The sequence below is a fragment of the Ochotona curzoniae genome, unplaced genomic scaffold, assembly GCF_017591425.1.
Source record: "Ochotona curzoniae isolate NIBS_2020 unplaced genomic scaffold, NIBS_Ocur_1.0 scaffold_2453, whole genome shotgun sequence".
Taxonomy (NCBI): domain Eukaryota; kingdom Metazoa; phylum Chordata; class Mammalia; order Lagomorpha; family Ochotonidae; genus Ochotona; species Ochotona curzoniae.
In genome coordinates, this window is record NW_024467094.1 from 10,898,095 (window position 1) to 11,397,533 (window position 499,439).

The 499,439-nt window shown below is 49.8% G+C and overlaps 10 protein-coding genes, 4 non-coding genes and 1 pseudogene across 20 annotated transcripts; 7 read left to right on the plus strand and 8 right to left on the minus strand.

The window, feature by feature from the left end:
* Positions 1 to 940: 940 nt before the first annotated feature.
* LOC121170544 lies at positions 941 to 1,045 on the minus strand. The gene has a single exon (XR_005885976.1). It is a non-coding gene; the product is annotated as a U6 spliceosomal RNA (small nuclear RNA).
* A 1,666-nt stretch (positions 1,046 to 2,711) lies between these two features.
* On the plus strand, positions 2,712 to 56,423 carry METTL16 (methyltransferase like 16). The gene is made up of 10 exons (XM_041000576.1): positions 2,712 to 2,830; positions 8,778 to 8,905; positions 20,698 to 20,897; positions 26,551 to 26,691; positions 29,629 to 29,744; positions 33,162 to 33,304; positions 43,311 to 43,380; positions 44,584 to 44,673; positions 55,186 to 55,359; positions 55,489 to 56,423. The coding sequence occupies exons 2-10, from the start codon at positions 8,778 to 8,780 to the stop codon at positions 56,056 to 56,058; spliced, it is 1,632 nt and encodes a 543-aa protein (XP_040856510.1). The 5' UTR covers positions 2,712 to 2,830; the 3' UTR covers positions 56,059 to 56,423.
* LOC121170540 lies at positions 24,209 to 24,311 on the minus strand. The gene has a single exon (XR_005885973.1). It is a non-coding gene; the product is annotated as a U6 spliceosomal RNA (small nuclear RNA).
* An 11,125-nt stretch (positions 56,424 to 67,548) lies between the features above and the next one.
* MNT (MAX network transcriptional repressor) lies at positions 67,549 to 81,827 on the plus strand. Its single transcript, XM_041000829.1, has 6 exons — positions 67,549 to 67,846; positions 72,735 to 73,314; positions 73,743 to 73,784; positions 73,982 to 74,093; positions 78,214 to 78,406; positions 78,589 to 81,827. Exons 1-6 carry the CDS (start codon positions 67,774 to 67,776, stop codon positions 79,365 to 79,367), a joined length of 1,779 nt encoding a protein of 592 aa, XP_040856763.1. The 5' UTR covers positions 67,549 to 67,773; the 3' UTR covers positions 79,368 to 81,827.
* Positions 81,828 to 84,672: 2,845 nt separating this feature from the next.
* On the minus strand, positions 84,673 to 116,995 carry SGSM2 (small G protein signaling modulator 2). Of its 2 annotated transcripts, XM_041001282.1 has the most exons (24): positions 116,930 to 116,995; positions 112,041 to 112,116; positions 99,389 to 99,551; positions 98,934 to 99,095; positions 98,580 to 98,647; positions 98,338 to 98,483; positions 97,893 to 98,027; positions 97,200 to 97,324; positions 96,788 to 96,855; positions 96,383 to 96,543; positions 96,087 to 96,213; positions 94,464 to 94,598; positions 90,717 to 90,867; positions 90,030 to 90,094; positions 89,787 to 89,932; positions 89,244 to 89,372; positions 88,791 to 88,973; positions 87,107 to 87,469; positions 86,783 to 86,907; positions 86,313 to 86,395; positions 86,069 to 86,178; positions 85,625 to 85,721; positions 85,042 to 85,209; positions 84,673 to 84,859 (listed from the first exon to the last, which is right to left on the minus strand). In XM_041001282.1, exons 1-24 carry the CDS (start codon positions 116,984 to 116,986, stop codon positions 84,771 to 84,773), a joined length of 3,132 nt encoding a protein of 1,043 aa, XP_040857216.1. In that variant the 5' UTR covers positions 116,987 to 116,995; the 3' UTR covers positions 84,673 to 84,770. The 2 variants fall into 2 exon arrangements, with proteins under 2 accessions (XP_040857216.1, XP_040857217.1); XM_041001283.1 differs by lacking the exon at positions 94,464 to 94,598.
* A 1,341-nt stretch (positions 116,996 to 118,336) lies between these two features.
* On the plus strand, positions 118,337 to 129,445 carry TSR1 (TSR1 ribosome maturation factor). The gene is made up of 14 exons (XM_041000709.1): positions 118,337 to 118,439; positions 118,621 to 118,724; positions 119,233 to 119,452; positions 119,556 to 119,690; positions 120,065 to 120,489; positions 121,192 to 121,351; positions 122,483 to 122,640; positions 123,741 to 123,943; positions 124,531 to 124,693; positions 125,362 to 125,472; positions 126,135 to 126,267; positions 128,278 to 128,394; positions 128,741 to 128,956; positions 129,083 to 129,445. The coding sequence occupies exons 1-14, from the start codon at positions 118,343 to 118,345 to the stop codon at positions 129,259 to 129,261; spliced, it is 2,421 nt and encodes an 806-aa protein (XP_040856643.1). The 5' UTR covers positions 118,337 to 118,342; the 3' UTR covers positions 129,262 to 129,445.
* Positions 125,563 to 125,653, plus strand: LOC121170579. The gene has a single exon (XR_005886005.1). It is a non-coding gene; the product is annotated as a small nucleolar RNA SNORD91 family (small nucleolar RNA).
* LOC121170578 lies at positions 126,390 to 126,482 on the plus strand. Its single transcript, XR_005886004.1, has one exon. It is a non-coding gene; the product is annotated as a small nucleolar RNA SNORD91 family (small nucleolar RNA).
* A 41-nt stretch (positions 129,446 to 129,486) lies between the features above and the next one.
* Positions 129,487 to 140,997, minus strand: SRR (serine racemase). The gene is made up of 8 exons (XM_041000710.1): positions 140,686 to 140,997; positions 135,774 to 135,945; positions 132,151 to 132,277; positions 131,935 to 132,038; positions 130,873 to 130,992; positions 130,691 to 130,765; positions 130,069 to 130,278; positions 129,487 to 129,765 (listed from the first exon to the last, which is right to left on the minus strand). Exons 2-8 carry the CDS (start codon positions 135,939 to 135,941, stop codon positions 129,556 to 129,558), a joined length of 1,014 nt encoding a protein of 337 aa, XP_040856644.1. The 5' UTR covers positions 135,942 to 135,945; positions 140,686 to 140,997; the 3' UTR covers positions 129,487 to 129,555.
* Positions 140,998 to 144,428: 3,431 nt separating this feature from the next.
* Positions 144,429 to 371,534, plus strand: SMG6 (SMG6 nonsense mediated mRNA decay factor). 2 transcript variants are annotated; one of them, XM_041001461.1, is made up of 19 exons: positions 144,429 to 144,531; positions 147,356 to 149,099; positions 149,626 to 149,818; positions 150,898 to 151,008; positions 156,102 to 156,208; positions 156,465 to 156,543; positions 164,424 to 164,534; positions 165,135 to 165,347; positions 195,320 to 195,381; positions 203,994 to 204,139; positions 254,538 to 254,654; positions 256,772 to 256,940; positions 269,168 to 269,369; positions 351,626 to 351,802; positions 355,378 to 355,524; positions 364,794 to 364,947; positions 368,072 to 368,283; positions 368,579 to 368,660; positions 371,359 to 371,534. In XM_041001461.1, the coding sequence occupies exons 1-19, from the start codon at positions 144,444 to 144,446 to the stop codon at positions 371,487 to 371,489; spliced, it is 4,245 nt and encodes a 1,414-aa protein (XP_040857395.1). In that variant the 5' UTR covers positions 144,429 to 144,443; the 3' UTR covers positions 371,490 to 371,534. The 2 variants fall into 2 exon arrangements, with proteins under 2 accessions (XP_040857395.1, XP_040857396.1); XM_041001462.1 differs by lacking the exons at positions 144,429 to 144,531; positions 147,356 to 149,099; positions 149,626 to 149,818; positions 156,465 to 156,543 and having other exon boundaries at positions 150,930 to 151,008.
* Positions 151,014 to 151,123, minus strand: LOC121170622 (annotated as a pseudogene).
* Positions 371,535 to 373,668: 2,134 nt separating the features above from the next.
* Positions 373,669 to 377,548, minus strand: HIC1 (HIC ZBTB transcriptional repressor 1). Of its 2 annotated transcripts, none has more exons than XM_041000949.1 (2): positions 377,405 to 377,548; positions 373,669 to 375,871 (listed from the first exon to the last, which is right to left on the minus strand). In XM_041000949.1, the coding sequence occupies exon 2, from the start codon at positions 375,849 to 375,851 to the stop codon at positions 373,683 to 373,685; it is 2,169 nt and encodes a 722-aa protein (XP_040856883.1). In that variant the 5' UTR covers positions 375,852 to 375,871; positions 377,405 to 377,548; the 3' UTR covers positions 373,669 to 373,682. The 2 variants fall into 2 exon arrangements, with proteins under 2 accessions (XP_040856883.1, XP_040856882.1); XM_041000948.1 differs by lacking the exon at positions 377,405 to 377,548 and adding an exon at positions 376,236 to 376,272.
* Positions 377,549 to 384,304: 6,756 nt separating this feature from the next.
* Positions 384,305 to 386,219, minus strand: OVCA2 (OVCA2 serine hydrolase domain containing). The gene is made up of 2 exons (XM_041001188.1): positions 385,907 to 386,219; positions 384,305 to 385,376 (listed from the first exon to the last, which is right to left on the minus strand). Exons 1-2 carry the CDS (start codon positions 386,073 to 386,075, stop codon positions 384,811 to 384,813), a joined length of 735 nt encoding a protein of 244 aa, XP_040857122.1. The 5' UTR covers positions 386,076 to 386,219; the 3' UTR covers positions 384,305 to 384,810.
* Positions 386,220 to 386,348: 129 nt separating this feature from the next.
* Positions 386,349 to 396,620, minus strand: DPH1 (diphthamide biosynthesis 1). 4 transcript variants are annotated; one of them, XM_041001191.1, is made up of 11 exons: positions 396,545 to 396,620; positions 394,767 to 394,919; positions 394,579 to 394,642; positions 392,848 to 392,969; positions 392,299 to 392,423; positions 392,054 to 392,175; positions 390,486 to 390,554; positions 390,105 to 390,198; positions 389,822 to 389,922; positions 386,636 to 386,714; positions 386,349 to 386,522 (listed from the first exon to the last, which is right to left on the minus strand). In XM_041001191.1, the coding sequence occupies exons 1-11, from the start codon at positions 396,603 to 396,605 to the stop codon at positions 386,349 to 386,351; spliced, it is 1,164 nt and encodes a 387-aa protein (XP_040857125.1). In that variant the 5' UTR covers positions 396,606 to 396,620. The 4 variants fall into 4 exon arrangements, with proteins under 4 accessions (XP_040857125.1, XP_040857124.1, XP_040857123.1 ...); XM_041001190.1 differs by having other exon boundaries at positions 392,266 to 392,423; XM_041001189.1 differs by having other exon boundaries at positions 390,042 to 390,198; positions 392,266 to 392,423.
* Positions 396,621 to 400,799: 4,179 nt separating this feature from the next.
* RTN4RL1 (reticulon 4 receptor like 1) lies at positions 400,800 to 474,959 on the plus strand. The gene is made up of 3 exons (XM_041000861.1): positions 400,800 to 400,845; positions 401,014 to 401,265; positions 473,659 to 474,959. Exons 1-3 carry the CDS (start codon positions 400,800 to 400,802, stop codon positions 474,957 to 474,959), a joined length of 1,599 nt encoding a protein of 532 aa, XP_040856795.1.
* Positions 474,960 to 499,439: the final 24,480 nt, after the last annotated feature.

Sequence of the window (499,439 nt, forward strand, 5' to 3'; positions counted from 1 at the left end):
GGAGCATGGAGGTGAGTCCCTGGAGGCCAGTTCTGCAGAGGGCACCAGAGGGGTAAGCCAATAAGCTGGGTCAGTCAGTCCAGAGTGCTGGTTCCACTGCTGGCTGCAAGATCTCCTGCTGAGCTATGAAATCACCCTTGATCTTAGTCTTCTCTTCATTAGAATGAGTCAACAGCAGTAGCTAAATTCTCCAGAAGTCGTGAAGATTAGAGGAACCAATGCTTGTAAAACCCCAGGCCCACCTGTTAGAGTAAACACTGAGATCAACCATTGAACAGCAGCATTGGCTTACCAGGGCTAACCTTAACCAGCGGATGCCACTCTCTGCCCACAAAGTGAAAAGCATGCTGAGCACACCCAGGAAGAGAGGGTGGGAGGATTTCAGGGGCAGTGGCAGGGACATTGAACATGATTCCAAACGTTCAGGTAGTTTTAGGCCTTGCTGTGTGTTGGCTCCTGGTTCCTGGCCATCCAGCCTGTTCCCCTTGGTCTCCTACCTCAGAAAGCCAGAGACTAGCCAAGTTGCACCTGCCTGTCTTGGAGCAGTGCTGCCCACCTCTAAGGCCAAGGGAAGATGCCAGTTACTGGTACAGGGATGGGGGAGAGGGTGTGGGCAAGCCTGGAGGACACAGGAACTGAATTAAAGGGTCAGGGGACTGAAGCACTTCAGACTTTAGCAGCAGATGGAGGCAGGAAGAACAGAGGTCAGAGGGAGTAGGAACCTGGAGACACATGGTCCAGGAGGCTGTAGTGGAACAGAGTGCCTATAAGCCCTGAAATCCAAGGGGCAGTTTTAAGGGACACAAACCAAATGGGATGCTAGCATTACAGCTGGAGGCTTTTATGGGCTACACCACAATGCTGGCCCTAAGGTTTTTAAATTTTTATTTATTGGAAAGACGGCGAGCCAGCACCACTGACCAACCATGAACTTAGATGCCAGCTGATCATTCACTTCTCAACCCGATCTCATCCTTGCACAGGTGCCATGCTAATCTTCTCTGTATCGTTCCAATTTTAGTATATATGCTGCCAAAGTGAGCACCCCAATCTCAATCTGCAAGAACCTCTACCCCTAACTCCATGTGGATCCTGGGAATGAAACCACAGGTGCCTGATTCCTGCTGTGCTTTGCAATAAATACCTACTTTCTTGCACACTCCACATCTGTAACTGGTTTTCTACATATCAGTTGAATGGACTGGTTTGGGAGGGGTCTACAGCAACAACTCCAACTAGCATGTTGTTTGGTAGCATTTTCAGAAGCAAGCACTAAATTTTTCAAAAATTTTTCAAAAAATAGTACCTATAGCACTACCAACTACAAATAGAAAACCTTTTTCTTTTATCTATTTATTTTTATTGGAAAGTCAGATATACAAAGAGGAGGAGAGAAAAAGAAAACCTTTTATTTTAAATTTTATTTATTTATGTGAAAAGCAGTGATAGAGAAATCTTCCATCTGCTGGTTCATTTTCCCAAAGGCTGTGGTGGCTGAGGCTAGGCCAGGCCCACAGCACAGAGCCAGGAACTCCACCTGGGTCTCTTACATGGGTCAACTTCCTCTGCCTTCTCAGACAGATGAGCAGAAAGCTGGATTGGAAGTGCAGCAGAGAGGATTCAAACCAACAATCACTGTGCCACAATGCCGGCTCCAAGACAGAAGACCTTCTGTGGTGTTACGTTATCTTCCAATATTGCAGGTACCCTGGCATAGTTCCTTGCTCTTAACCCCGGGGCTGGCCCCTAATTCAGAGTGTGGTGACAATGGCAGCTCTACAGCAAAGCAGCAGCCCTAGCAAAGCCCAGCAGCTTTTTCCTTTTCCCTTTGGGGATGGCTGAAGTAACAGGCAGGAACTTGAGTTGCCCTGCTATAGAAATCAAGCAGGGAGGCAGAGACTTCCAAACTGGAGGGAGAGGGGACACAGTCCCTCCTGCATACAAGATGTGCAGGGACAGCAGGACAGCAGGGTCAACCCCCGCCTAGATCTCAGATCTCAGAGCAACTGCTCTGAGATGACTGCTGTTTAATGTCATCCTTTGGGACTGGATATCGTACAATACATATGAAGACTCATATGGGCAACTACTGGTACACTCAATTTCACATAGAATTCATCTCCGTCCCTCACACTAGCTCCCAGAGCTTTTCATATTACTAGCTTACTATTATTTTAATGGAAGGAAGTTCGAGGTATATAGCTTGTGTCACCTCAACGTGAGACCTCGAATCAGCGACCCGGGATTGCCAGTCCTCCGTTCTCCCTCTGGCCGCCCCTTGCGGGTTTGTCATGAATGAAGGTGACTTCCAAGGAGGACAAACCTGTGGCTGAGTCCGCGCCCATCACCTGCCACCAAACCCCAAAGTCTTTTTTCTTCATATATTCCCCGACCAGCTCCGGAGATGATGGTTCAGGACCTCTGGAGTACAGCCCAGAAACCGACCTTCAAACAAAAAGAAAGAAAGAAAGAAAGAAAGAAAGAAAGAAAGAAAGAAAGAAAGAAAGAAAGAAAGAAAGAAAGAAATTTCTCCTCTAGCCTCCCGCGCTGGACCAGTCCTTCCCGCGACCACGCCCCCGCCTGCCTGCCGCCGGGGCCTGGAAACTCCAGGTCTCGCGCGACCGCCTCCTGCTTCTTCAGGCTCGACCGCAGGTGTCGCGAGAGGGGTTTGTCCAATCATAGGCTTTGATTGCCTGACAAGATGGCGGCGCGCTGGGAGCGTTGCCTCTGCGTTTGCGAGCGCTGCTCGCTGCGGGTGGTTTAAGTTCCTGGGAGGTCGTGCAGGCCCAGCTCGGACCCGGAGTGTCTGACGGGAACACCAGCGTCAGAGGTGGGTCACTTAGCACCTCACAGGCATGTTCTTCATTGACGGGTCCGGGGCCGGTGAGGGAAATATGCGGTGGATATTTGCGCGTGGAGTGTGTGTGTATGGGGCGGTAGTGTTCGGAGGGGTTGGCGATTTAAGGGAGACCACGGCTGAAGGAGGAGAGACCCCAGGGACTGCGAGGTGTGCACGCATCCGAAAAAGGCAGGGAGACGAGCGGGGTGGGATATGGGTGAGGAAGGAGTGGGAGAGTGGGACAGCTGGCAGGGGCGGCACCACGGGAAAGTCGGGTTTAGGAGGAGGATAAAAAGTGAAAAGGAGTTGGGGTTGCACTGGGAGAGATCTGTGCATTAGGAAATCGAAGTTCAGAAAGTGAAATTTAGGTTATCTTGCTGACTTCTGTGTTAAGAGGAATGGTGGTGGTTGAAGATGATGGGTCAAGAGTCAGAGTCGAGGAAGTGTAGAGATGAGAAAAATCAAAGAAAATGGAAGCGTGGTTCTAAAGGGTTTGCACTACTTTAGATTTTCGGACTGACTCAGGTAACCCAGGAGGAGTCCCAGCCTGCTTTTCTTCTATTTTCTTTTATTTTCCCTTTCTCTTTCTTTTTCTTGTTGGACAGGAAATACACAAAATATATGCAATGTCTGATGAGTAAGTTGAGTGAAAAGACTTAAGCTGGAAAGATTACTTTTTAAATGGGTCATCATTGAGACATGGGTATTGGACCCAAAGACCTGAACAAGGGGAAGATAAAACTATTGGTGCAGGGAGAGAGGAGACTTTGCATACCGAGCAACAGGTGCAGAACGTAGAATGCCTGAGTGTGCCGGACTTGGAAACAGCAAGGAAGCCACTGTGGTGATGGCAGCATGAAGCAGGACAAGTAGGTGTGGCTGAAGCCAAGTGGGGAGATAGAGCTGAAGAGCTGACACTCTGGAGAACTCAAATATATTGAGCTAAGGACTGATCATATTGGGAAGTTAGTGAGCAAGGCAATGGCTTGATTCATTATTGGTTCTGACCAGAAAGTTAACTAGTGTAGGAAATGAGTTAAATTTGCCTTATCTGCGATTCAGTTTGTTCGTGTATGTTCAGAGTGTCATAGTATATGTAAAATGACACAGCTGTGTAGTCAAAATTTGTTTATTTGTGGGCCTGCCCATTGGTTCACTGATTAATTCCTTCTCCAAGTGCCAACAGCCCATATGAGCACCAGTTTGTGTTCCAGCTGCTTCACTTCCCATCCTGCTCCTTGCCAGGAAAAGCGATAGAGGATGGCCAAGTCCTTGTGACCTTGCACATGGGAGACCCAGAAGAAGCTCCTGGCTCCTAACTTCAGATCAGCTCGGCTCTGGCCATTGTGGCCATGTGGGGAGGGAATCAGTGGATGGAAGATCTTTCTCTCTCCTTCCTGTAAATCTTCCAATAAGGCTTATTTATTTGAGTGGCATAGAGAGAGAATCTTGTATCTGCTGGTTTACTCCACAAATGGGTGCAAAGGCCAGAGCAGGGCCAGACTGAAACCAAGGACCATGATTTTCTTCTGAGTCTGTAGTGTGTTCAGGAGTCCAAGTACCAGCGCCCGTAACAGGGAACTGGATTGGAAGTGCCAGATGGCGTACCTGCGTTGCAGGTGGCAGCTTAACCAGCTTTAGAATCTTTTTTTTTTTAAAGATTTATTTATTTATTGGAAAGTGAGATATACAGATACAGAGAGGAGGAGAGACAAAGAGGAAGATCTTCCATTCGATGATTCACTACCCAAGTGAGCTCAACGGCCGATGCTATGCTGATCCGAAGCCAGGATCCAGGAACTTCTTCCGGGTCTCCCACAGGGGTGCAGGGTCCCAAGGCTTTGGGCTTTGCTCTCTACTGCTTTCCCAGTCCACAAGCAGGGAACTGGGAAGGAGGTGGAGTAGCCGAGACTTGGAGGTGGAATACTTAGCTACTGAGCCATGGTGCTGAGACACCCTCGAAACATTTTAAATGCCTCACTCACATGTTAGCTAATTGTACACATAATAGCCAACAGAACATCTCTGAAGGAAAAGCACACAGCATGGGATTGGATGTGTGGCCACTGAGAAACCAACTCTCAGGGTGCTGTTGAAGGGCTAATGGGCTATCCTGAGTGGAAAGAGCTGCTGGGAGTGTGAGGAGAGTCTTAAAACAGCAGCAGGTGGCAGAGCCGACCACCAAGCAGCAGAGGAAATGAAAAAGGCCAGCATGTCTGGAGCCTGGTGCACATGGGGGAGTAGTGACAAACAAGGTTGGAGGGCTAGGCAAACCTAGAGCATGCATGTTAGTGATCCCAGACTTTATTAGCCTGATAGCTTCAGAATCTCCTGAAGGGATTTCACCAGGGAATGCTCAAATTTGCATTGGGAGGGAGGGAGGGAGGAGGGGGAAAGAGATTGCTGGTTGAAAAATGTATCATGGGGGCAGAGTAGCTACTAAGAATTATTAGAGACTTTCTGAGTAATTTTGAGAAAGTGATCATAATGAGGTAATAATGATCTGAATGGGGAAGGTAAAATGGTAAAGGATGGAAAGTTTAATCTGTTTAAGAGCTAGTGAGAAGATAGAGAATATTCAGGGCACAGTGTTTTTGCAATGGTAGAAACAGGAAATACTGAAGATTTCTGGTTTGTACACTACAGGAGCAACAACGGTGCCATTCGGTGGGATAGGGGCAATTGGGAAAGGAACCATCTGGGGGAGTTGAAACAGTTTAATTTTCGACATGCTGTAAATGAATTACTTTTAAACCATACAAGTGAGAAAAATGGTAGGCGGCTGGGTGTATGATTTGGGGAGGTCTGAAGTGAACACAATTCTTTGTTAAAGCAGGCGTGATTTCCTCTGTAGAAAATTGTCCCAAAAAGCAGGGGTGGGGGGTTCCTGAAATTCAGGCATAATAGATTTTATTACTATGTAAAATCACATTTCGAACAGAGTTTGCAAAGGAGAGGTACTAGGAGACTTTGTAATAGGGCCTAGCACTGACTGTTGTGGCCATTTGGGACTCAGCAGAGGATGGAAGGTCTCTCTCAATTTGCCTTTCAAAAAATTAATACATTAAAAAAAATAAAATGGAAAGAGATTGAATTAGTCCTGAACTTTGTTACTTAACACAATATTGTTTCAATGAATACTTGGCTGTAAAAATGTCAGCACGTATGATAATGTAAAGAAGAAAATAAAAATCACTTACCATCCAGAGGCAGATACTGAGCTTCAAAAAAACTGTTGTGGTTTGTGGCCCTGAGAGTCAAGCCTCCTTCTGTGATGCCAGCATTCCATGTGGAAGCCAGTGCCCTCCCAGTGCCTGCTGAGGCACCTGGGAAAGAGGTGGAGCGTGACCCCCGCCACCCACAAGGGCAGCCTGGATGGAGTTCCAGGTTCCCAGCAGCCCTGGCCATCGTGACCATGTGGGGGAGTCACCAGCAGCTTGTGGATGATTGTGTGTGTGTGTGTGTGTGTGTGTGTATCTCCCAGTCTCTGTGACTCTGCCTTTCAAATAAAAAAAAAAAAATCAAAAAAAAGTTCAGAAGAAAGGTTCAAATGTTTTTACTACAAAGAAATCGTAAATTGTTGAGGAGAGCCTTCCTAACCTGATGTGAACATTATACAGGGGGTACATGAATGAAAACATTGTATTATCCAATGAATATGTACAATTTTTATATGTTGATTTTAAAAATGTTTTTAAAAGAGGGAAAAAATGATCAGCTGCCTAGAAGGTTTACCAAATCACTACAGTGATTTTTCTTCCATTTTTTATTTGTTGATATAAATGTATTAGCATTTTTCTTTTTTGTGTAAAAAAAAAAGTTTGCATTTTGGTTCAGCTACCCAGCTAGGAATGATAAGACTGACATAAAGAAGTTTGAATAGATTTGTTTTCACACTGCAGTGACTGTAGGATACCTGTAAATGTTCAGTCTCTGTGGGGCCACTGTGACAACTGGCAGGGAAGCATGCTGGTCTGGGCTATAGTCTCTGCATCAGTGCTCTGACAGCAAAGTTTCTTTTCTTTCCTTTCCTTTCTTTCTTTTTTTTTTTTTTTCCAATTTTCTTCCATTGATTTAGAAAGCATTCATCCTGTGTTATATACATTTATTATTATAGTAGAATAAAACTTATAAAAGTTGCCATTTCAGACCCACTGCAGTAGCCTAGCAGCTAAAGTCCTTGCCATGCGCACCCGGGATCCCATATGGGTGCTGGATTGTATCCCAGCAGCCCCACTTCCCATCCAGCTCTGCTTGTGGCCTGGGAAAGCAGTTGAGGATGGCCCAAAGCCTTGGGATCCTGCACCCGTGTGGAAGATCCAGAAGAAGCTCCTATCTCTTGGCTTCGGATCAGCTCAAGCTCTGGTCATTACAGCCACTTGAGGAGTGAACCAGTGGATGGAAGATCTTTGTCTCTCCTCTCTGTATATCCGCCTTTCCAATGAAAAAATAATAAAAATAAATCTTTTTTTAAAAAAATAAATCTTAAGAAAAAAAGATTTACCATTTTAACCATTTTAAAATTTATTGTTCAGTGTCACTGTTGGAGAGTTATCAGCTGAACCGCTGTATACGTGACGTGGCACCTTAATTTGCATTCTGCCTTCACCCAGCTCTTGGACACCTCCATTCATTTCCCCATCTACCATCTATATATATATGAACTTGAGTCATACAGCGTTTGCCCTTTTGTGTTTGGTTTATTTCCCTTAGTGTAATGTTTCCAAGGTTCGTCTCGAATAGCATGTGTCAGAGTTTCTTTCTTTCTTTTTTTTTTTTTTAAAGACTTATTTATTCATTGGAAAGTCAGATATACAGAGAGGAGGAGAGACAGGTGAGCGCAACAGCTGATGCTATGCCAATCCAAAGCCAGGAGCCAGGAACTTTCTCCGGGTCTCCCACGCGGGTGCAGGGTCCCAAAGCCTTAGGCCGTCCTGGACTGCTTTCCCAGGCCACAAGCAGGGAGCTGGAAGGGAAGTGGAGCTGCTGGGATTAAAACCGGCGCCCATATGGGATCCCGGGGTGTTCAAGTCGAGAACTTTAGCTGCTAGGCCATGCCGCTGGGCCCCTCTTTTTTTTTTTTTTTAAAGGTTTATTTATTTTTATTGTAAAGTCGGATACACAGAAAGGAGGAGAGACAGAGAGGAAGATCTTCTGTCCGTTGATTCACTCTCTAAGTGACTGGAATGGCCAGAGCTGAGCAGATCTGAAGCCAAGAGTCATGAGCTTCTTGGTCTCCCATGTGGGTGCAGGATCCCAAGGCTTTGGGCTGTCCTCAGCTGCTTTCCCAAACCACAAGCAGGGAGCTGGATGGAATGCTGGACCACTGGGATTAGAACCAGCGCCCATATGGGATCCCAGTGCGCACAGAGCGAGGGCTGTAGCCACTAGGCTACTGCACCTGGCCTAAGTTGTATTGTTTTTAGGGCTATGCTTCATTACATGGGTGGCTGATCCTTCCATTGTTGTTGTGTGAGTATTGCTGTTATGGACATTGGTGTGTAAGTGTGTGTTCCCATCCCGACTTTGGAATGATTCTGAATGTACCTAGGAATGGTATTGCTGGCTCACAGATTTATGTATTTAGGTTGTTAAAGAACTGGCAAATGTGCAGCAGCTACCCCATTCATACCCCACCAGTGTGCGCTTTCTTCATATCGTTCTGAGTACTCATTGTCTTTTTTAAAATCAGTTTTGCTTTTTGTTGGTAATGGCCACTGTAATATAAGTGAGGTGATGTCTTGTGGTTTTGATTGGCATTTTCCTGCTTGCTGACCGTGTACATTTTTTTTATCTGATTTTTACATTCTCACTTGATTGGCAAAGGTGTATTGGCTGTAATTGTTGACTTGGCATCCATAGCTTTTCCCCATTCACTTTTTTTTAAATTAAATATGCTGATTTCTTTTCTTTTCTTTTCTTTCTTTTTTTTTAAAAGATGGCTCTGAGTAAATCAATGCATGCAAGAAATAGATACAAGGACAAACCTCCTGACTTTGCATATCTGGCATCCAAATATCCTGATTTTAAGCAACATGTTCAAATAAATCTGAATGGAAGAGTGAGGTAGGTAACAGATGAAAACTTACTGATGCTGTCTCATTCTATTGCCGTCTTAATGGACACCATTTAGTGGAAAGTACTCTGTGAACTGATAGAATGCTAACAGTAGACATCCCATTACATTTCCCATAGGTTTGAAGACAAATCGCTTAACCTGTCAGGATCTCAACTTTTTCATCTGTCAAATGTGGGGTTGGGGGACTGGCACTGTGGTACAGCAAGTAGGGCTGCCACTTATAACACCGACATCTTATTGGAGACCCAGCTTCCTTTAGATATGCCTGGGAAGACAGCAGGTGGTGGCTCAAGTACTTGGGTCCATGCCACTCACCTGGGAGATCAGGATGGAGCTCCTGTTTTCAGCCTTGGCTTTTGCAGGCGTTAGGGAAGTAACCCAGCTGATGGAAGATCCACGTCTTTGCAGCTGCCTTTCCCTCTTTGTCATTCTGCCTTTCAAATCAATGAATCGTAAAAAGAGAGAGAGGATTTAAGTTTTATTTATTTTTTTTGGAAAGGCAGATTTACAGAGAAAAGGAGAGAGAGAAAGATCTGCCCGCTGGTTCACTCCCCAAGTGGATGCAACAGGTGAAGCTGAGCCAATCTGAAGCCAGGGACCAGAAATTTCCTCCAGGTCTCCCACATGGGCATAGTATTCCAAGGCTTTGGACCATGCTTTGCTGCTTTTCTAGGCCCCAAGCAGGGAGCTGAGTGGGAAGTAGAGCAGCCGGGACAGGAATTGACATCCTTAAGGGATGCCGGCAGCACAACATTAGCGTGCCACGCCATTGTGCTGGCCCTGTTCCACTTGTGATCTAGCTTCTGCTGATGTGTTTGGGAAAGCAGTGGAGGATAACCCAGGTACTTAGGTTATCCTCTGAGCCATGTAGGAGAGCCAGATGAAACTCCAGGCTTCGGATCGGCATAGCATCGACCATTGCGCTCACTTGGGGAGTGAATCATCGGATGGAAGATCTTCCTCTCTGTCTCTCCTCTCTGTATATCCGCCTTTCCAATAAAAAAATAATAAAAATAAATCTTTAAAAAAAAAAGTGGTTGAAAAGTGTAAGACTAAATTTTTCCAGATATTTAAATAATTGAATTAGAGTAGTTCAATACTAGTATGTATAGAGACAGGAATAGGACCCCCCCCGACCCCCCCCCCCCGCCCAGTTGTCTGACCTGGAGTGGTTTTGGACACTTTAGGTACATACTGATCCCTTTCAAATGGGTACCTTCAAGTGTGGGCTGATTCGTATCTGTTACTGTACTCAGCAGTAAAGTTCCTAGAGGGGGGCAAAAAAATTGACAGGTAGATCTTTCTTTAAAAGCTCCAATTCCTTTTGTTTTAGAATGTGAAGATACCACAGTGTTGAGTAACTGGAGGAATTTTTTCGTGTAATTTTGACCATGCTGCATTTTTTCGTTGCAGATACGCTTTGCAGTCTGACTCCCAAGTAAGAATGCCATCTGTTAGGTTTGAGTAATAGTCTGGGATGTCCCCGAAGTATTTTGTGACTGAATTAGAGTAGAGACTTAATCTTATTATTTCTTCTAAGCCACCCAGTGGGAGGTCTTTGGGTCACTGGGGGCTTGCCCCTGCAAAATAATTGCCTGGAGAGAGTTTGTTGTTGAAGCAGAGTTTGGCCTGCCCTCCCTCTCTGCTTGCTGGTTTGTCCTGTGCTCCTGCCTCCCGTGTCCTGCAGCCTTACCACGTCTGTATATCCTGTATCTCTGCTTGTCAAATGCATAACTTTTGTTTTACTTCTTTTTTATTATTATTATTGTTATTATTTTATGATACAGTTCCATAGGCCCTGGGTTTCCCATCCCTATCTCCAAATCCCTGCCAGTGAATTCCCCTATATTATTATAGTATGGTTCTTCATAAACAGTCATATGTCCATCATTGTGGGCCTGGACAATGGCAGAGTCCAGCATCCTATTGTCAACATATAATTAACAGTTTCATTGGGAGTCCATCTGTCTGGAAGTAGAGATGCATATTGCATTGTATCCTCACATCTGGATATGATAGTCTCCATTACACAGTTACTATACATCCCCTTAAATGAAAAGCCACCATACAAAATCAACAACAGGAAGAAAGACAGAAATTTACAATGCCATGAAGTTACAAATATGCAGCATCTTTAAAAAATGTTACTTTGTAGGTAAAAGTAAGGGAGGAATAACTTCCAGTTTGTCTTAGAGATGGGGCAACCTGAGCATTTTGTAGAGGGCTGTGTGGTGTGTCTAAAAGAGGCCTGTAATGAGAAAACAGACACATTCTGTATAGAGTGCATGACCTGGCTTCTCATACACCCTCCTCCTTCCTGTGTGCCTTGTAGAATGTTCTTTGTTTCCATAAATGGCTTTTAATTTAATTCTGCGATTTGTATGAAAGAAGCACCCAAAGAGAAACACTGATGATGGAAAAGGAATATCAGAAGAAACATGAAACTTGAGATGGGGTCGAGTGTCACGTGTTTGCTGAGCAGTTACTGTGCTGTGCCTGACCAGGTCACAGAGGATGTTGTAGAGAGAGGCGGGCTTCCAACTCAGCTACCCTCAGTGCTTGTATGGAGGCTGCCTTTTCCTCACACAGGATTCTAGGGCACTTTCTTAACTTTGCTGAGATTGGGTCTTCCCCCAAGAAAGGTGGCTTGGGGTAGGAGGGCATACTTTGGAGGTTGTGGTGAAGGGTGGCAGGAATGCCTATAAATGGCACATGCTGTGGTGGCAGTATTTGGCCTTGAGCTCAGCCTATGACATCTTAAGTTAATTGGACTAAGAGGATGGAGAGTTAATCACATTATGGTGTTTAAAAGTGAGGCTTTTGGAAAGTAACTAGATTGGAGTAGATGGATGATGTGGCGTCCCCGTGATTTGAAGTTTGACACTTATAGACAAAGAGATACAACACTGGCATGCCTGTCTCTTGCTCCATGAGACCGCCATGTGCCACCTTGGGTCTGCCAGCAAGAATACCACCAGATGAGGCCCCTAGATCTACCTTCAGAACCCTGGGTCCAAACAAACCTCTTTCCTTTATACAGTTAGCTTGCCCCAGATACTTCATTACAGTAATCCAAAGCTGATTAATATAGTGACTAACACATTATAGACACTTGTATTTGTTATGAAGCCTCGTATAAATGACAGGACTCACAGGTTATGACTTCCGTCTCTTACACGCCCTGCTTCCCCCATCCCCTTCTGTTTTTCTTTCCTGCACCTGTCACTGCTGTGTTATAATTGTATCTGACCACTGCAGTTAGATTTCAGTTTGTGCTTTTTCACAGATATCAGCTCCACAGGGACAGCCTGCAATTTACTTGAGCTCTGACAGTTGAACTTGAATAGAGTGTGATACTTAACTGATGTGTTTTTAAGCCCAAGACCCAGCCTTGCAATGCTTCTGTCTATCTGGGTGACTACCATTTTTAGCACCTCAGTGGTGATCTAATGACTGGAAACTAAGGGTGGAGAAAGGCTAGGAAGCATTCATCTTGCTTGTTACATCAGGTTCAATTTCTGCAGTGCCAGGATAATTGTGATTTCAACCATGGATTATGGACATTTATCCTTCCCAAGTCCATGTGCAGTAGTTGTGATACTGCATTCTTCAATAGCAGAAGTCATTCTGAGGAAATCAGACATGAGTCTGTTGACCATACGCTGTTTTGTGAAACTGAATCTGTTAAGCAAGTATTGAAGACTGATAGAATGAATGTTGCAAATTTCCGTGTAAGATCTAATTTTAGTTGCTGGATGTCCCGTGAGCTTGGAAATGAGAAAGAAAAATTTCTTGCCTGTGCTGAGGATCTCTCAATGCCCCAGGGTGCTGAGGTGACCTAGATACTTAGCTAGTGAAGGCGAATGGCTAGACTCTGTCCTACAAAAGGGTTGCTTACTACCCAGATTGCTGTCTGCATTTTCTTAGAAGTGAAAAAGAACATTCAGAATAAAAAAAGTCTAAAAAACCTACAGTTATTTTCAGTTTATTTTCTTTAATTAAACTAGCTTTCTGCTTGGTACCATCTACTTTTTGGTGATTAAGATTCTTAAGCACAATAATACATAAGTATGGGCTGGTGGAGAAAGCACCAGGGGCTTTGTCTGCCCCTGAAGTATTCCTGAAATTTTTGTTTTCCAGCTAGCTTGTGAAACACACATTGGGAAGGGACTAGCTCTCTTGTTCTCCTGCCATGTGCTCCATGACTCGGGCGCTTGGCCTCTCGTACCCACTTGCGTTCTTGCTCCCCACGGGCTGATGGAGGACAGACGTGGCGCTCTATCTCTTACCCTTTTGTTACCTGGCTTAGAAGAGAGAGAGCCTGACAGTATAGATGGTGTTTTAGGTCCTTTAGAAAGATGATGGGTTTTGGTTTTGGTTCTATTGGAAAGTAATACTAATTATCGTTCAGTTAAAGACTCCAGCTAACCTTTGGGCCTCCTGCCTTTCTCTCTGGAGTTAAGCACATTGTAGTGATCTTTGTCTTAAATGTATAATTGACTACCTTTTCTTCCCAGTTAATTTTTTTAAAAATTTATATAGAATTCACATACCACAAAATTTGCCATTTTCGGTGTACCATCAGTTGGATTGTGCAAGCCTCACCAGTGTTTAATTCATTCATGTCTTTATCACCTCAAGAAGTCTGTATCCTAGCAGTCATGACATACCCCTCCGCCCCAGCCTCTGGTGGGCATTCATTATTTTCAGCTGTATGGATTTTCTTATTCTGGACATGGTATTATTTTATGATCTTTTGTGATTTTCTGTTGACTTTTCTTTTTAAAGATTTATTTTTATTGCAAAGTCAGAGATATACAGAGAGGAGAGAGAGAGAAAGAGAGAGGGAGGGAGGAAGATCCTCTGTCCGATGATTCACTCCCCAAGTGACCACAGTGGCCAATGCTGTGCCGTTCCGAAGCCAGGAACCAGGAACTTCTTCCAGTTCTCCCACGTGGGTGCAGGAACCCAAGGTTTTGGGCTGTCCTCGACTGCTTTCCCAGGCCATAAACAGGGAGCTGGCTGGGAAGCGGGGCTGCCCAGACTAGAACTGGCACCCATACGGGATCCTGGCGCGTTCAAGGCGAGGACTTTAGCTTCTATGCCATGGTCCCAGGTGCTCTGTTGACTTTTTAAATAAATGACTTATCCAGCTTTTTTTTTTTTAATTTATTTTTATTAGAAAGGTGAATTACATAGAGAGAAGGGTAGGCAGAGTGAGATATTGTCCATCTGCTGATTCACTCCCCAAATGGCTATGACCTCTAGAACTGGGCTGCTTTGAAGTTAAGAACCAAAAGTTTATTCTGTGTTTTTTATGTCAGTGCAGGGACCCAAGCACTTGGGCTATCCTCCACTGCCTTACACTGCAGGGAACGGGATTGGAAGTGTAGTAGCTGGCACTCAAAACGGTGCCCATATAGGGTGCCTGCACTACAGGTGGGGGATTAACTCTTTATGCCACCACATTATCCCCTTTTGTGACTTTCAGTTGACTTTAAACCTGTTCAGTTTTCGATGTAAAGATTAGTAAAATTTCTCTTTCAGTTCTACTGCCCTGTCTCTCTTTTCACCTCTTTAGCAACCCACTTTAAGGTCACCATAATTAATGATCTTAGGATGGTTTATTCTTTAAAAATTTTATTTACTTATATAAATTTTTAAAACTCAAGGGGACAGGAGAGACAGAGATTTTTCATCTGCTGGTACACACACACACACACACACACACACACACACACACACACACCCCAACACCTGTAACAGCTAGAGGTGAACCAGGCCAAAACTAGGAGCTGAGAACCCAATCTGCATTTCCCAGGGATCCAAGGACTTGAGCCAGGCACCTGCTACCTTCCAGGGTGCACAGTAACAGGAAGCTGAAACTGGAAGCAGAGCCAGGATTCGAACTCGGGCACGCCCTCACAAAATGTGGCTGTCCTGCCCCTCAGTGGACCTTGGTTGATGCCTCATGCACCCCTCTTGCCTGCTTCCATCTGCACCGTAGGTTTCTACTTTTCCTTGTTACTCTATCTGAGCTTCCCTGTGATGATTGTGTATGCGACTTCCACAGGATTCTTGAGGGCTGAGTCCTCTAAGTTCTCTTTGTTTTTCCTCTTTAACCACTCTTATCTGTGCCAGTCTGTCACTTGTTTGTAAATCACTCACACATTGATGTAAGCCTTTATCTTGGATACCATACCTAGAGGTCACTGCACTCCAAGTTTCCATTTGGATGTGTCAAATGCAGCCCAGCTTTCCGTTTCTCCTGAAAACAGCTTCTCTGCAAGAGTTGCCAGCTTCAGGTGACATTGTCTATCCTGTTGGACCTTAGGAGACAAGTATGTGACACATCTTCCCTTGTCTCCATATTGGTCCATCAGCAAACCCCACAATAATTCCCTCCAAATTAGCTTTTAGTTCTTTTCATTTTCCCCCATCTTTACCATCAAACCAGCATTATCTATCCTTTTAATGTAGCAACAATGTGATTGCTTTTGAGATTTGTTTGTTTGTTTGTTTGAAAGTTACAGAAAAAGCAAGCATTCTTCCACCTGCTGGTTCAGTCCCTAAATGACCTGAACGCCAGGACTGGGTCAGGGCCCAGGAGTTCTATCCAGGTCTGCCACACGGTGGCAAGGACCCAAGTCTTTGGGCCATCTTTCACTGCTCTCCCAGGCACATGAGCAAGAGAGCTGGATTGGAAATGGAACAGGCTTGACTTGCCCAGTGCTCACATGGGGTGCTTGTGTACCACACACAGGCCCCAGCAGTAACTCCTTAATTGACACTTAATTCTGCTTTGATCCATTTTTTATTCCATGCCAGATGTAAGTCCTTAACATGGATTATAATTATGGCATGATTGATTATTAAGAGCTTTTACTTTCAGAAAAGACCCAGATTGAATGACAGAATTCTAATGAGCCCCCTAATTGTGAGACTCTGCAGAATCGGTGCTCTGTGTGCTCTCCACGCTCTGCGTGAGCCGTGCTCTCTTCCCTTGCCCTGTGCCTTGGTCACCCAGCAGCCATCTCTCAGCGCCCTGGATGTCCTAGGAGTTCTGCTGCCTGTAAGTCTGCTGTTGTCATTCTGTAGGACTGTTTCCTGCCCCAGTCCTGTCCTGGCTAATTTTTTCTTTTTCTCAATTCTTTGCTCAGTTATCTCTGCACAGATGTTTTTCCAGGCTACATAGGTTTTGTAGCACTTTGAAACCATGTTATCACAGTTTGCGGTTTTATATGTATTCAAGTGGTTCTTGGCTCAGTTGTTATCCTCTGCGAGACTAGTAGGTACATGAAGGGAAGCTTCAGGTTTATTTTAGCTTACTACAGTGTTTCTAGCATTTTACACAATGCCTGGCACTTAGATTGCAATAAATATTCCCTGCATGAGTATATACATACCAGTACTGCAATTTCTTGTAAGTTTCGAATGTAATGCAGTTAAACAAAATAAGACGCAAACTAAAGCACTTTTTGTATTTCACCTTTTGTAAGTGTGGAATAGTGAGTGTGCCACCTTGTAATTCTATTAGTTACAGTAGTGGGTCAGCCCCGCGTTACTGTTTAATGCCAGCGTAAAACTTAAGAGTTGAGATGTTTCTTAAGAAAATACAGATTGCAAATTTTGTTTGAGAGACCTGAAGAAAGTGTGCTAACAAACTTTCTCCCCATTATTTGCCTAGAACTTGAGCGATGGTCATGAGTCACTGGCATCATTCTCTTAAAGGTGTGCTCATCGAACTGGCTGCTCAGCCACAAGCTGGTGCTGCTGTGACATAAGGCCTTCGTGCCGCGCGTCTGGCTCTGCTGACATTGCTTTGGTGACAGGCCTTTCGTGAATGTGCTGATTTATAGTCGGGTGTGGGCGTCTTGTTGAGAATTGCCATTTTGAGAAATGCCCTGTTCTACTATAAATAACTATTCCCTGTAAATATATGAGTTTTTAACCTCTGATTTTCACATTTCTTTTTTAAGTTTATTTCTTTATCTTTTCATTTTTCTATTTTATAAATTTTATTTTTTTTAATAATGATTACATGGTAGATCAGGATGGGAAGGGTCGAGGTTTAGGGAAAATTGGGTGTACTCATTGCTTCCAAATTTACAATTTCTTCTTGTTGCTCCTGGAGGAAGGGGAGAGACAAAGGGGGAAACCACTCAAGACTTTCCACACATCCCAGTACCCAGGAATGAGGAACCGCTAACTCATATCAACCCAGAGTCTTAATGTGTACATATTCCAAGGGTTCTGTCCAAGTGGTTTGGATAGTTCTGGAATGCTGCCAATTTCACTGATCCAGGGATGATGTCACCCTCCCAATGTCTGTTGGCTCCATTCACCAAGAATTTTTGCTGTCATCGTTTGGGGTGTTTGTTCTCTTCTCCTTCTTCTGCTACAGCACCAAATGTGCTGCCATATTATGCTTTTACAACAGGGCCTACCTAGTAGATGGGCCCCAGGACTGGGCCCCGCTGAATCCTCCACCCCTGGGGCTCATAAACCCCAAGGTGAGGACTTGAGCCACTAGGATACCAACCTGGGCCCTTTTCACATTTCTTCACATTCAGGGCTCAGCACAGTAACCTGGTGGCTAAATCCTTGGCTTGAATCCACCGGGATCCCATATGGGGGCCCAGGTTCGTGTTCTGACTTTGCCACTTCTGTCCAGTTCCCTGCTTATAGCCTGGGAAAGTAGTAGAGGATGGACCAAGACCTTGTGAGACCTGGAAGAAGCTCTGATTCCTGGCTCCTGGCTTTGGATCAGCTCAGCTCTGGCTGTGGCTGTTACATGGGAAGTAAATCAGCAGACAGAAGATCTCTGTCTCTCCTCCACTCTGTATATCTGCCTTTCCAATTGAAAACAAGAAATAAATGAAATAACATTCAAAAAGTGTAAGGCAATGATTATGCTGATATGTCCTTCTGTTAGATATACTGTTTCTCAAAATTATAAGTTACACAAGTTATTACATCTCTTTAGTAGGCCTTTTCTGAAATTTTACATTTGAGATTTTTACGGCTTTGAACATAAGCAGGATCCTGGGATATTTTCCTTTTGTGTATTTAGTAATGAAACCCAGCAGCGGATTAGGTCGCTGTAGGAGAGTGCATGTGAATGCATTTGAATGCTTGTTGTGTGTGGGTGTGAGCTTTCCATGTGTGAAAATTGATTCTCATTCCTGCATCATCGTGGGAGATAGAATTGGCCCATCTTCATGCACTTGACTCATTCCACTTGAATAAAATACAATACTTTTGTAAGATTGAAAAGCTGTAGGTTTTCACAGCTTTCATACCTTTTCATTGAGTTTGTACTGCTTTTAATTGAGAAAGTAACACAAAGGAAGTGTGAGCTTTTTACCTTTTTTTAAAAAGTGAGAATTGATTGAGGCAGTTGCTGTGCAGTTGAGTGAAGCAGAAACGTGTTCGTGGTTGCGTGCCCATGGGTTAACTCGCTTTCATCTGCCCCCACTAGTGACAAATTAATATCTGTCTACTTCTGTGTCTAAGAATAGACTTAATATTCCTTTAAATGGGTTAACTATATCTTAATGAGACTTTTTATCGCTATCATATATTTAATACAGTTACCTTCCACTGTTCTGTGAAAGCTATTCTTTAAAAGATCACCAATCTCTAGCTAAGTGTAAAGTCAATTACTTTTAAAAGTTATTCTTCTTTCTTGTGGGTGATGGAAGGAGCTTGGATCAGTGGTCCCAACCTGAGTGTTCACGGTAGCTGGAGGGATACATCACTCTTCTGTCTGGCACGCAAGCATAGATGGTTATTGAAGCTTTCAAATGTTTGGGCTTTTGATAACCAGGAAAGGAACAGACATGATGAAATAGGTTAGGAGTGATTTGAAAATGACCAGCTGTCAGACCATACGATGTAAGATCAGAATCCTAAGCAGAGGTTTCAAAGCCCTTGCTGTCTTTCATAGTGCCATCTATTGACTTTCCATTCTTTCTTCTCATCTGTTTATGAATGAAGTGTGTTGGCTCTCTCTTTATATATATATGTCATGTTTACACACACATATGTTTATATGTAAGTTCTCTGTCTCTGTATATTTGAAAGACTTAGGCTAAGAGACACAGAACTTCTAGTCACTGGTTGGTTCACCAAGTGTCTATGATAGCTGGGGTGGGGGCAGAACAAAGTCAGAAGGCTTGAAGTCAATCCTGGTCTCCCACATGGGTGACAGGAACCCAGCCATCTAAAGCTGTCATCCATTGCTTCTCAGGATGTGCGTTAACAAACTGGGAATGGAGGCACAGCTTCACCCCAAGCACTGTGATGTGGTATATGAGCAGCCCGAGTGACGTCTTAACTACTGGGTCAGATACCTGCCTCAGTTTTCTTTTCTAAGATTTTCAGCTTAGCAGAATTTTGCTTTTAAAGATTTTATTTTTATTTTTATTGGAAAGTTAGATAGACAGAAAGGAAGAGACAGAGAGGAAGATCTTCCATCCTCTGTTTTGCTTCCCAGGTGGCCACGATGGCTGGAGCTGAGCCAATCCAAAGCCAGAAGCCAGGAGCTTTCTCCAGGTCTCCCACACAGGTGCAGGATCCCAAGGCTTTGGGCCATCCTTGACTGCTTTCTCAGGCCACAAGCAGGGAGCTGGATGGGAAGTGGGGCCAATGGGACATGAACCAGAACCCACATGGGATCTTGGCACATGCAAGGTGAAGACTTTAACCACTAGGCTGCCACTCCAGGCCTAGCTTACCAGAATTTTAACATCGAAGTAGTAAAACCTGAGCATTTCCATGATCAATTCCTCAGTGAGTTTCTAAAGAGATGAAAACGTGTCCATAGAAAGGCTTGTGTATTAGTGTTCATAACGGCCTTATACATAGTAGCCAAAAGTGCGAGCAGTCCAAGTATGTATGAGCTGGTGAATGAATAAACAAGCCTGGGGTCATCCACGCTTGGACTAGTTGCTTAGATATAAAAAGGAATGAAGCACTGATACATGCTGCAACATAGACGAACCTCAAAAACATTGTACTAAGTTTCAGAGAATCCAAACTGCAGAGACCACATGTCATGTGATTAGTGATATGAAATGTCCTGAAAAGGCTCATCTACAGTGTTAGTACACACAGTGGTTACTGAAGCTTGGGAATGGAAGGGAATGGGAGTGATCTCAAACTGGGTTGTGATGGTGATGTACCAGGACGTGTTCACGTACATCCCTGCAGGTGAATTGTATAGTTTGTAAGTTCATACATTTTAAATTTGATCTCTAAGAAGGTTTTTTTTTTTTCAAGTTCTGATTCTGTTCTTATTATTGAATATTTTTATACTTCTTTTTAGGTATGATCTTTGAAGAATTCTAGTGTCAATTGTTGTTAATGGTAACATTAACAAAAACAAAAATAAACCAGCATTTGGGAAATAATTACTATATACCAGACACTGTGCTTTGTGATTAACTGGCACCAGCACTGTGACATAAGCTCAGTTCACTTGTCCACAGTCACCTAGCTAGCTAAGCGAGAGGATAATCCGATGGGAATTTGAATGGAATCATTCAGTCTCTGCTCGGTATGTGGGTAATGCAGTGCTGTAGGTGGAAGATTGTGTTGCCTTCCGTATGCTGTGACTGTGCCACTGCTGTGTTTGTGCCACTGTGCCAAGTGCTCCGTGTGATGCTGGGTGATCACTCCAGAAAATTCAAACATGCATTGGGTATCGCGTGACCGCCCTCGGGCTCATGCAGCCTAGTGACTCTCACTAATCCATGTTTCTTCTTCTACCTTTCAGTCTTAATTTTAAAGACCCTGAAGCAGTGCGAGCACTGACCTGTACTCTCCTAAGGGAAGATTTTGGACTTTCTATTGATATTCCAGTGGAGAGACTCATTCCCACAGTTCCCTTGCGGCTCAACTACATTCACTGGGTAGAAGATCTGATTGGTCACCAGGACTCTGACAGAAGCACTCTGCGCAGAGGGATTGACATCGGTATAGAATTTAAGATTTTTTTTTTTTAGTTGGACATGTGTACAGCTTCTGTGTAAGCTCCTTGGTCTTCTGCTGGGTATTTGTTGTGAGGAATGCCTCCAGCGGTTGTTAAGTCTAGTTGGCAGCACCTGCGCCCTCTGCCATTTGTTTCTCTCCTGGGGCTAGGGGGTGTCCACTCCAAACAGAGCAAGGGCATCATTACAGTGCCACCTCAAGTGAGGCTCTTGTTGACGTAGCTTTCTGGATGGCCACAGTGATGTCTTGGTCTCCGGGGCATTGTCTTTGCTCCGGGTTATTTGATCATAGTACACTACTTCAGTTGTTTTATTTTTGATGTGATGGCCATGTAATAAAAGATTATGTGAGCTTGAATGTTTTCAGGAATCTCTTATGATTTTTCTGTAGAGAATACTTAATATGAATTTAAAAGGAGAAAAAGGGGCCTGGTGTGGTAGCATGGTGACTAAAGTCCTTGCCTTGCATGTGGCAGGATCCCATATGGGCAATGGTTCATATCCTGGCTGTTCCACTTCCCATCAGCTCCCTGCCTGTGGCCTGGAAAGCAGTAGAGGATGGCTCAAAGCCTTGGGACCCTGCACCCAGGTGGGAGACCCAGACAAAACTCCTGGTTCAGATTGACTCAGCTCTGGCCATTGTGGCCACTTGAGGAGTGAACAAGCATATAGAGCATCTTTCTGGCTCTCGTTCTGTGTAACTGGCTTTCCAATAAAAAATAAAAACACAGCATTAAAAAAGATGGAGAAAAAGATGAAGAAGAATATGGAGAAAAAGGCAGGAAGGTAAAGTAATAAGTAGAGAAGATAGTCTGTTTGATTCATTTAGGAGAGTAAGTGGAGATACAGAGGAGATGAGGCCAGGGTCTGCTTTGTGATTATGGATACGTGTTTGTTATGGCCAATGTTTTCATTTGAGTTTTGCATTTGCTCTTTTAGTTTTTTGTCCTTTATTTTTCTTTTAGGATGAACTGAATTAGCAGCTGTCTATGTAAATATAACTTTAGTATAGTTAATAGCCTTCACAATTTCTGGTTAGTAATTGTGTTTATTTTTGACATTTATGTACATTTTTACTGTTCTTTCACAACCTTTTCTGCAGTTTTAATTACCTGTTTGTTTGTGTTCTATTTATCTGTTTTTGATAGAGTTACAGAGAGGGAGAGGCAGAAAGAGGGATTTTTTTATACATTGCCTTATATCGCAGATAGCCGCAACAGGTAGCACTGGACCAGGCCAAAGGCAGGAGGCAAGACCTTCACCCAGGCCTTCCACAGGGGTGCGGGGACACAAGTACCTGGGCTCATCTTCTGCTGCTTTCCCAGGCACATTAGCAGGGAGCTGGATCAGAAGTGGAACAGCTGGGACTCGAAATGGTGCCCGTATGGGATCACAGGCCCCTCAGCATCATTTATTGAACCCACCTGTCTCTTTCATGCCCTTGCCTCCATTTTCTCCCATGACCCCAGACTTTCTGTTTTTCCTTTTTATTGCTGCTCTTTCTCCACTTTTCAGGCATATTTTCCTGTATCTGACCATCTCCTATTGATAATGCTTACTTAGTCTCTGTCTGTAGCCTCTGCCTCTTTTAGCACCGTACTCTGGCAGCTTCATTCACATTGATGACATTATTTCCCATTTCTGGGCAAATAAGTCATGTATTTATAGATTCTCTTAACCAGATGACTTTTGTTGTTACTCATTTATGCGAGAAACCCGAATATCTCTAAAACATGTCAAACTTGCCATGTCCAAAACCAACGCCATAGCTCTTACTGATTGCTGTTGGCTTCCTTTATTCCTTCTTTCAGTGACCCCTTCACAGTCCATCTGGTCATCTGGACATTCCCTCCCCCACTTCTCACGGAGAAGGGCTGTCACTAGCTCTGCTGATTATTCTCTCTAAGGTGATGTTGGAGTTGATTTCTTTGTTTCGTTTGTTTTGGCATTATTTATTTGAAAGACAAAGTGACAGAGAGAGAATCTTCCATCCATTGGTTTATTCCTCAAATTGCTGCAATAACTGGGGTAGGCCAGGCCCAAACCAGGAGGCTAACTCTAACTGGGTCTCCCACCTATGTCAGGGACCTAAGCACCTGTATCATCCTTTGCTGCTGAATCATCGGACAGAAGATCTTCCTCTGTTTCTCCTCTCTGTATACCTGACTTTCCAATAAAATGAATAAATCTTAAAAAAAAAAAAAAAAAGATTTAAATATCTTTATTGGAAAGTCAGGTATACAGAGAGGAGGAGATACAGAGGAAACTCTCCTCAAGTGGCTGCAACGGCCAGAGCTGAGCCAATCCGAATCCAGGAGCCAGGAACCTCTTTACAGTTCTCCTGTGCGGGTGCAGTATCCCAGGCCACAAACAGGGTGCTAGATGGGAAGCAGAGCAAAGAGGATTTTAACTGGCGCTGAAATGGGATCCTTGTTCGTGCAAGGCCAGGACTCTAGTCGCTAGGCTACTGTGCCAGGCCCCCGATCTGTTTCTTGAATTATCTGCTCTCTGTCTGCCACCAACTCAGTCTGAATCACCATTGTCTCCCATCTTGTCTTCATAGTAGCTTCTCAACTAGTCTGTTTTCATCAACCATGTTGTTGCTCCATTTCATTCTCTGCATTCCATCTAGGAAAGATACCTACATCTGTGTTTGATCACATCTTTTCCTACTTTGATGGCATCCTGCAGCTTTTATGATGAACCTCTGAAAGTTGGACAGGGCGTTGTTACGATTCTGGTGTCTGATCCTGTTCGCATCTCCAATCTTCCGGTAGCCTCATCTTTTGAGATTCTTACCCTTGTTTGCTATAGTGTGTTTTAAAAGTTCTATTAAAGCTGTCTTGATCCCAAGCCTTTGTTTATGTTGTTTCCTGAGCCTGGGACTTTCCCACTTCACTGTGTTCATTCTCATGGTATGCTGTACCTTAATTCTTGTCTGAAGCTTTGCCTTTTCAAAAAAGCCTTTTCTTCTTGACAGTACAGCCCAAGATGAGTTCTTGAGTTAACAAGATTTCAGAAAGCTGTTTTTTTTTCCTTCCTTCATTTTTTTTTAAATTATTATTATTTTATTTTGTGACACAGTTTCATAGGCTCTGGGATTCCCCCAACCCCTCCCCATGCTCTCCCCCCATGGTGGATTCCTCCACCTTGTTACAGTATTACAGATCAAAACCAGTCTTGATTCTTTCATTGCAAACATGTATCTTGCGTAGAGTCCAGCATCTTATTGTCCAGATAAATTCAACAGTTTCTTGGGAAGACTATCTCTTGGTTTGAAAGCTGAGCTGGCAAAGTAAAAATATGAAACACTTCACGAATTTGCGTGTCATCCTTGCATAGGGCCACGCTAATCTCTGTATTGTTCCAATTTTAGTATATGTGCTGCCGAAGCGAGCACCTTCATTCATTTTCAGCTGTGTTTTCATTTGTCTGATTATATGATTAGTGCCATTCTCTGCCACTGGGTTGCAAAGCACAGAGCCTTTTATTTTGTTTCCTTGCTGTGTATGCTAATCCAAGGCCTAGCAAGATTTCAGGCACAAAGCAAGTATCTAGGAAACAATTTGTTGAGTGTTGCTGAATAAATATGTCATTCTTTTAACATTGAGAATTCTGGGGCCTGGCCTGATGGTTCAGTGAATGAATCCTTACCTTGCAAGTGCCAGGATCCCATATGGTTGACAGTTCGTGTCCTGGCTGCTCCACTTCCCATCCAGCTTGTGGCCTGGGAAAGCAGTCAAAGATGGCCCAAAGCCGTGGGACCCTACACCCATGTGGGAGACCCAGAAAAACTTCTTGCTCCTGGCTTTGGATTGGCTCAGTTCTGCCATGGCAGCCATTTGGGGAGTGAACCAGTGGAAGGAAAATCTTTTTGTCTCTCCTTCTCTATGTACACCTACCTTTCCAAAATCTGAAAAACAAAGAAATTACGAGCATTTCCTCTGAACTCAGTACTTTGTAAACATCACCGTGGGCTTTAACCCTTTTACAATCATGACAGAAGACTAGAGGATGAGTTCTAAAAAGCTTAAAAAGCTTGACAACCTGTTTGGTATTAATTTGATTTTAATTGTGCCCCAGACCCTCAAAAAAAAAAAAAAAAAACACTTGGGGACATGGAAGGTTAATGGATTCCAGCTCTTCACAAGGGGCATTACTTGCTGAAATCACATTCATTCTAATTAGGGTTTTATATAAAATCTTCCCCCAGACTCCATCAGTTTGCTCTAATTCTATGATTAGCTAGTTTCCATTTTTATTTATCACTACAAAATTATTACCCAATTTTAAAATGTCATTTGACTTTCTAAGGGCATTGGAATATTAGCCTACAAGTCTTTTGGTCTTCAGAATTCAGAAGCTCTGAGGATGCGGGGCAGACAAACTTTTACCAGCATTTGTTTCCCTGGAGATACTATATGTATTTTTTTTTTCTTTGAAATGCAATTGAAGTATGAAGAGAGAGTTGGCTGTGTGAGGGGTCAAGGCCCTGGGATATGGCCTGGGTTTTCCTCCTACTCTGGATGACAGTGGCTCAGCAGAAAGGCCAGCTGGAGCAAAAAAAAAAAAAAAAAAAAAAAAAACACTATGGCTTTTGAGAAGTGCTTGAGTAGCTGTTACCCTCTCTGCATGTCACAAGTCCCCATGTGAGGCAGCAGGCCAGGAGAACTAGGCTCTCGTGGCAGCTGTGCAGGAGTCAGTGTAACTCGGGGAGCTGTGTCATCTTCCCTAGCCTGCCTGTTCAGGACAGCTCCTAAGGAAACCGAGGGGAGCCTGGGTTTCCGTGTCTGAGGAGCATCTCTATGTTCTACTTCAGCCTGTCAGAGCCTTAGACGGCTAGGCCAGGTGTGGCTGGGGGGAAACTGGCCTTCTGCTGGCACACTCTGCTCTGTAGGCTCTAACTGTCCCACGTTAGCCAATGGTCATCAAAGCAGTGTTTGTGGTTAATGTGTAGTCAAATCCAGAACCAGCGAATCTACCCACAAGTTCAGGACCAATCGTTGGTTGTCAGAAAGTGATTTTCTGGTTTGCCTGTGAGTAGCTCACTTGGAGCTGTCCTGGGAGCCAGCCAATGCCTGGTGTTTCTGTCACATTTAAGAAGTAAGTTCTTTCTTTTTTCTTTTTTACTTCAGACTTCTTTCATGGGACAAGAGAACTTTGGGGACTAGGTCAGTTAATATGATCATTTTGGATTATGTATGATTTTCCCTCGTTTGGAGAATGAGACATATGTTGATCTGTTCTAACAAAGAGCTTTGATTTTCTTTTAAGAAAAGTTGAGTTCTGTGTGAATTTAAAATGAAGACTTTTTATCAAGTAACTTGAATTTTCACTATTTTTGATTAGCCATATATTTCTCAACCTTCAGCTCTATGTAGTTCCTTTAACATACAACATAGTAAAAAAAAAAAAAATGAAGGCAGCAGACTTTCTATCCTCTAGGAAATTTGAATCTCATTCCAAGGGAAGACAAATATACAGGAAACAGCTGAAGAACCTGACCCATAAGCCACAAGGTTGGTTGTGATTTCAGCTGCGCAAACTGTACTAATTCTGAGAGGAAGAACAGTGTTTCCACTGTCTTTCTTGCCTTTTCCTCCGCTACATGAATATATCCTGAGTTTTCGTTTTACTAGGAACTGGAGCATCCTGCATCTATCCCTTACTTGGAGCAACCTTAAATGGCTGGTATTTCCTTGCAACAGAAGTGGATGATATGTGTTTCAACTATGCAAAGAAAAACGTGGAACAGAATAACTTATCTGATCTCATAAAAGGTGAGCTCCACAGAGTAACAGTCTCCTTCAACACTGATTTATTAACCTTTCTAATTGCACACATTTCATCTCTTGCTTTAATTAGACATTGGTCATTTTTAAAAATCTGGCACAAGCCCAGTGCGGTAGTTTAGCTGCTAAAGTCCTCACCTTGCATGTGCCAGGATCCCATATGGGTGCTGGTTCTAATTCCAGCAACCTCACTTCCCACCCAGCTCCCTGCTTGTGGCCTGGGAAAGCAGTCGAGGACGGCCCAAACCATTGGGCCCCTGCACCTGCATGGGAGACCCAAAGGAAGCTCCTGGCTCCTGGCTTCAGATCAGCTCAGCACTGGCTATAACGGCCACTTGGGGAGTGATTCAGTGGATGGAAGATCTTGCTCTCCTCCTCTCTGTATATCTGACTATGCAATTAAAAAACAATAAATAGGGCCCGGTGCGGTGGCGCAGGTGGTTAAAGGTCCTCGCCTTGCACGCCCGGGTTCCCATATGGGCGCTGGTTCTAATCCCGGCAGCCCTGCTTCCCTTCCAGCTCCCTGCCTGTGGCCTGGGAAAGCAGTCGAGGACGGCCCGAAGCTTTGGGAACCTGCACCCGCGTGGGAGACCCTGAAGAGGCTCCTGGGTTCAGATCGGCATAGTATCGGCCCGTTGTGCTCACTTGGGGAGTGAATCATTGGACGGAAGATCTTCCTCTCTGTCTCTCCTCTCTGTATATCCGCCCTTCCAATGAAAAAATAATAAAAATAAATCTTAAAAAAAAAAAAACAATAAATAAATCTTTTGGTAAAACCTGGCATGTTATAATGAGTTATTTTAATACTAGAATTAGAAAGAAAAAGAAAATCCACCCAAAAAATTCTCAAAAATTCTTTTTGAGAAAAACAAATTCAAAATTCCATGATTTGTGGATTCTGTATTTGTGAATTTGCCTGCTTGCTGAGGTGAACTTATTTATTTACACATTTTAGTAAATTCTCAGGAACGAATGCTTTTTTTGCTATATACCCTTAGGACCAGTCCGAAGTGTTTTATTTTTGTTTATTTGTGTATTGCAACAGATACCTTTTTTAGGTTGGTTTTTGTTCACAGCAAAATGGAGCAGATTCCCACATTTCTTCAGCTGCCCTCCCTGTCAGCGTCCCTCACCCGAGGGGCCCATCCCCATGGAGCACCTTGTCAGTGCTCACTGGGTGTTGGGGCGTCCCTGGTCTGGACTGCTGCTGTCTGCAACCATTCATCTTTTTTTTTTTTTTTAAGTAATGATTACATGTTTGATCAGGGTGGGAAGGATAGAAAGCATTGATCTTTTTGTTGTCTGCATAGTTTTTCCTTTTCTAGAATGTCATGCAGATGAAATCAGAGTATGTAGCCTTCTCAAGTTGACTTTTCAGTTAATATTCATTTATATTTCTTCCACATCTTTTTAACACATTTAAAGATACATGGTTTATTTATTTGAGAGGTAGAGAGGGCAGGAGAATCCTTTTGTATCCATTGGTTCGTTGCCCACATCCCTGAAAGCTGGGTTGTCCTGGGCTCATGCTGCCAGCTGGGTCCTCAGCACGTGGCTCCAACATGGAGTGGAGGACGCTGAACTGTCCCCCAAGCCTCCCTCCAGAGTGAGGGTTAGAAGGGAGCAGAGTCAGGAGCACTGATTTGGGATGCAGGCTTCTTAACTGCCTGGGTAATTGCCTGCCCCACTTTTTTTTTTTTTTTTAACACATTCCTTTTAAATATTTCATTGTCTGAGCATGCCATTGGTTGCTTCCAAGTGTGGGGAGTTATGAATAGGGCTGCTATAGATATCTGTGTGCAGTTTCTAAATTTTCAACTTCTTCAGGTAAATACCAGGGAACATACTTACTGGATTTGGTGAAAGAATTTGTTTTGAAGGAAACCATCCAATGGTCTCCCAAAGTGACTGAACCTGTTGAGGCCTGCGCAGGCCCCAGCCTATCTGTGGCTATGGCTGCTATCTGCCTCATAAAGTGAGTTGGAGGGCTATCTTCTGGGAAGACAAAGTCGTGTTCTCCTCTGAAAAAGCCTCCTACATGCTTGACCTGGGCCAGGAATAGGAAGGCAGGGATTGGAACCTTGTCAGTCTGGGGTTTTGGGTGAGGTTAAGAAGGAAGACCAGTTACAATCAGAGAGTTCGGAATAGAGTGACATTACATCCTTTTAAAACCCATGTCAATGTTAACACCTTGAGCTTCATGACAGTCATAAAAATGGATTCCTTGATAATATGTAGTCATTGCACCCCCACATCCCCTAGAACCCTGCAAAGTGACTGAACCATTTTGCGTTACTACCAGCAGTCAATGAAAATTCCTGTTGCTTGTGTCCTTGCAAGAATTGTAACTTGTTAGCATTGAGGAATTTGACCATTTTAGTAGGTATATATAGTGGTATCCCCTTGTTTTATTTTATTATTTATTTTTGAAGATTTAATTTTATTTTTACTTGTAAGGCAGAGTTGCAGAGAGAAGGAGGAAGGGAGAGAGAGAGAAAGATCTTCCATTCACTGGTTCACTCCCCAAATGGCTGCAGTGGCTGGAGCTTGGTCAATCCAAAGCCAGGAATCTGGAGTTTCTTCTGGGTTTTCAGTGTGGGTACAGGAGCCCTAGGACTTGGGCCGTCTCTGCTAATTTCCCAAGCTATAAGCAAGGAGCTGGATCTGATTTGGAGCAATCAGGCATGAACCAATGTCTGTATCAGACACTGACGCCACAGACAGAGGCCGAGGCTTAGTGCACTATGCCACTGCACAGGTCCTCCCTCCTTGCTCTCCATCTCTTTGCTTTATTCTGCATTGCCATGAAAATATGCGATACAGAGCCTCTCTTCATGAGGACAGTGTGTCAGAGATTTTGTGGCCATGTTTCAGAGCCCCTACAGCACGTCAGTGGTGGTTAATAATTCCAGTGTTTTCTCCTAGTGGTGAAAGTGCCACAGAAGACCCTCCTGATGGACGCTCTGAAGGAAGAGTCTGAGATCATCTATGACTTTTGCATGTGCAACCCTCCTTTTTTTGCCAATCAATTGGAAGCCAAGGTAAAATATCTTAAAGTAAAAGCTAATTCCAGTAAAAATTTACCCTTTTTTACAGATATAGTATCAGAATGATTTAGTTTGAAGTAGCTGAAAACCGAGCTTAAATTGGTTTGCACATCTGAGAATTCCAATAGTAATTTGGTCTTTGGGAGTCATTTGCTATGTCATAAAGAGTGGGGCTGTTGTTTTTTTTTGTTTGTTTTTTGTTTTTTCTCACTTTTCTCCCACCTGTAGCCAGCACTTTGCTTCTTGTGTTTTCCATCTGGTTTGTTTGTTGTAAAGTGGTAGTCAGCAGGTGGCAGAGTGAGGAGAGAGCGTTTTCTTACCCAAATCACTGGACTTTAGATTTTCGTCTAATCAGACTAATTTAGATGATAGTCCGTTCCTGGACTAGATTCACTGGTTTAGGGAGGAAATGGCTGGTTTTATTTTTTGCTGTCAACTTGAGATAAACAAGTGTCTGATTTCCTTTCTCTACCTTCAAGAGAAAAAAAAAAAAATGTATTTGCTCATGAACATGAAAAGAGATGCACTAGCTAAAAGGAGCAAACCTGTTTTGAAATGTCAGTGCTGTTTAAAAAAAAATTAACTTTTTCTGCATCTAGCAAACCTAATGATAATAAAAAGTGAGTAGGGCCTGGCGCAATAGCCAGTGTGGCTAAATTCTTGCCTTGCATGTATCAGGATCCAATGTGGGTGCCAGTTCATATCCAGTTTTTCCACTCCCCATCCAGCTCCCTGCTTGTGGCCTGGGAAAGCAGTCAAGGACGGCCCAAAGCGTTGGGACCCTGCACTTATGTGGAAGACCCGGAAGAGGTTCCGGGCTCCTGGCTTTGGATTGGCTCAGCTCCGGCTGTTGCAGCCACTTGTAGAGTGAAGCAGCAGACAGAGGATCTTCCTTTCTGTCTCTCCTTCTTTCTGTGTATCTGACTTTCCAATAAAAATAAATAAATCTTTTTTTTAAAAAGATGTATTAAAAATATGCATATATATTGCAATGTAAGGTATTTACATTTTTTAATGTGTACATATGTTGGGGGGAGGTTTGGCCTGGTGTTTAATACACCGGTGAATATGCTCACATCTCTCATCAGAAAACCTGGGTTTAATTCCTTGCTCTCAGCTCTGCTTCCTAGCACCAGAGGTGTTAGAAAACAGTGGAAATGGGTTAAGCAACTAAGTCCTTTCACTTATGTGGGAAACCTGGATTAAATTCTTAGCTCCTGATTCTGGCCCTAGCCTAGTCCTTACTGTTGGGAAGACATTAAGAACTTTACTGAGAAATAATTTATATGCCATAAAATTCACCTATCTAATGTGTAGAATTGGATGTTTTTTAATATGTTCTCAAAGATGTGCAGCAATTTTCACAATTTTTAGAACATTTCATTGCCCTGGATAGAAATCCATCACCCAGTATTAGTTAGTATTAGTTGTAGTATTTCTTTTAGAGAGAGAACCCTTCCATCCATTAGTTCATTCCTCATCTGTCTGCAATAGCAGCCAGGGCTGAAATCAGGAGTCTGCAACTCATTGTCTCTCCCAGGTACCCAACTGTGAGATTTACCACCTGTTCCTTCCCAGGGAGTATGTCCACAGGAAGCTGAGATTGGGAGCCAGGTTGGAACTTGAACCCTAGAACTGGGATGTGGGATGAAGTGTCCTAACCATTGGAACAAGTGCCCACTCCTCTTTGGGTTGCTTGGTTTGTACTTTCTGAGTCGTGTAAATTTGCTACCGTGAACATCAATGATCAGATATTCCTGTGGGTGTAGCTTTTTATGTCTTGTAGGTGTACACTCCCAAGTGGAACTGATAGATCACACGATAACCTGTGTTTACTTAATTGAGGAACTGGGGCCATTTTCCCAGGTGCCTATACAATTTTACATTCCATAGCAGTAACATTTGAGAATTCCTATTTTCCACATGCTCAACACTGTTTGCCTTTTGGATAGTAGTGTTGGTGAGTGTGAAGTGGTGGACATCTCGTCTGGGTTAGCATTTCCCCGATGATTGATGTTGCACTCCCTGTCATGTGTTTATTGGCTAATTTTTTTCTGTTCAGAGTCTTTGCCCACTTTTTTAATTGGATTATTATTTTTATAACTGATTTGTAAATATCCTTTGTCCTAGATCAAAACCCTTGATTAGATGATGATTTGCAGACGTTTTCTACCATTCTGTGCATTGTATTTTGGCATTTGTTGTTGTTGTTAAATATGTATCTTATTTATGTATTAGCATCACCATCTGCTCTCTCTCCAGATGGCGGTAATCGCCATGGCTGAGCCAAGTTCAAGTCAGGAGTGGGGGCCTCTTCCAGCTCTCCACAGGGATGGCAGGGGCCCAAACACCGACCCTCCTCCACTGCTTTTCCCAGGGACCCAGATTTGAAGTGGAGCAGCAACTCAAACCGGTGCCCATGTGGAGTGTTACTGCAGACAGCCTCACCCACCTTGCCACAATGTTCCTCTCTCTTTCTACACTTCTCTGTCTTTGTGGCTCAAAAGGTTTTTAATTTTTAGGAAATGCAATTCATCTGTCCTTTTTTTTTTTTTAATGTTTTTGATGTCATATCTGAGAACCCTTGCTTAATTCAAGGCCATAAAAGATTTATTTGTATGGTTCGTTTCCTTAAGTTCTATAGTTTTTGCTTTTGTATTTATATTTTCATGCATTTTGTACTAGAAGAAAAATATAAGTCAACATTTGTTTAATCTTTGTGTAAATTTTCTGTGCATGATAACAAGATAGAAAGCTTAAGCAAGCGGTAGCAGGGCTGGGTACCGTGACATAACGAGTAAAGCTTTTCCTGTGCTGCTGGCAACCCACGTCAGTGTGAGTTAAATTCTGGCCACACAGTAAAAGCTGATCAAGATTTGCTACAGTTTGCAGTTGAAAAAAAAATGTAAAATTAAAATAATAATAATAAAGTCCTGGATGCTCCACTTCTGATCCAGCTCCCTGCAAATGCCCTGGGAGAGTAGCAGATGGTGGCCCAAGTGCTTGAGTCCCTGCCATCCATGTGGGAAATTAGAAGAAGCCAGTGCTCCTGGTTTTGGCATGGCCCAGCTCTGGGACATTAAAGCTGCCTGGGGAGTAAACCGTGAATGAAATATACTTTTGTCTCTGTCTTTAACAACAAAAGGAAAATGTATTAGACTGGACTGTACAAAAAGGTTTTAAAAAGTTGTATTTATTGACACAAATTAAAAGACCAATGTGGGTGTATTGGCAAGTTGCTTAAAACCTAATATTGACATGGCTCTGTGGAATTTAGGTCTTTGATCTAGCATGATACTCAGAAAACAAAATGACATCTAATCATTCTTATGTGAACTTAGATGGCATTCAGAGTCTTGGTTCTTGTAAGTGTAAAAATGTTTCACCTGAGCATTTTGTCATTGTCTTCAGGGAGTGAACTCTCGGAATCCTCGAAGACCACCCCCCAGCTCTGTGAATACAGGGGGCGTCACAGAGATCATGGCAGAAGGAGGCGAGTTAGAGTTTGTTAAAAGGATCATCCATGACAGTTTACAACTGAAAAAAAGATTGAGGTAAGTTGGTTATTACAGATAGACACACACACACACACACACACACGCACACACACAATCTCTATGTAATTCCTAAAGAAGCCATGTCACTCAGGGGAAAGTAATCCGTGGTGTGAAAAATAAACCCATAAAGATTGAAGAGGTAGAGATGCTGAGGGCTGCAGAGATCTCGTTTCTGAGGGTACTCTGGAGCCGTGAATTGGTTTTGGTTTCTTGTAATCATCTGTGCTACATAGCAAGGGGGAAGGAAAACAACATCTGACTGTATTGCTCCCACTAGTATGGGCCTGTGATGGAACAAAACTGATTCAAATATGGCTTTTGATTAAAAAACAGATGGGTTCAGATCTGTCCCATGAACCAGAATAATGTGTTGCCTGGTCCTTGAAGCCGTTTATGTTCTTGGAATCAGTCTCTCAAACAGTGACAGATGTGAGGACATTGAGCTGTCAAGTGCTTAATGAAGGAAAACCACGATTACTGCCCAGCTCCGTGGTAAGGTTAAGGTTGTTCCTTTCTAAAAGCTAATTATTTTGGGCAACACACCTGTCATTAAGCAGCATAAGGTACTCCAAAAGAGCTATTTGTCTTGCTTGACTTGTCTCACCCTGCCACGTGTTGTTGAAGTGATGGATAAGGTGGTAGTTCAAAGCTGAAAGAGTTTTCGACCTAGGATTTTGTATTGGAATAGAAGGAAGTTCTATTTTTTAATGTGACAAATATAATAACATAAGATTTGCCATATTAATAATGTTTTAAATGTGTAGTTCGGTAGCAGTAAGGACATTTGTATTGTTGTGCAACCAGCCTTCATTTCCAAAGCGATAACTCCATACCCATTACATTAAAGGGCTTGCCGTCCCAGCCCTCCCTGGCAGCCACTCTTCTTTCTGTCTAAGAAAGGGTCTCGTTTCCTGCTTTACATGAATCATAAAATCTGTTCTCCTGTGATTGGGTCATTTTCAGTTAGTATCGTGTTTTCAAGAATCATCAGTGTAGCATATATCAGAATTTCTTTCCTTTTCTAATGCTGAATAATAATGATTTTCCATTTTACATATGACACCACATTTTGTTTATCCATTCCTCTGTTGATGGGCACTAGGGTTGCTTCTCTCCTTGGTAAATAGTGTTGTATGTACATAGGTGTATAAATACCTCTTCAAAACCTTTCTTTCATTTATTTTTAATATAAAACCCAAAAATAGAAGACTTTGCTAAATGGAAGACTTTTTTTTTCTTTTCTTTTGAACTTACAAATATTTAGTCTATGGCCATACCACCCTGAACGCACCCGGTCTCGTCTGAATTTGCGAATATTTAAAGGTGCATATTTTAGCAAAAGGCCTGAAATTGACGAGTATCCTGATCTGTTAGTATAAATTTATTCCGGAATTTATAGAAAGCAGCTTGATTCATGGATGTCTATTTCTTTATAAAAAAAAAAAAAAAGTGTGCATTGCTGAAGCTAAAGGTTAAAACAGGTTCCCCCCCCCCCATTGATTCAATCAGATCTATTGATCTATTAGAATATTTTGAAAAGGAAAACAGGTTGGGTGTTTAGCCTCGTAGGAGTGTCTGGGGAGTGTCAGCAAGTGTCTGACACCACCTTGCTGCTGCTGCGCACCCCGGGCAGCAGCGGGTGATGGCTCAAGTGGTTGGGTCTTTGCCACCCAAGCGCAGGTACAGGGTAATTCCCTGGTTCCTTGCTTCACCTTGGTCTAGTCCAGGGCCATCGTGGGCATTTGGGGAATGGACAAGTAGATACGATCAGTATCTCTCTTTCTCTTCATCTCAAATAAGTGAAAACAAACACAGGACTCAGCTGTCTGCCGTGTTGGAATTCAAGTAAGATCGATTGAGGGGGAAGATGAAGGATGATGGGAAGAAATGATTTTAGTGAAAAGCAAATAGAACAGTGTTCTGTGAGAGGGTGTTGCTCATAACCACTGTTGTTTTCACATCCTGCTAACCCTGCTTTCCTTTGTACATGCTCCAGTTCATGTCCTCACACACATTTTTAGAGTCAACATCATAATGTTTATACTCCAGTGCATAACTGCAATTTTACAATACCGTGAAAATTGCCTGTTTTAAACCTCTAAAAAAAGAGATTAAAAACAAGTTTCTTAACCTTACCGTCTGTTTTTATTTGTTTTGTTTGTTTGTTTAGATTTATTTATTTTGTTGTTTGAAAAGTAGAGTGGCCAAGCATGCCCCATATCAGGGAGCTGGGATGGGTGGGAGACTGGGTGAGGATTCTCCCTTTATCTCCCCGTTTACCCCAGATACAGGGGAAAAAAACAAGGTGGAAATGATAGTCTTACCCACTTTCCTGTAGCCCTTGAATGTTTGTGTCATAATTAACTATGTAAAGATTGTCAAAAATTTAAAAAATGGGGGAAAAAAAGAAGAAAGAAAAGTAGAGTGGCCACAGAAAGAGGGAGAGACAGCTCCTCCGTCTGCTGGTTCACTCCCCAGTGGCTGCAACAGCTGGAGCTGGCTGTGCTGAGGCTCAGGTTTCCCACACGGTTAGCCAGGGGCCTACATAGTTGTTCCACAGTCACATTAGCAGGGAGCTGGACAGGAAGAGGAGACTGGAACCAGTGCCAGTGTAGGATGCCAGTATCACAAGCGGTATAACACTGTCCCCACCACCTGGTGGTTTTTGTTATTGTTTTTTCATCCTTCTGGGATTTTTTTTTTCTTTGTTCCTGAAAATTGCAGAGTAAGCAGACTTTACAACCTTATGGTGTAAAATCAGTGATGGATTCATCTTTTTTTTTTTTAAGATTTTTTAATATTGGAAAGTCAGATTTACAGAATGAAGGAGAGACAGGGAAACATCTCCCATCAGCTGGTTCACTCTCCAAGAGCCACAATAGCTGGAGCTGAGCCAATCTGAAGCCAGGAGCCAGGAACCTCCTCTAGGTCTCCCACGTAGGTCCAGGGTCCCAAAGCTTTGGGCCGTCCTCGACTAATTTCCAGGCTACAAGCAAGGAGCTGGATGGGAAGTGAAGCTGCCAGGACACGAGCCAGCATTCATGTGGGATCCCAAGCATGCAAGGTGGGGACTTTAGCCCCTAGGATATCACGCCGGGCCCAATGGAACCAGCTTAGGATGACACTGAAGGTGTTCTGCCTCAGTAAGATTCAGGGCTTATCTGGGTCACGCTCAGCCACCACTTCAGTTAAGTTTTGTATTATAGAGTTTTCTGGCTGAGAGACAGTTGGGAGGTAAGGTTATCCAAACTTTTGGTTCTAAAAATTAGCAGCCTGAAACCCAGCTCTCCTGACTGTAGCCCAGTGAACAGCCCTGCCTCGTAAGCAGGCAGCCTTTCTGGCAGCGGACAAGGTTTACAAGTGCTTATCGCCTCACTTTGTGCCTATGACTTTGCGGTTATTTAATAATTTAATAAGATTTTCTTTTGTAAGGACTCTCCTATCCATCCTTTGGGATATACTACCCGACTTCCTTTGTCAAACTCCTCATGGCCTGAATGCCATGCTTGTCGTTGATGATTAAATCTGTAACTGACCTCCTTTATGGCAATGCCCCTACAATTTCTTCAGAAATCAAACATTTGTGCTTCACAGGGCTCCAGCTTGATTCTGGTTTCACCCATTCTCTCTGCCTTTCCCTTTCTGTTCCTTATCCTCTTCCACTTGATAGCTTTGGGGATGGGCAACAGATTTCAGAGTCTGAGCCCTTTGGATCTGACCCTTTGACTTATGTTTATTGTTTCCTCATTGGTACAGATGAGCTGATGGTGACCACCTGGTAGGGTGGTGGTAGAATTAAATGGATACTATTTCATATGGTTAATAATCAGATCCTTTTATTTTCTTTTTAATATTGTTTAGAGGATTGCACACCCTCATGGGCCTCTGATAAGTGTAGGAAAGGTCAGGTTTGGAGAACATGGGATTGGACAAATGTTGCAGTTTTTTTCCTCCCGTGTCCGTAGGGCGGGAAGGGGAGGAAGCTGCTCTTTGCTGTCGTACTACATCAGCTCCCAGGGGTGGGAGATAGTCATTTGATGACACCCTTAGAGACCCCGTTTTGGGGAAGAGTGTTCCGAGACTGCTATTTCGGTGGTTTTGATGGTTCTGAGAAGTTGTTGGTTTCATTGCTCCAGGCCCAAGAAAATATTTCCAAGGTCTTAATTGACAAAGTCCACCTCAGGAGCCTGGCACGATAGCCTACTGACTTAAGTCCGTGCATTGCATATTCTGGGATCCCATTTGAGCACCGGCTCCTGTCCCGGCTGCTCTGCTTGCCATCCAACTCCTTGCTTGTGGCCTGGGACAGCCCAAAGCCTTGGGACCCTGTACCTGTGTGGGAGACCTGGAAGAATCCCCTGGCTTCTGGTTCCTGACTCCTGGCTCCTGGGTTTGGATCAGCTCAGCTCCAGCCTTATGGCTACTTGAGGAGTGAACCAGCAGACAGAAGGTCTTTATCTGTGTATCTCCTTCTCTCTGTAGATCTGCATTTCCACTGATAAGAAACAAATCTTAAAGAGAGAGAGAGAAAGAAAGTCAGAAAGTTTACTTCAGTACATCCACAGACCCAGGAACATGCCACAAAGCTTTGCCAGGAGAACTGTCCAGTATGGTCTGCTTTTCATCCTCTGATGAGGAAGTCATGTCCTCCTGTGTGTCTGGGCGTGCTGTCTATTGCACAGGCATCAGCAACTAAGACACATGCACTCCAAAGTTGGACCCCACATCCTATGAGCTCAGACTCTTGTGTGTGCCAGCCAATGCAGGGTCATGTTCAATCCATCACGTGTACCAGCCAGCTCACATACTGGTGGGTGTAGCTGTCTGGTGAGTTCTATCCCCAGCTTCATCTCTCCTGTGAACTAATGGGTAAGTGTGGCTTTGCCCAGCCCATCCTGCCATAGGCTTGGTCTTCAGGAACACCAGTAGGTGCCTCAGCCCTATAGGGGTGACTCTCAGTAACCCCTAGAACACCTGCTCACAGCCCTAGCCCTTGTAATTTTCACTATGCTGGCAGTCACAGTCCAGCAGTTAATTGGAGTGTTCCCAAGAATCCTATCCTGGGGTGGTCTCAACTTGACTTCTGCATTACTTCTTCTTGTTAACTGAATTGTTGTCTGTGAATACTATTAGGGGGCCAAGCACAGTGGCTCTGGCTAATGTCCTCGCCTTGAATGCATGCCAGGATCCCATATTGATGCTGGTTCTAGTCCCGGCAGTCTCACTTCCCATCCAGCTCCCTGCTTGTGGCCTGGGAAAGCAGTCGAGGACAGCCCAAAGCCTTGGGACCCTGCACTGCGTGTGGGAGACCTGGAGGAAGTTCCTGGCTCCTGGCTTTGGATCAGCACAGCACTGGCTATTGTGGTCACTTGGGGAGTGAATCATCAGATGGAAGATCTTCCTCTCTCTCTCTCTCTCCTCCTCTCTGTATATCTGACTTTGTGATAAAAATTTTTAAAAAAAAAATCTTTAATTAAAAAATGCTATTAGGAACAGCTATCTATTTATTTATTTATGTTCTTAAAGATTTGTTTATTTGAAAGTGTTTCTGAGATAGAGAGCTTTTCCACCCACTCCTTAACTCCAGGTGGCTGCAGTGCCCAGGGCTGAGCCCAGCTGAAGCCAGGAGCATGGTGTAATCAGGTCTCCCGTACTGGTAGCAAGGACCCAAACTTTGATTGGGACTCAGGGTAGAGTTACAAATCAATTAAGTGCTGTTTTGTTTTTGTTTGTTTGTTTGTTTGAAGTATTGTTAACAGAATTGCTCCTCAACTCCCCCACACAGATATGAAAGGTAGAGAATTATTGAGGGACAGATGGCATACCAGCTTGTTCTCCAGGTCGTACAACATGTTTGCCATTAAAACGCGGGAGCGTTTCCTACTTGTGAGCTCTGAATGGGGCAGATGCTGCTATGTTGATTTTTACTTCATGCTAAGATAGAAAGAACAAAGATAAATGGCCTGAAAGAAGTATGGTCAGTTTATATTTTTAAAGATGAGTTAGTTTCTCTTTTTGTATCCCTTAACTTGTGTCTCCTGCTGAGTTTGATTCCTCTGGAAGTGTGGTACACCAAAGCCTCCCTGAGGTCCCAGGTCCGGTGGCTCCTGATTCACCGTGTTGGTTTTTGTGGCATTTCTGTCACAGTTGGCTCTGCTTTAGATGGTCGCTGAAGAGTAAAATCAACAGACTTGTACTTTGAGTACATCAAGCAGTTTAGACAGGAAGAAATTAAAAGCCTGGCTTCCGTCGTCTTAGCAAAGCTTGTAACTTGTAGCATTTTTTTTAAAACCTGTGTAAAAAAGAAGAGAAAACAAACCTATGCAAATATGCATTTGAATATTTATTAAAACATAGGTTAGGAAGAGTGAAAGCAGAAAGACAGAGAAAGGAACAGAGGGAGGGAAGGATCTTCTGTCAGATGGATCACTCCCCAAGTGAGCGTAATGGCCGGTGCTGTGCCGATCCGGAGCCAGGAGCTCCTCCAGGTCTCCCACAGGGGTGCAGGATCCCAAAGCATTGGGCCATCCTCGACTGCTTTCCCAGGCCACAAGCTGGATGGGAAGTGGAGCTTCCGGGATTAGAACCGACGCCGATATGGGTTCCTGGCGTATTCAAGGCAAGAACTTTAGCCGCCGTGCCCATGCTGGGCCCATGGCCAGGTATCTCCTGAGGCACCTGGGCTCAGTGTCCTCTCTGTTGGTGCCAAAAGGTATAATCCAAATCCTAACAGCATGGGAACCTCAGGAAATGAAATGTAGGGGATCATGAAGGTACTAAACCAGTGAATAAAAGATATCTCGCTCTCTTGCACTCTCTCTCTCTCTCTCTTTTCCTCTCTGTAGCTCTGCCTTTCTAGTAAGTAAAGTAAATCTTGGGAAAACAAATAAAAAGAAACACATACACACAGGTCAAGTAAATGGTTAAAAAAAAAAGTTTGTTGATTGGTGAATCTGGGTGAAGCGCCTGCCAGTTTGTACTAGTATACTAATCTTGTAGTTTTCTTGAAAGCAGTCATCTCACAGGAATTCCTAAGTCCTATATTAAGTAGAGAGCTACTTTCATCGTTAAAATAGTATAATGGGTTCAAACTCTCTGGGGTGACTAGGTCTTCCTTTTGCTCTTTTTTTTTTTCTTCCGCATGCATTTTAATTAGTTGCCATGCTGTGCCTGTGAGAGTAGGTAAGATAGAGTGGGTAAGCGCTCTGAAAATGGAAGCTAACACAGGATTTTTGACAAATACAGTTACTTTTTACTTCTGCTTTTTCTATATAAAATATAGCTGTCAATATATTGCTAAGAGCAAATCTTAAAAGCTTTGTCATTCACTATTCAGCTTAGAGTTCATCTACAATATAAAATTCCAAGTTTATATTGAATACCAATGACATGTTTGTGAATAGTCTAGCTTTTCTAAATACTTGCGTTTCTAAATCTGAGAACCTATAGTATTTTTTTTTCCTCTATTTTGATCATTTCTGGGCTTCTGATGGTTTTGATCTAAGTGATTCAAGAATGTTGCTTATAGGCCCCAACGGGGAAGCTTAGTGAGTAAAGTCCTTGCCTTGCTTGTGCCAGGATCCCATAGGGGCACCATTCATGTCCCAGTTGCCCCACTTTCCCTCACGCTCTCTGCCTGTGGCTTGGGAAAGCCATCGAGGACAGCCCAGAGCCTTGGGTCCCTGCACCCACGTGGGGGACCTGGAAGAAGTTTCTGGCTCCTACTGCTCAGCTATGGACATTGTGCCCATTGTGGCTATTTGGGGATTGAACCAGTGGATGGTGGATCTTTCTCTCTGTTTCTCCTTTTTTGTAACTGCCTTTCCAAAAAAAATAAGTAAATCTTTAAAAAAAGAAAAAAAGGGAGGGCCTGGCACAATAACCTATTGGCTAAATCCTCATATTGCATCTGCCAGGATCACATGTGGTGCTGGTTCTTGTCCTAGCTGTTCCACTTCCCTTACAGCTTCCTGCTTGTGCCCTGGGAAGTAGTTGAGGATTACCCAAAGCCTTGTATCCACAGGAGAGACCTGGAAGAAGCTCCTGGCTCTTGGCATCCAGTCAGCTCAGCTCAGACCGTTGCAGGCCACTTGGGGAATGAATCAGTGGACAAAACATCTTCCTCTCTGTCTGTCCTTCTCTCTATATATCTGACTTTCAAAATAATAATAATAATAATTTTTTTTAAAAAGAACAAAACCAAATATGTTTTATGTATTTGAAGGAATAAAATAGTCACATCTATAAGTTAGTGTTACAGAGGTAAAGTTGCATAACATTAAATTCTCCAATTTTCAAGTGGGTAATTTGAGGAACTTTGACAAATATGTATGTTACAGAAAGAAAAAAATGTGTATGCTACTACCACCACAGCAAAGATATAGAACATTTTTAAAATATATATGCAAAGAGATAGAGGAAGTTAGAGCTTCCATATACTGGTTCACTGCCCAAATAACCACAACAGCTTGGTCTGGGCGAGGCCAAAGCAGAAGGCAGGAATTCCTGTCATCTTCAAAATGGATGGCTGGGACTGAAGGCATCATCTAATGCTTCACTGGCAAGTTATCAGGTCATCCTCAGTAGCCAGGACATGAACCCATGTTCCCAAATCAGATGCTGGTGTTGTATGGAGTGACCACAGTACTGGCCCCATTCTAGAACATTTTTATCGCTCTAATAAGTTCCCCAGCGCCCTTCTGCGACCTCTTCCTATCTTCCAGCCTCCATCAAAAGATCTTTGGATACAAGATATTTTTTATCTTTGTTTATAAAGATTTAAGCATTTATTTGAAATAGGTACCAAGAGATGGGGAGAGATGGGCCTTCCATCCGCTGGTTCACTCCCTAGATGGCTGCAACAGCCGGGACTGCTCCAGCCCGAAACAGGAGCCAGGAACTTCATCTGCTTCTCCCATATGGGTGGCAGGATTCCCTAACGCTTGGGACATCTCCTGCTGCTTTTCCCAGGCCATGAGCGGGGAACTGGATCCCAAGTGGACCAGGCAGGATGTGAACTGGTACCCATGGGGTACCACTGTCTCAGAGGCAGCAGCTTTACTTGCTATACAACAGTACCAGCCAGTGCCAGCCACTATTGGTATATTTTCTGTAACTTCTCATTGAAATAGAAGCATACAGAATGTTTTTTTTCCGTTTGGCTCCTTTTGTGTAGTGCATCCATGTTGTGTTTGCATCAGTTGTTGTGTCTTTATTGCTAAGCAGTATGCCATTTTAAGCATGTACCAAAATGTGTTCATCTGTTCATCCTATGATGGACATTTGGTCCATTTCTAGGTTTGCCTTGAATGAATTAAACTGCTGTGAATATTTGCATACAAGTCTTTGTATGAACTTAAGTTTTCTGGTTTCAATTATTTCTTTACCATTCATTTATTTGAAAGCAGAATCAGAGAGAGCTTTTGTCCACTGGGTTACTCCTCAGATCCCCTTAACAGCTTCTGTTTGCAAATCTGACTTTCCAGTCAAAACAAATTTTAAAAAAAAATTGTAGCAAAAAAGTATATTCTGTTTGCTTTTTAACCACTTCATCTTCTCCATGTTTCCCTCTTCGGAGTCTGTGTTGAAATGCAAATACATCATCAGTTTTTGAGTTATTTGCAGCTAACGCCATCTCACAATACAGGCTCATGCAGGATTTACTAGCTTCTCTCAGTGTAGAACAGGGAGTGTTTATGTATGTATTTTTATTATTTGTTGGACTAATTTTCCCCTCAGAGTTAAGAGCCTGACACACAAGACCTGTTTCCTTTTCTCTTTGTGAATACATTCAACTACAAAGCACTGGAAAAACTAAGTGTATTTTTGTTTGAGTTGCTTCGGGCTTTTTCCATCCCTAGATTGAGTCTTTGTCTAAATGTATTACATCCAGGTCCTTGTTCTTGTCACTCGTAACCTAACTCAGTGCTTGTTTGCCGCTGTCGTCATCTTGTTTGCTTGAGCAATGCTGACTTGGAAAGTGTGTCTGGTTGGTTTTCCCCAGGTGGTACAGCTGCATGCTGGGGAAGAAGTGCAGCCTGGCTCCCCTGAAGGAAGAGCTCCGCATCCAGGGGGTAAGGCTTCAGCGGCAGCATGGCAGGGCCGCACAGGCAGTCAGCCAATAAAGATTTCCTTTACACTTAGCACTCGGGCTATGGCTTCATGTTTTGCTTTCTAAAAATCCCATGGTTTATTTATTGTTTTTAGGAAATGTTTTTATTTTTATTGGCAAGGCAGTTCGGATTTATGGAGAGAAGGAGACTGAGAGAGGTTTTCCACCCACTGGTTCACTCCCCAAGTGGCTGCAATGGCCAGGGTGAGCCAATCCAAAGCCAGGAGCCAGGAGCTTCCTCCAGGTCTCCCACACGGGTGCAGGATCCTAAGACTTTGGGCCATCCTCTACTGCTTTCCCAGGCCACAAGCAGGGAGCTGGATGGGAAGCAGAGCAGCCAGGACACAAACTAGCACTCATATGGGATCCCAGCACTTCATGATGAAGATTTAGCTATTGAGCCATCATGCCCAACCCCAATTTATATATTATTAAGTTTTTATTTGTTTAAATGAAAGGGAGGAAGAGAGAGCTTATGTGCCCTGGCCCTACTAAATGCCTCCAAATGCTGGGGCTAGATGGCAGCCCCAGCTGGAAGCCAAGAACAGTCCAGCTTTCCAGTGTGGTTTGAGTCTCAAGCACTTGTTTCTGACTTCGGCTTCCTACTGATGTGCACCCTCCCAGGATGCTCAAGTGCTTCAGTCCTCGCCATCACGTGGAGGAGCCTGGAATTCCATGTGGGAGTTCTACATAGGTGTCAAGAGCCCTTTGACCTGGCCCAGCCTTAGCTGTTGTGAACACTGGGGGACTGAACTAGTGCATAGAAGACGTTTTTGGGCTATCTGCCTTTCAAGTAAATGAAAATGAATCAATGAACAGTTTTTTTGAACATTGTAAAAGCTATATAAAGTAGTTCATTTCATTTCCTAAAAGCAGATTCATATTATAAATGATTCCCTGAAGAACTCTGTTTTAGTTGTCTTACATACTTAAATCTTTTTTGTCAAATCTGTAAAATTTTCCCTAACAATTTGTGTGAGGGAAAAAAAAAACTATGTATACATAATTCTGTTGAGATAATGTGTTCATTGGCTATTAGGCAGCTATGGATGATTGCTTTTGAACCAATTAGAAGGACTAGTAGTTAATTTAACATGAGACAGCAGCCAGAAGCATATTGTGGAATGACTTCTATTTGATGGGATGCTGTGTTTGTCAATTTTAGGTTCCTAAAGTCACCTACACAGAATTCTGTCAAGGCCGGACGATGCGATGGGCTTTAGCTTGGAGTTTTTATGATGATGTAACAGTACCAGTAAGTAGAGACCGTGCATGGGAGTCACCAGGTGCTACCTGGCAGTTGGTTTCAGTAGGTCATGAATGAACTAAATCGACAATGTCCTGTTTCCCTGAAATCTGTCCCCAAACAACAGGATGTGGTCCTGAAAAGGAGACTACTGACTGCTGACTGGGAGCCTCTCTCCATGAACGGGTGCAGTGGGTTTTGCTCCACATATGCAAATGCATCCCAAGTGCATCTTTCAGGAGTTGGAAATCCAGATCCCATAAGCTAGTGGCCACGCCTCAGGACTGCAGTCGCGGTCGGCTGCCTTTCCCTTCTGTCTGAAGGCAGACACTGCTGCCTGGGTTTGTGCCCTTCTCCTGTGCAACAAAGGCTGTGTCTCAGTCCTTAGTTTAGCTCTCAAATATCAACTGTTTCTAAAGCTGAGTGATAAGCCATTATCTTATTGCATTTTGTTTGTTTATTTTTAAGGTTTATTTATTTATTTGAGAGGCTAAGTTACAGAGGGAAAAAGAGAGAAGCAGATCTTTCATTCAGTGGTTCACCCTCCAAATGGCCAAAAGCATCAGGGCTGGGCCAGGCCAGAGCCAGAAGCTTCTTCAGGGTCTCCTACACGGGTGCACAGGACCAAGTGCTTGGGCCATCCTCTGCTGGCTTACCAGGCACATTGGCAGTGAGCTGTATTAGAACCAGAGCAGTCAGCTCTCAAACCAGCGATCTTATGGGGTGCTGTCATTGCAGTAGCTAGTTTAATCCCCATGCCACAGTTCCAGCCTCTGTTTTGGTGTTGTTTTAATATTTATTTATTTTAAAGGTAAAACATCAGAGAGAGAAAGAGAATGGGAAATGCAGAGGGAGGTATCTTTCATCTTCTGGATGATTCTCCAAATACTTATTACAGCCAGGTCTGAGCGGAGCCAAGTATTTCATCCAGTTCTTCCACATGGGTGTCAGGAACCCAAGCATTTGGACCATCTTTCACATCATTCTAGACACATTAATGGGAAGCCAAATCAGAGATGGAGCACCCAGGAATAGATCACTTGCTGGCATATGGGATAATAGCGTTACAAGCAGCTGCTTAACCCTTTGTGCCACAATGCTAGCTCCACAAATTTATCTTTTAATTTTTTCTGTGGCTTTTTTGACATGTTCTTGTGCATAAATAAAGCTTGCTGCAAAGCTGGCCAACCTAATAACTTTTGGGGGCATCCTGAGAGGTGGGATGGAGTGATGTGTCTGTCCTCACACTTCCCTGACAGTGCCTTACAGCTTGTCACCCTGAATTGGACACAGCATGTCACACATGGTGTATACAGAAGCCTGCAAACCTACTGCTGCTGGCCTTTCTGCATCCCACATAGCAGGCTTGCACCTGGGGCTCTGCTCCCAAGACCCTGGCTGCCCTTGGTCATCCAAGTTGTAGTAAATGATGCATAAGCAGTGTCTCTCCACATCCCTTCCCTGATCCTGTAGACTGTGACACACATAGAAGAAGCACAGGGGACAGTTTGGAGGTGCAGCCTCATTTCTGAGAACGTGAGCTCGTTTTAGGCAGAGCCTGCCCTCCCTCGGCTCTCAGGTGTGTGCCCCAGGCCCATAGAATGGCCAGACTGAGGGCTGTCCAGAGGCCCAGGCCTGCAGCAATCACCAGTCACACAGATGCTCTTTTGATTTACACATACCCGGCAGGGTTATCCTCTCTGTTGTCTAGAATCCTGCAGCCTTCCCCACTGAAAGGTTAACACTGGTTAGTCATGCCCCCAGGTGTCCCTGTGCAGGTGGCAGGAGCCACCAGCAAGTGGGGCAATACCTGTTCCAGATGCTCACTGCGAGGGGGCCGACAGGGAGTTCTGGCACTGGGCACAGCAGCTCAGAGACCAGAGTTACCCTGGCTCTGGAGTATTAGGAGCCATTTCAGATCCAAGCATCAAAGGATGTTGGGTTTGTGTGTTAGCAGAGTCTGCTTGTTTTGAAAAGAAGTCCCCTCAACCTGCCCCCTCTCTCTCAGGGCATCCGTTAGCTGTGTTCTAGTTCCCAGCCATCAAAGAATGCCGCTTGCTGGGAGCTTCAGATCTCTCCCTCCCCACCTCTACTCCTACTTCAAGCTGTTAATGCATTCCCCAGTGTTCCATTAGATACACTTAAATTGCCACGGGGAAAGTGACAATTTCTGGTTTGTAGTAACCCAGCAACAGTTTCCTAGCACTGGTGCCCTGAATCAGCAGCTGCCTTCCCTGAGGGTAGTCCTGGGGGACCCATGGGAGCCTCACTTGGCTGTTTTCCCCTGCACCTGACTGCTCCCTATTCTACCTGCCTTTTTGCATGTTGGGCCTGTTGGTGAGGTAGGAAGAAGAGGAGGACGCTCTTCAGACAGGAATAGAGCTGGTTAAGCAGAAATATTGACCTACTTCCCCACCCCCATCCCTGCCATTTTAGGGTAAATGTACCAGTTACTATGGCAACTTGTGTTTGCGCTCATCTCAGGCCTACTGACTCGTTTCTGTTGGTGCTGAATGCTGGAAAATTCTGATGCACCAGTAGATCAAGTGCCTACATGAATCCCATTACGGTTGTTTGAATTTGCTGTAGCAAAAAAGCAAGGAGCCCCAGCACTGAGGGTGTGTGTGCCATCACTGCTCACTGATGGTGAACGGGAGGAGGCACATGTGAGAACTGCTCATTCCAGAGTTCTAACGAGCCACTTAGAAAGCCTCCTTGGCTGCTCAAGGCATTGTCTTAGCTCTGCTTTGATTTATTTTTTTATTTTCTCTCTCTTTTTAAATATTTATTTATTTTTATTGGAAAGTCAGATTTACAGAGAGAAGGAAAAACAGACAGAAAGATCTTCCATCTGTTGGTTCACCCCCCAAGCAGCCCCTAGCAACAGCTGGAGCTGAGCCAATCAGGAGCCAGGAGCTTCCTCTAGGTCTCCCATGTGGATGACCCCAAGGCTTTGGGAACTGGAGCAGCTGGGACACAAACTGGTTCCCATATGGGATCCTAGCACATGCAAGGCCAACATTTAGACACTTGCCTATGGCACTGAGCTCTTTTTTTTTTTTTTTTCCTTAAGGAAGCTTGACATTGATTGAAAGAAAGGGGGGAGGAGGCAGGAAATATAGCTCTAGTAAGTAGTGCGCTGTCGGTGTGAACATTTCCCAAAAACTTGTGTTTTAAAAAGTATCCCCATGGTGAGGGGTGAGGAGGCAGTTTCCTGAGCAATGCTCAATTGGCAAATCCATTTGAGTAATTGGATTAAGTGTATATGTCCCTATTTGTGAGACATTTCCAGAACTTTCTTGTCCTGGGAGTTATATCTAGAGGGCTTTAGGAGAGCAGTTGGAGGAAGGGTCAGATGCTGGAGTTACCTTTGTGGATGTGGTTCCTGTGATCTGACCATGCTGCACTTCAGCCACAGAAGTTTCTGTAGTCCCTGGAAACTGAGAGATTCCAAGAAGGTGCTCCCTGGAGCTGCCAGTTGGAGGCAGACAGACATCAGCCGACTGTGTTAGGCCTCCCCGCCATCTTGACAAGAGCTGGTGTGGCTGCATGAGCATGTATGTGTTGCTTTAGGTCTGCTGCCTGGCAGCACCCTGTCCTGTGCCCCAGGTACCATCCTTGGGTCTCCCGGAGCATCACCCAACATCAGGTCAGGCGCACAGGCCCTCAGATGGCCACTGTTCACTGCTGAATGAATGACTGCCGTGCAATGATCCCAAACTTATTTCTTAGACCAGCTGCAGCAGCCAACAATGGGGAACGAAGCCCTAGCATGCAAGTGGCAAAAGGTACCATGGAGTCTCCTCTGTTCTTCAAAACCCACTTCCATCTGTCTATTATTCCATAATAGAAGTTTCTTTTCATTTTTTTAAAGTGTTAAAATAAATTTTAAAGTTATATTTTTAGGGCCTGGCACAGTAGCCTAGTGGCTAAAGTACTCGCCTTATATGCACTGGGATCCCATATGGGCGCCGGTTCGAATCCCGGCAGCCCCGCTTCCCATGCAGCTCCCTGCTTGTGGCCTGAGAAAACAATCAAGGATGGCCCAAAGCCTTGGGACCCTGCACCCGTGTGAAAAACCCAGAAGAAGCTCCTGGCTCCTTGCTTTGGATCAGCTCAGGTCCAGCCATTGCGACCACTTGGGGAGTGAATTAGCAAATGGTAGATCTGTCTCTCTTTCTCTCTATAAATCTGACTGTCCAATAAAAATAAATAAATCTCTAAATATATATATATAATAGTAGGGAAAACTGTTTATGTCATGTTAGACCCTGCAGCAGTTCTGCAGACATTAAAGGGTTTTTTGTTTGTTTTTTAAGATTCTATTATTTGAAAGACAGTTAGAAGGAAAGCTAGAAAGAGGAATGTTGCATCTGCTGGCTCACTCCCCCGATGGCTGCAGCGGCCAGAGCTGGGCCAGTCCCGAGTCAGGAGTTTCTCTTGTTCTCTCGCATGAGTGCAGGACCCCAAGCACATGAGCCGGCCTCTGCTTGCCGGGACACTGTGGCTGGCAGCGACACAGAAATGGAGTAGCCGGGACTCAAACCAGCACCCATGCGGGTGCTGGTTCCTTCCCACAAACATCTCTAGCAGCCAAGAAGCCTGGGTCTTTCGGGTCTTCCGGGTCTTCCGGGTCTTCCGGGTCTCCTGTGGTGCAGCTGCCTGAGCACCAGGGCCATCCTCTGCCGCATTTGCAGGGAGCTGGATTGGAAGAGAGGTGCTAACCACACCACAACATCAGTCCCTCTTCTTGCTTTATCTGTCATCTTTCCTTCATCAAAGAAAAAGTTCAAACTCCCCCCACCACCCTTTTTTTTAAGAATTTTTTATTTGTGGGGCCCAGCACAGTAGCCTAGTGGCTAACGTCTTTGTCTTACATGCGCCAGGATCCCATATGGGTGCCGGTGCCTGTTCTAATCCCGGCAGCCCCATTTTCCATCCAGCTCCCTCCTTTTGGTCTGGGAACACAGTCGAGGACAGCCCAAAGTCTTGGGACCCTTCATTCGTGCAGGAGACCCAGAGAGAAGCTCCTGGCTCCTGGCTTCAAATCGGCTTAGCTCAGGCTGTTGTGATCACTTGGGGAATTAATCAGCAGATGGAAAAGCTTGCTCCCTGTCTCTCCTCTCTGTCTGTTTATCTGACTTTCAAATTAAAAAAAAAAAAATGTTTATTTGAAAGGCAAAGTTAGAGAGATATCCTCCATGTGCTAGTTCATTCCACTCCTCAAATGGCCATATAGTCCTAGGTTCAGCTAGGCAGAAGCCAGGAGCTTCATCTGGGTCTTCCCCATGGGTGAGGGGCCCCGGGACTGGGGTCATCTCACACTGCTTTCCCAGGCACATAGGCAGGGAGCTGGACCACAAGTGAGAGATCTGGGACTCTGTGGGATGCTAGTGTTACAGGTGGAGGCTTACCCTGTTACACCAGGTCTGTCATTCTAAAACGTTTGTCTAAAACAGTGTTATCAAACACCGATTCGGAAGCACTTCCAACATTTACCTACCAGTCTGCAGACTGCGAACTTGGCAATGCCTCAGCCACATCATCACCCTGGTGGGCCTAGCTCAAGCACTTAAAAAAAATATTTTTTATGTAATTAAATTTTTTATTTGAAAGAAAAATAAGGGAGAGAAGAACAGCAGAGAAATCTTCCATCTGCTGGGTTCACTCCCCAAATGGCTGCAGTGGCCGGAGCTGAGCTGATCTGAAGGAGGAGCCAGGAGCTTCTTCTCGGTCTCCCACGAGTGCAGGGGCTCAAAGGTTTGGGCCATGCTGTGTTGCCTTTCCAGGCCACAAGCAGGGAGCTGGATGGGAAGTGGAGGCAGCCATGACCAAATCAGTCACCCATATGGGATGTCAGTGCTGGGGGGCGAGGGATTATCCTGTTGAGCCACCATGATGGCCTTTCCATAGAAAGATTTACTTGTTTACTCAAAAGGCAGTTTATAGAGAGAGTGGACCACAAGTAGAGCAGTGAGGACTCAAACCGAGAGTCTTGTGGCATACTGGTATCTCTGTGCCATAATGCCAGTTCCCAAGCACTTTTTAAAGCTTTTACTTTCTTATTTCTTCTTTAAAAAAAAAAAAAAGTTAATCTGACAGATGGGTGAAAGAGAGAGGGAAAGACAGAGAAGAGGCATTGCATCCACTGGTTCACCCCAGAGCCTGCTGCATGCAGGTGAGAACAGGCCAGACTCAGGTCAGGAAGGCAGGAAGGCAGGAAGGCAGGCTGGCAACGCTACCATCCCAGTGAAATGCTACAACTTAGCCATTCTGCTGAGGGATATTGGATCTGTATCTGTTAGAAATTATGTCACTATGAACATTTTTGTGCAGTTTTTTTTTGGTAAGCCTGGCTACACATTTACTTCAGATATAAACATACGAGTGGATTTGCAGGTCATGGCAGACAAGAAGCTCAGTATCGGTAAAGTGCTGCAAACATTTCTCTTCTGGTGTGGTAGAATCAATCCAGCAGTGTTGGATAGTGTCAGCCATTGCCTTCACAACAACACTTTTATGACCTTTTAAAAAAGCATTCATTTATTTGTTTGTTTGTTTATTGGGATAGTAGGGTGACAGAGGGACAGACAAAGAAACAAAGATATCTTTCCCCCAGTAGTTTACTCCCTAAGAGGGCACAACAGCCAGGACTGGGCCAGACCAGACAGCAGTCAGAAGCTTCCTCTTGGTTCCCATGTGGCTGCAGAAGCCCGAGCACTTAGACCATCTGCTAGGAGGAGAGACAAAGAGAAAGATCTTTGATCTGATGGTTTGTTCACTCGCCAAATGACAACATTGTCCAGAGCTGAGCCGATCTGAAGCCAAGAGCCAGGAGCTTCTTCTGGGTTTCCCATGTGGGCACAGGGTCCCAAGGCTTTAGGCCACAAGCAGGGAACTGGCTCACAAGTGGAGCAGACAGGACATGAACTGGTGCCCATTGGGATCCTGGCGCATGCAAGATGAGGCTTTAGTCATTGAGCCATTGTGCCAAGCGCGGTCTTTCCTTCTAATTGGTAGGCAGATCTAGAAGCTTGTCCAGACAAGGCTTGCTTTCAGTTTGTTTCCCTAAATGGGGGCAGTGGGTCAGGACTGCCATCCATGGGAAATGTTTGATTGACAAGCTCATGGTGCGGCCAATTAGTGATTTAGAGCTGCAGAACGATGCTGTTGTAACCCTGCTGTTCTTGCTTTGCTTATTGGCTGATATGCTTCTATGACTAGAGATTTTTTTTTTAATTTATCATACAATTCTCTAAGGTCTGGGATTCCCCTCCCCCCATTTTCCGCCCCCCGATTGATTTTTCCCATAATGTCACACTCTTCATAACAAGTTACAGTTCCATCAGCGTGTATTTCAAGTGTGCCCGACGGTGCTGGTACAGGCCATGTCAGGCAGCCCAGCGTCCCATTGTCTGGGGATGTCCAGCACTTTGTTGGGAGTCCATCTTTTGTTTGGAAGCAGAGATGCATGTTGTATTGTGCCTTCACTCCTGCATATGCTTCTATGACTAGAGATTTCTCCTTAACAGTTATTTGACTGGTTGCAGGATAAATGCTTGAGTCTTTTATTTATTTACTGTAAGATTTGTTTTTTATTTATTTGAAAGGCAGAGTTGCAGAGAGAGGGAGAAAGAAAATGAGGAAGAATTTCCATCCACTGGTTCAGTCTCCAAATGGCCACAGTGTCCAGAGCTGAGCCGTTCCAAAGCTGGGAGCCTTCCTCCAGGTCTCCCGTGCAGGTGCAGGGTCTCAAGGCTTTGGGCCGTCCTCGACTGCATCCCCACACCACAAGCAGGGAGCTAGACAGGAAGCGGTGCTCATATGGGATCCTGGCGTGTTCAAGGCGAGGGGACTTTAGCTGCTAGGCCACCATATTGAGCCCCATTTTTACACTTTAACCTGGCAAATTAACATAATAAAAGAGAAATGTTCACTGAACTTTCCATAAGGAAACAACACTTCTAGGCAACAAAATGTTCAGCTGTGTCCTGGCAGCAGAGGGGCTGTTTTGTGCTACACAACAGCCAGGGCTGGGCCAGGTCTAAACCAGGAGCTTAAGCCTCATCTCTCTCGTGGGTCACAGGGGCCCAAGTTCTTCAGCTGCCTCCCCAAGTAAAGGAAGCAGGGAGCAGTTAGGACAGGAACCGGCATCTGGTGCATGGGTACCAGCATACAGGTGGTGGCTTAACTTGCTGTAACAGCGCTGCCCCAGTCCTTAATTTCTGAAAACTTGATCTTGTATTTTACCATGGCCCTGCCTATAAGGAATGTTTTAAACAAACAAGAGGAAGCTCAAATGATTGTCGTAAGAAATGCTGAACTAATCTATAATCATTTTTAAATCTTGGTTGCAAAGACCTAGCGTATCTGCTTCTGAGTTTTTGTTTATTTTTTACTTGAAAAAGTTGCAGAAAGAAGGAAGAGAGATCTTGCATCTGCTGGTTCACTCCCAGGATGGCCATAATGGCCAAAGCTGAGCCGATCAGAAACGAGGAACCAGGAGATTCTTCTATGTCTCCCATGCAGGTGCCAGATCCAAAGGCTTTGGGCCATCCTCCACTGCTTTGCCAGGCAATAAGCAGAGAGCTAGATTAAAAATGAGTGGACAGGGGCCCAGCACGGTAGTCTAGTGGTTAAAGTCCTTGCCTTGCATGCACCATGATTCCATATGGGTTTTGGTTCTAATCCTGGTAGCCCCGCTTCCCCATCCAGCTCACTGCCTGTGGCCTGGGAAAGCAGTCGAGGACGGCCCAAAGCCTTGGGACACTGCACCTGCGTGGGAGACCCACAAGAAGCTCCTGGCTCCTGGCTTTGGATCGGCTCGGCTCCAGCCATCGTGGCCACTTAGGGAGTGAACAAACACATGGGAGGTCTTTCTCTCTGTTTCTCCTTCTCTATATGTATCTGCCTTTTCAATAAAAAATAAATATTAAAAAAATAATAATCAAAAGAACCCTTCAGGAATGCCGTATTTGTTACTTGCCATCTGTCGCTAAAAAGCTGGGCCAGGTTGTGAGGGGAAGGCGCAGGAGTCCAGCCGGGACGCTCCCCCTGCAGCTGGGCTCTGTCTCGCCTATCTTGCGCTTTGATACTCCCTTGGGAGGCTGCAGAAGGCTCTTGCTGGAGCTCTTGTCGGCTCTAGTGAGCATGCATTTGCGCCTCTTTAGTGTCTGGAAGCAAAGAAAGGTCCGTTGTGACTAGAGACAGCCAGCTCCGGCCTGCTGTAGTGTGTCAAAACAAGCAGCTCCAGGACCTTCACTGACTCACGCAGTGCGTGACCCTGTGATCACCCCCTCTGCCAGCAAACACAGGAGCGGGCTGCCACGTGCTGCCCGTGGCCACGCTTGCCAGCCAGTGTGGGGGTGCGCACAGGGCTGCTGGGGTCATGTCCCAGGGAGCTCTTGGGGAGCGCAGCCTTGGATACAGAATGTGCAGTGGGGAATCATGCTTCCCACCCCTCGCCCTCCTCCCCCACACACACCATCTTTCTTCCTCTTCAGCTTGATTACCCTATTTTAAGCTCCTTCATGCAAAGTGGTGGGTTCTGGGAAGACTACAGAAATTATCTCTCTTATGCTGGGAGGTTGAGTAATAACAGTTGTACTGTCGTGATGTGTGACTTCATTTAATCTTGTCTGGACAGAATGGAGTGAGTGCAGGCCCGGGCAGGCCTCGAGCCCGTTGGTAATATCCCAGGAGCAGGCTGGCTCACACACAGCCGCCAGGCTTGGTCCTTCTCTCTCTTCTAAGTGTGTTTGTCTAAGATTCTTTTTCAGCTTCTTATTTCCAGTGTAAAGAGAAAATGTAGAGATAGTGAGGGTTTTTTTGGCACTATTTTAAGCACTTGAAGTAATCTGGTTAACTTGGGGTGTGTGTGTGTGTGTGTGCACATAGACATAGGAGTGTAGTGTGCTCTGTTGGTTTGTATTCCGGGGGTCTCTCCCAGTCATCTCAGCTTGTTAACCTCGCCTGCTTGTTTTGCCCCTAATCTCTAGTCCCAGCCCTGGCTGTGTGGCCACTTAGGGAATGATTCTGTCTTTCTGTTACTCTGCCTTTCAGATAGGTAAGTAAATAAATATTTTTTAAAAGTCAGCAAGTAAAAACCTGCCTTGACACAGTGTCCGTAATATATATGGTCTTAGCAAAGAGCTTTTGGAAAAAAAAAAAAAATTACCATTTAGGAACTTTTGCTGAAATTGTAAACATGGTGGAGTTGTTCAGTTTCCAACATGGAGTGTGAGTCCCTCTAGTGGGTGCCGTTCAGCTCCCGGGCGCTGTCAGTCTCTCACGGCCTCTCGGGTGGGATCCAGATCCAGCCTTCTTCCAGGCTGCTCTTCCCTCCGCCATGCCCCCCGCGGCCCTGTGGGCAGCCCCCTGCCAGGCCTCATCCCGACACGGGAGGTCTGCGCGGACCCGGCCCCCCAGCTGCTCCAGGCCTGGGGGAGTGCATTGTCCCAGTCAGGATTGAGTTCTTTGGGTTTCTTTCTCGTCTTCTCCACACCTGCGTTTTTCTTTCAGTCACCACCCAGTAAGCGGAGGAAGCTGGAGAAGCCGCGGAAGCCCATCACCTTCGTGGTGCTGGGGTCTGTGATGAAGGAGCTCTCCCTGAAGGCCGAGGCGCTAGGGGCTGAGGCTCTGGAGGGCATCGTCGTGGTCACCACCTGGATTGAGAAGATCCTCACCGACCTCAAGGTGCCTGGCCAGGCTGGGGGCTCACACTAGTCTTATTACTATTTTTTTTTCCCCTGTCTTCTTTTTTTGAAAAGGATTTGAGGGAGAAAAGCAAAGCAAATTCCTATAAAATGTTTTTCCTCCAAATAGGTGCAGCATAAGCGAGTTCCCTGTGGGAAAGAGGAAGTTAGCCTTTTCCTAACAGCTATAGAAAACTCGTGGATCCACCTGAGGAGGAAGAAGAGAGAGCGTGTGAGACAGCTGAGAGAGGTGCCCCGCGCCCCCGAGGACGTCATCCAGGCCTTGGAGGAGAAGAAGCCCACCCCTGCGGACAGGGCCCCCGAAGGTCAGCCCACCACGGCCGGGGACCGCTGCCCGAGCTGGGAGTCGCCCTCCCTGAATGCAGAGGAGAACACAGACCCCACAGAGGGACAGAGCGAGGAGAAGGCAGGGCCGGAGCCTGCCGAGAGCGGCCAAGGTGCCAGCCACGGGGCCCATGACGCGGAAGTTCCTGAGTGCCTGGGCAGCCCCGTGGCTGAGAAGGGCAGGCCTCCGCCAGGAGTGGCGGGACACTATCTGTTCAAGTGTCTGATCAACGTGAAGAAGGAAGTGGGCGACGCCCTGGTTGAAATGCACTGGGTTGAGGGCCAGAACCGGGATTTGATGAACCAGTTGTGCACCTACCTGCGGAACCAGATCCTCAGGCTGGTGGCCAGCTAACGCCCCGGCCTGCCTGGAGAGGCCGCGGGCCGGCAGGGTGACCCACCAGCGGGATCACTGCAGGAGAAACCAATGAAACCATGTACAACCACCCCCTCCCCGCCTCCAGAGCCCCCATTCCCACCTTTTTTTTTAACTTCCAGGGAGCTGCAGTGTGGGCACTCAGGAGCCATCAATAAAGCAGGAGGGACTTCAGGGCGTCTCCGCTGTGGACTGTTATGGCGTCTGATCTGCGTCTGCAGGCCCTCTCCCCACACTCCCTCCAATGGACCCTGGGCTCTGCCCCAAGGCTGCACCTGCTCCAAGCTGAGACGGGAGCTGACCATGTGAAAGGCAAGGGGGTCCCTAGAGCAGCCTCAGTAGCACCAGGAAGAAGGACCAGGCTGGGCAGCTGCCATTCCCGGCCTCGCTTTGTCAGTGAGCCCTGCGCTTAGATGGGCTGCCAGCAGCCACTCCAAGTGCCATTTTGTGGCAGGACATTGAAGTGGCGCTTGTTTCATTCTTAGCATTCTTAGCTCAGAATCAGAACCATTCCGCGGTCTCTAAGTCGGGCTCAGTGTGGCGTTTCCTTGGCTTTCAGGGCAGCATGGGGCAGGGGAAATGGGAACGCAGAGGGCAGCCAATCCATGGGGCCACTGGGCAAGTCCTGGGGCTGCCTACTGTGAGGTTGATTTCAGGGTGACCCCCTGCTGTGGCGCCCTCAGCCCTGCCCTCAGGCACACCTGTCAGTCACAGCACCGACAGTGACCAGAAACCTCTGGAAAGGGAGTCCCCTGTTTGGTCTGGCAAGTCAGTAATCTGCCATGCTTGACTAAAACCTTCAAATCCAACCCCACGCTCTGCTGGCTGTGGAGGAGGCCACCCGCTACAGAGCAGCACAGCCAGCCCTTGGCGAGATGGCTGGGGCAAGGGCAGACCACGGCTGGCCTGGGGGGTTGTCTTGGGACAGGTAAATGGGGTCCTCTCCAAAGCTGGAGGAAAGGGAAACGGCTGCCTCCCCAGCCCGTGGACTGGCTGTGTTCTTACTGGCTCTAGCATTCCTGTGTCTCGCAGGATTCATTCGGAGGGCTCTGACCATTGTGGGAGTGGCACCATAGCATGGACGGGGGTCAGGAAGCTGAGGAGGAGGCAGAGCCACTGAGCTGTGCTCGTGTGTCAGGGCCAGAGGCCCATAGCCAGCGTGGGCTCCCCACCAGAGCAGCCTGTGCCGGCAGGACGTCCAACCAGCATCGCACAGATGCTGACCCAACACTTAGATGTCTTTGATAAGATTGCACATAGTTGCTTTGAGTGGCCCCTGCTCATCTGGGAAAATGGAACCCACAACAAGACCGCCCATGGCCTTGGCATTCCTACTGGCCCCCTGGTGTCTCGGTGTGCGTCCTTCCCAGCCTGTTGCGTGTCGCCTGGCCATGTGAGTCCACGCAGCTCGGGCTGTGCTCCTGTGCCTTCGGCTCCCCGTTTAGCATCTTCTGCCTGTGTGTCTGCCGTCAGGCCTGGCGTGTTTATTCACACTCCTCGCCTGTGGAGAATGTTTCCTGCACTGAGCTGATCTTTGAGGCTGGTCTTCGAGCTTCCCGGAGAATGTGTGACTGCAAGCGCAAAGGTGTGCGTGTGCGTGCGTGCGTGGCGGCCCCCAGGTGACGGCCTGGCAGAGGCTTCACAGCATGAGACTTCACAAAACCACCCGGGGCCAAGAGGCCTTTGCTTTTCCTCCCAAGGAGACAGCCAGATTATCCAGTGAGAGAACGTCGAAAACGTTGTAGTTGAGGGATCTGCAAGTTGGGTCTGCACTTGCCATCTGAGGAGGTGACGCTCCGCAGAAAGAGGTCACTGGTGCACGTGTCACAGCGTGGAGTAGCACTCTGCTTAGGTATGGGGGTCAAGTTCCTATTGGCAGATTGGTTTGAAATTAAATCTTTGTGGTATTATCTTGAATTCTATTCTGGTCTCCGGACTTGCCTTCTGATCTCTTGATAGCTAAAACGGGAGCAGAGGCCGAGCTTGTTTGCGCAGGTCAACTAAGGCTGCTTTTGTTCTCCGGAGGCCGCTAGGTTCCCATCGTTTTGGTTCCGTCACCCCACATTGCCTGCACGCTGTGTGGCCCCTCCCGACAGGGCTGCGGGCTCTGTGCTGCCACCGCAGCCCATCTTCAGGGTTCCTGTTGATCTGTGAGCATTTTAGAAAACAAAACCTTTTTCTTGGTCGAAATCAAGGCTAAGTTTGTGAACTCATCAGTTAGTAAGGTCTAACAGGAATGATAGAAGCTGAAAGATGTGGGGGAGATAAAAATCCTGAGCCGTTTTTTTATTTTTTAGGGACTTACTGGGCTTTTGACCAGCCCTGGGAGGCACCCACCTCCCTGGCCCAAAGTCACAGCATTTCCCTCGATGGCCACACGGGGGCAGCTGTGGCCCTCTTATCATGCACCTTAACTTCCCGTGAGAATGGGTAAATTTGTGTCCCTGTTATGTTCTTGAAATCCGCAGTCACTATCCAGATAAGTATTTTATGTAAGCACGCGCATTTTTTACATAAGTATAATTTGAAAAATAAAAGCATAAAGAGAAAACATGATCCTTTTATCCACAGTTAACCTGTATCAACCTCTTCACTGTTTTAAAAATATGATCCCAGTTGATTTTTTTTCTTTTCTTTTCTGTCCTTGAACTAACCCTTTGACGAGCTCTTTGTTGGTTGGAGGTGATGGGGATCCAGCTGCGGGATGTTCGGTGATTTTCAGACAATAACTTCTCGTAAGCTTCTGTCGCAGGAGGAGTACCCGCAGAGAGGCCCCAGGCGGGAGCTGTCTCCACGTCCCGTGGTCACTGGGTGGGTAAGGGCGCTGCACCGTGTGCATCCACTGGCCAACAGCCTCTGTGTGCGCGCAGGAGGCTCTGTCCACCCTTGTTTTCAAGGCGCGGGGTCAGGGGCTGTCTATCTGTCCAGCACAAGAGAGAAGGCCCAGGTGGGCGCACCTAAGTCAGGAGCCCTCCAGGGAAACGTGTGGCAGCCTCCATCCACAGGCTGCTGCTGCGGGCAGGATGGGGGAGTGGGGTGTGCGAGGAAAGCAAGCGCGGCCACACGCTTCTTAGGGAAGCTGTGCTCAGCGAGCGGGTTTGTCCAGTGCTCCGGGCCCCTTCTCAGGATGGCTTCGGTCTCCTGGAGCCAGGCCCATCCCCCTTGGGATGCGTGTGCACGCAGGGCTCACCCCTCACCCCAGCCTAGGCCTCACGCGCGCACCACTGTTCCAGCTCAGCTCTGTGGAGACACCCGCAAGCCTCTGCTGTGACTCAGCCAAATGACTAAAACAGCGGTTTATTGTTTTAATTGCTGGTTGGAACAGCTAACGCTGCCGCTCAGCGCCTGTGCTTTTACTGCTGGGAGCGTTGTGGTGACTGCGCGGGCCTCGCACCTTCAAGTGCACACCCAGGCGGGGGACGTCGGGCCTCCAGGCACCATGCTGGGTGCTTGGTGCTCTGCCAGGGAGCTGAGGAAAGACGCAGAGCAGGAAACAGCACAGGGCAGAAGTCACAGTGAAGAGGGCAGGGGCCATGGACACGCTGACCACCTTGCCAGCTGCCCCGGGGGTGCAGAACCCAGATGCGTGATTCCCAGACCTGCGAACAGCTGTGGGCCTTTCCTTTTTTTTTTTTTTTTAAGATAGATTTTTTTTATTTTTATTGGAAAGTCAGATATACAGAGAAGAGAGACAGAAAGAAAGATGTTCCATCTGCTGATTCACTCCCCAAGTGGCAGCAACTGCCAGAGTTGCACAGATCCAAAGCCAGGAGCTTCTTCCGGGTCTCCCACATGTGTGCAGGGTCCCAAGGCTTTGGGCTGTCCTCTACTGCTGTCCCAGGCCACAAGCAGGGAGCTGTGTGGAAAGTGGGGCCTCCAGGATACAAACCTGTGCCCATATGGGGTCCTTGCACATGCAAAGTGAGGACTTTAACTGCTCCGTGGCACCAGGTCCAGCAGCCCTCCTCCTTACGGAAGGGACCGGTAAGTGGCTTGCTTCTGGACCCGCTGGCTTCTGCTTCTCCCTGCTGCAGTGCCAGTGACGGCAGGAACCCCCTAGGATGCTGCTTTGAGGTTCCAGTTTCTGGTCAGGAAATCTTTACCAGTGGACTTGTGTAAAGGCTGGTACTTCAAGGATGCGACTCTAGGTGCAGAATACAACCCCCATTTTTAGTTTTTTGAAAAAGAGTTCTCCATTTGAAAGGCGGAGCAACAGAGAGGGGAGAGAGAGCTTCCCTTCGTGTCTGCTGATTGACTCCTCAGTGCTGGCCAGCAGCCAGGCTGAAGCCAGGAGCCAGGAGCTTCATCCAGGTCTCTCATGTGGGTGGGCAGAAACCCAGGGAATTGGACCACCCTCTGCTGCCTTCCCAGGCACATAAGCAGGGAGCTGCATTGAAGAGAAGCAGTCTGGAGGATTTGAACCAGCACCAATATGGGGTGCCAGTATCTCTGCTGACAACCCATCGCACCACCATGCCAGAACAAAACTCCAGTTTCCACATTTCAGAGGGAGGAGCTGGAAACCAACAATGCTTGTCCATCTTCGACACAGAGGTGACAGTGTCCCTGTGGTCACTGAAGTGCAAGGAAGCTCAGAGCACGTCACTGACTGACAGCGGGGCTGTGCACACAGATGGTCACAAGGAAGGGATTTCACCTGGCATCCAAGGAGCTGAGACTGGAGTCTTAGGTATCAGCAGTCAGTCCCTGGGTGCACCTGCACCGGAAGTGCACTGCCAGGTGCCCGGGAGCCAGCAATGGGGAAGGCAGCCCCCGTGCACCTGCGCAACGGAGCACACATTCCTTATGCTTTAACCCATGATCAATGAGCAGGAGTTAGGAAGTGAAATTGCTGATAATTGCTTCTTAATTTATGCTACCAGATCTTTCCAGAATCTTGTGTTTGGCAGTCGCACAGATAATTAAGCTGTTAAGGAAACCACAACATAAAATGTCTAGTGAGAGCTCACTTTGGATCAGAAACAGTGTGAAATAGCTGATAATTAGGTAATGACTCTTTGACAATACATAATCGTCTAATAATGAAAGAGAAGTCAATAACTCTTTTCTTTGTTGACTCTGTGAACCCCGTGCCCATCCCAGTGTGTCTCCAGGCTTGCTGGAGAAGGTAGCAGTCATGACTGAGGACCTGTCCCCTTCCCCAGGTTGGATGTGTAAGCGTGGGAACAGCAGCGGCTGCCTGCCATCTGGTGGCCCCATTCACAGAAGTGTGGCCTGGGAATCCAGAAAGGCACAAGGAAATTCCCAGCTGGGCGCCTTGGCTGGCTCCTGCAGCCGGCGGCCCCCAGGGAGGTGGCAGCTTGTGCTGCTGCGCAAGACAGGAGGGCAGCTTGGGGCCGTTGCTGAGCGGGTGCCCTGCAGGGTGGTATGGGAGGCAAGGACCTGTTCCCACCAGCCTGCCTGGGGGAGGGAAAGCCCTACCTGGTCGTCTCGGGATTCCTGCCTTCGGGGCCAAGGCCAGCTGAGCTTGGATATCCCCGGCTTCTAGTTTGTGTCCTCCATGTTGGGGACCTCACAGTGCTGCACACCAGAGCCCAGGCCTCTCCTTGGCCTCCATCCACCTGCTGGCCGTCTCTAGACCCTGACTCTGTCAGACTGGGTGCCTTCAGCAGTGACTTGTGCACCCTGCATTGCCCCCCAGGCAGCTGTGCCAGGGGACAGAGTCTGCCCTTCTCTGCTTTTTACCACGCAGGCTCAGAGTCATCACTGAATCCTGCCCGCTCCATAGTGTCCTCTCCGTGGTAGGGCGGGGGTGCACTCTTTCCTGTGGCTCTCATGGCTCACCTGGACTGCAGGGAGAGACTCTTGACTTTGGGGAGCTTCCGCTTCTTTTGTGGGGGCGCAGGGAGGAGATGATAAGCCTACTTTGGAGCTACTTGCACACAGGCCAGGTCAGTTGAGTTTGGGCCCTGCGTGACCCCAGTGGGGTGAGGTCCTTGATCAGGCCCAGGCTGGCCTCTTGCCCCTGGAATTTCACTTTGTAACAGTGTTACATTTCATTATGAACTATTTAGAAAATGTTGTATTGAAAAAAAATTACAATGCCAGGACTCAAGTGAGGTGATTTGTGATCTAAGTATTTTTATATGCATATTTTTTTTCTTAACAGTAAACATGGGATCATGTTATGCACTGCTGTTTGATCATCGCCTTCCTTTGGCAGCATTTGCGATAACTTTGGGTGACTGTGAGCTAACAGTGTGATCTTGGAAGCTTAGGAGCACATGAACGCGCAGCTGGCCCGCTGCCCCGGGCTGCTGCCTGAGCCACTTCCCCGCTGTCCTCAGGAAGGGACGCTTAGGCGCCTGTTCCTAGAGGCCGTGGCTCATCCAGGCTGCCCATGGGTCCGTGGTAAGTTTCCCTTGTGTTAGGGTGGGTGTCCAGAAGCAGCCCCAAGGCACAGGATCTAACTCCCTGCAGGCCAGGCGTTAGGTGCCCAAGTACCTGGTGTTAGGGTCCCGTCCCCTGGGCACCTGGGTTCACCCTCACTAGCCCTGCGAGGCCACTTCTCCAGCAATTCTCTGCCACTTGGTAGGTAAGGGAATATGTCATGGTGTAATCGGTTATGCCAGCAGCGAGGTCAGACATCTTGTATGATGCTTGCCTTTGTCGTATTTAGTATTTTACGTGCTCTGTGCTCAGTGGATGGAAAACTCATGCCCCCTGTGTCTCCGAGGCAGCTGGCAGCATCTTGCAAGGCACAGTGTGCCAGGACTGCCTTTTTCCTTCGTGTCTTGTGATGCTGTTGCTTGGTCTGTGCATCCGCTCTGCCCGCCCCACTGTTCCTTCAGGTGTTGCTTGTTTGCCTCTGAATAGCAAACACTTCAGCACCCAGATAGGAGAGTGGGTGCCCATGTGCTGGCGCTCTTGGCGAGCTGTAGCTGGCCTACAAGAGTTTTACAATCAGCGCTTAATCAGCATAGGTGTGTGGGGCAAGCGCTGGGTTGAGATGACCACAGGGCTGCTCTCTAGAGAGGTGGCCGGAAGCTGTAGCAGTCCCAGCTATGGTCTCTTCCTGAAGGGACAGGGACCAGAGCAGGTCTGGGTGGGCGGCCAAGGGGATCCCCTGCCTGGAAGTGGACAAGGAGCACAGGCCTACTGCGGTGTGGCTGAGGCTCAGACACCTGTCCAAGCACCGACCAGCATTGGCAGCCCAGCTCTCCAAATTTGGAGACTTAATCCTGCACCCTTGAATCCAGTATGAACTCGAGGGATGGGATGGACGACCTGAGTCCTGGCCACTGGGCGCTGGTCACACTGCCGCCGGGCTGCCCTGGGAGGGGCCTTCCCTGTCTCTGACAGTCCACAGCCACGTGGGAGCCAGCTGGCTCCTGACTCACTCAGGGAAGCTCCGCCCTCTCCCGACTCACTCCTGCACGTCCCTACAGCCTTGACCCTGCTCACTCAACTCCCCAGAAGTCGCAGCCTCCCTTCTTCCCAACCCTTCCTCCCAACTCCTCCCCCTGTGCTCCCCTCCACCCCGCGCTGCTTCCACCCACCTGTGCGGCCCGCTGGCAGCCTAGCCCCTACCCCTCTGGCTGCCGGGTTTGACTTCCCAGCAAAGCTCAGTGTGCACGGCTCCTCCCTTCTTCCTTGTGATCTGCGTTTCTCCCCTGGTTACTCAGCATCCACACCCATGGCCACCGGATAAAATCTGTCGCCTTGCCCCAGTCACTTTTCGAGGTCAGCACCGGCTGCAGTGAGGGGCAGCTCCCACCAGGCCCAGCTACAGTGCTCTGCTCCAGGGCTGCCTGCAGCACAGTGGGTTCCCCCTCATCCCCTGGCTCCCTACTGTGCACCTAAGTGGGGTTCATTCCTGTTCTTCACCCATTTCCAGGGGCTTTCAAGCACTCTGGACCCCAGGCCAGATGACCCAGAAGGTCTTGCGGACAGTGGCAAGGAGGTCACTTAGCCCAGCCAGCTAACCTGAGATAAGACCAGGTGACGTCAATTCCATGACATCATGTGAGACGATGAAGAGGGAACGGGCATGACTGGGAGTGGAACTGGATTGTACCTGTTCTGGGTGTCCCAGCAGGTCCTCCGAGGACTGACTCACCTGGGGAAAGGGGAAAGGCTTCGGGCAGCCTGGAGCTGCAGGGAGCGGCTGCAATGTACCCTCCCAGTGATGCTTCAAAGCCCTGCGCCTCATCCACACCGGGCTTATCAGGGGAATCAGGTTCATCGGCCTGTCAGCCTTACATCCACTCAACTTCTTTTTATTATTCTTACAGAAGTTTACTTGCCTGATGTTCTGAAGTAGAGGAGCATGCAGGATCCCCAGGACTTCCTATGTAGTCACCCCAGCCTAGCGAGAAGGAGCCAAACTCACCACTTCCAGGTGTTGCTGTGGGGCTGATTCCTGCTCTGTGACCTGCCACAGAGGCCTCTTGGCTGTGGCTGGAGTGGGCGCACATAAAATATTTATCAGCTAAATGCCTGGCGCGTCCCTGTATGGGTACCTTCTGCCGCTGTGGCTGACTTACTTGGACCTGTTGCTCTTGCTTTACTAGGGCTCCCCTGCGGTCACTTTCAGGGTCTGTGAAGTTGGGTCTAGAGTCTGGCACGGCTCCTGGACCTCACAGGAGTGTCTGCATTTTGGGCTTCCCATCTCTCCCCAGCTCATGTTTGGATGGGCAGCTGGGAAACTGTTTCCTTATAGCCCTTGGAATTGCAGATCTGATGCTGTGTTGGGGCGAGGGTGGAGGCCAGGAAGCCAGTCTGTCTAAGGCAGTGTCTCTGACTCGGCCTATTAAACACTAAAGGGACAGAGAAGGGTTTGAACGCAGTGTTGGCATGCTCAGGACTTGGGAACGACAAAGTGCAAGTGCTGGGAGGAAGTGTCCTGTGGTGGGGGACCCCACGTGTCTTCTGTCCCACAAGTCCTGCGCGCCGAGAAGCCACGAGAGGATTCGGGAAGCATTTCCCGCAGACGCCTGGCCTTTGGGGAGACTCTCCAAAGCAGCCGAGCTTTCTGCCAAAGCATCCAAAGCAACTTTGCCCTCTCCCTCAAGTGACTGCAGTGGCCAGCTTCTTCCCTGAAACAGGAAGCTGGAGCTCCAGTGATAAGCTTAGCCCTCCTAGTCACCCCACCCAGGGAACCCCAGCTCTTGCTTGCACACCTCAGTGGCTGAGTGTGTGTGGCCTCTTTCAGGCTCCCGCAGGCGGTGACAGCCCCGAGACGCCTCCTCTCTCAGCCTTAGCTTCTGCCTAGCATCCCCTGGCTGCTGTCCCCATGTGACCCAAATAAACATGATCATGTGAAGCCAGTAAGGCTGTTTGTTTTAAATAGCAAGCATCTCCTCTAAGCTCTGGAGCAGATGGGGTACTGGGGGCCCTGGGGAGGCTGCCAGCAGCCAAACCTGTGCTTGCCCCACTTTGATCTCCTGCTCCCACCCCCCAGGAAAAGCTGTCTTCAAGAAGAGGCGTCTGCTTAGTGTGGGTCCCAACAAGGAGAGTTAGAAGCCTCCATCCCCAGAGCCGCACGAGGGCATGACCACCTCAGGAGGGTGTTTGTGTCCGCTCAGTGCCCCCCCCAGTGCTGACCCCAGGCTGGCCGGCACAGGGGTCACCTAAGCTCCCTAGCCCCCACACCTCAGGACTTCTTGTTGTCTGTGATCATCCAGGGTGGCCCAGGCCCTAGAGCACCTGGCAGCAGGTGGCAGAGCCCTAACAGGCCAACACAGGTGTCACTCTCTCAGGACCGGCGTGCTCATCCCACAGCAAACACTGCCCCACTCTGCTTCTGCCTCATCTGAAGCCCAGGCCACAGCACTGGGGCATTGAGGCTGCCAGGATCACACTCACCTTCACCACATCCCTGATTTCCAGGGTTTCACCCCGGGATGTGCTGTGGAACCCTCCAAGGAGCAGAGCCTGGACCAGCCACCCTTGGCCTGGGCAAACCTATGGCAGTTCTCTCCTCCAGGAAGTCGGCCAGACTGGGATGGGCTGGGGTGTACCCCTAGGGGTGATCTCCCCGCTGTGCTCAGTAGGCTTTGCTTTTTCATTGTGCACTGGTGAGGCGGAGCCTTGGGGTCACGCACTGCTGTACTTGGAGGGGCCCTGGCCCCGACCCCTGCACCACAGATACCCGCCAGGGCGTGCCACGGTGCCTCTGACTGGCCAGGTGTGTCCTTCCTAAGTGCGCCCCAGCGCTCAGTGTGGCCCCCGCCAGACAAGCACAGGGCAATGACCTTAGGCAAGTCCTCTTCACGGCTCTGAGCCCCAGGATCCTGGTCTCTGAGAGGAGCTGGGCGAACTTCCCCGCTGCGCTAGGGACCCCGGGAGGCGGCGGGCGAGCGCTCCAGCCCGGGTCCCAGTCCCGGTGGGCAGCGCGCCGCCAGCCCGGCTCCCGCGCCCCGCCCGCGGCCTCGGTGGCCCTGGAGGGGCCGGGTTTCCGCCCTCCACGTTGTTGTTCCCGATCTGAGCCACGCCCCCCTCGGCCCCAGCTGCGGACGCTTGGCCGTGCCCGCCCTCGCCCCCGGAACGCAGGGTGGCCCCTGGGGTGGCCCTGCTCCAGTTTCCGTCCCTGTCAGGCGCGCATGGACAAAGACACGCGGGGGCAAGAAAGGGAAACAGAAAGATTTGACTTTTCCTGGAAGGGTGGCGAGAAGTAAAAGGGCAGGCCAGGGCAGGACGGCGGGGATCCCGATCGGCGTGCTACCCAAACGTTCCCCCGGTGGCCCCGTCTGCACCCGCGGCTGCGCCCCTGCAGACACTGGCCCTTTAAACGGGAGGCTGGCGGCGCGGGGTGTCCATGTGGAGCTGCTCCATGCCGTGTTGTTCTGCCCGCCCATTGGCCTGCGGCCCGATGACGTCTCCTAATAGGATGCGAACGCACTGCGGGGGGAGGAACGGAGGGAAAACGCGGAGCTGGACGGCGGCTCCGCTCCGTCCGCCGGCGCTCGGGCGGGTTCCCGGCGCAGCTCCGCCCCGGGGCGGGGAGGCCGCGCGGGTCGGGGAGCCGGGCCTCGCGCCAGGCCCTGCCAGCCCCGGGCTTCCCTTCCCCGAGCTGCGCTGGGCTTCCCTGGCAGCCGCGCGGGTCCCGCGGCCCCTGCCGCCCCGCTCCCACCCGGGGCGGAGCCGAGCGGGAAGGCGGAAAGGCGGCGCGCACGGCCGCCCGGCCCCCGCCCGCCCGCGCCCGGGCCACGTGTGCGCGCGCCGGCCCCGCGGGCGGGGGCTCCGGTCCGGGCTTTGGCGGCGGCCCCGGTGTAGTAGCGGGGGCGGCGGCCGGGGGCAGCGCGGCTCCTTCCCTTGTTGTGTGTGTTGGTGCCTCCTCGCCATCTTGTTGCAAAGCCCTTTCTTGTCGGCGGGACTCCCGGGGGCTGCGGGGCGGGAGGCACTGGAAGGGAAAGAGGAAAGGGGAGGGAGAGAGAGCGGGAGGCCGTGGTGCCGCCCTTTTAAATTTTTTTTTTTTTGCATCCATTTTTTTTAATTTGCAAATTTATATTTTGCAAATTTGGGGGAGAGAGACATTGATTTTTTTTTTTTCTTTCCGCCTGTGCTTTTCTCCACCCCCAGCCCCCTGTTGCGGCTCGTGCGGAGCGCGCCGCCCAGCCCTGTCGCCCCCCGGAGGGGATCGCGCCCTCCCGCCGGCCCGCCAGCCTGACCCGTGCCTGGCTCGCGGGCCGCAGCCTCGGCCCCGGCGCGCCCCCGGCAGCTCGCGGCGCGATGAGCATAGAGACGCTCCTGGAGGCGGCCCGCTTCCTGGAATGGCAAGCACAGCAACAACAGAGAGCACGTGGTGAGCGGCCGGGCTGGGTCCCCGGGGCGGCGGGGCAGGGGAGGCGGGTGACCCCGGCCCGCCATGGACACCCCCAACCACCTCCTCCTGCCCGGGCGGCCTGCGGAGCCGGACGTCGCGCGGTTGCCCGCGAGAGGCGCCGCCCGAGGAGGAGCGGTGTGGGCAGTGAGATTAACTAATGAATTAATTAACATGCAGCGAGGGACCCCGCTCCTGCGGGCACCCCCCCAAACCCGGGGCAGCTTCCACGGGGAACTCCTGGGTTGGCAGCAGCGGCCGGGGCGTGGGGGAGGTAGGGTTTGGGGTGAGGCTGGTGCTGCGTAGGGGGGTGGCAGACCCGCGGTGTGTGCGTGCGAGTGTGCATCGGGATGTGCGACGGGGGGCCTCGGGACGAGCGAATGAACGGCGGTGTACACGGGCGTGTGAGTAGCACACGAGTGGGCGTGTGTGTAACGAGCGGGGGGTGGGGATTACTCTACGCCGAGCAGCCAGCTCTCCGTCTCCCTGGCCCCGCGCGCCAGGAGGGTGCGGGGTGGTGGTGGCGGCGGTGCGCTCCCGGCTCATCTACGCGCCGCTCGGGGCGGAGGCGGCCCTTGCAGAATGAAATGACAACGCGTGTCTTATGATCCGGGCCAGCCCCGCCTGACCCCGCCTCCCGGGGCTGGGCTGGGGCTGAGAGCCGGGGTGACCGCGGTGCCAGCGGAAGGGCGCACGGAGCGCTGGGGGGAGCAGCCCCGACCCCCCTGGCTGCGCCCCGCTGTAGCCGGTGTGGAATGTGGCGTGTCTGCGCGTTCCAAACCCGCTCTCGGCTGGAATGTTGCGTGTGCCTGCGTTCCAAGCCCGTTGGTTACACCGGGCGGTGACGTGGGCCGGCCCCGCCCCCGACCACGTGCACGGGGGACACTCCCGCTGGGCACGGCGCTGCCCGGCCCCTCCTCGCCGCCTCGCTCTCGCCGGGGGCGGGGCCTGGGCGGGGCCGGCGAGCGGCCTCGCGCCGGGTTGGGCCCCTGCCCGGGCCGCTGGGCACCCGCCGGGGAGGGCCTTTGCCCTGTGGAGGCGGAGCTGAGCCCACCTGTCGGCCGTCGCCCCGAAATCTCCTGGGTTTTGATCCAGGTTGTTTGATGTGGGGAACCCTCAGAACCGCAGGGACACCAGACATTTGGAGCTCTTTTCCCTGACCCCCAAAACGTCCTCGGCAGGCCTGTCGGCAGGACTCCCGACTGCCCGCCATGTGTTAAGGGGCTAGAGCCTGGCTGGGAAGGAACGCACCCTGGCGCGCCCTCCCCAGGAAGAAGGGATCGAGCTGCCTACTCTCCTTGCGCGCCCTTGTCCGCCAGTGGCCCCAGAAAGAGGCTGAGGAGGGGGACCTCCAGCGCCACAGCCCTGGGGTGCTCTGGAGATCCAGGGACTCCTACCCCCCACCCTAACCCCGTCCCCCAGAATCTCTTTGCCGGGCTGTGGGCGGCGGAGAGTGCTTCGCCCGCCTTCCCTTTCTGTCTGTCTATTGTTGCTTCAGTGATGAGTCATGCAGGAGGTAGTATGGGGGGGTGTGTCTGTGCGCGCGCGCGCCCGCACCCTTGCGCGCTTGTGCGCCCCTGCAGCTGGTGCGGCTGCACGGCAGGAGGGGAGGGGAGCAGCGGTCAGGAGGCGGGGGAGCTGTGGACCTGTAGGGCCTCTCAAGGTCAAGAGTCACTAGAGCTGTGTGAAACCCAGATGCTTGGGTTTTGTGGAGCTGATGAGCTCCCAGGTTCCTGCTTGCCTTTGGGGTCAGGGGCAGGGCCAGGCAGTAGTCAGCGCTGGAGGTGGGCATAGTACCTGTGGCCCAGTGCTGGAAGATAAGTCTGCATGCTGCAGCCGGGCAATGCCTTTGGGTTCCCACTGTGCACCAGGTGCTGTGCCAGGGGCCTGCAGGGTTGAACCTGCCATGGCCTACCCTCCCCTTTTCCTCCTCCTCTGGTTTGCCCCAGGAGGAAGGGAAGACACACACACACACACACACACCGACTCCTCCTACCTTTCCCAAAGTGAGTCAGGCCCAGAAGCTGGAAGGTGATGCTCTGGGTGGTGCTGCCAAGGAACCCAGGAAAGCCTTTCTCTAGGAGGGTGCAAAGGCCTACCCAGTCATATAGCCTCTTGGACCCAGAGGTCTCGGGATGGGTGGGCACTACAGAGCTGAATCTCCTAGCTTTGGCATAGTGGGTCAGGCCCTCTTCCAACAGTTGAATGTCCAGAATTAATTTTCCTTTTCCTCCTGAAGTTCTGGTCCTCTGACCTGGGACAGGAAGAGTGGAGGACAGGGGGTGGCACATGAACCTGTTGACCAGAACTGCCTTGCTGTAGTATCGGCCTGACCACCCTGTCTGAATAGGCATCCTCTTGTGTGTTTCCCTTCTAGCCTCGAGGCTGGGTGTCCTGGCCTAGATCAGACAGTTTGTGCACTTGATGCACCTGACTGACGATGAGTGTGTGTGAGTATGACAGAGAGCAAGAGACAGAAGCACAAACCATTCCGTCGCTCAGCAGGAAGACTTGGCCTGGCCATTCTTAGCCCCTGGGGAACTGACCTGAGCTGGACTCTGCTCTACCTTGGTTGGAGAGGTCTGCTTGGAGTGTCCAAAGCCTCTTGACACAGACTGCAGCCAGGGCCAGTCCTTTGCCTGCCAAGACCCTTGGGAAGATTCCAGGGGGCACAGTGTTCATCCTCTTGGCAGTGGACTGCAGCCTTGGTCCCTGGACCACCCAAAGGTTCACACTAAAGTCCCTGGGGACAGGGCAGCCTCTGGCCCACAGGTGCAGCTGGGTGTTGCTCTGGAGAGAGGCCATAGCTGCTGTTGGCTTGCTTCCCCTCTCCAGGGCACTGGGAGGGGAATGATGGTGAAGGGGCAGGAAGGGTCAGATGCACTGCCCCTTGACTGAGTTGCCCTGTCCTCACCAGCAGGCAAGTTTTCTTGTGCTGGTCCACGACAGAGCTCAGCCACTCCCCCCCCCCCCCTTGAGGCCTCCCAGCATCTGGGAGGCACACCTGCCTGGCTCTGAGGAGAAGGTTGCCATCTCCCAGATGAGCTTAGGAGTTGAGCCTGTGGCTCAGTGCTTAAAGCACTGCTTGGAACACCTGCTTCCCACAGTGGAGTGTTTGGCTGAGTCCTGGCTCCCCTTCCATTCCAGCTTCCTGCCAATGGACTCCCTGAGGCAGCAGCAGATGATGGCTTGGATGCTTGGGTTCCCTGCCACCCATGTAGGAAACCCAGACTGAGTTCCTGGCTCGCGGCTTCTGGTTCCTCTGGCTGTTGTGGGCATCTGAGAAGTGAACCAGTGGTTGGGAGAGCTCTGTCTTTCAAGTAAAGCAGAAATAAATGCTTAAATAAAATAGGAGAATATGGGGTTTGACTTCATTCTGGGTTCCCAGGGCACCTGTCCATGGGACCTGGGACCCGATCTGACCCCGTGGCTGTGGAATGCAGAGCAGTGGCCCCATGGACGATTGGGAATCAGGCCCCCGAGTTTGGAGTCTTTGCCTTAGGGGTAGGTGGGAGCAGTGGGTGGGAGAACAGATAGGGTGCCTGGGTTAGGCCTGAGAAGGGTTCTGTAACTGGTACTTGACTGGCTGTGCCATTGTGGTCTGTAGGGAGTTGGCATGCAGAAAGCTGGCTTTCTCTGTGGCTGTCAGGGCTGGGAGCCGGCATCACTCCTTCCTGAGGTCTGGCTGGCGGGAGACGGAAGAGGCCTCCTGCCCGGCCACCGCTGAACTCTGACCGCTGGGAAGGCAGAAAGCTTCCCCCGGACACTTCCCCCTCCACTTCCTCCTGCAGCTCTCTGTGGGAGGGCGGGCTTGGCGCACTCCTACTTGGTCCTTGGCCAGAGGGCCTCTGGGCTAGTCAGCCTCGTTGGCAGTGTTGCCCCGCACCTGTTAGGAGTGCTTCCCGCCTGTGCCTCTGCTGGGGCACCTCCTGCCAGACGACAGGACTTGCCTGGGGACTACAGCGCTGGGAACCCTCAGGGGTCACACCCCTTCCCTGCTGCCAGCCAGTGCCTGCACACTGAAGGGGTGAATACAGCGTGTGTCTTGTTGCCTTGCTGCACCTCCACTAAGGAGCCCTACTTCTGCCTGCCTCTCTCATTTGTGCTGGTGGTGGTGGGCACTGGGGGGCAGGAGTTATGGATAAATGAGTTCCAGCACCAGAAAGGGTGGAGTGGAATCAAGTGTTTTACTGAGTGGTCCCTAAGGAAAATGGGCCTGGGAGTGGTCAGTGCCTGCCGGTAAAGTGGGGCCCTGGTGAGGCTCCAGGAGGAGTGTGAATGGAGGCAGAATGACTCTTGGGGAGCCTGAGTGGACAGCATCAGCTGCCATACCAGGAGGCTTTGCTCTGTGGCCTCCGAGAGGTCACTGTGGCTCTCTGGGCTTCATTGCCTTCGTGTGTAAAATGAAGGCCCCACCAGCTCCAGCAAGCTCTTGCGGAACCCTGTAGAGGTTCTCCAAGAGAAGCCTCTGCATTTTGTGCATGGGTCCCTGCCCTGCTTTGCCACCCGCTCAGCTGTCGCCTCTGGGCTCTGCAGCCCAGGTGCTTCCAGCTCTCCCTCTCACAGCTTGCTCCACCACCTGCTGCTTCCCCCACACCCCTACCTGGGCAGGCCCATCATTCTGGGTCCTCCTGTGCCCTGCTCCCCAGGGGCAGGCCCAGGTCTGCCTGATCTGTTGTTACGTCCCATGCTCAGGAGCCCACTGTCTGATGGATGGGGTAGGTGTCCGTGACATCTCAGGGCAGCCCCAGGAGTTACCGAGAACTGTCTGGGCTAGGGTCAGAGGACAGGTGATGCTGGGGCCCAGGGCCACTGGCCGGCCCTGCTGACACCCACCCCCCTCTCCCCACCCCACTTTCTCTCTGCGTAGAGGAGCAGGAGCGGCTTCGCTTGGAGCGGGAGCGAGAGCAGGAGCAGAAGAAAGCCAGTAGCCTGGCCAGGCTGGCCCATGCCCTCCCCCTGGAGGAGCCCCGCGTGGAGGCACCGCCCCTGCCCCTGTCTCCGCCAGCACCCCCGCCAGCACCGCCTCCACCACTTGCCACTCCAACCCCACTCACCGTCATTCCTATTCCCGTGGTGACCAACTCCCCTCAGGCACTGCCCCCACCCCCGCCGCTGCCGCCCCCAGCCCAGCCTCTGCCCCTGGCCCCGCGCCAGGCAGCCTTGGTCAGCACCCCTGGAGTCAGTATCAAGGAGCCCACCCCCCTGCCTGCCAGGCCCCAGGTGCCTGCTCCTGTGCCCCTCCTGCCCGACTCCAAGACCACCGTTCCTTCGACCAGTAGTCCCAAGCCTCTGCAGCCACTCCCCACACCCATCCTGACCATAGCACCACACCCTGGGGTCCAGCCTCAGCTGGGCCCCCAGCAGCCACCTGCAGCGACACTTGGGACCCTGAAATTGGCACCAGCTGAAGAAGTGAAATCCAGCGAACAGAAGAAGAGGCCAGGGGGGTGAGTGCGGTGTGGCAGTCGGGGCTGGTGGGATGGAGAGGAGAGCCGGCCACGCTGAGCTGTGTGTCAACGGAAGGGGCTTTGCTGAGCTGGCCCTCCGGAGGTGGACCTTCTTCCTGTGCCTACCTCCTGCCTGGCAGTGAGCTGCCCTGGTCATCTTGGTCTCTGGGGTTTCTGTGTCCTCTGACCCTCTGTGTCACTGGGATTTCCGGCATTTCCATGCCTTTAAACAAAAGCATTGGATTGTGGGCCTCCTGGAAGAGGGCCGGCTGGGGTGGCAGCTTCTGCGAGTGTGGTCGACCCAGTGTGGTCGGTTGGGTGCGATGAAGCAGCCCTCTCACTGCACGGGGAGATTGGCCCTGTGGAGAGGGTGGGTGGGGTGGCGCCTAAGCCGGGCCTGCTTTCTGAGCCCCCCGTCTGGATTTCAGGATCGGAACCAGAGAAGTCCACAACAAATTGGAGAAGAACAGGTGTGTAGGGGTTTGTGTGTGTGTGTGACAGAGACTTTGGGTCAGCCCCGCCCGCTCTCGGGACCCACCCCACCCTTGATCTCCCCCCCAAGCCACCCTCGGGTCCTCCTGCTGCACACTCCACCCCCTCCCCGGCTCCCCTCCTCCCTTCCCTTGGGCGCTGGCTGACCCCCCACTCGCTGCACCCTCTCCCCCAGGAGGGCCCATCTGAAGGAATGCTTTGAGACCCTGAAGCGCAACATCCCCAATGTGGACGACAAGAAAACGTCGAATCTGAGCGTGCTCCGCACGGCGCTGCGGTACATCCAGGTACGGGGGAGGGGAGCGGCCGGCCGCGGCTTCCTCCCCGCTCCGCAGCCCTCCTCCCCGCGCGCCGTCTGCGGCCCCGCCCGCCTCCACGCGGGCGCTGAGCACATGGCCTGGCTGACGTCAGCGGGGCTCCCTGCCCGGGAGGGGCGGCGGCAGGGCGCGTGCGCCCGGGAGGCGGCGCGGCGCTCCCCTCCCCTCCCCCGCCCGGCGCGCCTTGGCCGCCTCGGCGTCCCCGGGGCCTGGGCGCGCGCTCGGGGTACGAACCCGGGGCCTGGGGCGCGCGCTTGGGGTACGAACCCAGGGCCTGGGGCGCGCGCTCGGGGTACGAACCCAGGGCCTGGGGCGCGCGCTCGGGGTACGAACCCGGGGCCTGGGGCGCGCGCTTGGGGTACGAACCCGGGGCCTGGGGCGCGCGCTCGGGGTCCCGTTAGGGGTACGACCCGGGGCCTGGGGCACGATCTGCGTAGGACTCGGGGCTGGTCCCCCGCTCTGTGCGTGTTTGTCGCCAGCGTGGGGAGGGGAGGAGCGCGCGTGGAGAGCGGGCCGGCGCCTCCCCACCCACAGTACCCGGGCGGGAACCGGGTTCAGTGTGGATGTGTGTCGCTCATTGGGGTGGAAAGGATCCTCAGCGTGGTCTCTGTTCTCCCAACCCCTTTGACTCCTGAACGGTTAACACCCTTCGGGGTGCGCGCGTTAGACCTGCGGTTGGAATGCGGCCGTCTGAGGGGGTGACAAATAGCTCGCGGCGAGGGAGGGGGTCCCCGAGGCTTTCAAAATGACGCCTGCCTCTCTCCTGGCCTCGGAAAACGGTCCCTTTTTGTTTTTTTTCCAAGGGGCCCTGCTATGCTTGTGTCCCCTCCCTTTGTGCTATGGCTCCTTCTGCAGTATTGGGGCGGGGTGGGGGGGTTTCTGCCAGATAAGGCAGTTGCCATGGCGGCCGGAGTTTCGGTTTCCCTGGAAACCAGCTGAGGGTTCCGCGAGCCGGGCAGTGGGGGATGGGGCGGGCGGCAGCCGTTAGGGGAATGGGAGGGATTTGGGGCTCCCTGCCGTGTGGGGCGCGGGCGGGAGGAGCCTCGGGGTCTCCCTGCCGGGGCGCTGCGGGGCGTCACAGCCCCTCGCGGGAGGAGCGGCGACGAGCATCACCCCTCGCCCCCCACCCCTCCTCCGCCGCCCGGCGGGGTCACGGCCCTGAGGTAACCGGAGCCGCCCCGGCGCCCTCCCTGCGCCCGCGGACGCGCGCCCTTCCGCCCGCCTCCAGGCCGGCTTCCCGGCGGGGCGGCAGGGGCGGGGCCGAGGCCGCGGATTGGCTAGGCCGGGCTGTGGGGGCGGGGCCCCGGCGCGCGCGGCGGGCGGGCAGTGACGCAGCAAAGCCGGTCCGCGTGGGTGCGCGCGTGCTCCGTGAGGGGCGGGGCCTGGCCTCGGCGCAGGGGGCGGGGCTCCGGGCTGCGCAGACCCTGCTGCGCGGAGAGGCTGCACGGCTTGTTTCTGCTTTTTTTTTTTGTTTTCCCAGAACTTGGGCTTGGGTGTTTACTGATGCTTTTGCAATACCGCCTCTTAGTAAATCTCTGCCCAAGTGCTGTGCTAGTGTTTATGCATCTATAGCTTGCTGTAGGATGATGCATCTTCAAGAAGGGGGTATTAGGGCGCATTGAGATCGCCTGTGCAAATAACTCTCCACACTCCAGACATTAATAGGAATTACTGAGACAAAAGGCAGCTCCGTGGGAACTGGGCTGGGCAGAGAAGTGAGGTGGTTTTCTGTAGGAAGGCAGGCCCTGGTGCTGGTGTTGCAGTCAGAGGCAGAGGAGACCCACAAGAGTTCAGCTTCTCTCTAGCTAGGTCCTGCATCTGCCAAGGAATTGGCGGGGAGCAAAGAAAATGTGGGTCTCCACCCCTGGTGGGTTTGGTTTTGTAGCCAGTTGTAGACCTGAAGGGTTCTGTGCCATGGCAACAGAATTGGGGTAAGGATGGCAAGGCCTGGCCTGGGGAGTTGGGGTAGCAGCTGCTGAAGCTGGCAGAGCTGAGGAGGGTAGGGGGCCCAGCACAGGGCCAAGGCCTGCAGCTGGAGGGGGCAGGACTGTGCCATGTGGACCCAGGGCTCCCATTTTCTGTCCGAAAAGCTGTGGGAGGCAGTAGCTCCCAGCCAGACTTCAGAATGCTTTGGACAGAGTAGAGTGTTCAAAGCTAGCTATGGGGAAAGCTTACAAAGACAGCCAGGAAAGGGAGAAGGCAGGAGGCAAATGGTGCATGCAGGTGGTTGGAAAAGTGGAAATGGGTTTAAAAGTGAAGTCAAGTGAAGTAACGGAGGGGCTTCTAAAAGTGCACGACAAGGATTTGGTCTGTGGCGCACACACTGTCAGCCACAAGGTTTACCTGCTGGCTAGTGGATAACATCAGATGGCGCTTTCAGGGGGAGTGTGTGTGAGAGAAGGGGAGAAACTGGGTGACCCAGGGTGCCTGTGTGATGCCTAGCCTGTGCCAGCAAGGCTATGCAGGCCAGTGAGTGGGGGTTCTGGGGTTCAGAGACAGCAGAACTGCCCCTAGGGAGTAGTCAGGGCAGGGGATCCGGTACCATTTACTCCCTGCGAGGCAGAGGAGCTGTGGCACAGGCCAGAAGGAACTTGCTCTGCTCCCTGCCCTGGGCGGGGCCAGGGGTGAGGGCCAGAACCTTCTGGACTGCGGTCCTCGGTCCCACTTGCAGATCAGATGGGACATGTTGCTGCGATGCGTTGAGGGAGGAAGTCTGAATACCCCAGAGCCAGCGCAGCAGTCCTGTGGTCAGTACCAGACAGAGTATCACTGTGTGGCCTGGTGGTGGGAAAACGGGGTGGGGGGGGGGATGGGGAGTATGTGACACAACAGTCAAAGTGTCCCCTGAACTCCTGGCTTCCCACCCAGCTCCCTCACGCAGCCGGGGCCAGATCTAGCACTGTGGGATTGGGGGGAGTGAATCAACACAAGCTACTTTTCAAATAAATACAAAAGCATAAATTTTTAACAAAACGTGAGGGCAAAGGTGGTACTGGTAAGGCCTTAACTGGGGGACAGGAAGGAGGTTGGACTCAGACAGGGGGCACTGGGAGGGCAGCTGGGGGGCTCTGCTCCTGGCTATGCCTGTTGCGGACTGGGCAGGCAGCAAGGGCAGGAGCCTCTGCCCCAGGTGGTGCAGTCGCTGGCCAGCCTGCCCCAGGAGCGGCTGCCTGCAGGAGCCGAGTGCAGAGTCCAGAGAGCCTGAAGACCAGAAGACTGTGTGGGAGGAACCTGAAGGAGGGGTATGGGCTGGTCCTTGGGTACTGCTGCTGATCCTCATGACGAGGGCAGTTGGGGACCAGCTCACAGGGGAGCAGTGCCCGCAGCTGGGGCCAGGGCCTGGAGGCAGCATGGGTAAGGGAGTTCTCAGCCACCTGATGGCATCAGTGCCGCAGAACAGGGCCCTCCTGGAAGGCCTGGAGGAAGGACAGTGGTCTCATGAGGGCACAAAGCTGTTGGCATGCCAGGAGCCATTTCTTGATGTCCTTACAGCCTAGGAACAGGTATAGCAGTGCGGCACAGCCTGGGGGACTCCCGGGGGGCAGCAGGCAGGGCCAGGAAGAGAGATGGGAGTAGTGTGTGGACAGACTGGTGTAAGGAGGCCAGGTTGGCACTCCTGGCAGTAACTAGGAGGCTGGAGGACAAGCGCACCTGCTCTGCTGGTCAGGGATAGAGGCAGTGTGTGGGGATGGCACCCAGAGGGGCTCACAAAGCAAGAGGGGGAGAGAAGGAAGGGAGTGTGTTCTAAGGAGGGTGGCTTGTGGCCTGGTGAGTGCCAGAACAGTGTGAATGGTGGTGGACGCCTCGCACATGACCATGACCCAGGACCTGGAGGAGCTGGAAGGAAGGACATGGGGCGCGAGGACCTTGGCAGTGAGGTGGGGGGAGCAGGGAGGGGACCTCCTCTTGTCCTCCTGGGGTTGAGGCTGACCTGGCTCTGCACTTTGAATCTGCTGTCCCCGGTGCTGGTGGCCAGCATGGTCCCCGTGGGCCAGCTGAGGTGGTGTGGAGAGAGGGGTTCAGTGGCACCCTGGGCCACGTGGCTGCTGCTGCACTCAGGGTGTGCCATTGTGCCCCGCCCGCCCCACAGTCCCTGAAGCGGAAGGAGAAGGAATATGAACATGAGATGGAGCGGCTGGCCCGGGAGAAGATCGCCACACAGCAGCGGCTGGCGGAGCTCAAGCACGAGCTGAGCCAGTGGATGGACGTGCTGGAGATCGACCGCGTGCTCCGGCAGACGGGCCAGCCCGAGGACGACCAGGCCTCCACTTCCACGGCCTCCGGTGAGCCGGTGTCCCTTGCACCCCACAGTCCAGCCACCAGGTTCTCACCTGACAGCTAGGACACCCCCACGCCCCAGCTCCAAACCGGACCCAGACCACCACCACCCTCCCACCCCACCCTGGCCTTCAGAGCCTGCAGCCACCGGCCCCTGACCTGCTCTCTGTCCTGTGTTCCCCTGCAGAGGGTGAGGACAACATAGACGAGGACATGGAGGAGGACCGGGCAGGCCTGGGCCAACCTAAGCTGAGCCATCGTCCTCAGCCAGAGCTGCTGAAGTCTACCCTGCCACCCCCCAGCACTGCCCCTGCGCCTCTGCCGCCGCACCCCCACCCCGTGGCCCTGTCTCCTGCCCACCTCCCTGTGCAGCCGCCGCAGCAGCAACCGCCACCCCCAGCACAGCAGAAGACCCCTCTCCCTGCGCCTCCCCCTCCGCCAGCCGCCCCTGCCCCGGCCCAGACGCTGGTGCCAGCTCCAGCCCACCTCGTGGCCACAGCCGGGGGTGGCTCCACAGTCATCGCCCACACGGCCACCACTCATGCCTCAGTCATCCAGACTGTGAACCACGTGCTACAGGGGCCAGGCGGCAAGCACATCGCCCACATCGCACCCTCGGCCCCCAGCCCTGCTGTGCAGCTGGCTCCTGCCACGCCCCCCATCGGCCACATCACCGTGCACCCTGCCACCCTCAACCATGTGGCTCACCTCGGCTCCCAGCTGCCCTTGTACCCACAGCCCGTGGCCGTGAGCCAGCCCGTGGCCGTGAGCCACATCGCCCACACCCTCTCGCACCAGCAAGTGAATGGCACAGCTGGGCTAGGGCCCCCGGCCACCGTCATGGCAAAGCCAGCCGTGGGGGCCCAGGTGGTGCATCACCCCCAGCTGGTGGGCCAGACAGTGCTGAACCCAGTGACCATGGTCACCATGCCCTCCTTCCCGGTCAGCACGCTCAAGCTGGCTTGAGAGTGAGGCTGCTCAGAGGCCCCCAGTCGGGGCAGGGAACTGACCTGTTCTCTACTCTCCCACCCACCAGCTCCATACATTCCAGCCAGGCCCAGGCCCTCCCCATCCATGCCCACCCCCAGGCCTCCCAGGGGTAGGGGGTGCAGAGACTCTGAGCCAGGGGAAGAGAGGGGCCAGCCGGGCAGCTGGACACAGGGCAGAGGGTGACCCTGCTGCACTAGCACCTGATGGAGTGGCAGGATGCTGCGGGGAGCTGCCGCCTGTGTAGCTTAGTCTCAGCTCCCCTCCCTGCCACACACCTGGTGCAAGCAGACATGGACATGAACGGAGTGACCTGACGTCTCCCTGCCCCGCCTGCCTTCCCATACTGTTGCTGCTGCTGCTGTCGCTATATGCCTGAGCCTCGGGGATTTGCGCCCAGGCCTGCACGAGGGGAACAGGAGAAGCAGGGCCAAAGCTACCTGCTCCAGGAGTGGGGGGAGGCCTGCCTTTGGCAGGTGGCAGATCCCAGGCAATGTCTGAGCTGGAGTCCCACCCCCGCGGGTGGGTACGCAGAGTCCTTCCTGTAGGAGGTACTGAAAGCGGTTCTCTCCAGTCCCAGCAGTAAAGGAAGCCCAAGCTGAGAGACTTCTGACCTCAGGAGGGCGGGGTGGGGGTGGGCAGGAAGAGCTTGGCTGGTCTGCCCCGCCTCCACCCTCTCCCTGCTGCTCTGGCTCTGGCTCAGGCCCTGGGATAGGGAAAGCGGCAGGGTGCCCTGCCCTGTGGGCACCTGCTACAGCTGAGGAGACCTGGACTGGCACCTGGTCTTGGTTTCAGCAGCCATCTTGTACAGGCATCAGGAAGTTAGATCCTGGAGCTTGGCCAAAATGTGGCACGTGTACCCTGCCCCCACCCGTCAGGCTCTGGGGCCCCATGGAGCAGGCCCCAACCTTGGGGGTGTTGGGAGCGGCTGCTTCCACTCAGCCTCTGCCTCTGTCATTTCTTCCCCTGAGAGTGTTCCCCTTCTCCCATGGGCAGTTTTGAGGGTGCCCCCTCGGGTGGGGGCTGCAGAGTCCCACCCTTCCCTCTGAAAGTGGGTCCTTAGTTGGCCGAGGACATGGCTGAGTGAGGGGTCCTGACTCGAGGATGCTGCTTTCCCAGCCCCGGCCTAGGCAAACGTGGGTATTTATTACAAGTGGCCTTGTGTCAGACACACACTCAATACACACACCTGCACACACTCAGCACCCCACTGGACACACACTCACCAGTGGCCTTTCAGGGTGGGGGAGGAAGCGAGTGACCCCAGGTGTGAAGTTAGTTCACAGGCTGGGCTGGATTGGGTGGTGGTGCAGAGGGGAGCGGTAAGGACCCCGGGGGTCCTTGAGTCGATTCTCCCTGCTGTCAGGAATGCTTTTTGATCCCCCACCTGGTCCTTGAGCCCAGCCAAGGGATTCCTTTCCTCACCCCTCTCTCCTGGGAGTCGGGTCAGGAGCTGTACCCCAACTCCTGTGGGATTCCCCTCCACCACCTCCAGTAATATCCCAGCTCTAGGACGGCTGTTCCCCTGTGACAATGGCAAGGACAGAAGCCTGACAGCACAGTCAGGGACAGTCCAAGCAGCCTTGTCCGGGTGTCCCCCTACGTCCCTTTCCTCATTGACCCTGAGGCCAGTTTCAGAGTTGAAGCTGTCGTGGTAGCCGGGCGCCCCTCGGGCCAGCAGATACCTCATCAACTCCCCACATCCCCACCCCTTCTCCCCGCCCCCCGGTAGTGGGGGCTTCCAGATTAGTGCCGAATGACTATGTCCAGATTGGTGGTGATGATGGGTGTTGTTGCTGTTGTGTTGTCGTTGTTGGTGAATGCTGTGCCGCTGTGTGCCCGAGTGGGCGGCCACCACCCAGCAGGACTGCCTGCACCTTCCCCCCTTGTCCTTCCAGCCTGGGACACACAACACACACACACACATCTTACCTCTCATGCGTGTTTTACCTGTTGATGTTCAGAGTGGCTCACTGCTGGGAGTCTTTACCTTGGGGGAGGGGGAGGTTGGTTCCTTGTGGGGGCCAGAGAAGGGCAGGGAATGCCTGGGGAGAGACGGGGGTTGCCACAGCCCCCGCTTCTCTCCAGGAACAGCTTCTTCCCCCCACCGTCCCAGGGTCCCAACCCCCCCAAAGAGGTGGCCCTTGTTTACAGTGAGGACTCGGTCACTGTGTCTCCGTTTCCTGAAATATAAACGTAGTGGCCCCAGACTGTAGATTTTTATGTGTTTGGATACATCTGCTGTGTGGGAAAAAACAAAAAAGACTAAAAAAAAAAAAAAACCCTAATTTTGTACATATTGTATTTTTACTATTGAACTGTATTCTAGTGGCTGTTCATGCTCCAAGACTTTAGGTATTGAGACATGAATACTACCCATGTTATAAGCACTTGCCTGGAATAAAATATAAAACTGAAATAAACCTGCACTGAAACCGAGACTGAGCCGCGAGCCTGCAGCCTCTAGGTCCTTCTGTTGCCAGGGTGCCCTGGGGGGAAGCGCAGCTGCGGGGACCTGGGTCTCTAGCCGCCTCCCTGCTGGAGGATTCTAGAGAAAGCCAGGGTCTCCCAGGTCTGATACCAAAGCCTCAACAAGTTCTCCAAAGTGCACTTGGGCTCTTGTGCCTTTGTCACAATGGCTTATACTTCCTCAAACCATCTTCACACATATTATCTTGTTTCATCTTTAACAACAGCCCAGTGAAGTAAACAGAGCCAAGAACCAGCCTTATTCTGGCAGATAAGGAATCGGGCGTGAGGTGGCCCAGTGACTCGCGAAGGTCACACGGCTGGCTAGCCCAGGACCTGATTGATGCTGTGGTCACATCACTTCTTCCCCTAGCATTCGTCATTCCTGGCCACAGGCCTGTGTACATGGCTGAAGGGAGTGGCCCCGGACCTGGGCCCGAGGCTTGGAGTCAGGACCACACAGGCATCTGGGCCAGAAGTTGGAGGGCAGCCAGCCATGTTCCCAACATGTCCCTTCAGAGGCATCTGGCCTGAGAGCAGTTGGAAGTGGCAGGAGGGTGGGGGCTGGAGGCTGCCACCTCTTGTCACTGTTACTTCCCCCATTATACCGTTCCTCCTCGCAGTCCCAGCAGAGGAAACCGACTCAGCTGCTGTGGGGATGGGTGTGGGGTGTGGCGCCCACCCATGTCTCAGGCTCCTTTGCTGAGGAAGGGTGGGGAGTGTTGCCCCTCGGTACTGGTGAGACAAGGGCTCTCTCTACTGGTAACGCTAGAAAGAGGTTGGGGAAGTCCCCTGCAGCGGCCCACTGGCGCCACCTGGGGGAAGTGCCAGGTGGTGCTGGCTGTCATCTGAAAGTTGGCACCATCTTATGTGTAGGTGGATGTTCCCTCACACACAGGCTGCTCCTGGAAGGGTCCTGAGGCTACTGGGGAACAGCAACACGCAGGATAAGCCCCGTTACAGCCATTTCCCAGCTCCTACCTGTGGACATAGAAGGTAATTTTCCAGGGTGCAAGTCTGCTGAGATGGAAAGTTCTGGAGTGGACAGGAAGCCCCAATCCCTAGCAAGCCAGTGTCCTCTGGGACCTGAAAACAGGTAAAGTCCTCCACCGGAGCCACAGGTGATGTGATGATGATACCAGGGTGGGGACAGGCTCCTGGAGATGAGGGGGTCTCCTACCTCCCTTTTCTGAGGCTCCCCCTATCCCCAGCCCAACTGACTTGGCATCTCAGAGACTTGCCAAGCTGGGAGTCACGTCAGCAGGGCAGGGTCTTGGCTCACTAGCTGGAGGACCCAGGAGACCCGTGAACTCCAAGTTCCTGTTCCTCAGGAGGATGGGGGCGGGCTGGGGGCAAGGGCCGGAGTGTCAGGAGTGCTGAGTTCTGGCCAGCCTTCCTGAGCAGCCCCTTGTTCTCATTTTGCCACCCTTCCCCAGGGGGCTGGCCCTCTTGACTGACTGTAGAGCTTATCAATTCCCCACACGCTCACTCGGTGTCCTGTGCCTGTCCCACAAGCAGCTCCCAGAGCCTCAAGTGTTGCCAAATACTGTTTTTATTGGTTGCTTACATGGAAGAGTATAATTTGAGCCAAAAAACAAAAAAACAAAAAACAGACACTCTGCTCTTCACAAGACCACTGAGTCACTAAGGCAGGCACACGAAGGCCACCCGTGCTTGGTGGAGGCCAAGGACTCAGGAATGATGGGGATAAGCAGGGGGTGGGCTTGCCCCCAAACAGGCCGTGCAGCACCCAGGGGCAGGACCAGGCTGGGCAGGCTGTGTCTGCTGGATGCACAAGAGCTGGGCCTGTTCAAGTCTGCCAGATCTTGGTGACTGCTGGGCAGATGTGCTGGCTGTGGTGGGGCAGTGCAGGGCATGAGGATGGCAGAGCAAGCGACATGCCTGGGCCCTGGGTCAGGAGCTGTACTCTTGCTGGCAGTGGGTGCGGTTCCTCCAGGGGAGGGGCCAGGCCCTAAGGCCTGTCTACCTGCTGAGAAGCAGAGCTGGCCTTGCTCCAAGGACAGAAGGCAAGAGGCAGGCACCCCCAGCTCCCTTGGCCCCAGGGTCTCAGAAGGTGCCTGGGAGAGGCCAGGTGCTATCCTGGAGATGCCGGTCCCATCCCCGAGAAGAACCCGATGCCTCTGCCCCCCTCCAGAATCACCCCGGGGTCCCTCAGGGGCACATGCTGCTGCGGCACGGCACATCATCTGGCTGGCAACAGTTACTGACATGGTCATCAGAGATGTATCTAATGCATAAAGCGGGGAGGGAGGGGAGAGGGACAGTGAGGCTGTACAGATGCCCGTGGGTGCATTGCACAGTGTGTAGGAGGTGCGGAGAGTCACCTCAGGTGGCCAAAGGCAGTGGCATTGCTGCTGAGGTGGGCTGCTCACACCCTGGCCCAGATCTCCTGAAAGGCAGCCCCGGTCTGCGGTCCCAGTTGGGATCTGATCTAGCTGCACCAGCAGGGGCCTTGAAAGCCGCTTAGAGCAGCCGCATCTCGGAATCTCTGGACCCATGCAGCTCCTGCTAGGAGCAGCCATAGTCGCTGACAGCTCCAACCCACCCTTGCAGAGACAGTGGGGGAACAGTGCAGACTGAGGCTGTGGGTGGCAGTGGGGCTGTTCCCAGCTGTCTGAGACAGGGACAGAGTGGTTGATCCCCAAGGTGACAGACAGGGACCCCGAGGCTGACCCCTCCTGCCACAACCTGAGGGCTCCTTGGACCCTGACATGTCCTGCAAGGCCAGCACTACCTGGAGTCCGATCCCAGGCTCATAATAACTTTGTTTGCAACAGAGTGGGACATGCCGGCAGGCGGGGGCGGCCGGGGGCCAGGGCAGTCTGGGTTGTGTGGCCCCACCCCTACCCAGCTGGAACCCGGTCGTTGCGAAGCTGCCTCCTGGCACAGCCCTCACTTGTTCTCAATGAGCATCTGCACCTTGTGCACGAGGTCTCGGGCGATACGCAGAATCTCCTGGGCGTCGTGACGCTCAGCCCATTCTGGGGAAACACGGATGACTGAGGGATGGCCCGGGGAGAGGGTGGTGGGCTGAGAGGAGCAGTGCACTGAATACTCTGCTGGTCCCAACCAAGGGAAGGGACCCCTCCGACTCCACCAGGGTCAGGAGCCGAGACCCCCGCAGCCTTGCTGGACACAGCCAGGTGGCCGGGCCTGCACGTACCGTTGAAGAACTTGATGATGTCAGTGAAGTCCATGTTGTTGTCGCGGATGATCTCTCGGTAGGCCTCCACCAGGGCCAGGGCGATGAACAGGACAAAGTGCTCCGAAGAGATATGCCTGGCTGCCCAGATCACCTCCCACACAGCAAACACGTCCTCGTACAGCAGCTCTGGGGACAGTAAAGGGCTGTGCTCCGTCCCCAGTCCCAGCCACACGCTACCTGTAGGCACCAGGCTGAACCAGGCGGTGAGGCTGAGCGCCAAGGGCCCTGCCCTGGATCAGCCTGGTGACATGCGGCCTCAGGCCTCTGTGGCCAGAGACTCCAGCTGTCCCTTGGCCACAGCCCTAGCTGGGATCCTGCAGACCCCACACCTGCTCTTGATTTGGCAGCTCCACCTCCCCGGCCTTACCTTCCTCACACTGCTGTTCAAAGACCTGGTTTGAAAAAGTTCTGAAAACAATTATCTGTCAGCTTTCCCTCCCCCGTTCCTTGGGCGGCACCTGGGGTGGTTTCCCAAAGCCCCTGGGGGGCCTCCATGTACAGTTAGGGCTCCCCTCAGCCTTACTGTCTAAGCACTTCTTACCTCGCTTAAAATCCAGCAGAAACCAGCGGTAACAGAAGTAGAAGTGGGTGTAGTCCCCATTTTGATGCATCAGTTCAAACAGCTCTGAGTCCAGGATCTGAGTGGAGGAAGAGGGAGGGCCTGGCCAGAAGCCGCCTCTGCGCCTCCCACCCTCTAGGCCAGGAACCCAAGGTGGGTACTGGGTGGTTGTCTTGTTTCCAGAGCTGTACTCTCCACTCCTGGGTGGCCAGAGGCTGGGCTCAGGGCCCTGCTCCACAATACCCATCCCATCCTGGCTTTAATCCTTGTGGAGTTCAAGGCTGTCAGGCATCTACACAGCCATACCCCTCGATTTGTAATAATGAAAACAGCAGCCTTGGGAACAGCCCCTGGCCCCCCTGTGCTGATGGAGTGAGCAGCTCTGGGCTGCCTGCCCTCATGCCCAGGACCACCTGTATAGCTCACCTGGATGAGGGAGCGCATGTTGGCAAAGTGGGTGTCCATGGCGCCCCCGTTGGGGAAGTTCTGGCTCATCCTCTTCATGAGGTGGCTGAAGCAGCTGTAGGTCAGCTGATCTGAGGAGGACCTGAGTGAGGCCGGCAGGGCAGTGGCCCCCGGAGTCCACCTTCCAGACTCGGCTGGCTCCTTTCCCTTGCTCCAGCTCCAGTCTGCCCAATCCCAGCATGACATGGGAATTCCCATCCCTCACCATTGTCCAAGACGACCAGGAGAGGCGCCAGCAGGTCACACATGCCTTGCACATAGCCCACATCCAGGTGTTCCCACACATAGCTGCAAGGTCAGGGACAAAGTTACTACGGCCTCTGGGCCCCTAAGGAGAAAGCGCATGCCCTGAAGTCAGCCTTCCCACCCCCCTAAAGCATTCATTGGGAGGGGACAAGCCCATGCCCTGCCTCCAGCACACTCAAGGAAAGACACCCAAGGCCATCGTGGCTTGGAATTTGGGCAGAGGAAGGAAAGCAGGTAATGCTTCCTTGAAAGTGTGGTCGAAGCTGCGATCCAGGGGACATCTCAGGATGTAGGCAGGGGTAGAGGCCGTTACAGAAGAGAAGCTTCCCAGAGAGAGGGGGCCCAGTGTGACAGGATCCCCGAGAGAGGTGGCCTCCTCAGACTGAACGTCTCCTCCCGCAGCCCTGTAGCCCCGCCCCACAGAGGCACCTGCACATGATGTCTCGAAGCCTCTCGAGGTTTGGGGGTGTGAAGTACCAGTAGTTGCGGTCACATCTCTGCACATCTTTGTCTATGCGGTGCAGATTTAAGGCCACGGTGTCCAGTAATTCTATCTGGAAGTGCGGAAGGCCCTTGGGTGAGACTGGCCAGTTCTTCCCAGATGCCTAAAGACATGCAGCGGGACAGGAAAGGCAGGGACCCAGAGAGCAGGGCCCAGGCTCTTCTATGCTAGAATGGTCACCCACCAGCCCAGCCTGAGCCTCGGGATGTCAGGGGGCTAGCTAGGAGCAGTGCCCAAGAATGTCCACCTACAGTGTAGGCAGCAGCACACACAGCCTCTAGCTCACTGGCCTGTGGCGCCTCCTCCTGGCTGGGATCCTGGGGCCTGGAGAAAGTGTGGACTGCAGGGATAGGGTCGTTGGTGGAGCCTTCCTCTCCAGCACCGTCCTCTTCAAAGCCCACATTCGGCCCCTCATCCAGGCTCGACTGGATGCCGGAGGCCACGGAGTAGTTGCGAGAGGATGGCAGACCCGAGTCTGGAGAGTCGAACTCTACTGACTGCTGCTCCCCGGCGGGGCCAGGGCTCCCCGCTCCTGCTCCCGGTTCCAGCTTGACTCTGGGATCATCGGGGCCCTGTGCCCCTGGGGGCTCCAGATCGTCCACAGAGATGAACACCTGGGAGGGGGGAAAAGGAAGGAGGGAAGGAACGTGGACACACGGTGGCTCCTACCTGCACACCAGGACTTTGCGGCAGCCCTCGCCTCCGCCCCGGGTCAGAATGGAGCCAGGAAGGAGAGTTTTCACACCCCATCCACCTACTCATGGCCTCTAGCTTGGCCACCCTGAGCACTAGGCTGGCTTCTGACCCAGCTGACTGGTAGAGAAATAAGGGTCTGGGCAAATGTGAGGAGCCCAGGCTCAGCCCTGTCCTGTCCCTGCTATGGTCTGGTCGCTGGATGCCGGTTCCAGCTAAGTCTCATCCCAAACTTGAAGCCGGCAGAGCTTCCTTGGTGTGGTGGCTTGGTATGTCTGCTGGGCCAGAGGTCTTAGGAAAAACGGGATTCTCTTTGTTTTCTGTATTTAGTTTTCTGTATTGTGTCAGCAAGACACAAACTTCTGAAGCACATACCTACTTGGTCACATTGGCCTTCAGACATACAGACAGGGTAGGAAGTGAAGGGAAACCTACTTCACTTGTCCCTGGAAGGTAACTAGCAAGGATAGTCCAGGGAGATTAACACAGGCTTCTCCTGTCTGGAACACAAAGGGAAAGAGGGGTGCTGAAAGTGGTTTTCACCTTGGGAAAGGAGCAAGACATGATGGGCAGGGCCCGTTAAGAGCCTTGGAATGGTGAGCTGGGTCTACCTGGGTCATCACAGGACTCAAACCCAGGCAGAACAAGAGGGTACGTATCAACAAGAGATCAAGAACGTAGAACATGTAAAGGGAGGGTTGCCTTGCTGGCTATGATACTGCGTTTCTTCCAGTCTTGCTCCAGCTGGGATGCTTTCTGTTCCTAGTAAAAATACGGTGAAGTGACAAGAACATGCATGACCCAAAGAAGGAATTTCAAAGAAGAAAACACATAAATTAATACACAGAATGCCCTTAAAAATGGAACTTGTCCATGCTAGAGCTCTAAGCTGGCGTCTCTAGAAGTAGGGGTGGTGCTGGGAGGAACGACACACTCGCACTGTGATCCAGCACTGATCAGGGAGACAGACACCCTGAGGGGACCACCCCAGGTGCCCCTTGGTTTCTGACAAAAGTCCCAGCAAGCCCACCTTTCCCTACTTGTAAAAGGAAGTATCATGCACTAAGACATCTTATTCCTACAACACCCAGGGAATTCTCAACTTTTCAGGCCAAGAAATTAACACACAGGCCCTAAGCTTTTCTCCCAGGGCTCCGCTGCCAGTCTGTTAAAAGCCAGGCTAGTGTGCAAAACGCTGGTGGTCCCTACAGGTGCCCCGCCCCCAGACCCCGTCTGGCTCACGTCGTTGCTGATGGTGGAGTCACGGTGGAGGAGGCGCTGCACATGGCTGTCAATGCTGCTGCCCGAGGAGAACTTGGTGAGCGTGGTGGGGTGAGCCTCCCGCTCCCGTTGCCTCACCACTGCCTCACAGGCCTTCCACTCCGCCAACACCTGCTGGTACCTTGCTGCCACCACTGCGTCCACCTATACTCAGACCACGGTGTGACCATGAGGGATGCATGAGCCAGGCCCTCCTCTCCAGAGGCTGGGCAGGCACTGGACCTGTGGCTCCCAGCCAGTTGCAAGGGCCGAGGTGGCTACAGGTCGAGTAGGGCTGGGGAGAGGCCCTGGGGGCTGCTTGGCTAACACCCTCCTCCTGCCAGGTGCCTGTTCCAGATGAGAAGGGCTAAGGCTTCCCTGGGGCCCTTGGCCCAGCTGCCCAGCTCCCGAGCCCATGGGCACAGGGTTGCCTACCTGCTCCATCTCCTTCTTGCTCATGCCAAACTTGTAGTGACCCAGCAGGAAGGGCCAGACGTCCTTGCGGATCTCATGCTCCACGCCTCCATAGTAAACTTGCCGCAGCAGCTCCAGCTCCTTGTAGTTCTGAGGACCCGGGGGGGAAGGGTGAAGACTGTGTGGCTCCTGTGGTCTCTTTAGCCCAGGTGGGCGCTTCTGTCACTCTGCTGAAGCCCATGCAAGTCCTGCTTGGGACAGCTATATCCTTCCGAGGTTATAATGTGATGGCATCCAGTGCCCCTCCCCTCCCATCTAGAGCAGGAGAAGGAGCCCAGATACATGGAAAGACAAGTTCAAGGTAACAGCTCAGATCTTTCGTGTAGACCCATCAGCTCAGCTATAGGATGATGAGTCAAGTCACCTCCAGTCACCCATTTTGGCCTGCAACCCCATCTCTGAATGCCCACTCGGCCTATGAAAGCTGCTCCCACAGCTCTCCTTGCTGCCAGCTCCAGCTCCACGACTGGCTTCTGAGCACAGAACTCGTTCTAGAATGCACACCTTTTTGTCCTTCTGATACTTGCTCCACACGTCCTTGGTGAGACCCCCTGAGGCCCCAGGGGGCCGGTCAGGTGGGATGATGTTGTGATGCACCAGTGCCGACAGGTGAGTCCGGACCGTGGACAGGTGGCGGCAGTAGGCCAGCCCTGCAAGGAAGGGGCATGCGGTGGGTGTGGGAGGCTATGACTGAGGTGCCTCCCTTGGCGGTCAGCCCCGCACAGCCCCACCCCACCGCACACTCACAGCCATAGAAAGCCCGGGACACGATCTGTCTCTTCATGCTCTCACACAGCAGCCGGAGGGGTAACCTGTGGGGACAACCTGGCTCAGAGGGAGGGGAATGTGGCCCCTCTGGTGGGAGGAGGACAAGAAGGAAGGACATTCTTGTGGGGGTTAGGAAAGCAAGTGGGGTAGCAGAACCCTCAGCATGGAAGCCACCAGTGGGTACCCCATCATCCTGCCAGGCACTCTGGACAGAGCTGGCCCCCAACCACCCAATGGTCTTGGGCAACTAACTTTACATTAGTGAACCTTGGTTTCCTCATGTGAAAATGGAGACTGCCCTTTGCCCAGACAGACAGCCTGCCAGCAACATCCATGTCCACACTGTACCTACTGCGTGCTGGGCATAGCCCTGAGCATTCACTTGGGTTATATTTCATTTAGTGCCAATGAGTCCCTTAAGAAACAGGCAATAATATCCTCATTTTATAGACGAGGAAACAGGTTCTGAAATGGAATAGAGAGGCTCCTAGACACTCAGCTACTAGACAAACTGGTGGCAGAAGTGAAATGTGAAATGTGAACTCAAGCATGTACAAGTCCAGCGGCCACCCTGTGTCATGCAAGTGATGCAGTCCCTAAGAACAGACAGACACACGTGATTGGACACGGCAGGGGAAGGCTGGTGTCCCGGCACTGCTCACTCACCGGTCGGGGACACAGCGGCAGTGGCAGGGGGCTGTGCATGGGCAGCTGCTGCAGGAACAGGAGAGGCACGAGCCCTGGCTGCACAGGGGCTCCAGGCGCCAGGCTGGCAGGCTGGGCCCAAAGCCTTGCATCTCGATCATGTCGCCAGCATCTGAAGGCAGGAAGGGGGCTGAGGTCAGCCCAACAGGTCAACTCCCCCAGGTACCCTGCAGCATGCCCACCTCTGTGCTCAGAGCTGCAGCATGAGGCCACCTGTTGGAAAATTACAAGGATGGTGCCTGCCAGATGCGGAGCCCAGAGATGGACAAGGGGGTTGGGAGGGGATCTTGGAGAGGGTTGGCAAGGTCAAGGTGTCTCTGCATGTGGCAAAGTACTTAGACCAAATCGTGGACCAATGTGTGTGTCTGTCTCCATCTTGCTACCAGCAAACACTTGCTTTTCTAGAGGGAAGGGAAAGAAAGCAATGGCAGAGCAAGAGCCACCTCGCTTGCCTTTTCAGCCTGGGTCTCTTGGGAGAGCACTGAGATGCTGGACAGCTGCTCAGGGTGCTTCCAGCCCCGAACCCTCCCTTCCAGGGCACTCTCCAGCAAAGTCCCTGAAGGATCTCACAGGCCTTGCTTTTCTGAGGGATTCTGGAACTGACCAGTGGCTAAGTAGGAACTGTGCTCCCTGCCCAGGCCACGTGCCCCTGTTGCCAGTTTGCCTGGACCCTGTCTGATTCCCCATTCTCGCCTTGTCTAACTGAACTCAGCATGGTGATCTCCTGGAAACAGGGAAGTGAAAGGAAGAGCAGAATTTTCAGGGTTTTCAGGCTGCTCTAGGCACACAGGCACACCCTCCAACCGCCAGTCACAGAAGAACATGCCCAGGTGCGGGTTCTGGAGGTGGGCTCCTGGGGGCCTACACCGACTGCAGACACACAGCCTTCACCACCAGCTCCGCTGGCTGAACCAGAGCTCAAGACCCTGGGGGGAGCTTCCAGAGTGTGAGGGGGACGCTGGCATGGCCAGAGAGCCATGGTGATGAAGCAAAGGGAGAGCAGGAAGTGAGAGGGGCTGGGGCTGAGACCGGAAAGGAGAGCGAGCAGAGTAAAGAGCAAGGAAAGGGAGAGCTGTGTGCTGAGGCCTCCCTCTCAAGGGCCTTGTCTCAGCCAGATTGGTGTGGCCCTGCCTCAGCTTGGGCCCTTGCCGGCTTTTGGTAGAAGACAAGCTCTAGGCTGAGCTGGGCACCCTAGGATCTCGTTAGGGATTGCCGCTGCCTTGGCCCCGGGGCTTTCTCGTCCAGACCCAGGGCTAGGGTTTTGATCCATGTCTGGCCCTTCAGCTCCACCAGGAGGCAAATTAAGGGAATGTGTTTTGTGAGGAGGGGGCTGAGGCTCTGAGAGCGAGGGAATTGAAGCCATGCTCGAGACTCAGGGGATCAGAGAGGGAGGGGATGGGTGCAGGTGGGGGAGGTGGGGCAGGACCCAGTTCCTGCCCCTGCAGCAGGCAGGAGAGGCCAGTCTTGGGGGGAGCTGGGGGTGGGGATAGGCCCAGCTGGGCAGGCAGCAGGCAACAGGCGGGAAGGCAAGAAGGGCAAGGGGTGCAGAGGGTGGGCACCAAGGAAAAGCAGCTCATGCCTGAAAGCAGGGCCCAACCAAGGCTGATCTCCTGGGTCAATGCTCTTCACCTTAATTCTCCAGGAGCTGAACCTGCCAGCTCTGAACACTCTGTCTCTCTGAGTGTGCCCCGTGTGACAGCGGGAGCTCTGCAGTGCCTGGCTGAGGGGCAGCAGCTGGACGGGATCTGCCGGGTCAGTTTGGACTCTGACTCTCCCCTCTGAGCATGAGGACAAACAGCCAGTGTGGGTGAACCCCACAGCCCCTAAGACTCCGAGTGAAAGGTACCTGGCCTGGAGCAGAATTAGAGTGAACAGCATCTCTGCTCTGGGGGTGGGATGGGGGAGGGGAAGGAGGGGAAGGAGGCAGCAGGAACAGAAGGGGAAGGGGGAGGAGGGAGAGGAGATCTGGACACCCGCCACTTGATTTACATGCACAAGTCAAGCATGTTGCAGGCCTGAAAAGCAACGGCTAGCAGAACGGCCTCCACAGTGTTGTCATTATGGACTGGAGCGGAGCTGGTGGCCCCCACCACCACACGGACCCCCAGCACCTATGGACTTGCCTCTCTTGCCCACCTGCTTTCCCAAGGGCTGGGGACTGAGCGGTTGTTCACTTAGTTTAGCCCCTGAGTTCCCTGAGAGGATACCCAGACAAGCCTTGAGGCTTCTAAGCCCCATGGAGCTGGAACATTCTCCGATTCCACAGGCTTTAGTCCTGTGACTAGCTGGGGATGGCCTCTCTATTGCCAAGTGTGCCAAGATCCTCCGGCCTGACTATTGGCTCAGGATGTAAGCAGGCACTCTGTGTGCAGGGCTCAACTTTCCCATTCTGCTCCAAGGCAGTTAGCCGGTAAATAAGCATCAGCCCCAGGTCCAGGTTTGGAAGGAACCAGATGGCAGGCATGTGTGCAGCAACAAAGATGAAAATTAGGATGCTCTCCTCTGGGCCTGGCTCACAGACTTGTATTGGAAGGGCTGAGAGGGAGGGCGAGCCTGGAGGTGGGCCAGGTGGCAGAAGAAAGGTTGGCTAATGGTGTGCTAAGCATGTGCTAGGCCACGGGTCTGGCTGCTCAGGGGTGCAGAGATGAATTACCGGCTTCACATCTGAGTTAAGGAATGGTAGAAGAAAGGGGGGGATGTGATATATTCTGTGGTCTCTCCAACAGGGGCAAGGAAGGAGTAGGAGCTATTGATTCTATGGGATAGGATTGGGTGGGAAGGGCCAGATCTTCAGGAGGGCTGGCCTCAGCCTCTTCCCATCCAACCTTTCCTTGTACATTCTGTCTGAGCCTCACAGACCCCTTGGCTTCACTGAGCTCCAAGTGAGTGGGTGCCCTCCTCGCCAACCCAAGAAAGATGGGTAGTGACAGAGGACTACTGAGGGACTGCGGGCATGGGGCTGTGTCATTTCTAAAAAGAGGACCTCTGCAAATCACACTTTGCAGTCCACAAGAGCGGAGACATTCTTGTCTTCCATCCCCAGGCACACATGAGGAGTCAGAACTGTGGGATGGCAAGATGCTTGCTCAAAGCCCCCATCAGCGCACTGGGGATACACCTGAGCCCGTGCGCCAGTATTTCCATGTTTCATGCCAAGCTACCAAGCCATGCCTGCAGGGAAGACTGAACCCTGAGAAGTCTTCCTTGGTGCTTCCAATTCCTCACCTGACCACAGGACTCAGTGTTGCCTGTCCAGTCTCTATTCCTGTCCCAGGAAGGACCCAGCACCTCTGTCCTGTTTCTAAGTCAGGCATCAGAGATACAGGGCTTTTGGCCCAATCAGCACAAAGAAACGGGCCTCCATCTGGCAATGGCCAGCGTGACTCCCAGGAAGAGGAATGGGCTCGGACAGCCATGGAAGGTGCCTGCACAGGAGGCAATGCATACCAGACCTTCCCATCAGCAGCTTCTCTTCCCCTCAGGCATGAGGACCCCCCTCCCTGAGTCCAGAGCTACTCTCTCCTCTTGCTGGCACTGTTTGCCCTCCCTCCGCCTTTCCTGACCTGCCTGCTGATGGAAGGGCACTGCTCTGGGTGCAAGTCCCCTAATGCCAACACTGCCGTTCGAGCCCGTGCGGTGGGTGGCAGGTGGGCCCAGGAGGGTGGGGTGGGGGACAAGGTGGGTCAGGGAGAGGGGAAGGATAAAAACCTTTCATCGGATTGGGAGCTGTGAGGTTCCGCGAGCAGATCATTGAGAGCATCGCGTGGAGTTTATCCTCCTCTTCCTCATCATCGTCCACCGAGGCCGCGCGGCTGGCCGCTAGGTGGTGGTAGTTAATAGTGACTGCTCAAAGAGAAGAGCGAGAGAGGCGGAAGCATGAGGACTCTAGTCCCTGGGCAGGAGGGACCTGACTCCCTCTGGAGCTGAGTGGAATGAAGATGGGATCACCTGGAACCTGGAGGGAATACAAGGACCTCAGAGCTCTTTCACTGGCTTATTTGGGAGAGTGTGGAAGCAGGCAAGGGGGCCGGAAGCAGTTCCCCAGCTTCATTCTTCAGAGACCCATACCAGGAGGAACAGAAGAGACCGAGGAGGGGACGCACAAGGCGGGCCTGGCACTCGGGAGCTCCCAGCCCTGGCAGAGGCTGGGCTGGCTGGCTGTCGGCTGACAGTTCCCACTCATGCTCCAGTCATGGGCAGGCTGGACCGAATCTGATGATTACCCCTAAATTCTTCTTCTCCCCAAGGGTTTTCCAGTGCTGCCCTCTAGGAACACAAGTTATGGCTCTATAGTGAGGCTGGCCGGCTCCCTGGGGCGGTGGTCCTTGTCGTGACCAGATTTGGAGAATGCCAAGGATTGAAGGAACACAGGGATTGAATAATCAAAACCAAGCAACATCCAGTGATAAAACACTAGGTTTGCAAACACATTCCGGCAAAAGCTGTGTCTCTGCCAGTCACGTGTGAGAGGGAAGTGAGAACCCCCATATCTCGTGCCCTCTGAACCTGTGAGGATGATTTTTGCTGTGGCTGTCTTTGTGCCATCCAGGGCATCTGCCCACTGATGCAGAGACAACTTGTTGACAACTCTTTGGCACCAGTTAGAAAATGTGGAAGCAGGAGGAGGTGTGGCTGGCATTTGTTGCTCTGGGTTGGTAAGTTCTCTGAACTCAGCCACAAATAAAGCACGTCTGGCCTGGAGCATCTCTGGGGTAGCAGCAGCACCCTGACTACGGAGGGGACTTTGATGTTGGCAGACACAGATGGACAGGCTCCTGGGGCCTGGGGCTACGTGTCCAGGGTAGGGGTTGGTCCATAAGGGCTGAGGCACTTCAGGCTGCCCAGCGTCCAAAGTCCCCTGTGCGGTTTCAAGTCTCTGCCCTCTTCAGACGCAAGACACTAATTCAGCTCCAGCTCCTTTCATGGGCAGTCAGTTAGAGGAGGGCTGGGGCTGTGGAGGGGTCAGTGCATATGTGTGCCATGCAAAAAGGAGTGCTGGGCCCATATTCAGGCCACCTGGTAGGGGTCAGGTGGCAGGCTGAGAAGAATAGATCCCCCTCCACTTTCTATTTCTAGTCTTTCCACATTTCTCTTCTGGGACAGGACATGAGAGGATGACTAAGAGAATCTTAGATGTGATTCCTGGGTCTGCTGAGGCAAGAGTATGCGGATAAGGAGTGAGGCCAGCTGTGCAGAAGTGGGGTGACTCTGCGTGGGGGTGATCAAAGGAAGGTGAGCCCCTTGTCTGGACCAGCCCTGCCTGCTGCCCCATGGGGTGATGCTGTGCTCCCCACCTCCCTGTCCTGCCCGGAAGAAGCCTGGGAAACTCACTGTGCTCGTGCCTGTGCCCGGGGTAGATGATCCGGAACACGTAGTCTGTGGCCCGCCCCATGCCCAGCTCCTCCGCCTCTATGGACCGCATGCTGCTGCGTTTCCGTAGCTTGGGGAACACCTTCCCCTGTGGAAGGTGGAAGGTGATCAGCCTGGTTAGGGCACAGTCCCATCCATAGTCCCCTAAGAAGTCCTCGTGGGGAAAGAGTGGGAGGTGGGAAGAAGACCCATCCCACTCATCCTGGCACCTGCCTCCCCTTCTGCCCCAGCTCCCAGTCCCCCATGCCCTGAGGTACCTTCCCCTGTTGGGTCCAGAGTGGGGGCTCCAGCTGTCCTCGAGGGAGCAGCCCATTCTCCAGGCAGGACAGAAAGGACAGCAGGTGTCCTCCCGGTGGGAAGTGCAGTGGGGGCCTCTGGATGCCATCCTGGCTCACTAGCACAAGAGTGCCACCACTCTCTGGTGGGAGATGGGCAGCAAGCATAGGTCAATCAGGCAGGGTCCTCCTGGAGTAAGCGCCCCAGCCATCACCAAGGTCCCGACAGTCAGGCTGTGCAGCAGTGCACGCTGGACTGGAGCAGGATCCAGGGCCCTCATTGATAGGGACAGTGGCAGGACAAGAAGTACAGGTGCACAGCAGGGAGGAGGTCATCTCTGCCTGCCTCATCCCTACCCTGCAACGCCCAGGAGAATACAGGCTTACTTTGCTGGTGACAGTGGATGCAGACGATCTGACTGAAGGGTACCACCAGGGCATAGTCCCAGTAAACACTGGAAAGGAACGCCGTGATGTCATGAGACCTACCATCTTACCATCCTTAGCCCCTGCCCTCCTAGCCTTTGGAACCACCCTGAAGATACGATGATCATAGCCAAGCAGTGGCCTCAGCCAGCCTCGTCCTTCTGAGCCCCAGGCTGCCTCACAGCATTAAGTCTCAACCACCTACAGCTTGGCCCAGGCAAACTTCTCTGTGTCCAGGCTTGGCTCCATCTCAGAGAACTTGGGCTCTCTTGTGCTATAGCCCTGTAAGGAGGGAGGCCTGCTCCCTGGACCTGGCTGGATCTCCCCAGCCTCCCTTTCCCTGGCTCCTGGAAGCAAGTCCCAAAGCCCTCACCTCTTTTCCAGCTCGGAGTCTCCCAGAGTCCCGTTCATGAGCTGGTTGGGGGTCCACTTCAGAGTTAGACTCTCTGCAGACTGGTGCAGGGAGAGGTAGCCAGGCACAGCTTCCATGTCCTCCTTCTACAAGGAGAGACAAACCAGAAGATAGAGACAAGGAGAGGTGAACCCAGGGACCACTATGGGAATGGCTCTCAGTGGTTACAAGGGGAAGTCCTGATGGGCCTGTCACAAAGGCAGGGCACAAGGAAAGGAAAATAGGGCAGCATGGCAGCTCTGGGCATCTCTGCTTCTGCCTGGCCTTGTGCCACTGGCTCTATACCATCCGCCTCCTGTATGCCAGATATATCCTGGGCCAGCCATACCCAAGCTGTGCATCTACCCAGTCTACTGGCTGCCATTCCTACCCTTGGATGGCCTAGGTATCAGCCAGAGCAGATGCCATTCCTAGCTCCTGCCAAGTGAGGCTGGGCATGAATTGAATGAAACAGAGGTGGTGGTCAGAAGGGATCTTCCCCGAACACCTCCCACCCCCAGAGTTCTTTGGCAAAGCTCTTAGAAGAGGAACGACTGTGTCTAGAGGTTTCCAGTTCTGGGACCTGCAGAAGTGGGAGGCTCTGTGTGTGGGAGGCTCTGTGTGTGTGTGTGTGTGTGTGTGTGTGTGTGTGTGTGTGTGACTGAGCCTTCCTACCGGTTGCACCAGCACGTTGTTCTTGCCGTAGAGCAGCCGCGTCCTCGAATTCTGGTGCAGTGATTCCACGTACTCACGGGCGCAGGCAGCCAGCCTGTCCTCTGATGCACTGCCACTTGAGTGGCGCTTCCGGATCTGCACAAGAGCCACGGTTTAGCCCCTGACCTGGGGAAAACCCACTGAGGGCTGGAGAGCCCTCAGGTTTCTGTGCTAATCCGACCCTAGGGTCTGCCCTGATCTGTGTGTCCTCAGTCACTGTGAGTTCCAGCCATGAAGCAGCAGGGGTGTACCTGGCATTTCTGTAAGTCCTAGTGTGAGCAGAAGGCTCTCACGGGATATCCAGCAGGTCAGAGTAAGTCTAAGGCCAGTTTACCCACCCCACCCCACCCCCATAGACACACAGGCACAGACTGAATGATCACAGTCATGGAGAGGGGACACCTACCCCCAAAGCTGGGCGTTTGGCAGGAGAGTCCTGGCGATTGGGCGGACCGCGGATGCGGTGCCTCTGGACCAGCTCATCGGCAGAAGGGTCGGTCCAGTAGTGATCAGCTGTCTTGAGCTTTGTGTATTCCAAGGCACAGGGCCCCACTGTGAAGACAGGGTTGGTCAACTTAGATGGGGGCTCTGCTGGCACCTGCATCCTTGGCCCAGTGGCCATGCATGGACCTCTGTTCTCAGGCTCACCTAGAAGAGAGGCCAGGATCGGGCCAAACACAGGATCTGCTAGTAATGCCTCCTTCTCGTAGTACTTGCTGCCAAGAGAGACACAGAGGGTGACCATCAGGGTTTCTGTACTCATGCCAGGTTGGTCAAGCTCACCAAGTAGGGATAGCTGCTTGCAAAGACCAGATTTCTCCCAGTCACAAAGAAGAAATGAGTCTACAAGGGTGCCTAGTACAGTCTGGGCTTCAGAGGCTAAAAGGGGAGGTGGAGGCAGGCCTACAGGGTGTCATAAACAGGCATCCCAAGGGGGTGGGGCTGGAGGGCTGTTCAGGAGGGAGGCTGAGGAAGAGGTTGTTTGTGGGATGGGGCAGTCACCTGTAATTTTCCGCCAGGTACTGTACAACCCTGTCCAGAACTTTCTCGATGAGCGCTGTGCGTACCCATATGTGTTTCAAGGCTTGTGGGCTGAGGGCTGGGGCCTTCCCGCTGGCCGAGCCCTGTCTCCGCAGGGCCTCTTGGTTGCTTCCTGAGGGCTTCCTACAAACAGCAGAGGACTTCAGGAGAGAAAGGCCCAGAGGTCAACCCTAGGTCAGAGACATTGGGTTTGAACCTTGGTGCCACTAGACAGGAGCCCCCAAAGACTGACAAAGGCAGGGAGGTAAAGGTAGGGTACAGACAGCACCTGGCAGAGGCCAAGGCCCACCCTCAGGCTAACCCTTACCCAGAGATCAACATTCAAGGAACAGGCACTGGAAGCCAACCTTTGTGGGTCATCCTGGGGAGCAGTAAATACCAAACCGAAACAGCAGAAGGGAGGGCCCAGGGCTTACCTGCCGTCTACTTGCTGTTGCAGCTCCTGGACCTTTTGGCAAATCTCCCCAACCACTGGGCACGTCTTCCCCACCTTAGTGAACAGGGCTGCCATCTTGTCACTGCGCAGGAACCCAGCGGCACGGCGCCTCAGCTGATGCAGAAGGCAAGCCTCCACTGCCCCTGGGCCACAGAGAACAGCACCTGAGCCTGGGCCAGAGCAGGCATGCGGGGGAAACACTCCACTTTCCCACACCTGTGAACAGGCAGGCGCAGGCCAAGGACATGGACCCCATCTTCCTAACATGTCCTCCTGCTCCCCTTTCCTCCACGCCTGTCCAGTGTGGGCCTGAGAGCTCCAAGGTACATGTCTACATGGAGAGTACAGAGCGAGGCCCCAGGGAATGTGAGGATTGCGGCCCTTCCAGCTTGGCCTGGGTGGCTCCACTCCTGACCACAAGGGCAAGTAGGGACAGCACCTATGAGATAAGGAGACACAGCGTACACTTGCCCAGCAGCTGCCCTTGTAGACAGCGTGATGATATGGTTGCTAAGGAATGAGGTTCTGGAGATGAAATATTAATGAAGCCTTTGCAGAGATCAGAACCGACAGTGACCCCTGGATTACTGATGAGCCCAGGAGTTGAGAGGGATTTTTTTTTCCTTGCTGGAAGGATGTCCCTTTATTCATTCAAGCTTTTAGGGGCTAGACTTAATCCATCTGGAATCCTGCTCACCATGGAAAGATTCCTCAAAACGAAAGGGCTTGGTGAAGCAGGGCAGAGAGCTCTACTGGACTCACACAGGTTAGTAGGTGTGTCGGGGAAAGGTGGGACTTGGCACTGTTGAGGCCAAGCTGACTGCTTTTCAGATGTGAAGGGGAAGGTCAGAAAAGGGGAAGGGTTTTGATCACAGCCACACAGTGGCAGAGCCAGAACCAGGAGCCAGGGCCCCCATCCCTGGCCTAAGTCCCCTTCACTACCTCTAGGTGGATTTGGGGGGCACAAGGGCTGGGTGAGTTAGGAGAAGGTGCTTCCCTGTTGCAGATACTCTTTTTCATGAACTGGGAAGACAGAGCTGTGCTGGAGAGAGGGACTCAGGCACAACAGGGTCTGACCTTGCATTGGCTGTGTATTGCCTCCGAGGAATCTGGATCAGGGACTTAAAACTCTGAGCCTCAGCTCTGCCATCGGGGATGGGGGAAGCCCTACTAGGACTGGCATGAGGCAGGGCGCAAGGGTATGACATGAGGGGAGGCCTCATGTGGAACCCTTGGACAGGTGCACTCCAGGGAGGCACTCGCATCCATACCAGGCCCTCAATGCTCAACCTTCATGGTCACAGCCTGCTCCACAGTGAATGTCTAAGGGCAGGGTTTTCTGTAGAACCTCTCCTTGGTGGGAAGCAAGGGAGAGAGAAGGAAGAAGAAGAAGAAGAAGAAGAAGAAGAAGAAGAAGAAGAAAGAAGAAAGAAGAAGGAGGAGAGAGGAAGAGAGAGAGAGAGGGAGAGAGAGAGAAGCAGGTTACCTTGAAGGTGTGGAGAAGCTACTCTCTTCAGAACAGGTCAATTCAAGTTTATTTTGACCAGTACTGTTAGAATATGTGATGTGACTTAGGGAATAATTACTGAAAAGCAGAGGTACCTTGACTTCATTTTCAGGAATTGACAGAGTCACTACTGTTCTACCCTGGAGTTGTGTGTGGCACTCTCTCCTGGATTGAAACCAAAAGGCCCTGGGACCCCCCAGGACAGCCAGTGCAGAGCACCCTGGGAGGGGAAGCAGGCTGGAGCCCCTTGCGACTTGAGCCTTCCCCTCACAGCGTTTACACATCTGTGCACACATGTGCATGCGGACAGATGGACACCCACATACCAGGCACACGACAGGCACATGGGGAAGTCTTTGTGACTTGTGCCCACACATTCCTCTCCATGCCAATCTCCCTACCCCCATCCTCGTGTCCTGCAGGTCTTATGTGGTCCTGGGAAGAACTGCAAAGTGACTCTTTTGTCTCAGTTTCCTGGGGCTGGGGCTGCTGCAGTGACAAGCTTACACCTGTGGGGAGGCAGTCGCCATTTCCTGGAGTTGTATCCACCAGGCTGACTGGGGAGAGAAGCAGCACTGAAGAGAGCCAGCGTGGCAGCAGGTGGCAGCAGTCCTGCAGGGAATCATGTGCCTCTGTGTGATGTGACTAATTGCTGGGATAATGAGTCATTAGCCTTCCCACTTTCCCTAGGCGACTGCCAATGCGGTGAGGCCTGGGAGCTGGGGTGGCTAGCCCTGGCACTCTCATCCCACCTGGCCTTAGCCACCTTCCGGCAGTGTCAGCATGGGGTTATTTCGGGTGAATGGAGGAGTCCTCAGCAATGACTGCAATTGGGAATACTGAGAGAAGTGCAAACATCACACCCAGGGCCCCAGCTTCCCTCACGCCCTGTGTTGTTTCCCCAAGTAAGATGCCAGGCAATGTCTGGAGAAGGAAGGAATCCCTACACCCCTTGAGACCACTGCTCCTGGTATTCCTGAGCCAGTGTCAGCGGCCTCCATAGCTAGCGACTGTTTAAACCACACGTGTCCTGCTGCATTTCCACACCGCTATCCCCTCTGAAAATCGGCATATGGGATGAAAAGTGCTACTGTGTGTAGCATGGAGGCAAATAATAACAATAGTTACAATTGAGAACTATTATCCTGAGGGGGGTGGTTCTAGAAGGGCTTCTAGGGTTCAAAAGATGCTCTAAATTGTGTGCACTCCACATGCAAATTATTGATGCACTCCAGAAAGCACAGGTGACTGGGTGGGTTTGTTCCCCCCCATTTAGGATCCATGGCTTTCCGCTTCTACAAGAGGGTCTCTGAGCCTAGAAGCTTAAGAACCTCTGCAGTGATTGACGTACCCTCTCAAACACATAGAGGACATCACACTGAGAGCAGCCTGCAGAGCTACTGGCAATAGGGTCCCTGACCCCCTGCTGCTCTGAACCTGCTCCCTGGGAAGGCCTTCCAGTCTGATGAAGTAGGACCCCAGGGAGAAGTGCTCAGAGAGGCCCAACCTCTCGACTAACAGCCTAGCACAACTCTAGGGCCTTACCCACCTTTGTGTTAAGGTCTGTTCATGACTCTATACCCAAGGGAGAGGGCCATGGCAGAAGATTCACACCCACAGGCTAATGCCCAAGTAAGCTGACCCCACTTGCCTGTTAACTGAGCTATGTGGGCCCTGGGTCCCCAGCCAGGAGGGCTTTGGGGGTCCCCTGTCCCAGTAGGTCTGGGCATGACCTATAGTCATCTGGGTGTACCACAAGGTGACAGCCCTGACATCATCTAGTTCATTTCATATGGTAAAGATATATGCTAATTAGTAAAGAGCAACATGGTCTAAGGTAGAACTATGCAGGCAAATGCAGTAACACTGAGGAACTTAACAAACAAGATCTGCTCACTGCCCTCCCTGATCCTCTGATGAGCCCAGGGGACTGCTCCACATCAGGGCGCCTGGGTTTGGTTCCTAGTTCCAGCTCCTCACTCCAGCTTCCTGCTAGCACAGACCTGCAGAGGCAGCAGTGACAACTCAGGCAGCTGAGTCCTACCACCCAGGCAGAAGACCTGCACTGAACTCCCGGCTCCTGATGTGGGGCCAATCCCAGCCATTGTGGGCATCTGTGGAGTGAACCAGCAGATGGGAGCTTTCTCTCTCAATGAGTAATAAGAACTAAAAACAAAACAACAACAGCAACAAAAAAAAAAAAACCCAAGGATACAAAACACACACACACACACACAAACACAAAAAGGAAAGAAGGAAGATGGGACCAGGAGAGGAAACTAAAGCTATAGTTGCCAGGAAATGCAGCGGAGGTTGGGCAGAGGTTCTCAGAAACATGGCTGGATGGAAGGGTCCTCTTGTCCCTGCTTTGCTTTCACAGAGGACTGCTGTGCTCAGCAGCTAATGGGCCTGAGTAAGGTCAGCCCCATTCCAGCCTAGTAACAGTGGGACCCACAGGCAGAACCTTAGAAGACCAGCCTTACGTGGCTGAGGCTCATAAGCACGGCACCCATCATCAGTGAAGCCTGACACAGTGCTTGGCCAGGGTGTTTGGCAAGGAGGGGAGTGCACAGCAGGAGAATGGCTGAGGCCAACAGAGCTGCAGCTTGCCCACCTCTGACTGCATTCCATCCTTTCTTGCCAGCTGCCATTTGTGTGTGTGGTGGGGGGAGGAGTTCAATAGAACAGTAAGCCTGTGGTGGTCCACGTGGGTTCTGAGGCTTTACAGCACAACTCAGAACAGAATTTTCCAAAGCTGAATGCCCCCGGATAGAGGTATCAAGCTTTCTAAGTAAAGGAGGAACAGCCTCCCCAAAGCTTAAGAGCTGAGCAGCCTCTCCACAAGCAGGTGCTCAGGAGAGACGCCCCTGGAGCAGCCCGGGTTTCATCTGCACCAGACAAGGTGGGAGGAGAAACGGGCGCTGCCAGGCGCCATCTGCCCCTCTCTTCGCTACTTCTCTGACTGGCTATTTCCACCCAGGGACCTGGAAGAGTTGCCTTCACACAGAATGAGCATTTCTATGGTAACCAGGGTTACAATTTCTCTCCTTCTGCAATGGAGATACTGGCTGTTTGTTTCAACTTTGGGGGAACACCTGGACTTGTATAACTCCCTGAGTAAGACAGGAACACTCAATACCAGGCTTGGAGTAGGATAAAGACCTGCCCTGATTTTCTGGAACCAAGGTGAGAAAAATGAGATTCAAGGCTCACATTCTCCTTGTGCCTTGTGGGGCAGAATCTGCAAGCCCAATGCTCACAGAGGTTTCCCAGGGAACCAGGCATGGCCAGCCTTCTGTGTGGTGGGCAGAAGTGTGAGTGCATCACCCACCCGTTTCGGCAAGGGACCCGCTGTCTCCCACCAGCACGTCTCTGGACACTGAAGGTCCACTGTGGGATCTCCAGAGCAGGTTCTCCTTGACAGCCAGCAGGGCAGTCCCTTGGTCTGTACTTATGGGCCTCATGGCATGGCAAGCCCTAGGCAGCACAGAGTTGGTAGCCAGACAGATGTGGGCTCCACAGTGGCTCTCCTCCTTGGGAGCTGTTGGACTTTGGGAAAATCACTAAACCTCTCTGTGCTTCAGCTGCAGTTATGGAGAGCAGGTCCTAGGGCTTTCAGTGGATGTGGGGTGACTCTTGGTTCCTGGCTTTGGCCTGGGCCACCCTGGCTGTTGACTCCATTTAGGAATTAAACCAGTGGATGAAAGGTCTCTCTTTGTTTCTATTTCTCTCTGTAACTCTGCCTTCCAAGTGAATCTTTTTTTTTTGAAAGCTTTATTTATTTTTTATTGCAAAGTCAGATATACAGAGAGGAGGAGAGACAGAGAGGAAGATCTTCCGTCCAATGATTTACTCCCCAAGTGACCACAATGGCCAGTGCTGCGCCAATCCGAAGCCAGTATCCAGGAACTTCCTCAAGGTCTCCCATGCGGGTGCAGGATCCCAAGGCTCTGGGTCGTCCTCCACTGCATTCCCAGGCCACAAGCAGGGAGCTGGATGGGAAGTGGGGCTGCCGGGATTAGAACCAGTGCCCTATGGGATCCCAGCGCTTCCAAGGCGAGGACTTTAGCTGCTAGGCGCTGTGTCCTCAGTGAATCTTGACAAAACAAAAACAAAAAAGAAGCAATCAAGTTGTCCAGTTATTCAGTCTGGAACCAGTTTTCTTCTTATCCCTGGGTTATTCTGGAACATATTCTAGATATTACAGATTAACTGAAGATACTTCATATACTATGTCTTAAAGGAGCTTTAAGTCGTTATTGATTTTCTATTTGTTTGAGATAGAGTTTACTTCCCAAATTCCCACAACAGCTGGTTAGGAACCAGGATCTCAATTCAGGTCTCCCTCCTGGGTGTCAGAAACTGAACTAGTTAAGCCATTGCCGCTGCCTCCCAGAGTCTGTATTAGTGGGAAGCTGGAGTTCACAGCCAGAGTCCAGGGTCAAAATCAGGTGCGTGCACTTTTCTGGCTAGGCTAAACACCCTCCCGAAGAGAACAAGCCTTCACATAGACAAGTATCTTTATTGCACCTACAAAATAGTAACTCCTTAATACCATGGAGTTTTCTGATTGAGGTCCTTCCCACAGTTCTCATTTCCCTATTTGTCTAGATATTTGCAACTTGCAATGAGATCCCAGAGGTTTGAGGAGACTTTATGGCGGACAAAAGGTAACTTTAAAGGAAAAGAAAAACAACAGGGGATTGACATGACGACACAGGAGGTAAGCTGCTGTTTGGAATCCCTGTATTCAATAGCAATGTTTGGGGTACTTACAACTCATATCAGAGTTCCTGTCTGGGTCCTGTCCCTGCTTCTAGTCCAGCTTCCTATCTCTGCATGCCCTTGCAGACAGCAGTATTCAAGTACTGGAGTAGTTGCCATCCATATAGGAGACTTTGAGAGTCTGGCTTCTAGCTTGGGCCTGGTTTAGTCCCAGTTATTGTGCCAATTTGGGTAGCAAACAAGTGGATAAAAAGTCTGTGTCATTTGCCTTCCAAATAAATAAAAACAATCTTTTAAAGACCGTTTCTTATTTGAAAGGCAGTTACAAAGAAAGGGGAAGGAACAGAGATGTCTGTCCCTGATTTACTCCCCAGCTGGCTGCAACAGGGGCCCAGAGCTTCATCCAGATCTCCCATATGAATGACAGGAGCCCAAGCACTTGGGTCATTTTAGCTGCTTTTGCCAGGCCATTAGCAAGGAGCTGGATCAGAAATGGAGCAGCTGGGGCTCAACCCAGTACCCATATGGGATGCCAGCATCACAGGTGGCAGCTTTATCTGCTATGCCACAATACCAGCCCCAAAAATAGATTTGAAAAAAATGAGCAAAATAGGGGTCAGTGCCATGGCATTGTAGGTTAAGCTTCTCCCTGATGTGCCAGCATCCTATATGGGTACTAGTGCCTAGGAAGGCAGCAATATGGCCCAAGTCCTTGGGCACCTTGCACCAACATGGAAGACCCGGAAAAAGCTCCAGGCCCCTGGCTTTAGACTGGCCCAGCTCCAGCCACTGCAATCGTTTTGGTGGGTGAGCTAGAGGATGCAGAAATTCTCTCTCTCTCCTGCTCTTCTTGGTAATTCTGCCTTTCTAATAAATAATAAATGAATATATATATATATACATACATATATATATATTAAATGAATACAATTGAACCTGGATAAACACCTATTGCACACTGTGCATCATGCTGTGCGCTTATCTGCATTGCTCTTCTAGTCTTTATGTTGATTTCTGGGAGCAAAATCAGTGACAAGTAACATGCCTAATGGGATCCAAGGTCTGACTCCTGAGTCCCAGCTGTGGACGGCCACCGTGTGCCCACGGTCACACCCCAGGGGAGAGTAAAGGAAATCCGTTCTAAAGGTTCTTCCTATTCAATCGTTTCTGAATGGAAGGCAGAAGTCAGGTAGCCTGCGAATGAGCTGTTCACTCTGTGTAGGTGGGCAGAAGGAATCCCTTTTTTTTTTTTTTCTGAAAAGAGATGGGCTGAAAAGCGCCTGGAGCCTGAATCACAGAAGGTGCTGAAATAGCTCTGGCTGTGAAATCCCAGGTGGGACCCAAGCCTTCCTAGCACCTGCTTTGCTCCCTGTTCCCAGCTCATTAGCATCCCCTTGCCATTCCCCGAAGGAGCTCACTGCAGGGCAGACCTTCCCAGCTAATGAAAGCTGCTTAGCAACAGGGAGCTTGTTAATAAAGCCCAATGTTATTCCCAGCTCCACAGACTCATCTCCTGCCTCCCATTACAGCTCATCCTCAGCCTGAAGCAACCCACAGGTTGATCCACCTGCACACAGCATGCAGAGAGCCTGGTGACCCAGTCAGGAGGGCTGGCCCATCCCGGCCTGGGCCCTGCCCCCAGGCTTCTGTTAGAAAGAGGGGAAGGTCACTGAGGCAGCAGTGGCATGACTGAGTCTGAGAACCTGCTCTGCCAGGCCACAAGTCTCTCTACGGGCCCGAGGAAACCTGTTCTAGCCACCGAAGACTAAAATCCTACACCTCAGTGTCCAATCAGAAAAGAGTAAATAGAAATACTGTGCCAGAATGGCGTCAGAGGGGAGGGCAGGCCCAGAGAAATGACGGCTTTTCCAAGGCCCATGGGTTGGTACTAAATGATCTCAGATCCCTTGATGGCAAGGGAACAACTGTGCCCTCTTTCAGCAAAGGAATAACTTTCAGATACAAAGTCCAAAGGCAAAACATGGGACAACTTACTGTTTAACTGTCATCTAGGGTAGAGGATGATGGCAGTGTACCAGTGGTGGCACAGGGAAGGCAGGGGCATTAATGAGACTCAATAGCAGGCACTCACATGAAAATGAGATTTAAAGATTATATTATGGAGCAGAATGCAAACTTAACACATTTTAAGGAAAAAAAAAAAAAAAACCAACCAACCAAACAAAAAAACAGTGGCAGTTTTGAGCCCATCTTGTAAGTGACACACTTCACTAGCAGGTGCCCCGGGGGTGGGGGCGCAGCAGCCACCCAGGAGCTGACCTGGCCTCAGGTTTAGGGGCAGCTGCTGCACTGCAGCTGCGCTCTATGGCAGCACTCCTGCCAGTCAGGTTTGCCAGCTCAGCTTCCTCACAGGAAAGTTTCTGGACAGACGGGTTTCAGCAAACACTCCACATATGTACCTTTTTCAGCATTGTGGCGAGCCCCATTCCTACCCCAGTTACTAAGAGGGGGGTAACTGTCCCCATCGTCTGTGAGTCTGCCTCACTCCTGGTCAGGGAGTCTTGGGTTCCATCTTGAGGCTTCTCCATGAAGCTTGGGCTCCTGGGTCCCACGTCTGTATTCTGAAGAAGCTACAGAAGCCCATCTTACCTAGGCCTGTCTCTCTCCTCTGTCATCCCAAGTGCTTTCCTGTCAACAACAAGGGAACAGCGTGGAGCCCAGCCTCCCCTGAAGCTCCAGGCCCTCCATGGTTCATCCACCTGCTCCTGAGCTTCAGTATTTTCTCTGCATTCCCACTTTCTCCAGAACAAAGCTGAAATTCAGACGCGGCTAGGGCGACAGCAAGACCTAACACAAATCTGGATCAACTTCAGACTAAAAAGGCATTTCTGAGTATTTTTCCAGGGAATGAGGGAGACTCCCACATCTGAATCTCCACAAAGCCAGTGGGATAATATTCTAATCAATATCTATTTAGTCTTGGGACTGCCATCCCATGTAGACACTGGTTTGAGACCTGGCTGTTCTGTTTCCAATCCACCTTCCTGCTAATGTGCCTGGGCAAGCAGCAGCAGAAGCCCAGTTGCTTCAGTTCCTACACCCACATGTAATATCTATAAGACGCTCCAGAGTCCTGACTTTGGCCTGGCCCCAGCCCCAGCTGTTGTGGCCATTTGGGCAGTAGTAAATCAGCAAGTGGACAATTTCTCTCTCCCCATTTACCTTTATAACTGCCTTTCGCATGTATATGAATAAGTAAATCTTTTTTTTTTTTTTAATCTATCTAATCTTCTTCCCCTTTCTATGTAAAAATCCCTGACTATGATTCTACTGTGTAATGCATGGACATGGCTTCCAGGCAGGACAAAAGGAGCTAGGATTTGTCTGTCAGTTTGGATGTTGAATGTCCCTCAAGAGCCCATGTGTTAAGCTTTTGGTCCTTAAAGTCCAAAGTCCTATGCTAATGACACTAAGAGGATGAGAACTTAATCCAGTGATGGTGTGTGAAAGTGGGGTTTTAGGAGGTGATTGGATTGGACTGGATCATTGGAGTGGAGCCCCATGATTAAATCCTGGTGGCTTTGTAAGCACACGTTCTCCCTCTTGCCATATAATGTTCTGCATTGCCTTGAAACCTTGTCAAAAAGAACATCCCCAGTAGGGACCAAACACTGGGGCCTGCCTCATCTGGGACAATGAGCTCCCAAAACTGAACCCAGGTAAAACTTGTCCTTTTACCAGTTAGGATGTCTGGATATTTTGTTATAGTGACATAAATCTAACACAAGTGGCTGATAATCACTACTTTAAACCAACATTATCTTGAGCTCTAGCCACTAAACACCCATTTCTAGAAAACACAGACCTCCCTTTTGCATAGGTCTTAGATTTCCCACCTAACTCTGCCAGGTGGACACTGCTGGCAACTCTTTTTTTTTTTTTTTAAGATTTATTTTTATTTTTTATTGGAAAGGCGGATATACAGAGAGGAGAGACAGAGAGGAAGATCTTCCATCCGATGATTCACTCCCCAGGTGGCCGCAACGGCTGGAGCTGAGCCAATCTGATGCCAGGAGCCTCTTTCAGGTCTCCCACGCGGGTGCAGGGTCCCAAAGCTTTGGGCCGTCCTCGACTGCTTTCCCCTGAGCCACAGGCAGGGAGCTAGATGGGAAGCAGGGCTGCCGGGATTTGAACCAGCACCCATATGGGATCCCGGGCGTGCAAGGTGAGGACCTTAACCACTGCGCCATCGCGCCAGGCCCGGCAACTCTTTTTCAACCACATTTCCTTCAGCAACTGTGCCCTGCAGCGTGTGTGCTTTGACAAAGCCTAGCACTATGCCATGCACAACGGGCCATCATAGAAGGTGCCAACAGCCACTGGCTGACCTTAAAGAAACACAGTACCAGTAGAAAAAAAAGTCATACTATTAATCAGATTAGTATACTTGGTGTGTTTGTGATAAATATTTACTTATTTATATGCAAAGCAGAGCAACAGAGAGAGGGAGAGCTAAAGAAAGGTTCTCCATCTACTGGTTCACTTCTCAAATGGCCACAAAAACAGCCAGCGCTGGGCCAGGCTGAAACCAGGAGCCAAGAACTCCATCTTGGTCTCCCACATGGGTGGCAGGGGCCCAAGCATATGGGCGATCATTCGCCATCCTCTCATGTGTATTAGCGGGAGGTTGGATCAGAAGCAGAGTACCTGGGTGTTAGAAGGGCAGACTGATACGGGATGATGGCATCATTAGTGGTGGCTTAAAAGACCGTCCTGGAGTGCTGCAGCACCAATGCTGGCATGCTTTTTTTCCCCCTGCCATGAAAGGCTGATTGGGTTGTTCCTTGTAAACTTGGGAAACCTTACATCATCTCAAAGAACTGGGAAGACTTACTCAGAAGAGAAAGGGTGAGAACTTTGCTTATAAACCTGGCTTCTGCTTCAACATACAAAGGAGAGGGAAACAAAGTCATTTTCTGAGCTCTTACTATGCGTTTATCACCTTCATCCTCACAAACACTCCTTAGACGGGAATCCCTGAAGGTAAAATAATTTAAAAACTTATCCCTGGGCCAGGCATTTGGCATAACTGCACTGCCTGGGCCTGCTCCTGCTTCCAGCTTCCTGCTACTGGTCACCCTGACAGGAAGCAGGTGATGGCTCAAGGACTCCGATCCCTGCCAGCTCCTGGCTTTAGCCTGGTCCAGCTCCAGCTGCGGCAGGCATTTTGAGGGTGAATGAGCAAATGGGAGAGATCTGTGCTTCAAGCAACAATAACCACCGGAACTTGCTGTCCACGAGGCCTTGAGAAGCAAGCAGCGCTCGGAAATGCAAAGGCCACAGCCCAATCTCAGGCCGCTCCACTTGCAGCATCCCCCCATTCACTCTTCCACATCTCTCTGCTTTATTACTACCTGTTATTACACGCGTATTTGTCTGTTTACTTTGTCCACCCTCCAAGAGAAAGTAACTTCCTGGGCAGGAACTCTGTCCTTGTCCTCACTGCCATTTCTCTATAAGGAACACAGTGCCTGGCACCCAGGGAACGCTCTGGGAGAGTCTGTGGTCAGACGGACTGGAAGAGTGGCTATCTCCCCACTCTGCAATCAAGTATCCACTCCCTTCAGAGATCAAAGAAAAGCAGCACAGCGATGACATAACACTTCAGAGGACTCGGAGGAAGGTCAAATTCCAGAATGTTGAGGAAGAAGTAATGGTTTACTACAAACTTCCTCCTTGGAAGGCTGGGTTCCCTTCTAGACCGAGTCCATATTCTTTTATACCTGGCCCAAGTGCTTAGAGTTAGCATGCTGACGGAAACACAGGTGGGATTTCCCAAAAAAGGAAGAGACCCAAGCATCCCCAAAGAACCAACCTCTCCCCAGAGTTAAAAGAAGATAAATCAGACAGTGACTCCTGAACCCACATCACCCGGCCTTTTTGTTCTCTCTGAGTGTGATTCCCACATTAGTAGCACCAGTCTCGTTTGTGAATTTGGTAGAAATCCAGATTCTCAGACCCATCCCTGATCTACTGGAATCAGAAATTCCAGGGCTGAAACCCAGAAACCAGCTTTCTTTTCTTTTCTCTTCTCTTTTCTTTTTTCTTTCTTCCTTTCTTTCTTTTCTTTTCTTTTCTTTCTTTTTTTTTTTTTTAAACAAGCATTTAAACAAGCCCTTTAGATGACTTTGGTGCATATTGGAGAGACAGAGAGAGAGATATATTATTTCCCTAGGGAAATTAACAGGTATAGATTCTTAGACTCTAAAGGTCCTTATTCGGTACATCAGGGTAGGAAACCCAAGATTCCAAAAACCGCTAATTCATTCAGACTTGCAGTCAGATCTGAGAACTCCTAATCCTGACAATAAGTCCTTTTTTTCTGGGTTCACGGTAGTGTTTCCAGTTCTAGGCCTACTTCCTGTCACCCCTTACTCACCACACAGGGCAATGATGTGGCTGCTGTCTTCATGCACGAACTTCCTGGTGACGGCTTCCTCCATGATCTGCTTCACCTGCGGACAGACAGACAGCACCGGTATGGTACAGGATCTGCCAGCCTCATCCGGGCGGGAGAGCTACAGAAGTGAAATTTCTCCAGTATGGCTTATTCTGAGCTTTTTGGGGAGGAAACCAGGAAAAAAAAGATGCCAATACTCCACTAAAACAAACCAGGGCAGAGGCTGTAGTGCAAGTGGAAGTGCCATGCCTAGATGGTCAGGAAGAGGATGCTGGCTGCTCCTCTTATGGGAGGGACAGGATCCTTCAGCACACACTGTTTCAGTACTGGTCGTGGCTAAAAAGCCTTGTCACCCCTTTCTTCTCCCTTTCCTGGGGTTTTGTTTGCGTTTCTTCTTTTTAGACAATTATATTTATTGGAAAGGTAGATCTATAGAGAGGAGAGACAGAAAGATCTTCCATCTACTGGCTTACTACCCAAATGGCCACAACAGCCAGAGCTGAGCTGATCCTAAGCCAGGAGCCAGGAATCTCTTCTGGGTCTCCCACGTGGGTACAGGGTACCAAGGCTTTGGGCCATCCTCTGCTGTTGTTCCAGGCCACAAGCAGGGAGGTGGATGGGAAGTGTGGTGGCCAGAACATGAGTCAGAGCTCATATGGGATGCTGATGCCTGGAGGTGGGGGATTAGCCAGTTGAGCTAGCACGCTGGCCCCGTTTGATTTTCTATTAGGACATAATGACTTCCCAATACTACGTCAGGTGGATAGTCATGTTTTTCTCTTAGAAAGCACCTGTGCATTTTTACTTTTTCAAAAGATTATTTTATTCACTTGGAAGGCAGAATTAAAGAGAGGAAGAGACAGACAGAGAGAGACAGAATCTTCCACCTATTGGTTAATGGCCACGTCTGTGCCTGACTGAAGCTATGTGCCAGGGGCTTCTTCTGGGTCTCCAATGTGTGTTCAAGGGCATTTGGAGCATTTTCTGCTGCTTTCCTGGGCATTTTATCAGGGAGTTGGATTGGAAGTGGAGCAGCCGGGACTACAACCAGCAATGTTGCAGGCAACAGCTTTACTCCCTCTGCCACAATGTAGGCCCCAAAAAGCACTTTTAGGGTCCAGCATGGTAGCCTAGCAGCTAAAGTCCTCCCTTTGCATGCGCCAGGATCCCATATGGATACTGGTTTATATCCCGGAGGCCCCGCTTCCCATCCAGCTCCCTGCTTGTGGCCTGGGAAAGCAGTCAAGAACAGCCCAAAGCCTTGGGACCCTGCATCCATGTGGGAGATCTGGAAGAGGCTCCTGGCTCCTAGCTTTGGACCAGCTCAGTTCCGGCTGTTGCAGCCACTTGGAGAGTAAAGCAGCAGATAGAAGATCTTCCTCTCTGTCTCTCCTCCTCTTTGTACATCTGACTTTCCGATAAAAAAGTGAATAAATAAATAAAAATTAATAAATCTTTTTAAAAAGCACTTTTTAAAACGTATTTTTTAAAGTGTTTACTGCTACTGTACCGTGGACATACAGAAGAGTGCTTATAAATACTCAAGATTGGAGTTTTTCACAAATAGAACACTCCTAGGAAATCTGCATCTAGAGTGGAAACAGAACACATGGCCAGCAACCCAAAGCATGGCATCAAATTCCCTTCCAGCCACTAACCCCACCTCAGGCATACATTACCCTAACTTGCCACACCAGAGATTCGCTTCCCGGGGTTTTATGTTTTTTTCTAGGTGGACTTCCTCAGTAGGCTATGTTTGCTGCCTGGTTTCTTGCGCTCACCAGTGTAACTGTAGGATGTGTTCAGGTTGTGCACAGTTATCAAATGCCCACTCTTCACACAGCTTGTCTAACTGCCATTTGGGTAGTTTCTAGTTTGGGGCTGTTAGTTTGCGGCTCTGAATTTTGGAACATGTCTTTGAGTGATCATATTGCTATATATATATATTATTTTTTTTTTAATTCTAGGCAGGAAATTTTTGATGCATATGGTTTGCTTGGCTGGATATTGCCAAACTGCTCTCCAAAGTGATTATACCAATTTGCACTTTCCACAGCACTGTAGGAGGTTTCAGTTGTTCTCAATACTGCGGTCAAACCCAGCTGATGTCCTGGGGGAACACTTCCTGGACACCAGCACTACTACTGAAGATGAGAACGTTGCATGAATTTCAACTCCAAGGTGAAACTTTACAGAGAAAGACAGCCCTAGGCAGAGCAGGCAGGCACGCAGAATCCTGAGGCTGTCCCCACTCGGATACCCTCACCCAGGATGACAGTCAGGAGGACATACAGCTAGAAGCCTGAGAAGTCTTCCTCCCTGCTGGAAAATGCTCACGGATAGAAGTCAGTGCAAGGGGGGTCAAGCCAGACCAGTTCACGTAATCCAGGCTAGTCAGTGCTTCCCAGCTCCCTTTCCCAGTGGGAGTCTGCACTCAACCGATCATAGTGTCCCAAGAAAACACCTGCAGGCATCTGCAGGCGGCTGCAAGGACAGTGGGGCCAGGAGAACTACTGTGCACCTAGAATTCAACCAGAGGCCCATTGAAAGGCCCATTGTCTTTTCTGTGGGGCAGGAAAGGATATGTTTCTTTGGCAATCATGCACTGACGGGGAGGGTTAGGCGGGGGAGGTGAGGAATATGCCGAGTTCAGAGCAGGACAACCCTGTCAGGTAAGGTGCCCACTTGTGGTACTTCCGTCTCCATTCTCCCTCAGGAATCATTCTCGGAGTGGTTCATATAGCCTTCTCAGTACTGGAGGAAAAGCAGCGGTTTCTTAAAAATCCGCCTCCTGGGGCCGGGTGGCGTGGCATGGCCTAGCAGCTAAAATCCTCGCCTTGAATGCACCGGGATCCCATATGGGCACCAGTTCTAATCCTGGCAGCTCCACTTCCCATCCAACTCCCTGCTTGTGGCCTGGGAAAGCAGCTGAGGATGGCTCAAAGCTTTGGGACCCTGCACCCACGTAAGAGACCTGGTGGATCAGCACAGCACCAGCCATTGTGGTCACTTAGGGAGTGAATCATTAGATGGAAGATCTTCCTCTCTGTCTTTCCTCCTCTCTGTATATCTGACTTTGTAATAAAAATAAATAAATCTTTAAAAAAAAATCCACCTCCTGGCCTGGCAGTAGCCTAGTAGCTAAAGTCCTCGCCTTGCATGCGCCAGGACCCCATATGGGTGCTGGTTCTTGTTCCGGCTGCCATGCTTCCTTCCAGTTCCCTGCTTGTGACCTGGGAAAGCAACTGTGGCTCCTAGCTTTGGATCTGGTCAATCGGCCATTGTGGCCACTTGAGGAGTGAACCAGCAGACAGATCTTTCTCCTTATCTTTGTAAATCCGACTTTCGAATAAAAATAAATAAATCTTTTAAAAAATCCATCTCCCCATCCCCGACGGACCCCCAGCTGTGGAGCTCCCTGGAAACCGCAGCATATCTGCCCAGAGTCTGGGCATTGCTCCTTCTCTGCTCGTCTCCTCCCTCCCTCTCGGGTCTCCATCAGTACACCGCGTTCTTCCTGAGGACAATCACTGAGATTTTCTTTTTCCTTGGGGAGCCCAGAGTTGCAACTGAAACACTGACTTGATGGATCCCTGGCTATTTCACAAAGAAGGCAGAATGATGCTTCTTACACAGGCTGGAGAGGGCACAGTTCTAATGGCATATGCATGTTTGGCCAATGAGAGGAAAGACAACAAACGTTAGCGCATGGCAGCTGGGTCTTGGTTTACCAAAGGGAATCATCTCAAGCTTTCCAGGAATAATAATAATTATTATTATGATTATCAGAATCCAATGTCTTTCCCAACTGTGAAATTCTAAGAGTAGGTAAAATGGACCCACCCAACAGCATTACCTCTTACATATGAGGTAGACAGTCCTATAGCCATTGTAGAAATGCAGGAATGGAGACTCAGAGAAATAAAGCAACTTACTAGGTTCACTCGATGCCAACATTTATGCTTTCCCACCAGGACTGGCAGTCCCCAGATCATAAGATTTATTTAGTGGCCACTACAGGCCTGCAGGGACACTGTGGACGAAACAGGTTTCCTGCCTCATGGACTTGACACATCTGGCAGATGACAGTCCCAGAGGCACGTGTGGGGAAGGCGTTCCATTCATTCCACTCTATTCTTCAGCAAAGCTCTCAAACCCTGGTGAGTCATTCAGATGGGCAGCCTGCACCCCCACCCCAATGAAACCCAAAAGGGCATCTGGGCAGAGTCAACACAAAGGGGTTAGTGGAAAGCAGCAGCTTTCTTTCTGATGTTGGGGTTTACCTCAGAAAGACAATAAATAAATAGAGTGTAAAAAAAAAATCCTCAAGAAAAAATACACCCTGGTCCCTGGATAAGGAGGTGGGCGTGGAGGGAAAAATGGAGAGGTGTGTGGGACCCTTTGGCAGCCACGACTCAGTTGCCAGAGTGATGCGGGAAAGGGGGCGTCGGACCGGGGGAGCTGAGAACCCCCGCAAACGCCGCGCGGGGCCCCGCCCCCTCCCCGGAGGCGCGGGCAATGAATGGGCAGCTAGGGTTCTCCAGAAATCGCCACCATCCCTCCTTCAGCCTCGGTCTCCGAGCCCTGCTGCCGTCACAGGGCGGAGACCCGCGGGACCACGAAGCAAACATGCCTCGGAGCGTGGGCTCGGCCCCTCCAGGCGAGGGGCGCTAGCCCCCAGATGTGCCAGAGGGGCTGAAGCCCCCAGGGGCCCCAGAACCCCACCTTTGCGGGGGTCCAGGCCCTGCTCGCAGGCACCTGCGCCGGAGGTTGCGTTCGGATGTGTTAAACCCCAGGGACCGGGGCGCGAGACCACCCCCCCCCCGCGAAGTCCCTGCGCCCTCCGCGATCCTCTCCCCCCACTTTACCTCCTTTTTCACGTTCCACAGCAGTTTCTCTTTGACTGCATCCTCCGCGCTGCCCATGGTGCGGTGGCTGGCGGGGAGGCGCCGCCGAGCGGCCCCTCAAGCCCCCCGCGCGTGCCCTCGCCGCCTCCGCGCCTCGCGGCTCAGCGCCCCACACGGAAGGCGGAGTCCCTGCCCGGCGCGCTCCCCGCCCGCCGCCGCCGCCGCCACTGCCCGGTGCCAGGCTCCGCAGCCATCTTCCGAGCCCCGCACAGACGTCAGGCGGCAGGCCCGCCCCTTCCCACAGCCCCGGCGGCGGTGTGGGGCGGGCGCAGCCGTTTGCTCACAGCCACGGGAGCGGGGCGGGTGTGTGTGTGCGTGTGTGGGGGGCGGGTGGGGAGGGTCGGGACCGGAGGAGGCTGCGTGTCTGGGGGCGGCGGGCCCGGGAGCTTGCCACGGGGGCTGCTGCCATGGTAACGCGCCTGCTCCCGCCCCGAGGGCGCGAACCCGCATTGTGAGCGTCCTCAGTCAGTCCCGCACTGCGCCGCCGCCGGCCGTGGGGACCGAGAGTGGACAGTGGCTTGCACTATTGATGGCCTCTCTCCTCCTCCTGCGGGCCCCGGGCTTCCGATGTGAGGGAAAGAACCGGGAGCTGGTAGGGTCGGGTGGGAGGGCGTTTGGCCCCAGTACCCACAGTTGCAAAGCTTGCGACGAGCCACGGCCCCACACCTCCTCTGAGCCTCAGGGTGTGCCAGGGTCATGTCCAGCTTGCAGTGTCCCCTTCGGGGTCACCATGGCTGCCTGGGATGGCCCCACTCGGCATTGTATGGGGGGGGCGTGGGCTGAAACACAGGGACCGTGGGAGGCTTGCTCGCAGCAAGTGAGGGCGAGAGCAGCGCCGCAACTTGAAGGGACGTGAGGGAGAGGAGGATGGCTCAAAGTGGTGAACAGCTGTTGTAGCAAACTGAGGAGCGGCGCGCCTTGGAAATTCGCGAAGGGAGGGGCTTCGGCCTTCCCTTGCGCCATGGACTCTTCATTCATTTTCCTACGTGATGGCGCAAAAACTGAAAATAAGGGGGAGCAGAACAGCCCCTCCTCGCCCGAACCGAGAGCACTCGCCGTGACCGGTTACGGGCTCCGATTTGCAGTCGGCGCAGACTGCGGCGCCGGGAAGGTGTCCGCATCCGCCTTGGTGGAGCGCGGCTTCAGCCCCGGGTGGCTGAAGAACATGCTGAGGGAAGGCCGCGGGAGGCCTGGCCCATCCCCGGTCCGCCCTCCGGCCCGCCCCTGGCCCGCCCCTGGTCCGTTTCCCGGTCCGCCCCCCGGCCCATCCCCGGCCAGCCTCCCGGTCCGCCCCCCGGCCCATCCCCTCGGAGCAGCCGGAAACGCTGCGCCGGGCCCGGAAGCAGTGCGGCCAGGGCCCACGTGAACGGCGGCATGGCGGCTCACCGCGCCGGGCCTCTCAAGCAGCAGAATAAAGCTCATAAAGGCGGGCGGCATCGGGGCCGCGGGTCCGCACAGCGGGACAACAAGGGTGAGGAGACGTGATTAGGAGGAGGAAGTTTTTAACCGGTGTTCGCTACTTTCCCCTCGGCCCTGCCGGAGCCGGTCCCGGGTGCGGGAGGCCTCTGTCTGAGAGGGGGCGCCGAGCGGGATTCTTGGTTGCCTTTTTTCGGGCGCTGAGCTCGCCAGCCCCTTCTGATCTGCCCCGCTAGGCCGTCTGGGAGTGAAAACCGTGTGCAAGAAGGTGAGGAAAGAGCTCAGCCGAGTGGATCAAAGGCATCGCGCCAGCCAGCTCCGAAAGCAGAAGAAGGAGGCGGTGAGAAGGCGGGCTGGGAAATGATGCTCATTTACAAAAGAAAAAAAAAAATATTTGAAAGGCAGAGTTACAGAGGAAGGGAATGACAGAGATCTTCCATCTGCTGGTTTCCTCCTCAAATTGTGGGGGGCGGGGGGAGTGCAACAGCCAGGGTTGGGCGAGCCAGAAGCCCCATCCAGGTCTCCCGCTTGGGTGGTAGAGATCCAAGCAGGTGGGCCATTTTTCACTGTTTTCCCATGACTTGCTTTATCACAAGGCTGGGCTTAAAACAATGTCCTTCTAGGCCTTGAACTGGAACCTGTGATCCAGGGAAGTGAGGAAGGACCCAGAAGGCCCTTAGAGGACGGGTTGGGTGCGCAGGCCTGGACTGGCGCTGCAGTGTGTTTTGGTTGAGACTTCTGTCTTTTCCTGGGATCTACCTATGGGTTTAGGGTGGAATGCTGGTGGGGGTGTGATAACTGGCGCAAAGTGCTGGGGTGAAACTAGTCCCTGACGGTTGTATTACCAGGTTCTTGCAGAGAAGAGGCACCTGGGCAGCAGAGATGGTCCCCCTCACCAAGTCCTGGTGGTTCCCTTGCACAGCAGGGTCTCCTTGTCGGTGGCCTTTCAGCTGCTCCAGGACAGGGAGGCTGGGACTGTGCACTTGAAAGGGTGCGACAACACCCAGAGCTTTGTGCTGCTCTGCCCCCAGCTGAGACACCGATGGTTTTTCACATCTGCAAGGCCAGGTAGGGTACCAGATTTTTTTTTAATCTAATGTTTGAGTAATGGCACTATTTTTTGAACATTACATGCCAGTGCCAATCACCTCTTACTGTTTTCTCTCTCCAGGGGATCTGCATACTGTGTTAGATTTAGCTAAAGTAGCTGACACCATCCTCTTCCTCCTTGATCCTCTAGAAGGCTGGGACAGCACTGGGGATTACTGTCTTTCTTGCCTCTTTGCTCAGGGCCTCCCCACGTATGGTGAGTTGGATTAATGGATGCTAGGGAAGGAAGGGGATGAATTGACATTTATTGTGTACCTATAATAGATTATGCACTATTTCTGGCATGGGGATATGGATAGGTTTTATTTAGCTGGTGGTAGAATGTACAGATGTGGTTTAAACTTGTCCATTTTCTAAAAATTATCAAAGTTCAAGAAAAAAGATCCCTGGGTGTCTGTTGACCAGAAGAATAAAGGATTTGATTCCAGTGTGATATTTCTGTAGGGTAGCTGAGTATGGGTTTTCCCAGTAGTCTCTGAACTCACAGTTGCACTATTAGGTTGTTTGCATTACAGGGCCTTTTCTGTAGGGAATCAGTAGGTCATAAATCCCTTTCTCTTTGGCTGGCAGCCTTAGCTATCCAGGGAGTATCTGGCCTCCCACCGAAGAGACAAACAGATGCCAGAAAGAAGCTAAGTAAAGTGGTGGAGAAGCGCTTTCCGGATGACAGACTCCTCCTGTTGGACACTCAGCAGGAGGCTGGAATGCTGCTGAGGCAGCTGGCTAACCAAAAGCAACGGCACCTCGCTTTTCGAGATCGGCGGGCCTACCTGTTGGCTCACACTGCTGATTTTGTGGCTAATGAAGAGAATAGCACTGTGGGCACCTTGAAGCTCTCGGGCTATGTTCGTGGGCAGGCTCTGAATGTGAATAGCTTGCTGCACATTGTTGGACATGGTGATTTTCAGATGAAGCAGATAGATGCCCCCATGGACCCTTATCCTTTGAATACTAGAGTGGTTAAATCCCAGAAGCATACAGGCATGGCAATGGAGGTAAGATGACGTTCTTAAAAACTATGGGCTGTAGATTTGTATGGTTGTAGATTTTTGGCATGGAATGGAAATACATTCAGAGATGGTGGCCTACACTCTTAAGCCAGTGGGCGGTTTACTAGTTTGGAGTGTGGCAATAGTCTGGATACTATCTACTTATCTACACTAAAAAGTCATGTGTTTATTCTGCACTGCAACTGAGTATGAACTTATAAGACACAAGGTGTGGTTACTTTCCTCAGAGAATTTAACCGAGTCAGGAAAGCACCTGTGAACTATGGAGTGTGAGAGCATCCGAGTTACACATATGCCATGGAAACCAAGAACACACATTGCCAAGCCTCAGACTTGAGCCAGGTGCTGAGAAAGATTTATGAGTTGAAGGGATGAAAGACTATATTAGAAGTAGAAATGGTGTGAAAGCGAGGCACAGAAAGCAGTCAGAGGGTTTCTATTGGAACTCTAAAGACATGAACTTCATGGGAGTGAGGTACGTAATCAATGAGTAGGAGTGGAACCAGATTAAGCAGGGCCTCAGGAGCCAGGCAGAGGCACAGACTTAAAGTGCCGGCAAACAGCCATTGGGAAAAGGGTGGCAAACTACGGCTTTCTGTTTCCATCCATCCATCTTCGTGAAGACTGATGTTTCTGGTTATTGTGTGAGTTTTGGGGTTCCTGTGTGACCATCAGATCGGTTTTCAGATCTGTGCTGGGAATGCTGTGACCAATATGGAAGAAGACATTAAGGTCCTGATGAAGGCTGACCCTGAGAAACAGGAATCTTTGCAAACAGAGGTTATCCCAGATCCAATGGAGGGAGAGCAAACCTGGCCTACTGAGGAGGAGCTAAGGGAAGCAGATGGTGAGTATTGGCAGGGTTGTTGTTGCCTGTCTGATGTAGAATCATGGGTTTTGTGTAACCGCTCATGTGAAGATCACCGAGGACAGAGTGGAGTATGGATGGATGTGTGTACTTGAAAGCATGTTCCCTCATCCATGAAGGCTGCATGTTTGCTCATTTTTAATGTTAATTTATTTATTTATTATGTAGTTGAAAGGCAAAATGACAGATCAATCTCCCAACTGCTGGTTCACTCCTTAGGACTCAAGCCAGCATTCCCGGTATGCCACATAGATATACCAAGCAGCATCCTTTTTTCTTTTTAAATTTATTTATTTAGTTTGGGCCCGGTACAGTGACCTAGCGGCTAAAGTCCTCACCTTGAACATGCCAGGATCCCATATGGGTGCTGATTCTAATCCTGGCATCCCTGCTTCCCATCTAGCTCCCTGCTTATAGCCTGGGAATTGTGGCTTCGGATTGGCGCAGCACTGGCCATTGTGATCATTTGGAGAGTGAATCATCGGATGGATTATCTTCCCCTCTGTCTCTCCTCTGGTTTTGCAATTAAAAAGAAAAGATTTATTTATTTTATTGGAAAGGCAGATTTACAAAAGATGGGAAGGAGAGAGAGAGAAAGATCTTCCATCTGCTGTTTCACTCCCAAAGTGACCGCAATGGTCGGAACCAAGCTGAACCAAAGCTAGGAGCCAGGAGCTTCCTCTGGGTCTCCCTCGTGGGTGCAGGGTCCCAAAGCTTTGGGCCGTCCTCGACTGCTTTCATAGGCCACAGCAGTGAGCTGGATGGGAAGTGGAGAATCTGGGACACGAACCAGCATCCATATGGGACTCTAGAGTGAGCAAGGAGAGGACTTAACCACTAGGCCTGACCACCATTCTGGGCCCCAGATTGCATCTCAACCCAGTGCGCAGTGCCTACCCCGTCATGTTTTATAATAAACTGTATAACAAGGTATGTATCTAACTGTGTAAAGTATTGGCAGCCAGATTAAATTGGGAAGTAGTGTTTTCTAATCATGTCTGTTAGGGATTCTTAGCAGGGCTAGCAAGCATCTTAGCCAGGTGAAAATACCTAAAGTAATGGGAAAAAGGAGGTGCGCATAGTTTTCTTGATTGTTTTGGACTTTTACAGACTTTTTGAAGGAAAGTTCCAAAGTGGTAAAGAAAGTCCCCAAAGGAACATCTAGTTACCAAGCTGAATGGATTTTGGATGAAGACGGTGGCAGTGGTGGTGAGGGAGATGAATATGATGATATAGAACATGAGGATTTTATGGAAGAGGAATCTCAAGTAAGCAAATGCGCCCTGGAGCCAGCATTGTGGGCACCGTGAGTTAGGCCACCACAGGAGGCACCCATAGCGGAGTGTGGGTTCAAGTCCTGACTACTCCAATTCTGATGTAGCTCCCTCCTAATGCAGCTGGAAAGTAGCAGTACTTGAGTTCTTGTGACTCATCTGGCAAGTGAATCAATAACTGGAGGATCTCTGACTCTGTCTTTGCTTTTCCAATAAATAGATAAACCTAAAAAAAAAAAAAGAGAGAAAAGAATGTGGGTCCTTCAACTACTTCTATATATAACTCCAAGGCAAATGGCAGTCCTGACTTAGGGATTATAGGTTCAATCTCTTGCCTCTTGGAGCTGGCATTGAGGCACAGTGGATTAAATTACCACCTATAACATCAACATCCCTTGTGGGTGCCAGTCTCATCTGTGCTATTGCCAGTGCAGCTCCCTGTGGATATGCTTAGGAAAGCAGTGAAGATGGCTCAGGTTCTTGGGCTCTTGCAGTGCCTGTGGGGATTTGGATAGAGTTCCATTCTCCTGATTTGGCCTGGCCCCGGTGGAAGCATCCGGTGGAAGGTCTTGGTATCGTTTCTGTTCTCCCTGTACTTCTGTCTTTCAAATAAAATCTTTGAAAAACAAACCAAAAAAATGGCCTCTCTGGGTACTAAGAATGAGACTTTTGTTTTATAATTTAGGTTCCATTAGATGTACATATATATGTATATGTATTTAAAAGATTTGTTTTTATTGAGAGGCAGAGTTGTAGGGAAATGAGAGAGTTCTGGCGTCCTGTGGTTCACTCCCCAAATGGGCTCAATGGCTGGGGCTAGGCTAGTCTGAAGCCAGGAGCTTCTTCTGGGTATCCCATGTGAGTGCATGGGCCCAAGAACTCGCTGCTTTCCCAGGCGTATTAGCAGGGAGCTGGATTAGAAGGCAAACAGCTGGGACTCCAACCAGTGCTCATGGGATAACATAGTCGGCTCCCATTGATTGGGACCAAGTACCTGTTAAATTATTCCTAGCTTAGTGGACTTTGAGGTAGAGACAGATGCAGGTTTTGGAATTTTTTTCCCCTCCTGAAATAACTACCTCTTTATTCTATAGGGTGAAGGTAGTGAAGTGGAAGATGAACAAGAAGAAGAATGTGAAACTATGACTATAGGGGACTCTGTGCGTGATGATCTGTATGATGAGAAAGTGGATGAAGAGGCTGAGGAGAAAATGCTGGAGAAATACAAACAAGAACGAATGGAAGAGATGTTTCCAGATGAAGTGGACACCCCCCGTGATGTGGCTGCCAGAATACGGTTTGTTCACAAGCCTAAATTCAGTCAAGCGGTTTTATTTTAAAATTTACATGGCTCAGAATAAAAAAACAAAAGCAAAAAAACAAGTAAAAACAAAAAATTAATATGGTTCCAAATGTCAGTGTGATCCAGAAGAAAACATTTTGTTCCTCTTGTTGATGCATATGTAACATTTGGAGGTTTCTGGGTTGCTTGGAACAGTAACAAGGGACGTGTGAAGAAGGTATCTATGATCCAGTTTCCTCCGGGGCCAAATCTCATTAAAGCCAGAAAGTCTTCATTGGAAATTAGAATAGAATAGAAAGGCTGTTTTCATCCTTGTCAGGTTAAAGAGTCTGTTCCTTGACAGGCAAGTCAGAGAAGCAAATGGGGTGTCCATGTACAGAGAGACTCCCCAAATGTCTGTAACAGCTAGGTTTGGCAGGAAATGCCAGGATCCCGAAAGTCAACCTGGGTGTCCTGTGTAGGCGGCAGGGACCTAGCTGGAGCCATCGCCTGCTGACTCGGCCCCAGGCACTCCAGTATGCAGATGCAGCCATCTGCAGTGCCAGTTAGCTTCTGATTTCTTTAATTCTTCTGTATTCTAGATTTCAAAAATACAGAGGCCTTAAGAGCTTCCGGACATCTCCTTGGGATCCTAAGGAAAACCTTCCTCACGATTATGCTCGGATCTTTCAGTTTCAGAACTTTACTAATACTAGGAAACGCATTTTTAAAGAGATTGATGAAAAGGAGCTTGACGGAGCTGAGGTATCTACTTTGCATGTCTGTCCTGAAAGTTGCTTCCATTTGCTTTAGTGCTCCCTACTTTACTCCTCCTCTTGGCCCCAGAATGAAGATCCAATTGTTGCCCAGGCTGAAGTAAGGGTGTACTGAGTACTCCGCAAGAGCGATACAGGGAACAAAGTATCAGATGACACCTGCTGAGTTCATCTGGATAACTTTATTATATATTATATTTTTTAAAGATTTATTTTTATTGGAAAGGCAGATATACAGAGAGAAAGAGATAAAGATCTTCAGTCCGCTGTTTCCCTCTCCAAGTGGCTGCAATGGCTGGAGTTGTACTGATCCAAAGCTAGGAGCCAGGAGCTGCTTCTGGGTCTCCCACGCACGGGTGCAAGGACTCAAGGCTTTGTGCCGTCCTTGATGGCTTTCCCAGGCCACAAGCAGGGAGCTGGATGGGAAGGGGAGCAGGTACGATATGAACTGGCACCCACATGGGATCCTGGCGCATGCAAGGTGATGATTTAGCCACCAGGCTATCATGCCAGGCGCTCATCTGGGTAATGGAAAGACAATCTTAAAGGGTGAGAGTTGGGTTTTGAGGAAGTCTTGAGAGTTATATTTGGGAAGTTGATTGTCATTGTTGTGACTTGACAGGTAACTCACTAGTGTCTATTGCCTTTGTCTTATAGGTTGGTTGGTACGTCACAGTCCACGTTGCAGACGTCCCTGCCTCTGTGGTAGAGTCTTTCCGGCAAGGAACACCCATGGTTGCCTTTTCTTTGCTCCCTCATGAGCAGAAGGTAAGTCAGCCTGTTCTGAAAAGTCTAAAATTCTAGTTTTGTTTGCTCATGTCGCTGGAAACATTGTATTCTTTATGAAGAGGCATTGAAGAGAGAAGTCAATGATGGTTTTACCCTACATGTCTGAACCTGTCTGAAGCATCTCAGTGATGCCCTCTGTGGTTCTGAGACTTCTCTGGGATAGTTTTTTAGGTTAGATGTTGTACAGGGCTGGCAGCCGAAAAACTAAAGGTATTGCCGATGTACAGAGCTCTTGGCCAGTGGTGGTGTGTGTTGGGGTTCTGTGCCTTTGGTCAGTGTGGATAAGGGTGAAAGTGGAGGAAGAACAGGCTTGTGAATGCTTGTGACGGTAAGGTGAGTGGGTCAGTGATTAACTTGAAGGCCACTAGTTTTGCGGCAGATGTCCAGCTCTCTTCTGTTGGATGCAGAAGGTTAAGTGAGCCTAGAGGAGTGCGTGCAAGCTGTAGCCAGCTGGAGCTTGGCTGGAGTACCTGTTCGAGGAGGTAAAGGGAGACTGTGCCGTTACCTGTACTCCACCTGAATTTGTACTAACATTCCCAAGAGTGAATCGAGCTGTCTGCTGGTCCGCTTTGCCTTTTTGCAGGCCAGGCTGTTGTATTTGCAGACTGTGAAATGCTGTGTTTTCCTTACCTGGTCCTCAGATGTCAGTGTTGAACATGGTGGTGAGGCGGACCTCTGGTGACACCGAGCCTGTGAAAGCCAAGGAGGAGCTCATCTTCCACTGTGGGTTCAGGCGCTTCCGTGCGTCGCCTTTAATCTCTCAGCACACTGCAGGTCAGCAGTTGGGAAGCTCCTGGGTTCTTGTCCATCTTACGCTAGGGGATATTGACTTGGGGTGGGGACATTATGATAATAATAATTAGGTCTCTGGGTTTGAGATATTTTCAGTACTCTGGCTTAGGAGCCAATGATGTTTTTATTCAAAATGTCTGAACCTGTCTGATGCATCTCAGTGATGCAATCTTTGTATTGCTGAGGCTTCTCTGCCATGAGTATACATTCCAGGTTTTTTTTTGTTTGTTTGTTTTTGCTTAAAGGCAGCATGGAAAAGAGAAAAGAGACAGGAAGATCTTCTGTCCACTGAATCCTCAAATGGCCACAATGGCGAGAGCTGGGATTGTTTGAAGCCAGGAGCTAGGAGCTTTCCCAGGCCATTAGTAGGGAGATCAAAGGGGATGCCAGTGTTGTAGGTGAAGGCTTAACATGCTGGCCCACAACATTGGCCTCATCCAGTATAGGTTTGGAATCACAGCTGGCAGCTTTATAAAAAGGGTGTGTCAAGTTGTTGGGTGCCCTTGTGTGCGATGTGTTAGTAGGAGTGTGGGTGAAAGAATGGAGCTGGGTGTGGACACAGTTGGGCAAAGCCAGGGAGCTGTGTGATTTGAGATACTGCGCCTGGATGAGTTTGAAGAGCAGTGACATGGGACCCTGGCCTTCTGAATATTACCTTAGCACATTAGTGACTTACTTGGCCCTCAGTAATGGTGGAAGTACTGATTTTTTTTTTCCTTGCCAACTATGCTCTTTTTTTTTTTAAGATTTTTTTTTTTTTTATTGGAAAGGTGGATATAGAGAGAGGAAAGAGGAAAATCTTCCATCCGATGATTCACTCCCCAGGCGGCCGCAACAGCTGGAGCTGAGCAAATCCAAAGCCAGGAGCCTCTTCCGGGTCTCCCACGTGGGTGCAGGGTCCCAAAGCTTTGGGCCGTCCTCAACTGCCTTCCCGGGCCACAGGCAGGGAGCTGGAAGGGAAGCGGGGCTGCCGGGATAGAACCAGCGCCCATATGGGATCCCGGGCGTGCAAGGCGAGGACCTTAACCACTGCGCCAGGCCCCCAACTATGCTCTTTTAAAAGATCCTGTATTCCTATAATTTGGCAGGAATGGTGGAAGGTTATGTTGGAGGTAAAATTGAAGCTCCAGATAATGTCAAGATTAGGGATGAACAAACTGTGACCTTGGGCCAATATGATCATTGCTTGTTTTTGTCAACAAAGGTTTATTTGAACACACAACTTTTTATTTTTAAAATTAATTTATTTGACTATGAGACAAGACAGAAAACTCCCATTTGCTGAATCAGTTCCCAAAGTGCCTGCAATGGCAGGGGGCCAAAAGCAGGAATCCTGTCCAGGTGTGCCCAGGTGGGTAGCAAGATCCCTGTTATTTGAGCCATCACCACTGCATGCAAAGGGCCATGTTAGTAGGATACTGGAGTAGGAACCCAAGCTGGAGATTGCACACCAGTACCCTGGTGTGGGACATGGCATCTTCCCTGCTGGGTCAGGGGCTTCCTGTTTACTGTCTGGCTGCTTTTGTGCTACAATGGCGAGAGTTGACCAGCCTGACAGGAACTATATGGCCACAAAGCCTAATGTGTTTACTCTCTGCCCTTTATAGGAATTGGTGTCATTCCCCATTAGGGACTAAGAATTGTTGATTTGGCAGAGATCCTTTTCATAGATCCCATATATAGATTTATATAATTTCTCCAATAGGGTACGGGTGGGTGATAGGCATCTGAATCGCCAGAACTTTTCAAATCCCAAAGAGGAGTCCAGTCTCTTTAAGATTCTGTCTCCATTTGAAAAACTCACTGGATTGTATTTTATTTTTATTGGTGCAAGACAGATTTTTTTAGATCTAGTAGGGCAGAGACACAACCTGCCTTAGGCTTAAGAGTTGCAGTAATCCGGGTTTTTCATAGCTATCTGGATTGATTACCTATGGCTTTTCTCAAAATGTCTTTGTTATTTTCTAACCCAAAAGTTCTGTTTTGTGGCAGCGGATAAGCATAAATTTCAGAGATTCCTGACTGCTGATGTGGCCCTCGTGGTAACTGTGTACGCGCCAATCACTTTTCCTCCTGCATCTGTGCTGCTCTTCAAACAGAAAAGTAACGGTAAGTTCACAGAAGTAAGGTCCTTAATAGGATTTAATTTGCCTCTTATGTTTAAGTTGAGAAGCAAATAATGTTAAGAAAGTGTAATGATAATTTTCAACGTACACTACTTCCTGCCTCACAGTGGGTCTAATGTAGGGAATGACAAGCTGGGTTTTCATCCTGGCTGAAAACGTTAACTCGTAACAGGAGGCTTCTCAGAGTGCTACCTGTACACTTAGCCCACACTTTTTAATGTTGGCCAGCCTAGTACGTTGTTACCAAGATTCCTTCAAGGCCATTTTGCATAGATGTGTAAAAGAATTGGAAGCATAACCTCAACAGCTGCTTTGCTTTCGCCTCTTAGGAATGCACAACCTCATTGCCACAGGCCATCTGATGTCAGTGGATCCAGACAGAATGGTCATCAAGAGAGTTGTTCTGAGTGGCCATCCTTTTAAAATCTTCACTAAGTCGGCAGTAGTGCGTTACATGTTCTTCAACAGAGAGGATGTGCTCTGGTTTAAACCAGTGGAACTGAGAACAAAGTGGGGCCGAAGGGGACACATCAAGGAACCTTTAGGTATGAGAATGTGGGATTTGGGACTTTGTCTAAATTTCCCATGTTAATGAATGGCTTGGATTGGGAGTTCATTGCTTTATAATTTCCCATGTTTAATTTTACTAACTTGCTCTGTTTTCTTCCTAGGTACTCATGGCCACATGAAGTGTAGTTTTGATGGGAAACTAAAATCCCAAGATACAGTATTGATGAATCTGTATAAACGAGTTTTCCCCAAGTGGACTTACGATCCATATGTACCAGAACCAGTGCCTTGGGTAAAAAGTGAGATTTTGTCACCAGAACTTGAAATGGATGCTGAATAATGGACTCCCTGGGCTTCTGGCACCTTAGACGCAGGACCCTCTGCTGTGCCTGGGCATTTTATTGTTTCTAATTTAACTGGATGGTTTACAAAGGATTGTTTTGGCTTTCGCAGGGGTTTCAGTTAAGTACAAAATTTTTCTCCTACTACTTAAACAATTAAATCTTACTGACGTGTCTACTTTTCATTAGAATTTTGAAATCTATTTTAAGAGAGAGGAAATGTTGACAATAACCAGAAAACAAAGTCCCACATGTTTAGAGACATTGTATCCCATCTCTTCCTTTTGGGTAACTTAAACACAGACAGACTGAGCTGGCCTTTCAGCCTGTTTCATCCAAGTTACAGAGGTTAAGTCTACATTTCCACCACTGAGCACAACACAGATATTCTTCACTTCTGGGGAAACAGTTTGGAAATGCTGAGAAAGTACAGCAGCCACTCCAACAGCAGCTGTCGGTTCAATCAGTAGCTTCATCCTTTCCCACACCAGCTTGGTCGCATACTGTTGGTATAGAAGGAAGTGAGAATGAGTGAATTGGAAGTCTAAGGGGTTTAATCACATAAAGATCAGAAGAGGATCTGTGCTCTGTCTGGGTTTCCTTATTGTCAGGTATGTGTGTTTGCCAGTAAAGAGCAGACTTTTTCCTGACACTGCTCCGCCATCAACATGGTCACAATTAGGGTGCCTTCTCCAACATGTAATGGAGTCACCAGGTTAAAAGTCCCTGTGGGTCTCTTGCTACTTCTAGGAGGATGAAGTGCTTTTGCCCAGGTTCCTTTGTTCCTTTTCCCCTTGGGGTCTTACCTTAATCTCATCCTCTGTGACAAGGAATATGTCATCCACAAGGTCCCTGATAATAGGCCAGGTGTTTAAGCCAATACTGGACTTGACGCCGTCTGCTATGGTTTCTGGAGGGCCAGGATTGGGTGTGAGTTCCCCTTTCAGTTTGGACTGGTAGCAGTCATCTGCGTTCAAGGGTTCAGCAGCATAAACCTTCACGTCAGGTCTCAGAGCCTAGGCAAAGGAGCCTCACATTAAACAGGCCCAGTAAATGACATTCCTTCCAAAATTTACCCCTGTGATAAATGTCATGAAAATATGACTATGAAGCACTTTATAAATAGTTTACTGATGGCCCTCAGATGTCTGGGTCACATCTGGCTCCACAGTTATTCTGGGGAAAGGGAGTGCTTGGTGTGGGGGAAACGGGATTCAGGGACGAGATGTGGGAGTGCCACTCATTGTAACTGCTCAGTGAAGAGGGTGGTGAGGCAAAGAAGGCCTTCCATTCAAGTACCAAGGGATTCTAGCAGTGGATGGCAAACTGGGGGAGACGACTGAGCAAATCACTCGTATTCTCACTGTATTATGGCACAAAATAAGCTCTTGATGTTGGAGGCAGGAGGCTCTCCAGAAGTGTTCTCACCTTAACCGTAACTGCTATTCCAGCAACCATTCCTCCTCCTCCTACCGGAACCACAAGTGCATCCACCAAGGGAACCTTTAGTAAGAATGGAAAATATGAATGAGACCACTAATAGGCAGTTTTTGTGTACATACTAAGTAATTGAGTCTGCAGCAAAATGGCTTTACCAGGAGCTGTAGTACCTGGTTCAGCACTTCCAGGGCAATTGTGCCTTGCCCAGCTATCACTGCAGGTTCCTGGTTGGGATGTATCATGATGCCTTCTGTTTCTTCCACAATTCTCTTTGTAACATTTTCTCTAGACTGAAACACGTTGGATTAGTTTACTTGATTTGACTTAACAGACCTTCCAACAAGTTCAATTCAGTCACGACACACTGTTGGCCATATATTTTTCAAATGGATCCTGCCCACAAGAGGAGGGTATATTCTTAGGTTATGGAGAGAGGTTGGGAAGTAACTGATACACTTAAAGGCTATGGAGAAAAATGAAGGAATTTGTTTTATATGAGTTGGTCAGAAAGGGCCTCTAGTAATTAAGTGACAACAGATTTGAGCAAATGAGTCTTTCCACATGAACATTCCACATGAGTAGCAAGTGCAGACTCTAGAGTAAGAGTGTTTGGCCTTTCTGAGGAACTGCTAAGAAGCCAATGTGACTGGCATGGAGTATTTTAAGGGAAAATTGCAGATGAGCTGAAGGTACAAAGGAACTGGACAGTTCAGTTCAGGCCCAGATGATGCAGCACTACGCATGAAATGGGAAACAGTGTTTTGAGTGGACAAGAAACATGTTTGGACTTACTAAATGCATGGCTTTGGTTGCTCTTGAAAACAAGGGACAAGGGTGGAAGAGGCTAGCTAGGTTACTGAATCAACGAGAATTGACGTTGGAATCAGGGTAGCAGTGGGCTGCTGGGCTAGCCTGGAAATAATTTTGAAAGATCTGTGATTTGCATGTGGGGTTTGAGACAGTTATAAAAGGTAATACCATTTTTTTCCAGTTTACTGGAGGTAAGGATTGGAATGGGAATAACTGGGAAGTTTGAAATGCCTTCGAGATATCCAAGTGGGAAAAGGGTGTCCAGGTGTGTAGAGTGGTTAGAATAGAGGTAGTATTTTTTAAGCTGACACTAATAACACCTGAGTGAGTATAGGTAAGAAGTTGGAGCAGACCAACACAGATGAGGAAGTGATGAAGGGGACTGAAGAGCGGCAGCTAGTCCGATGAGACTGCTTTCTTACCTCATCACTCGGCTCGCTGTACACAATAGAGGCGCCATAGGCTTGTATGGCCAGTTTCTTACAGTTGGGAGCTGTTTGGGGTACAACAACATGAACAGGGATTCCTGGGTGGGGAGAACAGAGTTTAGGATAGAAACTCCTTGCAAGATTCAATGCCCACAGCTATCGGCTCTCACTGATGATCCTACCCAGGGGCCTGACAGATGAGTCGGATACCTTCCAGTTTGGCAGCATAGGTGAGAGCCTGGCCATGGTTCCCACTGCTGTGAGTCACGACTGCTTTAGGCTTTCCTTCCGAGGTGGCAGCAATCAAGCCTCGGACAGCGTTCAGAGCACCACGAATCTGCAAGAGGAGACGCGGTAAGCCCCTGATGTCACGCATTTCGTCACAGCAGTGACATGTTCTGAAAAATGCAATTGTTGGACACTTGGCAAATATCAGATACAGCATACTTACAGATGGTATGGTTTATGGCTCCTAGGCTACAAATCCACCCAGCATGCTTCTGTGCTTAATATTGTAGCTCCAACCCAAGGGGAAGTACTTGTGTATCTCCACATGGAAAACGTACAGCGTAAATGCAGTAGAAAGAAAAGAACCGGTAGACGTGGCTAGGGCACTTGCCTCAAATGAATGTTTACAGGACTATGGGTTGTTCCAGGCAAGTCAGTGAGTGCTCATGAAGGCCTCACACATTACCGTGCACTACTGGAGACTTCATAAACACTACTCTTACTCTACACAGAATTTATAAAATTTTCCTTCAAAAAATTAACCTTGCTCAACTGTAACATACTAGTTTAGTAACTGTTTTTAATTTAATTTTTATTAGTCAGATATAGAGGAGGAGAAGAGATAGAAGAGCTTCTGTCTACTGAATGACTCCCCAAGTAGCCGCAATGGCCAGAGCTGCACCAATCTGAAGCCTGGAGTCTTTTTTTGGGTCTCCCATGTGGGTGCAGGGTCTCAAGGCTTTGGGCCCATCTTTGAGTGCCTTCCCAGGCCACAAGCATAGAGCTGGATGGAAAGCGGGACTACCAGGATTAGAACTGGTGCCCATATGGGATCTCTGTGCATTCGAGGCAAGGACTTTTAGCCACTAGGCTACCGTGCCAGACCTAACACTTCTTTTTTTTAAAGGGTATATTTGAAAGACTTCATGCCACTCTAAAACTAATGGTCAATCAATACTCAGAAGATTCATAACAAGTTAACAAGAGAAGACAAATCTTTTTCACTTAAAATTTTCTTAAGGTTTGAGAAACCCACATTGTAGTGTAGTGGGCAAAGCAGTCTCCTGAGGTGCTGGTTCATGTTTCAGCTGCTGCATTTCTGCTGCACTAGCTCCTTGATAATGGCTTTGGCAAAACAACAGAAGATGGCTCAAGTGCTGGGGTATCTGCCACTGCACTGTGATAGAGTTCTTGGCTTTGGTTTGGTCTTCAGCCCTGGCTGTTGTGGCCACCTGATAAGTGGGCCAAAGGATGGAAGATCTGTCTTTCCTGTCATTCTTTCAAGATAAGTAAATACATTAGAATAATAATAAGAAAGCAGAGGTGGGCACAGAGATCTTCCATCTATGTTGATTCACTTCCCAGATGGTTCAAGAGTCAGGAATTCCATCCTGCTCTTTCCACATAGGTAGCAGAGGCTCAAATCCTTGGGCTACCTTTCAATGCCTTCCCAGTGTGTTAGCTCAAAGCTCAATTGGAAGTGAAATAGCTGGGACTACAACTAGGTTTGCATTGCAGTGGTCGCTTAATCCATTGTGCTACAATGTTGACCCCTTAACGTATAACTTCTTAAAACATTTACTTATTTTCACTTTATTTGAAAAGCAAGGAAACAGGTGGTAATCTTTCTATCTGCTGGTCTATTCCCCAAATGCTTACAACAGCCAGGGCCACACTTAAGCCAGGAGCCCAAACCCATTCTGGGTCTTCATGCAGGTGACAGTGACAAATACCTGAGTATCACAGCTGCCTCTCTCATAATAGGGAGTTGGAAACAGGGCTCCAACTTGAATCCCAGCATTGTGATACAGGATATGGGCGTCCCAAGTGGGGACCTAGTCACTATCATGCCTGTCCCTTAAATTTTTATTTGAAAAGCAGAGACAGGCAAATTTCCTGTTCTGTGTCCTGGAGTTCAGGCATCCCAAGCAGTGACTTAACTACTGCACCAAGTGCTTTCCCTTAATTTACCATCTTAACTACTTTTGAAAAGCAGTACGTATTTTTTTTAAAGATTTATTTGTATTTTATTTGAAACACAGGTTTGGGCCCACTGCAGTAGGCTTGTGGCTAAAGTCCTTGCCTTGCATGTTCTGGGATCCATTTGGGATCTGGTTCTAATTGCGGCTGCTCCACTTCCCATCCAGCTCCCTGCTTGGGGCTTGGGAAAGCAGTTGAGGACAGCCCAAAGCCTTGAGACCCAGAAGAAGCTCCTGGCTCTTGGCTTCAGATCAGCTCAGGTCCAGCCATTGTGGCCACCTGAGGAGTGAACCAGCAGATGAAGATCTTTCTTTACTTCTCTGTAAATCTGACTTTCCAATAAAACTAAATCTTAACAAAAACAACAAACAAACAAAACAAGATTTATTTCCTGTTTCACTTCCCAAATGCCCATAATAGTTGGAGCTGGTCCATGCCAATGACAGGAACTCATTCTGGGCATCCCATGCAGTTGGTGGCGACTCCAATATTTGAGCTGTCATTTGCTGTGCGTTAGCAGGAAGCTAGAATCAGAACTTGCATCAGGACTTGAACCCAGCTGCAGTACTGGGATGTGGGCATCTCAAATGAGGTGTCCGCGTACTGTGTCAAATACCCAGCCTGTCTTAACCATTCAAAAGAGGCAGGTAAGCGTAGAGACCCATGTGCTGGTTCATTCTCCATAAGCCTGCAGTTCCCGGGCTAGGGCAGGCTAAGTCAGGAGCTCAGAGTTCAATCCAGGCCTCCCACAGAGAGCCTGTAGGGTACACCTTAACAGGAAGCTAGAGTCCGGCAGAGCCAGGGCTGGAACTCAGGTACTCTGGTAGGAGATGTGGGTCTCCCAAGGGGTACTTTCACCACCTACTAGTTAGCAGTGACATATTTTGTAGAAAAGGGTCTTAACTATTATCAGACCTTTCATATTCAGAAGATATCAGGGTATGGGAAGGTGAAAGAAAACCAGTGCTTCAGACATCTAATCACACTTCCCATGTTACTCGCAACAGTCTGGGTTGATGTTTCTTGTCTCAATTGTCAGACATTTCCCCTTGGAATCTCAAACATGTTTGAACAAGAGTTTGGGTGATAGATACATATACTTATGTAAATTACCTGGACAATAAATTATATGACTTGTTAATAAGGTATTTTCAGGTTATCGAACAGTGGCTTATCAACACTATGATGCTAGGTAACCAGAACTCAAAAAGGAAAATTTCTGCAGCTGTTTTTGAAAACATACATGGGGGCAAGGAGACCAGCTCAATGGCTCAACTGGCTAATCTTCCACCTCCAAATGCTGACATCCTATTTGGGCACCAGTTTGTGCCCTGGTGGCTCTACTGCCCATCCACTCCCTGCTTGTGGCCTGGGAAACCAGCTGGTAGGTTGGCCTAAGGCCTTGGGACCCTACACGCGCATGGGAGATTGGGAGATCAGGAAGAAGCTGCTGGCTGCTGCTGGCTTTAGACAGGTTCAGTTGTGGCCATCTGGCACATGAACCAGCAGATGGAACATATCTTTCTGCCTCTTTGTAAATCTGCCCATCTAATGAAAATAAAAAAATTTTTTAAAGTAAGAAAAAATAAAACGTACATGATATACTAGCAGAAAAAAATTGTTACCTTAAAAGATCCAGTTTTCTGAAAGAGTTCACATTTGAAGAAAAGATTTCGCCCCGTTGCTTGATTGAAAATGGAGCTTGTCAGCACCGGTGTGAGGTGGATAACATCTTGGATGTTGGTATGGGCTTGTTCAACATCAGCAAAGGAGATGCAGTACTGAGCACACATAGTTCTGAAACCCAGGAAGAAGAAAAGGGCCAGAGCAAACTCTGAGACGGTGTGTTTATGGATAATTTTTGAAAATGTGTAACACAAAGAGACGAGGTTGGAGCATTGTACCTAATTGTCTCCATTACTAGCAAGCCAGAATTTCAATGGAGAAGGGGACTTCAAGTGGAACTAAATTTTCCTGGTGAAGCTTTATAGGAACTGAAGGTACTAATAGAAAGCTAAGCCCTCTCCTTTCCCTAATAGCATCCATTGCGAGCACTCTACCTTGCTTTTCATCATTGTCGTGAAGGTACTTGAATATACTCAGTTCAAAATATGATTTAAATTTTAATTTAAAAAGCAATATAAAAAATAAAGTTAATAAATGCCTATAACCCATTTTAATAAATGATGTAAATTTTGTTTCCTTCCAGGTTTTTAATATACATATATTAAAAAGCAAAAACTAAGAAATGTATAATTACAAGATGATTGAGGTGAAACGATTTTTTTGTTACTGCTCCATTTAGTTGCCATGTTTACTGTAGCCTTTAAACATTGTTTCTCTTTTTCTTTATTAGTAAAAGTTATCCATGTTCACTAGAGACAATTTAATCTAAAAATAGACATGTGAAAACCACTAAACTTTGCTTCATAAATACAGTTGCTTTATAACCTCTGGTAGTTTTTCTTGTCCTGGTAATATCTATATATAGTCCTGGTAAGAAATTTTTATACGTATGCAGAAAAATTTTTTGACAAATTTTATTTATTCAAACAATGTTATTTGCATATCACTAGATAAGAATATATTGATTATATCACATATATTTATGCAATTCTTAAAATGGCTTAATGCCATGACTTTAATTTTACACAACTCCACTGAATATTTACTTATTTTTTTGCTATAATACTAATGTAATGAACATCATTGTGGGAAGACTTTTGTGCATCTCTACACATCAGTGGCAAGCATGCATGCTTCTAAGAGAGTTAACACCCACTGCTGAACTGACTTCCAAAGGCTGTAGATTGCATCATACTTCAACAGCAGTTCCTAAGGAATGTCCGTTTCACCCTTAACCTTACTTTAATGTCAACTTAACTAAATGTCCAGACATTTTAATTAACAGGAATAAAACATTTTTCCTGTATATTCTTTGGTCTCTTATTCTTTTGTGATTCTTTAATGTGCCATTATTGACTGAATCATCTTTTGCCTCTGAAATGCCATGTTTATCAAAAAAATTAAGTCCCTATTAATGTTTACGGTTTTGTATTCTGTTGTACTGATTGGACTTACCAATTCATTTTCTAGTTGGCCATTATATTAGAAAATTTCTCTTTGACTTTTTCTAAAAGTTGTTGGCTTTGAGCAAACCTTATAATTTCTTGCAAGGGCTCCAGAAAATGCACTTTAAAATACATAAATTAATTGGGACATAATTGACGTTTAAAACTTTAGTTTTTCCATGAAAGGTGACATTTTTCGAATTTAGAATCCTGTTATTGTGATTTGTATTTTGTATATATTTGATTAAATTTAGCCCTAAACATAGTTTGTTTTTGTTGCATCTGGAAAAAGGCATTTTTCCCATTAGATTCTAAAATAACTGATAACCTAAATGAAAGCTATTGATTTTGTAGGCTTATCACATGACATTTTTTTAGATTATCTTATTATCTTTTTAGGTCTCATATCTATAGTTGATCCTGTGTACCCCTTTAGAAAAAAATTCTATGTGCAAATACAGAAAATTTGTGGTTACCTTACATAAACACCTCTGATAAGTTTTTCATTGACTTCACAGTTACTAGTTTATTTAGATTTATCACCTTTTCTTAATTTCAATAATTTCTACTTTTTGGCAAAGAAAGCTTAAATATTGTATTTGTTAGTTCAAAGTTGGATATGTTAGCAGTAATCTAAAATCACCTGCATATATGATCTAGTTATTGTTTTATTCATTCAGTCAATAAGTATTGAGCACTTTTATGTGTCAGATATTATGGGGTCTAGAGAGGATGTTAGAAGGACCAATTTGTCCTACCCCAACTTATGATCATTGTCATGAATCTCTCATTTTGTGATATTAATATCCCTATTTTCAAGAAAAATTAGTATATGTGTGCATGTGTATAATATCTACATGTGAAGTGAATATGGTAAAATATTACATTTTTTAAATCATAAAACTAAATTTATTTGGTCCCAGCATGGTAGCCTATGGCTGAAGTCCTCGCCTGGCATATGGCAGGATCCCATATGGCTGCCAGTTCTAATCCTGGGGGCCCTGCTTCCCATCCAGCTCCCTGCTTGTGGCCTGGGAAAGCAGTTGAAGCCTTCCAAGGCCTTGGGACCCTGCACCCATGTGGGAGTCCCAGAAGAGACTCCTGGCTCTGGATAGGTTCAGTTCTGGCCGTTGTTGTCACTTTGGGAGTGCACCAGTAGATGGAAGACCTTCTTCTCTGTCTTTCCTCCTCTCTGTATATATGACTTTGCAATAAAAAAATAAATAAGAAAATTAGATTAATTTAAAAATGAAAATAGACATGTTCTTGCCCTCATACACCTTACAATCCAGTGGAGATGTGTAATAAGTAGTGCAAAAATAAGCACATGCTTGCAAAGTTTGATGGTTGCTTTGCTATGACAGCTGCTCAAGGGGCAGGGACAGTTTAGATCAGGGACAAAGGTTGATGAAAGGCCTCCAGTGAGAAATAAAATGTAAGTAATGACTCAGAGAATGAATGGCTTTTATTCAGGTAGAGAGAAAAGTATTTCAGGCAGTTGGAAACACATGTAAGCCTTTAAGAAAGGACAAGATGCCCAATGTTTCTGAGAATAATGATCAAAGGAGAGTGTGAGATGAGTGCATGGTGAGAAAAGTGATGATAGCAAGGTCCTGACAGTTTAGGACTTTAACTCATGGATGTATTTTTTCCTTATGAGTAATAGAATGTCACGTAAAAAAATTCCCATTTTTAGAAAATCATTCTGGCTACGTGGTGCTGAATGCAAAGGGGACCAGGGTAGAATTGGGGGGTACAACTAAGAAGCTTCAGTCATCCCCTTAAAAGCAAAGGAAGGAATGGAAGAAAAAGTGGAGACTAGGAAAAAAAAATAGTGCAGGATACATTTTAGAAACAGAAATAGTTTAAAAATGGACAAAAGACTGGATAAAATTTTCTCCAAAGATACACATGCCCAACAACCACATAAAAAATATTCAATATCACTGATCATTGGCATACTATTTCAAGGGGCTGACATCATGTGTAATACGTTAAGCTTCTGCCAGTGGTGCCAGTGCCCATGCTGGTTTGAGACATGGTTGCTCCACTTCTGATCTAGTGCCCTGCTAGTGTGCCTGGCGAAGCTGCAGATGATGGCCCAGCTGTTTGGATCCCTGCACCCACTTGGGAGACCCAGAAGAAGCTCTAGGCTTCTGGCTTTGTACCAGCTCAGCTCTGGCCATTGTGCTCATTGCCAACAGTGAGTCAGCAGATGGAGGATTTCTAACTCTATATCTATGTAAAATTTGACTTTCAAATAAAGTAAATAAAGCTTAAAAAATATATCAACTATTTTTTTAAAAGAAATACTAATTCACAGTAATGAATATACCTACAGTAGAAAACCCAATAGACCAGTGTGTGCCATAGCTGGTGAAACCTCCACCTGCAATGCCAGCATCCCATATGGACATCAGTTCCAGTCCCAGGTGCTCCACTTCTGATCTAGCTCCCTGTTAATTGGCATTGGAAAGCAGTAGAAGCTGGCCCAAGTGCTTGGGACCCTGTACCCATGTTGGAAGCTGGGAAGAAGCTCCAGGTTCCCGGCTTTGGCCTGGCCCAGCTCTGACGATTGTAATATGGGGAGTGAACCACAAAGATCTCTCTTTCTTCCTCTCTCTGCAACTCTGTCAAATAAAATAAAAATAAAATAAAATAAAACTATTGACCTTTCAGGATGTGCAGAAACTGGAATCCCCATGCACTGCTGGTACAAATGCAAAATGGTACAGCTGCTCTAGTAAATAGTACGGTGATTCTCCATAATGGTCAATATAACATTACTGTTCAATCCAGAAATTTCACTCCTGAATATAGACTTAAAAGAACGGAGGGCAGAGCCTCAAAGACTGGTTTTACAACTGCATTCTTGGCTAAATAATTCACAGCCAAAGGTGGAAGTGTCCATTGACAGATGACCAGACATCATGTCATGTACCCATCAAGGAATATTATTCAGCTCTACAAAGGAGGAGATTTTGACACGTGCTGTATTTTCACGAATGAACAGTGAGGACATCATGCCAACTGAAATAAGCCAGTAACAAAAGACAAATGTTGTGTGATTCTAGTTATTTAAGTAATCACATTCATAGACAGAAGTGTAAGTGCCAGGGACTGGCGAACTGTTGTTTAACTGGTAGAGCATTCTGCAGATTGCCTGCACATTCATGTCACTGTATTTAACATTTATAGTTATAGTCATAGTAGTCATAGAAGCGATTACATGGGAAACTATGTATTTTACCAATTATTTTTAAACTCACTACCATCAAAAAGAGAGATTATAATAGGCCTCTTGGTTGCCAACTCCCATCATTTGAACTAGTTTATGAGGCTGACAGGATTTACTCGCTCTAGGTATTCAAGGAAGGGCTGAACAAAACCACAGGAAGGGTACGAGTATGGAGCTTCAGGAACAGTGGGGACCAGGGGCTTGGGGGTGTTCAGGGCTGTTTCTCACCTCGGCTGCCTTCTGCATGTCGGCTTCTTTTCCACTGCATATCAGCTGGCTCCATAGGGCAGGACCCGTGACTGCGGACAGCTCCTGTGCTTTAGGCTCTATGCGCTTCCACACTGCAGAGCAACTTTCTTTCTCTTAGTTTGAATTTAAAAAAAAATTCTGAGTAAGGGCTCTGACTGCTCCATCTTAGCCTAGAATCACTGGCCAAAGGGATGAAGTCACGGAAGACAATATGCAAAGGTCAGAAGTATTGACAGTAACATGAAGTGTGTGGTTAGCTTGGGTTAGAAGCTGGTTTCCAAGTCCCATATTGAGGTGTCTGGGTATAATATAATCTGGCTCTGTCTTCTGGCTTCAAAGTCCTGCTAATGGAGACCCTGGCCAGCAACAGTGATGGCTCAAATAATGGAATCCCTGCTGTCCAAGTGGGAGACATGGATTGCCTTCAGGCCCAGGTCAGTCCTGGACATTTGGGAAGTGAACCAGTAGATTGGCAGGTGCTGTGTCTTTCCCCCACCACCTGGCCCAAAAGAAACAGAATGAGATCTACACCACTATAAGAGTTATTTACATTTAAAATACATACATGAAACATTAAACAGTAGTACACCAAAAGGTTTGTGGAAAATAGAATTAAAAGACAAAGGTCTTTTAGGAAAAATTTAAATCTATGGACACAAGGACTCTTATAAAACTTTAGCAACAAACTGTACTGTGAGAAAACTATACATGAACTTCTAAATATTTCATACTATCTTGTAATTCTATTTTCCAGGAATACTGTGAAGTAATCTCCTATTATTCACTGATACACAAATACATTCAAGGACACATATCAAACAGACCAGAGTCACTAAGGGCACAGGGATGGAATGTGAGTGGGAATTGGAACAAAGAACAGAAAGATAAAATGGGGCACTGGGAAAGCAGCTGATGGCTTAAGTTGCTGCCTGGAATGCTAGCATTCCTTATAGGCAGCAGTTAGAGTCTTGGTTAATCCACTTTCGATCCAGCTCCCTGCAAATGTGCCTGGGAAAGCAGCTGATGGCCAAAGTGCTTGGCAACACCACCGTCACCCACACGTAGGAGGCCGAGATGGAGATCTGAGCTCCTGGCTTCATTGTGACCCAACCTCGGCTATTGAACCAGTTTGTGGAGTAAAGCAGTAGATGGCGGAACTCTCTATCTCTCCTTCTCTCTGCAGTTGTGCCTTTCACACAAATAAATGAAATGAAAGGTCCTGCTACGAACAAAATAATGTGACTAGCTCAATTGTCTGCATCTGAGCAAAAAATGGCAACAAAAGAAGGGAATGATGGAGGAAAAAAAATGAAAGAAAAGGGAAAAAATATACTCCTGAATAGGAGTGAACGTTTTTAACAGAAAAGGGGGGAAATGTTGGGGAGAAGATTCGATATATCCTCATTGCAGATTTAGAAGAGACATACACTGTCAGTGGACTAACAGGGACATGGAGGTGTCAAGAATATTGCCAGTATTTTTACCTAGATTCAATAAATCAAGTTTGAATTGCTTAGGAGACATTCAAGAGAATACGTAATTTCCTTTTTTTTTTTTTTTGCCAAAAACATCTTATTTCTGCACAATAAACTTCTCCTTTTATTTATCAAGTACTATTTATTTTTTAAGGTAATTAATTTTTCTTTTACATAAACATACCTAAAGTTAGACTGTCCTATAATTTGTGTTTGAAAGACATTGTGTGGATTTTGTTATGAATATTTTCATTATCTTAATTTCTAAAATAATCCATGATCTTAGCCTAATCTTGTTTTTGCTTTACAAGTGGTTTAAAATTGGCATTAAAAATGTGATTATAAGAATTTTTTTTGCTTAATTTGTAGTTATTCATTTCTATTTATTGTGTCTCAGTGACTGTGACCTATGCAATTTTTAGTTTCAGAACTTGAATTCCTCCATCCCCTCTACCCAAATCTGCTTTAGTATTATTGATTTCCTCATATAATGTGACCAATCCCTAGTTTAAGAATTTAAAACATGACAGAACTTTCAGTCTCTACTACCAAATCCTTTCTTTTCTACACAGGCAGCCACTTTCCAAAATTTTGAATGTATATTCTGCATCTTTTTTTAGATGCATTTATACAGAATTCACATAGACCATAACTGGTTTTGCTACACATAGAATCATATTATATATATTGTTCCACAGGTGGCTTTTTAAGGAAAAAGCGTTAAATGGATCTTGAAGACTGTTCCATTTCAATACCTAAACACATTTTGTTTTTAAACTCATAAGCTTTCATTGTGGTGCATTTCCTTATCTGGTATTTTATGAGCTGCCTCATGAAATCTGAGAATTCTGACTCTTCCATCCACTTAGTAAAAATTCCTCAATTTGACTATTACCAGTTTCTGCACCTGTTCTCCATGTCTCCCATTGTTTCTCTGTTTTTATGTATTAATTTCTCCCCGAGTTCTGTAAATATTCTTGAACTGGTTTAAACTGTTAGCATATCTAATCTGCAGGTCCCGAACAATGTTGCACTAAATCCACAATCCCATTTGTTCTAATTTATCTGTTTTTCCATTGTTCTTCCATCATTTTTTTCTTAAAACGATGCAATATTCTCCCAAATTTCCATGTCAACAAGAATTAATGTTTAGCACTTCTGGCTCTAGCTACCCCAGTCCCTTCCCCCTTCCTTTGCAACTGCCGAATCCCTTATTTAACCTGTTGGTGGCTAAGCGTCACCTCACTCGAGTACAAAGCGTTCAGGTTCCTCAAATCTTGCAGGCTCCAGCTTAAGCACAATTAGTAACTGTTCTCCGATAGTTTCCAGTCCCTGAAGATTGGGTGGAGCAGTGCCGGAGTAACAGCGAGACATTGTAACAATTCAGGGACTAAAAGGGTTACAGTATCGCCAGTTCCAGTCTGGTTAAAGACGCGGGGGTAAAAAAAAAAGTATCCACTGGAACCCGGGGAGCGGCGGGAGACAAGGGGACAGTTTTTTTCCCAAGAATTCACACGGATACAGAAATTCCCAAGGTGCCTTCACTGTACTTTCTCCTCCTCCTCCACATAATCCCTTCCCCCAGCCGAGCCCACGATGTATTCTGTCTATTTTAAAAATCAGGAGATGTGGAATGAGTGTGGTTTGCCATAAAGAAAATAGCTTTGGCTACCCCGGGACCATCAGCTGTGCCACAATGGGGCAACTGCTTTCACTCAGTTCTCGGGGAATCCGTTCTTTAATTTTACAAATGAGAATAAATACTGGATTTTTAAGCTTCACCCTCCGCCCCGAAAGCTTGCACCTGTCCCGGCCTGTGTGCGGCGCGAGATCGTGGCCTAGGATGGCTACAGGAGGCCAGATTGTGGGTGTCTGCGTTTACCTCAGCCCAGATCATCACCCGTGTCCTCGGGAGCGGGCGTGACCACCTCAGCCTCCCTGCACGCCCGGCCTCCGCTCACCTCACCGGCGCCGCACCTCCACCTCCGGCTGCAGCACACCTGCCCCGGCCAGCACACCTCTGCGCACGCGCAGCGCCCGCCCCCGGCCGCCCCGCTCGCGCTCGGGCGAGGCTCCTACCGGAACGTGCACTCGGTGCTTTTCTCCCAGCGCGGCCACCGTCGTTCGGGGAGGGCAGGGAAGGCCGCGAGGGGGCGGGGACAGGGGTGGGAGTGGGAGAGCGCGCGCGCCCGCCCGTCGTGGTTTCCTGGCTGCGCGCGCGGCGCTGGCGGAGGAGCTGCAGCTGGAGCCGCAGCCGCGAAGATGGCGGAGGGCTTGGAGCGTGTGAGGATCTCGGCGTCCGAGCTCAGGGGCATCCTGGCCACTCTGGCTCCGCAGGCCGGGAGCAGAGGTGAGTCGCGCCGCCCAGCTCCTGGGCCGGGCCTGCCCGCCCCGCCTCCCTCTCCTCCTCCCTGCTCCATGTCCGCCGCGCCCGGGAGCCCCCGCCCCTTCCCCCAACCGCGGGGGCGGGGGCCGCCGGACCAGCTCCGGGGCGCCCGGCGGGCCAGGGGCGCCCCCCGCCTGCTGGGAGAGCCGAGTGCCCGAGTGGTCCCTCCACACGCCCCCCCCGTCCCCTACCCCCTGACCCTCCCAGTGGTCAGGAGACGCGGAAAGGATGCCTGGTGGGGTACGGCAGGCCCCCCTCACTGGTGTTTCCTTCCCTAAGGGATCGCCCGCTGGCCGTTGTGAAGGGACTGGGGGGCACTGATTGAAGAGAAAAGGTCTTCCAGCCCGGGACTTCCTCGCTGAACTTTTCCCCTCTTCCACGGCCGGCTCCTGAAAGCTGCGCCACTGGAGGGGTGACGCTACGTTGCTTTGGCCTTGGCATGTGTGGGAGCAGTTTTTAATCCGAGGGGAATGCTCCTTTTGCAAGTTTAGAAGTCTCCAGACACATCAGGGAAACGTCAAGAAAGATTACAGTGTCTCATGTCTCCTTTGTTCCGTGTGGAGTTGGGTAGTGGCTGCAGTCTGGGAAGTTGTTAGTGCACTGACTTAGGTCACTCAGGCTGGGTGACTGCTCTACTGGGAAAGAAGTAGTAGCTCTACTCGCAGCTCCTCCCTCCCCGACTTAGGAAAATACCAGAGTGAGCTCTTCCAGGCTTAAATTGCTAGATTTGTGTTCATACTTAATGAACACACATTTAAACTGAGAATTTCCCTGCCGTTTCTTAAGCTTAAACCCGTTGATTTTTTTTCCTAGCTTTTTTCCCCAAGATTTATTTATTTTTATTGGAAAGGCAGATCAAATTTATTGAGAGAAGGAGAAACAGAAAAATCGTCCCAGCACGATGGCCTAGTGGCTAAAGTCTTCACCGTGCATCCACCTGGATCCCATATGGATGCCGGTTTGTGTCCCAGATGCTGCACTTCCACTCCAGCTCCCTGCTCATGGCATGGGAAAGCAGTTGGATGGGCCAAGGCCTTGGGACCCTGCACCCACATGGGGAAGAAGCTCCTGGCTTTGGGATAGGCTCAACTCTGGCTATTGCAGCCACTTGAGTGAACCAGCGGACAGAAGATCTTTCTGTGTCTTCTCTCTGTAAATCTGACTTTACAACAGCAACAAAACCCTTAAAAAAAAATAAAAGACATCTTCCATCCGCTGGTTCACTCTCCAGATGGCCACAATGGCCAGAGCTGAGCCAATCTCAAGCCAGGAACCTCTTCCAATCTCCCACGTGGGTGCAGGGTCCCAACACTTTGGCCTATCCTCGACTGCTTTCCCAGGCCACAAGCAGGGAGCTGGATGGGAAGTGGAGAATCTGGGACACGAACCAACATCTCTGGCGCAAGGTGAGGATTTAGCCATTGAGCTATTGCACAAGGCCCTTTTTTTTAGCTTTTTAACTTTTTTCTATTTTGTTACACCCATTTGTAGGTATAAATGCAGTAGCGGGTCATCCTTTTCTAGACTTGTTTGCCATTGTATTTGTAAAACAGTGCAGTTCTGAGATTTCATGTAACGTTACATATTGAGTTCTTAGTGATGCCTGTCACTTTGTCCCTGAAGTATTTGGAGGCACACGTATAGTCTTCTTCTCGGAAGATAAACAGGTGCTCAGAAGAGATGGAGTCCTGCCTGGGGTTCTCCATGGTTTCTGAATTATTTTTCTTGAACAGGCTTTTTTTCTGGAACTTTTTCTTCCTCATAGGTTATCATCGCGTTAGCAGGTAAACCTGGTGTTCTGGAGTGACAGTCTGAGCTGTATTTCCTTGAAGTGGCTCGGCTGGTTACCATGAGAGATTTGGGGAGATGAGTGGGAAGGAGCTACTTCCTGTCTGCTTCCATAGGGGCTCTGGTGTCCTAGAGAAGACAATTATCATGGTCAGGTTCAGAGTTTGGAATTGCCTTCCTATCACCCCATCAGGGATGTTCAGGACTGTGGACTGTTCATATATTCTTTTTCTTCTACCCTCCTCACTGGTAGGTTAAAAGGACTGAGCCACCCAAGAAAAATGTTCAAGGTGAAAGACTAACATGTCTGTAGTGAGAAAATTGTCTAATGCTGGGTATCTTAGACTGTTTGTTTGTTGTTTAGGATTTATTTATTTTCATTTGAAAGACAAACTTCAGAGGGAAGGAGAGATAGAGAAGGGCTTCCATCCGCTTGTTTTCTCCCCACAGTTGAGCTGATCTGAAGCTGGGAGCCAGGAGCTTCTTCTGGGTTTCCCATGTGGGTACAGGGTCCCCAAGATTTAAGCCATCTTCTGCTGCTTTTCCAGGCCATAAACAGGTGGATGGGAAGTGGAGCAGCTGGGACATCAATAGTACCTCTATGGGATGCTGGCGCTTGCAGGTGGAGCTGTAGCACTGTGCCAGCCCCTCCCTACCCTTAATCCTGCCCCATTAGAGATTTTTATTCTGATAATAATGAAGTAACTTGGAGTTTTAGGAATCAGAAGGTGACTTGAGTAACCCAAGAGTATATGGGCTTTTTCCCCTGTTTTGCTCATCCATATATATTTAGCTATAACCCAGTTAAATTCTTAGTCTTGTCAGGTCCTAAAGAAATGTTACAAACCCAGAATTTTGGTATCTGAAGAAACGTCCTTATCTGCTATAGTGTTAGGATTTTGGATTTGTAGTACTTGCTTGCCTTTGTGTTTTTTATTCAGAATGACAATATTTTCCCTTCCCTCCTTTATTTCTCCTCAACCTTCTCGCCAACTAACAGAAAACATAAAGGAGTTAAAGGAGCCCAGGCCACGCAAAGATAACAGGCGCCCGGATCTGGAAATCTATAAGCCTGGTCTTTCTCGACTCAGAAACAGACCTAAAATCAAGGAACCCTCTGGGAGTGAGGAACTCAAGGATGAAACTGTGAACGACCGAATTTCTTCTGCTGTTGGGAGTGGCACACAGATCGTGAAAGATATCAGCAAAGAACCGGACAGCCAGCAGCAAAATGGCCCGACAGACCCAGAAAACCACCGGGCACAGCAGTCCTCCCCTCGGACTGTTGGACAAGAGGATCGAAGTGTAAAGATTATCAAGAGAACGAAGAAACCGGACCTGCAGATCTATCAGCCTGGGCGGCGTTTGCAAATGATTTCCAAAGAATCGGCCAGCCGGGCGGATGAAGAAGAGATGCTCAGCCAGGTCGAACAGCTGAGAGTGGAGGAAGACGACGGTCGGGGCAAGCTCGCGAAAGAGGAAACCGTAAATAAGTCAGAGAAAACGGAGACAGAGAAAAGCCTGAGTAGTGACAGAGTGAGGACTGCGAAGGGAGAAAAAGTCAAGAGGGTTGACAAAGGGGAGGGCATGAAGAAAGTGACGGACGATGGGGTCCTGGGGAAGCCCGGCTCTGCGAAGCGCTACTCGCGCTCGGACAAGCGGAGGAACCGTTACCGCACCTGCAGTACCAGCTCTGCGGGCAGCAACAACAGCGCCGAGGGAGCGGGTCTGACCGAAGGCAATGGCTGCCGTCGGCGCCGGCAGGATAGGACCAAGGAGAGGCCTCGACTGAAGAAGCAGGTGTCTATGTCCTCCACGGACTCCTTAGACGAGGACAAACTTGACGAGCCTGATGGGTTAGGGTCCAGGAAGAGTTCCGAAAGGAAGAAACATTTTGAAAGAGATTGGTCTGGCCCTGGGGAGGGCGAACAGAAAAGCAATGGTAAAGAAAATCGGGGCACTCTTCATGTCACTTTTGATGCAGAAATCATGAACAAAGACTCCCTGCCGGATGTGGATAGGGTGAAGCCCGACAGAGGCTCGAACCCTGGGAGCAAAGGCTCTGAGAAGCAGGAGTCCAAAAACCTGAAGCAAGAGCTCCGGGGCCGGGGGCGCGGCATTTTGATTCTGCCGGCTCACACCACCCTTTCTGTCAGTTCGACGGGCTCTCCGGAGTCCACGCCTCTGGGACCTCGGCTTTTGTTTGGATCCGGTAGTAAGGGGTCTCGAAGTTGGGGCCGCGGAGGGACGACCCGTCGACTGTGGGACCCAAATAACCCCGATCAGAAACCAGCTCTAAAGAGCCAGACGGCACAGCTACACTTCTTGGACACTGATGATGAAATCAGCCCCACGTCCTGGACTGACTCCCGCCAGGCCCAAGCCTCTTACTATAAGTTTCAAAATTCTGACAACCCTTACTATTACCCCCGGACACCAGGCCCTGCCTCCCAGTATCCGTACACAGGCTACAGCCCCTTGCAGTACCCAATGGGCCCTGCCAATGGTGTGTACCCAGGGCCTTACTACCCGGGCTACCCAACTCCGTCGGGGCAGTATGTCTGTAGCCCGGTCCCTGCCAGCACACTGAGCCCCGAGGAGCTAGAGCAGCACATGAGGAACATTCAGCAGCAGGAGCTGCACAGGCTTCTCCGGGTGGCTGATAACCAGGAGCTGCAGCTCAGCAACCTGCTCTCCAGGGACCGGATCAGTCCCGAGGGTCTGGACAAGATGGCTCAGCTCAGGTATGGCCGGAAGGGGGTGGGTGTGGGCTAGGGTGTACAGACTGCTGGGACCGTTGATGGTCCGAACTTACGGGGTACGCCCTTGAGTGTTATTGCCCTTTCATGTTATTGTTGCTTTTTTAAGGGAAGAACAGTTAGAAAATTAATGTTTATAGTCTTAGAAATGATTATGCTTCCTACTACTACTTTAAGAAAAGAAAAAAGTCTTTGAGGGAATATGGAATCTTGAAATAGAAAAGGGAAGACTTTCCAGAAATGAATAGCATTTAGCTTGCAGTGCAGATCTTTTTTCAATCTGTTAAATTTAGGTGGAGGCATATGGGGAAAACCTATTTTTCTCAACATAAACTATCTTTAAAAATCACATTTTGCTGTGCAGAATGAATACTGGTATGAGTAGTATACCTGGTCACATTTTGAACGTCTTGCCAGAGGAGGTGGTTAATTTAGAGGAAACTCAGATTCTGGGTCTAGCTTCTCCCTGCGGATGTGTCTGGGACTAGAAGTTGTGTATATTTTATTTCAGAGCTGAACTCCTGCAGCTGTATGAACGCTGTCTTCTGTTAGATATCGAATTCTCTGATAATCAGAATGTGGATCAAATCCTGTGGAAGAATGCTTTTTACCAGGTGATTGAGAAGTTCAGGCAACTTCTCAAGGATCCAAATGTTGAGAATCCAGAACAGATTCGGAACAGACTTTTGGAGCTCTTAGATGAGGTAAATTATCATGTTTTTGTTTCCAGGATATTGGTTTTAGCATCACTTAGTAATTGTAATGGGCTTTTACCATCTGAAGTACTATGTTTCAGAACGTAACACTGACAAAAACTTCATAATCTTTTCCTTGGGTTTCCTTGGGTAGGCATTCTCCTACCACTGTTGCTGCCTTGGGGCTGTAAAGCTTTTGCACGTTTTACTTTTATTTTTTTGAAGGGCAGAATTATGGTGAGAATGAGCAGAGGAGAGCGAGCGAGCGAGCAGTATTTTCCATTCCCTGGTTCATTCCCCAAATGGCCACAACAGTTAGGGCTGGGTCAGGCTGAAGCCAGGAGCCGGGGGCGTCTTCTGAATCTGTCATGTGGGTGCAGGGGCCCAAACACTTGAGCCATTCTCCATAGCTTTCTTAGGTGTATTAACAGGGAGCTGGATTGGAAGGGGGGCGGGGCAAATTGGAACCGACTGACACCCATATGGGATGCTGGTGCTACAAACAACGGCTTAATATGCTGTGCTGCAATACAGTCCTGGGAAGTCTTTGAAAGCAGGGAAAAGGGCCCAGTGCAATGTCTCAATTGGCTGATTCTCCCCTAGGATTCCACGTGGGTGCCAGTTCGTCAGTTCGTGTCCCGGCTGCTCTACTTCCCATCCAGCTCCCTGCCTGTGGCCTGGGAAAGCAGTCGAGGACGGCCCAAAGCTTTGGGACCCTGTACCTGCATGGGAGACCTGAAAGAGTTCCTGGCTCCTGGCTTCAGATTGGTTTAGTTCTGGCCTTTGGGGAGTGAAGCATTGGATGGAAGATCTTTTTCTCTGTCTCTCCTCTGTCAAATCTCTTTTCCAGTGAAAATAAATAAATCTTTAAAAAAAGAAGGAAAGAGAAGAAAAGAAAGAAGGGAGAAGCTGCTGTTGTTAATTTGTCTTGTTTCATTTGGTCACTAGTAAATAGCTTTGTTCCTCCTGTCTTTACGTATATGATACCTGAACATGAGCAGAATTGTCAAGGGGCTATTTGTCTCAGTTTCTGTTGTGTAGATTAAATGAGGACAGACTAATTTACCTCTTATTTTTTCTTTTTGTAGGGTAGTGACTTTTTTGAAAGTTTGCTTCAGAAGCTGCAGGTTACTTACAAGTTCAAACTGGAGGATTACATGGACGGCCTTGCCATTCGCAGCAAGCCATTACGCAAGACCGTAAGTCAGCTTCTTGAGCTTAAAATTACTCATTTTTTAGTAAGCGTGTTGTTTTTAGCAATAATCGCGCCTCCGGTAAACCTCATTGGCTACGATACAGCCACTGCGAGAAGCTAGTAAGCGTGATGTTATGTGTTAGTTATGTGTTAGACATTGTGCTGGATGTTGAAGATAATAAAATTCAGTAAGGAAATGGACAGACTAAATCATCCATTACCACACTGTAAGTACCACAGTAGTATATAGAGAGTATACAGGTATCTAGAGTGTTGAAGAGACATCCAGTGAAATGGATCTGACTTAGTCTGATTTGGGTCAAGGAAGACTCCTTAAAGACTGTCAGGCTGACTCTTGAAACACGACTATGAAGGGCGGCTGAGATAGAGGGCACAGCCAGTCTGCTGCCCTTTGTGAAGTGGTATGAGGTTATTATTGTGAGTAAAGCTAAAGAAGTAGGAAGTGACTAGATAGTAAACTTGTTGTATACTGTCCTGAAGAGTTTAGACTTCCTTCAAAAGCGTTGGAGAATCTTGACTTGACTTTTCAGCTAATGGATGACATAGTTTTCCTGCTAGAAACACTCTGGCACATTGACGAGTTTTACTTGGGAGGTGGACAAAAGTGAAGTTATGGGAGTCAGGTTGTAGGAGGTGATAGAGGTGAAAAAGAGGAGAGAGACCAGGAAGACGTAGCTGAAGTAGAATTGAATTGTTGGCTGATTTGGCGTGAGGGAGGAGATGGGAGGTATTAGGTAGGAATTGGTGTCATCTCCTGGTTTGTGGCCTAGGGCAGTGGCTGCAAAGAGGAGGATCGTTCAGATCTGAACAGTGGAGGTGCATATCTGGAATTTGAAAAGGAGCAAATGATATTTTGGTCTGTCTGAAAGAACTGGGCCAGTAAAACACAAGTTGCTAGTGGGTGGGTGTTAAGACATAAGTTGGGATACGGAGAAGGCTGGCCAGAATGGGAAACATTGGTAAGTAGTACAGCATTTTCACATGCCAAGGTTACAAAAACTAATTACTGCAAGTTGGATTGCAACCTCATCAAGAATTTGTTTCAGTTTGAGAAATTTGAAAGCATATAGTGAGAGGGGAGAATTAGTAGAGATAATGGGAGAATAACATAGACCATTCTTTTTTTTTTTTTAAGATTTATTTATTTATTGGAAAGTCAGATATACAGAGAGGAGGAGAGAGAGAGAGGAAGATCTTCCGTCCGATGATTCACTCCCCAAGTGAGCGCAACGGCCGGTGCTGTGCTAATCCAAAGCCAGGATCCAGGAACTTCTTCCGGGTATCCCACATGGGTGCAGGGTCCCAAGGCCTAGGGCCGTCCTTGACTACTTTCCCAGGCCACAAGCAGGGAGCTGGATGGGAAGTGGAGCTGCCAGGATTAAAACTGGCGTCCATATGGGATCCCAGCATGTTCAAGGCGAGGACTTCAGCCACTAGGCCATGCTGCCGGGCCCAAACATAAAGCATTCTTTTAAAAATCTTGGCTGTGAAGGTAAGGAGGAAAAATAACTAGAAGAGAATATAAAGTTGAAAAGTTTTTTTTTTTTTTTTAAGATTTATTTATTATTACTTGAACGGGAGATTTAGAGAGAGAAAGAGAGACAGAAGGAAAGATTTTCCATTTGCTAGTCACACCCCAAATGGCTATATTGGCTGGAGCTGAGCTTATCTGAAGCTGGGAGCAAGGAACTTCTTCCAGGTGTCCCAAATGGATGCAGAGGCCCTAGAACCTTTGCTATTCTCTGCTACTCTCGCAGACCACAAGCAGAGTTGGATGGGAAATGAAGCAGCCAGGACATGAACTGGAACCCATAGGATCTGGCACTTGCAGGTGGAGGATTAACTTGTAGAGCCACCACACTGGCCCAAAGTTTTTGTTTTCTAAAGTGAGAGAGACATGGGGTATATTTAGGGAGAGGTTAGAGTTTTGTTAGAGGGAAATACAGTGTGAAGTAAAGGCTTTTTCTCGTTTTTCTGTTTCTTCTGATTAATTGCGTTGTACCAGCTGTCTTACAAATCAAGGTATATTTATCGATCCTTGTAAATGTGGCCAGTGCTGTTCTAGGCAGAGGCAATCCAGCGCTAACCAAGAAAGCTGTAATCTCGGTTCTTGAAGTCTAGAATTTGTGTGAATACAGCTATTAGATGAGTAAATGAATATGCAGTGAATTTTATAGAGGGGATTGTGGGCGTATGCTGTAATGGGGCACACCTGGTTCCTCAGGGAAACTTGAGGGCAATTGGAGTTAAGCTGGGACGTCAGGCAGGAGCAGGTGTGTGTAGAGACTCAAGAAGAGCAGCACCCTTGAGGGGAGAGGTTGGGAAGGAAGCCTTTTCTGAGCATGAGAGTGAGTGGGAAAGTGCTGCTACCTAGGTGAGCTGGGCTGTGTCCCCCTGGACCTCAGGCTGAGGAGTCGCGGGGACAGAGTTTGAGGTGGTAGAGTCACTGCATGTGGAGGTGTAACTGGTGTCTGTTGCTCTATCAGCTAAGTCTACAGAGTTTCTTGGTGTTCTTGTGGAGAAAGGAGGATGTGTGGGGTAGTCAGGCCCCAGTGGCATCCAGTGAGACGGAACTCTGCTGGGTCATGAGTTGGAGTTATCTGCTAGAAACTCATGTGCAGGTGCTGTTTAGTTGGCTGGTGAGTAAACCTTCCCAGAGGGTCAGTTTCTACTTTCTCTCTCTCAGATGAGCTTTGTGCCTTGGTCGGTGACTTGTTTAATCTCTTTCTGTATTGAGTGCAGTTGAATTGTTGAGCTGTATGTTGTGGAATGGTATATTCCTTAGGGAGATTTTAAAGCATTTATTTATTTATTTATTTTACTTATTTTGGGGAGATCCATCTTCCATCTGCTGGCTCACTCTTTCACACCGACCAGGGCTGGGCCAGGCAGAAGACCCACCTTGTGGGTGGGTGGCAGGGATGCAAGCACAGGAGCCCTCTGAAGTACTGTCTGCAGTGGAGGATTGGAGCTGAGAGTGCAGGTGGAGGGTCAGACCCAGGCAGTTCCAGAGCGGGCTGTAGATGTTGTCGTCGGCACCTTGACTGCTGTGCCAAATGTGTGTCCCTGGGAAATCTTTCTGAATGATTTGTGAATTTGTTTTTCTTGGGGTAAGGACACGGGTTGGGAAAGTTTGCCTCTGGGTGTGTGCCTCCAGGCAGCATCCATTCTGAGAAAATATTTTGGTAGTACTACACAGTCCCTGGACGAGGTGGTGTTCAGTAAAGGATGAAACATGCAGGACTTTCAAAGGTTTACAGAAATGTGTATTACAAAGAAACTCTGCATGGGTTCTTTTTTAAAGTTCATTTTCCTTTTAGTTTTTGAAGTGCACTCTTAATGTTTTCTGCAATGGGAGCATAATTTAGTAATATAATTCAGTGATAGTAACCGAGAAAAGACTAAAATGGTAGCAGGGAAAGAACAGTAAGCAATTTTTATTTATTTGTTAAGATTTATTTTATTTATTTGAGAGGCAGTTATAGAGAGGAAGAGAGGTCTTCTATCCACTGGTTCTTTTTTTAAGATTTATTTATTTTTATTGCAAAGTCAGAGATATAGAGAGGAGGAGAGAGAGGGGAAGATCTTCCGTCCTATGATTCACTCCCCAAGTGAGCGCAACGGCCGGTGCTGTGCCAATCCGAAGCCGGGAACCAGGAACTTCTTCCAGGTCTCCCACATGGGTGCAGGGTCCCAAGGCTTTGGGCCGTCCTCGACTGCTTTCCCAGGCCACAAGCAGGGAGCTGGATGGGAAATGGAGCTGCCAGGATTAGAACCAGTGCCCATATGGGATCCCGGTGCGTTCAAGGCGAGGACTTTAGCTGCTAGGCGCCGCCAGGCCCTTGGTTCATTTTCTAAATGACCACACCAGCTGGAGCTGTGCCAAGCCACATCCACAACTCCAAGGATTCTTCTAGGTCTCTCATGTGGGTGCAGGGACTCAAGAACTTGGGCCATCCTCCACTGCTTTCCCAGGCACAGTAACAGGGAACTGGATCAGAAGTGAACCAGCTGGGTCTTGAAGTAGTGGAAATGTAGAATGCCAATGTCATGAGCAGTAGTTTAACCCACTATGTCTCAATGCCAACCACAAAAATTTTCTAAATATTGCTTATTTGTTTATAAAATGTTTTTACATTTGTTCCATTCAGTGGAATAAAAATGACAGACACCTGTATAAGTGCTGGCATCACAGGTGGTGGCTTTACCTGCTACACTCCAATGGCTCCCCCCTCAGTAAATTTTTGTATCACACTGTTAGCAGATTTTTTGATAGTAACAGTTAAGCTAAACTACATGCTTTTTTTCAAGATTCACTAATTGGGCCTGGTGTGGTAGCCTAGTGACTAAAGTCCTTGCCTTACATGTGCTGGAGTCCCATCTGGGCACTGATTCCAATCCCGGCTGCTCCACTTCCCATCCAGCTCCCAGCCTGTGGCCTGGGAAAGCAGTCGAGGACGGCCCAAAGCTTTGGAACCCTGCACCCATGTGGGAGACCTGGAAGAAGTTCCTGGCTCCTGGCTTCAGATCGGCTCAGCTGTGGCTGTGTGGCTGTTGCAGCTGCTTAGGGAATGAAGCATTGGATGGAAGATCATCATCTCTGTCTCTTCCTTCTCTCAGTAAATCTGCTTTTCCAATAAAAATAATTATTTTTTTTTTTAAAAGAAGACTCATTTATTTAAAAGGCCAAGTGACAGAACAGGAGAGACAGCTCTACCTGTGCTGGTTCACTCCCTGGATCACTGTAGCAGCGGGTCTAGGCCCAGGGATCGCCAGAAGCCCCTAAAACTCCATGCATTTATTCCATGTACTTGGGCCATTTTTATTCACCTACAAGAGTATGCACCTGCAGGGAGTTGGATTGGAACAGAGCAGCTGGTGCTCAGCTGGCCTGCTGATTTGGGATGCTTGTGCTAAGCAGCTGCGGCATCGCAAGGCGCTCCCTGAAACTTGACGCTCTGTTGAAGACCTGAAAACAACTAGTGCTGCTTTGTCATTTTGATTCCATCTTGTCTTTTGGCGTTGAAGCCAGTGTTTCTGTATATTCTCTGATTGTTTGTTTGTTTTTTCCTGAAGGTAAAATATGCCCTGATCAGTGCCCAGCGATGTATGATTTGCCAAGGCGATATCTCCAGGTATCGGGAACAAGCCAACGATACAGCCAACTACGGGAAAGCACGCAGGTACTGTGTCTCCGGCTCCTTGTTTCGCTCTCCTGTGTGACTTGACGCTAGTCTCTTAAGAGCAATGAGCACTTGAGCTGCTTCACGTGTGGCTGTCTTACAGGTGTCCCTGTTGGTCCCCATAGTCATGCCTTACTGCCGTAGGGGTACATCTCACTAACACTCCGGTGTGTGTCTTAAGTGGTAGGGCTTATCAGGATGAATTGGGAAGGAGTTGATATGGAGCTAGCATTTTCTTACTGTTTTTCTATTCTAGTTGGTACCTGAAGGCCCAGCACATTGCTCCCAAGAATGGGCGCCCCTATAACCAGTTGGCTTTGCTGGCAGTGTATACGGTAAGAAATCCTGTGGCTAGAGGAAGTGTTTTGCAGGCAGTGTCTTAACATATGTATGTTGGTAGCATCAGCTCCTAGAGCTCAAGCCCACCTAGTTACAGTTGTCCGAAGAATATGCCCTTCTGCCCAACATTCTCAAACTCCTTTTGTGGCCGTCCTTCTGCAGGTAAGTTGTCAGGGATGCTCGCTGCATCCACCCAACACTCGCGCACACTCGCGCTCCGGTTCCTGAGGGAGTGAGTGCTGTGCTCCGTCCAGGCCCACATCACTTCCTGTTTTTGACCAGAGCTTCTGCTCTGAATCTCATCTTGCTCTCCTTCCCTTCCCTCTCCTGTTGACAAAGGCTCCTCGTGGTGGAAAACAAGGCTCCTTTCCCCTCACTCTCTTGAAGTCCTTGCCAAGCCGTGAGCTGGCAGCTCCTTGCTTTCTTCCACCTCAGACCTTCTTGTTCGTCTTAACTTTCTAAGATATCTCCTTAGCAGGAGCAGAGTAAATGCCAGATTTTTACCTCTTGAGAGCTTATCAGCCTCCTCCACATGTGTCTCTGCCAGGAGAGGTGGGCCTTAGGAGCCGAGGGGGCTCTGTGGGGCAAGGAAGCTGAGTGGAAAAGGAAGAGGTGGAGTCAGAGTTAGTTGAGTATAAGAAGCAGTTAACATGTTCATTAGCATGCAGAAGGTTTTATTTTTTTTTTAAAAAAAGATTTATTTATTTTTATTACAAAGTCAGATGTACAGAGAGGAGAGACCGAGAGGAAGATCTTCCATCCGATGATTCACTCCCCAAGTGACTGCAACAGCTGGAGCTGAGCCAATCTGAAGCCAGGAGCCTCTTCCTGGTCTCCCACTTGGGTTCAGGGTCCCAAGGCTTTGGGCTGTCCTTGACTGTTTTTCTAGGCTACAAGCAGGGAGCTGGATGGGAAGTGGAGCTGCCGGGATTTGAACCGATACCTATATCGGATCCTGGCACTTTCAGGGCGAGGACTTTAGCCACTACGCTGTTGCGCCAGGCCTGAGAAGGTTTTCTTAATACTGTAAAATTCATTGTCCAAATTAATAGTGCCTTAGTTTATATTCTCATCTATTGCACAATACATTCAAAAAAATTTCTAAAAATTATGGACTGAAATGATTGAATAATGTGTTTCTGAAGAAATACTATAAAATACTGCACTTTTAAAAAAATTTATTTTATTTTTGTTGGAAAGGCAGATATACAGAGAACGAGATACAGAGGGAAAGATCTTCCAACCACAAGTGGCTGCAATGGCCAGAGCTGATCCAAAACCAGGAGCCAGGAGCTTCTTCCGTGTTTCCCACATGGGTGCAGTGTCACCAGGCCTTGGGCCATCCTCGAATGCTTTCCCAGGCGACAAGCAGGGAGCTGGATGGGAAGTGGAGCAGCTGGGACACAAATTGGTACCAATATGGCATCCTGGTGCGTGCAAAGCGAGGACTTTAGCCACTAGGCTACTGCACTGGGCCCTGGATTTTCTTTTGTTTTTTTGAAATTTCTGTCTTATTCTTTTTGTGATAGGTACTTGCAATCTTTTTAAAAAGATTTATTTATCTTTATTGGAAAGTCACATTTACAAAGTGAAGAAGAAACAGAGAGAAAGAGCTTCCATCTTCTAGTTTATTCCCCAAGAGCCACAATGGCTGGAACTGAGCTGATCTCCAGCTAGGAGCCAGAAGCTTCTTCCAGGTCTCCCAAGCAGGTGCCGGTCCCAAAGCTTTGGGCTGTCCTCCACTGCTTTCCCAGGCCACAAGCAGGGAGCTGGATGGGAAGTTGAGCTGCCGGGATTAGAACTGGTGCCCACATGGGATCCTGGCAGGTACAGCATGAGTACTTTGGCCACTAGGCTACTGCACCAGGCACAGTATCTGACCACTGCACTTTGCATTTTGTTTCCTCTCCCTTTTTCCGTAACTTTTTCTTTAGCTACTTTTTCCTTTTTTTTTTCCCCCCCTGGTCTCCTTCCTAGCTTCTCCTTGTAATTACTGAACGAAATGTTAGGTCCTTGTTGTCAGAAAGTGTAATTAACCATCACTTCTGTTTAGTTCCAAGACATTTCGGAACTCTGAAAGAAAATGTTGTAGTTAGTACCTGCTTTCTTCCTCCGCCGCCTTAGCAGCCGCTAGTTTGGTTTCTGTCTCTGCTGTTACCAATTCTGGATGTTTAAATACAATCACAAGATATGTGATCCTTTTTGCGTGACCTCTTGCTATTTTGGTAAAGTGTTTGTACTTCTTCCTGCAGTGGCATGTGTCTGTATCAGTGGCTGAAGACACTCCGTTATGTGGGCACACCGCCTATGTTTTGTTAGTGGGCAGTTTAATTGTTTCCCTCTTTTAGCCATTTTGTGAATAGTGCTACTGTGAAATACTAGTATTTTAGTACCATTTTCAGTTCTTTTTAAGCCTTTGTTTAGGAGTGAAACTGCTGGGTTTGACTGAGTAACTGCCAAAGTCTTTCCTGTAGTGGCTGTGCCGTTTTCTGCCTCACTGGCAGTGTACAGGAGTCCTGATTTCTCAACATTCTTGCTAAAATTTGTTCCCTTTCTCCCTCTGCCCACCCTTTCTTTCCATCTTTTTGTCATGTGGTTGGTACCAACCTAGTGGTTGTTAAGTCATATCTCATTGGAAGAGTTTTGATTTTTTTTCCCAGTTGAGATTTTGTTTCCCCTTAATACACTTGATTTTGGGGCTTTGGAGCAACAGTTTGGGCTTATAGAATGATTGAGAATACAGTACGGCTTCCTTTCAGCTGCTACCCTTTTAATAGTAACTGCTTGTTAATAATAATAGTTTTCCTTATTAGTAACATAGTTCGTGGGGGTGCATCCGGTACCCTTGGTGAGCTAGTGTTGATGCAGTGTTCTTAGTGGAAATCCACCTTTTGTGCCTCCTAAAGGTTGGGACGATAACTGTTACAGTGTCAGAGAATACAGAGTAGCTCCTGTTCCACCTCACTTAACTTCCTGGCAACTACTGATCTTTTTATTATCTCCATAGTTGTGCCTTTTCCAGAATGTCACGTAGTTGAAATCATGCGCTGTGTAGCCCTTTCAGACTGACGTCTTCATTTGGAAATAGGCGTGTGAGGGTTTTGTCTGTGTGTGTGTTTATTTTTGTTGCTGAATGATGTTCCATCTAAGGGATGAGCCACAGTCCCTTCACTCACGTATTGAAGGATATCCTGGTTGCTTTAAGTGCTGGTGATGATGAATAAAGCTACTGTAAGTATTGATGTGCAGATTTTTTTTTTTTTTAAAGATTTATTTTTATTATTTTTTCATTGGAAAGGCGGATATACAGAGAGGAGAGACAGAGAGGAAGATCTTCCGTCCGATGATTCACTCCCCAAGTGAGCACAACGGGCCGATACTATGCCGATCCGAAGCCAGGAGCCTCTTCCAGGTCTCCCAAGCGGGTGCAGGGTCCCAAAGCTTTGGGCCGTCCTCGACTGCTTTCCCAGGCCACAGGCAGGGAGCTGGAAGGGAAGCGGGGCTGCCGGGATTAGAACCGGCGCCCATATGGGATCCCGGGCGTGCAAGGCGAGGACCTTTAACCACTTGCGCCACCGCGCCGGGCCCCAATGTGCAGATTTTTATGTAGAAATGTTTTCAACTTGTTGAGGTAAATCCTTCGGAATGAAATTTCTAGCTCAAGTGATGAGAATGGGTCGAAGCGCTCTGAGAGACTGCAGAGCTGTTTCCTCGGTGCCCGTGCCGTGTGCATTCCTGCCAGCGAAGGACAAGAATTCCTGTTTACCCTCGGCTCTGCCAGCACTGGGGGTAGCCAGTGATGTCTTGTCAACACTTGTGATTCTCCTTTGCCGATTTTAAATTTGGTGTTCTTTTCTCATCTTTGCATTTCAGGAGTTCTTTGTATATTTTGGATACAAGTTCAGATATACGAAAAACATGTATCACATGCATGTCTTGCAACCTGTAGTTTATTTTCTCATTAACTAGGATTGTCTTCATAGAGCAGAAGTTTTAATTTTTTCTTGAAGATTTATTCATTTTTATTGGAAAGGAGGATTTACAGAGAGAAGGAGAGACAAAGAGCCTCCATCTGCTGTTTCATTCTCCTGCTGGCTGCAGTGGCCAGGGCTGAACTGATCTGAGGCCAGGAGCCAGGAACTTCTTCCAGGTCTCCCACACGGATACAGGGTCTCATCCTTTCTCCCCTGAATTGCCTTTGCATCTTTGTCCAAGATCAGCTCAGGATGTACGTGTGGATTTATGTCTGGGCTCTCTGTTCTGTTTGATTCATTGTGTTTTTGAGCTCAGCCACACTGTCTTCTTGATTATTGTAGGTGCATAGTGTGTTTTTCACTTGAGTAGTGTCAGTCTTCCAATGTTGGAATACTGTGTTAGCTATTCTGAATCTTTTGCTTTTGCATGTAAACTTAGATACTCTTTGTTGATATGTACAAACTTAATGCAAAGTGGTGACTCACTGTGATTTTGACTTGCATTTCCATAGCAACTAATGGTGTTGGACATCTTTCATGTGCTTCATTGACCATCTGGAGCAGCAGCTTTTCAGGTCCATTGCCCATTGGGAAATAATTTTTTAATTTGAAACCTTTTAATGTTAAACATTTTGGTGACAGTCTTCTGTGTCCATTTATTTTATTTAAAAGACAAATGGAGGGAGTCAGGGACAGCTAGACCTCCTACCCACGGGCTTACTTTCCAAATGCCCTCAGGAGCAAGGCCGAGGCCAGGGGTGTGGGAAGTCAGTCCGGCTCGCCCGTGAGGGGCTCAAGTGCTAATGGGGTCTTCTGCCTTCTTGGGTGATTTACAGGGATCTGAATCAGAGTTAAAGTCGCTGGGACTTGAACTGGCACTCCATTACAAGTGACAGCTCAGCCTGCCCTGTCACAACACTGTCATCTATTTCACAGTGTTTATTGACAGGACTGGGGAGTGGCACCATGGTTCAGGAGGTTGAGCTTCCACTTGCAGTGCCAGCATCCTGTATGGTTTCCTGTTCGAGTCCCGGCTGCTCTACTTCCAATCCAGCTCCCTGCTAATGCACCTGGGAAAGCAACAGAGGATGTTCCAAGGTCTTGAGCTCTTACACCCATCTTGGAGACTTGTAATAAGCTCCTGGCTTCAGAACCAGTCCAGCTCTGGCCATTTCTGCCGCTGGGGAGTGAACCAGCAAATCCAAGATCTCTTTTTCTCTCTCTGTAAATCTGCATTTCCAATAAAAATAAATCTTTAGGACAAGTCTTATAGTTTTAGTTCTTATCTTTTTGGATCCATTTTTGGATGAATTTTATGTATTGTAATTTGAGCTGGGAGATAGAAAGTAAGAGTTCCCCTTCCATGGTTCCCTTTCAACTTGCTCTCGACAGAGCTGAACTGGGCCAAACTCAGAGTCAGGGACTTATCCAGGTGTTTCTTCTGCTTTTGCAGTGGGATCAGTCTCTTTGCTGCTGCCTCCCAGTATGTGCAGGAGCAGGCAGCTGGTGTCAGGAGCCAGGGGCTGGGCACTTTAATATGAAATGCAGCTGTCTTACCTGCTAGGCCAACAGCTGGCCCCTCCTCGCTTTAAAGATTTATTTGAGAGACAGAGTGGAGAACATCTTAGATTAATTTTGTATGTAATGGGAGGTAAGTATTAGGCTCGAATTTTTTTTTAACTTGTGGATGTTTACCTCTTTAAGCACTATTTGTTGAAGAGTCTGTCTAATGATCTGGGCATTTTTCTTGAAATCGATATATAGGGTTACTTCTGAACTCTCAGTTCTTTCTTGTTGATTCAGGTATTTGTCCTTATACTAATCTCAACTTCTAATCTTTGCAAATTTGTAATACAAAAAAATTGGGAAATAGGATTTCATTAGTTTTTTTGTTTTTTCCTTCCAGTGCTGTTTAGGCTATTTGGAGTTCTTTGTTATTTTTGTGTGTATTTTAGTATTGTCTTTTTCATTCTAAAAAAGCAATTATTAGGATTTTGATAAATACTGCATTGAATCTGTGTATCACTTTGCGAAGTGTTGCTGTCTTGTTCTGTGTCCTTTCACCTTGGTTGTCAGGTAACATCGTTTCGTCAGCTTCCCCCTCTCCCTCGGTCATTTACTGGAACTAGGATGCTTATTGAGAACATGCTTATGTGCAGTGTGCTTTTGCTCAGTGGTGTGAATAATAAAGTATGTGGTAGGGTTTCTGTCCTAGAAAAAAGAAAAAAAAAAACTTTGAGAAGACAACAGAGGTGTGTAGCTAATACAGATTAATAACATATAGCTGAATGTTAGATACGCTGTTATTTGTTGAACTTCTAAAAAAATGCTGTGAATGAAATAATAGGTAAAGATAGAAGTTACATCTCAATTTCACAAGCTTAAAAATTGAAAAAATACAGAATCCATAGAATACAGTCTTGAGTGGTATAGGAAGAGTTAATATAATTGAGATAAGATTGAAAGTAGGAGCTACGTAAGTAACTGTAATGGTATACTACATAGTCTGTTAAACTATGTGTGTTATGTAAATTTACTGTTTCCAGGATCTGTGTGTGTATATATATCTGAATTTCACAATTAAGGAAACTGTTTCTAAGCTAACTTGCTTTGTTTTGATGCTTGAGGGAGAGAGAACCCGGTACTGAAGGTGCATTTTGAGACAGAGAAAATAGAATATGAAGAATATGAGGTAGGAGAGACAGAAAAGCTTTTGTGTATCCTTTCCCTCTTGGTTTCAGTATTTTTTTTTTAATTTATTTATTTTAATTGAAAAGTTAGATTTACTGAGAGAAAGAGACAGAAAGATCTTCCATCTGCTTATTCACTCCCCAAGTGGCCGCAAAGTCTGGAGCTGAGCCGATCCAAAGCCAGGAGCCAGGAGTTTCCTCTGGGTCTCCCACAGGGATGCAGGGTCCCTAGGCCTTGGGCCTCCTCCACAGCCCTCCCAGTCCACAAGCAGGGAGCTGGGAAGGAAGTGTAGCAGTGGGACACAAACTGGTGCCCATATGGGATCACGGCATGTGCAAGGTGAGGACTAGAGCCACTAGGCTGTTGCACAGGGCCAAGTTTCAGTATTTTTGCTTACTTTCTGATCTTTTATTTTTTCTTCCCTTAATTATTTGTAAAATGAATTGGAAAGGCTTGTTTTATTGAATTCACTGAATAATTTCCAAATTCAACTCAGATATTAATAAAAATTATAACAGCAACAGAATACAACTTATTGTGAAGCAGCTGATGAGAATCCAGCAGAGATAAGCCTGAGGACACTGCTGCTTGGGTATTATTATTCTCGTTGTCAAAGTGAAGATGATTACCTAACTTGTCCAAAGTCACACTCAGATCCTGAGTCAGCCAGTGCTTGGACAGGTTCATTTGATCCCAATTTCATATTTAAACTGTAGCATACCAATTCTCTTGGAAAGACAGGCAATATAAGGGGAATTGAATGTTTTTTTCTCTCCCTAGTGAGTACTCTCACCTTTGCCTAATGACAACCGTGTTCTGAGAAATGCATCATTAGGCAGTTTCACGGTTACACAGATGCAGTAGTGTATCCCTGTGTAAACTGAAATGGCTAGGGCTTCTCTAGGGGGTATAATCTCACAGGATAGCCATTCTAGATGCATTCTGTTGTTGATCAGCTTGTCATGTGGCCTATAGCTGTGCCTGGTTCTTGGAGCCTCTCTGCAGTAAGGTAAAGTGTGGTGCAAGGAGAGACCCCCTGATCAAATTCCCATAGGTTCTCCCGTGCACAGCATTCTGATGTTCTTCCTGGAATTGCTCACAGCTCAGGGGCACAGGCTGGGAGAGGTGATTAGGGTTTCCTAGATCCGCAGGCCCCTGCAGGAGTGCGAAGGTGTGCTGGGTGACTGAATGTCTCTGGTTTCTTTCCACAGAGGAGGAAGCTTGATGCCGTTTATTACTATATGCGCAGCTTAGCTGCCAGCAACCCTATCCTGACTGCCAAGGAGAGTCTCATGAGCTTGTTTGAAGAGACCAAGCGGAAGGTGAGTTGAGGGGCACTGACTGCCGCTGTCCGCTGTGGTCCCATTGGGCTGGGCTGCTGCATAGGCGGTCAGGCCGATCTTAGAGCTTGCAGGGGCTGCCAGTGAAAGGATAAGTAACTTTGAAACAAAGCAGATGTCACTCTGCTACTTTGGAACCAAGATGGAATTGTTACTTTTTTTTTAAGATTTATTTATTTTTTTATTACCAAGTCAGATATACAGAGAGGAGGAGAGAGAGAGAGGAAGATCTTCCGTCCATTGATTCACTCCCCAAGTGAGTGCAACGCCGATGCTATGCTGATCTGAAGCCAGGATCCAGGAACTTCTTCCGGGTATCCCACACAGGTGCAGGGTCCCAAAGCTTTGGGCCATCCTCCACTGCTTTCCCAGGCCTCAAGCCTGGAGCTAGATGGGAAGTGGAGCTGCCGGGATTAGAACCGGCGCCCATATGGGATCCTGGCGCTTTCAAGGCGAGGACTTTAGCTGCTAGGCCATGCCACTGGGCCCTGGAATTGTTACTTTTTATAGACCTTAGGTTGCAACCATAGGAGATGGTTAGCTGAATTCTAAGGGAGGCTGTTTGTGCATGTGTGCGTACAGGCAGAGCAGACGGAAAAGAAGCAGCATGAGGAACTTGAGCTGAGCTCTGAGCAGTGGCGGAAAGGAAAGAAGTCCACCTTCCGACACATTGGAGATGACACTACGCGCTTGGAGATCTGGATCCATCCATCTCATTCCCGGCCCTCCCAGGGCACGGAGTCTGGAAAAGAGTCGGAGCAGGAGAACGGCCTTGGCAACCTGAGCCCCAGTGAGGTAAGTTCCTGAGATTTGGCTGTGGGTAAGCCTGGGTGCCCCAGTCGTGCACTGAGTGGCTCTGGGTGTGCCCTCCCCACTCTGGGCAGGGAAGACCATTGGGGCATCCCTGACACCTGCTGCTGTGTTACCCATACCAGCCATATCCTTACTGTGCACTTCCCTATCTCACCACTGTGTGGCACTATAGAATTTTGTAAAAGTAGGGATCAGATTTTTTTTTTTTCTCTGTTGGTTGTCTCCGGTATGACACCTTAGTATATTCTCTCTAGGATTTTATGTATTTTTTTCCTCTTGGTGGAAACATGCTGGGGTGGTTAGTCTGGTTTGTGATAGCCTTTTATGCAATATCCTTTATGATTCTTGGACTGGGACTGTTTCCTTGAAGCCAGGAAAGATGACAGTGATAGGCTTACCTAGAAAGTTTCCTCTTGATTCACTTAAATAGTTCTTTAGTTACGTTGTGCCAGGCACGAAAGATACCAGAGAAGATCTGACCTTGTTCTCAAGGAGAACATTCTAGTAGCAGATGTAAGAATGAATGAGTTGTTAGAATGCAGTAGAATGAATTTTGTTTGAGGTTCACATCCAGTATTGTAGCTGTGAGACCAAAGCACTGTTGATCATAAGCTTTTGAAATGTTAAAAAAAAAAATGAGTTGGGGTTGACTAGAGGAGAAGGGGAGGGAGACGGGAAAGCATATCCCGGGCAAAAGGAATGGCAGGTGCAGAAGCCCGGGCCGGGGAGGGAGCCTCGTCCTTAGGCAAGTGCAGAAGCTCGTACTTGATGGCTTGAAAGTAAAATTCTTAGTGAAGTGGGTGATAGGGTAAGCTGGGGCCGGATGTTGAGGAATCAGCCGATGAATAATCTTACCTTTATCCTGAAGATAGTCGGATGCCATGGAATAATTAGGGCAAGAACATAGCTGATCTTCGTCTTAGAGAAATACTGACGTGGCTGCTTTGTGGAAAGTGTAGAGAAGATTGAGATTAGAACAGCCGAGATCAGTGCCGTTGTTACACAGGGGAGTTGTGTAAAGGATTTGGGCTGAAGGTGGAGGGTGAGAACCGGCCCAAGGTGTACTGTTAGTCCAGCTCGCCATGGGGCGGAGGACGTGAGAGCTCGGGGAGAAGCAGGGTCAGCAGTGTCAGCTGGGTTCCTCGTTTGGAAACTGGGAAGGTAATGTTGTATTCTTTCAGGTAGGGAATAAAAGCACAGACGGTCTTTGGAGAAAGGTGACCAGTTTGTATTTGTACATGCTGAATTTGTTACTTCGGTAGGAGACTGAAGTGGGAGTGTTCAGAAACTGAGGAAAGTGGTCTAGGCCAGAGAGAATATTTTTTTTTTTTAAAGATTTGTTTATTTTATTTGAAAGGTAGAGCTAGAGACAGAGATGGAGAGAGACAGAGAGAAATTGATCTTCTATCTACTGGTCCACTCCCCAAATGTCCGCAAAGGCCAAAGGGGTGGTCAGGCTGAAGCCAGGATGAAGGAGCTTCTTCCCGGTGTCCCATGTGAGTGTCCAGGACCCAGGTGTTTGAGTCATCTCCTGCTGCTTTCCCAGGTACATTAGCACGGAGCTGGGCCAGAAACGGAGCAGCTGGGCCTCCGGTCAATGCCCATAGGGAGTGCTGGCAGTGTAGGCAGCCACTTAACCTATCAGTGCTGCCACACTGGCCCTGAGATGAAGTTTTTTTTCCCCCTTTAAAATTCTTTGTTTTCCATGGTGCAGTTCCTTAGACTTAGAGATTTCCCTCTCCCAGAGATGAAGATTTTTTAAAAGATTTATTTATTTTTATTGAAAAGTCAGATATACAGAGAGGAGGAGAGACAGAGAGGAAGATCTTCCATCTGTTTATTCACTCTCCAAGCAGCTGCATCAGCCATTGCTGAGCCAATCTGAAGCCATGAGTTTGGAGCCTCTTCCCGGTCTCCCACATGGGTGCAGGGTCCCAAGGTTTTAGGCCGTCCTCCACTGCTTTCCCAGGCCACAAGCAGGGAGCTGAATGGGACATGGCACTGCTGGGATTAGAATCTGTACCCATATGGGATCCTGGCATGTGTTGAAGGCGAGAACTTTAACTTCTAGGCTACTGTGGCGGACCCCCAGATTTTCAAAATTAGCATTACAGCAGAATTTCTGCGTGAATATCCTTTTCTAGTATGTTTCTGTTATGGCTGTATGATATTCCTATGAAGGTATGTATCATTTATTTAACTTACGTAATTTAAATAGTTTTGTGTATTGCTTATTTATTGTAGTTGTCCTTTTTGGGTGATTAGCGTAAGTATGAATTGCTCCTTTGACAACTAGGGAATTTCTAACACAAAGTAACAAAATTCAGATTCATAAACAAATAGTTCTGCTCTGGGTGGTTGTTAGTAATGGTAGTAACCGCTGGTGTGCTGTTTGGTGTGGGCTCTGGCCCGCTCCCCGTCTCTGTGAATGGCTGCAGGAGGTTAGCTTGTGGCTTGCTGGTTTGCAGCCTTGCGATGTGGTTTAGGTTGAACATCCAGCCTGAGGAGGGACTGCCAACCTCAACTGCAAGTGGTGTCCTATTGAGAGCCACAGTTGAACTCTTCTGCAGGCAGGCCGCTCAGCCAGTGCTGCTGGGGCTCCAGGCCTTCTTTATGAAGTCCACGTGCTTTCTGCCATACTGTTTTCCCTTTGGAAATCAGAGCAGAGGAGTCCTGCTTGGCCAGTGAGTTATTTTTGGTGATCAGTGAATTTATTAAGGACATTAGGTAGTAACATCAGGAATCATTTTCACAGTGAAAGGCCAGGCGTCTGCGATGGAGATAGTGAGTTTTGTTTGGTTTTATTTGATCTGGCAGGGCCCCAAAATTGGGCCACCTTCTGCTGCCCCTCAGGTACATTAGAAAGCTGTATTGGCAGTGGAGCAGTGGGACTTGAACCAACACTTTAATGTACACTGCACTACTGTGTCACAACGCTGGCCTCACCAGTGAACCTCTAGAAAGATGGGTGATAGGATGGGTTTCCTGTTAGCCTGGTTTTCCAGTGCTTAGTCTAGTGGGAGAAACAGCTGTACCTACAGCATGTTCAGTAGACAGTTGATTCTTATTATTTGTGGTGTTAATGTTCTATAAAGTTGCCACAAACACTGGATATCGGACATTGCTCCTAAGAGACCCACAGTTCCTTCAACCTCTAGTCCTATTTTTAGTCACTTGATCTGTATATGACCTTAATTTGTATGTTTTTCTGTTTCAGCAGAAGCCACATGTTAAATCACTATATTTAACATGCATTGTTGATGAGCTCCTAGCCTACAGGCTCAGACCTGAAAGAACTTATCTAATGTATGTATTTTCTCTGAAAGGCATAGCAAAGATCGCTTGGACTTAGGAACACTGGACAGCATCTGAACCCTGAGCTTGGAGGCTGTTAGTGTGCAGTGAAGTCCCCGATCACTAATAACAGAAATGTGGGGATAGATAGACCATGAAAGGACATTCATTCAACAAGGCAAACTTGCTGTATTAGACTGCAGTTAGGAAAATGCACATTAAATGACCAAGTTTTTTTTTGCTGCTTTCCGTGTCTCAGAGTGACTGGCAAAGCACCATGATGATTGACTCAGGGGTTACATGTATTTTTTTTTTTTTTTTTAAATTGGAAAGACAGATATACGAGGAGAGAAGGAGAGGCAGAGAGGAAGATCATCTGTCCAGTGGTTCACTCCCCAAATGGTCGCAACAGCTGGAGCTGAGCCGATCTGAAGCCTGGAGCCAGGAGCTTCTTCCAGGTCTCCCATGCGGGTGCAGGGTCCCAAAGCTTTGGGCCATCCTTGACTGCTTTCCCAGGCCACAGGCAGGGAGCTGGATGGAAAACAGGGCTGCCAGGATTAGAACTGGCGCCCATATGGGATCCTGGTACGTTCAAGGCGAGGACTTTAACTGCTACGCTAATGTGCTGAGCCCACATGTAGGTTTTAAAGAGTAAGAGAATTCATTTATAATAACTGTGGTGAGGTCTGTGAGGGAGGAGGTAAGTACCGGGTACTGTGCAGGCACCAGGAAGAAGCGATGGGCCAGGCCTGGCTGAGGTGTGAGGAAGGCCTGGACAGAGTGCAGTGTTGCAAGTGAAAGGAGCAGCATGAGAGAAATTGTGAAACAGCAGAGGTTTGCAAGAATCTAACTTTGTAGTAATATGGGGGATAAAGTGAGAAAGTTGGGTGGTGGAGTGAACGCTGAACCTCTCACTGGAGTCGCATTCTCAATTGGTGTGTGATGTGTGTGGAAGGTAGTCAGTGGGCTAGTCTCCTATAATGTCTTTTTCCTGTATTACAGGAATACCTGTGTTTCTGAAATTTCTTAGTTTTCTTGTGTGTGTATGATTAACTTGATAGGAAATGGGCTAGTAATATGGCACTGCAGGTTAATCTGCAACCTTCAGTGCTAGCATCCCACATAGGCACTAGTTTGAGTCCTGACTTGTGCATGTACTCCGATTTTCTGCTAATGCACCTGGGAAAGTGGCAGAAGACGGTATAAGTCCTTGGGTCCCTGCCACCCATGTGGAAGACCCAGAAGAAGCACCTGGCTCCTGGCTTTGGATTGGCTCAGCTCTAGCCATTGTGACCATTTGGAGGGAGAATCAGCAAATGAAAGATATTTCTGTGTGTCTCTCTTTCTCTGTAAATCTACATTTTCAATAAAAATACATTTATTTTTTAAAGAAATACTCTGATTTTAAGATTAATAGTTACCTGTATATTTTAAAATTTTTATTTATTTTTATTGCAAAGTCAGACAGAAAGGAAGATCTTCCGTCCAGTGATTCACTCCTCAAGTGCCCTCAATGGCCAGTGCTGTGCCAATCCAAAGCCAGGAGCCAGGAACTTCCTCCAGGTCTCCCACACGTGGGCGCTGGGCCCCAAGGCTTTAGGCTGTCCTCAACTGCTTTCCCAGGCCTCAAGCCAGGAGCTGGATGGGAAGTGGAGCTGCCGGGATTAGAACTGGTGCCCAGATGGGATCCTGGTGTGTACAAGGCGAAGACTTTAGCCGCTAGGCCATGCCGCCGGGCCCAGTTACCTGTATTTTTGTTTGAATGATAGTTACAAAGGAAGGGACAGACAGGCAGACAGATCTTCTGTCTGTTGGTTCACTGACCAAATTACTGTAATGGCTGTGCGTGGCCCAGGTGGAGGCCGGGAGCCTCATCTGGGTTTCTCATGTGAGTGCAGAGATTTAAGAGCTTGGGTCATTATCTGCTGTTTTTTCCTGTTCATTTTCAGAGAATTGGATTGGAAATGGAGCACCTAGGCTTAAGCTGTGGCCCAAATGGGATGCCAGCATTGTAGGCAGTGACTTAACCCTTCTGCCATAATGCTGGCCCCCTACTTTTTATTATTATTTTCATTAGAATAGCACAATTTAGGGCCGGTGCTGTGATGTAACAGGTTAAGCCGCTGCTTGCAGCATGAACATCCCATACTGCTGCATCCTTTGGCTTCATGTCCAGCTCCCTGCTTGTGGCCTGCAAAGCAGCGAAGGATGGTCCAGATCCTTGGAACCTGCACTCATGTTGAAGACCCGAAAATAACTTCTAGCTTTGGATCAGCTCAGTTCTTCCTCTTGAAGCCATCTTGGGAGTGTACTAGCTGGTGGAAGATCTATGTCTCTCTAGCTCGGCCTTTAAAATAAATAATATATATATATATTTTTAAAGAAAAGCAAATGGGAATGATTTCTGAAGACCCTCTTCTATATGTAAAGAGAGACTTCTTAAAACACATGAGTAAGGAGCAAGTGCAAGAATGTTTCCTTGTCTGGGGTATCTGTTATAGCTTTGAAAGCCCGAGTATGAAGTTGGGTCCATATCACAGGGAAGTGTCTCACACTATTGAAAAATTGGGGCCAGTGGTGTTAATTTGAGGCCACCCGGGCAAAGAAAATTGGTGACCTTTTTAAAAAACTGTATTGTGGTTGGAGAAATCTTAGGCTATAATTCTATGTTTTGTTGCTGGGAGTAGAGATTAAAAGAGGCCTCATGGGGCCTGGCGCAGCAGCCTAGTGGCTAAAGTCCTCGCCTTGCAGTGGGATCCCATATGGTCACTGGCTTATATCCTTATATCTTTCCCTTCCAGCTCCCTGGCTGTGGCCTAGCAAAGCAGTAGAGGAAATCCAAAAACCTTAGGACTCTGTACCCATGTGGGAGACCCGGAAGAGGCTCTTGGCTAACGGCTTCAGGCTTCAGACCAGCCTAGTTCCAGCTGTTGTGGCTACTTGTGAAGTGAACCAGAGGATGGAAGATTTTTCTCGTCTTCTCTATAGATCTGCCTTTGCAATATAAATGAATGAATGAATGAGTATATAAATATGTATTTTTCTTGAAAAGGCAGATTAAAAGGGGAAAGGAGAGCTAGGGAAAGATCCTCCATCCCGATTCACTGCCCAAATGGCCGCAACAGCCAGAGCTGAGCCGGTCCGAGCTTCTTCCAGATCTCCCATGTGGATGCAGGGTTCCAAGGCTTTGAGTCATCCTGTACTGCTTTGACAGGCAAAAGGCAGGAAGCTGGATGGGAAGTGGAGCAATGGGATATGAACCAGTTTCCACATAGGATCCTGGTGCATGCAGGGCAAGGAGTTAGCAGTTGCCATTATGCCAGGCCCTGATTCAAGGTCTTTTCAAATAAGTCATGGTTTTGGTTTTTCAGTTAGGAGTAGCATATTATACACTGTTTGCCTCATTTCCCTCTTATTGCCATTGGACTTGGGATGTCCCTTTATGAGTGGTTGCTTTCCATGGCCTGCTAGAGGCTGGCAGTTTGAAATCTCATTACTTTTGTCTGAGGTAGGATAGTACAGAGAGCAGCGGCTGGGATGTTCGTATGTCCTGAGTTCAGGTGCTCATTTTATGAAATATCTGTGTGTTCCTTAACCTGACTGAACCTCAGTTGCTTTGTCTGTAAAATGGTGATGATAAGAACTTTGTGTCCCTCGACTTGGGAGTCATCGTTTCTGCCTGAGATTTTCTGTGCTGCCCCTGTCTGAATCTCTTGTGTATTACTTTACGGCTGTGTTGTAAGTTAAGAGCAGTAACCTTTTCTTCTTTTCTTTCTAAGTTTTATTTATTTTTATTGGAACAAAAAATTTACAGAGAAGCAGAGATAGAATGAAATATCTTCTGTCTGCTGGTTCACTCCCCAAGTGACCGCAGCAACTGAAGCTGAGCTGATCCAGAGTCAGGAGCCAGGAGCTTCTTCCGGGTCTCCCACATGGGTGCAGGGTCCCAAAGACTTGGCCGTCCTCTACTGCTTTCCCAGGCCACAGGCAGGGCGGTGGATGGGAAGTGGAGCAGCTGCGACACAAACCAGTACCCATATGGAATCCTGGCACATGCAAGGCAAGGACCTTAGCTGCTGCTTCTCTACCGCACCAGACCCTCTTCCTTCTGTTGTAGCTCTACAGGTTGGATAGCCTCTGAGCATGTGTAACTCCCCCCGCCCCCTCCCGCATGTAGCAGTAGTACAGGAAACAGATTGGCCAGTGAAAGAGCATAGCTTCGCTGTGGACAGTTCAGGCTGGCTGGCCTGTGGGAAAGACCTTCCACTTGTTCAGCTTGGTGTGGAGTGTTTAATGAAGAATGTTAAAAAAAAATGCATTATGCAGGTGGCATTTTTTTCTGACCCATCACTTGTCTAGCTTTTCAGTGCCCCTCGCATCGCATGAAAGGTGAGCTGCGGCTGCTGCCACCACGGGCCTGAAGAAGGCTGCTGTGTGTGAGTGGCGCACATGTTAGGCCCCCAGACTCCCCCAGCACAGCCATAGACTAACAAAGACATTTAGAAGATCCACTTCTTTAGGCAAAATCACTCCTCTTGTACTGGAGTGAGTTTCAGTTGCTGGAGTTGTATTGGGAACCATTAGGCTTACCAGTGTCAGAGCTGGTACCGGTGGAAAGATTAGGGAAAACTTGTGGTGACTTTGTCTCAGTAGCATAAGCACTGGAGTCATCTACATGTCAGAAAACAGTTAAGGCTGTGCCATGTTTTCTCTGTGATAACCCAATTGTCTCATATCTTCATAATCATATAATCATGACAGGTAGAGCTTATTTTTTTTTGATCTCCAGGATCTAAAGATTTCATACTTGTAAGGTAGGCACCTCATAGTTTTCTTGTTTTGAGTTGACCTCATGTCACCTCTTACTTCTTCACTCTTGTAGTTTGTAGTGTGAATTTCCCGTTTTACTCCATTTTACTCTAGATGAGAACTTGAACATGTCCTGTGGACTGAGGTTTGTGATCATGTGATAATAGGAATCCGTAAAAGCCTGCTCCTATGGCAGGAATGTCCAAACCGGTCCTCTTTTGCTTAGGCCAAGAAACCCAGGTTAGTGAGATTACTCTCAAAGAAGGTCACAGCCAGAACTGGGTTTTCCAGACAGTAGTAATAGGAAGTGTGCTGAGGGGAGCAGTCCCTAAAAGCCAAGGGGCCGCTGAGGCCATAGAGGTGCTTGCTTGACTCACTGCTGGACCTTAGAGCTGCCGTCTTTGTGTCTTTGTGGTTGGCAATAAGTAGAAGTTTCTCAAAGTACATTGGCCCTACCTACAAACCCTTAGCGCCCCATATGACCTCGGTCACAAAACCACTTCGGGGCTTTATTTTTATCCTGGCCGTTCAATTCAAGATATGAGGTTGGTTTCTTTGCTCTTAACAGGCAAAGTTCTCTGTGGGGAGAAACAAGAGTGCCAGGGTGCAGCTGAGGCTGGTTAAACACCAAAACCACACTTTTTGTCTTTTTGGGTTTGCGACGTGACCTGGGCCATGCTGCAAGCACCAGCTTTCACGCCATGGGGACGTCTCGACAGATTCTCACTCCATCTATTTCTTGTGTTTGTATTTTTAGGCAAGTAAAATGTGGAGGAAGGAAAGGTATATCTTCCCATTCTGAGTTAGCCAGGAATCCAGGCCTGAACCCTTGGTTGCAGTCCAGCGTTTTCCAGCTGCAGAGTTTGCTCTTCCCCAGGGGTGTTGATGAGAACTCTCACAGCTCCCCAGGTCTCAGGAAGCCGGATTACCAGCATATCCTGTTCGCGTGCATGTGTGTATTCTGTGTTACCCACAGGCCACTTTCCACCCCACGTGACCTTTGGTTACCATCCGGAAAGTCAGGACCCAGATACCAGTCAGAATTTCCAGACTTTGGTTTGGCTTAGACATTTTAGAAAACGTTGACAGTAATAATAGTCAAGAGACTCTGAGTGGCACACATGGCGAATAGGAAGTAATGCATCCTGAGCCAAGGGGGATGGGCAGGGTCTGTGCTGTTTGCAGTCAGATGTTTGAATGTGAACATCGACAACAGAACTTGAAGCAGCTGCAATATACAGGAGAAGAAAAGGAGAGAATATCAGAATTAATTAATCACATATCCTGTTTTTTTAGGTTTTAAGGCTGATTGTCAAATTCTCATTTGTTTTTTCTTATAATATACATTATTGGAGTTACAGCTAAAACATTGTATCCCATGTTGTTGACTTAATTTTCCAAAAATTTGCTCATTTTTACTTGCTTGAAAGGCAGGGAGGTTGGGACATGTCTTTGGTCTACTGGTTCACTCCCCAAATGCCTGCAGCAGTCGGTGGCGGAGCCGACTGGAGTCGGAAGCCTGAAACAGTCTAGATCTGTTGCACAGGTGGCAGGGACCGAAGTCCTTGAGCCATCACTGCCACTGCCTTCTTTCTTCCAGTAGGAAGCTGGAATTAGGAGCAGAACTGGGGCTCCAATCCAGGCATTTCACTGTGGGATGCGTGTGTCCCAAGTGGAGCTTATAACTTCGGTCCTAAGTATCTAGATTTATGTAAATGCACTATGAAGAGTTAAGTAATGCTCTAGAATAAGAATAGGCAAAGTGCTGCCCCTGATGTGTGAGTGAAGAATGGTTTCTATGTTCTTACATAGAATTGCTTTAAAGGAACAACTTGTAACAGTAGTGAGTGTGGCCCACGAAACCTAAACTGTCTAACTCTACAGAACCAGTTTGTCTCTCGCTGCTCTGGGGGCTGGAGTGAACAGGTGAGGCTGTTAATGCTGACGTGCTTCCTGTAGGGTACCGATTGTTAATGAGGATATTATCTCCTTTTCCACCAGACAGCTCTTTGTCATCCAGGCCTGTCTTTGCAGTGTGGTTAGCACTCCTGACCCTGCTCATTAGATGCTGGTAGTGGCTCACACACTTTTCTAAACATTCTGGATCAGAATTCTAGTTTAGGAACTTGGTGAGGTAGAAAGCACAATTTTAAAACACACATACACACATAATATTAAGTTTTCCTACTTTGTTTCTTGTCAGAGAAAGCAGTTTGGATTTTTATGGCATAGGGATCAACAACAGTGTGAGAGAATTCGAGTAGATAGTCATATAGGGAGTTTTGAGGATGGCAAAATGAAAGAATGTAAGTAAGCTGGGTATTGAATAGTTTTCTTGTAGTTCTTGTTTTTATTTTAAGATTTTTTTGAGAATGATTTTTGAAAGGTTTGATTGGATGTTACTTATACTTTGAGCGCACACCCCTGTTAAAATCTTTCATTTATTTTTATGTTTTTTAAAAGGCACAAAGATAACACAAGAGATCTTCCATCTGCTGGTCTGCTCCCCAAATGCCCACAAAGCCATGCCTAGGCCAGGGTGAAGCTGGGAGCTGGGAATTCCATCCGGGTATTTTACATGGGTGGCAGGAACCCAAGAATTTGACTTTGAAAAGCATATTCCTCTCTATGTGAGAGGAAGAATAACCACCCTTGGCCCCAGTGTCCAGATGATTGTGAGGTCTGTGGGAATCTGCATGGTGTACTTGGGAGACTTGTTCAAAGCCAATGTAAAGATGTAGTTTTGGCATCTCATGAATAACCTGATATCCAGACTTAAGCCAGAACTCTGGCATTAGAGAATTTTCCGGCCTGGGAGAGTTGACTGAGAAAAGTCCTCCTTTGGCTCCTGACCAGCTCAGACAAGGGAGCAATCAGCTGCTGAGTTTCAGCCAACTGGAATGTATGTAGGATGTACTATAAATTGTCCCTTAGGATCCAGCTCCTAGTCTGTGAAGAGCCTTCCAAATAAGAATGAAACCCATACATTGGATCCAAACTGAAATGTGCAGCTGCTCCAAAGGAGTAGGGTAGTGAGGTGATGTTCCTGTGGGAGCAGCTCATTTTGTGTAGTAACACATTGCCTATCATATGGGGTAGGAAACTACACCGGTCTGTTTTGTTTTTCCCATGTTGCCTTTCTCACCAGTTTTTGTTTCCGTCTGGATTCTTGGCGAGGTACTACCTGCAGTTGTGTCGTTTGGTAATCCCTTTCTGCACTGTCCTGAACATAATGGGTTTGGGCTGAGATGGAGAATACAAAATAGATGTTTTCTTGGCTCATGATCTTCCCCGAGTCTGTAGACCGTTTGTTTAGCTCCAGGGGAAAACTTTGGGTTTTTCCCCTCTTGGAAACCTTTCATTTTACTCATAAATATTTAGTGTTAAAGTTACTGGCTGGGGGTGGTGAAGAGGAAGGTAAAGCATTGTGGTGTGATGGGTTAAGCTGCCACCTGCAGCATTCACACGCATATGGGCATTGGAGTACCAGCTGCTCCACTTCTGATTCATCTTCCTGCTAGTGTAGCTGGGAAAGCAGCAGAGGAACGTGCTAATGCTTGGGCACCTGCATCCATGTGGGAGACGTGGAAGAAGCTCCTAGCTTTGGTCTGGTCCAACCTTGGCTATTGTAGCCATTTCAGGAGTGTACCATCAGGTGAAAAATCTCTGTGTGTCTCTGTAACTCTGCCTTTAATTTTTTTTTAAAGATTTTTATTTGGAATGTCAATTTACAGAAAGAGGACAGGCAGAGATCATCTATATGTTGTTTTACTCCCCAGATGGCTACAACTGCTGCAGCTGCTTCAAATTCAAAGCCAGGAGCTGCTTCTGGGTCTCCATGTGGGTGCAAGGACCCAAGAAGTTGAACCACCCTATGTCATCTGCTCAGGCCATAAAAAAGGAAGTGGCTGTTCCACTTCTGATGTAGCTCCCTGCTAATGTGTCTCAGAAGGGGGCGGAAGCTGGACTGACCTGAATTCAGGAACTTCCCCTGGGTCCCACATGGGTGCAGTAGCCCAAGGACTTGGATCATTTTCTGCTGCTTTCCCAGGCGCATTAGCAGGGAAGCAGAACAACCGAGTCTTGAACCAGCGCCCTATTGGATGCCAGTGCTAAAGGCGGAAGATTATCATGCTATGCTACTGCACTGGCCCTTGATGAACTTTCTGAAGCACTCTTGCATTAACTATATATTTATTTTTAATAGCTTTAGTGGGTGGTTTTTCTTTGTTTTTAGCCGTCTTCTATCTCCTTATTTAAAATTTGTGGAGTATCACGATTTGAGAGCTATGTAGTTAGGTAACAGGTTAATTACCAGGAGGATTGCTTTCACTGGTTTGTGCTTGATGTATAGTCAGCCTATATTAAGACAAGTGATCATAGACCGGAGGAATCCTTGTGATTTATATTCCTTGGCAATGCATTTGTAGAAACCCATGAGTTTAAATTTGGCTTTCAGTAACAGAGTTGTACTCTATGTGTGTGTAACTTTAAACATATTTAAAAATTTGTGATTCAGAACAATTTGCTTTTTGTTTCAAAAATTGAGGCTAAACATATCTTCCTTTAATAAGTCAGCAGGATTTACTGGCATATACTTGAAGTTGTAACTTTATTACTGATGGCCTCTTATCATTTTCCCTGTAGCTTCTCTTTCTTGTTGTCAGTCTGCTGTGTTTTGCAGTACATACAGGCACACACATGCACTATGTATGTGTGTGTATCTATCTTGCCACACATCCCTATGTGTCACCTTAAATAACTGTCCTTAGTTGTGCATGTTTTCTGTGGACATTTTGCTCTTCAGTTGCTTTCTCAGTTGTAAAACCTCTTCTATTAACCCAGTAGTCTCTGAGGGATCACGTTTTTCCCTTCTTTCAGGTCATTTCCATAAATACTTAAGTGAGTACCCTTAATGCTGTTGTCCTAGGCACTGAACGTAGGAAGGTGTTGTTTCTCCCCTCAGAGATGCAGTCAAGTAAGAAAAATGAACATATAAATAGGTAGTTGCAATGCGCTGTGCAGAGATCATACAGAGGGCAAAGATAGCAACTCTGGGAGAACAGAAAACACTACCTAGAAAGGCTACCTGTGTTCTCAATTTTGAAGGCTGAAAAAAAGTTCTTTTGGTAGATGAGGACAACAAGGAACTACGTGAGTATCAGCGTGGATTGCTTCAGAACGACAAGGGTAATTGCTTCTGAGATTCCTAGCCAAGAGTCTATCATTAGACTGCCTTGGACCATGGTACAGATGTCCACGTTGATGTTGTCTAATCAGTCAGTTGGAACTGGAGATTCATCACAGAGTAGATTGACTTGGCCCACGCTGAGAAGTGAATCCTTCAGATAGTTCTTCTCTGCTTTATTTTATGCATTAGCAAAGGTTGACTCACCCTGAAGTCATGCCTTCCATCATTCTGGGAAGCTGTCGGAGCCAAACCCAGCTTGGCTTAGGAATAAGTTATGCTTTGTGTTGTAACCATTGGCAATAAGTCTTATCCTTGGCCTTTTTGTGCACAGTAGGACTACAGCTACTGAAACAAAGGAGAAATAGGAGTTGGACTAATACCCTTGGTGAATTTGCGTTTTTCTGGGGATGTTTCTTTTTCTTTCTTTTTTTTTTTTTTTTTGATAAACATACTAAAACTTTATTCTAATGACATTTTTTAAAGCTGATTTGTGCCACAAATCTCTGAGATGGAAGTCCTAATTTGTAAAGCAAACTATGTTAAGGCAGTTGACATTCTCTCTGAGGAATTTCTTTGGCAGATTTTCCTTTAGGCTTCTGGACTGATCTGTAAATCAGTGTGGCTTTTGAAACACTTACAAGTGACATGTGGCAGAGGTTGAATCAGGCATTAAGAAGATGCTCGTGGTGCCCCTGAAAAGCTGTTCCCTGTGGGCAGTGCAGACTCGGGGTCAGAGCTGCTGGGCTGCATTCCCAAATTTCTTTTTATTTCTGAAACCATTTTTTAGTCTTTTTGTTTCTGCATCTGTAAAATATAGTCAACATCATTTCAAATTCTGCTATTATCACCAATGCAGCTTGCTTTCTCTCTTTTTTTCCTTTTCTCTCTCTCTCTTTTTAATTTTTTTTTAAAGATTTATTTTTATTATTTTTTTTATTGGAAAGGCGGATATACAGAGAGGAGAGACAGGAAAATCTTCCGTCCGATGATGCACTCCCCAAGTGAGCGCAACGGGCCGATACTATGCCGATCCGAAGCCAGGAGCCTCTTCCGGGTCTCCCACGCGGGTGCAGGGTCCCAAAGCTTTGGGCCGTCCTCGACTGCTTTCCCGGGCCACAGGCAGGGAGCTGAAAGGGAAGCGGGGCTGCCGGGATTAGAACCGGCGCCCATATGGGATCCCGGGCGTGCAAGGCGAGGACCTTAACCACTGCGCCACCGCGCCGGGCCCTCTCTCTCTTTTTTTAAAAGATATACTTATAGGTGACAGGTGTTAGGGAGACAGAGAGAGATGTATCATCCATTTGCTAGTTCACTTCTCACATGGCTGGAACTGGGTGGACCAGGCTGGTCAAATCCTGGCATGCCATTTAGGTGTTTCAGGTGGGTCTGGGGTCCAGGCACTTAGGTCAGCATCTTCTGCTGCTTTCCCATGCGTGTTAGCAGGGAGATAGGCTGGAAATGGAGCAGTGCTCATGGGGGATGCTGTGTTGCAGGTGCCAGCTTCCCCTGCTGCCACTGCAGTTTTCTGCATCTAGCTGGAGCCTCAAACTTTTAGCACAGTTACCTTCATTTTTGTCACCCCAGAGTTAGAGTCTTGGTGGAAGTTAGCACATATGGGCCAAGCAGGGAGCTTGATCAGAAGTGAAGCAGCTGGGACTCAAAGCTGATGCCCATATGAAGTGTCACTTATGCAGGCAGAGGCTCAGCCTACCACACCACAGTGCTGCTCCCAAAATGGCCTTTTTTTTTTTTTTGTGGAATAATAGAAAAGGTATGGTAATTTAAAAAATTATTATGGCATGGTATGGTAAAGTGCACATATTAGAGCCATATTGGTGGGTGAATTGTGACAAATTGAGGATACTTTTTTTTGCTTATTTTTAAAAAAATATTTATTTTTATCTGAAAGACAGTTTTTACAGGAAGGAGAATGGAGAGGGAGATCTGTCTGCTGGTTCACTTTCTCAATAACTGCAGCGTCTGTAGCTGATCTGCTCTGAAGCTGGGAGCCAGGAGCTTCTCAATGGGACGTGAGCTTTCCTCCACTGCCTTCCCAGGCCAGAAGCAGGGAGTGGGATGACAGTGGAGCAGCTTGGCCCTGAACTGGTGCTCATACGGAAGCGGGTGATGCAGGTGGAGGATTAGTGTCCTACACCACCGGACTGGCCCCGTGTTTCCATTTATGTTACTTTCATTTTTTTCTTCGCTTTTAAGTTTGACCTCGGAGATTTTCCCTGTAGATTTGAGGGTAGCAGAGACAGGGAGAGCATATTCTGAGTTAGGAAGAATGATATGCCTGTTAAGATTAATTTTCATCGTTGATAGAGGATCAGGAGAATGGAGATCTTGGAAGATAAAGATGTAAAGGTTTGTTTTTTTTAAGATTAATTTTTTTTTTTGTAAGTCAGATTCACAGAGAAGAGGAGAGATAAAGATCTTCCTTCTGCTGTTTCACTCCCTAAGTAGCCACAGTGGCCAGAGCTTCAGCCAGGAGCCAGGAGCTTCTTGCGGGTCTTCCACAAGGATGTGGGGTCCCAAAGTTTTGGGCTATCCTCTACTGTTTTCCCAGGCCACATGCAGGGAGCTAGAAGGGAAGTAGACTAGCTGGGATTAGAACCGGCACCCATATGGGATCCTGGCGCATACAGTGTGAGGACTTTAGTCACTAGGCTATGGCACTGGGCCCTTGCTTTGTTTTCTTAAAGATTTTTTATGGGCCCAGTGTGGTAGCCTAGCAGCTAAAGTCCTCTCTTTGCAAGCGCCAGGATCGCATATGGGTGCCAGTTTGTATCCCAGCAGCCCTGATTCCCATCCAGCTCCTTGCTTATGGCTGAGAAAGCCCAAAGCCTTAGGACCCTGAACCCATGTGGGAGACTCAAAAGAAGCTCCTGGCTCCTGGCTTCAGATCAGCTCAGCTTTGGCCGATGTGGCTGCTTGGAGAGTGAATCATTGGATGGAAGATCTTTCTGTCTCTCCTCTCTGTATATCTGATTTCTCAATAAAAATAAGTATGATTTTTAAAATGTATTTAAGTGAAAGGTAGAGTCACAGAGAGTTCTTCTACCTGCTGCTTACTCCCTGCTTAATGTCCGATCCTGTGTCAGGTCCAAGCCAGGATCTGGGAACTTCTTCCTGGTTTCCCACATGGGCTTAGGGATCCCAGACACTTGGGCTGTCTTTTCTGCTTTCCTTGGTGAATCAGCAAGGAGATGGATCAGAAGTGGAGCAGCTGAAACCGTCACCGTTATGGGAGGCTGATGCCACAGGTGGCGACTTTATGCCGCAGCGCTGATCTGTGCTGTGTTTTTTTGTTTTGTTTTGTTTCTTTCTTTTTTTGAATTAGATGGTTTGGGTCTGGAAAGTAGAGCAGAAAAGATGTAACTGACCCCCCCCCCCACCCCCACAAAAAAAAACCAGTCAACTGGAAGTGGGCTTTGCCTCCAGCCCGGATGAAACAGTCTCTCACCAACAGTGCTATTGTTTTCAGTCTGAAACTCCAGTGATTTGACTGTTAGTGGGAGAGGTGACATCACGGCCTGCCTATCCCTGGACATGCTTCGTTCCTTTCAGAGGTGGAATCTTGGGACTTGTGCGTTGCCATGCCTGCAGCGAGGTAAATGCTCGGCTGTACCAGGCCTTGTTGTTGTCTCTGTGTAATCCATTTTTGTTCTAACAGTTGTTTTTTTTTTTTTTCTTTTTCTTTTGCCAGCTGCCAGTGAGGTAGAGTTGCCTCTGTTGATAAAGAGCAGATACAGACGTTCACATCCAAGCCTGAATAACCATTTTTAACTTGAAACACTTTTCTTAGGAGTTGATGCGCCAAAATCCTTCCCTTATTTGGTGCCTTGCTAAAATCTGGATCCCGCGCAAGGTTGCCCGGGCTCCCTGCGTGCCGATTGTTTGCCTTTTGGTACCCACAGGAGAGCAGTGGGTGAAGTGTCTGTGACCACGTCTGCCTTCCACTGACACTTGGTTCTCCTTTGGGTTCTTAGATGAGTTCTTGCTCCTCCCTTCACTGAGCAGGTCAGAGGTTTTCCTGCACTCTCTGAGGTGGGTAGGCAGAGGTTGTTTTCAGATACTTTCCTGGACTGTGCACAATCCCTGATGTTAGTATGTGGAGGTCACATGTGTGCCCTGCCACTTGAAGAGCCCTTCGCTCATTGATCAGGAAAATTGTGGGTTTATCTAGAAAAATGTTAGGATTTTTAAATTATTTTATTGCAGTGGTTTTATTGCCATGGAAAATAAGCTTTTACTGACTGTATCTTTAACTCCTCTGGCATTGTCCTCCTGCACAGTTGCTAAGTGCTTCCACTGACTAGTATGGTGTTATCTGGACGAAGTGTGAACCTCCTGAACCTGCCAAGACTCCTCAGCCTGTTTGGCCTGGTGGTCTCCTGGTGAATGAAAGCTGGAAGCATCATTGGGTTTTTATTTGGGTGTGCTTTAGTTTTTGTTCTTCATGTAAACACTCCCTTCTTTCTCTCTCTTTTTCTTTTTTCTGGAAAGGTTGCCTTTTTTTAAAAAGATGAAAACCTAAGGGTTGCATCTCAGCAATCCAGACTGCCTGATGACTTTGGGCAAGTCAGTTAACTTCTCAGTTGCTTGATTTCCTGATCTGTGCTTAATTTATAAGATTGTTGCAAGGTTCATTGAGTTGATGTTAAGTGGTTAGAATATGTCCAAAACATTTTTTTTTTAAAGGCAGAGTTGGAGGGAAAAGCTAGAAAGATCTTCCATTTCTCAATAGCCTCAATGGCTGGGGCTGGACTGAGCCAAAGCCAAGAGCTAGGTACTTCTGGATTTCCCATGTGAATGGCAGAGGCCCAAAGATTTGAGACCTTTTCTGCTGCCTTCCCAGGTGTATTAACAGCAAGCCAGCTTGGAACTGGGTCAGTGAGGACTTGACCAGGTACACTGGCATTGCAGTTGGGGGCCTTACGCCATTATGCCAAAGGCTTGCTCCCTGTGATGGCCTGTAAGTGTAGAAGGTTTGTCCGTCTGTCCTGCCTTTGTCTCCATTTGCCTTGGCAGCAAGAATCTCTTACCTGATTTCTTGTCTTCTGTACATGTGTCCCAACTCAGCTCCACTACCAACCCAAACGGATGGGATGATTTGAAAGGCATAGATGCAGAGAGAGCAAGAGATTTTTCCATCTTCTGGTTCACTCCTTAAATGGCCATGATGGTTGGGGCAGACCCGAGCCGAGCTGCAAGTCAGGAACTTCATCTGGTTTCCTACTTGGGTGATGGGGAGCTCACGCACTTGAGCCATCTTCTGCTGCCTTCCCAGGCACTTTACAGGGTGCTGGATCAGAAGTAGAGCAGCTGGAATGTGAACTGCCTCTCAAATGAAATGCTGGTTATAGGCAGTGGCTTAACTTGCAGTGTCACAATAACCTCTTCGAGAAGGACCTTTAAAAATGCTGGATTGCTCTTAGCATCCCAATGGTTTTAAATGATATACAACTCTTTTTTATATATATATATTTTAAAAAAGATTTATTTGTTTTTATTGGAAGGTGGATAAGATTTCGAGAGAGAAAGACAGAGAGAAAGATCTTCCATCTGCTGGTTCACTCCCCAAATGACCACAACGGCAAGAGCTGAGCTAATCTGAAGCCAGGAGCCAGGGGATTCCTCTGGGTCTCCCTCATGGTTGCAGTGTCTCAAGGCATCAGGTCGCCCTCTGCAGCTTTCCCAGGCCACAAGCAGGGAGCTGGATGGGAAGTGGGGCTGCTGGGACATGAACCAACCCCCATATAGCATCCTGGTGCTTGCAAGGTGAGGATTTAGCCATTATGCCAGGCCTGATATCCAACTCTTTTTTTTTTTTTTTAATTGGAAAGTTAGATATACAGAGAGGAAGATCTTCCATCCGCTGAGTCACTCCCCAAGGGTCTGCTGGAGCTGAGCTGATCCAAAGCCAGGAACCAGGAGCTCCCCCGGTCTCCCATGTAGGTGCAGGGTCCCAAAGCTTTGGGCCGTCCTCCACTGCTTTCCCAGACCACAAGCAGGGAGATGGAAGGGAAGCGGGGCCGCTGGGATTAGAACTGCTGTCCATGTGGGAACCTGGCACATGCAAGGTGAGGACTTTAACTGCTAGGGTAATGTGTCGGTCCCATTTTTTAAGTTAGACAGTGAGATATAGAGAGAGGAGGAGACGGAGGGGAAGATGAAATCTCTTTTATCTACGATTTATTGAAAAGTCAGATATACAGAGAGGAGGAGAGGAGGAGTGAATCTTCGTCTGATGATTCACTCCGTCCGATGATTCACTCCATAAGTGACTTCAAAGGCCAGAGTTGTGCCAATCTGAAGCCAGTAGCCAGGAACTTCCTCCAGGTCTCCCACTTGGGTGCAGGGTCCCAAGGCTTTGGGCCGTCCTTGACTGCGTTCCCAGGCCACAAGCAGAGAGCAGGATGGGAAGTGAAGCTGCTGGGATTAGAACTGGTGCCCATATGGGATCCTAGCACGTTCAAGGCAAAGACTTTAGCCGTTAGGCCACTGTACCAGGCCCAACGTCCAACTCTGTAACTAAAGAATTTCTGCGATTTGATTCTGCCTGCTGCTTCAGCCTGTCTCCCGCAGACAAAGTAAATCATCTAGCCATGCCAGTATACCGTGTTGTACTTGGGACTGCCCCACATTCTGTTCCTTTTGCTGTGGCACATCAAGACAAGACTCTTTACCCTCTCCCAAACCAACAGATTGATTTCCTCAGCTGTCAGATTTCAAGTCCTGTTCTCTGAGAGGATTTCCTTCTCTGATGTACCTGCGAGGCCTTCCCATTGCATCTTGTTCTTTTCCCATCATGGCACTCTTTGTTTTACCTAAAACAACAAGTATTATTTCCACCTTATTAACAGTTTGTACAATGTTCTGTAAGTGTAAGGTACTTAATATGCTGTAATTGAGGGAGTAACTGGCTGGGCCAATAATATGAAAAGGACCCTGTGTATCTATATACGTACATATACACACATACATATATACACATACATATACTGTGTATCTTTATATGTATGCATATATATTTGTATTATCTATATATATATGTAAGGCAGAGGGACAGTTGAGCCCCTCATTGATACACTGTGTTGACCCTTTCATTTGTAAGATGGACATGCCCTTGGAGAACTGGTTTCTGGTTGCCCACCTGCTCATGAAAAAGGGGCTTCAACCATTTCCTCTTTTCTTTGTGTGGCATACACGCAGGGTGTCCCAGCTCCCCTATTTTTGGGGATCGATAGGTATGAGGGTTCCCAGGCACTGAGAGAGATGAGTCACAGGGGAGAGTCATTCAGAAAGTAACCCAGTCAGAGCAACAGTGTTGCCCTTTGGCTGAACTTTCTCTCTTTTTTTGTATACCTTGAGATGTTAAGCTGGTGGCACTTTGTGAGTTAGTTACCACAGATTGTCAGCTCCCAGCACAAGGGATTCATAAATCTTAATATGGCACTTTCCTTTGATTTCAGCCTGCTTTGGGAAATGTCTAGGAGCCCTCTGGCTCAAGTGAAATCTTTGCCGGCATGGGTGTGTTTGCTTTCCACCCTGTCACTCAGCCCCATAGTGGTGTCTATGGCGGAAACGTGGAGAGCCCCATTGCTGTTTCTCTGACGCCTTTGGAGTGTTTGAGTTCAAAAGCTTTGAAGCAGCAATCTGTTATTTGGTATCATTTGTGCTGTCGTAGAATAGGATGATGTTTGCACAAAAGCTGGAGAGAAAGGTTCTATTCCGTTAGAATCATGTGCCTGTGGGCTGTTTGCCCTGGGAGGGACGCTGTTGGTGATTCTCCTGGTGAGAGGGGGGAGGGGATCAGGATATTTTAGGACCAGGGGTTCTTTCATTCTTTAATTAATTAAAATTATATGTGTTATTTTTAATGATTTATTATTGTTATTATTATTATTTTGAAAAAGAAATGCAGAGAGAAGGAGATACAGAGAGAACTTTCATCTGCTGGTTCACTCTCTGAGTGGCTAAAATGGCCGGAGCTGTACCAATCTGGAGCCAGGAGCCAAAAGCCTCTTCTGGGTCTCCCACGCGGGTGTAGGGTCCCAAGGCTTTGGACCGTTCTCAACTGCTTTCCCAGGCCACAGGCAGGGAGCTGGATGGGAATTGGAGCTGCCGGGATTAGAATTGGTGTCCATATGGGATCCTGGCGCACGCAAGGTGAGGACTTTAGCCACCAGGCTACCGCACTGGGCTCCAGGGTTCTTTTAAAGCCAGCTCTTCATTGCCTCACCTGTCTTAGTCCATGGAGAACCCTTGCTGCTTGTAGTGCTTGTGTGTGGTCGCCCTCAGGAGCTGAGCAGGACACTCCCTGGTACGGCAGTGCTGTAAGCAGTCAGCCCGGGTATCAGCGGCCTTTTCTGCTGGCTAGGGCCAGTCAGGAAGCATTTCAGGCTGTCTGCTGGGAGGCTCAGTCTTGCCTTTACAGGAGCAGAGCATCCGCAGATAACATGCGGTGAATGTGGCTGTGTTTTCAAAGTTTTTTCATGGACACTGAATTCAAATTTCCATTGTTTTCATGTCATGAAATAATCATCTTTTGATTTTTTTTCAACCTTTAAAAAAAATGTGAAATCTTTTTTTAACTCATGGGCCACGCAAAAACAGGTGGCAAGCTAGAGTTTGTGTGCGGGCTGTGTTTTGCCAACCATTGATCCAGCTCAGTGCTTCCCAGATCTGGCTGACTTGCAGAATCACCTGGGGGCTTTGAAGGGCTGATCAGAAGAATTCTGATTCTGTAGGACTGGGGAATCCATACATTAAAATTTATGTTTTTAAGGTTTGGTTTTGTTTTTGTTCTCTTCTGCTGAGTCACTCCCCAAATGCTCCTGATGGCCAGAGCTGAGCCCAGTTTGGAGCCAGGAACTTAAGCCACATTTCTCATGTGGGTGGCAAGAATCCAGTTGCTATCTCTGCTGCCTCCCAGGGTTTGCATTAGCAGGAGGTAGGAGTAGAACCCAAGCACGCCAGTATAGACTGTGGCTTAACCACTAAGGATAATTGCGTGTGCCAGGCATTTCTTTCCATTTTTATACAAGCTGTTCAGATGCACATATACTCAAGTCGCTCAGCCTTCTCATTTTGTAATTACAGCTGTGAGGAGTTGATATGACTTCTCAGTACTTACATAGCAAATAAATCTCAGTAAAAATTTGAGTCCAGGGCCCATTGCGGTGGCCTAGTGGCTAAAGTCCTCACCTTGCATGCACCGGTATCCCATATGGACACCAATTCTAATCCTGGCAGCTCCACTTCCCATCCAGCTCCCTGCCTGTGGCCTGGAAAAGCAGTCAAGGACGGCCCAATGCACCCATGTGGGAGACCCAGAAGAAGCTCCTGGCTTTGGTTCTGCACAGCACCGGCTGTTGCAGCCACTTGGGGAGTGAATCATTGGATGAAAGATCTTCCTCTCTGTCTCTCCCCCTCTCTGTATATCTGATTTTCCAAAAAAAAATATATCTTAAAAAATTTTTTTTGCGTCCAGGTCTTCTGCATGGGGGTCAGTGGCCTTCATCCCAGTCTGTGCTATTCCTCCTCCGAGGAACACACAAACAGTCAATACATACGTGTGACTGCTTGTCTTCGTGCCTGGTGCTGCTTTTCCTCCTGACAGACAGCCAGGAACTCTGGAGTTCGGCTGTCCCTGTGCTTGCCGACTACGTTTTCGGTAGCTGATTGTTGATTTGACATTAAACCTAGTTTCCCTTCAAGCATTTATGCTTTCACTGGGAGAGACAGTAAAACAATAGCAGGTGAGTTGCCTTAATAATGTGTAAGACTTGTTGAGGCAGCACAAGCTTGTATTGCGAGGCTGAGCAGCACTGTTGGGAGGAGTGCGTTGCTTCCACCTGGCAGTTTTAGATGGCACGTGTTACACGTAAGTTCACCTGGCTCCGATCCAGCCGTCTGAGCGGAGCATCATTGCCTGGAGCGTGTGCGTAACCACAGCTGACTGAGCTGTGGTTCAGGGTAAAGGTGAGGAGAAGTCACCATCCTTGCTCTGTGGCAGCTCTGGTGCGGCTCACCGCTCCGAGCACGAGATTCGAGGATTGGTTTTGATAGGCGCTGTCTTCCCGCGAGACGTTTTGCGTCCTGTTAGTTGGCCTAACTACCACTTCTTTATGTCCTGGAAGGAGGAATGCTGAAACTACTCATGAGTATTTATAGGCTCTGTTAGATAATTATTGCATCACTGCTTGGTCTCCACCTTGTAAGTTCCTCACTTTCCTTACCATCCTTTAAACGAATATATATTTTTAAATTTTTTTAATTGGAAAGGCAGATATACAGAGAGAAAGAGATACAGAGAGGAGGATCTTCCATCCGTTGGTTCATTCCCCAGGTGACCACAACGGCTGAAGCTGAGCTGATCCAGAGCCAGGAGCCAGGAACTTCCTCCAGGTCTCCCACGTGGGTGCAGGGTCCCAAGGCTTTGGGCTGTCGTTCACTGCTTTCCCAGGCGACAAGCAGGGAGCTGGATGGGAAGTGGAACAGCCGGGATATGAACTGGCACCCATAATGGATCCAGGTGGGATTCTAGCCACTAGGCTATGGGACAGGACCCTCCTTACCATTTTACATCTCACCTCTCCCAGAGACGTTCCTTTTCTGGATGTATCGACACTGCATGGCGCCTCCTGGCACAGTTTGAGGTTGACGGACCTTGGCTTAAGTTTTGGAGTATAAATAAAGTTGGCAGTTTGAGGATGAAATGTTTATCTTTGTTCTTACACTGTAAACCCTGGGGTCAGTCTTACTGGTTGTTCTTTTTTTTTCTGTGCCTGGCATAGGACCGCCAGGGTGAGGGTGTCACGCGGGCGGCTTGACCAGCACACCTGCATCCTCTACCCTGTGGTCTTGCTGTTTTACAGAGACTGATAGATGGTACTGGTCACGTGTTCTGGGAGTCCTGGACATTTTCCTAAAAAGCTAAATTTCCTACAAGTTGAAATTAAGTTTCCACCTGTGTTGTCTCATGTCTAAGAGAAAAGAACCCCTTTTTAAAATGCAATCAAGTTTTAAAAAATACTTGCATCTGTAAAAACCCCAGATAGATAAAACAATGTTATACTTCCCCAAAACGCTTTTAAATTGTCTTGGAATTCCTATTAATGCTAAGTAAAATCTTACTATCCTTGAAATGATGCACTTTTCAGAAATTAAGTCTTCCACACAGCTATTCAGAAGCAGGACCAGTTACTAAAAACTGAAATTGGTTCTCCATCTTTACCTTGAGGTTCATGTACCTAGGACTAATTCTGAGTTCTGATTGCCAGGGCTTCTGTAAAAACATGCTCTCCTTGAAATGCTTTAAATTTGTGTTATTTCTTTTTTTTTTTTTTTTTAAATTATTTTTTCATTGGAAAGGCGGATATACAGAGAGGAGAGACAGAGAGGAAGATCTTCCGTCCTATGATTCACTCCCCAAGTGAGCGCAACGGCCGATGCTATGCCGATCCGAAGCCAGGAGCCTCTTCCGGGTCTCCCACGCGGGTGCAGGTTCCCAAAGCTTTGGGCCGTCCTTGACTGCTTTCCCGGGCCACAGGCAGGGAGCTGGATGGGAAGCGGGGCCGCCGGGATAAGAACTGGCGCCCATATGGGATCCCGGGCGTGCAAGGCGAGGACCTTTAACCAGTTGCGCCACTGCGCCGGGCCCCATAAATTTGTGTTATTTCTTATGAAGCTTCTAGCTGGGATTAGGTAATGTTTGTTAGAAGCTCTTTTTTTTTTTTCATTTTTAAAGTTATTATCATTTTATGATTCAGTTCCATAGGCCCTGGTATTTCCCCTTCCCCACACACTCTGGGTTCTCTTATATCAGTTCAACAGCGCGGTTCTCGTCAGCAGTCGTAGTTAATGCCAGGGCAGCCCTTTGTGGGCGTGACCAGAGGCCTCCTATCCCGCCACTGCCATCTGTGTCTCTTTGGCTTAAGCTCAGGAATCCATAGTGAATTAATTGGTTTTGGTTTTAAGCCAGGAGGCCTTTAATGATTGTAATGCTGTCCCTGGGGCCTATACCCAGGAAGCACTTTTAGCTTCTGTTGAACCCTGAGTATAAATGTGCAGGGGAGACCTGGAAGCAGATAGTGTCTCAGTCTGAGGAGTTGCATTTCTTTCTCCACCTGAGCGAAACTGTCAGTATTGTGTAATGCAACAGTGTCAGCAACGGAAGCTGCTTCCTGGAGATGTGTGTCGGAGGCTGGAAGCTGAGCTTGACTTCCCTGACTCTCTGGGCTTGGTGGCAGGGGTTCTGCAGGTGGTGTCTCAGTGCTTACTGACTTGAGGTTGTCATTTGCGAATGTTTTTAGGCTGGTTTTGCTCAGGGTGTAACAAATGTGTTCCCTGCATGTATTGTACCTTACCTTCTGGATTCATCTATATTTTAAACTCCATTTTCTATTGAAGTAGTATCGGTGTGATTTAGAGAAGGTATGATAGGGTGTTAGACACTTTCAGGCTAAAAATGAAGCTGTGGTTCTCATTAACCAAGATCAAGAAGAGTATGTAGTTGGTAAAGTTCCTAAGGCTCCTGTCACTCCCAGTTAGTTGAAAAGCAATGTGTTGAAATCTACTTTTCAGTTCATTGAGTTTTATATGCTGCCCTTTAGGAAATGTAAATAGAACCGTAATGTTCCCAAGCCTGTTTGGGCTCTCGTTTTATCCCACAGGGCGTGTGTGCACACAGTACAAGTTTCCCACTCAGTCATTAAGAAGAGCTGCTGTTTAGATGCTCTTACTTCCTCACACAGCTCTTCCTTGAATGAACTGGCTACTCCCTTCTCTTTCTATGGTAGATACAAACGAAGGGAAGGAAATCAGAAGTAGATTCAAGTTTCTCTCTTTTTTTAAATTTAATTTTGTTTTTTTGCTTTGCATTGTTTTTATTTTTTAACTGAAAGAGACAGAACTCCCATCAACTGGTTCACTCCCTAAATGCAGTGACTGCACTGGTTGGGACTTGGCCAGCCCACAACCAGGATCTGTGAGCTCAGTCCAAGGTCTCTCATCAATGGCTGGGATCCAGATGCTTGAGTCATCGCTTTCTCCTCCCAGGAATGAGCGTTTGCAGGAGCTGGTGTGAGAACCGAGGCTGTCCAGTTTGCAATGCAGACATCCTACCTGCTAAGTCAAGCCCTTGCTCCTAGGTTCAGGCTTTAACTGTGCAATATACTGGTTTAAAATTAGTTACAATTCTGACTTGCCTTGGATCTTAGGGGTGGTATTGAGCTTGAATTAATGAGGTGGTTATTATCATTTTATTCTATACCTTTAAGATTTAAATAGGAATAATGTAACCAACTCAAAGAAGATTTCCTGTGCTTGTAAATATGTTAACTACCTTATTACCAATAGCTATGAGAAGAGATAAGTGAGATAAAACGGGAAGAAGAGTAGGTATTTAGCCTAACAGTTAGGATGCCCTTATCCCGTATGAGAAGACCTGGTTGGCTCTGGCTCCTGACCACAGCATCCTGTGAATGCAGGCCTGGGAGACAGCAATTCTAACTCGACTAACAGGGTTAATGCCAAACGTGGGAGACCAAGACTGAGTTCTGGGCCCTTGCTTTTGGCCTGTTGGTTGTGGGCTTTGGGTGATGAGCCAGCAGTTGGGAGCTCACTTGTCTCTTCTCAAATAACAACAACAACAAAAAAGCAAAAACAAAAAGGATAGAGAAACAGAGGGTGTATATTTGTATATTTTTACCTTTATTTGGGATAATTTCATATCTGTAGCAAAGTAGTAACAATAGTACAGAGAACTGAATATCCTTGAAAATTCTCCAATTAGCATATGATCTGTTGCTTTATTGTTTGAGAATGTCAGGCTAACAATTGTTTTACAATAGGACAGACACTTAACAGGCCTTATTTAATCTTTTGAATAGTCTAATAGCATATTTCCATAGCGTAGAAAGCAGCAGTGGAGTTTTGGGAGGTTCCACCACCTGCCTGAGATCTCACAGCAGCCGAGTGGCAGACTCCAGTACGTTTGGTAGGAAGGCCCTTGCTTCTCACCTCTTCCTTTACTTGAAGCTCTGGAGATTGCATTCTATCTGCTGTGTAGCTACTAGCGATGTGTCTGGCAACTCTTCCTCATCTTTGCTATTGTTTATAGGAACCAAGCAGACCTGACCCTTAAAGACAAATTATTTTTAACAAAATATCCTCACTCTGTGTTTGAGCTTGAGTTTCTGAGAAAGTCCTGCTAGTCAAAGACCGAATTCCATGTGCAGTTTGATGGTGAGGTCACTGGTGAGGTAGGGATGTGTACCCCTTTTTTCACACTTCTTTTCTTTTTGAAGATTTATCCATTTTTATTGGAAAAACAGATTAGATTTAGAGAGTAAAGGAGAGACAGAAAATTCTTCTGTCCATTGGTTTACTGCCCGAGTGGCTACAACTGCTGGAGCTGAGCTGATCAGAAGCCACGAGCCAAGATCATCTTCTGGGTCTCCCATGTGGGTACAGGCTCCCAAGGCTTTGGGCTGTCCTGTACTGCTTTCCCAGGCCACAGGCAGGGAGCTGGATGGGAAGTGGAGCAGGCAGGACATGAACTAGCACCTATATGGGACCTTGGTGAATGCAAGGCGAGGGCTTAGCCACTGAGCCAATATGCTGGGCCCCATACTTCTCTATTTCTTATATAGATGGAACCACCATAGTTTTGCCATAGGGTGAACTAGAGATATTTTGTCTCCAGCAAAGTGTCCTAGGTGACAGACTGTCTTTTGACACAACCATCCTTATGAGATTGACTTGAAAATTTTTTAAAAGATTTATTTATTTTTATTGGAAAGTCAGATATACAGAGATGAGGAGAGACAAAGAGGAAGATCTTCCATCCATTGATTCACTCCCTAAGTGGCTACAATGCTGGAGTTGAGCCAGTCAGGAGCCAGGAGCTTCATCTGGGTCTCCCACACCAGTGCAGGATCCCAAAGCTTTGGGCCGTCCTTGACTGCTTTCCCAGGCCACAGGCAGGGAGCTAGATGGGAATTGGAGCAGCCAGGATTAGAACCAGTGCCCATATAGATTCCGGGTATGCAAGGCGAGGACTTTAACCACTATGCTATCATGCCGGGCCCAAGACTTTTTTTTTGAAAGGCAAGTGAGAGAGACAGCAAGATCTTTCATCTGCTTATCACTATCCAAATGATCACAGTGGATGGGACTGAGACAAGGCCAGGCGCTTCCTTGGGGTCTCGCTGGTGGGTGCAGGGACCCAGGAACTTAGACCTGCATCCCATGTGGGCACTGGCTTATATTCTCACTGCTCCACATCTATCCAGCTCCCTGTTCATGGTCAGGGAAAAGCTGGTGGTTGAAGTATTTGAGCTCCTATCACCCACATGGCAGACCTGGATGAAGCCTTGCTCAGTCCTGGCTGTTGCAGCCATCTTGGGTCTCTGTCATACATGTGGGAGACCTGGATTGAGGTTCCAGCTCAGCAGCCCCAACCGTCACAGGCTTTTGAGGAATGTGCTCACTGAGCTCCATCTGTGTGCCTTTCAGATTTAAAAAATGGTACTCTTTACTCTTCCTCACTGACCACAGGGTCCTGCATGTGTTGTTTCTAGGTGACAAAGAGGTTTCATCTTTAGGATCTGCACTTAAGATTGTAGGTTGGTGGCTCATGGGCCAGATCGAATGGCAAGTGTATCTTTGGAATAAGCTTAATATCTAGGCTTTTTTTCGTTAGTAGTCAGAATTTTAAAGCCAGAGGATTTTACATATATATCCAGATTCCCGTTTCCAGTTCGGGCCCGTCTGGAGTGTTTGGCTAGCACCAGTGTGCTACTTCCCCTCTGTGCCTGTTTCATGTCTGATCTCTTGTAGATGGGAATTTTCAGCTCTACATCTGGAGCTTGAATGAGGCTTTTATTTTATATCTGGGTTGGTTTATTTAAATAAATTTGAGGGGAAAGTGGAGACACATAGAGGGAGTGTGCCCTCATTTGCTTCTTTATCCCCCTAATGGCCGCAGTTATGTAGGCACTGGTGGACTTGTGCTGGGAGCCAGGAATTCATCCAGGTCTCCCTTGTGGATTATTGGATCCCATCTGCTTGAGCCATCACTGCTGCCTCTTAGGGTCTGTCTGTGTGGTAAGGAGCTACAGCACTGAAACTAGATACTCTGATGCAGGACATGGTCATGGTAACTGGTGCCCAAACGCCTGCCCTGGAACTCCAGCTTTAAAAGCTGGTTAGTGGAGTCACCTTACATTACCCTTTGTTATCAAAGAAGAACACTGCTTTCCTGGGCAGGTCGGAAAAGAGCTCACGAATAAGATTAGGGACTTCTCTGAAGTCACTGTTATCCTTGTCCTGTCTGAGTTCCTTTCCATCATTACAGAGCCAGAGTGACTCCCAGAGCCACAGTCATCTTGATGTCCGGCTCAGCCATGCTGCCAGCAGAGGGTGCTGTTTGCTCACCGAGCCTGCTGTGGTCTTGGCTGAGCTGAGCAGCAGCTGTTGGGCATGTGCCCTGGGTCTCTGTGAGCATTTGGGCATGTCCATTTGGTTCCCATCCCTAGTGCCCACCCCTTAGACCCTGGCCAGGTTATTGTGTCACTGGGGACTCTGTTCAGTAACAGGAAACTGGGGAAAGTTTAATTGTTTTCTCCTCTCCCTTTTTCCCATGCAGCTGAACAAAAGGTTCATCCTCAGTTTTCTCCATGCCCATGGGAAGCTGTTTACCCGGATTGGGTAAGTGTGCAGGATGTTTATTTTATTTTCCTACATTACAAGTCATTTTGGAATTTAATATTGTTAGCAACTAGACTGTGTTTGTAACTGAGGGCACAGGGTGTGAATTCTTAGAGGCCTCCACCTTCCCTCTCTCGCCTCCTGGGTTCATGAATTTTGGGCAGGATTGCCTGCCACCTCCCTGCCTCTTCTTTCTCCGCCTCTTACTAAAACCCCCCTTATATCCAGTCTTTTCCCAGTCCCCACCCCCAGTCTCTCTGTTTCCCTTGCCTTCCAGCTCAGTCCCAGTGAGCTCCTCCAGGCAGTCCTGTGAAATCCCTGGGTGCACTGCAGGGGTCCTCCTTGGGGAGAACGCTGTCCACTCATGTCACCTCATCTTTTTTGCTCCATTTCCTTCTGACCCAGACCCCTTCCTCCGAGCTCAGTTTCCTGTACCACATCGCTGATCTCAGAAAATAGCAAGACTGTTGTGTAGTTTCATCATGTAACATGAAATCACACATAAACCTCAGGGAAGGTAGTGTGGGCAAAGCCCTGTTTCTTTATCCCTTAAATCTCTGGGAAGAGATGAAGTCTTGAGAATTTGTCGTGCACCAGTTTTGACTCACTGCGTAGAATTAGTGCTGCTAGCTCCTGACCTACTGCTTGCACAGTACGGTAAATGTGCACTGGATGCCTGCCTGGGTACAGGAGGGTTGGCAGTGGTGCCCCACACAGGTCCCCCTGAAGATCATTATTGCTTCCGGGCGAGTGGTTTGTTGTGAGCCACCTTATGGAGTAGTTGGTTTTCTCCCTGACTCACCCTGCTTGTTGTCACCGCTTCCCTTCCTGGCCTTTCCTAACTGAAACCTTGTCCATTAATGCTCTGGGAGGCTTCTTCGGTGCTAACAGGAGCTGTGTCATTTTCCACTTGACTTGTATACTTTGCTGAGAAACTGAAAGGCCTTGGCCTGCTTGAAGAAACACTGTTCCATGGGTGATGAACTAGAAAGTATTTTTTATTTCATTTCATTTGTTTCCTGAGCAAGAGTGATGGTGATGGCCATTGTGGGGGCAGGGTTTTTTTTTTTTTTTTTTTTTTTCCTTTTCCTTATTTATTTGAGAGACAGATCGAAAGTGCCCACATCAGCCACATGAGGTTCATGCTAAAGCTAGGAGCCAGGAACCTGATCCAGGTTTCCCATGTGGGTGGTGGATCTGCAGCTGCTTGAGCCATAGCTGCTGCCTTCAGGCTGTGCATGTTAACAGGAAGCTGGAGTCAGGAGTGGAACTAGGGCTGAAACGTAGGTGTTCTGCAGGATGGGGTATCTTAACTGCTCCGCCAAATGCTTTTCCCTGAGGACTTTTGCTGCTTTCGTTTGTTTAAAAATACAGAGTGACAGAGAGATGGGGACAGGTAGAGAGAGCTCTCTTTGGCTGGTTAACTCACCCAGTGGCTGTAACAAGCTAATGCCAAAAACTCCATCCAGAGCTCCCATGTGGTACAGAGGTCGAGACATTTGGATCATCGGCTGCTGCCTTCCCAGGCGCCATTAGCAAGGAGCTGGAGAAGAAGTGGGGGCAAGACTCAACGTCAGGCATTCCATTATGGGATGCTGACCTCCCAAGCTGGTTAATCTGTGTCACAGTGCTGTGGAGTGGGGGGTGGGGTTATTTGAATTGAGCTGGAAAAATTGGAGATACGCCACCAGATGAATGTGTGTAGGAAGAATAAATTAGATGTGTCTGTGCTTCCATTTCATGTGCTGCGCTTCCCCCTACCCATTGGTGTAAAACTCCAGTCCTGCCAGTGAAATCAGTTAATGTTTCAGGTGTCAATGAACAAATCTTAAGATGTGGAGAGGACTGAGTGGGCTACAGTAGACCCAAGCCAGACACTGTGGATGATGTAAATATGCACCGAGGAGTGAGTCAGGTGGGGCCAGCACCTTGGCATGGCTGGTAAAGCTGCCACCTGATGCACCTGTGTCCTGTGTGGGTACTGGTTTACGTCCCTGCTGCTGCACTTCTGGTGTGTCTCTCTGCTGTGTCCCTGGGAAAGCAGTGAAGGATGGCCTAAGTCCTTGGACTCCTACACCTACGCCAGAAACCCAGAATAAGTTCCTCGCTTCTGGCTTCAGATTGGCTCAGCTCTGGCTGTCATGGCCATTTTGAGAGTAAGGCAGCATATGAAAGATTGCTTTCTGTCTCTTTCTCTCTGTGACTCTGCCTTTCAAATAAATAAATATTAGGATAAAAAGAGTGACTCAAGTTGGGAGGCCAGTTTTGTGGATTAAGTTGGTCACCTGTAGTGCTGGCATCCCATATGGGTGCTATTTTGAGTCTCAGCAGCTCCACATTACATACAGCTCCCTGCAGATAAATCTGGGGAGGCAAGGGAAGATGACCTAAGTGCTTGGGCCCCTGCTCCCCACATCAAAGACTTGAAAGAAGTTCCTGGTTCCTTGCTTTGGCCTTGGACAGCCCTGACCTTTGCAGACTTCTGGGGAGTGAACCAGCAGTGGAAGAACTCTCTGTCTTCCTCTCCTCACAACTCTGACTTTCAAAATAAATACTCTCTCTTTCTTTCTTTCTTTCTTTCTTTCTTTCTTTCTTTCTTTCTTTCTTTCTTTCTTTCTTTCTTTCTCTCTCTCTCTCTCTCTCTCTCTCTCTCCCTCCCTCCCTCCCTCCCTCCCTCCCTCCCTCCCTCTCTTTCTCTTTCTCTCTTTCTCTTTCTCTCTCTCTTTCTTTCTTTCTTTCTCTCTTTCTCTCTTTCTTTCTTTTTTAAAGATTATTTTTTACTTGGAAGGTAAAGTTACAGAGAGGAGAAGAGAGAAATTTTCCGTCTGCTGCTTCATTCTGCAAGTGGCCACAACTGCTGGAGTTGAGCCAATCTGAAGCAAGAAGCCAGGGGCTTCTTCTGGGTCTCCCACACAGGTGCAGGGTCCCAAGGCCTTGGGCCATCCTTGACTGCTTCCCCAGGCCACAAGCAGGGAGCGGGATGGGAAGTGGAGCTGCTGGTACATGAACCGACGCCTGTTATGAGATGCTGTGCCACAGGCAGAATCTGTGCAGGCAGAGTACTATGCCATGGTCCCGGATTCGGTCTTCTCTTAAAAAAATAACTGGATCAAGTGACTTTAGTCTCATCTCGCAACACAATTCACAGAGCAGGAAATATTCTTGTGCTGTATTCCAAATAAAAAGCTGATGGTACTCTCCTTATGACTGTATCTCTTTTAGTTTTCATTTTTTCATCATCCTCTCCCTCACTGGCTTTATGAGCACTCCATATTTCTTCTGTGTTCCTTTTCCTGTGTTTGTGCATTGAGTTTTTCTGAGACAGGAGTTACTTCCCACACTGAGGACTGACGACCTTCGGAGATGGATCGTTTGTTGCTGGGCTGTCCTTTGAATGAAGTGTGTCCCCCAGCCTCCCGGTGGCCACTATCTGCCAGGGTCACACCTCACCTATCAGACTGTGATTGAAAATATCCTCTGATTTTGCCAGATGTTCTCCGGTGTGGGCGAAATTACCCCTTTGTGAGAACCATTGTTCTAGGTGTTTACTCCCCGGCCAAAGACCTTTGGGGCTTAAAATTTGTAAATCTTGATCCTCAGTGTAGGAATGCTTATCATATATTATGTTATGCATTAATTACCCACCACTTGTTCAATTCTCATAAACACAGGTATTTTAAGGAAAGTTTAAAAAACAATCAATGGCTGAAAAGGCTGGAGAAACATGTAGAGGCCCAAATTAATCTTAATAAAATTAAGGTAAACATACTTATTTGGAGATAGCTGTAGGATGCCCTGTTTTTAAACAAAGAAACCACAACCAGATTTTTATAGGGTGATAGTAAAATAGGCTGTGTTGTAGCTGGAGCACTTTGTGTTAGGTGTAAGACAAGTTCACAGAGGGACTGAAGGAGTTTTCCTCTCTGGAGGGTTGCAAAGGAACCTGTGATTTCGTTTGTCTGACTTGGTTTGCCGTGGTTCAGATTATTTGTCAGGATCTCTTCATTCCTGGGTACAGCAGATTCTGTCTTCAAAGCCACTTTCACCTTTACAAAAATCAGTGAGTAGCTGTCAGTAAGGAAAAATATGTGTTAATTTTTGGGCACCCCCTTGTTGAGTGTTCCTCTTAATACTGTCCTGGAGGGGAAAGGGAAGTGTGAACCCAAGATTTACTCAGTAAGGCCCAAACAGCATTAGCATGTCTACTGGGGGGAGGGGGCAGTGTCTAAAACGAGGAGAGCGAGGAGCCCAAGCCACACACGACATCGTGGACTGTTGCCTAATTACTAAGAAGATGTGAAATGTGGGAGGCGTTGAAAACGAATTAAGACTGAGGAGATTGTAATGGGGAGCAGCTGAAGGCACATCCCGGCCCCGCCCGCCGGCCTGCCTTCCGCCCTGCGGCTGCTCAGTGCCTCCTGTACACAGTTGCATCGGTAAATGCTTGAGCGCCTACTGTGTGTCAGACACGGCCAGAGGGTCAGCGCTTGAGACAGGCCCAGGTGCCAGGAAGAGTTTGTTAGTCACCGCTTACTAGTTGCAGGACCGAGGGAGTCAACAAGTCAGACAGAGCTTCTGTGGGCAGCAGTTTCCTTATCAGTCGAAAGTGAGATCTCATTCCAGTCCTCAGGTTGTGTAGCCCCATGCCCTTGTGCTCTCATATCCATCGCGTTGTCTAGTTCACACTGTTTGGTTTTGGTTTTGTGTCCCTGGATTGTTCCTATCTTGCTCAGGTTTTAAGGGTTAAGAAGTTGAGCAATGCAGGGAAGCCTGGTTCTTGTCCATAGAGAGTGTTGTCTAGTTCGGCTGTGTTCCTCGGCCTGAGGAGCGGGTGCTGCCCCGTTAGTCACCCTCTGAGTCACTTTCGGGTCTGAGAGACGGTTCTCGAAACTGCTCTTCAGACAATCCAAGGTGTCTGTAGAGACCCCTTCGTAAGGCAGCTACATCCTGAAAATGAGGATCTCTCCTTGAGGTCGTATGGACAGGGCCAGAGGGCTTAGTCAGCCTGCACTGTGGCTCCTGACAGATGGACGCTTCGGGCGCTTTCGGGGGGAGGTAGATCCGACCGCATCTGGGTTCCACTCAGAGGGGATGGGAAGGAGGCAGTCTGCTGACTCTTGACTTGCAGCACATAGAGTCATTTTGCTGTAAAAGTTAACACTTTGATCTTGCTCGCTTGCCTTGTCCTGCTATTTGCTTGAAGCAGATTGATGTATTTATTTTGGACTTTTGACTTTTTAAAAAATGTAATGATTGTTGTCTTGATTTATTTTTGAAATTAACAAATGTTTCAAAACACTCGTTGTGCGAAGATCTTTTTTCTTTCCATACATACAGCGCTCATTGTAAAATATTTTTAAAATGCAACAAAAACAGGAAAAAAATGAAAGGACTTGTCCTCTTACTGCTCAGAGGTGACTATCTGCCGTTACCATTCGGTGTGTATTTTTTCAGTCTTTTTCTCTGCGCACCAAACACACACACACACACACACACACACACACACACTTTCTATAAATATGTTTAGAAAGGGATCCTATTAAATTGCTTCAAAATTGTTTCGTGTAACATATGTTGAACTTTGCCATACATGATTAGAAAGTGACATGGCTGCACAGCGGCAGTGCTCGGAGTGTGCGTGAGCCCAGCCTGTCCCGTGCCGGGCCTTCCAGGACGCTCCCGAGCTGGTGGTGGGACAGATGAGTGGCCTCTGCTTTCTGGGTTTTTTTTCCCTTTTCTTTCTCTACTACTGCTGGCTACTGTGCTTTCTTCCTGGCTAAATTTTTCTGATTGTTACTTCAGTAATGCCCCCAAATCCTTATGAAAACAAAACATTCCAGTGAAGGCTAAGATCTCTTTCGGCCGTTCTCCCAACCCCTGTGCCTTGGACTAGACTTGGGGTTATGTGTTTCTTCAGACGTGTTTGCTGCACTTGCATCCTGAGGTACGAACACGTGCCTATAAAAACACAGGGTTTTGTTCTAAGCACAAATAATGTGCTATCACGGTCTCGCTCTCTCTTTTTTTCCCCTTCTGTAAAATGGGGCTGAACAAAGATGATTTCCTCAAGGAGAAAAACATAAATCACTAACAGGTATTATGAGGTCAAAATCAAGATAGCGTTTTGGTCACAAATTGGCCCCAGCGACTTTTAGTCCACAGCAGGAGTTTTTAAATTTGTGCCTCCCTCCCTGTCGCCTAATGATGCTGATTGTCTGGGTAGATCCTTCTTTCTTTCTTTTTTTTTTTTTTAAGATTTATTATATTTTCATTACAAAGTCAGATATACAGAGAGGAGGAGAGAGAGACAGAAAGATCTTCTGTCCAATGATTCACTCTCCAAGTGAGTGCAATGGCCAGTGCTGTGCTAATCTGAAGCCAGGATCCTGGAGCTCTTCCAGGTCTCCAATGCAGGTGCAGGGTCCCAAGGCTTTGGGCCGTCCTCAAATGCTTTCCCAGGCCACAAGCAGGGAGCTGGAAGGGAAGTGGAGCTGCTGGGATTAGAACCGGGATTAGAACATGGGATCCTGGCCCGTTCACAGCGAAGACTTTAGCTGCTAGGCCGGGCCCTAGATCCTTCTTTCATATCTCAACATTTGAAGCTACTAGTAACTTACATCCTTACGTATTGCCCCCACCTTTTTTTTTTTTTTATCATGTTGAATTAGTTGCAAGGTGAAACAGTAAGTTTTTTTTTTTTTAAAAACAAAGGGAATGTGGACATCTGACCTGGTACTGGCTTGAGATTTCCTTCTGACCCAGGCAGTGTTAATGGGTCTGTTTGAATTCCCACCCGGGGGAAGAGCTTCCTCAGACCGTCTGGCCCACATGACACTCTACCCTGTCGTTCTGGGCTGGCGCTCTCCTGCCTTTCAACACGGAGACACATGGCTCTGAGACTTGCCCAGTGTGGCTGCTTTTCCAGCAGCGTGAACTCCGCTGTTCTCGTAATGGGAAGTGCTGGCCCCCCTCCCCATCTCCGACCAGAGCGAGGGCTGCACAGTGTCAGGATTTAAAATGAAACCTTTGTTACAGCCCATGGGGAAAAGTAGATCCAATCCAGCCCCAAACATATCACTCTCTGCCATTCCAAATCTACCAGGAGTTTTAACGGCTCTGAAACTTTTTAGAGGATGAAAAGAAAAAGTTTTGCTTTTTTGGGGGCAGGGGTGTGGAGAGGCACCTCAGATGGCACAGGACGGGGGTAGCCAACGCACAGCATGTTTTGTACCAATGAAAATGAGGACAGCTCAGCAGAGAGGGGATTTGGAATGTAAACTGTGATTGACCCATAGCTGTGGCATGACTTCTGGGCATTAGAGGGTCAGACATAGGAGCTGCCATCCAAGGGTGAGGCATGAAGATTGCCAAGATTCCAGAAAGCTCTGGAGTTTTCTAATCTGGGGAGGGTATAATTCAGCAGGGAAAAGGGCCAATGTGCTGGTCAAGCCAGAAACACCTTTCTCTAGGACTTGCAGGTCTTGCATTTTTTTTTTTTTTTGAGGATTCCCTTCTGAGCAGCTTTCCAGAAACCATTTACTACTCCAGCCTAGAGCCATCCCCCACTCCTTTCTGTGTACCTTGAGCAGTTTGTTTTGGGAGGGGGGTAAGAGTGGATGAAAGATACTTTGTTGACCACGAATTGTTCATTCGGCATGGCCCTAAGGCCGGTGTGCCTGGTTTCTCTCTCTAGCACCAAGTTTGAATTTGCTTTTTTTATTTCTGAGGACTTCAGCTGTGGTTTGTTCTAGTTGCCAAAGGAGCTCCAGGCATGCACCACTGTTTGGGATCCAGTGGCCACATTTGGCAGGCGGTGGTTTGAATGACCTCTCCTTCGGAGCCCTAGGTCACTGGCTGGATTTCTGCCTCCCCATGTTACAGGCTCTTCCTGTATTGGGAGTGGCAGTTGGCCAGGGCGTTACATTTCCACTAGATTGAAAACGTACAGACCCTGATGAACAGAAAGGCTTGTGAGAAGGAGGGGAGGACAGCCACGCAGGAGAAATGGAAGCAGACACTGGGGGCCTGGGTCCAGGGCTCTTCAAGGGGTAATATGGGATCCTTGTGGATCAGGTAGTGTGATCACGCCTGAGACCAGCAGCACTGTGTCTGGTTCTCAATAAATCCCAAGAAAAGACTCTCTAGCTTCATGTAACTCTTTTATAGAATACAGTTTTCATACCAGACAGTTTGGGGACTGTGAGGAAATTTGTTCACAATTTAGAAGAGCTGCTCGTTTTCAGAGAGAGGATCTTTAATATCAGCTTGCGTCCAGTGATTGCCAGGGGTTAGGAAATAGCATACCAAAGCATAATAACTCACAGTGATTGATCCAAGAATTGCGTTGTTTCCATCGCTCAGTCCTGAGCAGTTTATTCTTCTTTTTCAAATTTGTTCAAAAATCACAAGATACCAGGGAAGTTTGTAAAAATTGCAAATTAATATCCTAGCCATTGGTTGCCTGTTTTTAAAAAGAGAGGGAGGGAGATAGAGGAAAAACAGAGTGAGTGAGTGTGTGTGTGTGTGTGTATATGCGTGCGCACACATGTGGGTGCGTGTACACCAAGTGCTCTCAGGAATGTTCCTCACTGTTGGGCTTGCTGTGTCTGCAGAATGGAGACATTCCCTGCAGTGGCTCAGAAGGTCCTTCAGGAGTTCCAGGTGTTACTGCAGCACAGCCCCTCTCCTATTGGAAGTGTCCGCATGCTGCAGCTGATGACCATCAACATGTTTGCTGTACACAACTCCCAGTTGAAAGGTAAGGACCGTCCAATTTCTTTGTACAGATAGAGATTCATCAGCCTCCTTCCTCTGCTGCGTCTGCCTACACACACACACACACACACACACACACACACACACACACACCCCCCTTTCTTTCATGGTCTGTCAGATCTTTAGTTTCTTCTCTGCAATCTCTGATGGTAATGTTTGAGTGGGATGGGAGGAGGGAATCATGGGTATAAAGCTTAATTTGCAAGCTCAGAGATGCTGTTGCACATCTGGCCATGCTAAAGGCAGCAGCAAGGCCTCTTGGAGGCAGCAGATCCAGAGCCTGTCCCGAGGGAGAGGCATTGCTGAAATGTTTCATTGCAGAGACCATACGCTTGGCAGGGATTGGGAATAGCTGTTTCTGGACTCATGTACCCTGTTTGTTCAATATGGAAAAGTCTAGTTCCCTATGGGATATCCCTTGTGGGAGCCTGCCAGGGAGTAAGAACATAGAATTGATGAGCTTTGGAGACTCAAATCTGGAAGCACAAAAACCACCCAGGCCAGCATTTGGCTGGTGTACTAGTGAGCGTTCTGAAACACTCCTTGGAGTTGTTTGGAGGGTCGGGGTGGGGAGGGGATGTTCTCATGACCAGGTCTGAGTCAAAGGATGTTACCAGGGTTTGTTCTCTTCTCTTCACCCTCCCACCCCCACCCTTCCCTCTCCTGGCCCTGCCAACTTAGGTAATGTCAGTGGTTTGCCGTGGTGGAAATGTGTATTATGGGAATGGCATTGTTTTTTGTGCTTGCTTGCATGGAGAATTTAGTTCATGCTGCCAAGAAATAGTTTCAGAGCATCGACAGTGTCTGGTTCCAGGGCTAGAAGGTTATCATCTGAAATGCCAGGCAGTGGGAATTCCTCCACGGAGTCTCTTGTAAACCAGATCTGGTGTTTCTGGACAAGTTTGGTAGGTTCTCTTGTCGTACCTTCTCTCTCTCTCTCTCTCTCTCCCCCCCCCGCCACCCCCACCCCCCTCTCTGATGTATTTCCCTTGTCATTTGTTTGAGGGCTCTGCCCAGCTGATTGGCAGGGAGCCTTCTTCCCTGATTAGTGAGTATACCACAGCTTCCCTTGAGTCGGGGCTGTTTCTGGGATTCAGCAGGGTCCTTTGCTAGTCTTCCTGGATCTGCAGTGCCTTCTAAATCTGAGAGGAAATCCTCCTCTTGTGCTGCTTGCTTCAACATTTAGAGTTGCCCGCAGAAAGTGTGACGCAGAGGCTTAGGTGCTTTTTAGAACTTGGCTAATTATTCCTGAGATGGCTATTTGTTTAAATGGCCTCGGGCAACGTGGCATCATGGGGTGGGGGGTGGGGTGTACAGCATTGGTTTCCAAGAAGGAGAAAATAATAGTTGTAAAATGCCGTTCCTGGGGAGGCTGTGCAGTCCAAAGGGGAGGGAGTTCCCACTCCCTAGCCAGTCGGAAGCTCCCTGGACTCTGAAGGCAGGGGCCTCTTGAGATGCCCCCTTCTTTGATTTGCTACCTCCCGGGAAAGGCAGGCCTTAGGAGTCAGGCGCCTGCACAGAGCTGCAGCCTCTGCCAGGGTGTTGTTCCAGCAGTGACTGACCTTTGGGGGCCTCTACAGGTGTGAGTGTAAAGGACCTGCAGCTCCTGCCTGCAACACGTCTGCTTTTAGCAGCTTTTGCTCCATGAAAAGGAATACCTTGGCATTTTCATAAGCCACCAGTGAGCCCTTTTCTTGTGGCTGTTGTTAAGTAAAGGGTAAGAAAATGTGGGTGAAAGGAAGGTGAGACGGAAAGAAGGAAATGGTGGTTCCCCCATTTGGACCAAGGTACTTTTTCTAGGACTCTGGTTCACTGGTTGACCGTAAAGAGGACCCTCTAGCCAGAAAGGACATGTAGAAGCCTACATTGTTTGACCCTGTTCCTCCTTCCTAACCTTGTCCTGACTCTCACCTCCGTGAACCAGCTGGGGCCAGGAGGAGTAGGAACTGAGGTGGTCAGAGGCTCCAAGGGTGTTTCAGGGAAAAACAGGCCAGGCCACAGGATATAACACTCAGTTAGGACAGAGAGCACTGCGGACGTGCTGCCAAGGACCCGGTGTGCAGCTGAGGCAGCCGTCCAGACCCCACTGTGTGGGCTGCCATCGGGAGAGGGGTGAGCGGAGCGCTCAGCAGGGCTGGTTGGTGGGAAGATGCACTTTTCCATTTCCCAGCACATGAGTCATCCTCTCTGGGCCCCTGTGCTGTGCTTGCACGGACAGTGGCAAGAAGGGGGTGTTGTGGCTGAGCAGCAGCATCTGTGCCGGGGGTGGAGCGGCAAGGGGGTTGGGGAGAGGGTAAAGATTTAAATCCTTCACTAATCAGCAGCCGTTTGAATCACATTTTTATGAGTAAGGAAGTGATAAATCAGCCCTGCATGTTCAGGCCCCTTGTCCCGTCAGCCGGTGCCCTTCCAAAGGTTTTTCTCCAGGCCGGTCTGCATGCCGTCAGAGTCACCACCCAGCCATGGTCCCTGTCTGAGACCAGGAAGTCAGGGCGCTGCCTGGCCCTCCCAGGTGCTTAGGTTCGTGGTGATTTGGCAGTCACTGTATGTTACAGAACATCTGGGCCATCATTTTTCTTTCCATTCCTTTTTGGACATGTCCTTCTGGGTGGGTGTTTATGTATGTCAGTTCCTGGACTCTGGAGAAAGAACATTCCAGCCTGAAGCAGAGATGATCTTGTAGCCCACAAGGCAGTCCAGATCCTCTCCGGCTGTGCTTGAGCCCTTGCTGTGGTGCGGTGCCCAGCATGCGTGATTTGGAGAGCAGCAGGGAAGCGTTCGCTTAAACGGTGTGTGCTATACTGAGGCCCCAGCGCTGTGATGAACCAGTCATGTTTTGTGTTATTGCTGTCCTTGAGTTACTGTCTTTCTTTCATGGTACCTATAGTTCAGGGATAGAAATCATATTGCTCCCAACACTTTACATGTCTGCTTTTCCTTTGGATACAGAGCTGTTTGAAAGCCTCAGACACTATAGAAAGCAAAATGGAGGAAAAGGCTTAGCTGGTGGTAAGAGAGTGGCAACTTTCCTGGTTTGAGGTTTTCTCAGAGTCAGATCTGCTTATGGAGGCAGAGGTGGTAAGATTAGATTTGCCCCTGTGCCATAGGGGAAAATAAGTTTGTCATATCATTTAGCCAACTAAACTTTTTTTTTCCTTACAACTTATTTTTATTTTAAAGCAGAGTTACAGAGAGAAAAGGAGGGACAGAGAGATCTTGCATTTGCTTATCCACTACCCAAATTACTGCAACAGCCAGAGCCTGGCCAATATGAAGTCAAGAGCTTCCTCGCAACCTCCCATGTGGGTGCAGGGGCTCAAGGATTTGGTTCACCCTCCACTGCTTTCCCAGGCACATTAGCAGGGTGCTGGATGGAAGTGGAGTAGTCATAACTTGGACTAGCAGCCCATATGAGCTGCTGGCAGTGCAGGTGGTAGCTTAACGTGGCGTAGCGCACAGTTCTGGCCCCTTTAACAATCTTAACGTTTATAGGTTAAGGACTGTTGGTGGGAAGACCTTTTTTTTTTTTTTTATCCTTGGAATGAAAGCTATGACAAAATCCTACTTTAGTGGGATTAGGAATTAATCCTCATGGTTGACAACAGATAGATTTGAAATGGGAAAGGGATGTTTGGGGACCCTGGCATAGTGCTTGCATTGATTAGTGTTGAATGCATGGCTGGGAGAAACCATAGTCCTGCAATTTCACCAACTCTGACTGAGCAGAGTGTTCCTTACCTGCCTGGGTCCCAGGCTTGTCCTAAGATAGGTGCTTCCCAGTGACATCACAGCTGCTAATCCCTGTGACATTCTGGGCTGAGAGGAGAGAGGGCCGCCTTTGCATGCCCTGACGTTGAATACTTCAGTGGCCATCTGATTGGCTGCTGTGTTGCTGGAGTTATTCTAAACCACAACCACTCCAAGAATTTTTTTTTTTTCTTAATTCTGTAATTTAAGGAAATAAAATTCTAGCTTCTTGAAGAGGAATAATTGAAACAGAATTTGTGGCAGGGCATCACTGAAGTCACATTGCATCCCCCATCTGTGCCCAATTTGCTCCAATGTGGCCTCTCCTTCCCCCCTTCCTCTTTCTTCCTCCCCCCTCTTGCTCTCTCTCTTTTTAAAAAATATGTTTTATAATTTTTGGAATCAAAACCATCTCAGGCAACACACTGTTTTATTTTATTATATTATTGGATTATACTTCCTATAAATCATTGGATTTTCCTCATTGGCTGCCACTGGAATAACTTCCTTCTCTGTGCCCTGGTCTGCTTTTTCCTCTACCAGTTCATAGAATCTTCTACCTTGCAGAAAAACCACGATGGCAGCAAGAGGGCACCCAAGAGACACTTGTTGTATACGCTGATGAGTGGCCTGCTCTTGGGGGAATACTTGGAGGTTAGGTAGGACTGAGGTAGACCAAGACTGACCTTCCTTTATTATCATTTATGCTTACTTTTATGATGTGAGTTTTTCTGAATCATAGCAGGTGCAGGGAGTGCCACCTGGGTAGTGGCCAGAGGGGTGGACAGCTGCGGCAGTCTACAGGGAATGGATAGAGCTTTATCCTGTGGGTCTGGGATACTTGTCCCATTGCTGTGTATTGGGGATAGGTAATGGTTGAGAATTTTGGTTCTTGGAACATTGAGCAGCCTTAGAGACCTCCAGAAAAGCAGTTTGCTCCCCTGTGGCGTTTCACTTCTGTCTGAATCTCTTACCCAAGCAGAATGTATGAAGTGCCTAATCCACCACTTGTCAGAACTGTTGTACAGGAAATCCACCTTTCATGAGGGGTTAGGCTTGAGTTTAGCTGTGTAAACTGTCCTCCTTGTTCCCCCTTCTATGTGTGGTGGTAAAGGCTTTTTTTCTACAAGGTTCATGGGTGGATTTTGACAGGTAAAAGCGCTACCAAACCTTGATTTTTCATGATTTCTCAGGTTAGAACAAAGAAACAAAGAGCGAACCAGCCTGGCTAGTGAGTTTTTTGTTTAATAGATTCTGAGATCAGAACAAGTCAAGCTCTGGAAGGCAGGCCAGAGGAGGCTGTCCCCTCAAACTTTGTCCCGTGTCAGTGGGGTGGGGTGACTGTCAGGCGGCAGGCTTCTTCCTTCATGCACAGTCTCTGCTGGTGATGCAGCCCTGGTTTCCTGCAAAACAAATGAGTGTGTCAGAGGGTCTGCCTAGGTTCTGGGATCCTCGTTTCAAGGAGAAGCTGCTATGAGAAGCTAAAGATGTGACAAAATTTGGGTCTATCAATGCAATTATGCCTCTTATCATGCCAGCTGAAAAAATGATTGTTTTGTCTGAAATAGCAGTGTGGTTTGGTGTTTGTGGCAGCTTGGGCGTGGGGTGCCCCAGTGTGACTGCCCAGGGAATGATGGGGGCTACAGACTTGTATTGCATTTCTATTGCTGTCTCATAGCTTCTCAGTTTGATTTTTTTTCTACTTACTCCAGGATAGACTTACTCTTTTTTTTTTCTCTATAAGATTTATTTTTATTGGAAAGGTAGATCAGATTTACAGAGAAGGAGAGACAGAGAAAAAGTTCTTCCATCCATTGGTTCACTCTGCCAAATGGCCACAATAACCAGAGCTGAGCTAATCCAAAGTCAGGAGCCAGGAGCTTCTTCTGGATCTCCTGTGTGGGTACTGGGTCACAAGGCTTTGGGCTGTCCTTGACTGCTTTCCCAGCCCACAAGAAGAGAGCTGGATGGAAAGTGGAACAGCTGCAACATGAACCAGTGCCTGTGTAAGATCCCTGTGCTTGTAAGAGAAGGATTTAGCTATTTGGCCATCGTGCTCGGTACTGGGATAGATTAATTCTAAAAGAAAGTCATTGGTTGGGAGTATTTTCAGGTACCTTTTCTTTTTTCTTCTTTTTTTTTTTAACTTTAAGATTTGTTTTAGTTTCGTTTTAAAGTCATTTATACAGAGAGGAGGAAAGACAGAAAGATCTTCTGTCTGCTGATTCACTCCCTAAGTGGCTGGAGCTGAGCCGATTCAAAGACAGGAGCCTGAAGCCTCTTCTGGGTCTCCCTTGTGGATGCAGAATCCTAAGGCTTTGGGCTGTTCTTGACTGCTTTCCCAGGCCACAAACAGGGAGCTGGATGGAAAACGGGACTGCTAGGATACTAACTGTGGCTCATATGGGATCTTGGTGTGTGCAAGGTGAGGACTTTAACACTGGTCCCTCAGCTACCTTTTCTAAATGCTTGCAGGCTGGCTGGCTTTCTGAATTCTTTTTTCTTCCTTTAATTGATTAATTAAAATTAATTGATCATGCTTATTTCAAAAGCCGAGAGGAGAAAGAGTACCAAAATATTTCGTATCTACTGTTTTACAACACGTGCTCACAAATGCCAGGGTGAAACTGGAAACTAATATTGGATTTCCCACATCGTGTCTAAGTACTTGATCCCTCATCTGCTACTTCTCAGGGTACACATTAGCAGGAAGCTCAAACAGATCCAGGACTCAAGCCCAGAGGTTCTCATATGGGATCTAGGTACCCCCAAAAGCATATTAACCATTGCATCAAACTCCCTTTCATTTTTCTTTCTTTTAAAAAATATTTTATTTATTATATTTGAAAGGCAGAGTCACAGAGACAGTCATTCCATCTCTAGTTCAGTCCCCAGATTGCCGTAATGACTGGACCTGGGCCAGTCCTGAACCAGGAGCCAGGAACTTTGTTAGGGTGTCTCACGTGGATGCGGAAGTCCAGCCACCGGTCAGTTTTCCACTGCTTTCCCAGGCCATTAGCAGGGAGCTGGATCAGAGGTGGAGCAGCCAGAACATGAACCAGTGCCCACATGGAATGCTGGTTCTGAAGATGAAGGCCTAGGCCCCTCACCAAGTTGTTGGTTCCACCAAACTGCCTTTCTAGCTTCTTTTTAAAATACTCTTCTGGGGGTCTAATGCAATAACCTAGTAGCTAAAGTCCTCGCCTTGCATGCGTCAGGATCCCGTATGGGCGCCAGTTCTAATCCCAGTAGCCCCACTTCCCATCCAGCTCCCTGTCTGTGGCCTGGGAAAGCAGTCGAGGATGGCCCAAAGCCTTGGGACCCTGCACCTGTGTGGGGGACCCAGATGAAGCTGTAGGTCCCTCGCTTGGGATTGGTGCAGCTCTGGCAGTTGTGGCCACTTGGGGAGTGAGCAATCAGAAGATCTTCCTCTCTGTCTCTCCTCCTCTCTGTATACCTGACTTTCCAATAACAATAAATAAATCTTAAAAAAAAAAATTCTTCTGGAACCCGTGTTGTGGTAAAACTGTCACCTGTGACACCAGCATCGCTTTTGGGTTCCAGTTTTTATCCTGGCTACTCCGCTTGCAGTCCAGCTCCCTTCTAATGGGATAGCCTGAGAAAAGCAGCTGAAGATGGCCCATGTGTTTGGGCTCCTGCCACCCATGTAGGAGACCCAGATGAAGTGCCTAGTTCCTGGCTTTGGCCTGGCTCAGCCCTGTGTATTGTGGCCATCTGGGGGAAGTGAATCAGCAGATGGAAGAGATCTCTTTCCCTGGAACTCTGACTTTAAATAAATCTTTTAGAAAGCAACAGACAGGACATGGCGCAGTATAGCCTAGTGGCCAAAGTCATTGCCTTTGATGTGCTGGGGTCCCACCTGGGCACCAGTTCTTGTCCTGGCTGCTCCACTTCCCATCTAGCTCCCTGCTTGTATGGACTGAGAAGGCAGCAGAGGACAGCCCAAAGCCTTGTGACCCTGCACCTACGTGGGAGACCCAGAAGAAGCTCCTGTCTCCTGTCTTTGGATTGGCTTAGCTCTGGCCATTGCGGCCACTAGGGCAGTTGATCAGCAGACAAAAGATCTTTCTGTCTCTTCTCTGTAATTCTGACTCCCCCACATCCGCCCCTCCCCCTGCAATAAAATCTTTAAACAGTTTTTCTAAGAGATATAATTCTGAATGTGTAATCAGCAAGAGGAGGAGAGTCAGATAGGTGTTATATATTGATTACTGGCACATAGGTAGAAAGAATTGTAGTTTAGAGGGGAGGAATAAAATAATAGCAACAACTCTGTACTAATCAGGGATGGCACTTTATAGTTGTTACTTGGGTGGTTTTGCTTCTTCTGTCAGCCCTCTAAGATAGGCTGGATAGATATTTTATATCCTTTTTTATAGAAACAAAATCACAAACTCTAAATAATGTAAATGGGGCTGCCCAGGTAGTAAATTCCCCCTGGGGCTCCTGTGCAGCCCTCTTTAGCAGAACACCTAAAAGCTTCTCTGAGGGTGGACCGTGCAGGGACTGTGAGAGTATGAAGCACTTGGAGGACAGGCAGCCTCCACCCAGGGAAGAGGGCAGTGCGTTGTTTGTGTCCGACGTTGCTCTGTGTCCCGTCCCCAGCACTTGGACTTGGAGTTGATACCCAGGCTTTTCCTAATAGTGTTATCATCTGATTATATGTCTCTACACCAAGTACAGGTTTCCTTTGCTTGCATATAAATGGACTCATGCTAACTATTTATATTCCTTTCTTTCTGACTTTATTCCTTGTGATATTTGTGCGTTCTGTCCATGTTGGTGTGTAGTTGTAGTTCATTTGTCTTCGTTGTTGTAACAGTGCATTTATTCATTTATGAATTTATCCAGGCATCTCTTGATGGAATTTGTGGGTTTTTTGTTTTTTTACTTTGAGATTATTATGAGCCTTTACATGAACAGTTATTGTAATTAATGTGTTTGGATATATAGATTTTCCAGTTTTATTTATTTTAATCAATTTTGTTCAGGTTAAGTTTATATACAATAAAATGTACTCATTTTAAGCATTTCTGTGGGTTTGATCCATCTATTTGCCTAAGCAGTTAATCATTATGGTCCATCCCAGGTGGTCTTGTCACCAACTCCTGTCCCCAGCCAACCACTGAGCCGATTTTTTCTTTTTCCACTATTCATTTTTTCCAGAGATTCATATAAATGAGATAATATAATCTGTACTCATGTCTGGCTCTTTTGTTCATTATTGTGCTTTCTGGGGTTTACTCATGTCATCACAATTTTCTGTATTTCATTCCTGTGTATTACTGAGTCATATTTTGTTGTAAGGTTATATACTGTATTTTTGGTTATCTAGTTACCTGTTGCATATTTGAGTTGTTTCTAGTATTTTATTACTATGAATACCGCTGCTGCAGACATTTATATACAATATACATATTGATATTTCTCTTTGAAAACATCCAGGAGTAAATTCACTGAGTCCTATGGAAAGTGTATGTTTATAAGAAACTGTTGGACCACCTGAATTCACAGAGCAGTGTTAAGAGTATTGCACTTCTTTACATCCTTGCCGACACTTGGTGTTGTCGGGCTTTCTTTGTTTTAGCTGTCCTAGGGGATGTGCAGTGCTGTTTCACTTTGATTTTAATCTGTTCCTTTGATGACTTGGCATGATGAGTAGTGACTTTACATCACATGTTTGCTGTGTGTGTATCTTCTTGGTAAATATCTGTTCAAATCTCAATTGAATTGCCTATCTTTATGATTAAGCATTAAGAGTTTTTAAATATAATCTGGGTATAAGTTTCGGATTTGATACATATTTTGCGAAATGGTCTCCCAGTGCTTTCCATTCTCTGGCCTCTGCCATTCCTCCTCCTTTCTCTTTCCTGCTTTCCTTTGGATGGATGATTTTTTCCACTCCATTTCTTCCTCCCCACTGATTTCTTTTAGTAATTACCCTAGAGTTACAGCATACATCCTTACCTTGCCAGAAGTCAAAAGTTAATCAGCATGTTCATTCTGCTCAACCAAGAAAACAGTGCCATAGAACACTGAAATCCTATTCCTTCTCTTCCCAGCTTCTAGCTCATACTTTTGTAGTCATATGTATTAATTCTTTTTTTTTTAAAACTCTGCAAGACAGATTATTCTTTTGATTATTTTGGCAGTAGATCTTTGTTTAGACTCACTAGTATATTTACTAACTCTTGCTTTCATTTTTGCATTTCAGACCCTTTTCTTGGGATCATTTTCTCTTGGCATGAAGTATATTCTCTATAGCTTGTTTAGTTTTGCTACCAAGTTCTCTTGGTGGCATCCTTTCTTGTTTTTTTTATTTAAATGACTAAATTATTCTTTTACCCTTATTTGTATAAGATCTTTAATCATTGATAGTAGAATTCTAGGTTAACTTTTTTCCTCAGCCCTTCAAGAACAGTTTGCTGTCCTTGGGCTTCTACTCTTGGTGATGTAAATCAGTGTAATTGTTTCTCTTCTAAAATCTTTTTCTGAGTGATTAAAAATCTTTGATGTTCTGCCATTTTAACAATTTGGCTGAGTTTACATTTAGTTTTTTTTTTTTTTTTGCTAGAAATTTGTTGTACTTCGTGTATCTGTGAGTTGATTTTTTTTTTAAGTTGGTTTTGGAAATTTCTGATTTTTTAAATGCTGTGACGTCCAGTTTTTCTGTTCTTCTATGGCTCTGATGAGGCATATATTAGACCTACTTTGTCTTTCATGTGAGTTAAACATCTTTCATTTTTCCAGCTGTCTTTATGCTGCATTCCTGAGAACTTTTTTACTCTGTTTGTCATAGCTCATTGATTCTCTCTGTGGTTAGATCTAATCTGGTGTTAAATATGCCCCATTGAGTTTTCAGTTTTAATTGTTATGTATTTTTATCTTTAGGTATTTTGGATTTTTATTAAATCTGCTTCAAGTTTGTTTTCTTCTCCCTTGACAATATTTATGAACTTGTCTTTTATTTCGCTAGATATATAAAGCGTGTTTGTTTTAGGGACTGTGTGACCTGAACCATGATGGACTCTGGAGGTAGTCCTGAGGAGCGTCCACTTTCTGGCAGAAATCTTGGACTTCCTCTAAAGGCCTATCTCCGTGAGGCTTTGGCAACCGCTGCGCAAGTGGAGCAGCAGCAAGTGTCCTGCGAGCAAAGCCTGGCCGTGTTGCCGCATTTGTATCTCCAGTTTCCTTGTGTCATTCAAACCCCAGCCATAGAATTCCTTTTTATGTTACCACCTCATTGGTGCTTTCTAGAAAGATTTAAAAAATATTTTTCCAGGACAATTGTTTGTTCAAGGAAGAGTGGATCTAGTTTTTCTTCCTCACTACTGGTGGAAATGCTGATTCCTGTGTTCTTCTTATAGCTGAGTCAAGCTGATTTTTTTTTCTTCTCTTCTCTTCTCTTCTCTTCTCTTCTCTTCTCTTCTTTGATCCTTTTCTTTTTTCTTTTCTTTTTTTTCTTTTCAAGCTCTGCCTATGAGCACTGTGATGGGCACCCTTGTCTGGGATGCCAAGGGGTGTGAGTCACACTCCACAGAGCAGCTCCTGGTCCAGCTGCTGCCCACTTGCAGACTAGGCTTATGGTGGATAGTGTCACCACTGACAGTTTTTGATCTAAGAGGTATTCCGTATACAGAATACTTACTCAGAAGGTTACGTAGGTGGAGAAGAAAGGTAAAAGAAGATTAAATAGGAAACCACGCAGTCCACGTGATAGAAGCCATTTACAGCCCAAGCAGTGTGAGCTGGAGATCTGGAAAAAAGTGCTCTCTTGTTTCGGCGTATTGTGTTGCGTATCTGGTGAATGCTGTTGGCCCATAAAATCCTTCCCATTAGTCAGGGTGCTCTAAGCTTTTGTTCCCGACTGCTCCTGTTCCCAGAGCTGCTTGGTGTTCTTGCATGTCTTCGTTTCCTTTTCAGCAGGCCGACTGTCTTGTATTTAGGGATGTGTTTACAGTAATTGGAGCTTTCTAGCTGGTTCAGTCCTCTCTTCAGATCCACGACTCCCATCTTGAAGCTTCATGCTCAGACAGTGCCCGTGTGATCCCTTGCCCCAAGTGCCAACAGCAGATGCAGCAATTGACACGCTGCAGGGGATTTCCAACTGCTGGGCAGGTTTTTGAAATCCGGACACGTGCTGTTCACACTTTGGCATCTGAGGCAAGGATCAGCAGTTGAAAGAGGGGAGGAACTGGCAGGGGACGGGAGGGAGACAGATCTTATAATGCCTGCCCAGGGCTTAAGACTGTGTCAGCTTTCTTCATCTCTTCTCCAGCTGGCGTTGGCAGGATAGAGTAAATCACTGTAGAGTGGTTATGAGCTGCATTCACTGGGGACTTCTGTGAGGCACATATGTGACGTCACCCTGTTATCACTGTCTGTTCTGCATAACCTCTTTTCACCTCTCCCCTGAGAAAGGGTGATGCCCAGAACTCATGTCAGGGCAATGAGCAGAGGAAAGTGTTTGGTAATCAGTATTTTTGAGATGCCTGCTAAGGACGTTGACAGGTTCTTCAAGGCTCCTCGTTGTAAGCAGAAACCCTTTACAAACATGACTTGAATGCCCCTTGAGGATAAAACTTGCTTTTAAACGTGGAAAGACAATTCAGAAGGTCTAGAAACTCCTGAGGGATCTCTCTTGTTCCTCTTGCCTTTCTCTTCCTTGAATACATATGTGTGTGCACACACACCCCTCACTGAATCTGTACCCTTTATAGCAGTGTTTTAAAACGTGAGATCTTGTACTGGTCTTTTAGGTCCTGTCATTGGCTCCTGTTTCATTCAGGGTAAAAGCCACACTGTTTGTGGGTCTCCCCTCTGGTTCCCCATGGCTCCTCACTGACCTCATCCACCATCTTCTCTCCCTGGCTTACTTACTATGTGTCATCCACCTTGGCTTTCTTGCAGGTCTCTGATCAGCTGGGGATTCTCCCACCTTTAGACTTTGACATAAGCTGTTTTCCTGGACTTGGGGCGTTCTGTGCCCAGCTATCCACATGATGCACACTTCCGCTCCAAGTCTGCTTAGTGTTCCTTCCATGAGATCTTCCTCACAACCCTGCTTTGCACTGCTGTCCTTTGCTCCCATCCTGGACTCCTGATTCCCGTCCTGCTGACTTATTTTCTAAATATAGATGATTTAATTGTTCTCTCTACATCTATGACTGATTGCCCTCTACTACTCTGCTGCACGAGTCTAAGTTCCCTAAAAACGGGGATCTCTGATTATTTTATTCATTGGAGCATTGTGAGCATTTCTACCAAGGCTAGTTCTTTGTAAGTTCTCATTAGACACATTTGGGCTTGAGTTCCAAAGAATAATTTGTACCAAGTCAGTCTGGCCATGAAAGTTGAATGGGAAGGCCAGGGGCATCTGTTAACCAGATTAATGCTCATAGTCTTAAGATTTTAACATTTTGGGCTCTGCTGAAAATGCTGAAAAAGATACGGAAGAAAGTGGAAACTGCCTATAAACCAACTTCCTGGCAGTGGTACTCCTTTCTGTATTATGTGTGAATGTTCAAGAGCTTTTTCATAGTGGAAAAGATACTAAAAATGTTTGATTCTACTTTTTTCACTTGAGAGTATTCAGTACTGTAAAATTCTTTGTAAACATTTTTAATGGCTGAATAATGTTCTCATGTGATCATATTAACATTTGTTTGATCACCCTGATTTTGAACATTTTCCTTACAGGTTTCTAGTATTATAAACAATACTATAATTAGCATCTTTGCACATACAACTTTTGTCGATATTTAATACTAATATTACTTATTAGAATGTATTTATAGAAGCTTAGTTGTTGAGTTAAAGGGTTTGAAGTCTTTTAATACATTTTATATATGATGTTAGGTTCGTAAGAAGTTGTGCCAGCATATACTTTTTAAAAAATTTTATTTATCTTACTTACTTGAAAGGCAGAGATAGAGAGATGGACAGAAAGCCAGGCAGATGAGATCTTTCATCCCTGATTCATTCCCCAAGTGGCTGCAGTGGCCATGTTTGGGCTAGACTGAAGCCAGGACCCAACAGCTTCAGGTGGCTCTCCCACATAGATGCAGGGGCCCAAGGACTTGGACCATTTTCTGCTGCTTTCTCAGGCACATTGACAGGGAGCTGAATCAGGAGTGGAGCAGCCGCCAGCTCTGAAAGGCAATGCTGGTATTGTAGATGGCAGCTTAACTTGCTGTACCACAATGCTTGCCTGACAAGTATACATTAAAGAAAAAAATTTTTTAGGTTTATTTTTACTTGAAAGAGTTACAGAGAGAGCTCTTCCATGTACTGGTTCTCCCCCAAGTGCCTACAGCAGCCAGAGCTGAGACAAACCAAAGCCAGGAGCTTATTCCATGTCTCCCAGCCACGGGGTCCCAAGAAGTTAAACCATCCTCTGTTGCTGTCCCAGACCACAAACAGGGAGCTAAATCAGAAGTGGAGAAGTCGGGGCATGAACTGATGCCCATTTGGAATGCAGGTGACACATGCTGAAACTTAGTCTATTATGCCACAGTGCCACCCCCACAAGAATAGTTTTTTTTTGAAAGGTTTATTTTATTCACTTGAAAGGCAATTATAACAAGAAGGAGAGACAGAGAAAAAACTTCCTTCTGCTGATTCATTTACTAAATGGTCACAATGGATATGGCTGGGTCAGGCTGAAGCTAGGAGTTTCCTCTAGGTCTCACATGTGGGAGTGCAGGGGCCTCAAACATGGACCATCCTTCATTGCTTCCCCAGGTGCATTAGCAGGGAGTTGAATGGGAAGTGGAGCTGGCATCCCAGCGCCCAGATGGCAGCAACTTTATCTGCTATGCCACAAAACTGGCTTTAAGAACACATATTTATCAGCAGTGTTTGAGAAGGCCCAGCAATCATTTTCCTGTAAGCATTGAGCATTTCTAATTTGCTGTAGTCCTTGGACCAGTGAAGATCTTCCTATAGTTATTGAACAAACGATAAAGGTGGTGGGGGGAACCAGACTTGTTCTTTAAAGGAAAAACAAAAACAACAACAAAAAACAAAAACACAACTTACGTTTGAAAGCAGTTTTAGGTTCATAGCAAGTGTCTCCATGTAAAAACAGCCTGCATTACCATCAGCAACCCAGCAATTGTGTAGTGCTGACACACCATCACCCAGAGTCCATCATTTATATAAGGGTTTGCACCATGGTGTGCATCTGTGAGGTTTGGCAACCTTGTAATGGCCTGTTTCCACCACCGTGGTGTCACACAGAGCAGCTGCACTGCCCTGAAAATCCCATGTGTTCTGCCTCTTCTCCTCCTCCTCCCCTTTAACCTCTGAAAACCCCTGATTGTTTTGTTGTCTCCATAGTGTGACCTTTTTTCAAATGTCACCTGGTTGAAATCCTGTAGCATTTGTCCTCTTTAAGTTGACTTCTGGCATCTGAGGTCCCTCTGTGTCTGTTCAGGACTTGATGGCTCATTTCTTTTTAGCGCTAGGGTGATATTCCGTTGTTTGGATATTCTAGCTTCTGTATCTACTCACCTGCTGAGTGTTTCTTGTTTGCTTCCAAGTATTAGCAATCATAGATATAGTTACCACCAGTATCTATATGTGAAGACATAAGTTTTTCAACTCCTTTGGGCAACACCAGGGAGCATGATTGCTGGACTGTATAATAAAACTTTGTTTTAAAATTACATTTCTTTGATTGTTATTAAGAATTGACACTTCCTTACATTTTATTCACAATTTATATTTCTGTATAGTCTTTCTTCTTGCTCATTTTTCTCTTCTAGCTTAGTATCTTATCAGTTTGAACTTTTTAAGTAATGAATATAATTTCCACTTTTTAAAAAGATTTATTTTATTTATTTGAAAGAGTTACAGAGAAAGAGGGAGAGAGATCTCCCACTTGCTGGTTCACTCCCCAAATAGCTACAGCAGCCAGGCTGAAACCAGGAACCAGAAGGTTCATCCAGGTCTGCATATAGATGCAAAGGCTCAGGGACTGACCGTCCTTTGTTGCTTTCCCAGGCACGTTAGCAGGGAGTTGATTGGAAGTGGAGCACCTGGAACTTGAGCAGACACCCGTGTGGCCTGCTGGCTGGCAATGTAGCATCTTAATCTGTTACGCCAGAATGAATGCTCTTGTGCTTGGCTTTTATTGTGGTTATTTCTTTAATGTACAAAATTTTAAAAAATATTATGTAGCTAACTATACTTTTTAAAAAAATTTTTTCTGTTGATTTTATGTTCACAGCAAGATATTTCTTAAAGTTCTTTTTGGATTTGAAAGGCAGAGTTACACACACATACACACAAAGAGACGGAGAGCAATCTTTCATTTTCTGTTTTACTTTCTAAATGGCCACAACTGCCAAGACTGGGGCTGGCCAAAGCTAGGAGCTTGGAGTTTCCTCTAGGTCTCCTGGATCTGGCAGGGATCCAAGTATTTGTGCCATCTCCTGCTGCTTTCCCAGGCACATTGACAAGTATATATATATACACACACACATATATGTGTGTGTTTCTTTATTTTTGACAATCTTTGCATGATTAATTAGAGCACAAAGGTTCAAGAGATACAGGAAAGTGGGTAAGATTATTATTTCCACATTCTCTCTCTCTCTCTCTCTCTCTTTTTTTTTTCTGTATCTTGGGTAAATGGGGAGATAAAGGGAGAAGCTCTACCCGGCCTTCTACCCATCCCAGGTCTCCGATGTGGGGCATGTTTTGAGCGTCTTGCTCAAATGGTTTTGATAGTTCAACAGTTATGAATTGCTGCCAATCTCAATATTCCAAGCATGATGAAGTTGCTGCAGAATCCACTGATTGACATAGTTCATCTTAGAGTCTCCATTTATCCAGTTTTTCACTGCCAACATATGGCTGGGGTAGTTGATTGATTTGTTCTGTCCTCTGCTGTGGTGCCAGGTGTCCTCTGCAGGTTCTGATAGACTGCCATATCCTCCATGTGCAGCTGGTTATGCTCTCCACTGCTCTGTCTGAGCCTCTGAGGAGGCTCGGCTCTGGCATTTGCACTCCACGGCAGACCATGGAACCTGCACTTCTCTTCATGGTTGGGGTTCTGAGTCCGGCAGTTTAATTGGGGAGATCCCCAAATAAACTTTGTCTGAGGTGATCCCAGACCAGATTCTTGTGTGTACTTGCATGTATAGGGCCTGGCATGGTTCATCACCCCAATCAGCTGGTGGTTGCAATTGCTGGATTGGTTCTGTTTCCAGCCCTGTCTTCCACTAGAACCAATGGGTGTTGCAGTCTGGCCTGGTTCTGCCCAGCACACACTCAGCCCTCACATAAACCACTGGGAGCTGCAGTCCAGTTGGAGCGACCCACAATAACCCCCCATCAGGCCTGCCCCCTGCCCTGGTTCCCGTGTCTGGCTGTGTGTACCATAGACTAGTCCAGTCTGTCCAACATTCCCTTCAGCTTTCATATATGTCAATAGGCATTGAAACCTAGTTCAACCCAACCAGTTCCGCTATCCAGCCCACACACCTGCTGGTGGGTGCCATTTTATCCAGCCAACAGGGAGTTACATTAACTGGAGCAGCCAGGATTTGAACTGGTGTCCATATTGAATGCCAGCATCTCAGGCAGAAACCAATCTTGCTACTCTATAATACCAACCCCACACAAAGGTATTTTTTAAAAAAAGATTTATTTATTTATTTATTTTAAGATTTATTTCCTTTTATTGGAAAGCCAGATATACAGAGAGGAGGAGGAGAGAGAGACAGGAAGATCTTCTGTCCCATAATTCACTCCCCAAGTGAGCGCAACGGCCGGTCTGAAGCCAGGAGCCAGGAACCTCCTCCAGGTCTCCCATGTGGTTGCAGGGTCCCAAGGCTTTGGGCCATCCTCAACTGCTTTCCCAGGCCACAAACAGGGAGCTGGATAGGTAGTGGAGCCACAGGAACCAGAACCGGCGTGCATGTGGGATCCCGGCTTGTTCAAGACAAGGACTTTAGCTGTTAGGCCACCATGCTGGGCTCACAAAGGTATTTCTTTTTCTTTCTTTTTTTTTGCTAAGGATTTGTTTATTTTTATTGGATGGTTAAATTTTTACAGAGAGAAGGGGAGGCAAAGACCTTCCATCCACTGGTTTACTCCCCAAGTGACCGCAAAGGCTGGTGCTGAGCTTGATCGAAAGCCAGGAGCCAGGTTCCTCTTTTGGGTCTCCCACGTGGGTTCAGGGTCCCAAGGCTTTGGGCCATCCTTGACTGCCTTCCTAGGCCACAAGCAGTGAGCTGGATGGGAAGCGGAGCAGCTGGGACATGAACTAGTGCCCATATGGGATCTCAGCGTGTATTTGCAAGGTGAGGATTTAACCACTAGGCTACTGTGCCAGGCCAACACAAAGGTATTTCTATGGGAGATATTTGTGTTAGACCCTGTGGATGTCATTTCTTTCAGCTGGAGAGAATTGTGGCACATTTGTTGGGTAATTTTATCCAGTGAGTTAGAGATGTGAGGAGCTCTACATGGTTGCTTAAATGTGTCATAAGGATAGATCTTTTGCATCAGATATAAAAGTTCTGAACCAACATATCAGCCCATATTTTATACATTGCTTTGGCTGAGATTGGAGTTGTGATGGACTACACTATCAGAGTGCTGCAACCTTAAACTGCACCTTAAATTGAGAACTTGCCAACTGGTAAATAGCTCAGGCTCAGAAGGTTGGCATGAGTATGTAGTGTAACTGAATAGTTTGGTGGCATGCCATTTCAGAAAGGAAAGAATATAGGGTGTGTGTGTGTGTGTGTGTGTGTGTGTGTGTGTGTGTGTGTGTGTGTGTGTGTGGTTATCCTATTTTTCACTAATAGAGGAATAGTGTCTGCTGTAATAGAGCATTATAGAAAAATTGTAATTTTTTCCCCTGATTTAAAACTATTGGGATTAAGTCATCTTTTGAGCTGACCACTCATGTGGCTCTACCTCATGGGACCATATTCACCTGGATAGTTGGATATGGGTATTTTCCATAATCTCTAATGACTACATTGGTTAAATTCTTTGGCTTTACTAACATTGTGCAAGGTATACTAAGGGTAACTTTTCTGCTGTGAAATTGCCTTACATGCAGTAATGTGCAGGAGGTGGGTATATGATAATTAGATGTTCTGAGACTATGCCTTACCCAGTGTGGAGAGTCAGGCAGGCATTTTCCGTTGGATCCACTGCCAGAAACATGATCTCTCATGCTTCTAAAGGTCATGTGGCATCATGATTATGGACTTTGTGATTGATCACATTTTTATAAAATAATACACACACATGTGTATGTGAAATAAAACCTAATGTGGGGGCTGGTACAGTTGTTGCAGACTAATTCTCCACCTGCTAGCACTGGTATCCCATTATAGGTGCTGATTTGTGTTCTGTCTGCTCCACTTCTAATCAAAGTCTCTGCTTGTAGTCTGAGAAGGCAGCGGAGCCTGGCCCAAGTCTTGGAACCCTGCACCTGTGTGGGAAATTCAGAAGAAACTCCTAGTTTTAAATTGGCTCAGCTCTGGCCATTGATGGGCATTTGGGGAGTGAATCGTGCATGAAAAATCTCTCTGTGTTTCTCCTTGCACTGTAAAATTTACCTTTCCAATAAAAAGAAATAAATCTTGAAAAAAAAATGACTAATGTGAATGTATCAAAACCAGAGTTGCCTAGAATGTTAGAATTTTGGGTTTCCTTACATTTTCTTGTTTTCTGTATGTTTATGTAGTTTATTGTAATCACAGTACTTTAGTAATAAGGAATGTTTTTAAGAGTAACGAGATCACTCTTGGCCTTTTGGCTAAGAAACAATCAAATGTTCACATTAGATAAAACTGAATTCTAATTCTGATTCGGTTATTTATTAGCTGTATCATGAAGATTACTGTGTGAGATCAGTCTGATTCTAAATGTGTCTAGAAAGCTCCCTGGATTCAGTGTTTCTTGAATAAACCTTCCACCATAGTACATTTGCCAATGATTGCCAATATTGTTCTTCCCTTAAGGGAAGGTTGCTTCTTCTCTTGAACTTGAATTTCAAAAGAAGCTTTTGCAGGTTTATCAGCTGGCTATGTTTCTTTTGATATCCTAATTCTTCCAGCACTCATTTGTGAAGCTCCAGGACCTGATATGACCAGCTAAGAGAATATTCATCTGTTCTTGAAAGTGAAATTATTTTAGCTTCATAAAATGCGTACATCCCTCAATTAGCATATTTCTTATAGCTGAATAATTTTGCCCTACAATATGTTGATGTGTTGGAATCATTTTAACAAATTTTGGCACCCAGCATGATAGGCTAGTGGCTGAATCCTCTCCTTGCACGTGCCAAGATCCAATATAGGCACCAGTTCATATTCCCATTGCTCCACTACCCATCCAGTTCCCTGCTTGTGGCCTGGGAAAGCAACCAAGGATGACCCAAAGCCTTGGGATCCTGCAACTGCATGGGAGACCTGGAGGAGGCTCCTGGCTCCTGGCTTTGGATTGGCTCACCTCTGTTCATTGTGACCACTTGAGGAGTGAGCCAGCAGGTGGAAAAATCTTTCTGTCTCCCTCTCTCTCTGTATATCTGCCTTTCCAATGAAAATAAAATAAATCTTAAAAAAAAAAAATTCTTAGGGCCCAGCACTATGGCCTAGTACAGGCCCAGATCCCATATGGGTGCTGGTTTGTGTCTTGACTGCCCCACTTGCCATCCAGCTCCCTGCTTGTGGCCTGGGGAATCAATGAAGGACGACCAAAAGCCTTGGGACCTTGTACCCGCATGGGAGACCCGGAAGAGGCCCCTGGCTCCTGGCTTCAGATTGGCTCACCTCTGTTCGTTACGGCCACTTGGGGAGTGAAGCAGTGGACAGTCAGTAGACTCTTTTCTCTCTGTATCTCCTTCTCTGTGTGTATCTGCCTTTCCAATTTAGAAAAATCTTAAAAAAAATTGTTAATGATGAGAACCCGTTGTAGATGGTAGTGCTGTGGCACATTGGAGAAACCTGGAGTAAAATCCTCAGCATACCCTTTTTATTCCTCTGCCCAAAGCCTCCCTCCTCTGTCTCCTGAAAACAATAGAAAGCCAACTTTACAAAGTAATTGCTGTTACTTAAAGAATTCTCTCTAGCCTGGGATAAATTCTCTTTAGCCAGCTGATCTTGTGTTTGTGATACCAACCATCAAGAGTTTGACCTTGCTCAAGGCCTCTAAAGGCAAGAGGAAGAAGTGGCAATGCTTCCACATATGTGTGCTATTTCTTTAAAAGAAAGTCTAACGGAAGTGATGCTGCAGGGAACATCTGCACTTGGGGCCGAGTGGAGAAAGCGAGATGCGCTGCAGCTGGTGTAAGGCCCTGGCAGGCTGAGGCGCTGCTGTCCATTGGGGTTTACTTCTGTCTGCGTTGAAACATGGCTTGGGAGGGGGTTGGTGGCCTGCTGCCAGCCTCAGTTAGCCTGCCCTTCTCTTTCCTCTTTCCTCCTCGCTGCACACCCCGCCCTCCCCTCCACCCCCACCGCCCAACTCCCCTCTCTCATGCTTTAAAGTCACATTTCCAGGCCAGACGTAGAATTAATCTCTGGGCACTTCACATTGCTGGCAGCTGAAAGCAGGATGTGGGATCTTTTTTTTTTCTCTTTCTCTCTCTCTGCGTCTTGGCTGACTTTTTTACCTCTCGAAGAATTTGGAAGGCCGTGAGATCCCCCCCCTCCCGAGTACTGTGGAGTTTTTCAGCACGCTGATCACCCTGCTGTGGCTTCACCCTAATAGACTTCATATGTTGATGCAGTTGACATCAGTATCAAACTATTTTACATGTGATCTGGTGTATTTCCTGAGGAAATCTGCAAGATATTTATTAAGAACTAATAAAATAAACCTCTCCATGAGTTTTTAGGTAGTTTTCAATTTTTCATGTCTCTCTCGTTTCCTCTTATCAATGAGTTGCTATTTTCTCTCTCTGCTCTGACCATCACAAAAGGAAACAAAAATAAATGTTTTAAACTGTTCCTGAAGGGACAGAAAGAGAATAGTTCTGCTATGATGTATCAGCCGGGGCTGTATTTTTAGTGCAGCATTGTAGAAACTAAAAATATCCTGTTATAGTGGATCCTTTTTATAGGTCTGTATGTGTGTGTGTGTGCGTGTGTGTGTGTGTGTTTATAATGTTGTACGCACAAGTGCCTTTGTACATCGGCAGCCGCTCTTCCCATTACAGCTGGACTCCATTAGTCCTTGAAAATTAATGTAATCCTAGTTAAGAAAAAAATTAATTACTCTACCAGAGCTGCATTTTATCCAAGCTAGTGTTAGCTCCCTAGCTGGCAGCTGAGCTCGAAAAGCTCCAGGGGCCCGTGGCGTTGCGGCTTTTGGTGTTGCAGCAGTTGCTGCCATGTCTCTCCCACTGCGAGCATTCCTCAGGTCCTCAGGGCTAGCCATGTGGCTTGCAGAGAGTCAGTGCAGACCCCGCCACCCCCAGGAAGGTTTCACTCACCTGCCATGGAGTTTTGTTCATCAGGTTTCTTTCCGAAAGAGATGCTTGGTCAATGTTCTGGAGGAGAAATAGTGTTTATCAAGAATCCAAGGGATACATAGCATTTTTTCTAATAAGGTTCTGTGGAAACTGTTCAGAATGACTACCACGTTTTGCCTTTCCTTTTGCTGAAGGTTTAAACTGCTCTGTGTAACACGTACCTTGTGTTATAAAAGTGCTGGCTGACTTGACTGCCCCTTTCTTCATCAGACTTCTTGAGCATGTGAGCAACATTTTCAGCCTCATAATCCATGTTCTGGGGTGAAGTTCCAGGGCACAGCCCAGACACTGTTGCAGTCCACCCTGCCTTCATGATACAGCTCTTGTGCAATTGATTTTGTTCTTTGTTTTGCCTCTGGATTGGGTTGGGAAGGTAGAGTGGGATAGGTGGGAAGGTTAATTATTTCTTTTCCTGCTAGTCACACTCTCCAGGCCCTCTGCTGGGAGTCCAGGCAGGATTCATCTGCTTGGCCTGCAGTTGTGTGTTTCTGCTGAGCTGGGGTGTGGGCAGCATGGGCCTGTGTAACTCGTGACAGCCTCCCAAAGTGCCATGATGGCGTGGATGCGCATGGAGCTGTTCACAACACACGCAGGGTTAGTGCCCGTTTTATTCTTTCTTTTGGGCGTGGGCTCTGAGACTTGTTCCTGGATCTTACATTCTCTCTTCTGGTGGCTCTTGGTCCTCCCCCCACCCCTCCCCATCGTCCCCTAGCTGACAACTGCTTGAGCCTTCAGCTTCCTGTACTTGATCCCCAAGCAGTGTAGTTCTGTAAAAGTAGTAATTAGGCCTTTTATAAATCTGTTTTATTAGAGACGAGAGTTGGTAGGTAATGAGCTATAATTCTAACGCAGCCAGTTTGGAGATTAATAAAAGTTTTTAAAAAGAGCAGTTTTTACCAGAGGCAACGGGCCTGTTATTTTTGAGTTCTCGGCTGAGTCGCAATCAGAGCAGCGTGGGACCCGTGGTGGACTGGTGCTGCTGGGAGGACGCAGAGCCGCGTTCCTTGTTGTTACAGCCTGTGCAGTGCCCGTCCTTGAGGGTGTTTGACGCTGGCATTAGAAAAAAGAAAACCTTGTTTTCCAAGAACTCTGCTCTCTCTCAGCTTGATAAGCATTTAAAAATAAAAGCTGCACAATTGAAATTGGCAGTGCATCCTCATTCTTTTGTCTCTCTGTTTATTTTTTTCCCTCATCCCTCAACATGTGTGCTACAGCCCATGGTTATTACACCCTCAAGAATGATGTCCTGGAACTCGGCAGGCTTGCACCAAGGTCTGCCCGCCCTGTGCTCGGCCGTTTGAAGCTGGCGGAGGCATCGGGGCCTCGCACCGTGAGGCCTGCTGGAGCAGCCTGTGCAGCTCCAGCTGTGGCACATTTCCCTTTTCCCCTGAAGCTGCTGCCTGGAATTTTGAGCTGCTCCAGAATCCTGATTGTCAGCTCAATCTTTCTTGTTAGTTTTTGCAGTTAACTTAATTGATTTGTTTACCTCTCCAATGGAGGAGCTGAAAAAGAAAGTGCTTTGGTACTAATCAGGAGCAGTTCTGCCTTTTGAGAAAGCTTGTCCTGAGCTAAAATTTTGTAATATTGACCCGGAGAAGAGAAAAACTGCTATAGTTTAGGCTAGGGTGACTCTGAGTGCTGGTGTGCCCAGGGACAGACAAATGAATTTATAGCACAGCCTCTTACTCCCAGAAGGATCACAGTTAAGGCTGAGATGAAGTCAGCAGAAAACAAGTGAAAAACAAACAAAAAACCCCACCCTATAAACTTAATTCTTTGTCTAGAAATAGGATGGCCATTTGAAGCAACACCAAACCCAGCCCGAGCGATGCCTGCAGCTTCCACTGGAGTCATGCACATGTGACGCAGGAAGCATTGCTGTGTCTCCGGCAGTGGGAGCAAGGACTGGGCTCTGCTAGAGGAGGTTCTGATTAAGCCAGCTTTGAAGCAGCATGTCACATGTTCAGGCATTTCTGATTATTATTGCCTGCTTGGTTGAGTCAGAACCTGGAGTTAGTATGCCTAGGGTGTGGCTTCAGGTTTGCAGTCTTCCCCCTGGGTTGATGTCTGTGAAGGGCTGAGGCCTGATGTAACTGAAGAGGGTGTTACTTCAGGTTAGTAGTCCTTGTTTTTGCTTGGCTGGGGTTGGACTGAACCTGGTATTACTGTTTCCCAAAGAATATTTTTGGTTTGAAAACCGAAGGTCAGCAGTTCGCAAAGCGCCTCACTTGAAGCCAACTCTGTGGTTTGTCTTGTGCCACTGGGCCAGCAGCGCTGCCATCCCAATCGATTGATCTGCAACAATATGAAACCACGAACAGCGACTGCCAGACAAAACTCCCATCTCACCCCATTTCCCTGTCCAACCTGTCTCTCTGCCCAGATCCCCCTTCCTTTTCCTTGTATGTCTGTCTCACTTTAGGTTGTGTGTTTCACTTTTTTGGGTCTATCTTTTTCCATCTCCCTGTCTCTTTCCATAACAGTTTTTTAATAATGTTTTAGTTAGTTCCAGCCTTTTCCCTGAGTGGATCCCATTGGAAAATGCATTTGAAAGGAAACAGTTATACACTTCCCTTCCTTTGAAAGTCTGTTGGCACCTTTTCCAATGCAGTAAACCATACAACATGTATTTTCAAAGTTTCCAAACACAGACACACTGGCGTTAAATTTATGAAAAAATATTTTACTCAGCTGTATGGTAACTGTGACTTTCAGAAATGCTGATCAGATTTGAAATTGATGCTGACTGTTGGAACTCCCCGACAGGTTTTCAGATTTCTACAGAAAATAAAGTCTCAGTGACTCTCGGAGTCTGTGTGACACTTTGAGCCTTGGGCTGCAGTTTAGGCGGGAGGACTCAGGGCAGATGTTGATGTGGGGATCCCCAGCCACACCCAGAGGAAATCAGAAAAAGACAGTGAGTCTCTGAATACTGCATAGCCGTGCTGGGCACAGGAACAAAAGGTAAATTCCTTATTTTCTGTTTACTATCCCAGCCAAGCCTGGAGGTCACATAACACCTGTTGCAGTGGGGTGTGATTTTATCTGCATTCAAAGCAGTGATGATGTTGCTAGTATGTGTAATTGAGGAACTGGGTTGGTGAAGGTCATGATCTTTCTTGAGGATCCCAGCTATTTGTACAAGAGATTCCTGGGAATGATTTTGAAAAGCAGCCTTTCAGAAGGGGGGTTTTCTCCAAATTACTCAAGCAGCTTGGGTTGTTCCTTGGCATTGGAACTTGTTGTGTGGGTGAGTTTTTGCTCCATGGCATTGAAGTCAATTCTGTGCCTACCTACCTGCTGTAGGACAGAAGCTGCTGAAGACTAAGCGTCCAAAGCAATGTGTCATGCTGTTCATCCTTTTCGTTTTGCATCTTGTGACATCTTTTGTTCCCATGTATCCTCTCTCTGCAGATCATCCCGAGTTCTCTTTACTACCTTGTTTCTTGTTTTTGGAGAGTTATTCATTTGATCATCAGAGTTGTAGAGAGGAAGAGATCTGCCATCTGCTGGGTCGCTCCCCATATGGCCACAACATCTGGCTTGGACCAGCTGAAGCCAGGAGCTTCATCTGGGTCTCCCACATCGGTGTAGGTGCCCAAGGGACACCAGTGTCAGCTTAACTCACAGCTTTACACCACAACTGCTGCCTACCCCACGTAACAACCTGATTTTTTTCTTGATCTTCAGCCTATATTTTTGATTTCTTGTTAGACATTGTTACCTTCAGTCTCATGCTTATTCAGTCTTGTCCTGTTTCTCACTTTTGTGCCTCAGTTTCCTTGGGGAGGAAACTTTTTTTTTTTTTTAAGATTTATTTATTTTTATTGGAAAGACAGATTTACAGAGAGAAGGTGAGGGAGAGACAGGAAGATCTGTCTGTTGGTTCACTCCCTAAATTACCACAGCGGGCAGAGCTGAGCCAGTTTGAAGCCAGGAGACAGAAACTTCTTCCAGATCTCCAATGCAGGTGCAGGAGCCAAAGGCTTTAGGCCATCCTTCGTGGCTTTCCCAGGCCACAAGCGAGGGGCTGGATGGGAAGTGGAGCAGCTGGGACACAAACCGCCATCCCTGTAGGGGTGCTGGCACCTGTAGATGGAGGATTAACCACTTGTGCTGTGGCACCAGCCCCAGGGAGGAAACTCTTGTGGATGCAGAAAGTTGGTTGGAGAATGAATGCTCTCAGGGTCAAGTTGTGAAGGAAGCAGGTTTGGGGCAGGTGCAGAAATTGAACTGCACTGCAGCTGCCAGGCCTACAAGGAGCTCTGGAGCTGAGCTAACCCTTCACAGCAGGGTTATGAAGTGACATCCAAGGATGTAAAGCCCTTTTCCAGTCCTCACCAACAAAGTCATTGTGGGTTAACTGGGAAGACAGAGTGACATTGAGGGGGTACCTTCCTTTTAGCTGAGAGCAAGTTTTGAGTTATGGACTCAGCTGAGACCTGCTTCCACAGATGCTGCTGCCAGCAGCTGAGGGAATGAATGCTTCAGTCCTGGGAGGGTCCTGGATCCTGCAACAGATCCACTCCTGTGCCACTAAAATAGTTCTTTCTATTGCAGGACCTTCCATAACTCACTGCTAGCTCTAAGCAGAGATATGGTTTACATAAACACTAATGCATACATGAAGTATCCAGGTTGAGAAGTCTTGGCAAATGCCAACTCCATTTTTATTTCTTTTTCTCTTCATTACCCTGTATGATAAGATATGTGAAAATAATCAGAACCACCTTTAACTTCAGCAAGAAAAAAAAAAAAGTACTCTGAGGAGCTGAAGGGCAAGATTGTAGGCAGGCTGCGGAGGGGACTGGAACCAGGAGGGTCCTGTTCTGCCCCTCTGCTTCCTTCAGCCCCTACTCCCTCCACTGCTCCCTCTGCGTCCCTGCGTACAGGAAGGACTCCACAGATCTGTCCTGTTGTGACTTGAATTAGTGTGGTGGGATTTTTATATATGTGTTTTTGTAAATAGAGCTATCTTTTTTTTTTTTAAATTGGCACTTAGTTCCACTGTGTTTATGTTCTATAATTTAAGTAATTCTCTGTGGACATTTAGGTTTTTTGCCATCTTTTTCTGTCCAAGCTATACTTGTTTAAGCCAATTTTGTCATTCATATCATTTCTCATAATATCTCTATCTATAAGACATTTCTTTCTTTGATTTGTAATTAACCATGTGCAGATATCCTGTTGAATCTCATCTCCATAAAGGTCAATGTCATGTCTGATTCATCTTTAAAAACTGCCTCTTCTAGAAACTTGCATGTAGTAGCTGCTCAGTAAATGCTCATGTGACTGAAGAAATTATTAGTTCAGACCCTGCGCGGTAGCCTAGCAGCTAAAGATTTGCCTTGCATGTGCCCGGATTCCATCTGGGCACCAGTTCTAATCCCAGCAGCCCTGCTTGCCATCCAGCTCCCTGCTTTTTGCCTGGGAAAGCAGTTGAGGACAACCCAACGCCTTGGGACCATGCATCCACAAGGGAGACCCAGAAGAGGCTCCAGGCTCCTGGCTGCTGGCTTCGGATTGGCTCAGCTCCGGCCATTATGGCCTCTTGGGGAGTGAATCATCGGACGGAAGATCTTCCTCTCTGTCTCTCCTCCTCTCTGTATATCTGACATTCCAATAAGAATAAAATAAATCTTAAAAAAATTGCTTGGTCTAGTTTTGTGTCAAGTACCACTTGAAACAGATCAACTCTGATGGCTAGCCACTGCAGTGGCTGCTGGAGTCTGTTGTAGCCCCTGTGCTGTTGGGACGTCTAGTTTGGCAGGGAAGTCCTGTACTAGGTCAGCTTTGAGCCACATGCCTAGCCAGTGTTATGGCTAAAGAAGTTTCTGGAATCCAGAGGAAGGAGACCTATCACATATAATACATCTGAAACTGGAAGGAAGGATTTGGGTAAGGAGGAGGAAAGAGACATGGGCATGGGTGCAGGGCTGCTATTTTGTTACTTTTTGGCTGTAGCCATTCACCATTTTCACACCATTTTGGTGTGAAATTTTTTTTTTTAAGAAAAGGCAGTACTCTATAAATAAACCTTTTAGGTCTTTTGAACCAGACAGAAGCAGGTCAGCTTTTTATCCTCCAGTGGAGGAAATATCACCAAGAAAATGAAACTGAACTGGTGCTTTAAAAACTGGTTGGTGGGGATGCTAATCCCAGAATTAGAGCTTTGTTCTCTATATCACTGTTCAAATATAAATTTGACTATATTTGTATCTTCATGCTTTATGGTTATTATTTTTTGTTCTGGAAATACTAAAAAAAAATGTGTATAAATTGAATTTTACAGTCTAGACAACCCCTCTTTAATATCCATTCAACTGCTTACACATTTATGTGTTTAATTGCATACATGTTTTAGTCTATCATTTGGTCTTTTTAAAACAGCAAATCTTCTCCAACATTATGTCATTTTCTCATTTGTCTTAGTTATTCTTTATCTATTAAGAGTTTAGAATTCTGGGCCCAGTGCAGTGACCTAGTGACTAAGGTTCTCGCCTTGCATGTACCAGGATCCCGTATGGACACCAGTTCATATCCTGACCACTCCCCTTCCCATCCAGCTCCCTGCTTGTGGCCTGGTAAGGCAGTTGAGGATGGCCCAAATCTTTGTGACCCTGGACTTGCACAAGAGACCCAGGGGAGGCTCCTGGCTTCATATCATCTCAGCTCTGGCCATTGTGGCCACCTGGGGAGTGAACCAGCAAATGGAAGACCTCCCTCTCTGTCTTTCCTTCTCTCTATAAATCTGACTTTCCAATAAAATTAAATAAATCTTAAACAAAAAAAAAATTTGGAATTCTTCAGTCTCATTCTTGACTGATCTTTAGTCACTAACTTCATGTAACTTGGAGTTGGGTTTCTCCAACCCTTAGTCTATGTCATATATTGAATGTTGGTTAAGCAAATATATCAGAGATCCCTATGTAAAGAAATCATTGGTGTGTGTGTGTGTGTGTGTGTGTGTGTGTGCAAGAAATATTTATTTGAAAGAATCACAGAGACAGAAATCTTATCTGCTGGCTCATTCCCCAAATGACTATAGTGTCCGGAGGTGGGCCAGGCCAAAACCAAGAGCCCAGAGTTTCATCCAGGGTCCCACACGGGTGCAAGGGCCATCTTCTGCTGATTTTCCAAACTATTAGCTAGGAGCTGGATTGGAAATTTAATGGCCAAAAAAGAAACTGGTCAACAAATGTGAGTTTTTTAAAAAGAGGTTTATTTGGGGCTCGGCGCAGTAGCCTAGTGGCTAAAGTACTCACCTTACGCGTGCCAGGATCCCATTTGGGCACTGGTTCTAATCCTGACAGCCCCATTTCCCATCCAGCTCCCTGCTTGTGGCCTGGTAAAGCAGTTGAGGACGGCCCAAAGCCTTGGGACCCTGCACCTGCATGGGAGACCCAGAAGAAGCTCCTGGCTCCTGGCTTTGGATCGGCTCAGCTCTGGCTGTTGCAGTAGCTTGGAGTGTGAACCTGGGAATGGAGAATCTTCCTGTCTATGTCTCCTCTCTATATATCTGAATTTGCACTAAAAATAAATAAATCTTTAAAGAAAGAGAGGTTTATATGTTTACTTATTGAAAAGCAGAATGATAAGGAGAGAAATCTTCCATTGCTAGTCCACTCTCCTAAGTGGCTACCAACCATTCAGTTTGGCCATTTGAGCCAGGCTGAAGTCAGAAGCAGGGAAACTCATCTAGGTCTTCCACATGGTTGGGTCCCTTGTACTTGGGTCTTCCCAGGCCCATTAGCACGAGCCTGAATTGGAAGTAGAACAAGTGGAATTGAAACTGGTGCTCTGATATGGAGTTGCAAGTGGTCGCGTAACCTGCTGCTCCACAGCACTGGTGTCTCATGGATCTCTTTGAAATAAGTCTGTTAGTGCTATTTTAACTGTTTTATCGATTTTTAGAAAAAATTTGTATCTCAAAATCTTATATATTTGAGAAGCAGTGAGACAGAACTACCGTCTGCTGGTTCACTCTCTGAATTCCTATAGTTGCTAAGGGGGCCTGCACTGGGCTGGACTGAAACTGGGAGCCAGCAACTCAGACCAGGACTTCCATGGTCTTCCGTATAGGTGACAACGACCCAAGTCATTGAGCCATCACTGCTGAGTTAGCACTTTCATACAGGATGTGGGCTTCCTAACCAGTGTGTTAACCACTAAGCTGAACACTCTCATACTAGAGTGTATTTATTGATAATATAGCATATTTCTATATTAGTGTGTGTAAAAACTTGTAAAATCATTTTTTTGTCCTACCACATAGATAATGTTGAAATGATAGTTTGTGGACATATTTTAACAATATGTAATATAGAGGCTAGTGTGGTATTGTGGCAGGCTAATCCTTTCACACTGACATGCCTTGTGGGCACCAGTTCTAGAATTGGCTGCTCCACTTGCTATCCAGCTTCCTATCCAACTTCCTGCTTATGGCGTAGGAATGCAGTAGAGTCTGGCTCAAGCCCTTGAGACCCTGCACCCACTTGGGAGACCCCAGAGGAGGCTTCTTGCTCCTGGCTTTGGTTTGGTTCAGCTCTGGCCAGTGCAGCCTCTTGGGGAGTAAATCAATGGATAAAATAAACATCCTTCTCTTTGTCTCTCCCTCTCTGTAAATCTGCCTTTCCAATAAAAATAAATAAATTAAAAATAAACAGTATGAAAGCCATGGGATATAAAGCTTTTTCAGAATTATTCAGTTTTTTTTTCATACAGTATCCTTTGCGTTGAATCCATATTTTTAAAAAATTTGAAGAGCTCACTGCTTAGAATGGCTTTTCCTAAGGAAGTGATACACGGATTCCTCTCCAGTAAGGACAAGGTTACAGGTGTTTCCACTTCAAACTTGAAGGCCATTCACAGTAACCATTATCCCATGTGAATGGTATATTTTTCTTAGTTCTGAGTTTTTAATCCATCCTATTTTTTTTTCATTGTACAAGGGTAATTTAAAAAAAAAAAAAAGCTCTGAGACTTACCCTGCTCCAACTGTTGCTTTCCTCAGAGTTGTTATTCAGCTTAGTAGGTCTCTTTCCAACATTTCTCCCTGATTTACATTCAGACATGTAGTGTAGAAAATGTGTATATTTTATATGATAAAATCTTTACAATTTTCATAGAAAATGTATATTATGAAATCTGTGTGCTTAGATCGCATTTTTTATACCTCAATAAAGTTACCTTCTACTTTGAAAAAATAAAAGTCCATGCAAAATTTAAATTAAAAAATAAGTTTACTTTTGTGCAGAAAACCCCTTGGGAATGCATGCAATGTCATAATACATTGTGTAGTTTTTGCTTTTAATTTATCATAGAAGGATGTATAAAATATGTTTTAAGACTTATTTATATTTTTATTTATAAGGCAGAGTCACAGAGACAAAAAGAAAGGTAGAGACATCGTAAATCCACTAGTTTTCTTTCCAAATGGCCACAGTGACTACAACTGGGCTGGCTGGGTGCAAGGGCTCAGCATTTGGGCTATGCGCCTCTGCTTTCCCAGCCATTAGCAGAGAGCTGGATAGGAAGTAGAATGGCCAGGACTTGAATTGGTGCCTCTATGGGGCGCTGATGCTGCAGGAAGAGGTTTAGCTTGCTATACCACGTTGTGTGTCCCTAAAAGAAAATATTTTAAAATATTTACTTATTTTTAGTTGAAAGGCAGATTTGTAGAGAAGCGAGTGGTAGATAAAGGTCCTCCATCAGCTGGTAAAGTCACCCAGATGGCTGCCTGAGCTGATCCAGAGCAGGAGACAAGAGCTTCTTCTTGGTCTCCCACTTGGGTACAGGATCTTTTAAGATTTATTTATTTTTGTTGGAAAGGCAGATTTATAGAGAGAAGAGACAGAAAAGAATCTTCCATCACTCTCCAAATGGCTGTGACGGCTGAAGCTAAGCTGACACAAAGCCAGAATCCAGGAACTTCTTCCAGGTCCCCCACACAAGTGCAGGGTCCCAAGGCTTTGGGCCATCCTCTACTGCTTTCCCAGGCCACAGGCAGGGAGCTGGATGGAAAGTGGAGCAGTTGGATGTGAACCAGCACCCATATGGGATGTTGGCACTTAGAATTGAACGATTAGCTGATTGAGCTCTCGTGCCATGTCCCCAGTTTTTTTTTTTAAACAAGAGAACAAATTCATTGTTATTTATTTTGCAGTAGTTTAAATCCTTGAGGGGTACAGCATCACATGATTTGGTGTCCAATGACCTTTTAGTAAGGTTGCTTTGGAATTTGGCAGGAGCTTTGGCACTGTTTCTGAGAGCACAAGAAACCTTTCCCCAGGTTGCCCTGGTTAGGTTTGCCTCCAACAATCACTGTGAGTTGCTCTTTGCTTTGTACACCGAAGCAGTCTCTGGCTCAAGTAGGATCAGTTTCATCTCGAGAATAAACAGCTTCAATATGAAGAAGTGCCGTGTGCTCCCTTTGCCTACAGAGACCTTGCTGTAGCCAGCCAAAATGGCCTTGCACCACAGTCTTCCAAACATATTTGCCTTCTAGAAATCCTCTTCCCCAAAAAACTCCACAGGCTCCAGGATGACATAAAGAGGAATAAAACTAATATACATGCATATCAGAATGTTTTGCATAAAACAATAATGTTTAATTCCATTTCCACTACTTTTTTTTAAATTTTATTTTTATTTTGACAATCTTTACATAGTTAATTAGGGTAAGAAGGTTCAAGGGCTACAGGAAAGTGGATAATACTAGTATGTTTTCCATATTGTTACCTTCATGTTTAAAGGGGGGTATTAAGGGAGAAGGCCCACCCAATTTCCCACCCTCCCCAGTCCCGGATGTAGGGTATGCTCCGAGGTTCTTGCTCAAGTGGTTTTGATATTTCAACAGTTACGAATCGCTGCCAACGTTGCTGCTCCAAGCACTATGAGGTCCTTGAGGATTCCACTGACTGACATAGTCCATCATAGCTCAGATGGTTGGTTGACCTGTTCTGTCTTCTCTCTTCTTCGTTAGGGTTCTGAGTCCAAAGAAACTTTTTGTATGTGTTAACAAGTACAGGTCCTGGCACCATCCATCACCCCAATCAGCTGGTGGTTGCAATTGCTGGGTTGGTTCTGTTTTCACTCCCGACTTCCACTGGAACCAATGGGTGTTGCAGTCCAGCCTGGTTCTGCCCAGCACATACTTGGCCCTCACATAAGCCAGTGGGAGCTGCAGTCCAGTTGGAGCGACCCACAATAACCCCCCACCAGGCCCATCCCCTACCCTGGTTTGCCAGTACGTGTAGCAGTAATCCAGTCTGTCCCACACCTCATTCTACCCCAGCCGCTATCTTAGTTTTATGTCCTCCCGTTCCACTACTTTTTAAAAGAATTCTCAAGTAGAGGGTTCTTTTTTTTTCTTTTGTAAGATTTATTTATTTTTTTATTGGAAAGTCAGATACACAGAGAGGAGAGACAGAAATGAAGATCTTCCATCTGTTAATTCATGCTCCCCAAGTGGCCAAAACAGCCGATCTGGGCCAATCCGAAACCAAGAGCAGGAGCATTTTCCGGGTGTCCCACATGGGTACAGGATTCCAAGGTTTTGGGCCGTCCTCAAGTGCTTTTTTTTTTTTTTTAAATTGATTACAGTGCGTTATGTGACACAGTTTTATAGACATTGGGATTCCCCCTACCCCTCCCCAACCCCCCTCCCCCATGGTGGATTCCTCCACCTTGTTGCATTACCACAGTTCAAATTCAGTTGAGATTCTTTCATTGGAAGTATTTACCAAGCATAAAGTCCAGCGTCTTATTGTCCAGATAAGTTCAACGGTTTCTTGGGGAGACCATCTTTGGTCAGAAGGTAAAGCTGGCAGAGTATCATCCCAATTAATGAAAAGCCCCGACCTTACATCAGTAACAATTTATAACGTTGTGAAATTAGTTGACATGGTATTGAATAACCAATGTGTTAAAAGAGGAAAAAATTGAGGAATTCTATAAAGGGTGGAATGGGTCGAGACTGAATGCAGTCTGATGTCCTCAACTGGGTTCTTACCAAAATGCCAGGTCCCAACTTCTGGGGGGATTTCCAGAATGGTCCAGACAGTGAGAACCCTTGCTGGTGTTCACTCTCCAACTCTCAAATAAATGAAATTAAAAATAATTATCTACATTTTAATTAGCCTTGTTGAGAAATTGACCCATCTGGGGCTGGCATGATGGCTCAACTTGCCAATCTACTTACAAGTGCTGTAAGTGCCAGTCCAATTACAAGTACCCCATGTGGGTACCAGTTTGTGTCCCAGCTGTTCCACTTTTTATCCAGCTGCCTGCTGATGGCCTGATAAAGCCATGGAGAATGGCCCAAAGCTTTGGGGACCATGCATCTGTGTGGAGATCTGGAAGAAGCTCTGGCTCCTGGCTTCAGATCAGTTCAGTTCCAGCTGTTGCAGCTGTTTGGAGAGTGAAACAGTGGATGGAAGATTTTTGTCTCTCTTTCTGTAAATCTACATTTTCAATAAACAATGCAAGAATCTTAAAAAAAAAAAGAAAGAAAGAAAAACCAACCCAATGACTACAGGTTTGTGATGACAGTTATGAAACGTGGTGTCCATCCTAGAGCTTCTAAGTTGGGGCCGAGCTGCATGCCTGGGTTTCTGTCACCTCCCTGGAGTGCTGTCTCACTTTCTGCTTGCTTATGATAGCTTTGTTGAATTATTATTCCTCTGACATCTTTTCTATAACTAGGTGTGCCACAGTAGGTGGGGTTGGATGAAGTCATTATTTACTGGATCTAGTTTGATCTTGGATATTAAGCTTTGAAGGAACCCTTTTAGACATTCACAAAAATTCCATCAAAGAATAATGCCTTCTCCCTGGTCTCCTTGTTCAGTACTGACCCTCAATCTTTGATAGCTCTAATCTTTGCATTCTGGAAGCTTCCTGAAAGCTAACTTTTTAGAAGGTCTCCAGATCTTTTCTATACTGGATACATCTCTGCCCCCACCTGTCTCAGAACTGTTTTATTTTTTGGCAATGCTCTTGAACTCTTGTCAGACTCCTGTTAAGACCATTTTAGGAAGCCATAAACAAGAAATAAAATAAGTTGGTCTGTTACAATGGCTGCTGGACACTTCTGTGTCCCTCTGCTTGTCCTAGCAGAGGAACTTTGAATAGAGATGTCTTCAGGCATTTTCTGTCATTAGCTCCTTAAAAAAAGATGTGTTTATTTGAAAGGCAGTTACAGACAGTAGGGGAGAGACAGATCTCCCATCCGCCAGGTTACCCTGCAGATAGTTATGGGAGCTGCTCTTATGAGCTGCTGGTGGATTAGTGTACTGTGTCCTGACTCTGTCTCTCAGTCACTACCTGTTAAGGTAGGCTCAAAGCACTCCTGAATCTTTGTATAGCAGAGGTGAGTTTCAGGCTGCCGTCTTAATCTGCTGCCAAATCTCTCAGTGGCCATCACAAGGGGTGGTAGTTTGCATTCTTTGTCACTGTTGCAGCAAAATTCTGGATCAAGGTTGACTAATGCTGGTGCTTCTTGGGAAGTCTCCTCACCTCTCTGTTCCTCCCGCCCCCCAGCCTTAAATAACTTTGGACAGACATCCAGATCTCTGTGGCATTCCAGATGGCTTCACCTAGCTGATGTAATCATTGTTGGCATTCTGTTCTGCTTCTCCTAATACTGGGAGAGAGGCAAGCTTCCCAAAACTTTCATCAAGTAGTGCAGAGTTAGAAACTGCCCTGAAAGATCTACAGTCCTGTAACGTCTCCAGGCGAGCTGCTGGAACGGCCTGCCCTCTTCTCCTGGGGCTTATTCTTCAGCAACGTCTCCAGTGGCAGCACTTATACTTCCCCAAGGAGCCAGGGAAATGTTATGTATTTCAGTTACCCTGGAATTCAGCAGGAACTTCTGAGAAACTAAAGTATCAATGCAGCTGAAGTGAAATTGCCACTGTGAATTCTGACTGATATTTAATTTATTAATTTCCCATTCTCCTGGATGGGTATTTCCAGGAGACAGTTAAACAGTCAGAAGGGTTTTCGTTTTCCTTATAGAGAGGAGGTAGCTTGTGCTTCTGGCCAAGAGGTACTGATCAAGGCCCCAGGATGTCATCTCTCTCTTTCCTCTGGAGATGGCTTAGCACTGCCCGGTGACTTTTTCTCAACTCTAAAAGGCAGTGGTTGTGTTGTAAAGCTGTAATGGGCTTTGGAAGCAACATGACTGAGGAGTTAAATTCCTGTCGGTCACTCACCACCTGTGCGATCTTAATGAAGAAAATTTATGTAACCCTCTCTGAGATTTCATTTCCATATTTTAATGTAGGACTACCAATGGCAGTTTACAGAGTTTTCCTGAATATTAGATGATATGTGCAAAACATCTTTCCCAAGCGCTTGATACATACTAAGCACTCAGAAGGTACTAGTTTTTCAAAAAAAATTTTAAATCTATTTACAAGGCAAAGAGACAGAAAAAGAATCAAAGCTCTCCCATCAGCTATTTCACTGCCCTGAAAACCCACAACAGTGACAGCTAAACCTGCCTGAAATTTAATCTTACTCTGCTGCATGGTTGTCAGGGAGCAAATACTCAAGCTGTTCACCCGCCGCCTCATAGGGTTTCCTTTAGTTAGTAGGCAGCTAGGAATGGGGCTGGTGCTGGGACTCACACCCAGGCAAGCTGATGTTGGATGTGGGTGTCTCAGGCAGTGTCTTTTTTTTTTTTTTTTAATTGATTTTGTTTGTTTGAAACTTGGAGATGCGAAGAGAATAGTCTTTCATCTACCAATTCACCTCCCAAGTAGCCTGAGTGGTGGTGAGTCTGGCCAAAGCCAAGCGTCACGAGCTTCATCCCGATCTCCTGTGCAGCTGATGGGAACCCAGATGCTTGGTCCATGTCCTGCTGCTTTTCCCAGGCCGTTATCAGGGAGCTGGATCACAATGGAGCAGTCTGGACTCACACCAGCCCTCATGGGAGATGTCGCTGCCTTAGGCTTTATCTGCTGATGGTACAGTGTTAGCCCTCATTGCTTTATTTTTTTAGAAAAAATATTTTTCTAAAAAATATTTTTAGTGATTTTATTACATTGTAGAAGAGGCATTTTTAGACTGCATGTATGTACATTGCAGGGTTTTTTGAATTGTGATATATATATCTGAAGTTGTCACCACAATCCAGGTAGTGAGTGTACTTTGTACAACCAAGTTCCTCTATGTTCTCTGTAATTCACTCCTCCCTAACTCTCCCCTCCCAGGCCTCAAGCAACCTTGATTTGCTTTCTGTCACTGCAGATGAGTTTGCATTTTCTGCACTATTACCTAAATGGAACTTGACAGTATGTTCTTTTTACTTCACGTAATGATTTGACATTCGTCTATGCTGTTGAATGATTGATTCATTTGTTCTTTTTATTGTTGAGTAATAATTATGTGGATATACCACAATTCGTTTATCCATTCACTTGTTGATGGACATTTGATTTTTCCAGTTTTTGACTGAATATGATTAAGCTGCTATAAACTTGCAGGTGAAAGTCTTTGTGTGGATATATACTTTCATTTCTCTTGATAGATACCTGTGAGTGATATAGCTGGGTCATTTGGCAAGTGTGCATTCTAACACTTTTAAAAACTGCCCAACTGTTCTCCCAAAGAGTTGTAAAATTTCACATCGCCAAAGTTGTGTTATATTTTCAGTCACTCTACATCCTAATCATTATTTATTGTTGTCTGTCCATCTTTTTTAATGCAACCATTCTGTTGGATATACAGTTGCATTTGTGGTTTTGAATCATATTTCCCTGATGATTAATTATTTGGGCATTTTTCATGTACTTATTTGTAAATCCATGTATCTTCTTTGTCTAATTTTTAAATTTTCTTTTTAAGCAGAAGGAGATCTTTATACACTGTAGATGTGAGTCTGAGTCCCTCGTCACGTTTTGCAAATGTTTTCACCCATTAAGAAAAAAAAATTTTAAGATTTATTTTTATTGGAAAGTCAGATATACAGAAAGGAGGAGAGACAGAGAGGAAGATTTTTCATCAACTGATTCATTCCCCAAGTGACTGCAACGGCCGGTGCTGCACCAATCTGAAACCAGGAGCCAGGAGCCTGTTCTGGGTGCAGGGTCCCAAGGCTTTGGGCCATCCTTGACTGCTTTCCCAGACCACAAGCAGGGATCTGGATGGGAAGTGAAGCAGGGTTGCCGGGGTTAGAACTGGCATCCATAGGGACTTCTGGTGCGTGAAACACAAGGATTTTAGCTGCTAGGCTAACATGTTGGGCCCCAGTAAGAAAATTTTGAAGTTTCTCTCTCTTTAAATAATTTTTTTTTTTTTACTTTGAAGAAGTTTTATATGTATTTTTGAAAACTTTGAGCTTTACAGAGTGGCCCAAGGGTTGTTTAACAGAATATTGTAGCTGATGCTGCCAGTTAAAAAAGTACATCTTCATATTTATTTGATGAGTGGTGCACAGTAGCCCTGAAAATGCAGTTGGATTTGTGATGGAAACAGTGCTCTTCTTTTAGGGAAAAAAAATTTTTTGGCCTGACAGCCTCACTTGAAAAACGCACATACCGTTGGTTTGAGATTTGTACCTTCACTTATTTTCTGAGATGCAAGAACATGTTGAAGCAGCCTTGTCAGCTTCTGTAATTTGTCCATCTTGTCATCTTTCTCCACTTGCCTGTCACCTTCACTTTGTGCTGTCTGACGTGGCTCTCACTGATCCGATGACTCAGCCTTGATGAAGCTCTCCTGCTTTATCCCTTCACTGCAGACAGGAGTTCTGTCTTCAAGGAACTTTCCCTTTTTCAATTTTTTTTCAGTTGTCCCTGAAGGTTTCTTGCTCAGGCCAGATAAGGACTCAGCACGAGATGAGAGCAAGAGGTAGTATCTGCACTGAGTGATTGGCAAGTTAGTTCAGAAAATGTCCCCAAAGAACCTAAGTAGAGGGCAGCGCAGTAGCCTAGTGGCTGAAGTCTTTGCCTTGCACACACCAGGATTCCATATGGGTGCTGGTTTGTATCCCGGTGGCCCCACTTCTCATTGCTTGTGGCCTAGAAAAGAATCGGACGGCACAAAGCTTTGGGACCCCGAACCCACATGGGAGACCCGGAAGAGGCTCCTGGCTCTTGGCTTCGGATTGGCTCAGTTCCAGCTGTTCCAGTAGCATGGGGAATGGGTCAGCAGATGGAAGGTATTGCTCTCTGAGTCTCCTCCTCTATATATATCTGACTTTCCAATAAAAATAAATAAATCTAAAAAAAAAAAAGCAAGCCAAACAAAAAAACCTTCATGACAGCTGGTACACAAAGGCCAAAGAAAAATTATTGAAGCCTGAATAAAGAAACATTAAAAAAAAAAAAAGAGTCTAAGTCACCAGTGTGAAAAAAAATTTGAGAATCATATGCTAAATAGCTCTGGAGTTTTATTTACTTTTAAAAATCTGTTTTAAATTTTTTATTTTGAAATACTGGTAGATTTGTAACAAGTTATTTTCAAAACGCACAGGAGATCCTGTGTCCGCTTTACCTCTCCTTCCACAATGCTGCTGTCTTCCATCACCGGAGCACCTGCCAACGTCCTCGACCTGCTATTCATATTCCAGTTTTACCTGTCATACTTAGTCATGTGTGTAGTTCATGCATAACCTCCTGTAACTGCTGCCACAATCCAGATGCAAAATGGTTCCATCACTACAAAGCTCCCTCATGTTAACCCTTTGAGAATGACCCTTACCCCCTTCCTCTACCAGAATCCTTCTTCCTGACAACTGCTAATCCCGTATTCTGCCTCTGTAATCGCTTATTTCATGAATATTATATAAATGAGATCATACAGTTCATAGCCTTTCAAATTGGCTTTCTCGCTAGGACTTCTCCGGAGGCCTAGCTGTCCTACCGCATGTGTGTTTGTTCTTTTTATTGCCGAGTAGTGTTCAGTGTATGAGTATTCCACAGTTTCTGTGGCTGTTCACCTGTAGAAAGATGTTTGAGTTGTTTCTGATTTTGGGTTGTTATTCAAATAAAGGTACCTGAGAACATTTATGTGCAAGTTTTTATGTAAATTTAGGTTTTCATTTCTTGGGGATAGGGCCTGAGGGGTTGGCTTCTGGGTTGTATTGTAAGTAGTTTTTTAGTTTTAGAAGAAACTACCAAACTGTTTCCCAGAATGACTGTGTGTGGTTTTACATTCCCATTATCAATGTATAAGCAGTACCACTTCTGTGCATCTTTACCAACATTTAGTGGTGTCTGTTTTTTATTTTAGTGATTCTGATGTATGGTGATACCTGTTGTTATATTTCCCTTATGCTAATGCTAATGAACACCACTTTATGGGCTCGTTTTCCTTTTATATATCCTCTTTGGTGAAATACTGGTTTTGTCTTTCACCTGTTTTATAAATGTGTTGTCTGTTTTCTTCCCATTAAAGTTCTTTAAAATAGTTTATATACTAGGCCTTTGGTAGATACATAGTCTGCAAATGTATTTTCTTTAATTTATAGCCTGCAGTTTTCCTTTTCATCCTCTTAAAAGGGTCTGTTTCAGAACAAAAACTTCTATTTTCATGAGATGCAATATTAGTCTTTCATTTTATGGACTGTTCTTTTGCCACCAAGTCAGATTTCTTCACATAGTCCTGAGCCTTGAAAATTTCCTTATAGTCTTAGGTTTTACATCTAAGTCATTGATCTAATACAAGGTGATGTTTTTTTTGTATATGGTTATTAATTGACCTAGCATCATTTGCTAAAAAGCCTATCTTTCCTTCTTTACTTAACAGAAATATGATTCTTCTCACTTCATTATTCTTTTTCAGAATTATTTGAGCTGTTCTAGATCTTCAGCCTTTCTATATAAACTTCAGAATAAGCTTTTCTTATTTTGTCTACAAAAATCCTTCCTGTGATTTGACTAGTAACCCCATAAACCTGTTGGTTCAGTTGACATCTGTATAGTGTAGAATGTCTCAATATATGAAAATGATAAATCTCATTATCTGTATCATCAGAAATTTTAGCTTAAAATCGTTGAGAAGATGTATTTATTTTGGGGGAAGAAGGGAGAGATAGATGTTCCATCCACTGGTTCACTCACCAAACGTCCTTGGCTGGGCCAGGCTGCAGCCAGAGGCCAGGGAATTCATCCTGATCTCCTGCACAGGAAACATGGACTCAAGCACCTGAGCTGTTCCCTGCTGCCTTCCCAGATGTGAAGCACTGGGACTCTAGTTGGCACCCTAATATGGGACGCCGGTGTCACAAGTGGCAGTGGGAAACCATTGCACTACAGTTCTGACCCTTCATTTTTTAAATTTATTTGAAGCACAAAGAGAAGAATCTGCTGGCCTACTCCCAGAATGTCCAAAATGGGCCAAGAAGTCCCTAAACTGGGAGACTGAAACAGACCAAATGTCCCAGTGAGGGGGAGGGGCTAGCTAAGTGAGCCATCTATTACTGCCTCCCACAGTACACATTGGCAAGAGGGTGGAGTCAGGAGCCAGAGTAGGAACTGAACTTGATGTTCTGATCCTACCCAGCACCTTAACCACTAGGTCCATCTCCTGTGCCATATCAGCTCTTTATAATTCTCTTAGCTCTGGGTTTTCTGTATGTTTGGCTAGATCTGTACCTAAATATTTAATTTTCTTTGGCCCTATGATAAATGACATTGTGTCATTATAGCAAAGCTTTTTGTGAAAAATTGTGGTTGGAATGGTTTGAGTTCTATGTGCTCTCAGTAGGGGAGAGAGGAATTGTTGGAATATGAAATTTGAATATCAAGCCTTTGCAAACCAGCCAGGGAAGCAGTGCAGGCATGAGAACAGACAGACCTGGACTCAAATCCCAGCTCTGGCAAGCAGTCGCTTTGTGTGCACAGGCAAATCGCTTAACCTTTTAAGCTTGTTTCTTCAAATGCTATCAAGGGAGCATAAGGGACAATGATGTGACATAATAGGTTAAGCTGTCATCTGAATCACCCTCTGCACCCCTACTTCCGTATGAGCTCCAGTTCAAGTCCCATCTGCTCCATTTCCCATCCAGCTTCCTGCTAATGCACAGAGGATGTCCCAAGTACTGTGGGCCCTGCCACTCACATAGGAGCCCCAGATGGAGTTCCAGGCTTTGGCCTAGCTTAACTCTGAACATTGCAACCAATGGGGAATGAACCAGTAAATAAAAGATATTTTATGCCCCCCCCATCCTCCTGTCTTCCTTAAGAAAGGGAGAATAATAGCTCCTGTGCAAGCTTTGTGATAATACATGGAAATCTCTGTGCCTATCATAGTTTTCAGTGTATTTTTGTATTACTTAGGTTACAGTGGAATCATGTTTAGGTTTAGAATCCACAAGTGAGAGAGACAAGTGTCTGCTATCAGGAACAGCAACTGTTTATTTCTTTGAAAGGCACAGCAGTAGCTCCCATCTACCAGTTCACTCTCCAAAGGCTGGCCAAGTCAGGCTTGGGGCAGGCTTCTGCCAAGAGCCTGGAATTCAGTCCCAGTCTCTCACATGGGTGGCAGTGCCCAAGTACTTGAACCATCACCTGTTGTCTCCCAGGTGGCAGATTAACAGTAAGCTGATTTGGAAGTGGAGCCAGGACTTGAAACTAGGCACTGTTATGGAGTGCAGGTGTCTCAAGCCAGTATCTTAAACACTGATCCAAACACCAGTCCAGCAAATATTTCTTAATCCTTCTCATCATGGTGATTACCAAGGAAGTGAAGTCTTGACATAGTTCTTGCCCTCAAGGGGCTTATAGTTTTTGTTGGGAAAAAATTATATGTATGACTGACTATGCCAGTACAAGCTGTTATTACTTACTGAAATCCGAATACATAGGTCGGTAGTGAATGCACCAGAGGTCTTTCTCTTCCTGGGTTTTGTTTGTCCTTTTGTGCCCTGTTCATCAAAGTAGCTTCTGGGTGTTGGGCAAATGTATAGGGGTGGAAAGAGGTATCATGTTGGGGGTAGGAATCATGTGGGAATATATAATTTTTATACTTTCCTCAGTAAACCATTGATGCTTTTTATGATGTCATGAGGGATTCCTTAATTTTGCAGCTGCTTCCTGGTTACGTCAGAGAGGAGCCTCTCACCCCACAGCCTGGAGCTGCACTCCTACAAGAATTGGAAACAAATGAAGTGCTGAATATCTAATGGCTTCCACAGGGAGAGCCAGTTCAGGCTTCCCAGGCCTCCTCTTGCAAGGTCTTCCTCAGCGATTTCTGACCCCCTGAAGTGTCTTTGTTCTGGAATGACAGGCCTGGGCCTGGAGCCAAGTGGGTGGGAGCCTGGGGATCCTCCCTTCCCCGTGAAGCTCCCCCTTCCAGGTGTTCTCAGGTCCCAAGCTTCTGCTCCTTCTTCAGATCTTTTTGGTGGGCTTTTACCACTTTTTACCCCAGGATTTGGAACCCGCTGAGGATATTTGTGTTCTTGATCTGTTCTGGTAATCTCTGTCTTCCCCTTCCTTCTCTACCAGCATTACCAACCAGCTCTTGATCTTTTTTCCACAGTATTATTCACACCTTTCTCCCTCCCTCCTGTGTAAGGAAGAAGTTACATTTATTTGGCATTGTAAAGTTTTCTGCATAATTTCTGTTCATGAAAACAAGCTGTCTTAGCTTTCTAACTCATTTCCCTTCCTGTTTAACTCATTCCCGTTACAAACTTTGATCAGGTTTATCATCATAAGCTAATTACTATAGCTTCATGTAGAAACTTAGTGCATGTCCTTTTGCTAGCTGTTGTTCCCTGTTCTAGCAGCACAGACTAGTCCAGCCACATACAGAGTGTAGAGCCCTGTGCTGTTCCTGTGTGCTTTGTGTAGCACATACAGTCAGTTCCTCCTAGACCCACCAATCCCATCTTGGTTTACATCTTGCAACTAAGCTTAGAAATGGTCTTTTCCGTGAAATCTTTTCTAACATACACTGACTGAAGTGATTTCCTTTCTCCCAGTGACAGAAAGTATCTTCCTTCTTTTTTATTTTTTTTTCAATATTTATTTATTTTACTTGAGATGTGCAGAGGAGAGAAAGAGAGAGAGAGAGAGCTCATCCCTGGTTCGCTGCTCCAGTGGTTGTGATGGCCAGAGTGAGCTGACCTGAAATCGGGATCCAAGAGCTTGTTCTGGGTCTCACATGTTGGTATAGGGACCCAAGGCTTTGAGCCACACTCCACTGCTTTCCAGGCCATGAATAGGAAGCTGGATGGCAAGTGGTATAGCCAGGGCACAAGGCAGTGCCCATATAGAATGGGCATAGGATTAACCTGCTTTACCACCTCACTGGTCCCTCTTTCTTCCATTGTGTTTATAGCATTTGCTGTATTATGTTGAATTAGTTTCTTAGGTACATGCAATCTACTCATTTTCCTTTATTGGATTGTCATCAGGCACAGAATCACATTTGTATTTTTTTGTTTGCTTGTTAAAGATTTTAGTTTTTTTATTGGAAAGGCAAATTTACAAAAGAGAAACAGAAGATGATCTTCTGTCTGTTGGTTCATTTCCCAGGTGGTGGAAACAGCTGTAGCTTAGCTGATCCAAAACCAGGAGCCAGGAGCCTTTTCTGGGTCTCCCATGTGGGTGCAGGATACCAAGGCCTTGGGCCATCACCTCTGCTTTCCCAGGCCACAAGCAGGGAGCTGAATGGAAGTGAAGCAGGGAGCTGAATGGAAGTGGAGCAGCCAGGACATGAACCAGCACCCAGATGGGATCCCGGCACATGCATGGCAAGGATTCAGCTACTGAGCCATTGTGCCAGGTCCAGTCCTGTTTGCCTTTACATTCGCCACAGTTGGGCACCCAAATGAATGTTTCTGGAATTAATGAGAGTTCTCACTTTCTTAAGAGATTGGGATTTTTTCCCCCCACATTTCACTTTCAGAAGACTTCTAGAAGAGCAGTAGAATCCTGGAAAATCCAAACAAAGCAGTAGGTACAACAGTGAGGGCCAATAGGGGGAAAGAACTTTCTGTGTTCCTCTGTCATCCCTTGACTGTCCCCTGTTCAGGCATGTGTCATGGCTTGCCTCGTGCCTCATCAGTATCACTCTGTTCTGCCATTGAACATGAGTAATTTGCTTGAGTATATCGGTGCCTGATTTTTCTGAGTCACTCCTTCTACTCTCCAGGAAATAAAACCATGCCCTAGGGGGCATGGGCATCTCTGCTTTTGCTCAGAGATCTATCTGGTTCCTATGTAGTGCCTCCCCCTCCTGTTCTGCAGCCAGGAGCTGCCACAGGCAACTTTGCTTCATGTAGCAGCGGTTGAAAGATGCTCTCACTGCCCACTTCCCGTAGACAAGGAGGTTTTGGTGGGCTGCTCAGGAACGGTGCCAACCCTGTGTCTGACTGGTGACTGACTCATGAGAAAAGCAGCCTTATGTCTGAAAGATAAGAGCCAACAAATCGCCTCCAGGTGGTGTTAGTTTAGAGGTGACTGACCGTTCATTTCCTCTCTAGGGGAGAGCCTGTGGAGAGGAAATGGGCAAATGGATGGTCTTGCCTACATTTTTCTCCACTTGTTGGTGAAGCAGTCAGTAGAGAGGTGGTTTGCTCTGCCAGAATGGCTTGTGGGTCCCAGAGCCATCCACATCCCTTCTGCTGTTGCCAGGGTATCAGACTCTATGTGCTGCCTGTCCCATGTCTTTCCGTTGCTACTCCCCTCATCCTCTTGCCAGTGCACAGCTGGCTGTGTGTGCCAAGGGAACTCTGCTACTTCCAGCACAGCCAGATTTTGTTGTGATCAACCAAACACCACTTCACTAATAGTGTTTCTCCCCAAACATCTCTGTGATAAACACTCGCTACCCTGTTTCAGGAGTGGAACAGAAGCACAGGGTCTTGAACCATTGCTTCTTGGCTAGGCTTAGAGGTCCATGCAGGTGGGCCTGCCTCCCCTCCCCACCCTTCCCTGCTCTTCCCTCTCTTTCTCTCAGCAGCCCTGCTGCCTCACTCCCATTTCCTGCTGGAGCATGCTTTGCCATCCTGGAGCCGTCAGGCACAGCTTTGCTTTGGCAGCACCATCGCACACACACTGGTGGGAGAGGGGACGTGTTTATCACTTTTCCTGGAGATTATCTGTTTAAGCACTTCTCTGACAGTTACAATAACAAGGGCAGTGTGTTGTGTTTCCCAGCAGAAGGACACTTGCTGTTGAAAGATGTATAGCACTAATTAGAAATACATAACATCCGGCCACATGGCAGCCTTCTCCCGGCCGCTCCATTTCCTGATTTCATACAACTTTGACGACAGTTGGTTTATGTTTTCCATGAATATGCTCTCAGAAAGATGAAAAAGTATCCCTGTTACATGGGAGTTAAAAGAATATTGGACTTTGCAGGTATTTGGCCACAAGAATATTGAGATCTACAGTCACCTGCCCACATGTGGGGAGGGACAGATCCAAGTTCAGGCCTCAGGTGACTTTCTTGGTAAGAAATATTTCCGTCTGACTTCCTTAGTCAAAACCATCCCCCTAAACTTTGAGCAAGCCTGCTTTTGGAAAGAAGGGGAAAGGCCATTTCACAGTGTTAATGAGTTCCTCAGCTCAGTCATGCTCCTGCTACCTGACACAAAGCCAGAGGAACCCAGGCAAATACCAAGGCAAACAATGCCTTTTCCTCTGCAACCCCATGTGGTTTGTTGGCCTGACCCAGCCCGACTTTAGGGAAGTATATGGGCATGCGTCAGACTGGGGCTGGTATCCTAGGTCTCGCCTTGAAGTGGGTGGAGCCCAGGAAAGCAGATGCTGTTTTTCCACCCACATGTGCAGCAGTGAAGACTCTGAAGGGAGGAGTGGGGCATTATAGCTTCTAGGCGGTGGAAGCCAGTGGGAGGCCAGGAGCATCCCTTGAAGATACCTACACCAAGCACATTTTTTTCTGGAGGCCCTGGATCCAAGTTGCTGTTGTTGCTTGGGAACATGATGATTTTCCTTTACCCTGTGGAGAGGTGCTGTGGTTGCAGAGATCATGTTTTATGTGCAGTGGGTTCTTCACAATACACAGTACGGGGTCTTAACACGTGACAATGCTCATAACTGAGGCATGGAGAAAGGCAGGCCTTCCAGTTAACACAGCCAGTCTGACCCTTAGACAGATTGTGATACCTCTACCTGCTTCATCAGGGCAGAACAGCCAACTGGTTTGTACCTTACCATCAGTCTGACTCTACCTTACGCCAGACCTTTCTGCAGGAAGCTTGAGGGAAGATGCCAGAGGTGAGCAGGTGTCATTGCTCTTAAGCAGCTCTTTCTCACCGTTGAGTCTGTGTATCCCATCTGGAACTCTGAGAGGCACTCTATCCTTAGATTGTTATTTGTCCTGAAAGTAGAAAAGGGCTTCGTAGGAATCATCTCCTACCCTTCTCATGGCTACTGAGAGTGTCTTACTGTAGCCTTATGCTTTTCAAAATGCCATACTTTTGGAACTGGGACACACCCTCCCTCCAACTCCATTCCGTCTCGCCTTGGGCATGTGAATAACTTCTGCCAAGATGCCCACTTGACAAAAGTACAAAAATGTTGACTCTGTGTCAACTTCCAGGATGTGGCCTCCACTTATTCTATCCCAGCTTCCTCTGTTCTGGATTTATTCCCTCATTCCAGGCTTTGTGGCTAATTAGAGACAGGCTGCTGGCAGTGCCTGACTGGGGTGGAACTGACAGTACTGTTGCTCCACGGGTGGAGTGATGAGGTTGGCAACTTGCTTTGGGATGGCTTGCACATCTTTTCCTGCATTTCTTTCTATCCTTCCTTCTCTTGGTTGTTGGATGCTTCTTTTCTATTGAATAGAGTTAGTGTCTTACCAGAAGAGAATTAAAACTAGTGAGCAATTCTAGTCACATGGATTGTTACTACATTCTTGCTGCCAACCACTGTTGCAATATTAGAGGTAACATTTGGGACCAATGTGCATCTGGAAGGACAGTGGAAAAGGCACAAAAGAATTGCTGCACTGATGCTGTTTGCTTGTTGGAACCTTCAGAGCAGCAGTTGGCTCCTTCTTAGGCTTTTCGAAGTGCTTTGGGGGTCTGGCTTTGTATACTGCAGTCACACTTGCTCCTATATTGAAGACTGCTAGGAATAGCTGTGGTTGTGTAACATCTCCTGGAATAACAGCTTCAATTAGGTTGTAATGACAAGACCAGTGAGCTAGCAGAGGTCTCCCTCTTGGCTACTGAGGCTAAAACACAAGCAGGGACAGAGATCAAACATGTGACTAATTATCCTTTTAACACTAAGAGAGGCTGAGAGTTCTGTGTTAAAGAGAGAATTCACAGATCAGTTGCTGCTGAGATGGTGAGCCTGGCCCTTGCCCCGTCTCCTGCGGTGTTGGCTTGGCTCCTCCTCTCAGGCTGCAGACTAGGCTGCTTTCTTCTGGTTGCACTGACTCTTCAGTTCAGATGCACTGGGCAAGGGTTTGAGAGTGTAAGTAGCTCCCACCAAAGGCTGTCTGTCAAGAGACAGTTCCTGTCAGTGACCTGTGAAGAAACAAGCATGCTGATATGTGGAGCCCAATTTATTTTTTAGCTGTGGGAATAAGAATTTATACATACAAAGAAAATCAAACTAACATTGACTAATTACCGACTACTGTTACATAAAATTTAATTCTTTCTGGAGGCCGGCATTGGATGCCACAGTTAATATACCATTTTGGGGGGCCCAGCATGGTGATGCAACTGGCTAATCCTTCACTCTGTGTTGCTAGCATCCCATTTGGGTGCCCCTTCACGTCCTGATTGCACTTCTGATCCAGCTTTCCTGCTTACGGCCTGGGAAATTAGTGGAGGGTGGCCCCAGTACCTTGGGACCCTGCACCCATGTGGGACACCCAGAAGCAGCTCCTAGCTGCCAGCTTCAGATCAACTGAGCTTTGACCATTGTAGCCATTTGGGAGGTGAATCAGTGGATGGGAAATCTTTTTGTGTCTCCTGTCTCTGTAAATCTGCCTTTCTAATAGAAAAAAAAAAAAAGATGCCACTTGGGATGGCCATGCCTCATATCCACAGTGTCTGTGTTCCAGTCTCAGCTACATTCCTTGTTTTCACCTTCCTGCTAATGTGCATCCTGGAGGCAGCAAGGGATGGCTTCAGTACTCAGGTCCTTGTTACCCACATGGGAAACCTGGGTGGAAACCCAAGCTCCTGGCTTTATCCAGCCTGGTCCTGGATGTTGCAGGCATTTGGAAAATGAGCCAATGGATGGGGAATCTCTTCTCTCTGCCTTTGAAGTAAATACACTTTTTTAAAAAATGAGTCTGCAGGGGGCAGGCATTTGGTACAGCAGTTGGGCTGCCATTTAGTATGCCTGTGTCCCATATTGGCATCCCTAGGTTCTAGTCATGGCTGCACCATTGATCCAGTTTCCTACTGTTATGCATCCTGAGTGACATCAGGTAATAGCTCAAATATTTGGATCCCTAAATTCATACTGGCTTAACCCTAGTTGGTGTGGCATCTGGGGAGGGAACCAGCAGATGGAAGATACCTGTCTCTCACTCTCCTCTCCCTGCCTTTCAAATGCATGCACAAATATTTTGCAGGCCCCTTAGTCCACAGGGACACAAATCTGTGGTATCTGTTCTTAAAAAGAAATGAACTGTTTCTGTGAAAATAGGTTGTTTGTGCTATCTGTGTTCAATTAGGCGGAAGTGAGGGTGAAATCAAAGATAAGTGATGTAAGAAGATAAGTTTTAAATCTGTATTTTTCTGATCTTAATTAATGTGTTGCTCCTGCGAACTGTACATTACATAGACTGAATAAGTGGAGTTTGGGTTTTTGTTGCCATAGCTTTCCATTTGCAGTAGTCAGTTAAAGGCAAAGTCCCTGCAGCTCCAATCCCAGTGCCCACCTCAAGATGACTGGGCTTCAGGAAGTGCTGAGTTGCAGAGTATACAGTGATGATCCTGATACAATATTAGCAGTTACCTATCTGCCAGTCATCTTGGTGAGCATTTGTCGTGCATTGTCATCTTTTACTGTACAGTCTGCCTTGGCAAGAGGGAATGTTACCACCCCATCCTAGATGAGGACGGAGAAGCAAGGTTTAGGATGTGCAGCTCGTACAGCAGGGGAGAATTGCTGCTGGCTGCGGAGACCTGACCTAGTTTCCTTTCCCTCCCCAGACTGCTTCCCGGAGGAGTGCCGCTCTGTGATCCAGGAGCAGGCTGCTGCCCTGGGCCTGGCCATGTTTTCTCTGCTGGTTAGGCGCTGTACCTGCTTACTTCAGGAGTCTGCCAAAGGTAAGCAGGAGGGTCCCCTGGCCAAGTCCAGGAGGCCTGACATTGCCAAGTCACTTTCCAGCATCTTCTCTCTACTGTTCATTCCTTTTCTTCCCTGTGTCTATTTCCCTGGTCCCCCTCCTCTTGCAGCCCGGTTACATTTGAGGCTGTCATCCCTCATCCCTCTCAGTAGAGCTGTTCTCTCCTGCTTTGCTCCTTGGACACTTAAAATTTTCCTGTGCTTATGGGATGCCATGTGTTTCTGCATTTTTTTTTTGAAGATTTTTATTTACTTTTATTGCAAAGTCAGATATACATAGAGGAGGAGAGACAGAGAGGAAGGTCTGCTATCCGATGATTCACTCCCCAAGTGACCGCAACTGCTGGTGCTGTGCTGATCCGAAGCTGATCAGGAGCCAGGAACCTCCTCTAGGTCTCCCACTTGGGTGCAGGGTCCCAAGGCTTAGGGCTGTCCTCAGCTGCTTTCCCAGGCCCTGGATGGGAAGTGGGACTGCCGGGATTAGAATTGGCACCCATATGGGATCCTGGAGCATTCAAGTTGAGGACTTCAGCAGCTAGGTTACTGTGCTGGGCCCTGTTCCTACATCTTTAGAAAAACTCAAAAACATAGTTTTCCACTTTAATTCATAATTGATGTTTTGGTTTTCCTCCTGTCTCTGTGCTCCTCTTTGGCTGGTACCTGCTGAGCACAGAAGCATCTTTTTTTAAAGATTTATTTTTATTATTTTTTCATTGGAAAGGCGGATATACAGAGAGGAGAGACAGAGAGGAAGATCTTCTGTCCGATGATTCACTCCCCAAGTGAGCGCAACGGTCGAGATCCGAAGCCAGGAGCCCCTTCCGGGTCTCCCACGCGGGTGCAGGGTCCCAAAGCCTTGGGCCGTCCTCGACTGCTTTCCCGGGTCACAGGCAGGGAGCTGGAAAGGAAGCGGGGCTGCCGGGATTAGAACCGGCGCCCATATGGGATCCCGGGCGTGCTAGGCGAGGACTTAACCACTTGCGCCACCGCGCCGGGCCCACACAGAAGCATCTTTAGGAGACTCACTGGACTTTTAGTGCTTGGGTTGAGGCAGTATTCGATCTCTCGAATGACTGCCTTTGGAATTCCAAGTCTAGTTGTAGTGGTCATCATTGTTAGGTAGAACAGAAGACCTCATTCCAGATCAAGTGAGTTAATGAGACCCCATCATCTCTCTCTCTCTCTGTCACACACACACACACCCCAACCCCGCGAATGCCTCCAGTGTTGGGTTGCCCTTTTCTCCTTTTTATTTGGAAACAATTTCAAATTTATAAGACAGTTGCAAAAAAAAGTGTGAAGAATTCGTATGTACTGTTCCCCCAGAGCCCCCTCACTGCTAACATTTTATTATATTGCTTTAATCTATGTACATAACACACACATTTGTTAAATCTTATCATTTCTTCTGAACCATTTGATTTGAATTTGTAGATATAGCAGTGCTTACTCACAGATATTTAAAAGAGACATTTTAAAATCTCTGATGGAAATCAGGATGTTGATAGAATATTACAGGTGTTACTCAGTTTTTACCAGCCATCCTAGTAACATTCTTATTGCCTCAAACAACACTCTGCTGTTTCAGAATAAAACGAGATCGTGCACTGCACGTAGATGCCCTATCCTTTTAGTACCTCCAAAGCAGAATGGTTTCTCAACCTTTCTTTGTCTTTCATGACCTTGACATTTTTGAAGCATATGAGCCATTTATTTTGTAGAATGACACACAGTTTGGGTTTCTGTGCTGTCTCTTCATGATTTTTTAGCTCAGGTATGCAGTCTTGGCAGGGACTCTGGTGCCATCTTGGCACTGGACTGAAGGAAAGCTTGAACATGACCTAGAGTCCAGACCAGTGACTTCAACAGGCCCAGGTGAGGTGGATACAGTCTTTTCAAGGAGCAAACTTGGTGCACTGGTTCTTTGTTCTAATTTTCAGAATCCTCTTGTCCTTACTTATCCTACTTCTAGGCCCAGACTCAGCTTTCCTATGGACCTGGTGTCTTTCCCTCAGAGTGTGCTAGCATCCTAGCCCCTCAGACCTCACTCAGGGCTCACAGCAAACACAGGCCCAGTTGTTGCCCTCTGTCTCCACAGCTCAGCCATCTTCTCCAGAGGATCAGGACGACCAGGATGACATCAAGGTGTCTTCCTTCGTACCAGACCTGAAGGAACTGCTTCCCAGTGTCAAAGTCTGGTCAGACTGGATGCTTGGGCATCCGGACACCTGGAATCCCCCGCCCACGTCCCTGGATCTTCCCTCACGGTGAGTCAGCCTGTCCGCTCCTTCAGTGTTGTTGGCTCCGGCCTCTCCTCTTCGTTTCCTCCTACCTACACCCCACCATTTCTCTGTTCCTTCTTGATGTGCATTTCGGTTTTTCCCTTGCATGTATGCCTTCCTTGTCCTTTGATGCTTTGGGTTATGTCTGTCCCCCAGTTCTGTTCCTCGTCCTCTTGCACATACACTTGCAGTAACCCCCAGCTGCCCCTAAAGTCCAGATGTGTCTGGACGAGTGTATGAGAGACATAACCTCCGGCCTGCTCTCCCTTTAGTTTTTCTTTGTGCATCTTTCGTGTGATCTTAGCATGTGAGAAGGGTGAGTGCCTGCCTCTCTTCATTCACTCATTCCTTCTCACCATTTTTGCTTCTGTCTCTTATTTCAACATAGTTCCTCAAAGCATTTGTCAGCCAGGGTATGCGAGTCTTGAAGTATGTGTGGCTGCCTGGGTGTGTCTGTGTGTACATGTTTATGTATCTTTTATGGGCCTTTTCTCCTTTTTAAAAAGTCATGGTAGGGACTGGTGCAATGGCCCAACTGATTAATCCTCCCCTTGCAAGTGCTGCGATACCATATGGCACTGGTTCGTGTCTCAGCTACTTCACTTCCCATTCAGCTCTCTGCTTGTGACCTGGGAACGCAGTCAAGGACGGCCCAAAACCTCAGGACCTTGCTCCCACTGGGAAACCCAAAAGAACTTCCTGGCCTTAGATCAGCTCAGCTCCGGCTGTTACAGCCACTTGAGGAGTGAATCAGTGGACGGAAGATCTTCCTCTCTGTCTCTCCTCGTCTCTGTATATCTGGCTTTCCAATCACAATAAGATAAATCTTTAAAAAAGAAACCAATGGTAGAGTTGCAGAGAGTGAGAGACACCACCACAACCAGGACTGTGCCAGGCCAGGCCAAAAGCAGGAACTCCATCCTGGACTCCCATGTGAGCGGCAGGGGCTTCAGGCTACGTGGAGCATCATCTTTTGCCTTCCCACTCTTATTAACAGGGAGCTCTATCACAAGTGGACCAGCCAGAACTTGAACTGGCACTCCAGTATGAGACCCAGTGTCATTGGTGGTAGCTTAACCTGCAGTGCCCACCTCTTAATTTTTTTTTTTTGAAGATAAACTTATTTGTTTGAAAGGCAGAATGAGAGAGAAGAGACCTGTGTTCCATGTACTAGTTCACTGTCTAAATGGCTACAATAGTGGAGGATGGTCTAAATTGAAGCCAGTAGCCTAGAACTCCTGGCCACATGGATAATAGATTCCCTAACACTTGGGCCTTCCCAGACACATTAGCAAGGGGCTGAGTCAGAAGTGGAATATCCAAGAATCTAACCAGCACTTCGACATGGGACACTGGCATTGAAGGCAACAGCTTAGCTCACTGCTCCACAGTGCCAGCTCCCCCTTAATCGTTTTTAAGTTTACAATTCTGTTATATAAATTACATCTACAATATTGTGCAACCATGTGTAGCTGTTCCTTTTGCCTGTGTCTTTGTCTCTATCTGTGCCTGGGTTGTCTGCCTCCAGGCTTGTCTGGGTCCATTTACCTGTGTGTGCCTGTGAGTCTGTGTGTCTCAGTGTCTGACTTTGAAAGTTTTGTGTGTCAGCTTCTGGGGGGAGTTGTATAGCTGGGGGTTCTTGCTGTGTCTGTATGCATCCATCTGTGGTCATATGTGCTCATGTCTGTGTCTGTGCCTATCAGTGTCACTTTATGAGGCTCATGTATCACAGCTGGTCATGTCTGTGTCTGATTGTGGGTCCATGCCAGTCTGTTTTCATTCATCCCCTTGGAACTGCTGTGTGCAACTGTGTCCTGTGAGAGCGTGCATTTCGATGTCTGCCTGCTTGGCTTGGCTGGCCTTGGCCTCCCGGACTCTGTGCCTTGCCTGCTTCTTTTGTACCGTCTGTTATGTGTGTCTATCTATATCAAGGGTCAGCAAACAATGACCTACAATCTTAAGAATGGTTTACATTTTTAAATGATTGAAAAAAATTCATAAGAACACCGTTTAATGAGTTGTAACAGTGATGCAAAAGTCAGATTTCCGTGTCCATTAGGGTGGTGTTGGATCACATCCTTGTGTATTTGTCTCTGCTCTGTTGGTGCCTGCTTTCACACTACAGCACCAGAGCTGGGGGTTGCCACGAGACTGAATGGCTCACAGAGCCTCACATATTTACCTCTAGTCCATCACAGAAAAGGCTTACTGACTTGGTGCCTGTTTCCGTGTGCTGCTTTCTCTGTACTGGGGTCACTGGGTGCTCACATGCACGGTGGGGTCTTCATGTGTGTGCATACAGACTACTTCTCTCATTGACTTTGTTCACTGTCCATCCCTTTCTCATTTTCTTCTTATCTCCACCTCTCTGGGTGTATTTGCCTTGCTTTGCTTTCTCCTTTTATGTTTCTTTTCTCCTTCTCTGCCTTTACTCCGTGCCCCTCACCCCGATTCTGCATTGTGGGCTCTCACTGGTCTCTGGGTTGAAAGTAAGTGTATATTTCAGGTCATTCAGCATCCTCTTCTGTGCTCTTGGGAGGGCCTGGAGGAGGGGTGCATATAGGAGGATAAGAGGAGGGATGGTGGCTATACCCGTGACACCTCTGTGGAGTGGATTGGGGAACAGCTGTGTGACTGAATCCATAGGTAAACCACAGAGGGGAGGCAGCAGCAGTTGATTTTTCTATGTGGATGTGTGTGGGCTAACCCACCCCAACCCTCCAATTAGATTTTTTTCCCCCTTGTTTCTCACCCTGACAGTCACCTTTGAAGTGTTAATTCTGCTGTCCCTGTCTCCTCCACCCCCAGCTCTGGTTCTATAACTGAATAGATAATGTTCATGGCATGGTATAGTTCTCTGCATCCTTCCTATGTGTTCTCCTAGATTTCCAAAATACACCCCACGTGAATCTGGGTTGAGCTCTGAGCTGGGCAGCTAGGGGCCACCAAAAGAAAGTGATAGAGATGCTGGGAGGGGCCATGTTTCCCAGCAGTGGAAACAGTCTGGACTTGAAAGAAAATGCCAAGAAAGGACTCAGCTCTCCCAAGTGTCCAAGCCACGGTCTCTGAGCCTGAGCAGGGCTCGTTAATCCTTCCTCTCTTCGCCTAAGGGATGAGGCAGCAGACCTCTGTCCCTGGGCCTTCTCTGGGTCACCTCACCTCACAACCACAGGTCCCTTAGATACAGTCCACTCAGTCTCCATTCACCCACAGCCTGATCTGTCAGGTCTGTTAACTCTCTGCTGCCACATGTCTCCCTTCATCCCTCCTCCCTCCCATTCCCTTGGCTTTTATTTGGCTGAGGAAATGGAAAGCTCACACAGGAAGTACTGGGCTTCATATGCTTGAGGTGCTGAGTCTGTTTTCCCTTTGGATGCTGCAGCAAATGGCCCGTTGCCGGCTCTGCGAGCCGCTGCCCATCTTTGGGCAAGGACTCAATCTGCAGCTGGGCACGTGGTCTAAGCTACGGCCATCCCCAGCTGGATTTCACATCCTGGGCTACAGAGAGGTTGCAGGGTGGAAGGGGGATGCTGGATAAGGGAAGAGGGAGGGGTTTGGGGTTGGGAAACGTGAATCATATTTGCTTAGTCTTTTCAGACTTTTCTTCACAGGGAGAGCAAAATGTATTGAATCTAATTGCCCAGTAAAGAAGTTCCTGTAGCTGTGAGCACCACTTTGTGTGTTCTGACTCCAGTCTGGGCTCCGGATGTCAGCATAATCAAGGATAAAATACCTCTGTGCTCTTTCTGTCATCTTATCAGCAACTGGTCTTGTTTAGAGTGCACACTTAAGCATAAAGGAAGGCTTGCTGTCTTGGAGCCCAACTCGATGATATAGTTAAGGAATGATGTCAAAGTTCAACAGAGCAAACCTGTCCTGACTGCCACTTAGCACCTCTCTGTTGCGTGCTTTCCATGGTTTTTGCCTGCATTTGTCCTCCTTCATCCCTGAGATAAGGTGGCCAGGTTTGCTTCTCCTCCAGAAAGCCCACTCCCAGATGGTCACTCTGACATGTTGGACCTTTATTTCCTCCTGCTCCCTATTTCCCCTCCCTGTCTTTCTTTGGTACGCTTTCCTTATGCAGCATCCTCCACTGACCTAAGGATTTCAAAAGTTGTAATTAGTGACCTTTATTTTCTCCTCTTTGCCCACATGACTCTGCTTCCTGTTCATGTGGAACACCTAGGATGATGGTGGATGAGCAGCACTGTGAGAATGCTTCAGGCAGCTACAGGACTCTTTGTGCCTTCCCTCAAAATGGCACTTAGTAGGCCTGTGAGTCAGACCCAGCGTGTCACCTGTTAGAGGTTGTAATAGGGAGGCTTCTATCTCAGGAGATTTTTGGTGTAGAGGATTATAGATTGGTGTAAAAAGTGGCCTTTCCCACCGTAAAACAGTACAAAGTTCTTTGGTCTGTTTAGAAGAGACCACCAACTTCAGAGGACCATTTACCTACCCCATGTGTTAGCGTGGCTTCAGCACACTTTCATAACTTCTGTACTAGGCCTGTTGTGAGTGTGAGGAAAGGTGTGTATGTCAGCTGATGGAGAGGAGCAGAGCAGCAAACTTCCAGGAGCATAAGCACAGAGGGCCCTGGCATCCCAGGACCTGTGGCAAGGCCAGGGCAGTGGTACGACTCACCTTACTTCACAGTCTCTGCTGAGGCCAAATCTTCCCTCATCTTGATCTCTAGTTCTCAGTAAGTGAAAGAGTCAGGGGACTTTGAGAACATCCAAACCTAGCCCAGCTGTGGCAGTTGGTTTATTGCTTTCAGCTGGTACTTGAACCCAGGTCCTGGTCTTGGAGGCTTTCCCAGCTTTAATCCCCAGAGCTTTCTCTGCAGCTGTATGACACTGCGCTGACCCCGAATGAGGATAGGAAAATAGAATCAGTGCCAAGCCAGAGTCTCTTTTTCATTTGGAGTCTGGCTGTCTGCCCATGACCAGGGTTACATAATGGGAAACATAGCTGGGGCCCTGGAGAGCCCGCGTTTCACCAGGCTGCCCAGACCTTCGCATTCTGATGCTATATATCTTCCTAATTGTAGCTCGGATGCATTTATCACACTGTTGGATTGGAGTACTGTTAAAAAAAAAACCTCTCAGAATTTCTGGACTTGCTGTTTTTTCATGGTTTGTCTTATGTAGTCTGCAGAGCACACTGGAAAAGACTTGTAGGGAGCCCTCTGAAGTACTGTCGTATGGGGGACTAGGGATACAAGGGAGTGTGTAGTTGGCCAGTTTCCTCAGGGAGTCTACAAGTGCTGAACCTACAGTTGGTTAAGAAATTTTAAGTTAAAAAAAAATTAGCTAGTTCACTCAGTCTCATAGGGCAGTTCTGAAATAAGAACTAATCCCAAGTCTAATCGGCACCCCTTCAAGGACACTTAATACGTCTTCCCAAAAGGGCATTTTAGGAGGTCACTAAGTAATAGTCCATCAGCACTTCCCTGAAGGAAGTGGTAGTGATTGTGGGAAGCCCCTTTGCTACCCTGGCTCCCCACCCAGTCTCCCTGGCTCCTGGTTGGGGCGTCAGCACTACAGCCTGGCACCAAGGGGTTCCTCTTCCTCCAAGTGCTGAGTGTGGGGCACACGTGATCTCTCCCACGGCAGAAACTTCCATCCCCTCCCCACACCTCCCATAGGGTTCCCTGTGAGAGGAAGGGGTGTTGGCCTAAGGCTCTGGTCTGACCCCGGCAGGGTACAGCAGCTGACCCCAGGGAGAGTAATTTCCAGCTCTGGGCTGAGGTTATTTGGGTCCAGTATGTGCTAAACTAAGAAGACGTGTTGGAGTGGTTACAGCTAAAAGTTTGGAGAGGCAGGAACCGTGAGAATCAGCACCAGGGAGGCCGCCGAGGGCTCCACTCTTGCCATGGCGATGTCGAGATCCCCTAGGGGCTGCTCATTCCCAAACACAGAGTGCTGATGGGTTTAACACACCATGATGATGTGACAGAGGCTGTGCACAAGCGTGTGGCTTGGAAGAACTGCAATCAAATAAAGCTCTGACCTAGATAGAGATTGAGGGCTGAGAGGGTACTGTAGAGGTGGTCTGGTACTTAAGAAATCCTGGTAGGAGGTTACCATGACCTGCTGTGGGCCATAAGGTCCCAGCTACACAGTTTAGAATGTGAAGTCCATGTTCTTGGAGTAATACAGGATGACCAAGCTTCAGAATGTGATTATTGGACAAAACTGATTTAGAGCTGGGGACTCTCCAAAGACCAGATCTGATTTGTTTGTATAAACTGGAAAGGTAGAAGGGCTCATCTTCAACGATGTCCTAACATTTCTAGGGTCACCCAATAAACATCTCTTGTTCTTGGAGAACAGTCTCTTGCTGCCCTTGTCTTCTAGAAAAGAGAGACCTGATACTTTTGTGTCTTTCTTGTATCGTGATGGCATCTGAAAGACAATGTTTCTATTTCCTAAATCTCACTACCTCATCCCAGGACATGTTAAACTATCTGCCACTTTGGTACCAGAACCAGATCCTCACCCCGTGGTAAGCAGTAGCATGACATTGTGGCTTTCCAGGGGGCCTGCTAAGCCATTTTTAAAGCTCAGGTATTTTGGATTCAGTTCCCTTTGTGCTGTGATCGGCCCACCTCCTGCAGTTTTCTCCAGTTGCCTGAGAAAGCCATCAGGGCAATGATGATCTTACTTGACCCTTTTAAAAACCAGATTTAGTGTGTCCAGAAGACTTTCCTTTGTCTTTTTCTTGAGGCCGTTTGTCTTTCACCTTTGTGGCTGTGTTCCATGAACCTTTCTCTTTTTCAGCTTCCTTGTGCCCAGAATCTGTGCCATCTTGGCTGTATTTCCACATCTCTTCACCCCAGGAGCCAGAAGACTCCAAGTCCTTTCCCATCTGTACTACCTCTCTGATCATCTATAGCTCTGAAACACAATGCAGGGCTTCTTCTCACTCAACTCTTTCCGGGTTTGTTCTGCAGCTGTGGAGTTTGAATGTTAGTGTTTAAACAAGCTGGTATTACACAGGAAATGGCCACCTCCACAGGCCCCTGCAGGCTTGTAACATGGGGTCATTGTACTTGATATTAATCACCAGTCAGGCTGTTCCTCCAGTGAAAATATGAAGGAGTGAGCCCTCGGTCCTCCTTATATTTCCCAGAAAGATGGACTGAGTCCTGATCAAGCCTTAGCACTTATCTCCTTCCAGACTCTATCCTTTTCTCAGTCCTACGCCATTTGGGGTTTTTAGGAAAGTCCCACCTGACCTGTTCCCTGTAGAGCTGGCAGATCTGCCTTTCTTTCTGCGTTCCAGGCGAGGAATTAGATTGGTGGGATATAATAGCCTCACATACCTCACACCTTAATCTTTGGAGCATGGAGCATGCTGTAGTTGGGTAACATCTCCTATGAGAAAGCTCAAACTCAGAAACACAGAAACCCACTGGCCCTCCTGGGAGTATGGCTTCGCAGTTCTCTGGATTGAAGCTGCTTTTCTAATGCTGTTTGCAGAACTAACCCCAGCCTGAAGGGTTAATCTGATTCCCCAAGTCAATATCCCCCAAACAACCAGGCAAGAGTGTGTGTTGGTTCATTTCTGTGAAATGTGTTTCCCCAGTCACCTGGGCTGGCCTGGGCTGCATTGTATCGGCCAGCAGCTGCACTGCACTCAAACTGACAGCTACATTAAACCTTGGAATTCTGAGGCAATAAAAAGTAAATTAACTCTTATTTTTTTCCTTTCCTGGTGGAGTCAGTGAATGCATGTCTGTAGGGAAGGGAGAGAGCCTGGGTTCTGAGTGCATACCTCTCACTCCTCACTGCCGGTCTGTCCTGAGCTAGGATCTGGTGTTGAGACTCCAGCCAGGGGTCTGCTCTCCTGGTGTGTGGTGTGTTCTATGGAGTTGGGCCAGTGGGTCGCCCTGCAACTGCTGATCCCTACTCACTAATCACATCACAGCTGTTGAGAGACTCCCTTGCCACCTTTCTGGGAGCCATAAACGGGCTCATTGGACAGTTTCATATTCTCTGGCTGCTTTGTGTCCGCTTGGTGAAGGCTTCACCCTAACTTTAATGGGATTTCTTGGGCTGTAGGAGTTTCCTCCAAGTACAAGTTGAACTGGAACAAGCTGGAGGACTTGCATGAGCCCACAGCACTCTGGAGGATCCATTTAGAATCAGAGCTTTTTGAGGTCAGAAAATCCTTTTAGGAAGTCCTGTCCAAAGCTCATCCACAAGACTGGGAGTTGTTTAAAGCTCCTTGTAGCCATCCATGTTTGACTTTGGACTCTGGCCCAAGCCAATCTTGAGTCCTTCAGGGTCCAAGGGCTGCTAAGAGGTGAAGGTTAGGGGGTGTTCCTCATTGGGATAAGGAACTAAAGCAGGAAAAAGCTAAGCTTTTCTCCTTCCACTCAGACAGGAAAGACTGTATTCACCCATGGGACCAACCTCCCAGCCGGGGCCTGATGAGAGTGAGCTACAGTGCTGATGCCTGGTCCAGGAATCTACTACCCCTTCCTTCTTCATCATCGTTTTTGTCTTTTTCTTTTTTTTCTTAAGGTTTATTTTATATTTATTTTAAAGGCAGAGTTATAGAAAGAGAAGAAACAGACAGAGTGGTCTTCCACTCTCTGCTGGTTCACTCCCCAGATGGCCTCAGTGGCTGGAACTGGGCCTTTCCAAAGTTGGGAGCTTCTTCCAAGTTTCCCATGTACGTGCAAGGGCACAATGACTTCGACCCTCCTCCTCTGCCTTCCCAGAGCATTAGAATAGAGCTGAATCAGAAATGAAGCCACTGGGACTTAAACTGGCACCCATATGGGATGCTGGTGCCACAGGCAGAGGCTCAGCCTGCTACAGTGCTGGCCTGTCACCTCTCAGAAATATTTTGACTTTTCGGTTCAAAAGCATCACCTAATTTTTGCAAAGCACTTCTTTCTTTTAGTGTTAGTTTCTCGACACGCCCCACTGCCCTGTAGGGCTGTGCGTGTTCTGTGGATATTCACATAGTCGTATTCTTGTCTGTGGTATTCAGTGAGAGGAGATAATGGTGATGGGAAATATGAACAAGCTTGGGTGATCCCTCTGGGACCCAAGAAGAAAACACCTGCTCAGAATCAAGAGTTCAAATATGTGATCACTTTGAACTGACCGGGGCAGAAATGGTCTTTCATCAAAGCATTTTGTGTATTCCCTTCATTCTGCTGTCTAGCTTGGCCCTTGGACCACTTTTATTTATATTTCTGAATTAGGGACTCAGGGCACTTCCTATGTCTTTTGGCATCAGCTCCTGGCTTACAAATCAGTTTTGAAGTAGGAACTCTGATCCACCTTATTTTTGCAGTGAGTCTTAAGGTTTTGGTACAAGGTGGGTGGCAATGGGCAATAGGCAGATGTGGGCAGGGGTCCCTAGTGGTGGCCAGCAATTTCTGGGAGGAGTCAGTTTTGGTTTATCTGAGCCCTAGGGGACAGGAGAGCTTGGTAATGAGAACCACATGGTACCACATATTTCTTCTTCTTGGATCCAAAATGGTAGGGGTGGGAGGATGAGAGAGAGATGTGGGGCCTCCCACTGTGCCAGCCATGGGTAATTTTCTGCTGCTTCTCTGACCAGGGATGCTGCTATCTCACCCCACCCAGACACTGTACCCTTCCATCCTCCTCCCCCCAGCACCCTCCCACCAGTCTATGTCCTCTAGCAGCCTTGACCTGCGCTGCACCAACCAGGGCCCTCAAGCCAAGAATTCAGCTGGGAGACTTTTCACCTTCTTCCTTCTCACTGTCGTCTTTCCTGTTTATTTTCCAAATTGCTGCTCTGCAACCGAGCAATGCCTGTTGGCCAGAGCTCACCAGCGCTGTGGGATCAGACTCAGGCAATGGGCTCAAGTGGCCAGCAGGGCACTGGGGGAGGAAGTGGAGAACTGGAAGAGCCTCCCTGTGCGTCTCCCATGGGCAGCGCTAACCTCGGAGGCGGCCCTGAGCAGCCCTATCACATCCGGTGCTTGTCTCTGCAGCCGGGACCGGAGGATAAACTATCAGAGCTGTGGGGCAGTGCATCATTCCTCTTATTATTTTCTTCTCTACAGATGGGGTCGTGGAAAGTTCAGTTCCTTTTAACCCTCGAAGTTCTGTTTATTCTACAGCTGGTAGCCTGAATGCCGTGTTTCCCATTACATCACAAAGGGGCTCAGGCAAATCTCTGCACAGAAACGTGTTGCAACTGTTTATTTTTTTCCATATTTAAACATTTCTGACAGCCAAACTTGGCTGAGCCAAAAGATGGAGCTTTGTGAATGGGTCTGGTTGTCGGTGTCTGTGCAGAGAGCAGCTTTGGAAAACTCGTGTCCCCCCACTGTGATCCTTCCCAAACGTGTTCTTTCTCCCGGGCGAATCCTGGGAAGCAGGTTCCTCCTGCGGTACACGTGTGTTGATTATGTGCTGCTGTGTGATTAATGGAGCTGTGTTCCGCCTGGTTCCCAGGACGCTCTTGAAATCAAGATGTTTCATTTCATTGCCTTTTCTTAGTGCAGTGATTACAGTAAATAAACCAGGGCAGCCTCTTTCCACCTGGAACCAGTCAGAGTTCCCATACCTCTAGCTCACTTTCTCCAGTGGCTTGTCCCTGGAATGCCACCTTTTGCCAGTCATTAGGAGAAGCTGGTTGGTTAGATCTGAGGTCCCTTCCTATCAGGTGGGACTCCTGTGCAAGAATCTCCCCTGTGGGGCGTTCTAGAATGACTCTTAAGGTTCTCTTTGCTCACTGCCTCTTGCCATACTACCTCTAGAACCTAATTGTGAAGCTTTGTAATTCTCCTATACCTCTCATTCCTTTAGGACTGATAAAACAAGTACTACCTATTTGAAAGTCCTAGGTTAGGTGTTTCTCTCAATAAGAAGAGCCAAATGTGTAATCTCATCACCCCCGTATCTGACCGCGATTGGAGAGGTACCTGGGGCAAGCAAAGCAGCAACAGCAAAAATAAATAAAATGCCTGATGAATTTATAGCATCTAGCAACACAGGAATCTCAGCCACAGCAAATGATGACCTCTACTGACAAGTGACGGTGACAGAGAAATGAACCCTCTTTTTATAATGGAATTTCACCTAGGGAGAGCCAAATTTTGTGGGTTCTCAGGTTTAGCCTGAACCTGTGATACACAGTTAGAATGACCAACTAGCCTGATTTTCCCAGAGCTGAGAGGTTTCTGGGGAAATGGGACTTTCAGCTCAACTGGGCCAATGTGGGTGACCAGACACTTGGCCACCCAGTGTCCTTCCAAATGAGAGAAGACAGAGAGCCCGGGAGGACTGAGACAGCACTGCCGGTGCCGCCTTTGCCGGAGCGCAGGGGAGACTTCACCTTCTGGGAGGATCTTGGCAGGCAGGAAGGAGGTTTTTGTTGGATCAGTGTTTGACAGTTTGTTTGTTTTCCTGCTTACACATACGTAGTTCTGAAGCATGGTAGGGGAAAGCCCCACATGACTCTGCACAGTGAGCTAGACTGTCCGTGACTGGCTGGAGGAGAGCAGCTGATGCCCCGCTGCTGTCTGTGTGGCATATCCTTGGCAGTTCTGAGAGCTGCCGCCGGGCACTGGGTGTCTAGAGTGTTTCAGTAAGTATCTCAGGCACACTGTCTGGAAAAATGACAGGACCCGCATTAGGCAACTGGTTCTCTAAATTCCTTCTCCTCTGGTTAGGATTAAAAATTCCCCCTTCTCAGCCAGTGTTGTGGTGTAGCAGGTAAAGACCTGCTACAATGCCAGCAGACCATCTAAGCACCAGTTCAAGTCCTGAATGTTCCACTTCTGATCCAGCCTTCTTCTAACGCACCTGGGAAAGCAGCTGAAGATGGCACAGAGTCTTGGGTCCCTGTACCCACATCTTAGAGCTGAAAGAAATCCCTGGCTTCAGTCTGGCACAACCCTGGCAGACTGAGGTCTCTTGTGGAGGGAGCCGGTGGATGGACTCTGTCTGTATGTCTGTCTCTGTCTCTATCTCTCTCTCTCTTTAACTCTGCTTTTTCAATAAAATAAGTTTAAACTTTGCATGGATGAACACAAACTGCCCCAGATGACTGCCCTGGGTGCAGTTTAGCATCTTGGCATTTTGGTCCAATTTCCTGGCAGTTGCCAGCCTAGAGCAGCCTTTGCTGCCAGAACCTTCATGCTCATAAGGGCTGGGAACACTTACTGGTCCCACTTGCAAGACGCACTTCTTGTCTTACCTTATTCCTCCTCGTAGGCTTGCTGTGGATGTGTGGTCGACGCTGGCTGATTTCTGTAACATACTGACCGCGGTGAACCAGTCCGAGGTGCCCCTGTACAAGGACCCGGACGATGACCTCAGCCTGCTCATCCTGGAAGAGGATCGGCTCCTCTCGGGCTTTGTCCCCCTGCTGGCTGCCCCACAGGACCCCTGCTATGTGGAGCAAACCTCGGATAAGGTCAGTCCCAGGCCAAACATCCCTCTCCATTCACCCCTCCTCTTAATTCTCTAGACTTTTTTTTATTCTTGGGAAGTTTTCTGTGCAAACGGAACATGATTAAGTCATTGAGAAGGGTGTTAAGGGAAAATATCGACCTTTTAGCCGCTGACATCCAGCTCTGTGTCCTGAAAAAAAAAAAAAGCCCTCTCGACTTCCTTTGGTGTGTGTGTGTACTCGCTGGCATGTTGTATATACGATCATTTCCTCACTTGTTTAAATAGTGCAGCTTGTGTTGGCAGGGCTCTCACTTAGCTCCAAATGGTTTGCATCATGCTTAAAGCACCCTTCTTCCTCCCCCCTTCCTCCTTCCCCCCAGCCACAAAACTCTGCACTAGGAAAACAGCCAGGGCTTTTTCCCTTCTCTAAGGAGGAGAGTGATAAATAGGTGACTAGAGAGAAGCAGACACCATGTGTTAACTTACAAAAAAAGCTTTTAGGAATATGAAGCATTCCCCGCTGCCTGGTTTCTATTTTCTTTCCTCTAAGGATTGTGTTTTAAACTTTTTTTTTTCTTTCTTGTCTGTCTGTTTATAGAAAACAAAGTATTGCACTGGTGGGGACCATGGAACTCCTAGTCTCTGCCTAACAATTGAGTCTATAGCCAGGTGGAGGGCAGGGATGTCCCGCAGCTGCTCTGGGCAGGGGCGGCAGGTTTCTGTGCCCAGGCAGGGGTGCCCTGAAGGCTTGTGTGCAGAATTCTTATCATTGCACATCCTGGGGAGGGAGGCCTTTGGTGAGGAGCATACAAATGGCTGTTCGGGGGAAGCCTTTTCACCTAGTGACATTGATGGCTGCTAGAAGAAGAAAAAGATGAAAACTAATTCTTAGCATGAATTGCAAATAATGCAAATATGAGTCATGTTATATTTAATATAAAAGTTTTAAAAACTTATTTAAAATCCAAAAGACCATTTGTTCATTATAGAAAATTTGGAGATCATATGCAAGTCAAAGAAATACTTTGTCCTTAGTCCCTCACCTACAGGTAAGATCACTGGTATTTTGTTAATGTTTAAGTTCTTCTGCTACACACACACACACACACACACACGTATTCTCTTCAAAAACAAAATGAAGGCCACATTATACATAGTTTTTTGTTGCTTAATATTTTTAATGCATTTTTTTTAAGATTTATTTATTTTTATTGGAAAGCCAGATACACAAAGAAGAAGAAAGACAGAGAGGAAGATCTTGCACCTGATGATTCACTCCCCAAGGGGCCACAACGGCTGGAGTTGTGCCCATCCGAAGCCAGGATCCAGGAGCTTCTTCTGGGTCTCCCATGTGGGTTCAGGGTCCAAAGACTTTGGGCCGTCCTCGACTGCTTTTCCAGGACACAAGCAGGGAGCTGGATGGGAAGGGGGCCTCTGGGATTAGAACTGATGCTCATATGGGATCCCGGTGTATTCAAGATGAGGTCTTTAACCACTTTGGCTACTGCACTGGACTCCTATGCATTCTTATATGTAACCTTTATTATTACTGTTTGAGAGACAGAGAAACTTGACTAAGAGCTTTCATCTGCTGGTTCATTCCCCAAACACCTGCAATGGCATGGGCCAATGCCAGAAGCTGGGAACTCAGTCCAGGCCTCCCAGGGACCCAAGGGTGTGAGCCATCTCCTTCAGCCTCCCAGGAAGCTGCAACCTGGAATGGTTGTCCCACCGAGCATCTTAACTGCTAGGCCATATGCCTGCCTTGGGATTATTTTACATGATTGTATAGTCCTTTTATCAGTCTTTATTTTATTTATTTTTTATCATGTATTCTATTTGTTTATGTTTTGAAGATTTATTTTTATTGGAAGGTGTAATTACAAAGAGAGGAGAGACAGAGAGCATCTATTAGTTCACTCCCCAATGGCCAGAGTTGGCAGTCTGAAGCCAGGAGCTTCTTGGTCTCCCACGTGGGTGCAGGGGTCCAGGGACTCAGGCCAGCTCTGCTGCTTTCCCAGGCCATAAACTGGGAGCTAGATCGGAAGTGGAACAACCAGGACTTAAACTGGAGCCCATGTGGCATGCTGGTGTTGCAGGTGGAGGCTTAGCTTACCATTTGACAGCCCCTATTTGTCTTATTTTAAAGGCGAAGTTAGAGAAAGAGAGAGACAGTGAGAGCTCTCCCATCTGCAGGTTTACTTCTTTTTTTTTTTTTTTAATTAATAACATTGTATTATGTGACACAGTTTTATAGGTACTGGGATTCCCCCTACCCCTCCCAAAACCCTCCACGCATGGTGGATTCCTCCACTTTGTTGCGTAACCACAGTTCAAGTTCAGTTGAGATTCCTTCATTGCAAGTATATACCAAGCATGGAGTCCAGCATCTTATTGTCCAGACAAATTCAACGGCTTCTTGGGGAGACCTTCTCTGGTCTGAAGGTAGAGCCAACAGAGTAAAATCCCGATCAATTAAAAGCCCCAACATAACCTCAGCAACAATATACAATGTTATGAAATTAATTGACATAGTATTGAGTAAACAATATGTTAAAAATAATGCAAGTTCTTAACCACACCGTTTGACTACTCCATTGACATTTCAACAGTTTAGGTGCAAAACAGTTATAGGAGGGGTGTGCAGAGAAATCTTCAATATCTTGGTGAGGAGTACTTACTCTTTGTGTACTACCTAGTAAGGTATGTGTGAGTCCATGCTGACCAAGCTCTCCTTGTTCTTTGCCTATCTATTCTAATTTGTGTCTGTGTGTTTGGGAGTGCAGGGGAGACTCTGGAGCGACCCCGACGGTCATTGCAGAGAGGGTGGAGATCCAAAGTTGGAACTAAGTAAGGACCAGAGAAAGCTCCTCTCCCTAGTCCCGAAGGAAGTTTATTGTTCTTCTGATTCCGAGGACTGCTGTGGGTTCCTGGCTGTTGTTCTGACGACCTTGGATCCTACGAGGAAGAATTCGGGCTTCTTTCATCCCATGTGGTAGATTCAAAGGGGGCGGATGCACTCTGAGTTCTCGGGCTCCGAAGGCATTCTAGTTCCCCATGGTCTCTTTGGTAGTTGGGATGTAGTCCTTGGTGCCCATACTGATAGTCCTTGGTGAGGATCCAGGGTTGGGATACAAGCCTCCTCCTGTCCCCCTGATCCACTCTGGGGTCTCGCCCTGCTCTGTGCATATGACCTCCTGTTAGTAGGTTGTTAGGATCGCTCTTGGTTCCCCCTGTATGTCTTTGTAGTTTAACTATTGTCTAATGATGTTTTGAATCTATTGTCAATAAGTTACCTGTTGTTTTCCTGATAGGTTACACTACACGTCTTCTTCACACATTTTAAGGAGATGGAAGATTTCTCTGCTCTCCCGCCCCGTTTCTGATTAGCACAGGGTTTTGAAAATATAGTAGGTTTTACTTGTTAAATGGTCACAATGGCCAAGACTAAGCCAGGAGCTTCATCCACATCTCCCACATACGTGCAGGGCCTGGGCCCTCAGGTCATCATCTGCTACTTTCCCAGATGCATTAGCAGGGAGCTGAGTCAGAAGTAGAGCTGCTGGGATTCAAACCAGCACCCATGTGGGATGCTGGTATTGTAGGCAACAGCTTAACTTGCTACGTCACAGTCTTGGGTCCCAATTTTGCTATATTGAACCAAGAGAGTGTTCTCATTTTTTCAGTGCCATGAATAACACACTGATGCCCTATATCTGAATTAGAGCATATATTTCCTTTGATTAAATGTCTTTTAGTATATAAAAGTTCTAAGCATGGGTGTATGAAAAATCCATACTTTTGGATCCTTTTAATGACTAATAGATCTTAGGAGTGAGAGATCCTCTCTTTCCGAAGTGAATAACTCATTTTATATCTTTCCAACAAAAACTTGGAGAGAAATTCTACACTCTGGTCCCAGAAAGGGACGATAATGAGCACTTGTAGCATGCAAAGCTGAGGACAGTTAGCAAGTTGTTTACATTTTGGAAAGGTGTTCGGTTAGAGGAGGAAACTGGACATTCTTGGCTAAGAGCAGAGCATTCCAGTACTCTTGGTTCCGTGACCACCAGGTAACTGTTTTCAGAGAGTGCTTTGATGAATGGTCTGTAGAGTTAGTGGTCTTTCCAGTACAGAGTAAGAGAATAGTCCTGTCCAGCCCCATCTTCATTAGCTCATGGGCACTCCCAGCTTGAGTGTCAGATACCAGATGTATGATCTGGCTGGAGAACTGCACAGAGCCAGCAGTCCAGCCTGCGGCCTGTCGTGGTGACTCATGGGCTGCAGGAATCCTCCTCATTCACAGCAAGGTAGGCCTGCACACAAGGGCTGTGAGGCAGGTGTGTTGAATCCAGCATCTCCAAGTCCAGACTCCTAAGACCAGCAACCCTTTCTGATCCCTCAAGTCTGCTCTTCCTTCGTTCTTCCCCATCTTGCTGACTGACATCTTTAATTTGACATCACATTTCTTTTTTTTTTTTAAGATTTATTTATTTTTTATTACAAAGTCAGATATACAGAGGAGGAAAGACAGAGAAGATCTTCCATCTGATGATTCATTCCCCAAGTGACTACAACGACCAGTGCTGTGCCAGTCCGGAGCCAGGAGCTTTGTTCGGGTCTCCCACACGGGTGCAAGGTCCCAAAGCATTGGGCCATCCTGGACTACTTTCCCAGGCCACAAGCAGGGAGCTGGATGGAAAGTGGAGCAGCTGGGATTAGAACCTGCACCCATATGGGATCCCGGTTCATTCAAGGCGAGGACTTTAGCCACTAGGCCACTATACCGGGCCTTTGACATCACATTTCTTCATGTCAAAATTGTCAGGGTTTTTTTTTTTTTTTTAAGGACTTATTCATTTGAAAGAGCTGGAGAGGAAGAGAGATCTTCCATCCTTCAGTTCTCTCCCCACATTGCTGCAACAACCAAGGCTTAGTCAGGTTCAAGCCAGGTGGTTCCTCCGGGTCTCTCATGTGAATGGCCAGAGCCCAAATACTTAAGCATCTTTGCTGCTTTCCCATGCCTTTAGTAGGGAGCTACGTTGGAAGTGGAGCAGCCAGGACACACATCGGCACCCATAAGGGATGCCCGTGTCAAAGATTGCAGCTTCCCCAACACTGACCACTCAGAGTTATTCTTGGCTCTTGTGTTTTCTCATGAAGCCATGTCTATCCTGCAACTAGTGTCTTACTTACCTTCAGCATACAAGCAGATACAATTCTTCCCTACCACTGTACCCTGAAATCATTAACTGAAATCCCTTCTAACTGGCTTCTCTTTCTTCCCGCTCCCCTAACAGTTAGAAAGGCAAATACACAGAGAGAAGGAGAGACACAAAGAACCCCTGTCTGCTGATTCATTTCCCAAGTGGCTACAGCAGCTAGAGCTGAGTCGATCTGAAGCCAGAGACACAAACTGGAACCCACAGTGCGTGCAAGGCACGTGCAAGCTGAGGACTCCAGCCACCAGAGAGTCGCAGTGGGCTACAGAATAATCTTTTTAAAATATCAGAAAATGGGGCCCAGCGCAGTAGCCTAGTGGCTAAAATCCTTGCCTTGCACATGCCGGGATCCCATATGGTCACCAGTTCTAGTCCCAGCAACTCTGCTTCCCATTCAGCTCCCTGCTTGTGGCCTGGGAAAGCAGTTGAGGACAGGCCCCAACGCCTTGGAATTCTGCACCTGCTTGGGAGACCCAGAATAAGGTCCTGGCTCCTGGCTTCGCATCAGCACAGTACTGGCTGTTGCAGTCACTCTGGGAGTGAATCATTGAATGGAAGATATTCTTCTCTGTCTCTTCTCCTCTCTGTATATCTGACTTTCCAGTAAAAATAAATCTTAAAAAAAAAAAAGACATCAGGAAATTATGTCAATTCTTCCCTAAAACCTTCCTTTGCCTTTTCTTATTTTGAGTAAAAGCTGAAGTTTTAATACTGGTCTGATGCCTCTCTCCCCCGTCAGCACAGCACTGAGCGGAGCTGCTGTTCTGTTCTGTTCATACCCACTAAGTTCTGGTCCCTCTGCCGTCCTTGCTGTTCCTCGGACAAGACATGCACTCATGCCCAAGGGTTTTTGTGACTGGTTTTCTCTTCATCTGGAATATGCCATGAATTGGCCAGACTGAAACTGGGAGTCTGGAACTCCGTCCAGGTCTCACACATGGAGGGCAGAGGCTCTCATACTTGGGCCATCTTCTGCTGCCTTCCCAGGTATGTTAGCAAGGAGCTGGATTGGAAGTGATGCGTATATGGGATGCAGGCATCACATGTGGTAGCAGCTTAACCCACTACACCTCAATGCTGGCTCACCTCATTTGTCCTTTAAGGTATTTCACAGAGCCCATGGCTTTATTTTATCTGTATTTTTTTTCCCCCAAAAAACTAAGATCTACTTGTCTTTTTCTGTATTCTCTTCTTTTTTAGGCCCCAACTTTGGTTTCAGTGACCTCATTCTGGTCATTAACATTTATTTGAGCAAAGCAAAATAATTTGTTCCAAATCCATTAGATTGTCACTGGATACCTTCTGTATCTATAGACAAAATAATACAAGTTTGACCTACAAAGTCAACAGCTTGCGTGAACTGAGAAGGGACTACGAGGTGTACAGTGTCAGTAAATGCATTTATATCCTGCATTTCCTGTTATGTACATAGGGAAATCCCTGCAGCAGAGCTTGTTTCTCATGTCAGATTTCTTAATTTTGCCCATTCTGTTTCACATAAAGAATATGGTGATGTCAGACCTTTTTGCAACTGGGACCTATCATGTGCTGCTTTCCATTGGTGAGACAGTATACACCTCAGGTCTTACAAATGCTCAGTCATTTTGAATGGCACTGATTTGTAGTAGTAGAAATCAGTGCTTTTGTAGAAAAGCTTCCAAACAGTGCTCTGATTCTGCCCTATGATCTGTCTTTTCTGTTTATGTTCATCAGCCTGATGGTCTCCCAAAGATGTGTATATCTTAATCTCTAACCCTGGTAAGTGTGTTTCCTGATATGGCAAATATCCCACTGCAGATGTCATTAAATCAAGACCCGAGATGGGGAGTTTCTATGGGAGTATCTATAGATTGTCACCACAAGACCTCCTTGCATAAGGAGATGGGAATGTCAGAAAAAGGAGATGTGATAGTAGAACCAGCGGTTGCAGGGAGTGGAGTTGTAGGGGGAAGAGAAATGTGGAAATGCTGCTATACTGACCTTAATGATGGAGGAAGTTGGCCATGAATCGAGGAACTCAGGTAGGCTCCAAGCAGTGGAAAAGGCAAAGTAAAAAGTATTCCCACAGACCCTCTGAACAACATCAGCAGTGCCAGCACCTGGGGTGTAGGATTTGTGACCTTGACAATTGTAGGTAGTTGTTTGGATAGTTTTAAGCCGTGGAATATGTGGTGCTTTGTCAGCAGCAGCTGTAGGAAGCTAGCACTCTATTCCAACTTGAAGCATTTTGTCATGCTTTTCCTTTTTGTTGTTTACATTTCCTGCAGCATTCTTTTTCTTTCTCTCTCTCTTTAAAGGTATTTTCTTATGAAACATATATTGGATGATTATGAAATGTACAAAACAACTTGCCACAAAGTAAACAAGTATGTATCTAACCATCATGCAGATCAACAAATAGGACAAAACAGTAATAGTCAGTTAGCAGTTCCATTCAGCTTGCATTAAAGGTCCGAACCAGTGTAAGAAGATATAAGAAAAATGCTGATTAAAAGAATGAGGAGGAGTAAATGAAGCTATCTGTATTTGTAAATAACACAATACTTGGAAAATGCAAAAGGATATAAGGTTAAATTATTACCGTTATTAAGTGAATTTAGTACAGTTGCTGGGTATAAGGTTGGCACGATCATCTATTCTATATCTGCATTAGACCAGGATGAAGCTCTTTTAGGAAGGAAAGCTGTGAACTTGTGTGTGTATGTGTGTGTAATTACAAGCAAGCAATCATCTCTTATGGATGAATGATTAATAGGTTACATTACAGGCCCGCACGATGGCCTAGAGGCTAAAGTCCTTGCCTTGAACGCGCCAGAATCCCATATGGGCGCCAGTTCTAATCCTGGTAGCTCTGCTTCCCATCCACCTCCCTGCTTGTGGCCTGGGAAAGCAGTTGAGGACGGCCCGAAGCCTTGGAACTCTGCACCCACGTGGGAGACCTGGAGGAAGTTCCTGGCTCCTGGTTCCTGGCTCCAGATGAGTGCAGCACCAGACGTTGCAGTCACTTGGGGAGTGAATCATCAGATGGAAGATCTTCCTTTCTCCTTCTCTCTTTATATCTGACTGCAATAAGGAATAAATAAATAAATCTTTAAAAAAATAGGTTACATCACAAGGTCTTATTACAAAAGGTACAAATAACTAGGAAGTGCAATAATGTAAAAATCACAGATAAAATTCTTAGATTTGACATCCTATTATATTAAAGCAACCATATGACACCTGTCCTTTTGTATTTGGGTCATTTCCTTTAGCATAATGATCTCCAGTTCAGCCCATTTGGCCACAAACAATTGTATTTCTTCTTTTTTTTTTCTTTAATAGTATTCCATAGAGTAGATGAACCAGTTAATTTATCCAGTCCTCTGTTGATGGACATTTCGGTTGCTTCCTTATTTTTGGGTTTATTGATTGTGCTGCCATGAACTTAGGGGAGCACATTGCTTTTCCTGTCTATAGCTACATTCTTTGTGATGTTGTTACATATCCCCATGCAGCAGCTATTGACTATTCTGCAGACTTTGGCCAGAGCAGTGAGAATAGACAAGGAAGGCATCATGGGACTTGAAGCGTATACCTAGTGTAATCTGACTACTTTAGTTGGAGCATTGGTTGTGGGTATATGCTCTTCAGAAGTCTGTCTTTTAAAGGTGGTGAGCTGCCAGTTCAGACACCCGTACCGCACATGAAATTACTAGGATTTGATTCTTGGCTGCAGCTCTCTGGCAGTGCAGAACCTGGGAGGAAGGAGCGCATGGATGGTCAAGTCGTTGCATCCCTACTGCCTGTGTTGCAGACCTGAATTGAGTTCAGCTCCAAGCACTGTGAACATTTCAGGAATGAATAGTTGATGGGACCTCCCTCTCCATTTGTGTCTCCTCTCAAATTTTTTTACAATGTTAAAACATTGTTTACAGATTATAAAATAGATGTTCACTTAAAAATATTTTAACGGGCCCGGCACAGTGGCGCAGTGGTTAAAGGTCCTCGCCTTGCACGCCCGGGATCCCATATGGGCGCCGGTTCTAATCCCGGCAGCCCCGCTTCCCTTCCAGCTCCCTGCCTGTGGCCTGGGAAAGCAGTCGAGGACGGCCCAAAGCTTTGGGACCCTGCACCCGTGTGGGAGACCCGGAAGAGGCTTCTGGCTTCGGATCGGCATAGTATCGGCCATTGTGCTCACTTGGGGAGTGAATCATCGGACGGAAGATCTTCCTCTCTGTCTCTCCTCTCTGTATGTCCGCCTTTCCAATAAAAAAAATTATAAAAAAAAGAAATATTTTAACAAAGATTGACAATTAGAAACAAGATTTCTTTGATCTACACCCAAACATAGCGATGTTAAACACTTTGTTCCTTATCCTTTCAACCTGGCTGGGTGGATAGCTGATGAGTAGCTGAAAATATGTGACTTTTTTGCTTTTTAAGAGAAATAGAATTGTGTCTTGACGGTTTTTCACAGATAAGATTAAACTACTTCGCAAAAAGAGCTCTAGGAGTTAAAATGTACAATATGAAGGTGTGTGTTTTTTATTGTTCTTACTAATTTTTTTTACTTTTTTGTTAACTTTCCCACAGACAAGAAATATCCATCTAACTTTGATTTTCATTCAGTAATTACTGATTCAGTAATTTTCCTAAGTATTGGCTTGTTGATTACATGTATTCATATTGTATTTGTTTATTTATTAATTTTTACTTCAAAGGATTACAGAGAGGGAGTGACAGAGACATCTTCCATCTACTGGTTCACTGCCCAAGTGGCTGCAACAGCCAGAGCTGAGTTAATCTGAAGCCAGGAGCCAGGAGCTTCTTCTGAGTCTCCCACATGGGTGCAGAGTCCCAAGGTTGTGGCTCATCTGCTACTGCTTTCCCACGCCACAAGCAGGGAGCTGCTTGGGAAGTGGAGCAGTGTGAGTTAGAACCAGCAGTCTTAGGTGATGTCAGTGCTCTAGACAAAGGATTTGCCTGCTAGCATTGTATTTATTATAAATGCAACATGTCTTTTGCTTCTTTTAGCATTGAAGTGCTAATCATCTTTTTTTTTTCTTAATGATATGAGAACTTTAGAAACTAAAAGCATATAACACTATTATATAGGCAATAAGAAATGTTGCTTTGCCATTTCGTGGTAGATAGGATCTTTGTTTTCATCCTTTGAGAGTTTCTCCTTTTAACTCCCTATCAATTTACAGCTACAAAGTCATATCCAGCCAGGTATTTAGAAATGAACCATGTGAACTGGATCATTTCCTCCTCTCTTTTGCCTATTGAGTCCAAGGAGCCCCTTGCGTAGTTAATCTTAGTAAAAATTATATGATGTTTTGAAAAGTTCTCAGATTTATATCTAGAAAATCCTACAAATTCACGTGTCTTTTTTAAGCCTTGACTTGTTCTGGGTGCAATAAAAAAACTTTGTTTAATTCATTATTTTACTAGTGGTCCTTTGGCACTGAGCATTTGTGTTATATGTTTCTCTTTACTTCATTATTGAGCTCAACTGTTCTTTTTTTTAATGATTTCTCCTCTTTTTGAGTTATAAGTTTATCAAAATGTTAATTACCACTTCCTTATGCTCCAATGCAGATTTTTTTTTTTTATCAGTTCTCCTAATTTTTAAGTCTAACTCCTCAAATAGGTCCTGTTGAACGTAAATTTTCTTATTCTTAGGCAGACTTATTGTGTTATTTACAAATCTTGGGCAGGTGTGTTTTTCGTTTCTGTTTTTTCCCCTGGGATAGCACTCTCCACATTTCAGCGTTCACCAGAATAGTGTTTGAGGGTTTATTGTGCAGCGGTGGCCGGGCCCATGCTGAAAGTTGCTTATTAGTGAGGAGGAGGAGGGACTGGAAATGAGAGTTCTAGCACATTCCCAGGTGCTGCTGATGACAATTCGGGTTCCACACACTGAAAACGGTTGCTTTTTTTAGGAGCTTTATGGCTGCTAAAGTTGCAACCATTAGGCAAAGATCGTGGTCCAGGTTGTAGTAAAGATTCCAGGTGCAAGCAGTCTTCCTGCTTCAGCCTTTGACTGCAGAATGTAGAGCATATGACCTGAGAGTTCATAAAAGTTTGCCTTCAACTTGCTGTACAGTTTTCTGAACCCTTCAGGAAGAAGTTGTATTGAAAATACTGTGAATTTATATGAAGAGTCACAAACTTGAATACCCTTTCGCAGGAGGACCCTGAACCAGACAGAACCAGACAGCTGACGTTCAGTGAGCGCTTACCATACTCTCATCACTGTTTTAATGCTTTACATTATTTCAGTTTCTCAGAAACGTTATAAGAATGTGAACTATAGGGAAGCACTTATCCAAGATAATACAGCTAAAAATAACAGAACCAAATCCAAGCAATTCAAATTTAGAGGCACACTCTTAATTACATAAAAATACAGTAGTAGAGTACTTGAGCAAACATATTAACTCAGTACTTCTAGTTCTCTTTTTGGCTTTGACAGTTTTATTTTCACTGGAAGCTTGATTTCTCACCAGGAGCTTGGGAACTGCTGACCTGGTTTTAGGGAGATTATCTGATCTCCCAGAATAGTTTTAAGGATGAACAAAGGAGTAAAAGTCTGTGAGTTGAATAGGATGCTCAGATGTTTTTAAAATCCTGTCGCGTCCTGCATTCAGACAGTAGGGTCTCTCTAGCAAGGGAACTTGGTGTTTTGTTGTTGTTATTGTTCATTTGTTTTATGGCACATCCTTTAAAAATACTCTACAAAGTGCCAAATACAGTCCCAGGAGGATCTCCATCATTTTGAAAGTGTCCACGGACAAAAAATCTGAGTAGTGGTGGTCGTGAAGCTTCCAGGAACCAAAAAGTTAGGACAGTGTGCAGACAGGGTTGCTTGTAAGTGAATGGTGACTCTTGGAGTTGACTGATAGGAACGACTGGTGCATAAAAACATGATGATCAGCTGTGTTGGACAGCCCTGCTTTCCTACCTAGGGATCTACATGCAGGCATTCTTTTGTTCCAGACTTAATAATTATGGGCCACAACTAACAGTTGAAATTGGTAAGAGAAAGATATACTACAATTAGAGAAAGAACTATTGACATCAACCTCTGCTTCAATATTCCTGTCCCATTTTCTTTACTAATACAATTTCTTGTACATAAGAAATTGCATCATAATTCTGAATAATTCATAATTAATACCTTTGCTTTTATTTATCACCTTACTAGTGTATCCTTTTCAACTAGTTTATTAAAAAATTTTTATTTATTTGAAAGACAAAGAGACAGAGATAGGTGGGCAGTGATCCGCTGGTTCACTCCCCAAATGCCTGCAACAACCAGGGTTGAGCCAAATCAGAGCAGAGCCCTGGGTTTCAGTCTAGGTTTCCTCTTCTAAGTGGGATGGACTCAACCACTTGAGCCGTTGCCTGATGCCTCCCAGGGTATGATAGTGGGAACGTGGGTCAGAAACAGAGCAAGGACTCAAAGCTAGCAATCTCATACAGGATGTGGGCATCTTGGTGGCAGCGTACCTGCTTTCCCAAATGCCTGCCTCTGCATTGTATTTTGCATGTAGTTCATTCTCTTTTATCAATGAGTAATGTTCCATTTATGAATATATCAGTTTATTCACTCAATTTTGGATATTTGTGCTGTTTTAATCTTTTGGTTGGTGAGGAATAAAGATGCCATAAACATTACCATGCAAGTCTTTAATGATTTTTTTTTTTTTACTATTGGAAAGGCAGATTTACTGAGAGAAGGAGAGACACAAAGAAAGATATTCCATCTGCTGGTTCTCTCCCCAAATGGCTGCAACAGCTGGAGCTGAGCTGATCCAAAGCCAGAAGCCAGAAGCTTCTGGGTCTGCCATGTGCCCAGGTACTCGGGCCATCCTCTGCTGCTTTCCCAGGCCGTAAGCAGGGAGCTGGGTCAGAAGCAGAGCATCTGGGGCATCAGCGAGCACTCATGTGCAGTGATGGTGCTTGCAAGTAGAGAATTAGCTTGTGATAACCCCTTTTTTCGTCTGTCTGTCTGTGTCTTTCTTTCTTCACTTCTGTTTTAAATGTTTATTTGCTTGCTTGAAATGCCTGTAAAGTTATTGACTGAAGTGTTTTCTATTCTTATAGTGATTTTCTTATCATGTGACTTCCATTCTTTTCTCATTAAAAAACAGGCCTCATTCTTATGTCCCACTCTGTAACCTCTCTTTTGGAGGGAGCTGTTGCTTTGAAGGGTTTCTTTATCTTTAATTCTCAGAAGTGTCATTTTGAGGTATGTATTGAGCATAATTCTTTTTATATTTGCCTTGCCTGATGTTCCCGTAGCTTTTTGGTATTTTTCACCAAATCTGAGGTGTATTTTAGACAATATTCTTTTTTCTATCTTAATTACCCTCTTGTCGTCTTTTTAGAATTTTGTGTATTTTATTTTTAAAGATTTATTTTTTTATTGGAAAAGTGGATATACAGAGAGGAGGAGAGACAGAGAGGAAGATCTTCCGTCCAATGATTCACTCCCCAAGTGACCGCAGTGGCTGGAGCTGAGCCAATCCAAAGCCAGCAGCCAGGAGCCTGGAGCCTCTTCTGGGTCTGCCATGTGGCTGCAGGGTCCCAAGGCTTTGGGCTGTCCTGGAGTGCTTTCCCAGGCCAAAAGCATGGAGCTGGATGGGAAGCAGGGTCACTGGGATTGGAACCGGCGCCCATATGGGATCCCAGTATACGAAAGGCAAGGACTTCTTTTTATTTTATTTTATTTTTTTAAATTTATTTTATTTTTATTGGAAAGGCGGATATACAGAGAGGAGAGACAGAGAGGAAGATCTTCTGTCTGATGATTCACTCCCCAAGTGAGCGCAACGGCCGATGCTATGCCAATCCGAAGCCAGGAGCCTCTTCCGGGTCTCCCACACGGGTGCAGAGTCCCAAAGCTTTGGGCTGTCCTCGACTGCTTTCCCAGCCCACAGGCAGGGAGCTGGATGGGAAGTGGAGCAGCCGGGTTTAGAACTGGCGCCCATATGGGATCCCGGGATTAGAACCGGCGCCCATATGGGATCCCGGGATTAGAACCGGCGCCCATATGGGATCCTGGCGCGTTCAAGGCAAGGACTTTAGCCACTAGGCCATGCCGCCGAGCCCAACCTGGGCTTTCTGTAGGAATATTTTTTAGATGTAGAAAAGCACAGGTCCGTTCTTTCTATATAGATGCTATGTATAATTTGGTAAGCATCCTTTCAGACATGTGTATTAATAACTTTTTGAATAAAACTACAGTCTTTATAGATGCTACTTTTTTTCTTAATGTGCCTTAGAATTTTTTCTAAATCAACACATATATATTTTTTTGAAGTTGCATCATATTCTGACACAGTTTGTTTATCCATTCTTCTGTTAATGGTATTTCGTACTTTAAAGGCAGAGTTACAGATAGCGAGGAGGAGGAGATAGAGATTGTCGTTTTACTGATCCACTGTCAGAATGAGTGCAATGACCAAGACTATGCTAGGTGAAATCCAGGAGCCAGGAGCCTCATCCAGGTCTACCAAGGGTTTGGGCCCTCCTCCTTTGCTTTCCCAGGTGCACTGGCAGGGGGCTGGATTGGATGTGGAGCAGCCAGGACTCACACACACACACACACACCCCATATGGGATGCCAGTGTTGTCGTCAACAGCGTAATCCACTACATCACAGTAAGAGTGGCGACTATCCACTTTTGTTCTTATAAGCAGTGCTGAAGTGAATTTCCTTATGCTTGGATCTTTGTGCATGTTTCTGTAGAATAGAATCCTGCAAGTCAAACTGCTGTTTTGATAGCTGCTCCAAAATTATCCTCCAAAAAGATACCAATTTACATTCCTAATAAGAGTGTATAAATGTCTTATTTCCTCGTTCTCTAATGAATGCTGGTGTTAATTGTAAATGTTTTAATATTTCTGCTACTCTGCATGGAAAAAAAACCTCTAGCTTTGTCATTGTTTGCTAGTAGAATAAATTTTTCTATATACGTAATTACTGTCTGCTTATAAACCTTCCACTCTTGATTTGTATATTTATGGCCTACCCATTTTTATATGTTACTTACTATTATTCCTGATAATGTAGGAGTTCATTTTTTTTATCTTAGTTAGCTGGTGCCATGCTTCTGCCTGCAGTCTAGCACATCCCATGCAGGTGCCCCTTTGTGTCCTGGCTGCTCCACTTTTAATCCAGCTCCCTCCTTATGGCTTGGGAAAGCAGCAGAGGATGTTTCAAATCTGTGGGAAACCCAGAAGTTGTTCCAGGCTCCTGGCTTCAAATCAGGTCAGCTATGGCCACTGCAACCATCTGGGGAGTGAACTAGCAGATAGAAGAGCTCTGCCTCTCCTTCTGTCTGACTCAATCTTTCAAATAAAAATAAAATAATCATATTTTTAAGATCTTATTAAAAGGAAGATTTACTTTATTTATTTGAAAGGCAGAGTTAGAGAGAGAGGGAGACAGAAATATTCCCTGTTACTTCCCCCAAAATGACCTCAACAACCGGAGTTGAGCCAGAAGGAAGCCTGGAACCAGGAGCCAGGAACTTCATCCAGGTCTCCTGGCTACGGCAGGGGCCCAAGAACTTGGGCAGTCTTCTGCTGCTTTCCCAGGCACATTACCTGGATTAGAACTGGATTAGAAATGGAGCATTTGGGATTGGGAATGGAACTGACTCCCATATGGGTGTTGGCATTGCTAATCTGTTACACTAGAATGTTGGCCCCAGGAGTTGTTTTGTTTGTTTGTTTTACTGGAAAGTCAGATATACAGAAAGGAGGAGGGACAGAGAGGAAGATCTTCCATCCGCTGATTGCTCCCCAAGCAGCTGCAACAGCTGAAGCTGCGTCGATCTAAAGCCAAGAGCCATGAGCCTCTTCTGGGTCTCACACGCGGGTGCTGGGTCCAAAGGCCGTGGGCCATCCTCAGATGCTTTCCCAGGCCACAACCAGGGGCTAGATGGGAAGTGGGGCAACTGGGATTAAAACTGGCAGCCATATGGGTCCCAGCAATCAAGGCAAGAACTAGCCATGAGGCTACTGCACCGGGCCCCCAGGAGTTCTTTATATATTTCATGTGGTTATACTTTGTTTTATATGCTGCTCATGTTTTCCTCCTGGTTTTAGCTTTTTCCTTTTTATGCTCTTGTTTGTATTTTTTACATTTTACAACTTTTTTTAAAGTTGACAGTCATTTCATATATTTATGAAGTAAAATGTCAAAATTTTTGTAGTCCACTGTGTCTGTTTTTTGTGACCTTTGATTTTTTATGATTCCTTCATCTTTGCATGTGCCTTTATTGTTCTTGCTGATCATTTAATTTGATTTCTCTAAAAAGAAGTTTCTAATTAAAAGGTACAATGATTTATCCACCTTCCATTGGAATTATGACTGTAAAGTAGGTGCTTTTCTTTTCTAATTATTCCAAATATTTCAGAGTTACCATAATTTTGAACAACAATTTTTTGAAGGTTTAATGTTTTTGTAGACAATATTTTTGTGATATTATTATTGGTGACTGGGAAAAAAAAAGATACTTTCCTGCCTAAAAGTAAATTCAGATGTTTCTTAACTACCAGTAAACTCAGAAATAACCAGATGAAATCATGTAGAATCTCATTTGTTATGAATGCTTATCTAGCAATACTTTTTTTATTTTTTTGGCTCATACACACAGGCCTCTCTAAAGTGAAGAAGAGAAGAATGAGAAACTGTTCTTAATTCTAGAGCGCAGAGGAAAACATGGTTTGCATATGTGCAGCACAAAGCCTTGGAAGGATGGAATTGCACAATGCGTGTAGGTTGAGCAATTGCTTTACAAGGCATACACACTGGGGGCGTCCTTTGCTCTTGTGCAATTAGGGAACTCCAGAGCTGCCTGAATGGGGGATTTCCTTTGTATTCCTTACATGCCATCCTAAAAATTCACTTTTGCTCTTCTGTTCGATTCTTTTTGTTAGTCCTTAAATTTCTGCTTCTCTGTGGTTTCTGTTTCTCTTTTGTGAAAGGTGTTAAGGAATCATCCCCATTTCATCTTTTTTTTTTTTCAAGATATTTATTTTATTTTTTATTGGAAAGTCAGATATACAGAAAGGAGGAGAGACAGAGAGGAAGATCTTCCGTCCGTTGATTCACTCCCCAAGCGGCCGCATCAGCTGGAGGTGTGCCAGCCAAAACCTAGAGCCTATATCTTCTAGGTCTCCCACGTGGGTGCAGGGTCCCAAGGCTTTGGGCCGTCCTCAACTGCTTTCCTTGGCCACAGGCAGGGAGCTGGGTGGGAAGCAGTGCTGCTGGGATTAGAACCAGCGCCCATATGGGATTCTGACACGTGCAAGGCGAGGACTTTATCCACTAGACTACTGTACTGGACCCAAGAAACATCCCATTTCTTCACCTCTGTGCCTTTTGTTGGAAATGACCAGGGCAGGCATCTACTGAAGGTTGGGGCAGAGGTGATTTAGGAGCTATGTGTTTCATTCAGCTGATCCTGGATGTTTGAGATGTACGCCGGCATCCTCTAATTTCTTAGTAGTAGAATTTTGCAAATGTTGTAATGAGTGTCCTCCTGAGATTTTTGCTTATTTTGCTTTCAGTGATGACCAGCACCTCCTGATGAAGATCAGCTGCAGACTTTACTAGAAAGTAAATCTAAACTTTATGCTGAAAGCATGGGAGCCAACCAGTAAGATCTAGTGCTAGATATGGCTTATTTTGGCAAAATGAAAGTCCTTCTTTTCTTCCTTCTTCATTTAGCCCTCTCAGTCACACCCATGTGGGACAATACTTAGCATGCGGCTAATTCTGGTTCTCTTTCACCTAACTTTGGAGGTACTGGCATCTGTCCTCCATCATCTTTGCTCTGTTCTAAAGGAATAGGAGAGGTAGTTGGGTCAGAGTGCCAGAAAAGCAGAAGTTAAGTATGTGGATTTCATAGCTGCATGTATGAGTGTTTGTTGGGCAGGGAACTTTTAATGGGAAACATTTGTGTTGCATCAAAAACAGTGAGGCCTGGTTAGAGTCTGTCTGCTCCGTCTGTCAGTCTGTTCCCTACCAGGGCTAGTCATTGTTCTCCTGGGAGCCTCAGGCGTATTGTGGTTTCTTCTGCTCTTGCTATCCCCCTAACCTTGCCAGGGCTTTTGTGTCCTGGGTGGCCCCAGGCACAGTTTGAGAGTGGTGACTGGTGGCTTTGAAGGTGCTGAAGTCCACATGTGGGCATTGGGACCCTTTTGAGGACGAGCTTGAGGCAGGGGCGGTCTCCAGCACAGTCAGTGGGAGCAGCATTCTTCCAACTGAAGCAGATGTTTTCTCGGTCCCTGCTTCCGGCTGCTAGCAAAGCATGAACCAGAGGAATGGAGACAGGAGGGAAAGCGTGCTGTTGAGGCTTGCCATTTCACTTGTAAATAAAAGCTCATAAGGGGTGCACCTGGGTGCCCAAGCTTGCATCTGACAGGCTGATGTCAGTCAGGTTGCATGGCTGGCTGCCCTTTGGGAAACGCAGAAGAGAAAGTGCTAATTTCCCTGAGGATAGTGTCACTCCAAGATATGTGGGGGCCGTGTAATGTGAGCCCATTCTTTCTCTTTCCAGCTCCCCCTCCTTCCTTGAAACTCACATTTGTTCATCATTTCAAAAAAGAAAAAAAAAGCAATTAAAAAAAAAAAAGCTCAGCTCCGAGTTTTCTGGGTCCCCAAGAAGGTACTTCTCCAATGTGGTTTTCACATTTTCAGGTTTTTGGCTGGTGAGTAAGATTGAGCAGAAACGCTCCTTCCCCTGATAACAATACATTCAGATGCAGGATCAGGAGCGTGTGGATTAAAACCAGACGGCGGATGATTAATACTTGGGGTTATGGAGGTAGACACGACAGCTTCCTCCATTTAAAGGAAAATTCCCTCTCTGTACATTTGTGTGTGTGCATATGCTTATGTGCTTGTGCCTTTCAAAGGTGAGAGCTGAGCTTTTCTACCTTAGCTGAAGTTTCCAACATTTCCTTCCCCTCCCTCCGAGCACCCAAGAAGCACTAGAAGGACTGTGCTGGGAAGTTGAGGTGTGAAAACCAGCCACTACCATGCGATTGGGAATACATTCCCGTTTCCAGGCTAACTGCTTTCACAGCCCCTCCAGGTACTGCTACAAAGCACGTGTTCATCCATGAAACCTCTTTGCTTGCTATGGTCATGTGTCCTCATAAGAAGTACGTATCGCCTTTCAAACTACTGCACCTTGGGAAGAGCCTCATAATTTCATTATTAGATAATACTGATACTAAAAGAAGCTATATTATTTCTGCAGTATTTTATGTTTCAACCTCACTGAAAACGTGATCAAAATTCCTTGGAGCACTTTTAATTAGAAGTTGGCAGGTGTGTGTGTGCGTGTTTATTAAAAATGTGTGTTTCGGGATGTGTGTTTTTATTAGATTCTGTGCACATTAACCCATTCGGGCCAAGAGGCCTCCATTTGTCCAAGGCCTCTCATTTCCCCTGGGATTTCAGCTTACATGCACTTTGCTCTTTGCAGAAACAATGACCTCTACCCAAATGAAAGGGGAGGAGGAAAACCAGGCTGTGACTTGGTATCTTTTTATCTACATGAAGAAGGTCATATTGACCCCCAACAATAGAAAGTTTGGAGGACAAAGGGCATAAAGTTCCTTTTGTTCCAACAGAAATCTGGATCTATTTTAGTGTTGCCTCTGCTTTCAGGATGTGCCCTGTCACATTCGGCCTGTATAAGCCCCTGGGTATTACCAGTCACAGAGATGGAGATGTTCTTCCTGGTTACCCCCTTCTCAAGGGACTCATGAAACCCAGACTGATTGGTTTATATATGGTAAAATCCAATTTTTAAAAAAATGTATTTATTTTTTATTGGAAAGTCAGATTTTCAGAAAGGAGATACAGAAAGATCTTCCATCCACTGGTTCACACCTCAAGTGGCTACAGATCTGAGCTGGATTTGGGCTGATTCGAAGCCAGGAGCTTCTTCTGGGTCTCCCACGTGGGTGCAGAGTCCCAAGGCTTTGGGCCGTCCTCACCAGCTTCCAGGCCACAAGCAGGGAGCTGGATACAGGTGGAACAGCCAGGATACAAACTGATGCCCATATGGGATCCCGGCACATGCTAGGTGAGGACTTGGGCTCTAGGCTATTGTGCTGGGTCCGGTAAAATCTATTGTTTGTTATGCATTTAGCAAACACATACACTCATGTAAGCTATCGTTACAGTTAAGAGAATATTTCCATCACCCCAAAAATCTACTCTTGGCAACTAACTACTCTCTCACCCACAGTCCCTAGTCATGATTTATATGTGTTCTCTCTGTATAAACCTGTGTCTCTTTCTCACATAGCATAATGTGTTTGAAATTGATCCATGTTGTCACCTGAATCAGTAACTTGTCTTTTTATTTTCATTTTATTGGAAAACTAGATTTATAGAAAGGAGAGAGAGAAAGAGAAAAATCTTCCATCTACTTGCTTATTCCCCATTGAGTGCAGTAGCCATAGCTGAGCTGGGTTTAGGAGCTTCTAGTTTTCCCACACAAGCACAGGGTCCCAAGACTTTGGGCCCATCCTCTGCTGCTTTCCCAGGCCACAAGCAGGGAGCTGGATAGGAAGTGGAGCATACAAACCAACACTTATATAGATTGCTGGCACTTACAGGTGGAGGATTAGCCAACTGAGCCATCACATCAGCCCCAATTTGTTCTTTCCTGTTAAGAGAGTAGTATGCCATCCAAAAGTTTATAGAAAGTCACATGTTTGGTGAAGTGATTAAGTCACCATTTGGGAGGCCACATTCCATCTCAGAATTTCTGGGTTCTAATCCTGACTCCACTTCCCATCCACCTTCTGCTGATGTGTATCCTGGGAGGCAGCTGGGGATGGGGTGTCTAGATTGAGTTATGGGCTCCTGAGTTTGGCCTAAACTACCTCAGCTTTATGCGTGTTTAGAGAGACAGCCAGCAGATGGAAAAACCTCTGTCTCTGTCTTTCAATAAATAAATAAAAAATTTTAAACCGAAAAGTTTATGTGAAGTACATATTACTAAAAAATCTACTGTATGAGTTTTAAAATTCCTTCACACATCAATAACTTATCTTTTATGTCTTTTTATGGGCCTGGCGCAGTAGCCTAGTGGCTAAAGTCCTTTCCTTGCACTCACTGGGATCCCATATGGGCGCCAGTTTTATTCCCAACAGGCCCACTTCCCATCCAGCTCCCTGCCTGTGGCCTGGGAAAGCAGTCGAGGATGGCCCAACCTTGGGACCCTGCACCTGCATGGATGCAGGAAAAGGGACACGGAAGAGGCTCCTGGATTCTAGCTGTGGATTGGCTCAGCTCCTTCCATTGCAGCCACTTGGGGAGTGAGTCAGCGGATGGAAGATCTTCCTCTCTGCCTCTCCTCCTCTCTGTATATCTGACTTTCCAATAAAAATAAATCTTTAAAAAAAGGAAAAGAATGTCTTTTTACCTATTGGAATTTATCTCATATAGCTGGCAGGGATTCAGTTACTTGAACCATCACCCCTGCTTCATAAAATCTACATTAGCAGGTGGCTGGAATTGGGAACTAGAGCCAAGATTCAAACTTGGAACTCTGATGTTGGTTGCAGGAGTTTTAACCATGAGGCTAAATGCCCACTACCATATTTTTTATATTTGTTTTTCTGGAATAAATACTGTTTTGTATTCCCATGTCAGTGTGTGAGAGTTCCCGTTGCTTTGCATCCTTGTCAGCACTTGATATTTTCTGTCTGCTTTTTAATTCATTCTATTTAAGATGCTCATTGTGGTTTTAATTTGCATTTCTCCAATGTCTATTGCTGGTTGAGCATCTTTTCATGTGTTTTTGCCCTTTGCATGTCTTCTGTGGTCTGTTTTTCAATTGCATTGTGTTTTTGTTTGTTTTACTGAGAAGTCATTATATATATATATTCTAGATGCAAGTCCTTTGTCAGATGTAATGGGCACTGTAGGTACTTCCTCTCAGAGTGCAGCCTGCCTTTTTACTTCAGAGAGCAAGTTTGGGCTGATTAAATCCTGAGGACTCTCTTGGTAGAGGAAAGTAAGGAAATTGAGACCTGAGTCAGCAGAAAGATGTGGGGAACCACTGTTTCTGAAGGTGTTTATTTTAAATTATAGAGGGAGGAAAAAGGGTGGGCCAAGTTTGAGTTGTGTAGAGAGGAGGTTCTGGAGCTTTGTTTCAGCTGCTTCCCTCTCTGCTGTACTTTAGATCCTGAGCTCTTACCTTCAGCTGGGTGCCTTGCTTCCTGCCATCCCTGCAGGCCCACTGAGACCAGCCGAGTACCTGAGAGGGCAGCCAGGCTTCTTGCCTGGAGCCCATCCCAGGCTGAAGCCGTTTTTAGTAAGTAATCATTCACAAGCCCTAAAGTGATAGCCTCGGAGGAGTCTCAGGCTTTGAAGAGCTGCTTTCATCTTCAGCTGGACTCCTTTCCAAACAAGCATCGGCAGGGCCTAGTCAGGGCTCTGCCATACGGGGTTCAGCCATGAGAAGCAAATTGGCAGCCACAGACAGCCCCCTGAGGCACTGGAATTCACTTTCTCAGAATACATATTAAATGTAGATGAAGCATTTATTTATCATAGGCCTCTTTCATGTTGCACAGAATTCTTTCCACAGAGCAGCCCGCTTAGGTGCATGGCAGAAATCATGCCCTGGCCCATTAGGCAGAAGCTGTGTGGGATCTTGTCACCTTTTGCTTGCAGGTCTCTGTAGAGACGTCTTTGTGAGACAGCGTTTGCTACTAACTGGACACTAGGAGAGTGTTGTGCCCTGGATCGTTGGCGCTGCACGTGGTGGTCAGAGGAGCCCTGCATCTGTGCTTCAGTCGGTTTCTCTGGGACCAGTCTGCTCAAGCATCTCTGGCTGCTGACCCCAGCAGACGTGACACGTACAGAGACTTGCTGCCCCTTCATGAGTCTGAGTTATCTGAATGTCCTTTTTGTAATCAAAGCAGCAGTTTGTAGGCAAACATACACCTTTTCTGCTCATGGAGGTACCCATTTCTCTATTAAGGACAGTAGAAGATAGGAACGCAATATTGCCTTAACAAGTAGTTCAGGCTTTTAAAACAGACAGCGGTTAAAAACAGGTTCTTCCATAAATCTGCAATGTGGGATCTAAGAAATGGTCCCATCTGGAAGATCCTGCCGGTGTTGCTGTCGCTGGTTTGTAGAGCAACGCAGATTGTGGAGTGAAAAAAAGACCCTGTGGTCCTGAAAGATGACAGGCTCCTTAATTGATGTCCATTTCAGCTGGTGGTGTGCCAGCTTATGTTGGCCCTAGTCCAGCGTTCCTGTAATTTGGGAGCCAGGTGTGAAGCATTTTTGTTCCGTCTTGTTCCCTAGCATGTCCAGAAGCCTCACGCATCTCACTTGAGGCAGCAGTACTCTGTAGGAAACAGATGTACAGGTAGAGATGGAAGGAAGTGTCACAGCTGGGCTATGGATATATCTTAAAAAATCCTCCTTCACATTCAGATGAAGGGCTTGCAAATGGGGGGAAAGGGTATTCACAGCCTCTGTGTATGGTGTAACTGCGTAAACAGCATGGATACTCTTTTGTGATTTTAAAATCACATGTCTTACTGCCATAAATGTACACTTCATGTAAGCAGAAATATTTGGTCGCTTGCCTCTCTCTGACTCTGGGAATAACAATATAAAGTGCTATATAGAAAACAAGCCTTTAAGCTTGAATTTGATCATTTTCTTAAACATCTACAGGCTGAAGGAGCCACTGACCCCTTGACTGGCCGAGTTCATAACTGGGCTAAGGGAGCGGAATATTAACAAACAATAGAAAACACTACCATCATCTGCACAGTGCATTGTTATTTTCCCCTTGTAACCCTGGGATGAGGAATGTCCGCTCTGCAGGCCGTATAGCCCCACGAAGTCACTTAGTCTCACCCTGCCAAGGCAACCGCAGGCAGGTGTTGAAACTCAGTAAGTCGATAGTGGCTGACTTTTAGGTTGATAATTTTGTATGGCCCACAAATTGTTATTCATATCCAAGTGACCTTTAGCAGCAAAAAAGACTTTCCACTCCTGCTGGAACCTGTACATGCGTTCGGCTGAGGAGGCCTTGTTCCCAGAACCTAACCTGTATTCTTTCTAGCGCTCAACCTAAGCTCCAACTTTGAAAACAGGCAGCTTACCTTTCAGGATTACAAAACCTCAGCAGGATCATCCCTGTGGGAGCAGGGAGCATTAAGGTCCTGTGGATGTAGAACTTAGATATTGGAATTGGTGTTTTGCCATGAACTTAGGTTTTGATACAAGGCAAGCCTTCTAGGACTAAGAGTCAGCTCTGTTTCCTGGAGTGCCCAGCCCACAGACTGATGGCTGGAGCAGTTCTGCGGTGTTCCTTCCTTTAATTCTGTCTCAGAGCTGAGAATAGCCTTTGGCCTTGACACACTGCAACATCTGGGCGTGCCTGCAGACTTACCTCAGTTGCTTACAGGGCACACTTGGTTCACTGTTAATTTGATTCTCTTCCTCTTTGTGTTGTCAACAGAAAAAATGCAAAATCTATTAGATAACTCTTAAAGATGAGGAGCCAGTTACTGGAGGTTTTCCTCTAATCTTACTGAATGAAATATACTTCATGCATGTGGCCAGGCACAGCATTAAGATGCTGCTGAAGAGAGCCAACACTGTGGCATAGAGCGTCAAGCTGCCTCCTGCAATACTGGCACCCCAAGTGGGCAAGTTTGTGCCCTAGCTGTTCTGCTACCAATCTAGCTTCGTGTTAATGTGCCTAGGAAAGCAGTGGAAGAAGACCCAAATGCTTGGGCCCCTGTACCCACGTGGAAGATCAGGAAGAAGCTCCTAGTTCCTGGGTTCAGTCTCAGAAGCACCATACATTGTGATGTGAAGCACTGGATAAAAAACCTCTCTTTCTCTTTCTCTTTCCTTATCTGTTTCTCCTTCCTTCCCGCCCTCCTACTCTCATTCCCTCTAACTGTGCCTTTCAAATAAATAAATCTTTAAAGAAAAATTTAAAAAGGTGCTGCTGGAGAAACCCACATGTCCAACTGCCAGGGTTTGGGTCCAATTCTGTCTTCAGCTAAAGTAGGGAAGAAACACTGTGAGCTCAAGTGTTTAGATCCCTTCCCGCCACATGGGAAGTCCAGATTGAGTCCCAGGTGCTCAGCCCTTGCCACTGGGGGCATTTGGGAATGAATCAGCTGATGTTACATGCGTATTTACTTCTCCCTCTCCACTTTCTCTCTGCTTTTTAAACAGTGTAAAAAAATTAAGATTTATCTACTTGAAGAGCAGATTTATAAAGAGCTGGAGAGACAGAGGAAGATCTTCCATCCACTGGTTCACTCCCCAAGTGGCTGTAGACAGCTGGAGTTGAGCTTATCCAATGCCAAGAGCCAGGAGCTTCTGGGTCTCCCACACAGGTGCAGGGTCCTAAAGCTTTAGGCCATCCTCGACTGCTTTCCCAGGCCACAAGCAGGGAGCTGGATAGGAAGTGGGGCAGCCGGGACATGAACCGGCACCCATATGGGATCTCAGCACTGCAGTGGGAGGATTAGCCAATTGAGCTGTTGTGCCACTCCCAATATAATAAATAAATGTATTCATTCTGATTTTATTATGGTAAACTATACATAGCAGGTATTAAGTACACTCATGTTGTGTAGCTTATCACCCCCAACCATCTCCAGAACTTTTTCATCTTCCCCAACTGAAACTTTATACACATTAAATCATAGCTCCTGGCAGCCACTATTCTGTTTTCTGTCTCTGAATTTGACTATTCTGTAAATCTCATATAAGTAGAATCATTTATTTGTTCTTTAGTGGCTGGCGTATTTCACTTAGCATAATGTCTTCAAGATTTATCCATGTTGTAGCACATATTAAAATATCCTTCCTTTGTAAGGTTTAATAATATTCCATTTACTATAGTTTGGCTATTGACTGTCCTCGAAACAACCTATGTTAAAGGCTTGGTCCTAGGCTGGCGCTGTTGGGAAGTGGCGAAATTAGAGGTCCTCAGGTCGTTAGAAAGGGCTGTCTAAAAAGGTTGTTAGAAAAGCCCGAGTTTGGACTCATCGCTTCTCTCTGCTTCCTGGTCTACCAAGTGATCCTTCCTGCCTGTGTACTTTGCCATCACCAAGGGTCCCTTTCCAGGGCCTGTGTCCTATTCTTGGACTTTCTGCTTCTGAAGTATAAGCTAGGGCCTGGTGCAGCCTGACGGCTAAAGTCCTCACTTTGCGGGGATCCCGTATGGGTGTAGGTTCTAATCCCAGCAGCCCTGCTTCCCATCCAGCTCCCTGCCTGTGGCTTGGAAAAGCAGTAAATACTGCCCAAAGCCTTGGGACCCTTGGGACCCTGCACCTGTCTGGGAGACCCAGAAGAAGCTCCTAGCTTTGGATTGAGCTCAGCTCCAGTCGTTGTGGCCACTTGGGGAATGAATCAATGGATGAATGATCTTCGTCTCTGTCTCTTCTTCTCTTTGTATATCTGACTTTGCAATAAAAATTTAAAATACAATGCAAGCTATATAAACCTCTCCTTCATCAGTAGCTTGTGTTAGGTATTGCTTTGTACTAGCAAAAGGCTCATTTGCCACTGCAGATGCATATGGTGCTGCACTTTGTCCATTCACCTGCTGGAGAATACGTGGGTTACTTTCACCTGTGGCTGCTTGAGGCCGTCTCTTCGAGACCTTGCTTCGGGTTCTTTTAGGTGCATACTCAGAATTGAATACAGTGGTCTGATTTTGGAAATCATACTGTTTCCCACAGCAGCTATACATTAATAGTATATAGGGATTCCAGTTTTTGCACATTATTCCCAAACTTGTTCTTTTCTGATTTTTTTAATAATAACCTTTCTTTTTAAAAAAAAAAAAAAGAATTTTTTTTGGAAAGGGAGATTTATAGAGAAAATGAGATACAGAGAAAAAGGTCTTCCATCCAGGGATTCACCTGTGTGTGTTTCTGCAATGTCTGAAACTGAGCTGATCCAAAGCCAGGAGCCAGGAGCCAGGAGCTTTATTGGGCTCTCCCATGCAGGCGCACTGTCCCAGGACTTTGAGCCATCCTCCACTGCTTTCCCACCTCAGAAGCAGGAAGCTGGCGGCATTACGGGGATCCTGGCACTTGAAAGGTTAAGATTTTGCCATTGAGCCGCCACACTGATAATCACCTTTCTAATGAGTGGGGAGTGGTTTTCATCTTCTCGTGTGATTTTGATTTTCCATTTTCCTAATTAGTGATGTTGAGCATCTTTTCATGTACTTGTTCCTTATGTACAGGTGAAAAGTCGCATTTCTACCTTTTCAGTTGATCAGCGTTGAAATGCCTGAGAGTAAACTTTTCTCCCTTTGAGGAAGAGGGGGGCAGGGATGGAATTAAAAAGTATGTCAGACAGGGTTCTGTTCTTGTGGCTATTTCTGTGGCCTTAAAAAACAATTCATACAACCTCTCAAGGCTTCTCCGATTGTTTATTTGTTTGTTACAGCTGTAAAATGGAACCTATAACCATCTTCAACTCAGAATGGTGTTTTTAACTATAGAGGACTCAGATCTGTGAAAATGTCTTACAAATATTTTATGAAAATATAGCATCTTGGGCCATTTAGGTCCATAGTTGCTGAAATTCTTATCAAACCAAAAAGAAAACTTACCTTTTAAGTATTTATTTATTTATTTGTTTGATCTGAGACCTGAAGTTGTAGGTTCTTGGGGAGGTGGAGGTAAAGTTCACGTGCCCTGCTCTTTCCTGTCTCTTCATTTCCTGTGACTTTAGGTCATAATTAAGGGCTTGACTTGGTTTTCTCCCATCGTGACTGCACAGTCTGAGCAGCCTTGCTTAGGGATGTGGAGGCACTGGCCTGTCACTCACATGTATCATGTAATCTAACAGATACTCCCCCTTGTGTGCTCCAGCACTGATGCCCATGATTTCTGCACAACTTCATCCTGTTTCTCTAGGTCGGTCGTCCATGGGGAATTGCGAGCTTCCACATACATTCACTTAATTTTATAGACTGCTTTGCTCCTGTTGTTTCTTTGCTTCACAAAAGAGAAAAATTTAGGTAAGAAAGTAGCATTTCAGTAACTAGGGATGTGAAATACACATTGAGATTTAGATTGCAGCATGATTTCCCCCTTAGGAGTACTCACAGAAAGTTAGGCTCTACATTGTTCTAGACTTCAAGATGAATTGTGGCCTCCAGAACTCTTCCAGGTACCAAGCAGTACCTGATTGAGTTTAGACCAGGAAGTGGGAATGTGCTTTCTTCTCTAAGGCAGTTGATTCAACGGTGTGCTATGTGCATTTTCCTTTGGAAAAACTGGGAGGGATAAGGAGCATTCCACAACACTCCATCTCTAAAAGGCGTAGAGATTTATATTGTCTTTATAGCAACTCTGATTTTTTTTTCTAATTCTTTTTTAATAGAAAGATTTACATAGAAGAGGAGAGACAGAAAGATCTTCCATCTGCTGGTTCACTCCCCAAGTGGAGCTGAGCTGATCCAGAGCCAGGAGCCAGAAACCAGGAGCTTCTTCCAGGTCTCTCACACAGGTGCAGAGTCCTGAGGCTTTAGGCCGTCCTCAACTGCTTTCCCAGGCCACAAGCAGAGGGCTGCATGGAAAGTGGAGTAGCTGGGACACGAACTGGCGCCTTTATGGGAGTACGGCACATGTCAGGTGATTACACTAGGCTACTGAAGCAGGCCCAATCATGATTTCTTGATGCATTGCCACCCAAGTTAACTCAATGTATGAGGTCCGTTTTTGTTTAGAGGATCAAGACAATATTCTCAAGTTATCTCAGAGCTGCTAGCAATGGAAGAGATCGTTATTGCCTTTGCTTTTTAGTTCTGAGTCTTTCATGCCTTTTGGTTCAAAGGAGATGCTGATTTTTAGTGCCCTCTGAAGATCTTTTCATTAAGTCCATTAGTAGGGAAGCTTTTTTGTTTCAGGAGTTATTTAGGTATTTATAGCACCATTCCTGGGCCATGCACAACTGACTTCCTGCCATCCCACCTGCACTTGCCCTGAAAGTACCAGATCACATCATTTTACAGGCTTTTCCCTGGCCCACTGGCCAGAGGTTCACATTCCCTTACTTCCTACTTTTCTTTCCTGTATTCTGTCTTCATTTTCCTGAAGGCCTGTTTCTGGTACGACAGAATGGGAAGCTTCCAGTTTTATGAGCCCATCAACATGTTTGGTGATGATGATGACTGTAATAGAAATTGCATCTGTGAAATTATGTACCCAATCATAGTAAACACTTCGCATGAATTAGTGTGAAGATGCAGCATTGCTGTCCCTGCTGGTACAAAGAGGAAACACTTAAAAGGTGACTTGCACAGATCCTGTTTTTACTACTGAAGAGCAGGATTGGAATTTGAATTCAGGTCTTTCTAACTCCAAAATCTGTGATACAAACCACTATACGCATGTTTCCACATCTCAAGAAAAATCAATAGGTATTGAGGTCTAAGATAACTTGCTGAGTTTCTTTGAAAAGTTACAGGGAAAAAAATATAGCTTAATTACATTTGTTTCAAAACAGAAGAATGTCTACAAGCCAACATACATAGGATAATCATGTTTTTGCTGGTTGGTTTTGGAAAGCTACAAGTGAAATCATCAGCAGTGGTTACTCTACAAAAAAAAATGGGCTTTGAGAAGAATGTTTTATTCATCTACACTGTTAAGCTTTGTTACTCTAAATATGTGTTGCATTTACAGCGCATCAGTTTTCAAAGAAAAAGAACCCACTCCAGTTGCACCAAGTTTACATAAGTTTTTTTCCTAAAGATTTATTTATTTATTTTTATTGGAAAGTCAGATATACAGAGAAGTGTAGAGATAGAAAGATCCTCCATCCGCTGATTCACTCCCTAAGTGGCCACAACGGTCAGGGCTGAGCTGATCTGAGGCCAGGAGCCAGGCGCCAGGAGCTTCTTCCAGGTCTCCCATGCGGGTGCTGGGTCCCAAGGCTTTGGGCAGTCCTTTACTGCTGTACTGCGGGAAGCTGGATGGGAAGTGATTCTGCCAAGATTAGAACCAGCGCCCATATGGGATCCCAGTCATGCAAAGTGAAGATTTTAGCCACTACGCTAACCTGCCAGCGCCCAGTTTACATGAGGTTAAGATGCAGTTTAATAGAGTCTTATATTTTTAATGGCATAGGATTTGATACACTGAACAACTCTCTTGATTGCTACAACTAAAATGCTAACTGTGATGTGATGCATCCAGAGCTGGCATGAAATCTGCAGATCTTAGAAATTAAAACCAACATTACTTTAAAAGAAAAAGATTTATTTTTTATTTGAGAGACCAAGTGAGAGCGAGACATCTTTTTCTCTGTACTGGTTCATTGCACAGATGACCTTGATGACTGGCATTTGGCCGCAGTGAAGCCCGGAGGCTAAAGCTTCTTCGGGTTGTCACGTGGGTACAGGAATCCACACAGTTGGGCCATGTTTTACTGATTTCCCAGGCATATTGGCAAGGAGCTGGATTGGAAGTGGAGTAGCCAAGACTCATATTGGCACTTCTATGGGATGTCAGCACTTCAGGCAGAGGCTTAGCTTACTGTACAATGGTGCTAGCTCCCCATAACAGCCTGATTCTTTTTTTTTTTAAGTGTATATATATGTATATTTGACAATCTTTACATAGTTAATTAGGGTAAAAAGGTTCAAGAGCTATAGGAAAGTGGGTAAGACTATTATTTCCATATAGTTTCCTTCATGTATCTTAGGTAAAGAGGGATGTTAAGGGAGAAGCCCACCCAGTCTCCCACCCATCCCAGGTCCTGGATGTGGGGCATACACCGAGGGTCTTGCTCAAGTGGTTTTGATAGTTCACCAGTTATGAATTGCTGCCAGTCTCGCCACTCCAAGCACGATGAGATCGTTGAAGAATCTACTGATTGACATAGTCCATCTTAGAGTCTCCGTTTGCCCAGCACTTTGCTGCCAACCTATAGCTGAGGTGGTTGATTGATTGGGCCATCCTCAACTGCTTTCCCAGACCACAAGCAGGGAGCTGGATGGGAAGTGGAGCCACCGGGATTAGAACCGGTGCCTATATGGGATCCTGGCGCGTTCAAGGCGAGGACTTTAGCCACTAGGCCACGTCCCCAGGTCCCCTTAAATGTTTCTTTAAAAGGTTCCTTTGTAAAGATTTATTTGTTTATTTATTTATTTATTTATATAAAATGCAGATACACAGAGAGGAGGAGGAATATCTTCCATCTGCTGGCTTACTCCCCAAATGGCTACAATGGCCGGAGCTGAGCTAATCCAAAGCCAGGAACCTCTTCCAGGTCTCCCACATGGGTGCAGGCTCCCAATGCTTTGGGCTGTCTTCAACTGCTTTCGCAGGTCACATGCAGGGAGCTGGATGGGAAGTGGAGCAGCTAGGATTTGAATCAGCGCTCATATGGGATCCCAGAGTGTGCAAGGCAGGGACTTTAACCACTACTCTACTATGCAGGGCCCTGAAGTATATACCTTCTAAACAATCCCAGATACAGGTTTTTTTTTTTTTTTTAAGATTTGTTTATTTTTTATTTGAAAGATTTCTAGAGAGAGGAGAGAGATGTATATCAAGAGAAATCTTATAATCCTCTGATTTACTGTTCAAATGGCCACAGCAACTAGAACTGAGCTGATCCAAAGCAAGGATCCCAGAGCTGCTTCCAGGTCTCCTGCATAGGTCCAGGGTCCCAAGACTTGGGCCATCCTCCATCATTTTCCCAGACCACAAGCAGGGAATTGGATTGGGAATAGAGCACCTGGAGTACAACACCCATTTGGGATGCTGACACAACAGGCCAGCCTGCCACCCTGTGATACACCACCTTACCAGTCCCACAGTTTTTAGTTTTTTGGTTTTTGTTTGTTTTTTTTTTTGTTTGTTTGTTTGTTTTGTTTTGTTTTTGTGAGCAATAGTAGTGATCAATTACAAAAGAAAAAGAGGTGAGAGGCCTTTTGGAAGACACGAGGGTCCTAAGGAAGAAATACTGCAATGGTTTCAATAGCCTTTCCTTCAGAATCTTCACTTTGTTTAAGATGAGGATGATTAAAAATTCCTACCTCTAAGACCCAGCACAATAGTCAAGTAGCTAAATCTTTACCTTGCATGCGCCAGGATTCCATATGGGTGCTGGTTCATTTCCCAGCTGCTCTACTTCCCATCCAGCTCCCTGCTTGTGGCCTGGGAAAGCAATCGAGGACGGCCCAAAACCTTGGGACCCTGCACCCATGTGGGGTTTTCTCAGAATCATAGTCAATTTTTTATATACTGACACACTTTTAATATTCTTGAAAGTCTGTTTCTTTTTTCTAAGCTACACAAACAGTAACCAGCGCAGCCAAATACAAGTATAATATAAAATAGTTTTTTGTGATGATGGAAACGTTCTGTTTTTGCAGTGGTCTCTAGCCATATGTGACTGTGAAATAGTTCTTTTTGGGGCAACTAAGAAAATAATTTACATGTCTTTGTGGGACTATGGAGCATTTGCAGCATGGTCAGTACAACCAAGAAACAAACAAACAAAAAAATTGAATTTTAATTAAATCGAAGTGGCCTCCTGTGAGTTGTGGCTGCTATGTTGGACACTACAATTTTCAGATCATTCTCCCGGCCATATTCTCGTCTACCCCTCTTCCTCATGATGTGGTGTAGGACCAGCAACATCAGAGTAGTCACCTGGAAACGTGTGCTGTGTTAGGCCTTCCCCAAGACCCATGAACCAGAACATCTTGAGGGCATAGCCCAGCCAACTAACGCTTAAAAGCCAGTTCTCTTTCTGTTGAAAGCAATACTCAGACATGGTCTGACATGCATGGATTTCACGTGAAGACAATTTCAGTGGTTTAAAAAAAAAAATGCCTGAATATTCTCCTGTTGGTAACATCACATATTATGAAATAAAATGTGATCATGGGGAATTTTAAAAGATAAATCTGTTTTATTTTTATTTGAAAGGCAGAGGAAAAACAGATCTTTCACCCACTGGCTCACTCTGTAAATGGGCACAACAGCCAGAGCTGAACCAGTCTGGAGTTAGTAGCCAGGAGCCTCCTCTGGGTCTCCCTTGTGGGTGTAGGATCCCAAGAATCTAAGCCCTCTTGCACTGCTCTCTCCTAGGCTGCCAGAAGGGAGCTGAATGGGAAGTGGAGCAGCTGACACTACAGCTGGTGTCCATATGGGTGCCAACGCCAAGTGCAGAAGCTTAGCTTATTACACCACGGTGCCAACCCACAGGGAATTTTATTTTTAAAACCAAATTGATAGGCACAGAATCAACCAATGTGCCCATCATCAGATGAATGGATTGAAAAAAATAAATTGGTAGGTGCTGTTCAAAAAAGAAACAATTAACAGTAACATCATCTAACTGCAGCACACCGTCTTACTGGCCTGGAATCATCACTCTGGGCTCTTCATTTTCTGCCTAGTATGCGTTCCGTCTGTCAGGCTGTTTCATACAGGAGACCCCACTGTTTGCTTTGGTGTCTCCTGGAAGAGAAGAATCTGGCTCCCTGGTGTGTATTTCACTCTGTTCCCTTTGGGGGGCGTTTCTGCCTCTTCCCATAGTCACACCACATTCCCTGGGAATATCTCCCTGTTTTAGACAATAACACACTTCGTCTATACAGTTATCTTCTTTTAGTATAGTTTTTATCCTCTTCAGCTTGAAACTTATAAGAGGTGCCGGGCTTGTTCTCTGGCCTTGAGCCAGATGTCATAACTCCAGGCAGTGCCACGCTACATATCTCCAGCAGTTTGAAATGGAGAGCGGGGTTTTGAGATAAGATCAGCAGCTTTAGGTGATGGCATTGTTTCAAATAAGCCAAGCATGACCCAAAGCTTCCACTTCAAATGGGGAATGAAATTGCTTCATCCTTTGACAGCTTGCTCCATGAAAGAAATTTATCTTTACTTAATTGCTTTAGCTCTCAAGAGGCTACGCATAATAATTTCTCAGAGATAATTATATTGAATTTTGAAGATATGTGACTGCGGACGTGAATATGCAACTGCAGCGGACAGGAAGAGAGAGAGGTCTGGGGCTGAAGGGGCACTGGGGAGGTGGCCAGAGGGTCCGCTGAACTTGCTCATAGGTCTCTCTTCTCATTCTTGGGCTCCTTCCGGCCCTGAATTTGCTGCTTGAGATGTAAAATCCTTGGACTAGCAGCTGGGGGTTAAAGTATCTTGTCTACTATTTGTGTGGTTGTGAAGCAGTTCACTCAGACTCCCCAAGCTGGGAGGGGTCTGGCCGGCTGGTTAACTTCCGGCCTCATGTCTTCATCTCATCTGGCTGGGCACAGTCTGTCTGCACTGTGCCAGAGTCACTGGGGGTTCCGGTCAGTGGCAGCTGAAAACCAGCAAAGTTGTTGATTTTAAAACATGACTATTTAGATGTTAGGGATAAACTTCCTGTAGATGGGGACAGGCTCCTTAATCTAGGCATGTTTGAATTTCCAATTCTCGTTTCCTTAGTCTTTATATTTGAGAATCTGAAGCTTCCAGTCTGTCGTTTTCACTAATTCCAGATACTACCTTCCTTTAGCTCAGTTTTTTTCCCCCCGTATTTCTGAAATTCCAGGGTTTCCCCCAACCTCCTATTAAATAACTGTGTTTCCATGTTTTGGTATAATAACCCCTCGAAAGACCACGGGGGTTTTCCAAGTTGTGGGCACAGTTCTCCTGTGTCATCTTTCTCCCGCCATGTTTGCAGCTCCTTTAAAGACTGCACACTCTCAACATGAGATTGCGAGCTCTGTGGGACTGCTCCGTGACCGACGCCCTGAGTGACCGTTGTGGTGCTGCATATCTTGGTGAGGGGTGGATGAGTAAGAGCCAGTGAGGCAGGGCTGAGTGACATCATTACGGGCACTCCTGCCCTCAAGTCAAGGGAGATCTGACTTGGAGGTCCAAGGGACTTTTGGGTTCTAAGATGAATAAAGGCCTAAGCCAAACTGGGGGGCTGTGTGCTAGAATCAGTCCTGCTGGTCTGACTCAAAAGAGAATCTGCAGAGTCACAAACTTTCTTTACCCACCCATTTCTAACCTGGCCGAGCCGTATAGGTCCTTCTGCTCACCGGAATTTCTGTCCCAAACCCTGCATTCCCAATTAAACTGGGCCAGCTACACTCTTCAGCCAGTTAGAAGGGAGCATTGCCTTTTATTATTATTATTTCTTATTTTTTGATGATGATCACATAGTTGATCAGTGTGGGAAGGATTGAGGATTAGGGAAAAGTGGGTAAAATCATTGTTTCCAAATTTGCTGTTTCTTCTTGTTTCTGGGAGGAGCCTTACCTTTTAAACCTTTCCTGCAAGAAAGCTGACAGCTATAATGAGGAAAAAATAGCGTTTGAAGGGGGTCATACTGGTATGCCTCTAAGGGAAATCTGTATCAAACACTGTCACATCATTTCTTGGAGTCAAATCAAGGGACTTTTGAAGGACTTAACTCTTTGCTCATGTCAAAAACATGAACACCTGAGTAGCAGCCTGGAGGGGTCAGCAGGGTTCAGGTGTTTATCCTAGTGGGAGTCTGTCTTTCCAGTTAGGAAAACACTGCTCTGTTTTATCACCACCTCTGGTAGCCTCTCCTGGCATTTCTTCTCTTCTGTTTTCCTGTCAGCCTAACAGTAGAAGCCTCAGGAAGCATCCCAATGCTGAGTTGGAGTACGTAGCGATGAATTGGAACTGTCTAGGGCATCTGGGCAGATTTGGAAGAAGCCAGTCAAGTTGCAGGGGTCTGGCTAGTATGGGTGAGAGGCATCAGCCCTTCCTTAGACGGTACATCACCTGCAGTATTATTTTGACCAACCTTCCATCCATGATTATGAAGATACTAGTTACTCAAGTTCACAACTTACTTATTTTGACAGCTTTATTTACTGCCCTTAAAAAAAAAAAAAAAGAAAAAGCTTTCTGTAGTTAGGGACTGTAATTTGTGCTGTTAGTTTGATCTCCCAGGAGCAAGATATACCCATTTCCCTTCTTGTTTTAATTAAGTTTATATTCGGTACATAGAATTTTGACTAAGAAGAGTAAGTAACTTATGGTGTCTTTTAGTCCAAAAGCGGGAGCAGGGGAGAGGGGAATAACCCTGAAGTTTTGGCTTTTTCAGGGATTAAATCATCTTTGGAGCAATTTTTTTTAATGTTCTATGAATCTAGTTAATCTGGTGCATTCAGTAAGATTTGCCCTGAGGATGTCTGACTCAGAATTCTCCTTCTCTCTCACCCCCGTGTGTGTGTGTGTGTGTGTGTGTGTGTGTGTGTGTGTGTGTGTGTGCTGAACATCTCTGTTCCTCTGGGAAAATCTTCAAACCCAGATTCCAAATAGGGAAATAGACTTTCCAAGGATTTAGAGTCACATCAGAATTAAGCTAGAAGAAAGTGTTTTGGCGTAGACATTGGGGAAAAAAATAGATCAGATGGAAATGAAGAAATGATACACAGCTTGCTTCTGTTTCTCTGAGCACACTCTGTGGCTGGCTGTAAATATAAATAACTGCTGGCGGTTACTAGTCACACTTACAAACGGTTAACCAGTTGATATACCTGCAACCCTGGTATAGTGCCTGGTTAGGTCCCAGCTATTCCACTTCCCGTCCAGCTTCCTGCCAGTGTGCAACCTGGTAGGCAGGAGGTTGCAGCTCAAGTACTTGAGTCCCTGGCACACAAGTAGGAGACCCACACTGAGTTCCAGGGAATGGAAAAAGCTTTCTCTCTCTCTCCTCTCACTCACTTTCTCTTACCTGTACATAGAAATGATTACATTTTTCCCAAATAAAAGCTTTCTTGGGGTGGGTGTTTGGCACCTTGGTTACATTTCCACTTGCGATATGCCCAACGTGTATCAGTGCCCAACTCAAGTCCCAGCTCCCTTGCTCCCAGTGCAGCTTCCTGCTGTTGTGCATTCTGAGAGATGGTAGGGGACGGCTCAAGTACTTGGGTCCCTGCCGCTCAGGAGGGACCAAGATGGAATTCTGAGCTCTTGATTTCAACCAGCCCATCCAGCAGATGGAGCACCCCATCTGTGTCTTTGTCTCTCCTCTTTGCAGCTGAAATGAAAATATGTAAGAAATCTTAATTTAAACATTTAGTTATAAAATTTAAAATTTAGTTCTTCAGTCATAGTAACTACATATCAGGTGGTCAATTTCCACATGAGACTAATGCCTACTATGTTGTCAAGAATATATATAGACCATTTCCACCACTACCAGAACTTCTTTTGGACAGGTCTGATTGTTGGTCAAGTGAAGGAGTATGACTAGGACAGCTTTATGGTGCAGTGGATTAAGTAAGCCGCCTGTTGGGGCACCTGCATATCATATCAGAGAGTATTATTTGATGCAGCATCCTTCTCATGCCTATAGGAAGGCAGCAGACAGTCACTCAAGTACTTGGGTTCCTGCTTTCCACATGGAAGCTGGGATGGAGTTCATGATTCCTATCTGCTGATTGGATTAATTGGCCTGATTTGACCACTTCACAATGTCTGTATTTATCAAACAAAGCGCCACATGTGCTTTATAAATATAAAGTGTATTTGGCAATTAAAGTGTTTTTTAAAATCTTAGATGACATGACAGGGAGAATATGGAAAGGAAGGTATTGGGATTTGATTGGCTAAAGTTATCTGATTAGAAAGAAGTCAGCATTAGAAGTGGTGGACTTCAGTGAATACAAAATTACAAGGTTCCTGTTGAGGTGATTCAGTTGTGTTATCAAGCACATACAGGATATTCTCTCTCTAAAGTGATCAGTTTTCATGATCTTCCACAGAAATTTTTGTACTCTTATAAGAACAACTTCTTCTTTATCCCTGTGTGCCCCATCATCAATGCCTGATTTTCTCCTCTTTCATTTTCATTGATATTATTTACATCATCATCTTACATAGTGCTGTCATGATGTATTATTTTATTTAATTCCCACTGTTGCTGTATGGGATATTATTTTACAGGTGAGAATAGTAAGTTTTAGAATAATTAACTTTTGGGCCCGGCGCGGTGGCGCAAGTGGTTAAGTCCTCGCCTTGCACGCCCGGGATCCCATATGGGCGCCGGTTCTAATCCTGGCAGCCCCGCTTCCCTTCCAGCTCCCTGCCTGTGGCCTGGGAAAGCAGCAGAGGACGGCCCAAAGCTTTGGGAACCTGCACCCGCGTGGGAGACCTGGAAGAGGCTCCTGGCTTCGGATCGGCATAGTATCGACCCGTTGCGGCTCACTTGGGGAGTGAATCATCGGATGGAAGATCTTCCTCTCTGTATCTCCTCTCTGTATATCCACCTTTCCAATAAAAAATAATAAAAATAAATCTTTAAAAAAAAAAGAATAATTAACTTTTTAATGCTCATTTCATTTTTGAAAGGGAGAGAAACAGAGAGGTCTTCTGTCCGCTGTTTCATCCCCCAGATGCTCACAGCATCCATGGCAGTGAGTTAAAGCCAGCAGCCCAGACCTAACGTGAGTTCCCGCGTGAGTGGTGGGCACTCTGCCTCCTCATGTCCACATTGGTGGGAAGCTGAATCAGAAACAGGGCTGAGACCCAGATGGAGCACTCTTGATAAGTGGATGTGGATGTCCCAAGGAGCGTCTCAAATCCCTGCTCCTGAGACTAATTTATTTACAATCCTGTACCAATGCTAGGTCAGAACTCAGATATATCATTTAGTATTATGTTCACATGATAAAAACCTGAGCTATAGAGATTGTATTCGCTTACATCAAGAGACTCTACACTTGACTCCTCCATTTTGGTAGATGCTCAGCCTTGTCCAGTTTTCTGTTTGAAATCCTAGGATTCCTGTATTGTTTTCAGACCGTGGTTGACGGCTGAGAAGGAAGGAGGACTGCAGAGTGCTGTGACTGTCTAGCAGTTAGTGGTGGCCTTCACCCCAGCCCAGGGCGGAGCTTTTCAAGCTGCTTCCTGGTAGCATGCCCTCCTCCTCCTCAGAATCACTGGAAAGGTGAATTAAAAGCAATATATATTATGTGTCGTTGTCTTTTTACATTTTCTGTCCCATTTTTTTTCTTCATCCCTCCCCTCACCTGAGGCTGAGAAAAGAGATTGAGTGATATGTTTAGGCTTTAAGGGAGTTCATATCCTGGCACTCATGTTGGAACTTGCTTGTGAAAATTGTACTGGGTAATTAATTAGATGTCTGTAGAGAATCCAGAAGTTCAAAGTTTCTATATCTTGTTAGTAGAAATTTGGTTTCCAGAAACAGAGTTTGGTTTTGTTTTTTGCTTTTTGGGGGGTAGGGGCAGAAGGGAGGGTTGTTTTTATTTTTTTAAGTTTTCTCTTCCCACCCACTCCCCTGCTCCCATCTTTATTTCCAGCTATGGTTGGTAAGCTCACCACCCAATTGTCATTGCATGCTTTTCATAGACACTGATGCTTGAACTTAAGTCTGTGTGTAGCCTGGGCTCCTCTGCAGGTTAACTCTGACAGGCTGGACTTCTGCATTACTTTAACATTGGATGTTTCTTGAGAACTTGGGATGTGCCATGCATTATTCACAGAACTAGAGATTCTGCAGTGAGTGGTCAGACACCACTTCCAAATCCTGGACGTTACAATGTAAGGAAAGGGAGACAGGGAGCAAGCCAAGAAAGGAGATAAGCAAAATAAAGTCAGTGTGTACTAAATACCATGGAACAAATAAAATGGCAATTTGAAGAGACAGATGGTGAGCTGATTTAATCACTCATGTAGCCTTGTCTTCACACCTACTTTGGGCTCCTGTTTTGTCACACTGACTATAGAAGGATTTATAGTCAGTAGTAGTCATAAATCAGGCTTTACTTTGTCCTTGTGCAAATTAGAACGGTCTTGGTGATTGATCCTGGTCTCTACCCAATTGTTTGGAGTTTTAAAAAATAAATAAGTCTTGGGCCCGGTGCGGTGGCGCAAGTGGTTAAGGTCCTTGCCTTGCACACCCGGGATCCCATATGGGCGCCGGTTCTATCCTGGCAGCCCCGCTTTCCTTCCAGCTCCCTGCCTGTGGCCTGGGAAAGCAGTCGAGGACGGCCCAAAGCTTTGGGACCCTGCACCCCCGTGGGAGACCTGGAAGAGGCTCCTGGCTTTGGATCGGCATAGCATCGGCTGTTGCGCTCACTTGGGGAGTGAATCATCAGACAGAAGATCTTCCTCTCTGTCTCTCCTCTCTGTATATCCACCTTTCCAATAAAAAAATAATAAGAAATAAATCTTTAAAACATAAATAAATATATAAATAAGTCTAATGTTAAAAAATACAGATAAGAATTGTGGGCCTGGCGCAGTAGCCTAATGGCTAAATCCTTGCCTTGCATGCACCAGGATCCCAGATGGGCACCAGTTCTTGTTCCAGTGGCCCTGCTTCCCGCCCAACTCTCTGCTTTTGGCCTGGGAAAGTAGTCGAGGACAGCCCAAAGCCTTGGGAGCCTAAACCTGTGTGGGAGACCTGGTAGAGGCCCTGGACTCCTGGCTTGGGATTGGCTCTACTCTGGCTATTGCAGCCATTTGGGGAGCAAACCAGCAGATGAAAGAATTTCTCTGTCTGTCCTCTTTTCTGTGAAACCTGACTTTCCAATAAAAATAAATAAATCTTTTTTTTTTTTTAAAGGAAATAGTTAAAAATCACTTGGGTTCATCATGCTTGGCTTTCAAGGGGTGAACATTTGGCCTAACAATTAAGACACCCCCTGGGACATCCACATGTGTGTATCTCTCGATGATACAATATTATATGACACATTTAGGCATTTATGCCTATGGCAAACTCTGTGTATCTGCTTTGCTTGTTTGTCACCGCACTCAACATTGATTTTTAGATTTATCCATGTTGATGCGCAGCAATTCTATTTAAATTTTGTTATATAATAATCCACTGAATGTATCACAGTTTATCTATTTTCTTATAGATACATCATATTCTGCCAAGACCAATAAGCCCACATTCTCTTTGCACTGATATATGAGTTTCTCTAAAGAAATTTATCCAGGCCCAGCGCAGTGGCTGAAGTCCTAGCCTGGAACGCTCCAGGATGCCACATGGTCGTCAGTTTGTGTCCTGGGCACTCCACTCCCCATCCAGTGTCCTGCTTGTGGCCTGGGAAAGCAGTAAGCAGTACCAGCTGGCCCAAAGCTTTGGGACCCTGCACCCGAATAGGAAGCCAGGAAGTGATTCCTGACTTGAGATTCACTCAGCTCCAGCCATTGTGGCGATTTGGGAAGTGAACCAGTGGGTGCAAGATCTTTCTTTCTGTCTCCTCTTTCTGACTTTCCAATAACTATAAATAAATCTTGGGGCCCAGCGCAATAGTGTAGTGGTTAAAGTCCTCACCTTGCACATGCTGGAATCCCATATGGGCGCCAGTTCTAATCCCAGTGGCCCTGCTTCCCATTCAGCTCCCTGCTTGTGGCCTGGGAAAGCAGTCAAGGACGGCCCAAGGCCTTGGGACCCTGCACCCGTGCGGGAGACCCTGAGGAGCTCCTGGCTCTAGGTTTTGGATTGGTTCAGCTCAAGCCATTGCGGCCGCTTGGGGAGTGAATCATTGGATGAAAGATCTTCCTATCTGTCTCTCCTTTCTGTATATCTGCCTTTCCAATAAAAATAAATATATCTTTAAAAAATAAATAAATAAATCTTTTTTTTTAAAAAAAAAAGGGGGAAAAAAAGAAAAATAGAAATTGATCTAAAACAGAACCTGCTGCATGCCATCAGCTTTGCTACCTGGTACCAGGTTACTTTCCAGAATAATCATACCTGTTCATGTTACAATATGTGATGGTATGGAAGTTCCATCTTTCCATGTTCTTGCGGAGAAGGCATTTCCAAATATTTTATTTTTACCACAGCAAAGAATTTAAAAGCTTCTTATTTTGTGTTTTCCTTATTATGAGAGATAGTAAGCATTTTTACATATGTCTATTAACCATATGAATTTTCTCTTAATTCCATATTCATCATTTCTGCACGTTTTCTGTGCTTTTCTTCTGTTTGGTTCTTTTCTTTAATTTGTAAGTCTGGGTGTGAATTCTTTGTTAGCTATGTACTGCGCAGATTTTCCAATCTGTAGTTTATTTTTTTATTTACTCATAATGTTTTCATATGTGCACAAATTTTTTTATGACAAGTTTGTCAAATATTTCCTCTATGGCTCATGTTAAGAAATCTATCCTGGCCAGCATGATAGCTTAGAAGACAAGTCATCCACTGTGATGCCAGGATCCCATATGAACGCTGGTTTATGTCCTGCTGCTCCACTGCTGATCCAGCTTTTTGATAATCTGGGAAAACAGTGGTGGAAGCCCCAAGTCCTTGGGCCTTGCACCCACATGGGAGACCAGGAAAAAGATCCTGGCTCCCAGCTTTTAACAGGCAGAGCTCTGACCATGGGAGCTACCTGGGCAGTAAACCAGAAAATGCAAGATTTCTCTATCTCTCCTTCTCTCTCTCTTTTTTCTTTTCTTTTCTTTTTTTTTTTTTACGTTTATTTTATTTTGATTGGAAAGTCAGATATACAGAGAGGAGGAGAAACAGAAAGGAAGATCTTCCATCCGATGAATCACTCCCAAAGTGAGTGCAACGACCAGTGCTGTGCCCATCCGAAGCCAGGAGCCAGGAGCTCCTCTGGGTCTCCTACATGGGTGCAGGGTCCCAAGGCTTTGCGCCATCCTCGACTACCTACCCAGGCCACAAGCAGGGAGCTGGATGGGAAGTGGAGCTGCCAGGATTAGAACCGGTGCCTATATGGGATCCCGGCTCGTTCAAGGTGAAGACTTTAGCCGCTAGGCCATCATGCCGGGCCCTTCCTCTCTTATCTCTCTGTAATTCTTTCAGGTAAAAATAAGTGAATCTTTTTTAAAAATCTTAATATTGACCATTATTGCTAATTGTTGAAACTGGATGATATCATATTTGTTTTTATGCTAGTCTTTAATAATGCAAATGCTTGGAACATTCCATAGGTAAAAAAAAAAAAAAGTTAGTTAGAAGAAAACCACTAGAATGCATTTAATTATAATATGCTTAAACTTCTATTGAGTAGAAAAATAATTTCTCAATGATAAACCAAAGCAATTTGGTGGGCTTAAAGGTTATTTTTTAAATATTTATTTACTTACTTACTTGAAAGGCAGAAAGTTACAGAGAGGGAGAGGCAAAGAGAGAGAGAGCTCTTCCATCGACTGATTCATTCCCTAAATAGCTCCCAGTGCCTGGGACTGCTTGTAGAGACCAGGAGCCAGGAGCTTCATCCATGTCTTCCACATGGGTGCAGGTGCCCAAACACGTGGATTTCCTTCCACTGTTTTCCCAAGCTCATTTATCTAGGCCTGGCTCAGTAGCTGGGTGGCTAAAGTCCTTGCCTGACATGCTCCAGAATCCCACCTGAGCGTCAGTTCATGTTCTAGCCGCTTTAAGCTCCATCCAGCTTCCTGGAACTAGATCAGAATTGGAGAAGCCAGGACTCAAAGCAGCACTGGTGCTCCTGTAGGATGCTGGCACTGCCAGGCAGTAGCTTTACCTGCTCTACCACAGTGCTAGTCCAAAAAGATTACTTTTATCTCTGTACAAGACCTTGATCATTTTCTTTAAAAAGAAAAAAATCTTATCTATATTTTCATTTGAAAAGCAGAGTTAGAGAGAGATACAGAGAGAAAATTCTTCCATCCACTGGTTCACTCCCCAAATATGACCGTAGCTGAGCCAATCCAAAGTTGGGAGCCAGGAGCTTCTTCCAGGTCTCCCCTGTGGGTGCAGGGACCCAAGAACCTGAGCCGTCCTCTGCTGCTTTCTCAGGACACAAACAGGGAACTGGATTGGAAGTAGTACAGCTGGGACACCAGCTGGCACCCATACGGGACACTGTCACCACAATCATAAGCTTAGCTCGCTACAACCTGGCCATGGCCCATAGTTTGTTTTTCTTTTTAAGTACTTTGTTGTTAGGTTCAAATATTACCAAAAACAATCCCAATTTTATTACAGGAGGAAAAAAGGGAAGCTTTACCTATCCTTGAACTCACAAAAAATGTACACCTACATTTTTCCCTTCTAAAATTTTTACTTTATCTTTTTTATCTTTTTTTTAACTTTTACCATTTTTATTATATTTTTGACAATCTTTATGTAGTTACTTTATTTTTAAAAAAAGATCTATTTTTATTGCAAAGTCAGATATACAGAGAGGAGGAGAGACAGATAGGAAGATCTTCCATCCAATGATTCGCTCCCCAAGTGGCCACAACAGCTGGAGCTGAGCCAATCCAAAGCCCAGAGCCAGGAGCTCTTCCAGGTCTCCCACATGGATGCAGGGTCCCAAGGCTTTGGACCGTCCTTGACTGCTTTCCCAGGCCACAAGCAGGGAGCTGGATGGGAAGTAGGGCCACTGGGATTAGAACTGGAGCCCAAATGGGATCCTGGCATGCAAGGCGAGGACTTTAACCAGTACACTGTTGCACCTGGCCCCTACTTTATTTTTTTTTTTAAGAGTTTTATTTGTTTTTTGTTTTTTTACAAAAGTATTGATTCTTCCTAGATCACCTTTCAAACGAGTTTCAACTTTCCCAATTACACCAAAAACTGTAGGGATTTTGAATTGTATTAAATGTAAATATTTATTTTTGGCAGAATTGCCGTTATGTTCAGTTTTGAATTTTCCCGACCACGAAGATGCTGTCCTGTTAGCTTACTCAGGTTTTCTTTCAGATCCTTCAAACATATTGTGTAAACTCTCTATAAAGCCCTTACCTTGTTTTTATTACTTGTTTGAATAGCACATCTTCTAGTTAGCTATTAATGATATCATTATGAATGCTTTTCTTTCTCCTGACCTTATATCTAAGTACTGAGCTGTTGTATTAGTTGTATAATAATAGCCGTTGCAACAAGAATTCTTATTTTATTTATGTCTTTGATAGCAGAGCTTCTAAAGTGTCATGGTTGAATCTTACACTTCCTTTTTCTGAGAAATAACTTTTAGCAGGTTAAAGGCATTCCCTATTGCTCATGGTTTATGTAATTATAAATAAGTAGTTGAACTGTTTTAAATACTTTTCATTTGATGATTGATTTCTATTTTTGTCTTAACATATGATAAAATTTCCATCAACACTTTAATATTCTTCCTAAATTATCTGTATACATATGTGTATTTAATTTTAGATGCATGTATTTACTTAAAAGGCAGAGTTACAGGAAGGAAAGGAGAAATAGGGAGAGAGATCTTCCATCCACTGGTTTACTCCTCAGATGACCCAAAGCTGGGCCTGAGTAAAGCATCATCTGTGTCTCTCATGTGGGTGCAAGGGCCCGAGTGTTTGGGCCGTCTTCACTGCTTTGCCAGGCACGTTAGCAGGGAGCGGGAGCCCTGAGACTAAAGCTTGTGCTGCCGTTGCAGGGAGTAACTCACTACAGCACACCGGCCCCTGCCAGCGTGTTCTGTTACTCTTGCAACCCTCCAAATAAGCACATTTCTGGCTCACAGTTATTCTGTGAGATGTAACATCTTACTTTTGATTTTCTGCTGTTTTTGTTCTACTGCCTGTGTGCCATTTATTCTTATCACTTAAGCCTGTTAAACTGTTCATTGTATTTGGAATACAAAGAAGAAACTTAAAATCAGATCTGAGTGAGTGTGCTTCACCTTGACTGGTGGAGAATTGTGAAAGTATGATGGAGTTACATTGTGATAATAACAGTCTCATTGAATATTTTCTTATTATATGAAGCAACACAAGGATTTAAGGAATGAAATGGCAAAATTGGGGTTATAGAGGACTAATCATACCACTGTGACGCAGAAAAGAAACAGTAAAGAAGACTGATCAGCTGTAACATCTTCCTCTTGACAATGACGACAGTCCAGCTGAGACTAACAGGAACAGTGTCGAAGGAAAGGAAGTGTGTGACAGTGAATTCAAGTATGACTACTGTTTCTTTCAGTATAAAGAGGACAAAGGAGGAAGGAGTTGAATATTTTTTACAGAATAAAATAATTGGAACATTAAGCTTCTGTTAATTAGAATGAGAAAGATGATAAAACCATCTTGGGACTGCTGTTCTGGGATAGTGGGTAAAATTGACACCTGCGGTGCTGGCGTCCCATAAGGACACCAATTCCAGTCCCGCTGCCCCACGTCCAGTCTACCTCCCTGCTAATGTGCTGGCAAAGCAGTGAGTGATGACCCAAGTACATGGGCATCTCTGCCACTCAGGTGGAAGACCTAGGTGGAGTTGCAAGTTCCTGGCTTCAGCCTGGCCCAGCCTTGGCTGCTGCAGGCGTTAGAAAAGAGAACCAATAGATGGTAGATCCCTGTTTGTCTCTCTGTCTGTCCCTCCCCACCCTCCATAATGCTGCCTTTCAAATAATTTAATGCATCTTTTTAAAAATTACAGAATACAGCAAAAGCAATACAAGAAGAAAGTTTATTGCAATAAAGATGTATATTTTAAAATTAAAAAAAAAAAATACAGAGGGGACCAGCATTGTGATACATCAGGTAAAATTCTTGCCTGCAGTACCAGCATCCTGTGTGGTCGCTGGTTTGAGTACTGGCTGTTCCACTGTTCTGCTAGTGTGCCTGGGAAAGCAGCAGAAGATGGCCCAAATGGTTGGACCACTGCAACCCATAAGGGAGACCTGAAAGAAGCTCTTGATTCCTGGCTTCAGCCTGGCCCAGCCCTGGCTCTTGCAGCTGTTTGTGGAGTAAACCAGCAGGTAGAAGAACTTTGTGTAGGTCTCCCTTTCAAATAAAAGAAAGAAAAGAAAAGAAAGATAGGCTGGTATTGACTGTGTGGCACAGCAACTTAAGATGCAACTTAGAGTAGCTGCATCACATGTCAGACTTGGGACTCGAGGTCTTTAGCTACTGTGCCAAGTGTTGTGGCTCTCCACACGGGAGACCCAAATACAGTTCTGGGAAGTGAACCTGCAAATGAAAATTCTCCTTCTCCCTCTCTCTATCCATACCTTTTATATAAAAACAGAAAGAAGAGAGAGAGAAGAAAAGAGTCAAATCACTAAACTTAGACAGGGGATAAAATCAAAATCAGAAAAGGTGATATTACAGCTCATATCACAAAAATACAAGAAGTCAGTACAGTTGAACGATCATGTGCCAACAAATTAGAAAACTTTTAAAAAGTAAAATTCTGGAAACATAAGACACTAAAACTGAATCATTAAGTTCTAAAAACCTGAGCAGAAAAGTAATCTATGACGAGACTGAATCAATAAAGAGTTCCTTTCTTAAACTGTTCTATTCAGTAGAAAGGGAGTGGGGCTGCTAAGTAAGTTAAACTGGCACCTATGATGCCGGCATTCATATCAGAGTGCTGATTTGAGATCCAGCTCATCTGCTCTGATCCAGCTTCCTGCTAACGTACCTGGGAAAGCAGCAGAAAATGGCCCAAGTGCTTGGGCTTCTGCTCCTCAGCTGGGAGACACAGGTGGAATTTCTGGCCCGCCTTGAGCCTGGCCTACCTTAGGCTTTTGCAACCATTTAGGCAGGAACCAATAGATAAAAGATGTCTCTTTGTCTCTCTCTGACGATTTCTGTTACTCTTTCAAATAAAACAAAGAAAAATGAGAGATGACTACTGTAAGGCTTGCCACTTCAGACCCTGGCTTCCTTTTTGTCATTTGGGCAATAACTGATTTTCTCTAGAACCAGATAACCTATTACTTTCCCCCTAAATTAGCTGAAAGCTTTTTCTGCCTGTGGTAAAAATGAAACCCCTTCTACTCCTTCCTATTTCTGTAGAAGCAGAGACTAGTTTGCCTAATATAGGGTTTTTTACAAAATTCCCTGTCCAAATGAAGGTGATGATTAAAAAAAAAAAGATTGATTGTTGGAAAGGCCGGTTTGCACAGAGGAGAGACAGAAAGATCTTCCATCCACTGGTTCACTCCCCAAGTAGCCAAAATGGCTGGAGCTAAGTTGATCCAAACCCAGGAGCCAGGAGCTTCCTTTGGTTCTCCCACATGGGTGCAGATTCCAAGGCTTTGGGCCATCCTTTACTGCTTCCCAGGCCACAAGCAGGGAGCTGGAAGGGAAGTGGAGCAGCCAGAACACAAACCAACACCCAAGTGGGATCCCGCGGATGCAAGGAGAGGATTTAGCCACTAGACAGTCATGGCAGGCCTGAAGATGATGATGATTTTAAAAACACTTGTACTTTGTTCAACATGCTGATGCTATCCGATAGGAAGGAACACCACATAAAGAAAATCGGCTTGAGAGGCCAGCCTGTGAGGTACAGCAGGTTAAGTCTGCTTCTTCAAGCCTGGCGTCCCATATGGATGCTGCTTTGAGTACTGGCTGCTGCACTTCAGACCCAGCTCCCTTCTAATGCACCTGGAAAAGCAACGGGTAATGGTTCAAGTACCTGGATCCCTGCACACAGGGAGACATGTAAGAAGCTCCCGACTTCAGCATGCCACACCCCTGATCTTTGTAGCCGTTTTCTCTCTCTGTCCCTCCTCCTTCCCTTTCTTTCCCTCCCTCGCATGTACAACTCCACATTTCAAATTAAACAACAAAAAAATGTTTGGGTGGTGATTTTCATTGATGTCAAGAGCCTAAGATATACCTGCAGATCACAAAATTGTAGAAATCATTAATTAATGAAACTGAGAAAGTCATTATCAGGATTCATACTCCTCCCTACCAAGTAAGATGCTGACCTGCAGAAAAACTGTGTCCTTGGAACTGTTCCCCAGCGTCTCTGTGCTGTCTCACCCCAGTCCACCTCTCACCCTACCCCTCACCCTGCAATCATCACACTAAGGACTCCCTAGGGAGATCTACAGAGCCCAGAATAAGAAAATTTTTTGAGTAAAATAGGGAGTCTGAGTCTAGAGGCTGTGAAACCCAGTTCTCCGGGAAGAACATAACTTTGGCCCTGGACCACCAGGAACACAATGGTGTTTTTAAAAAAGAAAGTTTGATTTATTTGAAACAGTGACAGAGATCTTATATCCACCGGTTCACGCCCCAGATGGTTGCAGTGGTCAGGGCTGGTCCAGGCTAAAGCTAGGAGCCAGAAAGTGGTGGATACTGAAACTGACTAACCCAGCAGGTAGCTGGTTCCGTAAAAATGACCTCTGTGCCTTACTGACCCATGGCTGTACCCACCCTGTTCTCACCCTTCTCCATGTACAGATTGCTTCTTTATTTACAGCTTTTAGGTTTTCCCACACTGTAGCTGATCTGCCATCCTGCTGCCACGATCCCTTTGCTCACCACTTGGGTGTTCTGTTGTCAGAACTTAGCAGTGTCCCAGCAGCCCCACCCAGCCGCCTCAGCTCTCCTCGGTCTCTCCTGGGTTGTTGTGCTGGAATGATACAGCTCTTGGGTTTCAGCATCTGCAGTCTGATTTGGGTGGAGCCTTGAGCCAGTCACAGGAGCGCTGGTAATGTCTGGCCTTCAGTGCTGCCAAAGACAAAAAGCTGGCTTCTTTTCAATGTAGAGTTCATAGCTGGATAGCTGGGCAGTGTTAGATGGAGGGTGGGGTAAGCACATACCACTCTCTTCCTACTGTGTTTTCAGGAAATAATTATAAAGCAGCCATAAGTGCAAATGAAGTCAAGAAAATGGATTGGCATCTTCTCATCCCCTCACCTTAAAGAGGGACAGGGGAACAGAGAAACACACACTCATTCTCTCTCTCTCTCTCTCTCTCTCTCTCTCTCTCTCTCTCTCTCTCTCTCTCTCTCTCTCTGTTCCTCTGGACTCCATCTGAGATCCACACCCTTATTGTTCTTCCGGGCCTAACTTGGTACCGTTTCAGAGCAACAAACCTTTCTGAAACTATGCATCCTCTTCCTGGAGTGAGCTCGTCCCAAGTTTGCTGAACTTTCCCTCAAGCTGCATGCTCCTCTTCCTATCCTTGTCCCCTCCAGGAAGAGTGTAGGCAGAAGAGGGGAGCAAGGGGTGGCCAGTGCCCAGGTTTCATCCCTCATGTAGGGATTGGGCTTTAGAACTGGTGCCAAAGTTGTTTGCAGACATGTCAGTGAAAGGTTCCTCTGTGCCATCAACACACCATCATTCCTTCCTGCTGCGTTTTTCCACCCTTCAGCCTGGCACTTCTGTACAATTTAAGCCATATGGCTCTTAGCGTTGTTGTCCTGAGTCTCCTAAAGTGGAAGTTTTTCCTGTGTGGTGTACAGCACCCCTGGATCCACTCCTTCCCCTCTCAGCAGCTGTTTGCCTGACCGAGGTGGCGACTGAGCCTGTGTGTGTGGCCAGGGTCCATGACAAGCCTCCCACCCAGGCCTGGGGAAGCCCTCAGCCAATGTGGTTCCTGTGGCAGCAGCCAGACATGCCAGAGCTCCTCATACCTTCAGGGCTGTGGTGTAACAGCCAGCTTTACTCGATGGCATTGTTTAGCGTTGGTTGACTTGACTTCTGTGTCCCCACCCTGCATGTTTAAAGGGAATCTGGCCCTCACCCAGCAGGGAAGAAGCAAAGCAGGCTGGCATTTGCAGCAAGTCACTTTCTGAGGCCTCTCCCATGGCAGGAGCCAGGACCACCTTCCATCTCTGCTTCCTACCCATGTGGCAAAAATGAAGGACCTCTCTATCCTCAGTCTTGTGCTGTGGGGTTTCAAGTTGCCTGTGATCAGAACAAGGCTCTGTGCCAGGTTATCTGCCCAGATAAACATTTACTGTTTACAAGGATGTGTTTCAGCTGCTCTGGCTGGTCCCACTGGCAAGCTCTTCTCCTTTCTCAAGGTTTTAAGTCAGTGTGTGTGGCTGACATCCAAACACAGAACTACTGGAGCTTGGGAGACACAGTGACTGGCTGCTTCTAGCTTAGCCTAGTGGCCTAGTGGCCACCTCCCATACCCTCCCCCTGCCAGAGCCAAGTGTATACGTGTCTCTTGTCCCCAGTCTTCACTCCTGCAAATGAAAACTGCCTCGCCGTCATCGACACATAGGCCATTAGAATTTGGGGATTTGAGGGAGAGTGATTATCATTTATGACATGAGCAGCTTAAGACTTCTTTTAGGTGATAAAACCACCGTTCTGACACCACTTTCATGAACTAGTTTTCCGTAATAGCTAATGAAATAGTTGTTTAGTTGTGATGACGGGGTAAGGGCAGATTTTCTTTTTCTTTTTTCTTGTTTTTTTTAATATGTCCAGTGCCTACAGAAGTTGTCCTTTTGTTTTTAGTGATGTTGACTGGTCCTCCTATTTTTATTTTTAACTGACACACAAAAATTGTACATATTTAGGGGGTACCACATAATGTTTCAGTATATGTATATATGTCCAATTGGAGTAAACATACCTATTTCTTCAGATATTTCACGTCGGAATTCCTTCTGGTTTTTCCTTTTTGAAAGAGAGATGAGAGCTTTCATCTGCTAATTAGCTCCCCGAATGCCCACAGCAACACAGTGGAGTTGGATCCAGAAACCAGGAAGCCAGTGAGTTGAGACTTCACGGCTGCCACCCAGGTTGTTCATCTTCATGATGCTGGAGTCAGGAGCCGGAGCTGGAACAGACACAGGCAGCGCAGCGTGGGGCGAGGGTCTCACCTGCTCAGCTGAACACCCGCTCCTGAGTGTTGGCCGGTGTGCAGTGAAACTCTGCAACTTGTTACTCCCTGTAACACCTCTCATTTTATACCCACCCTCCCCCATACCGGATTGTACAATAAAATGGAAAGAATTTAGTGGGTTCACTTTACCAGCGCCTAGACTGTCATTCTTACTTTGCCGTAATTGCCTTATCATGTTATCTGTCCTTCAGTCTCTCCATTTAGCCATTCTTCTGGTTGCTTTTTTGGTTGTTTTGGGTTTGTTTGCTTTTTTGTTTGTTTTTTGTTTTGCTTAAGGTTATTAATACATGTGTCTTTTAATACTTCAGTTATATCATTAGCCAGAGTTTAATACTTAGAGATTTTTTTTTTCTTTTAAGATTAAAATTTACATCCAGTGAAATACACAAATACCAAGTGTACTTTGCTGGGTTCTGACACACGCAAATGCCTGTGTGACCTGAAACCTATCCGGATCCAGCATTCTAACCTGCCACCTCGTCACCACTTTGCCTCTAGAAGCCACCTCTTTTTTTTTTTTTTCCACAGTCATTTAAAAATTTTGTATATGTGTATAATATATACATATGAAGTAGGTCTTTTATTTAACATAATCTTTTGAGATTCCTTCCAATTGCTAGATGTTCAAGTAATTCATGCCTTTGTATTGCTGAATAGTGTTCCACTCTATGAACGTGTCAGTTTTTCCTTGAATTCATGAGCATCCAGTTTGTAGCTGTTATGAGTCGTCTCTATGAATAGTTCACACAAACCTTTTTGCAGACTGACAATTTCTTGGGTTAAATTTTATTTTGTTTTATTGATAAGGCAGATTTGCAGAGAAAAGAGGTAGAGAGATCTCCCATCTTCTGGTTCACTTCCTAAGTGCTGCAATGGCCAGAGCTGAGCCAATCCAGAGCCAGGAGCTTCTTCCAGGTCTCCCACACGGGTGCAGGGTCCCAAGGCTTTCGGCCGTCCTCGACTGAAATATGAATCAGTGCCTGTATGGGATCCCAGTGCATGCAAGACAAGGACTTTTGCCACTAGGCTACTGTACCAGGTGCAAAGTTAGAATTATTGAATCATGGTCCCGGCACAATAGCCTAGCGGCTAAAGTCTTCACTTTGAACGCGCCGGGATCCTGTATGAGCACCGGTTCTAATCCCGGCAGCTCCACTTCCCATCCAGCTCCCTCCTTGAGGCCTGGGAAAGTAGTTGAGGACTCCTCTCTGTATATCTGACTTTCCAATAAAAATAAAGTAAATGTTAAAAAAAAAAAAGAATTATTGAATCATAGGAAAGATACACACTTTTTATTAGAGACTGCCATACGTTTTTTCAAAGGTCATTGTATCACGTGAACTCCAGCAATGGGGGAGAGTTCCAGAGCACTACATCCTCATTCTGGTGGATTTGTGGTGATGTGTCTTTTTGGTTTTAATTTCATTTCCCTGGTAACTGATGAAATTATTTACTTCTATTTGTGCTCGATGATCGCTGTGTATATCTACATTCTGAAGAGTCTGTTCACATCTTTTGCATATTTTCTTTAATTGAGCTGTTTGGTTTCCTCTTGGTTTCTTTATGAATTCTTGACACAAGTGTGTTGTCAGATATATGATTAGTGAGTGTTTTCATTCAATCTGTTTATTTTATACTCATTTTTATAACTGTCTTTTACTGAGTAAAAGTTTTAAATTTTATGAAATTAATTTTGCATGGTTTTCTTTTTGGATGTTAATTTTATGAGAGCTAAAAAGTGTGAGTTCAAGGGTGGTGCAGCAGCGTGAGCTGCTACTTGCAGCATGAGCATCCCACATGGACACAGGTTCAAGTCCTGGCTGCTCCGCTTCCAGTACAGCTTCCTATGCAGCAGACACTGGCCTTACTGCTAGGGTTCCTCATGCCCGCATGGGAGACCTGAATGCAGCCCCTGGTCCCGCGCTTCCTCCTGGCCCAGCCCTTGCCATTGCAGCCAGTTGTGGAGTAAACCAGAAGGTGGAACGTAGCTCACTCACTCTCTGCCTCTCCGTCTCTCTGTAACTGTGTCTTTCAAATATAGAAATATGTCTGAGAAGGAATTTAAAAAAAAAAAGCTTAAGTCAATCATGCCGAGCCCAGGATTTGTTTTAATACCTAGTTTTCATCTACTTGAAAGAAAAACAGAGCAGGGCCTGGTGCGATAGCCTAGCGGCTAGGGTCCTAGCTTGCATGCGCCGGGATCCCGTATGGGCACCAGTTCGTATCCCAGAGGCCTTGGGACCCTGCACCTGCTTGGGAGACCTTAAAAGAGGCTCTGGGCTCCTGGCTCTGGATTAGCTCAGTTGCAGCCATTGCAGGCACTTGGGGACATAAGATCTTTCTGTCTCTCCTCCTCTATGTAAATTTGACTTTCCAATAATAATAATTACTTTTAAAAAATCATTAGTGTTCATTCCATTCTATCACCATTTTTACTTCCTTGATAAATAAAAGTAGTATTAATCTACCGCTACAATTGTGTTTTTGTTAATCTCTTCTTTTGTTTCTAAAAATCTTGCTTACTTGCAATCTCATCCTTTTATATGTATATTTTTTTATTTTGAATTTTGAATTATTGTAGTACAATTTTGTGTAAACTGGGATTCCCCCGCAAACTCCCACGGGCTGACAGATTTTCCCCATTTTACAGCAGTGGTGTAGTCCTTCATGAGGAGTCATAATTCCGTCAGTCTGTTATTTAAGTGTGCTCCAGCATGGTTGGTACAGACAGTGTTAGACGGTCCAGCATCCCATTGAATACACATGTCCAACATTGTCACTGGGAACCCATTTTTTGTCTAGAAGCAGGGATGCATGTTCCATTATTCCCCCACATCTGTATGTGATAGACCAAAGTACTCCATCACTATACGTTTACATATTTGAGAAGCCATGAAAGAAGGTCAACAACTGGTATGGATTAGAACAACACAACAACAACAACATCAACAACAAATTACAGCACCATGAAAAAACACACCACTGAGTAACCAACACATGAGTGACAAAAAGGAAACACAAAAGTCTCTTGGGAAAAATGATGCCACCGTGTAATCCAAGAGCCAGTGATGAATTCAACAAGAGAAAAGAAATGATTTGGAATAAACAAAACTGAAAAAACATCAAAACATGTGGAATATAGCCAAAAAGACAAACACAATGTTATTCTTGTCTTGACTCCTATTTAGGTTTTTTGATTCTGTATTTTTAGTGTTTGCCAAACAGATACTGGTATATACATTTCTTTTATTTAAAAGATATATATATATATATTAGGGCCTGGCTATTTAGGGCCCGGCGGCATGGCCTAGCAGCTAAAGTGCTGGCCTTGAACTCCCTGGGATCCCATATGGGTGCCGGTTCTAATCCTGGCAGCTCCACTTCCCATCCAACTCCCTGCTTGTGGCCTGTGAAAGCAGTTGAGGACAGCCCAAAGCCTTGGGACCCTGCACCCGCATGGGAGACCCAGAAGAGGTTCCTGGTTCCCGGCTTTGGATTGGCACAGTACTGGCCATTGTGGTACTTGGGGAGTGAATCATCAGACAGAAGATCTTCCTCTCTGTCTCTCCTCCTCTCTGTATATCAGACTTTGTAATAAAAATAAATAAATCTTTAAATAAATATATATATATATAATGTTTTTTTTTATTGGAAAGGTAGATCTACAGAGAGAGATACAGAAAGAGAAACAGCAAGATCTTCTGTCTGCTGGTTCACTCCACGGCCGCAATGACTGGAGCTGAGCCAATCTGAAGTCAGGAACTTCTTCCTAGTTTCCCACATGGGTGCAGGATCCCAAGGCTTTGGGCCAGACTCCACTGTTTTCCCAAGCCACAAGCAGGGAACTGGATGGGAAGTAGGGCAGCCAGAACAGGAACTGGTGCCCGTATGGAATCCCAGTGCATGCAAGGGGAGTACCTAGCCACTAGGCTATCATGCTGGGCACAATGTATCTTTGCTAAATAGTATTTGTATGATATATCTTTAAATGTATTATTTGAAATGTAGTTCATATAACTTAGTATTATCCATTTAAACAATGTAGTAACATTTAGAACATTCACAGTTTTACACAGCTGCCACTGCTGTATACTTTGCGTTTTATTTCCAGTCGTCTTTAAGTTGTAAAATGAAATACTTTCAATTCTTTTCTTGTACTTATCAACTGAAGAGTTAAACAGAATGTAACAGTCTCTCACTTTAGCTAAGATTATGTTTAGCTACAAGAAACAAAATCCCAAGATAAGCGTAACTCAAGATGAAAATAGAGTTCCTTCTCAAGAGGAACCAGTGCAGAAGTTTTCTCAGATTGGACTTAGTGGGTCCAGAATCCAGGCTCTTCCTGTTTTGTTGGTTTACAATAGGCGGTTTTTATTTTCAGGGATGGCTCAGGAGCTGAGATAGCCAGGATATGAGTAGACTCCTGCATGTGAGGAGTGAAAAAAGCTGATCGAATGTATGGTGGGCATTCGGTACAACAGCTGAAACACTCGGACTGCTTGCACGTTGCGTCAGTGTGCCTGGGTCTGAGTGTCAGGTTCCTTTTGCGTTCTTGCTAAGCCATACGATTGGAGGCACAGGTCTCTCACATGGGTGCAGAATCCCAAGGCTTCGTGCTGTCCTCAACGGTTTTCCCAGACCACAGGCAGGGAGCTGGATGGGAATGAAGACGTCAGGACACGAGCAAGCACCCTAATAGGATATTGGTGCTTGAAGGGGGGTGATTAGCCAATTGAACCATCACACTAAGTCCCCTCTCTGGCTTTTAAATAAATGAAAACACATTTTTTTTTTACTTTTTTGTTTGAATTTTATTTTTTATGATTTTTACATATTTGATTAGGATGAAGAGGGTCAAGGGCTAGAGGAAAGTGGGCGAGACTATTGTTTTCACATTTTCTTCTTTCTTTCTTGTATTTGGGGGAAGGGGAGAAATAAGGAGAGAAGCCACACCCAGCCTCCCAAGCATCCCAGCGTCCCCAGTGTGGGGCATGATTCAAGGGTCCAGCTCAATTTTTTTTTTTTTTTAAAGATTTATTTTTATTATTTTTTTTTATTGGAAAGGCGGATATACAGAGAGGAGAGACAGAGAGGAAGATCTTCCGTCCGATGATTCACTCCCCAAGTGAGCGCAACGGGCCGATACTATGCCGATCCGAAGCCAGGAGCCTCTTCTGGGTCTCCCACGCGGGTGCAGGTTCCCAAAGCCTTGGGCCGTCCTCGACTGCCTTCCCGGGCCACAGGCAGGGAGCTGGAAGGGAAGCGGGGCTGCCGGGATTAGAACCGGCGCCCATATGGGATCCCGGGCGTGCTAGGCGAGGACTTAACCACTTGCGCCACCGCGCCGGGCCCAATTTTTTTTTTTTAAAGATTTATTTATTTATATTGGAAAGGAAGATAGATATACAGAGAGGAAGAGAGACAGAAAGATCTTTCATCCAATGATTCACTCCCCAAGCAGTTGCAACAGCTGGAGTAACCAGGAGCCTCTTCCGGGTCTCCCACACGGGTGCTGGGCCCCAACGCTTTGAGCCATCCTCAACTGCTTTCCTAGGCCACAGGCAGGGAGCTGGATGGCAAGTGGGGTCACTGGGATTAGAACCTGTGCCCAAATGGGAACCCAATGCATCAAGGCGTGGACTTTAGCCACTAGGCTACCATGCTGGGCCTTCAATTGGCTTTGATAGTTCAACAGTTCTGTATTATTGCCAATCTTGCCACTCCAAGAAAATAAATTAATTTTTAAAAGGGAAAAAAATACAGCTGTATAAAGAGAAAAATAGAAAAAGAGATTGTTCTTGCATCCCATGACTCCCCCTGGAGTTTATGCACTCCCCTGTATCTTGGCAATCACTGAGGAACATGACCAGGTCTAGCTGCCGTAGACACCCGGAAGTATATTTATTCTAGGAAACTGCCTGCATAGCCGAAAAGCCGAGGCCGGTCGCGTAGGAAGAGGAGAACAGATCCTGAGGAACACCCAGCAGTTTCTGCCAGTGTCCCCCCATGCAAATGTAGCACTTCTTACTGAATTCTCGTACTGCCCCTCTATTTTCCTAATTGTTGTTACTAGTGAATATTTTGATAATAATTGCTATTATTAAAGGTTTATAATGCGCCTGTTTGGAGTAAATAATCTTGTTACTCCATTTCTGCAGCTGGAGAAACCAAGACCTGCTATCATCTGACTTTAGTTATTAACCATCTTAACTATTTCAGAATCCTAATAATATAACTTACATGCAGTTAAATGTCTTTCATTATTTTTGCCTCATCTTTTAAAATTCAGCATATCTACGTTTGTCCCTGGGAGTTTTGTTTCATTTTTTTTATTTTTCTCTATGAAAAATATAAAGCCTCGTAAAAGAGTAAAGAATAGTATAACGAATCACCACATAATTTGAGCAGTTATCAACCCTTCCCAATACTTCCAAATCAAGTCCCATTCATCATGCTGGAAATACATCAATAGTTAGCTCTAACTTGTTAGGTCTTTTCACTAGCATACTGTATCCTTCTAATTTACATATCAAAATTAATAATCTATTGATATGATATCCATTTTTAGAATCTCCAGATTATCTCAGAACTTGAACTGAACAGTAGGTCTGTCAGAATTTAGATCTAAGCACTTGAATTTGATGAATAGATTTTTTTTTTTTTTAAGAAATTCATTTATTTGAAAGGCAGAGTTAGAGAGATTTTTTTTAAAAAGATCTCTTTATTTTGATTGGAAAGTCAGATTTACAGAGAGAAGGAATGACAGAAATAGCCTCCATCAGCTGGTTCATTCCCAAAGTGGCCGAAACAGCCAGAGCTGAGCTGAACCAGAACCAAGAGCCGGGAACTTTCACTGGGTTTCCCTTGCGGGTGCTGCTTCCCAACCATCTAAACAGGAATCTGGATAAAACAGAGCAGCTCCCTCCAGATGTGGAGGTGGTACTCCAGTATGGGATTTCAGTTTTGTTTGTTTTTCAGGTGGCAGCTTAACCCATGACACAGCACTGGGCCCTGTTAAGTTTCTTATCAGAAAATCTGTGTGCTTTTTGATTATGCAGGTTGTATGGGGTCAGCTTAATGGACTAGGTGCCACCTGCAACATCCTTATCCCATATGGGCACTCATTCAAGTGCCCCTGCTTTGGTTCTAACCAGCTTCATGCTGATGGCTCAAGAGAAGCTGCAGAAAATGGCCTGGGTGCTTAGGACCCTGCATCTATCTGGAAAACCTGGAGGAAGCTCCTGGCTCTTGTCTGCCTAGCCCCAGGCTTCTTGGCCGCTACTGGGTCTTGAGCCAGCAAATGGAGTATCTGTCCCTGTCTCTTTATTTCTGCCTCTCCACCTCTGCCTTTAAAATAACAAAATGTCTGGGGGGCAGGGGGAATCAGGCTCTTGGGCTTGGCACAGTAGCCTAGTGGCTTGAGTCCTCACCTTGAACCCGCCAGGATCCCATATGGGCAGTGGTTCTAATCCTGGCAGTCCCGCTTCCCATCCAGCTCCCTGCCTGTGGCCTGGGAAAGCAGTCAAGGACGGCCCAAAGCCTTGGGACCCTGCACCCATGTGGGAGACCCAGAAGAGGATCCTGCCTCCTGGCTTCAGATCGGCACAGCACCGGCCATAGTGCTCTCCTGGGGAGTGTATCATTGGACGAAAGATCTTCTCTATCCCTCCTCCTCTCTGTATATCTGACTTAGTAATAAAAATAAAATAAAAAATCTAAAAAAATAACAAATTAAGATGTTGGAAGCTTATCATTTTTTTTTAAGATGTGTTTCTTTGAAAAGCAGAGTGGTAGTGTGAGGGAGAGAAATCAGAGTGGCCAGGACTAGATCAGGCTGAAGTCAGGACACTGGAGTCCACATATGTGGCCCCAACACTTGGGTTATTCTCTGCTGCCTTCCAGGCATGTTAGCAAGCAGCTGGTGGGGAAGCAGAGCAACTAGGACTCAAACCACTACTCCAGTACAGGACACCAACGTAGGCAGCAGCTTGGCTCACTACACCACACACTGGCCAAGTTGAAGATTTCCTATGGAAAATATCCCAGACATTTTTAAATTTATATATTGTAACTTTTAAAAATGTTTATTTTTATTAGAAAGACAGATATACAGAGAGCAGGAAAGACAGAGAGGAAGATCTTCTGTCCCATAATTCACTCCCAAAGTGACTGCAATGGCCTGTACTGCGCCGATCAGGAGCCAGGAACTTCCTCCAGGTCTCTCTCCCATGTGGGTACAGGGTCCCGAGGCTTTGGGCTGTCCTTGACTGCTTTACCAGGCCACAAGTAGGGAGCTGGATGGGAAGCAGGGCTGTCAGGATTAGATACAGCGCCCATATGGGATCCTGGCGGGTTCAAGGCAAGGACTTTAGCCACTAGACCACTGCGCCAGGCCCTTGTTTTGTTTTTCTAAGAGGAAAAAAGCAATAGGAAATTTAACTAGTAAAGTCCTGAGCTCCAGTTGTGAAGGTATTTCTTTTTTCTAATCAACATTCACACACCAAAATGGAGGGTGGGGATAAATCGTAACTAAAGGTCTTGGCACTTGTGTAAGAAATTTAAATAACAGGCAGACATATAGAGATTTGTAAATATGTACTCGGTGCCAGCGCAACCACAGAGAAGATACTGTATTAGTGGTACGGAGAAGTTTAAATATTTGTGGTCAAACTTAAAATTCAACATAAAACTCTCATCTGGGATGGAAACTTTCCAGAAACTGCATGGAGGGCATTCAAACTTCATAGACTCTGAAAGACCACTCCTCTCATCAGGCTGGGCTAGAGAAGCTACTCTGCTTCCTTGGTGCCCTTGTTCTATGTGGCTGATGGGCCCTTGGAGGAGAAAAGGGACATGCTGGCATTCTAGATACCAGCAAGCCTACACCAAGGACCTTGCTGCGTAGCAGCTTGCTCTCTCAGCTCTTGCCAGATGTCACCTTGACTTGGAGCTTTTATCTATCTGCTTTATGTAAAATAACAGCAAGCTTTCCCACCTTGCTTCCCTCTACCCCCTCCCCACTTTATTTTTCTCACAATGTTTTTGTAAAAGGTTTTTTTGTTTGTTGGAAAAGCAACAATAGTGAAGGGAAAACAGAGTAGGAATGTGTACACGGGGAAGGGAGAAAGCTCTCCCAGCCAATTCACTCTCCACTCTCAGAAGCCACAACAGCCAATACTGGACCAGGCCAGAGCAAGGAATTCCATCCTGGTCTCCCGTGTTGATGGCAGGGACCCAAACTCTTGGGCGATTATCTGCTGCTTTCCCAAGTATGTCAGTAGGAAGCTGGATCAGAAACAGAACAGATGGAAGGGACCCATGCCAAGGGGTAGAATGGGCACAGCCACCTGAGGGAAGGGAGGCCAACAGGTGGGACAAAAAAAAAAAAGCAGCCAGGACTTGAACCAGTACTCAGATACGGAATACCATCATATGTAATTGCATCCTTGGTGCCAGCTATGAGAAGAGACAGTGCTGTAGCACCTCCCACTCATCATATTGCCGCCACTGTGCTTATTTGACTCACTGTCCCATAGAATGTTAAGTCCCATGCAAGCAGGAATCTTGGCTTTAATCAGTGCTGATTGCTATACTCCTAGCACCTTGAGTATGGTCCTGCTAAGATGTAATAGGTGCCTAATAAATATTTATTGGGTGGATTTAGTAGAATATGTTAAAATGTCTTAGAAAATACAGTCCAGAGGAGTAATGAGTTAGACAATGTGCAGTGGTTTCACAGTAGAACCACAATCTGAACTCAGCCTGAAATCCTTCAGCTCGGTTACTCTGTTCTGTGGTAGCTGTCAGCTCCAGTGGCTCCTGGTGCAAATGGCGCTTCAGGCGGTGCATCAGCCTTCAGATGTACAAGAGACCCCTGCTAGAATGCCTAGCTCACTCGAACACGTAGAATAATGATAGAACAGTTTAATATTTTTAAAAGTTGCACTCCCGTTTCTGTCCTTGAATTTGTTGAAGACCTCTCTGATGTCGGTGCTGTGCTGTGGGAGCTCCTTCTAGACAGCATAGGGACTAGAACCTGTACACATACTTTGTACCTTTTCTCTTCCCTTCTCACCTTCTCTTCCAGGTAGATGCACTGTGTCTCATCCAACCTTTTGTCATTTGAGACCCTGCCTATCTGAAGAGCCTAATGTAGCTGGCCTCCCCCAGGCCTTTAGAACTTGACAATGACTGGTGAACTTGAATCTGTCTGTCCTTCCAACCCAGAAAAACTGCTGGAATAATACATTAGGTTTTCTGAATCTAGTTCATAACCTTACTGTTGATGATGCTGAGTATTTGATATGAGATGTGTTTCACAAATCATGTTGAGGACTAGCATACCATGTTAAACTGCTACCTGTGATGCCAGCATTCCATATAGAGGTCCAGTTCAAGACCCAGCAGCTCTACTTCTGATCTTGCTCCCTACTAACGCACCTGGAAAAGCAGAAAGTGAAGGCCCATGTACTTCGGCTGCTGCATCTCTGGGTGGGACCTGGATGGAGTTCCTAGCTTCTGGTTTCCATTTGACCCATCCCTGGCCATTGTAGCCATTTGGGGAATGAATTAATGGATGAAGGATCTCTGTCATCTCTCCCTCTCTTTCTCCCTCCCCTCCTCCTCTACCTCTCAAATAAATAAATACATCTGTTTCTAAAAGGAGATGACAAATGGCAGAATATGCCTGTCTCTGAAAGACTTGCCAGAAACTGCCAACAAGGACTACAGATCAAAGGATCCAGAAGTGGGAAACAGGAAGATTTTGCTTTAAAATTCAGTCTTCTGTTGTTTTTGTTTTTAACCTGTGCCCAACCCCTCCTTTTTAAGACAGAGGAGGGAGGGAGAGTGGAAGGGGAGGAGAAAAAGAGAAAGTCAATCATTCACTGATTCACTGCCCAAACAGAGCTGAGCCAGGCCAGAGTGGGAGCCAGGCGCAGGGACTCACACATGGGCTGTCTTCTACTGCTCTTATAAGTGTATTGGCAGGAAGATAGACCAGAAGTAGAGGAGCTGGGTCTTAATATGGAATGCAGCCATAAGAAGTGGTGACTTAACCTGCTGCACCATAACAGTGGTCCCTTCACTATATATATACATATATTTTAAAAAAAAGATTTGTTTATGTTGTTATTGGAAAATCAAATTTACAGAAAGAAGGAGAGATAGAGGGAGAGATCTTCTGTCCATTGGCTCACTGCCCAAGTGGCTGCAACAGCCAGAGCTGAGCCAATTTGAAGCCAGGAGTAGAAGAGCTTCCTCTGGGTCTCCCATATGGGTGCAGGGTCCCAAGCTTTTGGGCTAGCTTCTACTACCCTCCCAGGCCACAAGCAGGGAGCTAGATGGGAAATGGAGCAGCTGGGACATGAACTGACACCCACATGGAATCCCAGTACATGCAAGGCAAGCACCTTAGCTACCACGCCAGGCCCTTTACCATATTTTTTTTATTATTATTTTATTTTCCTTTACCATATTTTAAAAGTACACATTTGTAAGCAGCTTAGTTTGGCCTGTTAGGTCTTTGTTGTTGTTTGTTTAATGTGAGGGAAACAGAAAGAGATCTTCCCTTCTGCTGGTTCACTCTCCAAATGTCTACATTCAGGACTGAACCAACTCAAAGCCAGAAGCAAGGAGCTTCCAGTCTCCCATGTGGGGTGCTAGGGCACAAGGTCTTGGACTGTCTCCTGCTGCTTTCTCAGACACATTAGCAGGGAGCTACATTGGAAGTGAAACAACTAGGATTAGAACTGGCACCCCTTTGCAACGCTGGCATTGCAAGCAATGGCCTAACCCCCATCCCTGATTCTTAAGGGTGAGGTGCCACCTAGAACAGAGGCCCTCGTTAGACTTTTTCCACTTTGTCAGAAGCAAGAATAGCATTAACCATCTCTGATAGCTTTCAGTTCTGTATTGTCGGTTGTGTACAGGTTTCCCAAGCTAATTCAAAAATTTTGTCTCTTTCTATCTTATGAGTGCTAAGCATTGAAACTAATACTTCAAATTCATCTAAACTTATTTTCATATCTTGTTAGGTGTGGGCTTCAAAAATAGGAAAAGCTGCATTCATAATTATTGGGTTGTTGCCTGTTAGCCTGTGCTTAATGTACTGACTTGGAAAATTTTAATAAATCAGAAATATATTGTAACAGTAGGCTCTTGGTCTCTTTCAAATCCTGTAAGGATTTGCTACACAGGCTTAATGATCAAAAATGGAGCAAATGAGACACTCTCCACCCAAACTGTAAATCATGTTAGAATGATTTACAGGAACAACCACCCATCTCTCAGTTCTAAATGGAAATCTTCATTATGGGCAGTGCCAGGCACAAGAGAAGCCCAGGTCATTCATTTGTTCTGTCTAGACTTGAGTTTACTCTCTATAAGATGGAGATGCCAGAGGTCACTTCATAAGATTTTTTTTTTAAGATTTATTTATTTTTATTGGAAAGGCGGATATACAGAGAGGAGGAGAGACAGAGAGGAAGATCTTCCATCCAATGATCACTCCCCAAGTGAGTGCAACGACCAATGCTATGCCGATCCAAAGCCAGGAGCCTCTTCTGGGTCTCCCACGCGGGTGCAGAGTCCCAAAGCTTTGGGCTGTCCTCAACTGCTTTCCCGGGCCACAGGCAGGGAGCTGGATGGGAAGCGGGGCTGCCGGGATTAGAACAGGCAGCCATATGGGATCCTGGGCGTGCAATGCGAGGACCTTAACCATTGCGCCACCGCGCCGGGCCCCACTTCATAAGATTTTAATAAGAATCGAATGACACACCAGCGTTGGAGCTCAGGAGTTAAACTGCCACCTACAGAACAGGATGCCCCAAATAAGAGTACTGGTTTGAGTTCCAGTTACCCTGCATCCAATCCAGTTCCCTGACAATGTGCCTAGGAAAGTATTGGAAGAGAGTTCAAGTAATTGGGCCCCTGCTACTCACGTTGGAGACCAGATGGAGTTACTGGCTCCTGTCTTCAGCCTGGCTCAGCCGTGGCCATGGCTGTCATTTTGGGAGTGAACCAGCAGATGGAAGATCTCATTCTCTCTTTGACTGCTTCCCAATTTCTGTCACCCTGCTTCTGAAATAAATAAAATTTTAAGCATTTATTTATTTTTATTAGAAAGACAGATATACAGAGAGAAGGATCTTCCATCTGCTGGTGCACTCTGCAAGTGGCCGCAGTGGCTGAAGCTAAGCTGATCCAAAGCCAGGAGGTAGGAGCAGGGTTCCAAGGCTTTGCGCTGTCCTCAACTGCTTTCCCCGGCCACAAGCAGGAAGCTGGATGGAAAGTGGAGCAGTTAGGATACAACCTGGTGCTATATGGAATGTCGGCACGCATCAGGCAAGGATTTAGCCACTAGGCTGTCATGCCAAGCCCTGAAATAAATAAAACTTTGAAAAAGAAACAAGATTTTTAAAAAGTATAGCAACGTACTTTGTAAAATAAAATTGTTTTTGGTAGGTTAAGGGAGAAGGGTAACCAGGGATACTCCAAAGAGATAAGCAATTTCAGTCCAGTCATTAAATTTCCATATCATCCTGTAGTTTCTGTTAGTATTTCCATACTTCATATGGATTCCTTTAGATCCTCTACCAGTTCTTCCCTCCCCTCTCAGCTGTTGTCATTGTCTTGTGAATGTGGGAATAGAAAACCTGTTAGATTTTACTCAGAAGCTAGAAACCCCGGAGACAGGACTCAGGTAGCCCCTAGGTGGGAACGGGGGATTGGGAGGTGGATGTACAGAGGAGATTGCAGTCACACCATCCCAGGATTTCCCTGTCAGTAGAAACCCTAGAGTAAGGATTTCTGAGCCCTTAAGAAGATCAGCAAAATGCCACTTTGGAAATAAAATCAGGATGTCCTGGGCGTTTCAGCTTTGCCCATGCTGGCATCGCTTTCTGCACTCCCTTCCCACTCTTGGCCCTGGCACTTCACCCCAGGAACATGCCACCTGCCTTCTCTTTCTGGCTCCATCCTTTGGCTGCTCACTTTATTTTTTTCCACATCCTCATCCTCTTCCAGCTCCAAGTTAAATAACCCTCACAGCTAGCTTGCCATCAGAGCTAGGTCCGGGAGGAGCTGCCAGAACCTGACACTGCCCTCTCTCTGGTGATTCAAGGCAGCGTTTTCGTCTGCTCCCTAGAAGTCCATGGACCACAAGTGAAAGGCCAGCAGGTTGGGTGGTGCAGTGTCTCTTTATCACCATGTGCCTCCAGCAGCACACAGCAAGTTCTCACTTAGATTTACAAGTCAGAGCCTGGAGCGGGATCTGTTGTCGTGCACTCGGGTTTCCACAGCCGAGGCGAGAGCATTTTGTGGCTGGCATTTTTCCTCCGCCTTTACAGCATGGAAGCCCAACAGGAAATGGAAGTCCCATTTATGTTTGGGCTGGTGGCTTGAATCCTCACTGAACCTCTTCTTGAACTCCTCCGAGGTCTAGACCCCTGCCCTGCGTGACCTGAAGGGCAGTCTTCCCAGCTGTCAGCACGCCCTTGGGAAGAGGGAAGCTTCAGAAGCCCAGCAGAAAGCCTCCAGAGAAGGATGCCCTGACTGTCCCCCTTTCTTTCCTGTCAGTAGGGACATGGAGGTTTCCTGTCTGCCTTGTCATCGGCTTTGGAGCACTTTCCTGCGACAGCCCTCCTCCCCGCTGCCCCAGGGGTATGCAGTGGTCTGTGTGCTTTGTGCCAGTCACTTTCCCAGCACCCTCCTTCCTTCAGGCACGATCAGATGGTCTGACTAACTTTGCCCTTGTGACAGGGTTGTGTTCTTGTCCTCACAGTTATTCCTATGGGACTGGAGACTTCTCGGATCCTGTCCCCTTTTTCTTCCATGTTCTCTCTTCCCTCTCTAGCTGGATCCTTTGTAGGTCGGTTCCTCTGAGGTCACCGAGGAAGGGCAGTGTGTGCTGTGTGCTGCCACAGGAGCCCCTTCCTCAGTAAGCAGAGTTCCTTGGGGAGACTCCCTCCCTTCCTCCAGCAAAAGCATGTTGGCAGCATAGCTGCTTGAACTCCGGAGTAACAGAGCAGGGAACAATGGCATATGCAGAGTGGCCTGACCAGGCCAAGGGAAGTTAACTCTCAGCCTGGAAGAGGAGACAGTTTGAAGAAGCTTCCTCTGGAAAGGAGAGGGGATGCGTTGGAAAGGGAAAATTCTGTGGCAGTGACGCGTTCTCTGAGAATTCCAATCAGAAGCCAGCCTTTCCTTCCTGAATGTGATTCTTCTCCTGAAAAGTAAACTGTTGCACTCTCTCCTCCCCACTATACCTTACTCCAAGATCAAGGATTCACAGAGGAACAACGCAGCCTCTTGGGTTGACAGATTTGGGGGCCAGATGGAAGGAGGAAGCAGGCTTCCATCTCCCTGTCCCCATACTGTCCGTTGAAGTTCTCTAAACAGCGCATCAGTGTATGGGGTCTAGAGTGGTGCTGAGTGCTTTCAGGAGACCCTTGTGCACAGGTCTTCATTTGGCATCCAGCAGAGACTGGCTCCCTGAGAACTGTTACTTCATCAGCTAATGAGTGGAGAACCTGTCTGTTATACCCAGGAAAGTGAAATGAATTCAAATGATAGATCTACTTTCAGCACAGGGACCCTGAGGAATGCCTAACTTCAGAATTTCTTAACCTATAGTTTTGCTAAGCTTCCATTCAGTTTATGCTCATCTAGAGGCAAATGTGTCACAACTGCTTCTTTCGCCCTGACTTGGGGCTGCTGGGAGGCCTGGGTGGGTGTGGCACCCTTTAGGTGAGTGTCTGCGTGGCAGTTCTGCTGAGCCCGTTGCCGTGTGCGGGCAGGGTGTGCTGCGGGCAGGCTCATCTCTAGAGACCACTTGCAGCACGTTGACTCTCCTTAGGGGTTTTTACCGACTTTGATGAGAGGTGAGCCAGAGGGGTGTTCTCAGCTGCCCGAGATCTCCTGGCTTTGGGCTCCACCTGCCAGGAAGCCCAGGGAGCTAGAGCCGTGGGAAAGCAAGAACTCACAAAAAGCAGCGTGTAGGAGCCAGCCGCTCCCTGCTGCCTGCTGGAGTGAGCTCCGTGAGGCTGCTGACAAGAGTCTTCAGAACACTAAAACAGGTGATTAAAACATCAGTGTAAGTCTTTCCAAACTCTGCAGAAAGCCAAAACCTTCGTTTGGACACCAACAGAAACTTTCCGCTCTGAAGCTTTACAAGCCGATCTGCCTTTTCTTCCTCTGCTCCAGGGCCAGGGGAAGCTCTGTGCTAACGATTCCATAAAATCCTCCAAGTCTCTGTGAGCGCCTTATGATGTGAGGAAGGCCGGTACCGCCCTTGTTCCATCAGACCCATGTTCAGATTCTGACTTGTCAACCCCTCCGTAAAGGTGAAGCCTAGTTTCTTGGCACCGACCTCGGTGGTGAAGCTGAACTCTAGCTCTGAGCTCGGCGGCAGGACTGTCTCTCCTTTCCTGCTGTCCAACATGACTGCTCACAGACATAGAAAACTGTAAGAACGGAAAGTGCTGCAGCCACCCCACTTCTGGGAGTCCACCCAGAAGATGGGAAATCTGCACTGCCATGTTCATGGCAGCATGTTCACAGTGACTGAGATACAGAGCCAACCTAAGTGTCCATCAGTAGAGGAATAGATAAAGAGAATGTAGTTTATATGTGTGGTGAAGTATTATCCAGCCTTTAAAAAAGAAAGAATACAACATAGATGGAATTAAAAAAGAAATTTAAAAAGAAAACAGAATACAACATGGATGGAATTAGAGAAGATTGTAAATGAAATAAACCAGAAAGAAAAAGACAAATATCTGTGTTCCCACTTACATGTGGACTCTAAACAGAGTAGCAGCAGGCGTTGTAGTATTGTAGTGCAGGAGAGACTTAAAACTCCCACAGCATCCCATATCAGAGGGCCAGATCCAGGCCTAGCTACTCCGTTTTCTATCCAGATTCCTGCTCACAGGCCTGGAAAGCAAACAACATGTGATGGCCTAAGAACTTGGGTCCTCCCCACACATGTGTAAGACCCAGATGGAATTCCAGGCTTATAGATCAGCCTATCCCAGCTCTCTCCTTCCTGTCTCCAACAAATAAAAATGAAGAAGCATGAAAAGTAGAGTAGTGGTTACACCAAGTTGGTGATAAAAGGAGTGGGGAGGATAATGATCAAATAATGGTATAAAGTCCCCAGAAGGAAGATTAGGGTTTTATATTTTTGTTTCCTAGTTTATTTCTCTTTATGAGATCTATTGCATAAAGGGATGAATATAATTAAATAGTATATGCTGGGTCTGACTTTGTAGCACATCTGGTTAAGCTGCTACTTGCCATGCCAATACCAACATCCCATATTGGAATGCCAGTTTGAGTTCTGACTGCTCCACTCCCAGTCCTGCTGCCTGCTCCTGTACTTGGTAGAGCAGCAGAACATGGCCCAGGTGCTTGGAGTACTCAAACCTCTGCCATCCGTGTGGGGAATCAGTCTCAGGTTCCTAGTCCAAACCTGGCTGTTACGTCTGTCTGGGAAGTGAACTATTTGCTCATCTGTTTTTCTTCCTTTCAAATTAATAAATAATTTTTAAAAGATAATAAGCACAATAAATTAATTAAAATAATAAATGAAATACTTTTTTAAAAACTGAATTGTACATTTCAAAATTAGCAGGAAATTAAATTTCAAATGTTCTTACCATAAAAAGTAAGCATCTGTTATGATGGAAGTTAGATTTACTCACTCCACATTATATCCTTTAATTATAACATCACTTTTAAAAATATTTTTTATTTATTTGAAAAAGTTACAGAGAGGGAGAGAGACACAAAAAAAATCTACTATCTGCTAGTTCACTCCTCCTCCAATGGCTGCAGCTCACACAAGTTAAAAGGAGGAGCCAAGAATTTCTTCCAGGTCTTCCATGTACATAGCAAGGGCCCAAGCACTTAGGCCATCCTCCACTGCTCTTCCTGGGCCATCAGCAAGGAGCTGCATTCCAAGTGGAACAGCCAGGAGAGGAACAGGGTGACTGTGTGGGATGCCAGTATTGCAGGCAGTGACTTTACTCATTATGCCACAATGCTGGCCCCCATACATCGCTTTGTAGCTCTAAATATATAACAATTATAGATGGTCAGTTTAAAATACAAACTTTGGGCACAGCGCAGTGGTGTAGCAGCTAAAGTGCTCACCTTGAACGCACCGGGATCCCATATGCGCGCCGGTTCTAATCCCGGCAGCCCCCCTTCCCATCCAGCTCCCTGCTTGTGGCCTGGGAAAGCAGTTGAGGACGGCCCAAATCCTTGAGACCCTGCACCCGCGTGGGAGACCTGGAGGAAGTTCCTGGATCCTGGCTTTGGATCGGCGTAGCATCGGCCGTTGCACTCACTTGTGGAGTGAATCATCGGACGAAAGATCTTCCTATGTCTCGCCTCCTCTCTGTATATCCGACTTTCCAATAAATAAATAAATAAATCTTTAAAAAAAAATAGGAAAGAAGCCATCAGCATTTTATAGGCAAAATTCAGTCATTTATCCAAGATCCCACAAGGAAGATGACTGCCTGCCGCTTGCACTAAACCTATGCCGGGTTTACTTTGTCTTCTGTGGCCACTGCCCTTGTGGAGATGAGGAGGGTCTCTACCTGAAGCACCTGCTGTTGCTCTCATCCCTGCAGTCCTGGGACAGTTGGAACAACGCCTCAGGGCACTGCGCAGCTCCTCCTCTTGCAGGTTACTTGGCCTCTGTGCCTTGGTCTCCTCACCCACCTAGTGGAGTTCCTCAAACAGTGCCTGCTTCGTGAGGTGGTGAGAATTACAGGAGTTGGTTTCTGTAAAGCATTTGGCACGTGCCTGGTGTGTAGTAACCACTCCATTCCTTGTACTGTTCAGGGTGACTGGAGTTTTGCAGCGGTTTTTTGTTTTAAGTTTTTTTTTCTTTTAATTGGAAAGGCAGATCTACAGAGAAGGAGGGACAGAGACAAAGATAAGTTTAATAGGAAGACCCAGTGTGATGAAAAAAATAAATAAATAAAGTAAATCTTTTTAAAATGAAGTGAAACAGCTAGGGTATGAACTGCCACCCATATGGGATGCTGACGTCACAGATAATAACTTTCCCTCCGCACCAAAAACTGTCCCCTTATTTTTTTAATTTTGATTGACACGTAAGTGTATCTACTACAGGATGCAGTGTACCCATTTCATACATGTATAATGTGTAACCAGTGTGCCTAGCTCCCTAAACATTTCTCCTTCTTTTGTGTTTGGACCTTGGAGATGTCTTTCCTCTAATTCTTCATCAGATATAAAATAAATTGCTGTAGGCTCTCGTGACCCTACTGTGCTATGCTGTGTAGGACACCTGAACCTACTCGTGTCTGGCTTTTGGTACTCCTCCCTCCCCCTGCCACCTTTTCCCCTGTAATGACCACTACTCCTCTCTACTGCCAAGAGAATGCTTCTCAGCTTGCCCACGTGCGTGAGGGCGTGCGGTGCTTGCCTTTCTGTGCCTGGCTTATTTCAGTCAGTATGAATTCCTCCAGTTCCAAATGCATGTGGTGTCACAAAGGACAGAATCTCTGTGTGTGTGTGTGTGAGAGAGAGAGAGAGAGAGAGAGTGAGAGGCGGGGGGAGGAAGGAGGGAGGGAGGGAGAGACTGAGACTGGTCTGTTGTGTTTATGCTCCACATTCTCTTCATCCTCTCATTGACAGATACATTGATTACATGACTTCACTATTGTCGGTGATGCCGCAGTAAGCATGACAGTGCAGGTATCTCTTTGGTAATGCTCTTTTCTCCTGAATATGTGCCCAGTCACAGGATGTGGAAGCTGTTTCAGCTGAGGCATGTGACAGTTTTATGTATCTTTTCTGAAGGAACCTCCATAATAGCCTTGTTTTCCATCATGACTGTGCTAATTTACTCCCCACCAACAGCGGAGGCACCTTAGCCAGGGAAACCATCAGTGAAAAAACAAACAGGGTGTTGAGAAGATGCTGACACGAAGAACAGTGGAGGAAGTGGAACTGTCTTCCGTTCAAAGGTATAACACCAGACTTCAGCTGATGTGAGGCCAGTTAACTAGAAGCAGTTTCATGTGGCTCCAGAGAACAAAATCTAGTGCGTGACTAGACACCTGCCTGTGACACTGCATTCTCTTGCATGGGCAAGAGTTTGTGTCCCAGATTCTCTGCTTCCAATCCAGCTCTGCTTTGGGCCTGGGGAAAGTAGCAGAGGATGGTCCAAGTGCTCAGGCCCCTGCCACCAACATTAGAGACACGCACAAAGGTCCTGGTTCTTGGCCTCTGCGTGGCTCAGTGCTGGCTCTTACAGCCAACTGGGGAGTGGACTAATAGATGGAAGAGCTCTCTGTACTTCCCCTCTCACTGCCTCTCTGCAACTCCTTCAGATAAATCCTAGGGACTAGCACCATGGCATAATAGTTCAAGCCTCTGCCTGCAGTTCCAGCATCCCATATGGGTGCCGGTTTGACTCTTGACTGCTCCACGTCTGATCCAGCTCCCTGGAAAGCAGTGGAGGATGGCCTGAGTCCCACATGGAAGCTCAGAAGAATCCCCAGGCTCCTTCTCCTGACTTCTGACTAGTCCAGCTCTAGTTGTGGTGGACATTTGGGGAGTGAACCAGTGGGTGAAAGGTCTCTCTCTGCCTTTCTTTCTTTTTTTTTTTTTTTTTATTAATTACATTGCATTATGTGACACTGTTTCATAAACTCTGAGATTCTCCAGCCCCTCCCCATACCCTCCTCCCATGGTGGATTCCTCCACTTGGTGCAGTATTACAGTTCAAATTCAGTCAAGATTCTTTCATTGCAAACATAGAGTCCAGCATCTTGTTGTCCAGATAAATTCAACAGTTTCTTGGGGGAGACCATCTCTGGTCTGAAGGCAGCTCTCTCTGCCTTTCCTTCTCTCTCTGTAAATCTGCCTTTCAGATAAGAAACAGACTAAAATAAATAGGTAAATCTTGAAGGAAAAAAAAAAAAAAAAGGCTGAGGGGCAGGTTTGGGCTTTAAAAAGGCTAGATGTTTCCGAAACACCAGATCAGTGAAAATAAAACAGGTGCCTGGTAGATGATTTTTGTACAGTGATTAGGACTGAAAATTAACAGAGAAAAACTGTTAATGCAGATAATGGTAAAAAAAAAAAATCAGTTCTGTGTTTCTTGAATATAAAGTAGTGATTATGTTAAAACTTTCTCCAGGGTCTTGAATTGTTTTCTTGAAAACTTTCTCCAGGGTCTTGAATTGTTTTCACCTGAAGTATTCAAGAAAGGGTTGGATTTCTGGAGGATGTTGCCCTGTGGCTGTAAGTAGTTATGAAGGTCTCTTCCTAACACAAGCCAAGGTCCTGGGTATGTAAATGGTGTCGACACTGAGGGCTCCAGGGAGTCAGGGAAGGTGATTGAAGTGCCGAGGGACCAGCCGCAGCAGTCAGCTCACGGTGGGGTCCTTAGCCAGATGAAAGTGCTGTGCAGTCTGGGATTAATCTGCTCTCTTCTCTTGTATAACTAGGAGAGAGCTAGAAGAGTTCCTGTCCCACGGTAGGACCTTGATAAAGATTTGTGAATTATTGGCTGGTACCTGGACAGTAGCTGATCATCTTGAAAGACAGACTTTCTGTCACACAAAAAGACAGAGAAATGAATTGATTGCATGCAGAAATGTAAAGTCGCTGTAAGGTATGGGGAGCCTCCAAATTTTACTGAGGTGTCTAACAAGAGGAGGCCCCCCAGGGCTTCCTGAAGCCAGAGTCCAGATGAGGGAGCTGACAGGCAGAACTGCAGTGGTGATGGGGTGGCAGAGGCAGGGAGGAGTGGAGCACAGCGGGAGGGTGGGTAGCAAAGCCAAGCCCAAGGGAGGTCTTCCTGTAGGCCTTCCCAGGAGCTTCACCTTGGAAGGAATGAAAGAGTGGTGTGCCAGGTCTCTGCAGGGGCCCCCCTTCTCCCACAACTTGTTCTCCTGATTCCTTATGAGAAGGGGTGCAGATTCTGCCTTCCTGAGTGCTGTGCGTAGCAGGGAAGGGGTATATCTTTCTGTCTTAATCAGAGAAGCCTTTTTTAGGAATTCTTACTGGGATTGGTACCATGCTTTAGTTAGCTAAGCCTCATGTGGCACTGGTATCCATATGGGCACTGGTTTGTGCCTCACTTCCAATCCAGCTACCTGCTAATGCACCTGGAGAAACAGCAGAGAATGGCCCAAACCCTTGCACCTATTTGGGAAATCCAGAAGGACCCAAAAGTGTACCAGCAATGGAAGATCTTTGTGTCTCCTCTTTCTGTAAATCTGCTTTTCAAATAAAAATAAATAAATCTTGAATATATATGTATGTATTTTGCAAGGCAGAGAGACAGAACGTTCCCATCTGCCACTTCCCTCCCCCTAAATGCCTGTAACAGCAACGCTGAGCCAGGTCAAAGCTTGGTCTTCCATGTAGGTGGCAAGGATCCAACTGCTCAAACTTCTACCTGCTGCCTCCTGGAGTTTGCTTTATCATAAAGCTGGGATTCAGAACTAGGCTGGAACTTGAACCAGGCAGGAGGGAGGCAAGAATGCCTAAGAGTGTCTTAACCACCAAGCCAGAAGCCTGCCCAGGGGTCTAAATGCACCTAGTGTGAATGTGTGTTTCTCTCTCTCTCACTCTCTCTCTCTCTCTCTCTCTCATACACACACACACAGGATGTTTGCTTTGTTCCTCTCCTAATCACCAGGAGCAGAGCAGAACAGCATCTCACACATAGTAGGCACTTAGTAAATATTTGCTCACTGGAATGTTGGCGAAGTCTGTTGCATGCTGTACTCAGAAAAGGCACTCTCAACATACACATAAAAATAAATAAATCTGGGGAAGGAGTGGCTGTCTTGGCAGCAAACGAGGTGGCTCAGGGTGCATGAGTGAGGCCTGAGGTTGAGTGCTCCCAGCCCAGAAATAGCTGGCAGTGTGGAACAGAACACACAAGGCCCTCACAGGCTGAGACAGCCTGGAGCACTTTCATCCCCCAGGGGCTGAGCTTGGAGCCTCCCCTGCTGGTTCAGTAAGTGAGAGCCTTGCTGCCTGTGTTCAGGTTTCAGACTTGTTGAAGCCAGCCAGACCTGAAAGGCTTATGTTGGCAGTACCAATATCTACCCCAGCCCTGCCATTGTGGGTGGTTGTTCTCAGGGCAGAGTGCAGGCAAAGCAGGCCTGGACTGCAGCCCAAGCTACTGCTGCCTATGGCTGGCTCCCTGAGATGCCTTAACTGCTGAGAACGCACCCTGCTGGTACAGCCACAGCCCGGAGCCGAGAATAGAGAACCACCTCTTCCCAGGCGGGGAGCAGTTCTGGTCTGCCTGGGGAAGAGCTGACTCCTGACAGTGTGTTCAGGATGTCCATCTGAGTTCAGGAAGTCCAGGTAGGTAGAAAATTTCCATATTGGGATTTTCTCATACTCTTGTATTGGAAAACTTAAAGCAGGAATTGCGCTCCCTGCTAATATGCCTGAGAAAGCAGCAGAGGATAGCCCAACTGCTTGGGACCCTACATTCCACATGGGAGACCTGGAAGAAGCTCCTGGCTCCTGGCTTCAAATCAACTGAGCTCCAGTTGTTGTGGCCATTTGAGGAATGAACCAGCAGATGAAAGATCTCTCTCTCTTATCACTCTACCTTTCAAATAAAATAAATCTCTATATAAATAAGGAAATGTTTTGAAAATTTTTTGTATTTACAATTTTTTAAATATTTGTTTATTTATTTCAATAGCAGAATGAGAGAGAAGGGAGACAAAAATCTGCTGGTTTGTTCCCCCAAAAGCTATAACATTAAAGGGCTGGGCCAGACCAAAACCAAGAGACAGGAGCTTCTTCTGAGTCTTCCACATGAATGCAGGGACCCAGGCACTTGGCCTGTCCTTTGCTGCTTTCCTAGCCGTGTTAGCAAGAGCTGGATGAGAAGTGGAGTAGTTAGAGAGCCTAGTGTAATGTATGAATTGGCCAATCTTCCACCAACAAGTGCCATAATCCTGTATGGACACCAGTTCATGTCCTGGCTGATTCACTTCCCATCTTAGTTCCTTGCTTGTCACCTGGGAAAGCAGTAGAGGATGGCCCAAAGCCTTGGGACCCTGCACTGGCATAGAAGCCCCAGAAGAAACTCCTGGTATCAGATTGGCTCAGTTCCAACCACTGTGGCTATTTGAGAAGTGACCCAGTAAATGCAAGATCTTTCTTTCTGTGTCTCCTTCTCTCTGTAAATCTGCCTTTCCAAAAAAAAAAACCCTAAATAAATAGATAAATAAATCTTACTTTTAAAAAAGGAAAGAAAAAGAAAGGAGTAGAGCAGTTAAAAATCAAACTGGCACCTGATATGGGATGCTGGGGTCATTAATGGCAGCTTAACCCATTATACCACTGTGGCAGCCCCCAGAAATCTTTTTTAAAAAATAGGAAGAGGGCCTGCTAGAGAGAAGCTAGGCCTTCCCTTTAACAAGTGGCCTGCAAGGTAACCTCAGTCTAGCACCTGAGCTCTGAATAAAGCATCCCAGCAGCCTTGGCAGCTGGTGAGCATTCCAGGCCTTTGCCCCAGCCCGGACTGGGTGCTCGCACTGTGCTTCCCACTGCCCTCTGACTCGGCTTACAGACATCTGAGTGCCCATGCCCCCTCCAAGCAGACGGGGACAGAAATGGGGAGCATCTGCGGGACGCTGGTTTCTTGCTCAATATTCAGTGTGCATCATTTCTTTTTCTTTCTTTTAAGATGTTTTTGTTTGAAAGAGCTGCAGAGAGAGAGAGAGAGATCTTCCGTTTGCTGATCTGCTCTGCAAATGGCCACTACTGTTGAGACTGGGCCAGGCCAAAGCCAGGTGTCAGGACCTGGTCTCTGTCATGGGTGGCAGGGACCCAGGGACTTGGGCCAAGTTCCAGTGCTTTTCTCGGCACATCAGCAGGGAGCTGAATGAGAAGCAGAGCTGCTGGGACTCAAACTGGTGTTCCTATAGCATGCCAGCATAGCAGGCAGTGGTCTAACCTGCCGTGCTGGAACACTAGCTCCTGCATCTTTTTTCTTTTTTTTTTTTAGTTTAAGAGAACTGGAGCTAGCACAAGTCTAAGGAGAGGTTTAACACAAGTATGCAGAGTTGGGAGATGGCCTTTTAGACCTGAGCTCAGGTCTAAGACGATGGAACATGGGCTCTTGCCCAAGCCTTAGTGCTCATCTTGTTTCTTCCCAGAATGGACCCATTTCTCCTCCTGGATCCATCTCTTTCTCACTGTGTATCCCACAGTTGCTCTATTCATCCCAGCACTCTGGTATGAACATAATCTTTTTGTCTGATAGTCAAGTACCTGTGCAGAAATCCCTGTGACCAGTACAAGTCTTGCCCGCTAGCCTTTTGTCAGCAATCACCTTCCCCTCTTGGGAAGACACACTGCCAGTGTGTGTGTGCAGGGCCAGCTATTGGCAACCACCCACGTTGTTTCCATTTGGAGGAACACAGCTGGTAGAACCCAACACACTTAATGGTGTAGCTACTGTGGGTTGATTGATGACATTAGCATGTTGTCTCATAACCCATGGACCCCCTCCGCGGGCACAGAAGACCGGCCGTCAGACAGGGCAGGGCTAACACTCAGGCCTGGAGCATTGGTGACTGCCGCTTCAGAAATGGGTGGGAGACATGGACCACCATGTGAGTTGGTCCCTTGGACACCTGCCTCACCGGGTTTGAGGCCTGCATGTTTCTCTCCATGTCATGCCTGCCTGATTGCCCCTGCACAGGCTCCTCTTTCCTCTTCCTTTGGCATCACAGCGCATCTGTTCCAGGTCAGCCATGAACGTCCGTCTTGCTTCCCTGAACCAGTGCCCATCTGCAAAGTGACTGCGTGCTTGTGGCCCGTTTCTCTCCTGTCTGTGGAGTCCACTCCCTGCCAGGAAGCCCCTGCCCTAGGAATGTGGACAAACCATTTCCTCTGTCCTCCCAGCTCCAGAGGATTCCCTGTGTGGTATTTTTTAATGTCTTGTGTCTGAACTTTTCCTTGGCAGACCCCTTCTCAGGCCGACCCACCCTTGGCCACTACAGAATTGTGCTTCCCACCCTTCAGTCTCCAGTAAGGGGGAGCTGTGCGTAACTAGAGGTTCCCAGTTTGTTGGAAACCCGTTAGCCTGAGTTAAATGTCTTGTAGCCAGTCCTTGAGGCTTAGTTAATTAAAGACGATAATTAACCCATTGCTAATTGACCTCAGAAGCCAGCCAAGCAGCCTGTGTTTTACCAGCGTTGGTGGTGGATTTGGAAGCTATTTTAGGGTTTCTTAATAATCTCAGCAAGACTTCACTTTCCTGTCTGCATCTTATTTGCTCTAAGGACATTCTGTAAAATTAACAAGCTATAAAGTTTGATTGAAGGTTTCAACAAATGTGACAATAATTGGCTCCGTTTAGAGAAACAAGAAAAAACAACCTGTAAACTTGAGTTTGTGGGGGAAACCCGTGTGATTTTTCTCTTTAACCAAAGGAGCAGTAGCAAAGCTGGACTTTTTAGGACCAGAAAAAAAGAACTGGCTGATGTGTGACTTTAATTTGAGTCCCCAAACCAAAAGTTGGGGGTTAAAAAAGAGATGTTGCAGAGTAGCCACTGTGGTGCTTATGCCTTCCAAAAACTGTCTTTGGAGAAAACAGGGACCCAGTTAAGAGTGGAGCAAGTCCCACCTTCCCTAAAGGTTGTTTCCAAGAGGCCTGCTTCAGCTTTCCAGGCAGTCCCAGCCCCATCAGGGGTTACCCCTTCGCCACGGCTGTGTTCAGCGAGGCATGATGTCTCGCAGCCCAGATCACACCACATCGCTATGGGGCCCAGTATACAGCTCCTTTTCTCTCCCGTCCTCACCCACCTCCCATAAGGCAGCGTAGATCTCCTGGGCACAAGCCCTGGCCGAGTGGTTGTGTGTGAGGAGTCATGAGATTTCAGAACACATCATTCTCCTTACCCACCCTTCCCCTCAGACACCCCAGTCCTCGCTCCCATCTTGACCTAGAGGTCTCTTCCTGCCGTCCTCTGGACCTCAGCTCTCCTCCTCACCTGCGGTCCCCACTCACCTGGAGCTGGCTCACAGGCGCCCTGGGGACCTGAGCCTGCCGTGCCAGGCTCCTGACTGCCTCTCCAGGTGTGCTTTCAGTTTTCCTTTCTGCCTGGCTCTTTGCGTGTGTGGACCGATCCGGGTGATAGCTGGAGCCCTGAAGCTCAAGGTTTCAGTTCCCGCTGGTGAGGCAAGTTGCCTCCAGTTGGCTCGAGGGGAAAGGGATGGGGCTTTCTCTGGGTGCCTTTCTTTCCCCTCTTCCCTGACCTAAAGCCCCAGTATCCTTTTCAAGGTTGAATGAGACAATTCATGTGAGACATTGTGCCCATGAACTGAATAATCTATGCTGTGAGTCTCCCTCCAGAAGGGGGCCTGCCACTGAGAAAGTTCCCGGCTCCCTGGCCAGCGACACCCTGGCCCCACCTGCTCCTGCCTGGCGAGGAGACCTCTGCTGCCTGACTCTTCCACTGGGGAATACAGTTTACCCAGAGTGGCCGTGTACATGCTACTTACATTCTCAGCTTCTCATTGATACGGAATGGAAAAATGTGCTCACAAACAGTTACTGTGGGGATTATGTCACAGACTCCATCTGGACTCCTTCCCTTGCAACAGGGAGCCCAGCTTTAACCCTTCTCCTGCCACGGAGTCTTCCTTGGCCAAGCAGAAATAATCTTGCAGTTGGCTTTTCATAGAAACTTAGAAGGCTTTTTCCATCACGATAGCACTTATTAACCATGTGTAAACTGCTTGCGTTATTTGTTTGCTTGCTTTCTTTTTCTTTTCTAATTCAAATGCTGGCAGCTTTGTGAAGGAGACTCTTCCCATCAGCCCCCCAAGTACAGGGGCAGGAGAGATTGGGGATCTTCTCACTGGGCTTTCTCCTGCCACCTTAAGACAGAATGCTGTCACAGACAGTTCAGCAGGCTGGAGTCAGAGGAACCTCTGGGCCCCTGGTACTCCACATTTCTGCCTCCCATGATGTCCTTTAGAAACCTAGGACACTGTATTTAGCCTTGGCTGCTCTCCTTGCTGGTTGGGTTGAAAGGACAGACGGCACCTCCCAAAGACTGAGTGGCTTTGCTTTCTCCAGGCAGGTAGAGTCCTTCTCAGGCTGCTTAGCAACAGCTCCAAGACCTAAGTGGAGCACTGCACTTTCTCGGACCAGTCAGGGCTGTCTTTGCCAAGTCCCCTCATCAAGCAAGCCAGGTTCCTTCTAAATGGCATGAAATGAAAACCAGGGAGGAAAAGCCCCTTCTTGTTTGTGTGTCTCTGTGGTGGACAGTCCCCACTGATCTCTAAGGATGTGCCACTGGCAGACTCAGGATGTACACATCCCTGGGTCCCGCTGTGCCCTGGAAATCCCCACCTCCAGGAGCACCACGTCCACATGCACGGCCTTTCACCTTCTTAGCTGGGCGTCACGCTCTTCCCGAACTGGTCCGTGCCCTATCCATGCACCCCTGAGCCACCCCCTTCTCTCCATGGCAAATTCCTGTGGCACACTGAACGGGATTGCCAGTGCTCACCAGCCAGATGAGGCCAGGGCCCGTTGCAAGCTTTTCCTCAGTCCTCTTCACACTCCTCTCCCCCACCTACTCTCCCTTCAGTGGCAGCAGCCTCACACCAGAAAGGAAAGTCCTGGACCCATTACATAATTCTCCATAGTGCAAGCAGTAGCTGGGGCATAAGGTCAGAGGTCAGAGTGGGGTCAGGTGGCTGACACACACTGTAACGACAAGGTGGTTAAAATTAGACCACAGAGAGGAAACTGGCAGTCTTGTGGAAATGCAGAAGTTTCCTCTGCAAGTGAGAGGCTGGGGATGCAGGGAGGCCACTGTGCGTGCTGGCTGCCAGGCCATTACTCATTTCAGCTCTGTTCTTTAATGCCTTGTAGCCCCTGCTTCTGTATTTCTAGCCTTCCTCATCACATGTTTGAACACACGCGATAGAACCATGGTTACCTACTCTGGGCCAAATGAGCTTCCTTCCTCCTCCAAGAAGGTGAGCCCAGGGCCAGGTGCCCTCAGCCCTAGAGGCTTGCTCTTTCCTGGCCTCTTCTGTATAGCCCCAAGCTTTGCAGGTGCTGTCCCTCAGAGCACAGCCTAGAGTGGTAACAAGACCTTTGATGAGGGCGAGTACGGACCATCCTTGGGCAGAGGGAAGACAAGCTTGGTGAGGGTGGCAGAGGACATGGGTTACGCCTGCCGCATCCACTCCCTATGCTGCCCCACCACACTTCCCTGTACTTCCCAGTCTCACTGCTGGTCCAGTTGGTTCTCACAGCCCAGAGAAATATGAGAGTGATTGGTGTGGTTGCTGTCCAGACAAAGGAGCTGGCCCACACACCTGTAAGACTGAGCAGAAAATGTTTCCCCATGAGTCCTTCACTGTGGATGCAAAAAGAACAGCAGGGGCACCAGTGTGGTTTGGAATCAGAGTGAAGGGGCTGCCCACCGCGGGCACATGTGACCACTACTGTGAGTTGCCCTTGGGGCAATGGCCTTGAACTGCCCGGCTGCAGGTCAGCCAGATTCCATCTGTTGGTGAGCACCCTGCCACAGGGAGGAACAGATCATAAGAGTGAGAGAAGGGCACAAACGGGCAAGGATGGCACTGGGTGGTGTTAAGCAGAAAAGGTGGGTTTGGAGGTCAGTGGGTATGTGTTGCCTTCCAGGAAGATCCAGGACTAGATGACTGTGCGCTTCATCTCAGACAGTTGCAAGTTTGACGCTTGCTCAAGATGCTGAATCAGTGCCTCTGTCTGTGACAACACTGGTGTTGTGTGCCAGCGTAGTCACACCAGAGCAGTACACATGGACCCCAAAGAAGCGGAGCTCAGCCAGACGGCCCCCACCTGCTTGGCCTGCCTCCCTGCCCCAGCAGCTTCCTGCCTGGCCCCGGTCTCTTGAGCATGAGACGCTCTCAGGTGGGGCAGGAACCTGGCAGGGGAAGCCCAGCGTACTCTGGCTGAGATGGAACAGCCTAGAAAGCCTTCCTCATTCATTCTGCACTGGGCAGAAAGTTCTCCTTTTTGGCATCTGGGGAGAAGCTTGGGCAAGAGGCACCCAAAGGCCATGTTCTATGGGAGCCAGCGTTTCACACCCTACTCCTCTTACTGATGACAGACCAAACTCAGAAGAATTTCATTTATTTTTTCTTTGTATCAGGGCTATGATAAAAGAAAGGCGCAGTCCCCAAGGGCACCTGGCGTTGGTCCCAGGGACGGCCTGAGGGGAGACTGTGTGGACCTGTCTGACTGAGCCACCTTGGCCCTCGCTGCAGCACGCAGTGCACACCTGTGCTCCTCCGCCTCCCTGGCACTGCAACTTTGACACACTTCTGTAGACCCCTCAGCCAACAGGCTCTCTCCTCTCCATCTTCCCTTTCAAAAAATGCTGTTTTTCTTCTTTCCCTCTCGCCCTGTAGGTTATTGCAGCCGACTGCAAAAGGGTCACAGTGCTGAAGTATTTTCTGGAAGCCCTTTGTGGACAAGAAGAGCCTCTGCTGGCATTCAAGGGTGGAAAATATGTGTCAGTGGCACCCGTCCCAGACACCATGGGAAAGGAAATGGGAAGCCAAGAGGGAAAACAACTGGAAGATGAGGTACTATGCGGGAAGAGCCCGCTGTGGCAGAGGGAAGGCTCCCCTCCCCCGCCCATGGTTTCAGCTTCTACCCCGGGTTATTTATAACCACGCCGAGCAGTGTCTGTGTTAACGTGACCAGTCAGTCTCTCGAGAGTGCGCTGTGCTGGTGCCCCTTCCTGCCAGTCCACCCCAGTGCCTTCATCTCACTCTGCTACGAGTTCCAGATGCTTCTTTTTAATGTTGCATTGGAGGAGAAGGGAGGGAAGGAAAGAAAGAGTTTAATAATGTGCAGCTCTGGAGGCTTAGGAAAGGGAGTGCAGAGAGGGGGGGTGTTGGGGTTCAGGCTGAGGATCAAGTTTATAGATGTGTGGGGCTCAGGGCAGCACAGGCCTGAACTCCAGCCTCCAACACACGTACAGGAAGAGCTGACATTGCTGGTACCGCGTGGAAAATCACCCCTTCCCCCGGCCTGCCTTCCCTCCCTCGGTTCCTCCCTCCCTCCTGCACATCCTGATGTGATTAAGGAATTCTCCTCTTGTTTGTTTGCCCTTGGTTGTTCCTGTAGCCCTTGTTTCACTCCACAGTGTGTTCACGCACATGCACGCATGCGCCTGTGTACTCACCCCCGCAAAGTCCCACGGGCAGTTGCCATCTGCATATCTTTCTGAAGGTGACTGTTGATGTGGGTGTGGGTGTGCACGGGCTAGGTTAATGTGGCAGTCTAAGTGAACATTGCCACCACTGACCTGTCGTGTGTGGTTCTGAGCAGGTGTGAATGTGATGGTGTGAGAGTGGGTGTGCATTTAGCATTGCTGCCAGCTGCCCTGCTGTGAGTATGGGTGTGGGCATGCACACACCTCACTTCTGCCAGAAAGCTCACTCTCCACCCCACAGTGTTCAAGACAGAGGGGCCTTAGGTGGGAAGGAACATAGGACTGAGGGAAGGGACGGAAGCAGTTCTAGCCAGAGGCCAGGTCACCCATAGGCCAACCCAGTCATTTGGCCCACAGCAGTGTCAAGCGCCCGGTGGAGCAGGGCGGGGTGCAGGGATGAAATCAGCAGCAGGCCAGGGAAACCAGATGTCAGCTGGAAGCTGTCGTGTGGGATCTGAAAGCAGTGATAGAGTGGCCACCTTCAGAACAGTCTTCAGAGCGGCCGGGCTTGGACTGGCTTCATTAGAATAGCTGAAGGACCCACCCCACCCTGATGACACAGGGCTCGGCTTCCAGGACAGAGGTGGTTCCAGGGATAGAGCTGAGCCCATGATTCCAGACTCTCCCCATGAAACCTGGACAGGGAACAACGGGAAAGAATGAGCTGTCTGTGTGGGAGGAGATGGCGGGGTTGCCAAAGCCCTCCTGGTGTGCAGACCTCGGGCACACAGCAGTTCTACTGAGTCCCGGGCACGGTGCGGGAGGCCCAGGTGGGGCCGCTCTCAGCCCTGTTATCTCACCCACGCTGCAGGGCCGAGGCAGACCATGGAGAATAGGAAGGCCAGCTTGCCAGGCCTGCTGTCATAAGAAATGTGTTCTGGCCAGTGGAGCCGGCCGCACAAAACTCAGGCAAATGAGGCCCAGAGAGAAGGCAGCAGCATCCGAGCCAAGAAGGCCCCTCCACTCACAAGAACATGCTAGCTCTCTGGTCCCGGGTCCTGGCTATGCCACACACTCTTTTCTTCTGAGGCATTTTGACCAGACAAAGGTTGTGACCCACACCAGGCTGCCCACTTCTTCCTTTTCCCACGAGCCTCTTGTGTTCCTGTAGGTTAGTGGCCCCTGGGAAACCCTACTTACCCTGGTCTGTGTAATTTCATAACCCAGCACTTCCTCGTTTACTGTGAGAGCTGAGCCAACCTCAGACAAGCTTCTCTGACCCTCCTTTGACCTCAGTCAAGCCCCGTGATAACCCTGTGTACCCCTGTTCAGAGCAGACATAGGCAGTGTTCCCTCAGGAGCAAGCAAGCATCCCCTGCTACTCACTGCCATCCAGCTTAACCCTGCAGACAGGAAAACGAATACGCAGAAAGCCTCGGGCCTCCCCACAGGCAGGCCTCCATGCAAGGGAGTGCTGAGTTATCTTGCCAAGTGGCTTGACCAGGACCCCTGGCCCCCTGGGCCTGTCAGGACAGCAGCAGTTCTGGCCCCATCCTTAGATGTCCTTCCTCCCCAGGCTGCAGGACCAAGTCAGTTAAGCTACCTGATGTAAGTCAAGGGAGCTGTCTCTTCCAAAAATCATTGTTATAAACAGGAGTCCAGTTCCTTAGACATACCACTGAATTCCCATCTTTCCATTCCTATATTCTACTCCCGAGGCCAAACACCCCATCACCTCCTTACCACCCACACACTTTCCTATCACCTTCAGCCCAAGAGCATCTGTCCCAGTGTCATCTTGAGATGGACAGTTAGGAAGAGAGTGGGCAGGTCTGTCCACGCTCAACCACGGAGGCCAGAGCTGGCTTCTTTCCCATTTGGCTTCAGGGCCTGAGCTCTGTGGGTTTTCCCTGCATGCTTGGTCAGAACAGACTGTGGAGTCAGACTCCCCTGGATTTGAATCCCTGCTATGTGACCTTCAGCAGCTTGTTTACTCTAAACAGTTTGCTATTGATAAAATAGGTATGGTAACAGCACCTGTTTCATAGACCTTGTGAGAATAAGATGAGTCAGTAATGAGAAAATGCTTCGCTTAGTACCTGGCTGGTGGTAGACACTCAGTAAGTGGTAGCTGTTGTCGTCCCCATCATCATTATCATCCAGTTAAAAACACAAGGATCTTCTGCTAATTCACTCCCTGTGTACCCATGCTAGCTAGCCCTGTCCCTCACGGGACCCTCTCTGGCTGGGCAGCTGCATGTTGTCTACTGACCAAGGCCAAAAGTGAGAGAGTGAGGCATGGAGCCTGGGACCACCCGGGGAGTGCGGGCTGCCGACAGCCAAGGCTGCAGGCAGGGCGGTGCCAGCCCTGGGGACTGCTCCACCAGCCTGGCAGGGAGGCTCCCTACACTTGCCAGCCACCCACTACCCTGCCCAGGCCCCAGGAGGGCGGCTGAGCAAGGTTAGAATGTGCAAATTCCTGCAGGAGGACCCAGCAGCCCCCACCCCAGCAGGCTGTAGTCTCAGGAAGAACGCAGGGCAAGAGCTGCTGAGCTACAGCATCTGCTGCTGCCTGACGCTGTCTGGGGCAAGGACTCTTCCACGCCCAGCTCCCAGCTGGTGGCCAGAGTTGATCCCTATCAGGTCATTAGTGTGAATTAGATTTAAATTGAATGGTTTCACTGTGTCTGCTGTTTCCCTCTTGAATCATTTGTGATTTCATTTTGAAAACAGGCCCAGTATGTGGCTTTGTGAGTGTGCGCAAGGGTGAACCTAGAAAATGAGCACAGGCAGGCAAGTGTGTGTGTGGTGGTGAGTGGCACACCTTAAGGCTCTAGAGCAGCAGCCTGGGATGTGAAGGGGAACTGGGGGGCGTGTCTTCTCCACTCTCAGCCGCTCCGGGACAGGTAGACGCTTTGCAATGGATGAGGGCTCGGTGGGTGCGCTGGGGTGCGCTGGGGGCTCATTGTCTCCCCTTTTGCCTGTCTTCACTACCCAAAGGAGGAGGACGTGGTGATTGAAGACTTTGAGGAAGAGTCAGAGGCTGAAGGCAGCGGAGGCGAAGATGACATCAGAGAACTTCGTGCCAAGAAGCTGGCCCTGGCCAGGAAGATCGCTGAGCAGCAGCGTCGCGAAGAGAAGATTCAGGTGGGGCCAGCTGTGAGGCTGGATTCTGTCGGGGTGGCGCAGAGGACACACTCAGACAGGCTGTCACCGTGTGCCGGCTGGCACTACCTGACTGTTTGCTTATTTTCAACTCATTGCATGTCTGATGACTGCAGTCGCCATCCCGCTGAGCCTTGGAGACGGGCAGGGTCTGCTCAGACCTTCCGCTGATAGCTGTTCTCCGTGAGCATCTGAATGCATATCACACTACACGTCATTCATGGCGTTTCCGGGGATGCAGAGGTCCTCTGGGCTGCTCTGGAGAGGCCGTGAGTTCTCGGGGGATGAGGAGCCTCCAGCCACTGCCTGCTCTACTGGATTCCCAGTGTGATGGCAGAACCCTCTCCAGGCAGGGCCCTTCCTCCACCCTCTGCAGGTTCTTCAGCCCTCTTGTGAACTCTCAGCTTCCCCTCCAGCACGTTTTTCTTTAGAACCTGTCTGTCTCCTTGCTCAGTAAGCCAGTCATGCTGGCTTAAACACCAGTGCACAAGAAAGCAGTAAGCTACTCTGCTCAGCCACTTGAGAACATCTGTCTGCAGTCCCCTCCTTTGGAGTAAGGCTTCTGTGTGAGGTCAGGCAGACGTCTTACAATCCAGGTTCTACCATTTACTTTGTGCCCAGTGCTCAGCTTGGTGAGTGGCATGTTGTATGTGTTCCACACATAGACATGCCTGGTGCTAGCCTAAGCACCCCTGCCAGGGAGGGGAACCAAGCACAGTTGGGATGTGCCATTCTTTAGTTGTCATTCTTTAACCTTCACATCCATTCTGCATGCATATAGTGAGTGACACCTCAGCCTTCCACCCAACTCCTCCCCCTACCCTGTGGCTCTTTCCTTTCTTACCATCAGTCTTCTGTCTCTTTGCGCCCCCTCCATTTCTTGACTTGCAACCCAGCATTTGCAGAGTGCTATCAGATCACCAGGGGGCCTGGGATGTCCACATTCCATATTGAAAAACCAGTTCAAGTCCCAGCTTCTCCACTTCCAGTCTAGCTTCCTGCAACTACATCCTGTTAAGGCTGCAGGTGATGGTGCAAATGGTTGGGCCCCTGCCACCCACGTAAGAGACAAACAAAATAGACTTTCGGCCACTTGGAGAGTGAGCTAGGAGATAGATCTTTCTCTCTTTAAAGCAGGTGAAAATAAGTATTTACAAATAAAAAAGAAATCACCGAGGACCTCTGCTTATCAAATCTCAGTCCCTGTCACACTTGGATTTCTGTGTGGCGCCCAATCCTGAAGCCCCCTTCCTCTGCCTCCCTGTCGACACGAACTAACAGACCTTGTCTTCTCCCTGCTGACTGCAGCACCCTCCTAGGCTTCCTCACCACCATTTGTCTTCTCTTTTCTGATCTGCTTCCTTTCTGTTACTTAGGCTTAGCAAGCTGAGTTGGTGCCCAGCAAATATTTGTTCAGTGATTTGGTAGATGGTACCAGCTAGCACATCATACTGAATTCCGTACTGGCTTTTAACCTTGCATCTGATTGCCAAAGCACTGTCTGCTCTGCTTCCCCCCTCTCCTGTGGTCCCATTGCCACCCCTGCAGCTTTGGCTTGGGTATATGCTTAGGTTGAACAGCAAGGCCGAGTGTTGCACAGCCTCAGAGCTGTGCTTGTCAAGCAGTCTATGAATGCCCCCCTCGATGTGTGGAGTCCATAGCTTTCCCAGCAGGCTCTGATTTCACCATCGTACCTGCAGTGCATCATTTTCTTCCCAAAAGAGCCACTCCCCTGCCCAGCCATCATCAGTGCCTTTGCTTGGCTGGTAGGATAAAGTCTAAATCCTTATTATGGCGTTTAAAGCTTCCCAGTGTGTTCTCAGGCTGTTTTTCCAATTTCTGCCACTACCCCACCCACCAGGAGCCTTCACTAGCTTAGGTGACATCAGGCAAATGGTTTCACTTCTCTGTGCCAGATTCCTCACCTGTGCAGTGGAAGCAGTCACAGCATCTGCCCCTTAGGCCATGCCAAGGCCTCAGGGTGAGTGACAGCGCCTGGGCAGCACACCCGACTCTGACTCTGACTCCTCCCTCACTGACCCTGCATACCCTCTGTCCTTTCCCACCCGCGGGTCTTCAGCAGTGCTATCTCTCAAACCAGAGGACCGCTTTTCTGCTTCACATTTCCTGTTACCTGTTGAAATTCTATTCCTCCTTCCATCCCCAGATGAAACTCCATCTCCCCAGTGAAGCCTTCCCTGCTTCCCCCCTGGAAGAATCCATTGCTGCTGAGCGTTCCTGTAGCGTTGATGGATACCTCATGGGGGGAACTGCTATCTTGTCTCATATTACAGTTGTTTCTGGACTTGTTTCGCCCGCTGGACTGTGAACTCTCTTGGAATCAGGAACCAGGTCTTCAGTTTAGTTTAGCGAATGACATTGAGCCGGTCTTTTTTTTTTTTTTTTTAATTCTTTTTTGAGGCAATTACAGAGAGAAGGAGAGACAGAGACAGAAAGAGAGGTCTTCCATGTGCTGGTTCACACCTCAAGTGGCCGCAACGGCCAAGGCTGGGCCACGCTGAAGCCAGGAGCTTCATCCAGTCCCCTACATAGGTGGTAAGGACAAACACTTGGGCTGTCTTCCACTGCTTTCCCAGGCACATTAGCAGGGAGCCAGGTCAGAAGTGGAGCTGCCAGGGCTTGAAACACTGCCCTTTTGGAAGCTGCTCTTGCAGGTGGCAGCTTCACTGGCTGTGGCACAGGGCTGGCCCCGAAGCCATGCCTTTAAAACCAGTGGTTAGAGCTGTGAAGATGTGTTGTGCAAAAGGGAAGTGCGGGATGCTGTCGGGACACATGGTGCAGGGATCAGCCCCTGTCTGGCGTGCTGCGTTCAACTTTGCCCCTGTGGCAGCTGCAGTGCTTGAAAACTAGAGGTCATCCATAAGGCCTGACCTCCAGTGCCACGGCCCAGTCCCCTTCTTCCCGTCAGCCCCTTTGGAGAGAGCTCGAGGGCCGGCTGTTGGTGCGTCGAGCATGGCTTGCAGTGGCCCCTTTAAGAACAGGCCCCACATGCACCACTGCTGGCGGCCCTGCCTCCTGTCAGCCTCCTTCCTCCAGCCTTGCAGCCACAGGAGGATTTCTCAGCAGAGGAAAAATTCCCCCCTTCCCTTCCCCCCTCTTTAATGCCCGGGGCCCTTCACTTCCATAATTCTTCATTTTCCAGCCTTGAACGTAAGCCAGACACATCTGTCTGGCCATATGCGTGAACCCTGGAGTCTGTGCCGAGGTGGCTGTAAAACAGGGCCGGTGAAGGCCCTTCTGGGAGAGCACACACATGTGTGTGCCCTCGGGCCATTGGCTCCCTGCCCAGAACCACGGGGGCTTCAGTGTTCCAAACCCATGTTAACCTTTCCTTATTTTTCCTCTTTTTGTTTAATTTAAGGGGGGGAAATCCCAAGGAAAAGGTATAAATTGTCCTGGGAGTGGGGGAGAGGCTCCTAACTAGAGAGGCCATTATTGTTGGCAGGTACCTAGGTCACACTAATACAATGAGGAAGAAAGGAGCATCGAGTGAATTAAGATCGGAGAGATGGGCTGTAAATTACACTGCTCCCAACTCCCCCAGTCTCCGGGGTGTTAACCGAGAGGTGTAAGGCCGGTCCCCAGCTCCCAGCGCCTTTTACAGATGCAGCAAAACAGGAACTGCACATGTTTTGGGAAGGGGATATGAAGATAGGGCTGAAAAAAAATCTTCCTGGCCCCCATGTTGGCCATAAAGTCCAAGTGAGCTCTGGAGTTGTAGCCACACCCCCATTTCACTGCTCCCACCTAGACCCCTGGGCCCAGGCGCATCTGTGGAGCCAGGGGGAGGTGAAGCCTGGCCTCCCTCCACAGCCTGTCCCTCCCTGCTTCCGGCGTTGCACAGAGGCTGGTGAGTGGGGCCGCCTGGAGGTCAGAAAAGGGGTGTGGGGCACCCTCGGGGCCTGTGCAGCTGGAGCTGCGGCACCCAGGCAGGCCCGGGTGCTGGGGCGCCAAGTCCGCCCAGCCAGGGGCCCTGCAGCCTCACGCTCCAGCTCAGCCTGGGCTTTGCCTGGTTCCCCGAGACAGCTCCTCCTGCTGGGCGGCTTCTACCCACCTTGCTCTCCACCTGAGTCCCCTTCACTCCATCGCCCTTTTTGGGAGAAGTCCAGTGACCAGCATGGGGTACATGATTTGCCTGGGAACCAGTCAAAAGTGTTTCATTCCTTGCTAGGCCTCCCAGGTGGAGCAGTCCCTGAAAATCCTCCTCCAGGTCGAGGCGTGGCCTCTTTGCACCTCTGCTGCCCAGGCCCTGTGACTTCTCCACCTCCTCCCTGCCTGCAGGGGGCTTTGCTGTGATTTGTGCTGCTGTCGGGCGGGGTCAGGTTTCCTGAGCAGTTGCAAACATCCCACCTGAAACATAACAGGCTCTTCCTCTGGCCACAGCTATTGTTTCCTTCGGCATTATGGCCACAGTCTTGCCCTGTAGCCAGCAATGACATGTGTTCTGAAAATAGCTTTACTCCCCTGCCCCCTTCCCGCCCACCCACCCTCCTGAAGATGCAGTCACTCCTTTGTGGTGGCCCCAGGAGTTGCACTCTAAAAATAGCTGCAGTCCATTCACACTGCCACCCAGCTGTGGGGGAAGGCATTGTGGAACAATGGGGTGTGCACAGAGCCCTCCACACCTGTATGGAAGCTAGCGGAAGGCAGACACTCAGCCCTGGCTCCTAGCTGTCGGAGGCAGGGTGGGAGCCAGCACACTACCAGGCCGGGGGCACGTCCACGCTGGGGCAGGAAAGCACGGCCTGCAGAGCTGGGCAGCCACCTGCCCCACCCAGGCCCACTCGAGCCACTCTGCACATCCCGTTCCAAGTGCTTCAGCTGCTGCCACCCTGACTCCAGCAGCATTCACAGGGTCTCCTGTCCTCCAGTGAGTAGCCTTTGCCTGACGCTGAGAGCTAGCATGGAGGGATCATGCCTAACCTGCCACTCCCCTCCTTGGCTTCTTCAGGACAGGAGTTGTTTAAAATCCAATCACATCATATTTCCAGTGCCCTTCTCCTCTGAGCCTGTGTAGCACATTGAGCTCTGTGCGAGAATTACCAGAGACACTATGGAAAAGCAGACAGGGCTTCCATTTCTGAGCACCTTGCAGTATGATTGGAAAGCAGTCCTCACAAAGCAAAAATAGCACACAAGTGGTCATGATTTTAAGAAAGCAAGCAACTGTATACTAAACTCTGGGGTACTTTAGACATCTGGAAGGGGCCCCTAAGCAGCAGTGCTCCCCTCAGCCGTGCACCCCAGATAAAGATGCCGACCCTGCTGCTCTCCGGGGAGGCTGGTGTGGCTGTACCTGCCTCAGCACACTTGGCCTCTGCTGCCATTGGGTTCTGCTGGCGCAAGAAGTTGCTGCCTGCCAGCAGTTACGCTCACCAGCTAGTCCTGGGTTTTGTTTTTGTTTTTGTTTTTCATTTTTCATTTATATCCACACTCAGAATGAAATAAGAGCAGTAACGTGAATTTTGTAGTAGCAGATCAGTAGTCCTCTGCCTCACGCCTCCTGTTCCTGGTTCTTTGTGGTGGTTCCCCCCAGACACTTTCCCTCCTGGATACAGAGAAACTCAACAGTGCAGTTGAACAAGATGAAAAGCAGCAGATGGGTGTCAGGGCTCTGAACTGCAGGTGAGCAGGGAAATGCGCCATCACCAGACTCGCCATTTCTGGTGTAGACATTGCCGTGGCCAGTGGGGTCAAGGGGTGAGTAGAAGGTGAGAGGAAGGAAGCTGCCGAGTCCACACGAAGGCCCTAAGCAGATGGAAGGCCCACCGAGCCTTCTTTCCTAGTGTGGCTGGGCCTCACAATGTGGGGTCTGCACGTTCTACACCCTGCGTATCGGCCAGCACAGCTGCTTGTTGGTCATTCTTGGTGGCCCTGCACTGTGAGATCATCCCGCTGTGCAGCAGGAGCCCCCCCTGGGTTCGCAAGCTGGTGGTGTGTGCTCTCTCTCTCTGCCTCAGCCCACCAGCTTGCTCACATAGCACCTTCCAGAAGCATGGTGAAGTCGTTTTTCTTTAGCGTGTTTACACCACCTCAGTCCTTCCTGCCAGCAGTTTGACTCAGTGCACCCCTGTACCCTGTCCCAGGCCCGCTGGGGTTCAGCCTCAGCTACAGCTAGCAGGGATCCTATGGAACGCTCCTTTCCGGGTCAGCTCACTGGACTCCAGGCCAGGGCCAGCCCGTCCGCATCACAGCAGGCCAGCTGCACCCCCCTCACCCCCCCAAGAGGCTTCTGCAGCTTTTTACTCATACAAACAAAAATAAATCTCACTACCGGCCTCTGAACTCCACAGCAGCATGCTTCCCCTCTCCCCGAGTGTCCCATGGCTGCAAGCGGGGACTTGGCACTCTCCCCACCGACATCACTTTTTCACTCCCTGCGCATCCTGTGTCCTTCTCTCACCGTGCGACCCAGGGATCGGAATGGGACGTGACGGCCGGCACAGGCGCCGTGCACAGCTGCCAGGAATCTGACGGGTAAAATCTGGAAAAGTTGGGAGGGCAAATGCTAAACACACACACACACACACACACACACACACACACACAGCACCACTCAGAAAGGGCCGGAAATACAGACACCCATCACAGGACCTCCCCCACCCTGCGTCTGCCCTTCTTTCTAGGGGCTTAGACAGTCTCGCGACCCAGGTATAACCCCCCTCCAGGCCCACTGGCACCCCTGGAGAAGATAGAACAGCCTCTCCTGGGACTCCTGGGGTATGTGGGGAACAGGAAGCAGTTGGGTGGTGACTCACTGGGCAGAGCCAGGTTAAGGGAAGTTGTCTGCGGGCGTCCCTGGGACCGGATGGTGGCAGCACAGCCCTGACCACCCGCACGCAGCCTGACCCCACCCCGCCCCCAGGGAACCAGCCCTCCCCGGAGGGCTGCGGCCTGTTCACCTTTCTGGCCAAGGGCCAGAGCTTCGAGAACTCAGGAAAGCCAGAACTTCCCTGAAGCTGCCGCCACCTAGATGTTCCTGGCCTACGGGCAGAGCACGCGGTGAGCTCAGTTTACCCCTGTTCCCCACCCCCTGCCACCCACCGTGAAGGTCAGACAGCACAAGGCCGGAAGAGGCAACAATTCACGCAAGGCAGAAAGCAGCTGCCAGTTCCACTTCTATGATCGCTTCAGGCCAAGGGTAGGGTCACTTCTGTGGGCAGGACAGCACCTGCGGGCAGAGTCTTGGTGGTTCAGGGGCAGAGGTCATGGTGTTAGGGCCCTGTCCCTGTTGTGCACCAGCCCCCAGTCTGCGTCAGAGTGGGTGCATGTTCTTTTTTCTGTTAAAAAATATTATTTGTTTGAGAAACAAAGTAAGGGGGAAAGAGAAGAGAGAAATCTTCTGTCTGCTAGTTCATTTCCCAAAGAGCCGCAACAGCCAGAGGTGACCCAGGCTTGAAGTCTATAACTGTCCAGGACTCCCACGTGGGCTGCAGTGTCCAAGCTCTTGGGCGCTCTTCTGCTGCTTTCCCAGACACATTAGCAGGACGTCTGGTCCTGAGCAGAGCAGCCGAGACTCAAGCCAGAGCTCCCATGGGACGCTGGTGTCGCAGACAGTGGCTCAGCTTACTGTGCCACAGTGCCAGCTGCTCAGTACATGTTGTATCTCCTCTCAGAAAGACAGGGGTTGGGGGTTCCGGCCAGCAGGACGAGTGGGAAGCCTGAAGCTGGGAAGATGAGGCCCAGAAGCACTCCCTGAACCTGAGTAGGACCTGTTCCCACCCTTTCCTACACAGCCCCCGCCACATGCACTCATGTGTGTGTCACCCTCTAGCTGGCAGCCCTGTGGGGAGGGGCGGGGACCCAGGTCCCGGGCAGGTGGCCAGCAGCCATGGTGCTTCCCCCTCAAAAGGTGGGGTCAGTGGGAAGGCTGCAACAGCCAGAGCCTCCCAGCCGCATTTCTCATGCCTGCCAGCGCCCTGTGGCGTGTGCCTTCCACCAGCTGTGGTGGCAGTGGCAGCAACGACTTACTCATAGGGAGAGGTCCCTGGTAGGTCACAGAGACGCCACCCCCATCATTTGAAGGCATGCCCTTTCAGTTTTACTGTCACTGTCAGTGAAACCCGAGCATCCTCCTCACCGACTGTTGGTGGCTAGGCCCGGCGGCAGGGGCCCCATCTCAGTTGGCACGCACATGCACTGCCCCTGCCCTGAACCTGCAGCTGGGTCCCTGCAAGCTGCGGTGTGGCAGGTGGCCATGAGAGGGCGTAGGAAGCTGCAACCTGCCGGCCTGGCCCCTATCATGCTGGTGGTGCTGCCCTCGGCTGCCTACCCAGAGAGCGCACAGGCTGGGCAGATGGCAGCAGATCAGCTCGCTTCTTGGCTGTGGTCCCCAAAAGAGGAAGTAGCACAGAAGTGACCACGTTCTGTAGTCACGGACATGCCCAGAGCCCATCTGCCGCTGCTGCACGTGTGAGGCCGTCAGCCCTGAGAAAATTGGGCTTGCCCACATGCATGCAGAGCCTCCCTGAAAGATAGGGGCGGGAGTCCTGAGGGAGGGCACATGGGCAGGGATGGGGCACACAGGCCATTGGTGCCCTGTGAGGAGACCGTTTGTCCTCTAGGAGTTGAGCTTGCACTGGCAGCCCCTCGACAGAGTATTGCTGAGGAAGACTGAGTGAAGGAAGTGATGAGACAAATGCTCGTTCAGAGAAAATGTCAAGTGAAGAGGACTATGGTGTGTCTAGGGCCGTGACAGACAAGGGGAGACAGCAGAAAAGGGCCCACATTCAGGGTGCACTGTGCTGGCTGGGGAGAGGGCGATAGCTGGCATTAGGCTGGACAGTGCTGTGGTCCTGGGTGCCAGGTGAGACTGAGTTGGTGTTGAAAGTAGCATCATCTTGTGCACATCCCTTACGTTTAACTTTGTTGATGGCTGCAGCAAGGCACGTTGAAGTGCTGAATTGTGTTCAGGTGTCTGGACTGAGAAGTACTCATCTGTTGTCTCCTGTAAGATCACTCTTCTTGTTGACTTTTAGCCCAGGGTCCTATTTTCAGGGACCTGTTATTTTTCATACAAACCAGTCTTCAGCCCGGTTTTAACCAGGCCCTGTGCGCGGGCCCCTGGGTCTGTATTGATTTTGAGGCAGTGTTTTGCTCAGCCGTTGGTTCCTCTGGAAGGGAAGGGCTGGTTGGGGGGGGCAGGAAGCTGACATGCGGTCGAGTCAGGGCCCTGGCTCCCCCACCTGTGTGCGTGCTCACTGTCTGGTTCACTCACTGTGTCCCTGTAGGCTGTCCTGGAAGACCATAGTCAGATGAGGCAGATGGAACTGGAGATCAGACCCCTGTTCCTTGTCCCGGACACCAATGGCTTCATCGACCACCTGGCCAGTCTGGCCCGGCTGCTGGAGAGCAGGAAGTACATCCTGGTGGTGCCCCTCATCGGTGAGTGAGTGAGTGAGGCGGGGAGGGCAGTGCAGCCTGCACGTGCACGGCAGCCCATGCCCCACAGCCGGGGCCAGGCCGGCAGGGCCCGCTGTGCGTGTGTACGACAGGATTTGCAGGGAAGTAGGGAATGCGTGGGCAAGGAAAATTGTTTAATAATCAAAGCAGTTCAAATTATTATGGCTGATCCATGGCTTAAACTGCCTGAGCAAATGGACTCCTGTGTCCCAGCAACCAGCGGCTGCCCGAGCCCAGCCCTTGTTTTTATCCTTATAAAGCTTGCAGTAAAACAGCAAAGCTGGTTCCCGTTATTGGTAAACACTCGGCCCTGGCAGATAACGGCGGTGCTGCTGGGTGGTCTGGCAGGGAGGCTGGGAGGATTGTGAAGTGGTTAGATGCCTTTGGTCTGATCGTCTTGTAGCTTTTCATGATCATTCTGTTGGTTCGAGGTAACATTCTTCTGACCAGTGTCACCCTAGGGCCAGGCCAACAGGAACCCTCTAGAGCAAGCTCCTAGTTCCCGCCTGTGGGTTCCTACTATCTGGGCCCTTCTCACCCTTGGTCATTGGTGCTGGTGCAAAGTCAGTCTCTTGGAGCCCAGCTAGCTTGCTTGTCCACCCTCCAGCCAGAAGACCCCAGCTGGGGGCTATCTCCAGGGCCCTCACTGGGGACTCAGTTCTTGGGGCTCTGTGCTAGGTCGCCTCAGGGTGGGCGTTGGTCTCTGGGCTCCTGGGAAATAAGGTTGATAACTGTACTGTGAAAAGGGAGAGCTTGGGGTTTTGTTTGGGTTTGTTCTTATGTGTTTTTTATTGGGTTGATTGGTTGGTTGGGTTTTGTTTTTTGTTTGTTTGTTTTGAGAAACAGTGAGCTCCTCTCTGCTGGTTCTCTCTCCAGTGCCTGCGCCAGCCAGGACTAGGTCAGGCTCAAGATGGGAGCCAGGATCACAATCCAGTCTCCTATATCGATGGCCACAACCCGGTTCCTGGAGCCAACACCACTGCCTCCCAGCATGTGCATTAGTGGGAACGGGGACGTGAGCCCTGGCATTGCAATATGGTACATGGCCATCACAACCAGCAGCTTAACTGCTCACCCAGGCTTTTTAATGTCCCCTTCTCGGCAGCCACTTCGAGCACGTATGTTGTCTGAAAAAGCCACCAGACTGGCAGTCGGCCTGCCAAGCCACCTCTGACATCCATGCCAAGGTGTTGCACTGGGCCTTCCCTCTCAGTCCCAAGTGTCTCCGTGCCAGATGGGGGTGGAAACAAAGGGCAGGAAGCATCCACCCTGCAGAGGCTCGAGAGCCCTGGGGGGCTGTGGGAAACACGCTAGCACCACCTGAGAATGTTGGCACCAAAGCAGCCCTCCTCCTCGCCTCCACCCTCCCCGTCTTCCTTCCCCTCCCCATGTGGCCTGGCCAGAGCCTCTTAAAGCCAGGCCCTTAGACTGATGGGAAGGTTTTCTGGACTTCAAAAGGAGAGTAGCTCCTATCAACACAGCAGAGCTGCAGGACCCCCGTGTCCCAAGCTGCCCAGCTCCCCTGCCTGGGCCGGGGGCACGCTGCCTTTCAGGACACAGTCTCCATGCTGTCTCACCCAGGAGGTTTTCAGAGGGGAGGGAAGGGGACTGGTCACCTTTGTGCTGGGTGGTCAGGAAGTGGTGTAACCTATAGAGTTGACTGACATCTCAGGAGCCTGCTAAGCGCGGCCAGCCCAGACACCGTCCCAGGGAGGGGAGCAGAGCTCCTGCTGGGGCCAAGTCTCCCCCTTGTTTCCGAGGCCTGGTGAAAGGCAGAGCTCTGCCCTCGTTCCTGAGGGGTTCATGGTTTAGCCTGCCAGTGCAGAGGTGGTACAGGGAGAGAAGGCACACAAGGAATCCCAGAGCCAAAGCCCCACGTGAAGGCTCAGGGCTCACTGGGATCAGAGGTCCGAGCATCTGGCACTAGTTGAGGCCAGCCTCTTGAACCTGCCTCAGCTGGGCGGGCCCCTGGACTCTCCGTGGCCATAAGAGGGGCTCTGGCTCTGCGAGGCTCTCCACGGTGGGCTCCTGCGCTCCTCCTGGGGCTGCAGAAGGTTCCGCGGAGAGCTCGCCCTGCTTGTCTCTTGTACTCTTGGACCTGTTCAGCGTGCCTGACCCCGGCATTGAGAAGCCCCGCCTGGTGCAGAAGCACAAACAAGCTCCCCTTTGAAGCATGTTTAGTTTGGAAGCATGAAAGCAGATTTTGGGATAGAATACCAGTTTTTCCTGTTTGATCTTCTGTTTGCTGTACCATATACCTATCCACCAGCACTGCTCCCCAGACCCCGCCATCTTTTGGAACATACTACCACCACAGGTTGCTGGAAGCGTGTGTGTGTATGCCCACATAAGCCCCTTCCAGAAAGTGTCTCGGAATACCCAGACAATGAGTGCCAGGCTCACCATGGAACAGCATGCTCAGCCGTCTCCCCGAGCCATGAATCACTGCACCGAGGAGAGGCCTCAGACCCCAAGCTCGCCCGGAGCCCCCAAGGCGTGCATATTTCCCACTTGACCTCAGGCTTTTGGCTGGAATTTTGGAAAGAATCTTCACCAGAAAATGAAGCCGTGTCCCAGACACATAGGCAGGCAGGCTGACACACACACACATGCACAGCATCAGAGGAGGTAGATGTGCCAGGGGTATGGTTTTGAGGTATGCCAGAGCCCTTGCAAGTGCGACAACTGCCCCATCCTCTGTGGTGATCTGCCCACACCCACCCTGTCCAGAGGTCATAGGACTTGACCTTGCTCTGGCTGCTGTGGTGGGGGGGCACACCATGAGAGAGAGTGCCTCACTTTCCCTTTTGCTGCTGCATTCCCTGCCTCCCCCAAGAGGTCCTTTCAGTTGGATCCTGTAACTGAAAAATGCAACAGTGGGAGCTGGGGTTGTTCCCCTCAGTCAGACCCTGTAATTGCCTCCCAGGAGCCGGGTAGGACTACGGGGCAGAGGCAGAGAGGGGACACAGCACTGCGCTCCCCAGCTGCCCTCCTACCCTCACATCCCTTGGAGACCCCCTGTGGTCTGCAATGGGGTCACCTGAGAAAGCGAGTGGACACAGGTCTGCAGTGAAGGCTGACACCCCATGGGGTCCTGTCTTCCCAGTGATCAACGAGCTGGACGGCCTGGCCAAAGGGCAGGAGACAGACCACCGGGCTGGGGGCTATGCCCGTGTGGTTCAAGAAAAGGCCCGCAAGTCCATCGAGTTCCTCGAGCGGCGATTCGAGAGTCGGGACTCCTGTCTGAGGGCCCTGACCAGCCGTGGCAATGAACTTGAATCCATTGCCTTCCGCAGTGAAGACATCACTGGCCAACTGGTAAGCCCCCACTGACAGGAAGAGAGAGCCCACAGCCAGCCCTCAGCCAGGGACTCCCATCAGCCCTGGCAGCTGAGGGAGCAGCCCCCATGGAGGCCCAGGACAGGGAGTTTGTGGAACTCCTTGTCCCCCAGATCACGGTTAGCACAGCTGGCCACAACCCAGCAGGGCCAGAGCATGCCTGGGAGGGCTGGGGGACATGGCCCTTCAAGGCCTCGAGGGTTCCCAGGGCTCTGCTGCCTCCACACAGCGCCCCCTCCTGCCCAGTGGCGCCTCTCACACTGCCTTCCTCCAGGGTAACAACGACGACCTGATCCTCTCCTGCTGCCTCCACTACTGCAAAGACAAGGCCAAGGACTTCATGCCCACCAGCAAAGGTACGGCTCACCCTCGGCCCCACTGGTGCCCCCACCCCCAGGCCTGAGATGTCCTGGGACATCTCGGGAATGCTGAGGCTCTCGCAGACCTGTGGCCAGCCCAGGCTCCTGCACTCCGGTAGGACAGGCCTCCCTGGCATAGTTCCTGCAGGCAACACATGTTGGATCAGCCCAGGGCCCATTCAGCATGAGACCAGACACAGGTGGCCCAGCTGCAGGCATGAGATCTGCCCCTCAGGGTGCACCCATCTCCTTTCTTGGGTCCTCAGTGACTTCCCTTGGACGGTAAGAATGTCTTTGGCTCAGTGTAGCTTGGTCTCCCGAGACCAGGCTTCTGTAGCTCTGAAGACAGCCCTGGTGGTCCCTGGGTATGCCCCCTGCCCTGGCCATGCTCAGCTCATCACTGCATGCCTATCTGACGTCAGGCCTGGGCACAGCCCTCCATGGGCTGGCTGGAGTTGGAGACAGGCAAGTGCCTGCGCCCTCAGCCCAAGGTGCAGGCCTTTTTTGATGAGTAAAATCCCATCTTTGGGCCAAGGGCTCCTCCCAAGACTCCGTCCTAGGCACCTGACAGCTTCGCCTACGTCCCGGGCTTCTGTCCTGCACGGCCTCTGGGTTCAAGCTGTTTCTGTTCCTGATTTTCCAGGTTCCAGCTTCTCTTCTTTAGTAAAGAATCCCTAGGACCTCCCGGTGCAGCGTCGCCTGCAGAGCTAGTCCTTGTCCCCGTTTGGTTTGTGTCTCCATATATGTAGTGTCTTCTGTCTTTTCTGTCCTCTCTGGCCTCTTCAAGTCCTTAGCAGTGGCCTGCCCTCGCCTCTGCTCTGAGCCCAGCCTGTACTCCTGCCCCCGAGTCTCTACCAGGGGCCAGTAACAAGCACACAGCTGCTGCTCCTCAGCAGGGCCCTGCCACATGGGATGCTGGCCTGTCCCTGGGGGCCACATCTGAAGGCACCCTGGTCCAGCCTCACAGGGGCTGAGGGGCTGTTAACAGCCTGGCAGGGCCCTTGTTGGAGAGCACGGGTGCTCAGTGCCCAGCCTCAGAAAACTCTCTGCAGACATATTTTAGTTTTGGCCTTGTTAACACCCCAACCCCCACTTCACTCCACACGGCCTACAGGAACCCACTGCCATCCTGGGGACCGCCCCTATCAGAATTACATCAGCAACGGCTGGTGCAATCAAACCCCATTTGTCAGTGTGAATTCTTAGCAGATTAACTTGTCAGATTCACAGAGAAACCGTCACCAAATGTTTATGTGTAAACGATGTTGAATTTTAAAATCATGTGGATTATGGCGGATGGGGCCTGACAAGATGACAGTCTCTGGTTTCTAACAAAGTGAAGTTACCAGTGTCAAAACAGAGGATGTTTATTGTTAAAAATGTCTCAAAGTATCCACAGAAACCCCTGCAGACCCCTGCCAGCAACGCCAGGCCTTGGCGGGCTGACCTAAGGCCTGGGACTCTTGTGGTCTGAGGCCCAGAGCAGGAGCGCTGGGGCTGCGCACAGCAGGCCGGCCGGGAGCCACGCCGAGGCCCCGCTCCCACCCACGCCCCGACGGCTGCGTGCTGGCTGCACGTCTCCCACCCAAGACTGCCTTCTGTCTTCTGCCCACCCCAGCCCCTTGCTCCATCACACCCTCCTTCCTCCTCTCCCCACTGTCACCCCCACAAACCCCTCTCTTCCTCGTCCCCCATAATCTTTCTGAAGCTGAAAGCCGGTTCTCAGCCTGCCTGTCCGCCCAGGGCTGGGGAGCCCGAGGCTCAGGCCAGACCCAGATGTTGGCAGTCCCTGTCCCCACCAGCCCACACTGTCTGCCAGGCCTCCGCCAGGAAATGCCCAGCCTGCCACTCCAGCATGCATGCCAGGACTGGGGTGTCACCCGTGTGAGTGTGTGGTCCTGCTTTAAATTCCAGTACGTTAAAGGTTAGGGAATTGGGGGTGAGGGGGGAAGTTGGTAGAGATTGTGCTAAACAGTCATCTAAAGAGAATGAAGGGTTCTCTCTGCTAATAGAGAAGTCTTCGACGTGTGTAAGACTTGAATTGAGTATGGCTGGCTTGAGTGCATGCTGCGGGAGTCAAAGCTTGTATACCCAGGTATAGGTGCATGTGTGTAGGTTAGCCCTGGCACCCGCCCGAGGGAGAGCTGGGGGCAGTCCGGGCTGTTTGCCCTCCTCTCTGTTCTCTTGAGAGATTACTTTTACCTGATGGAGGAAATCAGCCGGCCGTGGCCTCTGGACGCCCCCAGGCCCTGTGCCGCCAGGACCTCCTGCCCGCCTGTCCTTCCACCCCCTCTGCCCGCACCTGGGAGATCTGCATGCACTTCCTTTCTCATCTTCAGTGCTCTGCGTGCGAATGCCCGCAGCGTCGCCCTGCTGGCTCTGCAGGGAGAGGATGTGGGCAAGGAGAGGCTTACAGCGAGCACAGGCCTGGCCAGTCAGGAGCGAGCAGGGGTCTCCACTGCCTCGGCTCAGGGGCAGGAAGGGATGCCTGGAGAGCCCCAAGGGCCTAAGACAGAACCACGGCTGGACAGGAAGGTGGGCCCAGCCAGCTCGGAAACAGAGTGGGAGAGCAGGAAGGGCCTCAGCTGAGAGTCAGGGTGAAGGAAAGGGTCCCACAGGCTCGCCACTCCTCTCCCCTACCACAGCCCCCTCATCCCCGCCCTCACTGACGTCCCTCGCTCTCTTGTGCCAACAGAAGAGCCCATCCGGCTCCTGCGGGAGGTGGTGCTGCTGACGGACGACCGGAACCTGCGTGTGAAGGCGCTGACCAGGAACGTGCCAGTGAGGGACATCCCCGCCTTCCTTGCGTGGGCCCAGGTGGGCTGAGGGGGCCACGCTGGGGCCCGCCCCCTGTGGAACGTTCCTAAGAGTCCAGCAAGTGCCCAGTGTAGCACGCAAGACGCCCACGTGCCTGCGCCATCAGTCCACCCAGACAATAAACCATCCTCTTCAACCCGCGCGCCATGGCGTGCTGGGGGGAGCTGCTCCTCACAGAGCCCCTCCAAGGGCTGGGCGGACGCCGCTGGGACCCTCCTGGGCTGCCCAGACTGAGCAGGGAGGCGGCTGGCTACAGCAGCAGCAGCAGCAGGTGGGCCAGCTGGCGGGGCCGCCCGCGCCCTCAGCCCGTCCCTCCCCTGTGGCACTCCAGGGCTGGGCCTGCTCACCCCAGGGACTCGGGCCCCTTCCCCACTGCAGACGGGGTAGAGGTGTCAGCTGCCATCAGATGGAGGTCAAGTCACACGTCCTGAGCATGGCACCCAGGGCCTGTCCCCACCTCCCTGAGGCCTGGGTTCCCCAACGAACCCAGCTTTGCTTCTGGCCATTTCACAGCCCCAGCCCCCATCTCCTCCCGTCCTTGCCAGCCTGGTCCCTTTGCACAGGCTGGGACACAGGCCGAGCTTCCCGGGGCCCCTCACCTGCTCCCCTTCCCTCGCTGGCCTGCCTTCCCCGCTAGCTGCTTCTTTGGGAAATGTCCTTGTTCTCTGTGACACCATCTCTGCACACCCCCACACCCCCACATCCTCTGGCCCACTCACCTCTCTGATCCCTCGCTTCTTTATGCAGGGGCTTCACACTTCCTCTTTGTTACCTGTGGCAGGAGCCCAACCTGCCCATCCTTGCCAGGCCTCAGCCCAAGGGGGAGCATTGCCTAGCCCGGCGTTGGCACCTTGTGCCTGGCTTGGCTCTGGCCTTGCCGCGGGACCCTTTTAAGGCTGTGCCAGGAGCCTGTATCCACAGGCCTCCCCTTGAAGGGGAGTTCCTGCAGCCCAGGAGCAAGGGTGAGGAGGAGCCAGAGAACGCCTTGGGTGGAGCTGAAGGGACCAGAGGGAAAGTGGCGCCCCCCCCCACCAACTGCCCAGGGGTGGGAGACCCATTCTATCAGGAGGAGGGGGCTCCTGCCAGCTGGAGGGTCCCAAGCCCTCGCCAGGCTCAAGGCCGTGACTGGGCGGCCGAGGGACCCATTGCTCCTTTTCTGTCCCCAGTTTGCAGCACTGGTTTTGTTTCCTTAATAAATTTTTAGTTATGAAACATACCTGACCTCCTGCTGATCTATTTCTGGGCTGGGGAGGGGAAGCAGATCCAGGCCTCTGCACCTGCGCCAGGGCGGCCCTCTCTGGCCCCTGCGTGTCCCCGGGGTGGCCCACCCAGGTCTTCCTGCGAGGAGGGGAAGACAGCAGCTCGGTCTGGGTCCTTGGTTATTGCTTTATTGCTGTTTGGTTCGAGTATAGAAAATGGAAGCGGCTCTGAAAGAGCCTGTGTACAAGGTAGGAAATATACAAACAGGAGGGAGCTAAAGAGACCGCGTTCCAGCCCAGCCCAGCCCGGGCTCGGGATGGGGGGCCACCGGGGCGCATGCAATAAATATGGTCCGGGACCCCAGGGAAGGGACGGGATCGACCCCACGGGACTGGGAGGCCCGGTGGACCTGGGCTGGCCAACAGCCCAGACTCCAGAGCGCCCGGCCCCTGGTGGTCCTGCAGGGTTTAAAGGTTGGCCCTGGAGCTAGTGCCACTTGTGCAAAATGAGGAACTTCACATTATCAGTCCCGGGGCGGGCGGGAGTGGGGGGCGGGGGGCCCTCCGGCCGGCTCAGTCCCCTCCCCCACTCCCCACTCCGCCGGACGCTCCGACCCCAGCGGGGAGATTCACAGTGAGAATGGGTGTGGTCGCAAGGGCCGGAGGTAGGGCTAGGAGCGCCCCACAGTGACACCCCTCCCCCGACAGCAGCACGGAGCCGGGGGTCGGGGGACCAGGGGGCCAACGAACCACAGGAAGAGGCGGGGAGAGGCCGGGGGGGGGGGTCTCCTTTGGTCAAAGCTGATATCAAAAATATAAATCTCCCCTTCCCCATCCCCCCCAGCCCCCGTCCCGGGGGCTTCTCCCCCACGCCCACCCCGGGGCTAAGGCACGAAGCAGTGAGGCCGGGTGGGGCCGCAGCGAGGTGGGGCCGCCCCCGCCGTGTCCCGGGCGCGGGGTGCCCGCCGCAGCCGCCGCCCCCGGGGGTCCGAGCTGGGGCGCTCTAGGTCGGGGAGAAGCGGTCGATGGTGCGACCGTCGGGCCCCGCGGCCAGGTGCGCGCCCTGGCTCAGCACCTCCGCCGCCTTGTCCGGGCTGAGGCCCAGCTCGGCCGTGAACTTGGCCAGCGGGTAGAGGCTCTCGAGCGCCACCTTGGGGTCGTGCAGGAAGTGCGTGGTCTGCGCCAGCAGCTCGGCCGCCGCCGCCTTGTCCTGCTGCTTGAGGCTCAGCTGCTCGGCCGTGAGGCGGGCCACGGCGAAGACGCCCTCGGGGAAGTCGAGCTTGCCCTTGCCGTCGGGGCCGGGCACGCCGGGCAGCGCGCCCAGGCCGGCCAGGGCGCCCGCCGCGCCCGCCGCGCCGCCCACGGCGTGCATCTTCATGTGGCTGATGAGGTTGCGCTGCTGTGCGAACTTGCCGCCGCACACCTGGCACTCGTAGGGCTTCTCGCCCGAGTGGATGCGCATGTGCTCGGTGAGGCGGTACTGGCGCGTGAAGCGCATGCCGCACGCGTCGCACGCGAAGGGCTTGAGGCCCAGGTGGCTGCGCATGTGGCGCGTCATGGTCCCACGCTGCGTGAACTTCTTCCCGCAGATGGTGCAGGGGTAGGGCCGGGTCAGCCAGTGCGTCTTCTCGTGCTGCCGCAGCGTGGCCGGGTCCTTGTAGCTCTTGTCGCACGAGGCGCAGCGGTAGGGCCGCAGCAGCTCGCCCAGGCCGCCCGGAGCCCCGGGGACCTTGTCCCCGCCGCCGCCGTAGGGGGGCCCGAGGCCCGCCGCCCCCGCCGCCACCTCGGCCGCCTCGGCCCTGCCGTACAGCGCCTCCTCTTCCTCCACGTGCGCCTCCACGTGCGCGTTCAGCTGCTCCGAGCTGGGGAAGCCCTTGCCGCAAGGGATGCACACGTACAGGTTGTCCCCGAAGCTCTCGGGCTCGCCGTAGGCCAGGTGCGGGCACGGGTAGCCCTCGAGGTGGCCGCCGGGCGGGCTGGGGTCCTCGCCGCTGCTGCCCGTCTCCTCGCTGCTGCTCTTGTAGTCGTCGCCGTCGCCGCCGGGGCCCGGCCCGTCCAGGCTGCCCGGGTAGCGCGGCGGCGGCACCAGGCCGAGCGGGGGCCCGGCGGGCGAGGCGGCCCCGTCGCGCTCCTCGCAGCGCTCGCCCGGAGAGCCGCCGCGCTCCCGCACCAGGTCGTCGCCGTAGCTGCCCAGGCCCGGCTCGTGCTTCATCCAGCGGTAGAGGAGGCTGGAGCCGTCGGGGCGGCCGGGGGGCTCGGGTCCCGGGCTGGCGCCGCCGCGGAACGGGTCGGGGGGCGCCGCGGCCTCCTCCAGCTTCTGGAAGGCCAGCGGCGGCAGCGGCGGCAGGCCGAGCGGCGGCTCCTTGTAGGCGGCGGGCCCGGCGCCGGGCGGGCTGTCGGGGCGCGGGGGCAGCTCGCGCTCGCCCAGCGGCCGCTCGGGAACCGCGGAGCCCGGCGGGCTCTTCTTGGACAGGTCCAGGCCGCAGAGCGGGGAGCAGCGGCGCTCCGGGGCGCAGAGGGCGGCGGCGGCGGGGCCGGGCCCCGAGGCGTACAGCTCGGCGCAGTGCGTGTTGACCCCGGCCTCGGGGCCCGGCGACGGCTCGGAGGCGGCGGCGGCGGCGGAGGGCGGCGGCGGCGGCGGCGGAGGCCCGACCGGGGACGAGTAGCAGGCCTGGATGACGGGCGTGGCGGCCCTGAGGCCCCGGCCCGGCCGGCCGTAGGGCGCGTAGCCGCCGCCGCCGCTGCCGCCGCCCCGCAGGTGGCAATACTTGCCGTGGCGCTTGAGGCGCTTCTTGCACAGCGCCACGAGGTCGGGGATCTGCAGGTAGCTGGCGGCGGCCAGCACGGCGCCCAGGCTCGGCTCTGCCCCGGGGGCCACGGCGGCCGCCGCTGCCGCCTCGGCGCCGTCGGCCAGGCGGCCGGTGTAGATGAAGTCCAGCACCAGGCGGAACACGGCCGGGCTCACCATGTCATGGTCCAGGTTGAGCAGGTTGTCGTGCACCACCAGGGACTTGAGGTAGGCGCTGCTGGCCGCCAGCACGTTCTTGTGCGCGCGGAAGAGGGCGTTCTGCACCACGATGATCACGTCGCACAAGAAGCCCTTGGTGCGCTGGCTGTTGAGCTGCAGCAGCAGCTGCCTCGAGTGGCCGGGCGCCTCCATCGTGTCCAGCATCGTCTGCCCAGCACACTCTCCTGCGGGGGGGGACACACACCGGCCGAGTAAGAGCCACGCAGAGGCCGCGACGCTCTCGCCGCCCGTGCCCGGCCCAGCCCGGCTTCCCCTCCACTTCCCCTTCCCCTCAGCCGAGCAAGGGGTACGGGGGTCAGCGGTGGCGGCGGCGGGTCAGCGGCCTCGGGCAGCCCGAGCCTTAGGCCGCCCGGCCCCGGGCAGCAGCAGGAGCGCGAGCCCCGGGCCGGAGAGGCGCCGCAGCGGCGGGCCTGGCTGCACCGGGCTGAGCTGTGCGCGCCTCGGGGGACCGGCCCGCCGCTGGGCACATGCACTGGGGGGGTGCTTCCAAGGAGCCCGGGCTAGGTGACCCTCTGCGGAGACAGTTACCCGATTTAAGTAAAATGTCCGCTTCAGGAAAAGTCATTCAGGGCCGAGAAGTTTGCTTAAGTGGGGAGAAGGGGAGCTGCGGGGAGAAGCGCCTCCCCGCCTCGGGAGAAGTGGGCCCAGCTGGGGGAAGTGACACGGAGCACGGGAGCGCAGGGGCCCGCCGCGGCGCCGCCCCGGCCGGGGGGCTGGCAGGACCCTGGCCGGGAGCCCCCACCCCGGGCAGTGGCCGCGGGGCGGGGAGAGGAGGCAGCGGCCGCCGAGGCGGGCAGAGCGCGAAGGCCCGGCCGCGGCGTGGGGAGGGCGTTATATCGGGGCAGGAGGCTGAGGCAGGAAGCAGGTGGGGGGGAGGGGGGAGCCACGCAGCTCCCAGGGGAGGGAGGGGGCAGCGCCCCGGGCGGGCACGGCGGCGCGCAGCCGGCTGTGGCCCTGACCCTGGCCTGCGCCCCACCCCGCGTTCCGGCCCCGGCCCGGGCCCTGGTCCGACATTCGCGCACCCGGCGCCTCCTTCCGCAGCCTCCCCGGGTCCCTTCTCCCCCCCGGAACTCCGCCACCCCAAACTTGGGGGAGAAAAAAAAAAGTTTCCTAACTTCAGACAGGGCGGGACGAACGCGCCGGCCCCAGCCCCATCCACTCCCAGCTAGTGCTCTCTCGGGCCCCCACGCTTCAGAGGCGGCCAAGCGGCCCTGGGGCCCCCCGAGCCCGGAGTTCCCTCGCCCGCCTGCTCGGCCGCCCGACCCACCCCGCTCCTCTGCCTGGCCCGCAGCACTTCGAAGCCGGTTACCTGCGGCCCGAGCCCGCCGGGCTCCCCTCCCCGCAGCGGTGGCGGCTTCCAGCCCCGCGCGCCCCACCAGCCCCGCTGCCAGGCGCCGAGCTGTGCCAGGGCAGCGCCCCTGCAGCCCCGCCCGCCGGCTCCCCTTCCCTTCCCCTCGCCTTTCCAGCCCATGTGCGGGCAGAGCCGGCCCGGGCCGCTGACCCCGCCGTGAACCCGGCGCGGAGCGAGCGGCCCGGCGGTCCCGTCTTCCAGGGACGACACCCCGAGCCCCAGAGCACCGGCCGCCAGCGCGATGAGGCGCCTGTGCCAGAGGATGCGCCCAAGGCGACCAGCGCGCGAGGACCGGGCTGTCCCGGGTCCCCTGTCCCCTTCCCGGTCCCCAGCGCCAAGGACCCACCTGGGGGGCATGTCGGAAGCCCCGGGCCCGGCTGTCGGCGGATCCAGGGGGGGACGTGGCTGCGCTGCGCTGCCCTCCGCCCGCCGGGCCCCCGGTCGGTGTGTCCTGCCGCTCCGTCCTCCCCGCGTCCTGGTCGCGTCTCAGGCGCGCCGCGCTTTTCCGCACACTCTTATCTGGAGCGGCCCGGGCCGGCGGGCGGCGCTGCGCCCCTGGCGCCACCTCGCGGCCACGCGGGGCTCTGCGCCCCCGCTCGCCGCGCCCCTTCCGCACACCTGGGCGGCCAGCGGGGCGCGCGTGCCTGCGTGGGACTGCCCTCGCCAGGGGTGCCCGCCCGGGGCCCCCACGCCCCCGACGCGTTCGCGTCCCTGCCTGCAGCCGCGGGCGCGCGTGGTGGCACGGGGCAGCCGGTGGGGAGGTGGGCAAGCCCCCTTGGCGGCATCTCTGGGAACGCGTGCCCACCGGCTGCCCACGCGGGCACCTGGCTCAGGTGCGCGCGTCACACGCCCCACGCTGTGGCACACGCGGGCGCCGGTCGCTCCCGGAACCCCAGCACCCTGGGGCGCTCCGGGGGGCTCTTCGGTGAACCCGGGGCGAGGGGCGTGCCCGCCCTCACCGCGCGGGGCTCCGGTGCGGATGGTGACAGTGAGATATCAGAACACCTGACTGGAAATGATGCGACAGAGTCTCTTGGGGGACCCCAGTCTCCCACGCCCCCATCCCCAACGTGAGTCGTTTTGAGGGACCTCTCATGTTTTGTTTTTACAACCCACCGACCCGAGAGGAACGGGACGGAGGGGCCCCGGTTCGGGCACAGCTCCCGCCCCTCCGGCGAGGCCGTGCAGCCCACGGACAGGGCCGCTCCGCGCGGGGGTCCCCTCTGCGCGCACGGAGAGGACCGGCCACGGGCGCGCGGGGGCTGCAGGGGCCACTCCGGAAGTGTCCCCACGCGTCCCCCGGCCCACGCTGCGTCCGCTCCACGCACCTCCTGACCCCCGCCCACGCGCGGGGCGGCCCCCAGGACGCCCGCCCCTCCGGATTGGCTGCGCCGTCCTCCACGGGCGCGCGCCGGAGGCTGGGGCGCCGCGTTTCCACGGCAACCGGAGGTTCGCGCCGATGGCGTCTCCCCCCGCGAGGCCTTGGAGAGCTTAGCAACGGCGCGCGGGGCCGCAGGCCGGTGGGGGGCCGCGCTCGCCGCCCCGCACGCCCACGCCGCCGCCAGCGGCAGCGCGTGAATCATCCGCCCGGGTCCCTGACACGCCCGGGGCTCGGGCGCCCCCCAGAGGCGCCCTGCCCTGCGCAGAGGCCGCCTCCAGGCCCGGGCGCTCGGGTTAGAACCCAGCAGGTGCACCGAGCACCGCACCCCGCCGCACCCCGCAGCCGGCTTCCTCCGGGGTCGTGCGCTGTCTCCCCACCGAGGTGGAGGCGGCCGGCTTCGGGATCCGGGGAGGAGTGATGGAGACGGCGACCACCGCCGGTGTAGCGGGTCAGGGGCCTGCTGCGCTGGGGGACCGAGGGGGCAACAGCAGGTGCAGCTGTTGGAGGAGGGATGAGCAGGCTTTTCGGAAGAAGTGCTTTAATCGTCGGGCTTTGACGGGTGAATAAGAGTTGTCCCGCTCACCAAGAAACCATTCCTGGAGAAGACACTTCTGGAGCTAAAGCCGGTGGCTTGGAAAAGGAAGTCCCCAGGAAGCCAAACCGTATGGAGCAGGCATGGGGGCTCCTCTGCCCACCCCTCTCTGCTTTGCACCGCTTCTTTGGCGGGGGCGCACAGAGCCGACCCATCCCCCCCCAGAACCCACAGACTTTTTCTTCTTCAGCTGGGGGCAGGATCGCTCCGCTAGTTCACCCAGAGCCCTGGCTGCCGCCCCCAGGTGTCCTCGCCTGCGTGTTGGAGGGGTACGCAGCCCTGGCAGCCCTGCCGCGGGGCCGGCTGCCACAGCGCTGCCCTGCCCTCCCCAGGACCCTCTGCGGGACCCGCGCCTCCCGCCCCTTCCCCCGCCAGCTCTTCCCACTCCCCCACCGCCCCGTTCCTCCTTGGCAACCGAGCTGGGACCCCCACACACCCGCCGCTCTCTGCAGAGCTGCGCAGCCCTCCGTCTCCTGCGCTCATCACCCTCACCTGACGGCTCAGGACCCCCATCACACCGACGGCCCCAGGCGGGCCCCCGTGCCAGCTTCCCTCCCTCGGCCTGTCCGCTCAGCGCCCCCAGCCCCTCGGCCTGACGCCCTTAGCCCCTCGGCCTGACGCCCCCAGCCCCTCGGCCTGTCCGCTCAGCGCCCCCAGCCCCTCGGCCTGACCCCTTTGCTCATCTCTGGACAGGAGCCCAGGCCAGCCCCCCGTCCCGCCCCGCGCCCCTCCAGGGGTCCGGCTTCCTCTCCTACCCTCCACCCCACTCCCTCCAGAAGGTGACGACACCGCAGGGGCCTTGCGGGATGTGACGGAGCTGAGGCGTGGGGGGCTCAGGTAAGGACGCCCTCCCCGGAAGAGCAGGAGTCCGGGGCCGGCGCCGAGCCCCCCAGCCCGCAGTTCCGGAAAGTTAACCCTTGCGGGCCTGGCCGGGGGGCGCGGGCTCCCCCAACCCGCTCCTGCGTCCGCGCACCGCCTGCCCCTCCCGGCGCCTCGGCCTCCACCGCACCCCCCGCCGCGCCACTATAAATAGCCCCTTTTCCCGTTTCCTAAATTCCCCGCTGACGTCGGCAGCGCGTCAGTGTGTAGGAGCCGCGGCCGCATGAATGAGCCGCCGCACGAGTACTACGCGCGCCTATAAAAGCGGCCGCGCCGGCCGGGCTGCGGGGAGCGAGCGGGCGCCGGGCGACGCGCCCGCCAGGTAAGCGACTCCGCGGGCCCCGCAGCCCGGCCGGCGGACCCGGACGGGAGGGCGCCGAGCAGCCCCGCACGCTGAGGCCCCCGGGGTGAGCGTGGGAGCCCCGCGCGCTGCGGCCCCCGGGGTGAGCGTGGGGGCGCCGGGGCGCGAGGCCGGGCTGGGGGGCGGCACCTGCCTGCGCCCTGAGGGACCCCGGAGCCCCCCGGAGCCCCCCGGGGCGCGCTGCCTGCTCTGGTGGGTGGGGGGCTCCTGCGACGTCCTCCCAGCCGGGTGGGGAGCAGGGCCCGGCGCCCCCCCATTCCCCTCTCCGCAGCGCGGTGACTCAGCCGCGCGGCCACCAGCCGGCCGAGCGGCGACGCCGGCAGGACACGGACGCCCACCGGCCCGGCGACCACGCAGCGGCTCTCCCGGGAGCGCCGCCCCACCCCGCGCTCCGGCCGGGCCGCCCCCCTCCCCGGGCCGCCCCGTCGGGCCCGGCCACCCGCGCCCACGGCTTCCCGCCTCTGCGTGCGGAGCTGTCCTCTCAGGACCAGGCGGGGGCGGGACCGGAAGCGCCCCCCGCGAGGACGGCCTTGACGTCACGGGGCTCTGACGTCAGCGGTCGCGTGCCCGTCCGGGGAGCCGTGGGGGGTGGGGGAGGAGCGGCTGCGCCCCCGGCTCGTCTCTGGAGCCCAGGCCGGCGCCGAGGGGGCACCCCCGCCCGGGCAGCGCGCCGGCACCTTGGCTCTAGACTGCTTACTGCCCGGGCCGCCCTCAGTAACAGTCTCCAGTCACGGCCACCGACGCCTGGCCCTGCCGCTCGGGGGCCCCTGCCGCTCGGGGGCCGCAGCCCGTCCTGCCCGCCGCCCCTGCCCGCCGCCCCTGCCCGCCGCCCCTGCCCGCCGCCCCTGCCCGCCGCCCCTGCCCGCCGCTGTCCGCGGTGCTGATCCCGGCCGCTCCCCCGGGGCCGCGCGCACCCCCGGACGGGCCTCGCTGGCCGCGCGCACGGCCTCCCGCCCCCGGGCCTGACGTCAGCCTGCCCGGGTCGCTGCGTCACCGCGCGCCCCGCCCCCGCGTCTCCAGGGCAACCGTGGCTTTCGATTGTTACTGTGGGAACCGGAGGTAACAGTCTACAGCCATGGTCGCCCCGCAGCACGCCCACGCGCCACGCCACGCCACGCCACGCCAGCCCGGGGCGCGCGGCCGGCCGGTCAGGACGCGCCCGGAGAAGGGGAGGCCGGAGGCGGCCGCGAGGCTGCGGGGCGGCCCACAGGGTCGGGGCGCCGGGCCCCCCAGCCGCGCCGGCCCGACCGCAGGGCGAAGGGGCAGTCCGGGGATTTGGGTTCGGGTTCCTGGGCGCGAGGGGTGGGGGCGCCTGGAACCGGAGGCGAAGGACCCTGCCTCCCCCGGGGCCGGAGGGAAGCTTTCCTATTCGCGCCACGAGCCCACTCCTCCAGCCGCGCACGCCCACCCGATGCTGGGGGCTCCGAGCCCCGCACCCCGCCGGGCCAGGGAAGTTAACCTGTTCTAGGCGCAGTCCAGGAGCCGCATTCTCACTTCAGCCTGTCTCCAGGTCTCGGGGTCCAACCTGAGGGAGGAGACGTGTGTGCCACAGCAGCCCAAGTCCTGCCATGCCGGAGGAGCACGAGGACTCATCTCCTTAAAAACACACACGTGTGCGTCTCCCACTCCCCGCTGCGCATCAGCTGTGCGAGTTCTCCAGGGGGCAGCGCTGGGGAAACCGGCCCACCCCACCCTCCTTTCCGAAGACCTGCCGAGGCAGCTGGTGCCGAGTCACTGGCTAACTACCACCACGTGCTGCCCCTGAGGTCGCACACCGACCCCCAACGCGTGACTCTGGACCCCAGCGGACACTGTTCTAGCTGGTAAAGGGGCCAGGTTCTGTGTGACCCTCCCATAAAAGCGGTAACACTCTCCCTTTGGCCAATGCGTCGTGAGCATCAGATTCCTGTAAGTTAAAAAGACCCTTTGTGCACAGCCGAATGCCATTAAGCTCTTTATTGGGCTACCAGGGGAGCCACTAGAGCAGGGAAAGGCGCAGGTGCCCCAGGACGGGGGGCTGTGGGGTGCTGTGCTAAGGGACTCTGTCCTCCCCAAAGCGTCAGGACCCCAAGGCGGGAGTGTGAAGGCTGGGACACACAGCCCGACAACCAGCAGCAGAGAAGTGGCACTGACGGTCAGGACCGCATTCTCACGCCTCACTCCAGCTCTGTCTGGCTGAAACACCTCGCTCTGCGCCTGCCTGCTTCTTAGTTGTAAAGCAGGGCTAACAATAGTCCTGAGCGCCTGCAGTTGTGAGATCCAATTAGGCAACATTACAGCTTCTCTTATCACCATGTCTGGCGTACGGGTAGGAACCTATAATAAACGTTCCTCCTATTTCTAGCCCATGGGCCTCGTCTTCCTTAGCCACACATTGCCACTGTTGGATCAGCGACCCTCCCTCTCCTGGTGAGACGCATCACAGCTACCAGACTTTCATTCCATCCCCATGGCAGCTTTTTTAATTGAAAACAGATTTACAAAGAGGAGAAAGATTCTCGGTCTGCTGGTTTACTGCTCAAGTGGCAGTTATGGCGGGAGCTGAACCGGTCAGGAGTTTCTTCCAGGTCTCCTATATGGGTGCAGGGTCCCAAGGCTTTGGGCCATCCTCGACTGCTTTCCCAGGCCACAGGAAGAGGTGGAAGAGAAGCGGAGCCGCTGGGACATGACCTGGGGCTCTCAAGGGATGCCAGCACATATAGGGTAGAGGATTGGCCTGTTGAGCCGCTGCCTGGCACCACAGCAGTGGTTTCCACTGTTGTTGCACAGTCACACCCCAGGATGACTGGGGCCCCGGAGGTTCTGACCCAGCTGGTCCGAGCTGCCCCCGGGATCCCAAGTTTGAACAGAGAACCCTGGGAGGAGTGGCTCTGTACAGGGAGCCCTTGGCCTGCAGGGCAGGGCATGCTGGGGAGCGGGCAGGGCGAACCACCTGTGCCCTTTGCACCTCGCTGGCACATCCTACCTCTGAGAAGTCCTTGTGCCTGAGGTGCAAGCACGCTGACCTACCTGTCTCCCCCACACTCCTGTAACCGTAAGCCTTGGAATTGCTTCCCCGCAGTCCTCTATAACGGGATGTGCTGCAGCAGCTGGGGTGTGTGCCACTTCTTCCTGGTCTCCGGATCCTGTTCAGGGTCAAGGCATGTGGATCCCCAGCAGCAGCATTTCCCAAGAAAGGACAGACCTGAATTTCTGTGTGAAACACCTGAAACTTACAACTCCATGAGTCAAATTCAGCAGGTCTGGGATCAGTCACAGTACAGTGAGTTAATCCTCTACTATGGCTGGCATCCCATGTGGGTGCCAGTTCATGTTCCAGCTGTTTCTATCCCAATCCAGTTTCCTGCTAAAGACCTGGGAGGGCAGCTGAAGATGCCCCAAGTCCTTGGGACCCTGCAGCTGCATCGAAGACTCAAAAGAAGCTCCTGGAAAAGCAGTGGAGCACGGCCCCAAACCCTTGGGGTCCTGTGCCCACCTGGAACATCCACATCAGATCAGCTCTGACTTTGCTGCCATTTGGGAACTTAACCAGTGCATGCAAGATCAACGCCTTTCCTTCCTTCCCTGTGTAAATCTAACAAATCTTAAAAAAAGAAAGGGGGTGTGGCGGGGGGTGTGGAAGTTAACACCAAGTGCAAGGCAGAGGCAGCCTGCAGTGAAGGGATCCCCACAGCCCTCCCAGAACTTTCTATAAGGTCTCCAGGCACTCCACATGCAGCACCCCGCTGCCTCCCCACCTTTTGGACTCTCAGGCAGCTTTCCATGGGGTAGGAGGAGGGAACCGAAGCAGTTCCAGTAGATCCTCTATGTTGCACCCCGACCCCTAACAGGCTCAGTAAAGGAGATTCTGGGGTGCCCCTGGCTAAAGGCCATGCCAACTGCAGCAAGTTTGCCTGGCAGAGGCAGGAAGCAGTCCCGAAGACGGGAGGGGGCCTGTGGGGACAGCAGTGGACGCAGCTCAGGCTGACAAGCACCCCAGCTTGGGGCTGGGCCGTGATAGTGACAGCTGTGATGACCAGCACCAATGCCAAGGTAAGGAAGAGGCTGTTTATTCGGGGTCATCTTTGGCCAGGGTCCAGCACCAGCCCGGCATCAGGAGAAAGCAGAGCCCAGGGCTTGAAGAGAGGCGCGCACACACGTCAGGGACCATGGCAGGGCAAGCCAGGGTCAGCCCAGGCTGTTCAGGTCTCCTCCTTGCACCCCTCACCCACAGCTTTCCCGGACTCGGCCACCGCAGCCTCTTTTCCCTCCTGTTGGAACTTCAACATCTGAACTGTGGGAGCACACCTGGATGAGGCCGCGTGGACCTTCTGAACAGACTGGGGCAGTCACGCTGGCGATTCGGGTCACCACCTCCCTGCGTGGCAGCCCCGCGTCTCCCCCGTCACCCTCCTCCTCTCCTCCGGGGTCCTCTGCTTTTTCCATATGTGAATAGCGGGAAGTTGGAGATTCCGGGGTCCTCCTCCCCTTTCCTCCAGGGACTGCCAGGTCCAAGGCTTGAATCCTCAGAATGGACTGCCGTCCTCCAACCGCTCCCGGTCACAGCGAGGTCCCAAGGTGAGGGGCAGGAGGGGGCAGCGACTGCCCCGGCGGGGGCGGGCCAGAGGCAGAGAGAAACTGGTCCAAGAATTTGAGGTAGGCCTGGCGCTGGGCGGCGGCAGCCGGGATGAAGTGGCCCCCGCCATGGGTGAGGGTGACGGCTCCGGGGAACCGGCTGGCCAGCCGCACACTCTCCTCGGCGGGAATGACGCGGTCGGTGTCCCCGAAAACATGCAGGGAAGGCAGCGACAAGGGGCTCCTGCAGATGGGCTCCTGCAGGGCCGGGCCGCGGGGGCAGAAGCCGGACACCAGGATGACGAAGCGCGGCAACGCGAAGCGGGGGTCCCCGGCCTGGGCCAGCGCGCACACGAGCGCGGCCAGCGCGGCGCCCTGGCTGAAGCCCAGGAGGCCGTCGAAGGGCCCCTGGCTGCTCAGCGCCGCGGCCACTGCGCCCAGGGCCTCGGGCACCCCCCGGCACGCCGCGGGCTCCTCCAGCGCCGAGAAGACGTCGGCGGCCGCGTCGGAGAACCACCAGCCGCGGGGCTGCTCCTCCGGGGCGCAGGCACCTGCGGGCGGGACAGAGGGGCTCAGGGGAACCCGGAGCCAATGGAGGGACAGAGGGGCGCAGGGGGACCCGGGGTGGATGGGGCCAAGGGCGGGACAGAGGGGCTCAGGAGAACCCGGGGCCAATGGAGGGACAGAGGGGCGCAGGGGGACCCGGAGCCAATGGAGGGACAGAGGGGCGCAGGGGGTCCCGGGGCCAATGGAGGGACAGAGGGGCGCAGGGGGCCCCGGGGTCAGTGGAGGGACAGAGGGGCTTAGGGGGCTCGGGGTGCACGGGGCCAATGGAGGGACAGAGGGGCGCAGGGGGACCCGGGGCCAATGGAGGGACAGAGGGGCGCAGGGGGACCCGGGGCCAATGGAGGGACAGAGGGGCGCAGGGGGCTCGGGGTGCACGGGGCCAATAGAGGGACAGAGGGGTGCAGGGGGCCCCGGGGTCAGTGGAGGGACAGAGGGGCGCAGGGGGCCCGGGGTGCACGGGGCCAAGGGAGGGACCCTCGGGTGCACTTCGGGCGGGACGCGGGGTGCGGCTCACCGGAGTCCGGCCCCGCGCCCTCACAGACCGGGTGCGGGCCGCTGAGGCACACGAGCTCGGCGCGGCCCCGCAGCGCCTTCCTCAGAGCTCCAGTCTTCTCTCGGAAGCCGCGCTCGCTCTGCCGGAAGCCCGCCAGGCACAGCACGCGCAACGGCCGCGGGGTTGCCATGGTCCGCCGCCGCGTGCGGGAGGCACCGGAAGCGGCCCGGCCCCGAGCGGAAGTGGACGCGAGAGGGCGGGGCTCGGGCGCGACGGGGCGTGGCCATGACAGCAGGGCGGGGCGCGCGCAGGCGCAGCGGGGCGCATACCTGAGACCCCGGCGCGCTCAAGGGGCCGGCGGCGCCTCCTCCGCGTCCCGGGCGTCCCGGCAGCTGCAGGCCCCGCACGCCGGCGCCGCGCCCGGGCGCCCGCACCCCTCCTGCACGGGGGTCGCAGACCCGGGTCAGGCCTCGGCCCGTGCGGCCGGCCCCGCCCGCTGCGCTCCCCGGCCGCGTCCCCCTACCTTGGCCGGGGCGGCGCGGCCGTGGTTGGGGGTCCAGGGCCCCGCGGAGCTGCTGGCGTAGAAGTCCATGGGGTAGGGCTGCTGCCAGGGCACGTCCGCCAGGGCCACGGCCGCCTGGGCACCGAGGGCGGCACGGCTGTTAGGGGACCCCACCCGGAGGACCCCAGGAAGCTGTGCTGCCCACCCCCCAGTCCCGGAGCGCCCAGAGAAGCGGGCATCGGCGTTACCTCATAGGGCGTCAGCAGGGGCTTGGCGAAGGCTGTGCCCCAGTCGATGGAGAGGCGTGGGCAGGCCACCTGCACCCACCTGCGACGGGAAGTCAGTGTCCCCGACATGCCCGGGAGTCAGCAGGATCTTTATCGCTATTATTATTACGGCAGAGACAAAGAGAAGCTCTCCCAGCCCCTGGTTCACCCCCCGATGGCCGCAACGGCCCGAGCTGAGCCGATCCAAGCCAGGAGCCAGGAGCTTCCTCTGGGTCTCCCACGTGGGTGCAGGATCCCAAGGATCTGGGCCATCCTTGACTGCTTTCCTGGCTACAAGCAGGGAGCTGGCTGGAAAGTGGAGCAGCTGGGACATGAACTGGAGCCCATGTGGGATCCCGGCACAGCAAGGCAAGGACTAGCCACTAGGCTATCGTGCCGGACACAATCAGCAGGAGTTTTAAAGGCAGAGCTGGCTGGCTAACTCCCTGAATGCTTGCAATGATCACTGCTGGGCAGAGCCGAAGCCAGGAGCCAGAAGCTCAGTTCAAGTCTCCCCCGTCCCGGGCAGTGGGGAACTGGCCACTTGAGCCTCCATCACCTGCTGCCCTGGGTGTTCCAGGAAGCACAGCATTCCTGCAGGGGCCGCAGGCACCCCAAGCGGCATTTCAACCACCACCCCAAGGCGGGCCCCATGGCCCACTGACCCTGAAGCAAAGCCTGTGGCCGTGTTCAGCGTGCTGCACTGCTGCTCCCTGCCCTGTGACTTTCCAAGGGCAGCGGTTGTGGTACCCCAGAACCAAAATTCAGTGCGGGCTCCAATCCAAGTGCAGACCACCGCGCCGCTGCTGTCGCCTCTGAGCCACAAAGTAGGAAGGACAGCCGTGACTCCCGGCTACGGTCCTACCCCCGCTGGGGAAATGCTCCCTCAACAGGAACACTCCGTGGCGTGGCGTGCGGTAGGCCTTGGCCTCGCAGGTAACACGCCTCCCACGGCAGGACGCAGGCGGGACAGCTGGTTCCGGCTCCGGCACTGGAGTCCAGCTTCTGGCTAACACAAACCCTCCTGGCAGGTGGCAAGGCTCGCAGGGGTGGCTGGGCTCCTGCCACCAACCTAGGAGATGGGGCCCGCACCCCCAGCTGCCAGTCTCAGCTGAGTCCACCCTTGGCTGTGGTATTTCGGCAGTAAACCAGTTAATGACGACTGACTCTCCAAGTTTTTCTTTTCTATTTTTCAACTGCTAGTTCACTCACCCAAGTGGATACAATGACTAGAGTTGAGTCAGTCTGAAACCAGGTGCCTCTCTTGGGTCTCCAGCATAGGTGCAGGGCCCCGAGGCTTTGGGCCGTCCGCTATTGCTTTCCCAGGCCACAAGCAGGGAGCTGGATGGGAAGCAGGGCTGCCGGGATTAGAACCGGCGCCCATATGGGATCCCCGCGCATTCAAGGCGAGAATTTTAGCCACTGGGCCACGGTGCCGCGCCTTTTTTTTTTTTTTTTAAGATTATTTATTGCTTTCCCAGGCCATGAGCAGGGAGCTGGATGGGAAGCCAGGCTGCCGGGACTAGAACCAGCACCCATATGGGATCCCGGCACATGCAAGGCGAGACTTTAGCCACTAGGCTATCACACTGGGCTCCTGACTCTAGCTTCCTGCTGATGTGGCCCTAGGAGGCAGTGGGAACATCTCAGGGGATTCAGTTCCTGCCACTTACGTGGGAGATCTGTTGTTGGCTCCTTACCTCAGCCCACTGGGGTCACTGCAGGCATCTGAGGAGTGAGCAAGAGATGGCATCTCCTTTGTATGTCTGACTCTCAGTATAACTTAAAACTTTCTTATGGGCTATTATTGTTTAGTTTATTCACAGTGCCGGTCCCTGCGGGCCTCCATTGTGATGCAACAGGTGAAGTCACTGCTCGGGACAGCCCATCCCGTATCAGAGTGCTGGTTCCTATCCCTGCTTCCTGTTAGTGCACCTGGAAAGCAGTGGATGACGGCACTCGTACACCTGCCACCATGTAGTACACCTGGATGGAGTTCCAGGCTCCTGCCCTGCCACGGCAGTTCAGTCAATAAATGGAACAGCTCTGGGCCTGGCACGATGGCTCAGTGGCTAAATCCTCACCTTGCACGTGCCAGGATCCCATAAGGGGACAGGTTCATGTCGTAGCTACTCCACTTTCCATCCAGCTCCCTGCTTGTGGCCTGGGAAAGCAGTCGAGGACGGCCCAAAGCCTTGGGACTCAGCACCTGCTTGGGAGCCCTGGAAGGAGCTCCTGGATCCTGGCTTCGGTTCAGCTCAGTTCCAGCTATTGCAGCCACTTGAAGAGTGAACCAGTGGATGGAAGATCTTTCTCTTCGTATCTCCTTCTCTTTGTAAATCGGCCTTTCCAATAAAAATAAATAAATCTTAAAAAACTCTCAGACTGTTTTCCTTTCAAAATATTAATTTCATTTGTTGATTTTTTAAAATGTCTTCATTTGAAAGGCAGAGTTACAGTGAGAAGGGGAGAAACAGAGAATTTTCTATCCAGTCTTGGCCAGAACCGGAATCAGGAGCTTCGTCCAGGTCTCCGACATGAATGCAGGGTCCCAAGATCTTGGCTTTCCTCCGCTGCTTCTCCCAAGCCACCAAATGGGAGCTGGATTGGAAATGCAGCAGCCAGAACATGAACTGGTGCTCATACGGGATGTTGGCGCCACAGGTGGATGCATTAGCTGCCATGCCACATTGCCAGTCCCTCAAAATAGTAACTTTTCTAACTTTCAAATAAAAATAAATAAATCTTTAAAGAACAGTTTGCATTTGGCAGGGTGGTTAATATGCCACTGGGAATGCTCACACCTCATATCCAAATGCCTACGCTCCTGTCCCAGCTCTGCTTCCTGCTGACAGGCACCCTGGGAAGCAGCAGGTGATGCTTCAACTGCGTCCTTGCTGCACATGCAGGGGACTCCAGTTGAGGTCCCGGCTCCTGGCGTTGGCCCGGCCCAATCTTGGCTATTGCAGACAGGTGGGGAGTGAACCAGCAGACGGGAGATCTCTCTTTCTCTCCCTCTCTTTGCCTTTCAAATTAATAAAATAAGTCATTTTCTTTGTCATAGTCATGAACACAGTTCTCACTGCCTCTAGCCTTGAGAGTGTGTGTGGGGCCAATAGGGGAACCTGCTCTGGGCCTCCTTAGCTGGAGTGCAGTGAGGAAACTTACACGTCCACCTCCGGGAGAAGGCGGAGCTTGCTGGGGAAGACCTCCGAGAGCAGCAGCCGCACGAAGCTGAGTCCCAAGGCTCGGAGCCGATGCTCCAGGTGCTGTTGGGAGAGGGAGAGCTGGGCTCAGCAGGAACAAGTGGCCAGAACTCCATGCCTCGGGCCCCTGGCACTTCCAGCCTGTGCTCCCATTCGTCCACCCCTCCACAGGTCACACTGACCTCCAGTATCTTGGGACTGCCTTGGCGGCCCAAAGTGCCCAGGATGAGGCCCCAGGATTTGGCTGTGCGGGCAGCGGCTATGGCGTCCTGGCGGGCGGTCTGCATGCGCTGGTGGTCATAGTGCTCCCTGGACAGGACTTTGCTGTACGGATCGTACCTGCAAGGGAATAAACCAAGGTCACCAGAACAGCCACTCCTGGAACTCCCGTGGTTCACACATCTCCCTGACAAGGCCCCTTGGCTTCTCGAGTTTTCTGGCCCCATGTGGGTCATTGGGAACAGAGGCATAGGCAGGGATTACCACTGTGCGACTAGGGAGGGGTGTAAGATCTCAGTCAGAATCCCTGGGAACCCATGGCCTGATGCCCACATAAGGATCCACATGCCTCAGAGCCTAGGGACGGGGGAAAGGACACCCCAGCCCTCCCCTCAGCCCAGCCCTACCGGTAAGCAGGGACCTCGGGGTTGGCAATCATGACAGACTCCAGATGGAAGCGGCCATCTCCAAGATACCTGCGGGGGTGGGAAGGAGACCATCAGAGGGGCAGGGTGAGGACCAAGAGACACTCACTGGCTCAGACGGGCAAGTTCTCAGCTGGCTGGGCTGCCCACTCTTGGTGTAACCTGGGACGAGTCATCACCTCGCCTCTTGGGGGGCCCTGGTTTTCCCACGTGTAAAAGAAGGAGCTTGAATGAAACACCCGCGAGATCCTTCCGGTTACGTAAGGCAGAATACAAAAACCATCCCGCCCCAGCCTTCCGGGGGAAGGGTAGAGGCAAGCCAAGGAAAATCCGGATGTCCCGGGAAAGCCGCCAAGGGCTCCAGAGATCCAAATTTGGAAGTTGGGGGACACAGTCTCCCTTACCAAACCCAAGACAGATGTGAGAAGTAGCATCCGGGGGGCCATCGCAGCCGCGCGGGATGTTTTAGGGCATGCTCTAGCTATTCTCTGCCCGGAGTAGCTCTTGGGCCCAGTTACTAGGTGAGCAGAACTGCTGGAGCTTATTGGACTTGGGCCTTCTGTGCACCAGGCCTGCTCTAAGCACCTGACGGGTATGAGTTTACATAGACCCCAACAAATGATCCTCTAAGACACCTATAGAATTCCCTTTCCGCAAAAGACACAACAGGGGTTTGGAGATGTGAAGAAATTTGTCCAGGCATACGGTCATTAAGTCACGTGTCAGAGGTCTGACTGCCGGCTTCCCAGGCTGGACAGAGCCCCGATACGAGTCCCTCCCGAGGCCGTAGAAGACCATCGGTCCCTGAAGGCTCCTCGGGACAATCAGCTGAGATGACCCCTCATTTAGACGAATGGCCAACCCCCAGGAGTCCCTCCAGTATTGTCTTGATGCCACCAAAGGCAGGTCTCCATTAGCTCAATCACATAGGCACAGGTGCAAAGGGGTACACTAGGAGGGGAATGCCCATGGTGGGCAGGACTGCCAGGGCCAAAGGGCAGGGGATGGTCCTGTGTGGCTGCAGTAAGATCTGTGGGATCAGTACCCAAAGTCCTGGAGGGAGGGCTGAGGCGGGGAGGGCACCTCTCTCTCTCTCTCTCTTCCTGCCATTAGCTGGGAATGGGGCCGCCCTCTGCAGTCCTAGCCGGGGGAGCTGCTGGCTCCGAGGCTGGCTGCATTCACACAACATTAAGCATTTCCATTACCTAAAATAATTAGGCGGCAGGAGACACACGGCTCCTGCTTGTTAGCTGTCCGGATGCTAAATTAATGGGGCTGCAGTCTGGGCGTGCCCATCCATCTTCCCCAATTATGTTCCCCTCCCTCTTTCGTCCCCCCTCATCTCCCGACCAGGCCCTGCCACCTGTCCCCAGCCCAGTCCCAGAGGAGTGGAGGGACGGTGGACAGGGCTTGGGGGAGACAGTGCACCTCAGATACTGCTTCCCTTTGGCCCCTGCCTTGCAGTGTGACCTTGGGCAAGATGGGCAGGGACTGGAGCTCCAGGCACCTCTCTTTCATGTCTCCAGGACTTGACCCCTGTGTTCACTTACACGACAGCCTCCACTTCTTTGGGCAGTCGGGGGGCCGTGCAGCCCAGGATCTCCCCAGGGGACAGGGGCTTGCACTGTGGGACAGTTACACGGTACTCCGCTTTCAACTCCTGGGCAGCTGCCTGCAGAGACAATGGGCAGCAAGGGACTGGGGATGGAGAGCCATGGCCAGAGGGTCAACCTGGGCACACTGGCATCCTCCTTTCCCTTACCTGTAAGGTTGACACAAACTGAATGGTGCTGACCAGGGCCAGCGCACTGGCAGGGGGGAAGGTGAGGCGGATGGAGTTCAGGAGGTGGGTGGTGTCTACCCGGATGTCCACAAAGACGTACAGTATCCGCAAGTCTTGGGCTGAGGTGTCCATAGGGACTAGAAGGAGACAGTTGAGGACACTTTGAGAGGTAGGAGGGGCACAGGGCCTGGCTGGATGTGTAGTCTCTGAGCAGCTGGTGGTCTTGGGAGGACAGAGGGCAATGGGGAGCTGGGAAGAGAGTCGCAGGTATCCTAGAAGCTCCTTCTCGGCCAGGCTCCTGTGTCCCCCAGCTGGGGCCTGGCCGGCTGTACCACCAACAGCCTTTCAAGTACCTGCATCTGGGACAGCAGGATTGTTTCCAAGGCAACAAATCTGAAAGAAAGATCCACCTACAGAGCAGGAAGACCAAGGCCATCCCAGAAGCCAGGAGGAACCAAGTGTCTGCAAATTGGGATGGGGCTAGGGGGCAAAGGCATGCCTCCCTGCAGGCTGGCCAGGATGTGGAGTTAGGGGTCAGGGGGTGGGCCGGGGTTGCCATACCTAGGCAGCTGTGGCCATAGTGCACCAAGAAGTCAGCTCCCAGGGCCCTTGCAGTGAAGTCGTCCACACAACAGGCCCCATAGGTCACGTCCCCCATCACCATGACCTCAGCCTCTGTGAACCTGTGCCAGGGCGGGCAGAGGGAGGACACTAAGACACAGTGTCTCAAGGAGCAGAAAAAAGCCCTAACTCTGTGAGGTGTCTGGGGCCCAGCGCCTCTCTCCCTACCTCTCCCGACTGCCTGAGTTGGCAGCTGCCACTTCTGCCAACAGAGTAGGAGGCGCCCAGCTGTGCCTCCCCCGGCCCTGGCAGCAGCTCCTGGAACTTGAGCTGCAGGAGGGGTTCTGGGCTGCACCCTGACTCTTCTGCTTGTAGCCCGGACCCGGCCTGCAGCAGGGACCCCAGCCCTCAGCCCTGCAGATCTGGAGCCAAATGTAGAGCTGCAGGGTCCCGGCTCAGCCCATGCGGGGCAGCAAGCGTATACACGCTTGCAGGGACCCACTCCCACGGGTTGCTGCTGCTGCTGTGTGTGTGGGCACCGATGTATGGCTACGCACCACCTCCCTCTTGCCCGGACCCCCCACTCCTCCCCTCCCGTCGGCAGGGCCCTCGGTGCCCAAGATGGGGGGACCCATGCACAGCTCCCCCACAGCACATGGCACCACCCACGCACCTCATGCGTCAAGGATCGGCTGCCAGGCCTGAATCACCAGGGGGCGGGGGAGGGTGGCCAAGACCCTGCACCCCCCTGGACTTGACAGAGAGCAGCAATCCCAGTTTTCCCCTCAGACAGAAGCCCCCCGATGCTTGGGACAGGGCCTCAGAGGTTGGCCAGGGACTGAGACCCACACCCTCAACTGCCCTCCTGACCAGTTCTTCCCCCTAAGGGTGCAGTCTGGAGAGCTAAGCCTCTGTCAGCTACTCCCCTCCTCCACCCCTTCCCCAAATCAGGCTGTGCACAGAAGCAGATTATTCAGCTCCTTAGGATGCAGCCCAGGCTCTGAGTCAGCCAGAGCACTTAATTTTTTATAGATTAAAATGTATGCAAATTGGCCTGAGCCCCAGAGAGCATCCCCAAGGGGCAAGAGGGTGGGAGCAGGGAAGTGAGTCTGTGGCAGAGGAGGGGGAGAGCAAGGAGGAGGGGGGCAGCAGCAGGGAAGTGGGAGGCTCCCAGCACGAGATGACCTCCCCTCTCTTCGTTCCCCCTCCCTCTGCCTTTGCCTGTTCCAGATGGCTGAGCACGCACCCCCTCCCAAGGATGGCTCATTGCACTGAAGAAACTTAGAACAAGGGCGGTGGGAGGGAAGACTTGCTCCACAAGGAGAAGTGAATGCCTTTTTCCGGGCCCCTCCTTCCTCCGGTCATCTCTGCCCTCCTCCCCTAAGGGTGCCCTACAGACCCATCACCCCCACCCTGATCCCTCAGCCTATTTCAGGGTGTGCTCTGAAGAGCAGGGTTCCTCCCTAGGTTCCAGTGCCCACTCCCGGCCTGATGTTGAGGGGACTGCAAAGGAACACCTTCCACTCTCCCAAACTTGGGAGAGATTTTCAGGGATAAGCAGGGCTCTCAGCCATCCGGGGGCTTGGTCTCCCTTGGGTAGACAGATGGTTAACGGAGAGAAAGGGGCAGAGAGCGCGACAGGGGCAGGCGGGGCTGTCATACACAGGGCATGTGGAAGGGCAGAGGAGTGTGTCCTGGCTCAGCTGACCTGTCCAGTGCTCCAACCCTCACCTTTCCAAGATATCCACGATGGTGCAGGCAAAGAGGAGCAGCCCCTCAGGCATTTGCAAGGCCACTGAAAGACACAGCAGGGACATGAGGGTCAGAGCAACAGCGGGCCTGCGAGGGCACCACCACCTCCCTGGGCCCCAGCAAGCTCCCCCACCCTTCTACCCAGCTCAGAGCCTGGTGGGCCTCACCCTTCTTGGCTTGGGCTTGTCGGATCCTCCAGATGGTCTTGGGGATCTCAAAGTTGTAATTGGAAGGCAGGACCTGGATGGCCGCCTGCAGCTGGGGGTCACTCAGGATGTCGGGGGGGATCTGATTGGCCAGACGGCCCCGAGGGCCCCGACCTAGAAAAAATGGAAGGCTTGGGTCAATGTCTGACCTGGACCACAGCCCCGACTCCACCAAGTTTCAGGCCCAGATGCCAGCAGGCGCTAAAGAGGCTGGCCCACTTCTCCCCTGCAGCTTCATTCTGGAGGTGGGTCAGGAGGGAATGGAGATTGGGAATCAGATGGGAGCTCAGAAATGGGGGAATGGCTCACCCCTGTTGCAGAACAGGGGTCACACCAGGAGGCTGAGAAACAATGAGTGAGTCTGAGTCCACCACAGCTCCGTGAAGGATAACAACCTTGGAAAAAGCCCAGGACACTGGCCAGCCCTGTCCCCACTCCCACCCAAGTCTGGAAAGAAGGCCTGCTCCCCCAGCCTCCTGCCCCCTTAGAACATCTGCAAGCTCTGAGACCCCCAGATTGTAGCTCTGTACGCAAACTGTTCTAAGTATGAGCCCAGGAGGCTGCCCTCTTCCTCGTCCCACAGACCTGCCTGAGCTGGTGAGCTCCTGTCCTCCTCTTCCTACTCACTTCAAAAGGAAAGCGGCATCACACTTTCCTTTAATCCACTTGATGGGTTTCTCAAAGGACAGAAGGACTGTGGGCATCCAGGGAAGGACAGGGAATTGGCTTCGCCCTAACGTCACAGCTCCTCTCTTTAGGGAGTGTTAAGTGGTGTCTTGGCCCCGTCAGCCAGCCCACATAGCCCTCAATCCAGATTCATCTTCACCTGGCAATCCAGTTGAGCTCAATCTCCCCTCTTCTCTCTTTAAGGAACGAGTCAGGGAACAGGAAAAGCCAAGTGGTGAACTCATCCCCAGAACACACACTGTGAACCTGTGCTATATACCAGACCTTCTGCCATGGCCTCTGTGTGGGTTGCTGCAATATCTACCCCCAAATGGAGCTACCATCATTCCATTTTCCCACAGGTTGTTTCAAGTGGCCTTGCAGGGGTTGCATTTCAGGGGGGCACCCTCATCTGTGGTGAGGTGGGTGAGGCAGGTGGTGTGGCCCAGTGGGTCCTGAGAGCCAACTTGACCGGCACCACTGTTAGGGCCTCCACCGAGCAGCTCAGCTCCACTGGGTCCACCCAGAACCTTCTCTAGGGGGCCGTGGTTGGCGGGTCCTGGGCCAGTGGTCCACCTAGCACCTCCTCAGGGGGGCCGTGGTTGGCGGGTCCTGGGCCAGTGGGCACCCCCTCTTAGCTATATCACGGGAAGCAGACCGAGACCCCCGAGGGCAAGGGCTGCACCGTAGTTCAGTCGCAGGCCTGAGGTTCGGTGGCAGGTATGAGCACGGCCTCTTTCCCCGAGGCCCCACTGCAATAGGGCCTCTTGTGGGGCCATTTCTGGGCCGTCCACCTCCAGCCAAGGCGGGGTGTATCTGTGTGTGTGGCAGGGGTTCCCACTAGGACCCCCCACCCCCAGCTCCCGGGTCTCCTGAGCACCTCACAGGTAAAAAAACAAAACCAAAATGACCCCGCTTTCCCAAAACCCAGGCGACTTCCCCTAGCGTAGCCAGCAACAGCAGGACTTTGGGCGCCGCCATTCAGGGGAGTGGGGGCGGGTGCCGTTCCCGACTTGGGGTCCCCTCACGCCGCGAGAGGCGAGGTCTGCAGGCCGCAGCGTGGCTGCACCCACCTCTGCCAGGGCCGGGGCGGCCGCCCGGCTCCGCCGCCTCAGACACCACCAGCGCCGCCATCGCCAGCCTGCTCACGCCGGGAACCCAAAAGGCAGCGCTAGGAGAGCGCCGAGAGCGCAGACCTGGCGATCGATCGCCGCTTGGTCGGCGAGGGGCGGGGATTCTCACGGGGCGGGACCTGGGCTGTCCCCATGGTCAGCGCCCTGCAAGGTCCCGGGTCTCCTAGTGGAGGAGCACACGCGGCTTCCTGGGCCTGCCAGGTGGACCTGTAGGTATCTCCAGCCTCGGGGGACTCTTCCGTTCTGGCAGGTGGAACTTAGTGCCCCACGGGGCAACCTCGGCCTTGATGTATCTGGATTCTGGGGTGCCTGTGTGGTCCTTGACTCCTCCACCACCCACCTTGTAAGAGAAAGATCCGGGAGAGAGAGAGAGAGAGAGAGAGAGAGAGAGAGAGAGAGAGAGAGAGTGTGTGTGTGTGTGTGTGGTGTGGCGGGGGTGGGTGGGGTGGAGAAGTGGGGAAAGTTCCTGACTGGGCCAGTGAGGCAGCCTGAGCCCAAATCTTCTGGGTTCTGGCAAACTTTAGTCCTGTGTATGCTGCCTTTGGGCCCTGGGGCCAAAGAGAAAGCAGACTCCCAGAGAGAGAGAGAGAGAAAGAGAGAGAGAAAACCATGACCTTCGCAACTGCAAAGTGCCTCCGTGGGCCTGGCCTCCAGCTATGTCTGTCTGCCCAAGGAAAGGGCAGCTCCTGCTACCGCCACCCCAGGGCTGACAGTCCACACTGCCCCCGCTTCCCTTGGGCTTCCTGGGCTGGCACTGTGAGCACCACTGGCTCTTTAAGGCAGCTCTGTGGCCTCTGGCTCCCCGAGAGGCCCTCCCTGCTTGGAAACCCCTAATTAAGGTGAAGGAAGAAGGGAAAATAAGCAGCGTTGGGACAGGCCCTGGTGGGGAGGTTGCCTGGAGGAAGGGAAGGTTAGGCAGCCCAGGAGCCAGCAGCTGAGCAGCTGAGAGCCAGCGGTGGCCAGGTGGTAGTGGGAGGGGGGATTAGAGGGGCCAGCACGCAGCTCCTGCAAAGACACTGACATTTATAGAACCCTGGCAGGCAGGGCTGGGCAGGAGTTGTCACCCAGCCCCTGCCCTTGTAGGGTGGCAAGCCCAGGGCAAGGGCACCTTCCCACTGCAGAGGGGGCACCGAGGGGGCAAAGATGAGCTGCAGCTCAGCAGTGGCTCCTGCCCAGCAAGTGCTTCACACCTCAGGCCCCTGCTCTCCTGGGGCTAAGGGTTGGCTGATGATGAAGGCCCCATAGCCCACCTGCCAGAGGAGCAACCCCACAGCAAGGGCAGGTGATGCTCTGGGTAGCTGGACATCAACACCCAAGTGAGGATACTCCCCAAACTCCTATGGTGGGGAGGACGCTGGGGGCTTAGCTTGGGTGCAGCACGCCTCCAGCCGGCTGTGGGGGTCTCCCAGCCGGAGTTACTCAGCAGGCTGAGTAATGACTGCCTGACAAGAAGGCGGGCACGGTGCACCCCCACATTATACCACAACACCCGCCTGCAAGCGCCCCCACCCCCTGGCTGGACTCCAAGGCAGCACCGGCCTTGTTCAAGCCTGAAATAATTCTGCTTCTCACACTCACGCCCAGTCCCAGCCAACGTCGCCCGAAGATTCCAGAGTCTGGGGGGCGGGGGGTCACGAGGTGGGTAGGCTTGAGGGGGTGGGAGGAGAATTAGCACGACCTGTTTCAGCCTCATGCTCTATGGCCCATGTGCTGTGTGACACTGGGCAATCTAATCAATGCCCCTGGTCCTCAGTTGACACGGAGGTGCTCTGCTACTCCCTGTGGCATGGGGATTGGCTCTGGCATCTGCCTGGTAGGGCTTTAGGCAGGACATCAGGTCAGTGTAGACAAGCAGCTGGTGGAAGCCAAGAGATGGCAGGCCACCCCTGCAGGAGAGGCCTTCTCTATTCTTGGACCAGGGGTACCCCTCCTCTGTGGGTGTTTGTATCCCATCTTCTTCCTGAAAGGCACTTTCCCTTTTGTCCCAGGAGCTTGGCCCCCAGGGACACCTCTTCTGTCTCACAGCTGTCCTCAGTCCCCTGACTGAGGCACCACATGCTAACTTCCATCACATTCTAGGACAGTTTAAAAAATGCCTATTTCTTGAGAGGCGGAGCCAGAGAAGAGAGCTCCAAGGTACTGGTTCACTCCCCAGGTGCCTTACTAACAGCCAGGACTGGGCTGGGCAGAACCCAGGAGAAGGGAACTCATTGTTAACTTCCTCTTGGTTGGGTGGCAGAGACCCACACCCTTGAGCCTAGGATGTGCGGTAGAAGGAAGCTGGAGGTGCTCCAAAAGCAGCTGAGAGCAGCACACACACCCCTCCCCTGGGTACCGTCTACACCAAACACCACACCAAACACCTGCTACCTGCGATGTCATTGGGTCTCTCTTCACCCACCACGCCACAGGCTTCTGGCAGCTCAGTATGAGCTTCACTATGCTGGTCTCCAATTGGGAATGGTCCCTCTGCCCTGACCTTGCTGTCATGACAAGTTTCCCTTCAAGGAGAAGACAATGGGGTCTCAGCTTCAGATCACCTGCTCAGAGCATCCTCATTCGAGCCCTGTCTAAGTGTAAACTCCGTGAGGACAAGGACCTCTTGGGCTGAACTTCCAGGAACAGCTGTGCACCACACCTGACAAAACTCTTTCCATAAATCCATAAACCCATTCCATTTTCTTCCTTCAGAATCCTTCTTATCCCAGGCCAGTAGGGGGTGCCTCCACTCAGGATCTTGCCAGGCCTGAACCTTCCCCTGCGCTCAGCCCCACAGCCCCCCTGCGGGACCCGCGTTCTAAGGGATGCCTCCTCCATTTTTTCCAGTCGGTGGGGTGGGGTCTAGGTGCACAGAGGGCGATCAGAAACCGCCCCACCTCCCGGCGGAGGTGGCCGACTAGAATCCCGCTCTGATCCTCCCCTCTTTCTGGAATTTGCAAATGGGCCTCCTGGAGTGCTGGCTGTCCCCTTATCCTTCCCCCGCCCCCGAAAAAGAACAGTGTTCTGGGGCGCGGGATGCAGGGCGGCTGGGTGCACCAGAGCTGTTTCGGGCGGGCAAGAACCGTCGAGCCTGGGAGGAGGAAGGGGCGCTGGTCAGGCAGGAGATGGGGCCAGAACACACTCTTGGGACCCAGACTCGGGGCAGTTGTCCTCCCGTCCCCGCCGGTCGGCAGGACGCACGCAGCCAGCTGCCTCTCCCGGTGACCTCCAGCCGCAAAGGGCGAGCTGGCGGGGGCTGGGCTGCGGGTGAGGGCTTCGGGAAGCCCGCGGGGCCAGGGAGGGGGGCGTTCCAGCTGCCCGACGACCCGCCGGTGGCGCTGGGGCAGGTAGCCGGACGCACGCTGGCACAAGGATCGTCCCCGGGGGCGGGCGCAGCGAAAACACCTTGGGAGGCGGCGCCGCGCGGCTGAGCGCCGCTGCCCTGGGAATAGGACGGCACTCGGCACCGCGAGCTGAGAGCACTTTCATAAATTTTGTATGGGAGGCGCTCCGTGAGCGGGGGCGGGGAGCGGAGAGGGAGGGAGGGAGCTAGCGAGCGAGGGAGGGAAGGAGGAGGAGAGGTGGGGGAAGCCGGGGGGAGGAAGGGAGGCGCCCCGCTCCGCCGTTCGCTAGGTCCTGCAAACGCGCGCTGGGCGCTTTCCTCGGAGCTCGGCGGTGCGCGCGAGCGCCCTTTTGCAGCAACCGCGGCGGCTGCTGCCCGAGGGGGCGAAGAAGAGGGGGCTGTGGCCGGCGGTCCAGGGGGCGGCGTCCCCCCCCCCTCAAAACCGCCTGCAAAGTGCTCGGGGTGGCAGAAGCAGGCCTCCGGCTGCGCGAAACGAACCGCTCGCCCCGGGGCTGCCGGGCAGCGCCGCGGCTGCAGGCGGGCGCCGGTGTCCTCGGCGCGGGGCTTGGGCTCACCATGCCCCTGCGGGGCCGGGCCGCCGGGCACAAGCGGATCCCGGGTTTGCCCCCGCCTCGACGCGCTCGGATTAACTGCAACTGGCGCCTAGGGATTTGAATCTGGACCTCGGAAGGGAAGCGCACCTAGGCCGACCTCGGAACGGCGGCCCCACGGCCAACATGCTTCGCAAAGGTGAGTTGGAGCCGCAGGGGCAAGTTGGAGTTGGATGCGCACGGGACAGAGCCACGAGCCCGGGAGCCGTGTGGCTCCGGAGCTCTGGCTCCGGGAAGCAGCCTCTTGGTGGACTGGCGGGCAATGCCGGACGCACCCACCGAGAGGCTGCCGCCGGGGCTCGGCTCCTGTTGGTAGCCGGTTACGAAATCCCGGGTCCGCTGCATGATGAAGAGGCCATACCAGAGAATCTGGCGTGGCGGGGGTTAGCCTGAAACTGCGGTGGGTGGCGGGAGGTGGAAGGGGAGCCTGCCTCCTGGGACCTTCGCTTTAGCGTTATAAAGTTTTGCACTTGCAGGCTGCGTTCCCTGTGCCGGCACCTGCCCCTACTTCGGCCGCTTCGGCGGGGCCGGGACCAACCCGAGTAGCCGGCTGCAAGTCACCAACCTGTGCCAGAGCTCTCGGCGTGCGCCCTGGCTCCCCACGCGCAGCACGGACGCCTTATCCCCAGCGGCGGAGGGTGGGGAGCGGCAAGCGCCTGAGGGATGGCTGCCCAAACTTTCCTTCTGCCTGAAGCGGAGGGACGCGAATGCTGAGACAGCGCAGACAAGTGTGTGAAGCCGGTACCAGGCTCAACTTGTGGAGAACCGGCTATGCGCTCGCCTCACCCGCGTCCCCCGCGGCTAGCGACCCCCGGTACCAAGCGCGGCAAAGTTGGCGCGGTGCTCCGGGAAAAGCCCGCCGCGCCCCCACGTGGTTGCCGCTCAGGGCGCTGTCCCTGGGGGCCCAGGAAGGGCAGGTGACCACCCGGGAGCCCGAGCGCGCACTGGCCAGCCACCCGCTGCTTGGGTCTCTGTGTCGGCTCTGTCCCCGTCCCGAGTCCTACGGGCTGTGACTCCCCGCAGGGACCACTCCACCCCACTCGTCCCTGGCCCCGGTCGGGCGTCGGACGAGCCGCGCGGCTCCTGTGGCTGGCGGTCCGGGCTCTGCGGGAGCGGGCTGAGGCGGGAGCTCAGGTAGCGGAGGGGCCTGATCCCTGCGCTCCACGCTCCAGCCTTAATCCGCCCCTGTTTCCATGGCAACAGACCGAGGTGTCGTAAGCACAGCATTCTGACCTCACAGCGGGCTGGGGAAGGAGAAAACGGGCAGGGGGAGGTGGCTGACATGCAGGGATGGGGGGAACAGGAGAGGGAAGCGAAGCCCCAAGGTGGATGGGGAGAAGCAAGTGCAGGGGTGAAGGGAGAAGCCGAGAGAAGTGGGTCGGGCAGGTGGGTGGGAAAAGCAAGCCTTTGGTGGGGGGATGTGGACAGAAAGGGCTGGGTAAGGGTCTTGGTAGCCCACCATGTGGGAGTAGTCACAAACTTGTGTGTGACTTATGGTCTGCGTCCACGTGGCTGGGTGCAGCAGTGCTGTTTGCCATGGTGTGGGAAAGCACAGCGGGTTATGGACGCTGCTCCTTGGCTGCACCCTGCTGAAAGGGGCCAGTAGTAGGCGCGAGTCTGGGCAGCTTGGGGCTGGCGTGCAAGCTTCCCCCATGGGCAAAAGGCTTCCCAGACAGTTTTAAAAGGCTGCAGGTCTGTGATGAAGGTGATGGATCAGAGCTGACATGGTTATTTCCCTGTTGATCTTTTGTCTTTGGGCAGTTAAAAAGGAGCCCAGAAGCGGCCCACACGGGGTGGGGGTTCCTTCAGGTGCCCCAGGAGTCTCTCCCACCCCTACAGCCCAGAGGCTCCAATCTGGATGAGGCCCTGGGTGTATTCTGGGCCCTGCTCCCTGGGGAGGGAGTGGGGGAGGCTCCTTAGCCTGCTCCAGAAGCGGCCACTGGAGGTTTGGCAGTCACATGAGTGTGTGTGCCACACAGGCTGTTTTTCCTTCCCTGCTCTGCCTGGCTGGCAAGAGAGATGCCACCCACAAGAAGGTTTGTGCCTGCCTTGGCCTGAGGGGAGTGGAGAAGCCCTCTGCTGGCCCGGAGCGAGCTGCTGAGATTTTGTAAGGACAAATGAGTTCTTTTTGGTCCCCTACTGGGCTTTTTTTGGCGTTGGCCGGTAGGATTCTGGTGCCTGGGAGTGGTCTCTTCCACAAGCATGTACAGGATTACAGATGTTCTGGGTGGGTGCGAGGTGTGTGCCCAAAGCCAACCAAGACTGTGCCTGCAGCTGGTGCCAACGGAGGCGCCCTTGAGGCCTGTGCTGCTAAGCCTGTTCCTGAGGACACCTAGCGGGAATGCTGCAGGTGGAGACCTGGTGCTGTTTTCCTCCCTCCTGTCCTGTGGCTGCTGTGCCCTTCTAAAACCCTGAGGCAGCTAGGTGGTCTGCTTCTGATCTGGAAAGCGATTGGAAGGATGAGGAAAGGGCAACAATCCAATGCCTCAGGAAAGAGGGGTAGAGAGAAATACCCTGGCCTTTCTGCACAGGGAAGAGCTCATGGGCCTGATGCTGGAATTAAGAAGCCTCCATGCTTAGGAAACCTAAGAAGAAGGCAAAAGGAGGCTTGGAACCATGAGGGGTATCACTCTGCTTTCATATATATATATATATATATTTTAAGATTTTATTTATTTGCAAGACACAGTTACAGAGAATCATTTGCTGGTTCACTCTCCAAATGACAATAATGGCTGGAGCCTGTTTGGGGGCAGGGAGCCAAGCATGTGGTCCATCTTCTGTGCTCCCAGGTGCACTAGCAGGGAGCTGCATCAGAAGTGGAGCAGCTGCTACTGGAGCCTTCACCTGACTTTGAAAGCGGCGACTTCAGCCGGCTTTCCTCTGCTTTCCTCTGAAAACTCAACCCTGGCAGGACATTGTTAGGGAGTGGAGGAACCTTGAGCCTCTGGATGGACAGATTCTACTGGCCACAGCCAGAACAGTCCCAGAGGGATGTATGCCCTTTCTGCTCTCCCATCTCCTCACCTACCCTGGCAGAAGTTGGCATACAGAAGGCACACTCCTGGTTAACAGACGCCAGGCAGGCAGCAGGCGAGGCAAGGATGGTCCCAGCTGGCCCGCAGCCGTGGGTGGAAGGGCAGCCTGCTGGGGCCTGGGGGTCGCCAGAAGCAGCCTGCTGAAGTTGGAAATCTATGATTTTCATTTTTAGAGTTACAAAAACAGAATGCAAATTAAGAGCCTCTGGGTTAATACAGAGCTTTCCCTTAAACTTTGTCTTGTTAAGCAAGGAGAGAGAGTGCCAAATAGGCTTTGTTAAGTGGCAGTCTAATTAATAATTTAAAATCTTGTAGCTGTCTTTCATTAGAATTTATCTATACATCAACCACAAAATCAGTCAAACACACTCATTTATAAGTTAATGCCCTGCCTGAATAATTCACAACCAGCTAGGTTAAGTCCTGCAACCCAGAAAAATACATTTTGTCTTCTTGGTTGGCAGATCAACATGGCTTGACTTGGTGGCTGAGTTAGGCTTCTCTTTTGTGGAACGAAGGGTGACAGGGGCCTTGGTGTCATCAGGTGACTGATGGGTTTGAATCCAGGGTGTCCCCAGCTGAACAGAGGGTCTCAATGTGGCCACATGTGAGCAGACTCCCTCTCTGCGCCTCCTCAGAGGAACAGGATCTGAGGCTGTTGGTCATAGGCCCCATTACAGAGGGAGAGGGGCGAATGGTCCAGGGATGACCCCGGTACTTCTTGCTGCTGGAGAGGGAGTGTGGCTTCTTAGCTCCAGTTCAAGGGCAGATGTGGGCTTTCAACCTTCCCAACCCACTCTGTCCAGATCCCGCAGTCAAGTCTAGTGGAACCAATCTGGCCCTCAAGAGCTTCTTTTCGTTAGGAGCTTCAGGGCAGCTTCTCTCCTCGAAGCTATTGGTCCTATGCCAGGAAAGAGAAGCCAAGAGGGGGAATTTTAGGAGGCATCATGCTACCTTGGCAGAGAGAGAGTCAGGGAGTTGCTAAGTCAAGCCTTTGCATGTGTTTGTTCACCAGTGGCTAGAATAAAAGCAAGGACAGCAGTGCAGTGTCGTCCCCCGCCCCCTTCCCGCTGTGAAGACAGACAACATGGAAAATATGCTTCAGTTCCGTTCCTGTCCTGCACACGGACAAATCCTTATCATGGAGTCCTCAGATTTGTTTTTCCAGAGGAAACTGTCCCAGCATGGACACAAGTCCCCCCATTGCAGGAATGACCCCTGGAACTTCGGGCCCTTGCTTCTGGGGGTTCAACGGCACTGCTGATAAAGACCAGCTAGGGATACAGAGCAGACGTGTGCTGGACACAGGTGAGGTTCGTGGCCATGTTTGGAAGGACAAAGTCTCATTAGGAAAAGGGACCAGAAGAGGCCTCCTGACCCATGGCAGATGGGGCCGAGGGGCAACCGTGTGGAGTGAATCCAGCTCCTGTGACTTCAGGATCAGAGCCTGGAGAAGGACAAGAGCTGTCCACCTGCTGGAGAAGAAAAGGAGGGGGCAGGTATTGTGAAGGGTGTCAGGAACGGATCTGTTTGGTGCCATCTGCAGTGAAGTAGCGGTTAAGGTTAAAGCAGAGAGAAGATGACAGGGAGGGAACAGATGGCCGAGGAAGCAAAATAGCTGGCGAAACAGGAACAGAGCCTCCAGGGAGAGTAGAAGGCAGGACCTCTGCACGCAATACCGGAAGAGGCACTGGCCTGGGGCTTCGGTGGCCAGACCACCCCCTGGAGTTGGAAGTAAGAGAGGGTGAGGCAGTGGCCCCAGCATGAGGCTCCCCCAAGGCCAAGAAGAGGACTCTGGAAGCTGCCAGTCTCAAGTCTAGGAGCCCAGGAGCAGAGATCACCTAGGATAGCTGTGGACTTGGTGGGAGAGGTCTAGCTGATTTGTTGTCCATCACAAGAATGAGGTAAAGCCACCTGGAGTCTCACAGAGCACTCCTGGTTGGTCTGCCGGGAGAAGGTGCCATGCTAAGTGGAAGCAGACTAGAAGGAACACATCATTGTTTCCAGCCTGCCCTTGGTCCGCATAAACCAGTGACTGGCGACATGCTGGTCAGAGCTGCTCATACTTACTGTCTGCCATGGGTCAGCAGGTCTCTCATTTTCCTAACAAGACTTGGTCCTTCCAGTACACGTCTGTTCCGCGTCCCTACCTGGTCTCCGTCAGCAGTGTTGTTGAACGACCCTCCCCTTCCCCAAAAGCTAGTGAGCCAAAGCAGGGGCCAGAAGCTCCAGAGATCATTCCTGCAATGGGAGAGCTTGTGTCTGTGCTGGGAGTTTGAGCTCCTGGACAGCTTAGTATAGTCCAGATTTTTTTTTTTAAGATTTATTTATTTTTTATTGGAAAAGCATACAGAGAGAAGGAGATACAGAGAGAAAACTCTTCCATTTGCTAGTTCACTCCCTAAGTGGCTGCAATGGCCAGAGCTGAGCTGATTCGAAGTCAGGAACTGGGAGCTTCTGCCAGGTCTCCCACGCAGGCACAGGGTCCCAAGGCTTTGGGCCGTCCTCTACAGTCTTTCCAGGCCACAAGCAGGGAGCCGGATGGGAAGTACAGCAACTGGGATGCAAACTGGCACCCATATTGGATCCCAGCAGAATCAAAGTGAGGATTTAGCCACTAGGCTACTGTGCCAGGCCCAGCTCAGCGTATTTCATGCCTCCTTCCTATCTGTCCACAAGCGCCCTGCCAGTTCTGTCCATGCTTATTCTTGCTTACATTTTTATGGATGTGAACAAGACAAGAAATCTTTTAGCTGCTGCTGGTTCACTCCCCACTGTCCAGAAGAAACAGGGCTGGGCCAGGATGAAGCCATGAGCCTAGAATTCCATCCAGGTCTCTCCTGTGGATGGCAGAGACCCAACTAGTTGAGCCATCACTTGCTGCTCCCAGGATGTGCATTAGCAAGAAACTGGAATCGCAAGAAGAGCTGGAACTTGAACCCAGGCTACTTGGGATGCAGACATTTCAAATAGTATTTTTTTTTGTTATTATTTTCAAATAGCATCTCTTTTTAAAGGTTTTTTTTTTTTTTTTGGAAAGTCAAATATACAGAGAGGAAGATTGTGCATCCGTTGATTCACTTCCCAAGTGGCTGCAATGGCCAGAACTGAACTGAACCAAAACCAAGAGCCTCTTCTGGGTTTCCCATGCAGGTGCAGGGTCCTAAGGCTTTGGGCCATCCTCAACCGTTTTCCCAGGCAACAAGCAGAGAGCTGGTGGGAAACAGGGCTGCCAGGATATAAACCGGCGCCCATATGGGATTCAGGCGCATGCAAGGCCATACTACTGTGCCGGGCCCTCCAAATAGTATTTTGCTGCACCAAATGCCTGCCTTTGATTTCTAGTTTAAAGAAAGAAGACTGAGGTGCTAGTGTTGTGGTGTAGTGGGTTAAAGTACTGTCTGTGCTGTGCCCGCATACTATATAGATGCCAGTGAGGATCCTGGCTGCTGTACTTCTGATCCAGCTGCATGCTAACGTGCTTAGGAAAGCAGCAGAAGATGGCCCAAGTGCTTGGGCCCCTATACCCACATGACAGTAGATCCAAATGGACTTCCAGATTCTTGCCTTCTGCCTGGCCCAGCCCTCGCCACTTTGGCAAGTTGAGGAATGAACCAGTGGATAGAACCTCTCTCTCGGCCTTTCCAATAAATACATCTTTTCTTTTTTTTTCTTAACAATACAAGAGGGAAAGAGAAATCTGAAGCATGGAGAGAAGCAGGCCCTTGCTCTGGGCCACCCAGTTGGCACATTATTGAGTCAGAACACAATGCTGCTATGTCTGCCAAGCCCACATTCTTTCCCCTACTGTGTCAATCTCTTAGCTCCTCTCTCTCACGTGCCCATCTGTCTTGATTTCTATGACATTTGTTTTGTGAGGTACTGGGCTGCTGAATCATTTGTGTCCTGCTATAGAGATCCCTGGTACTTGCCACACACTCCCTTCCTGGCATCCGCTGGGAAGGCTCCCCCAGTCCTGAGCCACTCCCTCATGAACCCTCTTGGAAGACACCCTGGTCTCCTGCTGTGGTTTCTTCACTGGGGACCAAAATGGGACAGTGGGCCAGAGCCCCTTCTGCCTGCTTTCGTGCCCCTGAGAAATGCCCCAAGTCGTGATATATTTGGGGGGGCAGGACCATGCGTGGATTCTCAGCTTTCCCCGAAGATTGCTCTCCCTGGCTCACCCCTTCTTCCTGGCTTGCCTGATGCATCTGATACAGCCACACCCCATACTGGCTGGGGGAGGTGACCTCTGCACCTGCCCCTACTTCTGCAGAGTGCTCTCTCGTTGCAGGAGGCCTTCTTTCCTTGCCCCAACCCTGGTCCACCAGCCAGGTGGCAGCTGCAGAGAGGCGGCTAACATCTTCCCACGGTTCTTTTTGGGGAGGAAGAGGTTGAAGTCAGGCGGGGAGTGCAGCTGATCCTGGGCTGTTGGAAGAACAGAATCCCACAGGCTCTGCTCCCCAGCCCGCTCGCCACTCACAAGGGGGGTCATCTGATCTGCAAGATTCGGCGGGTGCTCTTGAGCTTGTGATTACTGTCTAATCAGTCAGCAAAGTCTGGATACAAAAGCGCAAACAGACCCCACGATCTGATTCAGAAGAGGCACTCTGGAGGCCTCTGTGCTGTCGTATGGTGAGGGTTGTGCATGTTTGTGTGCGTGCTGGCACAGACAGAAACACACCTGTGAGCAGACAACCACCTCCCCAGCCTGCGCATGTGTGAAGCCCTGGGTGGCATGCTGGCACACATTGGCACCCACGGCCTGGGTCCCTCCAGGGGTTCCGTCAAGAGTAGGTAGGCTAGCACAGGATTTGCTGCATGTCCCACACAAAGCTTCCTGAGTGGGTGTGAGGCCTGTCCTGGCAGGGATTGGGTGGACAGGATGTGTCTGTCACCCCATTGGGAGTCAGAGGAGTCCATTGGTGAAAAAGGGTCCCCAAATCAGGAGGCAGCTGCCTGCTGACCCCTCAGCCTGGCCAGCTAGTATGTGTTTGCCTCTCTTCCAGATCGTACTAACGGGCTTTGCCATCTCTTCCTGGGCACCTGAGCCAACTCCTAGTGAAGGGGCCTTGCCACAGGCAGAGATTCATGAGGCCCTGGGGGGAAAATTGGCATTCTTCTTAGGATGATTTATTTATAGGGCGATTGGCTGATGGGGATGTGGAGGCCACGGTCCCTCCATTAGCAAGAAGCATGCGAGGCAGGAAGCCCCGCTCTGCGTTTGACATTCAGTGGGGTGACTCCTACCGGGGAGCTGCTTTTGCTTTCAGAAGGTTTTGCCTTTAATGTTCTATTCATGGACTTGTCTGTGCAGGCTGGGGGAAGGACGGGGCATGTGGTGAGGTGGGCTGGGAGAGCGGGGGTGGGGGCTTGAGGCTGGCCAGCCTCGATGGAGGCTGAGCCCTGGGAAGTCAGTGGGTGGCTGGCACAGGGGTAGCAAGGGCCAGCAGGGCACAAGAAGGCAGCCGCTGTGCTCCTGCACCACAGGCCCACACCTCTTACTTGCATGTGCCACGAGCCCCACACTGCGTGTTGAGTTCTCCTGGCCATCTCTGTTCACTGGCTGCTGGGCCCTGCCTCCCGCCGCAGCCGTGTGACGACCCTGGCTTTGGCCTTGCCACAGGCCTGACTGTGAGCTGCTGGAGAGAGCAGCGAGGTTGGAGCTTCCCAGGAAGCTGGGTTTCACTCTCCTCATGCCTGACCCACGAAAATCCTGTGTATACCTGCTAACTCAGTTTCCTCATTTGTAAAAATGACTCGACAGATAGTCTTGCAAATGTCCTTGGCTGCAGAGCAGTGTTTGCAGGTGGTACTTAGAGTGTGTGTGTAAGTGTGTATGTTTGTGTGAGTGTGTGTATGTGTGTGTGTGTGTGTGTGTGTGTGTGTGTGTGTGTGTGTGTGTGTGTGTGTGTTTGAAAGTATGTATGGCAGGGGACAGGGAGAAGGTGTTCCTCCTTTGGCCTGGCTGGCACCCACCCCGGCTGTCCTTGCAGTTTGGACACTCAGGGAGTCCGTTGTGGTCCTCTCCCAAACAGGCCGTGCACACAGGAAAGCTACAAATGTGCTGAGTGTTGTATCCAGGCAATAAGGCCGCCATGGCCCTGCGTGGGTGAGCTGCTTCCTCCTGTCACAGTCACGTCCCACACGCATGTGGCCTCCTTGCCTGTGCCCCCCTCATCAGGCCTCTGGCTCTCTCCCCAGCCCATCGTTCCACCACCTCGCCTGGCCCCACACCTCACCTGCCTGACATCGCCCACACCTGCTTGGCCCTCTGGCAACAGGTGACTGCAGTGGCCAGGCAGTTTGTCCCAGCTGCCCTCATGCAGTGGCCCAGGTCTTCTTCCTGTGACCATGGCTACTGCTGTTCCACCTGCCGGGCTAGCTTCTCCTCCTCTTACTATCCTTCAGAGAGGGGCTTCTCTGACCAGCACCTCAGACCTTCACCCTTTACATCCTGTTCTGGGGACTTTAGCATATCTCTTTACCACTATACTCCCACCCCCGTCCCCCAGATCCAACCTCCAGCCACAGTGCTGCTTCTGCCATTGGGAGCTGTCTGTCCAGCTCATCCCCAAGGACCCCACTGGTGGCTTCACACCACTGCTACTTGAGACCTGCAGCCACAGCTGAGTCTCTGTCTTCTGTCCTCTTCCCTTGATGCTGGGCAAGGCCTCTTGTTCTCTCAGCCCCAGCATAGCCAGCCCCAGCATAGCCTGCCCCTCCTCCAGCTCTGCCCAGGTGGCTGAGCACTGCCTTCCCTCTGGCCTGCCTCCTCTCTGGCCTTCACCCTCACTGGCTGACAGGTTCTGGGTGCAGTTACTCTTGTCTGTGATCTTGCTGCCCACAGCCTGCCCAGACCTGGAGCTCTAGGGCTCCCCGGCCACCTTCAGGCCAGCTGCATCACACTGGGCTGCAACATGCTCGACCTGTCTCTAAGGATGACCGGCAGCTCATTCTGCTAGGGCTGTCTCTTTGGTTCACACCTCTCCTCTGTGCCCTTTAGGGATCACCCTTTGGCTCCCACACTATGACAGAGGGCCAGGTCCGGTTGTTCCTGTCACAGGCCCAGCCCACTTCAATGCCAGTGTGCTTGTATCTGACTTTCCAGCTAGTTTCCAGGCTGGTGCATGGTCCCTGATTTCCCTGCTTGCTTCTCTAGAGCTGCTGTCTGACTTTGAGGGCAGCTTGCTAAGTTCATCGATGGGTTCCGCCTGGCCTTGTTGCCCTGGGCCGTCAGCTCGCTCCACCCAAGGGCACTAGCAGGTTTTCCCAGAAGAGAGGTGACACTAGGAAAGGTCAGGTGTCTGGTAAGGCAGTGAGACAGAGAGGAGAAGGAGCTGAAAAAGGGCGCATCTGCAACCAGCTAACCCAGGGGACCCACTATAGCCTGCACCTTGAGGTGATCTCACCCAGTTGGGGGATTCTGGGATGTCCTCTGGATCCTACTAGGCCCTAGTCGAGTGCAATTCCTTGGAGGCTGTGATTCCCCCAGCACTCAAGGCTGCCTTGTGGGTAAACACAACTAGCACCCTTGCCAGAGAAAACACTGAGGCATTGGGCACTGGGCAGTCAGGCTGGCATGAGTGGAGACGGTCAAAGTGAGGGCTTGTGTGCCAACTCTTGCAACACCTGTTATTCGGCACCTGTCAGAGGTTCTCTGTAACTACTTTTTCCCCCCTTTTATTTATTTTTATTTAAAAGGCAGAGTTAATACACATACACACACAGGGAGAGACAAAGAGATCTTCTATCTGCTGGTTCACTCCCCAAATGGCCTCAATGGCCAAAGTTGGGCTTATCTCAAAGAAGGAGCCAGGAGGGAGTTTTTCTGGGTCTCCTCTCTGAGTGTAGGGTCCCAAGAACTTGAGCAATCCTCCACTGCTTTCCCAGGCCAAGAGCAGAGAGCTGGATCAAAAGTGGAGCAGCTGGGACTCAAACTAGCAACCATATGGGATGCTCATGTTGCAGGTAGAGGCTTAGCTTGCTACTCCATGGCACCGGCTTCCTCTGCAACCATTAAAAAAAAAAAAAAGAGTGATTCAGGCCTGGTACAGTGGCCTAGTAGCTAAAGCCCTTGTCTTGAAAGCACCGGGATCCCATGTGGGCGCCGGTTCTAATCCCACCAGCTCCACTTCCCATCCAGCTCCCTGCTTGTGGCCTAGGAAAGCAGTCAAGGATTGCCCAAAGCCTTGGGACCCTGCACCCGTGAGGGAGACCCGGAGGAGGCTCCTGGCTCCTGGCTTCAGATCAGCGCAGCACTGGCCGTTGTGGTCACTTGGGGAGTGAATCATTGGACGGAAGATCTTCCTCTGTGTAGCCTCGTCTTTGTATAACTGACTTTGCAATAAAAATGAATAAATCTTAAAAAAAAAAGATTCAAGAGGCAGATAAAATGAGCAGAGAGAGAGAGAGCATGTGCCAATTCCATGGTACACTGCCCAAATGCCTGTAATGGCAGGGAGCTGGGCATTCAGTCCAGGTCTTCTGGATGGCTGGCAGGGACCCAGCTATCAGAGCCATCACCTGCTGTGTCCGAATTTGCACTGTTAGGAAACTGAGGTCCAGCCTACACCCTCTGATATGGGACTTGTGTTGACAAGTCTCTTAGCCACTAAGCCAGCACCTCTAAGTTCAGTAAGAGCCTCTACCCCCCCAACAGGCTTTTGGACCTGTGGACCCCGCCCCCCATAAGAGAAGTCACATAGTGTCCAGGATTTCCTAGTCCTGTTTAGTGCTTCCTTCTGTACTTATCAAATGATCCCCATTTCCCAGCAGGACCAGGCTAAGACAGCATCTTATGAAAAAGTAGAAAATGTCACACTGGGACAACAAATGAATTATGCTTTTATGAGATGATTAATAAGTATTGATTTGACTAATTTTTTATATAGGATGGAACACACATTTTCTTTTAAAGCAGGCTTTTTTTTTAAAAAAAAGATTTATTTATTTTTATTAGAAAGGCAGATTTATAGAGAGAAAGAGAGACAGAGAGAAAGATCTTCCATATGCTGGTTTATTCCCCCAATGGCTGCAAAGGCCAGAGTTGAGCCAATCTGAAGCCAGGAGCCAGGAACTCCTTCTGGTCTCCCATGTGGGTGCAGGATCTCAAGGCTTTGGATTATCCTCTACTGCTTTCCCAGGCCATAAGCAGGGAGCTGGATAAGAAGTGGAGCATCCGGGACATGAAATGGTGCCCATATGGGATGTTGGCACTTATAGGTGGAGAATTAGCCTGTTGAGCCACCATGCCAGACTCACACAAGAAATCTAGTACCAAAATCTCAGTTTCAGTTTGTTCTGTAGCCGTCAGAAAAACTGAATCATGATCATCTAGAGCTTGCTGGGGAAAGAGGCAATGAAAGAAGAAATCTAGAACTAGGAGTCGGGAGAGAATGGGGCTTTTTTAGGGGGGTGCAGAGATGAGTCCTACCACGGGATTTTCCCTGTATGTTGCCTCATGAAAGCAGGACCAGTTAGTCCCAGGTTACAGATGAGAAGACTAAGGGTCAGACTACAGAGCTTGGACAGGGCTGCAGCCACCTCATCGTGGCCCCGTCTCAGCGTGGCCCCAGGAAGCTGGCAAGGTATGTGCTGCGCTGGGAGAAGAAAAAGCAATCTCACCGGGAGAAGCTGAGTGTTGGAATTGGCAGGATTGCATAGAACAAAATTTGCACTATTGATTCCATGGCAAATGCAGACCCCCTCGTGGACACGCTGGGTTTCAGGGATCTGAGATGTTTGAATGAGGCTGGGCTGAACATGAGCACATCAAATTGCCAGGTGAATCAGAGCTCGGGCCAAGCCCGGGGTGAGAAGCAGGCCACTTCTGTCTCCTTGCCGCTGCTTTGAACTGCTCCTTCGCTTCCCTGGGAGGGCTCCTGGATTGTTGACCAGGCCTAAGGTTTAAACAGAATCTCTGAGCAGAGGGCAGGAGGCAGGGGCTGCACTGGGGCCTTGCTTAGGGGTAGGAGCCAGCCAGAGGGACTCATGGCCATGGGGCTGCCTAGTGGTCTTGTAACTGACCAACAAGGTAAGTTCTAAGGTTCAGGGCAGCCTGGTTGGAAAGGGAGATTTTGGCAAGGAATTGAGTGACTGGACCTCAAAAATCTCCAAGAGGGGTAGGGACACTCTAGTAAATGCAGCTTCTCGGCCCTGGTCTGTCCCCCGACTCTCCAGCTGGCTCCAGTTCTTGCCCTACCATCTGCACCCAGGCGACTTCACCTAGCCCAGGCCACCGTGGCTTGCTCATTGAGATGATCTTTCACTTTGGCTTCCTACAGCCAGTTGCTTCATAATCTGGCCATTTCCAGGAGGAGGATGCGGCATGGACCAACCTCTCCCACAGGGTGACCATCCATGCCTGAGCTGGCTATGTGCTGGTCAGCCAAGGAGGGCGCTGACTCCTGACTGCTACCCACCAGCTGGTACTACGGATCAAGCAGCGGTTAAACACAAAGCCCCCTGGATTTTTGGGAGGTAGATAGGAATCGACACACTGTAGTAGGGATAGGAGCTGAGAAGAAAATTAGCAGAGGGCTGGTTAGAGAACCAAGAGTAGAGCCCAGCGTCATGGCTCTATTTGCTGGTCCTCCACTTACAAGTGCTGGCATCCATATGGGACATATCCCAGCTGCTTTGTTTCCCATCCAGCTCCCTGCTTGTGTCCTGGGAGGGCAGTGGAGGATGGCCTAAAGCCTTGGGACCCTGCACCCATATGGGAGACCAAAAGAAGAAGCTCCTGACTCATGGCTTCGGATCAGCTCAGCTCTAGCCATTGAGGCCATTTGGGGACTTAACAAGCAGATGAAAAATCTTTCTATCTGTTAAATCTGCATTTCCAATAAAAAAAAAAAAGATGGCATGTGAGCTGTTGTGACAGGAAGATTGCCTGGGAATGCCTTCTGGTTAGGAGAGGTAACTACCAATGCCCCAGTGCTATGCCAGGAACTTCTGCAGACTTCAGAGCTGGGAGTGGCAGCAGGTGGGAGGGCCCTGAGGCAAGCGTGTGCTGGGCAAGCCCTTCCCGGCCGTGTGGCGGAGGCTACGGGCATGACAGGCGTCCTGGGGTGTGCCTGTGCAGCAGTGTTTGATTCTCTCTTTGTGAACAGTCCCAAGTCCATCAGGTACCTGGTTGGGAGTCAGAGACCAAGCAGGTGACTGGGACAGAGAAGGAGGGCTGGGAGTCTTCCTTCGCCTCAGGATTGTGCAGCTCTCCTGCTGGGCTGTTTCTGTAGACCAGACTAACATTTGAGTTCAGGTCTGTTCCCATAAGTCCCTCCCTTTTGCTTCTTCAAAGCTCAGCTCTGGGTGTGCTCGTCTTTTCCACCGATGTCTCATTTGTGCATCAGTCTTCCCTCTCAGGACTTAGAGCACCACCTCTGACCAGGCCTGACCTTCCATGTCTGGAGGCATTTCCTGAGTCACTGCGTTCTCCTTGTGGTCCAGAGATGGTGGCAGATGGGCGGTGGCCTAACTTGAGAAAAGAGGAGGAGGTCTTTGAAGGCAAGGTGGGCAAGCTGGCAAGGAGGAGGTGGCAGTGGTGCCGTTTGTAGGGCAGGATCGTGTTTGTGGCACAGAGCAACTGGCAGGAACCTGTTGCAGAGCCTAAGCACCAGGAACAATAAGCTTGCTTTCCCCAACAGCCACGTGGTCAATTTTGTGAACGTCTCCAAATAGTGCATGCCCATGGCAGAATGCACTGGAAAACCACAGGTTGGCCAACAGAAGGAAATCACCACCCTCTCACAGCACAGAGCCAAGCGTCAGAGGACACTTTCTTCGTCCTCTACTTCTTTCTCAGTCCAAGGGCATGAGTCCTGTCTGTTTGAGTTAACACTAAACATCAACCTCATAGAGAGAGGGGGGAATCTTCCATTTGCTGGTTCACTCCCCAAGTGGCTGCCGCAGCCAAGTCTGGACCAGGCTAAAGCCAGGAGCTAACAACTGCTTCCAGGTCTCTCACATATGGATGCAGAAATCCAACCACTTGTCCATCTGCTGTCTTCCCAGGCTCACCAGCAGTGAGCTGGAACTAGCATTCCAGCATCCCAAGTGGCGGCTTAGCCCACTGTGCCACAGTGCCAGCTCCTCAACCACCCTCCTGTGTTGGCAATTTCAATCGTCAGTGTTAACGACTGCAAAGGGCTCCATTATGTGACCTGCTAGCGAGGTATACAAGGCCACTGTTAAAATCCCCACTCCGCAGCCAACATGTAGCAGCCACAGCTTGTGGGCTTCTTAGCAGGAGTAGGAGGGAAAGGTGAGAGGCTATGGCTTTCACAGGGAGCCAGGCAGCTGGAGGCCTGTGTAGGAGGTCTGTGACCCCCGCTGGCACTATCCCAGGCTGAAACAACAGAGGACCCCATGGTGCCTGAAAGTCCTGAGGAGGGTCCATGTATGCAGCTGTGTGTGTGTGTGTGTGTGTGTCTGCGTGGGCTCTGACTGATCCCAGAGAGGAGATTTCATGTGCTTGGGAACCGGAGAGGCTTGTAGCAAAGAAAACTGCTGAGGGTAGGGGCTGGCATGGTGGTGCAATGGATTATGCCATCGCTGGCCACACTGGCATCCCACACTGGGAGTGCCAGTTTGAGTCCCAGCTGCCTCACTTCCAATCCAGTTCTCTGATTGTGGCCTGGGAAAGCAGTCGAGGATGGCCCAAAGCCTTGGGACCCTGTACCCACTTGGAAGATCAGAAGAAACTCCTGGCTCCTGGCTTCAGATCGACTCAGCTCTGGGCATTGTAGCCATTTGGGGAGTGAACATCCCACATGGGATGTTGGCACTTAAAGGTGGAAGATTAGCTAGTTGAGCCATTGTGCTGGCCCCACTCTGTTTCAAGTAAACAAAATAAATCTTACAAAAAAAAAAAAAAGAAAAAGAAAGAAAGAAAGAAAGAAAGAAAGAAAGAAAGAAAGAAAGAAAGAAAGAAAGAAAGAAAGAAAGAAAGAAAGAAAGAGAGCTCCTGAGGATAGGGTGTGCAGGAGACCATGCCCTCACTCCTGAGATTTGCACGACTTGCCCAGTGTCACAGCATTAGAAGTGGCTGTCTAGCACACTGACTGGTAACATACCATTCATCTGCCCAGGACCCGTACTCAGCGCCTGCCTCACCTCTGTCCCAACAGAAACATCTTTGTGGTTTCTTCAGCTGCTCCGACGGCTGTGCTTGCTCAGTGAGGCTGCCTTGCCAGGAGGGGAGGGGGCCTGGAGGAGAGGGCTCATTCTGAGGGTCTTTGCATTGGCTCAGCCCTTCACCTCTGAGTGAAGCCATTAAGCGGTGTATGGCCAAACTTAACTCCTGGACTTGGCATTCTTCTGTCTGTAAAATAGGGCTTGTAGTAGTCCCTGTGTCTAGGATTGAGCAGCTCAAAGGAGAGAAGGCTTATGAAGCTTGTGGCACTTGACCGTGGCCTGACCTGGAACCAGAGCTCAGTGCGGGCTGCCAGCGGGATGTGTCAAAGCTGCGGGTTCTCCATCCCGACAGAAGTCATGTGCACCCAGGCCCAGCTGTCCTTTGGAGTTTTGCCTTGTGCATCCAGAGCCACAGCTGGGCCAGAACCACAGGGACAGGTCACCTTGGGTGATTGGAGCAGAGTGCACCCTCTTTGGGGAGGGTCTTCTGCACTTCCTCCTGAACACTGTTACAGAACAAACTCTCCCCAAACTAGGTGTGGGTTTTGCCATGGAAACTCCAAACCTGGGTCCATTTGCCCTTCATGCAGAAAGCCAGTTGCCAACATGGAGGGGTGGAAGGAAGTGAGTGTTAATTGCAAAGCACAGAGCAAGTAGCTGGAAAACTGTGGCATAGTCACTGAGCACCTGGGAAGAGTTAGCGTGAAACTGAAACTGAACTGAGAGCTGCGTGCTCAGCTCATGTCCATGTTCCTAATGGTCAGTGCTGTCCGTGACCTTCCTCTGATTGGTCAACAATGCTGTGTGCTCTTTTGTGGGAATGTGTATGGTCACCAAGTGGGCTTCAATCAGTCTAGGGGGCTACTTGCCACTGATGCTTTCTGCCCCAGACCTGAAATTTCCCTAAACAGACCCCTCCCCACGTTTCCTCTATTGGAGAAGCAAATAAGTTCTTTTACTTTTATAGATTTATTCATTCAAAAGGCAAGAGAGGCAAAGAGAGAGGGATAGACAGACAAAGAAAGAGCTCTTCTCTCTGCTGGTTTACTCCCCAAGTGGCTGCAACGTCCAGGGCTGGATACCTGCATCCAGGGCTGACCCCAAAGGCAGGGGTCACGAGCTCCATTTAAGTCTCCCGCATAGGTGGCAGGGGACAAGCTATTGGACCATCTTCCTCTGTCTTCCCAGATGCATTAGCAGGGAGCTGGAAGGAAAGCTGAGCAGGGACTTGAGCTGCTGCGTCTCTAGGAGATGCGGCATTGCCAGCAGCAGCTTAGCTGGCTGCACCATGGTGCCAGTCCTGCAAACGCTTTCTTGAGCCTGGTGATTAAAACTCAGTAGCACCAGTTGTATCAGTCCCACAATTTAGCAAATTCTTTTTCTCCCTGAGGGACTGGCAAGGACATACCCGGCTAGTTATGGAAGGCCAGGTTGCCATGATGTCTTGCCTCTGCTTTTTAGGGACAGTTGACAGCAGTTGGTTTCACAACCAGGGTCACGGAGAAGTCCCCTAAGGCAGGGCAAGGGGAGCTGGGGAAAATGCCAGTGGTCATCACTTAGCAAAGAGCTGGGAGTTAGGGCCAACGTGGAAGCCTAGTGGCTAAATCCTCACCTTGCATCCGCTGGGATCCCATATGGATGCCAGTTTGTGTCCCTGCTGCTCCATTTTCCTTCCAGCTCCTCCTTGTGGCCTGGGAAAGCAGTAGAGGATTATTTCTACTGCTTGGGACCCTACCCTGGAAGAAGCTCCTGGCTCCTGGCTTCAGATCAGCTCAACTCCAGTTGTTGCGGCCATTTGGAGAGTGGACCAGTGGATGAAAGCTCTTTCTCTCTATCTCCCCTTCTCTCTGTCTGCCTTTCCAATCAAAAATAAATAAATAAATCTTAAAAAAAAAATCCAAGAGGTTTAGGGTCTCCCCGCAAGACCAGTGCAGCATCACCTGCTGCTAGCCCACAGCCCACTGGCCATAACGTCCTCCTCCTCTCCCAGATGGGGACCCCTTGATGAGGAAGGAGAACCCAGCCCCCCACCCCCAGGACTCAGTCTCGTGGGGTGGGGTGTGCAGTGAATGGTTCCTCTGCTTTTTTTACTTCTATGGCTGGAGCTGGGCACACAGAGTACCAGGCCCCTGCCTGGCCACCTACCAGTGCCCTTAGTGACACCTGCCTCTTGGGTTTTTTGTGAATTTGTGATAAAGTGGATGTATAGCGCCTTCCCAGCAGGAAGCAAAGCATTCAGAAACTAGCATCACTGCCGGCCCTCTGCAACCTCCATCCACTCTTCAGCAGCCAGGCAGCGAGCTCTGCTGTGTGCAGGGCCCTGTAGGGCTCAGGAGACCCCAGGGAGGCCACACACCTAGACTTGATGGATTTGCCTTAGGGTCCAGCCCCCTTTATTCAGGCCCTGCTGCCCCCACCAGCTGTGGGAGCCACAGCACAAGAGCGATGGGGGAGTGAGCAGCTTGTCTACTAGCCTGTGGGATCAGGAGTCGGGGCTGTGCCCTCCCCCACCAGATGAAGCCCCCAGAAGCAAAAGCCTCTCCCCACAGGAGAAGCTGGAATAGATTTCTCTTTTAATCCACTCCCTTGGAAAGAGCAGCAGTGGGCAGTGGGGCGTACAGGGGTGTTGGTTGCTGGTGGGGAGGGAATGTGGCCCAGGAGTGAGGGTTGGCTGGTGGGGGGCTGGGAATAGTGGTGATGACTGGGACCCCAGCACACCTTGGCCAAGCCCATACAGCTAAGATGAGGACATAGATCCGCCTGAGCCCCACCCTGTCTGCTGAGTGGGATACCCTGTGCTGTACCTAGAACATGTGGTGGAGGGGGAGGTCCCTGGCCCCTGGCTCCGTTTGCCTGGCTCAGACTTGGCCCACCCTGCTGGGAACTAGCTGGGTGTTTTTACTAAGGAGCTAACCGCGTTATACTCTCCACTGAATTAACAAGAGAGAGAGGAGAAGGAAATAGTCTTGCACAAATGCCGCTGCAGAGCCTGCCAGGACCTGGTACTATCTATTTTTTAATAATTGAGGGTAATAAATATGTATTTCTTTCTCTCTGCCACCCCCCCACCCTCCGAAGCTTGTCAGCTCCCTATGTCTCTTCTCTGATCAGACCAAGTCTTCCCCAAGCAAAAAAAAAAAGAGAGAGAGAGAGAGAAATCCTTTAAGCAAAAAGGATTAAAGCCTTGAAAGTAGGTCGGCCTGAGCACCCCCCTTCCCTGCCTCCCCTTTCCTCCTCACCCCTCCCTCTGGGTTGGTATGGAGAGAGATGCACCCCTCCACCCCACTCCCTGCCAAGGGGCCAAGGGCAGGAGTGGGTAGAGTAGGCTGATGGAGCAAACCCTTGCTGGTGACCCCAGGAGGGGTCTGTTCAGGGCTGGGCTGGCCTGAGGAGCTAGGTTAGCTGCCAAGGGGCTAACCCAGGAACCAGAGTTCCCCATGCCCCCATATGCACAGCAATACAGGGTGTAGGAAGGAGAGCTGTGGTCCCAGATAGTTCCAGGTTCATTTTACAACCTGACTGTGATTCAGAGGCCTGTGTGACTTGGAGCCAGCTTGGGTCTCAATTTCTTCATCTGCGAGATGGGAAGAAGACTGTCCCTACCTTAGATGAGCTAAAGACAGGCAGTCTCCAGCACGGGGTACATGCAGAATAACTAAAATCTATGATTTGTTTGCAAGACCGAGAGCTTTCATGAGCTAAATGCCTGCAGTGGCTGGTGGGGTCAGGCCAGGTCCAGGTCTCCTGGGCTGCCATGGGAGTGCCTGGGGCCAAGTGCATCAGCTAGGCTGTGCATTACCCAAAGCTGGATCACAAAGAGCAGAGACTCGAACCCAGGCACTTTGGTGCAGTGTGGGTGTCCGGATCACCATGCCAAACTCTGATGACACAACTGTTTTTCAGGCAGCACCTTTCGCATGCCTGCAAGAAGAGGTTGGACCCAAGGCTGAGTGGTGTGGTTCAGACAGTTGGACCCATCGGTGACAAAATTGGGACCCAAGGGTCCAGCACAATGACTCAATTGCCTAATCCTCCCCCTTTAAGCACTGGGATCCCACTTGGGCGCCGGTTAGTGTTCCAGCTGTTCCACTTCCTACCAAGCTCCATGCTTGTAACCTGGCAAAGCAGTGGAGGACGGCTCAAAGCCTTGAGCCACTTGGGAAACCCCGAAGAAGCTCCTGTCAAGACACCCAGTATCCCTGGCTCTGAGTCTTGGGAGCCAACCCCAGGGAAATAAAGCAGTAAGGGTCTTGCCTGGCTGGAAAGGAACACCTGAGGCAGCACAGGCTGCTGCTGGGCACACCTGCTCTCCTCCCCCGCAGCTGCCTGCCTTTGCAGTTCTGCTGAGGCAGCAGCCCTGGCCCAAGCCAGCCCCTCCCTCCATGCTGGGCACACATGTACACAGGGCAATCGGTGGGTGGCCAGCCCAGTGCCCTCCCCCACCACACCTACCCAGGCCTAGAGCCCCCTGGCCTGCTCCAGAGCTCAGCACTGGGCCACATGTCCTCAGGGGTCCTGCTGCCTGCCCCCACCCTGGAACAAGCCTGCTTGGGCTGCTGTGAGCCCTAGGCAGGAGGGGAGAGGAGAGGCAAGGGCTGGAGGCCGGAGGGCAGGAAAAGCAGGGAGGGAGGTGGCTATTTATAGCCAGCTTTGCTTTTGTTCCTTTTCCAGCAATGCTCCTCTTTAAATAGGAGCAGGGCTGGAGGCTGCAGCCGCCTGCAGTCAGCGTGCGCACCCGTGTGTGCCCGAGTGTGTGTGTGATACATGGATAGAGATGGGGTGGAGTGGGCACTTCAGTGATTTAAGTGTGCAGGGGCTGGGTAAGCGTGTGCTTTGCACATGCACCCTGTATGCCGGGGAGGTGTTGAGCCTTTGTGACTCTCAGTGCTGCTGTCTGCAGGCATATTTGGGGATGGGCAGTTCTCACCACCTGCGTGGGTGCGCAAGGGGTGGGCAGCAGCTCTGGGATCCTGTGTATATATGAGCATCTGAACACGCACATCCCCTGCGGTGGGTGGGCGTACAGAATGTGTGGTGAGTAGTAGGGTGACCATGTATCCATGGTGTATCAAGGTTGGGCACAGTCGCCAGTGTGTGAACCTCATTGTGAATAAGAGACCAGGCAAGGGCTTGGGCATTTCCCATGTGGGCCACTCAGGAGATGCCCAGGAACTGGGTGTGCACCCTCAGGGGTGAAAAAGGGCTCTAGGGAGGCGTCAGACTGGCTCAGGGCACAGGGCTGAGATAGCCATAGGGCTCATCCAGTGCTGCCTTTGGGAGGAAAGTGTCAAAGCGTCCTTGGGAACCAGATCCTGGGTGAGCCCAGAGACACAGGCTGGGCTTCCAGGTGTGACCCCACACCTGTGGATCTCTGCCAGGCAGCTGGGCACTCTCCGACCCGATTTCAGCAGGGTCGCCATAGGCTGTTCATCACTTGCCAGGTGCCCGCCTACTGGAAGGCTCCTAATTTTCAGCGCAGCCAGGTGGGGGTGGGGTCCAGCAAGCTGAAGTGGGGGGTGCTCTCAGCCAAGGTTGCCCTCAGGAGATGCCCAGGCATCAGGCCTGGGCACCGCCCTTGCCCTCTGGGCCGGCGGGCCTCCAGCGGCAGCTCCAGATCAATGCGACAGCACGCCCCACCCCGCCCCCAAAGGCCAAACAAAACATAGTAAATATTTAATCCCAGCCTGAGAGCCAAGGAGGCCTTCCTGCCCCCTCCGCAGCCGTCTGGCTCCTCTGCCAGCCTCGGCTGCTCTCCTTGTAATGAGGCAGGAGCGGTAAGGATCGATCAGGCCCAGGGCAGGGTGAAGGGGGTGTGTGGCCTGCACCCCGGGGGGCTTCCATGTGTGCCCCCAGGCTCCATATATGGCAAGTGCACTAGAAGGCACCATGCTTTTCCTGGGAAGGCTTCCTTGGAACTGTCCTGGGTTCTCCCCTGTGGGTTGGTCCTGCCACCCTTTCAACAAGCCACCTGCAAGCTGGTGGGACATCCCCCCACCTGGCTGTAACCCGAGCTCCTGTCCCCAGGTCCTGGTACCTCCAGGCAGGTAGACTGGGTAGGGCCTGGGTGAGAGACCCAGGTCCTGGTCTGCAGAGGGCGTGGGCCCAGGTGACTTCCGGCTTGGGTGAAGTGGTCTTGTGCTTAGCTGGGGTGGACAGGAAGCTGACAGTGGACAGTGGGTCCTGGGTAAGCTCCCCTTCACCTGGCAGAGTGCAAAGGCCCCCAAGGTAGAAGAGAAACCGGTGTCTTTGTCCTCTAGTTGGGGGAAGGCCAGCGAGGTTGAAGGAAGGGAGTGGGGGAGAAGCAGCAGTGGCAGCTCCCTTAGAGTCTTGTAGGCCCAGGGAGGAGTTCGGGTTTTATCCTAAGTGCAGTAGGAAGGCATTAGAGGTTTTCAGTGCCGGAATGACATGATCTGATTTACATGTTGAAAAGCTTCCAGCTGGCTGCAAGTGGGGAACTTGGGAGATAGGAGTTAAGGATGGAGATGGGTGGAGGCATGGCCCAGAGAGGGCTACTGCCCTGCTGGGCTCCAGCAGTGGGTACAAAGGGGCTATTTACATTTCTGCATTGACTTGCACCCCTAGCAGCCAGCAGCAAACACGGGCTCCTGGGTTCCTGGTGTGTTAGATCCCAGGGGTCCTGGGAAGAGGCCTTCACCCTGGGCTTGCCTCGTCCTGTCCATTGACCCCGCGCTACAGTGGGCAGCCTAGGAGGGTGACTTTTTTTTTTAATTAATTTTTTTTAGGTGCATTAGAAAATGTTGACATGTTTTTTTGGTTTTTGGGTTTTTTTTTTTTTTTTAAACAATTTCAGATCTGATATCTCCGCCAGATTGAGTTTGTAACCAGCTTTATTGTTTAAGCCTGCTGGGATTTCATCAAAGGCGTCTGCTGTTTACCCAGAACCATTTCATTGGAGAAAACAGCAAACAGACCTGCATTTCTATCTGATTTCACTTTTTCCCTTTTCTCATGCATTTAAGTGCTCGTGAAAAGCAAGGCTGATAAGGCAAAGCAGCATCCATGAGGGACTTGGGAGGGGGTGCTCCAAGGGAAGGTTTATTCAAGGGGCAGAGGCAAGCTGGGGGTGGCTGGCCAGCTCCCTCTGGGGGCACTGGCCAGCCTCCAGCTCTCCGCAAGGGGATGCACAGGGAGCGTGGAGAGCTGCTGTGCGTCTGTACTGGGGCCAAGATTTCGAGGCCATCTCCTGATGTCTGCCGTCTTTACCCATTTCCGGGCCATTTCGGCTACTGGCAATAATAGGAGACAGAGTGTCAGTTCCCGCGTGGAGAGCGGCCGTGGCCTGCCTGGATGTGGGCTCGGTGAGACAGCCTCCAACTTTCCTGGGAGAGGGCCGGAGTCTGAGAGTACCAGGAAACCTCCTGCCCCTCTCTGCTCTGCTGATGGTTGCAACTCAGCCCCTTGTCCCACCAGACAGCCTGAGCCAGGTCAGGCCAAGGGACCCCTACCCCAGCTGCTCCACTCCCTCCCACCAGCCCCCCAGAGGTCTACACTAGTGTTGTTAGGGATGCTCTTTTTTTTTTTTTTTAAATGTTTGGTGATATTTACATAGTTGATCAGGGTGGGAAGGATCCAGGGTTAGGGGGAAAGTAGGTGAGACCATTGTTTCCAGATTGTCTTTTTCTTCTTCCTGTATGTGGAGTAAAGGGGTGGAGATAAAGGGAAAAAAAACCACACCCAGCCTCCCAGCCACCCCAGTACCTGGTGATGGGAAACAGCCACCCTACATCAGCCCAGGATCCCGATGTGGCATACACTCCGAGGGTTCTGCCCAAGTGGTTTTGATAGTTCTGAGATGCTGTTGATCTCACCGATCCAAGGATGAGGAAATCCTTCCAAGGTCCATTGACTAACATAGTTGACCTTAGAATCTCCGTTCGCCCAGATATTTGCTGTCAACACTTTGCTGGGGTAGTTGTCCAATTTGCTCTGTTCTCCTTTCTCTGCTATGGTACCAGATGTCCTCTGCAGGGCCCAACGGGCTGCCATGCCCTCTGTGTGTCTCAGGGCCTGCCGTCCACTGCTCCGTCTTTTCCACTGAGGAGGATGAGTTCTCGCAGGTGGGTGCAAGGACCCAGGCCAGGTAGCCTGGGCCCCACCGGACTAGGAGAGCCTTTTTTTTTTTTCAGATTTATTTATTTTTATTGGAAAGTCAGATTTATCGATAGAAGAAGAGAGAGAGAGAGAGCTCAATCATCCATCTTCTGGTTCACTCCCCAAATCTCCACAACAGCTAGGGCTAAGATGATGAAGCTGGGAGTCAGGAGCTTCCTCTGAGTGTTCCTGTGGGTACAGGGTCCCAAGAACTTGGGTTATCTTCTGCTGCTTTCCCAGACTATAAACAGAGAGAGAGCTGGATTGGAAGTGGAGTAGTTGGGACATGAACCAGTGCCCAGATGGGATGTTGGTGCCACATGGTGGAGGGGTGGAGGATTAGCCTGTTGGGCCACCACACCAGTCCCTGTTGGGCATGCATTTAAACAGGTTTTGTGACTCAACAGGCCCAGCAGCTCTGCAGCTGTCGGGAACAGGCATACTGGAAAATGTGGGTTAATGTGCCTTGTTTTGTTGCTTGAGCGACAGCTAGTTAAATGCAAGGTTGCTGGACATAGGGCCCTTCTTTTACCAACTATACATTAGACCCACTTACAGGGACAATTTGAAGCAGCCAGAAGGCAAAAACTTGTGCGTCTTTAACTCCCTGTAGGTGTTGCAGGATGATAAGGAGACATAAGTGTCTTGAGCCTCACATGCCAAGCCTGCCCAATGCATTGGACTGCCCTCTAGCAGCAGGTAGGACTTCTACGAAGAGAACAGGTCAGTTCACTCCTCCATGGGAGAGCGATATAAAGCAAAAGGTCTTTCCTAGAGCCAGCATTGTGGTGCAGCATATTAAGCCACCACCTGCAGTGCCAGCATCCCATAGGGGCACTGGTTCTTGTCCTCACTGCTTCACTTCTGATTCAGCTTCCTGCTTAATGCCCCCTGGGAAAGCAGTAGAAGATGCTCCAAGTGTTTGGGCCTCCTACACCCACATAGCAGACCCGGAAGAAGCTCCTGGCTTTAGCCTAGCTGTTGTGATCATCTTGGGAGGGAACCAATGGATGGAGATCTCTATCTCTCGCTCCCTCTAATCTGACTTCTGAATAAATCAATCTTTTGTTTAAAAACAAAGAAACAAAAAAAGTCAAGACAGTGTTTGGCATGCCCACATCCCATTTTGGAGAGCCTGGTGTGAGTCCCATTTCTGCTTCCCATTTCCAGCTTCTTCCCGATGTGCATGCTGGGCACCAGCAGGGATGGGATGGCCCACGCGCTGGGTCCCTGCCACCCTGTGGGAGACCTGGATTCAGGTCTTCTGGACCCCTGGCTTTGACCTTGTCCATAACGCTGGCTATTGTGGGCAGTTGGCGAGAGAAGCAGCAGATGGAAGAGTCTCTCTCTCTGCACTTCAAATAAAGTAAAAATTGACAAAATTTAAAAGAAAGAAGATGGAAGAGAAACCTTTCCTTGAAAACTGGCCATGGCTTCCCATTCAGAGCCTTATTAGCTCACCTGCTGGGTCTGTGAACTCCATCCAAGCCTACTCGCCTGGAAGGCAGCAAATCCACTCCTGTTCCAGCCACTGGACATGCCACCCCCACTGGGAGCTGGGCGCCACCAGGCCCAGTTCCCTGCAAAGAGGAAGGGGCTGATGCAGAGGGGCCCCGGGTGGGGCTAGAGCTGGCTTTCATTCCAGTTCTGCTCTGCTCAAAAAGCCTGACGAGTTCTTCTTGGTAAATTGCTTCGGATCTCACAGGCTTTTCCCTCTTAATAACCTCGGCGGTGGCGAATCCTTGACCTTTGAGGGTGGGTCTGATGTTAACAAAGGCCAACAATCATGTGAGGCAGTGTGTCGGGAATAAACGGGATGAGCAATTTGCAGAAAGGGATTTGCTTTTTTGATTCACTGAGTTTCTTGCCTTTTTTTTTTTTTTTTTAAAGAACTAAGACAAACATGTGATGCATGGAACCTGTTTTCTGGCTAGGAAAATCTAGAAAGGTTTTTAGGGTTTCTTGGGTCTCAAGTTCACCACTCAGGCAGAGGGATGGCGGGGAGGAGGCAGTTGATGCCCTATTGAGCCACTACTATGGGCACTTCACACATACATTATCTCAACGGCTGACGTCACTCTTGGAATAAGGCCCGTGTATTAAAAATTCATAAAGAATCCATTTTCCTGCCTACTCCTGCTAACAGTTGGATTAGAACAAACGCTTAGCCCATTTCACGGGCACTAAAATTGAGGCTCAAAGAAATGAAATGAGTCCCCAAGGGCACGAAGCTTGTATATGTGAGGGCCAGGCTTTGAATCCAGACCCACTTGGTCCCCAAAGTCAAGGCTAACCTTTTCAGATGTGTAGATTCTGATAGACCTCCCCCCCATCCCACCCCCCACACACACCTTCCTATTCCCTGGAATATGCAAATACAGCTTCATTTTGTCTTGGTGATATCATGCAGGCCAAATGCACTTCAGGAAAGTCACCAAGGAGTCATGTGTCAGGACGAAACGCTGACTGGGTGTAGTGGCAGCGGCAGCAGCAGCAGGGGATGTGTGGGTGACGGTGGCAAGGCATGAAGGATGGTGCTTATTAGGGACTGGCAAGGGCCTGAGAATGCCAGGTTCCAAGCAGGCATTGCTGGGAAACGCCTAGCTCAGCTCTTGTCCAGCTCAGGGAGCTGAGCAGGCTTCCAGTTCAATGCCTCTTGGACAGACTGGCCCTGGGAGCTTTCCTGGCCACTGGCTGGCCAGAGCTCCCCACGGGTCATGTTAGCAATAACACTAAAAGCAACAACAGCTGATGCCGCTGGGATGCTAGTAGCTCCCACGCTGGTAGTTCCCAAAGCAGCAGTCTGTATGCGCTCAGCTCCCAGCTGGGCTCCCAGAGACACAGGCCTGCTCTGTCTGAATCCAGAAAAGCACTCTTTTCCCAGAAGGTGGTCCCAATCCTTGCTTTGATGCCACCATGGGTCTTGAGGGAACTGGGCGTGTGTGTGTGTGTGTGTGTGTGTGTGTGTGTGTGTGTGTGTGCACCTGCACACCAGGAAGCAGGGTGAGTGGGGCTTAGGCCAAGCCAGCTCCAATCTGGATGTAGGCAGATTCACAGACGCAAGCTCTGGGATTGTAGCCATTCTGCTCTCAGCAGTTTGTCTTGGTGATACTCTGGCACTGGTGGGCAAAAATGTACCTGGAGGTAGAAGCATGTTATCGGTGTTTGTAGCCACAGCAACCGGAAGCAAACTAAGTACCCATCAGTAGGGAATGTACTGGATTCTGCATGCTCAGGAATGGTGCCTGCATGCGCCAGCATGGGATGGATGCCAAGATGGATGGCTAAGTGGGAAAGCAGTGGTGATCTGCGTACTGCGCTTTCTTTTAAAAAGAAGGATATACTTGTACGTGATAGAAATTTTCTGGAAAGACATAAAAGAAGCTGTTAACAGTGAGATGCCTCTAAAGAAAGATACTGGAGGTCTGGAGAGGAAAGCAGACTTATTTCTCATTCTGTGCCCTTTTGTGTTCTTTGAAACTTTTTTTTTATTACTATATGCATGCATTATCATTTCAGTTAAAAAGGAAAGTGGTGTATGTGTGTGGGGGGAGGGGGGAGGTTTTAAAAAACCTCAGAGTCCCCAGGCATTACTGGCTTTTCAGCTCCTGTGTCTCCAGCCAGGTCCTAGAGAGCTTTGCCCCTGGTTTCTGCCCACCCCTCCCTAAGGCACTGTTACCGCCTCTTACAGGTACTTAAAACCTGCCTTCCTGTCTGGAAATACAAATCACTGTAATCCAGAGAGCAGGCCAAGCTTCGCTGCCCTTGTAGAACAGACAGCAGCCGGCTGGCACAGAGATGCCCCATCAGTGTTTGCTGAATCAAATGGAATCTGTGACTCGGTTGGTTACACCAGGCAGGGTCCTAATTGGCCAAGGTCAAGCATCTGAATCCCACACAGGCTGCCTCTCTCCTTCCCTGGGTGCAGTCCTAGCCCTTGCCCCGTGTGGCCACAGGTGCAAGGAAGTAGGGCAGGTGCTGGGCTGGGTCTGCACTGCCTCTGTCCTGGAGACACGGCTCAGGGTGACTTGAGGAAGCAGGTGGAGTACAGCAGAGTGCCACAGAGACCCCACCCATTCTGCCGAGAGCAGCCTGTATGGGGAACTCCTGTTAGCCGCTCCTTCCCTTTTCTTTCTTTTCTTTTCTTTTCTTTCTTTTCTTTCTTTCTTTCTTTCTTTCTTTCTTTCTTTCTTTCTTTCTTTCTTTCTTTCTTTCTTTCTTTCTTTCTTTCTTTCTTTCTTTCTTTCCTTCCTTCCTTCCTTCCTTCCTTCCTTCCTTCTTCTTTTTAGATGTTATTACAAGAACTCTTCAATGAAGAATTCAATGACTGAATTCTTTGCTCATGTGGATGTGGGTTACATGTTACATGGGGCTGGAAAGTGACCACTTAGCAGGCATTTTGCTAAATAAATTAAAGCATGAAATAGTTGTTTTTCAGGGGATTATTTTACTTTTTTTATTTATCTGAAAGGCAGAGTTAGAGAGCGAGAGATCTGTATGCCGGTTCACTTCCCAAAAGACAGCAAAGGTAAGGATGGTCCAGGCTGAAGGCAGGAGCCTGAACTCCACCCAGGTCTCTCACATGGCTGGCAGGGACCCAAGAGCTTGTGCCATCCTCAGCTGCTTTTTCTGTTACATTAGCAGGGAGCTGGACTAGAAGTGGAGTAGCCAGGGCTTTAATCAGTACCTATATGGGATGCCAGTTCTGCAGGCAGTGGCTATAGCTGCTCTACTACAGCACCTGCCCTCATTTTATTATTTTTTAAAAGACTTATTTATGTATTTGAAATGCACAGAGAGAAAGATCTTTCATTTGCTGATTCACTCCCCAAAAGGGGGCAAAGGTAGAGGCTGGTCAAGGCTGAAGGCAGGAGCTTGGACTCATCCAGGTCTCCAGTGTGGGTACAGAGGCCCAGATGCTTAGGCCATTTTCTGCTGCTTTATCAGGGAGGTCAATTGGAAACGGAGCAGCCAGGACTTGAACTTGGCTCCTATGGAATATTGGCATCTCAGGCAATAGAAGATTAACATTCTTCTCCATAGCACTGGCCCCTGAACATTTTTAAAATTTGAGAGTTTTCAAGATTCGATCATTCTATGACTGCTTGATGGCTTTTTAAAATATTGTGGTAAAATGGAGAAAATTTAACATTTGAACTACTTTGTGAAACAATTACTTCATTGTATTTGAAAGGCAGAGAAGCAGTAGCAATTTCTATTATTACTGATTCATTCCCTAGGTACCCAAAACAGCCAGGCTTCAGTCAGGAACCTGTACCTTCAGCTGGGTTTCCCACCTGGCTGGCAGGACCCAGTGAGCCATTGCCCGCTGTCTGGTGGGGAGCACGTTGGCAAGAAGCTGTGCTAAAGATGGAGTTGCTTGTCAATACCTTCCTTTGACAAGTTGAGAGGATCCAAGAGTGGCCATCCACTGGTTCACTCCCCAGAGGCCCACCACAACAGCCAGGGCAGGATAAGGTGCAAGTCAGGATGTGGGAACTCAGTCCTGGGCGCACCTGGTCCATCCAGGCATCACCTGCTACCTCAGGGGTGTGCCTTAGCAGAAAGCCAGAGTTAGGCACCAGGCCAGGGACTCGAATGTGGGACTCTGGTGTCTTCACAGTGAGCCTCATGGCTGCCCCACAGGCCATTTTGGATGGTGCCACCAGAGACCGGTGCCTCTTCCTGACCACTTGATTTCCACTCTGCCCTGGCCTTGGCCTGTGCTCCATTTGCCTTTTCTACGCACAGCCTTCTGGATCCTCCATCTTGTGGGATTTCTTCTGCAGTGTTTAAATCCACCCACAGGCACTGGCACTTCAGGGATACCTGGAATCTTTTAGAAAGCAGAAGAAGATAGGACCTTATGGTGACATTTCTTTCCTTCCCTTTCTATCTTCATTTCTCACCCCGCCCCGCCCCCGGCCTGCAGGAGGGAGCAAGAACATCTACCCCTTGACCCATGACTTCAGTCCCATTCCTGAAGTGAGGCCTGTCGCTCACGTGCTGACTCCCTGCCTGGGGCATCGTGCCTGGCCCCCAGGGCTGTGGCCCTGCAGCTTGGCACGGACTGCGGGGTGCCTCAGCTCGCGCACCAAGAGGCTGCTTGTCCCAGCAAGCATTATTATGATGAGGAAGCATTTGCCTGCAAGCACAGTGAGTCACAAAGTTTGATGTGCCTTCCAAAAAAAAAAAGGCATCTATAATTTTTGACCACATTAATAGAAGTGTCCAAATCTGGGACGGTGCGGAATCTGGTTCGCTGTGTGCTCAGCACCCACTGAATCATCCTCTCCCTCATCATCCCCCACCCATGGAGCACGGTCCCTTCTCGCCTTCTCTCCGACTGCTACCATCTTCAATCAGGGTCCTGCCTCTCTGGCTTGGAACATTGATGGCAGACCCCTAATTGGCGTTCTGGATCCTTCTTTTGCTCACCCCCAGTCTCCTCAGTACGGTCAGAGCATGGGAGGGAACACCATCTGATCATGTCGCTTTGATCCTTGCTCAGAGCCCCCTTCCTAACCAGGCTTTCAGGACATTCTGTGTCCCCGCTCTGTACCACCTTCCTGCGTGCTGATTTTTCCTGTTTGAAAAAAAAAAAAAAAAAAAAAAACCTTGTATTTACTTTCATTTTATTTGAAAGGTTAGAGAGAAAGAGACAAAGATCTTCCATCTGCTGGCACACTCCTCAATGCCTGCAATGGCCAGGGCCGGGTCAGGGCTGAAGCAAAAAAAACCCATGAACTCCATCTGGGTCTCCCATGTGGTGGCAGGGACCCAAGCGCTGCCTCTCGGTACCGTTGAGAGAAAGCCAGGATCAGAAGCAGAGCCCAACCCCAGGTTTTCTTATATAGGATGCAGGCAAGGTCCTAGTTACACTAAATGTCTGCACCTTGGTCCATTCCTTTTCTCTTCCCTGACCTGTCCCTCTGCACACGCAGGGGCCTCACCAGAGTGGACTGCACTGCTGGAATGCACTCCCACCCCGCAGAGAATTATTTTCCTTTAGAGCCCCATGCAGAAGGATACTTTCTAGAGGTGGTTTGGCCTGGTGGTTATGAGAGGTCCCTCTGAGCGTCTGCAGCACCCAGCATTCCTAAATTCAGCAAAGGTGCCATGTCTCCAGCCAGGCACCAGGCACACTCATGGGTGCCAAGAGGCACTCAGCCTTGGTGCTCATGGAGATGACACTGTAGCAAGAGTGACAGACAGGCAGGCAGCGTCACAGCTCATGAGGCTCATGCAGAGATAAACGAAGAAAGTGAAGAGGTGGGGACTGGAGATCCGACCTATTGGGTTAAGCGGCTACCTGCAGCTCTACCATCCTAAATCAGAATGCCAGTTCAGTTTAAGTCCTGGCTGCTCTGCTTCCCGTAGAGCTCCCTGCTCATCAGCAAAAGATGGGTCAAGTACTTGAGCCCCTTCCTCCCGCATGGGAGACCTGGATAGAGTTCCCAGCCCCAGCCATTGTGGCCATTTGGTGGGGGAGGAGGGGGATGTGAAACAGTGGATGGAAGATCTCTCTCCCTCCCTCTCTATGACTCTGCCTTTCAAATAAATAAGTCAAACTTAACAACAAAAGGAAGTGAGGAGGTGTTGGCTGGGCTAAATGCTCTGGAAGGCCTGGTGAGGGAGGGGAGCCAGGTGAGGGGGAAGAGCTGGGCTAGGATACAGGGGCTCTGGCAGCATGTGGTGGGGCTTGGAGCACGCACCAAGGAGTGCAGTAGCCCTGGAATGGGTGCAGGGACACAGGGCGGGGAGGCAGGCTGTGTGGTTAGATCCCCCAGGGCCTGGCAGGCCGTGGTGAGGTCATTGAATTTGATTCTATGTGATGGCAGCCACAGGAGGGATTGGCTTACATTTTTAAAGGATTCTTATTTTGGAAAGATCACCCTGACTGCCATGTGAGGCTTTGAGAGGAACGAGTGGGAACCGAGAGTCGTTAACAGACAGTGCCCCTGAGATGAGGGGTCACTTGGAAAGGAGAGAAATTGCAGGTGATCGGGGACCCCCAGCTCCTGGGGACCCCCATCCAAGCGCTCAGTGAACTCTAATGAGTGGTCATGGCTCTGCTGTGGCTGAACAGTGCTGAAACAGCGCTGAAACAGCAGGTCCTGTCCGCAGCCCCAGGAGCAAGTTGTCGGGGAGTGTCCAACCATCAGATCCTGCAAGACCCCAGGAACTACTTGGTCTGGCCCTGCCGGGGCAACCCACAGGCAAGACTCAGAGAGCAGCCGGTCCCCCAACCAGCTGCTTTTGTTTGTTTGTTTGTTTGTTTGTTTATCGGAAAGGCAGATTTACAGAGAGAAGGAAATAGAGAAAGATCTTCTGTCCGCTCGTTCACTCCTTAAGTGGCCGCAATGGCCAGATTTGAGCTCACGCAAAGCCAGGAGCTAAAAGCTTCTTCCAGGTCTCCAGGACCCTTGGGTGCAGGTTCCAAGGCTTTGGGCCGTCCTCAGCTGCTTTCCCAGGCCACAAGCAGGGAGCTGGGTGGGAAGTGTATCACTCAGGACACAAACTGGCACCTATGTGGGATCCAGCTGCGTGCAAGGTGAGGATTTAGCCCTGAGCCATCACGCCAGGCCCACTGGCTGTTTTTTTTTTTAATATCTTTTCTTAATTATTATTTTATTTTGATAATCTTTACATAGTTCATTAGGGCACAAAGGTTCAAGGGCTACAGGAAAGTGGGTAGCATCATTGCTTCCACATTCTCTCTCTCTCTTTCTGTATCTGGGGTAAGGGGGGAGATAAAGGGAGTAGCCCCACCCAGCCTCCCAACCATCCCAGGGTCCCTGACCTGGGGCATGCTCCGAGGGCACTGCTCAAGTGTTTTTGTTTTTTAAATAATCTTACTTAGTTGATGAGGGTACAAAGAGTCAAGGGCTATAGGAAAGTGGATAATACCATTGCTTCCACACTAATATCACTTTTTTTCCCCTGTATCTGGAGTCAGGAGAGAAACAAAGGAGAAGCCCCACCCAGCCTCTCACCCATCCTGTCCCAATGTGAGGCGCCCTCTGAGGGTCCTGCCCAAGCAGTTTTGATAGTTCTACAGTTCTGAACTGCTGCCAATCTTGCCATTCCAAGGCACGATAAAATCTCTCCAAAATCCATTGACTGACACAATCTACCTTAGAGTCTCCATTTGCCCGGAGTTTCACTGCCAACACGTGGCTGGGGCAGATGATCAATTTGATCGGTCCTCCATCCTCTGTTGTGGTACTGGTGTCCTCTGAAGATTCCGATGGACTGCCATATTCTCCACGTGCACCTGGATATGCTGTCAGATATGCAGAGATACAGATAAACAAAGAGGAGGAAAAACAGAGAGGAAGGTCTTCTGTCCGTTGATTCACTCCCCAAATGGCTGCAATGGCCAGAGCTGTGCTGATCTGAAGACAGGAGCCAGGAGCTTCTTCTGGGTCTCCCACACAGGTGCAGGGTCCCAAAGCATTGGGCCATCCTCAACTACTTTCCCAGGCCACAAGCAGGGACCTGGATGGGAAGCTGGGATGGGGCTGCTGGGATTAGAACCAGTGCCCATATGGGCTCCCGGCGAGTGCAAGCTGAGGGCTTTAGCCACTAGGCCACTGCACCAAGCCCTTAAGTTAGTATTTCTGTGTGGCTTGTGAATGATGCTATCAAAGAAAGTCTCCACTCCTGCAGGAAGGAGTCGCATGGTGGCCTGGAGGAAGGGGCTTGGGGGAATCCTAGGAGGTTCCTGGGTAATCTCCGGAAGTTACCTGGAAAATCCAACAAGAGTTTGGCAAGCCTGGGCCTGGGACCCTCGTGGTATTCAGGAGTTGGGGCTCGCTCACTTATTTCTGCCAGATGTGGGGCTCCTACATGGAAAGCACACAACACATGTGTTCTGGAAATTGCCACCCCTGCACTGCAGGTGAGCCCAGCCTGGCTACCTCCTGGTGCCAAATTTCCCACTGCTTCGGAGCTGGCCAGACACTGAGAAATGGCCATACCTGGGCACCTGTCCATTGGGACTCTCTGGTTACAAATCCTGAACCCCAAATGGTAGGGGCAGAAGAGAGATCTTGCCAACTCAAGAAGCACAATGTTGTATCTTCAGGAGCAACCTGATCCCACAGTGTCAACAGGGCTTGGCGTGGCTCCCCTGAGCAGGCCTCTTGCCCAGAGGTCTCCAGCCACTCCAGGTTCCCATGTCTCCCTCCCCACTCCCCACGCTGGCCCAGAGCTGTCAGCTGCCGGCTCAGGTTCAGCCCCGGATCAGGTGCTGAGCGGGCACAAGCCCTTCCCCCGGCACCTGAAAGTGGGGACTGACACCTACTCCTGGGTGAAGAGTTGGGGGTGCTGAAGCCAAAGGGAGTGGAACGCATCACAGATGGCTAAGACACCCACCTCCCACAGACACATTCCCTCTCCCCACCGCAGCCCACGGGTAATGCTGAACCTGTTTTCTTTCTCCTTTGCACTGTGTCACTGGGAGCTGGTGGGTCCCCGCTGTCCACAGTGGCAGCCCCAAGGCACAACACTTATCTTGTCTTCTCCCTAGTCTGGAGATAAGGAAGCTGAGACTTCGCCAGCTCACCAGCAGCAGAGCTGGAACTGGAGCCCAGCGGGGTGCCTGCAGCGGGCAGAGCCTAGGGCAGGCAGAGTCCTCAGGCCGGAATCCTGCCTCGGGCGGGTGTTGGCTGTGGGCTTCTTTGTGTTTCCCAGGGCTGGCCTAAGTGACCACAGGCTCTGTGCTTGAGAACAGAGATCCATTCTCTCTCAGTTCTGGGACTGGAAATCTGAGAGTGAGGGGTGAGCAGGACAATGCCCCCTCCCCTAGTTCCAGAAGGCAAGGTGCTTTCTCCTCCCCAGCTCCCCACTGTCGTAGCATCTCTCCCATCTCTGCCTTCCTTCATCTTTGTGTGGCTTCTTCCCGTCTTCTCTTCTTGCTCTCTTCCAAGGACACTGGGCATTCAGTTTAGAGGCTCGCCCTGGGAGACTCTCAGATATGTCATCTCAAGCTCCTTAACTTAGTTGCACCTGCAAAGGCCTGTTTTTTCCAAATGAGCTCACATTGCAGTGCCAGGTTTGAGGAAGACATCGTTCAGTCTGCTCCAGAAAGCGTGGGCTCGTTCACTATCTGAATTTAATTTTAATTTTTAATTCAATGTTTAAAAAATTTATGTGAGAGAGGAAGTGGGAGACGGAGAGTAAGCTTCCATCTGCTGGTTCACTCCCCAGATAGCTACAATGGCCAGGATGCATCTGTGCCTGGGTCAGGCTGAAGCTGGGAACTGAGCTCTCAGTTCAAGTCTCCCACTTGGGTGGTAAGAAGCAAACCACCTGAGCTGACCACCTGCTGCCTCCTGGAGTATATGTTAGCAGCAAGCTGGAATTGGGAGTGGGTCTGATCCTACCCAGGCCATCGATGAATCCCAGTCTTCTACATGGTGGCAGAGATGTGGCTACTGGAGACAGCACAGGTGCCTTCCAGGGTCTGCATTAGCTGAAGACCAGAGTCAGGAACCAGAACTGGATATCGAAGCAGGTGCTCCAATGTAAGATGGAGGTCTTACCACCTGGCCAAACATCTGCCCCAAGTCAACCTCATTGAGCCTCAGTTTGATCCCTGTGTGGCACGGAGGCGATTGTACCTCATTCAGAGGGCTGTCCTGAGATCCAAGCCAAGAGCATCTTCACTTATCGGTGTTAGCTGTGATGATGACGATGACGATCCTGGCCTCAGACCTACCCTGGTCTCTCCCTGGCCCTCTCCAGGATGGCTTTCTTCCTCAGGTAGGCCTAGCCCTTGCCTCTCTTACCCAGGTAGCAGGCGCGAGATGAATCTTGATGGAGACAGGGCTGTCAAGGTTATAGTCAAGCATCCTCAGATGGGGCCATCCTATTGTCCCAGCAGGAGCAGGCGGGCCTTCCCGAGGCCTGCAGCTGGGAGGCGGGCAGCCTGAGCAGGTCTCCTGACAACCTCTCACCCTGCGGCCTGGGAACCCTGTGATTTAGAGTGATGACATGTAAATTGCACAAGCCCCCGCTTCCCGCCCGCCTAAGATCCCATCAGCATCTCATTCCCTTCACCTGGGGCTCCTCTAGGTCTCATTTGGTGGAATCTGTTGGCAGAGCACCTCCTCGGCGGTGACCAGGACAGCCCGCTTGCGACATCGATCACACCTGCACTGTGACAATGTAATTTTTATCTCTGGCTGTTTATTTCTCAGATGGAACTACTTGTAAATTCCAAGAAGAAAATATATCCCTGTGTGTGACAGAACCAGCCCAAGGCGATTAATCTGGGCTTTTAAGCTGGAAACGCAAACCTGGCTTATGCTACTCCGTGCATAAGTGCCCAGCCATCCAGCACAGCCATTAGCTGAGCCCTGGTGATGCTGTGGTCCCAGGAGGACTTGACCCAGGCGCATGGGAATGGGGTCTTCTGTCCCCCGGGGACGGGGTCTTCTGTCCCCAGGGGGTAGTTTGAGGTCAAGAGGTGCAAGGCGTGGGAGGACAGAGCCTTATTTCATGGCACAGGTGACAGTGGGTGTGAGAAGGAAGGGACCAAGCGTGCTGGTGGAGCGGATGTACGGGGGAGTGGACGCTCCCTTGGAAAGAGCCCAGGTTGGTCTCCTGCAGCAGGCTCAAGAGCAAATCCAAGTTCCACCACTTACCTTACCACCTCCCCACCACCACCCCCTCTGGGGGGAAGTTCCTTCACCTGGTGAGAGTTTATTTTTCTTTTTAAAAATTGTATGCATTTATTTGAAAGGCACTCTATTCCAAATGACCGTAACAGCCAGGGCTCAACCCGGCCTAAGCCAGGAGGTCTCCCCTGTGCAGGTGGCAGTATCTGCACCATCTCCTGCTGCCTTCCCAGGTCTGTCAGCAAGGAGCTGGATTGGAAGTGGAGGAGCCGAGACTCCGCGATGGTGTAACCCACCCCAGGAGGGTTTATTTTTCTGTAGGAGAATGTTGGATAGCTCAGGGTTGCCGAGAGAATCAAGCAGGCAGGGCATAAGAAACACTGGCTGCGTGTGTTGGGTGCTTGGCAGAAGTTAGCTCCCTGGTTTCTGATTTTCCTGAAGGCCTGGAGAGGGGCGGGGGACTGTTCAAACCTGCAGAAGATGAAAGCGGGAGAAATCATCAGAATTCCAGAGTTGGGAGGAATTTCAAGAATATCTCATGTAAAGCCAATGGCAGCCTGGGGAAATGAAGAAACTTGGGAGTTGGGGGTAGCACCCAGCCTGCTGCCTGGCACTGGGGTCCAGGCTCAGGTCTTTCTGTCTCTCTGGCCTGGGCTTCTCAGACCCCAGAAGACCACCTGGTGGGCCCCCAGTATCCATTGCCCCAGAACCATAGATACTGCTCTCTGCTCAGGTGGGTTCTAGAAAGAGCCCTGACAGAGTCTTCACTGATGAAGACCTCACTGCTCAAAAGGCTCCCCATGCAGCAAATCAGGCAGCCAGCATTGTGGTGGAGTGGGTTAAGCTGCCACCCACCATGACCCAGGCATCCCATAGGAGGAGTGGTTTCAATTCCAGCCGTTCCACTTCTGGTCCACCTCCCTACTAATGCATCTTGGGAGCAGCAACAGATGATCCAGGTCCTTGGGTTGCTGCCACCTACGTGAGACCCAGGAGGAGCTCCAGGCTCCTGGTTTCAGCCTGGCCCAGCCCTGGCCATTTAAGCCATTTGGGGAGAACCAGATGGAGCACTCTCTCTTTCTCTCCCTTTCCCTGTAATCTGTAACTCTGCCCTTTAAATAATACATAATTTTAAACAATCCAAAGAACTTTTTTTAAAAAAAGATTTATTTTTCTATTGAAAAATCAGGTATACAGAGAAGAGGAGAGACAGAGAGAAAGATCTTCCATCCAATTATTATCCCCCAAGTGGCCTCAATGGCCAGAGCTGAGCTGATTGATCCAAAGCCATGAGCCAGGAGCCTCTTCTGGATCTCCCACGTGGGTGCAGGCTCCCAAGGCTTTGGCCGTCCTCGACTGCCTTCCCAGGCCACAAGCAGGGAGCTGGATGGGCAGTAGGGCTGTCGGGATTAGAACCAGCGCTCAAATGGAATCCCAGTGAGTGCAAGGCGAGGACTAACCTAGTGTGTCAGGCCCAGAGAACGTTTTGGACCCTGTGATGATATGATTAAGGGCAGGGAAGTAGTGCCCTTCTCCTGCCTGCATTTTGTGTGCATTTGGCCATAATACATGATCTGGGAGTTTCCTTGGCCTCGGGCCCTTATCTTAGCCTCGCTCTGTTCTGCAGACAAAGCAGCTTACAAGTGCCAGCTGGCGTGGGCTGTAGACCTTGTCATGGGCAGAGGGAGTTTCCAGGTTTTGGCATTCCAGACCAGATCCAGATTTTGTTAAGGATTTTGCCCATCCTTTTCTGTGTCCCCTAGCCCCCTTTTTGAAAAAGCGTGACACATTCTGAGTATAGAATTAGGCATAGGGGGGATCTGCCTGTGGCAAAGTGGGTTAAACCACCACCTGTCATATCAGAGAACCTGGACAGAGTTCTGGGATCTTGGTTTCAGCCTGGCTCAAGTCTGACTGTTGAAGTCATTTGGGGAGTACACCAACAGATCGAAGAGCTCTCTGTCTCTCATTGTCTCACTCTGCCTTTCAAAGACGTAAATGAATGTCCACATTTGTCAGGAGAACGTGGAGTTCCAGGGAGCTCACCCTCCAAAATAAATGGCCTTCCAGGAGGACCTCATGCCCCCCAGGAGCCCTGGCATCCAGGATTTCAGAGGCAAGGGAGGATGCAGCACACACCCAGGAAGTGACTGGTGGCCCTCCCCTTCCCAGGCTGTTCCCTTGTCCTGGTACAGCACACTGCTGAGCTCCCTGCGCTTTGGCCAGCACACTGACCTATAGGGGCAGCTGGCAGTGTGCCCCTATGCAGGAGGAGGAGAGCGCTTTCCACAAGGTACCCAGGGACGGGCCTGTGTTTGTGGCATCACTGCCCATTCCTGGTGGGTTTTTGTTTTTGTTTTTGTTTTTGTTTTTGTTTTTGCTTTGCTTTGTTTTGTTTTGTTTTTTAAGATTTGCTTATTTTTATTGGAAAGGCAGATTAACAGAGAGGAAGAGAGACAGAAAGATCCATCTGCTGGTTCACTCCCCAAGTGGCTGCAACAGCTAGAGTTGAGCCCATCCAAAGCCAGGAGGTTCTTCTGGGGCTTGCATGTGAATGCAGGGTTCCAAGGCTTCAGGCCATCCCAGGCCACAAGCAGGGAGCTGGAAGGGAGGTGGAGCAGCCCGGACACAAACTGGTGCCCGTACGGGATCCTGGCTTGTGCAAGACGAAGATATAACCACTGGGCCACTGCACTGGGCCCCCAGTGTTTCTATAGTGCTGAGCAGAGCATGACCCTAAGGCGCAGAAGCCATGAGCTGACTCCATTTATTCCTGCTATAAGTACCCACCGATGGATTGCTAGGCACCTGCTATGTGCTGGGTCCTGCCCTGAGGGTGGAGTGATGAGAAAGATGCAGTGGTGAGCCGGAGTGGGAGGCTGGGACTGAGGACCTGGGGCTGGCCCTCATTCTGCCACTCTACTACAGGCAGCCTCTGAACTCTCTGAACTTCAAGCCCATCATCCCCAGAGAGGACAGAATGGACAGTGACCCTGGCCTATCGGGTGGCTCTCACGGTGTCAGGCTGAGCACAGGCCATGGTTCTAGAAGAGCCAGCCTGCCTCTTAGACTTTGTACTTTTGCTCCCTGTCATCCTTTTGAATCTCCTTTTCCTGGCAGTTTCTAGGGCTTTCTGGGAGAAGAGCAGTCAAGACCAGGAAAAGGGCAGAAATGCCCAGGCAGTCCTCATGTGTGAATGGCACTGGCCACAGCTCAAGCTGGAAGCAGACTGGGCTAGAGAAAGATGGAGGCTTGGATGGGGCTGGGCCAGGGTGGGCTGTAGTTAACCAATTTGCAGCTGCAGCAGCTGCAATGGATGAGAGGCAGTCAGAGCTGCCTTTTCCATTTCCTGAAGTCCCTCTGGGGGGAGAGAGAAAAGAGGGGGCAAAGAGAAGATGCCAAGGGGGAGATGGTTTTGTTTCTTCTAAGAGGACAGTTTTATAGCAAGGGTGCTGGGCAGGTGGCTTCCAGGAAGTAGCTGGTCTCCTGTTGCCCACTCTGCCCCATGGGCATGGCCACAGGAGGCTCACCTGAGCTCCTTATCCAACCATTGCTCCCTCCCCTTCCTGTGGTGCCACAAGGCAGCCAGGGAAAGGGGCCCCTCTGCTCTCGTCCCCTGCTCACCCTTGGGTAAAGACAAACAGGTTGCTGAATGGTCTGCAAGTTCTTTTTTTTTGTTTGTTTTTCTTTCTGTACTACACAAGGAATGCACATCATCTGAGGCGTACATGAAGCATATGGACACCTGTACAGACACACGGGGCGGGGGTTAGCATCTGGCCCAGCAGTTCAGACATCTGCATTCCAGAATACCTGGGTTGGAGTCCCAGTTCCACTCCCCAAATCCAGCTTGCTATTAATGTCAGCTCCAAGAGGCAGCAGGTGATGGCTCAAGTAATTGGGACCCTGCCACTCATGCAGGAGACCTGGATGCAGCTCTCAGCTCCTGGCTGTTGCTGCAGGCATTTGGGGAGTCACCAGTGAATGGGAGCTGTGTGTGTGTGTGTCAGTTTCCCTCTGACTCTCAAATACAAAAATTAAAAAAAGAAACTGGGGGAGCCCAGACGCCGCTGGAAACATTTTAGTCTGTTGACTTTTTTAGCGAGACGCTGAGGCTTTCAAAAGCCCACGTAAACACCAGTGTCAGAGGCTGGCTGGGAGTCCATAGAACAGGAGTTGATCTTTTAAAGAAAATAGAGCTGAGCCAAGTGGATATGGAATGCATGGATTCTGAGACATTCCCAGGCTGGAGTGTTGGGGGCAGCTGGCCCTCAGCCCACAGGGTTCAGCCTGGGCTTGCCAGGAGCCTCCAGGAGATGGAGGGGGTCTACCTCAGCCACACGGTGCCTGACATGGGCATTTTCTCCCCGGCCAGCCTGGTAGTCAGTGGAAGTGGAAAGATGGGCAGGGAAGGGCTGCTGGCTGGGCCGGGAGCCGAACCTGCCTCACTTGTCATTCCCACTGCTTTCTGTGGTCCAGGGGAGCTGATCTGGGCCCTCTTGGGTTACAGGTGAGCAGTTATACCCTGAGAAGATGGAGGAGCTAATTGCAGGCCGGTGAAGACCCGACAGGGAGTGCTGCTTCGAGGCAGGGACCAAGGAGGCAGTGGGGGTGAGGGGAGGCTGAGTTAGGCAGAGCCCTGGAGAGCCCCCACCCTTTGTCCAGGCTTTTCCCTAGGATTATCTATTTATTTGCCAGGCAGCGACTAGGAGCCTGGAGTGCCACCCAGGTCTCCCCACTTGACAGGCAGGGGCCCAAGCACTGTGAGCCACAACCAGGAGGTACATGAGTGGGAAGTTGAAATCTAGAACTGGGCTGGGACTCACACATTCAGGCAGCTAGCATCTTAATCACCAGGTCAAATGTTCTGCCTCTTTATGATTATTGACAGTGGCATCAAGGAGGCAGCAAAGGCAGGGGCCAGCTGTGCCTTTTGCTGGCTGGCAGCAGCCACCACAAACCAGAGTTAGAGGACTCACCTGTGAGTAGCTTCCTGCCTTCCTGTTCCTGGAAGTGGGGCCGGTGGGGGACTTGGGACACTGGTGGCAACAGCTTCCAGATCCCAGTGAAACTAATTATTTATTTAAGAGCTACTTATTTATTTATTTAAAAGGCAAAATGACAGGTGTTGGGGACAGGAGATCTTCCATCTGTTGGTTCACTCCCCAAACAATGTCCTCATATGAAGCCAGGAGTCAAGAGTTCCACTCAGGTCTCTAATGTGGGTGCAGGGGCCCAAGGCCTTGGGCCATCTTCTGCTGTTTTCCCAGGTACACTAGCAGGAGCTGGATCAAAAGCAGAGCCACGGAGATCCAAACCAGTGCTCCAATATGGGATGCTGGCCTCACCAGTGGCAGCTTGGTCCCAGGTGTCGCAGTGCTGTCCTCTGAGACTCGTTATGTTTCTGGGATTAAGCATTGGCTAAGCACCAAGCTGAAGGGTCGGTGGGCATCACATGACCTCATCCACACTGCTGCCCTGCAAAGTGGGTTTTGTTTCCCCGTGTTAGGACTGCAAAGTGACAGGTTCGGAGGACAGAGCTCAGCCCTGTTCCCATCTTGAGCAGGTTCCCCTAGGGTGCTCTTGCTGGGATGCCTGCCCTAGATGCCGCCTGGGTGCTTCCGCCTGAACGGCAGTTGCAGGTGCCCACCAGACCGCACCTCTCAAGGCTGAGCTCCATTAGCACCTTCTCTGGGGACGGTAGAAAGTGTACTCATGTGACACCAGAAAGCCCAGATCCTGGAGCGGGAGGTGCCAGCTGCCCTTCCTCTAGAATTGCGGAATTGCTGAGCGGTGTCCGGGAGCCCGGCTTGCACATGTCAGGGCCACTGGACCCTGGATTTGGGGTCGGAGAACCAGCTTCCAGACACAGAAATTTGGGGTCTCTATGCAACCACTAGGACTTCAACGCTTGAGGCAAAGGCGGGGTCTCTGTGGGAGGAGGCGGCTGGAGGGGTGCGGGTACTGATGCGGGCCGCCCCGCTCCCACCTGGGCCGGCCCCGCGGGCTCCGGTTGGCTCTCGGGGCGCGCCGCTCGCCCTATCAGACACCTGCACGGTTGCCAGGCAACTGGGACCGAGTTGTAACACCTCGGTGAGAGCCAGGAGGGTGTTTTTTATTTCGCAGCTGCTCCGAGCCTCTCCTTTAGAAGTTGCACAAGGCTGGCATTTGGTTTCCATCTTCAAAGAGACCCCACCCCACCTCCATCCCCACCGACACCTCCATCCCTAGACCTCAGCGCAGCGGGCAATTCCGGAGCCATAGGCTCCCCTGGGTCCCAAGGACGGGAGGGAGGCAAGGCAGGCAGGGAAATTGGGCGGTTCCTCGGTTTGGGAAAGTCACCCTCATAGGAGCTGGGGACATCTGCCAGAGACAAGATGGTGGGTCGAGAAGGAACCCCACGGTACACAGGGCAGGCGCCAAGGTCACTGCTACAATTGCTTGCCTCAGAACAACCTTGGGTGGGTGTGTGGGGCGAGACCCTGCGGATCGTTTTTCTGGGTGTTCCCCACATTCTCCGCCCCGCTTAACACCTTGCCAGCATCTCACTCCTGTGTGCACCGCCTGCACTATTTTTTTCCCTGTGTGTAGATTGACCCACTTTAGCTTAAATAAATGTATTTTAGAAGGAAACTTGATAACGCTTTTGCAAATGGAGACTCAGTATCACTTGCCATAAATAGACAGGAACTGCAAAAATAAATACAAAGAAATTAAATTTTAGCACAGGGAGCCTGATCTGAGAGGACTGTAATGATAACAGAATAACTGCTTATTAAGCACTTAGCGCTGCACCCAGCAGTCGCTAAGCACTTTACATGGATTAGTTTATTTGATCTAGTAGTATTAATCTTCCCATTTCACAGAAGGGGAAACGGGTTCACGGTTGCCCAGGGGGCACACAGATGGGGCATGACAAGCTAGAACTCAAAGCTGAGTCCACGTTAAAGGCTGGGCTCTTTTGTTATTTATTTGAGAGGCAGAGAGAAACAATATGAGAGGGTGGGCAAGAGTCTGAATTCTCATCTGCTGGTTTGTTGCCCAAACAGCAGGACCGAGATCAAGGTCTCCCCTGTGGATGGCAGGGACCCTGTCACTTGGGCTGCCACCCGTCTCCCAGGGTCCACATTATCAGGAATGTAGAGAGACACCCGGAGTAGGACTCGAACCCAGGCACTTCAGTATGGGACACAGGTATCCCAACTGGCAGCTTAGGCACTATGCCAAGCACCCATCCTCCGGAGCCTTTCTTTAGCAACATAAAATGGAGCCTTCCCTTTCTCACGGATATCCGACATGGGAAAAGCAGACATTTGCTAGACCCTGCCCAGTCCTCAGAGCTGGGGCCTGGCATGATAAGTGAAGACCCCTGAGTCTTCTCACATCAGCCAGACTCTGCCCCCTTACCAGCCAGCCAGCCACCCAGGGATGTGTGTCAGGCTCTGTACCAGGACCCCACCCATCAGCCCGTCAGAGCCCGTGGGGGGAGCAGCTCATTCTTACCTGGAGAAAGAACAAGGGTGCGTTGGGAGAGGCAGGAAAATCAAGTGTTATTTTTAAAAGGCATTTTGAGTGAGTGCTGAATAGAGTTCAAACAAATTGCCTTAAAGACCTGCTCTCGCCACGGGGTGTTGTTTCTCAGGGCTCCCCAGTATTTGGAGAGTTAATTGCACATTTGTACGGGCTACTGTTTTTATTTCTCTCTGGTCTCCAAGGTGGGCTTTGAAGAGCACGCTCTCTTCTGTTAATGGTTTTCTTTATCGCAACTACGTTTCGCACACCTGCGAGGTAAGCGGCTTGAAAGACACCGTGTCAGAATTGACTCTTAATTTAATAAACCTAGCAGCAGGGCCGGGTTTGGTAAGATGGCGTGATGTTGGCACACCTGGCTACTCCTGAATCCGCCAACCTGCCCCCCTGCCCAAGAGCTGTGTTCCCTGTACACGTTCTCAATCCAGCAGCCTCGGCCCACGTCCTTACCAAAACCCTTTTTCCACCCCGCTGGAAGCCAGGAGGCCACTTTCCGTGTGGGCGTTTGGGGCCTTTTAGGCCAAGATGCTAATAAGAGGCTTTTAGGTTAATTGTGGAGCCACACCAGGTCTCCTGCCTCTGCCTGGGACTTCCTCCACTGCCCTCCCAGATTTTCTCAAGGAGGTGGGGAGACAGACAGGGGTGGGACAAGGGGGCAGCACTCAGGACAATGAAGGACCCTGGGCTTGTGCACTGCCCCTCGGGTCCCTCTGGCTTCCCACCCTTGGGAAGAGGGTAGTGGACAGGAAAATCTTGGCTTGCAGGGGTGTGAGGCCAGGTTTGAATGTGGCTCTGTTATGTCAGGCACTCCCCCTCACTTGCTTCCCGTCACCTCCCCACCCAGGACTTGGGGGGACTCCTAACATCAGACTTCAGGCTTACCCAATGCAAGGCCCTGGTGATGAGGGCGGTGCCCAGCAGGTGATGAGGGCGGGTGCCCAGCAGGTGCTGAGGTCCACCCTCCGTCCCTCCCCCTTGCCCTGCCCCATACCCTTCACCCTTGAGTTTGGATTGCGGTTCCTTTCCTTGCCCCTTCCAGCCTAGGGATGCTAACCACCAATGTTTTCTTTTTGAAAACAATGTGTGTTTATCTGCTTTCACTTTACTTGAATCAGAGAGAGGGATTTTCCTTCTGCTGGTTCACTTCCCAAATGCCCACAAGCCACAGCTGGACCCAGGTGAAGCCTACATTCGACCCTGATCTCCCCTGTGAGTGGCAGAACCCGTGCGCTTCCAACAGGAAGCCTCACCAAAAGCAGAACGTGGGGCTCCAACCAGACTGGGGTGTTGGTGTCTCCTGTGCACTTCACCACTTCACCAAGCACCAAGTACTTATACCTGCTGGTGTTTCTTTTTCTTTGGAAAAGAAAAAAAGTTTATGGATTCAGCATGGTAACCTAATGGCTAAGGACCTCAGCTTGCACACACTAGAATCCCATACGTGCACTGGTTGTAATCCTGGCAGCCCCGCTTCCTATCCAGCTCCCTGCCTATGGCCTGGGAAAGCAGTTGAGGACGGCCCAAAGCCACGTGGGAGACCCAGAAGAAGCTCCTGGCTGCTAGCTTCAGATCGGCTCAGCTCTGGCCATTGTGGCCACTTGGGGAGTGAATCAATGGACAGAAGATTTTCCTCTCTTTCTCCCCTCTGTATATTTGACTTTCCAATGAAAATAAATAAGTCTCTTTTTTTTTTAAGATGTTTATTTGAAAGGCAAAATTACAGAGAGATCTTACATCCACTGGTTTACTCCTTAACTACCTGCAACAGCCAGGGCTGGGTCAGTCCAAAGCTAGGAGCTGGGAACTCCATCCTGGCCTTCCACATCAGTGGCAGGGAGCCAAGCGCTTGACCCATCACCACAGTGTCTCCCAGGTTTAGCTGGAGTTAGGACTTGAACCTAGGACTCAGATGCCTGAAGCAGATGTCTTATTTGCCAGAACAAATGAATGCCCACCCCTAACGTGGAACTGTGTGACTGAACAGTTTACAGTGAGAACTAAGTGGACCAGTGCCTGAGCTGAGCTTGACCCTGGGCCTGGAGAGTATTAACTTTGACCTACAGGTCGGTCCTGGTCCTGTGGGCCTGCAGGGGGACCAGCCCTCAGGGGCAGGAAAGGCTGGCCACCTGTGTCTCAGGACTACCAGAGACCTTGCTTCTGCTTTCTGTTCTACCCGCCCTCGAGCCAACACTGCTGACTGAGCAGTGTCCTGGGCTGGGAGGCAGGGGCAGCAGGGGAGCCGGCTCTCCTGGGACCCTCCAGAGCTGCTGTCTCTGATGGCCCATCGAAGCTGTCCATCCTACTGATACCTTTGTGTTCTTTCTAGGCTTTCCTTATTGTTATCAAGGAAACAAAGCAGCCACAGGTTTCCTGTAACACGAGGTCCTCTGGGAATGCCAAGGAAAGAGACAGATGACACCACACAGCCCTGCTGGAGTGGCAGGTGGGGGCGGCTGCTGCTGCTCAACAGAGGGGAGGCCTGTCCACCTGGAGCCGGTGCTTCTCTGATCAGGGTTGCTCCGGGGTCTCATTGCAGGTTGGGTGGGTGGGGGGGTGAGGATTTGAAACCCAATAGGACAGCATGGAAAATGGGCCTGGGGAGCAGCCCCCAAACCTTAGTTTGGCGAGTGGGGGTGTCTCTGCTCCCAGGGGCTTATGGCCATGCAGGGTAGTGACCACTTCCTCAAACCCTGTAGGAAAGGCAGTGGCAAGCAGGCCTAAGTCTGGGCAAAGCGGGACTTCTGTGGAGAAGGGAGCCTTGATCTTCCAGTCCAGAGGGTGGGAAGGCCATTGGGAAGGGGCCTATTGAAGAAAAACAAGGGTTTGTTTGAACAGGTTGCAGGAAGCCATGGGCTGTGGTCTGAGAGCAACTGGAACACCACGGAGGGTCTGAGGGTCTGGCTTACTCGGGGTTTTCACGCCAAGTAGGGATTTATTTATTTTCTGATTTTTAAAACATTTATCTCCCTTTTATTTGAAAGGAAGACAGACAGACAGACCTGCCATCCATTAGTTCACTCCCCAAATGCATGCAACCACTAGGAGAAGGCCAAGTCAAAGGCAGAAGCTCCAAGTTCAGTCTGGGCCTCTCCCACATGGGTGGCAGGCAGGGACGCAAGGAACTGAACCATCACCTGCTCCCTCGCCCAGTGCACCTCAGCAGAGAGCTTGTGTTGAAAGTGGGACCCCACCCCTCGGATAGGGATGCAGGAGTTCCAGAAAGCATCTTAGCTGCAGCACCAAATGCTGTCTCTTAGTAGGGTGTCTAGATGGGAAGCAGAATATTAGGAGCAGGTGGAGAAGGAAAAATCATTAGCCTGGGGCTCACAGTAGACCTCAGAGCATCATGGGTTTTTGAGATGGTGTTGGGCTGTGGTGGGAAGTGCATGGATCTTTCAGGCCTACTTTTGCTGCCTACTAGTTATTCTGGTTGTTTTGTTTGTTTGTTTGTTTGTTTTATTATTATTATGTTTTTATTGGAAAGGCGGATATACAGAGAGGAGAGACAGAGAGGAAGATCTTCCGTCCGATGATTCACTCCCCAAATGAGCGCAACGGCCAATGCTATGCCGATCCGAAGCCAGGAGCCTCTTCCGGGTCTCCCACGCGGGTGCAGGGTCCCAAAGCTTTGGGCCGTCCTCAACTGCTTTCCCGGGCCACAGGCAGGGAGCTGGAAGGGAAGCGGGGCTGCCGGGATAGAACCGGCGCCCATATGGGATCCCGGGCATGCAAGGCGAGGACCTTAACCACTTGCGCCACCGCGCCGGGCCCTGTTTGGTTGGTTTTTTATGCCTGGGGCTGGTCCAGGCTGAAGCCAGGAGCCTAGAATTCCATCCTGGTCTCCATGTTGAATGCAGAACCCTAAGCACCTGGACCATCCCTCTGCAGCTTTTCCAGCTTCATTAACAGGAAGCTAGACTGAAGGTAGAGCTGGGCATTGAACTGGTGTTTATATGGGATGTTGGCATTGTAGGTGGTGACTTAACCCACTGTACTGTAAGGCTGGGCCCCTCTAGTTATTATTATTATTATTTTAAAGATTTATTTATTTTGGTTGGAAAGGCAGATTTGCAGAGGAAAGGAGAGACAGGGACACAGATCTTCTATCTGCTGGTTCACTCCCCAAATAGCCACAACGGCTGGAGCTGAGCCAATCTGAAGCCAGGAGCCAGAAGAGGAACTTCTTCCAGGTCTCCCATGTGGCTGCAGGGTCCCGAGGGTTTGAGCCGTCCTCCACTGCTTTCCCCGTCCGCAAGCAGGGAGCTGGATGGGAAGTGGAGCAGCCAAGACACAAGCCAGTGCCCATATGGGATCACAGCACATGTAAGATGAGGATTTAGCCAATAGGGTATTGTTCTGGGCCCATTATATTTTTCAAGGATTTATTTAGTTTAGTTGAAAGGCAGATTTACAAAGACAAGGAAAGAGAGAGAGAGAGAGAGAGAACCCATCCACTGATCCATTCCCCAAGTGGCTTCCCCAGGCCATAATCAGGGAGCTGGATGGGAACAGCCAAGACTAGAATTATTACCCAGTGAGATTCTGGTGCTAGCAGTTGGAGGATTAGCCTGTTGAGCCACTGTGCCAGCCTTTCCTCTAGTTATTCTTTAAGCTTGTGGAGCCTCAGCTTTTCCACTTACAAAACGAAACTACATGGGGCCCAGCGTGGGAGCCTAGTGACTAAAATTCTCCCCTTGCATGTGCTGGAATTTCATATGGGCTCCAATTCTAATCCTGACAGCCCCGCTTCCCATCCAGCTCCCTGCTTGTGGCCTGGGAAAACAGCAGAGGACGGCCCAAAGCCTTGGGGACTCTGTGCCCTTGTGGGAGACCCAGAAGAAGCTCTTGACTCCTGGCTCCTGATTTTTGGCATTAGCCACTTGGGGAGTAAACCAGCAGATGGAAGATCTTTCTATTTGTCTCTCCTCTGTATATCTGACTTTCCAATAAAAACAAATAAATCTTTTTTTAAATAAACGAAACTGCACGGTGTCATCTGCCTCCTGGTGGGCCTGGAGTGACGAGTTGGTAACAGACTCAATGCGTCCAGGCAGGCAGGGGCAGCTGTCAAGAATTTGCTGCCAACTTTCAGCAGTGATGGGCACTCACCTCACTAGGGAAAGGGTCTCCTGCAGCTTTCCTGAGATTCCTTGAGGGGTCGCTGATTAAAAAAAAAAAAATGTTAAGCACCACTCACTGTTTAAGAGGTTTAAAAATAGAGTGTTAAGCAGGAGAGGGCAGCTGGAATGGGAAAGCCAAGCTTGGGGGCAGGGAAGCTGCCATGGACCCTCCTCCGCATCCCAGTCCACCTGTTGGTTCCATCATTCTTCATCCAATCCCTTGGTTTTCAAGCACCGCCTGGCATGGACTTGGGCCCCTGTGAGGTGCCAAAGGCACACAGCATCGCTCTGCAGAGACGGCCCCAGCATCCTGCTGGCTCTGTGCTGGTCTGGGTCCCACCCCCTTGTGGAATCTGGGTGGGGTCTGCAACATGAATGTAGTAGTAGGATGGAGTGGGGAGCGGAAAGGGGGAAGAAAGAGATCTTCCATCTGCCGACTTACTCCTCAAATGCCCACAATGGCTAGAGTTAGGTCATGCTGAAACCAGAAGCCAGAATCTCCATTCAGGGACCCAAGTCCTTGAGCCATCACTTGCTGCCTTCCTAGGCACATTAGTGAGAAGCTAGATCAGAAGTGAACAGCCAAGACTAGAGCCAGTACTCTGATATGGGCCATGGGCACCCCAAGTGGCAGCATGCTATACCACAGCTCCAGCCCCTGAGATGGCGTTATGCCCTCAGTCAGCTTTCTGCTGCTATAGCAGAACCCAAGGCCAGTTGGTTCAAAAAGGACATGGGTTTAGGATGGCTGCTCCGCTTCCGGGGAGGGCCTCATAGCTGCTTCAGCCACTTGGCACAAAACACGAGGCTGGTGGCATGCCTAGGGAGAGGGAACGGGAAGAACCTCTTCCCTGACAGCTCACACCCAGGGAAAGGCATGAAGCGATCCACAAGGGTTCTGTTTTCATGGCTGGGACACCTTGCACCAGGCCTAGCTCCCAATACTGCTGCATGAGGACCAAGTGGCAGCAGCACAGCCACGCCCTGGCACAGCCCCGCAGAAACAAATCCGTGAAGACTGACCTAAGGGGATGGCAGTGACTGCTGTTTTTCCTTCCTGCAGTCTGACTTGGGGCTGACACACTGTCTCCCGGAGCTCCTGGGGAAGTCTCCTGGGTTGCTGGTGGCCGCGGACTGTGGGCTCTGTGCTCACCCGTGGCCTGGCGCCGTTCATTTGTCTATTCAGTCTCGCACTCAGGAATGGGTGTGCCCTGCCGATGGACAGCTAGGGGGCCATGCTGAATGGACCCAGTGTTCGGGGTAAATTGCACGGAATCCCTTGCAGTCCCTGCTAGGTCTGTGCGAGAATTAGGCCAGGAGGGGCGTCTCAGGTGGCAGGGTTGGCACCAACCTGGGTCTGGGGACGTAAGAGAACACAGTGAAAACAGTGTGGGCCAGGCCCCGGGTGGCTGGGCTGGTGGCCCGGGTGGGCCAGTGCACAGGACCCAGGGTGCTGAACAAGAGGAAGCCACCACAGGGGAGTCATGCAGACTACCTGCGGTGAAGACTGATCATGGAGTACCCTGTCCCACGTCCAAACCTCTGCGTGCATGTCTCGGCTCTTCTCTGGATCCCAGTTTCTTGCCAGTGGGTACCCTGGGAGGCAGCAGGTAGCAGTTCAAGCACTTGTGTCCCTACAACCCATGTGGGAGACCCGGAAGGAGCTCCCGGATTCTGGCTTTGGCCTGGCCCAGCCCTGGCTGTTGTGTGGGGATGTGGAAAGTAAACCAGATGAGAGCTTTCTCTCTGTTGCCTTAATAAATAAACAAGAATCAATGTTTGAGAATCCTCCTGAAATAAGAGTCAGAGAAATTTGGAGTGGCATCAGTAGAGCTTGGCTTACTGATAGAGAAGATGGCGTGGGGCTCAGGTAGAGGCAGGCTAGTCAAGTGACAGCTGTGGCTCAGACACTGCAGGACCTGGTGAAGTGGACCCCGGGGGAAGTTGGATGCAGAGCCCTGGGATCTTGGCACCCTGAGGTGCCCCAGGAAGGGGAATCACGCAGCAGGGAACTCCAGGAGATGGGGCTCTTTGGAGAACCTGGCTGTGTCAGGAACCACTGAGGGGCAGGGTCCGGGGATCCACAGGGTACAGGTGGGCAGCCAGTGTGGATGCCGAGGTAGAGTCCCAGACAGTATCAAAAATAGGTGAGTTTGGAGTGGTCCTGACCCGTCTCCTTCCCCTGCCCCATCAGTGAGCCAGAGGAGGAGGGACGGGGGCCAGAGCTGGGCAAGGAACACCAAAGTAGCGGGGAAGGGCCCATGAGGGAGCCATGACAGGATGATGCAGGAGGAGTTTTAGGTTCTGCAGAAAAAGCAGCAGAAGCCCAGGGCAGGGCCTAGGAGAGCAGGAAGGCCGGGTGCGAGGTGGGGGCACAGGACCCCTTTCCAGTAACAACAGTTTGTTTCCTTTTCTCTCTGTGTTTTTAAGATTTATTTACTATTTTTAGGAAAGGCAGATTTACAGAGGAGGAGAAAAAGAGAAAAAGCTCATCCATCTGCTGGCTCATTCCCCAAATGGTCATGAACCAGCGCCCATATGGCATCCTGGTGCATGTAAGGTAAGGATTTAGCCATTGAGCCATCATGCCAGACTCATGTAAGTAGGTATAAAAGAAGGAAGAGAGCCTGGCATGATAGTGTAGTGGTTAAAGTCCTCGCCTTGAATGCTCTGGGATCCCAGATGGGCACCGGTTCTAATCCCCACGACCCCACTTCCCATCCAGCTCCCTGCTTGTAGCCTGGGAAAGGCCCAAAAGCCATGGGACCCTGCACCCGTGTGGGAGACCCAGAAGAGCTCCTGGCTCCTGGCTTCTGGCTCCGGATTGGCTCAGCTCCAGCTGTTGCGGCTGCTTGGGGAGTAAATCAACGGACAGAAGACCTTCCTCTCTGTCTCTCCTCCTCTCTGTATATCTGCCTTTCCAATAAAAATAAATAATAAAATCTTTTAAAAAAATAAAAAGAAGGAAAGAGGGGCTGACATAATGGCTCAATTGGCTGACCCTCAACCCACCAGTGCTGGCACCCCATCTGGGTGCTGGTTAATGTCCCAAGCTGCTCCATTTCCCATCCAGCTCCCTGTTTGTGGCCTGGTAAAATAGTAGAGGATGGCCCAAACCCTTGGGACCCTGCATTCATATGGGATACCTGGAAGAAGTTCTTCTCTTGGTTCCTGGCTTCAGATTGGCTCAGCTCTGGCTGTTGTAGCCATTGGGGAATTAATTAACAGATGCAAGATCTTTCTCTTTGTCTCTCTTTTTCTCCATAAAATTGGATCTACCTTTCCAATGAAAGTAAATCTTTTTTTTTTTTTTTTTTAAATATACTGATATTTCAAAGGCAGTGAGACAGGAGGGATAAAGAGATCTTCCACCACCATCCCAAATGCATGCAATCATCAGGGCTGGGCCAGTCTGGGAAGCCAGCAGTGGGTCAATCCTACAAGTGGGAAGAAGCCCAAGCACCTCAGCCATGCCCTGCTACCCCCTCAGGGTGTGCATTACCAGGAAGCTGAAGAGGAAACAGAGCAACCAGGACCAGAATCAGATGCTCAGAAATGGGACAGGGGCAACTTCCCCGCTGTGCCAGATGCCCATAGTTGCCGGAGAAAGGGAGGCGGGGCACTGAGTGGGGCGTCTTCTGTGGAGTCTCCCCGAGCTGCAGATGTACAGCGGGGGCACTGGAGTGAGCGAGCCGGGTAAGGCAGCTGTTGGTGCGGCAGTTTCGGGTGAAAGCCAGGCTGCAGGTGGAGCTGTGTTAGCCCACACAATGTTTTGTTTTTGTTTTCGTTTTTTTTGTTGAATTTACTGCCAACCAATTTAATGCCAAAAAAAAAAAAAAAAAAGTCTGGATTCCCAGCCTCGGGCAAAATTTGAAAATACTCTAGGCCTCCCTTCCTGCAGCCTGGGAGCCTGGCTACCACTGTTCCCTTCCCCCACTTTCCTTTGCCTGTTTGAGAGGACAGGTGGGAGGGCAGGGTGGGGGCAGGAAGCCCCTCGGCTGTGGCTCCTGGATGTGGGGTCAGGCCTGGGGCCTAGGAAGGCATTGAAGGAGGGAGAGGAGGTAGGGAAAGACCATTGAGGAGTGTGGGACTGCCAAGGCCACATGGAAAAGCACAGGGCTGGTGGAACTGCTGCCACCAAGTCAGGGGCTGAGCTCGGGACCCATCCGTGGATGACAATAGAGGCTGCAGGCAGGGGACAGTACCGAGAACCCTGTGTGTCTCAGGAGCATCCACACCCAGCACCAGTTCCCCTGTATCTAATACTGGGTGGGGGTAGTCCCCATGAGATGCACCACCACCCCCAGCCTAGGGACCGTCCTGGGCTGAGAACACCCCAGAGACCCCTCTTAGTTCTGGGGGGTGGGGGGTGGCCCAGATAGACAGAGCCAGGAACTGAGAAGTTGCAGCTCCCTAGGTTCCCACCCAGAATTCCCGCTCTCATCTTTCCTTCCTGACAGGTGCACTGAAGCCTCCTCCTCCACTATGGCTTCGACCCCATACTGCCACTTCCCCATGTGCTGTTGACAGGAGAGAGGGTGTCTCCCCGGGGCAGCAGCCCAAGCACACACCTCTGATGCAATCCCCATCCACAGCCTCAGCAGAATGTCCCAGCAGCCCGAATAGCCCGGCCTGTGTAACAAAGGACCACAGAGCTTGCATCCCTGATGCCTAGATGGGGCAGTCTTGCCTTCTGCCTGCTGCCCCACTCAGAGCTCACACCTAGACTCTGTGCAGCTCAGAAGGGCAATAGGTGCTCTGGAGCTGACCTCTGCACCAGTCAGCAGCTCTCCCGCCCAGGCATCCAGGAGAAGGATGAACTGTCCCCTGTCATGATGCTTGGATACAGGTACTTACACAGTCCCCAGCACCCCTCTGGCCACACTCCTAGTGGGAGATCACCATCCCAACCTTCCCAGGGGGTTCTGTTTTCCCATGAGCCACCATGCAGCCATCGGGTGTGTCCCGCCCACAGTGGGAACATGAGGTATCTGCTCTTGTGCAGGACAGGACTTCTGGCAGCACAGCATCTCCCTGCATCCTGCTCCAGGCCACGCCCCTTCCTGGGATCTCACCCTTCCCCAGCCTGCCGCAGCTCATTCAGGGGAGCTCTTTGAGGGTATCAGACTGGCCTTCCAGCAGCACCTGCTTCCTGCTGCTGCCCACCTCGCAGGGCCAAGGAGACCAGTTCTGTCCCACAGTGTGGCACTCCACCTGCATCTCAAGCTTGTCAGTCGCTACTCAGAGCAGAAGGGTGCAAAGCATGGCAGCATTGGGCATCCTCGTTAGGATGCCTCTCGGCACAGCCGCATCCCACACCCGCTGGGTCTGAGTCCCAGCTCTGCCCTCGGTTCCATCTTGCTGTACACCCCGGGAGGCAGCAGCTGATGGCTCACACTTGGGTCCCTGCCACCCAACGTGGGAAACCAGGATGGAGTTCTTAAATTTCAGCTCTGGCCTGTTGCAGCCCTGCCTCCCTCGGGCCTCTGGAAGTGAACCAGTGAATGGAAGATCTTGACATCTCTTCATGTGTCTCTCCTTTTTTTTTTTCAAAGAAGATAAATAAACATGTTTAATAGTAAAAAGCTACAGGTGAAGTTCATTGTAAATATTCCAATTTAACCTACTAGTTTAGACATACTGTCATCTCAGCATAGAATGAGAGCTAGTCATATACTCCTCAACCTTTGTGTTTACACTGGTCTTGGGAAAAGCCACATCTGAGAAGATGTTACCGCCCTACACCTCCACACTGTGTCCCTACACTCTAGGAATTGGAGGCTCCAGAACTCCCAGGTCTGATCACCTGATCACACAGCCCCCACTTCCGGGGTCCCTAAGGGGGGATGCAACTCAGAACCTGAAGAATGGGCAGGATCAGGAGCCAGGCCTGACTCCTAAGCAGGGGAAGACTTCCTATCGGTGATGCTGACAACCCACTCTGCACCAAGAGGCCGGGTGCGGGGAGCTAGGGGGCTGCTCCTGTTCACAGACAGGTTAATGGCTCCTCCTTGCCCACAATTGAATTTCCCCTCCTGTGCCTCCTGGCTTTGGGGGGAAGGGCCTCTCCTCCCGGAACCTCAGCTGTACACAAGAGCCACAGGGCCTGGGTCCCTGGGGACTGATTCAGTGGGGAGAAATGAAAGGCACAGGGCTCTCAGACAGCCTGGTGCCCAGCGGCTGGTGGCTCAGTCAGGATGAAATGACTAGGGTGAGCCACGGGTGACAGCAGAAGGGGGATGGGTCGCTAGATCCATCTTAGCCCTGCCTCCCTTCTAGGAACTCAAAGATCTGGGGCCTCCACTGACCCTCAAGTACCAGTGATGGTTACCTAGCATATACATCATGAGCTCCTCGCCTGTAAAAAAAAAAAAAAGATTGATGTGTTTTCCTTTTATTTGAAAGACACAGACAGACCCTCCATCCACTGGTTTACTCCTCAAATGCCTACAACATCCAGGGCTGGGCCAGGCTGATGTCAGGGACCTGGAACTCAACCCAGGTCTTGTAATGTGAGTGGCATGGACCCAAGCACTTGAGCCATTTTCTGCTACATCTTGGAGTATGTGTTAACAGGCAGCTGGTACTGGAAGTACAGTGGGGCCTTAAACCCAGGTACCGAAAAGCAGTGTGCTTGTGGTCCAAGGGGTGCTTTAACCAATTATACCCACCCTTTCTTGTTTCTTTTAAAGATGGTTGCAGGATGACTCAAAGTAAGCCAGGGCATCTGGGGACACACCAGCAGGAGCTGGAACAGGGGGCAGGCTAGACCAGGGCAGGCTGTGCAATAAGATTGTGGGTGCTGAGGTGATGCAAGTTATGCCAGCCTGGGTCCCCTGGGGGCTGAGTACGTGAGTCCCAGGGACAGAGGATCTGACAGGGCTTGGGTAGCTTGGCTCCGGTCGTGGAGTCCACCTGTGTGGTGGGTGCTGGTTTCATGAGCCCTGGGGAGGAGGAACCCGGCGGGGTTCAGGTTGCCTGACCTGGGTCCTGGGGCCTGCCTGCAAGGTGGGTGTCAGGTTTATGAACTCCAGGGGTGGGGGATCTGGTGAGGCTTGGGACGACTGGCCCCAGTCCTTGGGCTCACCTGAAAGAACATGTCCTACTTCATGAAAAAGGCAGAGCAGTGGACACAGGCTATGTTATAGAAGGAGAGCATGGCAGCTCATTTGGTGCAGTAGTAGAAGTGGAACAAACTGGACAACTACCACAATTAAACAATGACAGCAAAAAATCTCAGTGAATGGAGACTTGAGGCTTACTATATCAGCCAATGGACACTGGGAGGTTGGCATCATCCTTGGATCTGTGAAATCAACAGCATTCCAGAACTATCAAACCACTTGGGCAGAACCCTTGGAATATGTACACACTGAGACTCTGGGCTGATATGAGTTAGCGGTTCCTCATCCCTGGGTACTGGGACGTATGGAAAGTCAGGAGTGGTTCCCCCTTTGCCTCTCCCCTTCCCTCAGGAACAACAAAAGAAATAGCAAATTTAGAAACAATGAGTTCACCCAATTTTCCCTAAACCTCAATACTTCCTGCTCTGATCAACCATGTAATCATTATAAAAAACAAAACTAAGTTTAAAAAAAAGCCAGGGCTGTCATTTGGTGCAGTGGTTGGGTTAGCACCCAAGATACGCATGTTGGAATTCCTGTGACTCTGCTTCCCACCCAGTGTCGGACTGGTGCCAGTGGGTGATGGCTCTAGGAATGGGTTCCTGCCATTCACAGGGTAGACCAGATTGAGTCTTGGGTTCCCAGCTGCAGCCTAGCCCAACATCAGTTGTGGAGCACATTGGGGACTGAATCAGTAGATGGATGATCTCTCTCTCTCTCTCTCTCAAGAAAATTGAAAATAAAAGTCTTGTATTTTCTTTTAATCAGAAAGTTGAGAGCCCAGCACGATGGCCTAGTGGCTAGTCCTCGCCTTGAACGCGCCAGGATCCCATATGGGCGCTGGTTCTAATCTTGGCAGCTCCACTTTTCATCCAGCTCCCTACTTGTAGCCTGGGAAAGCAGTCGAGGATGGCTCAAAGCCTTGGGACCCTGCACCCACATGGGAGACCTAGGGGAAATTCCTGGCTCCTGGCTTCGGAACAGCACAGCACCGGCCAGTGCAGTCACTTAGGGAGTGAATCATCGGACGGAAGTTCTTCCTCTCTGTCTCTCTTCCTGTCTGTATATCTCACTTTGCAATAAAAATAAATCTTTAAAGGAAAAAAGAGTCACATGCACTAGCCCACCTTTCTCTGTGGCCGTGTGTTCTGCACCTGGGAGAACCAGGCCGGCTAGAGGAGGAGAAAACAACAAAGGGGGCCCTGTCTTTTCTTTTCAGGGCCTGACATGTTGCAGCAAACCGAATTCCCAAAATATATCAATGTTGACGGTTTCCTTTTTTTTTTTTTTTCCACTGAAACAGACTTCTCTTTCCTTTTACCTTTCCGCGGGAACCTCTTGGGGTTCCCTAGTCTGGGATCTCCTCTCTGTGGAAGCCTGGGAAGCAACAAGCAGACAGATATGGCAGGATTCCTCCTAAAAGGACACCATCTCTCAGGCCCCCAGGTGCTGCCACCTGCCCCCATAACGTGGACCAGGGTTTGAAGAGGGGGCCACATGGAAGGAGAAAAGACAGAGAAGGTTTTGAAAAAAGCAGACCAGAGGTTCCTCTTAGAACGATTCAGTGCCTGTGCCAGCAGCTTTCATTTAAGAACCCTATTTCTTGTCAACTTGGTTCACCTGCAGGGTCTTGTCTGTGGACTCATCACCATCCCAGCCAGCAGGGCCTCAGGTGGGTCATCGCATGCACAGAGGGAGAGCAGAGCACGTGGCCACTCACCTTAGGAACGTGTGCTGCCCGAGACTCTGGCCTTGCCAACCACGGACCTTATCAACGTGGTATCACTCTCTGCCATCGCAGACAGCTGGCATTAGCCTGACTTGGTCCTTCTCTGGATGCTAGTGACTTACCCTGGTGACCTCTTACATCTGACCCTGTTATCTTAAGAACAACACTTGCCTCAGGCTTCAGCTTCTGGCCCACTGATGTCTTTACACACAGAACACCCTAGCACTTTGTTCTCAAAACCCTTCGTTTCTTCCTGCGGCACCCAGGCCTCTGCCCATGCAGCGCCTTCCACCAGCAGTGCCCTCCCCCTCCTCCCTGAGTGACAGCCCAGCCTCCCTCCCTGCTCCAGGCTCACCTTCCCTCCTGACTTTTTCTGGCTTCTCTCCCCTCCCCAGTAACCTCCCTCTATTCTTCCTGCATCTGTGTGTCGGCGGTGCTGTAAATGGCTCCTGCTCCATCCAAGGCCTGCCTCACGCAATCTGCAAAGTCATGGTCAAGTGCATGCCTCCCAGGTGCCTGGCCCTGTCCTGTGATATCCCCAGGAACAAGGGGGAAAGACAATGGGCACATAAACAAATGATTAAGCAGGTGTGTGCCAAGTGCTGAAAGGGAAGTCAACAGCACAGGGTACTCAAGAATTCAGGAGTGCCAGGGGGCAGGAGGGCACATCTGCCTTGGACAGGGGCGAAGTCTGAGCTGAGACCTGAATGCTAACTAGGAGCCAGTTCTGTAAAGGCCTGGGGCAGAGTGGGCCGTGTAGGATCTGTCGTGCTTAAACTCTCAGGCAAACATTGTATGATTGCATTTGTATGAAATATCCAGAATCAGGTAATCCACAGAGACAGAAAACAGATTAGCGGTTGCCAGGGGCTGGGGCCGGGTGGAGTGGGGAGAGGAGTGGGGAGTCAGTGCTTCTGGGCTGGGGTTTCCTTTGAAGAGGGGATGAAAGGGAGTGGGGCTGGGCGTGCAGTGCCACGAATATCCGTGTCATGGAGCTGCATGCGCTGGAATGGTCAATGTTAGGTTATTTGTAATAAATATTTGTGTATCTTACCATAAACCAAGACAAAACCTCTGATGCAAAGAACGAGCTTGGAACGTGGAAGAACAGAGAGATGGGCTAGGGTGCCGGGAGTGGGAAGGAATTTGTGTTTTATCCTGGTGCCGCAGGCAGCTTCTGGGAGGCAGAGAGCAGGCAGGCAGGTGGCATGGCAGCTTCGGGGCTGGCAGCGGAGGCTGAGGGGCTGGGGAGATCCCACTGGGGGACAGCTGAGGTGGGGCCGGGGATGTGGGGCAGTGGTGACAGTGCCCTATGGCTGAGTCCCCGGCTGCTCTACTTTAATCCAGCTCTCTGTCAGTGCGCCTGGGAAGGCAGCAGAGGATGGCCAAGGGGCTCGGGCCCTTGTCACTGATTGAGGAGATCAGGATGACGTCCTGGCACCTGGCCCAGCTAGCTGCTACGGCCATCCAGGGAGTGAAGCAGCAGATGGAGGATCTCTGTGTTGTCCTCTCTCCATTGTTTGCTCTGCCTTGCAAATAAATAAATTATCAATCTTTAGGCAAAACAAAGTAAATGCCTGGTCCAAGTCAGAGGCAAGAGTCTAGAACTTAGGCCTGTTCTCCCTTGGGGATGGCAGGGGCCTGAGTACTTGAGCCATCACCTGTAGCCTCTCCAGGTATACATTACCAAGAAGCTGGGTCAGAAGCAGAGCCAGGACTCAAAAACCCAGACACTCGGATATGGGGTATGAGATCCCAAGTGGCATCTTAATGCTGCTGCAAACACCTGTCCCAGGTTGGAAAGTTTATTGAAAGTCAGAGTTATACAGAGAGGAAAAGAGATCTTCCGTTTGCTGGTTCACTCCCCAAAATGACCACAAGTGAGGGAGTTAGGTCCATCTGAAGCCAGGAACTGGGAGCTTCTTCCAGGTCTCTCATGTGGGTACAGGGGCCCAAGGCATTCAGCGATTTTCCATTGCTTTGTTAAATGATAAGCAAGGAACTAGATTGAGAGTAGAGCAGCCAGGACTGTGCCCATATGGGATGCCTGAACCACAGGCAGTGGCTTTAGCCTGTTATGCCATGGTGCTGGCCCCAGTGTGTTTTATTTACTTATTTTGTTTTAAGTTTTTTTTTTTTCTTTTTAGCTATGCCAAGCCGGGTCAGAACAACCACTGGCATGCACGAGATCTCTAGCTTATTTATTTTTTAAAGATTTATTTATTTATTTATTTATTTATTTATTTGCAAAGTCAGATATATAGAGAGAGGAGGAGAGACAGAGAGGAAGATCTTCCATCTGATGATTCACTCCCCAGGTGACCGCACTGGCCCAAGCTGCGCTGATCCAAAGCCAAGAGCCAGGAGCTCTTCTGGGTCTCCCATGAGGGTGCAGGGTCCCAAGGCTTTGAGCCGTCCTTGACTGCTTTCCCAGACCACAAGCAGGGAGCAGGATGGGAAGCAGGGCTGCTGGAATTAGAACTGGCGCCCATATGGGATCCCAGTGCATTCAAGGCAAGGACTTTAGCCACTGGGCCACGACACCAGGCCAAAGATTTACTTACTTTTATCGGAAAGCCAGACTTAACTGAGACAAGGAGAATAGATAGAAAGATTTTCCATCCACTGGTTCACTCCACAAATGGCTGCAACAGTTGGAGCTAATTCAGTCTAAAGCCAGGAACCCAGAACTTTTTCCTCCAGGTCTCCCATGTAGGTACAGGGTCCCAAGGTTTTGAACTGTCTCCTACTGCTCTCCCAGGCCACAAGCAGGAAGCTGGATGGGAAGTGGAACAGCTTGGATATGAACTGGCATCCATATGTGACGTTAGCACTTGTAGGTGGAGGACTAGCCAATTGACCCATCACTCCAGTATGATTTAAAGGTGTAACAGCTGGATCTTGGTGGGGTTTGATGGGGTTTAGTTGGTCAAAGGAAAAGCATACATAGGAAATGGAGAAATTGAAAGAGACACTTCTACACTCTTCAGTCTCTAAGGATGGATGAGAAAACGCTTTGAGGACACATTGAACTGGAACGATGTGGCAGTGTCAGATGGGGAGCTGGGTGGCTAGTCCAGAGTTGAGGGATGAGATGCGCCTCTCCCCTCACCTCCATGGCGATGATGTCAGAAACTTGGGTCTGAGTGAGCTCAGCTGGGATAGGTACAGGGCCTGGGGAGGCAGGGTATGGAGCAAGCAAGGTGAGTGAAAAATGGCAAAGCCACATCTCAGAAGTGGAGAAAGTTCTAGAAGAAGGGTCAGCTGGGTCCAACACTTTAGAGGGTGAACAGATGAGGACAAAGAAGCCATTACTGGCTTCAGTAATACAATTATAGGCCTGCTGTCTGCTGAGTCACATAGTGGGCGTTTATGAAAGTCTAGAGTATGGAATGATTGTGTCTGCGCCGCGTGGCACAAACTGCCCAGCACGGAGAAATCTGGTGTTGGGGAAAGTGGCGGAGGAGTTTGGGCCACCCAGGAAATAAAAGGAATCATTGCTGGAACAGATGTTTGGCCTAGTGCCTGAGACTCATGTATTGGACATGATGGCTAGACTGTCCCTTGGGCCACCTACGTCCCATGTCAGATGCCTGGGGTTTCAGTCCTGGTTCTGTGGCCACTTCCACCCTAGAGGATTCCCCCCCCCACCCCCTTTTTTTTTTCTTCTTTAAAAGAGAATGGTAGATTTGTTTTTAAGTTTCTTTATTCATTTATATTTGAAAAGCTGAGTGATGGAGAAAGGTGGGAGAGATCTTGCATCCATTGAATCACCCCCAAATGCCCACAATAGCCAGAGCTGGATCAGGCTGAAGCCAGGAGCCAGGAGCTTCATCCAGGTCTCCCATGTGTATGCAGGGGCCCTAGGATCTGAGCCATTCCTGCTGCCTCCCCAGATGCGTGCTGGCAGGTAGCTGGGTGGGAAGCAGACATGAGACTTCATCTTGGGGGCTCCGATGGGGAATGTGGGTCTCCCAAGTGGTGACGTCCACTCTGTCCTCCTCACCCTGGAGGATTCCAAATGGGCACTGTGGCCACTTGGAGAGTGAATCAACAGACGGAAGATCTTCCTCTCTGTTCTCCTCTCTGTATATCTGACTTTCCAATAAAAATAAATAAATCTAGGGAGGAAAAAGCCTAGGTCCTGCATCTGAGGGTCTGGCTTTGATGCCCAGCTTCAGTGTCCAATGCCAGCTTCCTGCTAGTACAGGCCCTAATAGGCTGCAGTGATGGCTCCCATGTTTTGGGTTCCTACCATCCCCTTGGGAGCCCTGGATTGATACTCAGATCCCAGGCCTGCCTCTGCCTCTCACGTGTGTGTGTGCACGTGTGTGCGCATGTATTTTCTTTGTTGACAGGCCGTTGGAGGGTGGAGGTGGAGCAGTCGGGAGGAGCCAGGACTCCAGCCCGCTTCCCCACACCTCTTCCTTTTACTTTTCGAGAGGGGATTGCTCTTTCAATAAATTCCAGCTGCAAAGGCTCAGATTTTAAGCAGGTGGAAAAGTCAGCACATGGAAATTTGATATATTTTGACTAATGCAGTTTGAAATTTGAAAACTGCAGACAATTTTATTCAAGATCCATTTTTATACCAACTCATTATTGGGAGAAAAAGACAAGATTTCAGATTTCTAGGGGAGGATGTGTGAACCCAGGCCTGTCACCACCAAGCACCGCTAAGCAGGCTTGACCCAGCCAGCCTGGTGCACTGCACACTGCCTGCCTGAGCCGCCTCTCGCCCCTGCCGGAAACTCTTTCTTCAGCAGTCTCTTTCAAGTGTCCCTCTGGGGGTTCCTAGTCCAATTTAATCTGACCTTCAACCCCACCTCTGTCGCACCAACTCCAGCAAACCCCTGGGGCTGGCACTTAAGACCTGTTTTGTGTTACAGATGCTGGCATTATCAAGAATTCCCATCTCTTGGTCCATTTCTTGGGCCTCATGGGTGTGAGGCACAGGGACAGGAAAATAAATAAGGGAGACTGGAACAAAGCTCGGGGGAGGCGGGGGAGACTGGGACAAAGCACCCAGAGCTGGAGGCAGTGGTGTGGTCTAGGAGTCAGCTGCTGCCCCTGCGGGGGTGGGACGGGGCAAAGACCCCTCCTGTCCTGGGCGGCAGGTGCATTTCCCGAAAGCAGAGGAAAGGCTTGGGGATTTTCTAGGTGAGAATTGAGCGTTCAGAGCTAAGCTGTCTGCAAGGGGACGTGCCAGTGTGCACCAAAAGGACCTTGACACAGCAGTCTGCTCTCGGGATGAGGAATTCGGACAGAGCCGCGGGCCCAAAGGTCTCCCCCTTCCAGCCTTGTTTTGTTTTCATGGAAAGCAGCAGCATCGCTGCGCTCACGTGTGAATCAATCACAAGTTCGTGACAGGTGTCTGGATTCTGAGCTTCCCAGCGGCCCTCCCGCGAGGAGACTAGCCATCCCACCTCTGCTGTGATCATTTATAACACTGAAGAATGAGAAACAGTCTGAATGTTTCATAGACAAGGACGATTCACAGATGAATAAATTATGTTCTGTCCGTACAGTAGGGTATTCTGAAAAATTCTGTTAGTGCGTCTGTTCTTGCTTCTTCCATGACTTTGTGCTACCTGCAGCCCCCCCCCCCACACACACACACACACCCGCAGGCTAGGAGAGCCCCTACCCTTCCCATAGCACCTTGGGCATGTCTCCACAAAGTGCAAGAAGAGTGGTCTGGTCGTGTGGGTGGCAAGGGTCGTCCTCTGCTGGGAGCCAGGACCTCCTGCCTGCTGGGCTCCCCGGGGCTTTCCCAGCACACCTAGAGGGAATGCCGTGACCTGAGACACATGGAAAGCACGTGGTGCTGTCACCAAGCCCAAAGTTGTGCTTTAAATACTTTTTTTTTTAATTTAAATTTTATAGGGCCCTCTGCAAATGCAGGCAGGCTAGAAGGAGGCTTCAACAGGCCCTGTCAACAGTTGTCAGAGGTAATGGGACCATGGTGATTTTCCTCCTTTTAACTTCCATGCTTTTTATGTTCTCCTCACCTGGCAATTATGATTTGAAAGTGAAAGAAAAGTTGATGAGTGACTTTAAAGGAAAACAGGGCTTGGAGACCCCATGCTAGGTCCTTGCCACCTGGGCACCACCCGCTGTTCCTGAGAACAGCTGTGCTGGAGCTGGGCCCCAGCTGGAGTGATGGTGTGCAGGGCAACACGGGAGCCTGGGGCCTGAGCTCCCTGGGTAGCCTCTCCCCTCGCAGCGGCATGCAGGGCTCCCAGGGAATGGCTTGTGAGCCTGTGGTTGGAGGAGGTGCCGACTGTCAGCCCAACACCTAGTGACCTTTAGCTAGAATTGAATCACTCATTCCATCACTCGTGCAGATGGTATGGATGGTTGGACACCCCAAAGTTCTCCAGCTATGGGATGTATGGATGCTGGTGATGCTGGGGGAGTAGGGGGAAACTGAGGCATGGGAGGACAAGCCACAGCCTGGGTTAGACCTCTGGCTGTAAACAGAAGTCTCACGTGGCTGGCTAAATAGAAGATCTCACATTCCCAGGTCATGGGAATCCCAATCTAAAATAGATTCCCAAGAAGAGGATTCAGGGTGTCACATAAGAAAAATTCTGGGGCCTAGCACAGTGGCCTAGCAACTAAAGTCCTCACCTTGAATGCGCTGGGATCCCATGTGGGTGCCAGTTCTAATACGGTGGCCCCACTTCCCAATCCAGCTCCCTGCTTGTGGCCTGGGAAGGCAGTCAAGAACGAACCAGAGCCTTGCGACCCTGCACCCACGTGGGAGACCTGGAAGAAGCTCCTGGCTCTTGGCTTTGGATTGGCTCAGCTTCAGCCATTGCGGCTGCTCAGACAGATCTTCCTCTCTGTCTCTCCTTCTCTCTGTATATCTGACTTTTCAATAAAAATTAAAAAGTAAAATTCTGGACTTTCTAGCATGGGTTGACTCCTGGGCTTCCCAAGGCTCTCTCAGGAGCCCCTGGTAAGGGGCCTCAAACCTCAGGACCGCCCCAAGCTGTCCCCACCCCAGCACCCCCAGCAAGAGGGAGAACACTTTTTTTTCCCCTTGCATCCTTTTAAAGTGAAAAGTGAGATTTCCCAGAAGTTCCCTCTGGCAGCCCTTCCTCTGTGTCTCATTGGTCAGAATCAAGCCACTAGTTTCTGGGGATGGAGGGGCCACAGACAGGCAGGAGCTCTGGGGAGTGAAGGCCAAGGCTGTCAGCCCCACCTCAGGACCATCGGTGGCTTCGCACCATACGCGGTCTGAGATGCAAACCCTTGGCTGTGGCTTTTCAGGTCCTTCATGCCTGGCTGCTGTTTTGCTGCCCCTGTCAGTTGCCCCAATCCTGCCCTGGGGGCCCTGCACCTGCTGTTCTCTCTCCTACCCCCCTACCCTGGCTCCTGGTCCTTCCAGTTTCAGCTGCTCTGGGAGCCCTTCCCAACCATCACCATATGCCACTTTGGGCCTAACTGGCTCCTCTTGCTTAACTCTGTCCTCCCTGCTAGAATGTTGGCCCCACAAGAGAAGGAATCTCTCATTGCTGTGAACCCAAGCCCTGGGCTCTGGTGATTCAGACACAAGGACAGTCTCCCAGTCTAGGGGTAGGAGCTGAACTCTGACTGGACGCCAAGTCCAGGGCTTCTGGCACAGGGTCTCCACCTGTCCCCTAGTCCAACTCCAACCTCAGACATGCCCAGGGCTGGGCCCTGCAGGGTTAGATAGAGCCCCACTTCACTTCCTTGCAGGACTCCAGTGGACATTTGCCATCAAGGACTGTCCTGCCCTCGTGGGGAGAGGGGAGACTGCCCCAACAGAAACCATGGCAACTCATGAGACTCGATGGGCACGTACTAACCACAGCTGGGGAGGTGCAGGTGGTTTCCCTGGTGTCAACAAGGAGGAGGCACAGCCCAGATCCTCCATCAAGATGGTGCGAAGCTGCAATTCCTCAGCCCTGGAACCTGGGCTGTGACAGCCTGGTTCTCTTCCCTCCCCCGAGCCCCAATCAAGGAGCAAAGCTGAATGACATGAGGACACATTACACAAACCTCAGTACATCAGTAAGGGCTAGCAGGTGCAGGTGGAGACAGACGAGAGGTGAAGGGCAGAGGGGAAAGAGTTCAAGGTGCCTTCGCACCTGCAGCCTGGACCTGGCAGGAAACCTTAGCACTGAGGTTGAGCCCATCTGTGGCCCCATAGTCTACTCGGTCCGTCCACAGGGCCCTGTGTAAGGTGAAAGCCAGGGACCCCCTCCCCCCCCCCAGCTGGATGGAGCCCTGAAACAGGGGCTGGGGGGAAGAGCTTTTTGCAGTGACATAGTCAGCATGTTCTCTGACCTGTTTCCAGACCAAGAAACCAAGGTTCCAGGAGGTTCCATGACTGGAGATGAGCCTGGGTAGTGCCTGGATAGCTGGGCTGCTTGGGCCAGCTTTGAGCGACCACCCACATCCAGTACCCTGCACCATGAGGAGTGGGGAAACCCTATAGGCAGAGGGTGGGGGAGCCAGGGGCGGCTTCAGCACGGTTCCCTGAGAATCTAGCTGCCCACTGAGCACGGTGCTCCTGGCCAGGCCTGTTCCAGGGTGTGGGCCAGGCAGATGGATGCTGCAAGGTTGTTTCAATAAGAAGCCTCCCTCTGCTCTGCTGAGAGTGATCTGGAGCCCCAGAGGAGCTGGGGATGGCTCACCGCCCAACACCACCCGCACTCGCGCCCCAGCAGCCCCCTTCTCTGGAGGGTGACAGCCAGGTTGCTGCAGGAGAAAAGGGGACCCAACAGCCAGCCCCACATCTGGTCCCCTAGAGACAAGTGTGAGTTTACAAGTGCACACATATGTACTCAAATTCGTGTACACATAGGCCTACCTGCTTACACAGGCAGGTATGTGTGGCTCACACAGCGACAAACTCACATCTGGATGCACAAAGGCTCCTGTGACACTTGTACGCCACGCCTAGCACACAGGCTCAGTCTGGGCCCAGGCCTGCCTCTTGGGCTGCTGCTGCTGCTGGGCCTGATGGGTGGGTAAGTTGTTCCCACCCCCTCCTGCAACACAGAGCTGGCTTGTTTTGTTTGAGAGTTGGCCCTCAGAAAATGTGGCAGGTTCATCCTGATTTACATGAGTCTGCCCAGGGAAGGCCTTCCATCCCAGACAAACCTGCCCATGACCTTGGGCAGACCTGGGACTGCATCCCCCTTCCTCCAAGCCATCCCGCCCCCCTGCCCCAGCTGGCATGTTCAGCTCAGTGGGGCCTCTGGGCTGCACCTGGAACATGGAGGGCCCTTGCTGAGTGAGATGGGAGCTTGAGCAGCCTGCTGAAGACCCCTGGCTGCTGTGTCGGGGGACACAGGGTGGGGCAGAAAGAACACTGAGAGGCATTACAGCAGAGGTGAGGGTGGTAGCCATGTGAGGCAAACAGAGGCAGGACCGCCCTGAGCAGACAGTTCTTTCCCTTCTTTCTTTCAAGGTTTATTTATTTGAAAGGCAGAATGACAGGGAGAAAGAATCTTCCACCTCTTGGTTCTCTCCCCCAGCTGGCCCCAACAGCCAGGGCTGAGGCACGCCAAACCCAGGAGCCTGGAACTCCATCTGAGTCTCCCATGTGGATGGCAGGGGCCCAGTCACTTGGGCTGTCATCCAGTGCCTTCTCAGGTGTGTTAGCGGGGAGTAGGGTCAGAAACAGAGCAGCCAGGGCTCGAACCGGTGTTCGAATATGAGATGCTGGCATAACACACTGCACCACAATGCCCCCTTTCACACATAGGCTTTTTACGTGATGGGGCAAGGTAGGAAAGAGAGCATCAGTGAAGGAGCTGCCTTCCCCTGGGCAGGAATGTGATGGAGGTGTGGGGGGATGCGCCAGGGTCCACAGACTTAGGGACTACCCACCATACACACACACTTGACAGGTGGGGGAAGGGAAGCTCATGCCAGCAACAGGACAAGCTGACTAGGTGGGGGAGCCAGGATTTCAAACCCAGGCTGCGAAACCTTCTTTCTCCTGTGCCAGAAAAAGGGTGAGGCTGACCATGGTGCCCACCCCAACAAATGGGGCTGCCCGGCAGATCCCTGGTGTACTCTGGATGTCTTCTTGTCCCTGGGGTTGGGCCAGATTCCCAGGGCAGAGGGCACTCTACCAAATAGGAGCCTGCATTTGGGTTGGATGGAGAGGGACAGTGCCCAGGGGCCTGAGGCGCCAGCAGCCTGGTGAGTGCCGCCGGCCTGGCCTGAGGCCATTATCCATCCACAGAGAGCATTGGGTTAGCATCGATCGGCCTAGAGAGGAGCAGTGGGAAGGGGGGAGTTGGGCAGCAGGGGAGGAGGCCCCTCTGCCCCGCAGGGGGAGGGCCACTGCAGAAGGGCTGGCCAGTGCCTAGGTTTCAGAGAGCTCCCCAGGTTGCCTGGGAGCCAGGGAGAGGCCAGCTCAGGGGACAGGGAGCAGTGGCCTCTTCCGTGGCAGCAGGTGAGGGGAGCGGCTCTTGGGGCACACTGTCAGACCCAGGGATGGGGGTGGGTTTCTCAGTTCCCTTCCGGCTCCCAGGGTCCAAGACACTGCAGGGTCCCCGAGATGCAGACGGGACTGGTGCCATGACAAACTCCTCTGGCAGAGTCTGAGAGGGGACAGGATTAAGACAAGAGCCTATATCCTTCTCAACTATGTAAACATTATTAAACACAAAAGTCTCTTAGCCTTTGCAGATGCTGTGCCCTTTCCCCTTCCCATTGGGAAGCAGGTCTGTACCCTGCCTCCCCTTCCCTGGGACCACTCACAAGCACATCTGGGGGCTGCTGAGTAGCCTGAGCGAGTCAGCTGCATGCATGCTGTCTGTTAGCGGGACAACAGCCCCAGCTCTCCCAGATCAGAGGCCGGGACCTGGATGCCGAGCCAGGAGCCATGCATGCCACCTCTCATTGAATCCAAGGGACCCTTCTTAGACCCAGTTCACACACCCAGTATTCAGCAAATGGAGGAGCTGTCTGTGTCTGGTAGCTGAGCGGTAAGGGCTGCAGCACAGGCTGAGCCCCACCACACTCCACGCACATGCCCAGGTGCCCAGCACTTGTCCCACAGCCTGGCATTAAATGCTCCCCACCACTATCAGCTAAGAAGTTCTGAGGGCTCGCCCCACACTGGTGCTAGCAACACCGCAGGCACCTTGTACAAGTCTTGAATGGAGCCAGGTGAGCTCTGATGTGCAAGGGACGAGGAGGGACTGAGGGGAAGGTAGAGGAAGAGGAGGAGGAAGGAAGGGGGGCAGTTGTGCCATGGAATGGCCAGCCATGCTCTCTCCTGACCCTCAAGGCAGCACCACCCCAGGGAAAGAAGGGGTCTACCCCACCACAGAGAGTGGGCTGAGGAGGCTGCAAGAGGGGCTCCAAGGCCATTACCTGAGGCCAGGCCCCCTGCTCATTTGCAGTCTTAGTCTCCTGGTTGTTAATGCATTAGTAAAGCAATCAGCTGGTCAGGCCTCCCAAGGGGCTGCAAGAGGGGTATAAGAGGAGCCCTGCAATGCTTGCCTCCTTGGGAAAGAAACTGGTTAGTAACAGAAAACCCAGGGCTGGGTCCAGCTAACTCAGACTCTGTGGGTGCCAGAGATCACCCCTGGTCCGGGGTCCCCTAGGACAGCGGATCTGGGATCCACAGATGGAGCCGACTTCCAGGCCAGAGAGGCAGGCTCACTCTCTGAGTTAATGCCTACTCATCCCACTGCAGGAGGATCAGCCCCTCTGGCATCCAAGCAGGTCAGTGCCATGGGGGCTGGACAACAGCTCCCCTTAGGTCCCAGCAGCCGGCTTCCAGAGGGGCCTCTGTGGTCCTTGGGCTATGTTGTGTCAGGCCAGTCCCCCAGCCCCCCAGCCTCCTCTAGGTGACAGGTGTGTGAGGCAGGCCTTGGCTGGGGCCCTGCCTCCTTCTGGAACCCTGGCCATGGGAGGGTAAGATGTTTCTTCCCTGGACAATGCCTTCATCCCACCCACCTGTCCACCTTGATTCTTAGAAGGTCTGGCTTTTCCACCTTACACCAGGGACTTAAGTGACTCCCCCATGCAGGCCACCACTTTCTGTCTCAGCAGGCTATGCCACTTTATGTCTCCAGGGGGCCCCAGCTTTCCTGGGTGTCATTTCAGAGAACTCCATCCCGCGGCTTCCAAAAACAGCCACAGTAGCAGCAGGGGAACAATGCAGCTCCAGTTAGCTGGCCAAATGTCTCCTGAGGTTAGTGTCACTCCCGTCAGAGGACAAGCCTTTGCCCCTGCAGCACCCCAAGCCCAAGCCCTTTCTGCCTGAAACACTGAACACCCACCACCAGGGGACAGCCAGGACAGCCTAGCACCCCAGGGACACAGCACAGGGAGATCACTGGGAGTGGGTTCCTGCAGGTGCCGCCTGGGCAGCGGTGAGCAATGTGAGTGGACAGAGGAGATGAGGGTGTTGTTGGTTCTGCCTGTGGCTGAGCTCCACCCCCCCAGCTCTTTTTTTTTTTTTTTAAAGATGTATTTATTTTTCTTGGAGAGACAGAGAGAAAGATCCACCATCTACTGGTTCACTCCCTAACTGGTTGCAACAACTGGAGATGAGCCAATCTGAAGCCAGAAGCCAGGAGTTTCTTCTGGGTCTCCCACGTGGGTACAGGGTCCCAAGGCTTTGGACCGTCCTCTATTGCTCAGCTGCACCCAGGGCCTCCAGGATGGGAAGACAATCACCCCTCAGCCGCTGCCCCAAAGCCCAGTCTCATGCTGGCCAGCCGCCCAGGCCACACATAAGGAGCTGGATGGGAAATGGAGTCGCCAGAACATGAAACAGCAGCACCCATATGGGATTCCACTGTATGCAAGGCGAGGCATTTTAGCCACTAGGCTATCACACCAGGCCCCCCTCCTAGCTGCTAAAGCAGGAGAGAGATGTGGGGTCCCTCAGTGCAGCTGTGATTTGGAGCCCCGGCCCCTACCCTCTTACATACCAGCCTGCCTCTACAGATGGAGATGGGCTTTGTGTGTGTGTGTGTGTGTGTGTCTGGGTGGCAGCTCTAAGACCAGTGGGGGGCAGCATGGGCTCCAGGTGGGGAAGGCTGGCCTTAGCCGTCATGGCCTATGCATGTTTTGGTGAGGCAGGACTGAGGCTGGAGGACAGCAGCCTTGGCCCGGCCTGTGGGCTGTCCTGTGGTTGGGGTGACTGAAGGCGCCTCTGAGGCCACGTGGAGCATGGCCTCTTCCGGAAGGGGTCCTCAAAGCTGCGCCACCACCGCCTCCCAGGTCATAATTGCACTGAAATCACAAGCGAACCCAATTATGCAGAAAGCAAATTACGTGTGATGATTTTTATGCGTTTTGAGCATTCGGTCGGAGCCGGGTGATTACGGGGTGGGGGGGACAGGAAGCAGCTGCCACTCTCTGGGAGCCCATAACTCCCAACAGCTGGGAGCTGTCACTGATTGCCGGCGCTGTTTCTGCATGCGAGGAGGAGATGGCAGTGGTGGTGAGGCCGGCTCAGCCCAGAGCTCAGGCAGTGGCAGGACCAGGAGCCTGGGCGGCCGGCCAGCATGAGACTGGGCTTTGGGGCAGCGGATGAGGGGTGATTGTCTTCCCATCCTGGAGGCCCTGGGTGCAGCTGGCAGGAGGAAGAGGTGCTGAGGTGCCCCAGATGTGGCAGCTATCCCCAGGGGCCTGACTGGAAAGGCTGGAGGGCAAGGGGCAGGAAGCCAACGGGGGCAGGAAGGAACCTGTCGCCCACACCCTGGCACATTTCGCAGGCTGCCAGGCCAGCCGTGACCCTGGGCAAAGGCAGGTGACGACGACTGTCTGTAATGAGGCTGCTGTGCTAATGAGTGTGGGGCTCTCAGCCGACCACAGGCTGGACACATCCGAAAATAAATTATTTTTCGGGATCCATTAAAGAATGCCTAATTAATGCCCAATTAAGGGGAAGCTACAGAGGAAATGCTGCAGACAGTCAAGAGGCGTGGCCTGGTTTTGCAGCCACAATGGGGGCCAGGGGCGATGGGGAGGGGGCAGGAGAAGGTGGCTGGGGTGAAGTTGGCCTTGACCAACTGCCTCTTGGGCCCTGGGGCAGCCCCGTGCTTGTGTCCCCACTGCCTTGCTCCATTCCCCCGAGTCCTGTCACAGCCCTGTGGCCTCTCAGGACATCTACAAAGCTGCGCAGCAGAGACCTCTGTCCTCCTCTGTGTCTTAGAGACACGAACCTGGGTGCCGTCTCCTGTGGGATAACGGAAAACACTGAACAAGGGACTTCGTGTAGATCATATTGGTTATTGGGGATAATCTGGTGGTCTCATAGAGATTCCCTTCCTTAGAAGCAGGCTGCCAAGCCAGGTTGAAGGCTCCAAATGACCTGGTTGTGGGCAGGGGTCATGCCCATCCTCCCACCAGCCAGCAGAACTGGCCAAGCTCAAGAGGAGGTGCTTGGACACTGTGGGGTGCAGCTCAGGAGGCAGGGGGTCATCAAGGTTTCACCCCCAACTTGCTTCCCCCCAGGACAGATGGGGAGCCTCCGCTGCAGGAAGAGGCACCTGTTCCCATGTGGCTCCCAGGGTTGGGCCCAGCCCCTGCCTTCCTCCATCTGCAGCAGTTCTAGGGGGGTGGAGGAAGGGTTGGGGTCCCAAGCGCAAAGAGGAGGACAGAGCATGCGTGGAAGGGTCCTGTGCCAGTCACCCAGTTCCTTGCAGGGCGACCCTCTGACCTGGCTCTGCTATCTTTCCCCCTACCAGGATGCTGTGTGGAGCTGTCACTGCTGCTGCTGCTGTTGGCCGGGGAGTTGCCGCTGGGCGGCAGCTGCCCGCGGGACTGCGTATGCTACCCGGCGCCCATGACAGTCAGCTGCCAGGCGCACAATTTCGCCACCATCCCGGAGGGCATCCCTGAAGACAGCGAGCGCATCTTCCTGCAGAACAACCGCATCAGCCTCCTGCAACCAGGTCACTTCAGCCCCACCATGGTCACCCTGTGGATCTACTCCAATAACCTCACCTTCATTGACCCCGGCACCTTCGAGGGCTTCGCACACCTGGAGGAGCTGGACCTTGGGGACAATCGGCAGCTGAGGACGCTGGCGCCCGAGACCTTCCAGGGCCTGGTGAGGCTCCACGCCCTCTACCTCTACAAGTGTGGGCTCAGCGCCTTGCCGGCGGGCATCTTCAACGGCCTGCACAGCCTGCAGTATCTCTACCTGCAGGACAATCACATCGAGTACCTCCAGGACGATATCTTTGTGGATCTGGTCAACCTCAGCCACCTGTTCCTCCATGGCAACAAGCTGTGGAGCTTGGGTCAGGACACCTTCCGGGGGCTGGTCAACCTGGACCGCCTGTTGTTGCACGAGAACCAGCTGCGCTGGGTACACCGCCGGGCTTTCCACGACCTGCACAGGCTCACCACCCTCTTCCTCTTCAATAACAGCCTCACGGAGCTGCAGGGCGATTGCCTGGCCCCGCTGGTCGCCCTGGAGTTCCTCCGCCTCAATGGCAATGCCTGGGACTGCGGCTGCGGGGCGCGCTCCCTGTGGGAGTGGCTGCGCAGGTTCCGCGGCTCCAGCTCCGCCGTCCCCTGCGCTGCGCCCGAGCTGCAGCAAGGCCGGGACTTGAAGCTGCTAAGGGCTGACGACTTCAGGAACTGCACGGGGCCGCCGGCGTCCCCCCACCAGATCAAGTCGCACACGCTCACCACCACCGACAGGGCTGCCCGCAAGGAGCACCACCCGCCGTCCCACGGCCCCGCCAGGGACAAGGGCCATAAGAAGTCCGGCAAGAACTGCACCAGCCACCGGAACCGCAACCAGATCTCCAAGGCCGGCGCTGGGAAGCAGGTGCAGGAGCTGCCGGACTACATCCCTGACTACCAGCATAAGTTCAGCTTTGACATCTTGCCCACGGCTCGGCCCAAGAGGAAGGGCAAGTGTGCCCGGAGGACCCATATCCGCGTCCCCAGCGGGGTGCAGCAGGCCTCCGCAGGCGGCTTCCTGCGGGCCTCACTCCTGGCCTGGATACTGGGGCTGGCAGTCACTCTCCGCTGAGGACTCAGGCTGCCGGCTCCTGCACTGCCACGTGTCCATCGAGGAACACGATTTATTTTCTTTTCTTTACGAGGAGGAGCAGGAACAGGCCAACAGAGCCCATGGGCTGCCGGCTGGACCCTACCCCGTGGATGATAAACCCAAAATGTACAGCCCCACGTGGGAGGGGATCGGCATGTCCCACCCAGCTGCCCCCAACCAGCCAGTCACCCACGGACAGCGTCCGCTCCAGCGAGGTGGGCAGAGGTGCACGGGGTGGACCCTTCATTAGCAACACCAGGACGAATGACCTGCATAGGACTTGAGCTCTTGCCAGCAGGACGCTGACTCTCGGGAGAGATCCGAAGAGCCCACTGTTCCCAAAGGAAGCCAAGCTTGGAAGAGGCTGGGTCGACCAGCAGCCTGGGAGCAATGGAACCCTCCCACTCTTGCTCAAGGCCATTTAGTCTGTTTGCCCTGGAACAATCCAATCCCACTCCATCTTGGGTCCTTCCCTGGGCGAGGGAGGGTGGGGGAGTAACACCTTTCACTGCTGGTGTCTCAGGCAATCCTGACAGACCCGGGCCCCAACGGCTGGGGTCCAAGAACCAATTACCAAAGGAAAGACCATCTGAGGCTGAAAATTAGCACTTCCACCCCACACGATGGGTGAGGTTCTCACAGAAGGTGCAGTTTTCTAACTATGTCCACTTATATATATATATATATACACACACACACACTCACACATATATATGTATACACACACGTGCACAGCTCCGCCTGCCACCCCGTCTCCAACTGTACATCTCATTGTGTTGACTAACTATACAGAATTCTATATCTGCCCAACTAAGGACAGTACTGGAGACTTCTAGAAAGAGTGACTTGTAGTTGCATTTTTGTCCCGAATGTCAACCTGCCAAGATCAGTCCATGGACTAGCTGGACTTGGGCCCTGGGGCCTGATATCAATGGGGAGGGTGGGAGAGAAGGGAAGGCAGCAAGAATCATTCCAGGGGACCAATATTCTCAGCTATTTATAGAGTATCACCTTGTTTTTATATGCAACACAGCCTCACCTGTGGCCTCCCAGCTTTCCAGTCCCCTCCTGGGGGAGCCCCAGGCATAGGGGCCTGGTTGGATGGAGAAGGAAGAGCAGTAGTCCCCTGGTTTCTGAAGCCCACAGATGAGGCAGCACCCACAGTGTTAGCCCACGGGTTAGCCAGTGCCATCGGCCTAGTGTCTGGCCTGTGACACTGTGGGCAGGCCAGGGAAACTGAGTGTGCCAGTCTGTGTCTGCTGCAGCTGAGTGGTAGGCAGCCTGGCCAGGGCCCCCGTGTGTGGGACAGGAAGAGAGCAGTGCCAGGGGAACCCTGAGGGCATCTCTAGAACCTTCTCAGGTACTTCCATACTACCGAGACCCTGGCCTTCCTGGCCAGGAGCTGCTTGGAGCCAGACGGAGGTCAGGGGATATCTAGACTCAGGAGTCAGGAATGGGGACAGACAAGGGCAGACGGAGGGGAGGGGCACCGACCAGGACCCCTGGGTGGGCACAATCTCTCTCACACTTTTGCACAGATGTGAACTTCCCACCTGAGAAGATGTATCCGAGAAGTGAGAGATGCTGAATCTGATTACAGGAGGGAAAAAGAATAACAATTAAAAAAAAAATGTCTCTCTTGGCCAGGAACCCTGTTTTCCATTTGCTCACCCCGCATTCCCGATGAGTGGCAGAGCGAGGGCTCCCAGCGGGAGGGGCGGTGGGGGCAGGAGTGAACACACACACATACACACGCATGCACGCGTGTTCCTTCTTCCCCCGTCCTTCCCTCGCCCGCATACAGCATGAGTCACTTCCCACGTGCTGGCGGCCCTGACTTGGCTCCCTTTCTGTGCATCCCCAGAGCAGGCTGGTCCTGGATCCTGGATCCTTCCCGGCTGGTTCCCTGGCGGCCTCAGCAGCAGCTGCGAGGGAACAGCCGGTTATCCCAGGGCTGTGGAGATGGGGCTGTGGAGACGAGGCTGACCCACACAGCCCCTGCACAGGCCTTGCTTGTTGTGGGGGAATGGAGAGATTAGCCTACCTTGAGGGTGGCAGGGCTGTGTTTGCAAGCCTTGCTGGACACGCCTTCGGAACAGGAGCACAGTGTAAAAGGCCATCTGCCGTGTCTGCCCTGGTGGGACACAGGCCAGGGCCTGGCTATCCATCAGAGCCTGAGGGTGCTACTGCATTGTTGGTTGCATTTCCAACTTTAGAAAGCAGGGTTGTCCGTGGGAAAATCAGGAGCCCATGGACTTTATTATTATTTACTAAATCCCATGCCAAGGAAGCCAGGCGTTGGTGCCAGGTCCCCTGCTCCTGCCTGCCTCAAGATGCCTGTTAGTGGGCATCAGTGGCCAGGCTGTAGGGTCTGGGCCCCAGGTGTGTTGCTGGGACTTTGTCCTCCAGGAGGGCAGACAGAGAGGCAGCCCTGCTCAGCTGCTTCAGGCCTCCCTCACCTGCCCTGTGGGCCCCCAGCGTGGGGAGATCCCGGCCTCCTCCCACGACCCCATGAGCCTTTTCCACCTGCTCAGCACTTTGGATGGGCCCAGAAGCAGCTCCCCCTCTGCTCCTACCACATGCTCTCCATACCGGGCTCGCTGGGAACAGAGCCAGCTCTTGCTGGAGGGGCTGGGAGAGAAGGGCCGTTGGAGACCTCTGAGTATCCCCCACACAAATTCTCCCCATGGCCTGAGAGTGGAACCACCCTTAGAGTACATTTCCACAACACTGACCGCTGACCGAGAGCTCTGCTGCCCAGTTGCTAGGGACATCAAAGTGAGAAGGTGCATCCCTGGGAGCCGAGGCGGGATCCATGTACCCCCACCCCACAATGAAAGTGGCTGGGGTCGGAGAGTCAGAGAGAACTCAGGAGGATGAGTTGGCCAGGGCAGGGAGGATTTGTGCTGTGGGCTGAGGGTGTGTCATGGCCCCTTTTTGGGGTCCCTGAAGACCCTGTGCATCTGGGAGGCGCGGGTGCCTCCAGGACCTCTCTCTCTGGCTCTTGTGTTATGCCCTGGATGTGGAACAAATTCAGAGCTTTCCCACTGGGTTTTCCTCCAGCCCCCTCTCCCAACCTCTCCCTGAGCACGCAGCCCCCTTGCCTAAGCTTCTCAACAGTGGGTTCCATCCTCGCCATTCGCCTCCTGCACACAGCCAGAGCCTTTCCCAGTGCCAGCAAGCTGGAGCGCTCACCCGCTTGCTGGAAGCCTGCCCGGGCCGCAGTCCCATTCCCAGACACCTGCTGCTTCTACTCTGGCATAGTGTTGCTGTAACATTTCAGGCACCCAGGCCCTGCACCTCCAGCTCTTTGTCCACATGGCTCTCTGCCCACAGCCCACGGGAGCCCTGAGCCCGCTCTGCTGACCACACGGAAGAGCCCCCTCCCACGATCTGCGCTTCGCCCTCCTCTGCGGGGGCTGTGCATTGCCAGGAAGCCAAGAATCCCATTTAGCAAATGTTTACTCATCACCTAACTAATCACTCAGCACTCTGCCACCGGGGGCCAGTGGGGGCCAGCGGGTCCCAGCACAGCCTGGCCTGCGAGCAAGTCTAAGGGAGGCGGAGAGCACTGGGAAGCTATAGGACCTGGGCTCAGGGAGGATGAGTTGGCTGGTGGCTGGGAAAGCCCTGGGTGGGATCTGTCAGCCCCTCCTCCCTCAGACACCTGCTACTCCCCCAGACAGCTCTCTGCCTCTGCCCTGGGGAATCCCCTCCTCAATCCATCCCTCCCTGACCTCATATTGAACCGGAGGAAGCCTGCCTTTCTCTGTGTCCTTTGACAGTGTTTTAAAGGTTGTTGTTGTTGTTATTATTATTATTCAAAACAGAGGGAGATGCTGTGTATGGATAGGTTCTTTGCCTGAGAAGCAATGTGAGATATGAGCCAGTGGCAATCAGCAAGGGTGAAGGGGACAGTGCCGCAGTCAGATGCAATGGGCACGTCTCCAGACAGTTTGAGGGAACCAGGGAGAGTGCCCAGCCATCTTACCTGGGAAAGCCAGCTCCCACGGCTTCATGGAGATATTACCTGGCAGGCCAGGTGGGAGACTGGGGAAAGAGCTGGGAGCTGGGTGCACAGTCTCTACTCAGCTGGGGCGTGTAGGGGAGTGGGGTTCTTTCTCCGTCCCCTCCAGGACAGAGGGTCTGTTGAGTGAAGTAGTCAACAATCCCCCCAAGGTCTCAGTCGTGAGTGCTGTCAGGCCGGGTGACCCACCCAGCGCCAGGCAGAGGAGCTTCCCCGGTACCTGCCTCAGGAACGGCTGGGAGCGTTTCATTTCCCGGGGTTGTCATGCTCGGCGAGCAGTTAGGTGCTGAGTCAAGAGCATTCTCCTCGGGAGCCTTTCATAGGTCGGCCCACCTGCCTCGTTATGGGGTCTGGGCCTGACTTTGTACCTGAAATACTGACCAGGCTGTTTCCAAGGTGTGTTTCTACAATATATACTTTGTTTTCTGTCGGCTCCTCTCACACACATTAGGATAATTTCTAACTTCCTACAACAGGAAAGGGAGAGAAGGGGATCTTCTGTCTGCTGGTTCACTCCCCTAATGTGGATAACAGCTTGGTGTGGCCCAGGCTGAATCAAGAGTCTGGAGCTCTGTCTTGGTTTCCTATGTGGGTACAGGGGCCTAAGCACTTGGGTCATCTGCTGCTTGCTTCCGAGGCACATGAGGAAGGAGCTGGATGGGAAGAGGGGCAGCTATGATATGGATGACAACATTGTAAATGGTGGCTTAAGCCCTGCTGGACTCATGCATACTTAAGAGAGAGAGAGAGAAAAGAGAGAGACAGTTCACCTCCCCAAATAACTATAATAGCCTGGGCTAGAACAGGACAGAATCAGGAGCCTGGAACACCAGGTGAGGAGAGGGGACCCAACATCTGAGCTGCCTCCCAGGGTGCAGGCAGGAAGGTGGAATCGGAGCGGTGCGTCAACTGCAGCTTAGGGGCCAGGTCAAATGCCCACACCGGAGCTGCTGGCCGTGGCTGTCCTTGCACTAAGCAGGGGCGAGAGGACTTGGGTCTGAAGCCGCCTGCCACGGCTGTGGCCTTCCTCCCAGCCCAGCTCTGTGGGTTCCACGTCCTCTGTGTGAGCCATTACTCCATCCCACGTCACCAACCCGCCACTATCAGCTCGTAATGGACCAATTTTGTTTTACCTCTGTCTACTCAGAAAATACCTCAAGAACCTTTGAACGTTAAAATGCCCTTTTCCATTCTGTGCTCAGTATCTCTGCTGCTCTAATTGTCCCTTTTAACTCACAGGGCTTTCAGTCAAACCCCGCCCCCACCCCACCCCCTCCTCTGGCTCCTCCTTTTTAGGCTGTTAATAAATATAAGTGCTAAGAAAGAAAGAAAGAAAAGATACACAGAAACATAGACTGCTGGCTAAATAACTGACAGCACAACTAAAAAGCCAGTGGGGGTGGCAAGGATACCCCCTCTCCCCCGACAGCGGCACCTGCACGTGTGCCTGTGTTGAGAAAGCTGTAGTCAGGCGTTGGGTGAAGGGGCAGAGGTTGTCCCAGGAGAGAAAGAGAGCAGGTGATGTACCACATGGCAGGGGTCCAGGGAGGGGGTCTCTGGGAGCAATAAGCACACCCAGGCGCGACCACGACTCATTGACGCAGCGTCTCAGTGCCTGTTCCCTGGGCAAGAAGTGGGTCAGCCTCACGCGCTGCCGCAGCCTGCTCGTCGTGCCCCCCATCTCTCTCCTTTCAGCTCCAGCTTCTCATTAGAGCCGCCAGTTTCTAAGCACCAGGGGCGGGTGGGGAAAGCGCTGCCTTTATGCCACCGCTGTGTGTGGCAGCGGGCACACTAATGGCATGCCTGCGCCGGGAATGTGACACTGTTGCCGCGGAGGGTGCTCAGGTCACAGTGCTCTCCAAATTGGCCGAGGCTCCACATCCCGCTGCACCCACTCCTCCTCCTTCTCCCTGGCCTCTCTCGGAGCCCCTGCCAGCAGCGATGGCGGCGGGGTGACTTCCGCTGCTCCCTTGCAGGGCCCTGAACAGGGAGAGAAAGCAGACGTGTATTAAAGTCTTCCATCTCTGTAAAGTGCCACCTCCCCCGGAGGCCAGCACGGAGGGTGAGGGAAACAAGTGCTCCAGACAGAAACAGGTGGAGGTGTCAGAGGACCCGGCATCACCCCTCCCTGTCTGCCGGACTCTGGGGTACAGTCACGTGCGAGACAGTGATGCCCTCTGAGTGGCAGCATTGAGGAAGACAGACGCCAAGTCGGACCTAGTCGATGGTAGAGGGAAGCAGGGCGTGGGCAGGGCATGGGCAGGGCGTGGGCAGGGGTGGGAGTGTGATCTGCAAGAGCCAGACCCTGTGGGCATAAAGCAGAGCCCCACGGGATGTCGAAGGGGCGAGAGGGGATGGGAACGCACTCAGAAAGCAAGCAGGGCCAAGGAGACAGGTACTCTGCACACACAGCAGCATCTCAGACGTGCCATCCTGTCACTGAGCCTCATCTGTCGAGTGTGAGGCACTCCAGTGGTCCACAGATGTGAGCCCCAGCCAGACGTGAGCTCCCCCTCCCATGTGAACCCCAGCCACACGTGAGCCCCTTCCCCCTCCTGCCAGGCCTGGGGTTCCCTACCTATGAGTGCTGCCCTTCCCTCATCCCCCACCGTGGAAGCAGCAGGGGAAATTCAAACTCCCTCTGTTTGATGGTAAGGGCGCTGATCAGGAGTGGGACAAAGGGACCTGCCAGGCAGGTGTCACTCAGAAACTTGAAGGTTGGAATTGACTGCCACCATCCTGCTGACCATGTGTGTCGGCCTTGGGGCGTGTATATATGTGATGGGAGTCCCTGGAGGACCCCTGTGTGTGTCTGATGTGTGCCCCCAGGCCAGCGTTCCCTGGCTGGCTGGGAGTGCCCCTGCACCAGGGGTCACTGGGTCTTAGAGGCGAATTTGTTCTTTATGCCTGCAGGTGTGGAGGCTCAGAGGCCCTGAGGTCCTGACCCCTGCCTGCGGGGAAGCGGAGGGCATCTCTCTGTCTCTGGCAGTTTTATCTGTAGCATTTCAAGTGTCACCAAGCTTCTGGCACTTGGCAGGAAGGCCCAGCTCCTCTGACTGCCCCAGGCGGGCCCCTAGTTGGTGCCTGTGGCCTGAGACGAACACAGCAGCAGGAAAGAAGCCTGAACATGTCTGAGCGGGGGGCCCCCTCTGCAGGACAACCTTGGAGGGCAGACCACCAAGACTGGGCATTCCAGCACAGCCCTGGCTGCCCAAGGCACGGCTACTAACAGAGAACTTCATACCTCTATCACATCCCTAGACCCAAACTTGTCCCTCCTGCTGCATTCCTGAAACACCAGCTGGCAGAGAAATGGCCCTCCTGGCTTCGCAGGTGAGTAGGGCGGCTGTCTGGCTCCTCTCTCCTCCGCATGCAGGGCCCAGTGTTGGTCTCGTCCTGCACAGCACTGTTGCCTGCCCACCCATTCTCCCTTCTGTTTTCTTGCTCACAAACAGTGCCATTCTCAGTCACTGACCCACTGCAGCCTGAGACAGCTGCAGCCAAGCCAGGACTGTTCTGGAACATCTTTCCTTCTCATCTGTTTTTCCTCCTAACAGCCAAGACTCAGAGGGACTGGCACTGGGGCACAGTGGACAAAGCTATTCCACCTCCCCAGTGCGAGAGGTGCTGGAGGCACTGCCAAGCCTCAAGTTATGTCTCCTGGAGGCTGTACCCCATGGACCCAGGGATCTTCCTTCCCAGCACAGAACTTTCTGACCCAAAAGATTTGCTCAAGCCTTGGAGAAAACAAGAGCCATCTTCCTGCTTATCTGGGAGTTCTCTGTGCATTCCTGGCCCCCTAAACTTCCCCACACTGTGCTACTGCCCCTGGGAGCCAGCCCCTTCTCCTTCCACCAGGAGCAGGCAGGCAGTGGCAGAAAGTGCCTGGGGTCATATTCCTTGGAAAGACAGATTTACAGAGTTAAGGGAGAAGGAGAGAAAGATCTTCCATTCACTGGTTCACTCCATAAATGGCCTGGACTGAGCTGATCCAAAGCCAGAAGCCAGGAGCCTCCTCCGGGTCTCCCATGCGAGTGCTTTTTTTCTATTTTCCCAGACCACTATCAGGGGGCTGGATGGGAAGCAGAGCAGCTGGGACACAAACTGGTTCCCTTATGGGATCCTGGTGCTTGGAGGTACAAGATTAGCCTGTTGAGCCATTGTGCCAGCCCTAAAGATTTTTTTAAAAAGATCTATTTATTTATTTTTTGGAAAGTCAGATATACAGAGAGGAGAGATAGAGAGGAAGATCTTCCATCCGATGATTCACTCCCCAAGTGACCGCAACAGCTGGTGCTGCCTCTTCCGGGTCTCCCACACTGGTACAGGATCCCAAAGCTTTGGGCCATCCTCTACTGCTTTGCCAGGCCACAAGCAGGGAGTTGGATGGGAAGTAGAGCTGCCGGGATTAGAACCCAAGCCCATATGGGATCCCGGTGCGTTCAAGGGGAGGACTTTAGCCGCTAGGCCATGCCACCAGGCCCCAAGAGGAAGGTCTTCTATCCATTGATTCATTCCCCAAGTGGCCACAATGGCTGGAGCTGAGCCGATCCGAAGCCAGGAGCAAAGAGCCTCCTCTGAGTCTCCCATGCAGATGCAGGGTCCCAAGGCTTTGGGCCGTCCCCTACTACTTTCCCAGGCCACAAGCAGGGAGCTGGATAGGAAGTGGATCATCCAGAACACAAACCAGCACCCACATGGGATCCTGGTGGGTGCAAGGCGAGGATTTAACCACTAGGCTACCACACCGGGCTCTAGGATTGTTCTTGATCCCCATTCCCACAGGAGCCCACAGTGAGTGCAGCGGAAGTCAGGACTCTCAGCAGAGGAAGAGATCCCCAGCCACTCCCTTCTCTCTCTTCCTCCTATGGGGCATCAGGAGCCCCTCCCGCCCCAGGAAAAGTAGGCAGAGCACAGGCCACTCAATATTGGCGCTCAGGCGGGGGAGGCCCCTTGGGGCTCCTAGACGCCAACCATACTACATTCCTCGCCAGCCCCACCAGCAGCCTGGCTTTAACAGCTCTTTCTGCTTCAAGCACTTTTGCTAATCCTTTTTGGCCTTTTCTCAGAGCTTCTCTGAATCCTGGGACTGTTCCGAAAATTTGCATTTTCTTTTTAACTGTTCATTAGGAAAAAAACCTTAAAAATCTTCACAATCATTTTCAACCAAAGATGTCTACTTTGCTTGCTTGGCATACTCTTATGATTTGAAAATTTTGTTTCCAACTTTTGTCTTACAGCAAATAGGCTTAAAAATTAATAAGCAGGGGCTAGGGCTGTCATGCAGCAGGTTTAACTCTTACCTGTGACGCCAGCGTCCCCATGTGAGCTCAGGTGCCAGTCCCCACTGCTCTACTTCCGATCTGGTTTCCTGCTAATGTAACTGGGAAAGCAGTGGACAGTGGCCACGCTCACGTGGTGGACCTGGGTGGAATCCTGGATCCTGGTTCAGACTTGCCCAGTTCTGGCTATTTGGAGAGTGAACCAGCAGATAGAAGCGCTCTCTCTCTCTCTCTCCTCTGCCTTCTCTGTCATTTTACCCTTCCAACAAATATTTTTTTTTTTCTTTTTAAGGAAAGAAAGGTAACAGACAGGGATGTGAGCTGGATCAGAGGTTGAGTAGCTGGGGCTTGAACCTGGCACTTAGAGGATGCAAGGTCTCCCAAGGAGTAGGTCTCACAATGGTTTTCAAATATGAAAACAAAACAAAACAAAAAAAATTTTTTTAAATTGGAAAGTCAGATATACAGAGAGGAGGAGAGACAGGAAGAACTTCTGTCTGTTGATTCACTCCCCAAGTGACCGCAACGGCTGGAGCTGAGCTGATCCGAAGCCAGGAGCCAGGAACCTCTTCTGGGTATCCCATGTGGGTGCAGGGTCCCAAAGCTATGGGCCATCCTTGACTGCTTTCCCAGGCCACAAGCAGGGACTGGATGGGAAGCTGGGCCACCGGGATAAGAAATGGTGCCCATATGGGATCCCAGTGTGTGCAAGGCAAGGACTTTAGCCACTAGGCTACCGTGCCGGGCCCACAAAACAAAAATGTTGATAAAGTTTCCTATAAGGACAAAGAAGAACCATCACTTTTTTTTTCTTAGCTATTTCTGAATGAAACATTATAATTTTATTCTATTTTAAAGACTTCATATTTTTTACTTTACTTGAATTGTAGAGACAGAGACGTCTTCCATCTTCAGGTTCACTCCCCAAGGGCCAGGCCAAAGGAGGGGGCCGGAACCCCATGGAGGCCTCCCACGCGTGGGGGGCAGAGACCCACACACCAGAGGCCTCATTCGCTGCCTCCAGGAGTGCATGTTACCGGGAAGTTGGATGGGAGGCAGAGAAGCGGTGGCTCAAAACAGGCTCTTAGACACAGGTGCGAGGCCACTAAGCCGCGATGTAACTGCTGCACAAAACGTGGTCACTCTTGACTTGTATAAGAAGCAGAGCAAGAAAGACAGTCAGGCACACAGAAACGAGCCCGCGCCCACCTGCTGGGTCACTATACAGAGGCTGGACCCGCACTGGGGGGCTGCGGCTGCTGCACAGGAACACCTGGTTGACAGCAGGAAGGAAATCGCCTGAGAAACCACCACGGCCTCCCAGAGTTGCTTCAACAGGAAGCTGGAGTCAGCAGGTGTCTACATGTGGGTGGTAGAAGTCCTAACTTCTAGGCCTGCCCTAACATAAAGATGTAAGTGTAAATTTGTCACTGGACAGAGAATGTGAAGTCAGAGGTCTTCTTCACCAGCAGCGTCGTCCAACAGTGGGAGGTGAGGGAGGAGGAGGCATCCAGAAACCTGCTGGGATTTGACCCCAGAACTTCCGGGAAGGTGCAGCTTTGTAGACCAGCTTGTCCTCGACAGGCCCCTGCCACCTTGCTCCCAGGCACGGCTGCACCTGCACACCCCAGCCACAGGCGGCGCCGTGTCTCCGGCATTGGTGGTGGTGGGCAATGGGGAGGTGCCAAGGCTGTGATGGAAGTAGTTCTCTCCTCATCCGTACTCCCCACTCTCTCACACAAAGGAAACGGGGGTGGAAGGACGGAAGGACAGAGAGCATGCCTGGACATGGCAGTGGAGGCTGTGAACCGAGGCACCTCGCCTTCTTCCTCTGCTAAAAGCCCCCCATGGGGACTAGCTTCCCAACACCAGCGGGAAGATAAGGAGTGCCTGTGCCTGCGATTATAACGATTTGCAAGGAAACATTAATGAAGTGAGCGTTTCATTAAGCCAAATTTATTCGATCTAAAGATAATCCCTATTTTGCCATCATGTCCCCTCCCCCCCCTTTTTTTTAGATTCAGAAAGAGGCTGTCCTAAAAACATCTCTCTTTGCAACTACCAGCAGTGACGGAGTGCAGCGACTGTTGTGCAGGGAGTCCCATGTGCCACATAAAGTGTTGGCAGCCCAAGGTGGGCCTTCTACATTCTGGAAGTCGACAGAATCCCAGACCCCCAGGAAGGGTGCTGTTGGTTGGGGAGGCAGAAGGCGGACCAGGCAGCTGGACCCATTTTCCACACGCGGCTGCTGCTGTGGCCCAGAGGCCTGGTTGCCAGAGCCCGCCCCTCTTGTACAACCTGCCAGCACCTCCATCCCTTTCGGATGAGCATTTTCAGAAACTAGTCAATTACCCTTAAAAACAGTCACACTCTTTCATCAGCAAACGAGATGTTCTTTTCTTGAGTCTTTTAAGGAAGCTGATGTCAAGGAGATGCTTTATTTACACAAAGTTAAAAACAAAAACAAACTCCCCTTTAGGAACGCTTTCATGTTTTAAAGTCCTAACCAGGGGACAGATGTTGGGGGTAGAAAAGGCCTTGGGAGGGTTTTACCTCTTGCACCAAAGCGGCTGCTTTAGGAGGAACAGTGTCCCCAGGGATGGTACCCTGAGCAGCCTCCCTCTCCCCCAGTTAATGAGATCTAAAAGTACTAGCGCCAAGGGCTCAGCCCTGCCAGTGAACCCATTCTGCTCTGGCCTCCGCACCTGCCTCTTACTGACCGCAGCTCCGCGCAGCCCCTCCCCCGGCCCCTCTGGGGACACGCTGAGCAAAGGGCTGCGGGAAGCGTGATGCTCTTACAGTCAGCAGCTCCGAAAGCTTCTCCCTGGCATAGGCTGCCCCACCCTGCAGCCTCCAGATCAAGGGGCTAGAGGCGCTGGCCCGGCCCAGTCTACGTTTACAGAAATAACTGCATTATGTTATCATATCAGAGAGTCGGGGCAAAGGCTGTCCTCTTCCCTCAACCCCACTGTCCCCATTCTCTCCAGGCCTGGGGCTGTAAGCTGGCCACTGTTTGGACTTGAAACAATAGCAAGATGCGGCTCCACTCAAAGTTGGAGGCGGGGAATAAAGTCTGTCCCTGCTGTGTGCATCAAGAGCTGTTCTCTTTCCCCAGCTCCGTGGCATGGTGGCTCTAATCTGAAATTTCTTTTTAATCATAGCAGGAGCCCCAATTAGCACGTTGGTTAATCTTTCAAGTTGAACTGGGAGTTCCACGACCATAGAAAGAGCAAAGAAAATATGATGTGTGAAGCCCCCAAGGACCCGAGCTGAGAAGGCGATGTTGCTGAGCCCGTGCACACATGTGTGTGAGGGAGGACACACATATACCTGCAGGCCAGTTTTCCACCCGCCCCGAGGCCCTGGACTCCCACATCCAGAGCCAATGTATGGCTCAGGAGCCCCACATGCACACCCTTCCCTCTCTACCCCACAGGAGCACAGGGGAAGCCAGGTCCACTTGCAAAGCAGCTGCCCAGTGCCTGGGAGGGGTCCCTCGGCTCCCCAAGGCAGGCGGTAGCCCAGGGCCCAGCTCCAATCCCGCCACTGCCTGCTGCTGACCTACTTTCTTTTGTTGTTGTTTTTGGAAGTGCTGATGTCAATGCAGAATTCAGCAGAGAGGCTGAGAGACGAAAGAGAGAGAAAGAGAGAGAGAGAAGGGGGAGAAGGGAATGGGGGGGGGTGGAGTCGGGCAAGCATCAGCTCCCAGGGCCAAGGCCAGGTTCCTGTAGTGGTGGTAAATGGCCCTGCTGCCTCCCAGGGCCTGCCTGACATCACAGCGGATCCATCAAGGGCGCTCAGCGAACAGCTTTCTCCCCCTTAGCCTAGGCAGGCATGCCCAGATGTGCCTTCCCTCCTCAGACGCAGAGCCCAGCCTGCCTCTGGCCGTCGGAAAGATGCCGGCACTAAAGCGCAGCCAGCCTGACAACTGGGACTTGCGGGGGGACTCTGCACACTTGTGGGGGCTGGAGGAAATTGGTCTTTGGGGACGCCCGAGGCAGTTTCCTCTGCTCGCTGCCTGGTAACCTGCACAGCACAGCTGTGCCAGAGCCCCACTCTCACCTATTCCCAGGTGTCTTGGGAAGGGTGTGGGGTGTGGGGGCGAAGGGCACCCCAGGGCATGCACAGGGTGGCAGAAATGCAAGGATTGTCCTAATGCAGCCTGCACATCTTCTGAGATTGCCAAAGTCTTCCCTTCTCCACCGTGCTGTCAGGCTGGCCTCCTACCCTGGGCCGCCAGGAACTCTGCACGTTCCAGCCCCGGGGCACGCCTCCTCCTGCAGCCCCACAGTCTGGCACAGGCACTTTGGGCAAAACCCACAGCCCCTGGGAGCCTCAGGCCATTTGGGCTTGGCACAGCCCTTCCTTCCTCAGGTGCTTGGCTCATGACACCAGGCTGTCAGCCCGGCACTGGGCACATGCACTTCCCCTCCAAGCCGTCCACCCTGTGCGTCCAAGTGCGTCTGTGCAGGTGGGATGGGGCGGAAAGCAGCAGAGGTGCCCCGATCCCCCCCACCACCACCCCAACAAGCTCGGCGCCTGATTACACTCAGCTCTGCCTGGCCCAGAAGCCCATACGTTTTACAGACACGGAGGAGACAAAACCCTCCCATGCCTAAATTAGACCCCCCCAAAAATAGGTTACCTGACAATTACTTGTTTCTAAGTGGAGCAGGATCTAGTGGCGGACGTGCTGGTTGGGCGGCATGGCTTGGAGCTGCCGCCTGCTCCTCCTAACCTCTCTGGGGCCCTTGGTCTAGAGCCGGGCTAATAATTCTCGCGGCCAGCCTCCCTCCTTGGCTGAGTGGAAGGCATCATGAATCAATGACTCTGAGGAGGCCAGGCTCGGGTTGTCGTGTGCGTACGCCGTGTCACCCGCCAACTCCCTGTTCTACCTCGGGCTGATTTATTTACCTCCCGTGAAATCAGACAACAATCATCATATTTACACTTCGCGCTGCAGCCTCCCGTCTCTCCCCACAGCGCCCCGCCCCTGCCTCTGAAAGGCACGAGGATGCTGTGTCAGCTACAGAGTGGTCCTGGCAAGCGCTTGCTTGGACGCTGGAGCCCCGGTGCTGCAGACAGGTGGCAATCAGGCCGGCCCATGGCCATGGCTCACTTGCGGAGCATGGAGGAGGAAGAGGCTGTGCTTCCCATCACATCTATGTTGCATTTCTCCCTTTTTTTAATGGATCCTGTGAGCCACATTTGACCCTCCGGTCCTCTGTGTTCTCACACAAAAAGCAATATTCAGGTTTTTTTTTGAGTGATTCAGTTACATACAGATATAACTTTATTTTAATTTGAAAAACAGAGTTACAGAGAAGGAGAGACAAAGAGAAAGATCTTCCAGCTGCTGGTTCACTCGCCAAATGGCCACAGTGGCTGGAGCTAAGCCAGGAACTTTTGGGGAGGTCTTCCATGTAGGTGTAGGAGCCCAAGGCCTCTGCCTCTTTCCCAGGCCGTTAGAAGAGAGCTGGAATGGAAGTGGAGCAGCTGGGAGACTCCAGCTGGCACCTGTAGAGGCCACTAGCATTGCAGGTGGAGGCTTATTGCTACTATGCTGACCCCAGAAAATAGTATTTAAAAAAGAAGATAACAGAATGAGAGGAAATGGCTTGAAAGGTTTTTATGAGGTCTGTGAAGCAGAAAGGCAGTGCCAGCATGGGCCACATGCTCCGAGGGTGTCGCCTGCCCGTAGAAGGGCTAGAAGGATCACAGCCTGGGGACTGACATGGACATGCAAGGGGGCTGCCAGCAGCAGAGGACCCCCTAAAGGATGGGGTCTCTGTTTCCACGCTGATTTGGGACTGTACACGCAGGAGACACTTTCATTTGTGGAGGAAGCAGGGGACACGGAGGCAGGGGCGTGCAGGATGGACAACTTGATGCGGTGGCATTCTGTCTCTCCTGGACAGCCACCTCCAGACCCCACCCTAGCAGAGCTTCTGCTCCTGGAAGCGGCTGACTCATCTGCAAAAGCTTAGCACCGCTGGGCCCACTAGCTTCTCTCCCCAGCGCTTTCCAGATCAAAATCCCCAAACTCGTTAACTGCAAACTTTGCTGAGGGAACAATGCCCACCAAGGTGCAGAACGTCGGGCAGGGCTCTCATTAAACACATGTTTTAACGTGAATACGCACTGCTGGTGACAATGGTCACATGGGCACTGCCAGTTCAGAGTAAGATGCGGGAGAGGAGGGAGAAGAGCACAATGGCTGTGTGCCGGCCCAAGCAGATCCCATTCGTGGCTGGCAGAGTCTGGCTCAGGGCTGCTTGTGCAGGCTTGGCAGTGTAAGAGATGCAAGAATGTATTTACTTAATTTGTTAGAGACAAAGTGCTGCCCTCCGTTCCAACACCCCCCCACACACACATGCACACACAGACAGTACTTCATGCCCCAGACGCCCAGGCTCCAGGAATGCTATGGGAGTCCCCCATGGGGGTGGGTGAGAGCAGAGCCATTGCCACCTGCTGCCTCCAATTTGAGCTGGATGAGAAACAGAGCAGCCAGGACTCAAACTGGGGCTCAGACGGAATGCCAGTGTCACAGGTGGCATGATCCATAATACTGGCCCTGGACTTGGGCATCTTACCTGGCATCTAAGTGCCCAACTCTGTATCATGTGCAACACACACAATAAGCTTCAAAGACAAACGCAGTGATCTCCAGGGCAAGCACTGTGGCACAGCGAACTAAGCAAACATTGGTGGTGTCTGCGAATCATATATCAAATGGCTACTCCCCTTCCCATCCAGAGCAGGACTCCCATGCTTGCCACTCCCATGAGAGACCTGAACGAAGGAGGCCTGGGCTCTTAGACTTTGGGCCCGCCTGGCCTTGGCTGTTGAAGCCATTTAGGGAGTGAACGAGTGATGGCAGGAAGTGTGTGCTCCACCGCTCACTCCCTCTGTTGCTCTGCCTTTGAAATAAATAAAGCTCAAAAAACTATTTATCATCCCTGTTCTATACACTACGGAACAAATCCTGAGGTCAGGGAGACAGGCGCTGTGGGATTTGAACTGCCTTCTCGCGGTGTCTTCCCCCGCGCCACCCCCACACGCATCCTGTGTGGACAAAGAACCGTGAGCATCCCACGCCGCAGGGCCGGAAGGCGGGGAGGCGGATGAGTGTCCTCAAAGGGGCTGAGGACGAAGCAGCGCTGCAGGTCTGGGCTCAGCCACAGCGCGAGGCTTTCTTGCAGTTTCTCTGAACCCATAGTTCAGACACACTAGTGGGTTAAAAAGCAGCACGCCGGTGGGGGAGAAATGTCAAGTGTTACATTTCTGTGGATGCGTGCAGAACAGTCAGAATGCTGAATGTTCCCAAATAGGGTCGAGCTGCCCTCAAAGACTCGCAAAAGCGCCTCAGCGCGGCCGCAGTCTTGCCCCATCTGGCCGCGCTGGACACAGAGCACTGCACCTGCTTGAGTTTCTGCTAGTTACAGAGGGATCCCTTCCCAGCCCTGGGGAGGTGCCCCACACTGATGACTGCACCAAGTCCTAGCTACACAGCATGCTTTCTGCTACAGGGGAGCACCCGCAGTAGCATTTCATCCAACCGGCATAGCCAGAGTTCAAGAACAGGAACCAACAGCGAAAAGAAGTAATGATATACCAAGATGACGTGGTGTATGTGGCCTTTCTCTTTCTAGCAAACTCTTTGTGTCCTGCCATACTCCTTCTGCTTGTGGTGGTAGGAGAGCTCCCTGAGGGAGGTGGGAGGGGAGTGATGCAGGCCCTGGGCTTTGGGGTCAGGCGGCTCCTGATCCGTGCGGATCCCTGGGAAGCCATCTGAGGACTCTGATGAAGTCTTAGGCTGTCCCACCGCCTCCTGCCAGGAGCCAGCGTAGGCGGGCTGTGTCGTCCCCCGCCCCAGCCACTAGTCACTCAATGGTCCTCTTGGCCCTCGATGCCCCTCTGAAGTACTACACTACTGCAGTGTACTTGTGTTGAATTTGCAGAATGGGGAACAGTTTCTTTCCTTCTATTTTTTTTTAACATTTATTTTTATTAGAAAAAAATCAGATTTATGGAGAGGAAGCAAGACAGAAATCTTTCATCCATGGTTTACTCCTAAAATGGCCACTATGGCTGGAGCTGAGGCTGAGCTGATCCAAAATTAGGAACCAGAAGCTTCTTCCGAGTCTCCCACGCAGGTGCAGGGTCCCAAGGCTTTGGGCCATCCTTGACTGCTTTTCCAGGCCACAAGCAGGGAGCCGGATGGAAAGTGGAGCAGCTGGGACACAAACTGGTGCCCATTTAGGATCCTGATATTTGCAAGGTAAGGATTTAGTCATTAAGCCATCATGCTGAGCAGCCCTCCCTCCCCCTGCCTTTTTTTTTTTTTTTTTAAGATTTAGTAATTTGAAAGGCAGAACATCAAAGAAAGAGGCAGAGAGAGAGAGAGAGAGAGATCTTTCATCTGGTTCACTCCCCCAAATGGTTGCAACAGCCAGAGCTATTCCAGGCATAGCTAGGCATCTGGAACTTTATCTAGTCTCTCACACCAGTGGCAGAAACCCAAGCACTTGGTCATCCTCTGCTGCTTTTTAAAGCACGTTAGTGAGGAGCTAGATTTGAAACTGAACAGCCAGGGCTTGAACCAGCATTAGGTACAGAATGCCAGAGAACCAGAGTGAGGCTTACTCCACAGTGCCACAACACCAGGCCTAGAATACAGTGTAAACTTTAGGAATCTGGCCTTGCGGTTGATGGCTGAGCATCCACACCTTGTGTCAGAGTGCCCGGGTGTGAGAGAGCTCAGGCTGGACTCTGCTGAGTGCAGTTCCCTGACAATGCCCACTCTGGGAGGCAGCAATGGCGGCTCAGCCGGCTGGCTTCCAACCATCCACATGGGACTCAAACTGGACTCCTCCCTCTCAGCCCCTTGGATGTTGCAGGCAACCAGGGAGTGAGCCAGCAAATGGGAGCCCTGTCTCTTTCTGCCTTTCAAATAGAAGTAAAAATAAATACATATATTTTTAAGAGACTTAGAAATGATTTTTATTTTTGGGATTTCCCATTTAACGTTTTCAGACACGGCTAATCTCAAGGAACAGAAGCTGTGTAAGGGACAATCTGTAGCCAGTGCTTTGGCATAGCTGGTAAACTGCCACCACCAATGTCAGCACCCCATAGGAGCACTAGTTCGAGTCTTGGCTGCTCCACGTGCACTCCAGCTCCCTGCTAATGTGCCTGAAAAGCAGCAGGGGGTGGTCCAAGTGCTTGGGTCCCTGCCACCTGAGTGGGAGACCCAGAAGAGGCTCCCGGTGTTGGCTGGGTCTAGCTGTTGTGGCCTACATGAGAATGAGCCAGTGGATGAAAGAGACCTCTCCATCTCCCTCTTTGTAACTCCAACTTTCCAAATAAATAAGTCAATCTTAAAAACATAGAAAAGGATGTGTAGTCACAGATAGGGCTGCTGTTGCTGTTCCAGCCTGCATGCCTGTGGAGTACAGGAACTGCTCTTTTCCACATGTCCCCATGTCTGTCCCTGGAGGCGGGAAGCAGGGCTGCCCTCACTAGGTAACTGAGAGCATCAGATTCTGAGGGGTTCCCCGGGCCCACTCCATGAGCAGGGCAAGAGGATGCCCGGGACAGGTGGCCTCTCTGTTCCACTGGCCTCCTCCCCAGACTCTCCCTTCCCTTTGCAAGTTTCCAAGTCCTGAAAAGGTATGCATACTTAAGGTTCCACCCAAGAGCTGGGGGTGGGAGAAAGAGAAGAGAGGGGACAGAAACTTGGTTGTAGCATCCACCCTGGCGCCGCGGAGAGACCAGTGCGACAGACAGCCAGGCAGATGATGCTGGTGGTCTCCGGAAGGCAAAACGTTCGTCCTACTTTGCAATAAACACCACTGGCCCTGACCAAGACGGACCAGGTTGGTGGGCAGAGGAGCGCTGAGGAGTCCCAGGGTGGCCCAGGTCGCCCTGTCTAAGGAGTCAGAGTTAACTGTGGGACATATGGGATGGGACGCTTAACTTGAGGTCATTGCCACTTGACTTCTAAGCGAATCCCTGGATTGGCCTCTGGCCCCGTGGAGGCTGTCTCTGGGTGCCTGGTTGGGCAGTGGGGGGTCTTCCAGAACAAAGGATCCCTCTCCCCACATTCCCACTCTGCGTGTTTATCCTGGAAACAACCTATTCCTCTGCAGGAAAAAAGGATGAGTTGAGGCTTTGTGTGTGTGTGTGTGTGTGTGTGTGTGTGTGTGTGCGTGCGTGCGCGTGTGTGTGGTCAATTCTGTGACAGTAACAAAAGTCTTGGAATGCTCACAAAAGGAAAATGGGGGAAAAATAAGCCTCCTAAAAAGAGTGGAGGCCAATGATTATAGCAACTGAATCCTAAAAGGAATGTTCAAGTAAAAATATGGTGCGTGTGAAGTTGTTATGGCAACTGACATTTAAAAGCAACTGGATTTGGGCAAGTTTCTTTCTCCACCCTCTCTGTGAAGTCTTGCAGGAACTTCGTGCTAAAATTATGCTTTAATTTTAATTAGCCAAATAGGTCATAAATAGAGCTGATTTCCCAAATCCTCACACTCTGCCCTGCCCGCTGCTGATGCACTAATGAGAAAATATTTCCATAGAAAACCCACTTACCATTAAGGAACTCATAGGCAATGTATTTCTAATACAATTTATCAATTTAAACACACTGCATAATGTGATATTCTGTAGCATTCCATTAAAGTGATAAATAGTAGTGTGTTGGGGGTGGAGGAAGGCAGGAGATTCAGCATATTGCAGGCACAATGTAACTGTATTTAAATAACTGGAACCACTGCGGAGAAACGCACGCGGCTCCCAGTCTCGGCAGCTGCCTACCATTGACTGTAACGTATTAATAGGACAAGAGAAGAGGCCCAATAAGAGATGACAGGCAAGTTCAGAAGAAATAAAATTTCTATTAGGCTTTGTTATAAGATTACATCAAAGCAGTTCATATGTTTTAATCTGAGGAGAGAGAAAGCCACTACTCGGGGTTTGTGCCTGGGGGCTGGCTCTGTGTACTGAGCCGGTTTGCATAATGAGCCATTTCCATTCAAACAGGATCTCAGCAGAGATAACTCCCGCTCCAAGGTCCCGGGCACAGGCTCGGGAGATTTTAATTCGGCCAGCTCCACCTGCCGGAGAAGCGGGGCATTTCAGCGAGGACGGCGAGCGGGGCCACGTTTTCCAAGCCGTTCTTCAAGGGCTCAGGTGCGTAAAGTTTGGGACTTGACTCTGAAACCCGGTTCCCATGGGCACCCCCGACCTGAGCACCTCAGTCGGATGCCACAGGGCCCCGTCCGGAGCGAGGGCCGGAGGGCGCGTGGCCTGACTTTTTGACATTTCTGAAATTGCTGTCTGCACTCGGAGCCAAACACACCCGGGCAGAGGCTGGAACGGTGGCGGACAAGGTCACAAGTGGAAAGCGCCCACCTGCGGCTCCTGGCTGCCCAGTCTGGGTCCGTATCAGACACCAGCGGAGAGGGCAGACGCTGCTCAAATAGAATTGCATTTTCATGCACCATGAAAGACTCACAATCGTTCTTGAAGAACTGGCGCAGGTGACATTGGCTTGGAAGAAGGGGGGGGGGGGGAAAGTCCAGGAGGGAGTCAGCCGCAACGGCCAGGGGCTGCTGGGACCTGATCCTCCTGGATCCCCGGGTTAGCGCGCTGCTCCCCGGCTGCCAGCAGCGCCGCGCCGGGAGGGGGCGGGGAGAGCGACATCCAGCCGTGTGAAAACTGTTTTCGAAAACCTGGGATGATCATTTAAATGTTTAAAATATGCACATGGTAATTCAAAACTAATTACCCTGAGCACATTGGAAACATTTATGCCTTCATCTCTGGTTCCTGCCTACTGATTGTGCGCCGCGGCTCGCTCTGGTGTTGCTATAAACTGCTTCAGCGATTTTCACTTCCAGGCTAAATCCGGCAGCCGAGGGCTCCGCCGCCCGCCCGCCCCTGGCTGGCGGAGAGACCCTTCCCCCGACTTCCCCGGAGCAGGACGCGCCTTCGTCACGCTCTTGGAGCTCTGGCTGCCGAACCACTGCTCCCAACAGCCGTTTCATTTAGGGGACAATGACTTCTCCCCATCCCATCTCCTGTCCCCATCTCCCTTCATCCTGTGATCCTTATTTCCTCATCCATGCAAGTGGATGTTCCCCCCACACTCCCCTACGAGCCAAGCTCCCCTGATCTTGTCTCTCTCCACCCCCGCCCCACACACACCCATTACTGCCCTGGAAGGGAGTGGGGATGCGACACGTGCAGGGGTTGTAAGGTCCCTCAAGTGGGTCACCTGGAGGCACAGCAGCCATTGCCAGGTGTGCGTTATTGTAGTGGCCAAGAGCACACATGCATACACTCCCCCCATACACGTATGCACACCCCTGCCGTTCACCACCCTCACTCACGCGTGCACGGAGCAAGCCCCTGCAGAGATTACACAAAGGAGAGGGAGGCAGGTTGGAAAGCAACTCCACTTCTCTGTTCTGCCCCTGGGAGCCACTAAGGCCATAGCTGGGAGCCTTCGTCCTTGCTGTGGCCAGAGCCATTCTGACTCCCCAAGTCTGTTCAGCGACACTGGCCATGGGCTCAGGAGCTAGAATTGGAAGGAGCACAACTCTGGGGCCCAGAACCAGCAGCACTGACTGACAAGCATGTCTCAGCACACAGCCACGCGGGCTTGCCGTGAGAGAAGATGCTGGCGGCTTCGCACGGTCAGCTGGAAGCCTGATGGAATGATATAGCTGGGTCTCACTAGGACCAGTAGGAGACACTTCACCCCGCCCCCCACCCCCACCCCAGCCTCGAAGTGATCAAGTGAACCACAGTGCAAGAGAGAATTTTCATTCCGTCAACAAGAGGGGGAGCCAGTCTATCTTTGTCCAAAGAAAATGAGCAGCCCAGCATGAGGCCGGCCAGGAAGTGAGTGTACAACACTCTAATCACACCCCCTGCAGGATTTCTCTGACTATTTTGTCAGCTAAGCAGAAGCAGGGCTGCACCAGAGGGGGCAGGCTCCCTGTGCACCTGGCCGGCGGCAGGTCCTTCAGCTGGGGAGCCACCGAGAGGTCACGCCTCCATGGAAGTGAAGATGAAGGCTATGGTACGGGTGTGTAGGGATGCACCACCCAGACCTGGCGGCGGTCGCCCTGCCATCACCTGCCCCAGGGGGACACCCTCCACACAGCAAGTCCTTCTTTCTGCTGGAACTAGGCTGCTTTTCTTCCAGCTGGTCCATTTTTCACACCTTCCCGGGGACAGCGCTCTTCACCCCGCATCCACGCTGTCCCCTCCTTGCCACAGGACTCCTTTTCCACACTGAACACTCAGTCTGCTCTGTGTCACTCTGCTTGTTGATAAAAAGCGGCCTTCCACTCCGTAAGCCTTGCCCACAACAGATGAACACAGACATTGAAGGGCCCGAGTCTTCGATTGCTTTTGCATCTCTCCTGGTCTCTCAGCCAGTCAGCTTCTGTTGCAGCCTCCCGTCAACCCCGTGGGCGACTCAGAAGAGCCCCCCGGTGCCCAGATGACCCAGCACACCCGCTCCATACATTGCACCCTTCTTGCAGGTGCTCCTAGCATCCTATAACTTGCCTAAAGCTGGATTTATTGCTTCCACTCCAAAGTGCATCGTCTCTTAAGCCTTGCTTTTAAAAGCTGCCACTTGGCTGGGGATCAAGCGGCAAGTGCAGGATAGCAGGTGATGGCGAGGGGAGGAGGGGGCGGGGAGGGCAGGCGGAGCAGCTAACTGAAGCTCCGGAGTACCACCAACTCAATATTTAACCTAACTGGTAATTTGCTGTGACAATTATGCCACGAACGGAACACCACTACTATGCTAGGATGTCGCGCTCTAATTAAGAGGGTTCTGCTTTGCCTAGGCACTCATGCTTGAATCACACACACGCGCACACACACACACACACACACACACGCGCGCGCACACACACTGCGAGAGGCTCTATCAGGAGCATGTGCAGTGCAGGGCCAGCCCACACCTCCGATTCTGGCCAGGATTCGGACCAAGGGGCAGGGCGTGCTCCAGAACCCCATTTGATTGACAGGCAGGCATCTTTTTAGATGGCTTTGCACGTGCCTCTACTGCAAATCCTTCCCAGCCCAGGAGGCTTGGTGTAGGCTTGATTCTTACAGAGTGACTGTAATAAGGATTTTCCTGAAAACGAAAAGTCCCACAGAAACAAATCTCTCTTAAAGATGGAGGCAAGAATGTAGCATGCGCACAGGTGCGTATCCACACACACACACACACACACACACACACACACACACACCACACCACACCCAGATCGCTCACCAGCAGGCTAAAGACTCCAGTCTGAGACAAAAGGACACTATAAGCCTCTCTGCCGTAAGGAAGGACACTGCCATTTCCGAATGGGTGGCTGGATCGCTGGAATGGGGTTAAGCAGGACAAACCATTTCTGGCTGCGCTAGTGGCTTCTTTATGAAAGGTCTGCAGCTGAAGAAGGCCCGTTGGCAAAGGAGAGCTCATGTGCAGGAGTGCCACCTCACACAGCTCCTCAGATGTGACATAAATGGCGGGGAAGGGAATTGGTGGTGGTGTGGTGGTGGCAGCGTGGGAAAGGCAGCCAGGGCTCTGCAGCCAGAGTCTTGTACTGAGAGCCAAGTGTGAGGAGATGGGCTCTTCAGGCAGAGAAGCCTCTCAAATTTTAGGCCAATAGAAGTGACCTCTGTACCATGGCTGACTGAAGATATAAATAAACTTGAGCATGAGCAGCAGTGTCAGGGGAGGGAGGAGATGAGAGTCTAATCGGGGCATATATATATATTTTAAACAAGTCCCCATTCTTCTGACTCCATCTCAGGGCAGGGTGCTGAGAACACCACGCTGCCACTGGCTGCAGTGAGGGCTCCTGCTGGCACAGCCGCCACCCCCCAGGTTACCTATCTGTTGCAAGGAAGCTGCACCACATACCAGTTAAATATAGGCTGGGCTCTCTGCATCTTACAGGCACCAGGAACGCCATCTGAGGAAGCTGTCATTTTTAATGACAGCGTAAACTTCCAATTACCAACTTGGGTAACACCCCAGGGAGCAGGTGCAATTTCCTAAGACTGGCTCACTGTTATTAAGAGTGTACATGATCACTTTGGAATGAGATACAATATGTT

Coding starts and splice junctions, on each gene's coding strand:
- SRR (XM_041000710.1), bottom strand. CDS start 135,941: ATGTGTGCTCAGTACTGCATCTCCTTTGCTGATGTTGAACAAGCCCAT. Junction 130,993..131,934: donor ACAGCGAGCCGAGTGATGAG/GTAAGAAAGCAG, acceptor AACGTGTTTCAG/TCTAGAGAAAATGTTACAAA. Junction 130,766..130,872: donor CCCTGGAAGTGCTGAACCAG/GTACTACAGCTC, acceptor TTCTTACTAAAG/GTTCCCTTGGTGGATGCACT.
- MNT (XM_041000829.1), top strand. CDS start 67,774: ATGAGCATAGAGACGCTCCTGGAGGCGGCCCGCTTCCTGGAATGGCAA. Junction 67,847..72,734: donor GCAACAACAGAGAGCACGTG/GTGAGCGGCCGG, acceptor CTCTCTGCGTAG/AGGAGCAGGAGCGGCTTCGC. Junction 74,094..78,213: donor CGGCGCTGCGGTACATCCAG/GTACGGGGGAGG, acceptor CCCGCCCCACAG/TCCCTGAAGCGGAAGGAGAA.
- OVCA2 (XM_041001188.1), bottom strand. CDS start 386,075: ATGGCAACCCCGCGGCCGTTGCGCGTGCTGTGCCTGGCGGGCTTCCGG. Junction 385,377..385,906: donor GGGCGCGGGGCCGGACTCCG/GTGAGCCGCACC, acceptor TCCCGCCCGCAG/GTGCCTGCGCCCCGGAGGAG.
- RTN4RL1 (XM_041000861.1), top strand. CDS start 400,800: ATGCCGGACGCACCCACCGAGAGGCTGCCGCCGGGGCTCGGCTCCT. Junction 400,846..401,013: donor GCCGCCGGGGCTCGGCTCCT/GTTGGTAGCCGG, acceptor TTGCACTTGCAG/GCTGCGTTCCCTGTGCCGGC. Junction 401,266..473,658: donor TGCTGAGACAGCGCAGACAA/GTGTGTGAAGCC, acceptor TCCCCCTACCAG/GATGCTGTGTGGAGCTGTCA.
- METTL16 (XM_041000576.1), top strand. CDS start 8,778: ATGGCTCTGAGTAAATCAATGCATGCAAGAAATAGATACAAGGACAAA. Junction 43,381..44,583: donor AAGAGCTCCGCATCCAGGGG/GTAAGGCTTCAG, acceptor TGTCAATTTTAG/GTTCCTAAAGTCACCTACAC. Junction 44,674..55,185: donor ATGATGATGTAACAGTACCA/GTAAGTAGAGAC, acceptor TTTTTCTTTCAG/TCACCACCCAGTAAGCGGAG.
- DPH1 (XM_041001189.1), bottom strand. CDS start 396,605: ATGGCGGCGCTGGTGGTGTCTGAGGCGGCGGAGCCGGGCGGCCGCCCC. Junction 390,555..392,053: donor AAAGAAGTGGAGGCTGTCGT/GTAAGTGAACAC, acceptor CCACCCCCGCAG/GTATCTTGGAGATGGCCGCT. Junction 386,715..389,821: donor CTTCTCCCGGAGGTGGACGT/GTAAGTTTCCTC, acceptor TTCCCGTCGCAG/GTGGGTGCAGGTGGCCTGCC.
- SMG6 (XM_041001461.1), top strand. CDS start 144,444: ATGGCGGAGGGCTTGGAGCGTGTGAGGATCTCGGCGTCCGAGCTCAGG. Junction 256,941..269,167: donor TCCCTGGATCTTCCCTCACG/GTGAGTCAGCCT, acceptor TCCTCCTCGTAG/GCTTGCTGTGGATGTGTGGT. Junction 368,284..368,578: donor AAGACATCACTGGCCAACTG/GTAAGCCCCCAC, acceptor GCCTTCCTCCAG/GGTAACAACGACGACCTGAT.
- TSR1 (XM_041000709.1), top strand. CDS start 118,343: ATGGCGGCTCACCGCGCCGGGCCTCTCAAGCAGCAGAATAAAGCTCAT. Junction 125,473..126,134: donor TGCTCCCTCATGAGCAGAAG/GTAAGTCAGCCT, acceptor CCTGGTCCTCAG/ATGTCAGTGTTGAACATGGT. Junction 128,395..128,740: donor CTTCAAACAGAAAAGTAACG/GTAAGTTCACAG, acceptor TTCGCCTCTTAG/GAATGCACAACCTCATTGCC.
- SGSM2 (XM_041001282.1), bottom strand. CDS start 116,986: ATGGGCAGCGCGGAGGATGCAGTCAAAGAGAAACTGCTGTGGAACGTG. Junction 98,028..98,337: donor CCAAACGCCCAGCTTTGGGG/GTAGGTGTCCCC, acceptor GCTCTTGTGCAG/ATCCGGAAGCGCCACTCAAG. Junction 86,179..86,312: donor CCTGGTCGTCTTGGACAATG/GTGAGGGATGGG, acceptor GGTCCTCCTCAG/ATCAGCTGACCTACAGCTGC.
- HIC1 (XM_041000948.1), bottom strand. CDS start 376,272: ATGACTTTTCCTGAAGCGGACATTTTACTTAAATCGG. Junction 375,872..376,235: donor GGACATTTTACTTAAATCGG/GTAACTGTCTCC, acceptor CCCCCCCCGCAG/GAGAGTGTGCTGGGCAGACG.